Genomic DNA, 576,716 nt, shown 5'->3' with positions numbered 1-576,716 from the left:
ATGGCCCACAAGCCTTAGTCTGCCAATCCTGCTCTATATGTATCTTGGAAACTAGTTTAGATTAATTGCTTAACTTCTTGAGGCTTTAGATAATATGGTTTTTGAATGCCTCCTATGTTGATAGCTCTATACTAGTTGCAAAGGAAAGAACAGGAAGATAAACTAAGACGCTTAGCTCTGGCCGCGGTGGGCATGATGTAGGGAAAACAGCAGTGGACCCGGACATGGAATTTGGTCCTTGAAGAGCCTGCAGAACTACATCTGTAAAATGGGAACAATCATGCATTATGTGAAGGATTAAATGAACTGAGGAATAATATAATTCTGAAAAGCACCATACAATAGGAGCTATACTTAGAGAGCTGAAGTTGCACATACCTTTGAATAACTGACAGAATAAGGGTTATATGAAGCTACTGTGCCAAAGATGTTACAGGTGATGAGGGAAAAGAGGTTGTCTGAGATGCTATCATGAAGACTCACTTTCATAAGTACTTTCACCTGTGTTAGCTCATGAGCAGTTCAGGCAATATATTAATTAGGATTGGGTTTTGCTGCTTGCTACTGGGAACCCAAAATAATAGTGACCTAAATAACATAGAGGTATGCTTCTTCTTATTTAAAGTGCAGGGACTTGTAGCACAGCTCCACAGGGTAAAGAAACCAAGATTCTTCTCTCTATGCTCCATTGTCTTTGCCATATAGCTCCCAATCATCTGGTCATCTCATGGCCAAAGGGGCTGCTAGACCTCCATTCATTATGTCTGCGTTCCAGGTATGTGAAGGAAGAAGGAGCAAAGAAGAACAGGGCTAAAGGACACACACCAGCCGCCTTTTAGGGAAGTTTCCTGGAAGCTGAGCCTCCTTACTTCTGTTTACCTCTAATTGGCCATACCTAGTAACAAAGGAGGACAGGAATGCCAGTCTTTATTCTGGATGACCATGTGCACAATTAAAGCAGGAGGTTCTATTTTTAAAGAAAAGGAGAATGACTATTTGGATAGACAACTAGCTATGGCTACTTCAGGAAGCCAATCCACAGAAAGGACAGGTGTCTGGAGGTCAGGGTCAGGGAGGTCTTCAAAAAAGGGAGTGAATCTGAGCCTTGGAGAAGTGGATTGTATTTTAAGTGATGGAGATGAATGGAGAAGACCTTTCAGGCAGGAAAGAGTGTAAGTAAAGGGGCAGAGGTAAGAGAGTGCCTGTTATGGGGTAGGAGAGTAGGCAACTAGCCCAGCCTAGAGCACTTCTGTAGAGATCTGAGAATTAATGCTGGAAAAGGTCATTAAAATAACATTGTAACAGGGATGGAATCTACCTACTCTGGGTGAAAATCTGCTCCTTGACCCCTTTCTGACTCCCAGAAGCTCCTCCTCTTCCCCTTGATATGCCACCCCAAATGTATTGTCTCAGTTCTGGAGGCCAGAAGTCTGAAATTCTGGTGTTGGCTGGCACCACGCTATCTCTGAGGGCTCTAGAAAAGGCTCCTTCCTTGCCTCTTCCTTGCTTGTGGTGATTTCCAACAATCCTTGGCATTCCTTGGCTTGCAGCTGCCTTGCTCCAATCTCTGCCTCTGTGTTCATACAGCCTTCTCCCCCACGTGTCTCTGCGTCTCTTCTTAGAAGGACACCAGTCATATTGGATTTCGGGCACACCTTAATCCAATATGGCCTCTTTCAGGGACTCTAGTCTATGCTCTCCCAGGTCAGGGGGTCACAGATCAAGTTCTCCAAAGGTACCTCTCATGCCACTCCACTCCAGTTTCACAGTAGCATCCGGCCAGTAGAGCACCCTCACTTGGCTAGGTGAGATGGAGATGGATGTGCTGGAGTTACACCAATCTTTCCTATTAGCTTAATATTTGCTTTAAAAATCCCACCTTTCTACAATTGCCTCAGTCATTCTCTAACTTTCTCTTTAGCCTAGACTGAGGGGTGTGATGGGGTAGGGGTTGCAGGACCAGTGTGGGGCCAGTCTTGGCAAGTCCTACCTAGACAGTCTGGCATCTCCCTTCAGAAGATGTGTGGAAACTTGTCACCTGCAGTCCTCAGCCTTGGTGAGATTCTGAAACAGCAGAGCAAGTCCTCACTGGATGCTCTGCCCAATGGATTGTCTGTAGTGACTGCCCGCTCTGTGTGAGCCACTGTTAGCCCGCACGTAGGAGGCTGTTACTACAGGTGTGGAGACTGACAATAGAAAGGCAAGTGCGTGCTAGAACATTCTGGAGAAAAGTCAAGAGAAACAAGGCCAGAAAAGAGAGGTGAGGGAAGTCTGTAAATGGTGTTAATGCCTAAGAACCATAGACCTTCTCCTCTAAGCACTGGGAGCTACTGAAGGATTTTGAGCAGGTTGTGACATGGTCTTGGTTGGGCTTTTGGAAATTTAATCTCAAAGTAGACTGTGGGATGGATTGGAAAGAAAGGGACAGATGTCTTCCCCTGGGAGTGAGTCCTGGAGTGGAGTAGGGAAAGAAAGAAAGGAAGAGGAGGAGAAAGGTAACGGGGAAGAGAGGAAAGAGCAGGAGAAGGGACAGTGGGAGAAGGAGGAGAAGGACAAAAGGAGGAAGAAAAGGAAGGGAGGGGGAGGAAGGGGAGAGGAAAGGGTCACTCTGTTTCTTCATTTATTCAACAGGAAGTATACGATTTGTGAGCACCTCCCCCATGTGAAAGGGGCTTGGATAAAGATGAACAAGCTGTGGTCCTTGGAGGAGCTCACAGAATGGAAAGGAGGAGGGAGGAGAAGCCAGTTGACTTGTACAGGGACATCTGGAGCTTACAAAAGGCTTTCACAAATATTACCTCGCTTGATCCCTGCTTCTGTCCTGTGAAGTAAGCAGGACAGATATTCTCATGCCCATTTCATAGATGAGGGAATTGGGACACAAGCAAGTTAACCTGCTCATGGTTATACAGCTGGAATGGGGCAGAGCCAGAACTCAAATCCAGTGCTCTTTCTGTATATGAAACACAGGAAAGCTACTCAGAGCTCCAGGGATGTGGAGTTGGGCGGCATGATTAAGAGATGGGTCCTGGAGTCATAGCACCTGGGTCTAAAGCCTGGCTCCCTCTCTAACTAGCTATGTTAACCTTAGGTAAGTTTCTTAACCTTTCTGTGCTCTAACTCTTTCATCTGAAAATGGGGAGTATGGTGCCTGCCTCCTAGGGTTTCATGAGGCTCATGTAAGATAGTGCATCTTAAGTGCTCAGCCCAGGCCTGGCACGAAGGAAGCATTCAGCAAGTGACTCTGCCATTACTACTATATTTTGAGGTGGTGGGACAGGGAGGATGCTCCAGGCAGAAGGACCAGCAATGAGCCACGTCTGGGGTGTGTGGTAGGGACTCAAGCCATGGTTAGAACTTCTTTTCTCTATCCAGACCCCACATAACACCCTCTACCTAACTTCTGCTTTCTCTCCTGCATCCTCTTTCCATCCTCCTCTTCTTCTCCCTTGTTCACCTCCACCAGTTTTCCTTTTCTTCCCTGATGCTCTTTGCTCAGTTTTTCTGGGGCCCCTGGGGGCTAAAAGCTTTGCTGACACCTCTGCACCCTTTTAAGAACCAACCTTCCAGATGGCTTTGACATCCACTGAGGAGCCTGCTCCAGAAATATCAGCTGTTTGCCTTGTAAAAGACAAGGCCACAGCATCCAGCGTTTCCTGGGGTGGTGTGTGGGGGGGTGGGGAGAGGCTCCTGCAGGCAAATGTCTCTCCCTGCCCCTCAACCCTGCAACTCAGCCTTTCCTGATCCTCAGTCCAAATAAATGGTCTCCTTTTTATTAAAAAGGGAGAGAGAGAGAGAAAGAGAGGAGGGAATATTATTACAAACTGCCCCCCTGGTTTCACAGAAAGTAATCAGGAAAGAGATGAGGGGAGAACTGGGATTTGTGTTTATCACAGTTATTAATGGAAAATTATTTGTTCATCAGCCTGTAAAAAGTTCCCAACCTTGGCCAAGGTAATTACCAGCCTAGGTGGCGAACCAGGTCAAGGCACGGGAGAGGTGAGGCTGTCATTTCCAATTCACCAGGCTCCGTTTGCTGCTTGGTCAAGGTGTTCAAATGAAAAGGTTAATTAAGAATCAGGGGATTTGCTCATTGGGTTAAGTCATGTATACACAGCAGAAATGCCATGTCTATACATGAGAACGGCTTTTAAAAAAATAATTCAATTCAGCATGCATTTATCGACACACTCACCTCCTCTCTCATCCCACCCCCAACACATTCAAATCTCTGGATTGGACATGTGCTGGGCTCTTCATTCCTTATGGAGGATGTGAGGGCAGGTGAGACATGGGTGCTGCTTTTCTGGTGCTCACTTGGGGAATTAGCTTACATCAAAATGGAGAGCAACTCACAAATGTGGGCTCGTGCTGCAACTGGCTGCTTGCCTGCTCTGTGTCCCTAGGCAAATCATCTATTCTCTCTGGGGGCCTCTTAGTTAACTCACCTGGGAAATGAGAGGGTTGGAGTAGATGAGCAATTCCTAATCATAATTGTCTGTGCTTTGAGGTGGGTGGGGTGGGGGATGCCCTCTAACAGAATAACCTGGGAAAGCTATTTAAACTGTGCCCCCACCCCCCAGGTATTTTGATACGTGTCCTCTACCTAGTATCATCCAAGTTGTTGGTACATGTAGTGGATGCTATGCAGTGCCACCCTAATCCCTCCTTCAGGACTGAGGTCCTCATTTCTCCAGCTGTTGGAGCATTGGCAGGTGATGACTCTCAGCTGAATCCCTCTCCAAGACTTGCCTTCAGTCAAAGAGAGCAGTCTCACCCAATGTTATGTGCCCTTCCAGGGGGCACCCTACATCCCACTGTGGATGTGGGGGTGTAAATTCCCGGTTATCCTGAGGACAGGACAACTCTGAAGGGTTATCCCCACTCCAGAGCTCCCTATAGGATTGGCTGAAACCTCTACTGTAACTTCATCCCACTTCAACTCTTTTCTCTACCCAGTTCCATTTCCTTTACTCTCCTGCCCCCCAGGTATTGATCCCAAGAGCACTGTCAAACAAATCTCCAGAACCGAACCACCAGATCCAGCGATCACCAGGGGTCTTCCATCCATTTAGTTAACAAATATTTAGCACCTTCGATAACTCCAGCTCCAGAAGGTTTCCTGGATGAGGGAGATGCATGGTGGGCCTTGAAGAGTTGGCAGAATGAGGAGGAAGTCAATGAACTTAAAAAAATCATTGAGTGTGTTGTTATGGGGTTGGTGATAGTTGTTGTTTTATCCCAGCTTGTGGAGCAACCACCCCATTAAAGATATGGAAGCCAACTGGCTCTTTACAATTATCATGGATTGTTGAGTTTACTAATCCCAGCCCTGGAGTGGCACTATCTGCACTCTAAAACCTGCTGGATGGTTGCTTATTAAAAATTCCATATTGCTCCTGCATCAAACAAGAGTAAGCCCTAGACCCATGGTATTATTTGAAGCCTTTTTCTTGAACCTACCACCTCATTCCCACTTTGTGTTCTTTCATCTGAATCATCCCTGGAGACCTCAGCTGTTGGCGTCTTGCCCTGTCCCCTGACCAGGACCTTCATAGTCCCCTTGATTCTGTCACTGCCCTCCCAACCCTCAGCCTTTGACTCCCTCCTCATTTGTATTTCAAACATGTTTTTCATTCCATTTGTCTTCTGACATGCCAGGAGTCTCCCCAGTCCAGCCCAGCCCAGGCCTATCCCAGCGTTGCTTCAGTTGACCAAGTATTCTGCTGACTTGTAAATCCTGTGCCCAGAGACCAGACTTAGCACGATTGGGAGGGGGAGTTGCCACTCTTGGTGGAGTTGGGGAGGGTCTGTGATTCTGGCTGGGGTATATAACAGAGATGATCTTCCCATTATGCCAGCAGGAACGCTGTCAGGTCCCCTCCTTTGCAGGGCTCTTCATCTTTATGCCTACCTGACGTTGTTTGGCTTTGGCTCCTGGTGTGGTCCCTCCAGGAGAAAGACAGATTTGAGAGGAGCTGAGCCTTTAGTGAGGTACCTGGGAGGTAATCTGGAAGGAGAGATGCAAAATATGAAGGAACAACTGGAGAGTAGGTGGAGGAGGCCGAAGAGGGAGTGGGCGGTGGGGGTGGAGTGCGGAGGGGATGCTCTGTCCATGGTACTGAAGAACAATCTAAGAAGTAATTCATTGCTGAGTTTCTAGTTGCTGAGCTTCTACTCCAGACTCAGCACTTAGCCACTGTGAGGAACCCCAAGGACATAGGGGACCCAGGTCTTTTAATCAAGTTGGAGACAATAAAACACCCTCATGAGAACATACAGAATAATTCTAAACAGTCTGAATAATGATGGATCTCAGAAAACTGTATAGGGGAAAGGGTTCTGGCTGTCCTTGATCAAAGGGTCACTGAGACAAGCTCCATTTTATGGTCTAGGTGCTTTGAAGCTTGTAATGAAAATGTTCTTTCTTTAGTCGCCATCCACTAGAGTATTTAAAGCCTAAAGGTCTTGGATATAAAACTGGTTGATCTAACTGCAACAGTGCAGCAGTTTAAATTTAGGTGCTAATGCTATGTTTGAAATGTAAGCATGTCTTTAGTTATGTCTCTAAGAAGGATTGGTGAGTAATTTTCTCCTGGATGCTCCAGTCCCAGATGCTATGACCATGGACTCTCAACCCCTACTTGTCTTTGTCACACCCAGCTGATCCTAATAACACGAGGTTCTAGAGACTTCTCTCCAGGACAGCCTGAGGCTCCAAGACATGTATTTAGCAGTGTCTCTGCCACACCCACTGGTGATAGGGGCAGGCCCTCCTTCGTTCCTCCTCTGCCCTTAATGCTGTGAGGACCTGAGCCTACTGGGATAATGTCCACCTTCCTTTTCAGCTCTCAGCATATACCCTCCCTTGCCTGGAGTGGGGAGAGGCTGCAACTTTGGACTCCCCTCTTTGGCTAGGGGCCTCCTCTTCCTTCCCTACCCGGTCTCAGGAGGGACTGGAGAAAGCAGCTTGCATGTGCCTTTATTAGATGTTCTTTGTGAAGGTCCACTCACTTGTGGAGGAAAGGCACTGCTTTAGCTCTCTCTTTGGAATTGGAAAAATTAGTATTTCATTAACCAATATACTAGTCCTTGACTAACTTGCTGTCTGAGGGGCAGGTCAATTGTCTATGGGGCTCAGCTTCTCCTTTAAATTGAGAGGAGTTGACCAGATGATTACAAAGGGTCCTTGTTGGTTCATCCCAGCAATCCCTAATTCAGAAAGCATTGGCTGGTCCTTACTTACCTTGGATATATGTGCACCCCATCTTTCCTCCTTACTCCCTGAAGTCTTAACTCTCTGAGAGCTAATTCCAGGGAACTTACCATCCATGGACACATTCTTTATTCTCTGCTGGGACTATTACTCTCAGTTTATATATGGCTCCATACCAAAGGAACCCACACCCACCTCCCCTGAGACTTGAACCAGAGTCAGCTTTATTAGTGAGCTCCTCCTTTACTTTCTATTAACTTTCAAGGGAAAAGGCAGAGGGCTTGAGCAGCCCTAAAGCTTCACCACCCTGGGAGGATAAAAGAGTAGGGAGGACTAGATTTTCATTCCTCTAGACGAAGTCTCTCAAGGTTTCAGGGAGGTTATGGGTAATATTGAGAGGAGGCTGGTGCAGAGAGAAACGTGTAGGATGAGACATAAACCCCAATTCAGTGTGTAATAAAGATTACTCAAAAAGGTTTTCAGAGATGCTTTAAGTGGAGACATTGAATTAGGATTTGCGGAGATTGGGGCAAATCATATGTTGTGAAAACAGAGACAGTAATTAGGAAGTTGAATGTGTTTGGAGAGCAGGAGAGCTCAAATAGGTTCAAATGGGTCAGGCAAAGGGGGTGTGGGATGCGTTTGGTGAGCTGCAGACTGTGGGGTGAGCAGATGACAAGAGCCTTGCATGCTGGAGTCTAGATTTGCTGCAATAGGGACAAAAGAGAGTTCTTCCTGATGCTAGGTCTCTGTGGATTGGATTTTTACCCTGGGAGCCACAAACCTGGGGAGAAGTTAGGGCTCAAACATTAGCTGGTGAATGTGTGAACTTGCATGGAGGTTGCAATGGATATGAAATTCATTTGGATCATTCTGATTTGATCCAAATTAGTTTTAATTTGATCAAGAGTATTAATTAGTAATTGATAATTAGCTCCATCTCAGGCCTAGGCCCCAGGGACTGGCTGTCAGGCTATTTGATTGCTTCCCTGCCAGGAGAAAGGAGAGTAGAGCTTAAATGTTTGGTTAATTCTGGGTTGGGGAACAAGAATGGATTTTTTTACTCTTCAGCTCATTGATTTTGTTATTCTCAATTGCTGTCCCAGTGGATCCCTCATCCCCCGCACATCCCTAAAACTTCTGTCACATCTGGCATGGCTGAGGACAGGAAAGGAAAGACTGAGAGGAGGTACATACCACAGAGTCTGGAGCCCTTCCTGAAGCCACTGCAGGAAGTTCAGGCACATTTGAGTGGGCAGCAGGGCAGCACCAACCAGGAGATGCAGCCATCTCTCACTTCTTGACCACCCCCCCATTTCCACCCTACTCCCTAGATGTGATAGTTGCCTTTAGCAGAAATCCAAAAGCTTTCTTTTTCTTGGACCCCTGGGCGAGATTTTCCCTTCCAAGTTTCACCTCTTGCTTCCTCTCAGCAGCAGCAACACTGGAGTCAATGGTGGAACTCACCACTCCTTGCCCCCACCAGCCCCAGCTGTACCAGGGGACAGTCTTGGGAGCAGCAGGAAGGGTGGGGAAAGCATGTTGGGCCCACTGACATAGTGAGTCACTTTGAGTGGGAGTAGATAGAGAGAATATGAGTCAGTGAAGGGAATACAACGTGGGTGAAAGCAAGGGTTTTGTACATCTTTACCTGCCCAAGGAAATGTTGGAACTCCCAACATTTGGGGGGGGGGGTCCAGCTGGTACCCATTGATGCCAGCTTAGCCCAGTGGCCCTGCCATTCTCAGGTCTCTCTCTCTGGGTCACCATTATGTGTGGCATTGCTTTTCTGATCTTGCCCCATCTGTATTCTGTAGTGCTCCCCTGTGTGCCTTTCTTGGACCATTTAGCCCTTCTTGGTCAGTGAGATTGGTGAACATCGACTTCAAGAAATCCTTAGCCAATGACCTTCCAGCTACTGGTTCTGCATCTTTCAGAGGGGGGTGAGGTGGGCGGCCAATGGCCTGGTCTGAGTTTTGGAGCAGATTCTGCCATGGGGAAAAGCCTTAGTCACTGGACATGGACATGTCTCTTTTTAGGAAATGGAGAGAGGGAGGTTGTTCTGGCTGCTTAGGGCTGCTCCTTCCTTCCATTGCCACACCTTGATAGGAGCAAGAGAGCAAGGTGGTCTGGGGAGGCTGAGCTATATACAAAGAAAAAGAGCAGGGGGCAGCTGCCACAAGTCATACAAGAATGGCAATCGCCGGGTCTTTGTATGTGCTGTTCCCTTCACATAGAAGGCTCCTCCCCCATATATCTGGTTGGCCAATTTCCTCATCTCTTTTAGATCTTTGGTCAAATATCTTCTCGGTGAGGTCTCCCTTACCACAATATTTCAAAGGTTACCCCACCCCAGCATTTTCTATCCGTTTTTCCTGCCTTGTTTTCTCTATCACTCACTACCATCTAACATATTGTATCTTTTACTTATTTATGAGTACCTTCCCTACTAGAATGCTGGGTTCACAAGGGTAGGGAGTTTTGTCTGTTTTGTTCAATACAGTACCTTCAGGATCTAGAAAAGTGCCGGACACTAAAAAGATGCTCAATAAATCCTAGTTGAAATATGAATTAATGAAGACAATGCTGAGTGCTGTTAGGATAGGTTATGTGTCCAGCAATGGGTTACCCTCTGCTAGGGGTAGCGTGAACAAGGTCTCACAATGAGATTCAGAGGAGCTCATACTCCCTCCCTGCCCCTTACCAGCAATAAAGCAGATTTAAACCAGCCCACTCCTCTCTCCCTCCCAGGGGACAGTGAAACACAGGCCAGGTAATGGAAGTGAAAGCACTTGATAAATTATAAAGGGCTGCCTTTATTGTCCTCATCATGACTCCACCATTTTGTTTGGGGTTGACCCCAAGTGAGCGTTGGGTGAGTGCAGAAGCTTTCTTGGAGGAGGTAAATCTCGAGTTGGGCTCCGAATATACAGAGGAACAGCAGGAAACAGAGCACAGGCAACAGCTCAGGGGAAAAGGAGTCTGCGTGGGGAGGAGAGCAGGACCGCTCTGGAGATGATTTCTGATGCTGATCCAAAGCCTAAGAGTTTGAGGGAGCTTCTGTTTGCCATGCTCACAGCTTCTCAGGCTAGTGTCCGGTCTGAGCTGTGTTCTACTGTGTTGCTTGTTACAAGCAAATGTGACCCAACTGCGGCTGCCTTGAGCAAGGTGCGTTGCTTATAGGTAAAGAAAATTGGCAGTCTCCGGGCAGTAGAGACAGGTGTCCAGAGGCTGGAAGTTCTGGGACTCCCTCCCTTCCCCTGGGCCCCACTTGATGCACTCACTTCGCACAAGGCCCAACTTAGCTGCCCATATCTTCTCCCCATGTCACAAATGTTTTGCTTCATCCACTGTCCCTGATTACAGTTCCTATGTGTCTTAGTGATGTTCTCAGAGGAGAGAATATTTTTGGTGCCCTTGGGTCAGCCTATGGATGTGGGAGACACTTACCTAGTCCTCATGGAGACCCCTGTGGGCTGCAGGGGTCCAAAGTCGTACGGTAGATAGGCTTCCCCCATCAGGGTCAGGGGGCTTGGAAGGCCAAGTGGCTAGAGCTTGAGCTCATGTTCTCATCACCACCCTGCAGGCCAGGGCTCTCGGGGAATTCCAGGGGAAAGAAAAAGGCCCATCCCCAAGATGACCCTGCCTGAATTTTAAGCTTTCCCTTCAGTGCCCCTTCACACCAGCCCAGCTTGCAGACTCTTCAACCCCCAATGCCCACCCCTGCCTGTGCCATCTCCCTGCGTGGCTCTTCTCCATTGATTTGAATCCCATCCATTCAATCCCAAAGCACAGCTCTGTCCCATCTTCTGCTGGAATACTTCCTAACCCGCTCCTTGCCTCTTCTTATTCTCATCTCTCTTCAAGGCCATTTCTAGTAGCCATTAGTGTCAACTGTCTCCTAACAGATGGGCTTTGTAGGGTCCTCTTGTATCACTGTTGAATAATAGTTCCTTCATGCCTGTTTTTTTCAATTGGTCGACAGGGCAAACTCATGCACAGCTTCAGGCCTTTGCTGGGTATGTGAAAGATCCTTGTAGACCTGCCTAATTATTTCCCTTCTGGGCTGGAAGGAGTTGTAACCATCATCAGGTCAAACCTGTTCATTTTAGACATAAGGAAACTGAACTCACAGAAGAGGAATGTTTTGCCCAAAATTACATAGTCAAGGGTATTGGAATTCAGGTCTCTTGGCTGTCCAGGCAAGAAGCAATGTGATCTGTCGTAACGCTGGTACCACCAAAGTGCTACAAAGTGAACCAGAGCCAACCGTGGCAGCCAGGGAGGTCTTAAGCATCAGGGAGTAAGTGGCTGCCTCCTCGGAGCAATGCAGTGACCCCAGGTCCTCTTCTCCCTGCAGGGCCCCAGGATCTCCCATCCAACCTGGAGCCCTTTGTTCCTTTGGAGACAGGCATTTTCCTCTTTAAAATGTGAATCCTTGAGAGATCCGCTCAACAGCACAGACTGGCAGAGAGTTCTAGCTGGGTTCTCTTTGTGGACAGAGGGAGGAGTGGTGTGGTAGAGGAGACTTAACAACCTCACCTGTTTCTCTGCCTGGCTCTGGCCATCAGGACATGGTATATGGTTCCTGATTGACAGGTGAACCAAATAAGAGCCAGCCTGGGGATCCGGGGAAAATACGTTCCAATTAAATGTTTGTTTTCAGGGTTTTGCTGCCCTATAAGGGAGAGGCAGGCTAAGCTGGGCAACCGGCAGGCTGGGTGGGGTCTGACTTTCCCCAGCTTCTGGGGTGCATGGAGTTTCAGGGTCTAGAGATCCCAGCCTTGAGGCAAAGCCTTACTTGTAATCCCGTTTGATCTCACCCTGTTTGATTTGCTTCCCATGGAGCGTTCACTGAGTTTTTGTCTTTTTTCCTTTTTTAGGTTCACTGAGTTTTGCAGATGGGAAAGAGTGAGGCCGGCAGTCGCTAAGTAGGTGAACAACAGAAAAAGAATTGGATTGGGGCTTGGGCCTGTTGTGTGATTTTGTCCGGTCCTTTTATCTTGTCAGGGTTTCTTCACTCCAATGTGGAACTTAGATCACATCAGTGACTCACAGACTCTTTTCATCCACCGAGGAGGGGCACCTGCCCGCCTCTTCTGTGGGCTGACTGGGGACCACTGCAGGGGCTACAATGCAAGCCTTTATCCTCCCCAGAAAGCTCACTAGACAATGGCCAAGATGGTATTAGAGGGATGGTATTCTATCTGATCTGAAATTATATGACAGCATTCAAAGCTTTGACATTTGATGTTTAGGAGTGAATGGTCTGCCGAGCCCCTGGGACACTGTCTTGAGAAACTGGTTTTTGAGGACCCCCTGCTCCAGAGCTAAGAGGCCATGATTCTGGGTTTCTGGGTGGGCCCAAGTCTCAGCCACTTGGAGGAGAGGCCAGGACCAGGTGTCCAGCCTCCATTCCCCTCGTTCATCAGGGGCCTTAACTCCCCTAATGCCGCGCCCCGCCCTGCCCCCCACTTGCCTGGATACCAACCAGTGCCTGAAAAGGGGGTCAAATGCCCAGGTCTCTCCATGGGGCTTGGGCGGCTCCAGCTCGGCACCTCCCTCTGGCTCCCTGGGGCTTGGAGCTGGCTCTTCTCTGTTCCTCCATTCCTTTCTCTGTCTGCAGTGAACACTACTACACAGGGAGTCTGGTTTGCCAAGCTTTACTCCAGTCGCGAGATGCTAATAGATCCCCTGAGGCTGCCAGACTGGGAAGGAAGCAGGCGTGGGGAAGGCAGGCTCATAGGCAGCTCCCACCCGAGCCCTGAGCCCTGCGGTCTGAGGAGGTTTGACTCTCCCGAGATACCCTGATCAAGGTCATTCCTTCCTCCAGGTAGACAAACTGGGCTCAAGAGCACAGCTGGATTGTCCTGCAGGTGCATTCAGGAGGCAGGGAAGTCCTCCGTGATGAACCCATTTTGGAATTCTTTTTGCCCCAGACCCAAGCCAGTGCTGATTTCAGAGTCTGAATGTGTTGTAATATTCCATTGAAACTTGAAGCCAGAGAAAGAGAAGCATCTCATTCATTTCTTATCTCCCAACATCCCTGTACTGCTGGCAGCACTATTCTATTTATAGCATATAAACTGTGACCCAGAGAGGCAAAGCAACTTGCCCAACATCACACAGCAGACGGGAGGTAGAGCAGGAATTTCATCAAGGCTGTCTTCCCACTTCATCACCTAAACCAGGGTGAGAAAAGCCAGGAGTTGCAACCCCATTTATCTGTGGACAAAAGGGGGCCCAGTTTCTCTCTTCTCTTGCTCTAGATGGGTAAAGACTTTCCTCCTGCCCCTACCCACACTTGCCGCTCTTGTGAGCACAGCCGAGTCAATGTTTCTTCTGTTGGAGAAGGAAGAAATGCCTCATCTTCTGCTAGCAGAAGTCAATAATTTATGAACTACTGCTCCAGCCAGAGCAAAGAGAGATTTTTTTTTAAATGCTTCTTAAAATCCAGTATTAACAAATTTTCTAAAGGGTGATGGGGAGATGAATATTTTAGAGCTAGCAGGGGAGCAGTCTCCTGAGATGGACAGGGGCTTGGCTGGGGAGGTTGGGGAGAATCAGGATCAGGCAGGCTTGACTGTGCTGTGAGCGAAGATCCTAAGCCCAAGACTTCCGTACGCTCAAAGGGGACACCCTGGGCAAAACAGGTGCAGAACTGGGTTCAGCAAAGATCCCCAAATGACCTCCATTCCCAATGCTTGTTAGTCACTGGCCATCTGTATCCAGGCCTGAGACGACTGTGGATTTTAACTTCTGGCCTTTTGGGACCTGTTGCTCTAGAACAGTCCTCCCGGTCTTCCTCTCTGTGTAGGGAGCTAAGACCTCTGTGTTGCTGTTCGGTGCTCAGTCTCCCCTCTCTGCTGTGTGGCCAAGTGTATTTCCACGCTTCGCTGACTTTGCCCTTGGCCGTGAAACTGCCTTTGGCTAATGAATTGGGGAGACATGACTTATGGCATGTGTGAGTAGAAGTTTTAAGGGTGCTTGGGGGGGGGGGGGTGGCTTGGCCTCACGGGCTCCAACCCTGTGCCCTGAGCAGATCGCAACTCATGTAACCACCGTTCCTTCAACCTGGGTCCCAGTATGCGAGGCGCATAGAGCCGAGCCGGATCCCTGCCATAGCCAGGAGAAGTCGCCATAGCTGGCCTGCAGGCCTGTGAGTGCATTGTAATAAGATACTGAGATCTGGGGATTGTCACATGCCATTATCACAGCAAAGTTAACTAATATGTCCTCCCACCCCTTCTGTCTGCATGCACTGTTGGAGAAGCATCTCCGGGCCCCTCCCCCAGGCTCCCTTTGTTGCAGTCAATCCCTTTGAAGAGTACCTATGAAAGAAAAAACTTGTCAGTCAATTTAGGATCCGGCAGCTTTATTGAGCAATTCACGAACTGGGCAGCCTCCCATTCAGAAAGTAGCTGGGAGCTCCCCCGAGGGGTAGAGAGGGGAAGCAAGTGAGAAATGTCCCGATTGATGACGTTAAGTTTCTGTTTTACATAGGGGAGTGTCTTACAAACTGGGGTGCAGCTATACATTAGTTAGTATGACGTGCTTGTCCAGTCTGTTGGGTAGCTCTCTCTATTGGACAAATTATTTCTATTGCCAGGTGTTGCTTATCAGCAACTCTGTGGGGTGTGCTCCGTTTTCTCAGAAAATCCCTGCAGGCCAGTGGTTTCTGTCTTCTGGGCAAGCCCTTCTCGGAAAGAGGTCTTCTGGGAACACCCAGTGCGGGAGGCCATTTCATTCTACTCAACCGTACCCACTTTCCTCTCAGGCGTGCCCCCACTAGGGAGCGAGGCCTGTCCCACCCCCCCACCCTCACTTCTTCCATTATGTCTCGGACCCCCTCCGTATCAGCAGTGCATTACAGTAGACATCTACTGGGGCCCGGGTGGAGGAGGGACACTGATAAAAAGTAACTAAGAATTAGTTGACCTTTTGGGCAGGCCACGGTGGCTCAGTAGGCAAGAATGCTTGCCTGCCATGCCAGAGGACCCGGGTTCAATTCCTGGTGCCTCCCATGTGAAAAAAAAAAAAGAATTAGTTGACCTTTAAACTTGATTACATTTTCGTATATATTTTTATCCAGTAAAGCAGCAGTTTATGAATATTTGAAAACCAGTACACATACCCACAAAAAAGTATAGTATATATTTGGTCATTGCTTGATATGCTACCGATTCATGGATTCTTTGCAACCTTAGGAGAGTGTGGATTTTGCTGTAAGGTAGACTGCTTCCCAGCAAGCGCTCAACCTCCCTGGACCTCCATTTTCTCTTCCATAAAATAGTGATAAACGCACCTATAGTGCAGGGTTTTCCTAAGGATTAGTGTGAAAACATCCATGGAAAAGCCCTTGGCAGAGATGGAGGGTGCTTGACTTGTCTAATATTTCTGTCTGGTTCTTTCTTTGCTGGTCACTGAGCTCTGTGACCTCAGCCAGTTTAGAGCCAACTCTGGCCTCAGTTTCCTCATCTGCAGAGTGGACATCACAGTCCTCAGCTCAGAGTATTGCCGGGAGGATGACCCAGGGTTCTGACTGTGAGTGCCCCTGGGGCACAGCAGCTACTGAAGTCATTTCTTCTTTCTTTTCTTCTGTACAAACCCCTCCTATCTTTTTTATGAGTAGGTACAAAAGTTGCACCTTCTCCAGTTTTCCCAAGACCCTATTCCACTCAGGAGCCTCCTTCAGGAAAAAGCTCCTTTCCAGGAATGCATTCGTCACACGCTAAAGACCTGACTGGTGATGTCAGTAGCAGAGAAGACCTAATCACAAATTAATTTAAGATCCTGTTTACGCTTCTCAGCCCTGATCATGTGCTACTTTGACCTACAGGGCTGAGTCTTAATTAAAGCACTGAGTTCCCAGCAGTGAGTGACAGTTTGGATTTCTCAGGCCTGTGCCAGCCTCACAATTGCCTGCACTACCTGAGTCCACATCTGGTGCTGTCACCTAAGTGGCCAGATTACTCTTTGTAATATAATTGGAAATAAAATCCCACTAGGCAGGGGAAAAACAAGGCAGGTAGAGCATTTGACTATAGCAGGGACCACACCCCCCCCTTTTTTTTTTAGCACTGAGCTGCTTTTCTCACACCAATAACTGGACCACAGCAGCCTCCCTCACCTACCTCCCAGGGGCCTGGACATGTGCTCCTGGCTTACACGCCCCTGCCTGTGTTCTCTTGCTCTGGACTTGTACTCTCTGCTCTGAGGACAGTGTCAGGATAATGACATTACTAATAAGTAGGATTGATTGAGCACTCGTTGTGCTAGCATAACACTGAAAGTTCTAAGGGAGGCAGTGGAAGTTTCAGTTTTGGGTTTGGGCCCCGGCTCTGGCTGTGTGACCTTGGACAAGTCACCTTCTCTAGGTTTCTGTTTCCTCATCAGTAAAATGAGGATATAATAGCATGCCTGGTAGGGCTGTCACGGGGGGCTAAGGAAGGCATTGCTTATAGAGTGCCTGGCATAGCCACTGGTACATGGGAAGAGCTCAGAAAATGTCAGATATTATTATTTTTTTCATGAGATGATAATTTCTTCCAATAACCCTCTGGGCCTTATGCCCACTGTAAGAAAAGGAGACACAAGGATGTTAAGTAACTTGCACAAGGTCACATAGCAAGTAAGAGGAGTTGCGCCCAGTTTTATGTGCTTCCAGAGCCCATGTGTCGAAAGAAGAATCAAATGCCTGCCTGGATGTCCCCCGAGGAACCCAGTCTGAAAATCGCAGCCAAATAAGCGAGTCACAGCGTGTGGTGAGGCCCATGGGGATGCACTGGGGCCGTGAAAGACTGGAATCGGAGCCAGATCTCTTGGAGCAGCTCACCAGCTCTGCACCTCACTGATTTTTGGCCTTTGAAAGTTCTTTGGCATTACTCAGCCTCAGTTTCCCTCATCTACACCAAAGTGTGCAAAACACTTACCTGTGGTGAGAATTACATGAGCGTCAAGGGTGCAAAGCAACGTAGCACAGTGTGTGGCACATAGTAGATGCTCAAGAAATGTGGCTCCTCTTCTTCACTGCTCACAGTTTTGGTGTTGAAGCGCCTCCCGTCATCCTTGCCCCAGACCACCCCCCACTCTGCTGAGATGTGGGGCCAGTGCTAAGGGGCAGGGCAGGCTCCAGCCCATCAGTTCCTGGGCTCTTCTGGGGTGTCTTTGGCTTGCTTTGATCTTCAGGCAGCACAGACTCAGCTGTGGGTGACACTCTCCAGCTTCTCTCTAGCTCTCTAGGTGGCTTGGCCTAGATCAGGGGCCCCAGTCATGATTTCTTGGATGGGCTGCATCAGAATATCTGGAAAAATATTTTAAAATCCGGTTTCCCTGGCTGCAATCTCCAGAAGATTGGCTTTAGTAGGTAGGTGGGACCTGGGAATGGTATTTGGTTTGGAGACCATAGGCTGAGTCTAGAAGCCCCTTGCAGTTTCCGTAGGCTGCCACTCCAAGTAAGGACTGTACTGCCGGTCTCTATGTGCTTCCCTCCCTCTGGGGCCACTCCACATCCCCTCCTGGACTGGGTGGTCACAGCGAGGGACTCAGGAATGCTGGATGGAAGGAGGAATGACTTTCCAATCAAACAGGAACCTTGTGACCACACGGTCGCATTGTAAAATCTGTATAGTTATACAATCGTCTTCAAGAATCAAGGCTACTGGAACACAGCTCACAGTTTCAGGTACTTCCCTCCAGCCACTCCAATACACCATAAACTAAAAAGGGATATCTATATAATGCATAAGAATAACCTTCAAGATAACCCTTTGACTCTGTCTGAAATCTCTCAACCACTGAAACTTTATTTTGCCTCACTTGTCTCTTCTCCCTTTAGGTCAAACAGGCTTTCTCAATCCCATGATGCTGGGTCTCAGCTCATCCTGGGAGTCCTGGCCCACGTTGCCAGGGAGATTTACATCCCTGGGAGTCATGTCCCATGTAGGGGGGTGAGAATAATGAGTTCACCTGCCAAGTTGGCTTAGAGAGAAACGTCTCATCTGAACAACAAAAGAGGTTCTCTGGGGGTAACTCTTAGGCATAATTATAAGAAGGCTTAGCTTTTCCTTTGCAGGAATAAGTTTCATAGGGGTGAACCCTAAGATCGAGGGCTCAGTGTATTGAATTGGTTGTCCCCACTGCTTGTGAGAATATCAGGAATTCCCCAGGTGGGGAAGTTGAATATTTCCTCCTTTCTACCCAGTCCCCCAAGGGACTTTGCAAATATTTTTTTATTCTCTGCCCAAATCTGGGGTGTATCGGGGCATCACACTAACCCATCCACATTGTTACATGCTTCATCACTTTATTCTGTCTTACAGCTGCATAACATCCCATCATATATATCACAGCTGGTTTAGTCACTCATCTGTTGATGGACATTTGGGCTGTTTCCATCTCTTGGCAACTGTAAATAATACTGTTATAAACATCAATGTGCAAATGTCCATTTGTGTCCTTGCTTCCAGTTCTCTGACTATATAGCTAGTTATGGGATTGCTGAATCATATGGCAATTCTATGCTTAGTTTCCTGAGGAACCACCAAACTGTATTCCTGAGCAGTTGCACCATTTTACATTCCCACCAGCAGTGGATAAATATGCCTCTTTCTCCACATCCTCTCCAGCACTTGTCATTTTCTGTGGGGTTTTTTTTTATATTGGTCATTCTAGTGGGATAATATCTTGTGTTTTTTTCTTTGCATTTTCCTAATAGCCAGTGAAGTTGAACATTTTTTCATATGCCTTTTAGCCATTTGTATTTCCTCTTCTGAAAAGTGTCTGCTTATGTCTTTTGCCCATTTTTTAATTGGGTTGTGTGTCTTTTTATTGTTAAGTTGTAAATGTCTTTATATATTCTGGATATTAAGCCCTTACCTGACATGTGTTTTCCAAATATAGTCTCCCATTGTGTAGGCTGCCGTTTTACTTTCCTGACCATGTACTTTGATGCAAAGTGTTTAATTTGGGGGAGATCCCATTTATCTATTTCTTTCTTCATTGCTCATGCTTTGGGTGTAAGGTCTAGGAAACCACCTTTGATCACGAGATTTATAAGATATTTCCCTACAATTTCTTTGAAAAGCTTTTTTGGCCTTAATTCTAATGTTTAGGTCTTTGATCCATTTTGAGTTAATTTTTGCATAGGGTATGAGATATAGATCCTCTTTCATTCTTTTGCATTTGGATATCCAGTTCTCCAAATACCATTTATTGAAGAGGCTGCTCTGTCCCTGTTGGGTTGACTTGACCACTTTATCAAAGATCAGTTGTAGGTGACATGGCCTATTTCTGAATACTCAGTTGGATTTGGTTGGTCAGTATATCTATCTTTATGCCAGTACCTTGCTGTTTTGACCACTGTAGCTTTGTAATACACCAAAGTCAGGTAGTGTGAGAGCTCTCACTTCTTATTTCTTTTGGCTTCATAGAATGAGTTAAGTAGCTTTCCCTCTGTGATGGTTAGGTTCTGGTGTCAAGTAGGTCAAGTGATTTTGCTCAGTTGTCTGGTCAGGCAGGCCTGACCATCGTTGCAATGATAATTAGTGGCTGGTTGATAAACCGGAAGGCTGGCGTATTAAATCATCAGTCAGTTGATTGCATCTGTGGCTGATTCCATCTGTGAGCAACTCAGGCGTGCCTCCCACAATGAGATAATTCAAACAATTGAAGGCTTTTAAGAAAGAAGCGACTCTTTCACTGCTTCTTCAGTCAGCAAGCCTTTCTTGCATAGTTCGTCCAGACCCTTCGTCAGAGCTGCCAGCTTCACACCCTATGGATTTTGGACTCTTCCATTCCCACGGTTGCATGAGACACCTTTATAAATCTCATATTTATGGATATCTCCTGTTATTTCTGTTCCTCTAGAGAACTCTGACTAATAGAACTTGGTACCAAGAGTGGTTCTTGAGAAACAGAATCTTAAAAATTGCTTTTTACAATTGGTTTTCTACTCTGATTAGACTCAGAGGTACTAATGACTCTGTTTCCAATTATCAAGATGACACTGACAGTCCATAGAGGGAGTTGACAAAAGAGATACTCATAATACCAACATTAGATTCTGCTACTTGTATGCTCAAAAGGCAAGGCTCTGGGTGAGAGTGTTTCTGACGACTTTACAGTGTTTTGTGGAATTAAGAGGTATAGTGATGTTGACTGGTTGTTGTTAGATATGCTAGATCCAGTGATAAGGAAAAGGGATAAGCTGAAGTCTTAAATTTGAAACTTGAGTGCTGTATGAATGATGCAAAAGTTTCCATGTCTGCCCTGAAATAAACTCTTATTCCCTGTGGTCACAGACTTCAGAGCTCCAAAAACCAGACACAGAGCCTCATTGTGTGAGTAGCACATTTACAATGTAAACTAAAATCTTGACTTTGAAGGGCATCTGTTGCTAAAGTAAGGGCTTTGATTGGAATAGAATGGATCCTGAAATGGGATGGTGGTTTATGACTTGATAACGATGGTAATTTTTGATGAGATTCTGCATGTCTGTTCAAACATCCTGAATTAGTTGTTTCAACTCCTGTATCTCATTTGAAATGTTGGTTTGTTCCTTTACTGGGCCATATTTTTGATGTTCCTAGTACAATTCATTATTTTCTCCTGGCATCTAGACATTTGATTTCCTTATTTTGTTTATTCTGGGGGTCATTTTCGTTCTTTTACCTAGGCTTTTCTTGTTGGATGGCTTTGTTCTCTATCTGTTCTTTGGCATTCAGTTGAACTTATTCTAGACCTCTAGCATAGGTTCTGTTTAACGGATCATAATTTTATAGCTCTTGTTTTTCTATTTCTTGTCCTGGCTATATGGAACTTTTGTTTTGAGGAGGGTTTTCTCAGGCTCGATGTATCCTAGTCAGATTTTCCCAGACCAGATAGGCCCATGTCACAGGAGGAGAGAGTAGCCAGTGTCAAGTTTCCCTGAGGGTGAGGCATAGCAGGCTGTCAGACTTTCCTATGAAGCCTCTAGACTCTGTGCTTTTCCTATCCTGCCCGACCTGTGGCGCTTATCTGCCCGCAGCTTCCTTCCAGCGTAAACTGATGCTGTGCCTTTAATCTCAGCATCCTCTCCCTGCCAGTGGTGTGGTTGAGGCAGAGGCTGAGGTAGTAGGTGAGCTTAGGCTGCTAATGTTTTCTGACCCCCAAGGGTTGAATTCCCTGAAGGAGAACTGTCACTTATGCTGGACTCCACCCCCCTTTTCTTGGGGAAGATACACCTTTTAGGGAAGTAACCCCATTCACCGACCTAGTTACTTTGTTTCTCAGACATGAGAAACAAAGTAACTGCCTGGAGCAGTGCTAAGGTAAAAAAAAAAAAAGAGAGAGAGAGAAAAAGCTGTTTCTGAGCTGGACCCCAGCTCCCCGGGTTTGCCAATCAAGAGCTGGAGTCGGTATGTGGCTCTATGTGCCCCCTTTTCTTGGGTTCTAGTCCTTTTCCAGTATTTTGTGCTATCCAACTCAAAAGCCTCTGTTGTTTTTTTTTCTGTCAGCCCCACCCCCTCTCTGCTGGAGTGAAAGCTCCTGGTTCCTTTAATGCTTACTCAGATTTATCTGTGCTTGGGGCCTGTTTTCAGCAGTCAGAATTTATTAATTAATTCCACAATTGGGGCGTGGTTGCGTTAATTCCTTATAACTAGTAAAGTTTGCTTCCTTTCCTCTTGGGAAACCAGCCTGCTGGGCTCATGAGGGAGGGGCACTGGCCTGTGCAGTTTAGGAGACTTACAGTTCTGTGTGGGATCCCAGTCATTCCACGTATTCCAGACTGATGTACGATATGTGTCCGTCACTGATGTCCCCCCAACAGTTGTTCCATACAGTTTCTGGCTACTATTTACTAGCTGCTCTAGAGGACAAACTAAATTCCACACCTCACTATGCTGCCATCTTGCCCCACGAGACCATCACAGGATTTTTTTTTTTTGTACGTTGTATGGCAGGGTCACATGTCATTCTTTTTCCATGTGAACATCCCCTTATTGCAGCACCATTTGTTGACTTTCTGTTTGGTTGGTTTTTGTTTGTTTGTTTGTTCAGGAAGTGCATGAGCCAGAAATCAAACCCAGGTCTCCCCCATGGCAGGCAAGAATTCTACCACTGAGCTACCCTTGTACCTCCCCTCACAGGATTCGGACTTCTGTGGTGGGGCCATCTGGACAAGAGTAGGCCCTCACCTGGCCTCCCTGTCCCTGATTGCTTCTTGGTCTAGGCCTGTGCTGGGTGCAGTGATGGGTGCAGCACTGGGCTGCTCGCCTCGGTGGTGTCCTCGGAGGGGCTGGGGCATTGACTCAGTGTCCTAATGTTCAGCAGCAGTGGGGCATGGCCTTCCAGCATGTCTCGTTCCTGAGAACCAGGTTCCAACCAGTGCAGGTGTTAAGGGGTCGCTGACACACTTGCAGGTCTTTTCCTGACACTCATTCCTGGGGGCTGCCCCTAGACCCCTTTGCCCCAGTGACAGCCATAGAAGAAGTGAGGCCATCCCCATGGCCCGCTTGATCATTCCATAGAGCTCTAGAAAGCTGTCCTGAGCAAGGAGGAGCCCACAGACCATCGCCCCAACCAGAACCAGCTGCAGCTTCATTCTGGGGGTGGATCCTTGGGGTGGGGCCTGGGAGGGGGTGGGAATGCCTCAACTTTTAGCACCAGAACCAGTCTTGTCTAACAGGCTCTAGAATGGGCTCTGGAAGAGGCAATCCACCTAAAGAGTGAAGTTTGACCCTTCTTTTATAGTATTTTATGTCTTAATTTTTTATGTTTAAACCTTTGATGCATCTAAGATTTATTCTAGTATAAGGTGTGAGATAGGGATCCAACTTTGTTTTCTTGATACCCAATTTTCTACACCATTTAATAAGTAATCAGTCTTATTCCCTGTGACTTGACATACAGTCTTCACCATATACCAACTTCATGTTTCTATTTGTTTTCATTCTATTCTCTTTTCTATTCCATTGATCTGTTTTAATCACCATAGCTTTAGGTAAATTTAAATATCTGGTAGTTCTAGTCTCCTCACTGCTTTTTTTTTTTTTTTTGAGAATGTTTCTGCCTGTTCTTGTTTGGTTGTTTTTCTGTGTGAACTTGAGAACGAGCTTGACTAATTTCCCAAATGAGGAACTTCTGGAGGTGGAGTGATGGAGCAAGGGACACTGCCTGCCCCTCTGGTCCTGACATGCAGCCTCCAGCAGGGGGCGCTGAACAGTGCGGTGGTCGTGGAAGATTCAGGCGACTCAGAGATGGCCTTTCTCCTTTCCCATCGAGGAGAGAGAAAAGGGGAAGAAGGCAGAGAAGGAGAAGAAGAAGCAGGAGGAAAGAGAGGTGGAAGCAGAAGCGAATCTTTGAGTAAAGAAGAAAAGAGGTTTCCTGCCAGAGCGGACTAGAGAGATAACTCTGGGGGATAAGAGGCAGGAGAAGATGAGGCATCTCTGCAAGACGAGCTAGCATTTAAGGCTGCAGGGAGGTTTCCTTGAAGAGATTGGAAAGGGGTGGGTGGGTGAGGAGGTGGAGGCCAGCTGGGGGGCCTGAGCCCCGGCAGGCTGGGGGTGGCCTGGAATTGATGAAAGCGGTGGTTAGAGAGAGGCAGCCGCCTCTGAGTCATGCTGATAGGGCTTCAGTGAGCAAGCTCCCCTAGCAGAGTGGAAGACAGGATGGAAACAGAGTCAAAGCCAGACGCTCCAATCGGCCTCTCCCAGCCTGTTGACTCCCAGAGGCCCCATCTCATGTTCCTTCCGTTCAGGAGAACCAGTGCATGGGGTTTTGAATTGATTGCTGCGACAAGTGGGCACATGTATGCATGTGGAGGAATCGGAGCCTGATTATGAGACCTTACAAGGCAGGTATGCATCCTGTGCTACGGCAGTGTCTACCCTGGTGAGGGGGTGGCACAGCCCGGTTTTATTACAAGTTGTAATTCTCCAGACCCAGGGAGGTGATGGGAGCTCAGTGCTGGGAACAGCAGGTACAGAGTTAGAAATGCCCCAGGATGGGGCGACCAGCTGGTGGTGGGGAGAGAGCGCAAGGGCGGAAATGAGCAGGGAGGGTTTTCTGTCTGCCAAAGTCTTCACCCACCCCAACCACCGTTCCCATCCTGGGAAGGCGTCCAGCCCCGAGCAGGCCCCTGTGCAGACCACAAGCAGGCAGGCCACCGGCAATGAGCTGCTTTTATCCCTGCCACAGCACCCACCTTCACAGCCCCTGTGGGTGGCCAGGGCCCTCGCCTCCCTCCACGGACCCTCAAGCTGGCTCTCTGATCTGCTCCCTTCCGGGGCTGGTCTGTGGCCTAAGAATGTGTCTTCCCTGTGCAGTTAGAATAGTGGAATGTCATCAGGCCCCACCCCCTGGCTTTACAGCTGAAACACTGAGGCTCAGAGAGGGCACATGACAGGTGCCACAGACACAGAGCAATCAAAGTGGTAGATGGGGCTGGAATCCAAGTCCCTAGTTTCTAGCCTCAAGGTCTTTCACCCACTCTGGGCCTCCTCCCGTATGCTGCCACTACGGGGGTCCCGTCCTCATTTCTGTCGGTGGCTGTGGTAGTGGGGTGGGGGGTGGGAGGGAGATGATGTTTGTTGGTGCGTGTGTTCTTTTTTTTTTAATACAAAATACCTGCCATGGAAATAAGGCCCAAGTAGAAATCGATTGGGAGCTAGAGGGGAGGAGCTCAGACTTAGGCTTGTTCTGGAAGTCATTTCCTCTCTCTTGGCCTCAGCTTCCCATTCTGTAAATACTGGGGACTGGATGAGGGAGTCTCTAAAGTTCCCTTCAGGTCCTACTGTAATTTTCTGAAAGGGCTATAAGGCCCACTCCGGTCCCAGGCATCCCCCTTTGGAAAAGTCTTTTCCAATGAATTGGGGGTTGGCGCGATTTGCATGCAACACTCTCTTACCTCCCCAGGGGTTCAGCACGTGAAGCAGGGAGGAGGCATTTACTGTGTACTCACCAGGCTCTTCGCACATCTCATTTTAAGAAGGAAAGTAAAAAAGAAAGAGAATTGACAACAACATCAACAACATCAAAACTAAAAGGAAAGGAAAATAATAATTACTGAAGAGACTCCAGGGACCTGGCCTGAGTGTAGCATAGGGAGCCCCAGAAAGAATATTTGTCCTCTCAGCTCTTCAGAGGGAAAAATATGCTTCACGAATGTTAGAAACATGAGAGTTATCAGAAATACCTGGAATCAGTAATGTAAGTCATAAAGTATAAGTCAAATTTCATTTGTGATGAGATAATGTAAGAAGAGCTCAAGATGTAAAAACCAAACCAAGAAAAACTGTGAGCACTGCAGCATAACCAAGGTGACAACATTACTTGGATCATCTCTTCTTCGCCAGGCCTCTCAGCCACCTGCATGCACTTTTGGGTTCACATCAAGATTTTGCAGAGTTTTGTATCACTCAGCACACATGTCTCTGACGCCCCCTCCATCGTTCACAACAGTAGTCAGCTGGGGTTTTTTCTTGGCATCTTCGTCAGGGTAAGTCCAGACTGCTTTAATAAAGAGACTCAACAATAATTCAGAAGATGGAAGATAGAGCTTCAGTTCTGTCAGAAAGAAAGCCATACCTGAAAGACAACAAATGCTCACCCGATTGCGGAGAAGAAGAGAATTATTCATGATCGTGCAAGAACGGGTGCTCACCTGAAAAAAATGATGGCTGGCATGCCGAGCAACCCGAAGCGGTAGTATTTATTTCCTAAACCTAGCATGCAGGTCCCTCCCCTTTTTCTCTACTGATTGGATACTTCAGAGGTTACAGCCTACCCGGACAGTCTGACTAATTCAAATTTCCTGCCGAAGGTTCCTGCTTTAAACTATGCTTTACATTTCGGTGACCCTGGCCATTAGTTATTTCAACTTGATCTTACTTATATAAGGATTTGGCACCAATTCTAGGCTTGCGTCAGAGGCTCTCTCCTTTCCCTATCTGCAAGACCAGTTTGAGCTGTCCTGAAGCCCTTTCCTGCGCCATCTTGTGTGAAAGCTAACATTAATTTTATTCTTACAAATTCTGTCTCCCGTACTGAGGTGAGAATTCCATGTCAGTGGGTGACTATTCACACAGTCATGCAGGGACCCGGATTCCTTCTGTGGTGTGGCTCTGCTGGCCATGGGGTCAAGGGTCAAGGCTGGGTAGCTATGGCGGCCCATCCCCTGCCTGAGGGCACAGTAAGGAAGTCAGCCCCTTTCTGTGCTCACATTCCATTGGTAAGAACTCAGCCCTAAAGTCACATATAACTGCAAGGGAGGCTGGGAAATGTAGTCCCAAGCTAGGGTCCCATTTCCTTACACACAGCTTTACATTGTGGAACGACAGGGGAGATAAAATTTGACAGATAACTACCATTACTGGATCTCTGACAATGATGCAAACCCAGAAGTTTCTTTTTTTTTCCTCTGATGTGCCCTTCTTGTGATTATGCCTCGTTAACAGCATCTGTCCATTTCTCACTCTCTTCTTTGCCTTCCATTCTTTCTTTCTCCCTTTCCTCGCCACACCCCTCACCCTTTCTCTGTCTTCCAGCTCTTCTGCCACTGGTACTACACTCCCAGGATAACTCCTAGATGGTCAGAGCTAAGGACAAGGGTGCATATTCTGGCTTCTTTCCTGAACCTAACCCCCGTGCCAAGCCATCCTCAGTCTAAAAGGTTCTTGGAGATACTTTTGAAACGCAGATAAAATATAAAACAAAAAACAAGCACTAGTTTTTCAGGCAAGAGACCTGGGTTTCAATGACTAATTATGTGATCCCGAGCATTTCTCCTGGCCTCTGCCCTGAATCTCTCCTTACCAATAGAATGGAGCAAATGTAATTTCACCTGCATATCCCAAATAATTCTTATGAAGCAGAAACCAGATATTCTTTAGACAGGAGCTTTGCATGTCTAAAAAGATTTGTTTGGTTTTATAGTCTGAATTGGAGAATTCCAATATCTGAGGTGCCCTGGAGATCTGCTGTTTATTTTTTCTGCTGATTTTCATTCAGGGTGGCGTACTTTCTTGCGTGTCTTGTAATTGTGCATTATGAGCTCATGTTCATCTGAGCTTTTCTTTTTTTTATCGTGAAAAATAACATATATACAAAAAAGCAATGTATTTCAAAACACACCGCAACAATTAGTTATAAAACAGATTTCAGAATTTGGTATGGGTTACAGTCCCCCAATTTTAGGTTTTTACTTCTGGCTGCTCCAAGATACTGGAGTCTAAAAGAAATATCAATATAATGATTCAGCAGTCATACTCATTTATTAAATCCTATCTTCTCTGTTATAATGTCACCTTCGCCTTTGCTCTTTTTCCCAGTCTTTAGGGTTATTTGGGCTATATCCGCCTTAACTTAAAAAAAAATTTAATGCAACTTTATTGATATATATTATGTATTTACATACCATGTGATTAATCATCCAAACTGTACAATCAGTTGTTCACAGTACTATCATATAACTGTGCAATTATCATCACAATTGACTTTTTTCTTTTTTGTGAAAAATAACATATATGCAAAAAAAGCAATGCAATTCAAAGCACAATGCAGCAATTAGTTGTAGAACAGATTTCAGGGTTTTGTATGGGTTACAATTCCACAGTTCAGGTTTTTACTACTAGCTGCTCCAAGACAGTGGAGACCAAAAAAATATCAATACAATGATTCAGCAATCATACTCATTTGTTAAACCCTCCCTTTTCTGTGTAACTCCACCATCTCCTCTGATCTTTCTTCACTCTTTAGGAGTGCTCGGGATATGCCCATTCTAACTTTTTCATGTTGGAAGGGGGTGTTGATAATATGGGACAGGAGGATGAAACTAGCTTATGTTCTGGAGAGGCTGGCCCCTCTGGGTTTCAGGACTTGTCTGAACTAGGAATCCATCTGGAGGTTGTAGCTTTCTGTAAAGTTATCCTAGTGCATGGAAACTTTGTAGAATCTCACATAAAGCCCTAGGTGTTCCTTAGGGTTGGCAGGAATGATTTTGGTTGGGGTTTGGAAAACCATGGTAAACAGCAATATCTACCTGGAGCTTGCATAAGAGTAACCTCCAGAGTAGCCTCTCAACCTTATTTGAACTCTTTCAGCCACTGATACCTTATTTGTTACAAATGCCTTTTTGGTCAGAAAGTATCATTGATCCCATGGTGCCAGGGCCAGACTCATCCCTGAGAGTCATATTCCACATTGCCAGGGAGACTTTTACCCCCTAGATGTCATGCCCTGGGGGATGAGTAATGATTTTATTTGCAGAGTTGGGCTTAGAGTGAGACCGTATCCGAGCAACAAAAGAGTTCCTCTGCAGATGAGTATAAAATATGGATAAAAATCATAAATAAATAATAGAGGGACAAAGGCTAAAATAAATTGGGTAGATGGAAATACTAGTGGTCAAGGGTAAGGTGTATGGTATATATGAGTTTTTCTTTTGATTTCTCTTTCTGGAGTGCTGCAAATACTCTAAAAAATTATTACGGTGATAAATACACAACTATGTGATGCTATTGTGAGCCATTGATTGTATACCATGCATGGAATGTATGTGTGTGGAGATTTCTCAATAAAAATACTAAAAAAAAAAAGAGGTCCTCTGGAAGCAACTCTTAGGCATAATTATAGGTAGGCTTAGCTTTTCTGCTACAAGATTAGCTTCACAAGAGCAAGCCTCAAAATCAAGGTCTTGCTCTATTGGGAATTCCTAAAGTTTGAGACCATTTCGGTTTTTCTTATCAGTGGGAACCCTGGGAAGCCTGATTAAGACTGTCATCTCTGAAGAGGATTAGCATTTGCTTCCATCGGGCATCCCAGGATGCTACTAATGAGGCCCCACTTTAAGTACATTTCTTGGCTGAGGGTTTTCCAAATCACACAGGCAGTGGGCATTTGAACCCAAGCGCAGCAGAGGGGAAGAGCCTAGGACTCCAAATTGTTAAGAGAGACTGAATGTTTTCCACTCAGCATAGGCCAAGAAAGAAATGTTTCCTCATTATCTCTCTTTGCTGTTGGGCCACCCTTTCACTCCAGATTCAGACCCTCAAGGAGCTGGGGTTTATGCTGACATCTCAATTCCATCTCCCCATTTTGCTTGGATCCCAGTGTGGCCTTTAAAATTCAAGCGTCCAGGAGGAATTGTGGAACGATGGCAGAGTAGGTATCAATTCTCTGGAATCAGTTCCTCCACCAGAATACTTTTAAGCAGGTAGGAACATCTGAGTCAATTGTTTTGAAACTCTGGAATCTATAAAACACTGCACAGTATCCAGGGAAGAGCAGGAGAAAGAGGCTGGTAAACTATGGCAAATATCAATAAATTATTCTCCCTGTGTGATGGTTATCAGGGCTCATCCCCCACTCTTGTGGTGGGCAGCAGTGAGGCCTGGCCCCTAGTGTATGCTTCTGGTGCCAGAGAGAGTCATAAAAAGAAGTTGGGGGCAGTGTGATGGTTGCTCAGTGGCAGAATTCTCACCTGCCATGCCAGAGACCTGGGTTCGATTCCCAGTGCCTGCCCATGCAAATAAATAAATAAATAAATAATAAAACAATACCAAAATAGACAAAAAGAAGAAGTTGGGTGGGGAGAGGAGAGGGTATGTGATCTCAAACTGATTCAGATCACTAGGGGCCCAGCTCTGAGGCAGCCATTGTTCCAACCAGCCCTAGACACACACGGCAGAGGAGACTTAAAGATGGCGGATGTGCTTCCTAGAATTGCAGAGGACAGATGCAGGGTTGCAATGACTGGGCAGGGACTGAGTCAAGAAAGCCTAGCTTTGGGGAGCCGTGGAAGAAGCTCCTAGGGCCATTCCCGGCCACTCATCCCAATCCAGCACAGTTTGGAGCCAGCTGGTATTCCCCTTGCAGGTCCCTGGTTCTGCTCTAGCTGGGAAGACTGATCTGGGAAACTCCTGTCCCATGTGTCCCTTCTCCAAGAATTGCCCTCCAAGCAAAAGCAGCTTGAGAAGAGGAAAGCAAGTGAGAAACAGTTGAGGTGGATGGCCTGGGGAAAATGCTCACTGCTTTGGGTTCTGAAGTGGTACACACAAGAGAGTGAGAAGATCTGTTTCCTGGGAAGTAGAGGGGGCATCAGACTCCAGGAAATCGGAGAACCCTAAGGCCACTAGCATGCACAAGCCCAGGACAAGACACAGGGCCAGAAAAGACCGGGAAGACCCTCCACTTTGCATTTGCCTTGGGCTGGCTTTCCCCATAGGAGGCCTGAACTCTGATGGAGAGGACCAGCCAATGCAAAGCCGGTTTGCAAAGATGGTGAAAGGTGTTTTTTGTTTAGATTTCCTTTTTTGGCCATCTCCTGATACTCAAGAAAATCTCTGTCATATGATGAGACAAACTCAAGAAAGAGACATTTCAGGGAATAAATCCCACTGTCAACATTTTTAAAATATTAAAATGTACAATGGGCAACAGAAGATTACAAGATATATGAAGGAACAGAAATGATGGTCCATCCAAAGGAAGAGGATAAAAATCCAGAAAATATCAAGGAAGAAGTCAGAACTGTGGACATATAAGACAAAGACTTTAAAAATGATCTTCAATATTCTCAAGGAGATGAAGGAAATTACAGAGGGGTGTTTTCAGGAAAGGATGTGTGCTGCTATTGGAAGTTAAGTTGATATCCAACCAAATATGATTGTTATATATTTAAGATATTAAATTTTAACCCCATGGTACCCACAAAGAAAATAGATGAAAAAATATATCCAGATAGAAGTGAGAAGGCACTCGATATGATACAATACAGAAAAACAAATAAATATGAAAGCAGATATTAATGGAAGAATTGAGGAACCAAAAAAAGTATAAGACTTGCAAAGACTAAATAGCAAAATGGCTGAAGAAAGTCCTGCATTATCAGCAGTGACTTCAAAGGTAAATGGATTAAACTCTCCAGTCAAAAGGCAGATTGGCTAATGGGTATAAAAGCATGACCCAACTATGTTATCTGCAAAAGACTCACCTTAAATTTGAAGATACAAGTAGGTTGAAAATGAGAGAATGGGAAAACAACAACAACAATCATGCAAATAGTTACCAAAAGAGAGCTTGGGTAGTTATACTGATATCAGATACAATAGACTTTAAGTCAAAAATTGTTACAAGGAATAAAGGTAGTCATTATATATATTGATAAAGGGGTCAATTCAACAAAAAGATTTAACAATTAGAGATATATATGCACCTAATAGCAGAGCACCGAGATATATGAAGCAAATACTGATAGATTTGAACAGAGAAACAGACAGTTTCATGTAACAGTAGGAAATTTAAATACACTACTTTCAATAATAGATAGAACATCTAGATAGAAGATTAAAAAAAAGAAATGCCAGACTTGAATGATACTCTAAACCAACTAGATCTAACAGATGTACAAACACTTCACCCAAGAACAGAATGTAAATTCTTCTCAGGTGCACGTGGATCATTCTCCAGGATAGGCAGTACCTTAGGTCGCAAAACAAGTCTCAATAAATTAAAAAATATTGAAGACATACAATATGTTATCTCTTACCACAATGAAATAAGCTAGAAAACAATAACAGAGGGAGAAATGGAAAACTCACTAAAATGTGGAAATTAAACAATGTACTTTTAGAAAACCAATAGGCTGAGGAGGAAATCACAAAGGAAATTAGAAATATTTTGAAGCAAATGAAAATGAATATAAAAAATTCCAAAATGTATAGGTTACTCAAAGGCAGTGCTGAGAAGGAAATTTATAGCTCTAAATGCTTGCATTAAAAAAAGAGAGAACGATTTTCAAATCAGAGATTTCTAACCTGAAAATTGGAAGAACTAGTAAAAGAAAAGCAAACTAAACCCAAAGTGAGCAGAATAAAATAAATGACAAAGATTAGAGCAGAGATAAATGAAATAGGAAAAAAAAATTGGGAATCAATCCACAAAACCAAAAGTTGGTTCTTTGAAATGTTCAACAAAATCCACAAACCTTTAGTTAGACTGATGAAGGAATAAAGAAAGAAGACACAAATAACCAAAATCCAGAATGAAAAGGGAACATTACTGACCCCATTAAATAAAAAGGACTATAAGAGGATACTATGACCAACTGTATACCAACAAATTAGATAACCTAGATGAAATGGATAAATTCTGAGAAGCACGCAAACTACCTATACTGACTTAAGAAAAAATAGAAGATCTCAATAGTAAAGCAATTGAATCAATAATCAAAAACCTCCCAAAGAGGAAAAGTCCTGGACTAGATGACTTCACAGTGTAACTTTACTAAATATTCCAGGAAGAATTGGCACCAATCTTGCTCAAACGCTTTCAAAAAATTGAAGAGAACATTCCCTAATTCATTTTATAAGGCGATTATCACTCTCATACCAAAGCCAGATAAAGGTACCACAAAAAAGAAAATTGCTGACCAGTATCTTTTCTGAATATAGATGCAAAAATTCTCAGCAAAATATTATAGATTGAATCCAAACAGCGCATTAAAAGAAGTATACACCGTGAGTCAAGTTGGTTTTTATCTCAGGTATGCTAGGGTGGTTCACCATAAGAAAATCAATTAATGTTAATATGCATTAACAGAATGAAGGGTGGGGGAGCACATAATCATCTCAACTGATGCAGAAAAGACATTTAACAAAAATCCAGCACCCCTTATTGATAAAAACACTTAAAAAGTACCAATAGAAGGAAGCTTCTTCAATAGGATTAAAAGGGGCATAAATGAAAAAACCCACAGCTAACATCATACTTAATGGTGAAAGACTAAGACCAGGAACAAGACAAGGATGCCTACTGCCACCACTATTATTTGGCGTTGCACTAGAAGTTCCAGACCGAATGATTAGGTAAGAAAAAGAAATAAAAGCAATCCAAGTTGGAAAGGAAGAAGTAAAGTTGTCCTTATTTGCAGATGACATGATCCTGATACACATAAAATCCTGAAAAATCCACAACAAAGCCTCTACAGCTAATAAATGAATTCAGCAAAGAGGTGGGGTACAAGATTAACACCCCAAAATCAGTACTGTTTCTATACAGTAGTAATGAAAAATCATAAGGAAAAAATCCACTTACAATAGTGACTAAAAGAGTCAAATATCTAGGAATAAATCTAATGAAGGACGTAAAGAACTTGTACCCAGGAAACTAAAAAACATTGTTAAAAGAAATCAAAGAAGATCTAAATAAATAGAAGGAATTTCAGTGCTCCTGGGTTGGAAGACTAAATATTGTTAATACACCAATTCTACCCAAAGTGATTACAGATTCAATGCAATCCCAATACAAATTCCAGCAATCTTCTTTGCAGAAATGGAAAAATCAACCGTCAAATTAATATGGAAGGGTACAGGACCCCCACTAGCCAAAACCATGTTGCAAAAGAACAAAATTGGAGGACTCACACTTCCCCAAATTAAGACCTATTACAAAGTCATAGTAATCAAAACAGCATGATGCTGACACAAGGACAGACATATAGGCCAATAGAATCTAATTGAGAGTTCGGAAATCAACCTTCACATTTATGGCCAACAGTTTTTCTTAATTGTGAAATATAGCATATGTACAAAAATCAATAAATTTCCAAGTACATTTTAACAAGTAGCTATAGAACAGATTTTAAAGTTTAGTATGGGTTACAGTGTCACAATTTTTCGTGGTTTTTTTTTTTTTTAGTTGCTCCAAGACACTGGAGACCAACAGAAATATCAATATGATGATTCAGCCATCATACTCATTTGTTAAATCATATCTTCTCTGTTATACTCCTCCTCCTCTTTAAATAACATATGTACATAAAAGCAATAAATTTCAAAGTATGTCGCAACAATTAGTTATAGGGCAGACTTCATAGTTCGGTATGAGTTACAGTTCCACAATTTTAGGTTTTTATTTCTAGCTGTTCCAAGGTACTGGAGGCCAAAAGAAACATCAATATAATGACTCAGCCCTCATACTTATTTGTTAAACCCAACCTTCTCTGTATAACTCCACCATCACCTTTGATCGTTCTCCCACTCTTTAAGGGTATTTGGGCTATGTCCATTCTAACTTTTTCATGTTGGAAGGAGCTGTCAGTAACCTGGGATACGGGGATGGCACTAGTTGATGTTCTGAAAAGGCTGGTCCCTCTGCATTTCAGGACTTATCTTGTCCAGAGACCCATCTGTGCTAGTTTGAAAGGAAGTATGCCCCCTAGAAAAGCCATGTTTTAATCAAAATCCCATTTCATAAAGGTAGAATAATCCCTATTCAATACTGTAAATTTGAAACTGTAATCAGATAATCTCCCTGGATGATGTGATTTAGTCAAGAGTGGTTGTTAAACTGGATTAGGTGATGACATGTCTCCACCCATTTGGATGGGTCTTGATTGGTTTATTGGAGTCCTATAAAAGAGGAAACGTTTTGGAGAATGGGAGATTCAGAGAGAGCAAAGCAGAACGACATAGCCATGAGAAGCAGAGTCCACCAGCCAGCAACCTTTGGAGATGAATAAGGAAAATGCTTCCCAGGGAGCTTCATGAGACCAGAAGCCAGGAGAGAAAGCTAGCAGATGACGCCGTGTTCGCCATGTGCCCTTCCAGCTGAGAGAGAAGCCCCGACTGTGTTTGCCATGTGCCTTCTCACTTGAGAGAGAAACTCTGAACTTTATCAGCCTTCTTGAATCAGGCATCAACCTTTTCCTGGTTGCCTTAGATTGGACATTTCTATAGAGTTGTTTTAATTGGGACATTTTCTCGGCCTTAGAACTGTAAACTAGCAACTCATTAAATTCCCCCTTTTAAAAGCCATTCCATTTCTGGTATATTGCATTCCAGCAGCTAGCAAACTAGAACACCATCTGAAGGTTGAAGGTTTTGGAAAGCTACCCCAGTGCATGGAACCTTTGTAAAATCTTATATATTGCCCTAGGTATTCTTTAGGATTGACCGGGGTGGTTTTGTTAGGAGTTTGGCAAGTTATGATAGGTAGCAATGTGTAGCTGAAGTTTGCATAACAGTGACCTCCAGAGTAGCCTCTCGACTCTATTTGAATTCTTTCAGCCACTGATGCCTTATTTGTTACCCTTCTTTCCCCCCTTTCTGTCATGCATTGTTGATCCCATGTTTCCAGGGTCAGGCTCATCTTGGTCACCTGATTTTTGACAACAGGTGAAGACACTGAACTGGGAAAGAATAATAGTCTCTTCACAAATGGTGCTGGGAAAACTGAATCTGCATTTGCAAAAGAATGAAAGTGGATCTCTACCTCACACCATATAAAAATCAACTCAAAATGGATGAAAGACCATAAAATAAGAGCCAGAGCCATCAAACTCTTAGAAGAAAATATAGGGAAGCATCTTCAAGACCTTGCGTTAGGCAATGGATTCTAAGTAATATTGCCATATTGAAAGTGCATATGATTGAAAGGGGATGTATAGAGCCATGTATCCCACTGATTAACTCTACAATTATAAATGAGTTCTCACATCAATTCCTTCAAAGGTTTGATCTTGTACAATGAGTCAGTAATAGAAGGGTAAAGAGAGAAAACTAATATTGCATGTTATGGCTTATAGTTAACAGGAAGACAGCAACAATGCCACAGCAATACCAGGGAAAATAACTGGGGCGAGGGGCAAGAGATTAGGGGAGGTTTTGATTTAATATTTGGTAAGGCTATGTTTAACGGTTCATTGTATTTTTGGGCCAATGAAAAGTGTCTAAAATTGAGAGCTGCTGATTGTCCAACAAGCGAGGACCCTGTTGGAAATGGTTTATTTATTTTGGACATTATTTATGATGTCCAATGGATGGAAGGGGCCGCAGGGTAGGTACAATGACTGAGAAACTGAAAGGCAAACTGTGATATATAAACTGTGGCATCATATGACATATTGTGCGGCTACAGAAAGGAATGACATCATGAGGCACACAATAAACTGAATAAAACCTAGAGAGGATGTGTTGTGCAAATTAAGCCAGAAACAAAAGAATAAATATGCTGTGGTCTCTTTCAGCAAATACTTATAAGAAAATTGGAGCCTAGATGGCAAACTCTTAGAGCAGTCATTCTTAGATCAAAATTATAAGTATATTCCTAGATTCTGAGACACTGAGCTATTTGTGTATGAGCTGGTATTTCCCTGGAGTTTTGAGTACTTCTGTGACACCTAAGATTCAGAGCTGGAATTCTGCAGCTCTGAAAGTCAGCATTACTACATACCAAAAAAAGAGGGATCAGGCTTCAATTAAGGATAAAAACGAAGCCAATCTGGTTGAGACTAAAGTAAATCAGAATACAGAACAAAAGATGATAATGTAGGTACTTTAGAGCTTCACCTACTGTATGAGACCTAAGGCAGAGAGGTTTATTGTGTCTAGAACCTAAATTTTCTTGAACACACAATCTAGATCAACCTGTCTGGATGGCTCATTTAAACAATTCCAACACATGGAAGCCAAAACATGAATGAAGCCTTGTAATTTGTACAACTTAATGTAATGCCTAGAGGCTCCCAGATCATGGCTGGCTGATAATTGAAAAGTATTGTGGAGGGCAGGCCATGGTGGATAAGCAGACAGAGTTCTTGCCTTCCACGCTGGAGATCCAGGTTCGATTCCCGGTGCTTGTCCAGGCAGAAAAAAAAAGTATTGGTAGAGTCCCTTAAGAGACTGGAGAAAAAACATTAGGAAATACTAAATTTTCCCATCTGGGAAACCCCTGGTACTCTCTCAAACGTTAGGGACTCCCAGAAAATAGACCAAACCCTTGAATTTGAGGCTTACCCTTACAAAATTTTTTTTCTGTAGCAGAGAAACAAGACTACATATAATTACACCTAAGAATTGCTTCCAGGAAACCTCTTTGGTTGCTCAGATGTGGTCTCACTGTATCTAAACCCAACTCTGCAAGGAAAATTATTACCCTCCCCCCTACTGGCACATGACATTTAGGAGTGAAACTCTCCCTGACAATGGGGGACATGACTCCTAGGGTTGAGCCTGGCCCTGACACTGTGGGATCGACAATGCCTTCCAAGACTAAAAGGGGGGAAAGAAGTGTAACAAAATAAGGTATCAGTGGCTAAGAGAGTTCAAATGGGGTCAAGAGGCTATTCTGGAGGCTACTCTTATGCCAGCTTCAGCTAGATATTGCTAATTGCCATGGTTTGCCACACCTCATTTGCCATACACAACATCATTCCTGCTAACTCTAAAGAACACCTAGGGCCCTACTGAGACTCTATAAAAGTTTTATGTACTAAGTTTACCTTCCTGAAACCTGTAACTTTCAGAAGGTTCCTAGGTCAGATAAGTTTTGAAACTCAGAGGGGCCAGCCTCTTTAAGAATATCAACTAATTCTACCCCCTTATTATATATTGTTGACACCCCTTTTCATCATGAAAAAGTTAGCAATGGGCATAGCCCAAAGACCCCTATAAATTGGGAGTAGGATCAAAGGAGGAGGAGGAGTTATAACAGAGAAGATAGGATTTAACAAACAAGCATGACTGCTGAATCACCATAATGAGATTTCTTTTAGCGTCCATGTTTTAGAGCAGCTAGAAGGAAAAACCTGAAAATATGGAATGGCAATCCATACCAAACTTTGAAATCTTTATTGTTACTACTTGTTAAAATGTACTTCGAAAATTTTGCTTGTGTGTGTGTGTGTGTGTGTGTGTTTCACAAAAAAAAAAGTTAAAAAAAGAACAACGCAATGAATTACCATTTCACACCCACTAGAATGGCTACTATTAAAAAAAAAAAAAGAAAATTGCAAGTGTTGGAGGGGATGTGGAGAAAAGGAACACTCATTTATTGCTGGTGGGGATATACAATGGGGTAGGTTCTGTGGAAGAAAGTCAGGCAGTTCCTCAGAAAGTTCAGTACAGTATTGCCATACGCCCCAGCAATCCCACTTCTAGGTATGTGCCCAAAAGAATTGAAAGCAAGGATTCAAACAGATATTTGCTCAACAATATTCGTTGTGGCATTATTCACAATTGCCAAAAGCTGGAAGCAACCCAAGTGTCCATCAACTGATGAACTGACAAACAAAATGTGGTATGACACACAAAGGAGCGTTATTTAGCATTAAAAAGGAAGAACCTCGAAGATATTGTATTGAGTGAAATAAGTCAGACACAAAATGTCAAATGTTGTATGTTCTCACAGATATGAAATAATTAGAATAAGCACACTCACGGTGTCAGAATAAAATATGGTTTACCAGGGGCCGGAGTGGGGTTACTGAATAGGGAATTAATCCCTAAATAGAATTTCTACTTGAGGAGAAAGAAAAGTTTGGATAATGGATGGTGGTGAGGGTGGCACAACATTTGAATGTAATTAACAGCACTGAATTATATATATATATTTGAATGTGGGAAATGTGAGATTGTTTATGTGAAAATTTTTTCAAAAATCCATGGAACTGCATGACACAGTGAACTCCAAGTTAAACCATGGACTAGGGCTATAGCAATTGTGCAGTTATAAAAGGTGCTTTCACTTAATCCCGCAAAGAACAGGCTAAGCCTACTTAAAATTAGGTCTAAGAGTCACCCCCAGAGAACCTCTTTTGTTGCTCAGATGTGGCCTCTCTCTCTCAGCCAACACGACAAGCAAACTCACTGCCCTCCCCACCTCTATGTGGGACGTGACTCCCAGGGGTGTGGACCTTCCTGGCAACGTGGGACAGAAATCCTAGAATGAGCTGGGACTCTGCATCAAGGGATTGAAAAAACCTTCTTGACCAAATGGGGGAAGAGAGAAATGAGATAAAACAAAATGTCAGTGGCTGAGAGATTCCAAACAGAGTCAAGAGGTTATCCTGGAGGTTATTCTTATGTATAAGATATCACATCTTCAAAGATAAGATATCACATCTTATCTTTTACATATTCTTATGTAAAAGATATCACCTTTTTAGTTAAGATGTAGTGGAGAGGCTGGAGGGAACTGCCTGAAAATGTAGAGCTGTATTCCAGTAGCCATGTTTCCTGAAGTGATTGTGAAAATCTTGATAATGATACAGCTTTCGCAATGTGACTGTGTGATTGTGAAAATCTTGTGTCTGATTCTTCTCTTATCTACCTTATTGACAGACAAGTAAAACATATGAATTAAAAATAAATAAATAATAGGGGGAACAAATGTCAAAATGAATTTAGTAGATTGAAATGCTAGTAATTAATGAAAGGGAGGGGTAAGGGGTATGGTATGTATGAATTTTTTTTCTGTTTTCTTTTTATTTCTTTTTCTGAACCCATGCAAATGTTCTAAGAAATGATCATGATGATGAATATACAACTATGTGATGATATTGTGAGTTATTGATTATATATCAAGGATGGAATGATCATATGGTAAGAATGTGTGTGTTTATATGTTGTTATGTTTAATTAAGAAAAAAAAGTGCTTTCAATAATTGTATCAAATGTACCACACCAATGTAAGGTGTTAATAAAAGGGTGGTATATGGAAATTGTATTTTATGCATCATTCTTCTGTAAACCCACAACTTCTCTAATTAAAAAAAAAAAAAAGAAATCCAATCTAAAACAAAACAAACAAAACTCAAGGCTGTAGGTTAAGGAGATGGGCCAATTCTTTGATGTGTGCTACTGCCTTAAGTGTCATCCTAGCATTCTTATTTCCTATTCTTTCTTCATTTGGGGTCCAGGAGAATTATCTTCACTTTCCTGAGAGTTCAATGCTTCATTGAAAGGGTGTTTGTTGTATTTTGTCCAGCCTTGTAGTGCATAAGGAGAGGTTTAAAGGATGACCCCACTCTTGTTAGCATCTTTTTTTTTAACACCTTCTCTTCCTCTCTTTCCCTTTCTCTCATTGTCTTTCGCTTCTCCTCTCCATTCCCCTTTGCTCTCTGAGAACCGTGTTCATTTACTCGACCTCCGCCATTAGTTTTGAATGTTCTCAAAGGGATTTTCTGGCTGGTTTTCTTCGTCCTCCTGGTTACCGGTCTCCAGCTTCTCCCTTTGCTTCCCTTGCCCTGGCTCCCTGGCATGGCCGGTGAACACAGCAGACGCCCACTGCCCCCAGATCTGTGCCCTTGGGCTTCGTCTCCTGCACAGACTTGTCAGAATCCCTTTTTAGGCATTCATAGCTCTTCAACCCATCACTCTTCAAGATGTCAAAATGTGTGCTCTATGGGTAGGCCTAGATCAGAGCTTTTTATAATCTCTTTGGAGCTTTTCTCCTTTGAATCATCGTGAACATTATTCATCAGAAAAATTCACAGTCTCAGTCCTCCGAGATGCAAATGTCAGTGTCAAGTCTCCACTCAGCTCTGCACATCGGCGAGGTCTGTGCCTGTGAGATCCAATAATGAGCTCGGAGGGGCCAGACGTTGGCCAATTTCTCAGTCCCAGGATGGATTCAGGGAGTGTGAGGGAATTTATGGGTAGGGGGGAGGGAGTAGGCAGAATTGCCCAAGAGGAAATTCGGCCCTAATTTGAGGGTCATTTCTCTTCTTGCTGACACCCCTCTCCACACGTGGACTGGGATCCCAGACTCTCCTTCAAGCACATTTCTAGGAAACGTTCACTGTTCACTGAAGCCATCACCTGGAAGGATTGACAGGAACCTTGGAAGGTGCCACCTCTCTCAGGTGATTTTGCACAGGAACAGGAGGCAATGCCTTAAGCCAAAGGGAGAGAACTGCAGCTTCCAGGAAAAGGAAAGCCAAGCATTGAGGATCAGGGATGCCTTTCCCAAGGCTACTAGAACAATACCTAGGAGGCTGCCCCTGGATTCTCTAGTGCAGAAATCTTTAAACTGCTCTTCACTCCACAATTAGGGAAGTGGCATAAATGCAGGCTCTCAAGCCACCCTGTGTTCATGCTGTTATTGCTGTCAGCTTCAATTCTTTTCAAGATGTGGCCATAGCCCTTCACAGTTGTATCTCATTTTATCCTCCAGCTCCCTTGGGAGACCGGCCAAGTGGGGAGTGTTGGCTCTCTCAGTAGATGCAGGGAATGAGACTGTTAGGACTGAGAAGTGCCAAAGAGGGACATGTTTACAGAGGTCTTCCTCATGCCAAGTGCACGGCTGAGGGCTGAAGATACAGAGATGAATGAGATGCCTTTGTGAACTCATCCATCATTCAGGTTAGAGGGAGACAGGTAATACGGGTGTGCCTACAAAATACAGGGCAAGTTCAGGGGAACAACTCTGCTTGTTGGGATTGAGGAAGGCAATCCAGAGGGAAAAGCCTGTGGATGTACTTTCCTGGGAGAAGAGGGTGGGGCAGGCAGGACTCCAGATGTGCAGAGGCACAGAGGAGGGACACAGCCAGGTGCTCTGGGAACTACACAAGTCCCTGCATGGCGGGAGTGGAGGGTGTGCGCCGTCAGGGTAAGCAGAGGAAAGCAGCAGGAATTGAGGTTGCAAGTGGCCTGGGTCACATATTGGAGGTTTTACGTGTTACCCCAAAGAGCCTGGGCTCAGTCTTGCCAGCGTGGGGAGCCACTGAAGAGCAGAGGCAGATTTAGAGTCATCTTTGCTTATCACTCTGGGGGCTGCAAGGAGAAATCACTAGAGTTGAGTCATTGGGCCCCCAGCACCACACTTCACACCCAGTATCTCATTTAATACTCACAACCACCCTTTGAGCGAGATGACATTATAATCACCATTTTGTAGGAAACTGAGGCTGAGCAAGGAAGTAGACCCAGTAGCTGCTAAGTCATGGCCAGGATGCGACTCCTGGGTTTGACTTACTCTTAAAACCTGTCTCTGCCCACCGTGCCGGCTCTCCAGGAGGCCGGAAGACAGGGAGTCAGGGGGGTAGGGGTCGGCTGCCTGCTGCAGTCATCCGGGTCAGGGCCCACACCGGCATCGAGCTTCCTTCAGGAGGCAGCAGACACAGGGTGAAGCCCAAGAGCTCTGGAGTCAGACTGGTCAAGTTCAAATTCCAGCTGCAGCACTGAACTGGCTGAGTGGGCTGTGGGTGATTCTTTACGCCAGCCCCCACCCTCGTCTCTCCGCCCAGCAGCCAGAGTGAGCCTGTACAGAGGATCTGCTCTCAACAGATCATACAACAGCAGCTTCCAACAGCTTCTCCTCATGTTTACAGTAAAATCCAAGTGCCTCACCAAGGCCTCCAAGGTCTATGGCAGAGGCTACTGGTGCTCATGAAATCCATACTGTCTTAGTCCCAGCCTCACGGCTGCCCTGCACTCCCAGCCTTCTTGTGTGGGTGGGTGGTGGAGGTGGGGCCCAGGACTGGTTCTTGCCCGTGGAATGTGAGTCAGGTGGCACGCATCACTCCCGGCTGAGGCAGCTGGCAGCGGTGTGCTCTCTCCACACTTTCTCTTCCCCCATCTGTCGGCTGCATGTGGAGGTCATGTGAGGACTCTGAAAGGATGAGAGAGACACAAGTTGGAAGGTACCCGGCTCCGGGAGGGCATGGAACTGAGCCTCCTCCTCCACCCAGTCATGTTAATTGAACTGTAGCATGAGTGAGAAATGAACCTTTGTTGTCTTAAGTCACTGGAAAGTAGGGGCTATTTGTTTCAGCAGCTGGTTTACCCTGACTATAGCAAGGCCCCACATTGTCTGGTCCCAGTCCAAACTCTTCTCTCTCTCTCTCTCTCCCCCTCACTACCACCCACCACCCCCAAGCCAACTAGCCTTTGTGTTGTTACTCAGACATTCCCCATGAGTGGCTCATCCCCATGAGAGTCTTTGCCATTTACTGTTCCCTCCTCCTGGAATACTCTTGCCTCAAAGCTTTGCATGATGCTGTCCATCACTTTATCCAGGTTTTTGGTCAAATATTATCTCTTCAGAGAGGTAATACTTTTCTGACCCTGACAACCCTTTGTCAGCAGGCCCCACCGTCACTCTGTATCCCCTCACCCTACTCTGTTTTTGGCCAGAGCAGTTATCATGTCTGATGTTATATGATACTTAATTTTTTATTCACATATTTATTACTATTTCTTCCCTATGCTTGTTTATCCTCAGTATCTAGAATAGTGTCTGGCACTAATAAGTAGTCAATACATATTTTTTGAATGGATAAATGAATAAACACGCACCTCTGTTTCATAATCTATTTCTCTGTTTTCTCATCTATAAAATGGGGATAATGGGGGTTAAGTGTAGCACACAGACGCCCCCAGGAAGTGCAAGCTGTAGTGTTCTAAGGATCTAGGAACAGAAGCTGCAGAAAGGAAGGCTTGAATGGTGGAATGCTTGGCAAAAAGCAACCCACTTCCTTCTCAACTCTCAAGTTTTCACTCAGGCCGGCTTTCCACTCTACAGACCTGTCCCTGTGGACAACAAGGCCAGGAGCCTTGAGGTGGGAGTGAAGAATCCAGGTTGGATCCAGTGCAAGGAGCCTGAGGCCAGTGCCATGGGCTACCTAGAGCAGAGACAAGGAGAATGGTTTAGCAGGAAGATTCTAGTTGCTGCTTTTCCGAGAGAGGGAGGCTGAACCAATGGTGGGTCCTCAGGATGGCTGCCAGGTCCAGTGCTGACAGCTGGGGAGGGGGCATCACCAGCACAGGTAGGTGAACTACTGGAATAAGCTGGTGGGCAGAAGGGCGGCTTAGGATGCGCTCTAAGGGGTGTGTTCCCAGCATTGAGGCCATGAGCCATGGGATTGGCAACTGAGTGGCTATAGCCATTGGTAAAAGGCGTCACCTGCTAATGCTTTCTGCCCCGTAGGAGGGGACTTGGGGCCCGTTGCATTTGTGGCCTAAGAGAGAACACTTCTGAGTGTTCTCTGGTTGGTGGAGGTGGAGGAGAGCACTCAAACAGGAGGGAATGAAAAACTAAAAGGAGGGGATGGCACATATGAGGCATGAGGTTGTGAAACAGAAGAATGCTTGTCAGTTAGGGTGATGATAGGGCGGCACCACTGGTGGCCCTAGGATGGTGGTTGGGGTCAGAAGCAGACCTTGGAAAAACCTCACCTGGAGAAAGGTTGAGCACTAGTTGCCAGGAGACCTGACTTTCCAATCCCAGGTCTGCCACGATTTGTGTATTCTTGAACAAATTGCTTGCTTGCTCTGTGCCTCAGTTTCCTCATCTGTAAACAGAGGATAGTCCCCCTCACATGAAGTGAGAAGAAACAGTTGAGGCCTACGCAATTTGCAAATCACAAAGCATTCGGTTATTTGGACTGAGAATTGGGCAGGAACAGTTAAGAAATCCCCCTCAGGCACCAGTGATGGAAGGACTGAGGCGCCTCCAGTAAATGGCTGTTGCTGGGAAGAGAGGAGAGAAGAGAGAGAGGAAACCCAAGTGAACTGCCGTCGGTGCCTTACCCACTTGGACCTTCCAGTCAACTTCCACCTGCATCTCTGTGATTGACGTTTTTTTCCAGACCCACAAGACAGCTGTGCCTGCGAGCACAACCAGCCAGAAGTGCTGGGGAATTACACACACCACCGGCAGCAGCGGCCCTCAGTCAATGAGTCTGGGGAGTTAGGATATAAATGTGGGGATCCCTTCCCCTTCAGGTGGTATAACCCCAGTGATGGCTGGTTTAATATGCACCCTTTATTGGTTGTCTTTCCTTGCCTGGTACACTTCCCAACTTCATACCAGTGTTTCTCGCACCTCCTAAATAAACTCTCTGCGCTCTCATCCTTGTTTCAGGGTGTGCTTCTGGGGGAACACAACCTAAGACCGCCATGTTTATCTTTCCTGCTGTAATGACAACCCACTCGCAGGCATGTCCCCCACAAAAACGTTTTCAAGTCCTAACCCCTGGTCCCATGAATGGACTCATTTTTAAACTGCTATCTTCAAAGATCTTGTTAGTAAAGATGAGCCCAAACTGCTTCAGGAAGGGCTTTAATTCAATAGGATTAGAGTCCATAAAAGCAGAGGAAATTTGACACAGTGAGTAGGATTCAGCAGAAAACAGAAGGAGAGACAGACACGTGACAGAGGCAGAGCAAGGGTTATGGATTGCCAGCAAGTCACCACCAGAGTGCTACATTCTTCAAGGAAATCATTTTCTTGCCAACACCTTGATTTTGGACTTCCAGCCTCCAAACCCATGAGAAAATAAATGTGTGTTGTTTAAGCCAACTCATCTGTGCTATTATAGTAGCCCTGGCGAACTAAGACACTGACCGCCTGGGAATTTCCCAGAGAGTGACTGTTCTGTCATCCTGGGTCTGTGGATACCTAGAAGCTGGGCCCCTGTAGACTCACCATGGACAAGCAGAGTGAATGAGAGACCCATGAAATTTGGGGTTGTTTGTTACTACAGGAAAACCTGATCCATCCCGATTGATATAGCCCCAGCGTCCTTCCCATACACCACAAAGATGTATCTCATGCAAAGCATCTTATAAGAGAAAAGAGGAAAAGAAAGAGAAGTGAGGACAGGAGAAGACATTGACTATATGTGAGGGAGTGTGCTGTGTGTATGTGCATGTATGGGCATGCAGAATGAAAGCAGAGAAGGGGGGCCATTTTGAAGGGACAGGAAAAGAGGTGCCTGAGGACCCTTGCTTTGGAAAAGCAGAGTTAGAAAAGATAAAAGATCAAAAAACCCAGAGATAGAGTGAGATGAGTCCAAGTCACACAGCAAGTTGGTGCTAAATTAGGCCTATGACTTGGGCTTTCTGACTTCCAGTCCAGAACTCTCTCCTCTGAGCTCAGAGCCTCATCTAGAAAGCCGCTGGCTTGGGGTACCCTTCTTTTACCCTTCCTGGAGCTGTAGAAAGCAGCACACAATAGGTGACTCCCAAAAGTGCCAGGCTCTGCCCTTACATTGGGACAACAGTGACATATCTGCATTCATACAGGGCAATAGGAAAATCCCTGCAGTGTATGTGGGAATGAGCAGTTAAGTCTCTTTTGCTATTAGGCAACACAAATTGACTGCAGCCCGCTCAAGCCAAAAGTGGGGATGAATTGGGGAGATGCTGCAGCTTTTTAGCAAACAATATGGGTATTGTGAGGGACAGTAACAAGAGCAGCTATGGGGTGCTGTTTTAGTCTGATAATGCTGCCAAGAATGAATTTACCAGAAATGGGTTGATTTTTATAAAGGGGATTTATTAAGTTACAAGTTTACAGTTCTAAGGCCATAAAAAATGTCCGAACTAAGGCATCCACATAAAGATACCTTGACTCAAGAAAGGCTGATGTTTGGTGTTTTCATTTTTTAAAGCTGCCAGAGTGCAGTATACCAGAAACTGAATGGCTTTTTAAAAGGGGAATTTATTAAGTTACATGTCTACAGTTCTAGGCCATGAAAATGTGCAAACTAAGGCATCCAGGGAAAGATACCTTGATTCAAGAAAGGCCAATGGGTCCAGGATATCTCTACCAGCTGTGAAGGCAAGTGGCAATGTCTGCTAGCTTCTTCTTCTCATTTCATAAGGCTTCCCTGGGCATTTTTTCGTTCTACATCTCCAAAGGTCTCTGGCTGTGTGGGTTGTGAAGGCTCTGTTGGCTTTCTAAAAAATGGTTTCCTCTTAAAAGGCTCCAGTTAGTGACCCCACCTTGAATGCATGGAGACACATATCCATGGAAACTATCTAATCAAAAGTCTCCACCCACAATTGCATGGGTCACAGCTCCATGAAGACAATAAAAAAGCTCCCACCCAGCAATACTGAATGAGGATTAAAGAACTTGGTTTTTCTGGGGTACACAACAGATTCAAACCTGCACACCTGGGAAAGCACATGGATGGTGTCTGCTGATCCTTGTTCCCAGTTCCATTGCTTTCAGATTCTGATTCCAGCGGTTTTCACTCTAAGCATCTGTGGACCTTCACTTAGCTTCTCAAGGGCAAAACTCTGGGTTCTGGCTTGTTCTTAGCATCTCATGGGAAGGCATATGGCGATGTCTGCTGGGCTCTGCATCTCCAAACGTCCGTGTCTAGGTGTCTGCTCTCTCTGTCAACACTCCAACCATCTCCAAATTTCTGTGCCTGTGTCAGCTCTGATTCCTGTCTAGCTTCTGTCAGCTCTCTCAGCTCCTGGTGTCTCCTGGGGCTTCTGCATTTCCAAACATCTGTGTCTGCATCTGCATCTGTAGTTTTTCCAAAATGTTCCCCCTTTTAAATGACTCCGGGAAACTAATCAAGACCCACCTTGAATGGGCAGAGTCACATCTCCATTTAATCTAAAGGTCACACCAACAATTGAGTGGGTTAATTTCCATGGAAACAATCTAATCAAAGTTTCCACCCTGAACAATAGGTCTGGCTCCACAAGATTGGATCAGTTTTTAAAGAAAATGGCTTTTCTGGGGTATATAACAGTTTCAAACTAACACAGGGTCTGTAGTACCCTGTGCCCAGAGAACATCCTTCCAGGGGTTGGCATTCATGCCTCTCATCTCAGGTAAAAAAAAGTTCAAATTCTTGGGATACAGAATGTGACTTGCTTGGGCCAGATGTTCTTCACTGGCCCAATTAGCTATGTCCAGCAGTGGGGGGAGGGTAAGCTGGGAGCATTCTGGGGTTGACATCTCAAGATGGCTGAATAGGGGAGGGCACTGGGAACTGGACGGACTATGGGGAATCAGGTTGGTAAACTGAGCCCTCTTCTGCTCACATCTCCTCTAAGAAGGTCCCATTCTTTATTTTTCCAGGGAGCACGTGTTCCTGTTACTTCATTCAACCCTCACTGAGGTTCTTAAAGGTACCAAGTGCTGCAAAGGATTCTGGGATGGAAATGATTGGCCTGTCCTCCAGGACTTCACACCTCCAGTCAAAATGAGAGTCCACCAGCTACAGTAACCAAGGTAACACAAGGTTGACAGGTCTGGAACCTTCGGGGAGGCTGGCAGCAGTGGATGTTTAGCTGCTGACTCTATATTTTGTATGCAGGAGACTGTGCCAGCCAGCTCAATTATGTTTAGGCAAAAAGTGCTAGAAGGTGCTTTAATTTGCTCCCCAAGTTCCTATGTGGAAGCCTTCAGGTTTGTCAAGAATTGCAGGGCTGGGCTTTTTTTGACTCATCATACTTGAGATTCCATCAGTGTGGTTTTTCCTAGAGAGGGAGGCTTGCCCTTTTATTTAGCTGCAGAATGACCCACGGCATTCCCTCAGCTCAGTCCCTTACTTTTGCCTCTGCATTCCTTGGGGATTCCTCTAGTTGTCTCTAGGTCAAAATATCCTTCTGCTCTTTGGGGGATGCTGACTAGAGGTCCTGTTGTTATTTCCATTCCTGTTCTCGTAACAATCCCTGTGGAAGGAAAGGAAAATGTCACCTAGATAAAGACACAGAGCATAAAGAAGAAAAAATCAGAGTGACATTTGGGAAAGTTTAGACAAGAATGGCCAGGGTAGGGCTGAGCTTGGGATGAGGGAGAAGGTCAGAGCCTAGGGGATTAGGGACACCCGAGGGCTAGCCTGGCGGCAGGAGACTCCCCCAGCCCTGGACTCCTATTTCATAATGATCAGCGGTTGCTCTGAGCATTGCCTGAATGCTTGCTATGTGCTAAGCATCTTCTATTCAACATCTTAAGCCACAAGAGAACCGCAGGTGGTGGATATTATTATTAACGCAAATGGAAGATGGGGAAACTGAAATTCAGGGAGGTTAAGTAACTTGCTCAGGGTCCCACATTCACCTGACTCCAAACCTTAACCACCAAGCCTTGGCAGGCTGACTCCTGCCTCTCAGGAATTCTGTGGTTCTAAAGTTCAGAGCAACTGGGATATATGATGCGGTTAAAAACAAATAAAAAAGCTGTGGGTAATCTTTACTTAGGCAGATGAGTCTTGCAAAGGGAGAAATTCTTGCTCCTGGGGGAATAGGGTGGCACATTGGAGAGAAACTAGCTTGGAAGTCAGAAATAACTGAGTCCCAGGTCATACTTTGCCCCTTACTCTTGTGTTACCTTGAGCAACTTTACTTCTTTGAGCTTCCGTTTTTTCAACTGTAAAATAGGACTCTTAATACCTACCCTAGGGGTATTATTGAGTACAGCACAGGCACTCAATAAATGGGAAGACAGTCCCTATTACTACTTCCTTAAAATGTTTTCCAGTATGCAGGGTGTCAGAACTTGTGAGTACTGCCCCTGATGCCTTTTTGCCTGGGCCCATGAGATGGGGCAGAACTTTCTGACCCGGAACCACATGGACCTCTCCTCCACAGGGGTCAGGCCCAGGACCCCAGTGTGCTTTGCTCCAGCTTCTGGCTCAAGCACCCAAAGCACTGGTTGGGCAGGCACAGAGTTGAACTCCCGGAGGACTAGAACCATGGGCTCCAAGGTCACCAGGCCTTCTGCTGTCTGGTTCTCTGGGTTTCATCAGACAGCTTTTCTCAGTGTACCGCTCCAAGCACCGAAACCCCCAGTTTCCACACAGAAGATAAAAACGCTTCTCTCCAACCCCAATGACAACAAACAAGGAAACCCTGAACGGCTAGGCTGGGTTACCCATCACCTTCACCAATTACTGAAACCCGGATGTAGAGAAGCCCCATGATTGGCTAGGCGTGGATCACGTGCTCGCGTATAGCCCAATCCTTGTGAGCAAGACCCGTAAAAAGATGGCCGCCACCATCCAAATTACATGGCTGGAGCAGGGACTAGAAAAGGTGGTGAAAGATACTGGGAAAATTAGTAAATCTCTCATATCTTTCAAACTCCAGTTATTTCTGCTTCTGATCATTCTCATCAAATACTGAAGTTCCACTATTGACACTTAAACCCCACCTGTTCCCAGACCCGGTGTCTAGGACTTGGCTCTCTACCCACTGAGCACGGAGCCGACCTGACCTGGTCCCGAGGCCTCCTGGGTTTTCTGGAGGGTTTGATCCCTCCCCCAACTATCTTAAATGCCTCCTTTCTCTGCCTGCTGTGCCCGCAATTTCACTACTCCAGGTTCACTTTTCAAAAAAAAACACATTCAGATATATTTATTTCAGTGCTATTACATGCACAATGTTGTGCTACCATCACCACCATCCATTACCAAAATATTTCCATCATTCCAAAGAAGAACCCTGTACATTTTAAGCCCTTAACTTCCCATTCCCAATGCCTAGTGAATGGCATGATTCACTTTTCAGCTTAACAGGACTTGTTCCTGTTAAAATGAACATCCCCTTAGAGAGGCATTCACTGTCTCACCAATTATCTATGATTGAGTACTAGTGGCGTTATCTGCTTTCCATCTGGGCAGGGGAAAGGAGGGAGAGGGTGCACCGGGTCATACAGGAGGATTTACTTGAGGCTCTGTTGGAGAAGAGGAAGAGACTAGATGTAAAATGAGAACACTAACAATCCTCCTGATTCAAGGAGTCTGTCCTAGGTGAGTATGGGTAACTGGAAGCCTTGTTCTTTTATCATCACGAATTTTACATCGTGGAGAAGGAGCAGCTGTTTTCCCATGGGTTTCTTTCCTACCAAGTTTGAATTTATATATTGATTTATTTATTTAAACTGTTTTGTTATGAGATAATTGCAGAATCACATGCAGTTGTAAGAAATAATACAGACAAATCCCATGTACTCTTTGCCCCGTATCCCCCAATGATAACTTTTTACAAAACTACACTGGAATATCACAACCTGGGTACTGACATTGATACAAGATACAGATCGTTTCCATCACCACAAGCTCTTTATGTTGCCATTTTATAGTCACACCTTCTTCCCTCCTGCTCCCACTCTCTCCTTAAAATCCCCGCAAGCACTAATCAGTTCATTTCTACAATCTTGTCATTTCAAGAATGTAATATAAATGGAATCATGTGGTATGTAAACTTTGAGGGTTGGCTTTTTCACTCAGCAGAATTTTTGCAGAGTCATCCGGATTGTTGTGTCTATCAATATTTTGTTCCTTTTCACTGATGAATAGTATTCCATGGTCTGAATGCATCACATTTTATTTAACCATGTAGCCACTGAATGACAACCAGGTAATTTCCAGTTATTATGAATGAAGCTGCTACAAACATTTATATACAGGTTTTTGTGTGAACATAAATCCTCCTTTTCTTTGGGTTAAATGCCCAGGGGTGCAATTCCCAGGTCCTATGATAATCAAATGTTTAGTTTTTAAAGAAATTGCCAAATTGTTTTCCAGTATGGCAGGACCATTTTACATTCATACCAGCAATGCATACGTGATCCAGTTTCTCTGAGTTGTTTGACATTATTATAATTTTTTATTTTAGCATCCTGATGGGTATGTAGTGATATCTCATTTTGGTTTTAATTTGCATTTCCCTAATGGCTAAAAACCTCTTCTTCAAATAGTTTTTAGCTATTGTAGTTTCTTTACCTTTCCATACAAATTTTAGAATAATCTTCTCTATATGTACAAAAAAAATCTTTCTGGGATTTTGATGAGAACTGCATTAAGCTTGTATATGAATTTGGGGAGAACTGGTATGTTTACTATGTTGAATCTTCTAGAACATGAAAAAGGTATATGTCTCCATATATCTAGCTCTTCTTTGATGTTTTTCATCTGCTTTATGTAGTTTTCAGCATACAAGTCCTATACAAGAGCAATTGTAAAAGGTATTGTATTTTTTAATTTCTGTGTCCATTTGTTCATTGCTAGTATAGAAAAACAATTGTCTTTATATGTTTATCTTGTATTCTGTGACCTTATTGAACTAACATATTAGTTCTAAGAGTTTTTATATAGATTCCTTGGAATTTTCTACATAGACGATCATGCCATCTCCAAATGGGGACAGCTTTATATCTTTATTTCCAATCTGTATGCCTTTTATTCCCTTTTTTTTCCTTTGCCTTATTGTGCTGTCTAGAACTTCCAGTACTATGTTGAATAGGAGTGGTGAGAGCAGACATCCTTGCCTTGTTCCTGATCTTACGGGGAAATAATTCAGTCTTTTAACATTAATTATTATGTTAGTTGTAGATTTTTTTTGTAGGTATTGTTTATCAAGTTGAGAAAATTCACCTCTAATTCTATTTTTCTGAAAGTTTTTATTACGAATGGATGTTGATTTTTCTAAATGTTTTTTCTGCATCAATTTATATGATTATGTGGTTTTTCTTCTTTAACCTTTTTATATGATATATTACGGTGATTGATTGATTTTTTAAAATATTGAACCATCCTCGTATCCCTGGAATAAATCCCACTTGGTCATATTATATGATACTTTTTATATATTGATAAATTCTATTTGCTAATATTTTGTTAAGGATTTTTGTGTCGTTACTCATGAGGCATATTACTTTGTAGTTTTTTTTTTTATATACTATCTTTGACTGTCTTGGTATCAGGGTAGTATTACTTTTATAACATGAGTCAGAAACTATTCTCTCCACTTCTATATTCTGGAAGAGACTGTATAGAGTTGGCATTAATTCTTCTTTAAATTTTTGGCAGCATTCTTGAATGAAGTTAACTGGGCTACGGATTTCTTTTTTTAGGAGTTAAAAATTTTTAACTTCCATTTCCTTATTAAATATAAGACTATTTGAGTAATCTATTTCATACTAGGTGAGTTGTGGTAATGCATGGTTTTTGAAGAAATGATCCATCTCCATCTAAGTTATCCAATTTTATGTGTGTAGACTGTACTTAGTATTTCCATATTGTCCTTTGATATTTGCAGGGTCTGTAGTGATATTGGTCATTTTTTATCTTTTATCCCTTAATTTATTCTTGATATTGGTCATTTTTTATCTTTTATCCCTTTCTTATTTCTTTTCAAAGATCCAGCTCTTTCTTTCATAGCTTTTCTCTATTGTTTTTCTGTTTTCAATTTCATCTATTTCTCCTCTTATCTTTGTTATTTCCTTTCTTCTGGTTGCTCTGGATTTATTTTGTTCTTCTTTTAGTAGGCTTTTATGTAGGAACTTAGACTATTGATTTGAGATTTTGCCTCTGTTCTAATGTAAACTATAAATTTTTCTTTCAGCAATGCTTTAGCTGTGTCCTCAAATTCTGATATAGTTCCCTTTCATTTTCATTCAGTTTAATGCATTTTTTATTTCCCTTGAGTCTTCCTCTTTGAATAATGAAAGTGTGTTGTTTAGTTTCCTGGAAACTATAATAGTGAATTTGTCTATTTCTTCTTTCAGTTCTATCAATTTTGTTTCACATATTTGGTAGTTCTGTTGTTTGGGGAATACTTCTCTAGGATTACTATGTCTTCCTGATGGATTGACTCTTTTATCACTGTATAATGTCTCTTGTAATTTTCTTTGCTTTAAAATCTATTTTATCTGATATTAATATAGCCACTCACTCCTGCTTTCCTTTGATTAATGTTTGTATGATCTGTCCTTTTTCCAATCCTTTTTTTCAGCTTGGTTCTATCATTTTATTTTAAGTGAAATTTTGGAGGCAGCATATGGTTGGGTCATGTTTTTAAATCCATTCTGCCAGTCTGTGTCTTTTAATTGGCGTATTTTGACCATTTAAATTTAATGTAATGATTGATATGTTAAGGTGTCAGTTTGCCTTGTCTTCCTGGTTCTTGGTACAATGAGTGATTTTGGATTGAAACCTGGACATTTTTGCATTATGCTCTGTGACTCTGGATCTTATTTAAATATCCCATTTAGTTGGTTCTTCCTGACACCATTCCAATGGAGGAAGAAGGGAACCACCTCTTTACTGTCAAGTGGGAGTGGAAGTCCAGGTTTCCCACTCATCCTCCATTGATACCTGAGTTGAGAGAGGGCTCCCCATTACTGTTAGGTGGGGCTGATAGTTCCAGTTTTTCATGTGGTTTCCAATGATACTGCAGGAGAGGTGGCCTTATTACCATGGGGCTGTTGTGAAAGTCCTAACTCCCTACTAGGCCGCCTTTGACATACCTCAACAGAATGTTGGGGTGCTTCATTGCAGCCTCATAAGGGTAAAAGTCCAGGAAACTCACTTGGTCTTTGCTGACATGGTATTGGGAACAACACTTTTTTCCTGTGGATTTTGGCTGAAATAGAGTGATTATTGTCTAAACGTTTTCTGCCTTGGAAAGCTGCCCCTTTCCTTGTATTTTATCTAGAGACATCAGGCTTTTGGGTTTTGTGTATGTGTGTGTGTGTGTGTTTCTGGGTTGCCTGCTTCTTCAACTCAAAGTCTAGGATATAAGAGGCAAAAGAAACTCCAGGGAATTAATTACCATGTTCTTTCTCAGGTCCCTAGCCAGTCTGCCTCTTCTCTCCACCAAACATGTCTTCTTATGTTTGTTTTATATATAATGTCCAGGATTTTCAGTTGTACTTGGTGGAATGACTAGGGGAAAGTATGTCTAGTTCATCTTCCCAGAAGTGAAATTTTTTTAAAGAAAAATTTCAAATGCACAAAAGTAGAGGAAAGACTCATTCACAAAATTCTGGGGAAGGTGGAGGAGTAGGGAGCTCCAGGACCCAGTTGTCCCACCAAAATAACTATTAAACAGGCAGAACTGTCTGAAACAACTATTTTGAATCTCCCAATGCCAGAAGGTATTCTGGATGTACACCATCCAGGAAGAGTAGGAGGAAGAGGCAGATAAATTACAGTGCTAAAATGCAAATGCATAAAAAGTAATGATAAATGTAGATTTTTTATGCATAATGTACAAAGATATAATTTGGAACAAGTATCCAAAAAACGGTGGGGGTACAAAGGGGCATAGGAAAAGTATATGTGCATGCTATTGGAAGTTAAGTTGGTATCAAACCAAATGTGACTGCTATATATTTATGTTGTTAAATATTAACCCCATGGGAACCACATAGAAAATAGATGAAAAACATATCCAGATAGAAGTGAGAAGGCACTTAACATGGTACAATACAAAAAAATTAAATAAATATGAAAGTAGGCATTAACAGAAGAATCGAGGAACAAAAAAGGTATAAAACTTACAAAGAATAAATTACAAAATGGCAGAAGAAAGTCCTGCATTATCAGTAGTGACTTTAAAGGTAAATGGATTAAACTCTCCAGTCAAAAGGCAGATTGGCTAATGGGTAAAAAAGCATGACCCAACTATATGTTAGCTGCAAAAGACCCACCTTAAATTCAAAGACATAAGTCGGTTGAAAGTGAGAGGATGGGGAAAAAAGTACCGTGCAAGTAGTAAGCAAAATAGAGCTGGGGTAGCTATACTAATATCAGAAACAATAGATTTTAATTCAAAAATGGTTACAAGAGACAAAGATGGTCATTATATTCTGATAAAAGGATCAATTCAACAAGAAAATATAATAATTATAAATATATATGCACCGAACAGCAGAGCATCAAAATATGTAAAGCAAATACTAGCAGATTGAAAGGAGAAATAGTTCTATCCAACAGTAAGAGGCTTAAATACACTACTTTCAATAATGGACAGAACATCTAGACAGAAGATCAATAAGGAAATGCAAAACTTAAATGATGTTCCAAATCAACTAGACTAACACATGTCTGTTAGGTCTTCCCCCTGCTTCACCCAACAACAACTGTACACTCTTCTCCAGTGCACGTGGATCATTCTCCAGGATAGACCATATCTTAGGTCATAAAGCAAATCTCAGTAAATTAAAGAATATTGAAGTCATACAATATATCATCTCTGACCACAGTGAAATAAAGCTAAAAATCAATAACAGAGGTAGAAATGGAAAATTCACAATTTGGAAATTTTAAACAGTATTCTCTTAGACAACCAATGGGTTGAAAAGGAAATCACAAGGAAATTAGGAAATATTTTGAGGCAAATGAAAATGAAAATACAACATACCAAATGTATAGGATGCAGCAAAGGCAGTGCTGAAAGGGTAATTTATAGCTCTAAATGCTTGCATTAAAAAAGAAGAAAGATGTCAAATCAGAGACTAACCTCAACATTGGAAGAACTAGAAAAAGAGCATGCTAAACCCAAAGCTAGCAGAAGGAAGGAAATAGAAAAGATTAAAGCAGAGATAAAAGAAATAGAAAACAACAACAACGAGAACAACAAAAGAGAATCAACAAAACCAAAAGTTGGTTCTGGGAAAGATTGATAAAACGGGCAAATCTTTAGTTAGATTGACAAAGAAAAAAAAAGAGGAAACAAATAACAAAAATCAGAAATGAAAAAGGAGCTATTACTACCAACCCCATTGAAATAAAAAGGACCATAAGATGATACTATGAACAGCTGTAGATGAAATGGATAAATTCCAGCCATTTCCAACAGAACAAACAGCAAACTCCTGGGATCTCCGCAGACCTGAGGCAGGAGGAGAGTGGCCTGGGAACCAGAAGCCTGGCTTGGGGCCCAGTTGTGTGACACCTGAATCTCGGAGAGGGTGGCTGAGGGACCAGGCCCTCCGTGGGGCCTCCAGGGACAAGCAGGGACAGGGAGGGACAGCTCAGGTGTCACCCCTGCTCGGTGTGTGACCTGGGATCCCACTGGGTACTGGGACGATGCCAACCCCTTGGCCCTCCGGGGAGGCGGGGGTGGTTGCCTCTGTTGCTGAGAAACCGCCATCCTTTTCCAGCTCCACAGGGACTACTCTGGCCTTAGTCAGGCTCTGAGACAGACGCCCAGAGAGTTAGTGCCCAGGACCACGGCAAGAAGGAGGTATGTGGAGTGTCCCTGCCCCTGTGGTGTGTGTGCGGAGGGGGTGTTGGAAGGATAAGATCAGTAGGCCCCAAGTATTTGCTTTCAATTTCCTGGCTGTATGACCTTGGACAAGTCACTCAACCTCTTCTGGGCTCGGTTTCCCCAACTTTGGGATGAAAAATTTGGACTAGAAGGGTAATTTCCAAATTTGACTATACATCAGGATCACCTGGGATTTGTTTTCTAAAACTAGGCCCACCACAGCCCTGCTGACTCAGCCTCCCTGGGCCTGGGCCCTGGCACGTGAGTATTCTGAAGGTTCCCTAGGCAGGTTTGGTGTGTGTGTGGCGGGCGCGGACCTCATAGGCAGGGCAACACCCACCTAGAACTAAGTCCAGCGGCCTGGAGTTAGGGAGGTGGGTCCAGGATGGTGGGAGGAGACAGAGAAGGGAGCCAATCAGTGTCCAGGGAGGAGGGAGGGGCCAGAGGGAAGAAGCCAATCAGGAGAAGCGGATGCCCCAGGAATTTCTCCCTCCAGGGGGAGGCTTTAGTCTCTGCGCCGCCGCTTCGGCTGCTGCTCGCCGTTCGGGTGTGTGTTCCGGCACCACCAGGCAGCTGGATGTGGGCGTCATCTTGGGGTTCAGAAGGAGAAGGAGAGGATGGGGACAGGAAGGAAGTGTGGGGGACACATCGCAGGTCCACTTCCAGGCTGAGCGCGGGCCTAGAAGGCGTTATCTCTGCCTAGAAGGGCAGGCACCCAAGCCCTGCAAACACACGCAGTAGCTCATGGGGAATCCACGGCTGCGTGGTCCCGGTGTTCCCAGCCCCGGTGTCCCTGACTCGGCTCGGAGCTGGCAAGGGGTTCCATGTGCTGCTTCTCTGACTCTGTTCCCTTGTCTGTAAAATGGGGATAATAATTACGCCGCAAGGCGTTACTGTGGGCCTGGCTCAGACGGCAGAGGGGCGAGTGCTCTGCCAGCTGCAGCGTGCTGTGCAGTCAGTTGGGTGGGGGCACCCCAGGAAGGAAGGGACTAACTTCCCTGCCCCATCCCGCAATTGGAGCCTCTGGGCTTCAAATAAAACCACCCAGGCGATTCTCCTTTTAAAATTGTTAGACACACATAAACCCCACCTGGACACCCCGCCTCATTTTCAGAGGTAACAAAAAGTGAATTTGGTGGGATTCTTCCACACTTTAAAAATTAGAAGGATTTTCGTATCTATGTGTGGTTCTGTGGAAGATAAATAGGCAGGCCTCGTTTTATGGTATTTTGCTTAATTGTGCTGTGCAGGTGTTGCATTTTTTACAAATTGAAGTTTTGTGGTGACCCTGTGTTGATGAAGTCTATTGGGGCCATTTTTCCAACAGCACATGTTCACTTCAAGTCTCCATGTCATATTTAATTAAGGGATGTGTATCGTTTTTTAGACATACTACTCTGCACACTTAATAGAATATACTATAGTGTAAACATAACTTTTGTATGCACTGGGAAACCAGAAAATTCACTTGACTCGCTTTAGTGATGTTTGCCTGGAACCAAACCTGCAGTTCTCCGAGGAGTGCTGTATGGTATTTTAATGAGTGTGAATATGTGTGTGTGTGTAGCTTTTCTTTTTTGCAAAAAAGAAAAGCAGAAAAGAACACTGTTACAGCAGTGTGAACACTGTCACACATTGTTCAGCAAAATGCTTTTATGCTTTTTTTTAATTCAGGATTTTGTGCTTGAGATAATTAGGTCATTCCTTTTATCTTCCATGTGGCACTCTGCAGCGGGTCTCTCCGGCAGAACCCTGTCTTTGTCTGATGTGAATATTGCAGCAAGGCTTCCTCGTGCCTTTTCTTGCCTCAGGCCAGGCAGGGTGGACTGATGGCTGCACGCCCAGCAGCAGCCCTGGTCAGAAGCCTGAGGCTGTGGAGGACACCTAAGGGTGAGTTGCCACCTCTGGGTCCAGGGGGAGCTTCCTCCGTGCCTTGCCCCGTGTGGGCCACGGGAAGAGAGGATCTGCGAAATGCTGCCCTGAGCCGACCTCACGCCTCAGTCAGGGGAGGACGATGTGGGAAGAAGGGGTGGAATCTGCCCCCCACATCCCATCCCCAGGGGAAGGGAACCGAGGCCCCTGCTGCAGGAGAAGACCTTGGGTGGCCAACCTTCCAGTGAGGGCCTTTGCCTGAAACCAGCACTGGCTACATAAAAACGCAGGGCCCTTGTTTAAAAATGAAAGATTTCAAGATGGAGACAGCAAAGCATTAAGCCAAGGGCTGGGTCCTTCTAAGCACGGGGCTCCGGGTGACTGCAGGTCACACGCACTGCCTGAAACCATCCCCCGGGGGAGCCTGGTTATTTTGGTGTGGAGAGAGTGAGCATTGCTCTGCAGAGGGAAATTGCCATCAGTTTCTGAAGTGCTCAGGGTCTGTTAGCACAGTCACACTGAACCATGGAGAACTCTGCTCCAGACAAATTGGGAAGCTGTGGATTGTTCCCTCAGGGCTGGGGGTTGGGGTAGCAGAGAGGCTGCAGAACCAGCAGGTAAGTCAGAAGGCCCCAGCTCAGAGCCCTCTTCTGACCCGGATGAGCTGAATGACTGTGGGCTCATGGCTTGGCCTCTCTGTGCCTCAGTTTCCTTGTCTGTGGTAATGTACCGCCATCACAAAATAATCTAAAACTCTATGGAAAGGCTTAGAACAGTTCTTGGTGCCGCGCTCAGCTGATGCTAGATATTCTTTACTGAGGATGGGTCAGAGGTGGAGAGGGCACTGGGTCTAGAGTTGGGAGCCTCATGGGTCTGGCGCCTGTTCTACTACTCACCACCTGCTGGCCAAAGGCAGATCCTGCTCTCCCTCACTTCTGAAATCCAAGGGGAGGGCAACTTGTCCCTCCCAGCTTTATAATCCTGTATCTAAGGAATTGTACCCCTTCTTCTTGTTGGCTTATTCTTGAATTCAGTGTCTCTTGTGATTCAAAAAGGTCTTCCTTATATCTGATTGCAGATCTTTCTGCTTTAAAGTTCATTTCTCTCTGTGTGTTCTGTCCTTGGTATGAAAACAATTGCCCAGTGACCCATTTTATAGACTGAGAAACTGAGGCACACAAGCCATATGTTCTCTAGGTAGAACAATCCCAGTCTCCTTAATATCCTCCTTTCTTGGTCCTTCGCCTAGGATTCTCCACCTCCTCCCTGATTTGAGACCCACAGGGGTCACTCCTGCGAGGCAGGGCCTGAGCGGGCTCCTTTCCGTAAATCCCCTGCTCAGTACTCCCAGCACTGTAGGGAAGCAGGCCTTCTTAGCATGTTTTACAGCCAGAGAAGCAGACCCCTGGGATCCTGGCTGAGAGGGTGGAGAGGCCTTTGGGAGGTGCCTTGCAGGCCCCCCAAAGCTGTGAGGTGGAGCCCCGTCCTGGTGGGGCCCAGCATTCCCTGGAGAAAGACTTTCCATAGTGCTTTCCAACCTTCTCTGCCCCGCAGCCAGGATGGATGTCCTTCCCCTCCGAAGTCCACGCCCTCGGGCAAACTCATCCTGCACATGCCAGCGGCTGCCCGGCCCCTTTCCCACTCAGGAAGGCCTATGCGAAGGCAAATAGGCGAATGGTTAGCGGGCAGTCCTTGAATCCCACCCCCACGCATGACCAGGCCCCTGGCCAGCGCCAGCACTTACTACAATGCAGCACAAAATACAGATCCTGGGTGGTGGGGGAGGCATGGCTTGTTCACTGACACCTGTCCAGGTCCTGACCCAGCGCCTGGCACGTGGAGGTGCCATTGTGGTTTATTTAACATAAACCGCTATTATTAACCAACTCCTGAAGCTTTGTCTCTCGTTGGCTCACCACCAACTTGTACTGATTTAGAAAAGTGCTGTTTGGTGGACCGTGGTGGGAGGATACAGTGTCAGCAGTGTCAGGTGCTTGCCGTGGGCTGTGGAGGAAAATAAAGCAGGGAAGGGAGCTGGAGAGCGGTGAGGGTGGGAGGGGGCACTCACCTGCTGAAGAGCTGAGATCTGAACAGAAGCTGCTGAGAGTGAATCGGGGGACTTGGGGAATTCCAGGTGGGAACTAGGATTCAGAAAAGAGAATTCCTTGAAGTCCTAGGCTTCCTGGCAAGCCAGTGGGCAGACACTCTGCTTGTCTTCAAAGTGAATTAACAACTCGTACAGCTCTGAGCCTGTGCCAGTGTCATCTGGGCAGCCGGAGCCTTCTTGGAAAGAAAGAGGTTTGCCAAGAAAGTCGTCAGCGTGGCATCCTGATGAAGCCTGGGCCTTTAGAGTACTAGGAAGATGTGTTCAAATTCCAGCTCCCAAGGGATTGAGGTTCATTTCTTAAACTCTCTGTCCTTCGGTTTCTTCATCTGTCAGTGGGGGTGATAATCCTTGTACTGAGAAAGGGTTGGATAGATGGCAGCCTTTTCTGCTGATGCTATTCTCTTGCTCCCAGTAGGGTTGTTTGCTTCTCACTCATTCATGCCACAGCTTCCAAGTACCTACACATGGCACGTACTGGATACCAGGGTTCCCAGAGGAGGCAACACCTGAGCAGTCCAAAGGTGGAAAGAAGAGGACACCAACCCAGGAGGCAGAGTCCTGGATAGTCCTCTGCCATTTCTAACTGTGTAAACTTGATGCTTTATCTCCTTGGGCCACAGTTTCTGTAAATGAAGGGGTGAGCTTGGCAGTTACTAGGTGAATCTCCTACTGACTACTGAGCTGAGGCTGTCATGCAACTAGAGCAAACATGTCTAACTCCGGTTGACCTGCGCTGAAGACGGCTGGTCTGGCATGCTTTTCTAGAGGTGGGGGTGGGTAGAAGCCCCATGTGGGCCAGCGACAGTGCTGGGGCCTGCCACCTCCCAGACACACCCTCCACCACCACCCTGCATTATCCGAGGGATCCTCTTGGGGAGATAGAGGGAGCAGCCTGCACAGCCGGGCGCAGGGCCTGCACATGCCCTCATGGGACAAGGGCGTGTGCAGTGTGGGCAGGAGTCTCAGAACTCAGGGTTGGGATGGCAGCTGCAGAAGGAGGGAAGTCACTTAGAGAAGAGCTCCGGAGGGGTCAGATTGAAGAAAGAGGTAGAGGAGGAGGCGCTCTAGGAGAAGGGGTGTGTCTAATTTCCTCCCAAGTCCTATTTGCAGTCCTAGTTCTGGGAGAGATCATAGAGCCTCTTGGGGGCCGACACGGTGCTGCTCGTCCTGCCCCTCTCTTCCTTCCCAGCCCCCGCCCTCCACTGAGTCCCCTCTCCTTCCTCCCATAGCAGAATGTACCTGTCCTGTGTGCCTCTCCCTTGGGCCATGGGGAGCTGGGCTCTAAATGGTGTTCATTCATTCATTCAAGATGCATTTAGTGAGTTTTGTGCGAGGAACTATTAGGACACCGATGATATGGTAGCGAACAAAACAAACAAAAATCCTTGCCCTCTTGGAGTTTGTATTTTAGAAAATGGGTGGACAATAATGGCTTAATGCAGCACTTCTCCAACTTAAAGGTATGTATAAATTACCTGGGGTATCTGGTTAAAATGCAGATTCTGATTCAGTGGGGTGCGGCCTGAGATTCTAACCAGTGATGCCCAGTGTTGTCAGACCACAATCTGAGAGAGAAGGGCTTTATGTGTTATTCCTCCAGGGAGACTGAAGTCCTTGAGAGAGCAATGACTTCTCCAAAGGAATAGCTAATAGTGGACCTTTGAGGGGATTGGTGGTGGTAGGCAGGTATGTGAAGGCAGTAAAGCCTTCAGACTGGCCTTCCGGATTGCTGCCTTTTTGTCTATGTGTAAGGCTGTCTCAGCTTCCCCGCCCTGGCTCCTTAGCTCCCTAGCTCTGTACTGCTCCTGCTCAGCCAGGCTGTAGGTGAGAACATCTGGAAGGGATTCCCTGGAACTGGAGGGAATTTCCATGCAAATGAGGCTCTGACAGCCCAGCCGGGAACACCCACCCTTGCCATCTGCTCCAGACGTTTGCAGATTCTGTGTGAGAGGAACCCGACAGTTTCTGGCTCCTCCAAGGAACTTCTGTGTCCCTGGATTCCTGCCCTGGGCATTTCAGGGGGCTGCCCCTGCTACTGCTGGGAGCCCAGGTTCCCTTCCCAGTGCTCTTCCCAGCACAAAAGATCTCCCTTCCCTTTTTCTGCTGGGAGATGAGATGCCTTGGAATTCCAAAGTTACCTGAGGGTCTTCCAAGCACAGTGATGGGGGGAGAGGCTGCCTTGCTTGGTCAGAAGCAGTGTCATCAGCACAGAATTTTCTCATCCTCTTTAGACAACAGCAGCTGTCAGACCCTTCCTATGCTCCAGCCCTGTGCAAAGTCTTACTTCTGTGCGCTGGTGGCGCTAAGTACTGGCATGAGGTGTGGGGTGGCGTCACAGGCACACGTAAGTATGTGGCAGCTTGGAGATGTCAGGTTTACCCTTAGGAAGCGGCAGAGCCAGAATCTGAAACCAAAGTCACCTGATGTCAAACCCCAGTGTTTACCCTCCCCACCCCCACCTGTTCTTCTAAAGAGCAGGCACTTTTAAGGGGCAGAACAACCAGCTGGGAATTCAGCCGAAAGTCTTGCTCTCCGTCTCCTCCAGCCCTGTGAGAAGTTCCTTGACTAGCGTTTGTGTGTGTGTGGGCGGGGGGGGATGGTATATCTGGGCATTTGTCATATGCAGCTGCACTAGATCAGCTGCCTGCCCCCGTCCCCTCTCCCCAGCCGGGAAGCCTCCTTTGAAGAGGGGGGCACATGACTGTCACCGCGTCTTGGAGTTACTCAGCACCAAGGATGTGTCTCCTTTGTGTAGACTGTCAGCCCAGCTTCCCTCTTCTTAAAGACATTCTTGCCCTGGGAAGGTAAAGAAGCCCTGGTGGGGGGTGGACTCCCCCCCAGTGGAGTGGCCGAGACTCACCCTACCCCACCCGCTTTGTTTTGCTTTAGTGTCAGATCCTTGCTAACAGCAGGGCACAGAGCAGAATGCCTAATCCTAGACCAGGAAATCCAGGTCCTCAGGAATTCCTGGGGGACCCCCAGTCCCAGGGCAATGGGGGGTTTGGAGAGCCAGGCCACCTCTCCAGGGTGCGAGGCTACAACGTCTCTCCCCTCCATCCCCCAGTCCCCCCACCTGGGAGTCACGGGGTGATGGCTGTCCTCTGACACTGAAGCTGGGTGTTGGTCCTCTGTTATGTTGTTGCCTTCCCTCCACCATCACCGTCTCCCGCTCTGTCCTCTGAGAATGGGTGCCCCTGGCCCGGAAGCCCCAGGCTGAGTTGGCAGGTGGGCTGACAAACGCTGATATGGAGCAACCAGACCCTGCAGCCAGCGGGGGCCTGGCTGCCTCCCTGCCGCTCCCTCCCGACTGGTGGGGCCCGGACTGCGGGACTGAGCAGGCAACACAATAGCTCTGTCTTTGCCTGCCCTCCTGCCCTCTTTGTCTGCTGTGCCCTCGGCTTTAAACCCGAGCTGGGCAGGTGTGACCAGGAGACAGGGCTCCCTTGACCACGATTTACCAAGAGATTAAGGGCCCCTGAGGAAAGGCTTTTATTTCTGTAGTTTGGTTTCACAGCTTGGGGAGATTGGAGATAGCACACATTCCCCTGAGCAGGCAGGCTTTGGAAGGTTCTGTAAAAGCCAGTCAGTGGGGCTCTTGCCTATAAATGGCAGGACTAATATTGTCACTTCAAGGTGCTATTTTGTCTTGCCTGGGGGAGAAAAAAAAGTCAGGACTCCGCTGGCTCCCACAGTTGAGGCAGCAGGCTGACAAGGGCAGTGGGACAGGGGACAGAATCTTGGAATGCTCGAAGGCAGGAACAGGCTGTGGACTCCTTGTGTGTCTCCTGGCCAATGAGGCACCCCACTGGGCATCAGATCCCAGGGGGAGGGTGGTGGGGGTGACTTCAGAAGATGAGGTTACAGAGTGTTGGTGAGAGAGGAGAGACTGGGGAGGTGGCCTGAAGGTTTGAGGGAAGAAGGAGGCAGCACTGAAAAGCAGGCTGTGGGAGAGAGGCAGGACAGCCTGCGGTGAACTGACCCCAGGGGCTCACTTCTCTGAGCATGGGTGCTGCTGGCCCCAGAGCCCTGGGCTGTCTTGGCAGCTGGGCTAACAAGCCCTGATGTGTAGAAATTGTGCCAACCAGGGGACTAGACCCCAGAAGCCTCCAGATGCCTGGCTGCCTCCCTGCGCCTTCCAGCACTATCCCACACACCCGACATCGGAGATCGCCCAGCTCCCTCTGCAGGGTCAGCTCCACCCCAGGCTCTGCTTCCAAACCTGTTCCCAGATTGAGGGTATTGAAGGGGTTGGTAGATTCAGCATCCAGTCCCCTGGTATTTTCTCCATTCTTTTCAGCTTTCATCATGGTCCCCAATTCCAGTTGTGGGGTTGGCTCTCAGCTTTGCAGACTTCTTTGAGTCCCAACCCCCTCTTTTGTAAATCGAGCATATAAGAGTGACTCCCTCCTCGGGCTCTTTGAGGATGAAAGCAAAACCGCTGGCCCTGGTGGGGCCTGAGGACTATTGGATGCCTGCTCGCTCTCCCACTGGAGAGCGAGGGATGCCTGGGCTCCCTCGGGTTGTGCAGTCGAATGTGCTTGTTTGCAAAGGCCTTGGCCAGTCAGCCCACAGCGGGGCTGTACGGAGCCACTGCCACCCATCAATGATAAAGTTGAGGGTAATGGCAAGAGCCGTCATTCATTGAGTTCTGATCTTCACATCAACCTCCTAAGGAGGGGTTCAGTAACTCTGTTTTGGAAGTGAAAGAACAAAAGTTCAACTTCTTAAACACCCTGCCTGGGTCCCACAGCTGGTGAGTTGTTGGGGTTCAAATCCAGCTCCAATTCCCAAGCCAACAGGCTCTTTCTATCACCTACTCCTATGATATAGCGTCACTCAGGGATGGGTAGTTAAAGGTGGATGGGGCCAGGTGAGGAGCACCAGGTCGGAAAGCAAAGTACCCAAAATAGCAGAGCCAGGGCCACAAGCCCTGATCGCAGGAACACAGAGACCCAAGGGCAGGGCAAGGCAATTGGGCTGGGACCCCGGAGAGCTTCAGGAATGGACGGCAGGCAGAGACCCCAGCAACCCACTTACTCCAGGATACAGCCTCACGGTGCCAATGGGAACGCAGAAGCCTGGGCCCACCGTGGCTGCAGAGTTCAGAGGGACTGGAGCTTATGTGATTCCTTCTGGACAATACATTTTTTCCCAATCTAATAACAGTTGCTAGGAAAAGCTACTTACTCCGTAAAAATCTAGCATACATGCATGGCTGGCCAACATTTCAGGAAGCCCAAATTTTCAGCATATTCCCAAATCAAGCGCTTTCCTCCAGAATCCTGAGAAAAGGCCAGGCACTTGGGCAATGTGCAGACTTGACCAGGGTTAAAGAGTCTGTCCGGGTATGAATTTTATTGGAAACCAGGTGACACCTGAAGCAGCTCTGAAATCGGGGCGAGAAAAAGTCCCCCGTTGTTATTATTTAGTGCAGCCCGGGCGGAAGAAAGGACTCTTTGTGAAGCAATGAAAGGGATCCAGATAGAGGCAAGCCCCTGCCCTCCTGAGCAGAAATCATCTTTTCCATCAGCAGTTTCGGCTCTGCATGGCCCGATCTCGTTGTTCTGCTGCATTCCACCAGGGGTGAGGATACGTTTGGGTACACCGCCTTCTCCCTTTCTCGTTGCACACGGCATGTATTTCTACACACTCACTTAAATGTACATGGATCTGGCCGTTGTTATGTAGAAATATGTTGATAAATAGTTTCTCTAAAGGAACGACTAATTGCCTCCCTCACTTCTTTGTTGTTTATCTTCTCTTGGTTTCCCCTCTCTCAGGAACAATGTAATTCTCCAGCACAGTTCGCATTGTCAGGTTGGAACAACATTGAAATGCAGTGGTGTGGCCTGCCGGCTGTGCCGAGGGAGATGGCAAGTGTCCACAAGAAGAGCATAAATCAGGGTGGCTGCCAGGACCTTGGCTTCTCCAGAAAGGGCCTGCTGTGTGCTCAGACCTCAGGCTTGTTCTCCTTCCCCCTTCCTCCACCCCACGCCCTCTGCCCATCTCCTTCCATCCCTCCTGGGGCCGGAGCTATGGCAGTGAGCCCTTAGGCCACTTTTCTGCCTAAAGATACTTAAATAAGTATGCTTCTAGGAACTGGTGGGTGGCAGAAGGTCACTGAGAACGAAAGCACCCAGAACGTCTAGGGCAGCCAACTAGGCCTAAGAGAGATGGTCTCGGCCCTTAAGGGGGTTAAAGTCTAGCCACGCAGCAAGACGAGCATGTCCTTAAGGCGATGGCCCCAGTACAGAAGGTGGTGATGGTGAGGGGAAGGTTGTCAGGTTGACAAATGTCAGAGAGCTGGTAACACTCAGCTGCTGCCATGGGAGTGGAAGGAGGGGACCCAGGGACGGGCAACTTGGCCAAATGGCTGCCACCCATCCCCTCTCTTTCTGTACATGTGCCATTCTCCCATGGGAGGTGGAATCTAGCCCTCTCCTCCTCTCAAATCTGGGCTTTCTTTAGTGACTCACTTAACCTGTGAAATGTGGCAGAAGCAATAGGATTTCTAAGGCGAGACCCTAAAAACCTTGTAGTTTCTCCCTCAGCCCAGCCTTCCATCACCCTTCATAATGCTTCTGAAAATGCCTTCCCTTCATAGCACCCACCTGCCCACAGACCTGCCAGTGCCTGTACTTTCCATTGCCTGTAGGACAAAGTCCCCCCGTGGCCAGCAGCCCTGGCCTTTGCCCCCTGCCCTTTGATCCAACATGGCCCCCACATGGGCTCCTGGCTCCTTCCACTTTGGCCTTCCCTTAAGTCTCTAGACTCCCTTTGTGCAGTCTCACCTCTGCCTTTGCCCTCAAAGTCTACCTGGCCTAGGCCTGCTGGGCCTTCACATGTACTGTCCACTATGGTAGCCAGTTGCTGTGCATGGCTGTTGAGCATTTGAAATATGGCTGGTGTGACCAAGGAACTAACTTTTAAATTAAATTAAACTTAAATACACTTCCATTTAAAAACTGATGGTCAATTCAATTATTGTAAACCTGTTTGGTATGTAGAAACAATTTGGGTATGTGAATCTACTGTCAGTGATAAATTCAATCAAATCTAAATACAGATCAAGTATAGCCCAATGAAACACTTGTGTCTGAATTTAGCATCCAAATTGATGTGTGGGTGTATGTACAAAATGTACACTGGATTTGAAGACTTAGTACCAAAAAAAATGTAAAATATCTCATTAAAGAATTTTTGAATTGATTACATGTTGAAATGATAATATTTAGGACATATTGAGTTAAAGGGAATACATTATTAAAATAAATGTCAGCTGTTTGCTTTTTACTCTTTTCAGTGTAGCTATTAGAAAATTTTAAATAGTATGCGTGGCTCACATCCCATTTCTACTGGACAGCACTTACTAAACCAATGAGCTAGCACCTGGGGAACAGTTCAGCCCTGCCCCATCCTCCTTTCTCCCACGTATTTGGTCTCAATTGCTGACTCCCTTGGGCTAATGAATTTTGATACCTGGCATGCTGATCTCAGAGTGACACCCGTGCTTGCCAGCATGTATGTGTGTTTGTGTGGCTTGTGCACATGTCTGCATCCAGCACCCCTCTGGGTTTTTGGTGTGTGAGCTCAGGTGAGGGGCCTGGAGGTTGCCATGGGAGGCCAGCGCCCAGTGTGAAGCCTGGGGCAGGTATCCGCCCCGGGGGGGGGGGGGGGGAGGCTGGAATATTCCCTGTTTTCTTGGCAAGTTGATGAGAATGTCATGTAGGACAGAACCAACAGCCGCCCTGAAATCAAGATAGATGTCAGCTCGCCCTCGCCCCTGCACCCCCCCGCCGGTGAGGCCCGTCACTCTATCACCGGAGAGGAAATTAAGTTGGTCTGGCACAGTTTGCTCTTCCCAGAGCCAATTTGGTTTTGCTGTGTTACTCACATCTGGGCGGCATCTAATTGATCATTTTTGGTTTATTCATTAATGTCCAAGGTATGGTCTTTGGAGCTAACCAACCAATAGGAAATCAACAGGACGTCCTTGTTCTTTCTCTAAAGATAAGAGGCAGTACATTCAACCTACTCATCCATTCAGTTATTCAACCTCTATATATTGAGCACCTACTGTGTACCAGGCAGTGTATAAAAAGTAAAGAACTGTGGGGTGAGAGTTTGGAAAACTGGATCCAGTGCCAGCCTTTGGTATGCTCTTGGGCAGGTCTCTGCCCTCTCTGGGGCTCCAGTTCTTCTCTGTAAAATGAGGGGTTCCAGCTCTGACACTTAGGAGTTTGGTGATTTCCTGGGCAGGGATTTCTCACGTGACCCTTTGGAGAGCTGCTTTAGATGGGCTGAAGCCCGCCTCTCCCAGACCCCAGGGGCTGCCTGGGTGATCTAGTGAGGTGAAGGGAGCACAGAAGACCTCCAAGGCTGTGGCTGTCGCTGACTCCCGGAGGCCCAGAGCTTGCAGGCGTGGGGTGACCCTGAAATACACAGGATATTAAATGGGAGTTTGTGCGTTTGCTTGTACCTCTGTGATTTCAGGTTGATCAGCAGAATCTGAAATTAATATTTTGGAGGCTGCGGCTTATGTTTTTTTTGCAAGGGCAGGCACTGGGAATCGAACCCAGGTTACTGGCATGGCAGGTGAGAACTCTACCTGCTGAGCCACCATGACCCGCCCTGGCTTAGGTTTTAAAGTCCCCCAGCTCCTGGAAGTTCTTTCTTGTCATTCCTAACCGTCTCCACAAAGAGCGTGTGTGTTCGGGTAATTCCAGGGCTCCCTTTGGGCTCAAAATACCAAACAAGCACTCACCATTTCCTGCCCTTCCCCTCCCAGCTTCCTTTCCACCCCAGGCCTTCCTTTCCACTCATTTCTAGTCTACTTCTCTCTACACTACACATTGGCTGGGAAGCCTGCCCTGGGGTCTTGGGACATTTCATCCAGATGGCTGTCCTAGACCCCTGGACCAATTCTCCCAGGAGCCTCTTGCCGCAGCCTGGCTGAGTGGCGCAGAGTAATGAAGCTGCGTTGATTTGGTTTCCAAGGACTCACATTCCCGCAATGAAAATCAGACACAACAAAAGCTTTCTGCCATCCCTGCGTGTAACATCAGTCTGCATAATGAAGGTGTCTGGACTGTAGGTGGGTGAAAGCAGAGGGACAGGGGTGGGGAGGGGGAGAGGCTTTGTCGCTGAGCTTAACTGCTTCCATCCTGCCAACAAAGGGCAATTTCCTTCCGACTCCTCCTCCAACATTCAAACCCCTGCCAGCAAACCCACCAGATTCCCAAACCCATATCACAGCAATTCAGGATGTTTGAACATTCCTGAATTCAGGGGAGGAGAATGGGAGAAAAGGTGGATATCTGAGAATGTCTACTTTTCTTCCCAGAGAATCCCCTCACTCCAGCTAACTTCCTATCCTCTATAATTTAGGCCATGAATGAACACTTCAGAAATCAGACTTCTGGTCTGAGTTCTGGTTCATTAGAAAGGTAGCACCATGGAAGCAGGGGCTGTATTTTGTCCACTGCTGAATCCCCTGAGCCCAGTTGATTGCCTGGCATATCATAGTTGTTCAATAAATATGGTTGAGTGTCTGAATTTGTAGCTCTAGGACAACTCCAAGAAGATTCTTTGGTAATAACCCAATTCAGGAGTGACTGAGGGTATCATTTTATTCATTAATTAGACAAGCATTTGTTAGGCAACTCACAGGTTCCTGGCGCAGGTACTAAGCATGACTAGAAAATTCATCTGTTCAGCAATGTGCGTTATGCGCCCACTCGGCACCAGGTGCTGTGATAGGTTCTAGAAAGAGTGTTGAATAAGGCGCACGCTGCCCTGCCTCCACTGCACTTACATACTGACTTGGGCACAGATGATAAATAAGCAAGTAAAGAGATCGAATGAGCAAAATGATTCCAGATCATGTAGGGCTATAAAGGCAATGCGTACGGTGCTATGATGGAGAGTAGTTGGGTGGCCTACTTTGGGCAGGGCAATGGGAAGAGGGGGTCTCTAGGACCTGAAGACCAAGGAGAAAGAGATGGGAGCCAGGGGCCAGGGGTCAGGGAGAGCGCATAAAGTGAAAATGCAAAAGTCCAGGAGAGATCACAGAAAATGCAGAGGCCCCAGGGACAGAAAGAGCCCATGGCGTTAAGGAATGGAAAGGAGGCCAGCATGGCAGGAGGGTGGGACCGAGGGAATAGTTGTGCTGGACATGGTTGAACAAGTCCCTGCCCTCCGGTGGGGAAGTCAGACAAGCATTCACAGCAGACAGGCGGGTGCTGTGATGGAGGCAGGAATGTGCAAGGAAGTCCTGAACTCAGCCTGGAGGAGGCAGCATTGGCACCCAGCCTTGAGAATGCACTCAAGTATCTCTCAGGTCCAGTGTGGTCCTCCATCCTATCACCATCCATGCTGCTCTGGGAAGCCCCTCCCTTTCCCTGCTGGAGTGGAGAGCTCTGGAGTGGTGCCAGCTGTGCCCTCCTCTGGCCAGAGGGTCCCCCCAAATGATTTCTTTGCCTTGAAATTTCTCTCTGCTCCTGCTGCTGCTGCTGTAGAAAGCTGTTGAGCAGCAGCAGCTGAAGTTACCCGGGGTGAATGAGTTTGGCACATGTCGCTGCCATGGGGTAATGACATCACCAGCATGGCGAGTCCCAACCTTTCATCTCCCTGGCCTCCCTGGAGCTTTTACTCTCTTTGAGCCCAGCATCTAGCAAATAGCCCCATTGCTGCCTTTTATCTGGCTAGCTTTCAACTTGAGACACTCTCTGCGTGCGCCCTGCCTGGTGACAGCACCAGAACTATTTAGAACTACAGAGTGGGCTAGGCCAGGCATTTGAGCAACAATAATGATGTAATAATAATAACGGCAGCATTCAGCTCCCTGTTAGGGTTCTGAGTGTACCAGGCACTGTGCCAAATGCTTTACATGCACCATTTCTTATAATTCTCATTCCCACCTTATAAGGCAGGTGTTGGTATCACTATTTTAGAGGAGAAAACCCAGGCTCAGAGAATTTAAGTAAATCGGTAAAGGTTGCACAGCAAGTAAGAACTGGAACTGCCTTTAGACCCAGGGCTACCTAATTCCACAGACCTTTTCCTCTTTATACCAGTGGTTTCCAGCTCCAGGCTGGCTGCATCAGAATCATTAGGGAGTTGGTTAAAAATTAAGATTTTTGGCTCCTTATTTTAAGATATTTTACATCCATAGATACGGGGTGGGGGTTCAGGATTCTGACTCTTTTTTCTATTATAAAAAGCTCCCCCACGGGATTTGGGCATCGGATCACATGTACTCAGGTACGCCTCCTATAGGTGTGCAGGTCTCTTTACAAGTAAGAGGCAGAGAGAGGAGGTGCAGGGAGGTCTCTCTGAAGGGCACCTGTGACTCTCCCGTCTCACCTCCCCCTGCCTGTCCCTTCCTCCATCCGAGTCGGAGCTGAGCCTTTCCTTCCTCTTCTCCAGCTCTCGTCTTTCTCCTGTGCTGGAGAACAGCAAGGGAGACAACCAGGTAAAAGGCACAAGAGAAGGGCTACGTGTCCGCAAATGAAGATGCTCTAGTACCCCAGTGACCATAGCCTAGCATGGCTTTTCCATCACTGAGCAATACATTTACTAAGCAGCAGGAAAGGTGCTTTAGGGCATGGAGGAGCACAAAAACTCTGTCCTCGCCCCAAGTCTCCCTTCCAGCACCTAGCACTCTGGTTGGCATGGATTAATATTTTCAGAAAATTTTGTCAAGTGAATTAGGATCTCCAATTCTAATGGGAAGACAGTTCCAACATCAAGGAACAGCAGAAATTACTATTGGAATTATTTTAAACTAAGCGTGAAAAGTTCCCCCAAAATCTATTCTCCCCTTTTCGTATAGAAACAGAAATCTTAGCTGGTCACAGGGCCACCTAGAATAAAGAACTGGAATAAAGAACTAGAATAAAGACTACATTTTCCACCATTCTTTGCAGCTAGCTAAGTTCTGGCCAATGGATATAAATGGAAGAAAATAACATAAATTCAATTTCATTGGGGGGTGGTGCAAGGGTAGTTCAGGTAGACCCAGCCCAGGCACTTCCCCAAAACAAACAAACAAACAAAAATTCAACAAATGGTGCTGCAATAAACGGGATACTCACATGGAAAAAGAATGAAATGTGACCCCTGCTGTACAGCATACAGAAAAAAAATTCAGCTTCATGAAAATTTAAAACTTTCGGTGCGTCAAAGGACATAATTAAGAAAGTGAAAAGATAACCTATAGAAAGGAAGAAAATAGTTGCAAATCATATATCTGATAAGGGCATAATAGCCAGAATACGTAAAGAACTCTTACAACTCAACATCAGAAATACAAGCAACCCAATTAAAAAACAAGCAAAGGATTTAAACAGACTTTTTTTTTTTTCAGAAAAGATATACAGATGGCCAGTAAGCACATGAAAAGTTGCTCAGCGTCATTTACCATTAGTGAATGCAGATCAAAATCGCAAGATACCACTTCACCCCCATAAGGATGGCTATTATTTTGAAGACATGGAAAATAACAAGTGTTGAAGAGGATATGGAAAAATTGGAATCCTCATGCATTGTTGGTGGGAATGTAAAATGCTGCAGTCACTATGGAAAACAGTTTGACAGTTCCTCAAAAAGTTAGCTATAGATTACCCTATGACCTGGCAATTTCACTCCTAAGTATATACAAAGAAATTGAAAACAGGGACTCGAGCAGATATGTATGTATACACCAATATTCATAGCAACATTATTTAAAGTAGCCAAAAGATGGAAGCAATCCACGTGTCTAACGACGAATGAATGGGTAAACAAAATGTGGTGCATACGCTCCATGGAATATTACTCGGCCGTAAGAAGGAAGTTCTGAAACATGCTGCAACATGGATGCACCTTGAAAACATCATGTTGTGTGAAATAAACCAGACACCAAAGGACATATATCGCATGATTTCACTTACATGAAAAATCTACAAATTGAAAATTCATAGGGACAACAAGTAGAGTAGAGGTTACAGGAGATAGGTGAAGGGGGAAGGGAGAGTCTTTGCTTGGTAGACGTGGAGTATTTATAAATTTTGGAAATTTGTGAATAAAATTAATGAGAGAGAGAGAGAGAGAGACAGCACCAGGGTACCTTTTGTACCTTGTGCCCCTTCTTCTACTGGCTTCTGGGGACATGGGTTCCGCCGTCTTGGGCCACGAACTTGTGACAGAGGAATAAAGGCAGAAGGAGCCTGAGTTCTTAGCCCCACGAAACGCCACATCATTCCTGCCCAGACTCCTCTATGAGCGAGAAACAAATTTCCGCCTCCTTCAAACCACTGTTCCTTTTGCTCTTCTCTGACTTGTGCCCAAACGCAATCCTAATGAATGCAGAGGGGAAGAATGAGAGACAGTGGGTGTCTTGGTTTGCCAGAACTGCCGTGACAGAGACTGCATGCTGGCCGGCTTAGCGAGAGGAACTTATTGAAGTCACAGTGTTGAAAGTGAGAACTCCCAAACGGGGTCCCCAGCAAGGCCATGTCTTCCCCCCAAAGTCTGTAGCTTTCTGGTGCCGGCTTGCCACAGTCCTGGGGTCCCTTGGCTTGCATCTCTCCCTCCTGTCGCCTGGTGAGTTCTCTCTCATTGTCTCTGCTCTTGTGGCTTCCACAGCAGACTTTTGGCTTCTTCCTGTGGTTTTCTTGGATTTCTGACTTCTCTTTATACGGCCTCCACTAATATGGATCAAGGCCGCCCTGAGTCTGTTAGGTCACACCTAAATAGCATCTTAGAAGATTCTCTTCACAAATGAGTCCACGCCTTAGCTGATAACGTACCATCAAAGCATCCTGTGTACAAATGGGTTCACGCTCACGGGAATGTGGTTAAGATTAAAAACATGCCTCTGTTGGCGTTCATAATTCAGCCTACCACAGTAGGATTACAAGGCACAGAATGACTGTGAGGTTTTTTAATAAATGCCATGTAATGTGTCTTGATAACTAACTCTTTCACTAAGGATACTGTTTTGAAAAATAAATACAGAAAATACATATTCAGTTTAAGAAACAAATGAGGGGCGGGCCGCGGTGGCTCAGCGGGCAAAGTGCTTGCCTGCTATGCCGGAGGACCTCGGTTCGATTCCCGGCCCCAGCCCATGTAACAAAAAACGGAAAAACAAAATACAATAAAACAAGAAAATGTTTAAAGATGTTTCCCTTTCTTCCTTCCTTCCTTCCTTCTATCCTTCCTTCCTTCTCTCTGTCTTAAAAAAAAAAAAAAAAAAAAAAAAAAAATAAAAAAATGACTGTGCGGGTTGAAGCATTCAGAGAAGCCTGCATGGATGAGGTTGGACCCAAACTGCAAGTTAAATAAGGCTTAACCCCTGACCTCGAGGAGCCCACTGTCTAGTGAAGAAACAAACCTTTATACAAATAACTGCAGCCAGAGCCACCGAAGCGAACATTTGAGGAGCTCCTGTTATGCCTGAGTCCATTTACATGGAGTCTTACATTTAAATTTCACAACTACCCCACGAGATAGGTATTGTTATCAGCCCCATCCTTCAGGGGGAAACTGAGGCTTGGGGGGGTTAAGCAGCTCACCAAGGACCTAGGGGATGGCCAGATGGCTTGATCCAGAGCCACGCCCTTAGCCGCTTTAACTAGACAGAGTGTAAAGGAACTCAGTGGAAGAACTGTTCATTCCAGTTCATAGGGTTCTGGAAAACTCTGCGCGGGAGGTGACATTTGTTCTGAGTCTGGAAGGAGGGGAGGTGGGAGGGGCATGCCAGACATGCTGTGCCAGAACACAGCAGAGGCAATGGCACGGCGGAGCATCTGGCCAGGCTGGCATAAGAAGCATATCGTGGGGTGTGGACGGAGCAGCATTGGCAACAGAAGAGTTTGGGGTTTGTTTTTTTTTAACAAGGGGTAAGAAGCCATCACACTGGCCTGAGCGTATTCCTGGTTGAAAAGCCTGAAATATAGAAGACTAGATCTGGGACAACAGAGCTTCCTTCTGCAGAAATATTGTGACTATGACAGGGGAAAAAAGCCAGAATTTTCTTGGGTGGAAAGCATCAGAAAGCTGCAGAGGGGAGGAAAGGAGGTAAATTTCTGCCTCGGTAATGAGTGACCAATGGCTCCATTAGCACAGCAGGGGCAGGCACGCGGAAAGTCTTTTTAAAAAGGAAAATCGTAAACTGTTTGCAAATGTCTATGGATAGGTCCAGAAACACAGATTTTGTAAAGCAAAAGGATTTCCAGAGAGCCTAAGGGAGGAGCCAGAATTAAGTTAAGCAGAGATGAATAGCCGTTCTTTTGGACAGAAGGCACCCATCTGTACTCAGGGATCAGGGTTACTTTAAATCTTGCTCTTAACGAGATTTTATCTTAAATTTAACAGGCATAAAAGAGGAGTTCTATCATTATTTTAGCAAGTTTCTGCTCTATGGGGAAAAAAATCTATTTAAGAACAGAAATGCATAAGTTGTCACAGATGGGTCACCTGTCCCTGAAGAATAAACTATGCTGACATGCACTGTGGTAGTTTCTCGGTTTGCAGACAGGTGGCTTTTTCAGTCTTCTGGCTGCTAAAACAAATCCCACTCAATGGGCTGGGTTGAACAATGGGAATATGTTGGCTCACGGTTTCGAGACTAGGAGAAGTTTAAAATAGAGGCGCTGGCAAGGCAGTGCTTTCTCCCTGAGACTGGCGTTGTGGGGTTGGCTGTGGGTGATCCTTGGGCCTCGCTTTCTCTGTCACAGGGCAATGCACATGGTGGCATCGTCTTCCTCTTCTGGGGTCTGTTGACTTCCATCTTCTTGTTTCTTCTGTGGCTTCTCCTTTCTGCATCCAATTTCCTTTGCTTATAAGGGCCTCAGCCGTATGGGGATAAGGCCCGCTGCATTCAGCATGGACACACCTTAACTACCAACACCATCAAAGATTCTCTTTACAAATGGGTTCACACCCATACTAGCCGGGGGTTGGGACCTGGGTATGCCTTTTGAGGGGGACGTGACTCAATCCCCAACAGTGGCCAAAGAGAAACTTAAAAACAAACCAGCTCCTACTGGGTCCATTCTGACTTTGCAAATTCCACTCCATTTCAGGAATAGCAGTGGAGTAGGTGCAGATGGCTGCAAAGGCAAGGGATGGGCTTGAAAACGAGGGAGGGCATTTGACCGGGAGAGGGCTGGCCTCACAGAAAGGTGGGAATCAGCAGCCCCTCACCTTCCTCCCTCTCCTCTAGAGAGACCTATACGTTCTGCAAAGTGCATTTTTGTTATCTGTTGTCACTGTGTTGCTATAGAGTAGACAGGGCGTCCACAAAGCAGCAGCATCCCCATCCTGCAAAAGAAGGAAGCTGAGCCCCAGAGAGGTGATGTGGTTTTCCCAGGTTACACAGCTGGCAGGTAGTGCAGGAAAGATCCTCAGAATCAGGCAGGGGACATGGGTGACCCCGAAGGCCACCTGGACCAGGTGCAGATGTTCAAGCAGAGGCATGTCTGGTGGAAACAGCATTTGCTCTGACCCAGCATGGACGTGGGAGGGAAGGAGGTGGGCAGGGACTGAAGTCTGGGGACCTCACTCTACCTATTTGACTTTCTCATGTCCCCTCACCTGCCCCTGCACCCCATCCCACTCCTCTGAGCTGAAACCATCCCTTCCTCCAGGGGACTGTGCCCAGTTGCCGAAAAAGAACCTTCATACCTAACCATTTGCAGCCAGGCTCATGTGTGTCCATTCCCATGTCTTCATGTGTGTCCATTCCCATTTTTCTTTTTTAAAAATCAGAATGAAGTTTTATTAAAAGAAAAAATCCATACCCACGACATAACCTGCCACAGACAAATGGGGGAAGCTTATGTTTCACAGTCTCGGCGCCCTATTGCAAGCATTCCCCGGTGTCCCTTCCACCCCCTGGACCAGAACTCTTTGTCATGGGTCATCAGGGAGCCGCTTCTGGGAAGCCAGTCCCACCCTTCCCCTTGCTTGAAGCTTTACTCAGCAGCTTGTTCCTACACCCCCCTCTTACCTCTTTGTTCTCCATCCCAGCTGCTATCCCCTGCCCCCTAGATCCAGTCCAGCCAGCCTCCTAAGGACTCATTTCTGCCCTCAGCCTCAGGTCAGACCTCTCCAGCTGTCTAGCCTATTGCCTTCTTCCACACTTGCTTTGGTGTCACCTCCTCCAAGAAATGGCGCTTTGGAGTCAACAGCCTCGTTCTCCACCAATGCCTGTGTGACCTTGGGCCCATTACATAACCTCTCTGAGCCTCGGGTTCCTAGTGTATAAAAATGTATCTAATAACACCCAAGGAAATTAGCTAGTGTGTGTGACAGCCCCTAGGATGGGCCCTGCATATGGTAAGTTCTCAGTAATGCTTGTTCCTTTGCTGCCCTGACTGTGCCCATCTGTATCCCTGCTCATTCACTCCACCTCTCCGGGCACTTATTTGCCAGAAAGTTTATCCTCGGGACAGGTACATCGAGTGCATGGTACATCGAGTGCAGGGGGCATCAAGCTCCCCTGTGGAAATCCTTCCAATGGACAGGGCTGGGATTCTACATGTAACAAGCACTCAGCACATCCCATGCCCCCCCCAAGAACACTTAATTCACATATTGAAGACACTAGAGTCTTGTAGGAGAGCAGTTTGGAAATGTTGAGGTGGACCAGAGAATAGGATGTTGACTTTGCAAGGGACTGAAGGAGGCCTTGAGAGACCCCCTGGAAAACTCCTGTCCTTCCATTGAGTCCCAAATCAAATGCCTCCAGCTATCTGTGGTGTTTTTCTAGTTCCCCTCCGATAGAATTAACCATTTTTTCATGTATACCCCTATACCCTCATATACCACTTTATTTTATTTCTTTCACATGGAGTTGGTTGCTTGTACCTGTTGGACAGAACAGAAACTATGTCTTATTCAACTTTGTTTCTCTAGCACCTGGCACGCAATTAGATGCTCAGTGCACGTTTATAGTTGAATTTAGTACAATACCCTTATTTAACAAAGAAGCATGTTGAGACCCATAAAGGAGCTAAGCCTTGCCCCAGAGGCCATCAGCTGGACTTGGAAGGGGCAGGTGCCAGCCCAGGCTTCAGGTTCCCTTGAACTTGCCTTCTTCTCTTCCCTGACGCTGAGCTGGGTTTTCTCTCTTCATAGTGGACCCAACTGGGCTTCCTCTTATCGTATATGTCTGAGACTGACTAATGTCTTGGTGCAGAGAGGAGCCAGCAGTTCAGTAAGTCAGGTGAGGGCATCCTGAAAGGAGAAGGTCAGAGGGTGCCAAAGGAACTTCATCAATAATACCTCTCTGCAGGCTTCGTCAGGGGCCTTGGGGAGGGGACGTCCGGAGCTCTCTACCAGCGTGGCCAGGACAGGGTCAGGGAGCAGGCAAGGGGTCCTGGACCCCTGAGGCCAACTCCACCTTCTGACCCAGTCTGGCCTCCCTGAGGAGGCAGCAGGTCCTCGTGGCAGTCTGGCTTGACTATAGATTTTTTTATTGAGAAATCTCCACGCATGTACTTTCTACACATGGTGCACAATCAGTGGCTCACGATATCATCATATAGTTGTGTGTTCATCACCATGATCATTTTTGAGAACATTTGCATCACTCTAGAAAAAGAAAAAAGTGAAAAAAAATCTCATACATACCATCCAACTTAACTCTTGGTATTAATGTTTCTGCCCTCAGCAAGTGGCCAATCCCCTTCCTTGTGGTTCATGTGCAGGGTGTGGTTTCTGGGGAATAAGGGCAGAATCTTATGTGTGATTAATTAAGCAATTATGGAGCGAGCACATTTTGTGCTCGATGCCCATTGGGTAGAGGATGGGTGCAAAGGAAGTGCCAGGGGGAGTTTCTCTTTAGGGAGCTTAGGCTTTGATTACCCAGACGTGCCCCTGAACTCCTCAAGGACTCGGCACCTGGGGAGACCCTGCGAGGGCACAGGATCACGTCAGCCTCCCCCAGAGCTACGGGCGCAGGGAGGGTGCGGGGCAGAGGATGACTGGCTCTCCCAATAACCAAGTGCGGTTGGTGGAGCGGGGTGCAGCACCCACGTTTCAGTTGGACCAGGTAACAGATGCTGCCTGTGGCCTCCGCAGGGCTGACTCGGAAGCGTATGCACTACAGTTCTCCGGTGGGATTAAGTCCCCGGCCACCTGCAGGGGTAACTTGCTGAATAACTCCCACTTGATTGGCCTCCTCCCCTTCCCTGTGTCAGTCACAACTCCCCTACTGGGACTTCCCAGGATCTCCTCCCAAATAAACTATCTGCCCTTGAAACCTTGCCCCAGGCTCTGTTGCTGGGAAAATCCAACAAAAGACAAGGTAAATTGGCACAATCTCTCTGGAGGACAATTTGGCAATATGTATCAAAATTATGAACACCCATAGCTCTTTGACCAGCCATTCCACTTCTAGAAATTTATCCCATAGATGTACTTTCGCATATTCCAGGGGTCTGAATAAGGTTATATATTGCCCCATCAAAATGCTCAGTCCTGAAGGACGAGTTAAATAAATCATGGTTCACCCAAGTAGTGGACTAATAATATGCAGATATAAAAAAGGGGGGATGAATGAATGGGGACACTCTTTGTGAACAGTCTCCAAAATAAACTGTTAAGTGTGAAAAAAAGCAAGGAATGGAAGAATGTGTTTGTATAAAACAAAAAGAATATACACACGTAATTGCTTTCTTATAGAATAGACTATCTCTGGAAGTGCACCAAGAAACTGGTAGGAGGAAAATGTGGGAGATTCTCAGGATAGAGCCTATGCACGTTTTGACTTCTGCATTGTGTGCAAGCTCTGTGCTGTCTATTTAAAAATATATACAACACAACTAATTTTGAAGAGCAACTGTATACCTGGTACCTGAGAGTTTTGCTATAATGATCAATCCAATTTTAGCTTGTCTCAGGAAAGTTGAACACATGGCCAGCAGCATTCAACCTTCCTCTTCTCATTTAGCCTTCCCATAAGGTGGTTCTGCATCACTACTCCAAGTGTCTAAATAAAGAAAGTAGGCCTGAGTCCAGCTTTCCCCCAAGATGCTAAGAGTCCAAGCCGTCCTTACCTTACCCCTTACCTGAGACACCAGAAGCTTACTAAATCTTTCTGACACAGGAACCTGTTTCCCAGAGATGGCCCTTCCTTTATTGAGCTGGTTGAAATGCAGACCAGTATCTTTGGAGAGGATGAGACTGAATGAAATGACTTTTCCATGTGAGCAACCTCTGGGCAGGTACCATGTTGCATTTCTATATTCCATCTGGCACATTTGTTGGTTGGTGGGATGAATGGATGGATGGATGGATGGGTGGACGGATGGATGGATGGATGGACAGATGGATGTCTTTTCATCCCAGAATTCCAAGCATGGAAAGCCAAAGGGGAGAGAGACCCTTTGTCCAGCTCCTGGAATCCTAGATCATTGAGGGTTGGTGAGCAGAACTCTGGAGCCGATACATTGGCTTTCAGATCCTAGCTCCTTACTGCCCATGTGACCTCCCCACCTGAGCCTCAGTTTCCTCATATATGCAATGAATACAGAGACCCTCTTCACAGAGGATTAATTGATGTCAAGTTGTCTCACACGGTGCTTAGCACAGAGTGGGCTCTGCTGGGCAGAGAGAGACCACCATAGAGATTAGGCATTGTCCCCTCTTGGCCTCCACCATGCAAATGTCAAGGGGGTCCTCCTTTTCTTTTGTTTTTTTTCTCTGGGAATCGAACCCAGGTCTCTGGGAATCAAACCCGGGTCTCCAGGAATCGAACCCAGGTCTCCGGCATGGCAGGCGAGAACTCTGCCTGCTGAGCCACCGTGGCCTGCCCCCGCCTTTTGTTTTAACTGAAAGTTCTCCTCCTATAACCCAAGCCCGTGGTCTCCTATGCTAAGCCTTTTCCAGATCTGAAGGCCCAAAGAAAGTCAAGGTTGAGTCTTGTTGGCCATGGGCCCGGCCAGCTGCTGCCCCATCTGTTTGCCCCCAAGTCCAGCCCCTATCGGTTCTATCCTCTCTGCCCCTTCCCCAGCTCAGGGATTCTCAATGAAAGATCAGCTGTGAGTTATCCAGGATCCCAGGACACAGCTCTTGCCCCTTCCTCACCCCACCCCCTCACCTCCACCCGAGGAGTTGGGAAATAGCACAGTCTGATGACAAAGAGATTGAGCCCCAGGCACCGCAGCATCTGACAAGTTGCATTTTACAATAAATCCCCACAATTAGACCCTGCAAACAGCGCTGCTGTCAATTTCCTGATATACGGCAAGGAATTAGCTTAATGTCCCTGGCAACCAAATCTTGGACTAAAAATAGTTGGCTTGTAGGTTCTTCTCTCCCTCCTCAGCAACCAATCTCCGCTGGTGCCAGGGAGGGCATGAGCCTAAGTATCTGGGCTCAGCCCCAGTGCTAGGGGTGGGCCATCAAGGGTTTACCCAGCATTAGCTAATGTGGCTGTCCAGGAATTATCTTGTAGGGCAGAGGTCTCCTTCTGTGGGGGAGAGGAGCCAGGCAGAGCTGTTTTATTTTGAGCACAGAGGTGTTTTGAGTAGGCCCCTTCTCCCAGGGCTCCCAAAAACGCTACCTCTTTTCCATTTACTAAGGCCCCATTCATCCAAGAGCTACAATGGTAGCTGAAGTTCCACTGTTAGGGCATGTAATGTCACCTTGGGCCAGACACTTCTCTCTGGGTTTCCAGTTCCTCATCTGCAAAAGGAAGGATTAAATGAATTGATCTGTTTATGTCTTAGATTCTCCAAATAGTCACAATTTCAAGTATTCTGTCCCAAATGTCCTCACAAACATCAGAGTCCCTGAAATGCCAATACATCGTGTGCAAACCTCCTTGCATACTGTCAGGCAGCAGGTGCACAGTGAGAAGCCTGCACCAGATCCTGTGTGCTAATTTTTCCCCTGAAGAAAACATTGCTTTAATGTTACCTTTGAAGTCCTGTTCAGCCCTAAAACTCCCAGAACTCCTCTGCATTAGAGCCACTTGTCAACAATAAAATACCAAACATTCATATAAAATGGCTCATCCATGAAGTCTTATCAGTCAGTCACATCTTAGTATAAATGAGTCTATAAGTCCTTTCCCGGGAGAGGGAGGGGAGCATGAAGACTTGGGTGCTTCATGAGGCTAGTAGGAGATCGAAAGTCTCCTCTGGCTCTCTTACCATCCCTGTGGGAAGTCCCATGTGGAAGGTGGGGATCTCCACAAGCTTTGACCCCAGCCCACTTTTACAACCTCAGTTGTAAAAATGAGCCCCCAGTCGTGCTCTGCCCAGGCTCACAGGTCCTTTCTCTTCTCCAAACGGACCAAGCACAGCCCTACCCCTGGGCCTTTGCCCGCAGGGGTGCCTCCACCTGGAATGTCATCTCTCCCTCTCTTTTGCTTCTCCAGCACACCTGGCTGGTGGTGGAATCCCACCATCTTTAAAAGTACAAACTCCTCCATTTTTTTGGTGAAGGCTTTCCCTATCCCGGCTGCGAGAGTGAATCCCTGAGTACCTGAGTCCTTTTTCTAACAGCATTTGGATCATGTAAAGTTACAGCTAGAAGAGCCCTTGGGGACCATCTACGCCAGTGTTTTATTTTGACTGTGACCCATGGCAGAACTATACTTTATGTTGTGGCTCGCAGACATATACACATTATGCAGAGAACACATGTACACATAAACACGTGTGAATACACACATACACGCACTCAAACAATATACACATGCATGTACACATGTGCATACATACATACAAATGCACAAACATACAGACATACCCACAACTGAAAGGTTCTTTACATAATACTTTAATGGTGTGCAGTGTTCTGATATAGTCGCTTCTTTCCTTTCATTCATTCTCTCTCTCTCTCTCCCTTCTTTCTTTTCTATCTTGAATGTTGGTTCTGACTCACTAAATCGATCTCACCATCTTTTGGAAACTACTGAGCTAGTTCAACCCCTAATTTTACAAGTGGAAGCACTGAAACCCAGAGAGAGGACTGACCCAAGGCCACACAGCTGGCTGGTAGCAAAACCCAGTTCTGCTGACTGCACAGGGGTGACCTCTCCCCTCTCACACGGAGCTGTTTACATACTGGCCGCTTCAGTGAGATTATAGTTCCTCGAGTTAAAGGGTCTTGTCCATGTGTTTCTCTGTCTCCCCTGCCCCCAGGTGAGCACCTTGCCTACTAAACTGCTCTGTGGGGCTGAATGTATAATGAGAAAGTGTTTGAGAAATCAGCGACGGCCAGGTGGAGTGAAGGATTGATAAATGCAGCTGCCACGCCAGGAGACAAGGTCAACTTTAGCTCATTAGAGGGGCTGGGTTTTCCCAGGGTTTAGGAATTTTAAAAATCACCCGGGGAGCAGAAATCCCACAGGAGCAGGGGAGGAGAGAGGAGGATGGAAGAGAGGTGGGGCTCCACGGGGGCCGGGCTGTTGGGTGAGAAGTGGTGGGGAAGGGCGTGGCCATGGGGGGGAGGTGGGGGTGCCTGAGGCTCACTGAAAATCTGTGCAAGCTCCAAAGAGAATGTAACTCAGCCTCCTTCAGTCTCCTGTCTTTCTGAGAAGTGGCAGGGGAGGTCAGATCGGCCAGGCAATGTACAGAGGGAAAGATGAGAGCCGGAGGAGATGCAGAAATGAGTAATTTAGACACAGCTCTGCCGAGTTAATAAGAGAAGCAGCACTGCTCAGGGGCAGCCAAGGAGCCACTTGAGGCCTCTCCCAGCCACCCCCCCCTACCAGGGCCACCCCCAGCCCTCCCCCAGAGTCCTCGGACAAGTAGCTGGGCCTTATGGGAAAGTAGAGCAAGGGGGCTGGGAAGGGCCATTCATGAGCAAGTAAGATGAGCATCTGCTTAGCTCACACCAGCTGCTAGGGCAGAGAGAGACTTGGAGGTGGCAAACATAGACTCCTGGGGGTCAGCTGGCTGCTTTCCCTGTGGCCATCCCCTCTGCAGCCCAGTGGGAGGCGTGACTGGCATAGGTGCTGAGGGTACAGAAGGACATGAGTGAGGTGGCCGGCAGGAACAGAAGTCCTGGCTAGTAGTTTATTCCTTCATTCTACAAGTATCTATTGAGTTCCAGCCACGAATCAGGCCCAGGGCTAAGTGCTGGAGTGTGGTTGTGAATAAGACGGGGAGCATGGGGTGTAGCAGGGAAAGCAGACTTTGGACAAGGGTATTTTGAGTGGCAAAGTAGAAGTCCTCAGAGTTATCCCTGCTTGGGGCTCAGGTGAAAGCATCCTGGAGGGACTGATAAGGTGAAATATCCGAAGATGAGGTTGAGGGATCTAGATTGTTGGGGTATGATGGGTGGCTGTGGGGGCCCCCAAAGCCTGCAGTTTGGTGGGGTCTCCTCAGCCCTGTGTTTTGGCCTCAACGTTGCAGCATTAGGAACTCTATTGTTTCAGCTGCCCCCAGAGGGACTGAGCACAGTGGGGCTGACTCACAATAAACAAACCTCCTAGAGATTGAGTCATGCATCAAAATGCCAGTTTTCTGTTCCGGGGATGATTTTGGCCAGCTAAGTCTCATTGGCAGTTTGCTTTAGGATCAGAAAACAGGCCTGTGAATCTCAACACAACATCACACAAACTAAGGAACTCTGGGCAAACTTTTATTTCTTCATAAGCCTCGGAGTCCTCATCTGAAAGTAGGAATAATAATGGCCTCTTCACAGGGTTGCAGTGAGGATTAATTAAGCTATTGCCTGCAAGAGTTTTTCATTTCTCTATAAGAACTATGCAGAGGTGATTTCTTAAATTTGCATTTTCTTTTAAATAGATGATAAATGTACATGGTACAAAATTCCAAAAGTACCAAAGGATATAAGATGACAGCTGAGTCTCCTCTCCACTCCCTGCCCCCTGCCTCAATCCCCTATTCTCCAGCTCCCCACCTTGGAGGCAACCACAATGATCAGTTTAGACTCTTTTATAGTATAAAAGTAATTTATGGTTTAAAACACAACGAAAGAGAATACAATGGATGCGCTATATTTCTTCCTGGGAGATCCCTGAGCTCACCCCCCAGAGGTAGCTGTGGTCAGATGTCTCTTGTGGTCCTTTCGAGGATAATTACCAACATTGGTTCCAGATGTACCTTTCAGGGGAAAGTCTGCTCAGGAGACCTGTGTACAAATGAGAACACGCAGGATCAGTCAGGAAGTGGGCAGAGGCAGTGGGACATCCCCAGGGGATATTTCTATCAACTTAGGGCCATGGAATAAATAAATTGCCTTTCTTCCCTCTGGGGATATCGATCATCCACCCACACACCCACCTCGCCTGCCAACCCTTACTGGCCAGGCCTTTTGCTAGATTTTACAGGGAACACAAAGATGAATGGGTGAAGCATGCTGTTTTCTTTTGCAGCATCTATTAATGAGACAACGGTCTCAGATCCATGGATTTATCCAAGTTTGGCTCTGGCAGTGACATGAGCAGCCCTACAGAGTTTACCATTCACAACCACTCCCATTTTGCATACGTATATATGTGACTTGTCCAAGGTCACCCAACCAGTGGGGGCTAGGCTGTGCTGGAAGGCAGGCTCGTCACACAACTCTAACATAAGGTGGGAACTGGTGCCTGAGAGAGGTGGGCTGGCACGTCATGGCCATCCAAGAGAGAGATTCTGGCTGCCTTAAAGAGTGAAAAAGAACACTCCAGGCCTATGGCAGAGTTTGAGGAAAAGCCCGAAGGCAGGGAGTTTGGGAGGGTCCTGGGTTTATTGTGGCCCAGGGCAGAATGTTTACAGGAGGGGACCAAGAGGCAAGGCTGGAAATGGAAAGGTACATTGAATGGGATATTCTTGTCCTGCCAATGGGGCTCATCCTTGGGAGTTCAGTACCTAAGGCTCACGGGCTCCACAGTTGCCTAAGTCCAGAGAGCACGTTCTCTCCGAGGCCTGTGTGGCTGCATCCCTTGGTTGTGCAGAGCCCAGCTCTCCTGCTGGCACAGCCTTGGCTGACCTTTCTGGACCTTCCCCTCCTGGTTGTGCCCTGCCCCATAACAACATCCTTCCAGTAAGTTTGGGGAGACACTCAGGTCTCCTCCGTGACACCTCTACCAACCACACCTCCGTGTGGATTCCCTCCTGCTGCTCACCTGTTTTGTATTGATTCATGTCCCATCTTCATCCTTTGACCTCTCTGTTTGATCAGGCCCCCTGGGGACACCTCCCCTTCCTTCCATTTCACTGGGGTCACCTCCGAGAAAAACCTCATTACACACTCACATTTGCAGGATGAGCTCCCCAGTAGCCAGCATCAGCCATTCTTAGATGGAAACAGATGGCCCACTTGAATCTGGATAATTCATGGAGAGTTTATTAAAGGGACTGTCAGAAAGATGTGCACAGGGTCGGGGAGCCACAGGGGATAGTGCAGCATCCTGAAGTCCATGGGAACTGAGCCACTGCCATCCTTAAGTCCAAAGAGACAAGGGGAGGAAGAGGTTACTAGCTCCCTGCAGGAGAGTCATGGAGAGCACCTGCCATGACAGCAGTAAGGACCTTCAGCCCAGGGACACAGGCAGCCCATGGCCATCCCGCAGGGAGGGAGCAGCAGAATAAATACCCTGACCTCCCTCTCCTCCTTCCCCCATTCACTACTGTGGCTTCTTATTGCTTGAACCCAATGGGAAGAAATCGGAAGATGAAGAGGCCCACTTGGGCATTTCATGCTGATCAGCCCAGGGGCACAGAGCAGGCAGGGAAGGGTGGGGGCTGGACTCGGAGGTGCACATGGAAGACCCCTGCACAGCCACCTTGACCGCCTTTATTGCCGACGACTGCCCATTCTCCCCTTGTGCCCTCACGGAGTCCTCCCAGACTCTAACGGATCCCTCAGATGATGCCCCGTCCTCCTCCCCTCTTCTGCCCGAGGACTCAGTAGCCTTCTGTGCTCCTCCCCACTGACCTGCAGGTGGGACCCAAACACTTCAGTCTTTATCATCCTTTCACCTGGACTACATGGGCATGAAACCATCTGGCTAGCCCTGGTCTTGGAAAGGGACATGAACGAGGCCTTCCTCTTCTAGAACGAGCTGCAAGTCCTGGTCAGCCACTGGGGCCAGGTCAGAGAGCAGCCAGCAAAGCTAAGGCTGGCTCTGTGCCGCAGACCAGGCTTTGGAAACCCCGCGATGCGGGGCCCAAGGGAAACAGGAGTGGCGCAGCTCAGTCCCCATCCCATGGTGCTCACTGGACTTAAGCTTCAGGTCCTCTGAGTCTCACAGGGGCTGAGTCTCTGTGCGGTGCAGTACAGAGCTCCCAAGGCCAAGAGTCAGGGAACTGTGCTCAGCCAGCTCTGCCCAGCAAACTTGGTCTTGGGAACACTACTCCCTCCTCTGGGCAGAACCCTTTTATCAAAGTGAGAGTTTTATCAAAACTGATTGAAACCGAAGTGGGTCCTTAGAACCTCCTCCTTTATCTTCCCCTCACCATTTCCTCTCTCTAATCTACTTCCACCATCACTTCCTGAGGGGTCTCTTTGGAATCTTGGGGTTCTACAGAAAACAGCTTGGAAACCCTAGACTATATGATCCCTAAAAGGCCCCAAGCAGCTCTCATATGCTGTGAAAGTTTTTGTTTATTTGTTTGCCTTCTCAAGGAAGTTGTTGGTTTACAGAAAAATCATGCATAAAATACAGAGTTCCCACGTACCACCTATTTTTAACACCTTGTATTAGTTTGAGACGTTTGTTATAATTCATGAAAGAACATTTTTATAATTGTTCTACCGACTATAGTCCATCATTTACAATCGGGTTCACTATTTGCACGGTACATTCTGTGAAAATTGTTAACATATACAAAAAACAAAAACAGACCAAAACCTCCATGTACCCATTGCCCCAGATTCAACAATTAACAACTCATGGACTCTTGTTTCATCAATATCTCCACCCACTTCCTCCCCTCTCATAGAATTTCAGAGCAAACCCCAGGAATTATGTTGTGGGCCACGGTGGCTCAGCAGGCAAGAATGCTCGCCTGCCATGCCAGAGGACCCAGGTTTGATTCCCGGTGCCTGCCCATGTAAAAAAAAAAAATAGAAAAAGAAATCGTGTTGTTTTATCTGCAAATATTTCAGCTTGTATCTCTAAAAAGAGGACTCATTTTTAAAAACATAACCACAATGTCATTATCCCATATTAAAAAAATTAACAACCCTTCTTAAATCATCAAATGTCTAATCAATACTCATATTTCCAATTGTCTTTTGATAGGTCAGTTTTTTGTTTGTTTGCTTGTTTTTACAATTTGTTCGCTAGGACATGGATCCAAATGAGTGCCGCCCAAGGCAGCAGGCTGATGTGTTTCTTCAGTACCTCTTTGTCTTATTCTTTGACTTGTAAGTGGCCAACGAAGGTCAGGGTGGCCTGTTTGCAAGAGCTGCTCGGCGGCAAGGAAGATGCTCCAGGGACCTGGAGGGGATCCTGTGCTGTCCTGCCCCGAGCCCTTTTTTTTTTTTACATGGGCAGGCACCGGGAATCGAACCCAGGTCCTCGGACATGGCAGGCAAGCATTCTTACCTGCTGAGCCACCATGGCCCGCCCTCGAGCCCTTTTTAAGGCCTGAGGAATGGGGAGGAAGGAGAGAAAAGGCTGGGCAGACTGGTGCTTCGGCTTCACAGCAGGAAGCTGGAAACTGCCTGTCTTGAGATTCCCTACCCCGAGCTGGGTGGGATCAAGGCCCGGTCCTCAGAAGGACCCAGAAGAGAACGAGGACCTGGAGAGTGCACTGCCTTGGAGCCAGAAGCCTGGAGTCTAATCTGCTGGTGACAATCACCATTTAATGGAAACATTTCATTTGGCAACATTGCATTTGAAGATGAGTGGGACACAGTCTCTGCCCTCGAGGAATTCACAGCTCTGCAGGGAAACTAATAGGCATGTTGATTTAGCCTCTAGATTCCAATGTACCAATCTGTAAAATGAAAATAATAGCCCCTTACCTATTAGACCGGCTGCTTTCTGTGAGAACCCCACTAGGGGATTTTATAAATGGGTAAAAAGGGACAAGCTAAACCTAGAAAAGAGGTAGAAGGAGGAGAAGTGCTAATGCGGGGGAGGGGTGAGAAGGCAGCAGTCCTGGCGTCCTGGCTCCATGAACTTCTAGCTGTGTGCTACCCCAGTGCCTATCCCTGGGACTCAGTATTCTGGTAAGGATGGAGTTCAGGAAATGTAGGGTGGGAAACATTTGATTTTCTGTGATTTTTCAGATAGAAGAGGAAGTCTCATTTTGAATCAAGCCCCATGGAGGGCCTGGTTTCTGCCATCCTAGTACTTAGACCAGGGTTTCGCACCCTCAGCGCTGAATACGGAGCCAGATCATTTTTGTTGTTGTGGGGAGCTGTCTTGCCCATTGTAGGTTGTTTAGCAACATCCCTGACCTCTGCCCATTAGATGTCAGTAGCACCCCTACCCCCAGTTGAGACCATCAAAATTGTCTCTAGAAATTGCCAGATGTGCCCTGGGTGCCAAAAACCACCCGACTGAAAACCACTGGACTAAGTTAGAGGGACCCTCCTTCTTTGCAAAGATGTGTTGTGGGTGCCCTTCCTTTTGACTCTGTGATTTTGGTTGGCACCTCTGATCTCTTTTTACTTCCAGAATGTTTCCAAGGGGCGTTGCCATTCATCACACTTAATAAATGCTAAAATATGGTAATTGTGCTCAGAGGAAGTGCACTTGCCCTTGATTGATGCAGACTCAGAGGGAGAGGTGAAGGAGGAGCAGAGAGGTCTCTGAGTTGCCCTCTGGGGCTGAGTTGCCCGTTCTTGTCCTTCTGTCACTGCCAAGCTCTGTCCCATGCTTGCTTCCACTGGGAAGGAACAAGGGAGAAGGGAAAAAGGAAAGGCTGGTCCTAGAGCACCATTTTCCCGGAGCCAGAGCCTCCTTACAGTGGTATCACAGCTCCCTGGGTTGGGGGAAGAGAGGGTCTTTGTCAAGGTCACCTCTCAATGGTACACCAGAAAAAACTCAAGAGCAGGAGTCAGGAACCTGGGGCTCAAATTCCACTTGAGTCAAAGCCAGTGCGACCTTGAGCAAGGTGTCAGCCTGGGAGCTAGGCTTTCTCATCTGTAAAGTGAGGCTATTAATACCTCCTTCACAGGGTGGTTACCAGGATCAAATGAGAAAATGTTTGTGAAAGAGCTTTATGTAGTACAAACTGCCATACAAATTCTAATTATTATCATTTTTTGTTCTGACAGAATGAATAATACTAAGCCCCTTAGTCAAAGTGCCCAGAAAATCCTCAGCCAGCCCCTCCCCACCCCGACACTGCCAAGCCTCACCAAGTCACTCCAGCCCCATCCCTCATTCCCATCAGACCTCCCCACCTGTCCCTGTGCTGTTTCTCAGGCTGCATCTCTAAGGAACCCTCCTGCTTTGAAGGTCTCCCTCTCTCAGCATCATGTGGCTACACCCATTTCCTTCAAGACCCAACTCCCAGCCCATGTCCTCCAGAAAAATCTTTCCTCTGACAAAAGGGGGACAAAATTGGTTAAGGCCAATTTTTCCCCTTTTCCCAACTGAGCAACACATTGTAACCCCCACAGTCCAAGCCAAAGTCAAGCACAGTGCTGGGTGGATCTAGGGGGATAGTGATGATGACGATAAGTACAAAATTTAATAACCAAAATGACTAACACTTTGGAGGAACTTACTATGTGCCAGGCACTGCGCAGTATTAACTCATTTATCACGTGCCTGCTGGCCATACAGGGTGAGCACCTGCCTCTCTGCCTGCAGACCCGGATGGAAGCATCAAGCTTCATCTCCTTGGTAGAACCTTCCCTGTTGGCCCCAAGCAAAATTAATATTCCTGCCTCTGTGTCCATGTTGCTTGGTCTATTGTTGACCTAATTTCACTAGCTCTTAATTATTTATCAAAGTGGCTGGCTCCCTTCCAGCCTGTGAATATCTTGAGGGCTAATGTCCGATAAGATTTAATCTTGGTGTGCAACAGTGACTAGCACATAGTTGCTGCTCATTAAATGTCTGCTGAATGAATGCACCAATGAATGGAGTATCTAACAGCACCTCCCCCAGTGTCACTGATTTTAAGAGACACTCCCACCACCAGGCCATTTTTCTGGCCTCATACCTTAGAGACACCCTAGACCAGTGCTGCTCCGCGTATGACCTATGGGCTGGTACTCACCCACAAATTATTCGTTGCCAGTCTGTGATGAGATGAGTGTAGAAATTGAGAGTAAGCATGTAGAAAATTTTAAGCAATTTGACAGAGTATTTTTATGTTCATTAAGTCTAATACTTTTTTAGATTGGGCTTTTATTTTGTGTGTATTTCATTTTTCTAACAATTCATTTTCAGTGTACCTTACAAGAGCATCATCAGTCTGCAACAGATTAAAAATGTAAAAAAAGAAAAACTAGTGCTTTACCACGGCTAGTGTGAGACGTGTGGTTCCAGACCTCCCAGCTTCTGGATGGTTGAAGATGGAGGGTTGGTCCCAAACATGGCATTCCCAAATTGAACCCCACAGGCAGAAAGTGCCTAGGTCTCCTCCCATCATTATTTATTCTCATCTCTCTCTTTCCTACTGTTTGGAAGGGCATGGAATTGTCTTTTATTCCCACTTGGATCCCTCACATTTCTCATTTCTTCCAAAATCTGGCTGGTTAAATAAAAGAAAAATGTCTGAGCCTGGATGAGAAGAGGACAGGATAGAGGAGCCATTGGAAGAGAGTCTGGGAAGGGTCAAGTTGGGAAAAGAACGCTGGAATGGAGCCGGAGTCTACCTTGAGTTGGGGGCCTGGAAGACAAAGGCGTGGTGGGGCTGCCTATGGAGACCACCCAGAACCATCAGGCTGCTCAGGCTGGAACAGCTGGGAATGAGAGGGGAGGAGGGGCACGGAAGCCTCGGGAAGTATATGGACAGGTTAGACAGGGGCATCTTCACCAAACCAGGCACATGAGAGCCGGGGCATTGAAGGTGGAAGGAAGTAGTTTGGGTACTAATGAAAGGAGATACCAAACCTTTTTACAGAGCGGGAATTAAACACAGGGCTCTCATAACCCCCTGAGGCTGTCAAGGCCAAAGCTATAAATAGGGAAGTCATGGAGTGATGGAGAAGCCCCTTTCCCCACCTCCGGCATGTTAAGTCAGTGAAATCAACACAGATTGGTTAAGATCCCTTACCTACAGATGCTATTTCAGAGAAACATTCAGAGTCGCAGGCCAAAAGGCCTGGAAGAGCAAGACTTGATTACAGCTGAATCGATTGTATTAGCATAGTTCAAGATCATGTCAAGTGGAGGAGGATGGGGCTTGGAGAGGTAAGTTTTGATGGTGTTTGTTAAGCAGAGAGAAATACAGAATCTGGAGAGCTGAAGTTGGCTGGTCCCTGGAGAATGTGCTCCAAGGTGGGGAGCACCTTGGGAGCAAGGCCTGAGCTAACCTCACTGAGGACCTGCCAGCTCCCTCTCCTCGGATTCAAGATTTGACACTGATGACCTAGTCGAGCATTTTGCTTTCCAGGAAGAACCTTCTAGAGGGAAGGACCAAGTCAACGTACACACTTGAGCATCTGGTCCACTCGATGATGATGATGATGGTAATGGTGTTGGTGATGATGATGGTGATTGATGGTGATAGGGATGGTGATGATGATGGTGATATTAGTCCCTGATGGTGATGATGATGATGGTGATTTAGTCATTGATGGTGATGAGGATGATGATGATAGTGATGATGATATTAGTCATTGATGGTGATAGGGATGATGATGATGATGGTGATGGTGATATTAGTGATTGATGGTGATAGGGATGGTGATGATGATAGTGATGATGATGGTGATGATAGTGATGATGGTGATGATGATAGTGATGGTGATGTTAGTGATTGATGGTGATAGGGATGGTGATGATGATGATGGTGATGTTAGTCCCTGATGGTGATGATATGACGGTGATAGTCACTGATGGTGAGGATGATGATGATGATGGTGATTTAGTCATTGATGGTGATAAGGATGATGATGATGATAGTGATGATGGTGATGATGATAGTGATGATGATATTAGTCACTGATAGTGATAGGGATGGTGATAATGATGATAGTGATGATGGTAATGTTAGTCATTGATGGTGATAGGAATGGTGATGATGACAGTGATGATGATGGTGATAGTGATGATGGTGATGGTGATAGTGATGTTAGTCATTGATGGTGATAGGAATGATGATGATGATGGTGATGATAGTGATGGTGATGTTAGTGGTTGATGGTGATAGCGATGGTGATGATGATAGTGATGATGGTAATAATGATGGTGATAGCTAACCCTCATGAAGCTCTTGTTATGCACAAGGTGCCATTCCAAGCACTTTACAGATATGACCTCATTTCATCCTTCCAACAACCCTAGAAGGTAGGTGTTCTTACCCCCATTTTATAGGTGAGAAAATCAAGGCACAAGTAAATAATTTTCCAGGTTTTTATGGTTTGTGAGCAGAAATGCCAATACTCAAACCTAGGCTGTCTGGCTACAGAACCTGCACTACCCTAGGTAACCCTGCATTTATGTTCTATTGAGAACAGTAAATTGGCAATCTGGTTGGTACGACTGTCACCTGTGGGATTGGTGAGGGTGAGTCAGCATGACCAGCTCTGGGGCATTAACCCATGGGGGTTTTGCTAGACTCTAGATTGTTTGGCTTCACCTAGAAAGTGCCACCCTCTGTGGCTTAGCCAATGTGACCAGCTGCTTCTGGGTAATGCCCTTCCCCACCTCAGTGCCCAGCCCTCCTGTCACTTAGACTCTGGTTGCTCCCCAGGTGAAAGCACAGAGCGGGCCAGGAAGATCCGTGAGCTGGGAATCAGGAGGCTGAAGACTGGGCTTACCAGCTGCGGAACGCTGGATAGATCACAAAGGTCATCTTTGTGTGCCTCAGTTTCCTCACGAATAATTGCGTGTTGAATCATATGGACTCTTAACAATAACTCTGGTTCCAAATGAAGAATCAGTTGGACCCAAGAACGTTCTGGTTCTTGTCCAACGTGCTGAGAAGTGGTTGGAAAGGATATGGAGTAGGCGCGACAGGGCACCCAGCCCAGGACAGCTGTGTTCAGAGTTTGATTTCAAAGCCTGCAGACGGGCGCTACAGCGCTGCGCTCTGGCCGCAGTGATCCGCGCTAGAAGCCGAGGTTCTGCGGGGTGGAGTGAACATTCCTCTACCTCCAGGTAACTCCTCTTCTCCCTCTTCCGCTCTGGCGAGAGGAGGTGGGAGGGAGGAAGAAGTCAGAAGTTCTATCCACCCAGAAGGGCTATAGGGGGCAGTTTAAGCGACTGAAGGAAGTAGCTGCCTTCCAGGATGGGGGTGGAATGGGGAGCTACAGGGTAAAGCTGGCTGGAGACCCCGAGGTCTCGCCAAGTGGCTGACCTCTACCCTGCGAGTTCGGCCGTGAGAGGGCGCCGCGGCCTCCTCCCCGCCCTGCGCGCTGGGTCCCTAGCTGCGTTCTCCCCGCCATAGCTCAATGCGCTCTCTGCTTCCCCATGCACCCCCACCCCCACCCCGGCCTTCCGCCTCTAGTTAGTCCTGCAGGGCGCCGCCGCCTCCCCTTCACCTTGGAGTTCCCCGGCGTAGCCCCTTGCCCGGACCAAACTGAGCAAGCGTTTAATTTATAAAAATAAGTGAATGAATGAATGAATTACAATAATGAATGAATGGATGGATGCGAATGGCTCTTCTCAGAGCTCAGGGGCGTGCCAGTGCTAAAAGCGCAGGAGGTCCCCTACTGTGGGGCTCCGGCTGGAGTGGGCGGCGGCCAGGACCCTCTGCTCGCCAGCTGCAGGGCGGGAATTGCCCAAACCCATTTACCAGCTTCTCCAGGTCTTCGTGGCGGCTCCCCTCAATCGGCCGCTCCCTAATCTTCAGCCCCCAATAGTTTTACTCTCATTGGCCCACTTGAGCCCCCCAAGTCCCACCAGACTCCCTTGGACTCCCTCATGCAGGGTGGGAGGAGAGAGGCCGCCTACTCCCCCGCCCGCCTACTCCCCCGCCCGCCTCCCCTTCCCCGGCTTCTGCCCAGCCTGCGGCGGCCGCCACCGCTGCCAGCACGCTCCGCGGAGTGCCGCAAACCGAGGCGCGGGGAAAGGGGGTCAGCTCGGCTCGCGCGCGGGGAGCGGGCCCGGGCAGGGGAGGGGAAAGAGGAGGCGGGGAGAGGGGAGGTAGCAGAGGGGCGAGGCTCGGAGGAGAGACCGGAGGGGAGGGGAGAGAGACGGAGAGCGGAGGGGACGCGCGAGGCGAGGTACAGCGCGGACCGAGGGGGAGGCGGCGGGGGCGAAGCGGTCTCCAGGCGGCCGCCGGCGGAGGCTCCTCCGTGAAAGCGGCGGCGGGACTTCCCCGGGAAGGGCCGAGCGAGAGCCCGCCGGGCCGGGCTGCGGAGCAGGAGAGCACCGCGCGGGGCAGCTCCGCGCCGGGCAGCGACAGAGGAGCCGGGCCGCCCACCCCCGCGCCACTGGAGCCCGCAGCCGCCCGCCGGCCCCGCTGGGATGGCCGAGGGACCTAGGCATCTAGGACCGTGACGAGCGAGCCCCGAGAATGGGACGGCGCCCGCAGCTTCGGCTTGTCAAGGTAAGAGCGCGCGGGTCAGCCCTAGCGCGCGGGCGCGCCCAGCCCCCGGCCCGGCCGAGCGGGGGGTGGGCAGGAGATCTGATGGGGTGGGGGCGGGGGTGGGGACGCCGGGTAAAGACGTGCACAGGTCCAGGGGCTGCCGGGCTTTGAGCGGCAGCCTAACTCCCTGCAGCACCCGAGCCGGGGCTGGGGGCAGAACTCAGGTGAAAAGAGAAACCGTTGCGGCGATGCTGCTGAGGTGCTCGCGGCCGCGGTGGCGGCGGCGGCGGCGGATCCGCCCACCCGCGTAAAAGGTTCTGTGCCGAGAATCGCTCTAGGCTCAGGGGGGTGGGGAGGGGGGCGCGAAGCCTGGGTCCACTTCCGACCCCTCCCACGCGGACCCCGACTCCGGGATGGGAGGCTTTGGGGTCCCCCAAGGACCCTCCTGTCACCTCCCCCACTCCGCACACTCGGGGTCCCCTGTCCTAGGTGCGCCTCCTTGTCCCTTCCACTCCGCGGAAGGCTCTCAAGTCCGGGATGATGAATGTCTCCTGTGCCTCCCGGCCTGGGATCAAAATCGCAGTCTCCCGGGAGGGGACGGCGGCGGGGGTATTTTCTCGGCCTTTGCGGCCGGCGGGGAGAAGCAACCCCGGAGCGCCTCGCCGGCTCCCCGCGCCCCTGCACCTGCCTGTCCGCCGCTGCTCGGCCCGCCGCACCTGCACACTCCTGCCCGGCGTTTGGCTATGCGATTCCGGCGCCGGGAGTTTAGGAAAGTCGCCAGACCGCACGTCCAGCGTCTGCCGGCTGAAGTTTGGGCTGTGTGAGCCCGGGAAGGGCTGGAGGGGCGACACTCGGGCCCGCTGCCCGGGTTATCCGCTTCCCATAGCGTTTGGGCTCGCCGGGTGTAGGCGCGCACGCAGCCGCCGGTTGGAGAGGCGGGTGGGCCTCGGCGCCGCCGCCCGGAAGCTCCCCGCGGCACGCAGCTGGGGGACCCGGTCGCCTTGCGTCTCTAGACCGCGAAGGGTCGGTGTGGACGGCTTAGCCACGAGCACGCTGCATTTCGTGCGTTTAAAAACGATTATATTGGAAGAAAATTGGATGGGGTTGGGGGAGGGGTGCGACTGACTGAATTTTATTTTTCTATCGCTTGTTGAAACAATTGCACATACCGGCACACAAAGGGGTGTGATTGAGTTTAGCTACCAAGATTTGAACACGCAGCTGCTGCTGTTACCAGTAACTAAGGCTTACCCCACCCTCTCCCTGCAAAAATATTTACTTCTGTGGTTGTTTTAAAAATGATTAAGGGTTGGTCTGATTGAACCCACATCCCCTCCCCAACTCATTTGGGGATGAACCCAGAGATTATTTTATAGGTGTTCAAGGAAATGGGTTTAGGGAAGAAGGAAGAATCCAGAGAGGTTGAGTAGGCGACATTCAGTAGGAATACTTTTCCAAAAGACTCAAATCCGTTACACCAAATTCAATCGTTTAAATGGATTCAAATAAAACCCCCCTAAGTTTACATGGTAATAGATAAATGTTCGCTCTCTGGTCTGTCCTAGAATTATTGCAAATCGCCATTTAGAATTATCATGTTATACTAAAATTGTGTCTTTTTTTCTGTTTTGTTTTTCCTACTTAATGGTGGGAACTGAACCCTTCATATCTGGTTTAGTGAATTCAGTAGGAACTCAATAAATGCTGTATACATGAGGGACTGTGAATGGGCAATTAATGCTGACTTCAATTAATAGCTGCTTTTTTCTTTTATTTATGCAGCATGTATAATTTGTGGGGCATTGTTCTATTTTGCAGGTTTTAAATTATTTATCCTATCAACCCTAGAAGGTAGTGATTATTATTCCCATTTTATAATGAGGAAGTGGAGACACAGAGAAGCTAAGTAACTAGTCCAAGTTCACACAGCCAGTGAGTGGTCAGAATTCAAACCCAGGCACTCTGGCTGAATGCCTTTGTTTTGTTAGCTTTTTTCCAGAAATATTCCGAGCCACTTTTCTCTCACCCTAGACCTCCTCCAGATTAAATCTCAGGTAGTTGTGTCTGTATGAAAGTATGAATCTCGGGAAGTTAGGATTTGTCCATAGTCCAGCTCTGCCCCTAACAAGTCAGCCAATGTTGAGAAAGAATCCACTCTGAGCCCTTACTGTGGGCCTGGCACTGTACGGTTACAGAATCCTGGGCACATGTGCGTGTATGTGTGTGTGAGAGAGAGAGAGTGTGTGTGTGAGAGACAGCGTATGAGAGAGATGGCGTGAGTGTGTATGTGTGAGAGTGAGTGCGTGTAAGACAGACAGTGTGTTGCAAGAGATGGTGTGAGTATGAGAGCGAGGTGGGGTGTGTCAGTGTATTGGACAGATCCACTTACACATCCGAGATCCGAGGAGGGAACTGGCTTTTTTGCTATATTTATTATTACAAAAGCAATCTAGCAGCATTAGGCAAAATTTGGGAGCCAGAAGGGAAAATGATTACACCTTCACTCTCCTAAAACAGTTACTGCAACCATTTTTAAAAATCATCCCCACAGGCCTTTTTTTCTAGTGCAGGTGTGTCTGGCAGCCCCTCTTGCTGCTGTGTTCTGGCCTCGGTCTGCTCCTGCCCATTCCCAAGCCTCCCAGGGGGAGAGTTTCTACGTGTCACCTGTGGGTGACTCTTGCCATCTCTGTATTGGTGCACATTTGGGGCGTTTCCAAGTTGTTTCTTTGAACCACAACATGGAAACAGCTTTTCGAGAGGAGCTGTAGCAAGAAGGAAGAGAAGACCAGGGTGGGGCCATGGGCTGCTGTGTACCTGGCCAGGCCACAGACCCGGAGTGAAATAGAAGTAGAGAAGAGGAGCCGAAAGCCAGGCCGAGCCACAGGCAGGGGACATGATTCACGTCAGTCCGGTACCCAAGGAGTTTACAGATTTATGGAAAATCAGGACACCCACTGGAGATGGTGAGGACAAGCTCAAGTGGAAAATTTGTTTCTCACTCTCTCTAATGTTTGGTTCCTCAGAGAGTTGGCAGGCAATGGAGAAATTTGGGGGTCAAAGGTGTTCCCTGACACCACCTCAGGTACACAGGAAGCTTGCTGAGCCCATAGGCCTGAACCCCAGCTAAGAAGGAAGGTGCTAGGTTCAGGGCTGATCATTTCAGCAGCCGTTGGGGTGTAAAAGGCCTGGGAGTCACTGAACTTGACTTAGTTCCTCCAGTCGGCTGTGTGACCTCAGGTAGGTCACCTTTCCTCTCTGAGCCACCGTGTCAATGTCAAACAGGGGTATTGTGTTTCCAAACACTTCTTAGGGCCCTGACCCATCTCAGCTGCGCAGGCTTGAGCAAGGAGCTTAATCCCTTCTGAGCTTCAGTGTCCCCAGCTATAAAATGGAGCAAAACAGAACTCATAAGATTGAGGTCAGGGCAAAATCAGTTAATACATGCAAAATGTTTGGCACAAAGTTTGCATTCAGAAAAAGTTGCAAGTTGCTCTTCAGAGGAAATGAGATAACACAGGAGAAGCAACTAGCAACTCTTGAACCCTCCATGTACAGCATTTTTGCGTCTTTCATCCTTCACGGCATTGAGCCTAATGACATGTTTAACAAATGTTTGTTGAATGGATGGATGATTTGATTGTTGCTCCCTCCAGTTTAGTATTGTGTGATTTGAGCAGATCCGTTGCTGTTCCTATTAGATGCAGCTGTCAAGTCAAAACAGAGAAGGCTGAAACGTGCCCCAACCACCCCTAGCAGAAAAGCCATCTCTGATAAAAAAAAAAAAAAAAAGACCGAAACTCCTCTTAAACCCACTGCATTTAATTTAAAAATAAAAAGCAACAAACTCCTGATGCAGAGCAGAGTGATTTGAGAGTTGATGAGAATGGAGCCTCTGCGGGTGAAAGCTCCAGCCTCTTTGCTCTGTCTAGAGAACAGGTGGTAGCAGCTGACTTGGGCCTTTTTTTTTTTGCCTCTTCAGTGAAAAGAGGGGTACGACAATGTGTCCCAGCTCTGACTCTTCCCTGCTCATGGTATCAACAAAAGGCAGAGTAAGCCCATTTCCGAGCTCAGGCTGAGTCACAATTTTAACTGCAGTTTTTTATTCAAAGGATGATTTATTAATTAGCAACAACTCCTGCCTATTTAGATTCCCAGAGGCCCTTGTCAGCAGAGTCCCTTTGAAATATTATTATTGAATCCTTTTTGAATGCTTGTCCTCTTTACTTCTCGCTCTCAGTCAGCCCGCCCCCACCCCACCTGATACGGGATATGGCAGGCAGCATCTTCTCATGTGGGTGGGAGTCTCCAGTTAGGCAGATGTGGGCTTGGATACTGACTCTGCTATGACCCTTTGGGCAAGTTAGGTTGTCACTCTGAACCACAGTTTCTTTACCTGTGAAAAGGGGGAAATATTACCAACTTTATGGGACAATCAAAATTACTTCGAGATGCCCCAGAGTGGTTTTCACCGTCCAGGGGATAAAGGGTTTCTGCTCTCAGCTGGAGCCTAAAGGACAAAGGTGCCTGCAATTGCCCTTTGAATACCTCTGATATGTGAAAACATTTGACAGCAAAAGTAAAGGCATATAGGGAAGATAATATAAAATGATTAGCTCACTGATACAAACAATTATTTTGAAAACAAGTAGCTGGATTCTATTAAGGAACACATTATTAACCATTTATTTTAAGAAAGCAGTGTTTGCTTGATTCGACAAAATTGGAAAGATAGAAGGAATCGAGGGAGGGAAGGAGAGAGGAAGCCTTTGTGAGCCTGGACACTGACTTCCTTTTCTGGGAAATGGGCATGTCAGGGCGTGGGTCTGGGAAATAGGACCTTGTACGCACAGAGCCACCGATTCAGATGCTTTAGCCAAACTTGTTCTTTTGTCAACTGTCCCCGCCCAGCAGCCATGAAACTTTCTGGGGAAAATGAAGATGTTTTGCATATTCTTTCTGTCCTATAAACAGAGGCAATTCCACAACCCCACGCCCTGACCCTGCTGATCCCCAGGGAGCTGCCTGCCCAGGTACCTAGAGGTAGGATTTGTGGGACAGGTACCAGCCCTTCTCCACCTGTCAACCCTTTCCCAACCTACAGCCAATCTGGTCAGAACCCAGAAGAGAAACTGGCTGGACTGGTCCGGCTGCTTCCCTGGCGGAAGGTCTAGGGTGGTGGGGATTTGTCTAGCTGGAGGGATGACAATCTGCAGTCTACTCACTGTCCAGGTTGTAAGGGTAGTGGGGGTAGCGTGAGGCATAGTGGGAGCCTCAGCCGAAACTTTAAGTGCTGGGAGGTCGGGACCTCCAGGATAGTCGGACCGACTTACCTATTAGTATCTCTGACAGGTACATAGGGCCGGAGAGCTGGGAGGCAGCCTGCCCAAGGCGAAGGGCTGGGGTGAGAGGCAGCTGCAATACTTCCATTTACAATGGGGTTTTTTCTCCCGCTTTGTTCCGCTCATCCTTCTGTGCTTTCCCAGCTTCCTTGGCACGGTGGGTGTAGGGTTCGGTGGCATCCTGACAGCCCACCACAGCTTTGGGAGGCCCACAGACACCAGCAATCCCTGGAACAGCCCCTCCACTGTGGGAACAGAACTGGTGGGAAGCCCGTAGGCAGAAAGGAGGGAGGCTCAGAGAGGATGGGCTTGACTGCACAGGCCTCACAGGCCCCCCTGCACCCGAGGCCTCTGGACCTGCTCAGGGTGGAGGGTCATAGTGTTATATAAGATGTGGGCATGCACACAGACAGACAGACAGACAGAGGTGAGAGGGTGGCAGAGAGAGAGAAACTAAAGGTGATGCAGAGACAGAGACTTTGGCTAAAGTGGGCATGAGAGAGAGAGGACAGAAAGGCCTGGAAGAAAAGAGGGAGAGAGGGAAGGGGAGAGAAAGAGAGAGAGAAGTGTGCGAGGAAGGAAAGAAGATCTGAGTGTCTTTCATTGTTTTTCCTACCTTTTCCCTGGCACCCCAGAATGCGTGTGCCCCGGGTTCTGAGGCCAGAGCTGGCATTTCCTGGAACCCGCCCCCCCCCCATTTCTCACAATGATTCACACTTCTGCCGATCCCCTAACCTGCGATCTGGAAACTTCCTTAGCTGTCAAGAGAGCCCTGGAGAGCAGGGACGCCCTGAGGCTTGCTGTGTGGAGGCTGCTGGTGCGTGCCGCTTGGAAGGAGCTCCCCCCACCATCTCACACCCACCCCCACTCCCAGAGCTGGGCTCCCCCCACCCAAGCAGCTGAATACAGAAGAAACAGCATCTGTTGTTTTTGTGGACCTAACTGTCCCCCAATGTGCAGTCTGTCTGTCTGTCTGTCTCTCACCCATACATGGAGACCCTCAGGGAACAAGCCACTTTTGCAACATCTATAATAGTATCCGCCTACCTTTTGCCCCCACAAGGGCTACTGGTTTGTCACTGCCTCTTCTCTCCTCCAAACACAGTGGGACTGACAAGGCCAGTGTGCGTCAGCACCCCTGCTCCAGGCTGGGACCGACTCCCAGCAGGGAGGCCGGGCACCCAGGGCCTGCAGGGATGGTGGTAGGAGTGTGTGGCAGGTGAGGCAGCTCCATGACCACCGTCCTGAGTGGGAGCCTAAGAGGCTTGGCCACCCTGTCATCTTCCAAGCCAGGTGCAGTGAGGCTGGTGCTTGTAGAGTGGGCCACAGCCTGGGCTTGGCCTGAGCCCCTGCCCTTCCCTCCACCCCCTGCAGCTTCTCTTGGCCAGATGCACCAAACTGAACATAAGGAAAGCTACCATACCGAGAAGGCCCCAGGGCCTCACAAGCGTTAGTTCATTTCAGAGATGAAAGAACTGGGTGCTGCCAGCATTCCTCGTTCCTCACCTCTGCCTTGGTCCATCTGTCCTCCTTCCAAGCCCCACACAGAACATGCTTTCCTGCCAGCAGCCCTGCCTTTGGCCATTCTGGTCCCGCTGCCAGGGCTGCTGCCTCCTGCCAAAGTCTTCCCGAACCCTCTTCCAGCCCCTCCTCCAGGAAGCCCTCCTATCTAAGTGTACCTCTTGCTGGTTGTTCCTTTACTCATGCCGCACACCCTCCCCTTTGGGTGCAGGCTCAGTTCATGGTGCAGCCTGGCCCACATGGGGCCACGTAGTCTAGTGCTTGGCATGCAGTAGGCTCATAAGTGATGCTGAATTGAATGAGGGCATCTCCCTGCTCCAGCCCCACCCCCACCCCGCCCCCAAATGTCTGCCTGTGTGCGTGGAGGCGCTATGGCCACAGGAGACACCAAAATGACAAGCTAGACAGATAGATTCCCCTCTGCCTCTGCGTGTGGATTTATGACTCAGTGGCCTGATCGAGTGCCACACTGCCAGTGCTGCTTAATAATATTTAGAGATTCCAGTCCTGTCCCACTTCTACCCCTGGCTCCCACAGCACTGGGGCATCTGCTCACATGCACACAAGGACATTTTGCTTCATGGGGGGGTCTCAGCAGGGCTGGGAGATGCTGCCAAAGAGAGGTTTGGAGCTGGGCTGAGGGCAAAGATGCAAGAAGCTTCTGAGAACCTGGGGTCTTCGGAGAGCAGGCCCAGGACACTTAGGCCCCAAACAGGCCCCACAGGGGCTAGGGGCCTTGGTGGGAGCCTGCGATCCCCTGCCAGCCAGTTCTGCTGCGTTATGAGGCAGGCAAGGCCGAGGTGGGCAGAGAGCCCCTGTAGGGGAGGGGGTGGGGCCCCTACTGGCTCCCACCCTTCAACCCACACCCCAAGCCTCCAGGTCCCTATGGGAGGTCGAGGGGAGGCTGTGGCATCCTTTCTCCTTAAATTGCTGGGTCCCACTGGCCTATGTCGCCGTGGGCACACCTGCCAGCTGTGCAATGCAAGGCCCATGGAGAGGAAGGGTAAGGGGGCACACTGGGAAGCCGAGCAGGCTTGAGGAAGGAGCACTGTCCCTGCAGTGGAAGGGGCAGGAAGCCTAGGGATGGGGCCTGGCTCTGCCGCCTCCTGGCTGGGTGACCTTGGGCATGTCACACAACCTCCCTGAACTTCTGTGTCCTCATCTGGAGAGTGGAGACAATACCCTCCTCGGAGGACCACGGTGAAGGATCACTGGGGACATACCTATGCAGCAAGGGGCCTGTGCCACCAAAGGTCAGTGAGTGGGACCCGCTGTGCTCCTTGGTGAGAGCTCCACTGCCCTCCCCAGCCTCACCTTAGCTCCCACTCTTGACACCCTCCTCCTCCTTCCCCAGGGCCAGCCCGCCCCCCGCAGCTGCTGGGCCCTCATCTAGAGCAGGCTTCTGAAGCCCCTGTGGGGACGGACCGTAGGGATTCAGTCCGTGGCAGGCAGGCGCGTGGACCTGTTGTGTCACACTCACCACGCGAGCTCACCAGCATCTGAATTGGTCTCGACCCTGTTCAACACAATAAGTCAGTTGACAAATGCTGGGCAAATCCATACCAACGTTTTCGGATGTTTACTCAGTGCACTTATTGCGTTGCAGACCAGTGACAAAAGCTTTGCAGCCCAGGACCAGTCCTGACCACGCTTTGAGTGGTGCGGGTCTGAAGCCCTCCTTCGGGGCCAGAATTCATGGCCTGGAGTCACTTTTGGCCCGAGTCTGGCTGCCCTGCCACTGCTGTCTCTGCGCCAGCGCCTGCAGCAGCCTCTTTCCGGCGGGCGGGGCTGGGCTGCCTACAGGAGGAAGGGCCCTGGCCAGGTGGGAAAGGAGCCGTCTGGTTTATTCAGAGCCATATCCCGAGGGCAGGCCCTGGCCCCCTTCCCTCCACAGTCCCCACCCATCAGCCACGGAACGAGGCAGCGCTTCCCCCGTGGGGGGCTTCCCCCTGCACTCACAGCCCCACGTCCACTGTGCCCCTCGTCCCTGTGCTCGCCCAGGATTCAGGCGCGGCTTCTGCAGTGTGCAGGGCCCACTCTCCTGCTGGCCTGTGAGAGGCTGGCCCTGGGGCCAGGCCGCTCCAGAGCCCCAGCTCGCTGACTCAGAGAGAAGGCCCGGGGCTGCTCTTCCTGCCTCGGCAGGCTGGCACCTTTCTGCAGGGGTGGCTGGAGGCAGTTGCATCTCCTGCGCTGGGAGGAGCTGGGAGCACGGGCCTAGCAGGCCCCCTGTCTGCCCTGCCAGCCATGAGACCAAGGCAGGAGTAGGGGAATGACAGGCCCAAGGCCCCACAGGGCGCCCGTCTCCGTGATACCGAGGGCCTCTTCTGGTCCTGAGGACTCCTCCTTCTTGCTCTCTGTTCTTTGCAGGGCTTGTCCCCCTCCCCGGCTGAGAGCTTTGAAACCGTCCAGCTCAGGGTTTCTCAACCTTGGCATGCCTGACATGGGGCTGGATAATCCTTTGTCGTGGGGGCCGTGCTGTGCCTTGTAGGGAGGTCAGCAGCCCTGGCCTCTACCCTTTAGATGCCAGAAGCACCCTCCCCCACAGCTGTGACAACCCAAAACATCTCCAAGGCCTTGTCAAATGTCCCCTGGGGGACAAAATCGCCCCAGTTGAGAACCACTGAGTTGAGTTATCTTGCCTTCATGATCACCTGGAGAACATTAAAAAACAGACTCCAAGCTTCCCCTCAGGCTCCAGAACCCCCAAAACTGGATTTCTATCTCCTAGTTGGCAGGCGTTGTCCAGAAATCCCCACCTTGTCTACTTCACTGCTTTTACAGATTCAGGAACAGAGGTCAGGGATGTTGGTGTTCTTATGGACAATTACATGGTATGCCGAATCTCTGCCCTAAACCTGCCGCTCCCTGGGGTTTGGTGGTCCAGCAGCCCCTTTAAGCCCACCCTTCCAGGGCCTTGGAAGGCTGTTGCTGCTCCAGGAAAAACAACCCCAAGCCCTTCAGCCTTTTCTAATAGGACCTAATTTCCACCTGTCAGTTTCATTCTCCCTTCCCTGCCCTCTTCACATCCCTTTTAAATAAATTGCAGCTCCTTAAAGGACGTGCTTTTTCTCCTGATTCTGAAATCCCCCTCATTTTCCACTTGTCTCAGAGAGCAGGATGAGCTGGGAACACAGCTGAGAGTGTCACCTGTGGCTGGTGTGTCTGCAGCTGTCCTGACACCTCAGCTCTGTGTCCTAGAGCAGCGGATAACTCCCCAGCCTACCCCAGGGCTCTCGGGGAGCGTGGCCATGGCCAACCGGAGTGCCAGAAACAGAGAAAACCTGCCTCTAACGTGTGTTTTGGAGGATTGCTGCTTGGGAAGAGGGTGAGGGAGAGGAAGGGAGGCGGTCCTGCCCCGCGGAGGGGACGCTGCCCCAATCCCAGACCCCGCGGGCGCTGCGGAAGCTGCGTGGGCTAGTTACTGTCTCTGTAAGCAGAGATGGTCTCTGCACAGGGCGCAGACCATAAAGGCGCCACGTCATGGGGTCGCGAAGGAATAAATGAGAAAATTCACAGGGCTGGCATTGTGCACGTGGGGATTTTAAAAAAAAGATAGAAAAAAACAAAAAGAGAAAACTCAACGGGTGGTTACAACAGGGAAGGTAGATGGGAGAGAGACAAGGAGGCTGAGAGGGCTGCAATAATGAGAAAATCAGCAAGTGAATAGAGAGAATCCTATGGAGAGAGTGGGGAGGATGAGGCAGAAGCCCAGTCCGGACGGGTGGGAGGCTGGCAGCACTCCCAGGTGCTGTCTGCTTCCTCCCTGACCGCTGCCGATGCTGCCAGCCACTGGGATGCTGGGAACAGCGTGGTGGTGGAAAGGTGGGGTTTTTCCCGGGGTAGGTCGGGGACCTGTTCTGGGCAGAAGGGCTTAGTTGCCACCCTCCATTCACTGCTCACCCCGTGCCTGTCCCCCAGGCTGTTTTAAATGCAGCACATCCTTGAATCTCTCCTGAGGCTCAGAGAAGTTAAGTGATCGTCCCAAGGTCACACAGGTAGAAAGGGGCAGATAAAAGATCCACAGGTGGGTCTCTCCACCCCCAAAGTTAGATGTCTGAGTTTCTACTCTCTTGTTAGTCCTGGATCCAAAGCTTATTCAGACCTGGAAAGGAACATAAGAAGTACAATGTTCACCTCATTTTACAGATGAGGAAACTGGCAGGGAGGGGGTTGAGAAGGGACTTGTCCAGTCAGAATAGGTTTGTCAGAGTTGGGACAGGGTCTCAGCCCTGCACTTCCCACCCCAAGGTATCGTTTTCTTCTGCACGCCCTTTTGTAGTCCAGAGTCGGAGGTGGACAAGGAGAAGAGACGGAGAGAGGAAAAGAGAAACAGGAAAATGGGGACGAGGAAGTGAACCCATCACAATGTCCTGGTGGGAATCATTGCAGAGCCTCAGTCAAAGGGCACAGGAACTGAAACCCATTCATTCATTCATTTGGTCCTTCATGTATTCAGTCAGCAAACATGATTTGGGGGCCTACTCCATGCCAGGTGCCACTGAGGATACAAAAATAACCAGACTCAGGCCCTGTCATTGGGAGCTTACAACCCAATTGGCTGTGTCAATGGGCTTCCCCCGGGCTGGGTGAAGCAGGTGGTCCACTGGTTTGAGGCCCATTGTGGGGTGTCCTTAAGGGAGCAGAGGTGAAAGAGCAGGGTGGGGGGCAGGGCAGAGCGTGGGGCCACCCTGAGCCCAGGGCCCCAGGGTAAGGCATGAGGCTGGGAACACCCAGGCATGGAGTACTCCCACCCTTGACTGTAGGCAGGAGATTTTCCTTTCCATTTTTTTTCTCTGTACAACAGCAATTCAAGTTAATTAAATGTAACAATAAATTATTTCTTGTCTGCTTAGAATAATCTTTTACTGCTCACCCACTTTTGGGGAAACACAAGCTTTTTGCCTTGAGGTGGTGGCAGATCTGGGCTGTCTCAGAAGGAGGCTGTGCACGGAGGGTCTCCGGCTTGGGGCAGGAAGCAGGGGAGGGGCTGATCAGGGGGCCGAAAAGTCTTGGGCAGACAAAAAGGCTGAGAAAGGGCATCTGGATGGCTTTTCCCTTCTCTCTGTCCCAAGTCTAGTTTTACCCTGCCCCGTCTGTAAAGCACCTCTGCATGGATTAGAAGACACCCCCTGAGGGTCCCAGCCCTCTGGTGCTCAGCTTGCAATTCCACCCGCAGTGCCCCCGCCCCCCGTGGCACCTCTGTGCAGTGCAGAAACCGTATAATCGCATGGGGGGGCCTGCCCCTCCCTATATTCCATCAGTACCTCACTGTAGATGCATTCCCTATAGGCACAGACAGTTTTCTGAAAAGCTGATGTTTTATTTCGGCAAATCAGATACTAGTTTTTTAATGCAATGGGGGTGGGGAGTGGTTTTAGAAAGAAACCTTGATTTAGGACCCCGCCCTTTTGCACATTTAGATTTTCTTTTCTTGGCTCTGCTAAAAACAGGCTATACGTACGTGCAGGGCAGAGCAAAGCAGAGCCAGAACGGTCAAATAGCGGGCTGTGGATCTGGTACCCGAGGACCCGAGAGGAGCTGACGCCCTTCCCCTCGCCGGCAGGTGGCAGTGTTCCCCGGGGCGCTCATCTAGGCCGCAGCGGGGTCAGGGTCCATCAGTGTCCATTTCATCCCAGACCCACTGAACCGAGGCCGAGGGCCACAGAGCAGGCAACTACGGGCCGCTTCCCCTCTCTGGGCCTCAGTTTCTAGGGCTGTAAATGGGAAGTCATGACGGCCTGCCGCTCTGGCCTTTGGGCGGACCTCGGCCCAGTGTCAGAGACCCTCCACCGGTGCTGGCCCCATCCCCATCTGGGGAGGTTGAGGCCCAAGTGGCCCCATGACTTGCCTGGAGTCACAGTCGGCGGCAGGATGGGGTCGGGGCTGAGCAGGAGGGTGATGATTCTTGTTGAAGGATCTCTCTTGAATGCTGGGGCTGTGACTGTCAGGAGGCCCAGATCAGCCCCTGGCCCCTGCAAGAGGTTTCTCCTGGGGGCCTGGGGACTGTCCTAAGCTTAGCTGGTTGTAGGAGGAGAAGGAAGCCATCCCCCCTTTTCCTTGTTCCTCACAAATTTTCTGGAGGTGGGAGCAGCCCCAGGTGTCTCCTGGACACCCCTCTCTCCTTCCAGTGACCCTCCAGGACCGTCCCCAAAGATTGCTTACCAAATCATCCCATCAAAGGAAATTGCACTTTTGTTCCATTTAAGACCAAACTGAGCTTCAGCAATGCAGTTATTTACGGTCGCTAATAAGCATTTTCTGGGTATGTTTAACCTTTATGCCAAAGTCACACTGGGAACTGGGATGGCAGCTTCAACTCCAGCCGTGCTTTTTGTGACCTGGGCTATGGGGGCAGCTGCTGAAGCAGGCAGCAGCAGGCAGGCAGGCAGGCTCTGCCCTCCCGGTCCCACCCTCCCCACGGCCCCTGCACCAGGATGGTGCTTTCCTCTCCTCTGTCCATTCCTTCTTTCAGTGCCCTGCCCTGCCCTGGGCCACCATCCCCTTCATCCTTCGTTCATCTTCTATAAGGTAGACTGACATTGGTCCAATCCTCACTTAGCCGCCAGAAACGGGCATGTGACCCTGGGCAGCTTAACTACTCAGCTGCAAAATGGGGAGCTTGCAGCTTGCCTGCCTGCTCTCTGCAGAGCAGTGCCCTTCTGTGTCGAGGACCCAGTGGGCCCTCCGGCGGGCACTTGAAGTCAGGCTCTAATTGAGCCACAGCACACCTTGTCCTCCTCATATTCAACATTGGAGGTCTGGATCTTGGCAGAGTGGAGAGATCTGAGGCTGAGGCCAGCGTTTGTCTTGGGCCTTAGGGGCTGTCAGGCTGGTGGACGAGAAGTGAGGCATTAGCTAGTGAGCCTAGCACTCTGCCAGCTTTGAATTCTCCGTGCCATTTTGTTTTTCTCTGCTAGTTCTTGGAAAATGGTAAATCTCACAAAAAACCTTGAAAACTTGATTCAGAAAAAAAAAATGGTTCTGAAGGGATAGCTGGCAGCTAAGGCTGGAGATGAAAGCAGAGCAAATGGAGGGCCCCAGAAAGTGACGCTGTTCAGCTCAAACCGCTTTGGGTTTGACTTAAGAGAGTCTGTCTTGTCCCGTTTGGTTGAGGCTCAGGCCTCTGCTTGACTCCTCATCGTATGCTTCATCCAGCAGTTCTCACCTTTTACTGGGTGCCAAAAAACAGAGAAAGCTATGTACCATGCCCAGGAAAATGGCTTTCAGTAACTATAGGGTCTTCACGAGGATTCCCCCCAACCCCCCGCCCCATGTGTTTGTGGACCCTAGATTCAGAATTCTCAGCTTTAGGAGGAAATGCAAACTATCCATGAAACTGTGGGGGCCCATTCCTTTCAGTGCGATAACTGATTATTGACAGAGACAGAAAACTGGAGTGAAAAATGAAGGGGAGGCTGACCTAGGCTGGGAGGGAATATGCGGGAAAGTTCAGGATGTTTTATGGAAGCGTGATTCAGGCATAAGCCGGCAGCCTTTGCAAATACTTGCGCAGGGCAGGAGGTGGGGAAAACACAGCTTCTGTCTGAGAGCCGACCTTTCCTGAGAGGGAAGGTTGGTTCAAGAATCTTAAGAAGCATTTTTCTTTGCATAATGCAAAACTGATCCTCTGTCAGTAGCAAATGACTCTGTGAACCGCCACATCCAGGCAGGAGACGCAAGTGTCAGGGCCAGAACCAACTGAGGGCAGACCGGTCCTTTGCCCCGTGGCATTTGGTTTGGTTTTATGCTGCAACTAGAGTTTCCCTGCTCCTCTGTGAGCCCCGGGACATTAAGATGCAAGAATAAGAACTTCTAACCTGTATATTTACCTTTGAATGAGATCCTTATGTCATAACTGCTTGGTACACAGATGGTTTTCATGCACTTGAGAAGCGTGCCAGGCCTCTGTGAGCTTCCTGGGCACCCAGGGTCTAGCCCAGGTGCAGATTGCTTTGGGGACATGGGGCATGATGATGGGGTAACAGTTGCTTTGCCTTAGAGGGTTGAGGGTGCCACTGCCAAGGGGCAGCCCCCGGAACTGGCTGTCGTGGACTGCAGAGTTCAGCAGGTGAAGGGGTAGGGTAGAGGGAGGAGGGGGCACTGGGAACTGCACAGGTGAGGGCGTGGAGGCACCAAAAGGATCCAGCAGGTCGGGGAAACGTAAGTGATGCGGTGTGAATGCAACACGGGGTGCTTTCAAGTGGGAGCTGACAGACCGAAGCATGAAGCACTGCTTAAGGATTACAGGGATTGTGGTGGAGAGTCAGGCAGCCGGGCTGACATTTGGAATAGTAGTGTTTCCGTTTCTTTAATTTGCCTGTGGCTGAGCTGGCTCCAGAAGCCTGATCTGTTTCTCTTTCTGTCTGTCTGTCTGGATAGCTGGCAGATCCAGAGGTGGGGTGAGAATCTGGGTGCAAGGATTCTTTTCCCCTCTGCCATCCCAGCTGATCTGCCCCTGTCTGGGGACAGAGAGTGCTGGCTCCGAGCCGACTGTGCCGGCTGAGCCATGCAGGTCTGTCAAGGAAGACGCTTTGTTCAGCCAGCAAGAGCCGCACTGGCTGGCCTGGTGGTTTCATCCTCTCTCTGCGTCTGCATTTTCATTTGGAAAATGAGAGTAAAGATATTTCTCTATCTCTATGGGGACTGTGAAGTTTAATTACTGGTTAATAAGCTGGTGGAAGTTCCTTGGGACCCGAGAGATGAATAGGTTTGTTATAATCGCTCCTGAGTTCCAGGAGCCAGTTAGCCTTGGTGCCGTTTGCCACGTGTCCTGAATGCTGGGCACAGGATGGGGTGCAGGGCTGGGGTGTGTTTGGGGGCCTGGAGCTTAGCCCAGTGTGAGCGGAGAGACCCCCAAGACATGACAAGGGTGTTCCCCGCCTGGAAGGGGGGAAGGGTTAAGGGTAAACCCTCCCTACTTCAGGCACTGCAGGAACAAAATGGGAGAGTCATCAGGACTAGCTGGGATCAGTCTAGGAGGGCTTCTTGTAGGAGGTGGGGAGGGACCAGGCTCTTCGGGGAGCACTCGATCACACCTTGGAATGTGGGGTGTAGGGAGGGGAGCAGAGCCTGCCTTTATGCTCAGGCAGGTGTCGGTACCTAGGAAGGTGGAAGGCACTGGCCGGTGTGTTGGAGGGGGTTGGGGGGTGGGAGGATATTCGGGGCAGGTGAGCATGGTAAGCTTGCCTCAGGAAAGGGGCAGGCCCATTTGCTTCTAAAGGCTGAGGAAAGGTCCTAAAGCCCAGAAAGGGTGTGTGGGGAGGAGCACGGGGAGGGGGGGGAAGGAGGGTGGGTGGCTGTGGGGTGGGCGGGGTGGAGTCCAGCTTGGAAACAGGGCAGGGGAAGAGGGTGAGGCAAGTGAGGCATTATCCTTAAGTGCAGATTAAGGAGGTGCCAAAATCCTCAGTAAGCAAGATAAATAATATTTAATATTATTACTGATTTTTCCTTTTGCTTCAAGCTCCAACGTGCCTCAACACAGCACTGCTATTAAGCCTGTCTTTACCTAAAATGTTGACACTTTGTTCATCACAGATTTTTTTCAATTGCATCATGCTATTATGTATCTTGACGATTGGGATTTTGGTGCCCCCCACCCCACTCCCCTTACCCTAGTCCCAGCCTGCATGTGAGGGCTGGGGGTGAGGGCTGTGTGCTGCTTGGGGGGTCCCTACTCTGGGGCTAGGAGAGGCCCTGGTTCTAGTCCAGACTCAGCCACTTGCTCACTGTGGGACTTTTTCTCTCCCCTTCTGTCCCCTTCTCATTTTCCCTCTGTGAAACGGGAGGTTGCCTGAGACAATGTCCAAGACACCTTTTAGATCTAAGCACCTATGTCTGAAGCCCTACACTGGATTCTGCAGGCTGTGTGGAAGTGGGCTGGGGCTGAGACAGCCTGGCCAGGGGCCCCAGGAAAGGGAGAGGAGGGGATGCCAGAAAGAAAGAGCGGGGGACCCAGGATGGCGATGGGGCCCTCCCAGAGGCCCCCTGGGAGCCTGGCTGGGCAGACAGAGCTCTGCTGGTCCTTGGGTGCAGGTCCTGACAACTGGAGGAGGGCTGGGTGCAGTGTCCCCCACCACCTCCCACCCGCACTTGCTTCTTACCCCCTTGCCAGTTGAATACCAGGGGAAAGAACCACCTCTTCTCCAACCCAAGACTAAATGGAAACCACCAAAGTTCAAGTCGGTGCACATGCTCTGTGGGAGACATGAACAATGTAATTCATTCATTTATTTAGCAAATTGGAGCGTACAGAACAAAACAAAATCCTTGCCCGCACGGTGCATGCATGATAAAGCGCCAGGCTATTTGTAGGGGACTTCTGCACACACCACATCGTGCAAGCTGGGGAGTGGGCACTTTTTTATTTTTTTAGCAGATGTGGAAACCAAGGCACGGAGAGGTTAAGCATCCAGGTCTCCCTTGACTGTAAATCCACAGGGAAGATGGTAGGACCTTCAGGGAGAGGATGCGGTGGTTGTGTATGTGTGTGTATGTGTATGCATGTGTGTGTGTATGGGGGGGCGAGTTTGCTGATGAAGGGGCAGCCCTCCAGGTCTGGGACCGTGGCGCACACTCCTCCCAAGTGGACTGATATGCTGGAGTGAGAAGAATATGCGGCCTCTGGGGGTTAAAGGGCAAAGGCTCTCCCTGGAATAGGAAGGCATCTTTCCAGGCACATTTACCCCTTCTCCTCTCTGGGCCTCAGTTTCTTCATCTGTACGTGGACACTGCCCCCTTATCCTTAGGGAGAGTGAAGAGCCATCACAGATGTAAAAGGGCCCGGAGAAGGGTGAGGCACAGTCTGCAGTGACCCGCATTAGCCAGGTGGGGAGGAGAGCCCCTCATTAAACAAGGGGCAAGGAGCACCCGCAGTTTGGGATGGAGGGAGGCAGGGGCTCCACCTGGGTGGGAGGGTGTGTATGTGCACGAGTGTGTGTGCACATACATGAGCAGGCGTGCCTGGGCCCATGCTTGGGGATGGAGGCGGCTTCTTCGGGGAAAGATTTGCCAGGGCCCCAGCCCCCCAGGCTGAAGGTCACCTCTGTCCTGGGAGCCTGGGCTCCCTCTGTTACCAGCCTGCTCTCCAGGCCTCTTCAAGAGCAGGGCAGCTCCAGGCCTTCTGGGAGAGAGGACGCAGGAGGAAGCCAAGGGGTGGGGGCCAGGGAGGAGGGTCTGGGAAGAAACTGGATTTTGCGGGAGGGGGTCACGGGGGAGCAGGGAGCTGCAGTTCAGACTGCCAGCTGCACCAGCCTAACCAAACCCCTGGCTTTCCTGTGCCCACAGGCCCTCTTCCTCCTGGGGCTGAACCCCGCCTCCGCCTCCCTCCAGGACCAGCAATATTGCGACAGCCTACCCTTAGCCAGCAATGTCTCTGGTGAGTGGCCCCTCCCCCCCCTGCAAGATCCAGGTGACCCCAGTGCCCCATGCCCAGGCCCCCAGCACCTGCACACAGAGCACGCCCTAGGCAAGAATAATACAGAGATTTCCTCTCTGGGGCTGCAAGCAATTCCTCCCAGCCCCATGTGCTGTGTTGAGAAGGATCCTGAAGTTGGGTATAAGCTTGGTAGGAAAGTGCTGCAAATAATTAACAGTATCTAACACAGGCATAGCAAGGACATGCCGAGTAGTTATCTTCCCTGAGTCAGAGTCAGCAGGGAAGTCAACCCAGCCCTTGCTGCTATGAGAATCAACAGAGCAGAGAGCCGGCCATGACTCAGGGAGGCATTAGGTAAGGGAGAGAGGCGGCTGTTTTCTGCCACTAAAATTGCCCAAAGCATGTGCAATACTGTACGATGCTAACCGTATGCCAGGCATTGTTTGAGATTTTTGAGATATATTAACCAAGTTTCACAATAACCCTTAGAACTAGCATCCTCATTTTACAGATAAGGAAACTGAGGCACAGAGAAGTCCTAGTAAGTGCCAGAGTCAAGATTTGAACACAGGCAGCCTGGCTTCTGTATATCCTCTTCAATACTGTGCTCTGCACCTCCCCAATAAAAATACTGTATAATTGCAAATATCATTCATGTTTGTGTAACTTTACTATTTGCAAAGTGCTTTTGTATGTCTGTCTTATTTCATCCTCAGCTTAAAGCCCAGTGTTTGTACAGATGAGGAAACCAAGGCATGGAGGAGCTAGATTACTCAGCAGGGGTCCCACTGCCAGCAGTGCGCCAACCAAATCTAGGCTTGGGGCTCCCTAGTCCGTGCCTTCCCAGCTTTGGGTGTGGTCCCGGAACCCTCACTATGGCACTTTTAACATGAGACTTGGGTATGGCTGTTGCCAGGCAAGAATGGGGAGCCCCCAGAGAGTCTTTAGGAGGCTAGTTGCCCTTTGGTAATTAGTTTCCTCTTTAAGTCTCTCCTTGATGCAACCCAACTCATTAATTGAGCATCTACTATGTGGCAGGTCCTTTGCAAGGCACTGGAGGAACAGAGAGGGGCTCATGGTCTGATCCAGGAGTCAAGTTCACAACTGTATTTACTAGGTGCAGTGCAAGAAGCATGCTAGTGGGTGCAAGTGTGCTCGCAGGGAAGTGGGAGGCATTCATTTCTGAGGCTGAGCCTGCAAGGGTGGGAGATTCCACAACCCAAGCAGCCACCACCTCACCTGCTGCTCCTTCACTGTGGAGGGTCTGGAGATAGGAAGGTGAGCACTGGACTTGGAGAAAGCAGACTGGGTTCAGGGGACAGGGGTGGAGGGGTCGGTGGAAAGGGGGACTGGTAGCTACAGGGAGAAACATGGCCTTAACCATCTTGAGCCTCACTTTGCACATTTGTAAAGTGGGGCTGGCGGAATGAAACCGACTCAGGGACCTGTTATGAGACTGAATGCACTAAGTTTTATGGTAATATTTTATAAACTGTAGAGTGCTGTGCCATTGATGGGTATTGTCATCGTTGGTAACATCAGCAGGCTTTTTAAAGTGCTGACTGTATAGCTGGAACGAAGGGAAGGCACTTGCCATAAATTGCTCACTACAATGGAGGGGGCAGGGACATTAGAACAAGAGTGGTGCAAAAATCTAGGAAGTCTTCCTGAAGAAGATTTCAAGATGAGTTTTTCTTTTTTTAATTTTTAAATAAAAAAAAATATATGACAAGAAAGAAACACAAACATTCTTAACATATGATCATCCCGTTCTACATATATAATCAGTAATTCACAATATCATCACATAGTTGCATATTCATCATCATGATCATTTCTTAGAACATCTGCATCAATTCAGAGAAAGAAATAAAAAGACAACAGAAAAAAATTCATACATACCATACCCCTTACCCCTCCCTTTCATTGATCATTAGCATTTCAATCTAAGTTTATTTTAACATTTGTTCCCCCTATTATTTATTTTTATTCCATATGTTTTACTCGTCTGTTGATAAGGTAGATAAAAGGAGCGTCAGATACAAGGTTTTCACATCACACAGTCACACTGTGACAGCTATATCATTATTCAATCATCTTCAAGAAACATGGCTACTGGAACACAGCTCTACATTTTCAGGCAGTTCCCTCCAGCCTCTCCACTACATCTTGACTAACAAGGTGATATCTGTTTAATGCGTAAGAATAACCTCCAGGATAACCTCTCGACTCTGTTTGGAATCTCTCAGCCACTGACACTTTATTTTGTCTCATCTCACTCTTCCCCTTTTTGGTCGAGAAGGTTTTCTCAATCCCCTGATTCTGAGTCTCAGCTCATTCTAGGGGTTTTCTCAATCCCTTGATGCTGAGTCTCAGCTCATTCTAGGATTTCTGTCCCACATTTTCAAGAAGGTCCACACCCCTGGGAGTCATGTCCCATGTAGACAGGGGGAGGGTGGTGAGTTTGCTTGCTATGTTGGCTGGAGAGAGAGGCCACATCTGAGCAACATAAGAGGTTCTCTTGGGGGTGACTCTTAGGCCTAATTTTAAGTAGGCTTGACCTATCCTTTGTGGGGTTAAGTTTCATATGAACAAACCCCAAGATTGGGGGCTCAGCCTGTTGCTTTGGTTGTCTGCACTGCTTGTGAGAATATCAAGAATTCAACTTGGGGAAGTTGAATTTTTCCGCTTTCTCACCACTCCCCGAAGGGGACATTGCAAATGCTTTTTTATTCATCAAGATGAGTTTTAAGAGAGACTGAGCATGGACTGGCAGAGGGAGCTGGTGCTCTGAGCCAAAGCAAAGGTTGGTGAGGACCAGCATGTGGGTTTGGTGGAAGGACAAGGACAGGTGGGAAGGGCAGCTTGGTGAGCCTGGGGAGATACTAGGAGCCCGGAGCATCAGGCTTCAGGGTTGGCTGCGCCGGGCCATGGGGAACGTGGGGAAGTTTTTGAGTGAAGAGAGTCTAGAGTTCTAGGGGAATTGTTCTGGTGGCCGGCCAGAGGGCAGAGACCTGTTCAGAGGCTGAGGCAAAGAAGACCCCTGCTCCCATCCCCCAGGCACTGGGGCCAGGTCCATTTACGTGCTGGTTGAGCTCCTGGAGGAGTGACATCCCTGAGTCCACTTGGGCATCACCTGTCCTTGGAGGCAGCAGGTTGTGATGAATGGCGTTCATTCCCTAGTGACTCGTACTCTCTGACCCCACCAGCCTGCCTGGCTCTGGGGCACGCAATCCGTCACCCCCCACAGTAACCTCTGATACTGGGCCATTTGTCTTCCAATACCTGAGACCTGTCCAGACTGATGGACACTAGTAGAGACAGATGGTGAGGATGGGGCAGTGGGGCCAGGACAGATGGATGGCGGCTAGCCAGGGCAGTTGGCACCGAGTTGGGACCTTTCAGGGGTCCTCTCACATGACTTGTGCCTGGAGCAGGGAGAGTGTGAGCCCCCAGGGCTGAGGTTCCATCAAGTGGCAGGTCACAGACTATGCAACTCATAAAATCATGGTGTGAGTGTGTGGATGGCAGAAAGTAATAGAATTATTGACTAATGATGTCACAGACAAATGGAATCATAGAGTCAATAAGGAGTGAACGATAGCAGTAACAAGTAATGATAGCTATTATTTATTTGCACCCACTATGTATTAGACACTTAAATCTCATTCAGTCATCACAGCAAATAGTCGGGAGGTATTTTTATCCCCATTTTCCAGATAAGGAACCTGAGGCTCAGAGGAGTTAAGTAACTTGCCGAAGCACACACAGCTGCTAAGCAACAGAGCCAGGATTTGAATCAAATGGGCCTGATTCTGGAGCCCATGATTTTACCACCACCATGTTGTGTGGCCACCCAGATGGCCGTGGTGCCAGGGATTCAGTGTGGTCAGCCATCCAGGGATACAGGGTCGCCCCCTGCAGTTTCCCACACCTACACTGAGTTTGCACATTACTCCACATATTTTCTAGCACCTACCATGAGTTTGGTGCTTACTGTGTTGAGAATGAAAACTGAAGAGCCCGCAGGTCAAGAGGCTCCCACTCACTTATCTCAATGTATCACACACTCTATGAAGGCATCTTTCTTCTCTGCCTGGTCAAAGAGGAGGCAGGTCAGCCACCCTGTGGACTTTCTGCCTGCCCTCTGTCACCCTCTCTGTGTCCACTGACCCGGACAGAGCCCCTGCCCGTTCATCCCAGCAGCACAGTCCTCTGAATGGGCAGGTGTGTGTGTTTGAGAGGCAGCTTCCCCTGAGTCCCTCTTCCTAATTTAAACCAAAAGGGGGAAGGGCTCTCCAGCTACAGGGCTGCCACCGAGTGCCCACCTACCTTATGGTTCATTCAGAAGCCCCTGATGGGAGACTTGATATAACTGGGCCAGGAGCCAGTTTCCAATTTCCCTCTGAGTTATCTACCATGGAAGGATCTGCTGAGCACACTGGATCTTTAACACGACGGGAAAGGAATGTGTAAGCTACATGGGGGAAGAAATCAGTGCCCAGTTGTACACAAGCATTAAATAGGCCATCTTCAAAGGGCCCTTATCTGATCATTAAAGCAAGCCTCCCAGGACCCGGAGGGTGTTTTTCAGAGGTGCAGTGCCTTTCTCCTCCTCTTTCCTCTATCTGCAGTGATTCGGGGGGCAGTCTGACCACAGTGCTCCCATGGGCAGTTAGAATGTGGAATTTGGGCACTTACTCCTCACCCCCCCCCCCCATGAAAGCCTAAGTGATCAGGGCTGGTGAGTGCATTGATTCCACACACAATCTCAGGAAAAACCTAAAGAGACCCTATAAATGAGGATTCGAGCCACTGAATGACAGGAATGGCAACACCTCAGGCACTCTAAGCACATGTTTGCCACAGGGCCTTTGCACTTGCTGTTCCCTCTGTCTAGAATACTGTTCCCCCATGGCTCCCTCCCTCACTTCTCTGTTTAAATGCCAGTACTTTAGAGACCACCAAATTAAAATAGCAACCTTGTCAGTCTTTATCACTTTACCCTGTTTATTTTTTCCCATATTATCTCTCACTGCTTAAGAGATATCCTTTTTTGGTTTTTTACTGCCTCCCGTCCAGAATACAAGCACCATGAGGTCAGGGCATTTATTTTGTCCATTACTGTATCCCCAGCCTCTAAAAACAGGCCCGGCATTTCTAAAATTGTTGAAGGACCTAATGTCCCCTAAGGAGGGAGTCATTATTCTTCCCCCGTATTTTACCTTAACTGACCAGAAGGGGTGCTGTGGGACATGCCTGTGAAGAGTTGGCTCCTAATAGCATTTCAGCTTTTGTGCTTCTGGCTGGTAAATCTGGTAGGCTATTTGCAAGGCTGGCTTACTCTGGTCCAACCTGCTCCTCACCTCCAAACTATGATATCCGGATGGGAAAATAACCCCAGGAGAGCAGGGGAGGTTGGGCAATGTGGCAGTGGGACCCGAATGGGGACATTCGCTCAAGAATCAGAGTCGGATAGCCGGACCACGATTCCCTATAGCTCTCAGACTGAGAGACACCCAGACTTCCCTTCTTGCCCTCTCTCCTGTCCATCTAGATCAGCTGCTTCTTCCACCCACCGCCAGCGCCTCTGAAATTTCAGATCTTTTTCTGTACCTCTTTCCAGGACGTCCTGTTTCTCCCTGTTTTATCCTCAGTGTCTTTGTATCTCTCTCAGTTTCTTCTCTTTCTCCCCTCTCTCCCCTTGTCCACTGACTCCCCTTTTCTCCTCCTCACTGGGAGGTTGGGTGGACTGAATGAGTGGCACAAATTTGGTAGTGCGAAGAGCCCCTCATAGCGGCTGTATACATTTGGTATTCAACATGTTGGTTTTCCCCTCCCGCAAGTCCTATACTCGCTCTTTGGAGGAGGCCCTGTCTCTCCCTGAGGCCCAGGGATCCCTGCTCCCCTCCTTCTCCCGACGCCGTGGCCGCGGCAAGGGCCAATGGGCTGCACGGCCTCCGGGCCCCCGCCCCTCTTCCCCTCCCCCCTGCACTCCCCCTCCACTGCGGCCAACCCCCTGGTGCGCTTTCTGAGCGAATTTCCGCGGTGGAGCCCGGCCGCCGCTCCTGATTGGCCCTCGTGTCTCCGGTCTCGCCCGGCGGCCCCGCCCATCCCTGCCGGGCCCCGCCCACCCCTACCAGCACCCTCCACCCCCCCCCACCCAGCCCCTCCCCTCGCGCCGGCTTTTTCTTCTGGAGCGAGGAGATAGTTTGTCTCCTGACGAGTTTCAGTGCGGCTTTTCTCCCTGCTTACAGCCCCTCCCTCGCTTTCCTACAGTCTCTCACACAAGCTCTCATTCCCTCCAGGACTTTCGGGGCTTTTAATATAAAGGTCACAGCAGCAGCGTCCGTCTCAGTGCCCCCCGCTCCCCCCCAAAGCGCGGCCTCGGAGCAGCCTTCTGTAAACTGCGGGGGGCGGGGGAAGGGGGAGAGGCACGGCGAGGGGACGAACCCGGGGGCGCAGAGACGGTGGGCCGTGCAGACTGGGGCCGGTTGTGGTGTGCTGGGAAAAGCCCGGGCTGGCGTTAAAAGACCAACATCCAGAACCCACCGCTGCCTCTGAGGATCTGTGTGTCTCGGGATAAGCTAGCGTGGAGCCTCAGTTTTCTGGTCTGTAGAATAGGGATAGTAGAACCCACGTCGGCAAGTGGTGGGAAGCACATGCTAGGTGCCAGGACTCCAGCGCGGTGCATCCATGCCACAGATGAGGGCGTATTGCGTTCTGCCCTCTGCATTCTGGCCTCGGCTGTGAGCAAGGGTTAGGGTGGGCTCCCCTGGGACTCTGAGCCTTGGCTTCTGCCAGGTCCTCAAGACCAGAAGGTCCACCGGTTCAGCGGCTGGCCCCTGCTTTGGCTCTTGTTCTTTGCAGAAGGGGATCTGGGAAACTGTCCAAGGAAGGAGAGAGGGAGGGGGAAGGAGGAGAGGGAGGGCAGACGCTACATTGAGTCCCTGTGCCAGGCCCTGCCGCAGGCGGCATCCCATTTCATCTTCCCAGTGTCTGGCTCAGCAGACATCTAAGAATGAATGAGTGTGTGAATGAACAACTCCTGAGGTCATGACCTTGGGCAAGTCATTCAACTTCCTGAGCCTCAGTTTCCTCATCTGTAAAATGGGAATAACAATACTGCCGTGTGGGTGAGGATCAAATGGACTATATGAGGAAGAGTTGTGGAAAAGCAGAGCATGGCCATTTATTCCCCCTCCCCCACCCCACTGCCACATGCCTCCAGCTGCCCGGTCCTCTGGGCTCAGCACCACCAGCATGACCGTGACAGATTCCAGCCTGGCATGCCCTTGCCACTTCTGGCCCTGTTTTCCTCCCTCTGGAGGCTGTCCTGTGGCACAGCACCATGAGTTAGTCCAACCCAGCTGCCTCGCCGCCTTCTCCTCGTGTCCATTAAGCCCCAATCCAGATTTCTTTCTCTTTCAATTAAACCACTTGGCCTTAAGGTCTCTGCCCCTTGAGCTCTGATTTGCACGAACACCCTATGAATAGCTTTGACTAGAAAGAAAAACCAGCATTTGGTACAAGTGCTTCTCAGCACTGCCCTGAGTCCAGCAGGGAAAGGAAGCCAATTTAACTCAGTGCCATTTCCAGAGAAATTGGGGACAGGCTAATTTGGAGAAGAGATGGCAGGCGGGCCCTGGGCAGGGCTTGTCAGCTGCTGATGCCAGCCCTGGAAAAGGCTGCCCCCCCCATTTTGGTTCACTGGTGTCCCTGGCTTGTCTGTGCAGTCTCATGCCCCCATTACCAATCCCTCTCATCATGATGGGCACATGGTCCCAACGGAAATGGTGAGCCAGCGTCACGCAGGAGAGGGGCATCTCAAGGCAGACACAGAGGGGCAGTGTCAGCAGGGGTGAGGAAACTGTCCTCAGCTCAGCCCCTACCCCTTAGCGACTGCACACCCCTCCCTTGTGGTGTCAGTGTGGTTTCGCTGTCTCAGCACAACACGCATACCCAAAAGCTCTTTAATTAAGGACAGATATCCAGAGGAGGCTTTTGGCAGCCTCTGTCTTGTTCAGCTGTATACATCATCTTTTAAGTCACAGGCCCCCTTTGAGACTCTAATGAACACTATGGGCCCCTCTCCACATTAAAATGCACATATATACTACATTTTTCATTAATTTTAGGGTCTCTATGAACTTCATACAGCTTCCAGTGGACTAAAATTAAGAATTTCTACTGTAGTCCAACCACTTAATTTTATTTTAGATGAAGAAACTGAAGCACAGAGAAGGCAAGTGATTTGCCTGAGATCATACAGCACATTACTAGCAGAGGCCAATCTGAAGCCAAGTGTCCAGACCCCCAGCTTATTGCCCTTTACATAGCTCCTGCTGGTATCTCCTTCCCTTTTCTCTCCTTGGTTTACTTCTAGTCGTCTGTCTCCCAGGTCCCAGCATAGACCCGAGCACAAACAGTCTAGACTCAATAAATGTGGTTATCATTTTACCTGGAAGTTGGGCCACTTTGTTTAGCTGGTTCCTGCCTGCAGGGCCAGGGTAGATGTGGTTTGGTCCCAGAGACATGTGAAAGGGCAGGTAAGGGGGTTGACCAGGCCAAGTGAGGGGCAAAGAGCAGGGAGCCTGAAGCATGCCCCAGCCTTCCTCTAAATCCCAGCCAGGACCTTCGTTTTTTAACACCATCTCAAGCTGTCTTTTCCTCTTCTGCTCTGGAACCCACACTGGCTCCCTACTGTCACAATACTGAATTTAGATTCCTTCCGCTGGCATCTCCTCAATCTCCACTTTGTAAGGTTAGCTCATTTCTGCACTGGGTCATTGCTCTTGTCCTGTCCCCAGTTGGTGTGTGAGCGCGAGGCAGTGGAGAGGTGGCTGGGACCTTCCTGAGTCTGGGGTGGGGACCTTGCTGTACCTCACCAGCTGTCTCTGTCCCCAGGTCTACAGTGCAATGCCTCCGTGGACCTCATTGGCACCTGCTGGCCCCGGAGCCCCGCAGGGCAACTGGTGTCTCAGCCCTGCCCTGCCTATTTCTATGGCGTCCGCTACAACACCACAAGTAAGGAAGGGGATGGGCCGGACTATCTGGTAGGAGGTGGGGCAGGTGGAGAGAACCTGAGACTTAGCAGGGGTGAGGAAAATAAAAATGGAAATGACAATGATAATAATAATAACCAAAATAACGATACCTCTTGTGTGTACAGCCAACCTTTACCAAAGGCCAACCCCATGCTCTGCTGGGCACTCAGTAGCCATTACTGTGGATTCTTATAATTCCACTGGAAGACATTTTCACCCATTGTAGAAGTAAGGCCTCTGAGACTAGGAGGGTAGGGAACTTCCCCAAGGTCACCTAGCTGGTTAGTAGTGAAACTGGCATTTTCTGACTCTACTGTGTGCAGTTGGCAAACTTCAGGTTAGTCTAATTGAGCCTTATGACAGCTCCAGGGAGTCAGGCAGGAATCATTAGAATTGCCCCAACTTGGCAGATGAGCCCCGTGAGCTCAGAGAGGTTATGTGGCCTACCTAGGGCCCTCCAGCCAGGAAGTGAGGGGATCCAGAGTCTTAGAGCCACAAGGCTTGGCCTTGCTTCCCATCCCACGGGTCAGGGGTGGGGTGTGGGGGGTGGGGAGGATTGACCCAGGTCTGTTCTGATATTGGATCCTGAAGTAAACACCTCGTTTCCCTGGGGCCCTGCACCTCGGGGCTTTGCAGCTCCTTGCTATTATACCACCTGTCACCCTCAGAATTAATTTGCTGGCCCCTGTCAATGACTCACAGCCTCTGCTCATCAAGAAAGCCGGCTAGGGGCCCTGACCTACCCAAGAGGGAGCGGTGAGCCAGATGCCTGGGCTTGGGGCCCCCCAAGTGGGTGCTGGTTCTGGCGGGCCTGAGCTTAGAGCCCCGAGAGGTGCATGGGGTTAGCACCGACACCAGCAATTCACCTGAGACTCGCCACATGGCCTCGGCCGCCCATCCGAGGGCCAAGATGGGGCATGACATAGCTTCTAAGACTTCTTCCAGCTCAGAACTCCCAATTTCCTGCTCCTGCCTCTCCTTTCTTTACCAGGTGGCTTTAGGGGGGTAGGGTTGGGGGCGACAGACAAAGAGGGGTGGTTCTCTCCTGGGAGCGCTTTAGGGCTGGGCTGGGGGCTGGGCCAGCCAGACCTCGCAGCCAGCCGCATGCATCCATGATCCATGCATGTCCTGGCTATGGGAGGGACCCAGGGAAGAAAATGAGAAGGCTGGAGGAGTGTAGGGACCAAGGAGAGGAAACTCAGGTGGAAAGAAAAGGGCCTGAGAGAACCAACTAAGTCTAAGAGGAGAGTTTGTGGGTGCACGGTCAGGCCAGCCTTCACTTTAATAGGGCCCATGAGGGAATTGAGACCCAGAGAGAAAAATAGTCTTTCTAAAGCCACGTGGGGAGTTGGGTCCTCCAGTGCCGTGTTCACTGTGCTGGAGGCAAATCCCTCTGGTGTCCTAGGAAGGAGGAGGGGCTTCAGGACTGGTGCACAGGGCTTGGGGGGCTGTGGAGGAGACCCCTCTCCTTCACATGGCACCAAGTCCTGTCGCTTCCGTCTCCAAAGTGTCTGGCCCCACCTGTCCTCTGACCCCCACCCCACTGGCCCATCCAAGCTCCCCCAGTTTTGCATCTGACCCTGTCACACCCTTGCTTCAAGGGAACACTTCTACGGCTCCTTGCTGCCTTCCTGGTCGAGTCCAAGCCCCTGAGTGGCCTGCCAGGCTCCCTGTGATCTGGGCCCTGCCTACCTTTGCAGCCAGCCTGGCCACTCCCCGTGATTCCCCTAGTCCTTCTCTTATCTTGGAAAATAAGTTTATTCAAGCCCTAGCGCCGCCGTCTGTGCTGCTCCATTTGTTGGCCCTTCCTAAATGGAAGCCAGGAGTTCTAAGTCCTGACCCCAGCTCCATCTGTAACTGGTTAAGGGACCATGGGCACTGGCTTGCCCTGAGCCTCAGTTTCTCCTCCTGCAGGGTAGGTGGGATGTTTGGGGTGGGGGATGCTCTCTGCGCTCCCCCTTGTCCCCTCCATGATCCCAGGAGAGGAACGTGACCCAGCGTCAGCCTTCCAGGGCGGTGCTAGGAGACCTGCCTTTCCAGGTGCCCCCAGGGTCAGAATGATGAGCTGTACCCCGGGAACCAGTAGTGCGTGGGAACCCAGAGTTATACCTAATCATTAGGCACTAATTAATTCATTTACTGATGAGGCGCTGCCAGGACTGCCAGGGCGCCTTAATACCCTCCCTCCTGCTGCAGCCAATCTTCAAAGGGATGGGAAGCATTTCCAAAAATATCGCTTTTCCCGTGATTCTTCGGGAGCACTGCTCAGCTCAGCAATTAAAGGCAGAAGGTCACATCCTCCCTGGCAACCACTCCCTGCTTGTTGGGCCTGTTTTCTTTCAGGATCTCCTCCTCCCTCCCCGTCAAAGCCTGCTCCCTCTGGATGTCCCGGCCACAGCATGATCCCCAGGCTCCCTGCCTTGCGTGGTGCTGCCGAAGGGGGCCTTGAGTAAAGGGGGCCCTTCCGGGGATCTCCATCCGTTCCCCTTTGATCAGGACAATTGACATGTTCTGCATCATACGTAAAGGTTATGTAAATATATATCCAAGACTACAATAACAAAAATAACAGCTAACAGCACATGCCAGGTTCGGTTCCAAGCACTCTGCACATGTTACCAGAAGATGCTCACTCACCCCCCTGAGGGAGGGCCATTATTAAGATACAGAAGCCAAGAGGGGGCGTGACCTGCCCAGAGTCACACAGCTGGTAAGGGGTGGTGCCGGGATTGGAGCCCAGCCTGTCTGGGTCCAGGGTCTGCGCCCTTAACCTCCGCTTTGTGTCTTAAGGAAAGACAGCCCACCCCCAACCCTCTTCCAACCAAATCCCTGCCCCCCACGCCCCTTTCTTTGCAGACTTTCTGGATCCGCCTTTGGGCCCAGGCCCTTCCCTCCATCCCTGCACAGACACTGGATTCTGTCCTGCCTCCCCACGCCTCTCTGAACCCCAGTCTCTGAGCCCTCAGCCCTCTGCTAGCTCGTCCCTCCTTTAGCAGTTAGGAGAAATCAGGGACCTCTTCGCAAAGGGCTCATCTCTGCCCAGGACTCGTTGGTCGGCTGCCAAGGAAGCCGGGCAGGTCTTTAAGAATCCATTTAGCCTGATCTCCCCGCTGGCATGCTGCAGCACGAGCAGCCTCAGCAGAGAGGCTGGCGTGGGGCCGGGGAGGCGCGGGACCCGGGAGGTGTCTTCCAGCCTGGGGGCCGGGCCGCGGCTCACCCTCCTACGCGGAGGGGGGAGTAGTTGGCCTGGCCCCTACTTTTGCGAGTGAGGAAAGGGGGGCCGAAGGCTGGCAGGCAGGGCCCAGCGCTTGGCTCCATGCCCAGTGTTCCGCCCCTACAGGGCTCCAGGCTCCAACTGAGTCTCGGGCACTCTCCCCTCCATGCGCCTCCAGCCTTGCAGGAGTAGGGATTGGATGTGAGGGTCACTGGGAGCCACCGAAAGCCCTGCAGCAGGGGGCAGGCTGCACTGGAAATGGTTCTAGGCTCAATTTCTCCTCCAGTGCTGCCTGGAGCCAGGGCCAGAATTAACTTAAGGAAACAAGTTTAGAGCTACTGACACTGGAGATGAGTACGGGCTCTGCCAGGAGAGGAGAAAAGACTCAGAATCTGGAACCCCTCAGTCCTTTCCTTCCTTGGGGCTCTTGTGCCCATGACGGGGCCAGGGGAGCAGAAAGGAGAGTGAGAGGCACCCTTTGCACAGCTCTGCCCATCCCGGAGCCCCGAAGCCAGATGCCAAAGGGGACCACAGGCCCCTCCCCATCTCTTTAAAAGGCATCAGGTTCTGGGCTGCAGCCCAGCAATGCCTATGGAGACTCCATCCTTCCCTGGTCCACTTCCCTGCCTCCTTCCCCAAGTGCCCTGTGCCGGGCTGGGAAGCCCAGTTGTGGCTGCTCCTAGTAATGAGGAAATAGTCAGGTGAGACCCACCCTGTGTGACAGCCCCCAGCTCACTCCTGTCACTTGTGACTTTCTGTCCCAAGAGGCCGTCGCCATGGATGTTCCCACCATGGAGAGTTCCCCATGACCGGCCCTGTGAGCCCCCACCCCATGCCACACAAGGCCCTCCCATGGAAGCCACCACCACAGCAGTGCCACCGTACAAAACTCTGTCCTTTGCAGTTGCCACATCAGCCATCACAATGTACCATCCCTCTGCATGAGGCCCAGCCTTGTGAGACTTGACCCATAAGATCTCAGTGTTCATTTTTGTGCCTGTTGAGCGCCCAGTGTGGCAATTTCTCCCAAGAGCCCACCACATGATCTGCCACTGCATAAGGACCTGCAAGGAAATAGTCCACGAGCCGGCCCTGTGGGTGTGACCACACCAGCACAGCGGGCAGGGCCGTGGCCCCACAGGCAGGCCCCTGTGCTGGCACAGGATGGACTGTTAGATGGACAGACAAGTGGACAGGCAGACGCCCAGATTGCTCTTCAGGAGAGGAGCCCACGGGTCCTTCTGACTCTTCTTTTTCCAGACCACGGCTACCGTGAGTGCCTGGCCAACGGCAGCTGGGCTGCCCGCGTGAACTACTCCCAGTGCCAGGAGATCCTCAACCAGGAGGTGAGCCAGGCTGAGCGAGGCTGCGGTGTCGAGGGGGCGTCAGGGGCCCCGGCAGGGGGTTCGTGTCTGCCACGTGGCCAGCTGGGGCGGGGGAGGCAGAGGCTGATGCCGAGGCCCCCATCCCCGGAAACCTACATGGGGAGACAGAGTTGTGGGCTCTAAAACTGCCCTTGTGCACGGCTGAGTCAAGCGGGATGCTGGGCAGAGGCTGAGACGGGACAAGGCGGGTGCTTGCTCCTTGCTTCTCCCTGCATTCCCCGGGAGGCTGCGTGGCCAGCCAGGTACCGTGCTGGGCGAGGTCAAATGAGGACCACGGAGTCACCTCCACTTTTCCACTCGACCCAGCACACCTGAGAGGTGCATCAGGGTCCCAGCTTAATTAGAAAAGCTGTGGGTTTACAGAAGAATCATGCATAAAATACGGGATTCCCGTATACCACCCTATTTTTAACACTTGCATTGGTTGTGGTACATTTGTTATAATCGATGAAAGCACAGTTTTATAGTTGTAATATTAACTACAGATCGTGGTTTAACTTGGGGTTCATTGTGTTGTGCAGTTCCATGGATTTTTAAAAAAATTTTATTCTAGTAACATATATGCCCTAACGTTTCCCCTTTTAACCACATTCAAATATATGACTCAGGGCTGTTAATTATACTCACAGTGCTGTGCCACCATCACCACGATCCATCACCAGAACTTTCCCATCAGCCAGATAGGAACCCTGAACATTTTAAGCCTTAACTTCCTATTCCCTACCCCCCACCAAGTCCCCTGGTAACGAATATTCTAGATTCTGACTCTATGAGTTTGCCTCTTCTAATAATTTCATATCATACAATATTTGTACTTTTGGGTCTGCTTAGTTCATGCAACATGATATCTTCAAGGTTCATCCATGCTGTCGCATATATCAGAATTTCAGTCCTTTTTATGACAGAATAATATCGCATTGCATGTATATACCATATTTTGTTTATCCTTTCGTCGGTTGGTGAGCTCTTGGGTTGCTTCCATTTTCTGGTCAATGGGAATAACGCCACTATGAACACTGGTGTGCAAGTATATGTTCCAGTCCCTGCTTTCAATTCTAAAAGTGGGATTTCTGGGTCATATGGTAGTTCTATATTTCCCTTTCTGAAGACCCTCGAACTGCCTTCCATAGTGGCTGCGCCATTTTACATTCCTACCAGCAATGAATAAGTGTTCCTGCTTCTCCGCATCATCTCTGTGGTGGTTTGAAGCTGTATGTGCCCTGGAAAAACATGTTCTTAAATTTAATCCATTTTAAAGTTGGTATGCACACCAGTGTTTATAGCAGCATTATTTACAATTGCCAAGAGATGGAAACAGCCAAAATGTCCAGCAACAGATGAGTGGCTAAACAAGCTGTGGTATATACATACAATGGAATATTATGCAGTTGTAAGACAAAATAAAGTTATGAAGTATGTAACAACATGGATGGACTTTAAGGACATTATGCTGAGTGAGATTAGCCAGGAACAAAAGAACAAATACTGTATGGTCTCACTGATGTGAACTAACATTAGTGAATGAACTTGGAGAATTTCATTTGATAACAGAGACCATCAGGAGATAGAAATAGGGTAGATATTGGGTAATTGGAGTGGAAGAGATACAGATTGTGCAACAGGACCAATTGTAAAAATTCAGAAACGGATAGCACAATTCTACCTAACTGTAATACAGTAATGTTAGAACACTGAATGAAGCTGAATGTGAGAATGATAGAGGGAGGAGGGCTGGGGGCACAAATGAAATCAGAAGGAAAGATAGACGATAAAGACTGAGATGGTATAATCTAGGAATGCCTAGACTATACAATGATAGTGACTAAATGTACAAATTTAAAAATGTTTTTGCATGAAGAAGAACAAAGGAATGTCATTACTGCAGGGTGTTGAAAATAGATGGTAATTAATGTTTTAAAACTTTAACTTACGTGTGAGACTAAAGCAAAAATGTTTATTTGGTACAAAATTTATATTTTGACTAGTGCATTTCCTAACATAACTTGGAACCTTGGGTAGGGCATGAGATTTTGTAGGTTTGTCCAGAGTGATGCCCCGATAAATTCCAGAGTGATTTGAACAGTGAATAAAAAGTATTTGCAAAATCTCCTTGAGGGAATGGTGAGAAAGGGGGAAAATTCAACTTCCCCAAGTGGAGAATTCTTGATATTCTCACAAGCAGTGCGGACAACCAAAGCAATAGGCTGAACCCCCAATCTTAGGGTTTGTTCACATGAAACAACCCCCCAAAGGATAGGTTAAGCCTACTTAAAATTGGGCCTAAGAGTCACCCCCAAGAGAACCTCTTTTGTTGCTCAGATGTGGCCTCACTCTCTCAGCCCACATAACAAGCAAACTCACTGCCCATCCCCTCTCTACATGGAACATGATTCCCAGGGGTGTGGACCTTCCTGGCAACGTGGGACAGAAATCCTAGAATGAGCTGGGACTCAGCATCAAGGGATTGAGAAAATCTTCTTGACCAAAAGGGGGACGAGCGAAAGGAGACAAAATAAAGTGTCAATGACTGAGAGATTCTAAACAGAGTCAAGAGGTTATCCTGAAGGTTATTCTTATGCATTAAATATATATCACCTGTTTAGTTAAGGTGCACTAGAGAGGCTGGAGGGAACTGCCAGAAAATGTGGAGCTGTGCTCCAGTGGCCATGTTTCTTGAAGATAACTGTATGATGACATGGCTGTCACAGTGTGACTGTGTGGTTGTGAGAGGCTCGTGTCTGATGCTCCTTTTGTCTACTTTATCGACAAACAAGTAAAACATATGGATTAAAAATAAATAAATAATGGGGGAACAAATGTTAAAATAAATTTAGTAGAATGAAATGCTGGTGATTGGTGAAGGGGAAGTGTAAGGGGTATGGTATGTATGAATTTTTTTCTGTTTTCTTTTTATTTCTTTTTCTGAATTGATGCAGATGTTCTAAGAAATGATCACGATGATGCATATACAACTATGTGATGATATTGTGAGTTACTGGTTATATAATAAGAATGGAATGATTATATGGTAAAAAAAACTTTTTAACAGTTTTGCTTTATAAAATTTGAAATTACATTCTTAGATTCAAAAAAAAATTAAAAAGTTGGTATGGTGAGACCCGGGTTTGATTCCTGAAGCCTGCCCATGCCAAAAAAAGTGGGTATGAACCCATTTTAAGTAGCATCTTTTGCTGAGGTTACTTCAGTTAAGGTATGTCTCATCTTAGTCAGGATGAGTCTTAATCCTATGACTAGAGTCCTTTCTAAGAGAATGAAATTCAGGCACAGGAAATAAGATGAACTCAATTAGAAGAAAAGGGAGAGACCAGGAGATGCTATCATGTGACAGAGGAGCCAAGGATCACCAGCAGCCAGTCCCAGAAGCCACAGTCTTTGGGGAGAAAGCATCACCTTGATGATGCCTTGATTTGGCCTGGGCTTGTGGGCTGAGGTTCACTGCTTCCAGGTGGGGTTGGTTGGACCAGAGCTTCTCAAACATTCATAGTCTGAGGAATCATCTGAGAATCTTCCTAAAAGGAAGTGGGTCATTCAGTGGGTGTGGGGTGGAATTTAAGAGTCTGCATTTCTTAAAATTTTTGCAGGCTCCTAGGTGATGCTGACGTTGCTGGTTGGAGACTAAACTTTGAGAAGCAAGGGTCAAGGACCCCATTGTACGGCTACAGGAGTGCCCAGAAAACCCAGGAAGAGCCACGAAGTAGGGGGAGCAGGGGCTAGGAAGAGACTGAGACTGGGGAACTTGGAAGGAGCCGTGGGGAGCAGGACAGGGAACTCTCATTGCCTGACCCCCACCCCTAACCTGGCCAGGCATCCAGACAGGTCTGACAGGTTCCATTTCACAGAATCTGATCACAATTGGCCAGACAGTCATTGCTTATTGGATTCTGATCATGGAGTTGGGTGCAGTGGCCTCTGCCCAGAGCCACACTGTGTTGCCCTCCTTAGGCACCTGATAGGCTGTGGTCCCACAGGGCGAGAGTGCTGGTCAGGCCCCAGGGGTCAGCTGTGTCCACTCGGCCTTTGGGCCATCCGGCTCCTGCTGCAGGTACTGCCTGCTGGCTCTTTGGTTTGCACTGGGTGACTTTCTGGGCAATAGTGCTTGTCCCTCAAGCTATCGCTGGCCATTTTACGGGTGATGTTGGCTGTGTCTCTCCAGCTGTGTTCTGGGGCTGGTCACTGCTCTCTGCACTGCAACCCTCCATCTGTCTCCCCTCAAGAGCCCCCACTCACCCAGCAGAGGCCCTCGGGGCATCCCAGGCCTAGTACAAGAGAGATCTTCCCAGAAAGGTTTCCTGGTTTCGGTCCCTGTTTGTTCCCCAAGAAATGCACCTTGAGGACAGGGCGAAGAGGGACTTTAAAGCCAGGCAGTGTCGGGCTCCGGTTTCTGGCCAAGTGCCTTGGGATGGTTATTCAAACTGTTCGACTGGAAAAACAGGGATCAGTCTCAGAGGGCACTTGTGAGAATGAAAAGCAATGACGTCTGTGACGCCCATGTCCAGCATTCAGTAGGAGCTTAATAAATGACTCCTTCCCACCTGGGTGTGGGGTCCAGGCAGGGGAGGCGCTGACCGCAGGCGAGGGCGGGCGGGGGCTCTGCACACGCGGCTCGTCTTGTCCAACCCGGGCCCATGAAGCAGCCTGGCTGCTGGGCCATCCGTCCTGGGCCCTGCAGATGTTACTACCGAGGGGCTCCTCAGTGCGGGCTCGCGGAAAATCTGCTAAGAGGAAATTAAGTACCCACTCCAGACCGGCTGTGACGCATGCACATGTCTTTTGGAGCCTCCAGATTCTGGCATCTGCTCCCAGGCGCTCAGGGACCCTCCGCATTTGCATGGCAGCGATGGACACCCCTTGTGCCCTTCCTCTCCCTCTGTCCCCCTCTCACCTGCCTCCATCCACACCTCCCAAGGCCCGAGTTGCTGATGTGATTTCCTAACATGTTCTTTGCCGGGAAAACCAGTCCTTAGAAAAGCGCTTCCTGGGCCTTCTGGCCATGAGAGGTGGTGTGGTGAGGAGGCCCCTCCTGGAGGGAATCGGTGGGGGGCTGGGGAGGTGGGCGACGGGCTTTGGCGCCTTCTAGGGCATCTGCTAGGTGTCCAGCCCTGCGCTGTACCCCCTGTTCTTGGGCAGATGAGTGTGGCTCATCGCAGGGCCTCAGCTTCCTCACGTGGAGGGTGGACAGGGCTGGCCCAGTCCCTCAGGCCCCGCCCTGCCTCCCACGGGCTCTGTGATCCCCACAGGAAGGAGCTCCTCAGTGGCTCTGAGGGATTGAGCTCGTCCTTTTCTTGACACCGGCACTTTCCCGAGCTGGGCAACCTCTAGGTCTGTTTTTCTGCATACTTGAGGCGCAGACCCCTTCTGGCTCTTCCCCCATGGTTGCCTTGAGGGCCTGAGAAGAGAGCATATGTAGAAATACTCTGTAAATGGGAGAGGTTTCATCCCTCCTGGGGTTTATGTTTATTGTAAAGAGGAGGGCTGTGGCATTTTTTCAACTCTGATGAATGTGTTCAATGAATCAGGAAATAAAATTGGGGAATTTGTTACAGCCCCGGGAGTGGATCTCACTCGCATGGAGATTACCCCTTGGACCAGGGACAAGGAAAGGACCTGGGAAGCAAGTTACAATGCCTAGAGGAATTATTTTTAGTGGTTTCTAATGATTCTGGGGATGCTGTTACATAGCAGCTGCTCTCCCCCCTCACTGATGGGAGGAGTGGGCTTCAACCGCAGCCAACGGGATTAGGGTCGACCAGGAAGATGGTTGTTAATTCATTAATGGGTGGGGGAAAGAAGTCCCAGAAAGGTGGCGTCTCTGCACCCACTAGGGCCACACGGTGTTCGGACCAAACGGGAGTGGGGGCAGATGTGAGCATGGTGGGGGCGCGTCTGTGAACCATGCACACACGTTTGCACATGCAGAGTGGGGAGGCCTGTGCACTATTAAGATTCCACGCAACTGATCGTTTGTCCAACAGCATGCAGAGGTCAGGGCCTGGGATTCGGGGTCGTAGCCTCAGATTGGAGGGCGCTGCCCCAGGCAAGGCTTGGCGCAGAGTGGGGCTCAGCGAGGGGGTAGCACCTGCTCCTGTCGCCTGCTCTGCCCCGGCCGCTTGTGGCGTGGCGGGGTGGCCATGCGCGAGTTCACAGGAGCCCTGCCCCCTGTCCTGCAAGTGCCCCTGGCGGGGGGGGGGGGGGGCGTGCGAGCTCACAGGAGCCCTGCCCCCTGTCCTGCACGTGCCCCAGGCGTGGTGGGGGGGGCCGTGCGCGAGCTCACAGGAGCCCTGCCCCCTGTCCTGCTGCAGAGGAAGAGCAAGGTGCACTACCGCGTCGCTGTCAGCATCAACTACCTGGGCCACTGCCTCTCCCTGGTGGCTCTCCTGGTGGCCTTTGTCCTCTTTCTGCGGCTCAGGTGAGAAGGCCCCGGCATTACCTCCTCCTGCCCCTGGGACCTTGCGCAGGGTGGGGGCTGCTGGGAAGGGAGACCCCCCTGCCCCCTCCCACAGAGGTGGGGGTTGTATGTCCCAAGTCTTTTGGGAACCTCTGGGAGAGACACGTCTGCCCCCGTCCCCAGTATCTGCTGGGCCTTGGGAGTCCCATGCCCAGGCTGGGCCACATCCATTTGCTGAGGAGTGGCACCCCTCCCCCCACCCGCTTCAAGTATTCCCGGGGCCCCAGCACTGCTGCCAGGGATGCAGATGGCAGTGCCAGGCAGGTCTGTGTCAGGAAGGGGAGGTGGAGTGCAGTAGTGACCACCAAGACTGAAAGTGGGAAGGGAGGCTCCCTGCGCAGGTGCCCCCGGGCTGGGTGGGAGCAGCATGGGGGGGGGGGCCCTTCTAGGACACACGCCCTGAGGCTCCATGAGGGTCGCCCCCAGGGCAGGTGGAGGGAAGCTAGGGGATTGTTGACCCTCTCTGAGCCGCAGCTTCCTCCTCAAGAGCTAGGAAGCAGAAGGCCCATTCAGTTTTTATGAGGACTGGAGATAAAATTAAGTGAAACACACAGCTTATGGTCAGTGTCCAATACATGGGAGCAACTATTATTATTGATCCCCCAGTTCTGGTTCAGTTGTTTTCAGAGCCTTGATGTGGCTTTGACCCTCAATCCTGGAACTGCAGGGAGGGAGGGGGTGCCCCTTGGGAGAAAGGTGCTCCCCAGAGGCCCGTGGAGTGACAGCTGTGGGTAGGCTCTGCCCCCAGGAGCTCACACCTGGACAGGCTTCGGGCAGGAAGGGTGCCAGCAGGTGTCAGCAGAGCCCTCTGCCGCCATCTCCCTGCGCACTCAGCCAGTTGGCCCAGCTCCAAGCCTCAGTTTCCCTGTCTGTCCTCCTGGGCTGCAGTGATGCTGGGGGCCCATCCCTCATCCCCTCTCTCCATCTCTTGGCCCCGTCCTCCCCCCGCCCCCCGCTGCCCCAGGAGCATCCGGTGCCTGAGGAACATCATCCACTGGAACCTCATCTCGGCCTTCATCCTGCGCAACGCCACGTGGTTCGTGGTCCAGCTCACCATGAGCCCCAAGGTCCACCAGAGCAACGTGGTGCGTCCACAGTGGGAGGCGGGGCGGGCCAAGCCCGGGCTTGGAGGAGGGGTCCGGGGTGGGCGGCTGCGCCAGCAGAGAAGGGGCCAGAGCCAGGCCCTGGGACCCCTAGAACAGGCGTAGGGGTCCCGCCCTGTGGAGAGCAGATCCTGGGGTGGCGTGCTGCTGTGCGCCCCCCACCCTGGCTAGTTGTCATTCCGGTGGGTTGGGGTGACAGGGCTGGTGCAGGCTGGTGACAGCCGCCTACAACTACTTTCACGTGACCAACTTCTTCTGGATGTTTGGCGAGGGCTGCTACCTGCACACAGCCATCGTGCTCACCTACTCCACCGACCGGCTGCGCAAGTGGATGTTCATCTGCATCGGCTGGGGTAAGCGGGGGCCGGCTCCTGCCCCCACCCGGGGGGTGGCTGTCCCCGGGCTGCTCCCTCCTCACCCAGATGCGGGGAAGCCGACTGGGGGGCCTGCAAGGTGGGGGCCCAGCGTGCAAAGGTGGGGTGCATCCCATAGCCCTTTGCCCCTGGGTTAGGGGGCAGCCAGAGCATCTTGAAGGAGGCCCTCTGGGCTGGGTGAGTATCCACTGCAGCAGGGGCCCCTGCCCACGTCCCGTCCTGGGCTGCACCGGGCTCTGCCAGGCCGTGCACCCCCAGCCCCGGGGGAGGGCCCTGTGACAGCCCCGTCTCTCCCCAGGCGTGCCTTTCCCCATCATCGTGGCCTGGGCCGTTGGGAAGCTGTACTATGACAATGAGAAGTAAGTCATCTCTGCTTTCCCATCCGCAGGGCTCCCGAGCCCACTCTGCCTTACTCCCACTTCCCTGCCAGGCCCGCGGCTTCCGCAGCCGTGAAGGGGGAGGGGGCGGGGGCTGGACACCACCTGAGGTTCCCCAGCAGTGCTCTGAGGTGGGGGCGGGGTGGGTAGGCCTGTGGCCTCTCATCTGTCGTCCATTTTGGGCTTCCATGAGAGTTAGTCTCAGAGGGTTACAGGCCATCTCTGGAGCCAGACTGTCCAGGTTTCTGAATCGTGGCTCCATCATTAGCTAGCGCGGTGACCGCAGACTAGCTACTTCTGTGCCTTGGCTTCCTCATCTGTAAGTGGGCATCCCGAGAATAGTACCTCAAAGGTTGTTAATACAGAGGAACTGAGTTTATACATGTTAGGCATTTCAAGTTGTGACCAGCACATAGAAAATGCTATATAAAAATGTCCCATTAATATTAAGACTTGTTTAAAGAAAGAATTCCATGGACTTAATAAAAGTTGTATATCTCCAAATGATCTCAGAGGTTCCTTCCAGTTCTGAAGTCCTGTGGCGCCTTATAAAATAGACTCAGGCTTTCCCAATTGTCCTGGAAAACTGAGACTTCCCCTGCAGTGGTTCTCAACCTTGGCTGCACCTAGAATCACCGGGAAGTTCTACAAACTACCTGCTGGGACCCCTCCTGCAGGGAGTCAGATGTAATTGGCCTGGGGTGTGACCTGGGCTCTAGAATTAAAAAAATAAGCAACTGCCCAGGTGATTCTAAAGGGCAGCTGAAATTGAGAACCACTGAGACAGAGAGACAGAGAGAGAGAGAGAGAGAGAGAGAGAGAGAGAGAGAGAGAGAGAGAGGTGCATAAGAGATGGACCCAGAGAAGTCAGAAACTTCTTTTCCTAAGTCTCAGGAGCCCACTCTCTGGGGTTCAGGGGCCTCCATCACTGGCCATCCCTCCCTGTCACCCACAGAGGTTACCCAGGGCAACAAGGAGTCTGACAAATTAGATTCTGTATGTATCAGGGTGACTTCTTCCTGACAGGCCTCCTGGCTCTCGAATCTTCTGCACAGCTGGCAGCATGGGGGGCCGGGCTGGGAGGGGGGCCAGCTGAGAGTGTGACTTTCCCAGGCTGGGGATCAGCCGACAGCCTGATGGTGATGCTGAGGATAGCGGCTGGGGTGCCCGTGCAGGAGCATCATAAAATCTCGGGCGACGGGGCTGCTGGTGTGCCGGTGTGTGTGTGTGTGTGTGTGTGTGTGTGTGTGTGTGTGTGTGTGTGTGCCGGTGTGCCGGTGTGTGTGTGTGTGTGTGTGTGTGTGTGTGAGACTTGGGGGGGGGGGGGAAAGGATGCTGAAGAGAAAATTGATCTGAGCGGCTCTGAAGCACCAGCTAGTGGTAAAATGCTGACACTGCAGCAGAAGGGATCCAGGAGTGACATCAGAAGTACCTGAAGACCAGAGGTGCTGACCAGAGGCCCAAGGGCTGGACCCGGGTTGTGTTGGTCTGCACAGTGTTTTCTGAAAAGTTGAATTGGTTGCCAACCTTTGAAAACGAAAAGGTTTCATATAAAACTCTCAATGTCTGATATATGCATCATAAGACCTGGCCACTGGGGGAAGCAGGAGGATGTCAGCTTCCCATTTGCCCCATTCCCACCCAGCCCCTGGAGCTTTCTGGAGGGAAATTCAGGGAAATGCAAAGCAGGTGCGCCTCCCGTGCAGGCGGAACCTACGATGTCTCTCCCTCGAGGCTGTGCAGTTAAGCCCTTAGGGACTGCGGTGGTGAGCTCAGGTGCCCTCTGCATGGTGAGTGCAGAGCCAGGCGCTGTTCACGCCCCCGCGCCATTCATACCCCCCCACCCCCCGCCTCTCCTCCCAACACCACCCACCGGCCTGCTGAGCCAGATGGTGGCTGAAGGAGGGACCGAGAGACCAGGGGTGTCCCCACCTGAGGTTGCAAACCATTCACACAGCCTGCTCCTCTGGCCACCTGGTTGTGTTTCCCACAGTCTCCTCCGTGCCACCATGTTTGCTTCCATTTTGCAGATGGGAAAACTGAGGCACTGAGGTGGGATCAACTGGCTTAACTCTCTGCAAGGATTAGAATTGGGGCACCCAGATCCCGGCTCCATCTTGCCCTGGCCCACCCTGCCATTCCCCCTCCCCAACACCACTGAACGGGGCTCCCCCTCCCCTCCCCACCCCCTGTGACCATCTAGGTGCTGGTTTGGCAAGAAGCCCGGGGTGTACACCGACTACATCTACCAGGGCCCTATGATCCTGGTCCTGCTGGTAAGCACCTAGGCAGGGGGGCAGGGCAGAGGGCTCCAGGGGGCGGGGACGGCAATGCCTGCTGCGGACCCTGCCAGCCCCTCTACCGAGAGGTGGGGCCCCCCGCGAGGGGACATGGGGTCAGGAACGTGCAGGTGCTAGTGAAGGTGGAGGGCAGGGAGCAGAGCCAAGGAAGTTCTGCCCCACCCGCCCTGCCGCACCCCGATATCTTGCCTCTCTTTGCCCTCACCATCCCACCGGGGTGCTCACGTCGCAGATCAATTTCATCTTCCTTTTCAACATCGTCCGCATCCTCATGACCAAACTCCGGGCCTCCACCACGTCTGAGACCATTCAGTACAGGTAACCGGTTCCCATCCGCACCCCACGCCCACCCCGGGAGCCTCAGAGACCCCAGCCTCTGACCCAGGGTCTCCTCTGAGCCTGGCGAGCCCCCCTGAAACCCGGCCCCCGCCCCCAGGCCATAGGCCCTGCTGAGCGCCACCGCCCCCACAACGCCCGTCTCCGGGCCCCCCACCCCTGGCCGGGCTGTGACTCGGCCCCCCGCCCCCCCCAGGAAGGCCGTGAAGGCCACTCTGGTGCTGCTTCCCCTCCTGGGCATCACGTACATGCTGTTCTTCGTGAACCCCGGGGAGGACGAGGTTTCCCGGGTCGTCTTCATCTACTTCAACTCCCTGCTGGAGTCCTTCCAGGTACGGCCGCCCCCTCCCCGGCTCCGCTGCCCAGCCCCAGGGGGGGGCCTGAGCCACACCTGCTGGGGTGCGGACTCTCCCAGGCAGAGGCCTGGGGGGCCGGAGGCTGGGGAGCCGCGAAGGGCGGCCCGGGGGCCGGGGGGGGGCCACACCTGCTGTCCCGCGACCACCGTCTCCTCCCGCCAGGGTTTCTTCGTGTCCGTGTTCTACTGCTTCCTCAACAGCGAGGTGAGGCCCCGGGCGCCCGGGCGGGGCTCGGGCTGGCGGGAGGCTGGTCGGCCTGGACACTGGGTCCAGGCTCCTCCTGCCCTCCAGACGGAGCCGCTGTCAGGTCCCCGGGGTTGCTGGGCGGGCCCCTGCCACCTCCCACTCCTCCCCTGCAGTGACACGCCCGCCCGTGGGCAGTTGGTGGGGAGGGGGGCAGCGGCCAGGGCTTCAGTTTCACCCATGAGTCTGTGAATGGGTGTTTAAAACCCAGGAGTGGCCGATTCCTGGGGCAGGGGGTTCACGTGGGCTAAGAGCAGGGACCCTGTTAGCCCACGTGGCACCTTGGTGTGGGTGAAATAAAGGCCCCCCCCTCCTCAGGACACTGCTGGAAAGCTGTCCTAACAAGTGTGCAAATCGGTGGTGCCTCAATGGTGATGCACATCCCGTGGGGCCCCCTGTGCACTACAGACACTCACGGCAACCCCCAGGGAGGAGGGTGACCGGGAGACCCAGGCTCAGGCGTCACGCTCTCTCCTTTGCCCACAGGTTCGCTCTGCCATCCGCAAGAGGTGGCACCGCTGGCAGGACAAGCACTCCATCCGTGCCCGCGTGGGCCGCGCCATGTCCATCCCCACCTCCCCCACCCGCGTCAGCTTTCACAGCATCAAGCAGTCTACGGCGGTCTGAGCTCTGGACCATGGAGCTGCCCCTTGAGATCGGTGTTTGGGGGAGGATGGTTGCCAGGCTCACCTGGCCAAGAGGATCAGCTTCTCCCACTCCCCCTACCCCAGGAGCCTGGGAGGGCCCCCTGCCCCCAGTCCCCAGCCCCGGCTGTGCCAGGAATTCAGGCTGATGGGAGCAGATGGTGTCTGGGCTCTGCCTTGCCCCAGTCCTCCCGGGAGAACGAGCCGGAGAAGCAAGGGCAGCACGTGGGCCTCCAGGAGAGGTCTCTTCCCAACCCAAAGTGGCCTGCCCACCCGAGACCTGGGCTGTCCTCAGTGCTGTGGGGCGGCCGTCGCTGCCCACGGCATTGTGGGAAACTCTCATGACAGCATCCAAAGCACCAGGATGATGCTCTGGGCCCTGGCCACACCTTCCCATGCCACCTGGTACCCAGGCCACGTCGCAGAAGGAAGCCCTGGGATGCCATCACCAGACATCAGGCAACATCAGTAGAAATCAACACCCCCAGGCCAGGCCACCAGCACTTCATCTGGACTGTGGCACTGCCACCAGAAGTGCCCTTGCCAGTTGCCTTGTACCCTTGAATCTTTACTGCTCCACAGGCCACACAGCTTTCCCCTTCCTACCCAGTGATCCCCTCACCCTGCTTCCGTCACTTCCTGCCCCCAGTGTCCCCGTCTGTGAGAAGATGGGGTCGGGAAGGAGTGGCTTCAGTGTCAGGGCCCCTACTGGTCACAGTGAGCTTGGGATACCTGGAGAGCCCCGGGAGCAGGGCTGTCAGCTGAGCAAAGACAGAAGGGCATGGGCCAGTTCTCTCTGTCCTGAGTGCCCTGGAGCCGGACATGCGGCTCTGGGGGCAGTGAGTGAGCAGGCCACGGGCTTGCAGCCTCTAGCACAACTGATCCAGCCCTGGGCCCTGGGGGTTCAGGGTGGCAGTCATGGAGGTGTGTGTGGTTGATATAAATTATAATATTTATCTTTTCAAGCAGCATTTGTGAAGGCCTGGATCGTGCACGGGACTGGGGGAGAGGGTGCATCAGAGCAGGGGAGGCCACTGTTCCGCCACCAGGGGCCCGCTGGGTGGCCGGGAAACCTGCTCCCACTCACCCCCCACCGAGGACAATGGGTGCTAGGTGGGCGTCCGAGGATGGAGGGGCAGGGATGGAAGGGACTTAGAAGAAGAACTGGGGCTTGCCAGGGAGCTGCTAAGAAGGGATGGGTCTCTGTAGAGGGCTGGGTCGTAGGGAGAGGGCTGCATTAGTGATGTGAGGGGCGGGGCTGGCGGCTGAGCTGGGGAGCAGGAGGTGAAGGTGGGGAGCAAGGGAGGCCAAGCAGGCCTTGAATGCTGTCATGATGTGGATCATCCAGAAACACCCTGAGACAGACTTCAGGTGGGAACTCAAGGGAAGGGGAGCACAGGGTGGGGACGTGGCCAGGAAAGGAGGGCAGTGGCAAAGGGTGGGTCCACTGCGGGGGGTAGCTGGAGCTTGACCCTGCTGGGGAGGTTTGGGGAGCCAGTGTGGACGGCACCCCTCAGGGGCCACACATGGGGACAGGGAGCCGGGGGGCTTGTCCGCTAGCCAGGCAGCTGCTGGTTGAGCACTGTCCCAGGGGTACTTCTTGCAGCCACATGGGCCACAAAGGCTATGGCAGCACGAGTGAGTGGCCAGCAAAGCAGTGTGAAGGCAAGGGGTGTGGGTGGGCCCCTAAAACTCCATGCCTGGCCCAGCCAGACCCCCTGCCTGGCCCGGGCCGCACCTCTGGGTCTCTGACGAGGGCGGAGGCCCCACAGGTACGTGTGTGTACACGCATGTGAGCAAGGACGGCTATTGTCAGCACCGGCGTGGTGCCGAGTCCGGCGCTCCTACTGAGGGCAGGGAGGTCTGGTGGGGTGGGTCTGGGCCCGGAGGAGCTGGGGTGTCCTCGAGAACCCTGGGCTCTGCCAACTCCCCCAGCCCTGACCCCTGGAGAGGGGGATGGAGGGGACTGAGGGGTGCCATGATGGCCGTGAGCTGACCGCTTCCAGAGAACCTGGGGGGAGGGGCTGGCAAAGGGTTCCGGCAGACAGGAGATCAGAAGTGACCCTGAGTCTCAAATGGCTACAGTTGAGGCATCTTTCTCAGCTCTACCTTTCACCCAGTGAAGACGTGATGGCGTGAGGCTTTCCCTGGCCCATGGTGGCAGGATCCGGGGATGGAGGCACCTGAGAGGGCCTGGGGGACCTCAGCAAGGGGGGTGCACGCACAGGGTCTCGAAGGGCCCGAGCTGGCCAGTGGCCTCCTTTCCTGCTTGGGCCTCTGGGTGCCTTAGCTAGTGGGTAGCCTCTGGGCACTGTGCTAAGCCCTGGTAAGGGGGGTGGGGAGGAGCCACCCCCAGCATGGCACTGGGGACTGTGAAACTCAGAGCTCCTTGCTGTGGAATGGAGGTGTTTCTCTCAGGGTTCCCTCCAAGGGAAGGCTGGCGGTCATCAGAGAAGCTGGAGGGCGGGGGTGGGAAGGCATCCCTGGGCAGGCAGGGCTAGTCCAGATGAGCTTTGGGGACCTTCCCAATCAAGAGACTCTGCCAAGAGGCTGCTTTGAGCCAAGGGACAGACTCCTAGGGTGGAATCCTCATATCAGGTGTGCTTTCTAGGTTCCAGGACACAAAGTGGATAAAGACGGGGTCTCTGAGGGTCATTCCCTTCTAAGGTTCACTCATGGGTGGGGCAGGGAGAGGCATCCCTTGGGGAATGGGGGTGACTGGGGGTGCGATAGGTCAACACCACATCGCACACTGTAGGGAGGGGCCAGGCAGCTGCAGAGCGGGGGGGCACCGCCGGACTTCCAGAACAGATCCTGCCCTCGAGCCTGGAAGAATTCTCCACACCACACCCATAGTCTGCAACCTCCCAAAACCCTACCTCCACCTGAGCCCACTTCTCCTTGGGACCCTATCTCACCCCCTGCCCCACACAGACAAGCTACAGAAGAAGAACCCAACTGCTTGGTTTTGTTTTTCTAATTCAGCCTCACCCCGCCACATCCCTGCAATGAAACAGCCTTGGCCCTGCCCCTACATGCCCAGCTTCCCCTCCAGGCCTCCTCCTCAGGCCCCCTGCTCCTGATGGGTAAGACCCCCTGGGACCAGGCCTGGGGAGGCGGTCAGATTTGGGAAAACCAGGTCTCAGGGAGGGAAGTAATAGTACCTGAATTACAGGTATTTGTAGGTTGCCCTGCAATCCACCGAACATGGTACAACATTTACTAGCTTGTCCTAGTGAATGGGAGGTGGGAACCAGCCCATTTCACAACAGAGGAAACTGAGGCCTGAAAACTCAACTGAGGTCAAAGAGCTGGGGCTGGAGCTCAGGCCCAGGGCCCCTCCCATCCTCCTCTGATGGCTGAAGTCAAGGGCTTGGGTTTCGGGAGGGCTGGACGGATGAAGCAGCTCCGGGGGAAGCGGTGGCAAGGAAAACTCAGGACTCCAGATTGTCTGGTCTGAGAGACATCCCAGCAAAGGTGGTTCAGGCCCAGAGACGGCCCAGCCAGACTCCACGGGTGCCCAGTTGGGTGGGGGCACTAAGGAATCTGCACTTCCATCCTGGCTCCCAGCCGCCCCCTCCCCTACCTTTCCAGCATCCCTCACCCTTCCACTCCTTAAAATGAGTCTTAATTTCTAACAGTGCAGCCTCCATGGGCCCTGCTGTATCCTTCCCACCACCCCAGACTCCACCTAGCCCCTGCGAGAGTGCTGCTGGCCTCCAGCTCAGAACTCACCCAGTCCCCTGACTCCAACACAACTGCTCACACTTGGTCCAAACGAGGGGGTGCTTTCTGCATGTCCTGAACAGCAAGGTGACCACAACTGACTGCCCACTGGCTGCAGGGGCTGCTAAGCCCCTCACATATTCATGTCACTTGAGCTTCATTCCATCCTGTGAGGCAGCTGCTATTAACCCTGTTTAATACATGGGGAAAGGGAAGCCCAGAGAGGTTAAGAGACCTGCCTAGGGGTGCTCAGCATATGCCACGTTGTATGTGAACCCATGACCTGACCCAGACTCCATGGTATTTAACCCCTATGCAACAGGAGCTCTTTGTAAAACCCCCTCCAAGACCCTCCCATCCCCAATTCTTTAGTTTCCCATTTGTGGATACACAGTGCTCAGCGCTGAGCTAGATGTAATTGGAGCCTGCAGAGCATGGGCCACCTACCTGCCTGGCCCTCTTCCCCACTTAGCTCAGCCTCCAGGCTAGCCACAGACTCCCAGCGTCCATCTCAGAGGTTCACCTCCTGTCCCCACCTCCCCAGTCCACCCAGACCTTCATATCCCACTGGGCAGGCTCTGGGGTCAAGAGCAGTTGGACCATGCACATTTGCCAAAGCTCTGAGTGCTACAGAAACCAATGAGAAATCACTGGGAGACAAATCCAAAGACTACCTTTGGCTGCCAGCCTGCTCCCACCCCACTTCAAGGACCTCCCAGAGATCCTGCTGCTCAGCCGCATTGCTCGTTGTGCCAAGATGGTAGCCAGGGGGGCAGAGAGCAGGGGAGGATTCATACACGCAGTGCACTTTAGAGAAGATGAGAGAGCACAGGCTAGGAACTGACTAGGGTGGGGGTACAGAGGTGGGACTGGCCAATATACTCCTGCCTCTCTGGCTTTCCTTGCTGGGCTAGTTAAAGAGCTGGGGCAGCCGTACTGTCTCTAGAAAACACAGCTGGGAAGGCACTGGGTGAGAAGTAAGGGCACACGTGTGGCCGGGTGAGCTGCATGGTGGCCAGGTGAGCTGGGACTTTCCCCATCCTTGCTGAGCTGTCACACTGGGCTGAGACTCACTGCCTGGGCTCTGCTGCCCTCCCTGCCCAGAACAGATGGCCATAGATGCTCCAGGGGCTGCCTGGGGGTGGAGGGCAGAGACAGTCTACCTGGGACAGTGACCCTGAGAGCCCAAGCCACAACTGAGGGGGCAGCAGGAAGGAGCAGAGGCTGCAGATGGAGAGGGATGCCCTCGAGGATGGGAGTTCTCCTTGGTGGAAAGGGGGAATCTGGGGCACTGCAGAGTCCAGGAGCAGAAACATAGTCTGGGGAGTGTGCCACAGCCCCCAGGGCCGTCAGGGGTGCTGCCAAGCACACCAAGCAGCCATGGAGAGGAGCAACTCCGGGACGGTGGGCTTGGAGGTGGGGGTGGAGAGGGCAGGGGTCTGGGGAAGCAGTGATTGGACAGACTTCAATGCCTTCAGAGAGCAGGATCCCAGGAAGAGCCTCGGGGAGGGGGGAGTGAACCTCTGAGAATCCTTTGAGTCTGGTGCACTGGGACCCCAAAGGTAGGTCAGGGAGGAAAATGAGGGGCAAACTCTATGGGGGTGCCCATGTATGCTGAATCCCAATTTGGGGTCCAGGAGAACTGAAATGAAAACAGGTCCTGAGGACACTGCCACTGGAGGAGTCTGGAATTGGTCTTTGGTTTATAAAGGGCCTGAGGTCCCCTGCATGGCTCCCGGGCTGCGCGGCCGCAGGGGCCTCTGACCGCAGCCCGCTGTAGGGGCGCTGCCTGGCTTGCCGCCTCCGTGCCCAGCATCCTGGGGCTCAGATTCAGAGATGCACCCAGGCTAGACAGCACTGCACTCTGTAATGAGAACCATATAAGGTGGGCTTCCCCCTCCCTAAACCACTCCCAAACAACACACTAGGCAACCCCCCCCCCAACTGCAGTGGGAACCTGCAAAGCTTCCTCCCTGGGCACCCCCCTTCCCCACCGGCGAGGGGTACACGCAGCATGGTTGGTTGTTCCCAAATGTGTTTCTGACAGTCCACTTGTCATTGTAATTACTGTTTTGATCCAATTAAATGTTATATTAATGGATAAAACAGAAGTGTCCATAAAGGAGAGTTGTGGTTTCTCATGAAAACTCAGCCCAATGCTTTGGAAAGACAACAATATACATGAGTCACATAGAGAATCAGCTGTCAAATTAGGTGTGCAAAAGACAGATGAAAATAACAGGGCAGAAGGAGATTGCTATGATCAGACGCATCCTGCTCAGATCACTTATGCAAATACCTTGCGGAATTCCCTGCCCCCACCCCCTACCCCTAAAAGACTGCAAAGCCTCAAACCTGAGATGGTGTTTCCTCGGCGTGGATTTCACAAGAAAGGGTGCTCGTAGCTCCAAGTGATGGAGCCTCACCAAAGGTGGGGCCTTAAGAAAGACTAGCCATGCGGGTACACATTGGAAGATAAACGTTCACAGTGCATAGGGGTCTTTTTAGCGAGCTCCCTCCTTGATTGGCTTTTCCAATCAACCTACCCCCTATCCAGTCCTGGTCATCGCGGAAGAGCTGCCCCCACCACACAGCCCCATGCACCCCGTGCAGAGTTGTGCAGGCTGAGCCAGGGACTCCCTCGTCCCACATGGGTTTCAACCTGGGCTCTACCCTTCAGGCGTCACCGTGGAGATGTCCCCTAACTGCCTGTACCACACTCCATGTGCACTTGTTTCCTGAGCACAGGTTTGTGTTCCAAAACCCAAGAGCAGAGAATAGGACAGATGAGGACCCTGGCCGCGTGGAGCAGACATTTGACCAGAGGCAGACAGAGAAGCAACAGCCTAAGATTTCATCAGTGCTGTGAAGAGGGTAGAACCTGAGTCGTGATGATGATATGCCGAGAAGGGGGGCTGGTTTTTCTGGTGGTGGTGGGAGACCTATCTGAAGAGGTAAGCCAGGGGCTGAGGCTTGAATGACAAGAAAGAACCAGCAGCGAGTAGCATGGTGGCCCTGAGAGTAGGCCTGGGGCAGAGGGTGGAGCTGCAGGGCCGGGTAAGCCCAGGGACGTCCCCTGTGCAGGACAAGGCCTTCTCCCTAAGAGAAGCAAAAGTTGGATCTGGAGACTCGGGCTGCAGCCCACAGGGGCTGGAGGAGAGGCACGAACCTGTGCTGAGGTTCTCTGGCTGTGGCCTCCTCTCTCCCACCACTAGTCCTGGGCCAGGGCCTAGAGGAGAGGAGCCCTGTCTTGAAACATTTGTCAAATCAAAGAGCCAGCACGCACCACAGGAAACCGAGAAGGCCAGACTGCTGTGCTGGGGCTAGTGGCAGAGCCCATCTCAGGCTGGGGGGGGGGGGGGGGCATGTCACAGCTGGGGCCAGCAAGGAGCCCGTGGAAACAAGAGAACCCCGATCGCCAGCTCCAGCACCCCCAATCCCTCCCTTCTGGTTTTGGGGGTCCTAAGGTGCTCCCCATATACCCCAACTGCCTTGGCAACCTTATTCTTCAACTCTGCCCTGCCGGGGGGGGGCCTGAAAAAGTGTGGGTAGGAGGTCTTGGGGGACCTGTGGCAGGCACAGGCCATGGAGGTGGGGCTGAAGCCCACAGGACTAGAACCAGGGCCCCCCGACTTCAAATCCAGCTCTTACCGTTATGCGAGTTCTCTCTTTCCAGCTAGCAGTCTGCCCTGACCTGGGGGAACGACAGGGGTTGTGGCACAGAATCCAACTCAAAGCTCTGGGAGATGCCGAAAACCAACGATACAACCAGCACAAGCTACATAACCCCCAACCTTCTTAGCTGTGTCATTCCGGCTTCCCTGAGTCTCAGGTTTATGCATCCATGAAGTGGGTGTATTAGGGTAAGTTTCAGCTGCTATAACAAAGAGACCCATAGTAGTAGTCTAAGGATGACACTGCAACTCTCTCTTGCACCGGTCCTCGGTGAGCATTCATTTGGAGACCCAGGTTCCTTTCATTTTGTTTCCCCCCATCCCTCAGAACATTGTTCTCCTCTGCACAGTCAAAGCTGGGTCACTTCAGACCTGTCCATGTCTAACTCATGAAAAAGGAGAAGGGAGAATGGACAAGCGGCCCCCTCACCCACCCAGGATTTTGGCCTGGGCCCCTGTATTAGTTAGGGTTCTCAAGAGAAACAGAGTCAACAGGAAATATTCGTAAATATAAAACTTACAAAGATGTCTCACATAACCGTGGGAATGTAGAGTACAAAATCTGTAGGGCAGGCTGTGAAGCTGATGATTACGATGGTGAGTTCTGGACAAACTCCACAGGAGAGGCTAGCCGACTGAAGCAGGAAGAGAGTCTGTCTCTCTTTTTAAGGAGGATTCAGTCCTCCTTTAAAGGCTTCCAGTGATTAGGTTAAGTATCACTCATTAAAGAAGACACTCTCCTTGGCTGATTACAAATGCAATCAGCTATGGATGTTGCCAACAAGGTCATGGTTTAATTCTATGAAATTTCCTCATAGCAAAAGACAGGCCAGCACTTGCCCAACTAAACAGGTACCATCACCTAGCCAAGTTGACCCATGAACCTGACCATGACAGCCCCTGAGGGCCTCACGTCATTTCTGCTCAATTTCCATTGGCAAGAATTTGGTCATAGGGCCATGCTGAACTGCAAGGGAGGCTGGGAAATAGATTCTGGTCATGCGTCCAGAGAGAGGGTGTCCTAGTTTGCTAGCTGCCAGAATGCAACACACCAGAGATGGACTGGCTTTTAATAAAAGGGGATTTATTTCATTAGTTCTTCAGAGGAAAGGCAGCTAACTTTCAACTGAGGTTCTTTCTTACGTGGGAAGGCAACAGGACGATCTCTGCTGATCTTCTCTCCAGGCCTCTGGGTTCTAACAACTTTCGCCGGGGTGATTCCTTTCTGCACCTCCAAAGGCCTAGGCTGAGCTGCGAGTGCTGAGATGAGGCATGCCTGAGCTGCTTGGGCTGTGCTACGTCGAGCTCTCTCATTTAAGCACCAGCCAATTAAATCAAACATCATTCATTGCAGCAGGCACGCCTCTTAGCCGACTGCAGATGTACTCAGCAACAGATGAGGTTCACATGCCATTGGCTCATGTCCACAGCAACAGAACTAGGTGCTTTCACCTGGCCAAGTTGACAACTGAATCTAACTACCACAGAAGGGATGCGATTTTGTAAGAAAGCCCACAGCCTCTGGCTTGGTGGGTGTAGTAACACCTTGTAGGGGTGCAAGGAGAGCAAGTAAAGGACCTGGCATGTACCAAGTGCTTGATAAAAGGGCTCAAGGGTGCTGGGGTCAGAGGTCCAAGAGACCAACATCCTCATTTCTCTAAGGTAAAGTAACAGGCCCAGAGAAGAGAAACATTTGCCCAGGTCAAAAGTGGGTAAGTGGCAAACTGGGCCAGAATCCTTTCCTGGAATCCCCAACCTCACTTCTCATCCAACTACCCGCCCCACCCCACTAGAAGCTGGTCAGAGAAGGAAACAGGGGAACTCTCTGCCCCAGGCCAGGGTAGGGATGGACCCAGAGGGCCCCTGGAGCCCAGCTGCTGGCCCGAGGCCCCAGGAGGTCACTGCTTTGTGACTGGGTAGGCGTGGCCCTGGTTTCCAGGATGGGAGGCCCAGCGGCTCTGTGACAAGGAGCCACACCCACGCCCCGGGGAGGGGTCCGGGCTCAGCGCAGCCGCAGCGGGGCGGGCGCAGCGGTAGGCGGCTGAGGAGGATGGCGCGCCTGGGTTCCCTCCTCCCCTTGGGCTTCCTCCTCCTCCTCGCCAACACCATGGCCCGGGGGGAGTACGGCGTGGCCCACGTGGTGTCCGGCACGTGGAGCAAGGACTACTGCATCCTGTTCAGCTCCGACTATGTCAACCTACCCCGCGACGCCCGCCACGCCCCGCTCCTGCCCCTGCACGATGGCACCGCAGCATCCTGGTGCCCGGGCGAGGATGCCTTCCCCCCGCCCCCGCCGCGCGGCCGGACCGCCATGGTCCTGAGGGGCAACTGCAGCTTCTTGGCCAAGGGCTGGCTGGCGCAGGCCCGGGGCGCGCTGGGGCTGCTCATCGTGAGCCGGGTCGGCGACCAGCAGTGCTCGGACATCACCCCGGCGCGCCAGGACCCACGCCGGCCCCCGCCGGCCCCCGCCGGCCCTCGCCATCCCCGTGGCCATGCTGCGCTACGCCGACATGCTGGACATCCTCAGCCACACGCGCGGCGCCGCTGCCGTTCGCGTGGCCTTGTACGCGCCCCCGGAGCCCCTCCTCGACTACAGCCTGGCGGTCATCTTCGTCCTGGCCGTCGGCACCGTGGCCGTGGGCGGCTACTGGGCCGGCCTGACCGAGGCCGACCGGCTACGGCGGCGCCGGGCCCGCGGAGGAGGGGGGCCCGGGGGTCGCGATCCGCCAGGGCCGGGCGTCGCCGGGGGCGGGCCGGAGGAAGAAGGTGACGTCGCCCCGGTGGACTTCACGCCGGCCATGACGGGCGCGGTGGTCACGCTGTCCTGTTGCATCATGCTGCTGCTCTACTTTTTCTACGACTGCTTCGTCTACGGCATGATCGGCATCTTCGGCCTGGGCGCGGGCACCGGCCTCTACAGCTGCCTGGCCCCGCTCGTGCGCCCCCGGCCCCCGCCCCGGCCCCAGGGGCCCCCGCCCGGCCGCCGGGCCTGGCTGAGGCCGCCCCCGCCGCTGCTGGCCGGCCTGTGCGCCCTGGTCACCGCCCTCTGGGTGGCCTTCCGCAACGAGGACCGCTGGGCGTGGCTCCTGCAGGACCTGCTGGGCGTGGCCTACTGCCTGTTCGTCCTGCGGCACGTGCGGCTGCCCACCCTCCGGAACTGCACCTCCTTCCTGCTGGCGCTGCTGACCTTTGATGTCTTCTTCGTCTTCGTCACGCCCCTGCTCACCAGGACCGGCGAGAGCATCATGGTGGAGGTGGCCTCGGGCCCAGCGAATTCCTCGAGCCTCGAGAGGCTGCCCATGGTGCTCAAGGTGCCCCGGATGAGCTTCTCGGCCTTGACCCTGTGCGACCAGCCCTTCTCCATCCTCGGCTTCGGCGACCTCGTGGTCCCTGGCTTCCTGGTGGCCTATTGTCGCCGCTTCGATATCCAAGTCCACTCGCGCCAGGTGTACTTCGTGGCCTGCACCGTGGCCTACGCCGTGGGCCTGGTGGTCACCTTTGTCGCCATGATCATCATGCAGATGGGCCAGCCCGCCCTGCTCTACCTGGTGTCTTGCACCCTGCTCACCAGCCTGGCTGTGGCCGCCTGCCGCCAGGAGCTCACCCTCTTCTGGACCGGCCAGGGCAGAGCCAAGCCACCCGCAGTGGGGCTCCACAGTCCCCTTCCTGCTGGCTCGGAGGAGAGGCAGGAGGACGCAGCAGGCGCCCAGGCAGCCAGCAAGTCCGGGGGGGCTGCAGACCAAGGGGCGGGAGACTTAGACAGCCGCCCTGGGGAGGAGGCCACTGAGACTGTCGCCATCCCCAAGGATGAGGCCTCCGGGCAGGATGGCCACAGTGAGAGCTCCGAGGGCTGGAGCGATGCCAACTTGGACCCCGACGAGCTACCCACTGTCTCACCCAGAGCCTCAGAGGAGCTGACACCGTCAACACCGGTGGCGATGCTGATCCCACTGATGTCGCAGATGCCACCGTCCTCGGAGCTGGGCCACACCCAGGGCCATGACGCCAGCCTGCCCGGGCCGGGGCTTCACAAGAGGAAGGGCTTGAAGCTAAAGAAGAGCATGTCCACCCAGGCTCCCTTGTGAACCAGGGCCCCTGGAACATGCACCTCCGGAAGAGCTGGCGGAATATCCCAGAGCAAAGCCAAGCGTGGCTACAAGAAATCGGGGCATTAAAGAGATTCCATTTTTACCGAGCACAGCCTCCTTGTTAGCCCAGATTGTAAGGGAATCAGTCCATGTGGGGCCTGGAGGGTCCTTAGGGACTGGCTGGCACCACCCCCAGATCGTGCAGTGAGGAAACCGAGGTGCAGAGAGAGCACGTAACTTGCGGAAAGTCACTCAGCAAAGCCAGGATTTGCACCTGAGGCTCACTGGGCGGCTCCTTCCTCTCTTCCCTGCCTGCGCAGCTCACCTGAGCCAGAGTCTGGGCTGCTAAGTCTGGCAGACAGGCCCCCCTCCCATCCTCTCCACCCACCCCAGCCAGCCTCAGTGCCCCTTTTCCCCCATGCTCAGGTCCAACTCTGACTTTACTGTTCCTGAGACATGCCATGTCCCCTCCCTCCCTAAAGAGGCACCATAGCTTTCCCACCCCAGACAGAAATAGCCCAACCCAGCTCCCTGGCTCACTAGAAAATTCCCAGCATCCTTCAAGCCTCAGCTCACACCCTTTGTGCTAAACCTCAAGGCATCTTCCTGCATTCACTCCCCCGTTCTGTCCACAGACATTACAGATGCACCTGCTATATACAGCACCCTGCAGTGGGCGCTGTGGAGGCTGCGGGCTAGTCGAGGGAAGGGCAGGGGAAGGAGAAGAGAAGAAATAGTCCAAGAATTGTCTCAAAGGGAGGGATGGAGAGATTGAGGCTGGGGTGGGAGAAGTCAGGAGGCCTCGGCTCCAGTTTCCGCACCTCCCTCATTGACTCTGATCGATGGACAAGCCTCTTAACTCCTTTGGGCCTCAGTAGTCGCATCTGTGAAATGGGACGTAGAGTATTGTATACACCTGGAGGCAGGGGCATGGACAAGATGATCTCTTGAGGACCCCGCAGTCTTTTAGGTCATATGGTATGTCTATGCGATACTCAAGCAGAGCAGACAGACTCTTCTTGGAGGAGGCTATGTGCAGGTGAGGGAATCATGTCCTGAGAGGTGGTGTGAGACAGTGGTTAGGGCTCTGCAGCCAAGCTGCCCCTGCAATCCAAGCTCTACCACTGACCTGTAGTATATCATGGAGCAACTGACTTAGCCTCTCAGTGCCTTGGTTTCCCCAACTGTAAAATGGGATAGCAATAGGGACACCCTGAAGTTATTGGGCTGTTTGAATGAGATGGCTTATTTAAGTGCTTGATGCAGTGCCCCACCAGCAGAAAAGAGCTGCCCAAATGTTAACTGCTTTTCTATTACTCCCCTCATCAGATCAAGTTCAACACCCACAAGGCCTCTGGGTTCTGGTCCCGACTACCCCCCTCCCTCCCCTCCACTCCCAGCATCCCTGCCCCGACACACTCATGCTTGGACACACACGCACGCACATCTTCCCGCCACAGTGTCTTCCACTTGCTGTTTCCTCTCTCTAGAGCTTTCTTTCCCCCTGTCCCCCATGCTCCCCCAGAATTTGGTCTGGCCTTCTCCTCTTCCTCCCAGCCCAATGTCCCCTTCCTTGCTGGCCCTCCCTGAAGGACCTACCCTCCATCACTGTGCGCTCTGCTTATGAGTTTCTTGTCTCCCCCCGCTGAGTGTCAGTTTCATAAGGGCTGAACGGAGCCTGGTCAGTCTTAGGTGTTCGATTTATGGTGGTGGAAGAAATGAATAAATGAATGAATGACAGCTTGATCCGGCTTGAGCTCTGGAGAACAAGGGGACACCACGAGGAAGGCTCCCTCTCCAGGCCACCTCGGTGGGTTCCGGCGGGGGTGTGGTCAGTGCACAGATGGGCCCCTGAGGGTTTGGGCCGGCCCTGGGGTGGGGAGAGAGGGTGCCAGGTGTGGACGCAGGTTACGGATGTCTCAAAGCCGCCTCACCGGGAAGAGTGCGGGGGGGCCCCCTCGGCAAAGGCTGCACAAGGGCGAAGGGAAGAAGCCGGGCCAGGACTGTGCTGGGAGGTGGTGGCGGCCCCTCCCGCCGGAGCCAGCGGCCATCTGGCCTGACAGAGGGGCCTCCACAGGCCCTGGCTCGTCCCCAGCCCAGCGGCCTCCCCGCTGCTGGCCCGCGTCACTGCACCTGCCGGGGGCTGCGACATCCCGCCACCAAGGCCAGGGGGGTCTGGACAGAGCTCAGGCCTTCAGCCCCACCCCCACCCTGGACTCCTCTCTCTCTCTCTCTCTCTCTCTCTCTCTCTCTCTCTCTCTCTCTCGGGAATTTGCAGTCAGGGTGGTTCTGAGGAGGCTGGAGCAGAGCTCCCTGCAAGGGGTCGACACCTGCCTCCAAAGAGAGGGGGTCTGAGGGGAGGGTCTGTAGCGAGACCCCCTCTGCGTCCACCCCGGGCCTGCTCTCCGAGGGGAGGTGGGGCTGAGGGGCGTGGCTCTGCTTGGCTCCCCGTGTTTGGGCAGCAGTAGCAGAGCGTCTGCAGGACTCCGTGCCCCGGCTTCAGGTGGGGCACCCTGCCCGGCTGCCCCACCCGATGCCTCAGCACAGCCTCCCAGCCGCATTCCTCACTGGGAAGTCACCCTGGCCACCCGGTTAGGACTGTCTTTGGTGGCCCACAGCCCATGACTGTGCCTCCGGGAAGGCAGCCCCACTCAGAGCCCAGCTGGGCCCGCCCAGGCCTCGGCTGATGCAGGGGCGGCAGGGCCCGCGTCTCCCCGGGGCACTGCCTGATGCGGTCACACAGCACCCATGGGGGTCATTCCCAGGAGCCCAGGATGGCCAATGGACGTCGGACTTGTGTGCGGACTGGGAAAATGCTCCAGAACCACTGCCACCCGGGCCTGCACCCCTGCAGGCATGCGCACACGCACACACCACCAGATCTCACATCCTATGCAGGAAAGCAGGGATGGAGCGGGAGACAAGTTAGAGCCTTTCTTTTCGCTTCCTTAATACCCTGAAGTAATTTGGCCCCTTTTACAGCAGGGGTGGGGCAAGTGCTCCGGGTCCCACGGGCAGCCTGAGGTGGACTCCAAGTCACCGATACCTGGGTTCAGAGCCCAGCATCGCCGTTCGCTTGCTGTGTGACTCTGGCAACTGAGGTCCCCCTCTGGTCCTTGCTTTCCTCAGGGGGCTGCTAAGAAAACTTCCCTTGGGCCACGGTGGCTCAGCAGGCAAGAATGCTTGCCTGCCATGCCAGAGGACCCGGGTTCGATTCCCAGTGCCTGCCCATGTAAAAAAAAAAAATAGAAAGAAAAAAAAAGAAAGCTTCCCTTATGGAGTGGTTGTAAGGATTACAGGAGGCGAGGCCTGTGTGTAAACAGCTCACACCTGCCACACTAGGGCAGCACACAGCATCCAGCAGCCCCCGAAAGCCAAATTGCCCGAATCAGCTTTCAGTTCCTTGGGGTTGAGCTCCCAAAGGTGGGGTCACCCTCTTCGCTGGGTCCCCCCGCCCATGCCCAGTGGGGCGGGGCGTGCAGCGGGCACCCGGCCTCGAGCAGAGCAGGAGAGCAGCGCCAGGAAGAGGGGTCCCTCTGCAGGTTGAAAAGGTCTGTGCTGTTTCCCTGCAGCCTTGAACTTTGAGCGTTCCTCTGCTGCCACCTGCTGGTGACTATGACAACAGCCGGCAGGCTGACCGCTCAGTTAAGGACATTCATTCCCTTAGGGAATTTTCAAATAATTATGACCGGGGGTGATTTTCAAAATATATAACAAATGACTGATCCGCAGAGTTCTGCAGGCTCTTCTGGGTCAGGAGTACCCCTTTAGCAGCTGGGCTGTGCGGAGGTGGAGGTCTCCTGGAGGAGCGTATGAAGGTATTTTGATATTTTATGAAAGGAAGTCGTCCCACTATGACATCACCGAATGTCGGTCCTTTTTATAACTCACTGTCCCTCATGCCTGAAGTCACCCCGTTCCATGAGGCTTATGGCATCCCTGGAATCAGAGCACAGTGAATAAATGTTCTAGGACCCTCAGACACCTGAACCATTGCTGGAACGGGGAGCCCCCCCACATCCCTCCTCTCACCCCAAGGCGCAGACCCAGTACCCATCCTCGCAGGTCTGGAGATGCCCTTTCTCACCACGTGGAAAGGGCTCTGGAAACAGCCGCAGTGAGTATTCATTTTGTTTGTAAAGAAGATCCTGCTCACCCATTGGTTTATTTTTCAAATGCTTAAGTTTTGTCTTTGGTAACAGCTCTTCCCTTCAGCCTCGAGGAGTTTTATCTAGAGCTGTTCGAGGTGCATAAACACCTCACATCTCGCTCCTGAGCCCTCCTAGGGTGATAGGGAACGGACTTGGAGAGACCCCGGAGAAGGGGAGGCTGCGGAGGGCAGCAGGGAGGCTGAGGCTGTGCTGAGAGAAGCCCGGGCTGCCCAGAACTCCAACACATTCTGAGAACTATTTTCTCCGGGTTTGAATGATGGTGTTGGCAGAGCCCCCAGAGACCTTCTGGAACCCTCTAGAACTAAAGGCGGAAAAGGAGAGTGGTCTGCCTAAGCAAACCAGTGACAAAGCCAAGGCAGCCCCAAACCTGGGAACTAATTCAAAATCCTTCATGGACAGGGGCCCCTTTCTGGAATGCATGTAATTACCTTTTAGAGGTTATGTCATGAGGTGTCAATTTCCTCCACATACGAGGAGTCCTTAAAGAAGGAGGCCCCTGGGTCCAGGAAAAAAAAAACTCTGGGCAAAATCCTCAGACCCCTGTCCCTATCTTGACCAAAGCCTTGCCACTATCTGAAGTTTCGGACACACTCGGGCGGGAGAGGCAGCGCTTCTGGGCCTCCTCTCCTGGCGTCCGGAAGCACGAGAGAATAACTTCCTGCTGTTTTACGCCACCCAGTTTGGACTAACTTGCTACAGCAGCCACAGGAATCTAATACCTGGGTGGACACTCATCGGTGGCAATCACCACATGTGCCCCGCACCGCGCTCGGTGTTTGAGAACTGAACGTCTCACAGAGCAGACACGACGAAGACAAGGCAAAACTAAAATGCCAAGTCTGCCCGCGTTTTCCTCCTGCAGGGAGCTGGGGCGCAGAGGAGCCAGTGAAGAGGAGGCAGGAATGGAGTTCTCCGTTACGATAGCCAGTGAGTGTGTTTCTCCACCCAGGCTGCTTGCTGTATTGGGCTCCGGAGACTTCTTTTGACACTTGTTTTATTGTACTTTGGATAAAAATTAGAAAACAGAAAAGTAAGGGGGGAAACACAATAACTGTTACACTTTTTATTTATTTCCATGCATAGATTTTTGGGGGGTACGTTTTCTTTACGTAGTTGTAAAGAATACAGACAGGATATATAACTTGGTATTTTGCTATAAATATCCTGTGTAATCTTTGAACTTTTATTTTGGAATGGGCTACATGGTATTCCATCTGCAGATATAACTACCTTGATTTTACATTCTTTTATTGTATGTTGGGTCTCTTTTATAAAGCACCATGAAGAATATCTTTGCCTATAAACCATTTTTGTCTTTTAGATTTCTGTAAGATTGGTCTAGTGATTTTATTTCTGGGAAACTAGGGATATGAACAGCTTTAAAGCTTGCAAAGCATTTTTGCTAAATTACCTTCCAAATAATGTTTGTGCCATCTCTGAATGCTATAAAATATGGAAAGGACCATTTCACCCCATCCTCATCCGCATGATTGCTGATGATATGGTGAAAAGCAACATCTTGTTTCAATTTGTATATGCCTGATTAATAGTGAGTTAAGACTTTTATTTCCATATACTGGCTTACAATGGAATGCTCTCCATTCCTGGGTTTGGCACAATGTCCAACCCCTTACCAGTTCCCATCAGTTCTACCTTAGGAAAATCTCAGGGATCCATTTTCTCCTTTCCATTTTTTATAGCCTTATTTCAAGATGTCATCTCTCACCAGGGCCATTAGGATCCTTTTTAAAGAAAAGAATGAGACATTTCTTGAAGGACCTCCAATACCTCTCTGTTGCCTGTCAAACCAACCCCAACCCCTGGGCCTGGCTTTTAAGGCTGTCTGTAATCGCCTTCCCTACCCAGCCAGCCAGGCCTCCCACTAGCCCCCAGCCACCCCGAGCATGTAGTTGTTTCGCTGTTCCCATGTTCCACTCGCTTAGAATGCCCTCCTTCCACTATCCTCTGTAGTTGGGAAACACAAGGTTTCCCTGCGATTCATTCTACACCCTCCAAGGCCCCGTGATTGGCCCTGTCCAAGGTCCTGGAGATGAACAAAACCAAGAAGTAGCTGCTGCCTGAGAGGGGCTCACCGTGGTGGAAAGGGGGGCCATGTGTGGGGAGGTGGTGGGGGGGTGCAAATGAATTATAATTAAGGCCCTTTTTTTGTAAGCTGTATGGCCAGTTTCATTCTTTTTCCATGTGAGTATCCCATTATTGCACACCATTTGTTGAATTTTTTTTTTTTTTTGGGGGGGGGGCAGTGCGGGAAGTGCCTGAGCTGGGAATCGAACCTGGGTCTCCTGCATTGCAGGCAAGAATTCTACCACTGAACTACCCTCGCACCCCCTAATTAAGGCCTTTTTGGCTTTAAGAAACAAGAACCCACCCGAAGTCACTCAAACAAAAAAGAGGGGCTTAATGGAAGGATACGGGGATCTCTTGGAACACAAGGGCAAACAGCCCAATTGGGCCTTGTGGGAATTGGCCCATTAGAAAGCTGTCAGAAAGCAACACTGTCCTCTCTGAATCTCCAGGCTGCCTGAGCTCTGTGCACCCGCTTCCACTCCTTCCCTCTCTGAGCCAACTGCCTCTGTTCACTTGTTTTGCTTTTGACTCATCATGGCACGAATCCCAATTCGTGGCTCAGGTATCACCACCAGTGGGCAATGGTCTCTATTCTGACACTTTTCAGAATCTCAAGAGAAACAATCTACTTGTCTTAGATTTACTATGTTTGGTCAAGGTCCTGGCATTGGCTGTCGGTTGTATCCCTTGACTCAGGTATCATCTACCCTGGGTTCCGTCAGCAGTGGCTGAAGGTGGGGGTAGGGATGGCAGAGTCGGTTGGTATAAGGGGTTGTTCTTTCTAGCCTTTCTAGAGGAGTGGTTCTCAAAGAGTGATCCCTGACCCAGCAACAGGAGAATCACCTGGAAACTTACTAGAAAGGCAGCCTCTGGGGCCCTGACCCAGACCGACTGCATCGGAGACTCTGGATGGGGTCCAGCAATTCATGTGTGAAGAGCCCTCCAGGGGATTCGGATATGCTCTAAAGTCTGAGAACCATTCTCTAGAGCAGGGCCCTGGACAGTAAATATTTCAGGCTTGGCAGGCCTGGAGTCTCTGTCGCAGCTCCTCAACTCTCCTGTTCAAACCAAAGCAGCTACAGGCAACAGGTGAAGAAGGGCACGGATGCGTGGGAGCCTAAGATGGCCCGGGTTCCTATCCCTCCACCCCAGTGTACACACCTGTATGGGCCTCCCCCTCGAGTCCAGGCGGATCCTGTGAATACTACAGGATATCACACGGTGATTAGATTACATTAGATGGCTCAGGTGAAGGAATTTTACAGATAGGCTGAAGGTCCCCAATGATTGACTTTGAGTTAGTTAAAACAGAGATTATTCCTGGTGGACCTGACATAGTCAAGTGAGCTCTTAAAAGAAGGTTTGGGGGTTAGAGGTGGGGGAAGCAGGAGACGCTCTTCTGCTGGCTTCAAAGGACGAAACAGTCATGTCATGAGAAGGCCTGGGGAGTGGACCACATGGGAAGGACTTCAGGGTGACCTCTAGGAGCCAAGAGTGACCGCAGTCAACATTCAGCAAAAAAATGGGAACTTCAGCCCTACAAGTTCAAGAAGCGGAATATTCCCATAACCTGGATGAGCCTGGAAGAGACCCAAAGCCTTAGACAAGGTCACAGCCCCAGCTGACACCCTGATGTCAGTCTGGTGAGACCCTGAGCAGAGAACCCAGCTAAGCTGTCTCCTGGAAACTGAGATAAGAAATGTATGTGTTATAACAAATCATATAACAATTTGTTATGCAGCAATAGAAAATGAACACGCAATGGCTGTATTCCGATAACAAATTCATTTACGAGAATAGGCAGCAGGTTGGATTTGGCAGAGTTTGCCGACCCCTGTGGTGAGGATAGGGACGGCCGTGATGAAGCACGTGGCGTGGGTGTGTAAGTAATTAGAATACCAAGGGCCATGATAGAGGCCCGGACCATGCACTTGGGGAGCAAAGGAAGGGACCCCTGAATGTTGCCAGGAGAAGCTCTCCAGAGATTACTCAGTTTGGACTCTTCTCATAACCATATCCACCTCCATAATGAAAAGGAACAGGAAGGGAGGTGTCTCCTGCTTATCGGGTCCAAGGTCTTGGCCTGTCCTTGGATAGTCGATGGTCCACCACCCACCAAATAGGCTGTGACAGACTAAGATACCACACAGCCACCAATGTGAGGGGAGATCTGTTCATGCTAATATGGAACCAACTCCACAATATTGAGTTAAGGAGGGAGAAAGCAAGATTCAGAGCCATGCGTGTCACACTATAAACTACAAAACATTGCTGCAAGAAGTTAAGACCGAAATAAACAGGAGGACATTCCATGTTCGTGGATCAGAAGACTTGATATTAAGATGACAACACGATCCAGGGTGATCTGCAGATTCACTGCAATCTCAGCGTGGAGGGCAGACCAGCCAGAGACCAAAGCCTAGGCAGTCGTGACCCCCAAATGCTGGCCAGGGGGCAGCGGCCCACGGGCAAGCCAGGTCTTCTGGACTTGTATCTTTGCTGCCACCTGCAGAGAGGTGATTCTGCTCAGCTCAGGACTTGGCCTGCCACACACAGATGTTCTGGAAGAAAAAAACCTTAAGCCAATGCCAGACACAAATTTGTTCAGCAAATGCTGCAGTCATGAGTGAAGCTGTGAAAGAATGGCCCGTTGGGCGGTTGAGTTTTGCAGAGAAAATGAAGCCCAGCTTGTGGGCACCGATGGAGCTGTGGGGGCTGAAGCTGTGAAAACCCAGGGTAGACCCGAGAGCTGAGGGCCTGGAGGAAGCCCAAGAAGGCGGGCTGCCCACCCACGTCCCACAAAGAAAATGCCCCCCTCCTTTCCATGGTGAGGGCCCTGCATCCTGCTCTCCACCAGTCACCTGTGGGGCCGGTGAAGGGAAATGCCAAAGGGAGTTGCTATGTCCAAATAGACACGTCGATGCCCTCCTTTTCCTACTTAAACAATGGAGCAGATGACTTCTGCTGTCTCTCAGGGGTTATGGTTTTAAGTGCCCTGGCTGGTTCCCACCGGCATTAGTTTCCTGTACCTGCTGTAAGAAACTACCATTAGCTGGGTGACTGAAGCAACAGACATCTTTGCTCTCACATCTGGAGGCCAGAGGTCCAAAATCAAGGCAAGGCCGTGCTCCCTTTGAAGGCCCTAGGGGGGATCTGTGCTTCCTCTCCCAGCTTCCAGGTCCTTGGCTTGTGGCTGCATCACTCCAACCTCTGCCTTCGTCTTCACATCATCTTCCCTTCTCTGGGTCTCATATCTTACTCTGCCTTTCTCTTACAAAGACACTTGTCACTACATTAGGGCCCATCTGGATGATCTCTTCTTGACAGCCTTAATCTAATTAAGATCTGCAAAGATCCCACACGCGCACACACACACACACACACACACCTTCAAAGCAAATTAATCTGCAAAGCCCCCATCCAAGTTAAATTCACATGCACAGCTCCAGGCAGGCCACCATTCAAGCTCACAACGCCCTCCTGGCCAAATGTATGGAACCAGGGAGGGAGGGACAATGGTGCCCCGCCCATCTCCGCTCTCATCTCTCTAGAGCAGCTACAGATGGTAAGGTTTCTCATTAGCATATAGTAGGGCCAGAGAAAGAAAATCAAAGGAACCAAGTATGGCCCCTCTTAAGGAACTGATGCTTGAGTGTGGCCGGAGTGGCCCTGAGTGAGGGACGCCATCGGCACCCACCCCGCACTTCACATAGAGCAATGCCCCCCCTTCCCAGCATCTCCCGTTAATTTCCAGAGTATGATGGAGGACGAGCTCACCCACTAAGGGGAGCTGGAGCTTCTTGGACTGCGTTCTGAGAATCACTGGCTCCTGGGACCCCAAGACGCGCATGCCCTCCTCCTTCAGCTTCCATTCTGCCAAAGCAGGAGGTTTAAGATGGCCAGGATGGCAATTAAGGAGGGCGCCATCAGCCAAATGCTGCATTCTTGGGCCTCGGCAGCCGGCGTTCTGCGCGGCCCGCGTCAGGGCCAAGGAAGATAAGACTTTCCAGAAAGCAAACCAGTGTCCCCACACCGCCCAGCCCAGCAGCCTCCGAGGTCATTAGCCCAGCGGCGATGAGTGAAGTGAGGAGCAGCAGCTCTGGCCGGCTCTGCTTCTCCTAGGAATGTGATGAAAACGCAGCCTCTGTCAGCTGGGGCTGACACTAAACATGGGCCAAGGGAGAAAAGAAGCATTTGAGAGTAAAGAACTGAGACTAGGGTGTATGTAGCGGAAATAGGCAATTGGGTTCTCTTCCCAGCTCGGCCACTAATCAGCTGTCTGAGCTTGGACGAATTCTTAAATAAAGAACTTGTACAAATCATCAGACAAAGACAAACAATCCAACAGAAAAGATGGGCAAATTATTTGAACAGGCATTTTACAGAAGAAATACAGATGGCCAGGGACATGCAAAAAGATGTTTAATCAAGGAAATGAAATTTAAAACAACCGAAACATTAGTGGAAAAATTGGTGACAGCTGAATAAAGCCTGTAGTTCAGTTAATAGCACTGTACCAAGGTTAATTTCTCACTTTTAATCATTGTATTATGGTTCTCTAAGATGTTAGCTTTAGGAGAAGCTGGGTGAAGGGGCTATGAGAACTCTGTATTCGCACAACATTTGGCTGCCTAAAATTATTTCAGAATAAAAAGGTTAACCACAACTACCGCAGGATTATGAAAAACAACAACAAGATGGCACTGTTTACCCCACAGAGTGCCAAGAGCTATGAAGATTCATAAAATCCTTTGTTAGAGCTGGTGTGGCTAGGGGGAAACAGGCAGGCTTATCTATTCTGGTGGGAAGGTGCTTCAATGAGACCTTTTTTGGAGAGTACCCTGGCAGTGTTGATTACAATTGGCTTGTGCATGCCCCTTGACCCAGGAATTCCACTGCTTGGTATTTACCCTGTCCAAATCTTTGCACATGTGTTCAAAGAGGCATGTGCAGGGATGTTATCATAGCTCTATTTGCAATGATGTAGGGCCAGAGACAGAGGAAAGGTTAATTGATATGATGTATCTAACCATGAAACATTATGCAACAGGTAAAAAGAAGGCATCAAACATTGAATAAAAAAATAGAAAGATTTCTAAAACAAAAAAGATGCAAATCAATAGATACAGTATGATCTCATTGATGTAAAGGAAAAGTATAAATAAAACTGCATTTTTAGATGCATTTATACAAATGTATGTGCAGACCAAACAGTCACGAAAGATACTCTCAGGACTGGACACAGTTCCCTCTGGAGAGGGCAGTGGGGGTGGGCAGGGGAGGACATTCACTATGTCTGTGTTCTTGGAATTGTTAACAATGAGGCTTTCGTGTGTTACCTGTTAGGCTCGCCCAAGACTCAATTTCTTCAACTTGTAGCTCAGCTGAGGCTGTGTTGTTTGTCCGCTGCCCCCACCCCCACCCCCGCTCTTAGCCTATCACAATTCTCCAGCCACACTGGCCTTTCCTCTATTTCTCAAACTTTCAGCTCAGCCCTGATTTAGTGCTTTCATCCTTGCTGTTCCTTCTGCCTGCCATGCTGTTCCCCGCATCACGCAGCTGGCTCCTTATTTTCATAGCTGGACTTAAGCTCACCTCTCAGGGAGCCCTCCCTGGCACCCAGATGGAACGAGAGGCAGGACTGGATCAGATAGAGGCCAGGAGACCAGGCTAAGGAGTTAAGATTTCAACCTCACGCTGGTGGGAAGCCTCAGAGGGGTTTTACACTGAGGGTGGGGAGGGAGGATGGCACGAGGCTGGCTCAACCAAGTCTTTGAAACCATCGGTGAGCCTGATCTGAATCTTCAGGGAAGAATGTGTTTTTAAGCAACGGAATGTCATCTTCAAGCTCAAATACAGCTTGAAGAGAAGTGAAGGGTTGTTGGAAGTGAATTTCCTACTAAAGTAGGTTGTCACCCTGTGGGAGAGCTTTTCCATCTCCTAGTTATATGCTATCTCTCCTGACACTTACTTGAGACCTAATGTTTCCTATTTTTGCCTTTTCTCAGATTCTCAGTCAAGACAGGAGTCACTGAAACCCAAATTTATTCTAAAAAATATCTCCTCTGTACACTTGAACAGTATTTTGAAGGAAATTTATACCATTAAGTTTGTATGTTAGAAAGGGAGGCTGAAAATCAATTATTTGAGATTTATCTTGAGACACCAGAAAAAGTTTAGCATACCAAGTTCAGTTAGAACAAATAGGAGAAACGAGATTAAATCAATAAAATAGAAAAAGAAATGTTTAATGAAGTCAAAAATAAATAAATAATGGGGGAACAAAGTTAAAATAAATTCAGTTTGAAATGCTTTTGATCAATGAAAGGGAGGGGTAAGAGGTATGGTATATATAATTTTTTTTCTGTTTTCATTTTATTTCTTTTTCTGAATTGATGCAAATGTTCTCAGACATGATCATGATGAATATGCAACTATGTGATGATATTGTGAATTAATGAGTATATATGTAGAAGGGAATGATCGTATGTTAGGAATGCTTGTGTTTCTTGTCTTTTTATTTTTAAATTAATTTTAAAAATTTTTAAAAATATATCTCCTTCTCCTCTGAATGAATGAATGAATGAACAAAACGATGCCTCACCTATACTCACTTCAGGCATCGTTTCCTCTTTTGGCCTCTTCTCAGCTCCTCATACCAAAACCCAAATTATTCTTAAAAATTTCTCTTGGCACAATGATACATCACTCCTTTCCTCTGTTTCCCTTTTTGCCTGTCTTTCTCTCGACCAGTGTTTTCCATCCATCTCCATTATCCTAAACTTCCTCAGATTGTGGCCATTTCCCTTTCTCACTCTTCTCTTCCTTCCCTTGCTCAGTGAGACCCGCCATCCTTGGCTGAGTCCACTTACCAGGAGATTTTGTGGCAGGTCCTGCCCACCTCTTCCAAGTGGCCCCTATGTCTGGCCTTGCCTGCCACCACTTTCGTTCCTTCCATTCACCTTTCTGAGGTTGAAAAGTTTCCAAGGTCTCCTTCCTTCTTCCTCTCAATAAGTCTTTCCATAGGCTCGGCACCCACTGATTGCAAAGGGTTAACTGCAACTCCCTTGGGCAGAGAGAGGGGAAGTTGTTGGTTCATGACAGGCTGCAGGGAGCGTGATCCAGGGACTCAAACCCCATGAAGACTCTCCCCACCTTGTCTCAGCTTTTCTGGGGGTGGGCTTCCTACAGGGCCACACGCAGGGTCACCCGTGGGGTGGGGCCTCATATCTCCCCAGCCTGGTCACCCGAGAGCAAAGGTGCATCTTTCTCCAGTTCTAACTAGAAAAATCCTAGGCATTGGCCCAGCTGGGACCATTTGTTCACTTGCATGGCTGGAAGGGCAGATGCCACTGTAGGGAGACCCCCAATTCCTAAAGAGCAGATCACATGTGTCCTAGGAAAGGGAAAAGCATGCTGGGCAGACAAGACAGCTGGTGTCCACCTCGCCCCATGTCCAGCCCATGGCCTACTCCTGATGCACGTGGAGACCAGCTTCCTACCAGGCAGACGGCTGCCCGGGAGCCCCTCTGGCAGCTGCAGCAGTTCTCATTTATCTCCTTCGTACCCGGCTGCCACCTTCAATGGCAAGTGCAGGACTATGCTGCACCTCCTCCTCTAAGACACCAAAAGCCTCAGGTGCTGTGGATTCTGTATTCAGATACCAGCCTAACTAGAAGAAAGTTCTTTTAGATTTGGGGGTCAAATGTCTCAGAAAGATGCATCACTTGTGTATGAAGGATGGGTCCACACTTCTCTCTAGGAGGATGCTTTTCAAGGAATCATAGATTTTCAGACTTGGGACCCCCTTAGAAGGCTTCTAGTCTAATCTCCGCAGTTTACAAACAAGGCGAAAGGCATGGAGAGGTTGAGGGTTTTGCCTGATTAAACCAAGTAATTATCAACATTGGCAATAAGGTGATTCTAAAAATTAATCCATGCTCAGGGTTTCCAGCTAATGTTTGCAAACCATTTAAGAAAAACATAGTAATGAATGTTATCCTTGACACATATACCTCACTTTATTTTTAAGACTTAAGGTTTAAGACATATTTTTTAACTATGTGAAAATTCAATCTAATTTTTCGATATTGTACATTCATCTACAAAATAGTTTATCTTTCCATATCTCTGATCTCCACTGGGCAGTGAATCTTAGTTTTATATTTCTCTGTCCTTTATTTCTGTGTCAGGCGTTTAGGAACCTATGAGCAAGTACATCAGGGACCCAGGGTCATTACAAATGAAGTAATACTTTGCAAAAGAGTTGCTTCCGTAACTGGAATGGTCACTCTACCTGGTTTCTCCATTTTGGATTTTCACTTGTCTTCCTCAAACAGAAATATACCCTTTATAATTGTTTAGCACAATTTTTTTTTCTTTAGTCTGTTCATAATTTTGACTCCATACTCCAAGCTCAAAGTTGCTGGTCCTAACTTGCAAGAGAAAGACATTATTGTGGATGAACAAGCAAAGCACGTGGGTTCTGAGATACTGTTGTAGGACACAAAAGCCTCTCTGTGGCTGTGTAAGAACTGAGCCTCCCACAACAGACAGCTCCAGGAAAATGGCATACCCTGTGTTCACGCTCTGTTTAACCCCCCTGAATTTGTAAACAACTGAAAGATAACACAAACAAATTGTTTTTGTTTTTAGCTAGCTGGTATGTTTAACTCAATAAAGTGTTTGTTAATTAACTTCAGGAGTTTTTTTTTTTTAACCCATATTTTCTCTGCATTTGAATGGACTCCATTCACTGGTTTGCAGTTGGCTGGTTTCATTCAATATGGACCGATTTCTGTGAATGCTGGTAACAGTCAGGATAGGCTAGATGATGGTGCACTAACAAATAATCCCCAAATCTCAATGGCTTGACAACATAGAAATTTGTTTTTCATTCTTGCTATGTGTCCCATGAGGGTCCGCAGGGAGCTTGGTGCTTATTATACTCCATCTTGACAAACACTCCCAGTCACCTCAGCAGATGGAGAGAACTCTAGAAGGACTTGCAGCAGCAACTCCAGAAGTGACAGCTGTCACTTCCCTTCACGACTCATTGGCCTGAAAGGGTCACATGATCCCATCCAACCACAGGCACAGGAAATTGAGTGTTTCAGGTGCTCACCAGGAGAGGCAAGCAGTCCCCAGGCCCAGCATCCACATCACTGCTTGCAGGAAGCCCCTCTTCACCTGAAGTACAGGTAACTGCATCTGTGACAAGCCCTGTGTCAATCAACTCATTAGAGGGTGTTCTAGTTTGCAACTGCCGGAATGCAACACACCAGAGATGGATTGGCTTTTAATAAAAGGGGATTTATTTATTTATTTATTTATTTTTATTAATTAAAAAAAATTAACAAAACATTTAGAAATCATTCCATTCTACATGTACAATCAGTAATTCTTAATATCATCACATAGTTGCATATTCATCATTTTAGTACATTTGCATCGATTTAGAAAAAGAAATAAAAAGACAACAGAATAAGACTTAAAACGATAATAGAGAGAAAAAAAAACCTATACCTCACATGCAGCTTCATTCAATGTTTTAACATAATTGCATTACAATTAGGTAGTATTGTGCTGTCCATTTCTGAGTTTTTATATCCAGTCCTGTTGCACAGTCTGTATCCCTTCAGCTCCAATTACCCTAAAGGGGATTTATTTTGTTGGTTCTTCAGAGGAAAGGCAGCTAACTTTCCACTGAGGTTCTTTCTTACGTGGAAGGCACAAGATGGTCTCTGCTGGTCTTCTCTCCAGGCCCCTGGGTTCCAACAACTTTCCCCGGGGTGACTTCTTTCTGCATCTCCAAAGGCCTGGGCTGAGCTGCTAGTGCTGAGATGAGGAATGCTGAGCTGCTTAGCTGTGCTACGTTGCGATCTCTCATTTAAGCACCAGCCAATTAAGTCAAATGTCACTCACTGCAGCAGACATGCCTCCTAACCGACTGCAGATGTAATTAGCAACAGATGAGGTTCACGTACCATTGGCTCATGTCCGCAGCAACAAGATTAGGTATGCTCACCTGGCCAAGTTGACAACTGAATCTAACTAACACAGAGGGCTTGAGGACCCACAATGTGCGAGGCCCTGGTTGGGACTGAGGAATAAGAAATAGTAGTTAGACATGCAACCAGTAATCAGAGGGGCACTGAGGCCCTGCAGCAACCCACCACCTGGACATGCATGCTCCCGGGTGGTGCTTGCGACTGGAGCTGTCACCTAATTGCTGATCCAACCCGCAGGACCCCCAACGCAAGGCTGTTTTTGTTTGGTTGATGTTCTAGTTTGCTAGCTGCCAGAAGGCGATATGCCAGAAAGAGAACGGCTTTTAAAAGGGGGAATTTATTAAGTTGCAAGTTTACAGCTCTAAAGCTATGAAAATGTCCCAATTAAAGTCAAGTCTACAAAAATGTCCAATCTAAGGCATCCAAGGAGAGATACCTTGGTTCAAGAAGGCTGAGGGCATTCAGGGTTTCCCTCTCAACTGAAAAGGCACATGGTGAACATGGTGACATCTGCTAGCTTTCTCTCCGTGCTTCTTGTATCAGGAAGCTCCCCCGGGGGCGTTTTTCCTTCTTCAACTCCAAAGGTCTCTGGCTGCACTGGCTCTCGTGGTTCTTGTGGCTGTCAAGTGTTTTCCAAAATGGTTCCTTCTCAAAGGATTCTAGTAAGCTAATCAAGACCCACCTGGAATGGGGAGAGTCCCATCACCTTCTAATCAAAGGTTAATACCCACAATTGGGTGAGTCACATCTCCGTGGAGATAATCTAATCAAGTTTCCAACCTACAGTGCTGAATAGGGATTAAAAGAAATGGCTGCCTCCACAAAATGGATCAGAACTAAAACATGGCTTTTCTAGGGCATATAATCCTTTCAAACCGGCACAGTTGGTTTGGGGATTTTTTTTTTTTTTTTTTGCTTTTTATTGTTCTGTTCTATTTTCAGAGTGGTAAATCACCTTACTCCAATGCCTTGCTCTAATAGTCTAATCTTGGGGAGCCGTCCTATGCATTGCAGGATGACCAGCAGCATCCCTGGCCTCTATCCGCTAGATACCAGTTGTACTTTCTTCCCAGTTTTGACAACAAAAAATGTCTTCAAGGTGGGCCATGGTGGCTCAGCAGGCAGAGTTCTCACCTGCCATGGAGACCTGGGTTCGATTCCCGGTGCCTGCCCAAGCCAAAAAAAAAAAAAGGTCTCCAAGCACTGCCCAATGCCCCTGTGGTCACACTGTCCCCAAGTTGAGAAGCCACACTCCGACAGGACTTTCACATTTGAGGAGGGCACCTTTCAATCGCGCTGCAGAGGAACAAATGTTGAGCTGAAACCACAAGTCTTGAATCTAAATCCTGGCCCTGCCACTAATTCACACAGTGCCTTCCCTCCTTGGGCCTCAGTTTCCCTATCAGCAGAATAACCAAATAGGACAATTCCTAAAGTTCGTTCTTTTCTGAGTTTCTGAGGCTCTAGGACTTGGATTCTCAAATTTTTCATTCTGACACTGCTCCAGTCATAGTCTCAGGAAGAGAAGTAGTGGAGGGCAGAGTGCAGCTGTATGGCAGGAGGGCTCAGATGACGGAGGGGGTGATGTGGGTGGGGAGGGAGGGAGGGGGGCTGGGCGGAGAGGAGGCGGGGCAAAGGCACGAGCGAGGGGGTCAAGGAAGCACCAAAGCACCTCTCAGGCTGACCCTGGGTCCCCTACTTAAAAGCCTTCCTTTGACCTAAAGGATATGAAGAGATGGACAGGGGCTGTGAGTGGTTTGGGAAGAAGAGGTTAAGAGGATAAATTGCAAGCAATGTATACAGAGAAAAGAACAATGTACCCAAGAAAGGGAGGGATTTGTGTGTGTTTTGGCAAAAGGAATTGAACAACTTCAATTTAGCTTGAATCTGCTTGTGAACTAAAAAAAAAAAATTGTTACCACAGGATTATTAGATTTGCTGATCTCTTACTGGCCTCTGGCCTCTTATTCAGCTATAATCAAAAGACAGGGACTACAGGAAGAAAGCAAGAAATGCTCCTGCCCCTTGTCAGCCACATTTCTCCCTAGTCCATCTCAGAATCCAATAAAGCTTGGCAGTGAACTTGAAAGGCAGTGAGTGGTATTTAATAAAATGGCTGTTCAGACAAAACAATGATTCAGGACTTTTTGCAAACCAGGACAGGCTGAGTGGCCCTTTCCACTTAGGTTCCCTAAAAAAGGCTTACGCATATCTTTTACGTGTCTTTGGTTAACATTTTTCTGGATTGCTAATAAATTGAGTTCCCAGGCCTTGCTACGTTCTCAAAAAAATATTTCATCCAGTTGTTCTTTTTATCCATTCAGTTTGTCAGTCCTTCATCAGCTGCTCATGAAGCACCTACTATGCGTCGAGTACTGTTCATGGACTGAGGATTTGAAGGTGAACGAAACACAGTCCTGGCTCCCACGGATGTCACACTGCGACAGGCGCAGGATTTGCACAACAATCACGCCCAGTGTGCAAGTGGGACATCCGGGGGTGACGCCCCCTCAAGGGTCAGGTGATGTCCTCCGAGGAGGGGGATGTGAGCCGGGTGTGAAGGCCAGTGGGAGGTTTTCAGGCAGAGGTGAAAGAAGGATCTGGGCCTATGAAAGGCATAAAAGCAAGAGAGGGTTTGGTGCATGATGAGGCGGGGAAGTGGCTGCACATGGGGGTGGGGGAGGATGGGGAGGGCAGGGGTGACCAGCCGTGCTGGCCCCAGGCCTGTCCACCATGCCCAGGTACTCTGCCCTCGGCTCCCGCCCTCATCTCTGAACTACTTCAAAACCAGAAACAGAAATCCCTAAATTCTCAGTACTGCCGACGACTGCTATATTCACGAGGATATTCTGATTCTCTCCATATTCCCCATAGTACAGGAGAAAGGCACAAGTGAATATAAAGATAAACAGTAACTTTACCTAAGGATTCACAAACTCATGTAAAGCCACACCACAATAAAGCCATGTTTTGAACAGCCCATCCTGTGTCATTCTAAGGACAGCCTGTCCGAGGGGCACTCACAGCTCCCTCCCTGGTGCAGTGCAGGCCAGACTTGGATTATTGGCCAGTGGATTATTCCCCACTGGAGTGGGGCCCCTCGCCCCAGAGCCCCGAGGGCTGCTCTGCTCTGTCACGCTGCCCGTGTGCTTGCAGAGGTGAAGGAGCCTCAGGAAATCACTGGGCTTGCACCAGCCGCCTAAAATGCAGCCAGCTCCACCCAGCAACCGGTTAGGGCAGTCGGGGCAGGCCTGTGTTTCCAAACTATCAGGACAGAGCGGCAAACTCCAGGCCAAGAAAATGTCCCAATTAAAGCTAGCTAAATCCCAGGGACCCCGGCAGGACAATTATTTATTTGAAAGGCCAGATATTGGACTGATATGCTTTCTTTAATATTTAAAAACCCAGTCTCTTAGAGAGGAAAGAGTGTCATCTCCTAGGTGACCCCTGAATTCAGCAGGGATTCTCCTTTATCATTGAAGAGAGTTTAAACTGATTTTTTTCAATTTTAAGCAGTTTTATTCACATCATACAATCCAACCTAAGTAAAGAGACATGCCTCACCACCATAATCTGTATGAAGATACTACCTTTTCTTCCACAAAGAATCCATACCCTTTCCTCATGCTCCACCCAAGACATTTAGTTTTGGCATAATGCCTTTGTTACAGTCATTGGAAGCATATTACAATGTTCTGTTGATTATAGACCCTAGCTTGCATTGATTGTACTTTTTCCTGTATACCATCTGTTCTGGTTTGCTAGCTGCTGGAATGCAATATACCAGAAACAGAATGACTTTTAAAAACGGGAATTTCATTTTCCTTCATCACCTCCAAAAGTCGCTGGCTAGTGGACTCTGCTTCATGGTGCTGTGGTGCTCTCTGCTCTCTTAGAGTTCCCCCATTCTCCTGTTTTATAGGATTCCAGTAAAGTAATCAAGACCCACCCGAATGGGTGGAGACGCATCTCTACCTAATTCAGCTTAACAACCATTCATGATTGAATCACATCTCCAAGGAGATGATCTAATTAAAGTTTCAAACATACAGTACTGAATAGGGATTAGAAGAAAGGACTGCCTTTACAAAATGGGAATTAGGATTAAAACATGGCTTTTCTAGGGTACATACATCCTTTCAAACCAAACACCGTCCATTTTCAACACCCTGCAATGTTGACATTCATTCATTCTCCCTCCTGCAAATGTAAATGCATTTGTACATTTAATCACCATCATTGTCCACTCTAGGCACTCCTAAATTATACTGTCTCAGCCTTTATCCTCTATCTTTCCTTCTAGTTTCATGGGTGCCCCCGGCCTTTCTCCCTTACTCAATCATACTCACATTCAGCTTCAGTGTACTTATATCATTGTGCTACAATCAGGTAGTATTGTGCTATTCATTTTTGAGTATTTACAATTAGTCCTGTTACACATTCTGTATTCCTTTAGCACCAATTGCTCAATCTCTACCCTATTTCTATCTCCTGATAACCTGTGTTCTTAACTTCAATTCTTCAAGTTCACTCATTAATGTTAGTTCATATTAGTGAGATCACACAGCATTTGTCCTTTTATTTCTGGCTAATTTTGCTCAGCATAATATCTTCAAGTTTCATCCACGTTGTTACATGCTTCATGATTTTATTCTGTCTTACAGCTGTGTAATAGTCCATCGTATGTATATTCCACAGCTTGGTTAGCCACTCATCTGCTGATGGACATTTGGGCTGTTTCCACCTCTTGGCTATCATAAATAACGCTGCTATAAACATTGATGTACAAATGTCCGTTTGTGTCCTTGCCCTCATGTCCTCTGAACAGATATCTAGCAATGGGATTGCTGGATCATATGGGAATTCTATACTTAGCTTTCTGAGGAATGGCCACACTGCCTTCCAGAGCAGTTGTACCATTTTACATTCCCACCAGGTGCCTCTTTCTCCACATCCTTTCCAGCACTTGTTGTTTTCTGTTTGTTTGTTTGTTTTATAATGGTCATTCTAGTGGTGTCAGATGATATCTCATCGTGGTTTTGATTTGCATTTTGCTAATAGCCAGTGGAGTTGAGCATCTTTTCATGTGCCTTTAGCCATTTGTATTTCATCTTCTGAGAATTGTTTGTTCATGCCTTTTGTCCATTGTTTAATTGGGTGTTTATCTTTTTATTGTTGAGTTGATGAATCTCTTTATACATTCTGGATACTAAACCCTTATCTGATATGTGCTTTCCAATTACTATCTTCCATTGTGTAGGCTGCCTTTTTGTTTTCTTGACAACATTCTTTGATGCACAAAAGTGTTTAATTTTGGTGAGTTTCCATTTATCTATTTCTTTTTCCAAAGCTCATGCTTTGGGTGTAAGGTCTAGGAAACCATCTTCTATTATGAGATTTATAGGATACTTCCCTACATTTTTATCTAAAAGTTTTATGATCTTAGCTCTAATGTTTGGGTCTTTCATCCGTTTTTGAGTTAATTTTTGTGTGAGATATGGATCCTCTTTCATTCTTTTACATATGGATATCCAGTTCTCCAAGCACCATTTATTGAAGAGGCTCCTCTGTTCCAGGTGGGTTGGCTTGACCCCTTATCAAAGATCAGTTGTCCATAGATGAGAGGGTCTATTTCTGAACACTCTATTCAATTCCATTGGTCAGTATATCTATCTTTATGCCAGTACTATGCTGTTTTGACCACTGTAGCTTCATAATATGCTTTAGTATCAGGTAGTGTGAGACCTTCCACCTCATTTTTTCTTCCTTAAGACATTTTTAGCTATCTGGGGCATTCTTTCCTTCCAAATAAATTTCTGCAAAGTAAGTTTTGGGGATTTTTATTGGTATTCCATTGACTCTACAAATTAATTAGGGTAGAATTGACATCTTAAGTATATTTAGTCTTCTAATCCATGAACACGGTATGCCCTTCCATTTATTTAGATCTTCCATGATTTCTTTTAGCAATTTCTTGTAGTTTTCTGTGTATAGGTCTTTTGTATCCTTAGTTAAATTTATTCCTTAATATTTTATTCTTTTGGTTGCTATTGTAAATGGGCTTTTTTTCTTGATTTCCTCATCAGATTGCCCATTACTAGTATATAGAAACAATATTGATTTGGGGGTGTGGCTCTTGTACCCTGCCACTTTGTTGTACTGATTTATTAGCTCTAGTAGCTTTGCTGTAGATTTTTTGGGGATTTTCGACATATAGTATCATGTCATCTGCAAACAGTGAGAATTTTACTTCTTCTTTTCCAATTTGGATGCCTTTTATTTCTTTTTCTTGCCTAATTGCTCTGGCTAGAACTTCCAGCACAATGTTGAATAACAATGACAACAGTAGGCAGCCTTGTTTGTTCCTGATCTTAGTGGGGAAGCTTTAAGTCCCCACTAAGGGGACTTAAAGGATTGAGGATGATGTTAGCTATGGGTTTTTCATAGTTCCTGTGCCAGTGTGAAAGGATGTACATACCCTAGAAACGCCATTTTTTGTTGTTGTTGTTTGTTTTTTAAATTTATTTATTAATTAAAAAAATAAAGAAGCAAAATAAAACAACATACATAATCAGTAATTCACAATATCATCACTTAGTTGCATATTCATCATTTCTTAGAACATTTGCATTAATTCAGAAAAAGAAATAAAAAGACAACATAAAAAGAAATAAAATGAACACAGAAAAGAAAAAAAAGATTATACCTACCATACCCCTTACCCCTTGCTTTCATTGATCACTAGCATTTAAACTAAATTTATTTTAGCATTTGTTCCCCCTATTATTTATTTTTATTCCATATGTTCTATTCCTTTGTTGACAAGGTAGATAAAAGGAGCATCAGACACAAGGTTTTCACAATCACACAGTCACACTGTGACAGCTGTATCATTATTCAACCATCCTCAAGAAACATGACTACTGGAATACAGCTCTACATTTTCAGGTAGTTCCCTCCAGCCTCTCCATTACATCTTGAATAACAAGATGATACCTACTTGATGCATAAGAATAACCTCCAGGATAACCTCTCGACTCTGTTTGGAATCTCTCAGCCACTGACACTTTGTCTCATTTCCCTCTTCCCCCTTTTGGTCAAGAAGGTTTTCTCAATCCCTTGATGCTAAGTCTCAGCTCATTCTAGGGTTTTTCTCAATCCCTTGATGCTGAGTCTCCGTTCATTCCAAGATCTCTGTCCCACGTTGCCGGGAAGGTCCACACCCCTGGGAGTCATGTCCCACGTAGAGAGGGGTAGAGTGGTGAGACTGCTCGTTGTGTTGGCTGGAGAGAGGGAAGAAAAGCCATGTTTTAATCCTAATCCCATTTTGTAAAGGCAGCCATTTCTTCTAATCCCTCTTCAGTACTATCTGAAACTTTAATTAGACTATCTCCCTGGAGATGTGACTCAATCAAGAGTGGCTGTTAAGGGCCACAGTGGCTCAGCAGGCAAGGACGCTTGCCTGCCATGCCAGAGGGCCTGGGTTCGATTCCCGGTGCCTGCCCATGTGGGAAAAAAAAAAAAAAAAGAGTGGTTGTTAAACTGGATTAGGTGGAGACGTGTCTCAAACTATTCCAGGTGGGTCTTGATTACTTTACTGGAATCCTATAAAAGAGGAAACATTTTGGAGAAAGCGGGAGATTCGGAGAGAGCAGAGAACAACAAAAGAGCCACAAGAAAGCCACAACAGAGAGTATCACAGAACCACGAAGCAGAGAGTCCACAAGCCACGACTTCTGGAGATGAAGAAGGAAAACACCTCCCAGGGAGCTGGACAGGAAACAAGTAGATGATGCCATTCATGTTCACCATGTGCCTTTCCAGATGAGAGAGAAACCCTGAACTTCATCGGCCTTCTTGAATCAAGGTATCTTTCCTTGGATGCCTTAGATCGGACATTTCCATAGACTTGCTTTCACTGGGACATTTCCATGACCTAAAAACTGTTAATTTGCAACTTATTAAATTCCTCCTTTTTAAAAGCCATTCCATTTCTGGTATATCACATTCTGGCATCTAGCAAACTAGAACAGTTCCCTTTATCAAGTTGAGGATATTTCTTTCTATTCCTATCCTTTAAAATGTTTTCACCAAGAAAGGATGGCGAATTTTGTCAAATGCCTTTTCTGCATCAATCAAGATGATCATGTGGTTTTTCTGCTTTGACGTGTTGATATGGCGTATTATATTAATTGATTTTCTTATGTTGAACTGTCCTTGCATACCTGGAATAAATTCTACTTGGTCATGGTGTATGTTCTAGTTTGCTAGCTGCCAGAATGCAACACATCACAGACGGATTGGCTTTTAATAAAAGGGATTTATTTCATTAGTTCTTCAGAGGAAAGGAAGCTAACTTTCAACCGAGGTTCTTTCTTAAGTGGGAAGGCACAGGACAATCTCTGCTGGCCTTCTCTCCAGGCCTCTGGGTTCCAACAACATTCCCCGGGGTGATTTCTTTCTGCATCTCCAAAGGCCTGTGCTGAGCTGCGAGTGCATAGATGAGGTATGCTGAGCTGCTTTGGCTGTGCTACATTGAGCTCCCTCATTTAAGCATCAGCCAATTAAGTCAAACATCATTCATTGCAGCAGGCATGCCTCCTAGATGACTGCAGATGTAATCAGCAACAGATGAGGTTCATGTACCATTGGCTCATGTCCACAGCAAAGGAACTAGGCAGTTCACCTAGTCAAGTTGATACCTGAACCTAACTACCACACATGGTGTACAATCAATGGCCCACAATATCATCACATAGCTGTGTATTCATCACCCTGATCTTTTAGAAATTTTACATCACTCCAGAAAAAGAAATAAAAAAAAAAAATTCATACATACCATACGCTTTACCCCTCCCTCTCATTGACCACTAGTATTTCTATCTACCCAGTTTATTTCAACCTTTATCCCCCCTATTATTTGTTTATTTTTTATTCATATTTTATTCATATTTTTTTTTGTCCATACCCAAGGAGCATCAGACACAAGTTTTTCACAATCACACAGTCACATTATAAAAGCTGTATCATTATACAATCATCTTCAAGCAACAAAGCTACTGGAACACAGCTTATTTCAGGTACTTCCCTCTAGTCACTCCAATACACCATAAACTAAAAAGGGATAGCTACATCATGTGTAAGAATAACCTTCAAGATAATCTCTCAAGTTGGTTTGAAATCTCTCAGCCACTGACCCTTTATTTTTTCTCATTTCTCTCTTCCGCTTTTTGGTCAAGAAGATTTCCTCAATCCCAGGATGCCAGATCCTGGCTCATCCTGGGATTTCTGCCCCACACCGCAGGGAAATTTACACCCCTGGAAGTCATCTCCTTCGTAGGAGGGGAGGGCAGTAAGTTCACTTGCCCAATAGGCTGAGAGAGAGAGGCCACATCTGAGCAACAAAAGAGGTTCTCTGAGGGTGACTGAGGCCTAATTTTAAGTAAGCTTAGCCTATCCTTTGTAGGATTAAGTTTCACAGGGGCAAACTCCAAGATCAAAGGCTCGGGCTATTGATTTCAAAAATATCTCCACTGCTTGCAAGAATATCAGAAATTCTCCAAATGGGGAAGTTGAATATTTGCTCCTTTCTCTCCAGTGCCCCAAGGGAAACTTGCAAATACTTCTTTATTGACTGCCCAAATTACTCTGGGATATATCAGGGCATCATACTAGCCTGGACAAACCAACAAAGTCTCCACACCCTATTCAACATTTTCTGGGAGCTTCTTGATGACTGATTCAATCTCTTTACTTGTGATTTGTTTGTTGAGGTTGTCTATTTATTCTCGAGTCATTTAGGTTGTCCATGCCTTTCTAGGAAGTTGTCCATTTCATCTACATTGTCTAGTTCTATTAGCTTATGGTTGCTCATTGTATCTTCTTGTTCCCTCCTTTATTTCTGTGGGGTAAATGGTTATGGCTCCTCTTCCATTTCTGATTTTATTTATTTGCATCCTCTCTCTCTCTCTCTCTTTTTTTTTTGTTCCAACCTAGCTAAGGGTCCATTGACTTTACTGATTTTTCTCAAAGAACCAACTTCTAGTTTTGTTGATTTTCTCGATTGTTCTCGTGTTCTCAATTTTATTTCTGCTCTAATCTTTGTTATTTATGTCCTTTCGTTTGCTTTCGGGTTAGTTTGCTGTCCTTTCTCCAGCTCTTCCAAGTAAACAATTAATCCCTTGATGTTTGCTCTTTCTTCTTTTTTTGTGGGGGGGGGGGGGGAGGAGAGTGGTGCATGGTCCCAGAATCGAACCCAGATCTCCTGCATGGAAGGAGACGAACCACTCTTTCTTCTTTTTTAATATAGGCATTTAAGGCAATAAATTTCCCTCTTAGCACTGCCTTTGCTGCAATAAATTGATTTTTAAAGAACAATTGCCATGCATGATAATTTGAAACTGATCATTTGAACATGGTTAGGTGATGCCCAACTTTACTTTTTAAGATCAGTGCAATTAATGTCACCTACATATTACTTCACTGAGAGCAACTTGAGGTTTTAGTTTTATACCTACACATAGAAGACACCCAAGAAATTCTTATTGAAAGAAAGAATGGATGAATAACCTACCTTTCTGATGTAAACAAGAAAAATTAGAACACTAATGTAATAACAGTGTTGAAACTTAGTATTACTTAGTTAAAGAGAAGTTAAGTCTTTTTACCTTGAGTAAAGAAAAGCTTGTTAAAAAAATAAGGTACAACTCCAAGAATATAGGTCATGTGATTTGACTCAGCTCTTAATACTTTGTTAACTTTTAGAATTCTGACTACATCTTCTATCTAGTAGGATTTTGCAGCTGATAATTTGGTTTAAGTGAAAAGGGGTTTCTGCGCATCTCTGCTAGTTTTGCATTTGGCCCTCCCCTCTGAGCATTCCCCAAATTATGTTAACTTGTCCTAGGCTAGGATCTCCAGAGTGTCTGGGCAAAGCCAAATATAATGAGAAGGTGACCTCATGGGCCTAGTATGCCGTGTCCCTATTCCTGGGCTCTGGGATCATCCTTGGCTTGTTGACAATAGAGCTACACTGCTGAGTCATGTGTAACCCAAACTCTCATCTGCAGTCCCGCCTGCTTCTTGCCAGGAGCCCAGAACATACAGACAAGGGGCAACAGCACTGGGAGGGCACTGGAAGGAAGGGGGAGAGGTGGGTAAGAGTGGTGTTTTGGGAAATAGAAACTTAGGAAGGAAAAAAAAAATGAGCTTAAACAATAATTAGTGAGTCCAAGGAAATTAAGAAAGTTATTTGGCCCACAGCTAGATTTTATTATCTAATGCGTTAATGAGTAAGCAGGTTGGGTTCTCTGGGAAGCAGATTCTGAGACAAAGTGTAGCATACAGGATGTCTATTAGGGAGTACCCTGGTTGAAAGGATGCGAAGGAAGGGGAAGGAAGCAGGACTAGGCAAAAGGAGAAATCAAGCAGTGATGAAGGCCCAGTGACTGCCCAAGGTGACTCCCCAGGGACCTCTGGAGCTAACAAGGACCATCATGGTTCTTCCCTGTTGAGCCAAGACAGCCAGGTCTTTATATGTCTTTCTTTTTCATGTGGGAACCATAGGGTCTACAGACTCTGTCAGGCCTTGGCCAGAACTCCATTTTTTTACCCAGCCTTCATATGCCCCCCTCTAGCAAGGCCCTGATGATACTTCAGGTGTCTGGGTATCAACGTCAACTCAGACCCAATATTCAACAGTCCTCAAAATATCTGAGTATTTCCCTTTCCCCACTACAACTCGCCATAGGGTCACAGGATCATTTATAATGGGGATCCAGCCTTCTTTTCATCAGTTGGTTCTGGATCTGAAATCTAGTTCAGGTTTGAAAACTGGGCAAGGGGTCATCACTTTGCATTGGGGTAACTTCCTCAGCTGCATGATCATGCATCCCTGATTTCTTCAGAGAATGCACACAGAGTTTCTACCTTGGTCTCAGGGAAGCCACAGTCTTACACACCCTTCTCATCACATAGCCAAAACCAGCCTGCATGACCAGGCTTAGCAATGGAGACTAAGATAAAAATAACAGAAACCAGGTGCAAACCATCAATCTGTACATTTTCAATAAACAGTAGTGACAGACAGTTCAGCCTGCCCCCTCATATTTTTTGGACCCAGCACAGAACTACATAAATCACCAGCTTGTAAACTCCATTCAGGATCGGTCAGAGGTCCTCTGGAGATAAGCACAGGATTGCAGCAAGGCAGGCGAGATGAACCCTTCACCTAGATGGATAGTTAAGGGTCCACCTGGCCGCACTGTTTTGCAATTTCATCCTTCCCACTGCTATCAGTAATCCAATTCCACAGGAACCTCAGTCTTGACCCACAGAGGACAGCTACCTCTGAACATTTTATTGGTGATCTTATCAACATTATATTGATCTCGTATCAACATTTTATTGCTGCTCTTATCAGCAGTCCTGTGACCTACGCAAGTTGTCCTCTGTGCTTCTTGTGGGAAATAACCACCCTGTGCATTCCCTGGGCCTCCAGAGCACATCACTCCAGCAGGCCCACTTAAATACTCGACCTTTTAATGCCTTTCCCCACTGTCCACCATGGCAATTCTGGCATTTCTATACTTCTTAATTGGGCCTTTGGGTTTTTTTCATGCTCCTAGAAGTGAATTCATACCATCTCTAGGAGTCTCTGCGAGGGTGTTAACATCTGCATTATGGGAGAGAATATTCCCAAATCAATTAACTCTCTCTTATCCAACCTGATGTCCCAGTTCTCTGATCAAGCGCCCTCAGGATGCTGTCTCACTCTTATGCTCCAGGCTCCCGCGAGAACATGTGGACTAGGTCTGGCAGTTCCTTTGGGGTATAGGTCCTCTCTCCCCTATTACCCCTGTCATGTTCCTGACTGAGCTACACTGTGACTTAACCCTAGTTTACATTTAGTAGCTGGCAGGGAGGGGAGAAATCCCAAAGGGGGTTCATGTTGACTTGTGAGGAGAGGGTTTCGCATTTTTCTTTAAGCAAGGGATTGGGCCACTTCTGCAGGCTCAGAGGTTTCAAGGGAAAATGGGCATCCTAGATTTTCAGGAGTATCAACTCAGATGCCCCTATTTCTTATGTCAGGGTCCATTTTTTCTCAGCCAGGCTTTGTCATAGCCCACCTTCCTTGGTTGGGAGTTTAAACTTCTTTGGAGCTTGGTTATCCCACTAAACTTAGAGGTAATCACTTAATTATGTTGTCCTTAGAAACTATTTCTCCCATATTTCTCAAACAGCTGATGAACCCACCAGCTAGTGCACTCTCTTCCACCAGCATATGATCCCATGTCCCATCTTAACAACTGGACTGGCACTTTGTTCCTGGGCCTCCACCTACCACCAGTGATGGGGTTTTCACAGACAGCCAGGTGGCAAGTGGACCAGCTCCAAAACCCTATCTTATTATTTTGCTTTTCTTGGGCCTGATGCCAAAGGACCCATGTTGCAGTCTCCGAGCAGCAGAGTCTGGGACCCAGAATGTTCATTAGAACATGCCCTTGCAATGAACACCTGAGGAAGGGAGGGGAGGGAAGCAGGACTGATCAGAGGGAGAAGTTGAGATGTGATGCTGCCCAAGGACAGCCTGGCCAGCCCCAAGGGGAGACCCGGAGTTGAAACAGCCCATCATACTTGCCTTGTATGTAGTCAAGGTGACTGGGCCTTTGTATGCCTCCCTCGATCAGCCACTGGCTGTGGGTCTCCCTCAAGTGACTGACTCCCTTGCAGGAAAGGCTGGCTGTGTTAGTTTACAAGCTGCTGGAATGCAATACACCAGAAATGGAATGGCTTTTTACAAGAGGAATTTGTTAAGTTGCAAATTTACAGTTCTAAGGCTGTGAAAATGTTCAAATTAAAACACCAACAAGAGGTTACCTTCATTCAAAAAAGGCCAATAAAGTTTGGAGTTTCTCTCTCAGCTAGGAGGGCACATGGCGATGTCTGGTAGCTTTCTCTTCTGGCTTCTTGTTTCATGAATCTCCCCTGGGGATATTTTCCTTCTTCATCTCCAAAGGTCTCTGGCTGTGTTGGCTCTGCTCGCTTTCAAGCTTTTCCCAAAATAGTTCCCTCTTAAAGGGCTCCACTAGCAACCACACCTTGAATAGGTGGAGACACATCTCCGTGGAAGCCATCTAATCAAAAGTTACCACCCACAATTGGTTGGCTCACATTTCCATGGAAACATTCAAAAAGGTCCCACCCAGCAACACTGAATGAGGGTTAAATGACATGGCTTTTCTGGGGTATTTAATGGCTTCAAAGTGGCACACTGACCCTGGAGGTACTGACAGCTGAAGGCTCTTTGCCAACAGCACTCTCAGTAGCTATGACAAGCCCTTCCTTGATGGGAGATCTGAGTAGCAAGTCTCTGTGTCCATCAGATACTATATCACAAAATATCTGAATTTAAATATTTTGATATCTGTACATATTAATTTTCTTTGTATTCCTAGATATTTTACGCACTGAATAATATTCTTTAAGAAGGGCCTTCATCACATTGCCAAAGGGTTCCCTGGCATGGGAAAGGTTAAAACACTCTGATATGCAGGGATATGATGGGGCCTTCGCTCTCAGGAAGCTAATTTGAAATCTGCTTTTATCTTTCTCTTTTAGTTACTCACCACCCACCTCAGGACCTTCCAGCATGTTCACATGTATCAAAATTTCATGATAGACAAATTCAGTATCTTTTTGCTTTTTACCTCCATTGTAAATCAAAACGCATATGACAGAGACTGTTAAGTTTTTACCAAATCCTTTCTCCTCCTCTTCCTGGGCACAATTAGAGGTAGCCATGTGACCAAGTTCTAACAGTGGGATGTGCTCAGAGGCCACTTCCAGCCTCTACAAGAGTCAGTGTACTTCTTCCACATCCTCCCTCTACTTCTGCCAGCTGGACCCTGTACGTGGTGACCCAAGCAAACAGCATGGCCTCATGAGTGATGGAGCCGCAAGATGGAAGGAGCCTGGGTCCCTGAACCTCATGTGAAGGAGGCTTCCCCCAAGCTGGAACTCCCACACCACACTACTATGTGAGTGAGGAAAAAAAAAGTACACTGTGTTTGAGTCATTACATTTTGGGATCTGTTGGAAGCATTCAGCTTACCTTGATTAATACAGTATGTCAAAAGATTTGGTGGCAGAGTTCCCAAATTCTACAAGTTTCTGGATCTCAGTTCTAACCCCACCTAGGACACTATTACATACAAAAATTGAAGCCTGATGAAGGTAATGAATTTGCTCAAAGTCACACAAGATGGCTAAGGTTAGAACGCAATGCTCCTGATAGCAATTAAATTCTCTTTTCCCTATGCCATTTTGCCTTCTATGGTCAATATGTTAAGAGCATGACAGGCTGTACATGGCCATGAGCTTTCTCTTTCATCAAAGGGGAAAGGGGAGGAAGAGAGGGACAGGATGCATTTTCTTGGCCTGACTTACTGAGCCATTAGCTACCTACAATGATTAAATTATCCGGAATGAACATGCAACTCCACATTAAATATAGTTGGATGACAGATCTGCTTAAGATTGTTGCTGTATTCATTACCTCAACTTAATGTAGGCAAATGTGATTGTTCTAGTTGCCGGAATACAATATACCAGGGACGGAATGGTTTTTAAAAGGGGAATTTAATAAGTTGCTAGTTTACAGTTCTAAGGCCGAGAAAAAGTCCCAATTAAAGCAAATCTATAGAAATGTTCAATCTAAGGCATCCAGGGAAAGTTATCTTGGTTCAAGAAGGTCAATGAAGTTGAGGGTTTCTCTCTCAAGTGAGAAGGCACATGGCGAATACAGTCACAGTTTCTCTCTCTGCTGTTAGGGCACATAGTGAGCAAGGCGTCATCTGCTAGCTTTCTCTCCTGCTTCCTGTTTCATGAAGCTCCCTGGGAGGCGTTTTCCTTCGTCATCTCCAAAGGTCGCTGGCTTGTGGGCTCCCTGCTTCTCATGTTTATGTCATTCTTCTCTGCTCTCTCTGAATCTCTCATTCTCCAAAATGTTTCCTCTTTTATAGGACTCCAGTAAACCAATTAAGACCCACCCAAATGGGTGTAGACACATCTTCCCTAATCCAGTTTACCAACCACTCTTGATTGGGTTACATCTCCAGGGAGATGATCTAATTACATACAGTATTGAATATGGATTGTTCTGCCTTTACGAAATGGGATTTTGATTAAAACTTGACTTTTCAAGTGTACATGCATCCTTTCAAACCAGCACAGTAATCATTCAGTGTTAGGGGACTACAGTGTCACCAGGTCCCTGCCAATTATCAATTACACTGTATTTTAGAGGAAAGAAGATGAAAACTGAATGGAGAGGTATGTTATTTGGCTGCTAGTTATTTTACATATAGAAATGAAATGCTGTGTAGCAAAAGCATTGATAATGAAGATGATGTTGAAATAAAAACTACTAATTTTCATTTAACGAATGCTCATAATTTACTGGGTACTGTGCAAGACTTTACATGTACCATATATATTATCTCATTTAATCCCTAAATCTGTCAATTTTGCTTCAATAACAAATAAACCTAAAATCTCTGTGGCTTATATAACAAATGTTTATTTCTGGTTCCTATTCTATGTACCTCCTCACAGTTTTTTATTCTGGGCCTAGACTGAAGGAACAGCCCTATTGGGACATGCCATTCTTGCGGCAGAGGGGAAGAGTAAAAGAGCTGGTGAAAACTTGCAATGACTAGTAAAAGCTTCTGCTCTGGTGTGTGCATTCCATCCACCAGTTAAGTTGCCAATGACCATCACAAGGCCAAGTCGAATATCAAGAGGAGAACAGAGAGCCAGGACTCCGCAAACCACATGGTAGCAAGAGAGGACATATAATCCTTATGCAGGAAATGGGGAAAGGAAACTATTGGGTACATAATAAAATCTTGATCCTGCGAGACAGACATTAAACTTTGCCCATTTTCAGAGAGAAAATGAGTAACTCTGTTAAGCTTCTTCCAGAGGTTGGAAATATCCCTTTCAGTTAGCGTGATTAGGGAAGCCTTTGTTAAAATACTGGCGAGTGGAGAAAGAGGAAGGACTTTTTACACAAAAGAAAGCAGCAGGAAACAGACATGAGGAAGAGTTCCAGTCAAATAAGCTGTTTGACCACAGGGTAGAAGAGAGATAAAACTGGAGAGGGCATGTGCCAGTTTGAAAGGATGTATCTACCCTAGAAAAGCCATGTTTTAATCCTAATTCCATTTTGTAAAGGCAGCAGTTTCTTTTAATCCCTATTCAGTACTGTATGGTTGAAACTTTAATTAGATCATCTCCCTGGAGATGTGACACAATCAAGAGTGGTTGTTAAACTGGATTAGGTGGAGATGTGTCTCCACCCATTCCAGGTGGGTTTTGATTAGTTTACTGGAATCCTGTAAAAGAGGAAACATTCAGAGAAAAGGAGAGGTTCTGAGAGAGCAGAGAATGGCATAGCCATGAGAAGCAGAGAGTCCACCAGCCAGCGACTTTTGGAGATGAAGAAGCAAACGCCTCCTGGGGAGCTTCATAAAACAAGAAGCCAGGAGAGAAAGCTAGCAGATGATGCCGTGTTTGCCATGTGCCTTTCCAGATGAGAGAGAAACCCTGACTGTTTTTGCCATGTGCCTTCTCACTTGAGAGAGAAACTGAACTTCATCGGCCTTCTTGAACCAAACGTATCTTTCCCTGGATGCCTTAGATTGGACTTTTCTACAGGCTAGTTTTAATTGGGACATTTTCTCAGCCTTAGAACTGTAAACTTGCAACTGAGTAAATTCTCCTTTTTAAAAACCATTCTGTCTCTGGTATATTGCATTCTAGCAGCTAGCAAATTAGAACAGGGCAGGAGCTCAGATCATGTGGGACCTTGAATGCTGTGCTAAGGAGCTTAACTTCACTTAGGAGGCAGTTAGAAGCCTTTAGATATTTTAGGACAAGAAAATCCTTTGATTAAAATGATCAGGTCTGACTAGGGTGGGCCAGGTGGGCTGAGGGGGGGAGAAATTGAGAGCCAGGAGATCAATAAGATCACTGCATGTCCAGAAGCCAGGGACAGTCTTGAAGTAGGGTAGTGTAGCTAGAATAGGGGAAAAGAAATGTCAATTCCAGCGACTCATAACCAGTGGTTTAAGAAATTAGATCCCCATCTCCATCATTCCCCCCAGTAGGCCCAGTAATAATATATTAATTAAACCTGTATCAAGTGTGAGTGAAGCATTCTTAATAACTTGCTTTTTATATTACTCTGTAACAGACAACATTGGTTTTAAAAATAAGAGTGCTATGCAAATAAAGCTTCAAGACAAGTTCCCATTCTCCAAGAGGGAGCTAGCTGCCCCTAAAGCCCCCTACATAGAAAACCTCCCACTGTCAGGGTTTAAATTAGATGTTGAGGAAAGGAGGAATCCAGGCCCAGGAGGAGGAGAGCCGCTAGCCAATTTCTGACTGAGGTATTTTCCCGGTGAGAATCTTCCGCAGGCGCTTAGGCAATCACAGCTCAAGCTGCACGTGACAGTAGAATGGTGTTTCAACAAACGAAATGAAACGTTCTGCAATACGATGAGCGCCATTTGAACTTCGTCTATTTTAAGATTTCATCTGAGGGTCACGATAAGATACATAATTGATTCAAATGCTCATTACTTAAAAACTGTACTACGCATTACAACTGAGTTAGTCTGTGCTAAGAGGATCTGTCAAGGAAAGAATTCACCTTGGTCAATAAGAAAACAGGTGAAGAAAATAGAGAAAGGAATCGGGTCCTAGAGAAACTGACCTCCGACAAGGGGAAGGCTTCCATTTCGGGAGACCCCCGGGAGGGTCGGGGGCTCGGGCCCCGGACGAGCAGGGCAAGGCTCCGGAGTGGACGGACTGAGAAGCCGGACTTGTGGAAACTCGTTCAGGGTCTTTCCAAGCTAGAACACCGCCCCAGGACGAAGGGAAGGGAGCGGGCGGCAGACGTGGTGGGGAGGAGAGGGCAGCCTGCCTTGCCCCGACCACGTTGGGCCGCCAAGCCTCGGCCCCGAGGGAAGAGACCTCTTAGACTAGACAAAGGCTCCAGCGGCGGGAGCCGGGAGGCTGGGAGTACGCGTGCGCCCCAGAGCGCGCGTGCGCGCGGCGGTCAGCGCTGCGGCCCTTGGCGTCGGAGGAGGGGGTCTGGAGAAGGGAAGCGCCTAGAGGAGTGAGCGAGGAGGCGGAGAAGGACAGAGAGGCGGGGTGCTTGCGCACGCCCTCTGGTGGCCGAGAAGAAGCTGCCCGCGGAGGCCTGCCTGCCCACCCCTCCCTTAGGGAGGCTCGCGCTCGGGCTGCTCGCGCCTGCGCTGCCCGCCGGCCTCGGGAGCGCGCCTTCTCGCCGGTGCGCGCGCGCGCGCTCGCAGTCACCGCCACCCACCAGCTCCAGCACCAGCCGCGCCGCCGCCGCCCACCTTCTACCGCCGCCACCTCAGCCACCTTCTCCTCCTTCTCCGCTGTCCTCTCCTGCCCTCGTCCTCCAGCAGGTAAGCGCCGAGGCTCCGAAACCTGCCTCTCCCTCTATCCCTCTGCACCGTACGCAGCTGCCCTTCGCCCCTAGCCCCGAAGATGGGCTTCAAGCACTTAGCACCGATGGAGTGGCCACGACAGGAGCCCCTCCCTACTCCTTTTGCGCTCGGAGGCTTGTGGCTAGGTCGGCTTGGAAAGGGACGCGTGCAAGGGATGCACGGACGTGTGTGTGAGCTCGGGGTAGGGGTCCGCATAATCGGCTTCGCGCAGACCTCAGTCCCAGGTTGCGCCCGCAGGGTGGGGCGCGGATGGCGGTGACCTGGGGGAGGGGGTTGCTCAGCATTCTCCATCTCCGCCTTTTGCCGCAATGGGCGTGTATCTGTGTGTGTAGAAGGTGGGTGGGTATCCAACGATGACCCCCGAAAGCGAACCTGTAATCCGATTTCTCTGTCCCTGTTGCCGTCAGCTCTAAGGAGGTATGGGTTGGGTTCTAGAAAAGATGATTCCCTGCGTGCCCCTCCCTACACCTCTCCGGCAGCGATTCTGATGGGGCCTTCGCTGCCCCTGATTTAAGGCGGTGGCCCGCCCCTCCCCCTTTTTTCTCCTTCAGAAATCCACAGGGGACATTTGGGGGCTGGGAGTAGCATAGGAGAGATGGGGAGGGGTCCAGGCGCTGTCACTTTAGCTGCCCTTCCCCTGCGCGCTCCTGGCACCGAGACGCGAGCAGCGCCGTGCCCGAGAGAAGGTAGCGCGCAGATCCAAATGTGGAGGCTCGGAAAGGCAGGGGTCACACGGCCTTGCGAGGTGGACTGAGCGGCCCGCCGATCCTTGCTCGCGGGCGCGCACAGGTCGCAGCCTCGCACAGACCTGCGCCCGGCTGCAGGTGCATTTCGGGCGGGCCCCTGTCCCTGAGCCATGCGCTCTACGCCGGGCGCGGGGGGTGTGCGCTCCCTGCCGGAAGCGCGGAGCCGGCGCGCGGGGCTAGCCCCTCACTGCGGCAGTGGGTGTGGACCCGGGTGGGCGAGGAGGGGGAGAATGGGCTGTACCTTCTCCCACCCCACCCCCTTTTTTTCCCCTCTGATCGCGAGGTGCCATCTTTTTGCGGCGTGTCAGGTCTTTACCGTGCACGCCGAGCCGGGTGGCCCGGCTTTTGGAGGAGCAGGGCGGGGACTGATAATTGGGGGAGGGAGACAGCGCTGAAATCTTGGCGTTTTGCTCCTGCAGGCGCGAATACTGGGGCTTTTCACCCGGGATCTTTCTCGGGGGTTCGTTGCTTTGTTTGTAGGGGTTACGTGATCTGCACCCCCAGTCCTGGGTTGTTGGTTTTGTTTTGTTTTTTTCCTTTTATGAAATAAGGGTGCTTTGCCACTGCCCCTCCCCCCTTTTTTACCCCTCCATTTCCGAGCCTTTTGTTGGCTCTCGGGGCTTGCTGGGATCGATGAACTCGAGTCACAGCCCTGGGGGCACGTATGGAACGGGCGTGTCCCCGTGCGTCCTCCTCCCGGGGCCTGACAGTCCTTGGGGCTCAAGGGGTGGGATTCGGGGTCTCATACGCTCCGAGGGTGACCGCAGAGAGACTACGCCACTTCCCGGTCCCCGCACGTTCTGGGAGCCACGCCCCACCAGCCTGCCCAGCGAGGGGGCGCCGGCGACCCCTCGGGAGATACGGGGGAGTTCGCAGGCGGGGCCTATCTCCTCTGGAAGCCCTGTTGCTTCTCCCGGCGAGGGAACGTGGTGGCGGTGGCGGTGGCGGTGGGGACATTAGGTTCCCCTGGGTGCTGCAGCCACACCCATCTTTCTGAGTAGGAAAGGAAATTAGGAATAGGATGGAGCATGAAGTGGGAGTTGTCATGGAAACCACACGCGTCCGGACAAGGGACCCTGGGGAGCTGCCCTGCCCCTTCCCAGTGGAGCTTGAGCACTGTAGGAGGGACCGTGCCCCCTCGGCCTCCTAGATGGTGCGTGGGGATCGGGATGCAGCCGGATTCCTCCACCCAGAGCCCGTGGCTCTGCCTAATTGGTCAACGGCGGCCTCATCCACCCAGACACGGCGTCGCTGTTGCTTTATTATTACAGCCACAGTGATGAATATTGGTAGGAACGTGCGGGATTTCCACTTAAAAGACTGGGTTCACCGGCACCCTTGAAGCCAGGGTGGAGGGAACCCCGGCGGGCAAGTCGGAACCTTGCCCTCGTAGAGTCTACACCTGCGATGAGTCCGGTCGGCGCGGTTCTCTCTGGTTCATTCTATCGCTAAAAAGTGGCGCGGAGTGCAGTTCTGAGAGGGATGGGTATTTAGGGGCCAAATTTTCCCCGCAGGCGGCCCAAAGTGATCTGAACTTCCGGGACTGGCTAGGCTAGGGGTCGAGAGCCCTCCCCGGGTCAGGCCGCGCCCCCCACCGGCTAAGGCGTTCGGGGGGCGGGCGGGGGGCGCTGCGAGGCCTCCCGGCTCAGCTGGGCCAGCCGCGGGGGCGCTGCGGGAGCGGCTCAAGGATCCATCGGAGCATCTTCTCTCTCGCCCCAACAGGTCTGGGCGTGGAATTCTCGCTCCAGACTGAGCGAAGGTCCAGAGCGGCCCTGGAAAAGAGGAGCCCGCGGCCAGGGTGTCACCTTCCGTGGTTGGGGGAAAGAGTGCCCGCGGGGGCGAGCGCATTTAGCCTAATACTGGGAACAAAGCACCGTACACGCGTCTGCAGTTTCGCTCCATTTTGAAGTGTGTTGGTTTGGTGGGGCGCGCAGGAAGGGAAGGCCTGGAGGTTGTTAAAGGTAGAATCCCTGGGTCCAGGAATGGTTCCTGCGGCGATGTGTAAACTCCATTCCTGGCTCCCTGCGCTCTCTGTACGCTTTAACGAAAAGCTTCGCCCCCGGAATGCACGCGCATGCAGTGTTTGCGCCGACGTTGGGTGGCTGGAGCGCCGAGCCAGCCGCCGCGCCTCCGGAAATGTCCAGGTACTGCCCGGAAGGCCACCGACTCCACTCCCCCCTCCCAGAGCTCCAGCAAGCGGGATCCCTTTTCCGTCCCGGGAAATCCGCACTCTCAGCTTCTGGAGCTTTGAGAGCTGTCACCCCATGCCCGGTCGCAGCTAGTCTCACGGCCCCGGGGCCGCACCGACCTCTCCAGGCCACGACGAGCTCAGGCTCCGGACTCGGCACGATGACTTGGGGTTTTATCTGATCCCTGCCCCCCAACGGACCCGTCCCTCCAACAGAAAGACAAATGTCCTTCCTAAGAACTCTTGCTAATTTGGGGGTGTCATTTTGTGTCTGATGAGGCATGAACCCATGACGTTGCTTATGTTTACAATATAAGAACTGATTAACCGTCCCCCCATCTCCAACCCCCCCCCCACCTCCCTAGCATAAATACACAGAGAGAGAAATGCAACACCCCTCCACCCCACTTCCATCCTGGTCCAGAGTGACTCCATGCTGATCAATTCCTTGGCTAACTTTTGCTTCCCTAATAGGTGTGCTCCAAATGAATACCTGGCTTGACTCTTGAATTTGTGTATGGACCACCACTATTTGGGGGATGGGTGTGTTGGCTTCACTGCTTTTTTGGAGAGTCCATGTCTGGTGCTGAGCCTCTGCGCTGCTCAGAGCCAGTCTGAGCACCCTTACAGGTGTACCTTTTTAGTGTTTTTCTGGTATCTGGCACTGCTCCCCTGACAGGAACAAAAAAAAAGTATTATTCCCGTGAACTGTGAGGATAAAACTTCAAATCGGTTTGATTGATGAAACGTTATGTTTATTCGGGTTGGAAAAAAAGTGCCCCTTCCGTTTCAAGGGGCCCTGTGCTCCCCATGCCCCTTGAGGTCAGTGCTGGCCTGGAGATGGGATGGGATTGTGGTACTTTTTGTTTAGGCTGCATTTTTCTTCTGCTTTTTTAACATCAGTTCACACAGCCCATTTGTCCAGGATTTTAAGAAATTTGTGTTTTATTCTTCCTTCTCTCAGCATGTGTGTATAAGGTGTGAGTTGCCATAGCTGTGTGTTGGAACATGTTAGTTTTCCAACTAAATCACAGTTATCTTTACTTAGTGCCTTGCTTACTCCCATTCTGAAAAAAAAAATCACACAGAAACAAATAAAAACAAATGTTGGGACCTAAGACCATGCCAGACATACAATAAATATTTGGTTTTACTCATTTAATAAATAAATGGATAAAATGGGGAAATGCAGGTCAAGAGGGTGGTGAAGAAAAAGTAGAGTAGGGGGCTTTAGCCAAAGTCATGGCAAAAGGAAGGAACCATCGAATCCAGTTTATCACTAGCTCTGTCTGTGCCTCTTGGGGACCTCCAGGACCTCCCCTCCCCTGCTTTCTCGCCCCCTCTTCCCACTGAGCATCCCCTTGTAAAAGCCCCTACAGCCAGTACAGAAGGAGAAAGGGGGCTGACCCCACCCCACCCCTTGCCACCTTTGGGGCCTGCAGGGGCTCCTCTTGCTGGGAGGTTAGAGGGATGGAGGTGGTTCTCAACCAGGGGTGACTATAATGTCTGGAGACAATTTTTTTCTTTGACTGGGAAGAAGGGCTCACGGTTGGCATCTGGTAGGTGGAGACCAGGAATGTTGCTAAACATCCTACAATGCACAAGGCTTGCCCACACCACAAATAATAATTCGGCCCCAAATGTCACCAGTGCCACTGATGGGGAAACCCTGCGATAGAAGTGTTACCTTGGCACTGTTATTTTAATGGCAGCTTCCATACACTGAGTGTCTTCTGGGAGGCGCTCCTGAGATTATCTCATTTAATCCTTAACAACCCTCTATGGTGGAGATGTTACAAGTGGAGTAACTGAAGCCCAGAGAGGCTCTGGTCACTCACTAAAATCACACAGCCAAAGAGTGGTGGAGCTGGGATTCAAACCCCTGGTGTCTGATACTAGCCCCGCCCCCTCACAGCCACATGTGGGTTTAATTGCTTCTGTGGGCTAACCTGGGAACCCAGACACACTCTCCCAATGGAATATTCTGATCCAAAACTACTGACTCCCAAATGAACTTTTGGAAGAGTGTGACTGTAGTTCATCCTGGAAAAGGGTTAGGGAGAATGGAGTTAAAGCCTGACGCCCAGGTTTGGCAGAGAATCTGCCGTTATACTGTGGTGCTGAAGGACTGCCCGAGAATCCTCCAACCACCCCCCACCCCAGGTAGAGGTGTCAGGCAGCTGTGAGTCCACGCCCCCCCATCCCCTATGCAGGCAGTGCGGATACAGACCCAACACACCTGTCTTGCCTTGCTGCCTGCCAAGGGGGTTGCTGTCCATGAATTTGTTTCCTGTCTCCAGCCTCCCATGCTTCTAGCACCTCTGCCAGTTCCTTTCCTGCACAGATGGCTCCTGATCTGGCAGTGAGGGGAGCGTGAGGTCGCTTGAGATGGTTTTTGAGCTTTTTGAGTCCTTAGATTAGAAAATGTTTGTAGGTGTACAGGTAGAATGGTCTACAAAATACAAACTTGACAAACTTCCAGGTGGATCCTTTTCCATTTCCTTTTGTTTTGTTGACATTTCAGCAGGCTGTATGCACGCCCCCGTCGGGGGACAGACATCGAGTCTGATAATCTCTAAGAAAGGCATTTTATGCCTGGCCTATTTAAAGGAAGGTTTGAGAGCACTTTGAGGACAGACGCTGCTTTTCCCTGAATGGGGTCTGGTGCAGGACTGTGGCTTGTGAGCCTCATGGCTAAGGGTGGGGGTCCGGCTCAGACCTCCTAGGTGCAAATCCCACCCCTCCTCCACTCGTGGTGGGACCTGAGCCGTATAACCCCTTGGAGGATTTTTTTGTCATCTGTGATTTGGGGCATAATAATAATAATAATAATGCCTATAATTATATAATACTTAATAATAATAATGCCTATACATAATACATAATAATACCTGTCTCCCAAGTCACCATAGGGTGTGAGGTAATGTTCACAAAATGCTTAGCCCAGTGGTTGCCATGGTAACTGCTCAGTAAATGGAATTATGGGCAGCAGCATCCTCTAGATGGACATTTGTGATTGGAGGAGGTGACAGCATCAGTGGAACAAAGAAGTTGTCACCCCGAGTAGGGACCACCATAGGAAAAATAGGCAGCTGCCCAGCTCCTCTGGAACCAGGTATTGTTTAGGTGGAAGTGGTTTCCCCTGAAAATCACACACACACACTGATATTTAAATGTCCACACAGAACTCTTCCCACCGGCGAGCAGAATGACTTATCATCTGTTACCCCAGCTCCTGTTCTGTTCCTGAAATTTGCCCCATGCCAGGAATAGATCATGTTCTCTCCACACCAGCTAAGCCGGACTGCCCTCCCTCCCACCATCCTGGGAAGGGTGACCTGGCCTGGTGTGCAGGCTTGGTATGCTGGTTTCTGAGATCTTTCTGGTTTACTCATTGAATAGGAGTGAGTGCTGATCACTGAGAAAGCAAAGAGTAAGTACTGAAAGGTGGTAATGGGGTGGTAGGGGTGGTGGAGAGATTGAAAACAAAATTAAACAGAGTGTTGGAAGTAGGAACCCTCATTGTTGGTGGAAGTGTAAAATGGTGCAGCCATGGGGGAAAACAGTTTAGCGCTTCCTAGAAAGTTGAGCATGGAATTATCACGTGACCTGGCAAGTCCACCCGTAGGTTTATACCCAGAGGAACCGAAAGCAGGGCTCAGAGACAGATATCGTACACTAGTGTACATCACAGCATTTTTCATGACAGCGAGATGGTAGAAGGAACTGACGTGTCCATCAGCAGATGAATAGATAAACGAAACGTGGTATAGCCCTGCAATGGAATATTATTCAGCCATAAAAAGAAGTGAAGTGCTGGTACATGCTATAACATGGATGAGTCTTGAAGATGATGATTTTTGAGTGAAAAAAGGCAGATATAAAAGGATAAATACTGTACGAGTTCACGGATACGAAATAATTAGAATAAGCAAATTCGTAGAGACGAAAGGCAGGATAGTGGTTACCAGGGGTAGGAGAAGAGGTGAATTGGTAGCTGTTGCCAATGAGTATGGTTTTTGGTTTGGGATGATGACAGTAGTCTAAAAATAGGTAGTGGTGAAAGTTACACGGTATTGTCAACCTACTTAATGTCAAAGAATTGTCCACTGAAAATGGTTAAAATGATTTTTATTACATATATTTTACCACAACTAAAAATAAATAAGTATTTAAGAAAAGAGAAAGAAAGAGTGTGTTACTAATCGTGTAAAAAAAGAAAGAAAGAAACCAACCAGGACATTGAAGTCAGTAAACTGGCAAGCAGGTTTCACGGTGGATGATTCAGTATCAAGTAGAAAAATGTTAAATAAAGCTACCTTGTCGTGTGCTGAATCTAAGGATCTTTGAGCATCTTATAAGCACAGTCATATCTGAATTAATAAATTGGGCTTAGGAGGGCTTCTTATTCAGGAAATCGAGACTGAGAGTCCTAGTACGTCAGTTTTAAAAAAAGTCAAATCATTAAAAAAAAATACGTATTTTGAACATTTTGTGCATATAGATGTGCATTCATTCACTCATCTATTGATATAGACCCCAGGCCTTCTCTTGGTGTTTGGATCAACTGGTTGAAATTCCTTACCATATTTTGCCCACACCACACTCGTAATGCATTATCCAGGACGTCCGATTTCGATTTGTTGGGACAAGGACTTCAAGACATTTGTGGAGTAATCCAAATGCAGAATCCCTCTTAAGTTTTATAACTTTTTTCACGGTCATTAACATCCCATTTGAGAATAAAAAAAACAAGCAGCTATTAACATTTACGAAGTCTTTTCAAAGCATTGAAAATAATTTTCTTAAAATCAGTTAATGATTTTTAAAGTTAACCTTTTGTTTTGTGCTTGTATTTCATCAGTTTGCACCTTAACCTGCATGCTTGCTTTAACCAATATGATGGACCTAAAAGGTTTTTTTTTTTTTATATTTTTATTTAAGAAAACAAACACTATACTTAATACCACCAAAAATGGATATCTTAATTAGCTTAGCTTTAGGCATATTTAAATAAAGTATCCATATAATCATTGTAAAACCTGTGTTTGTGCAGTAAGTTTCATCAACCAATTTAAAATTAAGGCAATAAGGAGAAAATCTACAAATTCAGATAGCAAAGTTCTTAAATTCTAAATAATAAACACTAACTTAAATACCATTTGATGAGCTGTCAAAACTGTGAATGTTCTCAAAATATCAAAGTAAGTTATTACCAATATCTACATCGCTCTAGTAATGACCTATGTTACTAAACATTTTCTTGATTTCAGGAAAATATGAAGATACAAATATTTTTACAATTAACATATGAAAATCTTAATCACCTAAAATGGATGTCTTAGCTAGCTTATTCATAGGCATATTTAAATAAAATACCTAACAATCACTGTACAGCCTGTTTGCACAATATGTTTCATAAACTAATTTAAAATTAAAGCAAGGAAGGAAAAAAATCTATAGATACAGATATCAGGATTTTGAGCCAGCAGAGATGAGTTTTAGTACGTGCTTGGCTGGGGTGGGGAGCAGTCTCTAGCTGCAGGCATGAGGCTCTGTGAACTGCAGCCTTCAAGCATTTACAGTCCTTTATTTCTGCTTCTTATGCTGGTAGCAGTTAGAAGAGGGCCTAATGTGAAGACTTTAAGATTAAGTAGATGGTGGGCGTCCTCCTCCATGCCCCCATTTTATTCTGTCATCTGGGACTAGCCCAGCACTTGGAAATCATTCCCATAAAAATCTCAATTTAAGAGGCTGTTGCAAAATTCTCCCCATAGAACTCAGTATAAATTTTAATTCCCTTTACTATATTAACTCCCCTTAGTGAAGGGGTTTCTATCAAGGTCCAACAATTAAAAAACCATTTTAAATCAGTAGATTAGAGTTAAATCTGAAGCTATTGATAATGATGTTTCACTGATAATGAAAATTATCAATGAAGACCCATTGATAATGAGTCCTGTCCGCCCACTGCTAAATCCAGGCATCAAAGAGGAAAGGGACGGGGATTATTTTTGACCCCAGCGGCTGGTTTTCCTTCCATCCTATTCCCCAGTTTTCACTTTTCCTGCGAAGGGCGGGTCTGGGGGTCCTCAGTCCACAGTTGTACTACAGAAAGTCCAGGGATGAGCTATTACCCTTGTGTCCTCCTGGGGACACCAAGAGGGTCAGAAGATCCCCTGGTTATAACTGTCTGTCATGGGATCTACAGCCAACACATAATGCCAAGAAGGAAGTGCTGGGAAGGACCAAGTCATGGAATGATGGAACACCCCTCTCCCCAGAACAGCTTTGAGTTGGATCCAGTGGTTTAACCTTCTTTACATATGGACTCAGAGAAACTATGTGTCAACAGAATTATTGTGGATTGGTCCAGTTCTTCCACTACTTCACAGGTCATTTCAGAGGTGCTTATTTCCAATTGTTTTTAACTGGAGAGTGGCACCAAACCTCACCCTCTCCCATGGCCTAACCCTGAGAGTAGAGTCTTATTGGATAATTAATAATCTGAAGCCAAATGCTTAAATTCCCAAGAGAAGATTACAGCATAAGAACCTCTTTGGTTTATACACAAATACACACACACACACATATGCATATATATGTATATATAGTTATTTAATGTGACTATTCATAAAAAATATTTATATGTATATATATTTTGGATTTTTAAATATTGGATTTGCTTAAAGCCTGAACAGCTTTTGAGTCTGGTATTGATAATGCATCAGAATTTAAATCCACAGATGTTAATCAGTTGTATACAACCTCCTGTTCTGTTGGGACACACTATTTTTGGGGTAGACTCTATGAATCTGTGCCTTTAAAAATGCCCAGTGCCAAGAATCACCAGGAGTGGAGGTTTGGAAGAGTTACTATGCCTTCTGCCATTTTGTCTTGACTTTTTCCTAAGAAGAAGGCGAATTCTCTGCAGCCCCTCCCCCACCTCCATGGTCTGCACTTCAGCTCCTGCCTCTGCCGAAGCTCTCTATGAGGCCAGCTAAGAAACTGAGGCCAGCGGATTTCACAAAACGTCCTAAGTCTGCTTTAACAGTGGAGTGAGCATTTGCAAACTCACTGGAACCTTCTTTAAACCTGTATTAGCCAGGGTTCTCCAGAGTAGCAGAACTAACATATATATATGTTTAAATATTAAGGGATTTATTATAGGAACTGGTTCATGCAACTGTGGAAATTGGCAAGTCTGAATCCCGTAAGGCAGGCTGCAAGGTAGGAGCTGCTTGAAGGTTGCATGAATTCTCCAGGAGCAGCTGGCTGGCTGACGTAGAGGTGGAAATGCAATCCCCCCTTCTGACTACTGAAATCATCAGTTCTCCCTTCAAGGCCTTTGACCAAGTGGATGAGACTTCTGTCAGTTCACTATAGATGTCATCAGCCATAGATGCGATCAACTGACATTTAAATCCATGAAATACCCTCACAAGGAACACAAATCAGGCTGGTGGTTGCTCGAACAAACACCTGGACACCATAACCTAGTGGAGGCCATAATCTGGCCAAGTTGACACCTGAATGTAACCATCACAAAACCTATTTACTATTTCCCCACTGGATAATCCCGAGGGGATAACGTGCCCCTGGGGCTTCTCTCTGTTGGGTTCAGTTTTTCATCCTTTAGTTCTAAAGTTCTTCTCTTAGCATTGCAGCTCCGCCCAAGAAGACAGGGATGGCCTCACTCTGTTCCCTGTGGAATGTTCATAAAGATTGAATAAATCGAAATAAAGTCTTTGTGATATCACTAAAGTGCTCTAAATAGTCATGAACCAATGTTTGATGTCTGATGGAAAATGCAGGAAGAAAGTAATTTTTTTTAAGCTGCCAGCATTCATGTTGTAAACTGACAGTCGAGACCAAGTTAAAAACAAACAAACGAAAACCTTACGAAAAGATCTTATTGTTTGTTGGGAGCAAGACTAAATTCCAGAAGCGAGCCCTCCCTTCATTTTTATAGGCCTTGGTTCTCACAGAGGCCCAAAATTTAGTCACAAAGTTCCCATTTATCAACCAAGAGACTTTTGGCAAAGTCTGAAGATTTTCCTGTACCTCCCTTTTCCCATCTGTGAAAATGGGGAGTGTGCAATCTCCGCCTGCAGAATGGGTGTTAAGGTGCTCTCTTTTCTCACTGGGTAGTGATAGGACAGAAATGAAATCATCTATGAGAATTTCTTTGAGCTTCTCAGAAGACAAGTGTCGCAGGAGGGTGGATGCCTCCCGGAAGCCACATCAGGTGCATAGGCTCGAGTCTCTCATGGATGGATGCCTGAGAAGGTGTAGCGGCCGCCACCTGGCTCCCTTAGCACTAGCCAGGCATGTGGGCTGGTTCCCGGTCAGCCTTCAGGCCCACGGGCCCGTGGCCTGTACTGGGCTTGTCTGCGGCCTTCTTTGGAAAGAAGCATCCAAAACCAGCATTCAGGACGGTGGGGCAGGGGGTCTTCAGTATAACGTCCAGTGATTCCCTGCCCCTGCCAGGGCATACTTCTCCGGAGAGGAGCTGGGACTTCCTTCTTGGCTCACACTGTGACCCTTGGATGGAATTTCCTGGGAGCCTTCCTGTTTTCTCTGGGGTTTTCAGTTTCCTCTTAATCAGACAGGGATTTGGTACAGAATCTCACATCCTAATTATGCCCAGAGGCAGCCTCTTCCAACACTCGCTGTGTAGCATGTGCCGGGAATCGATTAATGCAGGAGTGATTAAATTAAAGCCCAGGGTTGACTTGATGGTGTAATATTCCGATGGCTGTTTGGGGCTCTGTGAGCGCCCGTTAATTGGCCTGCTTGCACTTGGAATTTGAACTGAGCTGGAGCTGGGCTGAAGGGTATTTGCCTTCACCCTTCAGAATGGAGGGTTACTCCTGCGCGGTGACGACGGTGGGAAGTATTCCGAGGTCTGTAATCCACCCTGACAACAGCCAGTCTGCCCCAGTCCGAGCGCCTGGGCTGGGTGTCACCCCTTGATTGCCCTGCCCTTAATGGAAGCCGCCTTCGCTACTACCGTCTTCACACTGCCCCCTTCCCCGTTCCCCCGCTTTCATCATTTGGGCCTGCCATTTTCCAGCCACCCTTGTGACAGACCTCTGAGTCTTAAACTCATCTCTTCTCTCCGCATCCTGGAAGCGGTTTACCCACTGCGCTTCCTCCTCCCAGGCAGGGCCTCGACCCGCCCCTGCCTTTGCCAGCCCACCTCATCAGCACTAAGCAGAAGTGACTTGTTCCCAATTTCAGTTTCCAAATTCACTTCCAATCCATTTTGTATCCCCTTGCCACCTGCTTCTTCCCAAGGCAGCCCTGTCTTCTGGTCTACCCTTATTCAAGCGCAAGCCCGCCATCGAGCCTCTGACGCCCACTCCATCGGTAGAGCTGGACCTGGCACCGTCTGCCCAGGTCCCTGCCTTGGCCGGCAGCCTGCTCTTGGCTCCTTCGTGACATTTCCTCACCCACTCTGCTTTTGCAGAGGGTTCCCTGTCTCCCCTCCCTGCCCCTGTTTAAATCACCCCAACCTTCCTCAATATCCATCCTCCCTGAAGTCTCCAACTCTTGCACCCAGATCTCGGAGTCTCTGCACGTCTCGTTGGCACCATCAACCCCCCAGCGGTGGCTCATGCTTCCCTGTTTTCCCTCCTGCCTTGCTTTGTGTGCCCGTCTCATCTCTCCACAGGGTATCAGTCCTCCGAGGGCAAGGGCTGTGTCTTGCGTGGCTTCCTGCTCCCCTGGGGGCCTTGCCCAGCCACAGAAAATAATTATTCTTGATTAATGCAATTGGATGCTAATAAGCAGGCTGATGCTGAACGAGTTTTACCCTGTTTAAACAAAATAATTCATCTGACTACTCGTTCTATTACTCTATCTTTTGAAAATAACAAACCATTTTTCCTTTAAAAGTTTGTATCATTATTACTTTGCACTACTTTAGACCAACTTAACACGTTCCACGCTGGTGCACATTGGTTTTGCTACATGAAAAGCCATGCTGATGATAATGTTTCACTAAAATTATAGCCTCATTTAACCCCCACTGCCCCACCCGGCGAGGATGATTATCCTCATTCTGCAGAGTTGCAAACTGAGGCTCAGAGCTTTTGCAGCTAACTGGTGAGCCAGATGGCGCCGAGCTGTGCCGCCTCCTGCTCGGTCCCACCGTCCCGTCGTGGAGGAGCCAGCGGACGTCTCGAGGGCTAAAGACCGGAGGAGCGCTGCCCTCTGCCTCTGTGAATGGGTCATATGTAACATGAGCCCGGAGAAATTATTTTAAACCGAAAGCAAGGCTCTAAACTGGGCTGCTGTTTCATGTCGCCGGTGACGGCAGAACCAAATTTAGTGCAGGGGGCAGGTCCGCACTTATCCACAGAGAAGCTCATTTGTCTTCCAGCTCACGCAGAGCAGGAAGAAGCGCTCGCTGACCGCGCTTCCGCGGAGGGTACATGGGGCTGCTGGTTGGAAAATGACCCCCGTGTGTACACATCCTCGGGCAGGGTTGGCAGGGAGAAATTTAATTAAAAGTGGGCACTTTCGCTGGGCAAGGCAGAAAAAGTGAGGCCCCTGCTGTTGGGAAAAAGAGGTAGAGATCCCCTTTGGAGATGGGAGGAGAAAAGGGGCCACGCCTGCCAGAACCAGCCTGCCTGGGGTGCTGCTCTGATCCCCCTACTCAACAGCCACTTTACTTTCCCCATGTCTGCACCAATGTGTCCCCTACTGTGTGACCAGGATAAGGGGCTGGGGGGTGACGGAGAACAGAGAAGAATGGTGCTCACCCAGATGCAGCATTACTTTGGATTTGCAACTTCTCTGGGTACTTTTTTTCCTGCATGCTGTATAGTGGGGTCATGTTTCATTCTTTTCCCATGTGGGTATCCCATTATTGCAGCATCATTTGTTGAATTTTTGGTTTGTTTGTTTGTTTTTGATCTCTTTGTTTGTTTGGGAAGTGCACGGGCTGGGAATCAAACCCAGGTTTTCCCGCATGGCATGTGAGAATTCTGCCACTGCACTACCCTTGTACCCCCTTCCGCGTACTGTTATGTGTTAAAATAAATCCCCCACAGCCACCCTCTCCTCTAACTAAAACAAGACTCATTTCTCAGTTCTGTTCTTGCCTCCCACCTTCTCCCCAACATTTTTTTAAATCCATCAGCTATAAAGCCAAGATACCATATGTGAGATGACACCCTAGTTTCTGTTTTGTGAGGGGCAGGGAGGGGAGATATTTAAATCTCTAAATTGTTTTCGGGGTAAGTAGGGAGTAGTTCTTCAAGAAAATTCTTAAACCAGCCCAAATGAAAGATGGAGCCACCTGGGGAGGGCATTGCCAGCCGTGGCTCTGAGCCTGGGCTGCTCAGCTCCTGTGGATGCCAGTGGGAGCCGCGGGGTGTGGGCACTGCACACTCCTCTGGAATTGGAGGTAGGAGACCGGGGTAGCTGGGCAGGGGCATCTGGCTCACTTGCCCTCGGGGCAGCCCGGAGCACGCCGGCTGCATCTGTACCTCTGGATGCTGGAACCTCCTTGTCCTAAGAGACACCGGGAGTCTGGCCCTGAGACTCCAGTACAATGGCTCCTTCCCCTAGTAGCCCAAAGTTTGCAAAGAACATGTGCCCACCTGGCTTTCTGGATACACTAGCAATTTGGACTGATTAGAAGGTCAGTCTGGGTAAAAAGTCTGAGTCATTTTAATACTCCTGTTTGGATGTCAGTCTCTAGGTTTTGAGGGGGGACGGAGTGCTGTGGGGTCTCCTTAAACACATAGGCATGGGGTGGCTTCACATTTAGGCAGCCTACCTGTGATTTTGCAGTTCTGGGAAGGCTTCACCCACCACCCCATTCCCTAAATTGCTCACAAGTAAAGAGTACTTTATAGTTTACATTATCTCATTTAATCCGTATGAGTTAAGAATTAACCCCTGTCTTTGAGTGACTGTGAAAACCTTGTGTCTGATGCTCCTTAATTTATCTATGGTATGGACAGATGAGTGAAACATGGATTAAAAATAAATAAATAATAGGGACACAGATGTTAAAATAAATTTAGTAGATTAAAATGCTAGTGATCAATGAAAGGGAGTGGTAAGGGGTATAGAAAAAATAGGGGAAATAAAAGCTAAAATATATTGGGTAGATGGAAATACTAGCAGTCAATGAGAGGGAGGGGTAAGGGGTATGGTATGTATGAGGTTTTTTTCTTTTTTTCTTTTTATTTCTTTTTCTGAATTGATGCAAATGTTCTAAGAAATGATCACGGTGATGATATTGTGAGTTTTTGATTATATACCAAGAATGGAATGATCATATGGTAAGAATGTTCGTATTTGTATGTTGTTTTGTTTAAAATTTTTTTAAAAACAAACAAACTTTTCTTGCATCTATTAATGACACCCTGCTCTTCTGTTGCTGGCTTAGAACTATGTACCCCACTAAAACATATTCTTAAACTTAAAAAAAAGAATTAATACAGATTAGGAAATTGACGTTCAGGGAGGTTAAGCAGGGTTCAGAGAGGCTAGATGGGGTTCAGGGAGGTATACGGAATCCATGGAGATAAGTGGTGCTCAGGGAGCTTAAGTGGGGTTTGGGAAGGTGAAGTAGGGTTTGCAGATGTTAAGTGGGGTTCAGGGAGGTAAGTGCGGTCCTGGGAGGTTAAATGAAGCTCAGGGAGTTAAAGGGCACCTGAAATCATATGACAACTTTGAGACCGAAATGGGATTTGAACCCAGGCCTCCTGCTCCTAAAGCCTGGGCTTCTCTCCCACAGAACATGGCCTCACCTTCCCTTTTCCATCCCTGGACATTCGTTGCTTTAGCCTGATGGGTCCCACCATTTGTTAAACTACTTGTGCCTGTGCGGAGGGTAAAGAAGAGGGCTTGCCACCCCACCCCCACCCCATCAAGGAAAGTAATAATTTTTAAATTTAAAATAATGTTTTGATAGGGCAGAGACCTGAAACTTTAGTTGAAACTTTGTGCCATATGCACAGATTGTTTTTTTCCTTTAAAAAATTCTATTCATAATGTGGGACATGGATTGTTGACTTTGGACATTATACATGATGCCCAATGGGAGGTGGCTGAAGGATACATTGACTGAGAGGTAGAATGGCTAACTGTAGTGTGTGTGTATATATATATATGATGGAATATTGTGCAATCACAGAAAGGAATGAAGTCATGAGGCATGCAGCAAGGTGAATGAACCTTGGGGACATTATGTGAGGAAAATAAACCAGATCAAGGGAACAAATACTGTATGGTCTCTCTTAGAAAGTACCTATAGGAAAATTGGGGCCTAGATTGTAAGCTCTCAGAGCAGTCACGTTTAGTACAGAGCTTTTAATGTTATCTCTAGATTTTGAGATGCACTATGTAACTTGGTGTCTCCCTGGAACATTGGTGACCTGTGTGACACCTAAGACTCAGAGCTGGGGTTTTGCAGCTGTGAAAGTCAGCATTGCTATGTGTTAACTGCTGCTAAAGAAACTGAAACAGAGATCAGGCTTCTATTAGAGATAAGAAGGAACCCTACTGGGTCAGGACTAAGGTGAATCAGAACACAGGAGTAAGGAGGACATTGTCTGTATTTTAGGACTTCACCTACTATATGAGACTAAGAGAATAAAGGTTTACTTTGTCCAAAACCTGAATTTTCTGTTGCACATAAGTTAACTCAACCTGTCAAGATAGTACATTTAAACAACCCAAACACATGGAGCCCAAAATGGGAAGGAGGGCTTGTAATTCTGTATAGCTTAAGGTGATATCTGGTTACATTCCAGAGTATGTTGGCCAGTTAAGTAAAAGGCATTAGTAAAGTCCCTTGAGGGACGGGAGAGAAAAATATGGAATTATTAAGCTTTACCACTGGGGAAACCCGATACTGTCTCAAACATTAGGGACTCCCAAGTCAATCGGCCAAGCCCTTGACCTGGAGGCTTACTCTTGTGAAGCTTATTTCCGTAGTGGAGAACCTAAACCTACCTATGGTTATGCCTAAGAGTTACTTCCAGAAAACCTCTTTTGTTGCTCAGATGTGGCCTCTCTTTCTCTCGAAGCCCAACTCTTCAAGGAAAATCATTGCCTTCCCCACTATGTGGGACATGACATTCAGGGGTGAAAGTCTCCCTGGCAATGTGGCGCTTGACTCCCAGGGATGAGCCTGGCTCTGGCACTGTGGGATCAATAACGCCTTCCTGACCAAAGGGGGGAAAAGAAATGTAACAAAATAAGGTATTAGTGGCTAAGAGAGTTCAAATAGAATCAAGAGGCTATTCTGGCAGCTACTGTTATGCAAGCTTCCACCAGATATTGCTAATTACCTTGCTTTGCCAAACCCCAACCAAAAACAAAGCAATCATTTCTGTTACCCCTATGGAACACCTAGGGCTCTATCTGAGATTCTACAAAAGTTTCACATACTATGATTACTTTCCAGACATCTACAACTTCCAGATGGGTTCCTAAGCCAGATAAGTCCTGAAACCCAGAGGGGCCAGCCTCTCCAGAACATCAATTGGTTCCATCCTGCTGTCCCACGTTGTTGACAGCCCTTCCCAACATGAAAAAGTTAGAATGGGCAGAGCCCAAATACCCCTAAAGGTTGAGAGAAAGATCAAAGGAGACGGAGGAGTTATAGCAGAGAAGATAGGATTTAAGAAATAAGTATGACTGCTGAATCATTATATTGATATTTCTTTTAGTCTCCAGTGTCTTGGAGCAGCTAGAAAGAAAAACCTAAAATTGTAGAACAGTAACCACTACAAAATTCTGAAATCTGTTCTGTAACTAGTTGTTACAATATACTTTGAAATTTGTATTGCTGTTTTGTATATATGTTATATTTTATAATAAAAACTCTTTAACAAAAGTCTATTCAGCATAATATGTGGTTGGGGGTGGGTTTAATTTATGCCCAAAAGTGCTCCCCATGCCCTTAGTAACAAGGAGCAGGAGGCAGCCACAAGGGAAGGGAGAATCACGGAGCTGACCCAGCCCCCCTGTGGGCTGCAGGCCCTGCCAGGTTCTGTAGGAAACAGAGGCTCCGATGTGTGGATTCTGGGGGTGGGGAGAGTCGACGGAGGGAAAGGATGTGCCACATGCCCATCCACGTTTCCAGGGATCCAGAAGAATGGAAAGAGGACAAACTGCCATGATGTTAAAGCAGACATGGTTAAGCAACACACCATGAAATGTAAGTTATTTTTAGCTAAAGACTAGAATTTAAAGATTATTAGTAATTTGTGTTTCTCTCTATACTTCTAAGTTTCAAAGCAAATTGAAATTTTCTGCTTTCACATTCCTAGAGCCCTTTATTTTGTGTTTAATTTACACAACTTTATGTGATTCCACTTTTGGGGGGCTTGCTAGGGAACTGGGCTTCCTAAGTCGTCCATCTGTGTGCAATGTTTTTTGTTTGTCTTTGTATCCTCCGTGCCCGGCACGATACCTGGAACAGAAGAGGCGCTCAGTAATTGTTTAGTGGATGGATGAATGAATGAATGCAATGCTGATGAAACATAAGGGCTTTTTAAAAGAGACCTGAGCACAGAAAGGGAAGCAGATGCATGTCTTGTGTATTTGTCCAACTTTTTACCTTTCTGGAGCACGGGGGAGTACAGGTGTGTGTTTGCAGTCTCTAGAAGTGGAAATGCATGTACCAGTTGGTATAATTTTTTAAAAAGTTAAGTCAGATGCCTTTAGAGCCTCCAGAAAAATGGAACGCCACAAGCCGTGAGCCCCACCTCAGAGACAAAAGATCCTGATGCATGGGGCTGCCTCTGTGGACTGGACCTGACACGCCTACCAGGAAGGGTGGTGTCCAGCAGAAGACAAACCACTGAAATCCCGCCATCCCATGATGGTGCAGGCCCAGGTAGGGCTGCCAGATTTAGCAATAAAAATACAGAATGCACAGTTAAATTGAGGTTTCAGATAAATAATTTTTTAGTGTAAGCTAAAATATGGCCAAATAATGTCCCCAGAAAATATCCATGACCTAACCCCTGGGCCTGTAAATGTGATTAAATGAAGGTTATCAAGATTAAGAGATTAGCCTGGATTGTCCAGGCAGGCCCTAAATCCAATCACACCAGTCATAAGAGGGAGGCAAGGAGTAATCTGACATAGAAAATGAAGAGAAGGCAGAGGCAGGCTGGAGAGATGTGGCCACAAACCAAGGAATGCCAGTAGCAGGTAGAAGGGGCAAAGCCCAGGTTCACCCCCCATAGAGCCTCTGGGAAGTGTGGGGCTCCCTGACATCTTGATTTTGGCTCAGTGGCTTCTGGCCTCCAGACTGAGAACATATTTCTGTTGCCATCCATTTTGTGGTCATTTGTTACAGAAGCCACAGGAAACTAGTACTAAATATCTTCCAGTATTTGGGACGTACTTTCACTAAAAAGCATTGGTTGTTTATCTGAAATTCAAATTTAACTGGGCGTCCTATATTTAATCTGGCAACCCTGGTTCCCAGTGCCAAAGAAAGGGGCTTTTGAAATTTGGAAGAAAGTTGTTTGAGGCTGTCAGCAAGTAGACTCTCTTACACTAGGAGGCTTTGTGCTTACAAAGCACAGCTGAACCTATTTGAACTTTACTAACTGCTCTCGGGCAAAAGAGGGGAGCAATTAGACAGGTGTTAATGATTTCCTTTTTTCAACAGCCCTTACTATAAAACAGAAGCTCTGTGTAAGGGTGAAGTTAGCCATTAATTCCAGACATCTAGGCTAAGGTACCACACACCCCCGATAAATCATGTGGCTATTACCATTAATTGAGTTCAGGTGATTCCGCCATGCATGTGTGATACCTGAGCTGCACCTGCAAGTTTTGCAGCCCAGCAGCCATTCCTATGATTACTGGAGGGTGGGACCTGGCGGAACAGCCAGGTGATAGTTCCTGGTGGCTGAATGAGAAGACATGACACCAGACCTACAACGGAGGGTGTGGGCTAGCCTGGGTACCTGGAGGCCTTAGGCGGGAGAAGCTTCCCGATGAGCTGTAGGAATGGAACAGCATGCCCGGAGCTTATGCAGTGTGTGTGTGAGATGTATATACAGTGTGTAACTGAACCCACAAAGCCCCTGTTGGAGTGTTCCCTTGGAAGAAGGGGTGGGAAAGGTTAGAACAGGGCACTGTGTTTGTATCTAATCTTTGTCACGGTTTGGGACAACCAAACTAGCCCCGTGAGCCTCCCTGGTCCCCAGAGTGCCTGGGAACCTGCATTCCAGGTGAGACCCGAACGGACAAGGCCCCTGACGCGAGGCTGAGTGATATGTCACTTGACTATTTTCATACCAAATCCCTTTACATCAAAAACAACCTCAATGCTATTTTTTCTCTCGGTGCTTTCACAAGAATGACCTCATTTCATCCTCCCGGCCACTCAGGGCTGGGTGGGAGGGAAGGAGGCAGAGTCTGCCACCCCAGGACCTGGGCCCTCCGCAGTGGAGGCCGTCTGGTCTCAGCCCTGCCTCGGCACAGGGCTCCCCCCGCACCCCACCTCTCTCTGCCTCCGCTGGAAGAATTGGATGGGGCCGTTTCCACCCGGTCCAGTGCTTTCCGAGCTTGATTGCTGTGGTGTCCGGAGTTGCCCCCAAATCCCCCACATTATCAAAGGACTTAGAGCACAGCTCCAAGAGCCTCTTCTCGGGGGACACTCCCCACACCCAGAGAAGCCACAAGGCACTTCTCATCTCCTCTTTCAGACCTCCCAACCAACCCTCAGAGGGCCTCGTTTGGGCTGTAGTTACCGTGTGGTTGTGTGAGTTCTCTCCTGAGGAGCTGGGCAACGAGGCCACAGGCCCGACACCCCGACTGCATGGCCTGTGGGACCCCGGGCTCCCCAGTACCGTGGGCCCCCTCAGAGGCCACCCCCCACTTCAGCCTTCCTGACGGAGGCACCGCCTCACTAGCCATCCCACAGGCTCTGAGGCCAGAGAGAAAGAAGGAAGCCTGGGGAGCAGCCCCTAACCCGTGCACCTTAGCATGGGTTTCCCCCCCACCCCACGCCTCCCCCATTTCTGGGATTAAATGGGGTAAAGTCCCAAGAGGTGCCAGGAGGAACACGAGTTTGCATTTTAGCAGATGTTGGAGCTACTTGAGAAATGAGGTAACTGAGCCAGGAGAGGTAAAGCAACCCCCTCCCCAGAGTCACACAGGGAGTTCAGGGATGGGAGAGGTCTCCGTCCTTCACGCAGGGGCACGCAGACGCCTCCTTCCCCTCTCCCCAGTGCAGGCGCTGGCCGCAGGGAGGCCTGGCTGGGAAGCGTGGGTGCCTAAGGCCTGTCCGTCCCACGCACCCTCTTATTTACAGATTCGCCCCCTCAGCAGCGGCCTTCCGGAACATTCCCACTTTCTTTCATAGTGTGAGCCCTCGTCTCCTGACCCCTCTCCTCCTGGGGACCCCTGTTTGATGGCTTTGGTAAATCGTTTCACTTGGCAGAGAGCTGTCCCTGGAGGCAGCATATCAACCTGTGTGGAATAACCAGTGCACCACGGGGCAAGTATCACAGTGTGATACAGCGGGGGCAGGAGCTGGGGTCACTCAGGCCTGATGGCTGCGACTCACCCTCAAGGAGAGAAATAAATCAAAAGCCAAAGCAACAATGACTGAAATGCATCTCCCAAAGAATGGCTGTGGGTCAGGGTGAATTTCCATTCACCAAAGCGGCCCAGCCCAATGGTCTGTGGCTCAAAGCGGAGCTTTGAATGAATGCTCATTTTCCTAGAGAATTTCCCATAATTTCCGGAGGATGCCAGTGCATCCCTCCCAGAGCATACCATTCGCCCTTCCCTCCATGTGCTCAAAGGACAGAAGCAACGTTTGTGACTGGAAAATATCACTTAGGTTCCTGAGGTTTTTCTTGCCCATGGGCTGTTCCCAGCGAGAAGCCAGCATGCAGTGAGGAAAGAATCGTATATCACAACATGCTAAGCCACCCGTGTTATGAAACCCTGCAGATCCCAACAGGCGTCCCTGGCTTTCTGTCTTCCTTGACCATTTCTCCCTTACTGTTCCTTGCAGCCACCTTTCTTTTCAGCCCATCCCACCGTTAATGCAAAAGCTGCTCAGCCATCTTCTGGCTGGTCATCTCTCCCTGCGCCTGTCTGGTCTCTTCTTAGTCATTCAAATGATTTTAATCATTTTATCATTACTATGCCTCACTCGAGAAATGGGCATGGGATGCAATCTACCCACCTCTCCCTGCTGTCCTGGGCCCAGGTATTGGAGGAGGGCAGACCCAGGTTGAATCTTGCCTGCCCGCTCCTAGCTGTGTGACCTTAGGCAAGCAGCTCAACCACTCTGAGCCTGATTCCTCATCTGAAAGATGGGAATAATAGCACCTCCCTTTCAAGCTGCTACACTTCCATACATCAGCCATGATAAGTTGCATCCTGGTGGAGCCGTATATGTAGTAAATGGAAATGTGCCCAGGCTTTAGAGGGTTCTGTAAAGGGCAGGTGGAGAACCCAAGGTGGGTTACTGGGTTACAGAGGGACTCGCCTTTTCTGCTTTCTACACTTCTGTATTTGTTTGAATTTTTTCCAAATTCAGTGAGTCCATATTTCTTTTGAATATGTAGTTAAAAAAAATTATCATTATACCAGTAACACATAAATAGATTCTCAGCAAAAATTCAGACAACAGATAAAACAATATAGATATTTTGAAAAAGGTCAATTGCATCAGCTCCATGTCCCACCCTTCGCATTGTTTTGTGTCTTTGCTTCTCCTTCTGCCTGCCCCCAACACTAGCCACGTGAGCCCTGCCAGTTGCCACCTCTCCACCCTCGTCCTGGCCACTCCTGCCCTCCACCGGGCCACAGGGTGCCTCCTCTAGAGACAGTGCTTCCTGGATTGGTTGTGAAGCATGCCAGGATATACAAAGAACTGGAGGAAATGGGCAGCCCCCTTCCTCTGAGTGCACCCCCACAATGAGACCAGAGCCGGCACCCCAGCCTCTCACCTGTCCCTACCTACACAGGACCCTGGAGGTTTCCTCACACCTGCTCAGGCTTAGTCCCTGTTCTAGTTTGCTAGCTGCCAGAATGTGATATACCAGAAACAGGATGACTTTTTAAATGGGGAATATAATAATTTGCTAGTTTACAATTCTAAGGCCATGAAAATGTCCCAATTAATGTGAGTCTATAAAAATGTCCAAATTAAGGCACCAACAAGAGGTTACCTTCACTCAAGAAAGGCCGATGAAGTTTAGGGTTTCTCTCTCTGCTGGAAAGGCACATGGCAAACATGGCAACGTCTGCTAGCTTTCTCTCCAGGCTGCCTGTTTCATGAAGCTCCCCCAGGGACGTTTTCCTTCTTCTGCTCCAAAGGTGTCTGGCTGTGTGGGCTCTCATGGTTCTCATGGCTCTCGTGGCCCTGAAGCTCTCTCCAAAATGTTTCTTCTTTTAAAGAATTCCAGTAAACTAATCAAGACCCACCTGGAATGGGTGGAGTCACATCTCCCTCTAATCAAAGGTTTATACCCACAATTGGGTGTGCTGCATCTCCGTGGAGATAATGTAATCAGTTTTCCAACCTACACTGCTGAATAGGGATTAAAAGAAACAGCTGCTTCCACAAGATGGATCAGGATTAAAACGTGGCTTTTCTAGGGGGTGCAGAATGCTTACAAACCGGCACAGTTCCTGGGGCCATGCCCACAGCTGAAATGAGTTCATAGCCTGGGCTACCTCTGGCTTACTCGGCCTTGGTTGTGTGTGTTTCTTTCCATCCCTCACCTCACTCTGCCCCCCACCCACCCCCACACACCTTGCTGGGCTCAGAGAGGAGGCAGGTGGGACTTAAAGCTTAGAAGGGTTTAAAGGGGCTCAAAATAGGACAGGCAGCTCAGAGCTCCTGAGGCCTCCCTCAGCCACGTGCTCTGTCCCTGGGCCTCTGTGGGCTGGCCTGGGCATCTGGCCTCAGGTCTAGAGAGAACTTACAGATGAGCCGTGGGGATAGAGCTTAGGTGCTGAGAACGTCTTCCTGGACTCCCAAATGCTTTGTACACGTCCTCACCCCAGGTTCCTTTTGGTTTCATTTTATGTTGGGGCAGGGACAAACTTAGCCTATCCCTGAGCCCTCTCCTGTCACCTGGCTGGTACCCGCTGCCTGGAAGGAGTTAGCAGATGTGTGCTGCCTAGTCCGTCTCATCTCAGCTCCACAGCACCCCACTTTGCAGGGACTATCTACATTTTTTCACCTGAAGAAATGAGACTCAGACTGGCTAAGTTACCTGCCCAGGACCCCTTGCTCATCAGGGCCATACCCAGCAGTGCCGTGGCTTCCCCTGGGGTTGGCCTCAAGGACGTCCCCGCCCAGGCGTTGCTGCCTCGAGGGGCCGCCAGTCCCCCTGCCCCCCTCCCCCTGCGGCGCCCGTGCCAGCTCCCTGGGGCTCCAACCGCCTCCGCCTCGCCCCCCTCCTTTACCAGATTGAGGTGGTGGGGAGGGGGCTACCCAGGCCCTGTCACCAGTGAGCACCTCCCCTCCTTGGCCACCCGGTAACCCACGGGGGTGGGGGGGTTCGGTTTCCCCAAGGAGGCCCCCAGGCGCCCTTCACCCAGCCCCGGCCTGGCAGCGCAGGCACAACCGACCTGAGTGGTCACGTTCTCAGCTGACTGGCCATGAGTGGCCCCCTGTCCCGCCCCTCATTCGCACAGTGGGCGCCTAAGAACAATCACATTGGTGGCAAAGGGTCAGGCCCGCGTGTGGCAAGTCTGGGCGTCTTTGCACAATCGTTATGCAGCACGACAAGCACGTCATTAAATATTTAATAAGGGATCAGCGCGAATGTGGGAAAAATCGATGGCAAAGGCTTTTTTACTCCTCCGCCATCCAAACTTTTAATGATAGTTTCTACCCAGGTGTCGGTGTAGCAGGGAATGGCAGTAGAAGAATTGTGTCAAGAAGCTTAGCGCACGCCTGCGTTTAGATCAGGGCCTGGTGGGACACAGCTGGGGGAGGTTTTCCCCTTTGGAATGGGCGGTCCACATCCCTGGCAGAAAAATTCTCTTCTCGGGATCCACATCCAACCCCCTGGCAGCCAGTTTGCCAGTGTGTCCTGAAAGACGGGCCAGGCCACCGCGCGGAGACTGCTGCGGCTTCTCCGGCACAGCCCCGAGGGCCAAGGCAGGGGCAGCCCCTCCCTGCCCTCCCCACCCTGGCCGACCTGGAGGGGAGGCTGAGGGGCTTGGCTGATTGTCTCCTTAAAGGGGTGGCAACAACTTGCTTGTTCCCACAAGGGGACAAGATGCAGAAGGCCTAGCTGAGTCTCATGCCATCGAATGTCTACCTTTGGATGTGGCAGGGTGCGCGGGGGGTAGGGAACGGCTGCCCTGCCATCCAGGCTTCCCTTGTGGGGTCTCGTGGAACCGTGGGCCCAGCGTGGCCAAATCGTCTGGACGTTGCGAGAGAAATCAGAAGTTTTCAAGTGGTGATAACTAATTCAAAAATTTCAGAACTCTGTGAGACCCCAGCATGGTCGTGAGCTGGGCTGCTTGTCTGGTTTAAACTCTACCTGGAGGAATTCAGGCGGGACAGCAGGAAGAACTTCCTGAGGCAAGGACTGTGAGATTGGGGAAAAGGGCATATGTCTTTGGGGGTGAACGAGACAAACTCCCCGTCATCTGGGAGGATTGGAGGACTTGACTCAGTTCAGTGTTTTAGAGCAGGTGGACGCAGATCTGGAGGAGGTTCTGGGTGGGCACAGCAGGGAGTTCCCCCGCCCCTGGGACAGGCACTACTGGGGCCACGGAACCCCTCCGTGGCTGGTTAGCACGGAAGTCTGCAGGGTCTACTCCTAATTCACGGGTGTGAGGCAGTCCTGGGAAGGGCAGCCTGGATGAAGTCTGGTTGTCCCTGATTTACCTGTGGACACTGAGGAAATGTCCTCGGGGCTGCAAGAGGTAATCAGGTCTCTCTTTAGAGCCTTTCTCACCTGTGCTGCACGAGCTGAGCCTGCCGGTGTTTTGTTGCCTCAGCAAATGTCCCCCTTACACAGGGCCTTGACCTCCCACTTCAGTCTATAGTAAAGGCCCCCTTCATGGGTAACACAAACCAGGGGGGAAATAGAACTCAATCCTCACCTCCAGGAGCATGGTTTGCACCAAGGAGATGTGTCCGGCAGTTGCACTGACAGGCTGTGAGGTTTCCCCTCACACACTCAAGCACCGTCCTGCCTGGATTGAAATCCCCACTCAGCCGAGTCCCGGCTGCGTGGACTGTGTGAACTTGGTCAAGTAATAGAGGGCTCCTTCCTCCGTAAAACTGGAATAAGGATAATACCTGCTTATAGGGTTGTTAAGAGGATTAAAGGAATTAAAACGTGTAAAGTGCTTAGAGGAGAGCCTTGCATATAGCAAGCGTAGTATAAGTGTTTGATTAAAGAAATAGATCTTAAGTAAATTCTTTGTGGCCTTCACAAGTCCTTCGTTTTGCATTTCAAAACCGTGCTCTGTCTCCCTTGGAATCCAGACCTTAACTCTGCATCACCACCCAGCAAATCTCCATGAAGCAGAGAGAAAGCAGCCTCCCAGTCCAGGATGGAGATCAGGGCGTGGCGGCCTGGCCACCCCACCAGGTGCTCCAAGTCTGGAGTCTCCAAAGCCCATATGCAAACGTAAGCATAAAGACAGGTGCGTTTTAAGTGCCCTGTCCCTCCGAGGCCCCTTTGCCCGGCTGACCGTCCATAGCAGGCATTGTAGGGAGTGTGGGGCTTGGGCTGTCGTCCCTGGCTCCCAGCTCCACTCTTTGTGGCCTTTTCATCCATCACTTGATCTTCGAAGGCAACGAGAGGGGAAACAGTGCCTGAAGCAGGGAAGACAGGCCCTGGGACTCCAGGGACATCACAGATCCAGCTTTTCTCCTGGGGTGACCATGAAGTCAGGCCTGACGCTCCCACCACCCCCCACCCGCTCAGGCCATGGTGCCCCTGGGGGCCCTGGGGGACCCAAAGTGTCAGTTTCCATCATGTGTGTATGTACACACACGCACATACGCCTGTGTGTGCCCTTAGCCTCCCTGCAGGCCAGAGTCAGCCCATCTCGGCCACGCGTGGCTTCTCATGGACATCATCCCAGTGGAGTCCCCTGAGGACCACGGGATGGGGGGTCGCCCTGTATCGCTGTAGCTGAAGCCCACTCCTTGTCAACCTGCTCCGGGCAGAGTGACAGCCATGCCCAGAGTCTGCCAGACGCCGGGCTGTTTGCTTAGTGCACATCGGCTTCTGCCCTCAGGCGTCTCCTTAGTTGAATTAGGTCGGGGCTTGTTTTGTGGGTGGGGTTGGGGGGGCTCGGAGTTTATAGGCTCTCAGCGTCAGCAGTGGTCAGGCTGTCCTAAGCAAATGTTGGGAACATAGGTGGATTTAGTTTGGGCTCCCTGCTGGCTGCTTGTTGGCACATGTCACCCCTCATCAGCTCCCGCAATTCCGTGCCTTCGCTTTTCCTTCTCACTTCCTGTCTCTTGTGTTGGACGCAAGACAGGAATTCAGAAATACATTTTTGTGGATTCTTTTATTCATGCTGCCACCATTTCTTGAGTACCTGCTGAAGACCCTGGGGTGCAGTGTTTCTGTACCCCACTCCTGGTTCCCCCCAGTAAAAGATGATTTGTGATGGGTTCTCTCCTCCAGGGCCACACCTCTTGTTCTGGCTGCCCCTTGGGTCCTTAACCTCATGCAGCAGCCCTGGTAACTCTCAGCTCCCTCCACACGTCAGTGGCAGGCTCAGCAGGCAATGCCAGTGGGCGTCTGCTCCCATACAATGCTAGTGGAGAATAAATTCGGACAAATTTCCAGGAAGCAGTTTGGCAAGATATGTGGGGAGCCTTCAGGGCGTTGCTACCCTCTGATCTAGAAGAAATTCTAGGAATCTATCCTAAGGAAATAATTAGAAACATGGAAAAACTTTATGTACTAAGATGTTCTTAAAGCTGTTTATAATAGGATACCTTAGAAGCAGCCTGCTCTGGGAAATGGTGGCGTACAGTAATATGTAGCCATTTGTAAATGATGTCTGTGGCATTTTCAATGACATGAGGAAACACTTCTGACATAATCAAAGAGCATGCTGCAAATTGTATGTGCAATATAATCTTGACTGCACTTAAACATGCATAGGAAAAAACGGGAAGGAACATACAAAAATATTAATAGTGATGTCCCCAGGGACAGGGTTACAGGTAAGTACTCCTGCTTCTTTATAGTTTCCTGTAACATGTGCATAGTTGCTTTTATAGAAAAATATTAAGTTTAAAATTAGACGGGAGAAGTCTGTTTTAAAAGTACCCGCCACAACTAAATATAATTCTTGAATTATATTTTTCTTTCGATCAGAGAAAAAGTCTATAAAGGGCACCATTGGGCAATTGGAGAAATTTGAATATGGACCTATTAAGTATCTGAATGCAAGTGCTGTGGCAGTTCCCCAGGAAAATGTCCTTGTTCTCTGAGATACGTTTTTCTATCTCTCCCTTCACCTTGCTATCTTTTACTCATCATTTAGGTCTCAGCATACACATCACTTCTCAAAAAAAAGTTCGTAGGGGTGAAGTATCATGTCATGATGTCTGCAACTCATTCTCAAATAGCTCAGGAAAGAAAAAAAATTATAAACACACATACACCCGGAGAGGGGGAAAGCAAAAGTTGCAAATGTGATCAATTGGTGAATCTAGGTGAAAGATAAACTGGTATTCATTGCATTATTCTTGCAATTTTTCTGAAGGCTTTAAATTTTTCAAAATAAAAAATTAGATGCCGAGGGTGGGAGGAAGGTAGTACCTGCCCGCCTCTGAGCTTTCCTTTGGAATGCTGGAAATAGAACCAGTGTAAGTTGACAATTTGTTTTCTGTTGTGGCCAAATGGTCTTTAAATGTTATTGGCGGAGGGGAGGGGGCAAAGGGGTATCTATGGGTGTGTGACATCTTAGGAAAGGACACCAAGGGCCAGACCCCCAGGGGCCCAGGTGCTTGGCTCAGCTGCGCTGAGTCCGCATTTCAGGCACGCTAATTCAGCACCGTTCTGGTGGTGGCTACGGTACTTTGTCCCTCTCCCAGAAGCTCTCTTGGGCAACTGGCTAAGGCCACACCCACACCATGTCCTAGATTCTCTCCTTCCTCCTTTCCCACTATCTCAGGAACCCTGCTGAGCTTTTATTTTTTTTCCCCCCCTCTCCTGTTTCTAGCTGATCCTTCTCCAACTCCTTTCTGTTGACAGTTAAATCATTCCTCCCTTTAAAACAAAATAATGCCCCTCTGTCACCATCCTAACTTTCTCCTCCTCTTCCCAGTCATATAGTTTTTTGAGCATCACTGACACTTTTGCAACCTCCGTTTCCTTCCAACATACATTCCTCAGCTGAATCCAGCCTGGATTCTACTTTCTACTATAACCACTTGTAATGGTCAGAAGAGGTCAGGATTATGCTGCAGTAACAAACACGCCCCACATTCCAGTGCCATCAGACACCTGGCACCACTGCTTTCCTCACTCTTCGGCCTAGGGGGTCCTCTCTTATTTCCTTGAAAATGCTTTGCAGTTTCATGCAGGGACCTTTGCTTATGCTACCCTCCTCCCACACACACACACCAGCCCCTGCTTGGAACATCCTTTCCCACCCCCTCCTTCACCCTGCTAACTTGGTATTCAGCCTGTGGGTCTTAGCAGAAACATCCCTTCCTCGGGGATGTCTTCCCCAACCCTCCACCACATGGGTGTCCAGTCTTACTTTCCTATAACTTGCTGTCCTTCACTTGTGACACTGGTCTCACCTGCTTGTCAGTGTCTCCCTCCCCAGATGCCCTCACAAGGGCACGGACCATATCTGTGTCACTGGCTGCTGTCAGCTACCCCTGGCTGCCCACCTTAAGTGCACATTCGGATCACCTGAGGAGTTTTCTAAAGCCGTGATGCCCGGCTCCCATCCAGGCCAATTGAATCCAAATATCAGACTTCAGTATATATATTTTTAAAGCTTCCTAGGTAATTCTAGTGCTTGGTAGTTCTCAACCAAGGCTAAGAACTACCGACCTACATCGTGTGTGACACTCAATAACTTTTTCTAAATTAATAAATGAGCCCCCCAAAACTAACCTCTCCAAACCTGTGTCCCTTTTCTGTAAGATGGGATGATGAGGATATTTTCCTGGATAACAATATGTTAATCTCATTTCAACCAATCTTTATTATATAAAAGATTCAGGACCAGTGCCATGGGGCTTTTACAGCCTTATCTCTCTGGGAAGGGTGTATCCCCATTCTACAGACAAGAAAGAATTACTCAAGCTGAGGGCACAAGGAAGCAGGAAAGAATTTTAGGGTTCAGCCAAGATGTGCTTGTCATTTAACTGTAAGGGATGGAAACCCAAAGAAACTAGCTTAAGCACAAAAGAACATGTATGGGTTCTTGGATATGAAAAGTCTAGGGATAGGGTTGATTTCAGGTACAGCTGGATCCAGGCCCTCCGAAAGATTTCACCAAGAACCTGGAACGCACCCTTTCTTGGCTCCCCAAGAGATGGTAAAAATGGTGTTGGTACCTCCTTGTATCCTGTTTGGTGGGATATATAGGAAAAGTGCAGGAAAAAAAGCAGAAACAAAACCTTTGTTACTTTTTATCCCAATTTAAACCTTCCTTCTCTCCTTATTATTCCCTCCCACCTGCAATTCTAAGTACAGAGGGTTCTGATTTATTCCCACTTCCCACATTTTTCACTTGTTTATTTAAAATGCCAGGACTACTGGCCTTTGTTAGCTGCTGAACTAACAGCAAACATGGTCCCAGGGGGCTGGGGAAGGGTGTCCAGCCCCTGGGGGTTCTTCCTCTGACAAGCTGAGTTCCTTCCTGAGAAAGGTGGAAACACTCTGCATCCCGAGAGAAGTTTCCCGGCTGCCCACCTGCCGGCCCCTGAGGAGGCCATGCATAAACCCACCATGCTTTGGCTCTATCCCGTTGAATGTTTGTGTTGTTATTGAAAACTAAAGGAGGAGGGCTTAAGGTGGTACCAGGCTCTCAGAGAACACATACAATTTCACTGCATGGCGGAAGAAGTGGGGCTCTAACCCCATATTACAGGAAAGGAAACAGGCTCAGAATGGCTAGGCCACTTGCCCCAGCTCACACACAGATTTACAGAACCAGAATTTGAGCCCGGATCCTTCTGCTTCAAAGCCTTGTCTTCTTTCCACTCCCCGCTGCTTGATCCTTTAATTGCCAAGATTAGACTGTGATCCGCCAGACCTACCTCCTGTCCCCAGAAAAAGGTGAACACTGTTCAGAGGGTTTCTGGCCTGGGCTTACTCCAAATTCGCTTCGTTTTTGCTTGGTCAGGCTGCCTGTCCCTGCCAAAAGCCTGGGAAGTAGGTCCCGGCTGCCTCACCCCCGAGAGGGCCTCACGAACTGACATTCTAGAATTCTCTGTCCCTGTGGCCGCTGTGTGAGGTGGTATTTTTGGAGAAAGGGGCACTGGCAGGGAACTTGGTGGTCTGGGGGAAACTGCGCCCCATTCTCTTGCAGATCCGTGAATGACTGTGACCGGCTGATTGCTGGAGGGGATTGCTAGGTCACCACTGCCATTTGACAGGACAGTCATGGACCCGATGATGACACAGGGATGGCCATTTTTTTTTTAAATTAATTAATTTATTTATTTTATTAGCGGAAAGAAAGAAAAAAAAAAAAGAAAGAAATTAACACAACATTTAGAAATCATACCGTTCTACATATGCACTCAGTAATTCTTAACATCATCACATAGATGCATGATCATCGTTTCTTAGTACATTTGCATTGGTTTAGAGGAACTAGCAACACAACAGAAAAAGATATAAAATGTTAATATACAGAAAAGAAATAAAAGTAGTAATAATAGTAAAAAACAACAACAACAAAAAACCTATAGCTCAGATGCAGCTTCATTCAGTGTTTTAACATGATCACTTTACAATTAGGTATTATTGTGCTGTCCATTTTTGAGTTTTTGTATCTAGTCCTGTTGCACAGTCTGTATCCCTTCCGCTCCAATTACCCACCATCTTACCCCATTTCTAACTCCTGCTGGACTCCGTTACCAATGACATATTTCAAGTTTATTCTCGAATGTCCGTTCACATCAGTTGGACCATACAGTATTTGTCCTTTAGTTTTTGGCTGGACTCACTCAGCATAATATTCTCTAGGTCCATCCATGTTATTACATGCTTCATAAGTTTATCTTGTCTTAAAGCTGCATAATATTCCATCGTATGTATATACCACAGTTTATTTAGCCATTCTTCTGTTGATGGACATTTTGGCTGTTTCCATCTCTTTGCAATTGTAAATAACGCTGCTATAAACATTGGTGTGCAAATGTCCGTTTGTGTCTTTGCCCTTAAGTCCTTTGAGTAGATACCTAGCAATGGTATTGCTGGGTCGTATGGCAATTCTATATTCAGCTTTTTGAGGAACCGCCAAACTGCCTTCCACAGTGGTTGCACCATTTGACATTCCCATCAACAGTGGATAAGTGTGCCTCTTTCTCCGCATCCTCTCCAGCACTTGTCATTTTCTATTTTGTTGATAATGGCCATTCTGGTGGGTGTGAGATGATATCTCATTGTGGTTTTGATTTGCATTTCTCTAATGGCCAGGGACATTGAGCATTTCTTCATGTGTCTCTTGGCCATCCGTATTTCCTCTTCTGGTAGGTGTCTGTTCAAGTCTTTTTCCCATTTTGTAATTGGGTTGGCTGTCTTTTTGTTGTTGAGTTGAACAATCTCTTTATATATTCTGGATACTAGACCTTTATCTGATATGTCATTTCCAAATATTATCTCTCATTGTGTAGGCTGTCTTTCTACTTTCTTGATGAAGTTCTTTGATGCACAAAAGTGTTTAATTTTGAGGAGCTCCCATTTATTTATTTCTTTCTTCAGTGCTCTTGCTTTAGGTTTAAGGTCCATAAAACCACCTCCAGTTGTAAGATTCATAAGATATCTCCCTACATTTTCCTCTAACTGTTTTATGGTCTTAGACCTAATGTTTAGATCTTTGATCCATTTTGAGTTAACTTTTGTATAAGGTGTGAGATGCGGGTCTTCTTTCATTCTTTTACATATGGATATCCAGTTCTCTAGGCACCATTTATTGAAGAGACTGTTCTGTCCCAGGTGAGTTGGCTTGACTGCCTTATCAAAGATCAAATGTCCATAGATGAGAGGGTCTATATCTGGGCACTCTATTCGATTCCATTGGTCGATATATCTATCTTTATGCCAATACCATGCTGTTTTGACCACTGTGGCTTCATAATATGCCTTAAAGTCCGGCATCGCGAGACCTCCAGCTTCGTTTTTTTTCCTCAAGATGTTTTTAGCAATTCGGGGCACACTGCCCTTCCAGATAAATTTGCTTATTGGTTTTTCTAATTCTGAAAAATAAGTTGTTGGGATTTTGATTGGTATTGCATTGAATCTGTAGATCAGTTTAGGTAGGATTGACATCTTAATTATATTTAGTCTTCCAATCCATGAACACGGTATGCCCTTCCATCTATTTAGGTCTTCTGTGATTTCTTTTAGCAGTTTTTTGTAGTTTTCTTTATATAGGTTTTTTGTCTCTTTGGTTAAATTTATTCCTAGGTATTTTATTCTTTTAGTTGCAATTGTAAATGGGATTCGTTTCTCGATTTCTCCCTCAGCTTGTTCATTACTAGTGTATAGAAAAGCTACAGATTTTTGAATGTTGATCTTGTAGCCTGCTACTTTGCTGTACTCATTTATTAGCTCTAGTAGTTTTGTTGTGGATTTTTCCGGGTTTTCGACGTATAGTATCATATCGTCTGCAAACAGTGATAGTTTTACTTCTTCCTTTCCAATTTTGATGCCTTGTATTTCTTTTTCTTGTCTAATTGCTTTGGCTAAAACTTCTAACACAATGTTGAATAATAGTGGTGATAGTGGACATCCTTGTCTTGTTCCTGATCTTAGGGGGAAAGTTTTCAATTTTTCCCCATTGAGGATGATATTAGCTGTGGGTTTTTCATATATTCCCTCTATCATTTTAAGGAAGTTCCCTTGTATTCCTATCTTTTGAAGTGTTTTCAGCAGGAAAGGATGTTGAATCTTGTCAAATGCCTTCTCTGCATCAATTGAGATGATCATGTGATTTTTCTGCTTTGATTTGTTGATGTGGTGTATTACATTAATTGATTTTCTTATGTTGAACCATCCTTGCATACCTGGGATGAATCCTACTTGGTCATGATGTATAATTCTTTTAATGTGTTGTTGGATACGATTTGCTAGAATTTTATTGAGGATTTTTGCATCTATATTCATTAGAGAGATTGGTCTGTAGTTTTCTTTTTTTGTAATATCTTTGCCTGGTTTTGGTATGAGGGTGATGTTGGCTTGGTAGAATGAATTAGGTAGTTTTCCCTCCACTTCGATTATTTTGAAGAGTTTGAGGAGAGTTGGTACTAATTCTTTCTGGAATGTTTGATAGAATTCACATGTGAAGCCGTCTGGTCCTGGACTTTTCTTTTTAGGGAGCTTTTGAATGACTAATTCAATCTCTTTACTTGTGATTGGTTTGTTGAGGTCATCTATTTCTTCTTGAGTCAAAGTTGGTTGTTCATGTCTTTCCAGGAACCTGTCCATTTCATCTAAATTGTTGTATTTATTAGCATAAAGTTGTTCATAGTATCCTGTTATAACCTCCTTTATTTCTGTGAGGTCAGTAGTTATGTCTCCTCTTCCATTTCTGATCTTATTTATTTGCATCCTCTCTCTTCTTCTTTTTGTCACTCTTGCTAAGGGCCCATCAATCTTATTGATTTTCTCATAGAACCAACTTCTGGTCTTATTGATTTTCTCTATTGTTTTCATGTTTTCAATTTCATTTATTTCTGCTCTAATCTTTGTTATTTCTTTCCTTTTGCTTGCTTTGGGATTAGTTTGCTGTTCTTTCTCCAGTTCTTCCAAGTGGACAGTTAATTCCTGCATTTTTGCCTTTTCTTCTTTTCTGATATAGGCATTTAGGGCAATAAATTTCCCTCTTAGCACTGCCTTTTCTGCGTCCCATAAGTTTTGATATGTTGTGTTTTCATTTTCATTCGCCTCTAGGTATTTACTAATTTCTCTTGCAATTTCTTCTTTGACCCAGTTGTTGTTTAAGAGTGTGTTGTTCAGCCTCCATGTATTTGTGAATTTTCTGGCACTCCGCCTATTATTGATTTCCAACTTCATTCCTTTATGATCCGAGAAAGTGTTGTGTATGATTTCAATCTTTTTAAATTTGTTAAGACTTGCTTTGTGACCCAGCATATGGTCTATCTTTGAGAATGATCCATGAGCACTTGAAAAAAAGGTGTATCCTGCTGTTGTGGGATGTAATGTCCTATAGATGTCTGTTAAGTCTAGCTCATTTATAGTAATATTCAGATTCTCTATTTCTTTATTGATCCTCTGTCTAGATGTTCTGTCCATTGATGAGAGTGGTGAATTGAAGTCTCCAACTATTATGGTATATGTGTCTATTTCCCTTTTCAGTGTTTGCAGTGTATTCCTCATGTATTTTGGGGCATTCTGGTTCGGTGCGTAAATATTTATGATTGTTATGTCTTCTTGTTTAATTGTTCCTTTTATTAGTATATAGTGTCCTTCCTTGTCTCTTTTAACTGTTTTACATTTGAAGTCTAATTTGTTGGATATTAGTATAGCCACTCCTGCTCTTTTCTGGTTGTTATTTGCATGAAATATCTTTTCCCAACCTTTCACTTTCAACCTATATTTATCTTTGGGTCTAAGATGCGTTTCCTGTAGCAGCATATAGAAGGATCCTGTTTTTTAATCCATTCTGCCAGCCTATGTCTTTTGATTGGGGAATTCAGTCCATTAACATTTAGAGTTATTACTGTTTGGATAATATTTTCCTCTACCATTTTGCCTTTTGTATTATATATATCATATCTGACTTTCCTTCTTTCTACACTCTTCTCCATATCTCTCTCTTCTGTCTTTTTGTATCTGACTCTAGTGCTCCCTTTAGTATTTCTTGCAGAGCTGGTCTCTTGGTCACAAATTCTCTCAGTGACTTTTTGTCTGAGAATGTTTTAATTTCTCCCTCATTTTTGAAGGACAATTTTGCTGGATATAGGAGTCTTGGTTGGCAGTTTTTCTCTTTTAGTAGCTTAAATATATCATCCCACTGTCTTCTAGCTTCCATGGTTTCTGTTGAGAAATCTACACATAGTCTTATTGGGTTTCCCTTGTATGTGATGGATTGCTTCTCTCTCGCTGCTTTCAAGATCCTCTCTTTCTCTTTGACCTCTGACATTCTAACTAATAAGTGTCTTGGGGAACGCCTATTTGGGTCTAATCTCTTTGGGGTGCACTGCACTTCTTGGATCTGTAATTTTAGGTCTTTCATAAGAGTTGGGAAATTTTCAGTGATAATTTCTTCCGTTAGTTTTTCTCCTCCTTTTCCCTTCTCTTCTCCTTCTGGGACCCACAACACGTATATTTGTGCGCTTCATATTGTCCTTGAGTTCCCTGATACCCTGTTCGAATTTTTCCATTCTTTTCCAGATAGTTTCTGTTTCTTTTTGGAATTCAGATGTTGCATCCTCCAAATCACTAATTCTATCTTCTGTCTCTTTAAATCTATCATTGTAGGTATCCATTGTTTTTTCCATCTTTTCTACTTTATCCTTCACTTCCATAAGCTCTGTGATTTGTTTTTTCAGTTTTTCTATTTCTTCTTTATGTTCAGCCCATGTCTTCTTCATGTCCTCCCTCAATTTATCGATTTCGTTTTTGAAGAGTTTTTCCATTTCTGTTCGTATATTCAGCATTAGTTGTTTCAGCTCCTGTATCTCATTTGAACTATTGGTTTGTTCCTTTGACTGGGCCATATTTTCAATTTTCTGAGCGTGATCCGTTATCTTCTGCTGGCGTCTGGGCATTTAGTCTGATTTCCCTGAGTGTTGGACCCCACAGGTTGTAAGATTTTTCTGTGAAATCTCTGGGTTCTGTTTTTCTTATCCTGCCCAGTAGGTGGCGCTCGTGGCACACGTTTGTCTACGGGGTCCACCAGTAAAAGTTGCTGTGGGTCCTTTAACTCTGGAAAACTCTCGCCGTAGGGGAGGTTTGGCAGCCGAAGCGTCTTGGAAGAGTGCCAGCCGGCCCGGGGGTCTGAACGCGGGGAGGGTCGCAGGCCGCCGCAGCACGTGAGAGCGCCCGATCAAATTTCCTAGTCGGCCCGGGGCGCCAAGCGCAGCGGAAGGGCGCCAGCTGTCACAGCCCAGGAGAGTGCACTGTTCCCAGGTGGACCGGGGAGTCACGTGTTTGGAAGGAACCCCCTGGTCACAGTTCTCCGCAGTCTGGGGATTTCTGACCCAACTCTTTCAGTTGGTCTGGGGGGCCTCGCGTGGTGGGGACGCCAGCCGCAGCGGCCTGAGGGGACCGCCTGCCCAATTCTGCCAGCTGGCCTGGGAAGGTGGAAGGGAGGGACTCCGGCCGCTTGCCGTCCCGCCCAGGAAAGCCCGCGCCCCTCGGTGATCTCACCGAAGCTGGTTCTCCCAGACAGTCAGCCGTTCCAGGATGGGGTACGCTGTCCCTTTGATCTCCGTCGTGGCTCTGGGAGCTGCTCTGTATTGTCTCCACTCCCCCAGTAGCTGTTCTGGAGGAGGAAAGGTGAGGGCGGCAAGGCTGTCGAGGCTGGTGGCAGAGGAGCCGGTGAAGGCGGAAGAGGGCACCGTGGTGGTTGGAGAGCCGCCGGGGCCGGCGGGGGAAGAGGGGAGAAGGAGGGCGGGCGGGTCGGCTGCTGCGGGGCATGCGGAATGGCCATTTTTTAAAAGAGTGTTTTGATAAAATTATTTTCAGAAATAATCATGGGGTAAGATGAGCACAATAATGGCTAGAAAAGTTGCATAGATGCTAAAGAGAGTTAATGCTGCTGTAAAAGCACCAAGGCAGGTCCTTCTCCATGCAAGCTGCCTAATAAAGCTTAGTTGAAAGGAAATTAACACGTTTCCTAGGAAAATATCCTTAGCATCTTATCTTACAGAAAAGGGACACAGGTTTGGGGAGGTTAATTTCTCAGGGATTCATTTATTCATTCAAAAATGTTTCTTTTCTTGAATTTCGTATATATATGTCAAGTTAAATAAATGAATAATAAACATTAGGGTACGAAAAGGGGGAAAATACAGCTAGTTATAGTTTTTATACCAATCTGTCTGTTGATCTTTTCTAAAAAATATTTTTATTGAGAAATACCCACACACATACAGTCCAACTATATTATACAATCAGTGGCTCACAGTATCATCACATAGTTGTGTATTCCTCACTGTGATCATTTTTTGTACAGTTATATCACTCCAGTAAATGGAAAAAAAAAGAACTCATACACCCATACCCCTTACCCCCTCCCTCTCATTGACCCACAGTATTTCAATCTATCAATTTTTACCCTTTATCTTCCCCTATTATTTATTTATTTTTATCCTCTTTTTTTTTTTTACTCATTTGTCCATACCCTGGATAAAAGGAGCACCAGACCCAAGGTTTTCACAATCACACAGTCACATCGTAAAAGCTATATAGTCATATACACTTCTTCAAGAATCAAGGCTACGGAATACAGTTCACCAATTTCAGGAAGTTCCTTCCAGCCACTCCAACACACCATAAACTAAAAAGGAATATATATATATAATGCATAAGAATAACCTCCAGGGTAACCTCTCAACCCTGAAATCTCTCAGTCACTGATACTTTATTTTGCCTCATTTCTCTCTTCCCCCTTTTGGTCAAGAAGGCTTTCTCAATCCTCACGATGCCAGGTCCTGGCATCCTGGGAGATAACCCCAGGAGTCAGGTCCCACATTGCCAGGGAGATTTACACCCCTGGGAGTCATGTCCCGTGTAGAGGGGAGGGCAGTGAGTTCACCTGCCGAGTTGGCTTAGAGAGAGAAGCCACATCTGAGCATGAATGTTGGTCTTTTGGTTGCAGTATGATGTAGTAATATTTTATATAAATCATTGTTCAGTTACTAATCAGTGAATTTTAATAAAAGGAAAACATCTGCATAAAGTTGTTGCCTATAATTTAACAACTAATAAATAGCATCACGGATATACCACTTTATTTTCTTGATTCATTCGTTAGTTTTAAAGAATAGAATTAACAATTTAAAAGGAAGAATAAATTTCCATTAAAAAATATTACTCATATATGATGCAAAATTTGCAATTACTGTGTAAAAATATTACACTTTGCAGTTCACAATCTGTGTATGGGTTTTAAATTTTAAAGCAAATAAAAACTCCCAAGTGATTACAAAGAATGACAGAATTGAAGTAACTTGGCTTCTGCTTCTTTGTCTCTATATTCCCAGCACTACCACTGTTTATTTAGAATTGATGGCTTAAGTGCAGGGATGTGGGGTGGGAGGCACAGACAGTATCTGCAGCAGGCTCGCAATTCCGAATTGTCAAGACTTACTCTTAAAACGTGGGTGTGCAGTTGCATCCGCCTATGTAGAAGCCAACTGTATAAATGGGAGTTCTCCAAAACAACAACAACAAGAAAACAAGGTTTACTAAAGGATAAGCTTTTTAGGGTGCTAATTTGAACCTTACATACTTATTAGTAACACTCGGCAGCAATCACACCAATTGTTTGTAACATAGACCAAGAAAACAGTTTTCCAGGGAGGAGTAACTCACCTCACTACGGACATTGTTGAGAATTGCCAGCACATGCTGCTAAAAGCAGACTGACTTTTAGTCAATTTTTTTATCATTTTTGAGTGATTCACGGTCAGTTCACCCCTTTATTACTTGTCCTGAGCTAGCCGATCCCTCCACCCCACTCCTGGCTGCTGCAGCGAGATTGCAGAGTATCTGTCAACCCTCCTACTACTGGGGAAACTGAGGCCCAGTGTCACAGGCGGCTTGTTTCCTCAGGGAAGCTTGGGATGCTCACTGGACCCAGGTGTCTTGACTGTATCACAGCTGATGGGGCCAGCCATGGGGCAGGAAGCCGCGGCTCTGGGTTCGAGTGCTGACTCTGCCAGTGCCTCTAAGTGTCTCTGCACATTAAATTTAATTAAAATTAAAATTCTGATGGGATTTTGCTTTAAAGAATTTTTTAAATTTATTTCCTTTTAAGAAATGGCAGGCAAGTGATAAAATGTTAGGCTTGGGAAGGTTGAAATAAGCAGTTGTTTTGTAATTAATTTCCAGCAGGCGTTTGTAGAAGGAATGATATCTCCAGTCACTTTGTCAATCGATTTACTCTTAATTAAGAAAGAGGCTTCCATTTGTTGTTGTTACTTTGCCTGATTGGTTTGCTTAGTTAAATTATGGTCATTAGCGGCCATTAGAATATTTAAATAGGGTACTTCAAATCCAAATGAAGCAGGTATTTATTTTTTTGTTCAAAGAGTAGTTTATATTGTGGATTTTGATTTAGCTTAAAAAAAAAACTCTTTTGTTGGACAGTTACCCAAATGATGTCATCCTCCATTGGACTGAGAATGTGTGTCCGCCGGCTGCTTGGTCACTACACTTTTTCTTGCTGACTGTCAGCCCATGACCAGGTTGATGTAAAGTCACCAATTCACTAGAAACAACAAAAGCCGCTTTCTGAGACGGCGGCACAGCTGCAGGAGCTCTCAGCTCTAGGAAGAAGAGCGAATTTCTTGTCTTTCTTTGCCATTGAGTGGCCGGGTGACTGAGCAGCATGCTCAGCCTCTCTCCTGCCTCACCTGCAAAGAGGAATAATCTTTCCTTTACCAGGCAAAAGGCCTTTTGGAGATTCTCCCCCTCTCAGATGCACTTCTGATGCTATTAACTATTTAAAAACCAGGTAATAATTGGGAAAAGCCAAAAGGATGCCCTTTCGACAATTGGGGTGTTTCTGCCCTTCTCTCGGGTAGAAAGATGTGCATGCCACAGGGGAGGGCATTGCCTGAGGCGAGGCTGCCAGGGCAGAGCACTCCGGGGTTGCTGCTGTAGCCAGGGCCTGTCGCTGGAACTTGGAAGCTGACTTTGACAAGGAATGGGGTTCTGAAGGTCTTCCCTCCAGAGAGGCCCTCCATTCCCCACTGCAGTCCCGCCCCACCCCAGCCCTTCACAAGGTTTTATGCTGTTGCAAGCTTTTCTAATGAGAATGTTCTGGCCGGGCACCTTAGCTTAATTATGTAATCTGCCCTCACTCCTGGTCCAAGGAGCACAGGGGACAGGCAGGCAGAGGTGGCACCCAGCCAGGCTCAGTTTACTCATCATTCCCACCCCCTTGGAATTCAGAGGCAGTGCAGGAATTTGGACTCTACAAGAATTAACAGCTCCACTGCTGGCTCCAGAGCCCAACTTCAGGATACACGCTCTCTATTCCTTGTTAATTCCCCAGCAAACTGGACAATCACAGAGAGAGCCTGATGCCCGCTGTGGCTTCTTGGGAAGGCTTTCCCCTGCTCAGGGATTTTAGCTGGCTCAGGGATTTTGGCTGGTGCCTGGACTTAAGTCTCCCTGAACTGAGCTCCTCAGAAAAGACTTATCTCTTAACCATCACCTCTTTGACCAAAAATGTTCCTTTGCCTGGAGATGTCCCCTTTGCCTGACGATGGCTTTGTCCCTGCACATCTCCTTCCAAGCCTGCCCACCCTCGAAGTCTTAGATCACGTTCACATTCTCCCCAGCTTCCCTGAGCCCTGCCTTCTCTCAGCCACCTTTGCCTCTAACCCCCAGTCCATGCTTAGCTCCCAGCATCACAGGCTCTTGGGGTACAAACCAATTTACACTCTCTCTTCTGACCTGTGGTCTGGGACTGTGTTTATCCCTTTGTCTCAATCCCAAACCAGGCCCCCAGAGAGCAGAAAGCCTGTCTTCCATCTCTCTTCCCAGCACAGAGACCTGCACATAGTAGGGTGTTTGTAAATTGCATTGACCATGGGGTGACTCTGCTCTGAAATGATCCCTGTGGAATTCAGTATTTGCATACATGTCTCCCAGGCCAGACTGAACACATCCGAGGGCAGGAGCCGCATCTGCTCCCTTTCCAGGGTCCCTGGTGGGAATCATCTGTTTGCTACCCTGGTCCCCAGAAGTCTCTCCAGCTGCCCAGCCAAGGTTGGCCTCCTCAATCCTGCTCATAGCACCCTCCCCTGTCTAGCCCACCCTCCTGCCCCCAGGTGTCCTGCACGGCCTTCGGGACTGCAGGACAAGCACACGTGCACACACATGGACACGGAACACACACATCACTGATGCATTTTGTGCATAAAAAGCTGCTATAAATTTTATTTATTATGCAGTCAACATGTCGGAATCAGCTCCCCAAACCCACCTCCGAACGTTCTGTGATGAGCGAGCCTTTCACTTAGGAGTCCACTTTTCTCTCTGTTAATAATAGATGCTTTGTAAAGCCCCAGCTTGGCAGTTCTGATTTAAAAGCGATCTTAACCCCAAGAGACTAATGGATAGGTCTGAATATGAGCCTTTGAAGCACAAAGCCTTGTTCTTTATTAACCGGGTTCTATCCTTTGGGTGGGAAATACCCTCCCCCAGCTGCGTCATTAACTCCCCATCTGGATGTCTCCCAGAGTTCGCCTGTTCAGGCCAGTCCCAATGGGTTCCTGAGCCAGGGAGGCTGCAAGGCCGTGCGTGCCACTTACGTACACGTGGCAGTGCGACACGTTCAAAGAGACGAATCAGATTCCATCACTCCCCGCCCAGGAGAGGCGCTGCCTCACACTGACGGTTCGAAGTGCACAAGAAACCCTCCTTCTCCTTCCCTGTTCCCCCTCCTGGCCTGCGGATCTGCGTGCGGTGTGTTAGTTGCCATGGGTGCGGTTCACGTTTGCAGGGCCAGCCTCCCCCCTTATTCACGTCCTCCCCCAGCACAGACCGAGGCGCATTTGGCTCCTAGCTTCGTGCCCCAGCTGTTGGATGTGCAGAGGGCTGGGCCACGAGCTCACCAGAGCTGTGAAGAGCAAAGCCCTCGCCCACCTCTGCCCTGCCCCCCACCCCCACCCACTCACTCCTGGGATGCGGGTGGGTGCTGAGAAGGGAGAGAGGGGAGGGGAGGGGCCCGGCAGGGTATGTGGAAAGGAGGGGACCGTCATTGGGGCCTCTCCATGTGCACAGTTAGATGCAGCAGACTTTTTATGCCATTTAGCTGGAATGTAAAGGGAGGCTATACCGTGAAATAGAAAGAGCTTCGGGGGCAAACAAACTCGGTTCAAAGCCTAGCTCTGCTGCTTTACTAGCTATGAGGCCTTAGACAAGTGTCTTCACCTCTCTACAACTGGGAAGTCACCCCTGCAAAATGGAGCTGTCAATAGCTACCCCGCTGGATCACGGTGGAGACAGCATGGAAAATGGTTCAGAGTCTCACACGGCAGGTGCACTAAGGCCATGTCTCTCCTTCCTTTCCCCCAAATCAGGTTGTCATTAAAATGTTGGTCCACGTCAATGAGCAGACCTACAGCAATGAACTGAATTAGTTTTCTACTTGATGCTGTAACAAATTACCACAAGCTTAGAGGCTCAAAGCAACATACATTTATTATCTTGCAGTTGTGGAGGCCAGAAGTCCAATACAGGTCTCTCTGGACTAAAATCGGGGTGTCTCCAGGGTTGGGTGGCTTTCTGGAGGCTCCAGGGGAGAATCTATTTTCTTGGCCCTTCCAGCTTCTAGAGGCTCCTGCATTCCTTGGCTCATAGCCCCTTCCACCTTCAAAGCTTGCAATGGCCAGTGGAGCCTTTCTCACTGAACCTTTGACCTCTCCTTTCCACATTTAAGGACCCTTGTGCTTACACAAGCCTACCTGGATAGTGCATCCCTAGTTCTACCTGCTGCCTTAATTTCCCTTTGCTGTGCCATGTAACATGTTGACAGGTTCCAGGAATTTTAGGGTATAGATTCCAGGGATTTGGGAGGCATTTATTCTGTCTACCACATTGATTAAATACAAATGCATATTTTTATTTAAAAGAAGAAGATCTAATAATTCATCTTTTTTTAACATGATCTGGAAGAAGTGGGATTAAGTATTTAAATTAGGGTGCAAATAATCTGAATCCTATCTGCTAATGTCCTTGCTGACATTGTACTTCACTTCTTATCAGAGATTCCTAAATAGAGTTGGCTCCTTCTGCATCCTCATCTCAGGTTATAACTTTTCAGCCTAGACTGAGCCTTGAAATCGCTGCCTTGAGGCATTCTTTACCCCTTCAATATTGCTGGAAAATGCTATCCAGAAAATAAAACATAAGAATAGAAAGGCAGTTACAGTACTCCTTAACTATAAATGGGCTTTCATGAGATGGCTTCTAATTACTGTGCTTTTTCTCTTGGCTTGAGGAACTAAAGGCCAGCGATGGGTCTTGAACAGATAATGATGTGATTGGCTTCATCCCGTGAGGATCAGGTCACAGGTCAGGCCTGCCTGCCACCACAATGGCCCCGAGGCCGTGTCTTTCTCCTCATTCTGGCCAGAGGGCTCTTGCAGGAGGGCAAGTAAAGCAGGGATGCTGAGGCTGCCCGGCCAGTCTCTGCACACAGCCTGGGAGACCCCGGCTCCCTGTCCACGGGAGGACTGAAGGGGTCTGTATGTTTAAAAACAAAAGAGAATAAATGTGATTTAGAGCCTCCTTTGCAATTGTTTAAAACATCTTTTTTTTTAACATGGGCAGGCACTGGGAATCGAACCCGGGTCCTCGGGCATGGCAGGCGAGCACTCTTGCCTGCTGAGCCACCGTGGCCCGCCCAACGTCTTTATTGAGATTGTAATTCACATACCATAAAAGTCACCCGATTTAAAGTATACAATTCAGTGCTTTTCAGTACTCCTTCATTCTTTTTTTACTTTTTATTTTGAAATAATTTCCAAATTATTACCTAGAGTTGCAAAAATAATACAAAACCTGTACAAAGAACTCCAACATACCTCCCACCCAGATGCTCAGATCCAGCAAATTTTAACATTTGTCCCATTTGCCATATCATTCTCTTTCTCTCTCTCTCTCTCTCTCTCTCTCTCTCTCTCACCTACCCACCTACCTACCTAATCTGATATCTACCTATTTATCTATTTTCCAAACATTTGAGAGTAGGTCGTATACACCATGTGCCTTGAACACTTAATACTGCCATGTACATTTCCTAAGAACAAGGATTCACTCATGTTACCATTTTTTTTTAAATTGTGGGAACATATATATGAAATAAACTTTCCCATCTCAACTTTCCCAAGCACACCACTCATTGGGATTCATTGCATCCATGATGGTGATTAAGGGGAATATCCATCCTATAGTCACAATTTTGAAAGTAATTCCCGAGACCCTTGGAAGATCCAGATGCCTTTCAGATATGCGGGGGGGGTGGGGCGTCTCATGTCCTTCTCCCCCTCTTGACGACTGATAGGCAGGCAGAGTCTCCCCTTTGCATCCACCCCCGGGCGTGGTATTCTGTCATTTTCCAAGAATTTCCTTTCCTTTTGTGTCTCTAAGTGCCTCCTACTCTCACAGGCTTTTTCTCTTCCATCCACTCATCCCCTCTTCCTTCCTTGACTGTAGTTTCTGTTTCTAAACATAAATGATGCTCAGGCCATCCTTTGGCCATCCAGCTGGACAGTGGGCATTTTGCAGTGAACAGAGGCTGCCTGGACTTTTTCTGAAATAGGTTCTTGGGGCCCAGAATTTAAACATGCACCCTTGGTTTTGTTTTCCTGTCTCGGCCTGACCCAAACTTCTGATGTGTTGATTTTAATTGCTCCACATATTTGTACACCTGATTTGGATCTGGTTCCAAAGTTGCTTTGAAATTCTTTCTTGAAATGTAATTATTTCTGCAATCCTTACAATGTCCTGTTTTTCCTTGTTCTGGCTGGATACTCCATTTTGTCAGGCATGGGTGCTTTATTTACCCATCTAGGGAGGCCATGAGCAGGGGACTCCACAGGTGATATTTGCATCTCCTTATTCTTTTTTAAATGCCAAGACATGATGATAAATATTGAAACTGCTTTGCTAGCTACAATAGAAGCAGCAAAATAGCCTGGTTGCCCTGATAGCTGAAGAAGTGTTTTTCTATTCAGACATGACCATGGACCCTTGTTGCATACATTTCATCTTGGAAGTTAAGTATTTTAAGGGCTCATAAGGGTATAAATTCAGCTCTGTAAGGTTCCCCACAATCCTGCTTCTCTAAATCCCTTTTGGAACAAGGTGGATATCAACACAGGAGCAACTGCAAGTCTCTGTGGTGTTTGCACACCTAGCACAGACGCTCACTCTCGATCTTAGAGAATCACACTTGCTATAAGAGAAGGATTGTGGAGTGTTGTGTGCAGGTAGCCGTTGGCTTTCGGCATTAAATGTGTACCTGGAAGGCTATACGTCCGCTGTTAGCAAACCAGATCCCTTTGTCTCATCAATTTCTTTACTGCATGTTAACCTTTCCCCTCCAAGGGTCCCCACTGGTTCCATGGGCCTCCGTGCCTGCCAAGTACCTCTCTCTCTTCTTCCTGATTGACCACAGACCCAGTATTCGAGTTCTCAGCCACCTCGTCCCATCAGCCACTCCAGCGCCTGCAAGCAGTATTTGATGTGTGCGCAAACGAAGCAGTGCACTTTCAGACAAAAGGTGGTAAATGACTCTGTTACAAGGGTATTTTCTTTTTCCAAAATGGGAATGTGTTTATTGCTTTCTATCAGGTCATAAACATAACACGTGTTTATAAAACACTGTCATGAAACAGAAATGTCCACACTAATAGGAAAAAGTCCCCCTGATCCACGTCCCAGGAAAAAAGAACTGTTCAGTGTAAACCCTTTTGGATTTTTTGGTCTGCACATAAATATATAGTTTATTTTTCTTGTTTACAAAAATTCTGCACATCTCTACAACTGCCCTTTACATTTGGTAATATGTAGTGGGCCTCTCTGTATGCCAGTGGGCACGTTTCGCCCTCGTCCTTCTCACAAAGGGGCCAGCTTCACGCGGGGTGACCCGGGACACGGCTTTGGCCCGGTCCCCAGTGCATCACGGGACCAGGGGATGAGCTCAGAGGGGACGCCATCTGTCTTGCCTGGCCAGAGGCCGCAGCGGAGGCCGAGGGGACACCGCGCGTGGACGCTCTCTCAAACGAGAGCCTTAGAGAAGGCTGCAGGTTCTCACAATCACTCTTTTTGCTTCCTCGCGTTTCCTGGTTTCCTCTTTCCTCTGGTGCACTCCAAATGGCAGAACCAGCTCCACGCGCATCTCCAAACTCAGACTGGGGGCGTGGGCAGGGGGCGGGTTGTGATGGCAAAAATTCAACGCAAAGCCCTCCCTCCATGAGGATCCAAATCGGGGTGGGGTGGGGAGTTCTTTACCCTGAGAAATATAAACAGGATCTGAAAATATAAATGGTATCCAGAAAGGTTTGACTGAATGAATAGATGATAAGGTTTTCATGATAATAAGGCTAGCGGGCACTTATGTAGCACTGACCGCCGAAAGCCACGGATTGTTCTAAGCGCTTGATCTACGTTAATTAATTTAAACCCCACATTTTACAGGTGGGTAAACGGGGGCTCTGAGGGACTGAGGTCACCTGTGGAGCGGGGCAGCCCGACTCCCCACCCGGCGCTGCCTTTCAAGGGGCTGTTTGGGGTGTCCCCTGCCCCCTAACATGTGCTGCCTTTGCACAAGTGTCTGGGTACTTCAGTCAGAGAAAGAATTCAGGGACGGTGGGCTTAACTGGGTGTGGCATTTCTTATGTGTGCTCAAAGGACACCGTTTTCTGTTCCCCCGAGGGCCTGCTGAGTTCTGGTCGTTGGTCACTGAGGTCCAGCTGCTGGTCAGCTGTAGACTGCCGCCATCCCCCTCCCGTGTCTCAGAGTCTGTCCTCAGACTCGAAAAACGGAAATGAAAACAACTTCTCCTCCCTCCTTCTCTTGGTTGTTTTTCCCATCTAATGAAGTGTCATGGCAAAAATAGCCAAGTTTGGGTCATTCCTTGTGTCCTTTCAAACTCCCACCTCCCACCCTGCCCCTGAGCATGCTCCCAGCAGGCTGAGACTTTGCTGCTGAAAGTTCTAGGCCCTCTGTCCCCCCCCCCCCAGATCCCCTTCCACGTCTTCTCTGTGCTTGCCCAGTGCTGGGGGGAGCGGAGAGCCAAGACACCCCCACCCCAGTTCTTCTTTTGAAGGTTTACCTGTACTCCACCACTTCTAAGACCTTCCCAGAAGTGTACCCCACCCCCCAATTTCTTCTCCTTTCCAAGGACTGATCCAAATCTGCCTCCTTCCCCTTCCTGCTGTTACCCACCCACCCTCCTTCAGGACAGAGGGCACAAAGGTCATCATATTGGTACCTAATTTTACCCCTTCAGGTTACTCTTCCTTTCCCCATCTCCAGAAGCTTCCTCCATGCTCATCACTCCTGTCCTGACTGTAGCTGTGCCTTATGTCAGTCTAGAATGTGCATTTTTTTCAGCGACCCTCGCAGCCAATGTACAGTGTCATCATCCCCATATTACAAATGAAGAGTGTGCAGCTCAGAGAGGGCACGTAAGTGGCCCCACATAGCCCAGCAAGTGAGTGGCCTCACTAGGACCCAAGTCCAGGATTTTTGATGCCACACCAGGCATCCTTCCCACCCACATCCGCAGAGACGGAACGAGAACAAGTTCCCTCAAGAAGATTTGGGACCAATGCTGGCACCTCGGAAGCCAGGGACACCTCAGCCAAGCACAGACGAGGTGCGCTCCAGGAAAGGGGACTCAGGATGAGCGGCCTCTCCGTGCACCTGTTGGGGGAGATACAAATAAAAACGCCTCCAAGTTAAGACCCAGCTTAGTGGAAGAGCAGTAGGTCCAAACGGAAGCCAAGCAAGGACCTGTCAGGCTTGCATCTGGGCCCGGGCAGGGCATGTGGGTGGGAGGATGCCTCCACCAGCCCCCAGCCCCTGCGCTGAGGAGCAGGCACTGCAGTGTTGGAAAGCGCCTTGAGAAGGGGGCAGGCTGAGTGTTACCAGCCAGTCTCAGTAATAGCTCATGGAGGAGCAGGTGCTCTGAGAGCCCATCTTGCTCTTGGGCAAGAGGCCCAAGGGTGCCCCCGAGAGGCCTTGCGGCACCTGAGGGGCTGCCAAGGCAAAAGGCTGGCTGTGAGGAGGCCTATCCGTCTTCAGAAATGGCCACGTGTCCACATCCGCGACAGCCATCCCCATCAACCCACGACCAGTCCTGGCTCTGGTGCCCGGCAGACTTCCCGTTCCTCAGCTGGGCTTTCCTGTAAACAACCCTGCACCAGACTCTGTCCCTGGCCCCGCCACCATCTCTGGTCCGTTTGAGGTCCCTCTGCCTCTCTGTGCCTCAGCTGCAGAAAACAGCTAAGGTGACCTGTGTACCGCACCAAGGTTCCTTCCTCTCAGGGCCCAAATTGTGATGGGGAAGCCGGGGTTTCAGCCTGGGGCCTCAGGGTGCATTGGTGGAGGTCTCCAAAGACCCAACCGATTTCAAACTGAAGCCTACGATTGCAGAGCGAAAACCATGGGTGTCTTCTCTCAGCCTGGGCATCTGGGCATCACCGTGTAACACGGGGATAATAAGATACTAATATTCCCTACTTCAAAGTCATTATGATGATTAAATGAGATAAAATGTGTAAACAAGGCCTGGTTATAAAATGATTTACTCTTATTAGGGGAATATTACATTTGACTAAAGAAAAAAGAAAAAGGAGTGGGCTTTAAAAGCTTATTCAAGTGTAATATTGTGTCAGTTTATGGACTACTTGCTGGAGGGCAGAGCTTCCCCCCAGAAGCACATTAGAAATGAAAGCCACTGAAGATCATTCAGAAATTAAGATAAAGCTTATCAATACCAACATGTTGTTAAGTGAATAAAGTGGGCTCTGGAATAGCTGGGATAATATGGTCTCATTTAGGGAAAGTGATACATCAGCAAGGACACTCCCTAAAATGTTAACAATGGTTATTTTTCTTACCAGGGGAAACGTCTTATCCACTTGATGCCCTGCGTTCGGGGGAGAAATTGCAGGCAGAATTAACATGGTGACCGGGGACACTGGGGATCCTTGAGCAGGACAGAGGCTCCTGGGGCCTCCATCACCCAGCAGTGGTCACAGCACCGCCCCAACGGCTGCCGTCTCCATTAGCGCTTGTTAACAGATCAAAAATTTATCAAAATGGGGTTGAGGAAAAACCACTTTAGTTTGGAAGATAATGCCATCCTAGCATGATAGATGGGCTGACAGATTTTTACAAGCACTATTTAGTTACACCGGCAGTTATAAAGGAGGAGAGAAGCCATGACACATCCCTGTGCGCTCGCAGCACCACCTACCCCCAAAAGCGACCTTCTTTCAGGCTGTCGTACAATCGCTGGTTGTTTTCTTTGGATGGAGGCCCAGAATTATCCTGGCCTCTTCTCACCAACATGAGTCTTTCCTCTCTGTGAGTGCCTTTATCTTCTCCCCATTTAATTTGGCAATTCTGCTTGAAATCTGGGTAGTCTTCTTTTTTTTCCTCACTGTTGTTCAGAGTTGGTTCCAGAACATTCTGTGTTTACGGTAGGGAGATGTGACCATGAACTCATGAGGGGTTAGGGCTCTCCGGAGAGGGGCGGTGCTGTGTTCCCTCCAGCAGATCCTACCGAGAACGTCCCCCTAGCCCGCCTCTGAGCCAGTGCGGCGGGAGGAAGGGCGCACAGAGAGGGGCAGCTCCTTTGGTAAGGATGAGCGGCCGTGGCATTGGAGTTGCCAACATCCAGCCTCCAGACAGTGCTTATTTACCCTCCATCCCCACCCCCAGGCTCTCTCTGTTCCTTTAGATAAATTTAACTCTTCTGAGACCTGAATAGAGGGATTTTCTAATGACCTCGGGCTCCAGACTTCTCAAAAGCCCAGGACTCTAGTGTGTCTGCCCTTTCCCTAGTCTTTGTATTTTAAAGTAAAGCATTTGGGCCATAAGCCTTAAAGAATAGATTGAACAAGCAAAAAGAACGTTCTCAGACGTTCTCAAGCCTTGGCTCGGCGCATGCCCCACTCCTCAGCTGCGATTGCCTTCGAATTGATTAATCAGTTATACATGGGTGTAGCCGGGTCAGAATCCGGTGCCAGGCTGCCTGGGTTTTGAGTCCTGCTCCACTACACGCCCACCGTGGGACCTTGGGCAAGTTACTCAACCTTCCTGTGCCTCAGTTTCCCCATCTATAAAAATAGACTTAATAGGCTGTCATGCGGAGTCAACAACGGATTCAATTCAATCCATTGAATCATTGATTAAATGAATCCACTGAGCACAGTGCTTGGAACACGGGCCCTGTTCTCATGGGGAAACCTGTTTCCCATCCGAATCTGCTGGCAAATTCACCATAGTGGGGCCGGGGCGGGGTGGGGGGTGGGGGGTGGGGGAGAGGACCAGAGCAGAGGGAAAACTCAGAGGTAGGATGCAGGAGCCAAAAATGACCTTTGAGAACAAAGTTCATTATAGGACTATTTTTGAGTTCTAGGTTTATCTGTACTTGATCTTCAGCTATCTAGAGAGACCAGTTTAGGGTCTTTTGGTGGGGGCGGAAGTGTTTAAATAACAGCTTTATTGAGATATAATTCACACACCATAAAATTCAGCCGTTTAAAATGTACAATTCAATGTTGTTTTATTTAATACATCACACTGCTGCCCAACCGTCACTACTGCCTAATTCCAGTCTGGGTTTTAACCTGAGGGGGTTGTACGGGCCACCCCCGCTTCTTTGGACCGCAGAGCCCGGCGTTGAGCGGTGATTGCGCTGAGTCACTGCCGAGTCTGCGCGGAGCTGCGGCCCTTCGGTCTGCGGCCGCGAGCGGGCGAGGCCGGGCGGGCGTCTGCCGCCCCCTAGCGGGAGCCGCCGCTCAGCGCAGGCGACCCCGCAGCACCCCACCCACCCGGGGCCCCTCCCAGGGGTGGGATTTCAGCCCGTCGGATGGACAGGCGGTGTCCAGCGCGGGCGGAGGGCTGGGGAGACCAGCCCCTGACTCGAGCTTTCCCCCAGCTCCTCTGCTCTAACTCCGCCTGGGTCAGGAACGTGACGTTCCACTTCCCTTTTATAAACGTAGTGGATGATTATTTCCCTGAGTCCTGGAGAGGAGGGGAAGGGCTGTTTTTTAACTTTCTGTTGGGAAGACACCAGGATAAGACAGCAGTGTGAAGATGGAGATGAACCAGAGTTCAAACACTGTTCTGCTGCTTGCTAACTGTGTGACCCTGAAGAAGTTACTCAACCTCTCTGAGCCTTAGGGTCATCATCTAGAAGATGGGGTCAATATTGCCTTCTCACCGGGTTCCGTGAGTGTTTGGGACAAGGTCTACGTGAAGACCCTAACTATGGCTGGCTCATAGGACTCAGATAAGGGGCTGTTAATACTCCAAAACTCCAGGGGGGAAGGGGGGATAGGGGGGATTGTGTGCTGCCCAGGGCTCACCCAAGGAGCTTTCCAGAACTTGAATTGCCCATTACCAAAATATGTAGTCTTGAGTTAGACAATTAGAAGGAAGAATTGTGCGAACTGAAGGAGAGTCTTTGGTCTTCATTTCCAGATAAGCAGCAGCCGCAGAGCAACACCCAAGAAGTCTGTTTCTATTTTCTGGAGCCTGAGTGGGAGCAAAGGCTGGGACTTTATTTTAGGACCCCCAGGGAAGTTCTCACCAGGGAGCAACTAATTGGCTTTTGTTAGCAGAGACTTAATTGGGGGAGAAAGTGAAAACTCGGTGGAAGGGGAAGCCGGTGGGGGCCTGGGGACATCCCAGTTTCCCAAGCCCTGGTGGGCCACAGGGCCAGGGACGGGCAGAATCCGGAGTTCGGGAAGTCGTTTAGCCTCTCCGGTGGCCCTGGGCCTGAGGGAACTCACTTCCTGGCCCCTGCAGCCCTGCGCTGAGCCTGGTGTTCTGTCGTGGGAAGGCGCCCAGGAAAACGGCAGACACCTTCTGAAGAACAAGTCGGGTCCCCAGGAGAAGCTCCAGGGGTGGCCTCTGAGCCGGGCTGACCAGTCCAGGGTGACTGGCTGACCCCCTGGGGTCCTGAGCCTCTGAGGGTGGCGTGAGGAGAGGGGACCCGTCGCCTGCAAAGAGCGGAAGGCAAAGATGCTTCTTCAGAGCATTGGCGAGGAAGCATGAACTCCGCTAGGCAGAAAGTTTGCTTCATCTTACAGCCTGGGAAGGCCCTTCTCTTCTGGGAGCAAAAGGGACCCGAGTCTCACCCTTCTTGTCTCTGTGCCTCTCGGGGTCCTCAGGGGGACGTGGGGGCCCAGCCTTGGCAAACTGAGGAACAAGTTGAAGATTATCTGGGGATCCCCTGGCCAGTCTCCCTCCTTAACTGGCCCATCAGTTAAGGCTCTTCTCCCTCTGGTCCCAAATTCACTGTTTTCAGAAAAAAAGTCATAATGAAAAGCTCCATCTGATCTTGTTTTCCAATATTTTAATTTACTAAAAGGCTTTGGTGGGTGATTCGGTGGTAGAATGCTCACCTTCCTTGCGGGAGACCCGGGTTCGATTCCTGGACCGTGCACCCCAACCCCCATCCACCAAAAAAAAAAAAGACTTGGGGTAGCAGCAGCCACGATCTGCCTCCGCAGTTCATCTCCCCACCTCCTCCCCTTGCCTAGACTGTCTCCTTCCTTCCCAGACTCTCAACCAGACAGAAGGACCCTTTTCTCTCGGCCCACCCAGCCATCTGCCTCGCTCTGACGGGCAAGGCAGGAATTGGGCCGAGAGGGTGTGACCCTGTAGGTCAAGGCACGACTGGACACGTCCCTGGCCCTCGCGGAATGAGAGGCCAGCTCCAGGGTTTTGTGTGTCCCGGCGTCCTCTGGGAGTGACCTCCGCATTACAGGAGGTGGTGCCTGCCCAAGGGCTCCTAAATAGCGTCCCAGATCTTGTTTCAGGTTGAAATTCAATTTTTCGTGCTTCCTGGAACTTCTTCCTCACCCCTTCCCCTGGTTGCCTCTAAGTCACTGCCTGGGAAAACAGGAAGTAGGGAGTCTGGAGGAGGGGGATTTAGAAGGATAAGGCAGCACAGGGCAGCCTCGGGATGACAGCTTGGTGTGTTTATTCCCCTGGCCGTGTCTCGCTTGAATGACAGGGTGTGCGGGGCGGTGGCGGCGTCTGGGGCAGGCTGCGTGCCTACCTCCCGGCTGGGTTGTGTTTTCAGTCCACTGCCTTTGCGCTCAAGTCTCCAGGGCCAGCGCGCATGCCCGCGCCGTCCGTCGGTGGGTTTGCTTGTTCTTTGTCCCGTGCTTCCTGGTCCCGCCGACAGAGAAGGGGGGTGCAGGGGGCGGGGCGGGAAGGCAGCCCCCCTTGGCGGGAAGCCCGGGCTCCCCTTCCAGCCTGCCCTCACCCCGGCCTGGGCACGCGACGTCCTGCTGTCTTGGCCCCTGTTCACAGACCCCCAGGGCTCCCAAGCTGGAGGACACAGGCCCAACTGGGCCATTCAGAGCGAAATGTCGGAGCAGGAGGAAACTTCGGACAATTTGGGGCTGCTCGGCCACGCAGCCCTGCGTGGTGAGTGAGCGTCCCGGACAGTGCTCCTTTGCGCCCAGCCCGGCACCCTGGTGAAAGTCTGGGGATATTTTATGATCCACGATGAAAGCAGGATGGGCCGTGGGGAACCCTGGAGTGTGGCCAGAGGCGCTGAGCAGGGCCGCTGTGAACTTTCACCCTGGCCCCACCTCTTACTGCTGAGGGCCGGGGAGGGGGTCACCTCCCAGATGCCTCACCTGTAAAATGGGCTTCATGAACTCTGTCACAACAGTGATGATAGCGAGGACACCTGCCACTGGGGGTGGCTGCCAAGGTTCAGTGAGACATGCCTGGCAGGTGCCAGCATGGACCACAGCCGTCAGTGACCCAGAGAGGCCCTGCCCCGAAGGAGCTTGCAAGCCCCTGCTCAGGAAGCGTCAGTCAAGACTAAGATGTTACTTTACGTTGCTCCCGGGACATCTCCTTTCTGGGTCCTATTTTTGCTTATGTCAAGTAGAATCTCAGGAATACTCCTGAACCCGGACTTGTCGTTTTTGTAGTGTGGCCTGTAGGTGCCAAGACTTTTGCATAGGGCAGGTGACCTGGAATCCGCCACAGGTGTTGAAGGGTCAGCTGTTGTGACTGAATTGAACCAGAAGGTTCCATGGACAAAGGGTGTGTCCAGACCTGAAGCCATTTTTGGGTTGGAGGAATCAGCCTCCCTGCTTAGTGAGTTCACATCCCACTCTTTTTCCAAAGGAAAAGATTGGCCTTGAGAAGCACACAGTTTCTTTATTTTACGTGAATAGCAAGTTGTGTTTTAGAAGAAGAAGATTTCTTTCCTCAGCAGCCCCTATATGTATTCAGTCGCCGCTTGACCATCTCCAGCCCTGGGGGGTGTGGTATAGCCTCCAGGATCCCAGGCAGTGAGACCTGTTGTTCTGTAATCTGCTCCGAGGGCCTGAGCACGGCAGCCCAGCAGCCAAAGGGCTCATCCTGGGGTCCCGAGGCCCCAGGACCCCCGGGTGCTGCCCAAGCCCTGGGAGTGACCCTTGGTTCTCCTGCTCCTGAATTGGAACCCGAGGAAGCCTCTAGAAGCGACTGAAGAAAACCCAACATGTAATGCAAAATTCCGAACTGAGAACGTAGGGGGTGACCTCGATGCACAATGATTCTTGCCAAGATTGACCCTTAGATTTATTGTTATTGAGAGAGGAGAAGAAATATTGGAGAAAGCCCAGAGCAGGAGTCAGCAAATCTGGCCAATAGCCCAAGTCTGGCTGTAGGCTGAGACAGTTTTTGAATTTTTTTAATGTTCAAAGAGGTACCAAAAGGAAAAAAAAAAAGATATTTCATGGTACATAAAACCCTAAATATTATATGAAATTCAAATTTCAGTGTCCATAAATTAAGTTTAATGGACACAGCCATGCCCATTCATTTATGTGTTGTCTGTGGCTGGTTTCCTGCTGCCGCGGCAGAGCTGAGTAATTACAAGAGCCCACAGAGCCTATGTCTTAGTCTCCTAGGGCTGCCGTGGCAAAGTTCCACCACCTGGGTGGCTTAAAACGATGGAGGCTTATCGTCTCACAGTTTTGGAGGCTAGAAGTCTGAAGTCAAGGTGTCGACGGGGCCAGGCGTCTGAAACCTGTAGGGCGAACCTGTTCCATGCCTCTCTGAGGGCTCCCGGGCAGCTGGCCTGCAGTCCATGGAGCTCAGCGTCTCAGCCACCGCGTGGCATGCTCCCCTGTCTCTGTCTCTGGTCAATTTCCTCTCTTATAAAGACACCAGTCGTATTGGATCAGGGCCCACCCTAATCCTACGGGCCTTCATTTTAATAATATCTTTGAAGATCCTATTTCTAAATAAGGTCACATTCACAGGACCAGGCATTAGGACTTGACGATTCATAACAACCTGCAAAGCCTAAAATATTTGCTATCTGGGCCTTTGCCAAAAAAAAAAACAAACATGCTGACCCTTGACCTAAAGATCTATTAAAAATAAAGCAATTTTAAGATTCTAGTGGAAGTCAAAAAGCTAGTAGGATAAATTTTCTGAAACTTATTAAGTCAAATGAATCACCAATCAGTAAAATGTGTTGGGGGGATTCTAAAAACAAAACCTCGTTGACCAACTGCCTCCGGCTTCCAGTGTTCTCTTTAGTCATTAACTCCCCCACCCGCCTCCCGCCCTATTCCCAACCATCCAAGCCCCTACCTCTAGTGTAATCCTGGATTCCACCTTTTCCCCATTCCCCAACCCATATTTGAAGACCAACCTAGTATTTTCTGAAATACGCTTCTTGGATCTGCCTCTTCCGTGACCTCTGCCACCACTTTAGTTCCTGCCTTTGAACCTCATGTCTGGATGATCACTGTCACTTCCCTGCCAGCAGTTTTTTACCTGTCTAAGTGACCCATCGACTACTGTCAAATTGGCCTTCAGGCATCTCTCTGATGCTGCTCCTGCCTGCAAACAAAGTCCAAACTGGCCACCCCACCTCTGCTATGTGGGCCAGCAGCCATCAGGCCACAGAGTTCTGCCCATTCATCGCAGACGTGGTGGCCGTGCAGCAGGGCAGATGATGGCAGCCACTGCACAAACTGCTCTGAACTGGACCCAGGTCAGGGGTGGCAGGAACCAGCTCTGAGGATACCATAGCAATCAAAAGGGAAAATAGTTCCCTTCCCATAAACATTACTTAGACTTTCATGAAGACCTAATTTGGCTTTTACGTACTGTTGAGAAGCATGTCGGGTCTACCGAGAGTTATGCTAATGATCAGGCTCATGCCGAGCTTGGCTGGCCAAACAGTGCACTTGACCCTCTCGTACTTTGTGCAATGGAACGAGCTGTGCAAAGTGCATGGGGGGTGGGGAGGCCCAGAAGGAGGTTCGGTGCTGGCAGAAACTAGGTCACCAAAAGAAGACAGCCATGATCAGAGGGCCTTTCTCTCCAGAGCTTAGCTGGAGAGCCAGCTTTGGGATTTTTGTGCTTTAATAATGAGCAGCAGGTGGGTCCTGGGCATGTCACACCTCCCAGGCTCCTTTGGAGGAGCTGTTTTCCCTAAAACTCATGATTTCAAAAGGTGGGCAAACACGAGATTGGGGCAAACTGAGCTCAAGAATTGAGATAGCAATAACACGCCATCCTCGTTCTTCCTATAGGAAACCCTCCTGAACTCCACTAGCTTCTCTTCACCCGTTTTGTGAGCAAGAGATTTTTATTTTTTTGCTGTTTTCTAGACAGATCAGATCTATCTGGAAAAGAGAAGCCTGGGAATGTGGTTCTCCCATTCATTCCCAGAGACCTCGAGCGGAACCCATCATGTCACAGCTGTGCACACCCTGGCATCGGCACTGCAGCCGTAGTCGCCTCCGCTGCGGGCACCCAGGGCTGTTACTAACAGACCGTCAACCTGACGAGGGGGTGGGACCCCCCCGCCAACACACACACACAAAGGCAGCACGAAATACTGGGAGATGTTCAGAATGGCCTTAATGGGAGATGTGCAGGGCTACAGTTTTTTATCCTGTGAGAGATATAAAAATCTGACTACATAGGAAAACACACTATGCTCTTGGGTGGGAAAACTAACTGTGGTGAAAGGAGCAATTTTTTTGTTTATATGCAAATTTTATTGGTATATATTATATAGTCACATACCATATGATCATCCAGATTGTACAGTGGTCCACATTATCATCATATGGCTGTGCATTCGTCATCACAATTAATTTTTTAACATTTTCATTACTCCAAAAAAAAAAAGAATGAAAGTGAAGAACACCTAACACATCCCATAACCCCCCTCACCCTATTATTTATTTATTTATTTTTGTCTTTCTTTTTTTCCTACTCATCTGTCCATACATTGGATAAAGGAAGTGTCAGTCACAAGGTTTTCCCAGGCACACAGTCACACCTTAAAAGCTCTATTGTTATTCAACATTTTCCGGAATCAAGGCTAATATAACTTACATGGACAGCTTAAGTGAACACCATAAGTACATGGAACCTTGAGGAGGGCATAAGATTTTGTAGGTTTGTCCAGAGTGATGCCCTGATAAATCCAAGAGTGATTTGAACAGTGAATAAAAAAGTATTTGCAAAGTCCCCTTGGGGGAATGCTGAGAAACGGGGAAAATTCAACTTCCCCACGTGGAAAATTCTTGATATTCTCACAAGCAGTGGGGACAACCAAAGCAATAGGCTGAACTCCCAATCATGGGATTTGTTCATATGAAACTTAACCCCATTAAGGATAGGTTAAGCCCACTTTAAATTAGCCTATGAGTCACCCCCAAGAGAACCTCTTTTGTTGTTCAGATGTGGCCTCTCTCTCCAGCCAACACAACAAGCAAACTCATTGCGCCCCCACCCCCCCCACCCCACCCCTGTCTACGTGGGACATGACTCCCAGGGGTGTGGACCTTCCTGGCAACGTGGGACAGAAATCCTAGAATGAGCTGGGATTCAGCATCGAAGGTTTGAGAAAACCTCAACCAAAAGGGAGAAGAGTGAAATGAGACAAAATAAAGTATATTGACTGAGAGATTCCAAACAGAGTTGAGAGGTTATCCTGGAGGTTATTTAGCTGTGTTCCAGTAGCCATGTTTTGTGAAGATGATTGTATAATGATACAGCTTTCACAGTGTGACTGTGTGATTGTGAAAATCTTGTGTCTGATGCTCCTTTTATCTGCCTTATTGAGAGACTAGTAAAACATGAATTAAAAATAAATAATAGGGGGAACAAGTGTTAAAATAAAGTTAGTAGATTGAAATGCTAGTGATCAATGAAAGGGAGGGGTAAGGGGTATGGTATGTGTGCTGGTTTGAAATGATGTATGGACCCTAGAAAAGTCATGTTTTAATCATAAAATGGCAGAATAATCCATATTCAATACTGTATGTTTGAAACTGTAATCAGATCATCTCCCTCGAGATGTGATTTAATCGAGAATGGTTGTAAACTGGATTAGGTGACGACATGTCTCCACCCATTCGGGTTGGTCTTGATTAGTTTCTGAAGTCCCATTAAAGAGGAAACATTTTGGAGATTGGGAGATTCAGAGAGAGCAGAGCAGAATGACATAGCCACGAGAAGCAGAGTCCACCAGCCAGCGACCTTTGGAGATGAAGAAGGAACATGCCTCCCGGGTTGCTTCATGAAACAGGAAGCCAGGAGAAGAAGCTAGCAGATGACGGTGTGTTCGCCATGTGCCCTTCCAGCTGAGAGAGAAACTCTGTGTTCACCGTGTGCCCTTCCACTTGATAAAGAAACTGTGAACTTCATTGGCCTTCTTGAACCGAGGAATCTTTCCCTGAATGCTTTTGATTGGACATTTCTATAGACTTGTTTTAACTGGGACATTTTCTTGTCCTTAGAACTGTAAACAAGCAATTTAAGAGAGGGACAGAACAGATTTTGGTACCAGAGAGTGGGGTGCTGCTGCGGTTCGCAGATACCAAACATGTTGGAACGGCTGTTTTAAATGGATAAGGAGGAGAATCTGGAGGAGTTGTGAGCAGGCTGATAGAGAAGGCCTGGAATGCTTTGACGAGACTGTTGGTAAAAAAACATGCACTCTAAAGATACCTCTGACCAGGTCTAGACAGAAATGAGGTGTTATTGCAGACTGGAAGGAAATAGAACCTTGTTTTAAAATTGCAGATAATCTAGCAAAGTCGACTAGTGGTGTTGGCTGAAAGGCTGATTTTAAAAGCCATGAACTTGAATATTTAGCAGAACAGATCTCCAAATTAAATGTCGAAAGTGCAGCGTGGTTTCTCCTCACAGCTTATAGTGAAATGCGACAGGAGAGAGATAAGCTGAAAACTGAACTCTTGGGTACAAAGAAACCAGAAATTGATGTCCTGGAAAATTCTGGACTTACAGGAAGGGAGACCCCAGAGAATAGTGCCCCACATGAGGTCTTGGCCAAATGTGAAACCAGTCAACCATTTCAGAGAAAGCCAGGATTGGACATGGAGTTATCCAGGAAGGATTTGTGGAAACTCCTTATGTCTGATGGGCATGATCTGAGGCTACTACATAGAAAGACAACGAGAGTATTGCAGGATCTGCATAAAGAGAACCCCTGCCAGTTGGGACTGAGAAGGACCGAGAAGGGACTTGGAGGAAAAATAATTTCAGAGGCAAAGACATGGAGGCTGAGGTCTGAAGTCAAGAAGCCTCGGGCCAGGAGAACGGACGCACCCAAGCCCATGGAGAGGGGGAGTTTGCCCCAAAGGCAGAGGATGGGCCTTCCACCTCGCTGTAGTGGAAGAGTCATGCTGCCTCAGGTCTTGGAGAGGGTGAAGCACATTCCTTGGGGTTTGGGGAGAGCCTGGCTGCCACCACATGGAGGGGTTGAGTGTGTGCCCCAGAGATGGCAGAGAGCCCGGGTGCAGCCCCAATGCTTGCAGAGGGTGGAGCCGAGAAAAAGGTGGTCTCCCCGGTGTCCCCCAAGGTTGCATTCAGAGAGAGGCAGGCCTCTGTGGAGGCCTTTGGAAAGGGTGGGGCTGCTGCTTTCTAAAGCCATGAAGATAAATGACTCTCAGACATTATAATCTAGTGGATTTTACCTAGCAGGTTTTCGAAACTGTATGGGTCTGGTGACCCCTGTGTTCCTTCCTCCCTATGGAAACGTGTATATATATCCTATGACTGTTCCTCCTTTGTATGTTGGCAGCAAATAACTTGTTATGAGTTTTCAAAGGTCCAAAGCCAGAGGATAATTTTGCCTTAGAACAGACCATGTCTGTAACTAACTTTGATAGGAGTTTGTATGTTCCTAACTTGGTATTTCACGTGTATTGCTACTGAAATGGTTTAAGGATTTCTGATATTGTTATGAAATTAATGTATTTTGTATATGGGAAAAACATGTCTTTTTTAGGGTCCAGAGGGTGGAATGTGCTGGTTTGAAAGGATGTGTGGACCCAAGAAAAGTCATGTTTTAATCAAAATCCCATTTTGTAAAATGGTAGAATAATCCCTATTCAATACTGTATGTTTGAAACTGTAATCAGATCATCTCCCTGGAGATGTGATTTAATTGAGAATGGTTGTTAAAATGGATTAGGTGATGACATGTCTCCACCCATTTGGGTGGGTCTTAATTTGTTTCTGGAGTCCTATAAAAGAGGAAACATTTTGGAGATTGGAGATTCAGAGAGAGCAGAGAATGCTGCAGCCCCACGAAGCAGAGAGTCCACAAGCCAGTGACCTCTGGAGATGAAAAAGGAAAACACCTCCTGGGGAGCTTCATGAAACCAGAAACCAGGAGAGAAGAAGCTAGCAGATGACACTGTGTTCACCATATGCCCTTCCAGATGAGAGAAAAACTCTGACTGTGTTCACCATGTGCCCTTCCACTTGAAAGAGAGAAACCCTGAACTTCATTGGCCTTCTTGAACCAAGGTATCTTTCCCTGGATGCCTTTGATTGGACATTTCTATAGACTTGCTGTTAATTGGGACATTTTCTCAGCCTTAGAACTGTAAACTACCAACCTAATAAATTCCCCTTTTCAAAAGCCGTTCCGTTTCTGGTATATTGCATTCTGGCAGCTAGCAAACTAGAACAGTATGTATGAATTTTTTTCTCTTCTTTTTTTATTTCTTTTTCTGAATTGATGCAAATGTTCTAAGAAATGATCATGATGATGAACATACAAATATGTGATAATATTGTGAGTTACTGATTATATATGTAAAATGGAGTGATCATATGGTAAGAATGTTTCTGTTTGTATGTTAGTATGTTTATTTAAAAAAGAAAGAACCAAGGCTATTGAATTACAGTTCACCAGTTTCAGGTATTTCCCTCTACACCAAAAACTGAAAGGGTACCTCTACATATATGTAAAAATAACCTGCAGAATGACCTCCTGCCTCTATCTGAAATCTCTCAGTCTCTGAAACTTTATTTTGTTTCATTTCTCTTCCCCCTTTTGGTCAAGAAGACTTTCCCACTCCCAGGAAGCCAGGGCCAGGCTCATCCCAGGGGTCATGTCCCACGTTGCCAAGGAGATTTACACCCCTGGGAGTCATGGCCCATGTAGGGGGGAGGGTAGTGAGTTTACACTGCAGAGGAAAAGAGCAATTTTTAAAGCTTTGGAATTTAATGTAATTGCAGCCAAAATCCCAATGAAATTGTGGGAAGACTTTGAAAAAAAAATAGTCTAAAGTGCATTTGGAAAAGAAAATGTACAAGAAGGTCAAACAATTTTGAGAAAGAAAATGAGGTGCCAATGCCCACCTTAAGAATAAGAAATAATGCAACTATGTGATGATATTAAGAATTACTGATTGTATATGTAGAATGGAATGATTTGTAAATGTTTTGTTAGTTAATTTTTTTTTTTTAATTAATAAAAAAAAGATCACGTCAAGGATTGCTCTTGTAAAAAAAAAAAAAAAGAATACGACATAAGATCTGAAGCCTAACTCAGGGAATTCTAACACATAAAGGGAGAGAGAAATGGAGGAAAATAGGCCATGTGCCACCCCCCAGAGGAAGAGGATGGACTGCTCTACAAGAAAGGCTGGGTCCATTGGTCTATCTATTATTTTGGGGGAAAAAACACATTCTCACCTCACATCATCCTTGCATTAAATAAATTCCAGATGAGTTAATAAATTAAATATAAAGAATTATTAGGTTGCTGAAAACATAGATGAAAATATTGGTGATATTTAGTCGTAGAGCAATGGAATAAATCACAAAGGAAAATAGATTTCAGTATATAAAAATGAAAACCTTGGGCGGGCCGCGGTGGCTCAGCGGGCAAAGTGCTTGCCTGCTATGCCGGAGGACCTCGGTTCGATTCCCGGCCCCAGCCCATGTACCAAAAACGGAGAAACAGAATACAATAAAAACAAGAAAATGTTTAAAAAAGATGTTTCCCTTTCTTCCTTCCTTCCTTCCTTCTATCCTTCCTTCCTTCTCTCTGTCTTTCCTTTAAAAAAAAAAAAAAAAAAAAAAAAAAAAAAAAAATGAAAACCTGAAGCCACAAAATATCAGAAAACAAAATGTAAGGCAACCAATTGGAGAAAATATCTGCCACAAATATGAGAAAGGGTTAATGCTTTTCATAAATGAGGAGCTTACTCAAATCATTACAGAGAGCATTGAAACCTTTGCAGAGAGAGCCAAGGATATAAATGGGCATTTTTGTAAAAAAGCAAGATATAAGGTAAGAATGAGGGAAAAAATGTTGATCTCATTAGTAATTAAAACACTGTAAATTAAAATACGAGTAAGATAATTTTTCATCTATATAAGCAAAAAAAATTTTTTTTGATATTTATTTAGGTGTATGATCAAATCAGTGTCGATAAGGGCACAAAGAGACACGAGACTCCCCACTTTAAACCCACTGGCAGCCTTGCCCACATCTCTGAAAAGCAAGTGGACGATGTTTATCAAGACAATTATGTGGACAGAATCTTTCAGAAAGGTGTTAATTCCAGCTTTATTTATAATCCTGAAACATCTGAAGCCATTTGCGTGCTAACCCTTAGGTTAGGAAAATATGGTACATACCTACATGGGATGTCCTGCAGCCACCAACCCTGATGTTTACGGAGGCTTTTAATCACCCAGGGAAATGCTCATGCTTTAACCTTATATGAAAAAAGTAAATAGCCCTATCACAACTATATATATATATTTTTTTGCTTTTTCTGTTTTTTCTTTTTCTTTTTTTTTTTTTTTTTTTGCATGGGCAGGCACCGGGAATCGAACCCAGGCCTCTGGCACAGCAGGCGAGAACTCTGCCACTGCACCACCGCAGGCTGCCCTTAAATGCATAGAATGAAAGACTGGAAAAAAAAAAATCATAATTCCTTGACATATATTCCCAAGCCTTTGCAAGTCCATAGATTCATGAAAATAAAAGTATTTGCACAAACATTTGCCATTTCCCTGAGTTATGCTTAGATAGAAGTCAAGTCCTCAGCTATGCCGTGTGATACCTTTATAGTGCATACATGTGACTACGTTTATCAAAACCCAAAAACTGAATACACAAAGAGTGAACCCTAATATAAGCTACAGACTTTTGTTACTAATGATGCATGTGTATTGGTCCATCAATTGTAACAAAGGTACCACACTAATACAAGATCATAATAAGAGGGGGGAACTATAGTGAATGTGGCATATGGGAACTCCATACATACTTTCTGTAAATCTAAAACTGCTCTAAAAATAAAGTTTATTATTTAAAAAGTAAAACAAAACAAGTTAAGGCCTTCTGCTACAAGTAACTGCCTTTTCAGATGTGCCCAGAATGTTCTCTTTTGCTTCAATGCCATTTTCCACAAAGCAGTCCACATTTTCACTCCCTCGGAGTTGCCAATGACACCGTGGGACCAAGAGCAGCAGAGCTGTGTTGCGAAGGGGGTAGGGGTTCCGGGAGATTCTTTACTAAGGATCTCGTTCTTGCATCGCACCACCAGGGCACGGGAGGCTCCCCTGTACCCTTCATCCGAATAACACATTCTGCCTCTCCCAGATTTCAAGCCACTATTATAGGGCAAAATTCCAAAAACAGAATCTATGACTGTCAAGAAGTCTTGTATGGCAGGATGTTAGCAGTAGTGGTTTCTGGGCAAAGGGCCTATGATTTTCCCCCTCCTGCTTAGCACTTTTTAAAGTATATTTTCCTATAATGGGAATTATTCCTTTTTTAATCCAGAAGAGAAGAAAGTATTGTTTTGCTCAAAATATGAGTAGATACCTATATTAGTTAGGGTTCTCAGGAGAAACAGAATCAACAGGAAAATCCATAAATATAAAATTTATAAAAGTGTCTCATGTAACTGTGAGAACATAGAGTCCAAAATCCGTAGGGCAGTCTGTGAAACTGACAACTCTGATGGAGGGTCTGGATGAACTCCACATAGAGGCTTGCCGGCCAAAGCAGGAAGAGAAGAGAGCCTATCTCTCCTGAATCCTCCTTAAAAGCTTCCAGTGATTAGATTAAACATCACTCATTGCAGAAGGCATGCCCCTTGGCTGATTACAAATGGAATCAGCTGTGGATGCAGCCAATGTGGTCATGATTTAATTCGATGAAATGTCCTCATAGCAACAGACAGGCCAGCACTTGCCCCACCAGACAAACCACCTGGCCAGGTTGGCAGGTGAACCTGACCATGACGATACCCAAGCAGCAGGGTTGGCCTCCTGAACGTGGGAAGGATGTTTGTGAAGGAAAATTAACATTTAATTTATTAAGGACCAGTATTGTTGGTGGGACAGATGCTGTCGAGTGAGCCAGGGAGCACAGTTCTTCCAAATTGACATAGAACTGACCTCTTCACCTTTTTTCCCTTGTTAAAAATGGGTCTTCAGGGAGGCGTGACAGTGGCTCAGTGGCAGAGTTTTTGCCTGCCATGCTGGAGACCCGGTTTCAATTCCCATGTAAAATAAATAAATAAATAACATAAGAGATAGTAGGAAAAAAAAAAAGAGAAGCTTGTTTTAAAAAAAAGAAATGGATCATCACTATAAGAAAATGTGTTTAAAAAAAACTCAGGTCTTCTGCAGACATGAAGTATGAATATGAAAATGCATAAGAGAAGCCAACATATCAGATTTTACTATTCTAGATCTCCATTCACCATGTTCCAGAGAGGAATAAGAACACCAAAAAGGAAGGAACAGCAAATAGCTGGCACAAATACTGCCCTTTGCTCTCCACACCTTGCCCATGGCAGACATTATCAATCGATCACAGAACCTTTTGCAGAGAATCCCTTTCAAAATGACCCATAAATCCTTCTCATGTTCCAGGCTGCCACTAGCAACCAACCAGAGCTGATCATGTTAGGACCTTTTTCTGTCTTTGTATAACTGTGGGGAGGCAGAGTGCTAGGTGCAGTAAGCAGGAAGGAGAAAGGCCCCCAACTTCTCTGGTCTGTGGTATCAGTTCTCCCTGTCAGCCTGCCCACTGACATTCTTCCCAGGTACCATTGAAAAAGAAAGAGTTCATGATCGACCAAAAGGGGGAAGAGAGAAATGAGACAAAATAAAGTTTCAATGGCTGAGAGATTTCAAACAGAGTCAAGAAGTTATCCTGGAGGTTATTCTTACGCATTTTATAGATATCCCCTTTTTAGTTTAAGGTGTATTAGAGAGGCTGGAGGGATGTGCCTGAAAATGTAGGGCTGTGTTTCAATAGCCATGTTTCTTGAAGATGATTGTATAATGATATAGTTTTTGCAATGTGACTGTGTGATTGTGAAAACCTTGTGTCTGATGCTCCTTTTATCTACAGTATGGACAGATGAGTGAAAAATATGGATTATAAATAAAAAAATAATAGGGGGAGCAAATGTTAAACTGGATAGAGGGAAATACTAGTGGTCGATGAGAGGGAGGGGAGAGGGGTATGGTATGTGTGAGTTTCTTTTTTCTTTTTGTTTCTTTTTCTGGAGTGATGCAAATGTTCTGAGAAATGATCATGAAGATGAATATACAACTGTGTGATGATAGTGGGAGCCATTGATTGCACACCAAGTATGGAATGTTTGTATGTTAAGAATGTTTGTGTTTGTATGTTGTTTCATTTTATCAATTAAAAAAGAAACTTAAAAAAAGTTCTAAAAAAAAGAAAAAGTTCATGAAACAAAAGCAGAAATGTGGGATAGTTATTAATAAATTAAAAAGGAAAATGGGAGATTTAAAGTAAATAATGCAAAAAAATTTAAAATAAAAATTAAGAATAGAAATGAAGCAATAAAGAGAGAAGACAGCAAAAATAAAAAGAATTGAAATTATAGTAAAATAAATGATTAACACAGATTAAAATTATGAAGAAATTATAAATGCTACAAATATTAAAAGGCAAAACAAAGGCAACCTATAAAATTAGAAAGATAGGAGATAACCCGGTAAAATATATTTTAGAGGAATTTTTAAAGACTGAAAAATAATTAAATAACCCTCCTGGCTATTTGTGCAACTCTTCTGTAAGTTTAAAATTATCTCAAAATATAAAGTTAAAACGTTAATTAAATGGAAGTTTAAAATAAATCTGAGGTAAAAAATTTAAAGTAAAAACAGTAAAGCAATATAAGCATGTGAAATAAATCAAAACATAATTGACATTTTCAAAGGGAAAGCACAAAAAAATGAGATAAAAAATTATAAAAGTTTAAAGGGAGGGAGTGAAATTAACTGGAGGGGGGTGAATTAAAAGATAAGAATAAAAATAAATAGGAAATAAGCAGTGTGAGATAAATAGATAATTTAGAAGGCAGGTGCCAAAATTAAAGAGGCTCAGACCATAGGGATAAAAATGTAAACTAATGTGATAATCCAATGCTGATAATCCACAATGCTGATAATCCACAGCAAAGTGGCATACTCAAAAGCCCAGGAATTCAAAGTGATGAGTTATTTTTAAATAAACGAGCAGATATTTTCAATAAAGATGAGGATGAAGTGCAAGTAAATGACAGTTTCCAGTAGGTTCCATTGAGCTAAGCAGCAGCTCCTGGCCAGGGCTTTTGGAGGATAAGTTGCTTTCAGCCCCAACCCTGTCGCCCCCAGACCCTGTTTGGAACTTGGCCCTCTGGGAGAGCCGCCCGCTGACGCACACCCAGAGGTCCTGGTGGGCCCACTGCCCCCACCTCCAGCCAGGCCCATTGCACTCGGAGCTGGGGGAGTCCAGACCCTGGGGCCACAGCTGGTTTTGCTGCACAGTTGTCTTGTGATTGAACAATCAATCCCTTTATCTCTCCAGGCCTCATTTTCCTCACAGCGGTGTCCTGCTGATGCCCTCCCTCTCCTGTTTGGGCTCAGCCTCTCCATCAGACAGTGATCAGTCTTCCAGCCAGCAGCATCTACTCTGTAATGTGGAAAGAGCTCTTGGCTGGAAATAATAAGCCAGGCTGCCGGGCCCTGCCTTACCTGGTGGCTTTGCACATGGACGGAGCTGATGTGGGTGAATTAAAAGCTCTGGCAGGGATGGGGCACAGGACCAGGCTGGGCATTGCGGTTCGTGGGGTGGGGGCGCCTCCCTCCCCGCGGGGCCTCCTCCCACCCCCCAGGCTCTCCTCGGGACTCCCTTAGCTCCCTCAGTTCCCCCTCGTAGCCCTCACCCAGGTCTCTCCCTTCTGCAGGTGAGCCTTGAGCCGGGATGGCCGAGCCGCGCCAGGATCTGGACACGATGGAAGCTCACCCCGGGGCGTACGGGGTCGGGGAGAGGAAAGACCTCCCCTCTCAGGGGGCCTACACCCTGCTGCAAGACCACGATGGGGACAGGGACCCTGGCCTGAAAGGTGAGTGGGCCCCTTGGGGAGCACAGCCGGCCCGGCCCGCCCGCAGTGGAGGGCAGGAAGGGTTTGCGTCCAGGTTAAAGGAGCGTCTCATCCGTTGCACTGGGTCGGACTGTCAGTAGCACTGACTTGGGTGAGCCAAGGCAATTCAAAGTGTGAGGTTGCTTGAAAATTTGCCTTTCCAAAGCACTTTGCCAAATGCGTGAATGTACTGGGAGGAAGAGTACAGGGGGCTTGTCACCCTCATCAGTACTGGGGCTCTCTTGAGTCTTCGGCCCCACCAGTTAACCTATAAATCAGCAGTACCATTAGTGTGCAAAACAAATGGCTTTCTACATTCTTTTTATCTCTTCCTTAATTCAGGCCTGTCTGGCCCTTATTTGAGACGGAGTTGGGATTCATAATGTGCCCACATTAATAAAATGCATCAGCCTCTAAATATTCCGTCATATTCTCTTGGCTGGATTGGCTTGGTCCCCGGCCCCTCTCTTTGGAAGGAATGTTTCATTTTGCTGTGTGACCACCACAGGCCCGTGGAGCACAGAGCCTTCCCCCCATCCCGCCCCCCACCCCCGCTTGCATCGACCCCCCTCCAGACCTACGTCTAAGGAGAAAAATGGCAAACAGCTCGCTTTTCTCTTTTAGTGCTAAAGATAATAAAACATGTTGCAGCCTGGGATGTGAGTGGGGGGGATGGGGTGGGGAGGGTGATGGATGGAAGCCGTGGAGCTCTGAGGTAGGTAGTGTGTTCTTCTCAGAACATCTATCCAGAAGATTCCTCGGAGGAGGCGGGGCCACGGGGCGGTCCCCTGAGACTGGGAAGCAGCCTGGGAAGACTGCTCCTGCGTGGGGAGCAGCCATCCTGACCTTGGAGAGCTTTCAAGGACATAGTGCAGGGGTCCTTCTTGCAAAGGCTGATGTCTGTCTCGGTGTATTTAAGCAGAGAACGCTCTGGATTAAGAGGGGTTTGGAAGTTAGAAAAGGGGGTTCAAAGGTGGCGGGAGGTGAAGGAAGAAGTGAGCACACTCTTTCCAGGGGAGTTCTAGGTGGGGGGGGGCTCGAGGGGGAGATATGTGCTCCAGCCAAGCCCAAAGCCCATCGGCCCAAACCTCCCCCTACCTGGGGTCAGACACCAAAAGCTGACGAATGCGATCCCTTTTCTTCCCCAGGTGATAGCTTTGATCAAGCCAATGCTGCTGAATGTCAGCTCCAAACGCAGAGCAGCTGCAGGGCTATAAATTAGGAAATCTGTTTTCTCCTTTAAATCCTTCCTCCCTCTTCGGGTTTCCTCTCCCCTTCTCACACTCTCCCCTTTTCCATCCTTCCTCTCTTTCCCCCTCCTCCCACTTTCTCTTCTCCTGCTGCTATCAGATACAGGTAGTGGATTTTCTGTCCAGTGCACTCAATGACCAATTCCTAAGACACTGGGGTTCCAAAGAGAGAAACAGTTTCTTGCTAGGTGCAAAACAGGTGATCAGATGGCTTATCGGCTCCAAAATCTGTCTCCCCGAACTACAGTAATTCCCATAGTTTTTGTAGTATCAAAAGATGTGCAGGTTTAGGATAATGAGCACAATGGCTCTAGATGATGTAATTAGATGTGATTTAATTATTAAGCATGTGCAGATTGATTACATGCTTAGTCACGGAACGTGCGTAAGAAAATGGTGGTCTTAATATGATGGGCATGATTTTTAGTATTATAATAAGGTCGCTTATAGGTTAAAATCTAAGCTACTGCACATGTCAGGCCAGCCTATTTTGGCTAGATCCAGTTTTGGTATCAAGATAACTTTGGAATTGGTGGTTTATTTCTGGACTGACCCAAGGTCCTTCATTAATAAACATTATGGGCTGTCTTTAGTGATCATAAGACTCTAAAGTCAAAAAACTGGATAAAATGGATACAAGTGAAGGTTAGTCACAAGGTTTTTATAATCACAAGGGCCCAAGACAAAGGGTATACAATCATTATCAGAGATCAAGGCAGCTGGATTTTCAGAGATTTCAGGTATTTCCCTCTGTCTACTCTAATGTACCAGAAAGTAAAAAGGAATATCTATATAATGACTCAGTAATCATAACCATCCCTTAACTCCTAACTTCTAGGTTATACTGCTGTCTTTTCTTCCTCCGTCCTCCCCAGCCCTCTAAGCCCCTCCCCGCTTTCTCTCTCCACCCTGACACCTGGGGTATAAGTGATGGGGCAGCCCCGTGGCCTCCACCCCAAAAGATAAGCCACGAGTCCAGCCTTCTGGATGTTACTGCCCCAGTTTGCAGATGACAGAGGGAGTTTCTGGAGGTCAGGACACGTCTCTGAGATCATGGAGCTGGTATGTGGCACTGCTAGGTCAGAACTGTCTCCAGCTCATGCCAGCTGTGCTTGCGCCTCACCACTCTTTCAAACAAGTCCCCTTGGCACTTCAGTAAACTCTCAGGGGTGCAACCCGAGTTTGAATCGCACGTACTCTATGAAGTGTGCCAATGAAAAGCGACACTGTATTTAGAGGCAGAGTAGCCTGGTTTAAAGCTTAAGTTAAAAAATATTATACATTCTACAAAATAACTGGCCAGTACTCAAAAGTGCTAAGGCTATGGAAGACAAGAGTAGACTGAGGAACTGACCCCGGTTAGAGGAGGCCAGGGGGACACGAGATCTAAACATCTGGACTAGAAAAGGACATTCATTCGTGGGCCTGGGTGGAATTTAGATAAGGCCTGTAGATTAATTAAGAATATGTATCAAGGTTAATTTCCTGGATTCAATTGTCAACTAAGGCGTCAAGAGTTAGGGAACCAGGGTAAAGAGTATCTATTTTTGCAACTTTTTTTGTAAGTCTGAAACTACTTCAAAATAAAATGTTTTACAGATTTAAAGAAAGAAAAATACACTATATATATATAATGCTGCAACGAATGTGCCAGAATGTAAGATAAGGGAAACCGGGTATGGGTATATATGGGAATTCTCAGTACTACCTTCACAGTTTTTCTGTAAATTTAAAACTGTTCTAAAATTAAAAGTTCACTTTAAAAAATCTGGAAAAAAACCCAGTTTTTACCACCCTTACTTTTTGAAGGAGAAACTAAATTTAATTTGTAAAGTAAGAACAAGCTTGCCAAGATATTTTGAATTTTAGTGTTGCCCTAAGTGTATTTACTAACACTTTTCAATTCTTTAATATAAAACATGATTAGAATTCTCTGCTAAAAAAAAATATGATCAAATATATTATGCAAATTTCAAACTGCTAACCTTATTGAAAATGCTGTGAAAGGAAAGCATTTTAAGATCATTTGTTTAAACCCCCTAAAAAAAAATACTTCCCAAGAAAGCAAGCGATACCTAAGAGATTTTCACAATTCTCATCAAGTTAGTTCTTCTATTGGGAATTTAGAATGAGTTATTTTTATATGGGGAGTGATGGGATTTAACTTGGCAAAAGATGTCATCTTTACTAACAACATTTCAGATATGTGACAGAAGACTGTTTTGTATAATAAGAAACCATGAGTAAAATACTAGAACAAAGAGTGTATAAGTGGATGCTAAAAGTTAGAAAAGGTCTGGGTACAGAAAGCTGTAAAGTGGGCAAAAGTTGTTAACTTATAAATAATGCACCCTAATGAATTAATAGGTGTTGATGGTTAGCTTGCTACAGATTCCAGATAAGACATTCAAAAGAGGCCCCTTCCCTCCAAGGCCTTTAACAAGGAGAATGCAATGATGAGGACTGCAGGGCAGATTGCGGAGAGGAATTTGGCAGGGCCAGGTCTGCTTGGGGCACCCTCCACACCCATACATCCCTGCACCTAAGTCAAAAGTGTCTAATGGAAGGGTAGGTGCCAAGATGGTGGCTTAGCAAGGTGCGCGATTTAGTTCATCCTCCAGAACAGCTACTAAATAACCAGGAACAGTACAGAACAGCTCCTGGGGCCATGTCAGTGACCGGACACACAGCGTACCCCAGTCTGGACCAGCTGGACCGGCTGCGAGCCCCTTCAGAACCGTAAGCCGTGGCGGCCGGCACCCCACCCCCACAGGCTGCTTCCCAGAGGGGAAAGAAAAGGGACTTTACCAGCAGCAGGGGCTGAGCCCAACCAAACACCAATTGTGGAATTAATTAACAAATTCTGACAACTTAAAATAGGCCCCCAGCTCAGGTGTACCTGGTCAAAGCGGAGGTCGCTCATTTTTGCCCCAGCGCCAAGGGAGCAGGACTGATGGAAAAAGAAAAAAAAAAGAAAAGAAAGAAAGAAACAGAGGTTTTTGTGGCTGTTTCTACAAAGCCTTGACTACCTTTGGATACAGTGGCAGGACTTCTGAGGCTGCAACTGCCCCAGGCATAGGCAGAAACAAGCTTGTTTGAGGGCTTGTCTGGAGCTTGTGCCTTCCTCAGGGGAGAGTGAAGCCCAACTCAGGTGGAATCCCTCCATCAAGGAATTCAGACACCAGGGCTTGGTAATTTGAAGCCATTAAAACCAGCCTACAACCTCTCCTCTGTCTCCACCACGCCCCCAGCAGGGAGAGTCTGCCAAAGTTAAAGGTACCGCATCATCTTATGCTGGTGGGACCTGCAGTCAGACAAGCACCACATACCGGGCAGGATAAGAGAAACAGAGTCCAGAGACTTCACAGGAAAGTCTTTCAACCTGCTGAGTCTCACCCTCAAGGAAAACTGATGCAGATGACTCTTTCCTCCTGATAGGAGGCCAGTTTGGTCTGGGAAAATCCGGCTGGCGTCTATAATACCTAAGTAGACCCTCCTAAGGGTTGGGGGGTGGGGAAGGCACCATACAGGCAGGGCAAGAAACAAGAAAACAAGAACTGAAAAATTCTCCTCTGTTAAATAAAACCTAAGCTCGAGGTCCAGAAAAAGCTGAACTGAATGTGAAAATACAGACATACAACAAATTCATCCAGCAAGAAAACCCTAGGTAAAAGAAATGAAAACAATCTCCAGAATAAACTAATTAAGGTAATTAAATGCCAGCAAAAAATAACAAATCACACTAGGAAAACTGAAGATATGGCCCAGTCAAAGGAACAAACCAACAATTCAAATGTGATACAGGAACTGAAACATTTAATTCAGAATATATGAACAGACATGGAAAACCTCATCAAAAACCAAATCAATGAATTGAGGGAGGATATAAAGAAGGCAAGGAATGAACAAAAAGAAGAAATCAAAAGTCTGAAAAAACAAATCATAGAACTTATGAGAATGAAAGGCACAGTAGAGGAGATGAAAAACACAATGGAAACCTACAATGTTAGATTTCAAGAGGCAGAAGATAGGATTAGTGAACTGGAGGATGGAACATCTGAAATCTGACAAGCAAAAGAAAATATAGGGGAAAAAATGGAAAAATATGAGCAGGGACTCAGGGAATTGAATGACAATATGAAGCTCATGAATATACGTTTGTGGGCATCCCAGAAGGAGAAGAGAAGGGAAAAGGAGGAGAAAAACTAATGGAGGAAATTATCATTGAAAATTTCCCAACTCTTATGAAGGACTTAAAATTACAGATTCAAGAAGTGCAGTATACCCCAAAGAGAATAGATCCAAATAGACATACTCCAAGACATTTACTAATCAGAATGTCAGAGGTCAAAGAGAAAGAGACAATCTTGAAAGCAGCAAGAGAAAAGCAATCCATTACATACAAGGGAAGCCCAATAAGACTATGTATAGATTTCTCAACAGAAACCATGGAGGCAAGAAGACAGTGGGATGATATATTTAAATTATTAAAAGAGAAAAACTGCCAACCAAGAATTCTATATCCAACAAAATTGCCCTTCAAAAATGAGGGAGAAATTAAAACATTTTGAGACAAAAAAAATCACTGAGAGAATCTGTGACCAAGAGACCACTCTGCAAGAAATACTAAAGGGAACACTAGAGAAAGATACAAAAAAACAGAAGAGAGAGATGTGGAGAAGAGTGTAGAAATGAAGACTATGAGTAAAGGTAAAAAGAAGAAAATTAGATATGACATATAAAATCCAAAAGGCAAAATGATAGAAGAAAGTACTACCCATACAGTAATAACACTAAATGTTAATGGATTAAACTCCCCAATCAAAAGACATAGACTGGCAGAATAGGTTAAAAAACAGGACCCATCTATATGCTGTCTACAGGAAATACATCTTAGACCGAAGGATAAACACAGGTTGAAAGTGAAAGGTTGGCAAAAGATATGTCATGCAAATAACAACCAGAAAAGAGCAGGAATAGCTATACTAATATCCAACAAATTAGACTTCAAATGTAAAATAGTTAAAAGAGACAAAGAAGAATACTATGTATTAATAAAAGGAACAATTCAGCAAGAAGACATAACAATCATAAATATTTATGCACCAAGCCAGAATGCTCCAAAATACATGTGGCAAACACTGAAACACTGAAAAGAGAAATAGACACATCTACCATAATAGCTGGAGACTTCAATTTCCCACTCTCATCAATGGACAGAACATCTAGACAGAGGATCAATAAAGAAACAGAGAATTTGAATATTCCAATAAATAAGCTAGACTTAACAGACATTTATAGGACATTACACCCCACAACAGCAGGATACACCTTTTTCTCAAGTGTTCATAGATCATTCTCAAAGATAGACCATATGCTGGGTCACAAAGCAAGTCTCAACAAATTTAAAAAGATTGAAATCCTACACAACACTTTCTCAGATCATAAAGGAATGAAGTTGGAAATCAATAATAGGCAGAGCACCAGAAAATTCACAAATACGTGAAGGCTCAATAACACACTCTTAAACAACCAGTGGGTCAAGGAAAAAATTACAAGAGAAATCAGTAAATACCTCGAGGCAAATGAAAATGAAAACACAACATATCAAAATTTATGGGATGCAGCAAAGGCATTGCTAAGAGGGAAATTTATTGCCCTAAATACCTATATCAAAAAAGAAGAAAGGGCAAAAATCAAGGAATTAACTGTCCACTTGGAAGAACTAGAGAAAGAACAGCAAACTAACCACAAAGCAAGCAAAAGGAAAGAAATAATGAAGATTAGAGCAGAAATAAATGAAATTGAGAGCATGAAAACAATTGAGAAAATCAACAAAACCAGAAGCTGGTTTTATCAGAAAATCAATGTAAGATTGATGGACCCTTAGCAAGATTGACAAAAAGAAGAGAGAGGATACAAGTAAATAAGATCAGAAATGGAAGAGGAGACATAACCACTGACCCCACAGAAATAAAGGAAGTAAGAGAGGATACTATGAACAACTTTATGCTAATAAACCTGTTTAATGATACCAAACCAGAAGACAGTCTGCATGATGCTTCTTCCAAAGCCTTCTCGAGACAGTTTGCAGGTTTTCTTTCCTGCAAACTGCTTCAGGACTGGGGAGCTGGGTGCGTGGTGGAAGCTTGTCTAGAATTGGCTGTTCTTACGCTGGCTGGGTGCGGCCAGGGCTGGGTGTTTTGGCAAAGGACACAGTGTGCCTGATCTTGCAATGCACTTGAACACCACTTGCCATTTTCATCTCAGAGTTCAGTTTCATGCACAGATCCAACCCCCCACTCATCTCCACCTGTCCTGAAACTGGCTCTAAGGCAGCCCCCAGCCCAAGCAATGAGGCTTTCGTGGAGCCCACCACAGCCTCCTGGAGGTTCCTTTGCTGGTTCACACTTCCAGGTGTGATGGGGTCCCCGGGAGGCCTTTTCACATGAGCATCCCCTCCAAGGGGACTTTGCAAATACTTTTTTTTTTTTAACGTGGGCAGGCACCGAGAATCAAGTCTGGGTCCTCGGGCATTGCAGGCAAGCATTCTTACCTGCTGAGCCACCGTGGCCCGCCCTGCAAATACTTTTTTATTCTCTATTCAAATCCTTCTGGGATTTATCGAGGCATCACTTTGGACAAAACCCACAACATCTCATGCCCTACTCAAGGTTCCATGTACTTATGGTGTTCAATTAAGCTGTCCGCACATAAGTTATATTAGGAAATTGCACTAGTCAAAATATAAATTTTGTACCAAATAAATATTTTTTTGCTTTAGTCTCACACATAAGTTAAATTTTTTAAATATTAATTACCATCTATTTTCAATACCCTGCATTATTGACATTCCTTTGTTCTTCCTCATGCAAAACATTTTTAAATTTGTACATTTAGTCACTATCATTATTTAAAAAAATTTTTTTTTTATTGTAGTAACATATATACAGCATGAATTTCCCATTTCAGCCACTTTCATGTGAGCACCTCAGTAGCATTAGCCACATTCACCATTTTTTTTTGCAGGGGGGGTGGTGCATGATCCAGGAATCGAACCCGGTTCTCCCGCACGAAAGGTGGGCATTCTAACCACTGCACCCTCGGTCACCATGATTGTGCTACCGTCGCCACCATCCATCACCACAGCTTTTCATCACCCCACAGAAACCCTGTCCCCATCAAACAGAAACTCTCTCCCCCTCCCCCAGCACCAGGTAACCTCTATTCTACTTTCTGTCTCTACGAATTTGCCTATTCTAGATATTTCACGTAGGTGGAATCATACACTATTTGTTCTTCTGTCTCTGGCTTATTTCACTCAGCCTGATGTCCTCTAGATTCATCCATGTTGTCGCATGGATCAGAACTTCCTTCCTTTTTATGGCACAAACCTTGGTTTTGCAGGAGCAGTAGCAGCTTGCTGGCCTGTCCACCCTCCTCCCCTCATCCTGTTGTCCACTGAGGGGTAAGAGCCATTCCTTAAAGTAAGGGTCACCAAACCTAACCTGGTCCCCAGCCTGTCTTGTACAGTTCATCAGCTAAGGATGTTTTTTTGGTATGGTTGGAAGAAAAAAAAAATCGAAAGAAAGATAATACTTCATGACATGTGGAAACTGTATGACAGCCCAATTTCAAAATCCATAAATAAAGTTTTATTGGAATCCAGCCATGCTCATGCATTTATCTGTTGACTACAGCTGCTTTCATGCAACAACAGCAGCATGGAGTAGTTGTCACAGAGATCTTAGGGTGCACAAGGATGAAAATATCTACCCTCTGGCCCTCTGGGGAAAAAGGGACCCCTGCTTTAAGGCGTTTATTTAACAAGACAATCGCTGCCATGGGCAGGGCTCTGCCAGGCGCTGTGGGGAGGGCAAGGCTAGGCTCATTCCCCCCAGGAAGTTACAGGTGAGACGCGGGTGAGAAGGGGGCAGCGATGCTAAACGGGTGCGGGAGAGGAAAAATACCCCGTGTGTGTTGGAGATGCGGGCTTGGGGCGGGGGGAGTTCGGAGGAGGGTGTGGGTGGAGAGGAGGGGTGAGATGCCTGCAGGGCAGAGGTGGAGTGTGAGCAGAACCGAGCAGGGCAGGTGGGATTTCAGGGCCTGTGGGTGGGTGGGAGGTAGTCCAGGTGTTTCCACAGGCGTGGGTCCAGGAAGATCTCAAATCTGTGTAGGGGTTTTAAGACTACAATTCTAACAGAATGGTGGTACTGTGTATAGAAAATAAAAATTTAAAAACACATAAAAATTAGGGCGGTGCAACAGTGACTCAGTGGCAGAGTTCTTGCCTCTCATGCCAGAGACCCGGGTTCGATTCCCGGAGCCTACCCATGCCAAGAAAAAAAAAAAAAAAGCGTAAAAATTAAAGCACAGAAAGGCGAGGCAGGAGAAAGAGCAGGAGAGAGCAGATGCTGGTTTAGTTTCTGGCGAGCCCGGTAAGCAAGGATGGTGCACAGGAGACGGACTCAGGGACAGGCTTGGGGTGGGGTGGGGGCCCTGTGCTGAGCACCAGGTGACGTTGTGGGGAGGCTGGCTGCTCAGCGGGGAACTGAAAGGAGGTCAGGGCCTGGGCCAGTCCCACACTTAGAGGGTGGGAGGAGGACAGGAGTGTCAGTCACTGACCCAAAGCTTCTCGCCAGGACTGGAAGGAGTCTTCCTGGTCTCCCTGCCCTGCCCTCTCCACCATTTTACAGAAGCTGCACCACGGGGAGGTGTGTCTAGGTAGATATAAAGAGAAGCACCCAGATACAGGCATAAACAAGATGTAGGGGTTTATTTCTTGCACATAACTGAAGCCGAGCACTGGACAGTCATGGCTGGCATGAGGCGCCGTGTTGGGGTATGGAGGCGGGTGCCCGGCCCCCCTCTGTCTTTGGCCATCCTGAGCATGTGGCTTCTACCTTCAAGGTGTGTCAACATTCAGAAAGGCCACAGGGGAAGGAGGAAGGGGTGGAGGGCACCAAGGAGGCTCCTGCCAGCAGAGCTGGGCCCCTTTGCAGATATTTCCTGGGTGCCCTGTCCAATGACAGGGCATCCTCCAACGTGGCATTAGCCACCCCAGCCTGCACAGGAGGCTGGAAGGTGTGGCCTCTCAATGGGGTACAGCAGCAGCCTGTTCCCGGGGAGGGCAGGGAATGGACATGGCTAGGCCCCCAGCAGATGTGCCATAGAGCAGGTATCTGCAGTTACCAGAGGGCAAGTTCTGGTGCCCTTAGTGGGTATTAATCTCACAGAGGCTGTGCCGACGAGGTGATGCTTGGCTTTTCTTCAAATAACTACAGCCTGTCAGTCTGTCCAGTTCATGGTCAGCTGCCTGCCTAGGAGCTCTCCGGTTCCTGCTTGGTGTCTCCATCACCATCATCACCTCCATCATCAATACCATCCAAAACCCACAGTCCTCTTGGGAGCAGTGCTGTCCTGCGCCCTTTAGCCAAGGTGGCATAATAACAGCTGCACCGCAATCATCAGCACTTCTCACATGTCAACTCAGTACTAAGTGCTTTAACTAAGCTTCAAGAAGTTTCATGCTCACAGCGGCCCTGTGGGAGTAGGAAAATTAGTATCATGACCATTTTACAGGGAGAGAAAATGAGTCAGGGAGATTGGGTAACTTGCCCAGAGCCATAAAGCTGGCAGGGGGTGAAATCAGGCTTTGGGCCCCCATTGGCCTGGCTCCTGAGGCTGCAGTCTACACCCCTACCTTCCAGATTTCAGACTAAGTCATGAATAGAACAGTTCAGCAGCAGAAGAAACCTATTCAGCCAACATATGCATAAGGAGTGAGAATTTCTATCACACAGATTGCTTTTTAATCTGGTGGAGGCTTGACATGGTGGCCGAGGTACCTCTTGGAAGACTGGAGTGGACTTTTTGGGCATGCAGAGCTGCTTTGGAGAAGAGGGAGGGCAGGACAGGGCCTAGGGGGACAAAAGGTGTAGATGAGAGAGGTAAGAAGACGCTTAAGGAAAGGAGATGACTGAGAGGTCCTGGAAAAGCGCCCAGAAACTCTGATAGGAGCGCTTCATGTTAGCATCCAACCATCCATCTGTCCATCCATCCTCCACCCATCCATCCACCTAGACAGAGTAGTCTGAGACACGGCTTACTGTGACAGTCTTCTGATGACAGCCCAGGTGGGACTGAGCTGCAGGGGGAAGCCCAGGATTGCCGCTCTATCATGTGGCTCCTTCATGTCTATGAGAACTTGATCCACAAGAATAAATCCTATGGGCTGCAAAATTCTTTCACCAACATTCACTCCTGGGATCCTCCCAACAGCTCTGGGAGGAGGCAAATACAGCTGATGTCATCTCAGGCATTTTATAAATGAAGAAACTGAAACTTGATAGGCAAATCCAATTCCCCCCAATTAGACAACGAATCTGGGACTTGAACCAGACATCTTGGTCCTCAACCCAGCACCCTGTGGACTGTAACACCTACTTCCCATTAGGAGAACTCCACGAAGACACTTTCAGCGGGCCCTGGGTCTGCAATGATACATGTGGATTCCTGAGTCTTTTGGTGCTCATCCTTTCTCCCCCATTAGATTGTGTGCTTCCAAAGGGCAGACTGTCATGGAAGCATTTTGGTTCCTTCCAAGTACCCAGCACTTGGCTGTTTTCACAGTGAGTCTCAAGAAATGTTAACCTTCTAGATTTTAAGGTCTTGGCTCACCAGGTCCTAGGATACTGAGTGAAATATTGATAGCCCCATAAAATGACCAGGGCAGATCAATTCCTGGCAGCCCAGGTGCCACAGGAGAGGGGACAGTTCAGTTCTTGCAGAAGGAAGAGGCAGAGTTTCTCACTTCTATTAAGCCCGTACCAAGGACCTTCGTGGTGGAGGATGTAGCTGTTGGCCACTTTGGTCATTTGGGCTTCTCTCACCCAGGCTTCTGAAAGTACAGTTTTCTGTAGGAAACCACGACTGACATTTCAAATATAACTCACAGCTTGCTCATCCGTACTTGGAAATCTTTCTACATGAGGAGCTGAGTGAAATCTGGGCACATACCAACTGTCCACGTAGAAAAAGGCACCATATAGAAATCAGCCTGCCTTGATCTGATTCCTTTTCAGAGGAAGGGGTTTGATCTCTGAGTGTTTTCCAGATGGCAATGTCATTAGTTGATGGCAATGATCTCTTGTTATCTCCAATGAGGAAAGACAAAGCAGCAGGTTCACACATGGCTTAGCTTTCTAGTATCTATGTAACAGCCTCTGGCTCCATTGGAACCACTAGCAGATGAAAAAGGCAATTTCTCTCTCTCACCTGCATCTTAGCCTGATAGCCCTGGTGTGGGGACATGGTTGGGGTGGGGTGGGGTGGGATCAGTCTCTCTGTGGTTTAATCATGCAGTCAACGTTTCACCCATCTGGGTTTCACCTGGGTGGTTTTCAGATCCAAAAGACACTACACTGCTGAGTTCCTCCTGAGATTGGAAGAGGGAGTGGGGAGAGGCAGTCATTCTGAGGGGCTCATTGTGTATGTTCCAGAATCTCCCCTGCAGACCCCCGCCGAAGACGGATCTGAGGAACTGGGCTCTGAAACCTCTGATGCTAAGAGCACACCGACGGCCGAAGGTGGGGCCTCCCTCCTCTCATTACTTCATTCAAACAGCTCCTTCATGCCTCCAGCCTGTGCTTAACCATGCTTTGAGCCCCTATGTGCCACCCTTCCTGGCTGCGTTTGCTGCTACCTCCCCCTGCCATCACCCACAAGAGATATGCTTATGATGCTTTGCAGGATGAGGCTCCAAAATGTTGCAGGAACTAAGCCCTGCCTGCTTCGATACCTTACTCACAGGTGCCAGGTATGGGCACCCTTCATCATGCCTGTCCTTTCCAAAGCCTTGAAGGGGCCTGGATCAGTGTCAGAGCAGACCCCAAGCACAGTGCCACAAAGTCCCTGCTCTCTATTCATCACCCCCCTTGAACCCCTTTGGAAGACCCACCTCCCTCTTCTTTCGTGGGTTACCCAGTCCCAGAGCTGTGGGAAGGGGTAGGTCAGTGCACATCTCCAAGCCCACTCTTTGGGTCGGTCTTGGATCCTTCATGCCTGGGACTCTGAACTTGGTCTGAGCCTCTAGTCTTTGGCCACAGTGTTTGTTCCTTCTTATCCTCTCCCAATATTTGGTGTCTGGGTGATTCTAAAGCTCTTCATGCATTTCCTAGTGTTCCTTGGTCCTGATTTTGACCATCTTCTCTTGCTCCCCATCTGTATCAGTCAAGACTGTGTTTGGTTGTAAATAAAGAAATCTCAACTAACCAGGCAACATATATGAAGAGGCTTATTTGCCTCACATCATAAGATGTCTGGATTTGGGCAACATCTCCCTAGCATCATCGATGCTGTCCTATCTTTATCTTCTGCCATCCTTGGTAGGTTGGATTGTTGCCTCATGGTTGCAGGATGGCTGCTATACTTCCAGGCATTATATCTGCCACAGAAGCAGGAAGAAAGTAGCAAAGCAAAGTGGCCAAAAAGGCCTTGTTGACCAAATATGTCCCTTTTTTATTGGGAAAGCAAGAGTTTGCCTGAAAGCCCAACTTGGCAAAATTCCACTTATGTTTCAAGGTCCAGAGCTGGTCTCATGGCTACCCTTAGCTGCAAGGGAGGCTGGATCATTGAGCTTTGTGCTTTCCAGAAACAGCATCTGCCCCTTCACCTCTCCCTCTTCCCTAAAGAATTTCAAGGTCCCATTCTCAGCACTTCTCCAGGCCCTGCCCATTACATTGGATGCTGTGTCACAGAGTGCTAGCCTGGGCCCAGCATCTCCCAAGCTTCCACCTCCAGATTAATTCAGAAAGTGGCTGTCAAGTGCCTGCAAATTTCCTGGTATAACAGTGTGTCTGTGGAAGATGTAGCAAGCACGGCCCTTACTCCCAACATTCTCAGCCTGGTGAGAATAATACTTAGGCCAAATCCTCTTTCCTCATAGAGCAGGTAATGCCAATAAATTTCCTGATCATCTTGTCAGGACAGTTTTGTGAGTTGCCTACAGCCCAGAGAAAGTTCTGCAACGCCGTGGCCTGATCTCACGCCAGCCTCCCTGAGCACGGTTCTCGGTGACATCATGTGCCTCATTCAGGAAGAATCTCCCAACCAGGCTTGCTACACTCTGGACCCAGAACATGTGCGGGCCCCAAGAGCTTTAGTTCTCACCCCCCACACACACCCCGGGCACGGGGCACCACTAGGGCTGGGCTCTGCCCACTTCCCTTCCTGCACCTGCCATAACTGCAAGTGAAATGGGTTTCACTGAACTAAACTGACTTTGGCTCCTGGAAAGCTTTCAAAGCCGATGACTCCTTATATTTGCCAGATGCAGCCTGGCAGTGTCCCAGGGCATTGCTGGGGAGGAATGCCAATTTGGAAGTGTCCACCTTGTTGAGAGAGGGACAGTAGCTCCTGGCAGTGGAAACTTACCTTCCTGCCTCTGCTGGGGGGATGGACCCATCCACAGACCTGTTCCCAAGGACCCAATTCTGGAAGGACGGGCTTGTTCTCTGCCTTACTGGGGGACTCTGCTTCTTAGTCGCGGGTCATGGGCTGGGGGAGGGGCGGTCGGAGCGGGAAGCAACCTTGGAAGTCACCTGGAGGTGACATCCCCGCTCGGCAGATGAGGAAACCGAGCGCCTCGCAGCCTACCTGCCTTAGTTTCAATCCTGTCCCTCTGCACTGCCTTGAGAACCACACACTTATGAGCCGTCCTGTGGGTTTCAATATCTCTTCTTTAAAGATGCCTGGGACCACCCCCAGCGGCCTCTCCTGCCACCGCGTTCCGGGGGGCGGTCCCGGGCTCTGCCGGCGCAGGGGACGGGCGTTTCATGGGCCGTTCCAGGGGCACTGAGAACTAACGTGCGTGCTGTGGAGCGGGCTGCGGGCCCCGCTCTGTGGTGCTGCTTCTCTGCACGCGGCTGCGCGCGCTCCCGCCCCCTCCGGCCCCGCTCCCGCCCCCGCAGCGGAGGTGACCGGCTCGGCCCAGCCCCCTCTAAGCGCTCTCTTGGCGGTTTCCAGACGCAACAGCGCCCCTAGTGGACGAGAGCGCACCGTGCGCGCTGGCGGCCGCCCAGCCCCCCGCGGACATCCCCGAAGGAACCACAGGTGAGGGGGGAGCAGCCTGGGCGATCTCGCGGAGGGCCCCAGCGGGGTGCCCGGGCTCGCGCGGGGGTTACCCGCTGTCTAAGGCCCGCCTCTAGGCATCTTGGGTGGGCAGCCGCTGTCGGTGCCGGGGCTCGTCCGGCCAGCCTCCCCGAGGGCACGGGAACCTTCTAGATTCTTCTCTCCCGGTCTCCGTCTGCGCGCCCGCTCCGGAGGGCTCTCCACCGGGCAGGGTTCTCCGAGGCAGGCTGGAGGGCATTACCCTGCCTTCTGCGCACCCGACGTCAGCCCCCTCAGCCCCAACTCTGCCCAGGGCAGGGTCGCCGTCTGGGGGGTGCTTTACCCCCCCGGGAGCGCCCTGCGTACACGGCAGGGTGCAGAGGGCTGAACCACACGCAGTGTAAAGAGCCTAACTGAGCAGTCCCTGAGGAATTCAGAAACATGGCCTAGCATCCGCTTCTAGGATTGTGTCACCTTTTCAATTGTGTCTGCATAGAGCAGGCCTGACAAAGCTGTCCTGGACGCGGGTGAAGGGGGACAGGTCCGGACAGGGCACCGTCCAGAAACAGCGCGGGACTCAGGGCTGCGGGATGACGGGCGCCGCCCAGCCCAGCAGTTAGTGCTGTGGGAAGGCCCCAGGGCAATGCCCAGCACAGCCTCGGGCTCTTGATGTCGCTTCCTTCACGTCCTCTTTCCTGGGCTTTGCCTAAAGATTCTGGCCCTGGGCTTAGCGATCTGGAGGGTGCCCCGCTGCTCAGCGAGAAAGGCGGAAGAGTGTTGGACAGGATTTCACCAGCAATGGAGGGCCAGAAATGTCCCCAGAGCTCTCCTTCCTAAAGATGATGCTGACGATCACAGTTGGGAAGCCCGCGTGGCGTTTCCTCAGGACCCCATGTGCTGGGAACACCCACCTTTGGAGGCCTGAGAGCCCACCCCACCCCCACCTCCCACCTCTGCCTCCTGCATAGTACCTTTCTCTGCCTGGTGAGGTGATGGAGCAGCGAAGCCTTCTGAGGTTGGGGGTCTTTGGAAGGCTGTGTGACAGACTCGTGGGTGAGGTCACCGGGAACTTTATTTTTGTCTCTCACTGTCCCTTTATGATTTATTCAGTGGGGTGGGTTCTCCCCCAACGTACAGTGAAAGCTCTGGCCAACTCTTGACTTTCTTGTCACTCCTAGAGAATCTAAAGTCCTTCAGTCTCCAAAAGTCACAAAACACAGTCTGAAAATGCCCATTAGACCGTCCCGTCCCACGCGGCAGTCGAAGCTCCTGAGTCCATCCAGCCGTTCCCCTCGGAGAGAGGGGACGGGGGACAGGGGGGTTCTCTCTGGATGGTCACCCTTTCTGCATTAGCAGCTGTTTAAAGTCGACTCTTGCGGGACCTTTGGGGAATTCTTTCAGAACCTTCCCTCCGCCTCTCTCCAGTGAACTTCCCTTGAGACCCGTCCTCTGCACCTAATTCTGGCAGACACTGACTCTTTCTTCAGCCTCCTGGATTCTGAATCTCTCCTCTGAGCCTGCTCTCCACTGAGGACTGCTTGTCCCTCAGCGGCCCTGCTGGACAGGACCTCAGGCTTCCCCACGCCTTCTCTAGTCTGCTGTGTCCACAACATGGAAGCCTGTGGGCATTCTTCCCCCACACAAACCTTGGGCCTACAGACTGCCGCCAAAGCAGGGCTGGCCCTCCTCACACCCTCTGGTTCCAGTGTGGGATTACAGGTGGTGCCTTCCCTGGGATTGAGGTGATAGGTGGCCACGTTGCCACCCTAGCTTGGGTTGCTCCTAGCACGCATGCTGCTCTCTCCAAATAGTCCTCAAGACTCCGCTCCTTGCCCCAGTCTCTCAGCCCTTCTATGCTGTTACACCCCCATTGTGGCGGAGAGTTTTTAGAGCCGGGTAAACATTTTCTCAGCTATTTACTTTGACAATATGTACCTTTGTTTTGCACCTCATTTTGGCATTCCCTATTTTCAATATCTCGATGCCTCCATGAAACTTCTAATTTAACCTCCAGTTAGACCTGCCATGTGGCCACCCCCACTGCAGGGATCCCTGCCTTGCTGGGGGACATGCAGTCCTCTTGGTTCCCTGTAAAATACCCCCCGGAGATAGAGAAAGGTCTGTGCTGTGATGACCCCAACCACTGCCATGTGTGCGCCCTCCCTTTGGCTTCTCTGAACACCTCCCTCATTGGGTCAGGGGCGTTGGAGAAATGTCGCAACCTCCATTTTCTGATCCGTGCCACAGCCAGGACCTGCAGTTCTGCACTGATATGTGAAGGCAGATCGTCTGTCCTAGTACCAGTGCAGTAGCATTGTCCTGGAATGCCTCCTCGTGTCCTCTGTCTCAAGGAATCCATGGCCATTTAGCCGGTATGTTAGTTAGGTTCAGGTGTCAGCTTGGCCAGGTGAAGGTGCCTAACTCAATTGCTGTGGACTTGAGCCAATGGCATGTGAACCTCATCTGTTGCTGATTACATCTGCAGTCGGCTAGGAGGCGTGCCTGCTGCAATGAATGATGTTGGATTTAATTGGCCGGTGCTTAAATGAGAGAGGTCAATGTAGCACAGCCCAGGCAGCTCAACATACCTCATCTCAGCACTCGCAACTCAGCCCAGGCCTTTGGAGATGCAGAAAGGAATAATCCCCGGGGAAAGTTGTTGGAACCCAGAGGCCTGGAGTGAAGGCCAGCAGACATCACTTTGTGCCTTCCCATGTAAGAAAGAACCTCGGTTGAAAGTTAGCTGCCTTTCCTCTGAAGAACTACACGTTTTAAACTAAATAAATCCCCTTTTATTAAAAGCCAGTCCATCTCAGGTGTGTTGCATTCCAGCAACCAGCAAACTAGAACAGCTGCACTTGCATCACTCTGAGTCTTTCTTCCATAACTTTGCCAGAAACTCAGATCCAGTCTACACTTGGGGCTTTGCCTTCTTGCCAATCAGCCCATCCGTCGCTCAGGGGTGTTGTCACACCACGACTCATGGACCTGCCACCATTAGACCTTGTGGGCATTTGACCTGTCAGCTTGTGGGGATCAGGGGGTATCTGTGCCCATGAGCTGGCAAATGATAAGAGCTTCCTGAGCCCACCACTGCTGCCCTCGCCCACCCTCCCACAGCTGCCCTCTGCAGCCAACTGGTTGGGTATCTGTGAGGCTCTGTCGTGGCAATCCAGCAAGTCTGAGAATCCTGTTCCTTCATCTATCCTCTCTGGGATGGGCCTGTGCTGGCTGGTTCCAGTCAGTTGGCTTTTCTGTTTTAGATGTGGATACTGAATGGTTGCTGGCACTTCTAACAGTGTGGGCGAGAAGGTCTCAACTGGCCATCATACATGGCATCCCAGGCAGCAGCTCAGCTTCTTTGACCTCTCCCCACCTGCGTCTTTATTGAGTGAGGGGTTCAGGGCCCGGAACTCACAGCTCAGAAGATCATGTAAAGTATTTGGGTTTTGTTTAGCAAACTCTTTCATCAACTTCCCAATGATATCATTTGCAGAGAAGCCAGAGGTGCAGTCCCCTGGAACTCCAAGATGTGCCTTTTGTGAATGTTTTAGGAAAAATGCCAGAAGATGCTGAGAGCTCAGTTTCTAGCAAATAGTAACTGTCTTTGCTTTTATCTTCTTCATTTGCTAATGCATAAACCAGCTGAAGAAGCAGGCATTGGAGACACCCCCAACCTGGAGGATCAAGCTGCTGGACACGTGACTCAAGGTCAGTGGACTAAAATTGCCACCACGATTTGGGGATCAGGGAGGAGGGAGATGGGAACATTCAGCTGGATTCCACCCTGAAAAGAGAAACTTGTGCCTGGGACTTCAGTCATAGGGCCAACCACAGATGAGTTTGGGGTTTGTTTCTTATGAAAGGTAGGCTCCTTAGGTATAGAAAAAACCCTAGCAATTTCTTCCTAACGTCATTTCTAAACTATTCTTAAAGTGTTCAGTGTCCTGAAAGAAGCCGGCTTGATCCAGTCTGGGGAGTAGAGAGTAAATGTCCAATGGACAAGCAAATATGCACAATGGGGGGGTTTTCCCTGCAGGCTGGCCTCTGGCGTGTCCTGGGAGCAAGGCCTCAACCAAATCACCACCAAGCTATTTCTTTTGAACTTTCTTCAGTGCAACCTTCGTACCTTATTATGATTTTCTTCTCAGGGACCAGAATGTTGTGTTCAAGAAAAGCAGCTTTCAGGGTGGGCCGTGGTGGCTCAGCAGGCAGAGTTCTCACCTGACATGCCAGAGACCCAGATTAGGTTCCCAGTGCCTGCCCATGAAAAAAAAAAAAGGAAAAGAAAAGCAGCTTTCTATAATCAGTTATTGTAGATATTTCAAGAACTAATTTTAAAATCCTACAGATTCCTTATCTTAGGAAGTTGGGGGACATCCAGGACAGATTCATGGGTGGGTTTGTTTTCTATCATTTGCTGGATAAATGAACTCAAGAACCTACTCTATAATGTTGAAGCTTCTAGATTGCAAAAAGAACTGGGAAGACAGTCCTTTTCTCCAGAAAATGTTATGGTGTTTGTCCAATGTCTGATACCTCTGCTTGGTGCCATCTGGTTTCAAGAAGATTCTGGGCCTGAAGAATCTCATGGAGGATATTTTAAAGCCTAAGTACACATTCTTTTCCCCAAAGGGGTCACTGCAACATAATGGACTAATATTTCTCATTTTGCTGGCATGGAAACACATATTCTTGTTCTTAGGCTGACAAAGAACTTCAAAAAACATTAGAAGAGATAGAAGCATGGAACGGCAGGGGACCTCAGTCGATAGGTTAAATAACTAGAAGACTGACATGTGCTTCTTTTTGGGTCATGCTTTTCTGAGAGGCTTTTAATAAAATATAAACTCTAGAAATGATCATCTATTTTCATAAAAAGACATGGATTTTAGTTTTTTCCTACAGATTTTTATTGCAGTTGCATCAACATGTCCCTCAAGCACGTTCCACTCAACAAAAAGATCAGTCCACCTTCTTTTCTGGAAATTTTCCATTTTTGCTGAACTGAATTTTAAAATTTTCAAACAGCTGTCAGGACTCATAAATATATAAAGGTGAACACCAGGTAACATCTGCAGTGGGAAAATCAGCACCAAATCCACGACTGTGCAGAGGTTCTATCTCTACACCCAGCCAGGTTTCACACCTTTATTGGAGCTAATTGGTCCAAATGGCCACGCATGGCTCCCTCACATGACCCTTGTGTTGGTGATCCACAAGCACTCTCGATTTACCATAGGCCTGTAGTGAATTTTTTACTAAAACAATCAGATTTGGGAAGGGATGTGTGAGCAAAAGCACACATTTTAGATCACTCATTGCTGTTTCCTACTGTGAAGGAAAAAGCTTTGGCAATCTCTCTTCACGACCTAAGATAGAAAAGATATTTCAGGGTGGAACTGTAAGATGCCAAAGGTAAGAGCTAGGAAGGCTAACCCATCTCCTGCTCTTACACTGAGAGGGTGACACTTCCTTCTCTAAGTGTCACTGGGCCAGGTCTCCTGAGAAGGAGGCAACAGTTTATCCAGACCGCTGAGGCCATCACACTGCATTTTCCCAGATACTTGGTTACCTCTGGGCTCCCGGCTGCCCACCCTGCTAAGTGAGTGCCAGGATTAATATTTGCTGAGCACTTCATAGTATCCTGGGAAATGAATAGAACTGTCTCTAGCCTGCCTCCTTCCTCTGGGAGCAACCTTTGTGTTAGGTTCCTCTCTGATCGACACACACACTGTACAATCACGTACTGATGATCAGGGTCTTTTTACTCTTTGTGTTTGGGGCCCTTGTCTCTTTTAATGAGGCACTTTTAAAGTCTTGTAGTATATCAGAGTACAGTAGAATTCCAGTCAAGGGCAGTGCTAGGAAGCTCTGGGAGGAAAGATATTTCCGGAAGGCAGTGGAGACTTGGCCTGTCTGGTGTGGGACTGACTGGCATGGCCTCCAGCCTGCTGAGCTGCTTGGTCGATAGGAAGTCCTGGCCGCAGAGGCACCTGCCATGGGGGGGTCTCTTGCCAGGTTTGTTTCCTGGATTTCTGTTGTGTGGACTGTTCTTCCCGTCAGGCAGCCAGGGGCCCCCGTGAGGCACCCGTAGACCCTGTGGAAAGCAGAAATCGGTCCATTTTCCTGGCAGGATGCATTCAGTGATCACCTCCTGTGTGGCACGTGCTGTGGTGGATGCTGGGAATACACACTAAATTAGGGGATGAGCTCACAGCCGGAATAAGGGTGTGGGGTGAAGCAGAGCTTGCCGGGCTCGTTGGTCATGAAACAGCGGCCCCCAAAGGGACTCCGACGGGGTGGGGAGCGAGGGAAGGGCCCATGTGTTCCCTGTGTGTGCGCAGCCACGGGCGTGAGTGTAGACACGTGAATGTTCTCCCACCTCCCTCCCCTCACACCACCCAGCTCTCTTCCTTTTCCAAGCCCCCGAGTCCTTTGGAGATTGGGGTTTTGTTTAGAGGAGGGAAGGGGAGTTGGGTGGGTTATTCAGTTGGAACGAGGTGGGATGTTTGAAGGATTGGGAGTTAGAAAGAAAAGGGTGTTTGGTTAGGAGAACCAAAAAACTTCCTTAACACACAGTCAGGCATGTTAAAGAGTGGTTCACGTGAGTGTCACATGAATAAACCTGAGAAATGCGAAGCGTGTCCTCCATCAGGCTGTTGTGAGCAAATCGCATGACCAGATTGAAGCTGAGGTCCTGAAGGTTATGTCCTCACCATGCAGAACCCTTTTCTGCCTTGATGTTCAGCGTCATCCAACCCGAAGGCCCACCCGTGCTCAGTGACCCGCATAAATCTGGTTGTGTTTCTGTCTTGTGAAATTTTATGGTAGGTCCATTAGTGAAGTAAAGACTCGCTCTGTAATGACTGTAAGTTTGGATTTTCCTATATATCAGAGGATGAGCTTTAGGCAGGGGTTGTTCATGAGCCCCCCTCTGGTCTCATTTGCCAGGAAGGAGAGGGAGAAGAAAAGGTATTCCTGCTGCACCCAAGCCAGGCCCCATCCAGCAGGCCAGAGTCCTCAGGAGGCTTGGATTCCTGCTCCCAGGCCCCTGGAAAAAGGTAGAAGTTTCTGTAGCCCTAGTGGATTCAACCAGGCCAGACCCTAGAGGGGCCGGCAGCCCTGGAATAGCTGACATGCCCTAGACCTAACCAGAGCCCACCAATAGGCAAAGGGATAGCACCAGCGCTGGAAGGGGCTTGGAGGTCACCAGGTCCAATCCTTCACCCAGCGAGTCGGTAGCAGACAGACCAAGAGACCTTTGCCTCTGTGCAAACAAAAGCACCACAGATGAGCCCAGAGCATGTGCTCCTCTTTCTTTGTCATGTGGTCTGGTGACGCAGTTTGAATGTCCTCTTCTCATTTCAAGAGTGATGGTCCCTCTATTAAACAACAAATGTGCTCTTGCTAATCTTTTGTGCCTCTTCAAACCCAGAGTAGTCGAGAGTCCTGGCCCAGCAGAGGGAGGTGCTAAGAGGCTAGGACCCCTGACCCATGAGCTTAGCTCTCAGGCTCAACCTGGACTCAGTGGAGAAGCTTCTGGGGTCTCAGTGCTGCCTCTGGGGGAGAGACAGCCAGGAGCGCCCTCCCCAGGGGTCTCTCTCCTTTCTCAGCATTGTCCTAGCTTCCCAATGGTTCCTCCAATAGGAGACTCTCAGGAGACCCCCCAGGAGTGGGCACCAGAAGGTGGGGACCGAGCCAGGGAGGCCGTGGCCTTCCTGAAGTCCACCTCCCCTGGATATGTCCACACGGTGCCTGAGAGCGTCACGGGTGCCCAGGAAGTCTTCCTCAGTGAGCCAGGGTGCCATGGAGGTGAGGCCGCAGACCCGGGGGCCCTGGGTCTCACCCACCAGCAGGAGTCGGACCTGCCTGGGGCTTCCAGCCTGCCTGAAGGCCCCAGAGAAGCCGCACACCCGCCAGCAGGGACAGAACCCCAGGATATAGAGGGGAGCCACCGTCACGCCGAGCGGCTCAAGATCCAGCTTTGGAAACACCTGCAGCAGGAGGGTCCACCTGTAAAGGGTGACCAGGGCAAAGAGAGGCTGGGGGGCCAGGCGGAGGTCGATGAAGACCGTGACATCGACGAGTCCTCGCCCCAAGACTCCCCTCCTTCCCAGAGCTCCCCAAGTCTGCAGATCTCCTGCACCTGGGGAGGGCCGCACCACCCCACAGCCTCCAGAGAAGCCACCGGCGCACCGGGTTTCCCCGCTGAGGGAGCCATCCCCCTCCCTGTCGATTTCCTCCCCAAAGCTTCGGCAGAGACGGGGGACTCGGGGCCCGACGTGCCCAGTGCGGCGCCCACGGCGGGAGGGCCCGATGCTCTGCCTGAGTTCACCTTCCAAGTGGAAATCAAAGCCAGCGTGCAGAAGGAACAGGAGGGCTCCGTGTTGGATTCGGAAGAGACCCTGCTTCCTGGGGCCCCCGGAGCAGAGCAGGAGGCCCAGAGCCCCTCTGTGAGGGAGGACACAAGAGATGCCCTAATTCCGGAGCCGCCTGCAAGGCAGCCTGCCGCTGGCCCGCCGGGGAAGCCCGTCAGCCGAGTCCCGCAACTCAAAGGTCTGTGTCTCCAGCTCCCTCGCTCCTTCCCCGGGACCTCCTGTGCTGCCCAGGCCCTGGGCACCTCCGCTGAGCCCCTCCTTGACGCCCACCGCTCCCGAGGGGCCGCGGGACAGCACCAGCCGCTGCCGGGCCGCCGCTGCTCACCCTCCTGCGCTGGACCGGGGCAGCACGTGCCCCACTCACGCTTGCTGCCTTTTTGCATGCCGCCGGCAGCCTGGCGCTTTCTGTCCTGTCATTTCTCCAGCCACTTGGTGTGTCCACAGCGGCCCACAGGAGGCCAGTGCACTGCAGTCCACAGAGAGGACAGCTGCTCCCAGTTTTGAGGATTTATTATGTCTTGATGTCGTAGCCTAGAATCTACACAGCCCTGCCAAGGGGGCATACTTAGCCCCACCGAGAAGCGGAGGGTCAGAGAGGTAAAGTAACTCCCCAAAGGTCATGGGGTAGCGAGTGAGGAGCCAGGCTGGGAATCCACACGCTCCGTCCCGCGGGCCTGCAGTGTGCACTGGCCCGTTTTCTGCTCTGGTGGGTGCCCAGAACACACACACGCACACACACGCACACACACACGCCAGCATTTGGAGATGGCCAAGGGCCCAGGCTGAGTCTTTGGCCCAACAACCCCTACCCCACTCCACCCTGCCCTACCCTGCTGCGAGACAGAGTAACGTAAAGAAAATCTTTCTTTCCCGAAGCATTTTCTTTCCTCTTTGGGGCAGAGACCAAAGAAATCCTGTCTGGGGAAGTGGGAGAGTGGAGAGGAGGTCCACTGCATGTCCTGTTGGGGAGGGACAGTCTATATCCTAGGGGTGGCCTCATGTCCCCAAGTTGCACATGTCTGTACATTTAGGGCTTTTAGCAATCTAGAATTATTTTAGAATTATTACTACTTAAGCTTTTAGTTGGGAACATTTGTTAACAATACATAAGATTCTACTTGTCAAGAAACACTTCAAAATTTTGTAGGTAAAGGAATCTGTATTTAAAATTTAAGACAGAAAAGTAATCTGATATACTGTTTTAAAATCTCCTAAATTCCAGTTTAGGAGGGGACAGTTAACTGTGACTTGACAGTTGACTGCATTTTCTGGTGTTTTATTGAATATTGGCCCACTGGATGTTAGTAGGTATATTGCGGGGAGTTGGGCGGGTGGGGGGGGGTGGAGAAAAAGAGATCCCATGACCTAACAAGCTTGAAAAAAAACAGGCTAAACAGGTTCTGCTGTTGCAGAACTTGCCAGAGTTTTAAGTGTACTAATGCACGTTGTAATCCTCCAAGAAGAGTATATAAATATGAACTCCCCAAATTTATTCAACCCCTACCTGCGACCCTCTGGAAGAGGGCATATTCATTGGTACTGCAATTGGGGAAATGCTGGTCTGTCAGCTGATCTGTGACATGATGATGCTGATTGGTTTGAGCAAGGAAGGGACATGTCAATCCCCCGGGGCTCCAATTAAAATGCGGATTTCTTGGACCCACCTTAGGCTTACAGAATCAGAGCCAAAGTCAACCTCTCCAGATGACTCTGGTATGCAGTGAAGTTTGAAAACCTCTAGACTAGTTAATCAGTGCTGGTTATGCTAGAAATGCAATCTACAAGTAGCCAGTGAGAAGCTCCGAGGGGCCCCACTGTCCTTGGGGCCGGGGGAATATAGTATTAAAAACCAAAGAAGAAAAATTTATAATCAGTTTTCAACAATTATTGTCAGTGAAAGGAAAGGGTAAGTTCGAGGTGATGTTAGTAGCTGAGTTAGTGGATTCCTTTCCCCGTGATGTGTGGCTTCTAAACACAAAAGCTGTCAATGGTTTGGTTCCTGAATTCAGATATCTTTGTGATGTGCAAAGGTAACTAGTTTGTAGCTAATTCAGGGGGATTAGATATGGAGATTCAGGGGGCATGCCTTGGTCCTCCCTTCCTGGGACCTGTAGGTGGTGAGAAGACCCTCCAGGCTGGATCAGGGGTAGACTGGGCTCCTCTAGGAGCTAAGCCCCAATAGTGAGGGATGGGCTCTTCCAACCTCCCCTATTTTGGTGCACATGGCCAGGTGTGGAGGGGAGGATCAGCATGAGAGGGGCCAGGAAGGGGACATCAGGGCCACTGGCAAGGGGCAGCACCGGGCAGGGGCATCGGAGGCGGCTCCAGACCCCAAGAGGCCCCAGAGGACAAGCAGGTCCCAGAGCTAGGAAAATCAAGACTGGGCCTGGCCACTAGATGGAGAGGAAAACTCATTTACCCTGATCTTTGGACAAGGGTGTGAGCAGAGAGGTATGGCATCTGCAGGAGGTGGCAGCCTGACTGAGCCACTCACAGCCTTGGCCCAGGAGCTCCCTCAGCTTCTCTCTTGGAGTGGGGCTGCCCCAGGTGGGTGGGGCTGACCTTGTTAGAAGCAGGGAGGGAGCTGGTGGGTAGGCCAGCCTCACCTCCCTTAGCCTCCATGCCAACGTTGCCCACAACAGTTTCTGCTGAGTCCCCTCTGCATGTCCCCACCCTCGGCCAGCCTGCTGTCCCCTCTCGCCAGGTCGCTTTGAGCAGCCCCCAGTTTGCTGTATTGTTACTAACAAAGCAAGACCTAACAGCTTAAGGGAAAAGAAAATCAACCTGGTTGCCACCACGCCCAAGAGCTATCTAAACAAAACATGTTGCACTGATTCTGTAGAAATCCAACTTAACTATATCCGGCTCTTGCTGTGAACTGTGAAAATGGGGTATAACATATATTTTCATTTTATATTTTATCAGCTCGCATGGTCAGTAAAGGCAAAGATGGCAGTGGAAGTGATGACAAAAAAACAAAGGTAAGCTGGCAAAGTCTCGAAACTCTGATGCCGTTGGAGTTTACCCAGAAGCTGTGCTTTGATGTCTGAGTTAATCCTCATATATCACATGTATGAAGTATTTTGTCACTGAAGTACAACTGTCATTTTAAAGTATCTTGTGTTTTTGCACAAGCTGTAAAAAGTCCAGCATTTATCCATTTTGATGCTTACTCCAGGGAAGGGCAGTCAGCTGGTTGATGAAGTAATGCTCCTAACTGCCATGTCATTAGCATAGTTGAAATGACACTTTCATAGTAAATGAAGGTATGTTTGAATTTTCTGCAACAAAGTTTGAATTTTGCACATCTTGCATTTCCCACTGCAGACCGAGGTTTAGCAAACATATAAGATACATAGAAAATACCCTTTATTTGGGGGACTGAGGGAGGATAGAGCACAGAAGTGATCTCTCACCTAAGAAGAAATGTTCTGGAAAGTCCCTAGAAGAGAGGCACTATGAGGCAGGGCATAAAGAAGAAAAAAATGAGTGTTGATGATGCAAGGGTGGGAAATTGGCAACACAAACAAAGCCCTAGAAGCAGGAACAGACAAAGCAAGTTCTACGAGCTAAGGCATGGATTGCTTTGGTAGGAACAGCTCCATTTGGAGGCTTATAAAGTTAGAGGAATGTTGGAGGAAGGAAAAACGAGCTCCCAAATCAAATGCACCATTGAGAAGCATGGCTGTGGTACAGCAGATCCCATCTTAAGACCTTGCCAGGGGTGACTGGGTGTGTCCTATTCAGTCTTTGGAACCCAACCCAAAGATCAGTAAATGAGACGTCTGCTTGCCAGGAAGACTTGCTCCACAGCCAGGCCCGTCCCCCTCAGCGCTCCGTTTCAGCAGTAGTTTCCTCCCCAATGACTGCGCATCCTGGAAAGAGCTTCTATCACTGCACAGCAGTGTTTTTCCAGGAAAGTCACACCGTGGCTCTAGCAGAAGACCCATTTTTCTAAACGGCACCTGGAAACTTCCAACGTAAATTCTGCCTGGAACATCAGCCTGGAGCCCTGCAGAGTGCAGCTCCGTGCCTCCGGCAGGGTGTGCTGAGGGCCGCTGGCCACCACGGCCTGCTCTGCGGGAAGCGGGCTCAGCCACCACGAGGCCCCTGGGACACATGGTGGCTCCTGCGGGGACCTGGAGGGCTCTACTCCAGGGGCTTGTAGTGGCAGCGGAAGCTTCTTGTCAGTCGTTATCACGGTTCATGCTGGCAGGGGAACGCCCACCTCCATCATTCATTCATTTGTTCGGCACAGCTGGGCCAGGGGCTCTGCTGAGCAAGTCCCTGCCCTGGAGTTGCTCACAGCCTAGTAACGTGTCACATCTGTCACACCGCAGCGGGGGAGCGAGTACCACCGGCAGAGGCAAGCCTCACATAGCTTGGGGAGTGGACCCCCTGCTTCTCTTCATTGTCACCTGCCCAGAGCCTCAGCCTGAGACTCTCCCCTGAGGTTGTCCTCTCCAGGGCTGGCCACAAAGAGGGCCTCGGCCCCCTCGGTGGGGATCCGAGGGGTGATGAGACAGACCCGAGAAGCCTGACAAGCTTTCCAGTCAGGCCCCCTCTGTAGTTCTGAGCCCCCTCTGGAACCCCTCTAGAAGTAGCCTCTCTGCTTTAATGCCCGAAGGTGTGGCCCCCCTCCTTCCAGCCCCCCTCCCCCGCAAGGGCCTCGCTTCCGGGTCAGAGCTCCCCAGAGGCAGAGGCAGTTAGGCCAAACAGCGGGTGTCGGCCACCGTGCAAGTGCCCCGTCTCAAGGGACAGCTCCCTCCTGAGAGACACCTGACCAGGGCCACCTGCCCCACCCAGGCTAGTTCCTTATGTGCAACACATTCAGGAGTTGGCATTGGTTGGTCAGTTTAGAATTAGTCAGATAGTGCTAAGATTGGTCTCACTTGAGACTTTCATCCGAAAGAAAGCACATGCATGTGTGTGTGTGTGTGTGTGTGTGTGTGTGTGTGTAACCTAAATGGTGTCAGACAGAGTCTTTAAAATTTGGTCCAGGCACAATCCTGATTTTAGCAACTGTGATTCCATCTCTGTGGTGGTAGAAGAGGGCCAGAGATTGGCGGGCAAGCACAGATCCCTCTCCTGGAACTGAGCAGAAAGCGGGGCGCTGCTGACCCGTGACACACTGGGAATGTTTTCTTGAGAAACGTCCTAAACTACCACGTACCTTCCCCATCTCCATCGACTTGTTGGGCATGAAGTACCTTTAAACTGGTGGTCCCCAATACAGGGGACACAAGAAGAACTAAAGGGCTGGAGAAAGAACATACGTGAACATCTGTCCATTCTTCATCTTTTGAAAGTTCTGTCATATGTCAGCTTTATAATGGATATCGAATGTTGGCGCCGTGGTGTACATGTTTAGCCGATAACATAGCCATATGTGATATACAGGGTCACGCTCCTGTTTTTACTGATAAGGGTACATGATCCAAACAGTTGAGAGATTATTGCTTTATACCATCACCTGCCTTATTTATTTTTAGTCACTGTCCTTTTTCAGTTTGTTCTCCTCCCCCATGTGCTGACATTTATTTTTATTTTATTTATGTTTATGTTTAAGACATCCACACCTTCCTCTGCTAAAACCCTGAAAAATAGGCCTTGCCTTAGCCCCCACCGCCCCACTCCTGGTAGCTCAGACCCTTTGATCAAACCCTCCAGCCCTGCCGTGTGCCCAGAGCCATCTTCCTCTCCTAAACACGTCTCTTCTGTCACACCCCGAACCGGCAGTTCTGGAACAAAGGAGATGAAACTCAAGGTAAGGAAAGCACCTTTGATGAGAATCAGGCTACTCTAATGTGGTTTTCATATGTATGTCTTTTAGCCACAAAGACCTTTCTTCAAATAAGCTCTTACATAGTGGTGCCATGTGGAATGTTAAAATTCTGGTTGAACAGGGAAAGGGGGACTCGGAGGCCTCCTTCTCAGTTCCTCTTAGCTCCTCATAGCAGCAGCTACTAAGGCACCTTCCAGGGCACCAGTTTGAAACTCACCACTCCAGTTGGGTTCCTTGTCCATTCCTGACCTTGGAAACTAGAAACACCTCACTGGGTTGGACAGAATCACTGCAGCAACACCTGTCCCACGAGTCCATTCCCCATACCATCTCGTGGTCTTTGGTTATGTCCATTTCTTTTTGAGTTTGTGTATTGTCTAAAGGTCATCTAGATAACCAAGATAACCAGATAACCAAGCCCAGCAACGACCAGGAACAGTAGACTGTGCTTGTGCCAGCAATTGCTTTCAACCTTTGGCCGGTTGGTTAACGATGGCTGGCGTGGGCACTCTGCCAAGGCTAAAGGGTTATCGAAACCTAAGGGTTGTTTGGGAAGAACAAAAGAACATGACGTAGCTCCGTTCAGCGCTCTTGGTCAGGCTCAACAAATAGCGTCTCCATGGACCAAGGGCCTCTCGTGAAACCAGCCACCACCAGCCACAGAAATCATGACTAGAGTCAGAACAAGGGCGTCCGCCTCGGTCGGCATGGGGTGCTAATGTCTCACTCACCGATGTGCAGGGTGGATAAGGAGGCAGGTCGTTTCTATACGCTGTGCTGCTTTTTTATAAACTATGTTAACGTGACTCATGCTGATAACTAATGCAAACAGTCCCCCTAAGAGGAAATGCTAATCCGGACACTTGGCATTCGGGTGGGGCTGTGGGTTTGTATGCCCGGCAAACCCTTGTAATGGTGAAAGACATCTGTTCCCTCTAGTGGGCTAAGGGCCACTCCCAAGCTGAGCCTCAGTTTGAGTCAAGGTATTAGGGTGGGATGGCATTGACTCTAGGTGACAGCAACATTTCCCAGTGGTAAAAACGACTCCCCCGTGATTCGGTTTACAGGGGGCTGATAAAACTGGAACGAAAATCGCCACACCCCGGGGAGCGGCCCCTCCGGGCCAGAAAAGCCCGGCCAACGCCACCAAGATCCCAGCGAAAACCACGCCCAGCCCCAAGACCCCGCCCGGCACTGGTAAGACCTGAGCCCAAGTCAGAGAACGTTCTTGCTCTTCGGGGATGCGACTCGGCAGGCCCCTGAAAACCAGTAATGCATGACAGCTGATCAGTGCCTTGCAGTTTTCCCAGCACCATGGTGGTGTACCTTTTCTTTTTAGTCCTTTTGGTAGTTTTCCAAGGTACATATTGAATCCCCCACTTTATATCAGTAAAATTGAGGCTCAGAGTTTATGTAACTAGGCCTTAACCAGCTCATTCTACATGTGAGGAAAATGCTGTCACGTGACTCATAAACTGCAGGAAAGGGGCTTCTTGGAGCTTCTCTGAGCCCAAGTCTAGGGTCCTTGGGCGGAGGTAGGGGGAGCAACCCAATTTGAGGTGATTTTGAGTCCCCAGATGAGATGCACGGCCACTGTCTCCCTGGAGACAAACAGCAGCCTGGACAGGTCACTATGGGTGACCTCACACAGTGGGGAGCTTAACTTGCTGGGATGTTCCCAAGCCTCTGAGAAAACCTGATGGTCTTAACCAAGCAGTTGCCTGCGGTGCCCAGCCCCCTGGGCTCCTGTGAGTAATGCCCAATGGGGGTTGAGTCCCAGGCAAGGCTTCAGTCGAGCTGTTTTGCTCCCAGTGGTGCTATTAGGAATAGTCATTTCTTTGGGGATTAAGGACAGCCAGACTGAGCAGCTTCCCTCTCTAACTGCCCTGGCGACCTGTCCCAGGCAGCTGGGTTTAGATTCTGCATGGCTTTGGGAGCTCCTCAGCTTACATTTGCTCCGTGGCAGTGTTCGGGAGGCTGCGGAACTTTTGCTCATCCCATAGCGTCTCAGCTGTGCGTGGGCCGGCAGCGCCCGCTCAGAGCCCACGGTCTGCTGCGTGTTTTTGCTGTGAAGCATGTGCAGTTGGTGAGGGGCCTGCAAGGACAGCTGCTCACAAAGGCCTGTTGGTTTTGTTTTCTCATCTAGTGTTTGTTTGTTTGTTTTTCTCATGTATATAATGCATATGATTAGCAGAATTGTGATTGGATTTTATATACGCTGTTGAGCCTGCTTTTTTCCACTTAACATTATGCCAGGTGATTCACACTTCTTAACAACTTGAAACAACGGCATGCAGTTTTCTTTTGCTCTTACCTGCTCTTGGTGGCAGCCTGCAGGTGGACAGATCTCCCCTATGCCCACCCTCCCTTATTTCCTGCCAGAGAGGAGCCCCTGCTCCCTGAACCCACTCTCTGCCTTGCTCTCTGCCTGACAGCCTGGCATGAAGACCTCGCTGAGGCCCAGTTTGAACTTGATTATAATGAGGATTTCTGTGGATTTTTCTTTTTAAGTTCCCAAGAAAGTGCAGAAGAAACTACCCCCTGCAGGGGCAAAATCTGAGAGAGGTAAATCTGAGCTTGCTTCTCCCAGTGGGGGAACTCCCTTGGGCTGTGATTGCCCATTGGCTGTGTTTTTAGAACTGGGAGCTCCTGCTTCCTAAATGTAGGTTTCACTCACTGAGTCTGAAGATAAACAATCAGAATTCCTGTTTCTCTTCTTTCGTGTGTTTTGCATGGAGATGTTTGTCCCATTGAGCTTTCTAGTCCTGCGTGAGCTCATTTACTTCAGGGACAAGGGGTGGTGGAGAGCATGGGGGGAGGGGCGGGGAACATGTGCCTCGAGATGCTGGTAAGCCTGGAGGTTTGGATTGTCCCTTATAAGGTTTAGGCATGAAATTCCTTCTAGCATTTATTAAACACCTACCCGGTAAGCGCCAGGTTACTACATGCAGTTTTCAAAACACAGCTGTGCGGAGTAGGCTCCTTCTCCCCATTTTTCAGATGAGGAACCAGGCTCAGGGAGGGTAAGTGTCTTGCCAAGGTCACTCTGCAGTTAATTGGTACAGAAAGGATTTGAGTCACCACAAAGCCCCCACTCCCAGCTGCGTCCCTAGAGGCAGGAGGGCAAGAGGGCTGTGGAGCCCGGGAGGCAGAGGCCCCATCCATTGTTTCCTTCTGTGGAAAATGACACAATTCTTCATGCATCCTGTCACCACTGAACTTGACTACCTTAGGAATACCCAGTGGACACTGAAATGGAAAATTTTTAAAACTGTGTGCTTTTTCGTCACTTGGCGAGAGAAGTCACCAGTTCATTCCACAGTGCTTTGCACAAGGAGGTGACCGCTCCGGATTGGGCCCCGTGTTCGTGACAGATGGTTCTTGGAGGGGGCGTGGACATTGCTGTGGGAAGCTCGGAGACCAGTGGTAAAACTCAGATGCGTGGTTTTGGGAGCTGGAAGGGAGCTAAGCTGTGGTTACGGTACAGCATCTAGTCCAGCGGTTCTCAGACTTGAGTGTGCTCAAGAATCCCAGGGGAGCTTGGGGAAAACCAGCTTTGCAGGCCCCACCCCTAGTGGCTCTGATATAGCAGGTCTGGATGGGGCCTAAACCTCTGCATTTTATGAGTCTCACTCCCTACCCCCCAACCCTTGCCCCAGACACTCAGATGCAAGAGATCTGTGGGCCCTGGTGTGAGAACCCATGAAGCAAACCGTGTAAGGGAGGCAAGGCAAGTGCATGTTCAGGGACAAAGGATGCCCAGGGAGGGAGGGACTGAGTTATGGGGAGAGGGGATGAGAGGAGAGGCCACAGCAGCCTTGCTGGAGGGTACCATGCCTGCACTGTACTTGGACGCCTGTGGATGACGGGTGTTCTAGAGAAGGGGGAAGTGGGGAGGACAGGTGGCATGAAGTGGCGTGACTTGTTTGGGGAGCCAGGGACAGTTAGACGTGGAGCAAACATACAGTGCTAGAGTCCATGTACTCCAGGGAGTATGGGCAGAAAAAGGGGTCTTGAATTTGCTGACAGTTTAAAATCTACCCCATGGGTAAGTGGTCTGATGGGTGCAGGCTGGAGGGAGCAGCTGGGTCCCATCGCTGGCTCGCCGTTTTCCAGGGACAGGTCTGGTAGAAGTGTACTAGACCTTCAAAGCGCATCCACCACATCGCTGGAGCCTCCTGCCCTGCAGGGTCTGATCATTGTTTCCATTTCTGAGTTAAGGAGCCTAAGCTCAGAGTGGGAAAACAACATACCCGAGACCACACAGCTGTGGAACCCGTCTCCCTGATCCACAGGGCTGTGGGTCAGAGTTGGTCCCACCTCTGGGAGTGGGTTTTGGGTGGTCCTTGATGAAACAATCTGTTGCTTTTCTGGGAAACAGAGGTGTCTCTGTCCCTAAGTGACAAGGCAGGGAGGTGTTCTCTAGAAATGGGCTTGTGGGCTCTTCTGCTGCTTTAGCTGAGGCTTTGGCCATGTACTTCCAACCTGCCTCACCCAGACCTGGGGCTGGGAAGGGACCCTCAGGACAGGCAGCCCCCAGCGCCTTTTCCAAGCCCCGTCCCTTGCCCCGAATCCTGGCCTTACTCCCTTCCTTCCTTCCCAGGTGAATCTGCAAAATCTGGGGACCGCAGTGGTTACAGCAGCCCGGGCTCCCCGGGGACTCCTGGCAGCCGCTCCCGTACCCCGTCGCTGCCCACCCCGCCCACCCGGGAGCCCAAGAAGGTGGCAGTGGTCCGCACTCCCCCCAAGTCACCGTCTTCAGCCAAGAGCCGCCTGCAGACCGCCCCAGTGCCCATGCCAGACCTGAAGAACGTCAGGTCCAAGATCGGTTCCACCGAAAACTTGAAACATCAGCCAGGAGGTGGGAAGGTAAGGCGCGCGGAGCCGCTGCGTGCGCTGGTCCCAGGAGCGGGCTTCTCACACCTGGGGCAGAGGCGGGGGGGTGGCTCTGCTCCCGCCACTGGCCCTGCTCAGCTTGGGGGGTCTGGCTCACACTGTCACGTAGCACCCCAACCCCCATGTCTTCAAAGAAGGTTCAGTTCTTTTATCAACATCACCATGGAGCGTGAGTGCCCTGATGATTCTTCACTTCCCTATTTTAGTCCCTGCTAATCTGATGGTGTCAGAGATTCCCTGGCTTGGGGGTTCTCAACGTGGGGGCACCCATGGAGGTTCCATGGCCTGTCTTGCGTGCAGAGCAAAATATGTATGGTTGGGCGTCTCAGGCGTTCATTGAGCATTTGCTTAGTTTAAGATTCTCTTTCCTTCTCAAATCTGAGTAAAAGGGGGGGCATTCCGTTCTGCACATCTGACTTTTCTGGGGGCGCTTGTGAAATTTTGGGGTCTCTTAAAAGTGGAGAAACATGGGCTTCTGAGGGCCTGAAGTGGAGGGATATGGGAGGACCCGCCCGGACCCCTTTTCCTCCTCCACACCCAACACCAGGCAGGAGGGCTGGGAGCAGGGAGAGAAGGTAGCATGCAGAGGGTGCAGGAGGGCGAGCCCTCTCTTCCAGGGGCCACAGCAGGCCTGTAACTCCCGGAGAGCCTGGTGGGTGGGCCTTCGGGGCCGGGCTGGTTTGGGGTAGCCAGCCTCCTGGGGGCGCTTCCCTGTGCATCGGGACAGCGGCACTGTCGCTTTCTTCGTCGCCAGCCTGGAGGGAGGCCGGGGCCATCCGGTGCTGAGAGGCGTTGAGGCGTCGGTTCCTCTCGGCGCTTCCCTGAAACCTGCCCGGTGGCCTCTTCTAATGCACCCGGCCCGGAAGGGGCCGCCGCCGTCGGGATCCCGGGGCAGCTCGGGTCCGAGCCCCGGGGCGCTGCTCGAGGCTGGGAGCTGGTTCCGTGGAGCGTGAGCCTGTCCGCGGGCGACTGGTCTTTGGACTCGGGTTTGCCTGTCCTGCCCCCCGCCGCGGTGTTTGGAAAGGTGCCCCCCTTCTTCCCGAAGGCGCTGGGGGGCGGCTGCTGGGGGCGCTGGCTTGAAGTCCCCGGGGAAGGGGCGGCCGTGGCGGTCACCAGCGCCGCGAGTGTCCCCTGCGCACTGTGCTCAGGGCACAGCTTGACCGTTCGCCCCGTTGACAGAAATTAAGAACAAAGCTCTTGTTCTTCATCATAAGAGGGTCTCGCTGCTGTGACCAGCGCTGTCACGACTCACGCGGGCAGGAGGGGGACCGGCACCGCCAGCTCCAGCCCAGCCCGCCGAGGGTCCTGGCAGCGCACCCGAGTCCCGACGAGGCAGCCCGAACCCGAGGCAGCCTCGGGGGCGCGCGGCTGCCCCCTGCTGGGCTTGGGAAGGCCCGCGGGGTAAAACACCGCGTGGGTAGGCCATGCGCGCCCGCTCCGCGCCACCTTGGAGCGCCCCCGGGCTGCGCCGAGATGGGGAAGACGCGCCAGCCCCGCGCCCCTCTAGCCGGGAAGAACTGACCCAAGCTCGCCTATGGTAACGAGGACAAGAAAGGCGCTCCCTTGGAAGAGGGGAGGCCAGGCAGCGACCCTGCCCACCCAAGGGTCAATTTCAAGGGTCTGACCCCCCCACCCCACACCCCACTCCCGCACGCAGGTGTTTAGGTTTTAAAGGCAGAGGTTCAGGGCACCCGACTCCCACATGGTGGGCCAGGAGCTGCAGTGAGTTATCACAGGCGACTGTGACACTTCTCCCCTGTCTCTCAGCTGGGGCAGCAGGCAGCTCCTGCTGCCATGCCTGCAGGAACTTTGACCTCTGCCCTCAAAAATAACCTCAGGAAGCTTCCAGGATGCAGGACCTAGGGGACTGTCATTCTCCAGAGCACCTGGCCTTGGTCCTGCTGGGAACCAACCCTGATGAGCCTGGAACCTCTCATGACATGCCGACTTGCCTTTCCTGCGTTCTCTCTTGTCACCTGCCCACTTCCTCCAAACACCTCTTCTGTCATTGGGACTGCTGGTGCACGGACACCTGGGACCTTCTTACATCTCAGGACAGGCAGCGCTGCAAGGCTCTGTGACCTCCAGGCAGACACCTCAGCCTTCCGCTGCCCAACCAGCTCGGCCACCCATTGGGGTTGAGTCCCATGACCCGGCTTTGCCTCTAACCTGTCTCCTCTCCTTTTCCCTTTTCCCTGCTCTCTCACCTTCACTGTTTCTCGCCTCCCGTTTCTTGGCTGTGTTTCTGGAATCTTCCCTGCCCCTCTCCTAGTCCTACATCTCGGCTTCTACCAGGACTCTGCCCAACCACCCTCCCCTTCCTCACAGCCTAAATCTGCTGCTTCCCCTCAGGCTTTGGCCACGCCCCTTCTTGCCTAAGTCTCCACTTATCCGTAGATTCCCCTTGCTTTGCCCCCATCCCTCTGGGGGCACTTTGTTCCCGCCTTGCACATTCCATCTGCCTGGAATCCCCTTCCTTTCTCATCTCTACCTAGTGCTGTCTTACCCTTTTCTCAAGCCCGAGTTCAAATGTCATCTCCTCTAAGCAGTCTCCCTGGATTTCCCTCCATCTTTTGAAGCCCAGGAAAGTCCTGAGCATCCTGAGCATGTGCCTCCCTGGTCTAGACCACGATGAGGGTGCAGACCGAGGCCCACTCACCTTCGCAGCCCCCCCTGCCCCCGGCTGTGCAGGGGGCGTACAGATGGGGTTTCTTAACTCAGTGGTGTCTGTGTGAGGTTCGGGGAGCAGGGGTAGAATCCCCAGCTTGGCATGGAAGTGGCTCCACTATCAGCTCTGAGTTCACCTGAAGCTGGCTTGTAAGGTTTGGGCAACTTTGGCCCAGTTCTTGCAGCTCCACTAAAAGCCACAGCCACAGGGAGGACAGCGTCCACTGAAGGCCCCGTGTAGGCCTGCAGCCCGCCCAGGGCCCTGTCTGGGGCTGCCTGCCTCCTGCTGTGAGGGCTGCCCAGTGGAATGGGGATGGTGGTGCTGTAAGTGAACCCTCTCCACACTTTCTCCTTTAACCCTTCAGTAGACGTGGACCACCACGTCTCCTTGGGGAGATAGAATTAAGGAGAGGAGGCCTGGGGGAGTGGCAGAGGGAGGTGTGGCAGCTTCCCCTTACGCTCCATGAAAAACAGAGAAATTGACATGAAGAAAATCTCAGCCAGCAACGAATCAACGATTTCTCCAGGAAAAATGGGGGAAAAAAGAATCCTTATGAGGTCCATTGAAGAGGCTTCTGAGATGGCGCATTGGTGTGTGTGTGAGGCTGTCTTGAGGCCTCCCGGAGAGCCGGTATACAGTAAGTGCTCAGTAAATGTTTGTCTACAAAAAAGACCAAGCTATAAGAGTCTGAAGAACAACTCGACTCATCCAAGTGGACTGTCTCATTGAACCAGGAAGAGCACGTGAGCTGTGTTTATAACCCCGCAGAGGTTGAAAGCCGCAGAAGGTGAACAGAAACATTTACAGGGGAAAAAATGTTCAACAGCTATTTTCTTCTTTGTAATTTTCTCTGTTTTCCCAATTTACGACATTGAGTATGCCTTGCCTTAAGTACCTGAAACAAGATTATTTTTAGGAAAATACAGATAATCAGTTGGCCACATGGGAGAACTAGTTGGGTCACCTAAAGGTAGGAGAAAAGGGAGGGAGAGGCCAGAGCTGGATGGGGCCAGAGAGCCAACCGGGCGGATCTGCGGCCCAGTCCTGGGGCTGCAGCTGTCCATTCTGACTGCAAAATTCGAAGTACCTGGAAGCGAAGGGCCAGGGATAGGGGAGGTGGGTGGTTTCTCTTAAAAATCCTAGTGCCACAGTCTCTCACCCCAGACCCAATAGACTTCCCGGTGTGGGGCTTCCCAGGTGTTTCCAATGTGCGGTCCAGGCTGAGACCCAGCACCCCTCGCTCACCTGCTGGCCTCTGGCCTCAACCCCAATTTCAAGGACCTCCTGTGCACCCTGCATCGACGACTAATTTTCCTTGTCCCGTCCTGTCCTCATTTGCAGATTCCATGTGCCCTGGCTCCTCGGTCTGCTCAGACCCAGCCAGGCCGGCCTCTGGGTCCTGCACCCACTCCCCGAGTTTGTCCCAGTCCTGTCTGGTTTGTGCTGGGGGAAGGCAGACACAAAGACAAAGAATCAGCATTTTGCAAACATTAAAAAACAATAATATACTACCCAGTGAGAGTGTGAGTAATGTGAAATCTCGTTCTTTATATATCCTGGTGAGGGTACGAAGAGGTTCAGCTCTTTGGGACATCATGAAGAAATGTCCATATTTTTCACAACTGAACTCTGCTAAATCTTGAGCTGTCCGTGTGTCTGTGTCTCCTTCCTCTGGACAGGACATCACATAGTACATGCTGTTCATTCTAAATCAAGGAAAGACAGAGTCTGATTTAAATGATTTAACAGTTGGGAGGTGTTTAGTAAACTACAGAGAGAGACCAGTGGCTACTATGTGTAGCCCATTAAAAGTGATATTGGAAAAGAATTTTTAATAATTGTAAATTATGCAATACTATTTTAAGTTAAAAGAATAAAACTGTATAAATGATATAGGTCATCTCTATAAAAAGTATGCATAGAAAAAAGACTGAAAGAAAATGACAAAATGCTAACAGTGAGTTGCTTTCATAGATTAGTTCTTTAAAAAACTGTCCCTTCTCAAATTTTCTACAGTGGAAATGTTTATAATCAGAAAACAAAGATTAAATGGATGGAAGTGCAGCTGTAATTGGAGGTAGATGATAATAAAGAGGGAAATGTCATAGAAATTCTATGAAAGGGGAAATTAGAAATAGCAGGAATTAAACTGGATGGCTGGGGTTTTGCTTATTAAGTATTCAGACACTATCCCCAAAAGCTGTCTAGATCATAAGGAAAAATACCTGTTAATAGAGAAGAGCAGAAATTGCAATAGTTTGTTCTCTAACCACAGCGTGATAAACCAGAAACGAATTGTATAAGTATTACCAACGTAGCCACAATTATTTAGAAATTAAAAACTCTTGCCTCTTGTCTGTTGTTCAGGGAGAAAATGAAGAACATTTCCAAATGCATTGGTAATGGGCCTGTGCATTATATGGATGTGCCCCAAATTGTACTTAGAAGAGAATTCCTATTTTTATAAACTTTTGTTATTAAAAAAGAAAAAAATAATGACTGCAGCATATAAACTATGAGATGAGTCCAAGGGGAGAAAGTGTCAGAGGGAGAGCCTGGTTGGGGAGGGTGCGCGTGGAAAGTATCCCAGCGAGTCAGAGGGGACAGACAGACCCTTTTCTGGGCCACAAGTGGCCTCTGAAAGGGCAGCTCCGTAGAGCACTAGGTACACAGGCCGAAACAGAAAAGATGATGAAACTGCATCCTGGGGATTTTTGGAACAAAAGTAAAATAAAGATGAACCTGGAGCCAGCTGGGGGAGCCAAAGGAACACGTACAAGTTTAGACTCAAGCCTTACTGGATTGCCCTCCACTGGTGGAGGCAGCCCCCAGCAGAGGGGTGGGGCCTGCTGTGACCCAGCTAACAGCTGCCTTAACAAACCCAGGAGACGATCCTCCAACTGCCGGGACAGAAGAGGATAAAGGGTAGTAGGGGCCCGGAAATGAGAGTCTCAGGCTCAGCTGTCAGGGGGAAGCAGAGCTGAAGTTCCAAGGGAAGCTAAGTGGTGGGCACGACCCAGGGTGAGGAGAGGAGCTCTTGTGTGGTGAGGTTGCATGGTCAGGAGAACTGTGGAGTGGGGTGGCTGTGACTGTCGAGGGTGAGAAGGTGCAGGGGCCTGAGCCTGGGTTGGCCAGGTTGGCTCTGAGCAGATGGAGCCTAAAACCACTTCCTCTGAGGATTTCTGGGCCTTGGGATGCAGTATCTGGGCGGCCACAAGATGGCGCTGGCACCCTGTGGCTGTTGCCCTCCATTCTGGGCATCCGCTCTGCATCACAGCTGTCTCTCGAGCTGTGTGCACGTGTGTGGTGTGTGTGTGTGTGTGTGTGTGTGTGTGTGCCTCTCTCTGCGTTCTTTCTTCACCTACCCCTCCTTCCCTAATCCTTGCTCTCGCTCCCCATTCACCTTGCACTTCTCTCTTTCTGATCTATTCCTGCCTCTCTCCAAACTTCCTCATCACCTCTCTTTCTCATTCGCTACTGAACATAATAAACTGAAGGGTTTTTAAAAATTTTATTATATTTATTAGTAAAGCCCCAAGTATCACTTAGAAAGCACACGTGGAGAACACTGACCGGAGTAAATAGAGTTTTACTGAGTGGCCTTAGATGCCCTGCATCAGGGCCAGGGACTCAGGTGAGCTTGGGCTGCGTCAAGCCCCTGGGGGGGGGGGGGGGGGGCAGAGGTCAGGGCCGGCTGGGACCCGCGGCCCTGTAACCTGGAGGCCCTCTGAGCATCTCTCCCTGCATCTAGTGCCTGTGTTTCTGAAAAAGCTTGTGTAAGTCAAGTCGTTTTAAAGAATCTTGGGAGGCCGCTGTTTGAAGGGACAGCATAAGTATTCCTAAAGGAGACTCTCCCCTGTTATTTGATCCCTTCTTTGGCCAGTTGACTTGAGGGGAAGTTGGTAGGTTTTCCTGTGTTAGTTCCCTGGCTGACCACCTTGGACTTGGTGTGGGTGCCAGAGCCCACCTCAGGTAAGTCTTGCTGCAGCACCCCAGCAGCTGCCCCAGCGTCAGCACTGGGCCTCTTCACCCCAGCAAGGCCCAGCCTGGCCCAGCAAGCACCAGGAGCTGGAGTGAGGCTGGGCCCCGGGCAGCCCAGTGGAGGCTGACCAGCTTGGGAGCTCCCGGAGCTGGGAACGTGGAGCGGGGACAGAGGGCTGGCTCTGAGACCAGAGTCCAAACAGAACCAGATCAAGACTTAGTGAGACTTGGGACTATTTCAAGTCCTCCAGGCCACAAATTAAACCAAAATGGACCTGCCCCAGCCCCACCCCAGTCCCAGCCTCTCCTCCCACATCAAATCCTGACCGCAGGAACGTCTCCCCTGGTTAGGGATTCACCAGATCAAAATTTGGGGCTTCCAGAACTTTGTTCCCACCTATGATGGGTGTTTTCGTGTCTAGAGCTGGAGCATAATTTCATGCACATACTCCAGCCAAGAAATGAAGATTCAGGATTCTGGTTACGTAATGCCAACCAGTACCCTGTAACTCTAAAATTCTGTAACATGTGTTTGCAGCAATACAAGTTTGCTTTGTAAATGTCCTTGTGTCTGTTGCCAAATATCCCGAGAGCTCATTGCCTTTTTGTGGCACAAGAAAAAAAACACATGGAAGAATTTCCATATGTGTTGTAGGCCTGTGTTGTTGTGTAATATTCCTTCATAAAGACCCATTTGCTGAATTTGTTGTACAGATTAGTACAGAAAACAAAGTTATCTTCCTTGAAAATCTGGTAGGTTTTCTTTGTCAGCTAAGGAGAGTTATATAACCTACCATGCTTTCCTTTTCACCTTGGCTTCCAGGAAGTTCAGAGCTAAATGTAATGATCAGTCTTATAATTATCAGTCCAGATGACCTGTTTCTTTTAACATTTTCCTTTAAGTTTATTGTTTAATTTGTAATCTATAAATATTCTACAAAAAAAAACATGAGGATTTTCATTTCTAATTACTCACTGAAAACAGGCAAATCGACTTCTGGAAACTATCTGGTGGAAAGTTATGAATGAAAAATGCTTCCGCAAAAAGAGTTCGTGTGGTGAAAGTTAAAATCTGAAGGTATCAGGAATTGATTCAGAGACTGTGCAGTGGTGACAGTGAAGCCAACAGCTTGAAAAGGCAGAGTGAGAATGTCAGCCACTGCCTCCTCCAGGCTCGAGCACCCAGGCGCCCTCTTAGCACCTCCTTGCTGGCAGGAGAGAAGTTCAGTGTTTGCCGAGAGGGAGTGTTCTTTGCATACAGTTTATGAAGCAACAGCCTTGAGGCTAGGTCAGGGGCGGGAGGGGGACTTTGTTGTCACAAAGGTGGCTGGTGGCGGCAGAAACTCCCAGCTCTAGGTTCTTGTGTGGGAGCTGCCAGCACCTGGAGAAAGTCACTGAAGCTCCCTGCAGAATGGGAGAGGGGAGCATGGTGGAAGGGTGAAGTGGTGGAGAAAGGTGAAGTGAAATTAGATATGTATTTCACCTCTAAAGAAGGAATAGTTCCTGCATTTTCAAAGCAGAGAAGAATTCACAAAGGAAAAATTTGAGTGTATAAAAATATCAATATTTGTATGCCAGAAAAAAAACACCAGCAAAAGGGAACAGAGGGTCAGTGTCAGTGGTAATCACAGAAATGCAGGACAGGCCCACAATGCAGTCCCGTTTGTGTTGGTTAAATGAATAAGCAAAACCATTTTTAAAACACCCAGGGCTAGCAGCGATGTGGTAAAACTGGCTTTCTCAGCAGTGGTCAGGTGGTCAATTAATGCAGCTCTTTTTTTTTTTTTTAATTTAAAAAAAATTAACAAACAAAAACATTAACATAATTCTGTTCTACGTATGCATTCAGTAATTCTCAATGTCATCACATAGAATTAATGCGACTCTTGTAGAAAGTCATCTGGCCGACTGTGCCAAGAGTTTTTAGAATGTTTCTCTTTGACCCCCAAAATTCTATTTCTCGGACTTGATGCTTCTTGCAGGAAGATGTTTGTGTTGAGACTGTTATTATTATTTAAAATGAATCCAACACAAATGCCTTATTAGCGACTGGAATGGGGTTTACAATATGGAATATGATGAATCATTAAAAATAATGTTTCTGACAACTGTAGAAATGTGGAGAATGCTTAGGATATGATGTCATTTGATAAAGTAGGATAGAAAATTGTATGTACACATATAATTCGTACCATACATATATATATATATATAAGGACTACAAGAAAGTACAACAAAATGCAGTAGTGTTTGTGTTAGGGTAGTAAGAAAAGTGTTTTAACCTCTGTTTGCTCAAATCATAACTTATGCTACATTTCTAATGGGAGGAAAAGGCATAATTTTTAAAATTTTATTTTAAAGGAACATGAAATGAAGAAGTGAACTAGTTATGTTGTTCCCAGGCCTTTAGATGAAGACCAGTAAAATTAAGAAAAGAACTGAGGTGGGGCTCAATATAAGATTATTGTATTTTTATTTTGCTAGATTAAGGATGTTTCAAAATAATAAATAGTATCTACTATCAGCAAATTTAATAAAGGAAAGGTCATTTTAACACCAAAAAGTAGAATGGACAAAATTTAGCTTCATGTAAACCTTGCCATTGCACCCTCATTTCCTCATTTTTTTGAGAGCCAGTGAAGGCCTCACAGGGTCAGCTCTGGCCCTTGGGCTGAGTTTGAGACCCTTCTCCCTAGATGAGCTCCAAGCACCTGTCCAGCCTGGAGGCTCCGAAGCCAGGCTGGCCCTGCCCCTGGCCCCAGCAGAGGTCCCGCCCAACCCAGAGGCAGCAGCTGAGGTCCTGGGAACCGAACTGGCAAAGCTGGTTCCTAATTGGTAACCCCAGTTGGCAACTATTTATGGGTAATAAAAACTAAGGCACAGTGTTTCCAAACTGAGCTCCTGAGGGAAAGGCCACTTGGTAATGAAGACTTTACCACTGATCTAGCAGGCAGAAATCTATTGTTTTTCCAGATTTTTCATGGTTGCCTGTTATTTCGTGGTGTTTAGGCAAATTGGGCAAAAAGTCATTCCCCACCAAAGCATTTCTATACACCTCCCTGATGCCTGGAAAAAGAAGAGCATCCCAGATATACAAATAATTATCCTCTGGGACACACCTGCTCATGGCAGCGCTAAGAGCAAGTGGGAACATTTGCTCAGATTCCTTTAAGTACCTACTTAAGGTAGAAGAGGGCCAGTGGGTGATGGATGGAAGGAGAGGGCACATACCCATCAGTCATGAAGCAAAGTCTTTATTCAGGGGCCTCTGCATTTGTGTTCTCTGTAAGGCCATTTGTCCCGTCCAGAGGTCAGTGATTCTGAAGCCTGGCTGTGCATGAGTCACCTGGGGAGATTTTCAGAAAGTGTAGAGACTTCAGCCGGACTCCTCCAGAATCCAACTCTAGGACAAGGGTGGGGTTTGGGGTTTGTTTTGGTTTTTTTTTTTAATATCCCTGGGTGATTCCAATGCTGAACAGGCTTGCGAAAAGCCAATGAAGTTCTTGGTGGATGTGCTGATGGGTCTGACAGGGGCTGTGAATGAGGATCCAGTGGGACTTTATTTCTGTTTTAATGTAATCGAGCCCATTTTTCACTCCATCCATCCTGGTGAACACTTGGTTCTGGTTTACAGGCTCCCCGTGGGAGCTTGGTAACGTGATCCTTTTGTAGAGCAAATCACTGCCTCTTGGATCTGTTTTGCAAACCCAAATGCCGCCCAGCGCCCAGCGGGGCCCACCGCAACTCACCCGCAATTCTGGGATGCCTTTGCGAGGCCGCCTTCCCCTCCCTGGTCATCCTGAAGCTCAGCCGCAGAAGGCACTTCTCCCAGCCACCCCCAGCAGGCCGAGTCCTGCCCACCCACGCTGACGGCAGGAGCCCAGCGAGTGTGCTGAGCGGCTGGTTTAGGGGTGCTATGTCACTCATCTCTTTTTCTGGCTATCAAAGGTGCAGATAATTAATAAGAAGCTGGATCTTAGCAACGTCCAGTCCAAGTGTGGCTCAAAGGATAATATCAAACACGTCCCCGGAGGCGGCAGTGTGAGTACCTTCACACTTTGGTGCACCGTACTGTGGTTTTATTTTTTTAAGAAGTGGCATGAGTGTAAACATCTGCAAGACATTGCATAGAATAAATCATTCTCAGGGCTTGTCCGTGCCCACAGGTCAGCCTACCCCAGTCTCCGCAGACCCCCACACCTGCGTGCATTGTTCCCAGAAACTCCTCCTCCTTATTCTAGGCGGGGAGCCTCTGCATGTATGGGTCTCCGGCCCGTGCAGGCCGCGTGGGAAGGACAGGAAAGATGGTCGAACCTCTCTCTGGCCCCTCCCTGGGAGGTTGCGTGCTCAGGACAGGAAGCTTCTGCTCGGCCTCGCGCCCACCTGCCTCCTGCAAGCCCCACAGCCCTTGCTGAAGGTTGGGCTGCAGGTGGCGGCACCTGAGGCTGGGCTCCTCACCCGTCCTCAGCACCTGGGCAGGTTCACCCCTGGTGGTTCCACTGTGCACAGCTGGCCTGTCTGCTCTGACCAGTGGACACACAGTTCTCACTGTCCCCTGCGAAAAGCCCTGCACCTGCTCGGTTCTGTCCCCTGCGTTTGCAAGGGATGAGCTGGTTCCTCGGCCTTTCGGCTCATGTTTAAAACAGCTCCGCCCTTAACAGCAGAGACCCAGATGCCAAAGAGCCGGGCGAAAGTGCACTGAGTGTCCCTGCCCGCTCAGGTGTGGCTCCAAGAAAGGCTGCTTTGGGCCCTGGGCCCAGGGTCACAAAGGGGCCCTTTTTCATGTGTAAAATGTTCCCGGGGCTCCTGGCGTGGGATGTGTCCCTGCGAGATTCCCATGTAAAGTCCACGTTTGGGACTCGCTTCCCAGCTGCCCATGGGATCCACTCAGAGACACGCCGTCGCCCTCCCCGTCAGTGCTCACGGGCCTGAGTGCTGCCCTTCACCAGAGCCTCTGTCCCCCACCCAGCTCACGCTCCAGCCTCTGTGGTCGGCTGGAAGCAGAGGAGGTCCCAGTGGCTGAGGGCCGCCCCAGGGGTCCCGCTCCGCACTGACAGCGCTGCCGGCTGACTGTGCAGCCCCCAGGGTGAGCTCTCCCGAGCCCGCCCCACACCGCCGCCGCAGCGCCCAGCCCGGAGGTTTATTCTTGCAATGTGCTGCTCGCCCGCCCGGGCCCCCTCCTGCCGCCACCCTCTTAGTCCCGGAGAAGCGAGCACTCACCTGCGGCTGCTGCATGGCCCTTTATTAACGCTTCCTCCCCGTGTCTGTCTCCCCCTTTCCTGGGCTCCCATCCCAACCCCACCTGGTCTCCTGCCAGGACTAGGTGGGGGGCGGGCTCCCCGTCCTGCGCTGGTGGGCTCCCATCCCTGCTCTTGGGCTCAGGCCAGAGGAAGAAGTTCTGGAACTTTCTGATGAGACTCCCGCCCGGTCTGCTGGCCGGACGTGCTGGTGTGGCCGCGGCTGTGGGTCCAGCTCTGTGGGCCACAGACAGCAGCCGAGACAGCTCCTGCTGGCTGTGGGGAGAGTGTGCCCAGGCCCGCCGGACACGGGAGGTGATGACTGAAGAGGCTGTGGTGCCCAGGGCCTCAGGGACTTCCTCTCTGCCAGTTGGGGCTGTCCTGACTGAGCCCGCTCCCGCCCTTGGCCGAGGTCACTGCTCATAACGCTCTTGTGGAAGGTGGTCGTGGCCTCCACAGTGTCACCCTCAGGCATTCAGGGCCACTGGACGCAGGCCTGGGATCTGGCCCCCGGTGCGCCTACCCGCAGGTGGCCTCCAGAGCCCCTGCTCCTTCTCCGCCTTGGTCCCTCCTGCCTCCCCCACTGGGCTCTGTGGGGCTCCAGGGCCCGTCTCCTCCCCTCCCCCCAACCCCGGCCTCGGCTCCCACCCGCGCCCACCCTTCCCTCCCTCAGCCCCACCCTCCTTACCTCATCCAGGCCAAAGGGAAAGGAGGAGGAAGTCTTGGTCGCACCATTCCTGCCTGTCCCCCTGGCAGCGAAGCTGCTCCTTGGCTCTCTCAGCAGAACGGGTCTCAGATCCGTTCGTCACTCCCTGCCCCGCCCCCCCCGCTGGAGCCCAGGCTGCCGCACCTCTGTCCCCCCCACGCCACCCCCAAGCCGCATCCCGCTCTCCACCTGACTCCATCAGTAAGCAGGGAATATCATTAAGATCTTTATTTTATTTTATTTATGGCAGACCCAGGTCTGATTCCCAGGTCTCCTGCACGGCAAGCTAGCATTCTACCCCTGAGCACCCCCCGTGCACCCCCCGTGCACCCCACCCCTGAGATCTTGAACTCAAATAACGTGAGACTGTCGGTGATGGTTTAGACCTGGTAGAAACGCCCCTTTATTTCTGGCGTCCTCGTTAAGTTCATTCTCAGACACAGGCCATCTCTGCCCTGGGCGGCTCCGGTGTGGGCTTGGCGGAGAGTGGCCACAAGCAGCCCTCGGTTGACCCTGCACCGTGGCTGCTGGGGACCCCTCACCCCCAGGGCCTTGCAGAGACCTGCCTCCGGGAATCCCATCCTTCACCCTGGGGTCCCCAGGAGGCACTCCTTAAGGGGAGCTGGCTCTTGGGCTGAACCGATGGGCGGCTCCCAGACCCGGCGGCCCCCTGGGAGGCGGGCAGCGAGGCCAGGCCACACGTGGGCCCTCGGGACTGGTTGTGAGCCCTGGAACCCCTCAGGCCTCCCTGTGTGTGTCCGCATCCGCGAGAGCTTGCTGAGACCCTAAACCGGTTTCTCTGGTGCCGCCGGCCTGTCCTGCTGGGGTCACCTTGCTCCTTTCTGTAAAAACCAAGATATCCAGGACACTTGGTGTGCTCAGCCCGGTGGGCTCTTCCTCCCCGCCGCTGCCCCATCACCACCCTCTTGGTGGGCTGCTGGGCTCCTGCATTTGTGGGATTCTGGTATGAGCCCACCACAGCCCTCTGCTCTTAGAGGCCAGCAGGCCCAGCCCTCGAGCCTTTCTAACAAGCCTTCTTCAAATAAACGCTGCGCCCGGTGATGGCTTCTTTGTCTGCAGTGAACGTGATCTGGTCGATTTCATGTCACAAAATGGAGTGATTCTTTTACGTTTTTGTGTTTGCTTAACAAACGGTGTGGTCCCTGCAGGATGGATGACACGGTGCCCCTCCTTTTCCCTGTGGAGGTCTTTCGTCCTGCAGGGGTGGAAGACACTCTAGTCCCACAGTTACTTGGTGAAGCGCCCTTGGGACAGGGTCGGCTGAATTTCAGCAACACGGTGTCCACCATGACCAGAGTGTCTTCCTCATGGCAGGCTGGACCCATGGCCTGAGCGGGCCTAGGCTTATGCAGCTGCTTTTCGTTGTGTTACACCAATAAAAAAATAATCCTGATTTATGCTTTGTCTTTCTGTCTCTGTCTCTTTCTGGCTCTTGCTTTCACTTTCTTTCATCTCCAGGTGCAGATAGTCTACAAGCCAGTCGACCTGAGCAAGGTGACCTCCAAATGTGGCTCATTAGGCAACATCCATCATAAACCAGGTAGTCCTTGGGGAGGCAGGTGGGGAAGGAAGGTGCTGGGGTGGGGATGGGGGGTAAGCGGGGTGGGGGTGGTGCGGGGACAGGGTTGTCTGGGTGGTGCCTTTTTTTCAGTGCTTTCTCCTGAACTGACTGGGAGGTCATCGTGGGGGGTGTTGAGGGTGGAGCTTGCTGTGGCCGAGAGGCGCGGCCAGGCGAGGTGCGGAGGGAGGGCAGGGCTGGAGCCTCCAGCGCGTGGGACCTGACCTGGCCCGGAACACAGGCTGTGCAGGTGTCCCGGTGTGGTGCGCAGCTGGAGGGGCCGTTCCACCTACCAGCCACAACACGGGACTCCTGGGCATTGCCATGCCATGTGCTGTTGTTGTTGTTTTTAAGTGGTCTTTTTTTAAACATTTTTTTATTGTGTGATATATATATATATATATACAAAGGAAAGAAAGAAAAAAGCAATAGTTTTCAAAGCACTCTTCAGCAAGTAGTTACAGGACAGATTCCAGAGTTTGTCATGGAGTACAATATGATCCTCTCAGATTTTTCCTTCTAGCTGCTCCAGAACATTGGAGGCTAGAAGGTATAAATATTTTTTCATCCTCTCAATCAACTTTTTTTTCTTTTTTTGTGAAAAGTAACACACACATATATATATAAAGCAATAAGTTTCAAAGTGCAGCACAATAATTAGTTGTAGAACAGATTTTAGAATTTGGTAAGGGTTACAATTCCCCAATTTTAGGTTTTTACTTCTAGCTGCTCTAAGGTACTGGAGACTAAAAGAAATATAAATACACTGATTCAGCAATCATGTTCATTTGTTATACCCGACCTTCTCTGTATAACTCTACCACCACCTTTGATCTTTCTCCCACTCTTTAGGGGTGTTTGGGCTGTGCCCATTCTAACTTTTGCATGTTGGAAAGGGCTGCCAATAATATGGGGCAGGGGGATGGAACTAGCTGATGTTCTGGAGAGGCTGGGCCCTCCAGATTTCAGGACTTTCCTGGTCCAGGGACCCATCTGGAGGTTGTAGGTTTCTGGAAAGTTACCCTAGTGCCTGGAACCCTTGTGGAATCTTATATATTGCCCTAGGTGTTCTGTAGGATTGGCTGGAATGGTCCTGGTTGGGGGTTGGCAGGTTATGATAGGCAGCAAGGTCTACCTGAAGCTTGTGTAAGAGCATCCTCCAGAGTAGCTCAAGTCTATTTGAACCCTCTCTGCCACCGATACCTTATTTGTTACACTTCTTTCCCCCCTTTTGGTCATGATGGAATTGTTGATCCCAAGGCTCCAGGGCCAGACTCATCCCTGGGGGTCGTCTCCCACGACGCCAGGGAGACTTTCACTCCTGGAAGTGATGTTGTTTAAACAGAAAATTGTGCTATTGGAGTTCCCCCACGCTTACCCTTCACCGCTCATCCCACGCTGAAAGGAAACTTTCTGGGACAATAGAAACCCACACTGTCCACCACGGGAGCCACTAGCCTCATGTGGTTATGGAGCTCTTGAAAGGTGCCTAGTGCCGTTGAGGAAATGAACTAATTTTATTTCATTAAAATTTAAATAGCCACATGTCCATTCCATATTGGACAGATTCTGACTCCCTCTTGCTGTAAATCAGACCCTGCTCAGGGTGGAAGTCTTTACTTGAACCTTCCTGTGAGACGAGAAGGCCACCAGAAGCAGAGTCCACAACAGATCGAATTTTCCAGCCCCCTGGGACATTTTGTGTGAATTTAGTCTCTCCCAGTGAAAGCTGTCCCACACCCAACGCCACCGTCTTGGCGCACTGAGCAGCTTCCTCCAGTCGCTTTATCCTGCCCAAGAAATGAATGCAGTTGCCCCTTCCTCGTGCCAGGTCTCCCACATTTGGGCCTGGCATCAAGTGTCCAAGGAGGGAGAAGGGGTCAGGGTCCTTTCTTATTTTGTGTGTATTTTGCCATTCAGTTGTATTCCAAGATCTTGTGGGGCTGAATTTTACCTGATGTCAACGAAGAAAGGCTTCACTCATTGGAACCCAACCAGTTTAGAATTTAGAATAATTTCTCCTGGACTGAGCAGTAATTTACCTTTCCATTATCTAAGAGAGATGAATTGGTGAATTTGCAGAGTACCTATTTGAAGGACACCTTGATTAGAAAGATGAAGCAAACTTTTCCCAAGCTTTTGGGAAGGACTGACCTGTACACAAACCACATTCTAAATAAAAGGGGTCTTATCTGCTTGTAAAGGTTGCTCTCTGCTTGGAATCCCTTCCTTAGCCTTTGTTCTCGTCTTGTGCAAACAGAAGGTCGTGTCATTTTCTAATCCCTTCCAGGGATGGGGATACCTGAGCCTTTTTTTCTTTTTTTTTTTTTTTGCTGTGACCCCAGCAGCCCCTGGCACTTGGCTGTGTAGACAATAGCCTTCATTTAGCATATGCTACGCCCACTAACCCCCCGGAGCAAGGCTTCCAGGTGTGATTGTGTGTGTTCTGTTCTAGGAGGGGGCCAGGTGGAAGTGAAATCTGAGAAGCTGGACTTCAAGGATCGAGTCCAGTCGAAGATTGGTTCCCTGGATAACATCACCCACGTCCCTGGTGGAGGGAATAAAAAGGTAACGGGCGCAGGACGGGGAGGAGGCTGCATCTGGGCCTGGGCATTGAAGTCGGATGGCTAAAGGCTGATCCTTTACCAAAGGAGGAGAAGTGAGGATCCTGCATTGACCAGCTTGATGCAGATTCTGGGCACTACCCAGGACTTGGGTCACACTCTCAGCTGCCCACTGCAGTCACCAGGGGAGCTGCCTGGGCCCTGCTCCCGGAGGTCTGATTAATTGGTCCTGGGGGCAGCCTGGGCACCTGGACTGTGGGAAGCTCTAAGGTGATGCTTTAATGCAAAGGTGAGAGCCACTGTCCTAGGCCTCAGGGAAGTAGCCACCCTAGAGCCAGCCCAGGGACACTGAGGACAGGTCATGGAAGCATAAGCTAGTTCTCAAAGTGGGTCACTAGGCTGTTAGGGCAAAGCAACGATGCTGACATAGGCTGTCCAAATTTCAGCAAAGCCTCTGCCTGTCTGTCATGGGAGAGTCCTCGCGGAGGCTGCATCCCTATCCCTGGCAGTTTCTAGCTCCCCGTTTTGCTGCAGGTGTACGTCTATGTGACTAGAAACCCGGAGGTTCCTAGCTCCAGGTATCTGCAAGAGCACGGAAGCACCCCCTCTGGGTGTCCTACCACACCTGCCCCGAACTTCTGGAAGCCACTCACTTTCTAGCCTTCAGGGCCTCCTGGCAGCTGATGGGAAGTGGTGGAGGAAGGAGGGCTTTCCCAGGAGAGGGGTAGATTCAGGGATGTAGCCCAGCGTGAGCAAGTACCTGCTCAGGGTTGGCTGGAAGAGGCAGGACACCCGGCTTTCTCGCAGCAGCCAGGCTATCTTTCCAGCACACCATGCAGGATGGCAGTGGGGAGTCCCCTTGCCTTGGCCAGTCCCCCCAGAACCACCCCCACTGCCCACTCCTGCAGCCCTGCAGATTCAGACACACCCCTCCTTGCGTTTGCCGTGAACACCGGACAGCAGGGTTCTGTGGACAAACACTTGCTGGTACACCCTTTTCAAAGCAGAGCTGCAAACCGAGACCTCAGGGCAGGTGTGAGAAATAAGGACCAGGAGGCTGCATGCTTCAAGGAAGTTGGGGGTAGGCCCCAGTTCTCTGGGCAAGTGGAAAATGTTCTCTGCAAAGGCCCAGCAGTTCTGCTTGTTTTCCTCACCTGCCCGGGCCCTGATTTAAGGCAGGGCTTCCTGGCCTGGGGAGCTTTAAAGGTGCTGATACCTGGCCCCATTGCCAGCCAGTCTGATTTAGTGGGTCTGGACTGGGCCTGGATGTGAGTGATTCCTTAAGTAAAAGGAGGTTTCCACTCTGTCTCTGGAAGCTCCTGTGCCCTGGGAAAAGCTGGGCTTGACTCTGCTTGGAGGTGACTCGTGGTCCTACCAAGTCTCAGTTTCTCCTTCAGCAAAAGAGGATGGAACTCTGTGCAACAGGACTAGATACAAAAACTCAAAAATGGACAGCACAATAATACCTAATTGTAAAGTAATCTTGTTAAAGCACTGAATGAAGATGCACCTGAGCTATAGTTTTTGTTTGTTTGTTTGTGTCTTTTGTTTTTTCTTTTTCCTTTTCTTTCTTTTTTATTATTATTTTTTTTTTCTCTATATTAACATTCTATATCTTTTTCTGTTGTTTTGCTAGTTCTTTTCCTAAATCGATGCAAATGTACTAAGAAATGATGATCATGCATCTATGTGATGATGTTAAGAATTACTGATTGCATATGTAGAATGGAATGATTTCTAAATGTTGTGTTAATTTCTTTTTTTTCTTTAATTAATAATAAAAAAAAATTTACAAAAAAAAAAAAAAAGAGGATGAAACTATTTATGTCCAAGGGTGTCATGAGACCCAAATGAGACAATGTTCTAGAAGGTGCCTGTTATGTTGTAGGCATCTAAGAATTGGAGTCAAGTTTGAAAGCCAAACTTCTTGGCTCCTTCTGCTCTCTGACCGCAATGTTGGGGGCCACTCTGCAGCCTCCTTCAGGGAGCTCCTGTTTCTAACTCATTTCCCTGTGCTGGCTCAGAAAGATGTCACATCCTGGTACCAAGAGATTCCCCTCTTATTCAATTCCTTCATTCCCTCCCTAACAAGAAGCGGCATACAGGACCCCCCAGCTCTTTCAGTTTGGGGCATTTGGAGACAGGTTCAGAAACCTTTTACATTTTTCTTAAGAAGCAAAGCTTTTTGAAAACATTACTATAAATGCTTTTGTCAAAACATATATCAAAATGGCCTTTTAAATACAGCAGTATAGAAGTGTTCTTTTTTCAAAGGAGTGAACCAAAGGAGTGACCCAACATGAACAAAAGTGTACATACAGTTTAATTAGGAGCCTGTTTTATTTTTTCTCCACCCCCACTTGAGATGGGTGCAGTAGAGGCTCTTCACCTGAGGCCATGGGGTCCAAAAATTGTATGGAAAGTTGTAAGCCTCTGTTGTGTGTGTGCCTGGGCATATGTGCATACATTTTTCTGGTTTTACCAGATACTCAAAGAGATCTAGGAGGGGCCCCCAAAAGATTGAGAACTGCTGTGTTTGTGTTCCATCAAAGAGAGTCTGTGTCAGCCTCTCGAGGGGTCATTAGGAGAGAATTATCATGCACCACTTGCATCTCCAGCTAATGCTTTCTGCTTCTGAATTTCTGGATATCCTCTGGCACTAAGCCATCTGGGGCTCCTAGCTTTGTCATTCTTTATTGCCTAAAGGGCTTTATCACATCATGGTTCTCTAGCATACCTTCAAATGCCACCCATGGCTGCTGCCATCTCCAGCCCTGTCAGTCACTGGCCAAGGGGAGGACTGTGTGCAGCTCATGGCTGAGAGACAGCAGCTGTGGGACCTCCCTTAATCTTCGCCATTTGCCGCGTGGCAATATCTATGTTCTAGTTTGCTAGCTGTCAGAATGCAACACACCAGAGACAGATTGCCTTTTAATAAAAGGGGATTTATTTTGTTAGTTCTTCAGGGGAAAGGCAGCTAACTTTCATCTGAGGTTCTTTCTTACGTGGGAAGGCACAAGATGGTCTCTGCTGGCCTTCTCTCCAGGCCTCTGGGTTCCAACAACTTTTCCCTGGGGTGATTTCTTTCTGCATCTTCAAAGGCCTGGGCTGAGCTGTGAGTGCTGAGATGAGGTACGCTGAGCTGCTTGGGCTGTGCTACGTTGCACTCTCATTTAAGCACCAGCCAACTAAGTCAGACATCATTCATTGCAGCAGGCACGCCTCCTAGCCGACTGCACACATAATGAGCAACAGATGAGGTTCACATGCCATTGGCTCATGGCCACAGCAACAGAACTAGGTGCCTTCACCTGGCCAAGTTGACAACTGAATCTAACTTCCACAATCTAGCTACATAAAACATGTGTGCCTTTTGACCTAGCAGTTCCACCTCTGGGATACACGTATACATGTGTGAAAGCTGTGTACAAGGGTATTTGTTGCAGCATCGTTTGTAATAGCAAAAGGCTAGAAGCACCCACCTAGCCATCGACAGAGTAAATTAACTGGGGTCCATTCGCCATGATGGACCATGGTGCAGTCATCAAGCACGAGGACATTCTTTATGTGCCAGTCATGGAAGGTATGAAAACCTAAGGGCAGAACATGCGTACATGTTGACACACACACACACACACACACACGTGCGTGCTCAGATATATTCGTTTATGTGTGCAGCAGCTCTGGAAGAGAACACAAGAAGCCTAGAATGGCCGCTGAGTGTGCAGAAGGGAATTGGGTGGCTGGGAGACAGATGGAGGAAGGGCAGCGTGCAAGTCTGTTACTGAAAGACACAAATAGCTGTCCCCACCACTGCAAAGGAGGGCAGTTGGCGGGGCTCACCCCCACGCCACCGGGCATGTCGTTTCACCCCCCTCCCCCCCTCCTCTTGCAGATCGAAACCCACAAGCTGACCTTCCGCGAGAACGCCAAAGCCAAAACGGACCACGGGGCGGAGATCGTGTACAAGTCGCCCGTGGTGTCGGGGGACACGTCTCCGCGGCACCTCAGCAATGTCTCCTCCACCGGCAGCATCGACATGGTAGACTCGCCCCAGCTCGCCACGCTAGCCGACGAAGTGTCCGCCTCCCTGGCCAAGCAGGGTTTGTGATCAGGCCCCTGGGGCGGTTAGTGATCGCGGAGAGAAGAGAGAGTGAGAGTGTGGGAAAAAAGAATAATCCGGCCCTTCGCCCTCTGCCCTCCCCCAGCTGCTCCTCACAGATCGGTTACTCAGTTAATAACTTAACCTGCTTTTGTCACTCGGCTTTGGCTCGGGACATCAAAATCAGTGATGGGAATCAGAGCAAATTTCATCTTTCCAAATTGATGGGTGGGCTAACAATAATAAAATATTAAAAAAAAAATACCGACTTTAAAAAGATGGCCACACCCAACATTTCCTCCGGCAATTACTTTTGTTTCTTTTTTCTTTTTTCCCCCTCCTCTGAGTAGAAGAGGAAGGAGAGGCTCTGAGAGCTGCTTCTGGGGAATTTCAAGGGACAGGGGCACCTGCCTCCGCTGGCCCCATCCCAGGGACTTCACAGAGGCAGTGACAGCAACAAAGGATTTGCAACTTGGTGCAATGGTGGAGCCGCGGGCAGACTGTGTCAACCTTGTATGTGTATGATGGGGGTGGGAGGCGGGGTGGCAGAGTAAAGCGAGAGAGGGGGAGAAAGGGGGAGAAAGAGGATGCGGGGTGGGGGGGAAAAGAGGAAGAAATAAGAGAAGAGGGACCCTGCCTCCCCATGCCATGTGTCGCTGGAAGGGCCAACAGTCTCTGCCCAGGTCACCTGCAGTGCTGCCCATGCAGACAGCGTGGCCCCCTGCTCCTCACTGGCTGGGGGTCTGCAGAGGGGCGTGTGCCACTCTCCAGGGGCGGCCAGTCCCTCCCATGTCATAAAGGGACAATAAGCAGAAGGGGAAGGAAGGTTGCAGGAGGGTAGCACTGTGTGGATTCTTCCCTCAGAGACTGACTGACGATGTCCTGAAAGTCGCTGGCCTCTTTCTCCCTCCCTGCAGGGTGGGGGTCCTGAGCTGAGGGGCTTCCCTCCAGCCCATGGAAGCCCTTTTATTGAGTTCTGACAGTTGGAACGGCAGCCACGATCTTGGCCACCTCATAGATCTAGGTGTTTAGGGCTAACCAGTTCTCTTTGTAAGGACTTGTGCCTCTTGGGGGACATCTGCCTGTTCCCAGGCCTGGGGCTCTGGCATCTCTGGAGCATGCGAGGCTCTGGGAAGTAGAGTCCTGAGCCTCCTGTCCCTCCCTCGGCCACTGCAGCTGCCTGTTGGCCCCTCTGTGCCGTGTGTCTGCTGTGCGGAGCCCAGTCACCGTCTGTATCCCTCATTCTGTCACACTGTCCCAAGTTCCCAGCCTCACCAACACCACTTCTTGGTAATGGACATTGGTTAGATGCAGAGTGGGGGTGGGGGCTCCTATTCTAAGGGGTGAAATCAAGGAAGGGAAAGTCCAGGCACAAAGGTTGCACCCAAATCTCTCGCTCTTAAATTCCACTCATGCAATTGGTGTGTTTCTCACGGCAAATCGGATGCCCTTACTCTGTTCCCTGCCTGCATCTTCCACCACAGAAGACTGGAGCACCCTGGTGGTGTGAGCCAGGGTGGGACTTGACAGTGGCCCTGCCCTGGACGCTTCTGCCTTGTTGACTTGGAGAGCTCTTTCTTCCCGGAAAGCCTGGTCCTGTTACTGTTTTGAGCTGGCAGTGGGAGGATGAGTGTCCTGACTGCCGGAGAGGGTACCAGGATGGGCAGACCAGCCCCCCAGGACAGGACCACACCCTCCCTGCTCCCCACACCCACCTCAGCTTGTCTTGGAGACTCCTGACTGCTGGCTTCCCCGAGGGCCCAGCTGCTGATCAACTCCAAGTGCATATAATCAGCCTCCACACCCCCAAAAGGGGAATATGCCCCTTGGAAATGGTTCTTCCCTCCAAGTCCCAGCTGGAAGCAATGTTGTCCGTCCTGTGGGAGCAGCTGAACATATACATAGATGTTGCCCTTCCCTTCCCATCTGCACCCTGTTGCATTGTGGTTGGATTTGTCTGTTTATGCTTGGATTCACCAGAGTGATTATGATAATGAAAAGAAAAAAAAAAAAAGGACGCATGTATCTTGAAATGCTTATAAAGAGCTTTCTAACCCACCCTCATGGGAATCCTAGATGTCGCTCGTTCCCCACACTAAGAACTTGGCTCCAGAAGGCTAGTGTGGCTCTGTATTTTTGGGGCTTCCCAAATTTTCAAGGGTTTTCATCAGCATCTGGGACCCAAAAGAAACCAGATACTGACATCTAAGGAGAACCCTTGGCGGTGGAGAAGTCCTGAAACTATCTATGGTCCCCCCCACCTTGCTCCCCATCGGGAATTTCCTTTGTCAGGGCAGAGAGCTGGTTTTCCCTGGGAGCAGTATGTCTTGTGGCTGGCCTGGTTTCCAGCATGAAGATGGTCCTCTCTGGTCATAGCCTGGAGAAGTCCTACAGGAGACCTCAGAAAGCATCTGAATTCACTGCTTAATGAAGAAAAATGAAACCAGTAATAGTTGGGTGGTAGCATGCTGCCCCTGAAAGCTACAAGGCCTAAAAAGGTCTGAGAAATGGACAAGTCAGTAGACATCCCCAAAGCCTTGGCCAGACAAGCACCAGCCTGCTGACCTTGGCATAGGCCCCATCTGCTGCTCCTGGCAGAAGGAAGCAGCTTTTGCAGAAAGCAGCTGTTTTGTCAGTAGCCTCCGCTACTTCCAGTTTGGGTGCAGTTAAAGGTAACCTGGGGGGACTGGGCGTTGAGTCCAGGGCCTCCCCACCCAGGGCTAGAGGCTTCATTTACAGCCAGAGCTTTATGTGCAAGCAATCTTCTGGGCCCAGCACTTTCCACTGTGAGGATCCCCACTGCTCTCTGAGACCCAGCTGCTTTCAAGAAAGTCAAGGATTTAGAGGAAGGGAAAGGAAATGTGGTTTAAAGATTTGGTAGTTGTTAAGAGACGTGGCCCTCTCATTGCTGCCACATTTTTCCTCCACACCTCATTTCCTCTTCCTGCAGTTCCTGTGTCCTGCTCTTCAGTATCCAGGGCTTTATTCTGAGAGCTTTGGAATCTCCCTCATGGGGGCTGGGCTATCAGGTTCAGCCCAAAGATCAAGGTTTAGGTTTGTCCTGTCAGTGCTAGCAGGTAGATTGCAAAGGGATCCTCGTGTACCTTAAATGAGGATGAGGACAATCTCTCCCCACCTCCAATTTTCTCCATGTCAAGTCAATATTCCTTGGGTGGGCTAGGATATATTATATGCCTGGTTCCTTCAAGCTCTGGATTCACTTTATCATTAGGTTCCATTTAAATTGACTTCAATGGTGAGACTCTGTATCTTGTTTGCGATTGCTTTTTGTGCTATGCTGGGGGTGGGGGAGGGAGGTGGGGGGTGGGGAGGAAACCTGTAAGATACTTCACATGAGCAAAGGGAAGTCTTGGAGTGCAGCGGTTAACCCACCTTGTAACCCTTTTCTTCTGATTTCAAGCACATTTTCTAGAGAGGGAGATGCTACAGGGCTAGATGTACTTGGGTTTTGCTTTCCACTGATGCAGCCACTGGCCATGCAGTTCCCTACCCCTTTTCCAGCCAGGGGCAGTTGTGAGGCTTTTGTGGGATCTGGAGAGTTAGTTTCTCTGGCATTCTGGCCTCATGCTGGGTCCCAAGCTCACAACCATGCCTCCTGAAGACTCTGTCATCATTCCTTTAAGCCTTTGGCATCTCAGCATCTCCTTTCCCATCAGCTCTAGAGTTCAGGCCTGAACATGTGGCAGCTGCCAAGATTACTTCCGTCACCCGCCTTTTTCTCTATTACCCAAGCAAAGCCAAGAAGTGGGGATGATGGCAGAAGTTGAGACCATCAGGTTATCCCATCTACAGATCTGTGGCTTCATGAGAAAAGGGTTACACTGGGCACTGATGTAGAAAATCTCACCTCCTGACAGACTTAGCCCGTGAGTCTTCAGTGTTGGGCAGGACAATTTCTGACACTTGCAGGTCCCATGATTTCTTTGGTATTTTGAGGGTGGTGGTTGGGGGAGGGACATGAAATCATCTTAGTTTAGCTTCCTGTTTGTGAATGTCCATATAGTATATTGTGTGTTTTAACAAATAATTTACACTGACTGTTGCTGTAAAAGTGAATTTGGAAATAAAGTTATTACTCTGATTAAACAAGGTCTCCATACATTGACTCCAGAGGGACAATTAAATACTGGATGTATGATTTGTAAACTCCTTCCCACCCTTAGAGAACTTAGAACAGGAAATGGCAATATTGTTACATCAAAATTTATCACCTAATTTTGCTCTGTCTGGGGCCCTAAAGGTGAAAGAATTCTAAGACTTGCTCATTTTCAGTTGATTATCTCATTCTGGTGCTGGCAAACCAACCTTGTCTAACTCACAGGTCAGTCCCTTGCGGTTGAGATCACAATGCTATGTTTGTAAAACAGGTGCAAGTATATTCAAAGTAGAGAAGAGACTGACCAGGTTTGGTGAGACAGGGGTGGGTGCATGAGATCTTTTATCCCTGGAAATCAGCCAGGAGACCTGGGGAGCTGAAGCAAAACACTAGCCTAGTCAGTTGAATAAATGGCCTAGATTCCTTCCTCTTTCCTCTGGAGCCTTATTATAACTGAGGAGTGTTTCTGTCAAAATAAGATAGGGGTAGCAGAGTGTCTCTCCAGCAATGCCACAAAGGAAAACAAAATCAAAACAGTAACCTATCTTATTATTGTTCTTTAGCCTAAGTAGGTCAAAGTCAAGATCCTGAATCATTAAATTTTCATGCAGTTTCAAAATATTAATTTCCTTGCATCTTTCTAATGTATTTAGTTCCTGCTGGCATATGCTAAGGAGAGCAGGTGCTACCTGCAACTAGAGTGAAAGAAGCAAAACGCCAGCCAAAGAGGAAAGGTACCTCAGAACACAAGGCCTTCAGAGATAGACCAGGTAGCCTCACTGGGTGCTTCAACTTGACTGTCATGGAAAGGAGAAAAGAGAGTAAAGAGAGAATCAGGCCTGCCCTTTTATTCATCTTGCATGAAGAAAATCAAGCAGGTAGTCTTCTTCAAAGATGCTCCAATCTCAGATAGTAAGAATGAACTCAGGCGCCATGCATATATACATTTTTAGTTTGACCCCAATTGTACAGGCACTAGGGTCTCCTCCAAGAGTCTGCTCTGGATATGAAATGGTTGATGGTGAAAAGTGAAGTATCCATAAAGAGAAATTTACAAAATGTAATAAATAGTTCTAGTCTCATGAGAGAAAGGAACATCAAAAAGGGGTTAGTTCCTTTCATTCCACAAAATAAAAAAAATAATGTAGGCTTATCCTCTTCTCTTCCTGGACCCTTATATCTCCCCCTATCTTAGTGAAAATAACCATATTCTTTCTCTGGTGACAGTCAGATGATCCTGCCATACCCTTGCCAGAGGCCCAGAAGACAGAATGGAGACTTTCCAAGGTTCAGAACAGATGAGAGGATCCCAGAGAACTGTTCTGGCAGGGCTTGGTATGGTTGCCACCATGCACACCCAGCCCAATAATATGTCAAGAAAGGCCTGGCACACAACATTCTGTAACTTTTTTTTTATTATTTTTTTCCTTTCTTTTTTTTTTAAGCACTAGTCTGTGCCTTGCGAACAGAATCAAGACATTAACAAAGATTGGCTTCTCTGAAGAAAAGCATTTCTATAGAACAAAGACAGCTACATGTTTCGCTGCCAGTACACAGCTCAAAGCAGGAAAAGAAAATATTTACAAAATACAAGTTTTTTTTCTTTTTTTTTTTTACAATGCTAAAAGGGTTATTCAGAATTTTCAACCTTATAAATAGAAGAAGCACTTTATGCATAGGGATATGGTGCATTATTGTTTTTTAAAGAAACAATGACAAACCCTTCAACTTGCAAACAGAACCAAAAAAAAAAAATCACTAATGTTGAAAATTGTGAAAAAACCCCAACCATTAAGCAGTTTGTCTACTATTTTTATAAGATTACAAAATGGCCAAAAAAAAAAAAGGTCTTTACCCTCCCACCCTTGTTTTTGGTGATGTGATTATACATGAGACAGGCACAAGGTTAACAAAGGGAAGTGATGGGAACCACAGCTAGGACCAGACAATGTTCCACAGGCAAGGGAGCTGTAGGACAGGCAAGGGGAGCTGTAGGAGTGAGGACCTAATGGACCTAATGGACACTGACAGACAACTCAGTGGGAAGTAAATCAGTTGGTGAAAACAGAAAATTACACAGGGGAGATGGCTGCTCATTTCCCAAACCCCTAGTCTGCAGGGGAGAGGGAACAGAGTTAAGCAGTCCTACCTCTAGTTTTACAGACCAGGATCGATGGTAAAAAATGTTGAGTGGAAGGACTGGCATGTGTATGTGTATATGGCGTGGTGGAGAAGACTGGGGAGAGCATGAAGAACAGGATGGGGACCTGAGCAGCCGCAGCCAGGTTACTGCAGTTAAGGAGTCAAAACAGAGATGATCAAATGCAGAGGAGACCCCAAATAAGTCTCCAATATCTGGATGATAAGAGGAATTCGTTCTGCCAGCTGAGCTCAGTGAAAGCAGCTGGCAATTATGGCAAAAAGGTCTAGAGGGGGTGGGGGTGGGGTGCTCCAGCACAGATGACCAAGAGGGACTCAGCCAGGAGGGCCAGGGCTGAGCCAAGCCACAGATGGGAAGAGGGAAGAGGCATAAGACCCCAGAGCACCCTGTTCTCTCCCACCTTAACCTAATGAGGCAACGCTGAGCTGGAGCTTTCCATTCCTTCTGCCCACTTGGCTTTTCTACCCTGCCCACAGGACTGAGGGAGGGGGGCGATCACCTAACATCAGTAAGTCCAGGTATTCAACAGTGCAGAGGATATGGCAGGACCAGGCCAGCAAAGGTCTTATCTTGAACTTCTATTTGCCAACTGGAAGAAGTGCTCAGGTATGTGACAAGAAAACATGAAAACCAAAACCAAAACCGAACAAAAGTCAAAACAAGAAAAGAAATACCCAAGTAGGATCTAAATTCCTTAAATTCACTAAAAACTGTGAAAATTTCCGGCATATGATGTTTGAATATCAAACGCAGAGATTTCTGAAGCTTTAATGCCAATAGTTAGTGAGTCTGTTTAGATTCTCATATCCTGCTCATCTGTGAGTCGGGCGCTGAGCTGTGACTGCTGCTGCCAGATGCCGACTCTTGACGGGGACAACGGGAGGTGAGGTGGGTGCTACCTCTGTCTCCCGGCCAGTCTTGCTGCCTGAGGTGCGCCGAGTGCAGCGTGCTGCCCGTTCCTGTGCATCCAGTTGGTCCTCACACTCTGCCAAAGGACTGTATGCCAGGGGGAAGATACGTCGCTCCCATGGCTGGACAGACTGTGGGTAGACAAGTTGCCTTGGTGAGTCCAGTCTACCTTCTTCCCTCCAAGGCCCTGCCATGAAACTATGGCCTGGAGCCCACACCAGTCTTTCTAAAGTTATTAGTGCAGCGGGTGGGCACCCTTTGAAAAAAGGCCAATCCAGTCCTATGTTAGCTTAGAAGGTCAATTTCAAGTGTAGCTCCTTGACCCCTCAAAATGGGGAGGGGCAGCCATAAGATGAACATCCATTTTCAGCAGGTGCTGTGCCCTCCAATCCCATTCCCCAACTCCACTAATCCATGCAAAGGGGGTACCCCTTACCTGTTCATCCAGCCCCAGCTCTGGCGTGGAACAACGGGTGTCTTCACTGGCTAGGTGTCGGAGAGCATCCCGGGCCACAGGTGTGAGGGGGGCTGAGTGTAGTTCTGGGCTAATGGGGCTCCTAGGGGACTGACCATGGGAAAACTCTGACAAAGAATGGCTACTACTGACATCAGGGGAGGCAGGCTGGAGGCTGGAGGGGTTGGCACTGCCCAGCTGGGGTGTTGTTCGGCCGTCTGATGACCTGTAAGACCTGAACACCAAGGAATATAAATCTGAGTGCCCACGTAATAGGGAACTGCTGCTTACTTTTTGGGGTGGGGAGAAGGCATGAGAACAGTATCCCATCCAGAGACATTGAGGCAGACTGATATCAACAGCTCCTTCCTAGCAAATTTCACTTCCTTCCACTGCTGCTTGGAGGGGCAGATACCCAATATGCCATTTAAGAACTGGGCAAGCAGAGAAAGTAAGAAGCTTTATCATCCAAGAGAAAACCATGGATAACAATGCCAGGGGATTAATCACTAACATAGTGCTCAGTGAATTCACAGTGAAACGGAAATTAATCCAGACTGAATACTATCATCATCAGAGAGAAAAGCATAAACAAGGCCCCAAAGCCTTCTACTGAGCTATCTTAAGGACTTCTGTCACTGGTCAACAAGGGAGACAGAGTGGTAAGGTCTATGTGGAAGAAGATAGTTCTTTCAAGTAGGACTACAAAACCACAAAAACTCCACTGCCCAAAGGAGAGTTAACTTCTGATGAGTTCTTCAAAGCCTCTCTGACTAAATCATCGTGACACTCAGCAGGCCTCCAAATGCCACTGACAGCCCAGAGCCCAGATCACAACAATTTTTCAGAATTAGAGAGTGACATATGACTATTTATAAACCTATTAGTTCTGATAAATACCAAGGAGTTTCTGCTTTCTCAGCCTTTGCCAGTGGATGAGTAAGAAGAGCAACTGAGGGGCAGTAGCAATTCCATGGACACAGGTGTAGCCCAAACTCCCTGTCCACCCATGCCTGTCCCATTACCTGCTGCCTCGCCGCTGTGGTGGCACACTTGTGGTCCACAGCCACCGCGCTCTTTCCATCTCCTCACATTTGGCATGCAGGGCGGCAAAGGCTGCATCAGATAGGTCCTCAATCTGCAACAGAGCACTTCAATGATCTTATGTTTCCTCTAAGAAGCCAAGTTCATGTACAGGTAGGCCAATTCTAGGACCAACTCCACTCCATACTAAACTGTTCCCCAAGCAGGACAGAAAAACAAGAAGCTTGCCGCCAAATACCTACTGGTCTTGAGATCTAGAGTGGTACACCTAAGTGTGTGTGTGTGTTATTCTGTGAGAGAAAGACCATGCCATTACCTCCTCGTTCTCCTCATCAGGACTCCCCTTCAGAGACTGAAGATCAACCTCCCGCCAGCTGCAAAACCAAGAAAGGACAATCATAAGATGAATGGCAGGCTGCAGCCTGGGGTAGGATAAATGTGTCCATGCAAGGATAACAGAGGCCCTGTGGGTCACAGTGCTCTCTGCTGGGTAGGCTCTGCCTCCTTGACCCTGGAGGCCTCTACAAAAGGCTCTACATGGACAAGAAATGGGAAAAGCAGGCTCTGAATGGGGCTGGGAGACTGATCAACTGGGAAACTGTGACAAATTCAAGCAAAGGGCCCAAATAAAGGGAACCACTACTATGCAGCACCAGCAGATGAATACTGTGTGTCAAAAAGTGTCTAAAGACTAGGTGCCAGACTGTGATCTTTGGTCTAAGTGGTATGCTTACATAATGGAGTAAGAGAGGAAAGGTACACAAAAATAATCTCAATTCTATGAGGCCAGATTCTTCTCTTAAAGAGAAGACAGAACTGAGGCTAGGGCCCAACGCTTGGTGAAAAGAGAGGAGGGGAAAAGGGCAGTAACAGGGAGAACAAGGAGAGGTGTATGTTATCTAGGACCTCTACCTGGGAGTAAGGATTTCCTTGTATTGGAGCTTCTCTACACGGGTTGTTGCAGCAACAGACATTGGGATGACAATGTTGTTAATATCGAAAGAGCTCTCTCCCCTTCTCCTCCTTACTGGCTGCTGTAAGACAAAGGTTTAAATTTAAAAGGGAGGCATAGCTCCACCAATATCAAATAGTTCACCTGAAACTTAAAAAAAAGGATTGCTAATAACCAGGTGTCTGGGTCCTTAGGCTGGGCCTGTGCAGCAGCTGCTCACATGCAGGAGGTAGATCTTCTATAGAAAAGCCCTCTGAACATATACTCGGTGGTTTCAAGGAGTGACTCCTGTTTACAAGCCTCTCTGTCCATCTCTCTCTTCATGGGCTCTTGTGAACAGAGACTTTTGTTGAGCATTATAGGGGTGGTAACCAGGGGACTTTCGTCAATTGCTGGGGTCCCTACCCTACCACACACATCTCTATTAGCCCCCCCTCTTAAAATCCTTTTTGTTCCCCCTTTTTACCTATCTATAACTTAGACCTATAGTGACTTCTGAAAGCAATGTTTAAGCCTAATTGTGACTCTTCAGATTAAAAAGGTGAGTTCCCTTATCCTGAAAGATGAAGCCCAAAGGATAGGCCCAGCTCAACTGATCGTCTAACCTTGGTTGTCATGAAAGCCCCTCTTTCTCTAAGATCTGAACTCTTCATCTAAACCTATACCTACCATCTGCTCAGCCCATATGTGACTGCCCCTTGTATTGGTTATTATTCTTAGGAAAAGAGCCGAGAACTTTCTTGCTGTATCGATGGAAATGAATGGAGGAAAACTCAAGAAGAGACCCTCTCTATAGCTCACACCCCAGGAGAAAGGATATTTGCTTCTATGGAAAGTTGAAAAGATCAAGTTCTCCGGAAACAAGATTTCCAAGGAGCCAGTATCAGAGGAACAGTTGGGATCTATAGCAGCTGAGAGACCAAGGAAAGAGTAAAGCAGGGAGCCAAAGGACTTAGTCTCTTAGGTAGAAAAAAAAAGACCATTAGCTGCTTCTGCCCAGATACCAAATACCATGCCCTGAAATAAAGACTGGCAACTGAGCTGTTAGAGGCCAGAGGGAAACAGTGAGATGACAAACATGTTGCCATGACGACCATACAGCTGAAACACCTAAAGGGCTGCACACAAACCCAAATCACCAAGTGAGGACAGCTCACGGGAGAGGAGCTGGTGAAGAAAGATGAGAAAGACTGTTCTGTACAACTAAGCACTCCCCTCCGTTCCTGGGTGATAAATGATTTATTCATCCCATCATTTCAGGAAATTCTCAGAAACTATTAAAAGTCAGGCCTCCTGGGCCAGGATTTCATCTGCTGTCATAATTTCAGGTGATCAAAATGTACTTTTTACCTCAGTTTCCTTCTCTGTCAAATAACAGATTGTTATTAACCTCATACATTTGGTTAACCAAAATGGCTGAAGAGTTTTACAAATCTGCCTGGCTTAGTTCTGTAGCTGAGAAATAATGACTTCATACCGAAAGGCCTCTGCCATTGCTACATCTCTGCTGGGGCTGGACAGAAATTCTTTCCTGTTTAGAGCCAGAGGTAGATAGCAGGAAATGAGAATGGAAATTTGTGCCTAAACCTAGTGGTACATCAGAAGTACTATCAAGAATGGTAAAGAAAGAAAAAAAAAGGTTCTAGCATCTCCTCTCTGACAATAAATCAGACTCTTCAGGGATATATATATATATATATTTAAGTCACTTATTAGGTGATTCTGATGTGGTCACTAGCTTTTGTGAAGCACTGCTACAAACCATCCCTTTCTCCTCACTCAATTTCTCTTGTGTTCTCTAGTTTTCCTTCTTAATTTCAGGAAATCTGGCTTGTCACTCCTACTTTTAAATACATTTCAATCTCTTGAAGAAGTTGGTAATGAAAGCCTGAAGTATCAGCATAGTGCTACAGGCAAAATTTGTACTCAATAATAAGTAAAAATTCAAATGATCCAGTCCTAAGATAACATTCTCCAGACAAAGAAGGGCTGGCAGGTGAGAAAAGTACTGGAGGACTCACTAAGTCTTGGATCTTAGAGTTCAGATTTTCTATCAGAATTAGACTTTTTTGGGGAGTACATGGTCTGGGAATTAAACCTGGGTCTCCCGCATGGAAGGCGAGCATTCTACCACTGAGTCAACCTATGTACCCTTACACTTTCTTTTATATCTTCTGATCATATGAGACCCTTTTCTGGTGTGAGGGACACTACAAACACATTTAGACAAAATTTGTGTGGGAGGTGAACAAACGGGGAGGAAAAAGGAAGCCATGTAGAAAAGACTGCCTGATTTTTTAAGACAAAAGAGAGAATAATGTGAGTTTCTACCTGATTCTAAGAGTCTAGTCAGCATATTTTGTGGGCTTAGAAGTTCCTTGACCTAAGCTCTGACAGGACTATCAAAGCACTGGCATAAACCCCCTCTGCAATGCCCCAATACCAGGCTTATAGGTGTAGTGTAATGGCAAAAGAGCTGGCTCAGCCTGGTTTGAACCACAATTATAAAACTCGCCAGCTGCTTCATCTTATGTAATTTCTTTAACTTTGGAAAGCCTCAGTTTTCCCTGCCTACAAAATGGGAATCCCTATCACCCACACCTCAAAGGGTACTACTGAATTAAACAGGTAAAGCAATTAGCACTGGCATATAGTTAAGTGCTCTATAAACATTATAGCTACCAACAGCTTAATACTACTATTACTGTTACAATTATTATACAAAGGATGCTTTAGTGGAACCAAAGCCATCACAGGTATATAAAAACATCTTGAGGGATTATAACTCTAAAATGAAATTAATGGGAAGGTGTGAATGAAATGACTGAGCAAATACCATTCTGGATGGAGTGTGGTACTGTAGAAGCTGGGGGTGGGGGGGGGGGCGGGCAGGGAGAGTCCAAATGGCCTACCATGACAAGACCACCACATATAGGTACTGTTAGGGTGGCCTGTTCAATCTGCAATTCTGCTCTGTACATCAAAATAAAATGGGCTTTGCTGTCTCCCTTCCAAACATTTCAACACCCAATGTTTATTCTCAGTATTCCAGTTCCATTTGCCAGTAGAATAAAAAGCAAGGAAATCAAATATTGCCTTTGATCTGCTCCCTCCAATGACCAGAGATCTTTCCTCCATCCTTCCTTTCATGTTTCCTTTTTGGACTAAAAGGCCATGCTATTATAGAGTCCTATGTGAAACTTAGTCCCATAGATCTTGAACAGTTACTGAACACCTTAAGAGTTTGTCTCTGTATCAAGCTTTGTAGGGATGGCTCAACATAGACACATTTCTATTATGAAAAAATAATTCAAAGAAAACAACACATCTGACCTAAAAATTACATTTATATCATGATGACTTCAGTTTCCGTAACTGCCCTAGGCCTCAGAGCCCACCCTCTACACTGTCCTCCAGAGCCCCAGAATGACCTATAACCTGGACAGAGGATATCCAACTATCTCTACTCAGGTACTTACAGATGTGCTGGCTGTAACCTGTGAACTAGAGCTGGTAGGTGCAGAGGTGTCTGATGAGGTGGAGAGCTGTCGCACCAAGGGACTGTGTGGTGGATGATGGGTGGCCACCAAATAGCTTGAACTGCTCATGTCTGTGTGATGCTTCAACACTGCAGAAGTCAATAGAAAAAGAGAGGAATACATGGTTCTTAACCATTTCTACTTCTAGCACAAGCTAGAAATGCCAGCAACACACACTAAAGGCAAAAATGCTTTCTAAGCCTAGAGGATAAAAAGGTGGAGCATACTGGTTGATGGGAAATAGGGGGCTGGGCAGAGGTTGCTATAGCAGTAAGAAGTGACCTGCATTTAGAAGCAGTAGGTTCCCCCCATTCTGCCTTCCTAGAAAGCGAAGGACAAAGCTGGGGGCAATTAAGAGAAGACCAGGCTGCCCCAGAAAGCCCTGAACTGGCACAAATGCAGGTAGAGGTGCAGGGCCTGACCCTACCTTCACTTCTCTCAGATGAATGGTCTCGCAATCTCATTTTGCTGTGATTTGGGTCATGCACGGGTGGCGGTGGGTTGAGCAAGCGCTCTGCTTTGGGCGCTGTCACTCGCTCCACCATGGGCACGACCCCCACATCGTCTAAGTGCTGTCTGTGGGTCCTGTCAGGCCGGGTTTGGTGGTGGGACAGCTCTGAAGAGGGGAACAGAAAAAGAGCTGTGAAATATCTTCTCTCAAATCTTTTCTTATCTGAGATCTGAGTTCTTGGGTTCTCGCTAAGCCAATGCTTTACACCCAGGGCAACAGAACAATCCTCTGGGACTGAAGCTTTGAACAAACAGCACAATGGCCAAGACAGGTACAGGGAGCCCACGTAGCCTTCAACCAGGGAAATATCACACGAGGCTACCGAAGACAGCTTGCCAACAGATGGACCTAATGTCCTGCCTCTGTTGGGTGTTCAATTAAGCATTCTGCATCCTTCCCCAAGATACATAGTGTCTAGGATTGTCAAAGCCCATTTGAGAGCATTCAAGAGAGGCAGGAAAAGTAGACTGTGAGCTGAATTTCTATCAGTCAATGGTGGTTCCCAATGCTGACATACTGCCACAGCAAACCAGTACACGGAGAATATAAAAAGAACAGAGAGATAATTGGAGGACTCCCCAGTCCCCTAAAACTTACTGGCTGTTGTTAGAAAGGAGTTGACCAACTTGTGCCTGTCTTTACGAGTTGGATCTGGCAGACCGCCTGGCATGGGTGCCCTGTGCTTAAGTGAAAACTTTTTGGGAGGTTTGATTTTGTCAAAAGGCTTGTTCTGCCACTGAGATTTCAGCATGCTCTGTAAGTGCAGGCTTGTGGGAACATCTGCAAGAAACACAAAACAACACTGCAAGTTAGTCCAAACACCTGGCCTCTAGGCTGCTCTCTTATGAAATGAAGTCTGCTCAGCTGCAACTCTGACTCTACAGTGGTCAAGAACTACATTATACCCCTCTCTTATTTGCCCAGTGGAGTGATGAACCAGTCAGACAAGCCACCACTGTCATTTGGAAGATCGATTTATAAGGTCTTTACAAACAAATCACTTTACCTTTATTTTATTTTCAAGTTAAAGTATATATCTATATATTCAAAACATCTTTTGTTAGATTGATGAACTTTCTTTTGTTTCATGTATTCCACCAAGTTTGACCTGATTGGTTTGGAAGACTGATACACACCCAGTTTCTATTCAAGAACTTTAAAGCAAATTTAAGCTTACTTTTATCTATCATATCAATATAGAGTTAATCAGGATTTATTCATTAACAAATATCTATTAAAATTTACTATATACCAGGGACTGAATTGGGTGCTACATCCTGCTCCCAAGAATGATACAAATCACTCCCCTCCTTCGTCTCGACGTCACCATCTCGAGATTACATGAGTTCTTTCAGTCAACAATCTTTTAGACATTTATAGTTTTTACTTCTGTTTATTATATCTTGTATCTTCCATTTTCTTAAATTCATTTTTTATTTTTTTGTAAGAATAAGTCCTTGAGTAATTTCTATAGAAAAAGAAATTCTAGATTTAAAATCATTTTTCTCTCAGAACTTTGAAACTATTCTTTCATTGTATGCAAACAACCAATGCTGCAGGTAAGAGGGAATCTGATTTTTATTTACTTGTATTCAAGGTCTGTTTCCTTCTTTTAAGTTTTTGGAGAAGGAAAAACACCACCACCAAAAACAACTCTGTTGTGGCACAACATTGAATCTACAGATCAATTTGGGGAGAACTGTCATTTTAATAATACTGAGTCTTTCAATCCATGTATATGATAAATATTTTCCCATTTATTTAGGCTCTCTTTAATTTCTCTCAGCAATGTTTGGTAGTTTTCATTGTATGGATCTTATATTTATCTTGTTAAATTTATTCTTAAGTATTTTATGTTTTTTTACTGATGCTACAAATAACAATTTTTCATTTCTAGTTGTTCATTGTTAGTACACAGAAAGACAATAGATTTTTGTATATTTCACCATTTATCCTGTGATCTTGCTAAACTCAATGGTTACAGCAACTTTTTTGTTGACTCGTCATCTACAAACAAACTGTTTTACGTCTTCCTTTCCAATATGTATTTTTTAAAAATTTATTTGTACTTTCTGCCCCTATTACTCTGGCTAAGACCTCTAGAGGCAATTTGAAGCTATGAGAGTTTTCTTTTATCCTCAATATTCTGAAATTTTACCACCATGATATAGGTGTGGGTTTTTTTTCAAGGTTCTGCAAAACATTACAGGTTCCTTTTTAATCTGAAGACAAGTACATTTTCCTTCAGTTCCCAGTTCATCTTGGTAATCAGTAACCCATTCTGAGACCATACCCACTGCCTTAGGGAAGATTCAACCACCAATGCTTGGTAGCAGACACACTGGTAGGGAAGAGATATGAGATAGGAAATTCAACCTAGCTATTCCAAAATAAGTCCAAATTTACCACCCAAATATTATGTCCAAGTTCCAGTCCTACTTTGTGCCTTTCAATTCTGGTTGAAGAACCTCCCCCTAAATAGCTCCAGAGTTTACTCCTGCATGTGCTTTGGGTAATATGCTTATATAGTTTAATTATTTCAGTCATTCTTTCTGCTTTCTACCTTTCAAAAACAACTCCAAATTCTAATCAATGATAGAAAAAACTCCCCTTCTTTTCCAGCAGACTACAGATTTGTTCTATGTAATATATTTTCTGAATTTTCATGGGATTTTGGCCCCCAGGGAAGGTAGAGGATGTGGTTCAGTCTGAGCTGGGGGTGGGGGGCAAGGGAGGAAAGGAATAAATTAACATTTACTGAACTTGGTAAATGTGTGAGGCTTTGTCTGTGTACAGTATCACTCGTGTAGCACTTAATCTTCACAAGAATTCCATGTTAGCATCTTTACCCACATTTAAAAGATAGGAAACAGGCTCAGAGGGGAACTGTCCAAGGCCACATAGTTTAATAAGTTACAGTCAACATTCAAATTCAGATTTGTACAATCCTGAAATTCACATTTAGCCAACACAACATTAAATACTCTCTAGCCTGGGGGATGGATAGGCCTGATCCTGAAGTGGAGTCTGATGCTTCTCAAATTATCCCCAAGGAAATGGAAAATACCGGTTACTGAGCGCTGAAGTGTAAAAAAAACTATAAACACTCTTTCCTATAGTACAGAGGCCAGAAATTCATGGCACACTTAGTAAGTAGGCTTTTCAGGACTGGAATGCATATATCACTGAGTGAACAAAATAGTCCCTATCCTCAGGGATGACCCTCCCTAAGGAGTGTACAGCTGCAGTACCACAGACATTATCTTTCAGTTCTCTGTGAGGATAGACCACTGGCCTTTATGGGAGTGAAATAAGTTGGGAAAACAAAGTTTGAAGGATAATAATAATTGCTACATGTCTAAATGTTGAGATACAATACCTGAAAAATTTTTTCCATAATCATACTAATCCAACACTTAACAGATGTGACCTATCACAGCCCTCAGAACACACATTGCTTAAAAAAAAAAAAAAAAAAAAAAGCCCTGTTAATCCACAATCAGAAATTGATGGTAAAAAGCCTTTGCCCAAATTCATAGGGTTTGGGGAAAAGGAAATGTGGGAAATAAAGCATTGTCCAGAGGCACTCAGCCCTCTAGAATAATCTGAAAGCAGGCCTAAATTGGAATGTACAGAAAAAACTCAAGAAAGCAGAAGAGAGCAAAGGAATAAACATGAATATTTTCCATATATCCCAGGATTCCCTTTTGCTAGCAGAAGAGTTACTTCTATTAGACAAAGGCCAAGTATACATGTAACGGGACTCCAGAAGCATGGGGATTTTATTTTATTTTTTTTACTTTTATTTTCCCTAGTCACTGCTCTCCAAACCTGAAAATTAAGTCAGGGAAGAGGGAAGACAGGGCTATGAGAGATCTACCTATAGTGGAAAGAAGAATGATCTGGAAATAGTAGGACTGGATTCATGTCCTGGTTCTATCACAGAGTAGGAAGAGAAAAGAAGAACAAATCACTTAGCTGGGCTTTAGCTTCTCTGTAAAATGAGGTAGCCAGGCTAGATTAGGAATGATAACATTCCAGCACACATGTGGTAATCATTCACAACACTCTCTACCATTATACATCAAGACTTGAGATTCTTCGGACAAGTTAGGAAAGCTATTCATTACTGCTAGACTAGATAACTGCTAAGAACCTCTCAACTTAAAATATGTTGAGTCAATGACTCTTCAACTAAAACCTTTCCACTACCACCCCACTTCCAGATTAAATGTTCTGAAATGGAAGTTGGCACAACTGCAGAGCATCATCTGTGCCCTGGAGATGAGATATTAAGCAGAATCAAACGCAACTTCCCCTCTAAACCCTCTGAATAAGCAATTAGGGATAACAACAAACTGTTTAAGGTGCTCAGGCTGCTGATACTAGATTTTGCTAGAAGGGTGCTGTGTTTTCTTTTAACCATTTTCAACTTAGAGTGAACAGGAACTCAGTTAAATCTCCCAATCAGTAAGCAAAAATGGTCTCTTAAGAATTACTGGCTTGAGTTCAAGCTCTAAGTAATAACAGCTGGGATCTACATATAGTTAAAACCCTGAAAAAGAATGGATACAGGACCTGAAAGCATGCAAAGAAAAGGATATGAAATGGAAAACAAAAGAATCATCCATTCAGCTAGAGGATTTCACACATTCCTCACCTGTACAAGCAATGGGGTGAGAATGCTAGTGTCAGAGATGAAAGTAGATTCTTGATCAGGTAAATAACAGGAAAACAGAACCGATTACTAAAGTCATCTTAATTACTATTTTCTCAACGAGTAAGGTGAATGAAAAGACCTTGATTTCAGACCCACTAAAGCCTAACATTCCATGATTCACTCCTCTGTTCTGCCCTTTATTTTACACTATTTTCTCAAGCAAACTGTCTTGTGTTTTGTATGTTCACTTCCTCCCCCTCCTGGGAAGTTGTGGTAGCATGACATATACAGCTAATTACCCTAGCAAGCTCTCTCAAAACAGCATAAATCTTCTTGGCCAGCAGGTGGTGCTCTTATTAAACCCTTTTTACAAACCTAAATTAACATTCCCTCCCACCCCACCCCCACCCCCGGGGTTATATATCCTCTATATTTCCAGCTAAGGATTAACCCGACTTGATTAAGTAAGATGACAGGAAACAACCCCCCCCCCCTTCTGCAGTACTAATGGCTTATTATACTTTAATCCCTCTACCTTTCACTGCTAGTCCACCAGAGAATATATCCTCAATCTCTATAATCTCTAATGGCATTTATGGAAGTGGATGATTGTCAAAATGGGAGACAAAAGAACTCTAGGATTAAGAGCTACAGCTGGTTCTCACTCTTAACCAACTACATAAAGTGGTTAGGAAGCACAGGGGAAAAAAGATTGCCATATGGGACCAAAGAACAGAAAAAATGTCACAGTCAAACAACTCTGCATGTGCGGCATTGAACTCCAATACCCATCCAACGACTAAAGAGATCAGTAATTCAATGCAACCATTTTCATATCAGGGTTTGGTATAAATGCTTCCATCCACAAGAATAAGAGAATGAGACAAAAATAATATTTAACCTTTTCAAGAAAATGAAAAGTTGGAAATCCTGCCACCTTCAAACACCTTCTAGAGAGGAGGCTGCTAAAGGGCGGACCAGAGGCCATAATCTGGAACAAAAGGCTTAGCCCACATAGTACTTTAATTATTAGTTACTTAAAGAAAAAAAGTTGATGATCTAGCAATACTGGGTCTATGTAGTTACATCAAGAGCCTGAGTAGCAAATAACTCTTTAAAGTGGACACAACTCTCTAGCTCATTCCAGTACCTACAAAGCTCTTTTCACTCATGTCAGTCACTTGGTTGGCTCTTGTAGGCATCTGAGATCTTAAATCTCCTGATCTAGAAGACTACTTTACTCCAGATGATGAGCTACGAGCCTTCACTGTTACCTATTTGGGAGAGAAAACACTCTACACAATGATATTATAGGGAACCTCAAAACTTCAGGGGGCACTGTTCACGAATACAATGTAAACTGTGTGCTCCAGAGTTAGGCATCCTTGTGGCCCTGGGAACGTTCTACTGTAAAGACTATATTTTGCATGTGGCAATTGTTTGTATCAGAGCAAAATTATCCCAAGAGGAGCAATATTAGATATGGTGATTAGGTCTACAGGCTAACCCACAAAAATATAATTAATACAAATTCATTCATAGAACTTACTTGGGATGGTAGAATATGTAAACACATTTCTCCTCTATAGTCTTGTCAGGTGAATTTAATGATTGACTCATCCAAATTCTAGTGCCAGGGTTAGGAGCTGTGTGTGTGTGTAAAGAAGGGTGGAAGTGGGGAGAGTGGAGGGGAGGACGGGACAGAAATTGTACTTAGAAGCAGACAAAAAAATGAAAATGATTAAGACCGGAGAAAGAGGTGCTCCGTATCTTTCCTTTCTTTCCTCTTAATTACTATTGATAGTTGCTTGGAATGGGATGGAGCCCATCCCTAGGGAAGGGTATCCTGTGGTCAGCAGGACAGAAAGTATTAAAAGTGTTAAAAGGGAAAAAGGAGCTTCCTGGTAGAGATGTAGAGTGATGAAATTAGGAGATGACAGGCATGTGGCCATTCAGATACATCTGATTGGAGTAAACTATCTGCAACTGTACCTGGTAATACTGCTGACAAAGGAATGATCACTATGTTTGTCAGCTGCTTTGTAACATATAAGAAACAGGTCTTAACAGAATCCAACTATAGGTTTAAAGATTCTTTCCTGCCTTTCTTCAAATATTAGACTTTACAAGTTGATACTGAAATCCTGAGATAGAAGATAGAAGACCACTAGGTCTTCCTAGTGGCTCTGTATGTAGTCAGAGTCCTGAAATGGGTAGAATTCTGATTTCTCTTAATAATCTGGTAGCGAAGGAACATGGAATACAGTGAGAGAAGGACTAGCATCAGATGACCTGGGTTTGAATTCTAGATCCATTCAAATTTCTTCACCATTTAGCTTTACATTAGCCAAAACCTCTCTAAAACTGATTCTTGAGCTGAAAACTGAATTAACAATCTCAAGATTATTGAGAAGCAAATGGGATAGTATGAGAAAAGTGCTCTGTAAACTGTAAAATGCTAGACAAATAATAATTTTTATGTGGGCTATAATTCAAATGGCAAGGTAATGACCAGACTTTGGAATCTAAAGCTCAAAGCAAAATATTTGTGTTTGCCATTCATTATATTCTAAAGTTTATTTACCGCTCCACCACTTTTGACCTAAACCCCGACTAACTTGCTATTCATATGCTCCAAATTTTCTCAGTTTTTCTATTCTTTCTACAAGTCTCGTGGTGCCGGAAATACTATGCACCAAAGCATGCTGTACGCGCGGCAGGGCACCCCTCCCCACCCTGCAGTCAAATGGGGTCTTGGAAACAAGCTACATGATTTAGCCATTCCATAATGTTTAATCATTCAATGCTTGGTCACTGTGAATTAGAAGAGGGGATTCTCTAGGATAGAGGTTGGTAATGTCTGTTTTTGTAACTCAAGGTTTACTGGAATGCAGCCACACCCATTCATTTACATATCACTTATGACTGTTTTTGCGTTATAATAGCAGAGCTGAGTAGATTGTTGGTCCATAAAACTTAAAATATTTACCAGCTGGCCCTTGAAAAGTTAGCCAACCCCTGGTCTATATTACACTTGTGCTAAAACCTCTATTTTCTTAACGCATATCACCAAGTAAACCCACATCCCACGTAATTCTTCTGATTCCTAACACTCCTGTTTCAGACATTCTCCTTTCAAAACTTGCAGCCTATCTGTGAGGTGTTAAGAAGGAGAGAAAATGAAAAGAAAAAAAAAAACCAAAACATGGTCCCTATTGTCAGGGAGCTTGAAATTTAGTAATGGAAAACAATAATTACATAAACAGTCACAATATAAATCATAACATATAGATAAACTACCTTAGCCTTTTAAGAAGAAATGCTTACTTTCGTAGGCTGGGGTGAGATCATGAGGATCCGTGAAAATTTAAACCTATCCTGATTATGAAAGCACTGACTTCCTGTAGTCTGTTCTAGAGCAGTGGTTTCAAATGTTTTGTGCTTATGCACATCCAACTGAAATATTTTTTAAATGATAAATTCAGATAGTTGTAAAGGCTATATTTTCTAGAATACTACATGGTGTGCATATTTCCTTTAAAAATATTTCAATCAAAACCCTGGCATGCAGGCATATTTAACTAAATTAATTTAAGGAAAAAATTTGTCATTTAATCTACTGAGTAAATCAGACTTTAGTTGGAATAAAGTCTGACTTCAATTATTAATTCTCTTAATATTTACTCTAAGACAGGCAAGACACAGAACGTTTTATATGTTATAGTCTAAACAAAATATGGTACCTCCATCTTCAATTCTTAAATTCAAATTTATTTTTTATTTAACTCTCAGAGGACTCTCTTTCAGGAATTATGAACTTTTAGAAATGGCCTTTTATGTTGTGGCAAGATCCACTTCAATACAGGTAAGAGGAATTCCTTTTGATTTGTCAAGTGAGAAAAGGGTGACTGTTAAAAGGTAAGTGGGAAAGGAGAAGTGGGAGGCTAACAGGCAGAATAACTTTAGAAAAACTCTGCATGGTAACACTGAAGATCTATGCTTACGTACTTCCTGGAAAGCCGTCATGTAATCCCAGGAGAATGTACACTTCAACACAAAAAACAGTGGTACCCATCCACTTTCACATTTTACATCATGGCACACATAGATGATACATTTTTAAAAGATATACTGGGGTAAATGGACCAGGTTGCATATGGCTGGAGGAAATTGACACAGACATCTCCTAGACACCTGAAGGCTTAAGGAGAAGTCTCTCTCTCTTTCACCAAGCTGAAATCTTTTAGTGGTATACTTGGGTCTAGCGGATCTATTGCATCCTATTTGCAAAATTCTAAGAGAATACTCTGATAGAAAGTTAAAACTTGAGAGAAGCTGGGGTGCATCAGGTTCTTGGCTCACTTTGTTTTACCTGGAACCATTTTAAGTCTCAATCATCAGGCTTTGGATTTTGTGGACTTTCTTACCATCTGGAAATGCTAGAACTGGGTGAATACAAGAATCCAATTGGGAAAGGCGTTCCAACAGAGGGGCTTCATAGTGGATTTCGGGAGGCATGGTGTTGGCACTGCCTGAACCACACAGTGCGCAAGAGGGATTCACATCACAGCCAGAGCGTATTATGCTGTTCCGATGAACCTGGGAAAAGCCAAGCAAAACTCTGAGCATTTAGCATCTCATAAAAATTAAACTCTCCACTAATTACCCCAAAGATTCAGAAAACTCTTCTAGATACCTGTATGACACTGCTAACTGGATCTTTGCTTAGTTTCTAAAAATAAAAATTTGTGAAAGATGCCCATTTCTCTTACACACTGCCCTTCAAGGTGAGGAATTTACTTTTTTTTTTCAGTAATGAAACCTGATTACTTGAAGACCCAAGTGCTTTTAGAGAAAGCCTTCCAACATCTGCAAATTTTCACCACTTGAGAATTTTCAACTGTCAGTGAGCAGCTGGCTCCCGATTCCCAAGTGGGACATGGTTTCTCTTCTCTCAACCTGCATCCACTTAAGAACGTTTAAACCAATTACACCTCTTTTCTTCACACACCCCCTCCCCACCCCGAGACTTTCCAGTAGTCTCAAACAAGATGGCAAGTTTCCCTGGGTTATATGGAACATTAGTTAATATTCTAGCTAAAATTCACTGTTTTTTTTTACAAAGTTCATGTGTAAGTAATGAAAAAAAATTTTGTTTAGTGAGATTCACATACATAACCTTTGCATTAGAATACAATTTCAAGAGAGATAACAATTATTTCCATTAAACTTCCTCTGTCCACATCTGTGCAGGAAAACCAATAACCTCTCTAGCTAAGTCCAGCGTGAAATGATATAAGTCTTGAGAAAATTCAATTCTGTAAAAAACTATTTTTTTCACAATACAATGCTTTATTTGAGGAGGAAATATCAAGTTGTGCTGAATGCAGGATCTCTAACATTCTTCCTATACAATTTAGGAACTAAAATGTGTTAGGAAGAAGCCTAGCACTTGCCTAAACATGGCCACAACATGACCCATAAAATCATTTGGGAAGCTCACAGTCCTGGAAGAAAGGACTTGTTTAGCCCTGTAGAACAAAGTAGACCATCCCTATGAGAAGGGATGCTAGGAGCAAGGGCAGTATCACAATAACGACAAAACAGTAGCATCAAAGCTCTGCTAGAAAAATTCTGTAACAACTGCTAGAGTTTCTTATTTCTAGCACAGACTTCTCTTGAAAGCTGTTTCCCTTTAAGGACATGTAATATAATTAAGAAAGATAATTAAGAGAACAATGTGGTTTGTATAACATTTCCCAGCTGCCCCTTTCTTGCAAACACACAGATGTGTGCAAGTAAAGGAGTTCTTTGAGGTGGTAACATTTTGTGGTGAAGAGAGGGGCATATGTTGGCAGGGATAAAAACCATAGACTACACAGTAGATAAATGGGGCGATTTAGGCAATTGGTTAGTATCTAAAAGTGCAATAAAATTTTAAATATTAAAAAGATTAAGAAAAAATAAACTGTAATGGGAAGATGCTTTACCACCATAAATTAACCCATGACATCAACTAGCTCTCCATATGGGAGAATTAACAACATTCTATTTTTATGGCTACAGAGTAAATTCTTTAAGCTAACAGCCAACAGAGTGGGTGCAGAGAAAAAGGAATCTGGGAAAAAAAGTAAAACTAGGAAAAGAGAATAAGATGAAAACTGAAATTATCAAAAGAAAACACATACAAGAAATGCCAAATTTAAGAGCTGTTCTTTAGTTTTTCTTTATTTTTACAGAGTTTTCCTTTTTTTCCTCCTATACCCACCCCTCGGGGTGTAGGTTGGGTAGGAACAAACAAATTAAGCAGATAAACTATCAAAATGACCTAAATGAAGATAAAACTGCAAGCACACAAAACTAGGATGGACAAAAAGAAGTGTAACAAATAAGATATCAGTGGCTGAGAGAGTTCAAATAGAGCTGAGAGGCTACTCTAGAGGTCACCCTTACCCAATCTTCAGTTAGAATTGCTACCTATCATAATTTGCCAAACCCCAAACCCCAACCGAAACCATTCCTGCCAATCCTAAAGAATACTTGGAACATTATATAAGATTCTACAAAGATTCCATGCACTAGGGTAAGTTTCCAGAAACTTACAACCTCCAGATGGGTTCCCTGGGTCAACTAAGTCCTGAAACCCGGAAGGGCCAGTTTCTCCAGAATATCAAATAGATCCACCCCCCCCACCCCATATTGTCGACAGTCCTTTCCAACATGAAAAAGTTAGAATGGGCATAGTCCAAATACTCCTAAAGATCGGGAGAGAGATCGCAGGAGAAGGAGGAGTTATAACAGAGAAAATAGGATTTAACAAATGAATATGACTGCTGAATTTTGATATTGCTTTTAGTCTCCAGTGTCTTGGAGCAGTTTGAAGAAAAACATAAAATTGTGGAACTATAAACCACACCAAACTCTGAAATCAGTTCTATAACTATTTGTTGCAATGTACTTTGAAATTTATTGTTTTGTATGTGTTATATTTCACAATTAAAAAAAAAAAACACAGGAAAAAAACTCTTGCCATAAAATTATCCAAATTAAATATTCATAATATGCAGAGAGAGGAAAACCAGAGCAATGTGCACAAAGCATATAGTTATTTATTACTTTCATTTTTTTCATTATATATTTCTAAAATTTAAAAATTTTATAATACATCTAATGAGGAAATACAATATGCACACCTTAAAGGCTCAGACTAATCTGTTTCCTGCATGAAGTCATTTGTATAAACATTATTCTATTCAATTTAAATGGCTGGTGTTGTGAAAGAAAGAAAGGCTTCTATATTTCATTTAAAACAACAACAGAATGCCGATTTTAAACCTGGAAAAGGTATACATATATAAACTTAAATACCAATCTCATTTTAAAATGAAAACTATAAAATATCAATAAATAGAACCCAGGAGTTATTAACAATATATTTAACACTATTATTAAAGGATAAATTCTTGGAACTCTTTTGGAGGACAATTTGGACAGCTTTATAATTTAAGTATCCTGCTTTGCACAAATACATGACTAGATTTTATCCTACAGATATACTTACTAAGCACACACACAAAAAAACACACTTTCACTAAAACAAGTTGCCAAATTATATACACATGTTTAGAAATAAATTAATATTTTTAAAAAATCACAATAAATATGAACAACTTAACCATGAGCAGGTGGGTGCTTATTCCTGGATAAAGGTTACTGAATGCTAGGAATCAGTTAATATAATCACAGACTGTTTTAATCACCTGCCTACTACTGTAACCTTTCAACTTACATGTCTAATAGGCATCTCAAAGTTAACATGTTCAAAATTGAGCTACTAATCTTCCCCAACTTGTAGATATTTAGTCCTAAAATCTTAGATTCATCCTAAACTCCCTTCTTTATCCCATATACAATCATGAAATCCTGATAGCTCTATCTTCTAAATGAACCTGACCACTTCATACTACCTCAACTGCAACTGTCCTTGTCCATGCCATACCTTTTTCTCACATGAGATTCTTCAACTGCCTAATTCGTATTTCTGTTTGCCCTTCCTTCAATGGCTCCCTGACTCATGAGGAATAAAAGCCAAAGTCCTTAAAATGGCAGACAGAACACCCTCTACCACCTGTCACTTTCTGACCTCATTTCCTGCTATTCTCCTAGCTCATTCTGCCCTTGCTATTTCTCCAACATGGCAGGCAAACTTCCAGATCATGGGCCTTTGCACTTGGCTCATCTCCCATTAGCTTCATGGTTACTTTCTCACTTCAGGTTTTTTCCTAAATGTTACCTTCTTAAAAAAAAACTTTTATTTTATAAAGATACAAGTGAAAAAAATTCTATCTTTGAGCATAACAACAAAAATGCTAGAATGAGCATTACAAGAAATCTTAAGCACAAAGCTTAAAGATATTAATAAACTCTACAAATTAATCTATAATCTTTAAACCTAAACTTTGTTTAAGTGTGTAGGGGGAAAGGGAGCAAATGGATTTAAACAGATAATCTTAAAAACTCAACTGGAAAAATGTGAGGGAAACTGCCCTGCCCACTCCGCCAAAAATTTTTGATTTAGCAAAGGTAGAAATGTTTGATTTGCCCTAACAAACATTAAAAATATTTTAAAGTTACAGCAATTAAATAGTCTGTTAATGGCTAATGGCTAAGGAACAGAAAAGAGAAACTTAAACAGAAAGAGAAGCAGACCTAAGTATATATGGCAGTTTATTGCTTAACAAAAGTGATGAAGTAATTTGGGGGGTGGGGGGGGGTGGAGTACTATTTCACACCAAAATAAATTCAAAATGAATTAATTATTTAAACATAAAAACAAACATTATGCTTCAATTAAAAAAAAATAAAGCTAGAGGGGAAAATCTGAGATGATGGTATGGTAGCCCACGACAAACTCTGGGATCTGTTCTGTAACTACTTGTAGAGTGCTTTGAAAACTACTGCTTTTTTTAAAAAACTTTTTTTCTTTCTTTGCTTTGTATATGTTATATTATACAATAAAAAAGTTAAAAAAAAGAAAAAGAAAAAGAAGTGAGGCAATATACACTGGTTTAAAATGTGTGCTACAGAGACAGATTGGCTGGTTTTGAACCCTGACTGCCACTAACTAGCTGTATATAACCTTAGACAAGTACTTAATGTCTTCACCCTTAATAATAGAGCTTATTTGATTTATTTATTAGGAGTTTTTTTGAGGATTAAATCACTTAGGTTTGGGCTCTCAATTCTCTATACTTTTATAATCATACAAAGTACATCTATTTTTGCTTTGGGGGAGAAGAAAAAAAGAATATGGGGTTTTTTACTAAAGACCTTGATTTCAAGTTCTAGTTTCTTTGTAAGTCATATAACGTTCTCATATTTACTCACCTGTTAATAAAAGACTGATAATACCAATTTCATGGGATTGGGGAAGGTAAAATGATTAAATAAACTGTTAAAATGCAACACAAATGCTAGCTAAATTAATGTACGGGAGGGTTTCTCACAGCAGCACAACTGACATTTTGGGCTGTCCTGTGCACTGTAGCTATCTCCAAGCAACCCTAGACTTTTTAATAAGAAGTAGTCTTCCCCACTTTATCACAGCCAAAAAGGCCTACAGACATTGCCAGACAAGATCCAGGAGTGAGTGGTAGGTAGATGGATGACAAATCATTGAGAACCAGGGGATTCAGGTTATGACCACCCCATCCTGCAAGAATTAAAACAAACCTCCAGTAATTCCTAATGAGCAAATATAATAATATGTAGATATAACGGAAAGCTCTTAAAGACAACTGTAATAAAATCAAAAGGACTCAGGAACAAGCTTGAGCAAATATAATAATATGTAAATATAATGGAAAGCTCTTAAAGACAACTGTAGTAAAATCAAAAGGACTCAGGAACAAGCTTGAAGAATATCCCACTAACCAAAGATGAACATTTGAGTATTAAAGAAAATAATTACCAGAATGGCTTGAAATATCCCAAATATGTTTACCTGAGTTCATAGAACCACCCCCCCCACCAAAGATCTTACTGGAGGCAGAAGCATAGAGAATGGTAACGAAACTTATTATTTTGAAATTCATAAATAAAAGGAAATAAACAATAACCATGCCTTTTTTTCTATATAAATGGTACTCTAAGAGTTAACAAATAGTTGAAAAGGAATCACTTTCTTTTTATATGGTCTAGCTAGCAAAAAAAAAAGAAGTATAATATCACCATTATTCAACTCCTAAAGAAATAACGGGTCCAGATAATGATCACCACTGACTGACAACAGAAAGAGACAAGGCATTATGCACCTTATGATGCCAAACCTAAGTCTACTTTGCAGCCTAAAATTCAAAGCTGAATTTTGAAATCACCAGTTTCTAGAAAATGCAGGGCACAGAGGAAAACCAAAGACTTGAAATGTACCCCAAATAAGATGGATTCATGGTTGGATAGGAGAGAGGGAAGGATATGCAATAAGGCAAACATAATAACATGTTAACGGAAGAATCTATGCTTGTTCAATGTAAAATTTATTCAACTTTGTGTGTCTGAATATTTTATAATAAAAAAGAAAATAATGACACCACAGGACTTCTGCTTCTGGCCATGGAATAACAGCCATAAGATTTACCCTCTAGCCACAAATTTAGAAAAGAGGACAATAGTCAGCACAAGATTCCTCAGGAGATCCCGGTGAGCAAATGGGATGAACTCAGCTCTGGCTTTCTGCCTGGCTTTCATTCTGTAGCTGAACATTTCCTGGGGACATACACTAATTCTGTAAAAAACTGCTTAGAATCTAGGCACATTCCAGACTGCAGAACTGGGAGAGGAATCCCAAGCAGAGAACAGTAGTGTCAATAAGTTGAGAAAATAGAGGCTAAGGCGGCTCTGGAAATCGCAGGTCAGAATTCTTGACAGGAGGAATCTATTTAGAAAAAAAAAGCTCCAGAAATGCTGATGAAATGCCCTTGAGCCTATGCTGAGTATTAACAAAGCACATATGCAGGATGGAACCTCCATTAGGCCAAAGAGCAGGTGAATGGTTCCCAGAGCTCACACACTGGGAAGCTTTTGAATTGTAGCCTACCAGAGTGGCATAGGGCATGCAACAGAGACCTTAGAAGGTCCTGCTTTAGCACTGGAACTAACCTACTAAGCAGGTCACCTGCCCTTAAAAAAAGCTTAAGAACAACCCTGGGGAAGGCAAACTGAATCTCAAGTAACTTAATTGCCTATAAAACAAAGCCTCTTTAAAGGAAGATAATATGATGCATGTGCTTCAACCATGTAAAATTAAATGTCCAGCACCTGCTAACAAACCATTAGATATGCAAAGAGGCAAGAAAACAACACTGCAGGGGTACACTAAGAAAAATGTAGAACACAGGAAAATAAGGGGCAAATAATCCAATTTTCTCAACAAATAAATTACAAGGCAGAGAGGTATAATGGACAGCTTATAGCAATCAACACTTTCTGACAAGAACTAGAAAAAACAGATTTAAAGAAGAATTCTCAAGGTATCAGAGAAATGCTAAAGCAAGGACAGTACTGAAAAGCCAGGATTCCAGACAGAAAAGAACTACAGAGGTAAGCTCACATTCTGCAGCTGAGTCTTTCCTGGAGACATATACTAATTCTGCAAAGACTGCTTAGAATCTAGGCTTTGCTAGGGTAGAATGCCTCGTTTGGGGGACAGAGAAATAAGCAGAGCTCTTGGTGATTTTGTAGGGCTTCAGGGACAACATTTGAGACTTGAAGAGCCAAGTTCCCACTAAAAAGAGAGAACACATGTCAGGTTCCTAACCTCCCCAGACATCTGTCAGTCCAATCCCCCAGTGGTTAGCTCTGGGGAAGGAAGGAAGAAAAGGGGATGACAGAAAACAAAAGGAACTTTTCTACCTGTAACAATCCTTTGTATTTTAAAACACACGCAGAAAATGTGAGGCGATTAACATTTAAGGTGGTACAAATATTTGTCACATCATTATTTTTTATTTTTATTTTTTGGGTGCATGGTCTGATAATCAAACCCAGGTCTCCTGCATGGAAGGTGAGCATTCTACCACTGAATGACCAGTGTACCCCACATCATTATATTTTATAAAATAAAAAGAAAATTGGGGGAGGGGACACAGGTAAAGCTGGGAAGATTTTTCATATACAGTGAACTAAGTTCTTACACCATAAATTGAATGGTATAGAGACCCTGAACCAGGGAAAAGAAGTAAAAGGAAGTGCAACTGTTTTAGAGCCAAGTTATACTAAATACGAGCACTGCTAAAACCCAGGAATCAGATTGGGAATAGGAGCTATCAACCTATCTTTCAGATTTAGAATCGAGAAAATGATTCAACCATCATACCAGCAGCAGAGACAAGGACCAAAGGCCAGTTACTAAATTTTTCTAAAGACAAATGTAAAAGTCTGGACAGATACACTTATTTTTAAAGATCAATGAAAGAAAAACCCAAAAAACTCGATATGGGGACTTACGAATAAAACACTACAGAACAAGAGAAAAGGAAGTAAATCTGAGAAACTCAGAAAAAAAGATGCATCACAAAAATCCAGTAAAATAATTCTTAAGAAACTTCTAACATCTTCAATGAATATGGCCTTATTTAAGGTAACGTGATAAGATGAAGGGGCAACAAGATGACACAAAAAGGAAATATAAAAAACTAAAAGGAAAATCAGAAAAGAAAACTAAACCCACACTAGCAGAAATCAAATCCACTTAATAGGAAATAAAGGTCAGAATTGATGACACAGAAAATTAAAACAAGCTATGAGAGATAAAACTATCTTTCCCTTTGCACTATGAGAGGGCCAGAGATATGAAAACAATGAGAAGAAAGTTAACAGATAACATTTAAGTGCTTATTAAGTACACCCAAACTGCGCTAATTATTTCATATATCTAATTTAATTTGCACAACAGTGTCACAAAGGAGGTATGATATGCTACAGACAAAGACTAGAATACAGTAATAGAGAGATAACTGATACACTCAAATAGCGGCAACAAAAAACTTAAGAGAAGCAAAACCCAAAAACCCCAAACTATTCTAGAAGAAAACTTGACAGAGCTAAATAAAGAACTCCATAGCACTGTCCACTGCAATTCTGCAAGGATGGAAATGTTCTTATATTTGTGCTGCCCAAATGGTAGCCACTACTCACATGTGGCAAGTGAGTACTTGAAATATGGCAGGACTGACTATGGTACTCAATTTTTAATCTTATTTAACTTAAAGGTAAATAGCTTCATGTGGATAGGAGATACCATAATGGACAGTGCAGAATAGAGAATATGTTTTCTCTGCCCCAGGACAAAATAAAAGACTGAACAAATTAGATATATAGTAGAAATATTTAAATACAAGGATGTAACAAAGATAAAAACTTCTATGTACCTGATTAGGTAAAAATGGGTTACCTATATAAAGGAATGAAAATAAGATTTACATTAATTTAATTCTATGCAAAGACAAAGAAAAAAAGAAAAGAAAACTAAAAGAGGAGGAGGGAGGGAGGGAGGGAAGAAGAGACAACAGAAGTGATCAAAGTTGTATGAGAGAGAGGTCATGATCTAAGAACTTGACACATGGTCAAACTGATAATTTATGAACTCAAGAATATTCTCAGATAGCTAAAGGATGCAAAAACATTACTTGGAACTCTAATCACTGAAGAACTGAAAGTTCAAAAAAAAATGTGGATATGAAGGTATAGAAAAGAATGTCAGTGTAAAATGAAAACAGTTATAATCAAAATAAGTCTAAATAACATTTGTATATCTGGTTTTAAAGCTAAGAAATTATAGCACATTCTTCAAAGAAAGGATATTATAATGGGAATTAAAAATCCCATACATAATATTTAATAAAGACTGAAAATATAAAGGGAAAAATGAATGACTGTGAAATCCTTTTGTATACATTTAGAAAAACACAGGCCTCTCAAATTCAAAATGTTCACTCAAAGACAGAAGTAAGGGAAGCTATTGACAAAAAAATTAAAATAAAATAGTGGGATAAGATAAAAGAAAACTAAACACACACATATATATACTTTTTGCGTGGGCAGGCACCAGGAAACAAATAAATACATGTTTTAACAATAAACATGAATGAGATAAAATCCCCATTAAAATAAAAGATTTTTTAGAGGGTTAAAAAAGAAAACAAACTTGAATCTGTTCTTATGATCTTTCAAAAATCCTATGAAAACCAAAATGCTAAAATAAATGGATGAGACAAGCAGTGAGATGACATTTAAACTGTTAAAAGCAAAAACTTGCGATAACTTTCTAAAATTCTACATCTGGCAAAACTATCTTTCAAAAATGAGAGACTGAAACATTCCCAAGAAACAAAAAACTGAGGAAGTCTGGCATCACTAGACTGTCTCTAGAAGATATTAAAGAAACTAAAGGGAGTTCTGTAGGTTGAAAGGAAAGCAAAATAGACAACCAATCAATGCTGCATGAAGAAATAAAGAGCTCCAGTATCAGTAATGACATAGGCAAATATAAATACAACCAATCAATGCTGCATGAAGAAATAAAGAGCTCCAGTATCAGTAATGACATAGGCAAATATAAATACAACCAATCAATGCTGCATGAAGAAATAAAGAGCTCCAGTATCAGTAATGACATAGGTAAATATAAATACCAGTACTGTTCTGTTTTTCGTTGTAATGAGACTTTACTTCCTAAAGGATCCAAAAGGCAAATGCATAAAATGTAATAATAAATTAATGGTTTATTTGTATAACAATATATTATATATTATTGTAAAATTATAATATATATAAAATAATATAATAATAATGTATAAATAGACAATTTGTGACAAGAATTACTTAAAGGTTGGGATATGGAGAAGTATAGGGACAGTCTGTGCATACTATTTGAAGTTAAGTCAAAGGAAAGCAAACAAGATCTAGGATGCTATATTTAAGCCCCATGGTAACATCAAAGAAAATATTGGTGAGTATGCAAGCTCACAGAGGAAGGAAGTAAAGATGAGAGGGACAGGAGAAATGGGTAGTTAATGCATAACGGGTGTAAGGGTTTCTGTTTGGGGAGATGGAAAAGTTTCTATAATGGAAGATGGTAAGGGTACTGCAACACTGTGAATGTCATCAATCCCACTGAACGGTAATGCTTGGGAGTAGCTGAGATGTGCAAGTTCACGTTGCTTATACTCCCACAATTAAAAAAAAAACTTTCTACAGAGTCATGACAATTAAATGCAGTGTGTGATCCTGGATGTGACTGAACAAGGCAGGAAAAAAAGGTTCAAAAGGACGTTATTGGGAAATATGAAAAAATTGAATACAGACTATGACCTTTCTATCAATGTTAAATTTCCTAAACTCAAGTGTTCAGAAAATGGACGGATAAAAAGATAAACAGACAGGTAGTTAGGTGAATTAGATGGGCAAACAGAACGATAAGGAAAATATGGCAAAATGTTAAAATTGGTGGATATGGTATTGGGGAGGATAGGGGTACGTTGGTGTTCTCTGTATGAGGTTTGTTAGTAGATTTTTAACTGTCCTCTAAATCTGAATATCTCAAAATAAAAAAAAATTTAAAAATTAATAGTAAACTACTATAAGTATTGCCAGTAATGAGATAAGTATGACTCACTCTGACCAATTATTGCTTAACATTTCGAAAAAGCAACTCTAGACAAGGAAATATAGTAAGTGGATAAAGAGGCCTCAAATTATTTGGTGATGATAAGACAGCTTACCTGGAAGATTAAAGATAATCACCTGAAAAATGCTAAAATAAGAATTCAAAAAGTTGTTCAATTATAAAATAAAGATCTAAAACCCAGTGATATTCATAAACACTAACAGAGAAAACATAAATGGGAAGAAAATATCTCATTCACAATACAACAAAAAATCAAGAATGTAAGGAACACTTAAGAACTGAATGAAGATACAAAAAATTTAGATACATGGAGAAAGTGTATGCTCCCTTAACACTGTAATGATTAACAATTCCCTCTGAAGAAACTTCCACAAAAAACCCATGGCAATACTTATGAAAGAATGCCAATCTCAAAAGAAGGATCTATTCCTCATTCTCTATTATCACAGTATTAATCCAAAGTAAGAAAATTATTTTGGCTTGAGAACAGTTTATGATGCTTTGCTTCTATTTTTACCTGAAAATCAATGCCTAACCTAACTCATTGCTAGTATTCAAGAGGTTTTCATGATTTCATCATGGCCAAGTGTATTTCACAAGCAGCTCCTGAGCAAGGTCCATTAAAGTGAACACATAGAGTATTAAGCTCCTACTTCCATTTATTTTTATTTGGGGGTGGGGGGAGGCCGTGCATGGGCCAGGAATTGAACCCAGGTCTTCAACACAGCAGGCAAGCATTCTAGCACTGAACCACCCAAGCAGCCTGTTCCATTTATTCTTTTTTTAAATTTTATTTATTTTTGTTTATCTATTTATTTACATGGGCAGGCACCAGGAACTGGAACTGGGTCTTAGGCATGGCAGGCAAGAACTCTGACTGCTGAGCATCGCGGCCTGCCCTGTTCCATTTATTTTTATCTTGCCCCTTCAAAATATATTTTGTATTTGTTTTAAAAAGTATTATAAAATGTTCTCATAAAAGTTTAGAAATTATCATCCCAGGCACTGGGTGATTTCTCAGTGAGTATCCTTCTAGTAGTAAAAAAGTATTAGTAAAATTTCTAAAGAATTATGATTATCTTGTTCCTTTCTGAGTATGACTAGTACAGAATAGGTGGATATCCAAGGTCTACCACCAGAAGTCCCTGTCAATAAAGAACATATCTCATTGGACATCAAATTATTCACTTTCAATACTGATTCATAATAATTTTAGTTCTTTAGTTCTCAACTACAAATGTTATGATGCTGGGGTGGGCCACAGTGGCTCAGCAGACAGAGTTCTCACCTGCCATGCTAGAGACCTGGGTTTGGTTCCTGGTGCCTGCCCATGCAAACAAAACAAAAAAACAAATGTCATGACACTGGAATTTAAACAGGTAGAATTAACTCTAGGAAGCCTAGAACTGTGCACATCACACCTTTATGCTGATATGTATAGAAAATCTGAGTACATTTATTACAGAACATCTATATGTAAATTTCATCCTTTAAGTATGATACAATTGTAAGAGGTGGAGAATCACTAGGAATGCTACAGAAGCAAACATTAATAGAGAACCATCCTCCCATGATATAGTCATACTCCAACAGAGACTATGAAATTTTAAAACCATACCAGAATACTGCTACACCATTTGTAAGAAATGCTATTAAAAATAATATGCTATTAAGGCAGGGAGTTTTGGGAAGATGGTCGAATAGGTTAGAATGAGTTCAGTCCTGCTCCAAGGAAAAGTTAGAGAAGGGACAGGAGAGCAACTGAGACAGTGATTCAAGAATGCAACTACCCTGGGAGAGCCTTTTGCACCACACAGGGTGGCCATAGTTGCAAAAGCTGAGAAACCAAGAAGCAGAAAACTGAAGCCCAACGTGGAAGCGTGGAGCCCAAAGGAGTGCATGGATGCGGCTACAGAACCAGGAAATAAGCCAAGCTGCATTCCTTGAATGCGCTACCCTCACCAGTGCAGGCCCACAACCCGCGACTCATGACTCACCCCACCCCACACACCTGAACCTTGGTCACCCACACTCACTCCCCACGCTCCAGGTACCCTTGCCCCACCAACCCCCAGCAGGCATACCTGCTGCCCACCCCCACCCCAACTGCTGACCAAACCACATTCTCTGCACCCCTCCCAAGCATTACTCCTGGCCCTGCTCCCTGGAGGCTGTTGCCAGCGGATAAAAGCTGTGGGCTCAAACCTCCATACCCAGGCTACACCCACCCCCCTATACCCCCATACTGAAGTTCAACCTCACTAGCTAACCATTCACCCATCTCTAGCTTCAATGTATCTCTAAATCCCCTATATTCTGTATTATAAGGCTCTGATTTTACATTTACCATGGTCATAAAAGTGGAATCATACAGTAACTATCCTTTTGTGTCTGGCTTATTTCACTCAACATTATGTCCTCAAGGCTCACCCATCTTGTCATGTGCTTCAGAACATCATTTCATCTTACTGCTCCATAATATTCCATCATATGTATATACCACATTTTGTTAATCTACTTGTCTGTTGATAGGCATTTCGTTTGTTTCCAATTTTGGCGATTGTGAATAATGCTGCTATGAACATCGGTGTGCAAATGTGTTTGTGTCATTGCTTTCAGCTCTTCTGTGTAGGTACCAAGTAGTGCTATCGCTGGGTCCTAGGGCAACTCGATATTCAGTTTCCTAAGGAACCGCCAAACAGTCTTCCATTGTGGCTGTACCACTATATATTCCCACCAGCAGTGCATAATTTCTCCACATCCTCTCCAACATTCATAGTTTCCTGTTTGTTTAATACCAACCATTCTTATAGGTGTGAGGTGGAATCTCATCGTACTCTTGATCTGTTTATAGCTAATTTCCCTTACAGCTAATGAAAATGAGCATCTCTTCATGTGTTTCTGAGCCATCTGTATCTGCTCTTCAGAAAAATGCCTATTTACTTCTTTAGCCCATTTTATAATTGGGTTGTTTGCACTTTTGGTGTTAAGTTGTATGATTTCTTTGTGTATACAGGATATCAAACCTTTGTCTGATATAAGATTTGCAAATATTTTCTCCAATTCAGTAGGCTGTCTCTTCACCTTTTGACAGTCTTTTGAGGTACAGAAGCATTTGATTTTGAGGATTTCTCATTTATTTTTTTCTTTTGTTGCTTGTGCTTTCAGAATAAAGTTTAGGAAGCTACCTTCTATTACTAGGTCTTGAAGATGTTTCCTACATTTTCTTCTAGAAGTTTTATGGTGTGAGTTCTTATATTTAGGTGTTTAATCCACTTTGAGTTAATTTTTATATAGGGTATAAGAAAGGGGTCCTCTTACATTCTTTTGGCTATTGATATCCAGTTCTTCCATGCCCAATTATTGAAAAGATGGTTTTGTCCCAGTTCAGAGGATTTGGGGACTTTGTCAAAAATCAGTTGACCACAGATTTGGTGGTCTATTTCTGCATCTTGATTCAATTTCATTGGTCAATGCTTTTATCTTTGTGCCAGAACCATGCTGTTTTGACCACTGTGGCTTTGTAATAGGTTTTAAAGTGAGAGAGTGTTAATTTTCCTACTTTGTTCTCTTTTAGGATGCTTTCAGCTATTTGGGGTTTTGTTCCCTTCCAGAGTGGTAATTATTATTTCTTCAATGAGGAAGGTTTGCTATTTCATAGATGAAAATTTTTATAAAATAATTTAAAAAATCATTTTTATAATACTTCTTGATGTCATGACATGGTAGCTGGCCAACTGCCAAAGTAGAGGAAGGATACCATTTGCCCATGTGAGTTTGTTTTGTTTTCAATGTAAAAGCATTAAGCATTCAATGTAAAATTCATCAAGCACATGATCAGGACTACTTCTTACACTTGACAATAACATACTATTTTTTTTGCATTTCTGGTATCAGCTCTTGGCAGAATCTGAGGAATAAATGCAACTGTATGCCTGGGTTAATTCTGTTATTAATAATTTCCTTTAAAAGAGACTGTGAATTTAATCCAGAAAGTAAAAAGACAGTCTACACAATGGGAGACAACATTTGGAAACCACTCATATCCAACATTGGAAACCCATATCCTACCCTCAGATAAGGGTTTAGTATTCAGAATATATAAAGAGATTCTTCAACTTAAGAAAAAGACAAACAACCCAATTTAAAAATGGGCAAAAGACATGAATAGACACTTCTCAGAAGAGGAAATACAAACAGTTAAAATGCACATGTAAAGCTGCTCAATTTCACCGGCTATTAAGGAGGTGCAAGGCAAAAAAAAAAAACCTCAATGAGGAATTACCTCCCTCTAGAATGGCCATTATCAAAATAACAGAAAATAACAATCGCTGGAGAGGACGTAGAGAGGGAGGCACAATTACCCACTGTTGGTGGGGATGCTAATAGTGAAGCTGCTGTGGAGGGCTGTTTGGTGGTTCCTCAGGAAGCTAGGTATAGAGTTGCCATATGATCCGGCAGTCCCATTGCTAGGTATTCAAGTGACATGAGTAGGGACACAGACATTTGCACGCCTATGTTCACTGAGGCATTGTTCACAGTTGCCAAGAGATGGAGACAGCCCGAATATTCATCAATGGATGAGTGGCTAAACAAGCTGTGGTATATACACATGATGGAATGTTATATAGCAGCAAGACAGAATAGTCATGAAGCATGGAATGGCATGGATGGACCTTGAGAACATTATGCTTAGTGAAATTAGCCAAAAACAAAGGGTCAAATACTGTATGCTCTCACTGATATGAACTAACATTAATGAGTGAACTTGGAGAGCTGAAGTTAAGAACACAGGTTATCAGGAGATAGAAACAGGATAGAGATTGGGCAACTGGTGCTGAAGGAATAAAGACTGTGCAACAAGACTAACTGTAAACATTCAGATATGGATAGCACAATACAACTGGATTGTAGCACAGTAGTATAAGCACACTGAATGAAGCTGAATGTGAGTATGGTTAAGAGGAGAAGGGCTGGAAGCACGTATGAAATCAGAAGGTTGGACAGAGGATAAAGACTGAGATGGTATAATTTAGGAATGCCTAAAGTGTACAATGATAGTGATTAAATGCACTAATTAAAAAAATGTTTTTGCAGGAGAAAGAACAAAGTAATATCAGTATTGCAGGGTGGTGAAAACAGATGGTGTATGGGAAAAAGTAAAATCAATATAAACTATAGTCTACAGTCAACAGTAACACTGCAACATGGTTCCACTGAATGTAACAAAGGCATTTATGCCCAAACTAAATGTCAACAGGAGGGGGCATCCGGAAAGGGGTATGAATTCCTTGTGGAAGAAAAGGAGGAAGTGTCTTCAGATAGAGAGCATGGTGGCAAATGCATGTTACATATTTAGGCTGGACCGTATGATGTGTGAATAAAACTTTTTAAAAATGGTCAGAGAAAAACAAGTGCTAGAGGAAAATGCGGAGAAAGAAATGCACTTATTCATTGTCAGTAGGGAAATTAGAGGTGCAGCCCCTTGGAGAGCAGTGTGGTAGTACCACAAGAGGCTAGGGGTGGGTTTGCCATATGATCCTGAAACCTCTTCGTTCAGTATATACTTGGAGGAACTGAGTATGGGGACATTTGCACATTGGTGTTTCTGGCAGCAGTGAACCACAATGAATGGAGGTGGCTAAGGGTGCAATAATTTAAGAACGGAAGGGGAAGGGGGAACTATGGTGTATACATACAATGGACTACTGAGTCAAGGAGGAAGAAGGAAAGAAGTTGTTAGGCATGCAACTAGATGAATGAATCTTAAGAGCTGTTTGTTGAATGAAATGTCAGGAATAAAAAGACAAATATTATTATGCCTCAATTATAGGGACTAACTATAATATAAAAATTCAATGTTCTAAAGTTGAGAGCATGGATTATCAGGTTGGGGCTTAGTGTAAAGGGTTCTAGATTGTAAACTCTTAAAGCAGTCACAAATATTCAGGAGGTGTAACTGTTAATTCTAAATTCTGCGATACTGAGCTGTTTGTATATAACCTGGTTTTCCCAGAAACTCTCGGTATTTATGAGACACCTGAGACTCAGAATCAGAGTTTTAAAGCTCTGAAAGTCAGTATTACCCCATATAGGAACAGTTTAAAAAGGTGAAAAAGTGATTACACATTGAGTAGAGATATGAATGAAGCTGATCTGCATAAGACTAATGTATATCAGAAGACTGGGTAAAGGATGATATTGTCCATATCTTAAAACTTCAACTTCTACATGAGACTAAAGGAAGAGATGTTTATTTGGTGGAAAATTTGCATTTTAGGTAGTGCATTTCCTAATTTAACTTGTAAGGTCTGTTTAGTTGGACACCATGAGTACAGGGAATGCTAAATAGGGCACGCAATTTTGTTGGTTTGTCCAGGTTAATGTGATGCACTGATAAATCCCAGAGTGATTTGGACAGTGAATAAAGAAGTATTTGCAAGGTCCCTTAGGGGAAATAGGAAGAAAGAAGGAAAGATTCAATTTCTCCATTTGGAGAACTTCTGATACTCTTGAAGGCAATGAGGACAACCAAATCAATAGGCTGAGCCCCAGATCTTGGGGTTTGCCCCTATGAATTTATTCCTGCAAAGGATAGCCTAAGCCTACTTAAAATTAGGCCTAAGAGTCACCCCCAGAGAACCTCCTTTTGTTGCTCAGATGTGGCCTCTCTCTCTAAGCTAACACAGCAAGTGAACCCACTGCCCTCCCCAGATATGTCAGCATGACACTCAGGGGTATAAATCTCCCTGGCAACGTGGGACAGAAATCCCGGGATGAGCTGGGACCCAGCATCAAGGGATTGAGAAAAACTTCCCTGACCAAAAGGGGGAAGAGAGAAATGAGACAAAATAAAGTGTGAGTGGCTGTGAGATTTCAGAGTTGAGAGGTTATCCTGGAGGTTATTCTTAAGCATTATATAGAGATCCCTTTTCAATTTATGGTGTATCTGAGCAGCTAACAAAGGAAAATACCTCAAACTGTAGAGCTGTGTTCCAGTAGCCTTGCTTCTTGGAAGATGATTGTATGAAGGATAACATTTACGATGTTACTGTATGATTGTGAAAACCTAATGTCTGATGCTCCCTTTATCTAGGGTATGGACAGATGAACAACTAGAGCTCTATCTGAGATTCTACAAAAGCTTCACGCTCAAAGATTACTGTTCAGAAAACTACAACCTCCAAATGGGTTCCTAGGCCAGATAAATCCTGAAATTCAGAGGGGCCAGCCTCTTCAAGAACATCAACTAGTTTCATTGCACTGTCCCATATTATCAACACCCCTTTCAAACATGAAAAAGTTAGAATAGGCATAGCCCAAATACCCCTAAAGATTGGAGGAAAGGTCAAAGGAGAAGGACAAGTTATAACAGAGAAGATAAATTGCTGAATTATTATATTGATACTTCTTTTAGTCTTTAGTGTCTTGGACAGCTAGAAGGAAAAACCTGAAATTGTGGGACTATAACTCATACCAAACTGAAATGTGTTCTATAACTACCTGATGCAATGTACTTTGAAATTTATTGTTTTGTATATATGTTATATTTCACAATTAAAATTTTTTTAAATGACTGAAAAGAAAAAAAAACACCTTATGTAGTTAGAACTGCATACTAGAATGAAAAAAGCAAAACAATGAAAAGTCACTGTCTAATATTAATGGTTCTAGGAAGTATCTTGTATTAACTCCATCTTAGATTCCTTTTCAGTCAAATAGGCTATCTCTCTGTGCTCCCATATTGGAATAGTCTTTTAAAGCGCAGTCTAAAATGGCTTTCTCAATTCCTCCAGAACCCACTCCAATCAGGCTTTCATTCATTCACCTTACCAAAACTGCTGAACATGTTCTCTAATGACCTTGGCCTCACCAAACCCAATGGTCAATTGTCAGTCTTCTACTTTCTTGACTGCCATATCCAACATAGGTGATTGTTCCTTTCTTTCTGAAACACTTCACTTACCTCCCAGGATACCATACTCTCTTGTCTTTCCTTCTATCTCACTAGTCATTCCTTCTCTATTCCATCATCTTTCATTCCTCTCTGCCCTGGAATGCCTCAAGACTCAATCCCCATAACTTTTCTCTTTGAATTTGTTAGCCCTCCCAATTTCCTTCCTCTGTTCATAGCACTTTTCACCATAGGACATATATATACACACACACATATACACACACTTCATTTATTGATTTATTTTCAGTGTTTACCCAACAGAAAATTTTACAAGGGTAAGGATTTTTGTCTACTTTTGTTTAGTGTTGTATTCCCAGTACACAGAACAGATTCAGAGCATTTAGTAGTCCAATAAATATTTGTTGAATGTGTGAACAAATGAATGAACAAAAACAAAAGTGGTAACAGTAACAGCCACTAGGAATTTATCAGCCAGAAACCCCAATAACACATTACATATGATATCATTTATTCCTCAAACAAGTCTATGAAGTATATGAGGGTTTGGGGGAGTACATGCTAAGAATCACAAAACCATTAAGTGGAAGGACCAGGATTCAGAATCAAGTTTATTGTCTTTAAAGTGAATGCTTTTAACTACTGTATGGTATGTTGACTAGAGATTTATTTCTGTAGTTTTGGAATACAGCCAACTCTCTTATCTGAAGAGTTAGCAATCAACTTAAAAATTTACTGCAGCTGTAAATTAATAATCATTTCCCCTGCGCAAATATTCCCATCAATTTAGACATTTTAATGGAGATTCTTATTTTTTGTTTTCCTCTGGCATGGGCAGGCTCCAGGAATCGAACTCGGGTCTCTGGCATGGGAGGCAAGAATTCTGCCAGAGCCACCACTGCACCCCTCAATGGAGATTCTTATTTTAAGGTAAAGTATTCTACACTACTATTTTCAGTGATAACAGTGCAAATGAGAAAAGAACTTTTTCTCAAACTCTAGTTGGGGCTACATTTAAACTTTCCTTCTCTTATTTATGCTGAAGAGCTCAAGCCAGCAGTTTCAAAACCTGGCTAAGAATCATCAAGGAGTTTTTTGATATTTTAAAACAAGATTCCCAGGTCCAACTTCAGTGCTACTAAGTCGTAATCTCTAGGAAAAAAGACCCTGGAACCTAGAGTATTTTTAAAAGCTCCCAGGAAAACCAGGTAGTCAGACAAGGTTGGGAAACACCAGAATTAAATGAACCAAAGTTGGTAGGGGACTAATATACCCCACCCCTCTGAGCATCTGGCTCACTGTTTGACAATGACCAAGTCTTACTGGTACTGACCTTCTTGGAAAGGATAACGATGCTGTTGGGTCTAACAAGTCTCCGTTTCTTACAACTAAGCACAGGACGAGTCCGGGCTGCCACACAGGTGCCATCAGACGATGAAGAAATTAGATTAAGTCGTTGTTTTTTATGTAACTGCTCCTCAACATCACAGTTGTCACCTGGAATGTGGTCTGCCAAGACTGGCTGAAGGCTGCACAAGGGGAAGGAAGAGTATTCACTTCTCAAATAATCTAAGGTAACAAAGCCTCTAATACTGGTTCAACTCTTCTACATGCAAATGCTCATAGACAAAGCAAGTATGCCAGAGCAGAAGCAGGTATCAGTTAACTTGTCTTTGTATAAACTTGTTCTTTCCATTCTAGAGTAGAGGAGTTTATATAAACACTTCTGAGGAATTCTTCCAAGACTAGGCCCAAAGATAATGATTCACAATAACTGGAAGACCTATTTTTCTCCATGCTCAGTTCATTTTAGTCCATATTAAACAAAAGAGAATCAAATTAAGCACATTAATTAAAATAGCTGTTACAGTAGGATGCATATAAACTATTAATAAGTGATAATGTTTTTGTTTCTTTAAAACAGGGTCAATTATGCCTAAGGATACTTAACAGTCCTAACATCTTTTATAAGTTTACTGAGTGTTCAAATTAGAAAAGATAAACCTTACGTGTTAATAACTCCATTTACAGGTCTCAGTGATCCACTTGATTTGGTAGATAATGACTCAGAAGGATGACCAACAGGGGCACCATGGTTTTCCAGTGGCTGAGAAACTGACTCAATCTGAGTAAGATAAATAAAAGACATTATCAACATTTAATCGTCAGCATTCCTGCCTGAAAAGTAGTACAATTTGAAAAGCAAAAATTGTAATACTGAACAAAGAGAAATGAAGAAAATTAGTTTCCTCTTTGTGGTGGAGGAGGGGAGTATGAAAATCAAATATTTAATAGACTATTAAGTGCCAACTGACAGAAAAATGACTTCAAAATTCTAATGAATTGCAAGCTCAGCCAAACAATAAATAATACAGTAACATGAGCCTTCAACTAACTTCAATTTCAAGACAACTAAGGAAATTTTAAGTGTAATTAATATTTGCTTAATGTCACAGTGTACACTGTAAGTTTTCTTTCTGAAAACCATCCTTTAATTAGTAAGAGGAAAAAAAACTCAGTGATTAATTACCTATTGGTTAGTAACTATTATCTTTAGACTACACAAGTCAAATATAAGCTTAGACTATAAAAAAGAGAGAAAGGTAAAGAACCTGAAAAGCTTGAATTCAAACTTTGTTTGTACTTCAAAACAAAGTATGCATTTACTAGGCTCAAAAGGGAAAGGGGCAGCTATGAGATGCCAATGATATGGAATCTGAAGCATGGGCAATATGGCCAGAGATGCAGTTATCCCTCAGCTTTGGAAGTTGCTGAAATGCCACAGGAAGGCTGTGGTATTTGTCTCCTTAAATTGGACCTGACTTTGGGTGATTGGAAGTTCTTCTTAGAACTGCTACCAGTACGTTTCAAAGCCTCTATTTTGAAACTGAAATTCTACTTATAAGTAAGGCTGAATTTCTTTCTGATCTTCAGACCTCCATAGGAGAAAATACCAAAGTATTTGCAGGGCTGAGTGTCTTCAACAAGTATCAATAAAAGACAATAGCTTGGGAATATAACATAGTAATTAAAAAGTTCTAATACGAATTACCCCATAAGCCAGGTCAAAGTATATAAACAGACAAGTTATATAAGTATGCTACAGCTAATGAACACTGGGAGAATGTTCAGTACCCTGTATATATACAAAAACAATACAGATTAACCAATGCTGCCAAAATTTTGGTAAATCTGGCACACAGACTCATTGCCTTAAACTCTACACTGATTTCTCTTGAAAAGCAACATGGTATTAAATAGCAAGAGCCATAAAGATGTTCATATTCTCTGACAAATGAAATTCTAGAATTTTATCCTGAAGAAGTAACTCAACAGTGTCCCCCCAAACTGTATACACAAAAGTGGTCCTTGCAATGTTATCTTTCAATAACCTAAATGCTCAATATTTGAGGCATAGTTTTAACTGTGGTACACCAAACCAGAGCATTAAAAATAACTATAAAAGATATTTTCCCTTTCACCTGAAGAGTATTTGAAGATTAAAAATAATACTATTTTACAATGAGGCAAAAATAGTTATGCTTAGTGAGAGATCTACTTTGAAATTTTCTTTATATTTAGATAATACTTTTATATTAAAAACAAGAAAGTCAAATACCTCTTGAGTGCTAGTTATTATTCAGGGTGAATGTCAAAAAGTACAAACGAGTATTATGGAATGACAAAGGTCTGGAAAATCACAGGAACATAATATTCAGGTTGACATGAACTAGTGACTTCAGGCATGCTATAGTTTTTGTAGATTTCTGAAGTTCTGGTTTAGATAATGAACTTTCCTTTTGACATGAAAATCCTGTGACTTTCTGTACATCTTAATGATATATCAATCTTAAGAACTTGTCAATTTTATATTAACTTTATAAAATACAACTTCTAGCATTAAATTATGGTAATATTATGATTTATGTTACCTACATATTCTATGAGGCATCATGTAGGAGTAATGGTCTGACTCTCCACTAGATTAAGGTTTTCTGGTAGAGATTTTGTGATAAATAACTACTTGTCAAGACAAAATGTTGCTCTTCTTACAGAAAGCCCAAAGAAGAATGAACAAAGCAAAACCCACCAGTAATATTATCATCTATCCCTGTTAGTTAATAAATAGCCTGTCTTGTTTTTTATGATCAAAAGATGTATATATTTAAATTACACTATGTTTTAATGTGAATTTTATTCATTCTTTTTTAGAGGAACCTAAGCTTTCCTGAGGTAATTCAGCCCTATAATTAAAACTGAAGCCAGCAGGAAAAACATTTAGCATAAAAATATTTGTCAAGAATAAGAAGCACACAGGTTCAAGAGCATGAATTCCAGGATGAGGCTGGCTGTGTCTGGATTCCAGTCTCAGTCAGATGAGGTAGATATTCAGGAGAGATCTCCCTAAAGAACTTGAGAAATCTTGTATCATATTGAGAGCTTTTGGGCAACTAGGCTCACTAATTCTCAAATACAAAAATCTACTCCATATGCAGAGTTTAAAATATTAATCCCAATACTCAAATAATGTTCTGGGAAAAAACACAACTCACAAACACATGTAATTTCACTTAGTGATTCTTAGGTGGGTTAATACCACCTTAAGACAAACTGAAAAATCTCTTATCTTGTAGTCCAAAAGGCTACTAAGACAGAGGGCAGAAAAAGATTAGCAAATATTTGCCACAGAAATGTTAAATCCACATAATCATTACTACTTCAGTGATTTAAATAATCATGGTTTTCAGAAAACTAAAGAATGACTCTGACCCACAAGTCATCTAACAGGAAATTGTAAAAAGAATAACTTAAGATTCTTCTACCAAGACAGTTATTACAGAAGCTTCCCTTTGGATTTTACTTGGTGTTCAGATGCACTCCAAAGGTACATGCATCCCACAGACAGAAACCAAAGAGTTGAAAAGCTGAATTGTAGAGAATGTGTCTGTAATCTCCTTTCTCTCTAAAGCAGGGTCCCAGGAGATTACCTTTTTGGCATGTATTTTTACTTCAGTCAAGTCACATTCAATTAATACCATATTATACGTGCTAGATAAAGAAAAACCATTTTTTTATACTGCATTTTTTGTCTAAAAAATTTAACAGTTCAGTTTTGGTTAGTTATTCACTTTCAGATAAACATTCTCAAAACACTGGAATGGGGGTAGGGCGGGGGAAGCCAATACTTAATGAGTATAGAGTTTATTTGGGGTGATAGAAAAGTTTTTGCAATGTATGGTGGTGACAGTAGCACAATGTTATGAATATAATTTAACACCACTGAACTGTATACTTGAAAGTGGTTAAAATGGGAAATATTATGTTTATATGTGTTACCACAATAAAGATTAAAATGGAAAAACTAACTGGGTGTATGGAATTCTCATTTTATTACTGGCTCACAATAAACTGGTTTTTGACTTAAAGAATTATTTCCTGTCTCAATTACCTTATCTGAATGCACAGCCTTACTTAAAGTCACCAGAATACTGCTGGCCTATAAATAGTATGCCAGCCATTTCCATGAGCTAGCACATGGCTAGGAAATTGTGCTAAACTGGGAGTAAAATGTATCTGGGAGTTCCTATTTCCACCTAGTTATTTGCCTAGGCTTCAACTTCTGTACAAGTAACATACAGTTTGGCTTTGTGTCTCACTTTCTTATTCCTACAAGTTGAGATTAAAAGAAAATCTATAAAATTTTATGGAAACAATTTTGAATTAGTTCTTTTTCAAAAAACTTCAATCAACATAACACTGTAACAAGTTCAACGGCTCCCAAATCTAAGACTTATATTTACTAACTCTGATGAAAATATGCACCTGGAATGCAAATACAATAATTACAAAAATGTTCTTATACTTATTGCTCAACTTATTTATCCATAGCCAAGCTTATTTTATTTTAATAAGGCATATCTGGGTCAGTATTTTTTTTTTAATGTAATTTTATTGGGGTATCTTCATACACCATACAATCCATCCAAAGTACATAATCAATGGTTCACAGTATTATCATGTAGTTGTGCAGTTATCACTAGAATATTTACATTACTCCAGAAAAATAAATAAAAGAAAAAAGAAAATCCCAAAATATCCCATACCTCACCCCCTTACTGACCACTAGTATTGGACTCTACCCAATTACATGACTTACAATAGAGGTAGGTTAACTAATACAGAAAAGTATATAAATCAGTGGAACAGAACAAAACATAAGAAGTATATCCACACAAAGGCAACCAACTTTTTCTTGCAATACAGTTTACAATCATTATCATTACTGGATTACAGTTGAACAATTTCAGGTATTCCCTTTTAGCTATTCTAAAATACTAGACAAGTAAAAAGAAATATCTATATAATGAGTCAGTAAGTCACAGCCATTTGTTAAATCCAAACATTCTCAGTTACACCTCCTCCCTCTCCATCTTCAGAGAAATCTGGGCAATGGTCACTTTAATTCCTTTGTGCTGGAAAGGGGTGCTGGCCTTATGGGACAGAGGAATGAAACTGGTTGATGTTCCTGGAGAAACTGGTACCTCTGGGTTTCAGGGCTTATCTGGCATAGGATCAATCTGGAGGCTTAGGATTCTGAAAAATAAACTGACTAAGAAAAAAACTTTTATAGAGACTTTGAGCCTAGGGTACACCCTAGGGTTTGCAGGAATACCGTTGGTTGGGGCTTGGCATACTGTGGCAGTTTGTAATATCTGGCTAAAGCTGGCCTAAGGTAACTTCCAGAATGACCTTTTGACTCTATTCGAAATCTCTTAGTCACTGAAAAAGAAGTCAGCAGTGTTTTTATATACCAGCAATGAGCAATCTGAGGAGAAAAATCAAGAAAAAAATTTACATTTACATTAGCAACAAAAGAATCCAATATTTAGGAATAAATTTAATCAAGGACATAAAGACCTCTACACAGAAAACTGTAAAACATTGCTAAAAGAAATCAAGGAAGACCTAAGTAAATGGAAGGATATACTGTGGTCATGGATTGGAAGACTAAATACAGTTAAGATGTCAATTCTACCCAAATTGAATTGTAGATTCAATGTGATACCAATTAAAATCCCAACAACCTACTCTGCAGAAACAGAAAAACCAATAATCAAATTTATTTGGAAGAGCAGGTTACCACCAAATAGCCAAAAATATCTTGAGAAAGAAAAGCAAATCTCACATTACCTGATGACTTTAAAGTGTATTACAAAGTTACAGTGGTCAAAACAGCATGGTAATGGCATAAAGATAGATGTACTGACCAATGGAATTGAACTGAGTGTTCAGAGGTGGATCCTTATTTATGGTCAATTGATCTTTGATAAGGTGGTCAACTCAACTGGGACAGAGCAACCTCTTCAACAAACGATGCTTGGAGAACTGGATAGTCAGATACTAAGGAATGAAAGAGGACCTTTACCTCACACCTTATACAGAATGGGTCAAAGTTCTAAACATTAGCGCCAAGACCATAAAATGATTAGTAGGAAATGTAGGGAAAATATCTTAACAACCTTGTGATAGGAGGTGGTTTCCTAGACCTTACAGCAAAAGTGTGAGCAATAAAAGAAATAGATAAATGTGATGTTCTCAAAACTGAACACTTCAGCACATCAAAGGACTTTATCAGGAAAGTAAAAAGGCAACTTATGCAATGGGAGACAAAATTTGGAAACCACGTATCAGATAAGGGTTTCATATCCAGAACTTTAAGGAGATGCTACAACTTAACAACAAAAAGAAAAATGACCCAATCAAAAAATTAATGGCTCAGAAACATGAAAAGTTGTTTAACTTCACTAGTGATTAGGGAAATGCAAATCAAAACCACAATGAAATATCATCTCACACCCACTAGAATGGTCATTATAAAAAAATACCAGAAAAATCCAAGTGCTGGACAAGATGTAGAGAAATAGGTACACTCATTCATTGTTGGTGGGAATGTAGAATGGTGCAGTTGCTCTGCAGAGCAGTGTGGTGATTTCTCAGGAAGCCAAATACAGAATTGCCTTATGATCCAGCAATCCCATTACTACGTATATATTTGGAGGAACTAAAAGTAGCGTCACAAATGGACATATGCACACTGACGTTTATAGCAGCATTATTCATGATTGCCAAGAGATGGAAACAGTCCAAGTGTTCATCAACAGGGGAATGGATAAACAAACTGTGGTATACATATATACAATGGAATATTAGTATTAGGCAGCTGTTAAGACAGAATAAAGTCATGAAGAACACAACAACATGGATGAACCTTGATATTATGTTGAGTGAAATAAGGCGAAAACAAAAAGACAAATATTGTGTGGTCTCATTAATATGAACCAACTATAATGAGCAAATTTTGAGAGTTAAAAGCTGAGAACATAGGTTATCAGGAGATAGAGAATAGAGTTTGGGCTCTTGATGCTGAAGGAGCACAGAACATTCAACAAAATTGTTCGTAAAGATCTAGAAATGGATAGCACAATATTATGTGAACTTTCAAAATATTCTAAGTGTAATGAACAAAGCTGAAGGCTAGGGGCATGTATGACACCAGAAGGAAAGCTAGAGGATAAAAACTGGGACTGTATAACTCAGTGAAACCTAGAATGGACAATGATGGTGATGTACAAATAGAAGAAAGTTTTTACCTGAGGGAAAATAATTAAAGGTCACCATTGAATGGTATTAAAAACAGAATGGTATATGGAAAAAATACAATTAATGCAAACTAGGGTCTATGGTTAACAGTAACACTGTAGTGTTCTTTCATTAATTGTAAGAAAGGCAATATACCAAAGCTAAATATGGATAATAATAGGTGAATATAATGGAAGGATATGGAATTCTTGCTGTTGCTCTCTCTCTCTTTTTTCTTTTCTCTTCTTCTTCTCTCTTTATGGAAGAAATGGAAAAGTTCTCATATAGATTGTGGTGGTGAATGCGTAACTGTGCGATTATATCGTAGGGAAGTAGAATGGTGCAGCCCCTCTGGAGGACAGTGTGTTGGTTCCACAGGAAGCTAAGTATAGGGTTGCCACGTGATCCTGCAACACCATTATTACACAAAGACTTGGGTCAGTGTTTCCTAATATTGTGGATCAAATAAATATTCCCTGGTCAGTATTTATCCCTCTATACTTTCTATCCCAAACCCTCATCAGGCCAATACACTACCCTTTATCCCTGGTAACTGCAAGACTTCCAGGAGAATAAAAGTTAGTACTGCTTATTAAAAAAAATTCTTGGGATGTTCCAACCAATGGTAGGAAGAATATACCTTTGCATTTTTAGCATGTCTTTTCTTCTGAGAAAGGAAGTCCTTCATGTAATAATGCACTTGTTTTTCCCATCACTCTGTTAAGCACAATGAGTAACGAAAGGGTAAAAGAATGAGACTCGTTTTATAAATAGAAACCAACCACAAATTATGAAACTATTTGTCAAAAATCACAGGCGCAACGTTTTTGTGAAAACAAACACAACCTCAATTTCAAATCTAGTCCTTTAAAAAAAGCACCCACTCGGCAATTACTATCCATGCAAAAAAAGGGATATAAGAAAATAGACATGTATCTGCTGCTTACTTTTGTAAAAACAAACCCAACACGTATATACACACATAGACACGCACACATATGAAGGATAACCCAAAAACTAATGAAACTGTTACATACAGAGGGTGGATAGGAACAGGATGGAAAGAACCAGGAAACAGGAAAAGGGTCGTAGGTATGATGCCTATTTATTTGTATAGCTTTGAGTCTTAGAATCTAGCAACATTTCACATATTCAAAATATGTATAATGAAAATCAAGTCAAAGCTACACAAAAAGGTATCTTCCCTACTACTCTTGTGTGTGAGGAACCAGAATTGGAAGCCAAACTGTAAAAAATGGTTTAAGTGTATTATAAAACAATAACATAACCACACTGAAAGGTGAGGAAAAAATAACTAACCTGAGTAATTTTGGAAAACAGTATTTTGATTGTATATTATGAGGCTAATGAACTGTATATAAATATTATATTCTAGTAAGTAAATATATTCCTTCATAGGGATATGGGCTTACAATTATGAAACCACTTTATGGGGGGGGGGGGCGCGGGGGTATAAGGAGTGAACAAGCAAGTAAATATTTTGTGGTGAAAGTCAGGCTTCTCTTCAAAGGAGAAAGGAATTTATCAACAGGAAAAGGGGACGGCTATGTGCTGGATTGATATTAGTATGAACTCATGGTTTTAAATTTGTATATATTGGTCGGTAGAGCAACAAATACAGATGTGCGTGTATGCATAGCATATGCTAGCATTTCCTAGCTTTGTTCATTAAGAAGTCTTAAAAGAAATGACATCAAGGAGAAATGAACTCACCTAGTACCCAGATATTGGTTTCTAAATACCAATCTCCAATAAAAGAAATCAATGCTTGAGGTACCAGACAGTGAGTGCTCAAAAAACGATGGTAGCTTGTTGAAAGGATACGGGAACCAACCTGAAGGTGCTCCCAATTCCCAAAGTTGAAACTGGCACAAGTAAATGAATAATGATAGTAATGAACTGTAATCCAGAGAATAAAATTAATATCCGTGAGTCCATTCTGATGTAATTGGTGCATTAAAAAAAACAGCTTTTCCTAACAGTAAGTAGGATTTCAATCAATAAATGTAAAAATTAGAAAATCATCATTCAGCAAACAGCACAGTAATAACTTTCATAGGCGAAATTCATCAATGGATGATAAAATTAGTGAGTGAAAGTATAATGGGCAAAACAAGATAGTAATTCATTACAGAGGGAAAACCACTAAATTTATAGTGGAGAAATCCAGCAGGCATCACCTTAACCAAGTGAACAAAGTTAGCAACACTGGAGAAAGACACATCAACATCAAGTATGACTTAAACATGGTGAACTGGTAAGGGCATAACAACACTTCTGTAGTAAAAATGCATAACCTCTAATAATGAGAAAAATTAGGTAACCTCAATTTGAGGTTCTTTCACGACCTTGACAGAACTGTTGCGTCACAGAAGAAAAAGACAGAACTCCCACAGACTGAAGGAGACTTAAGAAGATATGACAAATAAATTCAATGTGGGATTCCAGACCAAAAGAAAAAAGAAGTGGTTAAAACAGGTAAAATTCAAATAAAATTCATGGATTACTTAATAGCTCTGTATCAATGTTAATTCCCTGGTTTTGATCATTGTGCAATGATTATGTAGGATGTTAACCCTCCAGGAAGCTAGGGGAAGGGTATGTGGGAACTCTGTGTACAATTTTTGCAACTTTTCTGTTAAGTTCAACTGCTTTTTTTTTTTTTATTTGAAAAAGACCAAAGAAAACTTTTACTCAGCCCAAATAAACTTCATTCATATATACATTCATTAGACTGATAGTGCTACAGTTTCTTCATCTATGAGATAAAGTGCAAGCTTAAGATGAATACATAATTCATCACATGAATTGGCCCAAACAGTTAATACCCCACCAGAGAGAAGTATTTGTAGTTTCCAAATAATACTAGGCTTTCTCAAGTTTGTGTACGTAGGAGAAACTCATCCCTCACATTATTCTTCAGCAAGTCCATAGGAAATAACTCAACCATTCCATAAGACTCAGCTCAAACACACCTTCCCTATTTCAGGTACTTTCCCAGCCTTCTTCAGAAGAACTGAGAATTCTTTATCCCACCTTTTTGGTGGGAATGTAAACTGGTACAGCCACTACAGAAAACAATTTAGTGGTTCCTGAAAAATTTAAACACAGAATTGCCACATGACTTATCAATTCCATTCTTGAGTTCAAATACTTGAACTCAAATACTAGAACTCAAACAAACACTCATACACAAATGTTCATGGCACCACTATTTGTTTTTAAACTGGTAGCTTTAAAAAAATATTATTAAAAAGAAAAGTCAGATACAGGATAGTTTCCTCAAACAGGCTCAAGGCATCCCCACCTCATGAGTTGGTTGTCATCCTTTTCAAGTGCTGTTACATCAAGAAGTTAAAACAAAAAATAGACAAAACAGACACAAAAGAGGAACAGAAAACAAGACTGGAAGTAGGTCCGGGAAGTGAAGCAAAATAAATTCAAGTTGAAGCTAATACTAAACAAAGAAACTCAGTACATTCATATCCACTGCACACAGCCACTTCGTCATTAGGAACAAGAGTTTCAGAAGTGGACAGGACAGAAGCAGGGAGGGGCTGGCAAAGTTGCTACATTATATTCATAATCCAAATCAGAAATTGTACAAATGAGGAGAAAGCTGCTTTCCTCACACCCCATGCCCCCACCCACATTCAGTCAACTTTTTAAGGCCTGATGCCGTGGAGCCTGACCATGTGATGAAGTGGTATTTACACTTGGAAATGGAGCTAGTCAAAAAACCACAAATGTCCATCGATGGATGAATGATTAAAAATGTGGTAGATATATAAAATGAAATATTAAGTCAGAAAAAGCAATGAAGTTCTAATATATGCTACAATGTGGATGAATCTCGAAAACACTGTGCTAAGTGAAAGTAGTCAGGCACTAAAAATCACATACTGCGTGATTTCATCTAATAAATACCCAGAACAAGAAATCTATAGAGACAGAAAGCAGATAGTATTTTTAAATGGTTAATTTTAGGTTACGTGAATTTCAAATAATATTTTCAATTAAAAACATGGATAGAAGGTGAAACAGCATACATACATAAGCCTTTCAAAAATTTTTGCCATGAAAAATGAAACAATATCAACGTTCTAGAGTGATAAATGAAAACAAAAACCAAACAAAAATATTTAACAATACAGGAGGGAAATACTGAAAGACAGTAAAAGTTCTTGAGAAGATAAGATCTAGAGTACAAATGGAACGGAAGAAAATGAAATAATGGCAAGACCTGGTAGAGGAATGGTGAACCAGATCACAGCTAATGTGTCTCCTTTTTCTCAATGAAGTATGAGACATGATCAACTAGGAGCAAGGGGGAACAAGTAGAGAAGGTATGGGAAGTATGAGAAGGAGGAAAATATAACAAATCATGTGCGGAAGCAAGAAAGGAAACCAGCCAGGCAGTCTGGCTGGGTGAAATCCCACCCCCTCCAGCAATATTATTACTCAGTATAACACATAAAGCAGATAGTAGGGCTCATCCACCCAGGTCTCGGAGGACACTGGAGACAAGAAGAAAACAAGGCAAGAGTGTGTGTCTGGAAAGGAAGGCATTATAAAGAGCCACTGTGGCTGGACAGAGAAAAGAGTGAAGCAAAAAGACTGATGGAAAATGAAAAAATAGGAGATATTAGACTGGAAGTATTGATGCAATAAAAAATTAGTAGCAGTGGTGTTACATGAGCACTAAGGATGGCACTTAGTAGAGGTGGTGCAAAGAACTAGAGGTGGTACAAATTCTGATGTTAAGATTGAAAATAATACCTTGAGATTGCGTGGCTGAGACAGAATAAAGGAAAAAAATGACTAGAGATAAGTCAAGGAATGGATACATCACAGTACTAGTTTGTTCACTGCAATGCCTCAGTAACAGAATAGCAATAGGATATGGAATAGACAGGAAATCTCTAAACCATGAACTAAATCTTCAATAAAAGGATATATTACTAGGATGTCAAGAGATAAAAGGGAGGGGAAAATAAATCTATAAGTTCTAACCTGTTATCAGAACAGCTGAAGGCCTTTGGACTTTGGATTCAAATAAATGGAATCATATAGTACATAGTCTTCTCATCTGCCTTCTTTTACTCAAGTCTCTGAATTTATCAGCTCATTCTTTTTATTGCAGTTCTATCAATCTATATAATTTCTTAATCTATTCCCTGTTAATGAACAGTTGAATTGTTTTCAGGTTTTGATTAGGAATAAAACTGCTATAAACATTTGTACACAAGTCAATCTGTGGACATATGTCTTCTCTTCAGCAAATACCTAGAAGTGGAATTGCTGGATTATAGGGTGATTGTATGTGTAACTTCATTTGAAAGATTGCCAAAGAATTTTGGAAAGCATTTATAATTTTATAACCTCCTCATCAGCAATGAACAAGAGTTCAGATGTTCCATACTCTTATCAAATGTAATGCCAGTCTTTTTAATTTTAGCCATTCGAGTGGGTGTGAAATATCTTACAGTAGTTTTCATTTGCATTTCCCTGATGACTAATGATATTGGAGCACCTTTTCACATTTTTATCGGCCAGTCATACAGCTTCATTTGTGACCTGTTTCTCCTAGCATAGTATTATTTAATCATTAAAAAAACTTGTTTGTGTAGGATTTCTTGATTTATTTCTGCATACAAGTTATGACATCACCTTTTTGTTTTCTTACTCTTGATGTATACAAATTTTGAATTGATTACCCTTTTAATCAATTTTTCTTTCATGTTTAGTGTTTTTTTGGTGTGTATCTAAGAAACACAACAATTACAAGGTCATAAAGAAATTATATTTTCTTCTAAAAGTATTCTAGTTTCAGCTTTTATTTCTGGATCTATGACCTACATTAAATGAGGAGAGGTGGGAGCTGAATGGCTTCCTTTCACCCCAAAGAACTGCCTTGACCTTTGTTGAAATCAATTGATGGTGTGTTTATGTGAGGGGCTCTATTTTGTCTCCTCAATCTACTTGGTATATAATTTTGGGAATACCATATTGTCTTCATGACTGTTAACTTTATAATAAATCTTGAAATTGAGTAGTGTTAAGCCTCCACACCTTGGTTTTTTTTCCTAAAGATTATTTTGGTTATTCAAAGTACACTTCTCTATGTGTTTGAAACTCAACTTTCCCTTTTTCAAAAGAAGTCTACTGGGATTCTGGATGGGTCTGTTTTGGATTTATTTGGGGAGCCATGACATCTTAACAACACTGACTCTGACACATCTAATCCATACCCACAGTATACATCTCTATTTCTGTAGGTCTTCTTTAATCTTTCAGAAATGCTGTATAGGTGCTGAAGTCATGCATCTCTTTTGGTAGATTTATTCCTAAATATTTTATGATTCTTGATGCTATTATAAATGGAATTGCTTCTGAGAGTCATTTTCTAATTGTTTGCTAGTAAGAAATAGAAATACAATAGATTTTGTTTATGGACCTTATATCATGAGACCTTGTTAAATTCACGTAATAGTTCTAGCAATGCTCTGAAGATTCCATATTGTTTTCTATGCATCATGTCCACAAATAAGACAGTTTTACTTTGTCCTTTCCAAATTTTATTCCTTTTCTTGCATTACTACACTGGCTAAGACATTCAGTACACAGCTTTTGCAATATCCTTACTTTGATCCTGTTTGTAGGTATTATCTTTCATACCAAGAAGTATGTTACGGCAGGTTTTTCAGAACAGAAGATCTTTTATCAGTTTAAGGCAGTTTCCTTCTATTTCTAGTTTACCAACAGTTTTTATTATAGTCTACAAGTCCTTAATTTTGTTGAATGTGTTTACTCTCCAACTATTCGGATTATTACATGAATTCTCTCCTTCATTCTGTTAATTATAATTTTCTGAATGACACACCATATTGCTTTCTTCGATTTTTATTTCTTTGGTTTCACTGTAATGCCCAAGGTATTCACTAAGTCTTGTCAAGATTGAAAATCCAAATTCTATCTTCTCTGCAGAAGGCATTGGCTGCATTTTCTGCTTAGTTCTTTCTGCCTTCTATTGCTTTCCACTGGGTTCTACAAATTCTTCCCTGAACATGTAAAGTTCAGGGCTTAGGATGGGAGGGAAGTGCAATATAGACTGTAAGTATTCCACCCCCTGTACTTTCCTTTTCCCTACAAATTCCACCCTCAATTTCTAGCTACTAGACAGCTCTGAACTTCATCCTCTAATGGAGACATGATTCACTGCTTGAGTTCTTAGAAACCCTGTGCCACATATGGACTAAGGAGGCCCTCATCTGTTTCTGAGATGAAATTGTCATCTTTCTTGGGTAATATAAAAATGTACTCTTCACATACTGGTAATATGCATAAGTTCCAAGTTAGACCTTTTCTGTTTTTTTACTTTCTTAAATGCTTTTGGTCACCAGTTGGGTTGCGGTAAAACACAATTTAATTTTACAAGATCCAGACTGTGATCAAGACTCAAGCAGATATGTATTGGTTCTGTTAAGAAGCAATCATCCAAAACTTGGAAATAAGACAAAAATATAATTGTGTATCCTTTTAGTGTCACAGTGGAACATTTTCTAACAATCCAACCTAAGGGTTCTCTGGCTTGCCATAAATTATTTAACTTTATTTTACTATTCATTATTGATTAGGGCTCAGAACAAGCTGGATGCTTATTTAGAACACTTATAAGTAAAAAATTACTTACATCTAATCAAAAACATACTCACAAAGGTTATGGCTTCACTGTTCTGTGGATATTAATCAGCTTTGTATGCTACTGAGTAATCTAATTCTAGTGTTTTTCTAGACAGTGACTACATACAAATCAGAATTTGGTATCCCCCCTTGGAACCAGCTTTGTTACTGTCACAGGTCTGAAGATTTTTCAGAAAGCATGTATATACTCACAAAGAGTAAACAACTAACAAGAAGATTTTTTCTTTAAATCTCTCTGTGGCAGTTAGATTCAGTTGTCAATTTGGCCAGGTGAACGTGCTTAGTTCTGCTGCTGCGGTTTGCAAATACCAGATATGCTGGAACGTTTTTTTGGATGGCTAAGGGGAAGATTTTGGAGGAAGTGTGAAGAGAATGATGATGAAGTCCTGGAGTGCTTGAAGAGACGTTGGTATAAATGCAACCACTGCCAGTCTGGACAAAGGGGGACAGAAAAGGGACAAACTGGAGTTTGCAGAGTGAGAACCATGGAAATTTGGGTCTGAAGCCAAGAAACCTTGGCCAGGAGAATGGACCCACCCATTTACATGGAGAGGGTGAGTTTACCCTGAAGGGCGAGGATGAGCCTCCCACCTTGTTGCAGTGAAAGAGCTGTGCAGCCTCAGGCCTTGGAGAAGGTAGAGCACGCTCCTTGGGGGACTGGGGAGAGCCTGGCTGTTACCACATGGAGGGGTGGAGCATGTGCCTTGGAAATGGCATAGAGCCCAGGGGTGGCCCTGATACCTGGAGAGAGTGGAGCCGAGAAAAAGGTGGTCTCCTCTATGTTCCCCAAGGTTGCTCTGGAAAGAGGTGGACCACTGCATAGGCCCTTGGAAAAGGCGGGATAGCCACTTTCTAAAGCCAAAGGATAAATGACTTTTGGACTTTGAGATCCCATGGTGTTTGCCCTGCAGATTTTACATCTGTGTTTCTTCCAATTTCTCCCTATGGAAATGAAAACCTATATCCTGTGACCGTCCCTCCTTTGCATATTGGCACCAGACAACTTCTTTTGAGATTCACAGGTCCACAGACAGAAGAGAATTTTTTGCACTTCAATATTGTTTAAGGTGATGTGAGTAGCTGCTGCAATGAATGACGTTTGACTTAATTGGCTGGTGCTTAAATGAAAGAGTAGCAGACCCAAGCAGCTTGGCATTCCTCATTTCAGCACTCGCAGCTCAGCCCAGGCCTTCAGAGATGCATAAAGGAATCACCCCAGGGAAAGCTGTTGGAACCCAAAGGCCTGGAGAAGGCCAACAGAGATTACCCTGAGCCTTCCCACGTAAGAAAGACCCTCAGGTGAAAGTTAGCTGCCTTTCCTCTGAAGAACTAACAAAACAAATTCCTTTTTATTAAAAGCCAATCCGTCTCTGGTGTGTTGCATACTGGCAGCTAGCAAACTAGAACACTCTCCATGAACACAAAATGGTCACAGTGTATCCTTACTCTGTGTTTTCATAATTATTATTTATTTTACTCAGCCCACCAAAAAGCATTCTATTGTACAATAGAAACTACTGTGGCTGACACAAACTACTGTAGTCTCAACCTTCAAGGATCTTACAATCTAATAAATGCAAGCCATACACACGGCAAGTGATTAGGGGTTAGATGGGGACTAGTACCTTAGAGGCATGTATGGATGCATGCATGTACAAATGTAAAGATCGGAGAATCACTTATGCATTTTTTTTTAAACCATAAGAGCGAATAATACAGTTAACAGCTATGGTCTTTCCTTCAGAACTGCTGAGGTAAGAGAAGATGTGACCATAGGTCACCCCCAAAATTTTCAGAATTGCTTGATACTCTACACAAATACACACATCTATACAGAACTTACTCCCAATCACATGATTCAAGTTTCATATTTCATATACTTATCGTATCAATTTACTGTCTTTGCATTTATCCCTACCATTAACAGCTGGCATTTTTTAATCAGATCTTTTATTACTAGGAAGTTAGTTTTCACTGTAACTTTCTTCTTTTACTAGGAATGTTTGTTTTCATGAGTTCCAACTAACAATGACAATAATAAAGGAAAATAAGTTTTGATTTGCAAATCAAAGGAGACTAGCTAAGCGCATTTCCTAATGTAACTTATGTGGACAGCTTAACTGAACACCATAGTACATGGAACCTTGAGTAGGGCATGAGATTTTGTAGGTTTGTCCAGAGTGATGACCCTTAAATCCCAGACTGATCTGAACAGGAATAAAAAAAAGTATTTGCAAAGTCCCCTTGGGGGAATCGTGAGAAAGGGGGAAAACTCAACTTTCCCAAGTGGAGAATTCTTGATATTTTCACAAGCAGTGGGGACAACCAAAACAATAGGCTGAGCCCCCGATCTTGGGGTTTGTTCATACGAAACTTAACCCCACAAAGGATAGGCTAAGCCTACTTAAAATTAGGCCTAAGAGTCACCACCAAGAGAACCTCTTCTGTTGCTCAGATGTGGCCTCTCTCTCTCAGCCAACATGACAAGCAAACTCACTGTCCTTTCACTCTCTATGTGGGACATGACTCCCAGGGGTATGGACCTTCCTGGCAACGTGGGACAGAAATCCTAGAATGAGTTGGGACTCAGCATCAAGGGATTGAGAAAACCTTGACCAAAAGGGGGAAGAGTGAAACGAGACAAAATAAAATGTCAATGGCCGAGAGATTCCAAACAGAGTCGACAAGTTATCCTGGAGTTTAATCTTATGCATTAAATAGATATTACCTCTACTATTCTTAAGTATTAAATAGATATCACCTATTTAGTTAAGGTATAAGGGAGAGGCTAGAGGGAACTACCTGAAAATGCAGAGCTGTGTTACAGTAGTAGCCGTGTTTCTTAAAGATGATTGTATAATGATAAAGCTTTCACAACGTGACTATGTGATTGTGAAAACCTTGTGTCTGATGCTCCTTTTATCTATCTCATTGACAGACTAGTAGAACATACGGATTAAAAATAAATAATAGGGGGAACAAATGCTAAAATAAATTTAGTAGATTGAAATGCTAGTGATCAACAAAAGGGAGGGGTGTAAGGGGTATAGTACATATGACTCTTTTTCTGTTTTCTTTTTATTTTTCTGAATTGATGCATGTTCTAAGAAATGATCATGATGATGAATACACAACTATATGATGATATCTTGAGTTAATGAGTATATATCAAAAATGGAATGATCATATGGTAAGAATGTTTGTGTCTGCATAATTAATAAAAATCATGCAATTAATTAATAAAATGCAAAAAATTGCATTTGTTTAATTAATTAAAGGGGGGGGGGGACTAGCTAGGTTAACCCACTACTTAAAGAGCCAGCACTGCTTACTAGCATCCCAGGAAATATAACCAACATCCTTACTTCAGCAAAAGAACAAACTACTGTCACGGGAGTTTGGAAATTCTAACTAATCACTTAATTATGAAATGCTAATATTCATAAAATCCAATGACCTTCCTAGGGAAAGTAAAGACTAAAAAGTACCTCAGGAAATAAACAGAAAGGGCTCTTGGATATTAAAAGGAAAATAAATTAATTCTTGTTTTGAAAGGAATAGAGAAAAGGACAGAATCAGGGAAGGAGATTGGAGCTGGGCTCCAAGACAGAGAAGATCACAGCTTCATTCGCATTATAGAATCAAAAACGGAGCCCTCCACAGACAGCATCTTCAACATTTAAGTATAATTCCTAGTCCAACTTCTTCATTTTACAGGGACCCAGGATAGGTCTCATGATTTCCATTAACATTCCACAGTGCCACACTTGCACTGGCTCTGGTGTCTTCAGAGTTAGGAGCAGCTTTTAAATTCTAAAGTCAGCTACACAGCTACAGGAGGGGCCAATGTTGCCCTATCAGGAATTCAGATCTTGAAAGGCCAAAAATGGTAAAAAGGTATACAGTTGTCCTCCTTCACTGAATGTAAGGATATGAATTACAAAGAATAAATAGTGCGCCTCGGCTACTCCTGAATTCCAACTTAATTGTCCTTTTCTTTCTATTATACTTACCAATTTATCAGTTCCATGATCTGTCTTCACCTCAGAACTAAATGGAAGCAGTAAGTCTGTTGTGTGTTCTGGGGAAGGCATCTCCCCTAGAACTATCAACCCCTGTGGGACAGAGAGGAGAGAAACAGCATAAGTGAAGGTATAAATTGTGAATTTAACTTTGGAAATTGATCTCAAAAGGGCTAAGGGCAGTATAGGAAGGGACTGGTTTACAAGAGGCCTTTTTCCTTACCCTACCTTTCAGAAACTACACCAGCAGTAGCTTTCCTTTCCTTACCATGGTCTAGTAGCAGCCATGGTTATTCAGCAAGGCATGAGATGCAGAGCCAAGTTTCCCCTCTGCACAGTTAATAATATATATAGAAACATAGCACTTTTCACTTGAATGCTTTGACCCACATGGCTTGTCAGCCATTTAGCATCTTTCATTTTGACCCTCCAGATCTGGTATCTTTATGAGATTATTGTATTTTAATATTTTATTATCAACTAGACTTTACTGGATTAACAGCAGCAATGCAGTTTTTCAAGTTAACTTAATCACAAATGTTGCTTAAGGATTACCAAACTGAGCGTGCTACTATTGCAAATGATGAGCTAAACCAACTATATGAGCAAACAAAAAAACTGGGTGGAAAAGTCCCTGCAATGTTAGAAACCAAGAAGTTTTTTAAAAACCACTCCAATGGCACCTGTTCCTCATAAGCATAAATACTGCTCTAGATTACGTTCCTGAGAGACTATTTCAAATTCAGATCTCACATTCACCCCGGAAATACGAAAAAATACAAAAAGAAAATAAAATCAACCCCATAAATCCTCTCTATTGTAGGCATGGGCCCAGCCTGGTAAAGAGAGAAGTTAGCTTACTATGAAAAAAGGTATTTAGGAACATGGTATTTTACCTCAATAAAAAACAAGAAACAAAAGGAAATATACCTCTTCTTTCTAAAAGCAAGAGAAAACATCTACCCATTCTGGAGTAAGACTATGCATAGTTTATGTAAAAATGAAATCAGAGAAGAGGCAAAGGTCATGTACTAATAATTAGCATAAAATATTACCCCAGGCATCAAAATGAGATTTCTCTGGTTAAAAGAACTTCTGCTTCAAAATATTTCAGGCGTAAGATATAGCTACAATTTTTACTCTTTCCAAGTAAAAATGGTTTGCAAAAGACAGCTAGCTTACACACTACTGCCTTCTCAAAATATTGCATTAAACAGATCTTTCTTGCTTAAGAGCCCAAATCACCTACCCATTTCCTAACTAAAACAAGCTCAAACTCATCTTGGTATTCAAAGTTTCCCTTAATCTGCCCCTACTTTATTAATCTATTTCTAAGTACTTCCCCCAGATATTCCCTGTAACAGTTTTACGAATCTCATCATTTCCTAGACAAATGTTTAAATGTACATGTCAGTTGCTATTGGGAGTTGGGGATTATTATAAAATAGAAGGTAAATAAACTTAATTAAATGTTACAATACTGCCTGTTTCTATGTCTTTGTTTGTACTGATTCTGACCTTTTCATATACGTTATCAGTCTGGATTATTACTCATTCTTCAAAAGAACTTTTCAAGTCCAAATTCCAAGTCCTCCTTAAGAAATGTTCCTGGGTTAACTGAACCTCTAAGTTGCTTTATTCCATACTGCTTGCTCGACTTCTCAAAGCATGGTGATTTTATTTTACATTCTCTGTATTTAAATGTCATGTCCAAGCAGAACTACAGGCCAAATTATTTCATTTATTGTTGCCTCACTTTATTATTTAAATGTTAACTAATGCTAAGCTCTTTGATGACTTGGACATATACAAATATATTTCAATTCCACATACCCAGTAGCGGTTGTACACCAAGAAAAGAAATGCATAACAAATTTTTGTTGTTTTGTGTTTACAGTATTTTCTCCTGAACAGAGAAATATTAAGTTTACAACATTAATTACAGGCAGGCACCTAAATAAATCTAATTATTAGTAGTTATAAAATTATTCACTTTTTTTTTTAGGTAGGTAGGAAAGTTAAAACACAACAACCAATTATTCCAAAGGGAAGAACTTCAGAAGGGTATAATTTCTCAAAATATCTCTCAGAAATACTACCAAGACACCTTGAAAAAAGATTAGAAGAGCTCGTAGGGACTATTCTATTCCTCCTCATTTTTCAGATCCAGAAGAGATGTGAGTCCAAGGTTGCGTCAACAGGTCAATTCACAGGAGAACTCAGGTTAAAAGCTGGGTTTAACTACTACTTTGTTCTTTCTTTGGTTCATTCAAATACTCTATTAATCATTTATCTATTTAACAACATTTTTTTAGGTACCAGAGATACCAAAAAAAAGGGGGGGGGGGGTAAGGCCATTCCTCAAGGTGCTTATTTACTTTTTGATATTGAAGGAGAGACAAATAGTATGAGTAAGTAAATTGTATTAAATAATACATTCGAAGGTGATAAATGCTAAATAAAAAAAAAGAAAAATGAAAGGATTAAGAAGTGGGGGTAAGCATTCTGGGCAGTTGGTATAAACTGCACTGGGATGTTGGCATTTGAGCAAAAATTTGAAACCTGGGGGATATCTGGGGGAAGAACCAAGGCAAAAGTTTTAAGGTTAAAGCAGGCCTGATGATTTGATGAAGCATAATAAAACTGACAAAGCTGAAGAAAAATGAATGCAGGGGGTGGGGGTGGGGGTGGGGCGGTCACCGGGAGCTAAAAGCCAAAGTAAAGTGGGAAGACACCCTGCAGGGCCTTGTAATGCATTGTGAGCACATTAACTTTATGCTTGGATAGAGAGTCATTGGAGAGTTTCAAGCATAAGTAGAAATGATTTGAGGTTTGGCTTAAAGGGATCACTCCAGCTATTGGGTAGACATGAAGACTGGTAGAGGGATATTGCAGAAGCAGAAAGAACAGCTGCTTGAACCAAAATGTTTGAATTCTGGACATATATTTGAAGACAGAATCAAATGACTATGCACATATACTACTGCAGGGTGTGAGAGAAGGGAGTTAAAAACGCACTCAAGGATTCTGCCTCTGCAATTAGACCAGAGGTCCCATTAATCTTTTCAGAGGTCTTTTCAATGTGCATTAATTTTAATCAAATCCATTTTTTTTGCAAATTAAAATGCTATGTTGATGCAGTTAACATTCATCTATAAATTGCTCCCTGCCTGCCCATCCAATATAAGTTTACTATAAGACACAAAACCAAACACTAAATCTTTAATTTATATCTCATTTCAAAAAGGATGACAGTAGCTAAAAAGAGAATGAGCAAATAGAAAGTAACCAAATAGCTAAAATTAATTCATTCAAGTTAACACTCATTGAGTGTCTACTATGTACTGAGCAATGTGAAATTCTAAGAGTAAGATAATAAAACAGATTTCACCCATAAGGAATTTATCTTCCTCTACTGCTAGACAGACAAGTAGCAATGTATTATAACAGTGCTATAACTTAAGTTTAGAAAAGGTGACAAATGCAGGAAAGTGGTAGAGACTAACTTTAAAGAAGCTCATGGAAGTGATGAATTACAGAGGAGGTCTACATGATCACTTAAAATTTTCCCAAATATCAATATATTTTGAGCTAGAATTACTAAACTGTACATTTATGTTTTATGCCCATTTCTGTACACAGTTTGTTTTATTCGGCAGTAAAATTTATTTGGAGAAAAAGTTTAATCCAGCTTAATAATCATGAAAGGAAAGGTTATTATTAGCTAAGAAAATTTCAGAAAGTTCCATGTACCATCTGTTATGAAGGCCCCAAAACTGGGTATCTTAAGTGGTTAATGCTGCACGGCTGTGGCATCAGCCCCGAGTAGCCATAACCTCAAGGCTTTGGTACTCCATAATAGCCAGCAATTGGCGAAGCCAAAATAAAAAGTTTGGGGAGCCCCATTTCTTTACCTGACCCCCAAGGCAGAACCAGGATCCTGTTTACCCAGGCCTGGAAATCTCTCATGAGGCTGAGGTAAGCTTCTGCTTTGCATGAAAACCAAAGGAGTTGGGATGGGTCACAGTTGCATGCAGTCTTATTATATCCCTAATAAATTTTCCCTCTGTGGAAACACAAAGCTGTCCTATGAGCTTCATTAAAAAACAGAGCAAAAGCAAGCAAGCAAAAAATGACATTTTCAAGTTGTATTACTTGGGTTGATATTTCAGATAATTTTTGTAGTAAAAGTACAAGATTATAAAACACCATCTCTTAATTTGAAATATAGAGGTAAGATGCAATTTCACATATTTACTCACTGTTATTCTCAGCTTTCCCAAACCATCTTAAAATAAACCATTTTGACCCCCAGTGCAAACCGGTTCCACAAGAACCACCCTGGGCTACTTGGACACGATAAAGTCCAAAATGCCTTGCAAACCTTTTAAGATGGGAGCTTCAACTGCTTTCATCACATCTGAAGATAAACGTGTTCTGTGCTTCTGCTGCTCAAATTCAAAGAAAAATCATAACTCTACCATTGATCATGAAACCTAGACTCAATCATGAAAAACCCAGGAGTGCTGGTTAGAAAGGATTACGTGCCCTAGAAAAGCCATGTTTTAATCCTGATCCAGTCTTGCGGGAACAACCTTTCTTTTAAACCCTATTCAGTACTGTGTGTGTCAGAAGCTTGATTAGATTACTTCCACAGAGATGTGGCTTGCCACCCAATTGTGGGTATTAAAGTTTTGAATAGAGGGAGATGTGACTCCACCCATTCCAAGTGGGCCTTCGTTAATTTACTAGAATCCTTTAACAGAAGAAACATTTTAGAGAGAGACCCTTTTTAGAGTTACGAGAATCACTGAGCCCACGCAGTCAGAAACCTTTGGAGATGAAGAAGGAATACTTTCCCGCGGGAGCTTCAAGAAGCTAGAAGCCTGGAGAAAAAGTTAGCAGACATCGCAATGTCTGCCACTGACTTTCCAGGTGAGAGAGAAACTCTGAACTTCACTGGCCTTTCTTGAGTGAAGGTACTCTCTTGTTGGTGCCTTAGTTTGGACATTTTTATAGACTTGCTTTAATTGGGACGTTTTCTTGGCCTTAAACTGTAAACTTGCAACTTAATAAAGTCCCCCTTTTAAAAGCCATTCTGGTTCTGGTATATTGCATTCTGGCAGCTAGCAAACTAGAATACCAGGTATCCCTGGCAAATGTGGAACAGGGTAGAAAATGAGAATAACAATCTACTGCATCACAGGGAGAAAAAACACTTTCCATATTAGTAACTCAAAAAGTCACCAAACATTTAAAGCAACTACAAACTTGAGCAACAGCTCTGTAGTTAGACATGAGTATCTCACTTGCATTTCCTTGGACATATGACCATGAACAGAGTCTTGAACTCTCTGACCTTTCCATTTGCTTACCTTTGAAACTGGAAATAACAGTAAAAAGCTGAACACTGCCCAGCACATAGTAAGTGCTTAAAGACTTAGAGAATGCATATTGATATATCTCTGGGAGGAAATTTCATGGTTTGTTTATAGAAAAGACATTGTATCAACATAATTACTTAATAAAATTCTGAATTTTCTTGATGTATTACTCATTGGGACTATCATTCTTGTTTTATTCTTCAGAACTTGATAACAGAAGATTCAAACTGAAGACAATGAAAATTCATCTCAAAAGGTATCTAGAATGCCTCATTTTAGAGATCAAGAAACCAAGGCCCAAAAATGTTAAGTGACTTTCTTTTGCAGGTTCACACATAGCTTTGGTATATATGCCTGGTAGCAAAGCCCAAGTTTGGTGTTTCTCTAATATATATGCCCTGAATGATAAAACACGTGGATTATCAATATGTACACAAAACTTCAGAATAACCACTTTCCAGAGATTCAGAAATATCTAAGGTTTTTTGAAGTTTCCAAAAATTCTCTGTCATTACTGCTGAGCGATGATCTCAAGAATAAAGCAGAAGCCTAAACTGAAGAGCTTCTTCTCACACACAGCTAATGAAACTATAAACTGACAGAGTATTGCCAAAATATTTTTCTAAAATATGTGTCAAGAAGATAAAAACATTCACGCCTTTGATTCTGGTAAATATGTTTATCATAGTATGATTTATAATATAATTTTAATAAACAGTCTAATTTAAATAATCAACAACAAAGAACAATAAAAAGAATGCAGGCAATAAAATAATGCTTTCCCCAAAATTAGGTTTAGGAAATGTTCATGTTGCACATGTATTACGATTATGTTTAAACAAATTATTTATGTATTTCAAAAAATAGAGGAAGAAAATATGCCAAAATGTCCATAGTATAAGGTTAACTTTGAGTTTGGGTGGATTTTACTTGTATGTATTGTTACGTAGTATTTAATCAATTCGAGATACATATTTTTCACATCTCAACATCTCTCAAATCATAGTACATCTTACAAGTCCTAATTTAATTGAAATAATTTCTTAATAGCACATAAAATAATGATGCATCTTATAGTCAATAATAGCTCACATTCTATGAGTTATATGGAGTTTTACAATGGGGGAACCAAATAATATATAATGCATATATAAATTCACATACATATATGTATGAATATACAAATAACAGATGAAGCAACAAGCATGACTACCATTATACTAATCTCAGTTGTTACTAAGAAACTCTACTTCTCAAATATAGAAATTCCCACTTAACTATTGGCTGTAAAAATCTGGAACCAGTTATTGAAGAGGTGTCCACAACAAAGCAAGACTGTTTTTCTCCTTAGGATAGGCATATTCAGATACCTCCTAACTACTTTAAGACACCATTTTAGCTTAGACTCTACAAATCACACTTAAAATTTCCTTTGTGAAGAACTAAGGAGAGCAAAATATTCACCACTGGTTTTAATGGTGAATTTTAATATTCACCAAAATATTTAATTTTAATATTCACCAAAATATTGGTTTTAGGTTCTAATCCCTCATTGCTCCAGCTACTTTTTTTTTTTTTAACAAGTTAGTCAGAATTTAATTTGTTTCCCTTACCTAGCTCTATTGAGGTAGGGGATGGGGAGGTGGAAGTAAGCTCTCTGAACTTTGCCCTCAATTATAAAATGCTCTACTGAACTTTAAGAGATTTATATATAAATCCATTTTGGAAAAAAAGCTTCAAGTACTTTCCAGTGGAATTTCTGGACTAAAAGCTAAGTGATTAAATACAGGAGGCTACAGCACATTTATTTTAAACTCCTGTCATCCTGTTCATCTTATCAACTGGTCTCCCTTTAATTTACAGACAAGTTAATTTGATGAACACTGTTCACAATATTGTAATTTTCTCAAAGCACACACATACGCAAGTGCTGTGACCCAATTGTGGGGACAGCAGAATCTTCATTTCATTTAGACTCAAGTACTGATAATGGAGTTCAAGCACAAAACTGCCTCATCAGAATGTCAGCTCCATAAAGGCAGGATTTTTGTTCACCAATATGATTCCACTAAAGAGAACAGTGTCTGGTACATACTAGACACTCTTTTCCATGGGTATTTCTTCCTGAGTCAAACCCAAACTGAGAACAGGACTTTTTCTAAGATGAATTTTCAATAAGAAAAACTATACATTATATCACCATTAAACATAAAAGTTACCTAGTAAGAATCAGTCCTCTATAGATTAAAGAACATAGGAAAATAAAAATCCTAATCACCAATGTCTAATTTTATGTGAATAATCTTTTAGGAAAAACCCTACTTTCCTCAAGAAAGCAAGGAAAGCTTAGCAGTAGAACAGGAACCCATCTAAGCAAATCTGCAAAAAGATTATAATTTTCAATGGTCACTACCAATTTTTCCATAAAGATGAAAGCATGACAGTTATTTATAGCTAATGGCATACATCAGTCTCTCTTTCTTATGCTTTCTTATCAGCCTAGATATTCAATCTAGGTTTTGTTCTAACCACATGTCTAATTTAACATTATATTCTGTTTTCTGCACTATACTCAGAAACATGAGGGCCTAAACAAATTAAATCACTTTATCAGATCGTATTAAACCACTCTCCTTGACATAGTTAATATAGTCTTTGAAGGGATGGAGGGAATGAAATGAAAGGGATAATGGTGGGTTTTAGCTGGGTTGAAAAATACCAGACACTTATGCCTTACCTTATTAGCACGAATCTGTTTGTAAATATCTGTTTGCTGCCGAATTCGATATTCCAAGTCAGAAACATGAGCCTGAAGCCAATTCCAGCGGCTGACAATAGCTGCTCGGTCTGCAGCCCATCTCCATTCAGACCGGCGCCTCCTAAAAGAAAATAAACGGAATGAAATCCAAGAGCAGCCAGTAACATACAAAGTGGGGGGAGGGTGGGAAAAAGTGTTAAATTTTCAAATGCCCCTATATAGAATAACTGTGGTACCAAGAAAAACACCAAACTTGCAAATGGCACTGAAATGATGTGGAGAAAGTAAAATTAGCTCACTAATTCACACGTCATAATTCTATAATTTTGGCTTTTCACATTTCTAGAAAACCAAACTTAAAACACAGAAGAATTATGTTTGGAACTTCAGAGCAGGGAACTATTTCATAAATAAAATGCAAAAAATATAACCTAATTTTCAAAATTTAATAAAAAAAAATCTAACATGCAAAGTTAAAGGCAATCAATCTACTGATTGCTAAAAGATATCTGTGAGATACAACAAACGACTGAATATCAGAATATACAATAGAACTCTTACAAATAAGTAAGAAAAGGCAATCTAACAGGAAAATCACATAAGCATACCAACCATCATGAAATTCTATTTCTGAGAACACAAGCTGCACATAAGCCTGAGGAAACAGGTTTATGCAGCAGAGTTTGCAATAGCTAAAAATTAGTTACAATCTAATTCTGCTAAAGTAGGGAATTTAAATTTATTTAGAAATAGGTCTATCTATTTACTTACTCTTAATATAGACATGGATTTAATAAAGACTTATAATTAAATGTTTTTTTCTTTTAATGGAGTTCCAGAACAATAAAAAAAATTAATTGGAATTATATGAATCAACATGGCTAAATTATAACAATGTTGAATTGAAAATTCTATATGAAAAGTAAAGAATGAATTAAACAATAAGAACTGTTACATAAGCAGATAAAAATATGCATAGAACTGATATACAACAAATAAAGGACCAGGATCCTCATTAGCAATGAGAAGGAACAGAGAAATGGATTTTAGCTCTACAACATTTGACTTCTCTTTAAAAAAAGAAAAAAATCTGGTGGAAATATTGCAACATTATAAGGCGGTACATGATGTCCTTCATATTCTGTAATCAAACAATTTCATAAACTACCACAAAATTCTTTTTAGGATTGAAACTGCAGTCACATTACTTTGAGCCTCACTTCCAAACAGGCTGTACATACTGTTCAAAATTTAGAGCGTCTTAAAGTGACCTTTAACATAGTTTGGCAAAAGGGTGACATACAACATAAAGTCAATAATAAAAGACAACATGCCTCTTTTTTTTTTTTTTTTTTTTTAAGGAAGGAAAGATGGAAGGAAGGAAGGGAGGAAGAAAGGGAAACATTTTTAAACATTTTCTTGTTTTTATTATATTTTGTTTGTTTGTTTGGTTTTTACATGGGCTGGGGCCGGGAATCGAACCGGGGTCCTCCGGCACGGCAGGCAAGCACTTTGCCCGCTGAGCCACCGCGGCCCAACATGCCTCTTAATGCTACCAGTAACACAAATCTAACCACAGTAGGTTTAAAAACGAGTAAATACGTAATCATACCATAATAACTAAGACCAAGGGCAACGATGTTTATTTTACTAACTTTTCTATGGTCCAAAGGTTAGCCAATCTACACAACCCTTGTGATAAAGTATTAACTAATTATTTCCCTTCTTTCAGAAACAAGGGACATTTTATAGTTTTCCAATGTTGAGGCAACCAGTATAAGACATAAAGATACTTTTTCTTTTAAGTAGTTATCTGCTTTAATGTCAACTACAGTTCTACTTCTAGTCTTTTTAAAAAAATGTGTTTCCTACATACATGTACTTCTATATCTATACATACATACACACACATACACACTGATAGATAGTGTGATCTATACCATAGGGAATTTTGTTCATGTTTTTTTGGGGGTGGTGGTGAGGAGGGATGGATGGGCCGGGAGTGGAACCCAGGTCTCCCACATGGCAGGTGAGAATTCTACCACTGAACTATCCATGCACCCCTCTACTTCTAGACTTCTTGACGGAACTTCAAAAGGTCAAGTGTAACCTAGGGATCATTCCTGAACTATAAAAATTTTCTCCTTTTCTAAGAAAAGGTGAAGCTTGTTAACACTCATGTCTGGCTCTCTACTTCAAATACCCTTCAAGGCGCACTGTCTTCCTATTCCGTAAAATTTCTTGGTTTTACACATTCTTTTCATTTCGAGAGCTACCACCATAGCCAGGTTCCTGCCTTTACCAATGGTCTACTTCAAAAGCCTCCTTAACTAACAGTCCTAACATCAGTCAATCATACTACCTACCCTAAATAAACTCCCCATAAACCTTTTTTTCCCCTTTTTCCCCTGTCCCTCCTATATTTAAGGAATCATACAGCTCCTTCACTTCTTTTCAAATTCCATATCTTCAATGAAACAATATAAGGAGAGCCAAATACTGTAAGGGACAGCAATTTGAAGTTGAACTGTGATTAAGAAGTAATATTAACAGCATCATCCATTTATTTAGATAAATATGTTTTTAATGACACATCTGCCATCCAAAGTAAAACCTTAGTTACGAAAACCTTAGCAAGGGGAAGATAATTTCTATAACCAAGGACAAATTTACAGCATTTCCGCCTTAGTCAACACTGGTGAACAAAGAATGCTGACACTCTCTCCCAATGATGCTGAACTTAAATTAGATCTTAAGCCTCATAACAGTGTTTCAAAGACACCAAGTACTCTAACTTGGCAAGAAAGATTTAAGGAGAATTAATACCAATCCTTCTCAAATTTCTCCAAAAAGAAAAAAAGCGAGCAAGACAGAAGAGAATACTTTTTCTACTTACACAGTCTTGTAAAGTCTATAAGGCCAGCATTACCCTGATACCAAAGTCAGAAAAAGGCAGTAAAATAAAAGAAAATGGCAGATTAATGTCCCTTATGAATATGGACGCAAAAATCCTCAACAAAATACTGGCCAACCCAAATCTGATAGTATAAAGGGTTATAGACCGTGATCAAGTGAGATTTACCCCAGGAATGCAAGGATAATTCAACACTTAAAAAAATAAAAATAGATAGATAGATACAACATACCATATTCAAAGAATGAAGGGGAAAAAAACACTTCATCGTGGCAACTGACGTAGAAAAGGCATTTGGCAATTCAACATCCTTTCATGATAAAAACATTTAGAAAACCAGGAATAGACGGGAACTTTCTCAAAATAATAAAAGGTATTCATGAAAAAATCCATGGCAAACAATATATTCAATAGTGAAAACAAAAAAAAGTTTCCCCCCTAAGATCAGGAACAGAACAAGGATGCCCACGTGTAGAATAAAGAATTTGGACTTCTCTCACCATACACAAAAACGAATTCAAAGTCGAAGAAAGACCAAAATATTAGAACTAATAATACTACAAAACTTCCATGAAAATATCTATGAGACTTTCTTTGGTCGATAAATTCTTAGATTTTACACCAAACGTGGGTGCAATAAAAAAATAATTAAAATAGCACTTCATCAAAACTAAGAACTTCTGAGAAAGGACATTATCAAGAAAGTAAAAAGACAATCCACAGAATGGGAGAACATATTTGGAAATCATATACCTGACAAGAATTTAATAACTAGAATATATAAAGAACTCCTATAGGGCGGGCCACGGTGGCTCAGCAGGCCAGAATGCTCGCCTGCCATGCCAGAGGACCCGGGTTTGATTCCCAGTGCCTGCCCATGTAAAAAAAAAAAAAAAAAGAAAAAAAAAAAAAAGAACTCCTACAAACTTGACAACAAAAACAAAAAGAATCCCATTTAAAAATGGGCAAAGGATATGAACAGACATCTCTCCAAAGAAGATATAAAATGGTCAATAAGCACAAGAAAAGATGTCCAACATCAGTAGTCATCAGGGAAATGCAAATCAAAACTACAATGAGATACCACTTGACACCCACTAGGATGATTATTATTGAAAAAAAAGAGAAAGAAAATAAGTATCGGTGAGGATATAGAGAAATAGGAACCCTTTACGTTGCTGGTGGCATTGAAAACGGTGCCACTGCAGAAATTATTTTGGCACGTCTCCAGAAAGACAAAAACAAAATTATCATATAACCCAGTGATGCCACTTTTTGGTATATACCCAAAAGTAGGGGCTCAAACAGATATTGTACACCAATATTTAAGCAGTATTATTCACAATAGTCTAAAGGTAGAAATAACCCAAGTGCCTACAATCAGATGAATGAATAAATAAAATGTGCATACAATAGAGTATTATTCTACCATAAGAAGAAATGAAGTTCTGATGCATTCTACAACCTAGATGAACCTTGAAAACATCATATTGAGTGAAATAAGCCAGAATAAAAGACCAATACTGCATGCTCTCACTTACGTGTAATGCAATACCTAAAAGAAGCAATTTCATAAAGAAATAGCTTACAGAGTTCCAGGGGCCAGGTGGGTGGGGGAGGAAAAGAGTTATTAATGAATGGCTATAAAGTTTAAGTTTGAGGTGATGAAAACAGCTGGGGTAATGGTTATCAGTGGTAGGCAGCACAATATTGGGAATGAGTGTGATTATTACTACTAAATTGTATGCTTGAAAGACGTTAGTAAGGGAAATTTTGAGTTGTATATTTGTTACTACAATAAAAAACTTAAAAAAACTACAATAAATACTTCACATCTACTAGGATGGCTATTTAAAAAAAAATAATAATATATATTGGCGAAGATGCAGAGAAATAGGAACCCCTGTACTTTGTTAGTGGGAATGTAAAATATGCAGTTCCTCAGAAAGTTAAACATAGATTTACTACATAACAATCCCACTTCTAGGTTACTACTGCCAAAGAAATGAGAACAGGAACTCGAACAGATAACTGTATACCAATGTGAATAATAGCAGCATTATTCATAATAGCCAAAAGGTAGAAGCAACCAAAGTGTCCATCAACACATGAACAGATAAACAAAATACAGTATATACATAAAAAATGCAATATCACTTAGCCTTAAAAACGAATGTAGTTCTGCTACCTGCCACTACATGCTTGACACCTGAAGACATCATACTGGGTGAAATAAACCAGAAACAAAAGGAAAAATATTGTACGCTTTTTCTTATAACAAATACTTGAGCAAATCCACAAAGATAGAAAGCAGAACAACGGTTGGGTGAGTGTGTGAAGAGTTACTGTTTAATGGGCACAAGTTTCTTTTGGGGATGGTGAAAACTTCATGGTGAAGGTTACAAAAAATTGTCAATGTATTTAATATCACAAAACTGTATACTTAAAAATGGTTAAATGATCATTTTATGTATATTTTACCACAATAAATATAAAAATAAAAGCAAGTAATGGGGACTGCTATATAGGTATTTTCCTAATTACCTATCCCCAAACCAAGCTTCCTGATAATTATTAATGTATGTGGCTAATGAAGTAATTAAAGAAAATCAGTACCATGGGAATACTAGTAATTCCCAACTTAAGAACAGGTTTCATTGTACAAATACATTTGTCATATGGCAGCTTAGAACTGGAAGTGATTTCCAGTAGAAAGCTGTCACAGTGTTTTATTCCTTAATGTTTTTAGAGCTCTGATTATCTGTAATGAAAAATGGAAATCTCCAACCCAAGAGAAACATTTAAAAATGTATCCAAAGTGATAGTTTGGAACACCAGCAATATGGGCATAATGCTAAAGCTCTTGGCAAAGGTGAGGTGTGTGGTTAACAAGTCTGAGGTGTACTGTGAAGATGATACCATACCCCAGTGACAGAACATCACAAAACATTACAGCAAGGAAAAAAGCTTCAATATCTTATGTTCTTTTCTTAACAAAAACAATAGGTCATAGAAACTCAGTTTATCAGAAGTACAGCTGGGTTTTCCCCCTAATATTCAAAATGAGAATTTATTACTCTATTATCTTATGGCTCAAAAAAGAGCAGAAGACACTGATTTAACATTAGGGTCACACTTAATATTGCCTAGACTTTCAAAAAAGACAAAGGACTTAGGGTTACAGAGTGATACTTTAAATATAATAATGATCTGATTTACAATGTAGTCATTATCAATGACGAAGAGAAAGATTTGGATTATAGCAAATGATAGAGCAAAATCTGACAAGTCTTCAGATTTTGGGAGGTGGAAATTTTCTAGGTTTAATAATACAATCTAAAATCTTTATAATACTATTAAAAATATCTCTATTAGTCACTTGGTTGGGATATTTATTAAAATCAGTGTTTACATTAGAATTCATTCAACTTTTTCCTGTTGCTTGCTTTGTCTGAGCAGGACACCAGAATATATTCCAATTTATTATTCTGCTGTATGCTTTATCCCAGTTTTTACCAAAATATGTCAAAATGTACTGAATAGGAATTCATCTAAAGTTGTATTTGCTATTTGCTTTTATAAACTATTAGCAAATATCCTTTAGAGTAAAATTTCCTTTGCCTATGCTGTATGACTTCATTAAAGTTTTCAGTATGACCTGCTTTCTGGTTACCGAAATGCAGTAAAATACAATACCAATATTTGATTGTACAAGTAGATTAACGTTTTTTTTTTATTACATGGGCAGGCACCGGAAATCGAACCCAGGTCCTCTGGCATGGCAGGCAAGCATTACTGCCTGCTGAGCCACCATGGGCTGCCTGATTAACGTTTTAACGCAAATTTGTAATATAATAGATTTTTTTGTAGGGATGGTAGTACATCACCACATATTCAGATGTTCTACTAGGTCCAAAAATGTCGAATAATGTATTTGCATAAACCAAAAATAATGTTCCTTAAAGCTATTTATAAACAACACTGAACTATATAGGAAAAAGTTACTTTTCCTCAAAAATTTAGAGTTCACCTTACATTCATAATGTGACAAGCGAAACAGGAATAGTTTTTATCTTCTGTTCTTTAAAATAATATTAAATGGTATAGTTTATGGAAATGTTTCATGAGATGACAAACAGATCAAAACAGGGACTTCTATGGAAGATTTAACCTCTCTTAAATGTGAGAATTCATGCTCCTATTTTAATATAAGTGAGAAATTATATACTGGATTAAGGTACTATTAGTATTTGCCATTGCATCATAAGAGGTAATGTAGTCACCACTGATTCTGCTAAAATAAGAGGTAAAGGAATATAATTTTTGATAACACAGAAAGTGAAAAAGAATACTACAACCTTTATGGACAACTTATTGATATCAACTTTTTATACTTTATAAACCCTATCTTCAATGTAACAGACAGTAGTGATAGATACTTTCTTTTAATCAGAGATAAACCACAGCAAAAGCTAACGGACATCTAAAAGTAATACCAAAAGTGAGTAATTAAATCAGTACGGTCAACACTTGACGTGCTGCTGCCTCTGATTAAATCACCTAGTTCTATTCCAATCTGGAAAACTTGTTAAATCCAGTAGAACAGGACTTGTGGATTATACTTCTTTTCTGGAAAATTTTAAAAATTTCATTAAAGCAACAACAAATACACTAGAGAAAGATCTGAATGAACATCATCTTTCATTCTGATTTCAGGCCTGTCTTTGTTCTTTTCTTTTATGCAAACAAACTAAAAGTGAAATCAGTGTCCATAGCAAGTTACACAGTGCTATATTAAGCCAAAAACTGATAAATTAGCTGATAAACGGTTATATGCTATTTTCATATGTGCAAGAAAAGTCTCAGACACCAAATCCTGAAAACTGTAGATCATCCAGAATTTATAAAACCAGCAGAACAGAGTAAGCAAAATTGCTATCACCCTAGAACAGAAAAAGTTGCCAGAATCACAGTATCTATGGCAACAGTTAGGGATACTTTGAGACTGGAATAAAAAAATTTCTGTAATTATCGATTACATACAAAAGTATGTACAAATCTTCACTACCCAGCTCAAAAACAGTGTGGAAAGAGGGAAAGAGCAGGAAGACAGGTTCAAGGCAAGTTCTGGCTTTTGTTTAAATATGATTCCAGACATGTAAACTAATCTCTGTTTCACTGTTTCAGTGAAAACAGTAGCAATATCTGCCACATGGGGTTGTGGTGAGTATTAATAAGAGGATGTAATTCTAACTGCAAAGTACAATATATAAGAAATTAACAATTTATTTAATAAATACAACCTTAGATTTCACTTCTATACCATCAAATATTCAAGAGGAAGAGAAGAAGAGGAGAAAGAAAGAAGAAAATGCTAGGAGTTGGATTTATTTAGGAAATAGAGACATTTTCAGTTATCATATCCTGAATTTCCTGGGCCTTGTGCTTCAAATTCATCAAAAAAGAACTTCTGGTCTAAACAGTAAAACCAAAGCAGTCCATTAAAAGAGACACTGTAGTGTTGGCCACAACTTCAAAGACATTACTTCCAAAATTTACAGAGCTGGAGAAAATAAGGTAGAGGGGGAAAAAAAAGAACCCAACTGTCTAATATAAAATATTTCAAATTTAAGTTGTAAAATAAAACCCAGGAACAAAACTTCCACATTTTGAGAATGAGTTAAGGGAAAGTTGGTATCTGTCACTCTAACTAGGTTACATCAGCTTTCTAGAAAGATTCGTAAGATAGGAAGCTAATGTACCAGAGCCAGCTCTCAACTGCCAATTCATCCTGACATGACTCTTGGCAGGGCTGAACACTCAAGCTTTTTGTCTCATTGCTTAAAACAGATTATTCTGAAACTAAAAAAGATTTGTATATCTAGGTAGATCTTTTCACCAAGCATTTAATCTGCCATAAACTCTCCCTCGCTATCCTCCCCTACCTCACGTAACAAATATTTAAGCACTTACTATTTACCAAGGATTACTGTAGGTGCTAGAGATACAATAATAACAAAAAAGAACTCTGGCTCATTTAGCTTAATGGAGAAGACAGATATCAATAACAAACAAACAGTTTAACAAACAACAACAACAACAACAACAACAACAACAAAAAACCCAGGCAAAAAGTAAGATAAAAGATAACTGACAGATTTAGATTGAGGATCTGCAAAGATTTCTCTGAAGGATCTGCAAAGACTTCTCTGTAGTATAAACATTTAAGCTGAGCTCCAAAGAATAAGTTAGGACTTGGACAAGCATATTGGCCAGGGACTGGGAGATGTCAGGGGTAGTATGGAGAAAGGACATAATAAATACTGAGGATCGTGGTATGCCCCAGGAAGAAACAGCATATTTATAGGTTATGTGGCTAGAGCTCAGTGAACAAGGGGAAGGATGCACTGGAGTTGACACTGGAAACAGGTAGGTAGAGAAGGCCAGATCATGTAGAACCCCATAGGTAGTCCATATTAATTTTATGAAATGATACAAAAATTCCATTCTTCTCCGTATTCATTTAGTTTAGACATTTTTTTAAATGAAAAATTACAAAAGCTAAAGGACAGTCAACTACCATGTAACCATCAGCCAATGTCAATAATTATTAACTCTTACTTCATCTATAACATTTCCCACCTCTGTCAGTTATTCTGAAAACCTGTTTGAAGTTTCTAACAGTGGAGCATAAGTAGCAGGTTACTCATAAACCTTTGATCAAAGAACGATCCTCCTTTTCACTGACTGCGTAGTTTTGTGAGAGACGTACATGGATCACTGAGGGAGGAAGGGGACATCTGTTTAACTAGCCAAATCAACTCTGGTGATCAATGGGATGGCAGATGTCACAGACGGATCACCCTCACATCCTCCGTGGGTTATTTTGAAGCCAATCCCCCAATTTGCTGTATTTCATTATGTATCTCTAAAAGGCAAGGACTCCTGAAAAATATTTTCTTCACAATTTAAAAGCAAACAGTAACTCCTTAATGTCAAATAACTCCGTTACTGTCATTTTTCCTGGATTAGCTATAGCTGGTTGACTCAAATGATGATCAAATAAGACATACACACTGCATTTGATTAATACACCTCAAATTTCTAACAGATTAGAGCCTCTCCCTCTCCTTTTACACTCACAACTTATTTGTGGAAGAAACAAAGCTATCTTTTTTTTTGGCCAACATATTCCCAAATTTTATTTTAGCATTAAAAAAAAAAAGACTTTCTCCACTATAAGAAAAACAACAACAACAAAAAACACACGTCCAGTGCAGCTGTTCTGGAAAACACAGAAAGCAGAAAGGTAACCCCAGGTTACCTGCAAAGATGGCTGTCAACAAGTCCCCATTTCCCCATCCAGGACTGTCACTTCTCCAATTTCCCACATTGTGGATTTTGCTGATTGCATTCTTGTCACAAAGCCCACACTTGTGAACTTTTAAAAATCTTTAAACTACCTTTAGTTTGATAAATTCAGTTTTCTGTAGGTCATCTGACAAATTATGTGTACACGTGTATATTCAATCTTCACATTTTTACGACTCAGAAAGGTATTAAAACATCTGCAACACAACCTCCAAAGAACTATTTTGGTACTTCAAATCGTCTTTTCCACTAACATGATGCATACATACATACATACATACTATATATGCTCTGTTAACCACAATATGAGCAATGAATGTAATAATTCTCCAACACAGCCTCTGAGCTCTACTCAGGCCACAAATTACCTCCACTGTGCTAAACCCAATATCCAATTCTCAGTCCTTATCCTTGACTTACCCACAGACTCTAACACAGGTGATTACTCCCATTCTTTCTAAGACTCCACCTGCACAAATAAGTCTTTTTTCTCTACACTCCCTAAGGTTTTAAGTATTCCCTCTGTTTCTGATGTTCAAATTCCTATCTCTAGTCAAGAACTTGCCCTTCCTTGAATTACAGATTCCTATATCCATATCCCCACTGAACACCTCAAACTGAATGTCTAAGAAGCATCTCAAACTTAACATATTCAAAACTGAGCTGATTTATCCCTTTCCGATCTCTATGCTATCCCAATTCTGCTTCAACTGGTGGATCTGTCACCAAAACCCTCTATTTCATCCCTAACTTCAACCGCCACCCCCCCCCACCCTAAACGCTCTCTTTCTCGCTCTCAAACATACTGTATTATACACTCCTATTACCTCAGTCACTACTTTGGTTCAAATTGCCTTATTACTGCAAGAGCCACCTAAATGGTCTCCTGGCTCTCACCTTTGACAACATTCAGGCCATTAAACATGATGGTAATAGACAGAATGCTATTGTAAAAGGACAAATTAGATTTTGTAAGCCACTCATCTACCCAAAATCCATTCAAATTGCTTACCATTGGAGAGTAAAAAACCAAGTCCTTATAATAATCAGACAACATCCACTACCACCCCATCCTTGCTACCTCTCTGGCCTCATTACCCATTCTACTTCACAGGGCTATACATGCTATTTCCAAGGTGGACTTCCTCATTTTCTTCAGGTCTTTTCTTCAAAAGTCACCTCAATGGGACCTTCCTTAACTACCCTATGAAAAACTGGAAGCCTCTCCTCTTCCCCAAACATACACATACAGTCTCTTCTATACTTTTTCCTGGCTTTTTACTTTTTGTATTTTGCATGGGCAGGCACCAGGAATCAAACCCAGGTCTCTGGCATGGCAGGCAAAAACTCTGCCTGCTGAGCCACTTGTTCACTATTATATCCCTAGTGCTTTGAACAATTCCTGGCGCATGATAGGTACCCAAATATTTGTTGAAAGGGAGGGAGAGAAGAAGGGAGGAAGGGGGAGAAAGAAAGATACAGATTACAACAATGATCCTAACCTTTCCCTGCCTTAGATTAAAAACCAAAATAAACCTAGTTTGAATCTAACCACTTTCATTTGGTGCCAACATATATCATGAGCCATCTTGGCCTTCACTGCCCAAGGTAGGGCAGCTGTTCTGGAAAACACAGAAAGCAGAAAGGTAACCCTAGGTTACCTGCAAAGATGGCTGTCAACAAGTCCCCATTTCCCCATCCAGGACTGTCACTTCTCCAACTCCCACATTGTGGATTTTGCTGATAGCATCCTTGCTACAAAGCCCATACTTGTGAACTTTTAAAAATCTCTAAACTACCTTTAGTTTGATAAATTCAATTTTCTGTAGGTCATCTGACAAATTATGTGTACACGTGTATATTCAATCTTCACATTTTTACGACTCAGAGAGGTATTAAAACATCTGCAACACAACCTCCAAAGAACTATTTTGGTACTTCAAATCGAAAGTATAGCCTGTACACAGTTCAAACCTACACAGACCAGGGAAAATACAGCTGTATTATTGAATGAAAACTTCCAACAAGGTATTTGATTCCTAGTCTTAACACCAACCACACACAATTTAAATGGAAACTATCAATGTTTCAGGTCCTTTTACACATAATAAAACACAAAATCTTCAAAACATACTAATTTCCATGCTCTTTCAAACCATTTACTAATTACTGGGATCTTGAATTATGAGGTATACATCAGATAGTCTCTTCCAAAGTTTTCTTGGCAATTTTTGAACATTCTTCCATATGAGTTTGACAATTATTTAATCAGGTTTTACTCTACCACATATTATATGAACCTGCTTAAACCGATGATGACGAAACCCACAGGAATACATTTCAGTAACCTAATCAACCCTCAAAGATCAAACTAGCAAGGAATTCCGGGAAGAAGGCTGAAAAGGGTACCTCAAGATTAGCCCTGCTCCACGGATAAGTTAGAGAAGGGACAGGAGGGCGACTGAGGTGGTGATTTGGGAGTGCAGCTGGGCTGGGATAGCCATCTGCACCTCACAGGGCACCCTGGTTGCAAAAGGCCAAGGAACTGAGAGGCAGAAAATTGGAGCCTGGTATGGAGAAGCAGAGACTGCAGGAGTGCACAGACGGGAGCCAGGGACTAGGAAGTAAGTCAGGCCGCATTCCTTGGGCACAACACCCTCAACAGCACGGCCCCGTGACTGGTGACTCACCCCATAACCCCATGTACCCGAACTCGATCACCCAATCTCATTCTCCATGCTCCAGGTACCCCCACCCCATCAGCCTCCAGTGCACGTATCTCTACCACACCGCCACCTGAAGTGCAGGCCAACCCACCTCTCCTGTACCCCTCCTGAGCACTACGTCCCCCTCCCTGTTCCCCGCAAGCTGCTGCCAGTGCATAAAGACTGCAGGCACTAACCTCCATACCCAGGCTACCCCTGCCCCTGCCCATGGTGTCACACAGTCTCATCCTGCCCTCCTTGAGCTCTGCACGCCAGTTTACAGCACTTCTAGGCCCACGCATGCATGTGGGCCCCCAATCATGTCACTCAGCTCTGGGAACCACACATTACAGCAGTCCTAAAACCATGCACACACATGGCCCTCAGCCACACTTCCCAGCTCTGACAAAGTGCTGACCTGCACAGCCAGGTCACATCTGCCCCAATCCACACAGGCATAACGCTGACCTGCTGCCACAGCTCTATGTATGCCCACAAAGTGCCCCATGCCTTAGAGCAGTGCACACCAGTGTTATCCCCCCCAGACTGGTGCACCCACCTTCACAAGCATCAGTGTAACACCCCCAACCAGGGCTTATACTGGCCCTGAAACAAATCACCACGTTGAGTGCCCCACCCTGTACCTGGCTCCCTGTGTACAACCATCCCACAAACGCAAGGCCTTAGATCACTGAAAAAAAAAAAAACAACTCCCAAAGTAAATCAATCAAGATATTTATATGCCACATACAGAAGATCACTAAGCATATCAAAATGCACAGATATAGCCCTGCCTAATGAACAAATTAAAACACCTCAGGAGACACGGATGCTGGAACAACTAATCAAGATAGTCATACAATTCTATTTAATAAAATAAGTGGGATAACAAATGACATAAAGGAGATCAAGAAGACAGCAGAAGAGCATAAAGAAGAATTTGAAAGAATACATAGAAAAATAGCAGATATCACAGATATTAAAGACTCTGTTGACCAAATAAAGAACATACTAGAGGCACACAACACCAGATTTGAAGAGACAGAAGAATGAAGAAGTGATATAGAGGACAGGACTTTGAAGACTCAAAAAAGGAAATGGCAAAAACGATGAAAAAATTGAATTGGGTCTCAGGGAAATGACAGACAAAAAACACACAAATATGAGAATCATTGGTGTTCCAGAAGGAGAAAAGAGGAGTAAAGGGCTAGGAAGAGTAGCTGAGGATTTAATGTGGGGAAACTTCAACCCTCATAAAGGACATAAATGTACAAGTCAAAGAAGCCCAAAGAACTCCAAACAAAATAAACCCAAATAGGCCTTTCCCAAGACACATGCTAATCAGTCTGTCAAAAGCTGAAAAGTAGCAGAAAATCCTGACAGCAGCAAGAGAAAAACATTCTACTACATACAAGGGCAACCAAATAAGACTGAGTTCAGACTACTTAACTAGCACACTGGAGGTGAGAAGGCAGTGGTATGATATATTAAAAAACCTGAAAAAGAAAGACTTCCAGTCAAGAATTCTGTACCCAGACAAATTGTCCTTGAAAACTGAGGAAGAGATTAAAGTTTTCAGACAAAGAAGTCCTGAAAGAAATTGTCCACAAGAGACCAGCGCAATAAGAAATACTAAAAGTTCTGCCGGCTAAAAACAAGACAGGAGAGGAAGGCCTGGAGGGGGGCACAAAATTGAAGAGAACACATTAAGGGCAATTTAAAGAACACAAAGAGAAAAAGAATATATAGATCTGACAAATAAAATGAAAAAGGTAAGATGGTGGATTCAAGTAACACCTTCTCAGTAATAATTGTGAATGTTAACGGACTAAACTTACCAATTAAAAGATACAGATTGACAGACTGGATTAAGAAACATAATCCAGCTATATGCTGCTTACAAGAGACTCATCTTAGACACAAGGATACAAACAGATTGAAAGTAAAAGGGTGGAAAAAGGTTTTCCACGCAAGTTGTAACCAAAAGAAAGCAGGAGAGGTTGGACAAAATAGACTTTAAATGTCAAGACATCATAAGAGATAAAGAAGGACGCTATATACTAATTAGGGGTTCAATTCACCAAGAAGATATAACAATCATAAATGTTGATGCTCCCAACCAAGGAGCTCCAAAATACATGAGACAGACATTGGCAAAACTGAAGGGAGCAATAGATGTTTCAACAATAATAGTAGGAGCCTATCCTACTGGATATTTTACTGTCTATAGAATAACCAATCAGAAGATCAACAAGAAAACAGAGAAGTTAAATAACTTGATAAATGAATTAGACCTAACAGACATATATAGGTCACTGCACCTCAAAGTACAAGGTTATACATTCTTCTCTAGTGTTCACGAAATTTCTCCAGGATAGATCATATATATGCTGGGGCACAAAACAGGTCTTTATAAATTTAAAAACACTGAAATTATTCAAAGCACTTTCTCTGATCACAATGGGATAAAGCTGGACCTCAATAGCTACTAAAGAACAGGAACATTCACAAATACATGGAGATTCAATAACACACTCTTTAACAACCAGTGGGTCAAAGAAGAAACTTTTACAGACATTAGTAGCTATCTGGAGATGAATGAAAACGAAAATACAACTTATCAGAACCCATGGGATGCAGCAAAGGCTGTGCTGAAGCGGGCAATTTGTTGCCCTAAATGCCTATATAAAAAAAACAAGGAAGAGCAAAAATTGAGGACTTAACATAATAGCACACCTGGAGGAACTCAGGAAAGAATAGCAAACTAACCCAAAAGCAAACAGGAGAAGAGAATTAACAAAGATTAAAGCAGAGATAATGAATGGGAGAACAAAATAATAATAGAAAGAATCAATAAAACCAAAGTTGGCTTTTTGAGAGAATCAATAAAATTGATGGGCCACTAGCAAGACTGAGAAAGAAAAAAAGAGAGAGGATACAGATAAACAAAATCAGAAATAAGAAGGTGTATGTTACCACAGACCCTGAAGAAATAAAAGAAATCATAAGCCTATACTATGAACAACTGTACACCAACAAACTAGACAACTTAGATGAAATGGACAAATTCCTGGAGACACATAAACAAGCTACACTGACTCAAGAAGAAACAGAAGATCTCAATAAACCTAACACAAGTAAAGAGATTCAATAAGTCATCGAACACCTTCTTACCAAGAAAGTCCAAGGCCAGATGGCTTCACCGGGGAATTTTATCAAACATTCCAAAAAGAACTAACATCAGTCCTGCTCAAATTTTTCCTAAAAACTGGGGAAAAGGAACACTACCTAAATCACGAAGCTCATATCATTTTAATACCAAAATTGGGTAAAGATGCTATAAGAAAGGAAAACTACAGGCCAATCTCCTGAATGAACAAAGATGCAAAAATTCTCAGCAAAATACTAGCAAATTGAATCCAACAACACATTAAAAGAATTATACACCTTGACCAAGTGGGTTTTATACCAGGAATGCAAGGATGGTTCAAAACACAAGAAAATCATTTACTGTAATACAGCACATTAACAAATTGAAAGGGAAAAACCACATGATCGATCATCTCGACTGATACTGAAAAAGCATTTGACAAAATTTCCCATCCCTTTTTGATAAAAACATTCCAAAAGATAGGAATGAAAGGTAACTACCTCACTATGATAAAGGGAACGTATGAAAAACCAATAGCCAGAATTGTCCTCAATGGAGAGAGACTGAAAGCTTTCCCCCTAAGATCAGGGACAAAATAAGGATGCCCACTGTCACCACTACTATTCAACATTATGCTAGTAGTTCTAGCTAGAGCAATCAGGCAGGACAAAGAAATAAAAGGCATCCAAATTGGAAAGGAAGAAGTAAAACTCTCGCTATGTGCAGATGATATGATACTATACTAGGAAGATTCTAAGAAACCTACAGCAAAGTTACTTGAGCTAATAAACAAATTTAGCAAGGTGGTGGAATATAAAATTAATGTGCAAAAATCAGTTAACATTTCTATACACAAGCAATGACCTAGCTAAGGAGTTAGTTAAGGAAAAATTTCATTCAAAACAGCAATGAAAAGAATCAAATATTTAAGAATGAACTTAATTAACTAGGGATGAAAAGGACTTGTACACAGAAAACTACATAAAATTTCTAAAAGAAATAAAAGTAGATCTAAATAGGTGGAAAGACATTCCCTGCTCATGGATAGGAAGGCTAAATATAGTTAAGATGTTAATTCTCCCCAAATTGATCTACAGATTCAGCACAGTACCAATTAAAATTTCAACGACATACTTGGAAGGTTTGGAAAAGCTAATTACTAAATTCATCCGGAAGGTAAAGAGCTGCCCGATAGCTAAAAGCTTCCAAAAACAGAAAAACAAAGTAGGATTAACACTCTCTAACTTTAAAACCTATTATGAAGCCACAGTGGTCAAAACAGAATGGTAGTGGCACAAAGATAGAAGCACTGACCAACGGAATCTAATTGAGAGTACAGAAATAGACCACCAAATTTATGGTCAACTAATTTTTGACAAGGCCCCCAAATCCTCTGAAATGGGACAAAATAGTCTTTTCAAGAATCAGGCATGGAAGAACTGAGTATCAATAGCCAAAAGAATGAAAGAGGACCGTTATCTTACACCATACACAAACATTAACTCAAAGTGGATCAAACACCTAAGTGAACGAGCATCATAAAGCTTCTAGAAGAAAATGTTGGGAAACATCTTCAAGATCTAGTAATGGGAGGTAGTTTCCTAAACTTTACACCTAAAGCAGAAGCAACAAAAGAAAAAATAGATAAATGGGAACTCCTCAAGATCAAATGCTTTTGTATCTCAAAAGACTGTCAAAAGGTGAAGAGGCAGCCAATTCAATGGCAGAAATTATTCGGAAAGCACATATTGGACAACGGTTTGATTTCCTGTATATACAAAGAAATTATACAACTCAACAACAAAAGAACAAACAATCCAATTATAAAATGGGCTAAAGATATGAAGGTATTTTTCTGAAGAGCTAATACAGATAGCTCAAAAGCACATGAAGAAATGCTCATTTTCATTGCCTATAAGGGAAATGTAGATCAAGACTACAATAAGATACCACTACACACCTATGAGAATGGCTGGTATTAAACAAACAGGGAACTACAAATGTTGGAGAGGATGTGGAGAAACTGAGACACTTATGCCCTGCTGGTGGGAATGTATATGGTAAAGCCACTATGGCAGACTGTTTGGCAGTTCCTTAGGAAACTAAATGTTGAGTTGCCCTAAGATCCAGCAATAGCACTACTTGGTATATGTCCAGAAGAGCTGAAAGCAATGACACAACAGACATTTGCACACCAATGTTCATAGCAGCATTATTCACAATTGCCAAAAGATGGAAACAAACCAAATACCCACCAAGATGAGTGGATCAACAAAATGTGGTATAAAAGATACCTTGGAATATTATGCAGCAGTAAAACAAAATGATGTCCTGAAGCACATGACAAGATGGATGAGCCTTGAGGACATAATGCTGAATGAAATTACCCAGGCACAAAAGGATAGATACTGTATGATTCCACTTTTATGACCAGCATAAACATATAATCAGAGGTTTATAATACAGAACACAGGGGACTTAGAGACACTTAGAAACTAGAGATGGGTGAACCATTAGCTAATGAGGCTGAACTCCAATGTAAGGGAATAGACAGGAATAAAGGTGGTTCTCTAGTAGGTCTATAAGTAATATTACAAGACTGAAAGGAGTTGTATAGACCCACATGTCCCAGTGATTAATACCAGAAATACGCATTAGTTCTCACAATAACTACTTCAAAGATATGATTCTTGTACAAAGAGAGTATAAGTACAGGGTACAGGAGGGAAACTGCTATTGCATGCTATGAGCTATGTTAAAAAGGAAACCATCAGCAGTACCACAGCACAGGTTGGGGGAGGGACTAGAGTTAAGAGGAGGTTTAGATTTCCTATTTGGCGAGGGTGTGTTTATTGGTTTTCTTTCTCTTGGGAACAATGAAATTATCTAAAATTGAGAATGTTGATGGACTGTGGGCTTTGGGCCCTCTACATGATGTCTGTGAATGCAGGTGGCTGAAGAATGAACTGACAGAGAAGCAGACTGGTGAACAACAGTGTATACTTATGTGTATACTTATGAAGGAAGGTTGTACTGCTACAAAAAGGAACAAAGTCGTGAAGCATGCAACAATGTGAGTGAACATGTGAGACATTTGGTGAGACAAAATAAGCTAGAAACAAAAGAACAAGAATAGTACGGTCACCTTTAGAAAATGCTTATAGGAAAACAGGGGCCTAGACTGTAAGCTTTTAGAGCAGACACATTAAGTCAGGAGTGGAGATTATTATTCCTGGATTTTGAGAGGCTGTTTTATATATATAACCTGATATTTACAGATATGAATGAAGCTGAACAGGTTGGGGGTTAAAGTAATTACACAGGGGTAAGGAAGATAGTGTCTGTATTTTAGAACCACACACACGCTTTGAGACCACGGAAAGAAAGTTTTCTTTGGTCTGTAACTGAAATTTTCTGTAGCGCATAACCTAATTCAACCTATCTGTATAGCTCATTTGAATAACTGAAACACAGGGAGCACAGCATAAGAGGTCTTTTAATCCTGTATAGTTTATTGTAATGCCTGGATACATCCTAGAATACATTAAGCAGATAATCAAAAAGTATTGGCAAAGTCCCTGAGGGAGGGGAGAAAGAATATGGAACTATTAAACCTTACCAACAGGGAATCCCCTGAGATGGTAGTCAAACTTTAGGGACACCCAAAATAGGACATGCCCTTGATCATGGGGCTTCCTCTTGTAAAGCTTTTGTAGGTAGTGGAGAAGCTTAGACTACCCATAGGCATGCCTAACAGTTACTTCTAGAGGACCTCTTTTGTTGCTCAGATGTGGCCTGAGTTTCTTTAAGACTAACTCTACAAGTGAAATCATTGCCTTCCCCCCATGACATCCAGGGGTGAAAGTCTCCCTGTTGAAAAGGGATCAACAATTTCATCCTGATCAAAAGCGGGGAAAGTATAATTAATAAAGTATCAGTCCAGGGAGAGTTCAAATAGAGCCGAGAGGCTACTCTGGAGGTTGCTTTTATGCAAGCTTCAGGTAGACCTTGCTACTTATCATAACCTGCCAACCAGACAAACCTTTCCAATATGGCCATAGACCAAACACCCCTAAAGAGTGGGACGGAAAGATCAAAGGTGATAGTGGAGTTATACAGAGAAGACAGGATTTAACAAATTTAATGAATGCTGAATCATTAAATTGATATCTCTTTTAGTCTCCAGTATTTTAGAGCACCTAGAAGTAAAAACATAAAATTGAGAAATTGTAACCCATGTCAAACTCTGAAATATGTTCTACAACTAATTGCGGTGCTATGCTTTGAAATTTATAGCTTTTTAATATATATGCTATTTTTCACACACACACATAAAGATTGTGATGATAAAAAAATATTTTAAGCCCTCTAGCCTCCTATATTCTGGAGCAGCTAGAAGCAAAATATGAGAGGATCATATGGCAGGCAGCCCATGACAAACTCTGGGACCCATCCTGTAACTACTTGTTAAAGAGTGCTTTGAAAACTATTGATTTTTTATTTCTTTGCTTTGTATATATGTTATAGTACATAATTTAAAAAGTTAAAAAAAAGTCAAACTAGCTTTCAGTAAAGAATGAATGAAAGCACAAGAGAAGACATTTTTCACTGTCCTAACAAGCAAATAGCGATATGCGCTATAGGGTTGCTGTGTCATTTTAAAGAAATAATATTCTTAAAGTGCTAAGCATAGTGCTTAGCATTACACATGCTCAATAAACAGTTTGTTTCTCTTACAAACTCTTGCTTATATCATACCTGACAGAACTAACTCAGTTACCAGAAGGTATGCCATGCCCTCCAACCTAATGAGAAACAGGAAGCTAAGATGAAAATATTTTTTTGTTCTGAATCAAGTTCCGTAGGCAGGGTGTGTGTGACAGGAGATGAGGGGGGTGTGGCTTCACAGGCACATCATTCCCTAGTGGTTCCTCATCTAGAATAAAGTGGTGACGATAAACTCTTATCTGTAAACTCAGGGCCACTGACAAATAACAACTGACCACAATAACTGTTCATCTTAACTTACTAAGAATCTATCCTTGCATACTCACAAAATCCCTACCACACAGGAAAATCTTTTCTGTGCCCTAAAATAAGGGCAATACTTACTTAAAAGGTCCAGATTTTCACCTGATCTACTGAGAAAAAGCAAAGTGATCATACAAAGCAGGAGGCTTTAAGTTTTACTTCATTTTACTAATGTTTCCTCAAGAGAATCAAATGATAAATTATAAGAATTACAAGTAAGATACTATCTATGTGAATAATGCTGACCTAGGCAAACTGATCATTAATTTATGCAAACCTTATGAAAACGCTATCAAGTTGATACCATTATCATTATGACCCAATTTTACAACTGAACAATTAAGACAAAAACATTAAATAATTTGTCCAAGGTCACACTGCTAGTAAGACGCAGAGTCAGAACTTCAACCTAGGCACTTGGCCCAAAGTTCTTGTTTTTGACAGTTTTCTATACTTAAGAGTTCTGTATCGCAAGTGGGACATACAGAATTTAAATGGTATTATCACTGCCCAATTAACTTTCTTAAAAATTATACCCCCCAAAGGCACAGTTGACTGAGGAAAGAGTCTTTGAAAAGATGTCAAATACATGCTATTTAGAAAAAGTACCAGTAAAGAATACTATGGGCAAGAAAAGGATCACAGAAGAGGTATTTACACTGAATTCTCAAAGATGGGAAAATAGAAATGAGGTTGGAATGAGGAGCAGGAAAAGCAAGTAAACAGTGTAAGAAGAGTGTAGCAAAAATGCCAAGGCAGTAAAGAAAAGGCTATGTCTTGGACACAGAGTAGTGGTAATAGGTGATATTGGTAGTTTTGGTAACAAAATCACTAATTATCAGGCAGTTCACATGTAACTGAAAAGTTCATCAAGATAATTAAAACTTTAGTGAAAGACATAACATAAGATGAGAATAAAAACATTTCACATTCTTGGTTGTGGTAACATCATTTCATAATTGTTGATTTTTCTCAATAAGTCTGACCCATTTCTTCAGAATTTTCTTGAGGTAATATATAGTATGTGGTGAAGAACCTCACAAAATAATTTTCAAGTTCATATGGAGGAATGTTCAAAAGTTGCCACAAAGAATTTAAAATAAATACTAAGGGAGGACTTGTTCCACTAATTATTAAAATTACTTACAGAGGTAGTAGAATCAAGACATGGTATTTGAATTAGTATAGACAAACAGATTAGCAGATCACAAAATACAACACATACCTAGATCCAAATATACACATGGCAACTTAATATACCACAAAGGTGGCATTTCAATTCTCAGAGGAAAGGATTTATAATAAATCCTTTAATAAACATATTTAATAAACAGTAGTGGCATAAACAACTTCGCACTGGGGAGGGAAGTAGGTGGCAACTCTTATCTCACATTGAACAGAAAAAAATCCAGTCAATGAAGAGAAGGAGCAAATCATATGAACACATTGTTAAAACAGTTAAATTTTTTGATGAAGATAACATGAAATACATAATGAAGATAAAACTCATAAAAGAACATCTATGAAAAAGTGGTTACTGGCATTAATTCAAAGGGCTTTTAAGATTAGTCACTATACAAGGAAATCAGAAATACTCTGATATGAAAGCTCATGAAAGAAACATGAGCTTTTCCTAAAATGTACAACAGTACTAAAATTTATATTTATATGATATTACTAGTAAGCTGGGGAGAAAAAACTCTTGTAAGCAGTCAATAACAGAAAACAAATTTCAATCAACCATACTAGAGGAAAGATTTAATTTTCCTTCTACTCTATGAAAATGATGCTACTAACTCTACCACATAAAGAGCAAGTCAAATAATGTGGGGGAGAATTTATCAGGCAGATGATTAAGAAAAAAATTGCTTATTCTTGATTTTTGATGTTTATATTTATCACCTTTTATAACTTGTAATTTGTTATGCTTTACTCCCTGTCTAAATAAATATTCACTTTCCTATCTTTAAAAAGGAAAAAAGTATATGCATACCTAATTATAAAGTCCGACATAGATGGATACACACATTGTTAAACACTGACAGAGGAGGATAGTAATTTTTTCTCTGCAGACCTCTGTAGTATTTTAAATTCTGAGGATATAATTTTTCTTTTTTTAGGGGAAAGCAAACTGTATTTCCTAAGAAACTGGATATGGGATTAAACAAGAGGGGAATGAAGAATGACTATAAGGATTTTGGCTCAAGACACGGTACTACTGAAGAAGCCATAAACTGAGATGGACAAACCTGTGGGCTGGAGAAGGTTTGGATGGGGGGGGGGGGGGAGGTGACGAGGCGTTCAACTGTGGGCATGCTGAATTTGAGATGCTACTGTACATCCAAGTATAGATGTCAAACTGACAGTTGCATATATGAATCCAGAGTTTGTAATAGACATCAGGGTTGCAAATGCAATAGTTGCAGTTATAACATAAATATGGCATTTAAAACTAAGTGGTTGAAAGCATCAGAATCAGCAATGGGTCAATCCAAGATTAAGAATTCAGAAGAAAAGGCGGCAGCAGTAAAGGACACTGAGAAGGAGCAACTGGTGAGGTAAGAAGAAACCAAAGTAAAGAAAGTTTATTAAGGAGGAAAGAATAATCAACTAACAAGTAAGACAAGGACTGACAAATGACCATTGAATTTAGCAACAGGGAGGTCATTAATGACTAATACCACAAGCAGTTTCTGTGGAGTGTAGGAAAAGAGGCCTTGAGCATATAAATTTTAACTAGCAGGAAAAAATTTAAAAGGTAAATTGCAAGAAAGAATTGTAAAATTGAGTAAATGGAAAAAGGCTGACAGAGCGTGAGAAAAACTGAAAACTCCTGAATGCTAAGAATAAGTATCAAAGATTTAACTCCTGTTTTCTGTGACATCTAAAGAGAGAACTTCATACAAAGATGATCTTCCTTCAAAAGGTAGTTCCACTTTGCTGCATCTAGAATGAAGACCATTATCAGCAACCAGACTGTCAGCATTCCAGAAAATACTGACCTCATGCTGAGGGCCCCCACTCCCACCTCCGAGGAACCCTGCTATAGGGATTTCAAGCACATTAATGTAGAACTCAAGTCTCCCTGGGAAGAAAAAGAAGAGGCTTTGGGTTTATAAATGGGGAAGGAGAAAGGAGCTAGTTACAGTTCTATTTGTAGTCAGTCATGTACAGAACATGATCAAGGGTGTTACATCTTCCGTTACAAGATGAGGTCTGTGTATGTTCACTTCCCCATCAGCATTGTTATTCAGGAGACTGGGTCTCTGGTTGAAATTCAAAATTTCTTGGGTGAAAAATACACCTACAGGGTTCTGATGAGGCCAAGTGTTGTCTGTTCAGAAGCTCAACCCCAGAAACATGAGTTAATTATTGAAGGAAATGACATTGAACTTGTATTAAATTCAGCTGCTCTGATTCAGCAAGCCACAACAGTTAAAAGCAAGGATATGAGAAAAATTTTGGATGGTATCTATGTCTCTGAAAAGGGAACAGTTCATCAGGATAATGATTAAGATCTAAGGGGCTGTGCAGCAATGGAAACAAGATGCCAGACCTACTGGATTTTAAAGATGGAAAAAAGCTCATCTGTTATTTAAAAAAAAAAGGGCGTTCCATTGTGTCTGAAGATGTGATTTTCTTTTATCAGTAGTTCTCAATAGGGAGTGATTCTGTCTCTCAGAGGACATTCGGCAATATCTAAAGACATTTCTAGTTGTCACAACTGGGCGGGATGGTATTAACTGGCATTAAGTGAGAAGGCAAAGATGCTAATTAAATATACCACGCACAGGACAGTCCCTCCCAACTGAAGTGCCAAGGTTGAGAAAACCTGCTCTACATGAACCACTGATAAGAATAAAACCTTACCTTTCCAAGTAAATCCTTCCTTTTGGCCTTATCGTGTCTGCACATTTATGCAGGCCATTTGGCTAAGCCAACAAGTTTTTAAGGTTCATTCATAATCAGATGACTAGCAAGGGAGATGTTCAGTCCATTACACATTAAAAAAGAAAAAAAAAAAAAGAAACACTAGAATAGAACAGAAAATTTTAGAGCATGTAATATGTAAACTATGTATGCAGTAAAGGTAGGTAATTTTTGTTTCAGTTATGCATACACATACATACACACAAAAGCTTGTGTGTCCCCAGAGTCACCTGCAGGTCATGTAAAATATGTACCTTACCGTAGATTATGCTCAAAGAAAGGTTTTAAAGTCAACTGCTCAGTTCTCTCATCTGAAAAATTAGTGTTGGACTAAAAAACTACTTCTCTTTGTACTTTTTTTTATTAAGGTACTTCTCTTTGTAAGATATGATAATCCTATGACCACCAACATGACGTATATCCTGTGTGTACAAATGTAGCCTAGGGGAAGAGGGAATGTATTTTACTTCTACAGCTGCATGGTTCAACTCACTCCAGATGCTGTAACAAAATTCTTTTCCTTAGACACTTACGAAGACTTTGCACATCCTATGCCATGATGTCAAGTCTAAATCTAAATCAACCCCTAAAATTGTATCAAAAGACTTAAAAACAAAGAAATTTAAGAGATTATCTTTAAGCATCATGATTTCTGAATGAGCAAAATAGGACCAGAAAGATCATTTGAGTTGCCCAGAGTCATAAATCAACTATTAAAGTCAAGCTCTTAAAGAAAACTGATCAGAAGATGCTCAGAACAGTCTGTCACACCCACAAGAGTTAAAGGTTACCCTGTGGTTTTTAAAATTACATTCACTTCTCTAACAAACTGACACAGGTAACTGTGACTTAAATGACTTGTAAAAATTTACAACCATTTTATTGAGTCAGAAATAAGACTGCTCGATCAGTACTATCATGCTTGACATTTTTTCCCTAACAAAATATATAAAATTAAGGGAAACAATTAAAAATACATACAATGTATAAATATATGTGGAAAATATACACTGATCATTCCAAATGGCAACATCTATACTGAACTAATAAAGAATTCTACCATTTTAAAGGAAATCAAAGCCCCAACCTATTTCCTCATTGCACAACCCTCATCTTCTCACTTGCAAAACTGAATTACATGAGCACTAGGGCCCCTTCAGTTCTAGTATTCTACCCATCTTTAGTCATAAACAAAAGACTGAACATTATGCTCACAGTTTAAGGAAGTTCTTCCAAAGTGCCTACTAATTAATTTAAATGATGCACAAAAACAATTGGTGTCAAAGCAGGACCTCTCTCTCTAATTGGCTTTTGTGAAGTTACTTATTTAAGCCATAGAGTTCCTAATATATGAACCATGTATTCTCAATTTATCTATTAAGAGACAGGGGCACTGAAGTAGCTTGGAAACAGGTCATAAGCAACTCAACATTTAAAATTAGAACATATACCTGAATCAGACTGGTTAAGTATCAAAACAATCTTTTTCTTAAATATTATGATGAGAAGAAAGATACAGGTTTCCTAATTTCTGGACTAAGATGTTATCCCAACGTTCTTAGGCAGACTGCTATCAAATTCCCCAGGAGCTTTACATCGTTGATACAGCTTAAAATTTTTTTTCCTAGTTTAGTTATGACCACATGTCAACTGTTTTTGTGGGGTTTTTTGTATGGGCAGGCACTGGGAATCAAACCTAGGTCTACAGCATCTTAACCAGATGACAAAATAAAAACAATTTCTGGTTAAAAGTTATCAGATTCTTCACTGATGGATGACAGTCAAATGAATGGGTAGGTAGCTAGTTTCCCAGAAAAAGTTTTAATCTCATTAAAGCTCATTAGAAAATTACTTCAGCATTTTAACAGGAATGATAATTTTTTTTTTCCCCAGAAGGAGGTATGAATTACATCACACAGAAAGATTCTGTCCAGATGAGGCTTGGAACAATTTATCTTTTACAATCTTTTCTTTTGGCACACTCCAAAAAATTTGTTGGAGTCAAGGTCCATCTCACTGAGATTTTGTACTGAAGATCATGAAATTAAATTTGCTCAATTTTCCTTCTAAAACTTAACTATTTTTATAAGCAAAGTAAGCAGAATTAGTTTCAGGAGGTTAATAGCAGTTTTTCTTTCTCCTCCACTACAAATGAGAAAATGGTATAAAGCTAGAAAAAGCATTAACAGTTCTAAAACAAACACCTCTCTCCAAATGCACTGCTTCTGAAAGCTAAACAGAAATCCCAGGGGGAAAAAAACCTACATTCTAGAGATGAAAATAATTTTAGAGGTCTATTATATGATGGCATATGTAATTTTTCAGAGAACTAATATGTGATTTCAAAGTAAATTAAGGAGAAAAACCACAATATGACATCACAGATAAGAAACAGTTTATTTGTAGGGCATTCCTGCTTCTCTCTACCCCCAAGTCTGTTTAAACAACAAACATCCGAGGGAAGCCAACAAATGCAATCTGTGTGGGAGGGCAGAAATAATAGGAAATCTACAAAACAGGCACACACACATTTTGTAAATTCTCCCAAGAATCTCAAGGTCATCATTGAGGGTAACCATAAAACAATGAAAAATACACTGCTTATTGGTACCACAATAATGATACCAGCAAATGCCACAGATCCACTGGAGAATGTGTTATCCTCCAGAGTAGTTATCAATGAGATGAAGTCAAGAGGGAGCTTTCAGGAAGGGAAACTATAATAGAAATAGTTTCATTCACATCATGTTTTCTGATTACTTTTAAAACTCGCAAAAGCAATTACAGAATCATAGAAGAAAAGAAACTCAGGAACCAAGCCTTTAAGAACCAAGCCTTTAAGATAAGAAAATAACCTGTCAAAACCACACAAAATTTAAATATACAAATTAATTTAGATTTTGCTACAGTACATCTATACATCTATTCCTCAAAGGGAACACAGATAAAACTGAAAAACCTATCAAACATTAGAACATTTTCCATCAAGACAGAAAACATTAGAAGTAGATCAGGAAGAAATAGTAACTGTTCACATTCATCCTAACAATTCTTCTGTTCAGCCTCCACCAGTGGCTCCCTTCAACAATTACTATAATGATATAGCAAATGTGACATTAAAAAGTCTTCATCACCCTCTACGTGGCAATGACATTGAGGAGTGAAAGTCTCCTTGAAAACTGAGAATGACTCTCAGAATTAAACCTGGTCATGTAACCAAGGGATCGACAATACCTTCAGGACTAAAAGGGGAAAAAGAAACTGGAAAAAAAAGGTATTGGTGGCTAAGAGAGTTTAGATGAATTCCAGAGGCTATTCTGGAAGTTACTTTTATGCAAGCTTCAGCTAGATATTGCTAATTGCCATGGTTTGCCATAACCCAATTAACATCATTCCTGTTAACCCCAAAGAACACCCAAGGTTCTAACTAAGACTCTATAAAAGTTTCATGCACTAAGTTCATTTTTCTGAAACCTATTACCTCCAAAAGGTTCCTAGGCTGGATAAGCCCTGAAACCCAGAGGAGCCAGCCGCTCCAAGAATATCAATTAATTTCATTCCCCATCCGAAACCGGCGATACCCCTTTTCAATATGTAAAGGTTAGAATGGGCATAGCTCAAAGACCCCTTAGATTGGGAGCAGGATCAAAAGAGAAGGATGAATTGTAACAGAGAAGACAAGATTAAACAAATGTGTATGACTGCTGGATCACTATAATAGTGATTTCCTTTACCTTCCAGAAGTATTTTGAAACAGTTAGAAGGAAAAAATCTGCAAATGTGGAAATCATACCAAACTGTGAAATCTGTTCTGTAACTACTTGTTAAATTGTATTATGAAAATTATTGCACTTTTTTGGTATAAATATTTCACAATAAAAAACGTTTCTTAAGAAGCTTTCATTAATAGTTCTCCAACAATTTCTCTTCAATTCTCCAATATAGCACAAAAACTTTCCTAGCAGTGAGTAAAATTTGCATTATTTTTTTCTTTCCCAGCCTAGTCCAGGGAATTATTTTAAGTACAGAACAAATATCCATAGGCCCATAGTTCCTGAGTGCTTAAAAATACATTTTAATGGCAAAATAATCTAATTCTAACAAGGATGAATCTCAGTAATAATGTTGAAAGCCCAAGTCTTATAAGACGACAAATAGCATACACCCTTTAATGAAGTTTAAAGTAAAGATAATTTTTTAAGCAAACACAGATACATGATACAACTACAAGAGTTAAGCAAGAGAATGATGACTGACGATAATGGATGGGAGGAAATGGGGGAAATGTGAGGAGCTGATCTTATTAGATAAGTTTGTGGTAATAATAGTTGTTGGTAGGGTCTTAGCGCCTCAAGTGTATATTATTTCAAAAATAAAGCCATTCATGGGCCAATAACAAAAGTGCCACAAGACCAAAAGTACAATAAAAAAAAAATAGATACACATCTAAATATGAAGTGGGTGGAAATATTTATGATAGAACTGGGAGATGGGGCGAGCCAGAATACAACAGCATCCACACTGCCATTGGGTAAAATAAAAATCCTTTTTGTACCCCAACTTCCCCTTTAAAGTACTGATGAAATAAAATAAGAAATATCAAAACAAATTTCTAACAACCAAAACATAAAAGAAGCACTAAAGAAAAATGAAAAAAACTTATCCTTAGATACATACAAGGGTAATTCCAAATCATATATGGAATCTTCAAACAACCAAAATGGGGAATCCATTTACTGCCACCCCCTCCAGGAAACTATAAAAATAGAGCTTCATTAAGTCTCAAACAATGAAATGCAAGCAAGACAAAAGTAGACAGTTATTGTACTTGATATCCAGGCGTATTTAGTTGGAAACAGAGCATGAAGCTGATGAAGTGAGGGGAGGTCCTATCCACTGTTTCTAACAAGGAAAGAACCATGCGCTGAATCAGATTATCACAAAGTAACCCTTCCCCTAACAGGAAGGCAGTATTACATAATCAGAAAGATGATCCCTCTCAGACCAGCACATCTACAGACCATCACTTTCTGCAGGTGGCCAGAGGCTGAACCCAGCAGCTATTGCTTTAGTTATAAAATTAAAAGGAGTAATTTAAAGGCAACAAGGTAGACTCCAAGATAAATCCAAAAACTATTTACCTGCAAACACCAAGACCTATCCTTCTAGGCCCTTGTCTCCTTCAGGTCACTTATCAACGTAACACTTTCCGATCAAAAAAACACAAAATAGTAAGCTATCTCTACTACCACCACTAACTTTACCATTCTGCCCTTACTTTAAATCTCCCATATACCACTTACCACTCAATTATTACATTTTTATTTGTTTATTGTCTCTCTCCCTCTGCAAAGTAAGCTGCAAGAAGGCAGGAATTGTTGTCATGGTCCAACGCTTAACTGTCTCTTAGTTATGCAGCAAGCACTCAAATGTACCTCAAACAAACAATGGTGGTGGCAGTGCAGGGAGGAGTGCTATTCTCTTCACATTGGTTCATAGTAGCCACCAAACTTGCCTGCCTGGGAAGACAGCCAAAATATTTTAGGGTTATGATTTTATAGATTTGATCTAATTTCAATTAAAATCCCAGTGCATTTTTTTTTTTTTTTTTAGGGAGGAAGGGAAGGAAAGACAGAGAAAGAAGGAAGGATGGAAGGAAGGAAGTGAGGAAGAAAGGGAAACATTTTTAAACATTTTCTTGTTTTATTATATTTTGTTTGTTTGTTTGTTTTTTACATGGGCTGGGGCCGGGAATCGAACCGGGGTCCTCCGGCACGGCAGGCAAGCACTCTTGCCCGCTGAGCCACCGCGGCCCGCCCCCCAGTGCATTTTTTAAAGGAATTTAACAAAGACTGAGAAATACGAATACACGAATTTAAAACTGCTGTAACTCCAAACACATACAAACCGAAGACAAATAAAAAGCTGGGGATATTAATTTGCACCTTAATGAAGAAACGTTTAATTAATGTTAAAAGACTTTACTAATGGGGCAGGCCACGGTGGCTCAGCAGGCAGAGTGCTCACCTGCCATGCCAGAGGACCCGGGTTCGATTCCCGGTGCCTGCCCATGTTAAAAAAAATAAAAATAAAAAGCCTTTACTAATGACTAAGACCTATAAACAAATGATTATAAGAAATTTACTTATATAAAAATAAAACTGGGTCAATGAATACAAAGAAAAGAGTTTACATTAGTAAATCAAAGCAATAAAAATGATTATGGTGACGATATTGGGAGCCACTGATTATATACCATGTATGGACTGTATGTATATGAAGATACATCAATAAAAATATATTTTTTAAATCCCTTCAAGATGGGAGGAAAAAATATGGAACTATTAAACGTTACCACTGGGCAACTCCCTGATACTGTGTCAAACATTAGGGACTCCCAAGTCACTAGGCCAAACCCTTGATTCCTTTTTTTTTTTTAATTAAAAAAAAATTTTTATTCATTAAAAAAAAATTACAAGAAAGAAACACAAACATTCCCAACACATACACTCAGCAATTCACAATATCATCACATAGTTGCATATTCATCATCATGATCATTTCCCAGAACATTTGCATCAATTCAGAAAAAGAAATAAAAAGATAACAGAAAAATAAAACAAAAACAGAAAAAAATTTACATACCATACCCCTTACCCCTCCCCCTTTCATTGATCACTAGCATTTCAAACTAAATTTATTTTAACATTTGTTCCCCCTATTATTTATTTTTATTCCATATGTTCTACTCATCTGTTGACAAGGTAGATAAAAGGAGTATCAGACACAAGGTTTTCACAATCACACAGACACACTGTGAAAGCTATATCATTATACAATCATCATCAAGAAACATGGCTACTGGAACACAGCTCTACATTTTCAGGCAGTTTCCTCCAGCCTCTCCATTACATCTTGGTTAACAAGGTGATATCTACTTAATACATAAGAATAACCTCAAGGATAATCTCTCGACTCTGTTTGGAATCTCTCAGCCATTGACACTTTGTTTCATTTCACTCTTCCCCCTTTTGGTCAAGAAGGTTTTCTCAATCTCTTGATGCTGGGTCTCAGCTCATTCTAGAGTTTTTCTCAATTCCTTGATGCTGAATCTCAGCTCATTCTGGGATTTCTGTCCCATGTTGCCAGGAAGATCCACACCCCTGGAAGTCATGTCCCATGTAGACGGGGGTGGGGGTGGGGGTGGGGGTGAGTTTGCTTGCTGTAAGCCCTTGATTCTTGAGGCTTGCTCTTGTGAAACTTATTTATGTAGCGGAGAAGCTCGCCTTACCTATAGCTATGCCTAAGAGTTACTTTCAGAGGATTTCTTTTGTTGCTCAGGTATGGTCTCTCTCTCAAAGCCCAACTCAGCAAATAAAATCATTATCATTCCCCTTACATGGGACTTGACATCCAGGAGTAAAAGTCTCCCTGCAACCTGGGATATGACTCCCAGGGATGAGCCTGGCCTTGGCACCATGGGATCGATGATGCCATCCTGAACAAAAGAAAGAAAAGAATTGTGACAATAAGGTATCAGTGGATGAGAGAGTTCAAATGGAGTCAACAGGCTCCTCTGGAAGGTCCTCTTACAGAAGCTTCAGTATGACATTGCCACTTATAGTTTGCCAAACCCTGACTAAAACCAAGTCTGTCAACCTTAAAAAACACCTAGGGCTTTATATGAGATTCTACAAATGTTCCATGCACTAGCATTACCTCCCAGAAACCCACAACCTCCAAATGGGTTCCTAGGTCAAATAAGTCCTGAATCCCAGAAACGTCAGCCTCTCCAGAACATCAACTAGTTCCATCCTTTTATTCCATGTTATGAACAGCCCTTCCCAACATGAAAAAGTTAGAATGGGCACAGCCCAAATACCCCTAAATATTGGGAGAAGGATCAAAGGAGAAGGTGGAGTTATAACAGAGAAGATAGGATTTAACAAATGAGTATGACTGCTGAATCAAATTTGTTTTAGTCTCCAGTGTCTTGGGGTAGCTAGAAGGCAAAACCTAACACTGTGGAACTGCAACCCACACCAAACTCTGAAATCCATTCTACAACTAATTGCTGTGGTGTGCTTTGAAATATACTGATTTTTTGTATATATGCTGTTTTCTGAAAAAAAGATGATGAATGCACAGCTATATGATGATGCTGTGAACCAAAGACTGTACTCTTTGGATGATTACATAGTATGTGAATATATATCAGTGAAACTGCATTAAAATAAAAAAATTATACAGATACACCTTTTTGACAAATTGAAAAACTCTTCAAAAATTGTATCTGCTGAGCTGTTTGTAATATAACCTCGTTGCTCCCAGAAAATCTCTGGGTAATTATGTGACATCTGAGACTCAGAGTTAGAGCTCTGAAGCTACAAAAGTCAGCACTAATCCGTACAGGAACTGATTAAAAAGTTTAAAAAGGGATTAAACTCCGACAAGAGATATACAAGAAAATGATCTGGATAGGTTAAATCAGAATACAGGGTAAAAGATGATATCGTCCATAATTTAAAACTTCAACTTCTGTGTGAAACCAAGGTACAGATGTTCATTTGATGCAAAATTTATATTTTGGATAGTGCTAACTAATTTAACTTGTATTGTCACTTTAGCTGAACACCATAAGTACATGGAATTTTGAAAACGGTGTGAGGTCTTGTTGATTTGTCCAGGTTAGTATGATGCCCCAATGTATTAAAGAATAATTTGAGTAGTGAATAAAAAAGCATTTGCAAAGTCCCCTTGTGGGGACTGGAGAGAAAGGAGAAAATCGTCAGCTTTCCCATTTGGAGAATTTCTGCTATTCTTATAAGCAGTGGGGACACCCAAATCATAGGCTTAGCCCTTGATCTTGGGGTTCACTCTTAGGAAACTTATCCCTGCAAAGGATAAGCTAAGCCTATTTATAATTAGGTCTGAGTCACCCCCAGAGAACTACTTTTGCTGTTCAGATGTGGCCTCTAAGCCAAGGCAGGTGAACTCACCGCTCTCCTCCCTACATGGGACATGACTCCCAGGGGTGTAAATCTCCCTGGCAACATGGGACAAGATTCCTGGAATGATCCAGGACCCAGCATGATGAGACTGAGAAAGGCTTCTTGACCAAAAGGTGGAAGAGAGAGATGAGACAAAATAAAGTTTCAGTGGCTAAGAGAGTTCAAATAGAATGAATGAATGAATGAATGAATAAACAAAAAAGAACTAGCAGAAACATTTTTCTCAAAGCTCCAGAAAACAGATAAAGGACTGTAGTAACAGCATGAGCACCAAAATCAAGAAAAAAGCAAGTTAAAAGCAGTAAAAAAAAAAAAAAAAAGTAATGAAAATTAAAAAAAAATAATAAAGCAGTAGGACCTCCTGGCACATATGCTAGCCCCTGTCCCCATCCTTCACTGATTCTAGTTCTGGAAGAAGCAGAGTAACCCTCATGCACATACTGGGAACATTATGTCTGGCCCAATCTGTCTGGTGGAGAATTGAGGGACTGAACTGGTACACTAACCCGCAAGCTTGTCATAGCACAACTTGCCCTATGTGTAGAAGGCAGGTCACAGAACTCTTCAACAGAGCTCAGTGGAAAAGAAGCCAATTTATGGCTGCCTGCATCAAGGGACTGCTGGCTGTGGGAATATGTTCAATGCATAGGACCTTGAAGAATGTGTTTCCTAGAAAAGAGGGGAATTTCTGGGGTTGTGTGCATTCCAAGACAATAAAGAAGAGCTGATAAAGGACAAGATAGGTACCTTCATTCTGGCCTCGAGCTATTTTCTAAATCCATTGTATGGACACACTCTGAAGGAGAACAATCCCACAGATTCAAAGACTGGGGCAAGTGCTTTCTTTCAGACTTTCTTCTTTTTTGTTGTTAGCTCCTGGTATTCAAGGAAAGCTCTGTCATAATAGCTGGATACCAGCTTAAGGATCACATGCCTCAGAGTCTAAACTTCCTTGGTAACACATAAAAATATAAAAATGTACAGGTTTCAAAAAGATTACAAAACATACAAAGAAATAGGAAGCAACTCCAGGCAAAGAAGAGGAGTAAAGCATTAGAAAGCATCTATGAGGACTACTAGACTTGGAACATATCAGACAAACACCTTGGAAAATGTGGACAAAGAACTAAAGGAAATCAGGAACACAACAATGAATACAAAGAAAATATCAATCAATAGAGAGATGGAAATTATTTAAAGGAACCATTTAAAATAATTCCTGAAAGCCACAATAACAGAAATTTAAAATTCCCTAGGCTAGTTCAACAGATTAGAGCTATAAGAATCAGTGAACTTGAACATGACAATTGAAATCATTCAGTGAGTCCCAGAAGGAAAAAAGAAGTCAGAAAAAAAAGGCTAAAAACTTTTAAAATTTAACAAAAGATATGAATATACACAGTCAAGATGTTCAGCAAACTCCAAACAGGATAAACCCAAATACAGCCACACTGTAACATTTTACAACCAAATTGTCACAATACCAAAGAAAAAGAGAGAATTCTGTAGGCCACTAGACAGAAGTAATGTGTCACATATAAGGACTTCTTAATACGACTGTCAAATTCTCATCAGAAATAATGGAGGCAAGAAAAGAGTAAGATGACATATAAAATGTTGATAGCAAAAATTTGAAATTCAAGAATTTTATATATGACAGAACTGTCTTTCAAAAATGAGCATTTTCCAGAGAAACAAAAGCATAGGAACGTTGACACTGACCAGCCCTACAAAAGATTCTAAACGGAGTTCTACAGGTTGAAAGTAAAGGACACTAGAAAAAAGAATGAAGCTGCATGAAGAAATAAAGATTTCCAGCAACGATAAGGACATGGATAAACTAAAATGCCAGTACTATTCTGTTTTTAGTTTGTAATTTAACTTTTTACTTCCTATAGGATCTAAAAGGCAAATGCATAACGTGTAATAATAAATCTGTGGTTTTGAACTCATAGCGTATAAACATATAATTTGTGACATAAAGATGAGGGGCCTGTCCTATTCAGGTATGGGAACCTAGTTTGTGTATACTACTGAAATTAAGCTGGCATCAAACCAAACAAGACTGTCATAGACTTAGGGTAGTTAAATTAAGGCCTATGGTAACTACAAAATAAAAATCGGAGCACAGGCATGTTCATAAAGACAGAAGTACAGTATAGGTTGCCAGGGGCATGGGGGAAAGGGGAATTGGGAGTTAATTCATAATGGGTGTAGGATTTCTGTTTGGGGAAATAGGAAGGCTTCAGTAATAGAAGGAGGTGAGGGTACAGCGACATGTGAATGTGATTAATCCCGCTGAATGGTACACTTGGGAAATGGATGAAATGGGCAAGTTTATGTTTTATATATATGTTTCCACAACTTTTCTTTTAAAGAAGGAACATTAAAGACACAAACACATGGAGTCCAGAATGGAAACGAGAGCATGTAATTCTATATAGCTTAATGTAATGCCCAGAGATATGTCAGAGTATATTGAGCAGATGATTAAAAAATATTAGCAAAGTCCTTTGAGGGATGGGAGAGAAAATATGAAACTATTAAGCTTTACCATTGGGCAAACCCTCGATACTGTGTCAAACATTAAGGACTCCCAAGTCAATAAGCCAAGCCCTTGATCCTGAGGCTTGCTCTTGTGAAGCTTATTTATGTAGGAGAGAAGCAAAGCCTACCCTACAGTTCTGTCTAAGAGTTACTTACAGAGGACCTCTTTTGTTGCGCAAATGTAGCGTCTCTCTCTCTAAGCTCAACTCTGCAAATAAAATCATTACCCCTCCCCCTATGTAAGACATGACATTCAGGGATGAAAGTCTCCCTGGCAATGTGGGATATGACTCCCAGGTATGAGCCTGGCCCTGGCACTATAGGATCCACATTGCCTACCTGACCAAAGAAGGAGAAAGAATTGTAACAAAATAAGGCATCAGTGGCTGAGAGAGTTCAAATAGTGTGGAGAGGCTACTCTGGAGGTTCCGCTTATACAAGCTGCAGCTAGATATTGCTATTGACCATGATTTGCAAAATTCCAACCAAAACCATTCCTGCCAACCCTAAAGAACACCCAGGGTTCTAGCTGAGATTCTACATAAGTCCCACGCACTATGATTACACTCCAGAAACCTACAAATCCCAGACGGGTTCCTAGGCCAAATAAGCCCTGAAACCCAGAAGGGTCAGCCTCTACAGAACATTGACTAGTTCCATCCCCCTATCCCATTTCATTAACAGCCCTTTGCAGCATGAAAAAGTTAAAATGGACATTGTCTAAATATCCCTAAAGATTGGGAGAAAGATCAAAAGAGAAGAGTTATAACAGAGAAGACAGGATTTAACAAATGAGTATGACTTAATCATATCAATATTCGTATCAGTGTCTTGAAGCAGCTAGAAGGAAAAACTTAAAACTGTGGAACTGTAACCAATACCAAACCTCTGATATCTGTTCTGTAACTAACCATTGCAGTGTACTCTGAAAAGTGTTGCTTTTTTGTATATATGCTATATTTCACAATTAGAAAATGAAAAACATAAAAATTTTAAAAAAAATTAAAAATAGAAGGAACTAAAGAGACAATGGCAATTAAATGCAATACACAAACTTGGATGGACTATAATAAGGGAGGAGGGAAGGCTCAAAAGGACACTATTGGGACCATGAAAAAGTAGAATGTAGGCTCTATATCAGCATTACATTTCTTCAACTTGATAAATGCACTTAAGGTGGTTACGTAAGTGAATCTTTGTTAAGGAAATGTACATGGCAATATTAAGTGTTCAAGCAGCATGATGTAAATAACCTACACTTAAGTATTCAGAAAAAGGACTGGTAGACAGATGGATGGATTGACATAGAATGATGTGACAAATGTGGGAATATTTTAATATTAGTGGAGGAGGGTATCTGGGAGGATAGGGATATGCTAGAATGTCCTGAATAGAATATTATTTTTGTAACTGTCCTGTAAGCGTGAAAGTACTTTAAAATGAAGGTTTTTTTTTGTTTTTAAAGGTTTATAAATATTCCTTATAGCTCTAGTATTTAATAACAAATGTATACAACCAACCATAGTATTTTCTATTGAATTTTTCTTTCTCCAGTTATATTCTCTGTATAGAGGATAACATCTGCAGAATGTTTTCTTTGTTCCTGGCACTGTACTGTACATTTTAGACAGATTTTCATCATTTAATCATCATGATTATATGAGATAGTACCTATAACCCCCATATTGCAGATGGAGAACCTGAGACACTGGGGCCTTGGGTAATTTGTTCCAAGAAGCAGAAATTGTTAAAAATGATCTCTTTTTGAATTTTAGGACCCTAAGTTTTAACCACTGCATTATAATGCCTTCATCATCAAAAATTCAACTTGGTCAAATTCTTACCTTTCATCCAAACCCAGCTCTTTCTTTAAACTTGCCTATTGTCTATCAATATTCTCATCTTCCTACTCAGGATCAAAATCATGAAATTCCTGCAATATGTCTCACTGATTTTTGTAACAGTCCTTTCTTTTTTTATCAATTAATGTAAACCTCCTTTAGTCATCCTTCACCTGGTCTCTAAAATATTGAGTCTTTATGCTTCTAGTCTCTGCCACCAAAGGCAGTCTACCAAACAGTTCTGCATTCCCAATTAAAAAAAGAACAATTCTTCACTGTTGTCAAGAATGTAGAATGGAGCAGTCACTCTGGAAAGCAGTTTAGCTGTTCCTCAGGAAGCAAAGTATACAACATTGTATGTATAATGAACAGAGCTGCATATGAGTATGGTTGAAAGAGGAAGGCTAGGATCATGTATGTCACTAGAAGGAAAGCTAGAGGATAAAAACTGACTCTGTGTAAGTTAGCGAGATGTAAAGTAGATGACGATGGTGGTGAATTGTACAAATATAAGAAAGTTTTTACATAAACTAGAACAAATGTCACTATTATAAGGTGTTAATAAGGGGGTGGTTGATGGGAAAAATTACAATTAATGCAAACTAACGTGTATAGCTAACAGTAACATCGTAGTATTCTTTCATTAACTGCAAAAAAGGCACTGTACCAAGGCTAGATGTCAATATAGGGGAACATAAGGGAGGGGCATGGGATTCTGTTTTTCCCCAGAAGAAACAGAAATGTTCTCATATAGATTGTGGTTGTGAATGCATAACTATGTGATTATACCGAGAGCCAATGACTGTACACTTAGAATGGATTGTATGGTGTGTGAACAAAACCTTAAAACAAAAACACCTTCAGCTATTCTTCCCATAGCCTATGGATCAAAGGCTACCTTATTATTTAACATGGAATTCAATTCAAGGCCTTTGCCTATCTCTTACCGATTTCTCTGTTCCTACAAACAAATATGAACTTTATTTAAAATACAAACATGTGCACATATTTCTCTATTTCTGAGGGTGAAGAAGCAGGGATGAAAAAAGGGAAAACCTGAGGAACAATGCTCAATCTTAAAACAAATATCCTATCTGAGTGGAAGGCCACCAGAACATTCAGACGGATACAAACCCCTACTCCTTGAAGCCATTAATGGTTAAAAGGAATCCATAAACTGTTGAGGGATCCCAATCTGAACAAAATGTGAAAGTTAAAGCAAGTATTTGTTTCACTCTAGGGACAGGGGTGGACAGCAGTTTGTGAATGAGATCAGTTTAGAGACCCTGTAAAACCTCCTAGTTGAATTAAAGAACTCCAAATTGTTTGTTACAGAGATTTGGTATCTCTGTACATTTTTCTAAAGTATATCTATGTAAGGTTATTCTATCACCATAATCTAGAATCAAATGTGACTAGTTAGATATCAGCAACAACCTTTAAAGAAATGTATTAAGTGTATTGTTGGGTGTTTTTTTTGGCTTTTAAAAAGGAGGAATTTATTGAGAGTTGCAAGTTTATAGTTCTAAGGCTGTGAAAATGTCCAAATTAAGGCATCCAGGGAAAGATACCTTGATTCAAGAAAGGCTGATGAGTCCAGAACACCTCTGTCAGCTGGCTAGTTCTCTCTTCTCATTTCTTAAGGCTTCCTCAGAGGCATTTCCTTCTGCATCTCCAAAGTTCTCTGGCAGTGTGGGCTCTTTTGGTTCTAAGGCTTTTCCCAAAATGGCTCTCTCTTAAAGGGCTCCAGTAAGCAACCCCACCTTGAATGGGTAGAGACAGATCTCCATGGAAACCATCTCATCAAAAGTTACCACCCACAACTAGGTGGGTCACATCTCCATGGAAACAATAAAAAAAAAGATCCAACTCAGCAATACTGAATGAGGATTAAAGGACATGACTTTTTGGGAGCACATTCCACCCTTTGGATCCCACAAGGACACGTTCTTTCCAGATGTAAAATACATTCATTCCATAACAATCTCAGAAAACTTTAAACCATTTCAGCAACAATACAATTACAATACAAAGTCAGAAACAGTAAAAATCTCATCAAAGTCAGCTCCAGGCATGGTGTGTCCTAAAGCAAAATTATTCTCTGGATCTGGGCCTGTAAAACTCAGAACAAGTTATCTGCAGCCAACATACAAAGGTGGGACAGTTTAGGATTCACATTTCCATTTCCGTAGGGAAACTGAAAGGAACACAGCGGTCACCAGATTCAAACAGTTCTGAAAAGCTTCAGGGCAAAATCCATTAGATTTCAGTCTTGAGAGTCATTTATCATCAGGGCTTTAGAAAGCAGCAGCACCACCCTTTCCAAGGGCCAATGTAGTGGCACAGCTCTCTCTGAATGTAACCTTGGAGGACACTGGGGAGATCACCTTTTCCTCAGCTCCACCCTCTCCAAACATCAGGATAGCATCCAGGCTCTCTGCCATCTCCAGGTCACATGTTCAACCCCTCCAAAACAATGGGGTGGCAGCCAGGCTCTCCCCAGACCCCAAGGAATGTGCTCCACCCTCTCCAAGCCTGAGGCGGCATAACTCTTCCTGAGCAAGGAGATGGAAGAGCCACCTCTGCCTTGGGGCAAACCCATCTTCTCCAAGTACATGGGTGGGTCTGCTCTCTTGGCCAGAGGTTTAGTGACTTCATACCTTAGCTTCCATGGTTCTGCCTCTGAAGTTATTTTTCCTTCGATTTGTCCTCTTTTCTGTCCTGACTGGCAGTGGTTCCATTTATATTGCTCCCACAACACTCTTGGTGGTTTTCTATGCAGTATGCTGGGATCATAAACATCAGACAATAGGACTTTCCACAAATCCTTCCTGGATAACTCCATCTCAAATCCTCACTTGTACTGTAATGGATGACTGATTCCATGTTTGATTAAATCCTCATTTGTGGGGCACTATTCTCTGGGGTCTCCCTTTCTGGAAGGGAATCTTTCAGACCATAAATTCCTTGTTTCTTTATACCCAAGAGTTCATTCTCAGTTCATCTCTTTCCTTGTCGCATTTCACTATAAGTTCCAAGAAGAAACCAGGCGGGACTTTCCACATTTCATTTGGAAATCGCTTCTGCTAAATATACAAGTTTGTGGCTTTTATAATCGGCTTTCCATCTAAAAACAGCAGTCAATTTTGCCAGATTCATTGCCATTTTAAAACAAGGATTGCCTTCTTTCAGTTTGCAATAACATATGCATCATTTCTGTTAGCTGAAAAGGCACATGGTGAAATCTGCTAGATTTCTCTTCTCATTTCATAAGGCTTCCGTAGGGACATTTTCCTTCTGCATCTCTAAAGATCTCTGACAATGTGGGATCTGTTGGTTCTCCTAAGTGTATATCTTAACTAAATAAATATGAGGGAGATGTATAAGGAAAAAAGAACAGAGCTGAAACTAGACAATTGTATTTCACTCTCGCTCTGATGTTTACATGGGGCTCTGGGCAAGTTTTTTAAGAAACAACTCTGAGCTTCAGTTTCCTCATCTGTAAAATAGGGAGGCTATCTAACTGCAAATGGCTATTAAGGTACGATCATGTGTTTAATGCTCCTAGCACACGGCAGAGTATAGGGATGGTAAGAATAACATTAATTCCCCACCCCTCATCCTTATCCTATTCCATGAATGTTAACATGCCTATGATTACTTACCTATACTATAAATGGGATTTTAGGGCTAATAACATAGTTTTTGATTAACTTGTCATTTAATATATCTACTCAATTATTTATCTCTGACTAAAGGAGATGACACCCAATAATAGAACATAATGTTCAAATATAATTCTCAAATAGGTTCAATTCTACTTGGAAAGGAAATGTTGGGACTTTTAAAAAATAATTTATTTTTAGAACAGATTAAACCTGGAGTTAATTCCCTCAAATACTCCCATAAAAAACTTTCAGCAGAAAGAACTGTTTTTAAAAATATTAAAATAAAATAATTAGTAAGTTCAACACAGAAAGAATAATGGGGTGGGTCATGTAATTACACAAGTCAGATAAATCTACCCACCCTTGCCATTTTGCTGTTTTCTGATATGTGTATATGTGTGTGTGTGTGTGTGTGTGTGTGTGTGTGTGTATACATACTCACTTGTGTAAATACACTTATTTGTAACTATTTCCAATTAATTAAAACATCAAACATTTAATAATTTTATGGCTATATAATATTTCATTATATGGATGTATTGTAGTATTTCTCAAAACACTGATATAGCAATAAAAGAACATTTACTGGCTACTGTTTCAATGAAAGATAAAAATAAATATACCTTTATTTTTTACCCCTCAAGTGCTTTAAAGATTCTGAATTCACAGTTATTTAATGGCTTTTTTTGTTGCTCAAACATTAGATAAAGGTTAAGGAGAACTTTATAATGAGTAAATCAGGCTAACAACACTTTAATCACTGATCAGTTTTGAACACAACAAAAGAGAGGACCAGACATTATTTGCCTCCTACGTGAAATACAAGGAATAATGTAAAAATACAATCCCATGTATGAAGCATTCTTGCCAAACCAGAAACTGATCAAACCTCTAGATCTAACTAAAAGTATACAGGAAATAGAAGGACAGACGAACATGGTAAATATGCCACAGGGATAGAATCAAATTAATAACATGAACATTCTACTAGATAGAATGTTCTACTGTTATTTCTTCAACAATTCTACTGTTGTTTCTTCAACAAATAAACTGCAAGATGGGGAGGTACGCAAGTGAGATGGTAACTTACATTTCAGAGCAGATTTAAAGAGACACAAAAAAATAAATGCAGCATATTGGACCCGGTTTGGATCTTGATTTGAACAAACTATAAAAAAAACATTTAGAAGACAAGAGGGAAAATTTGAACCCTGTTTATTAGCTTGTGCTGAGGAATTATTGATTTATTTTAGGTATGATAATAGTACTGTGGTTACATAAAGAATCCTGGTTCTGGTCACTGAACATGGTACGGTGTCTGTACCAATTCCACTCACTTGCAACACACTGGTTGTGCTGGTTTGAAAGGATGTATGTCCCCTAGAAAAGCCATGTTTTAATCTAAATCCCATTTCATAAAGGCAGAATAATCCCTATTCAATATTGCATGCTTGAAACTGTAATTAGATCATCTCCCTGGAGATGTGATTTAATCAAGAGTGGTTGTTAGGCTGGATAAGGCGATCACAAGTCACCCATCTGAGTGGGTCTTGATTAGTTTCTGAAGTCCTATAAAAGAGGAAACACTTTGGAGAAAGAGAGATTTGGAGAGAGCAGAGAATGCTGCAGCACCACAAAGCAGAGAGTCCACAACCCAGTGACCTTAGGAGATGAAGAAGGAAAACACCTCTCAGGGAGCTTCATGAAACTGGAAGCCAGGAAAGAAAGCTAGCAGATGATGCCGTGTTCACTATGTGATCTTTCAGCTGAGAGAGAAACTCTGAACTTCATTGGCTTTCTTGGACCAAGGTATCTTTCCCAGGATGCCTTAGACTGCACATTTCTATAGACTTAATTGGGACCTTTTCTCAGTCTTAGAACTGTAAACTAGCAACTTAGTAAATTTCCCTTTTTAACTGAGATAGTATAATCTAGGAATGCCTAGAGTGTATAATGATAGTGACTGAATGTACAAATTTAAAAAACATTTTTGCATGAGGAAGAACAAAGGAATGTCATTACTGCAGGGTGCTGAAAACAGTAATATTTCAAAATCTTAACTTATGTGTGAGACTAAAGCAAAAAATGTTTATTTGGTACAAAATGTATATTTTGAACTAGTGCATTTCCTAATATAATTTATGTAGACAGCTTAACTGAACACCATAAGTACATGGAACCTTGAGTAGGGCATGAGATTTTGTTGGTTTGTCCAGAGTGATGCCCGATAAAACCCAGAGTGATATGAACAGTCAATAAAAAAGTATTTGCAAAGTCCCCTTTGGGGAATGATGAGAAAGGGGGAAAATTCAACTTCCCCAAGTTGAATTCTTGATATTCTCACAAGCAGTGTGGACAACCAAAGCAACAGGCCGAGCCCCCAATCTTGGGGTTTGTTCATATGAAACTTAACCCCACAAAGGATAAGTCAAGCCTACTTAAAATTAGGCCTAAGCGTTGCCCCCAAGAGAACCTCTTTCATTGCTCAGATGTGGCCTCTCTCTCCAGCCAACACAAGCAAACTCACCGCCCTCCTCCTGTCTACATGGGACATGACTCCCAGGGGTGTGGTCTTTCCTGGCAAAGTGGGACAGAAATCCTAGAATGAGCTGAGACTCAGCATCAAGGGATTGAGAAAACCTTCTCAACCAAAAGAGGGAAGAGCAAAATGAGACAAAATAAAGTGTCAATGGCTGAGAGATTCCAAACAGAGTCGAGAGGTTAACCTGGAGGTTATTCTTATACATTAAACAGGTATCACCTTGTTAGTCAAGATGTAGTGGAGAGGCTGGAGAGAACTGCCTGAGAATGTGGAGCTGTGTTCCAGTAGCCATGTTTCTTGAAGACGATTGTATAATGATATAGCTTTCACAATGTGATTGTGAAAACCTTGTGTCTGATGCTCCTTTTATCTACCTTATCAACAGACGAGTAAAACATATGGAATAAAGATGAATAATAGGGGAAACAAATGTTAAAATAAATTTAGATTGAAATGCTGGCGATCGGTGAGGGGGAGGGGTTGGGGATATGGTATGGATGAATGTTTTTCTGTTTTCTTTCTATTTCTTTTTCTGAATAGATGCAAATGTTCCAAGAAATGAGCATGATGATGAATATGCAACTATGTGATATTCTGAATTACTGATTATATATGTAGAATGGAATGATCAAAAGTAAGAATGTTTGCATTCGTTTGGTGTTTTCTGGTATTTAAAAAAAAATTTTTTAATTAAAAAAAAAAATTCCCCCTTCTAAAAGACATTCCGTTTCTGGTATATTGCATTCTAGGAGCTAGCAAACTAGAACACTGGTCAATCATCTAAGATTTCTCTTTTCCACGGACAGCAGGAAACTCTAATGACCTTTGGGGATGAGGTTGGGGATTTTACCCAGAAGGAGTAGAGGCTGCTGAGCCCTCCTTAGAGGACCCTATACAGGAAGGGAATGCTGGAGGACTACAGCATCCTGGTTTCAGAACTCATCACTTAGGAGCAACACGGGGAAAAAAACATTGGTGGCAGGACAGGAAACGTGAACCAGAACCCTATTTAGTATGCAAAAGTGTAAAGCTGCAAGACCTACTGTGCATCTATCACCCAGCTTCAACAATCACCAGCTCATGGTAAATATTGTTTCCTCTATGCTCTTACCCTCATTTCCCAACCCTGGGTTATTCTGAAGTAAATCCCAGTCATCATATTACTTCATCAGTAAACCCTAATAATGGTTTAAAGGATGGTTTAAATAATAAATAATGGCTTAAAACCTTAAAATCTATTTTTGTCCAATCACTAAAAAAATCCTCATCTTTGAAAGATACATCATGATATATTTACAGATAAAGAAATAAACTATATGAAACGTGCAATCAAATCTAGCTGAGGTGGAAGTTGAGGGTAATAGAAGAAATGATAAGTAGTGAAATACCTGATGGCTGACTAGTGTCTCTTTCATTCTCTTACTTTTATATAGGTACACACATTTTCATGAAAAAGATGTAGATACAATTATAGTTTTTGCTTTTGTTTGGAGTACTAGGTAGATTTTCACCTTGTACAGCAAATTTCATTAAAGTTCATCAAGCCATTACTCTAATAATGTGCTTTCATGGCAAGAAACTACAAAAATACAAGATCCCATCATCTTAGCAATTTTCTGGCAAGTCTACATTTGCCCAGAGTGGACCTCTAAAACTTGGGGTTAATACAAATGTTCTACTGCTCTACCCTCGCCAAGTACCTCCCCCCGCCACCCCGCATGGGCAGGCTCCAGGAATCAAACCCGGATCTCTGGCATGGCAGATGAGAATTCTGCCACTGGGCCACCATCACACTGCCCCAGGTTCCTTTTCTATATGCATGTTTCTCAGCAACGATTACACTGTATTCTAATTGTATAGTTAATTGTGTCTCCTCTTTCTTCAACTGTTAAATTTTAAATTTCAAGGAAATGGCAATATCTATTCACCTTTGCATCCCAGAGTGTAACCCAATGTTTGGAACTCATGAGGCACTGACTTAAAGTTTCTGAATGATTCAATGCTGCCTTGGAAGATTATAAACTTCTGAAGGGCAGAATGTGAATTATATATACTTCCTAGTATTCACAGCACAATTTGGCTATTAAAGTAATGAGTTAGAAAAACTGGGTAAATTTACCTTTGCTATAATTAAACTGTTATGGAAATAGCAAGCATACACTTAGAAAATAACCCTAAAAACTCTTTTTTAAGAAAAAAAATACAAAATGTTAGTGTTAAGTGAATAGTGAGATTACCAGTAACACTGTTTAGCTTTCTGTGTTGTTAAATGTTTTAATAAAGATTATTTCTGTAACAAAACCTTTTATAAATAAAATGTTCTCTTTCACTGGGGGGAGGGGAGAGGGAAGAAACAAACCCAAAAGATGTGGTGTTTTTTGCCTCCACAACAGTTACAATAAATCCTCACTGTAAGCTATACTTCTCATCACAAAAAGCAAGTTTTAAAGAAAGACACTAGCTACATATCCTCAGTATTTCTAATACTGTTATCTGTACAAGAAATAAATGTATATTGCTACTTCTTATACAAATCACTTACACTATGATAAACCATTTACTCCAATATCAGTGAGGTTCAAAACAATTTAAGGCCTGAATGCCTTGCAGACTCTCCTTAAGGAAAGGACTTAGAAGTGACTGGGCAGTTAAGAATGGAAAAAAGGTCTACTATAGACATCTAATTGGTATGAAATTAAGTTAGAAAGAAATCTAGGTCAGAATACAAAAAAAGACAATTTGACATGCTATCGCAAAGACAGACAGGATTCCTGCAATGACCAAGATCAGAGAAAACATTACAGCATAAATTGTTTTAAAATATACAATTCCAAAAACACAAGAGCAAGATTCAAAGTGAAAATGATGTTCCAGCATCTCAGTATCTTTAACATAAACAGCTCCTCCTGTCCCCAGCTACTTTTCCCAGTCTCAGCAAAAGAGCAACACCTTTCTACCACTTGCTCTTTCACAGCCTATACAAGCAGCTCATCAGTAAATCCTATGTGCCCTGGCTTCAAAATATATCCAGAATCCAACATTACTTCTAATAAACCTTATCACTCTCACCCAAGCCAATCCTCTCTAGGATATTGTAATAGCTCCTACCTCATTTCCTTGCTTCTGTCCACAGTAGTCAAGTATTCTTTCAAACTAGATCAGATCATGTCACTCCTCTACTCAAAGAAAGTACTGGCTTTCCACCACAGAATAAAAACCATAATCTTTACAATAGCCCACTAGCTCCTCGTTAACTGGTGGCCACTCACTCTAGCTTTCCTTCATCTCTGATTTCATCTCCTACTATTTCTCACTGGCTTTCCCCATACTGGTTGGCTTGCTATGAATACTCCAGGCTGACTTTGTCGATGACATCTGAATCCCTTGATCTTGGGGTTCGCCCCTATGAAACTTATTCCTGCACAGGACAGGTTAAGCCTACTTAAAATTATGCCTAAGAGTCACTCCCAGAAAATCTCTTTTAATGCTCAGATGTAGTCTCTCCCTCTCTAAGCCAACTGAGCACGTGAACTCATTGCCTTCCCTCCTACATGGAATATGACTCCCAGGGGTGTAAATCTCCTTGGCAACATGGGGCAGAAAGCCTGGGATAAATCATGACCCAGCACCAAGAGATTGAAAAAGCCTTCTTGGGGCGGGCCGCGGTGGCTCAGCGGACAAGAGTGCTTGCCTGCCGTGCCGGAGGACCCCGGTTCGATTCCCGGCCCCAGCCCATGTAAAAAACAAGCAAACAAACAAAATATAATAAAACAAGAAAATGTTTAAAAATGTTTCCCGTTCTTCCTCCCTTCCTTCCTTCCATCCTTCCTTCCTTCTCTGTCTTAAAAAAAAAAAAAAAAAAAAAAAGCCTTCTTGACCAAAAGGGGAAGAGAGAAATCAGAAAAAATAAAGTTTCAGAGGATGAGAAATTTCAGAGTTGAGAGGTTATCCCAGAGGTTATTCTTATGCATTATATAGATACCCCTCTTTAGTTTATGGTGTACTGGAGTGGCTAGAGGGAAGTACTGGACACTGTTAAGCTGTGTTCCAGTAGTTAGATTCTTGAAGACGATTATACAAATACATAACATTTACAATGTGACTGTGTGATTGTGAGAACTTTATATCTGATGCTCCTTATATCCAGGGTGTGGACAGATGAGTAAGAAATATGGACAAAAATAAATAAATAAATAATGAGAGGGAAAAGGGGTAAAATAAATTGAGTAGATGAAAACACTAGTGGTAAATGAGAGGGAGGGGTAAGGTATACAGTATGTATGAGTTTTTCCTTTTTATTTCTTTTTCTGGAGAGATGCAAATGTTCTAAAAAATGATCATGGTGATGAATACACAACTACATGATGTTGCTGTGAGCCACTGTTACGCACCATGTATAAAAAGTATGTGTACCAAGATTTTTGTCAATAAAAAACTATTAAAAAAAAAAAAAGAGCCTCATCTGCTGACCCATCTAGTTACTACCCCTTACTTTCTGCAAGATGTCTACATTCAGATGAAACCTCTTATAAAAAGGGTAGAATAAAATAAGGAAACCCTGCTCATTGATACAACAAAGCCAACTCTTATATAACTGTGACTAGGAAAAGATGGGTTAAAGAATAATGTAGCTGGTGGTTCAGTGAAGAATGCTTGCCTTCCATGCGGGAGATCCGGGTTCAATTACCGGACCATGCACTGGAAAAAAAAAGAATAATGTAGCTGAACCAACAGTATCAGCCTTTCAGATCAATTAGTGTGAATGTATCCAGTAGAAGCAGATTCTACCATTATTGCTGTCCCTTTCATTTCAGTTCACAGGCTTTAAAAACCCAAAATGACAGAAAGAGATGACTTTACCACAGGCTAGAATTTGTAATATTAAAAAGAGTCCCACTCACTGAATTCTGAAGGCCTAGTACTTGATATTTATCAATTGACATATAACAATCAAAGAATTAAATATTGCTATTCCAAGGCTATGAGAGACAAAGTCATGCAGCTAATTGGTGTCAGGAGGAATTAAAACTCAGGTCTAACTCAAAAGTCTGCATTCTAAAATACACAGCAATAAAACTGTTTAATTCCCTATATCTGTTTTTTTCCTTTCTTTCCTTCTTTCCATCAATCCATCCATCGTTTCCACTAGACCACACCACACTGCTTTTCTTTGTCAAAACTGAAATCCTACTACCAAATCAACAGGCCAAGCCCTTGATCTTGGGGGCTGTCCCCATGAAACTTATTTCTGCAAAGGATAGCTAAGCCTACTTAAAATGAGGCCTAAGAGTCACCCCCAGAGAACCTCTTTTGTTGCTCAGATGTGGCCTCTCTCTTGAACTCAGTAGGTGAACTTACTGCCCTCCCTCCTATGTGGGGCATGAATCTCAGGGGTGTAAATCTCCCTGGCAAGGTGAGACAGAAATCCGGGGATGAGCCGGGACCTGGCATATCAAGGGATCGAGAAAGCCTTCTTGACGAAAAGGGGGAAGAGAAAAATGAGAAAAAATAACGTTTCAGTGGCTGGGAGATTTCAAACAGATCTGAGAGGTTATCCTGGAAGTTATTCTTATACATTATATATATATATCCCCCTTTTTGGTTTATGGTGTAGTCGAGTGTCCAGAAGGAAGTTCCTTAAACTGCTGGGCTCTGTTCCAGCAGCCTTGACTGGTAAAGACAACTGTATAAAGATTTAACTTTTACAATGTGACTGTGCGATTGTGTCTGGTGCTCCTTTCATCCAGGGTATGGACAGATAAGTAAAAAAATATGGATTAAAATAAATAAATAACTAATAGGGGAGACAAATGGGTAAAATAAATTAGGTAGATGGAAATACCATACTGGCGAATGAGAGGGAGGGGTAAGGTATATTGTATGTATAAGCTTTTTCTTTTTATTTCTTTTTCTGGAGTGATGCAAATGTTTTAAAAAATAATCATGGTGATAAATACACAACTATGTGATGATATTGTGAGCTACTAATTGTACAGCACGTATGAAATGTATGTGTGTGAAGATTTCTCAATAAAAATATTTTTTTAAAAAACTGAAATCCTTACGAAAGATATATAAAGCATAGTAGTTCCTGGAAAGTATCAAGGAGTACTATCAGTGGGATATTTTTGGCAAAATGGGGATTGAAATGCAAAAATATTTTCTGAATAAGAACTATACTCTGGCTCTACCACATAAAACTCATATTTAGTGAGCTTTATGTTTCAGTTTTCCATGGCCCTTTCCTCTAAAACATTTAAGTTTTAACAAACACATAAACAAATAGATAAATAGCCTGGATATTTTACTACCTTTGGTAAGTGGGAAAGATATGTGGTATCTGATTCTCTCTCCAAAATATATCTTGGCTCTATCAACTTCACTTCATCTCCACAGCCACTATCTCTCTGTACCACTGCAATAACCTCCTAACTAATTTCCTTGTATTTACTTTTTCTTCCCAAGTCTGTTCTTCATATCACACCCAAAGTGTTATTTAAAAATGCACCATAGCAATGCACCAATTTGTATAACTATAAATTTTTTACAGTGTGCCCATGTGATTGTGAAACCTTATCAATGACACTCCCTTTATCCAGTGTATAGGCAGATGAGTAAGAAAATAAAGACAAAAAAATAAATAAATAATGGGGGTAGGGGTGGGATGCTTTGGGTGTACTTTTTCACTTTTATATTTATTCTTATTTTTGCTTTTTTTGGGAGCAATGAAAATGTTCAAAAATCTACTGTGATTATGAATGCACAGCTATATGATGAGCTTGTGAACCACTGATTGTAGACTTCTAATTATTATATGTGAATATATACCTCAATAAAATTGCATTTAGAAGTGTTATCATACGATTTTCCTTGCTTAAAAAAATCCTTCAAGTTTTTAAAATAAAATCTAAACTTCTTATTAAACCTTTAAGACCGTAGAGGCCCTTATTTCTGCTTGTTTCCTCAGCCTTACCTTTATGCCTCCTTTCCATGAACCAATCACCTCGGAGCTTTTGCACTTATTGTTCCCTCAGCCTGTAATATAAAAAACTCTTTACTCAGCTATTAGTATGGCTCTTAACAGCTCAAATGTCCCAGTGATGCCTTTCTTGATCATAATTTGTGAGGTGGCTTTCCTCAATTATTTTGTCCCATCGCCCAGTTTTCATCACAGCATTAATCATAAGTTATAATTATGAATTTATACATTTGTTTCATTGGTTTTTTCCTCTCACCCACTAGGGTGCTTACTGTAAAGTTAAATGCCTAACACAAAGTCAGCAGAGAGTAAATACTGCATAAATGAAGATAACAGAGAAGGTAGAAATAAATAATGAATTCTGCTTTTTTTTCTTCTGGCTCTTTTTGACCAATGATACTAGGAGACAGAAGCAGTGATATGGTTTAAATAGTCTGGACTTGAAGGCAGAAGAAATATTTACTTAAAAATGTTAGAATTAACACATTTTAAAACTATTTTAGAATAAAGGCACTCTATTATTGTTGTTCAGCTTTCATAAATTTGTAGCCATCTCAGTTAGCTGATAACTACATAAAAGTATTAGGCTTTTGAGGAATAGGGAGAATAGGAAGACTGAATAGCAAATTTTCCTATACTTAAAAGGCTGTAAAATTATCCTATCCTATACCCACTTCTCCAAAACCTGAAGTTTGTTTCTGTCATTATACTTTTCTTTCTAGTTGGGGTGAAGACCATTTTTCCATCACTAACCTGAGAATTGCTTAAAGTAGTAGTAATTTCCAGATGGGTTTCATAGTAAACTTAGTGCACCTCTAACAAGTACTAATCTCTCAAGGTAGTCTGTAGTCATGGTTGCAGCAAGGGTTTTGGAGCCACATATTTGTGCTTAAATGTTGGCTTCAAAATAAAAATATATAAAAAAGAAATAAATGTTGGCTTCACCATTTAATAATCAAGCAATTTTTGACAAATTATTTCACTCCTCTTAACCTTAGTTTTTCTTTTAAATGGGGACCTTACTAGGTTGCTGTGAGGACCTGAAATAGCATATGTAAAGTGGCCAGGACAGTTCTGGCATATAGTGGACACTAAACCAATGTTCTCCATGACTGTTATTTTTGGCAAGTCAATCTCTTGATTTCTATTTCTTCATATACAGAATCAATAAATTTGTCTGGAGTAGTGATATTTCAACTTTAGTGTTCATTAGAATCTTCTGGAGAACTGTTAAAATGCAAATTATGAGGCCCAAACTTCAGAGTTCCTAATTGACTGGGTCTGGGATGAAACCTTAAATTGTAGATTTCTAACAAGTTCCCAGGTGATGCTGCTGCAATTAATCTGGGAGCCAGACTCTGAGAACCACTAGATAGGATTAATGATGATGATAGCCAGTAGCCAGTATTTCTTAGACACCGTGCAAAATGCTTTATAGACACTATCTCACTTAATTCTCATAGTAATTGGGAGGTATTATTCTCTTAAAGATGAGGAAACTGAAGCACTATTGAAGGTCATACAGCTAGTAAACGGCAAAAGTGAGACTGCCCTGCTTTGCTTGTACAGACACAAACACCACAATATTTTCGCTTGATCAAATCAGCAGCTTCCAACCTTGGTTCCTCAACAAGCAATTACAGGACAGATCCGAGTCTGTCATGGGCTACCACACCTTACTCTCAGATTTTTCCTTCCAGCTGATACAGAATCTCTATATACTATTTATACTTTTTTATTTGGCTTACTAGTATGCTTTTATTGTTATGTCTGATGTTCCAAGCTAGAAATCACTACTCAAAATTTAGTTTGTAAATTTGCCACCTAATTTATCTCCCCGATTCTGTTATGATCATCTTTTCTGTATGATCTCCACATAACAGCCATAGTAAGCTTCAACTTATTATGTTCCTACTCAAATTTCTCCAAAGGCTTCCTGTTAACAGTTAGACTAAAACTCAAACTTTTTATGGACTATAAGGCCCTACAGGATGCCATCTGCTTCTGCTTTTGTTTACCTGGTCTTGAGGCCAAGTGTGCTCCTGCCTACACTATACTATATATATATATGTCTTCTGCCTTACCATTGAATAAATCAGTTCAAATGTGAGTACTGATTTTGCAAAAAGTCTACTTTTTGTTGGATCATTTCAGTCCTCAGCACTTTTAGGAGGAAACATTTTGTTTTAGCAGAAGAGGGTAGGGAGTTGGTATATATATATATATATATATATATATATTCCTTCTGTTAAGGACTTTGTCTTGTTCATTATCATAACAAAGGTATCTTGAAACACAATAAACATGCAACCAATGCTTGAATGAAATTATTAAAATTGGTCTTATGATTAGTTTAGCATAGGACAAGAAAAGGATAAGTTAAAGTGCTACGAAGGAACTCTCATTTGTTCTCTACCAGTGTGGCCACAGCATAAAAGAGTAAGGAAAGGCTTTGAGAGTGTTTCCCTAGAGATACTGATATAGGTAGGAGCCAGATCAAGCAGAACCTTTGTGGTCCAAATCAAGAACCAGAGAAGTTCTGTTTGTTGGCTTTATTTTTTTTAATATAGTTACTGTACTGTTTGCTTTAAATTCATGTACAGGTGAAGTGAAGTATTAAATTGGCTCTCAACTATTACCAGCTGGTTCCGCTAACAACTGTTTCAGGAAATGCCTTATAATGGTAGAGAACTTAGAAAGATGCTATATTTGGCTACCTCCATCTTTGCTTTTTCTTATCCAATAATCTGAACCAACTATGAAGTTCATGAGCACATTTTGTATTTTTCTTTCAGTTTGATTCATACATGAAATTTAATAGCCACATTATTGGGAAAGAAAGGCTCTGAAGAAACACAGATTTGAATTTCTTTTCAGAAAGATTTGTTGGTTTCTAATAGTTTAACTGTAAGGCGTGAAAAACTTTTGAACTCTTAAAGGGAAAATTGCATGTTCTGCAAGTCATTTTATTAAATTCTGGTTGTGGCTGGTTTCCATAACCCTACCAGATGTCCTGCCCTCTAATTAGGCCCAGCCTGTGAATTTGATGACAGACTATTATGAGTTAGTTACCTCTTAAATTTCCTGCGGATTCCCTCTGTTCTTCTATCATTTTGAGGTTCTCTTAGGCTGTGAAGCTACAAAATCATTTAAAAAACAGAAGGGATCAAGTGTTCCCACCCCAGTTAAAAAAAACAACAACCACTTCCCACACACATTGTGTGAAATGCCCTAGGCACAATGGATGTTAACCACTGAGGAGCTGCATCATATGTTCTCTCTTGGTCATATGCTAGTTGACAATTTAAGATACTTTAATTGAGACAGTAATATTTCATGGTAACTTTCACACAAAAGATTCCAATTTTTAAAATAAGAATTCTTGAGCCACATTCTCTAAATAATTATTTACCTCTGAACACTACATAGACTGACATACCTTTCCTCAATCAAAGCTTACTTTTCTGAATGCTGGCAAGTTGTCTTAAATTTACCAAGAGATAGACATACATTAAATTTTACATATGTATGCACTTGTTCACATAGCCTTAATCCTCCCTCTTAGTAGGAAATAAATAAAATATAAAATAATATATATACGAACCAACTCCCTACCCTCTTCTGCTAAAACAAAATGTTTCCTCCTAAAAGTGCTGAGGACTGAAATGATCCAACAAAAAGTAGACTTTTTGCAAAATCAGTACTCACATTTGAACTGATTTATTCAATGGTAAGGCAGAAGACATAAAACTACTAAAACTGGTTGCCCAAAGGCTAATCCCTCCTCGTTTCCTCCTAACAATTATCAATCAAATTCCCAGGCCTTTTCATTGCCCATCCTACCCAGATTATCTGTTCCCAGAGAGCTCCATGAAGATTTAGGAAGGACCCAAAAGGGAAGGGGAATTTTTAATTAAATCAATTGATGTCTTTCTTCTCAGAGTCCAAAACTGGAGAAAACTAGTGGGTCAAAGTACTAATAACCGATAAGACAAAACAAAAGGGCAATTTAACTGCCATTACGGGCCACATTATGCCAAAAACAGTATTTCCTTGAATCTGTAGAAATTTTAAAACTACGTCAAATGTTTAAGGTTTAGTTTGTTGTGGTGACTTTTATTTCTCTCTGTATAATGTCCGGGCAAAGAAAGAGTTGAGTTCTGGGAAAAGCAGTCTTTTTTTTTTTTTTTTTAATAACAATTCTCCTTTTTTTTTCTGATTAAAACACTTCCTTTTGAACATTAGCATTAACATTTGTTTTTGTTGTTATTTGGGGAGGAAGGAGGGTGGCAGAATAGAGCAGAGCTGGAGAACACTATGACACAGGAACAGAGAGCAGATGCTACTCAGAAAGCGACAAACCTTTCTCTCCTTTTCAGCCTTTGTTCACACTTACTTTACAAAGGTAAATTTTGTTCCTTTGCCTTCTTTCTACTTTATTGACACTCCAATTCTTTACCACCTCCCATTCTCTCTAATATCTGACATCTGAATAACAATTCACACTAAAGCATTCTCTAAAATATTTCCAGGTATTCCATTTCAAACAAATATGATCTCCCTTCTCTAACCTCTAAGAGACTCGCTGCAACTATTTTTTAGAATGCATACCTATTATTCTCTGTCTTTATCACATACAACTACATGTATCTCTAACTTGGCATCCTCAGCCAATGTTCTGGAACAGCAGTTATCCTCACAGCCCAGCAAAAAATCTTATATACAGCAGCCACTCAATATTTATTGAAAAGAAGGTAGATTCATTCCCTCAATACAAACAAGCGCCATAAAAAATTTCAGTTAAACAAAAGTTAAGCAGTTTGAAAACAAAGCCTCCATCTTCCTGTTTTGAAAACAAATGACTCATCAATTTTTCCATCAGTGGAAAATTCAGATGAAAAGGTGTGTAAAGTGTGTTATAATCAGCTTCCAAGCCTCTCTAGCATGCCGAAAGAAATAAACTGTGGCAAACTGTAGCTGACACTAGTTAAGCAATCTGCCCTAGGTCAACCAAGCTTGCTGGGAACAGAAGCCACATTTCCTGATTCTTGCTTTGACTCTAGGAGAACACTGCTTCCACACATGCAAAATAAATTCTATCCTTAGACTCCCTAAGACAAAAAACAAGGCTGGTCCTTTTGATATATATTCGGCTAACGGTTCAAAATACTTTAGAAATACTAAGCCCAGTACAAATATGAGATGGTATTCTTCACCTGATCCAAAGACCACATCTGCATTGAGTCAAAGGATCATTATATTAATGCATCAATACAGGTACAGCCTACAATGTTAGGAGAACTTTTTAAGTAACAGACATACAAGACACACACATTTTACATCAATCCAGGACTATCCTTTGGATAAAATTCACTACACCCATCCAACCATCCCCAGTAGCTTAAGAATCAATCCTAAAATCACCAGAGTATTAAAAATTCCTAATTTTTGTTCACATGAAATTTATCCCCACAAAAGGACTGACTAAGCCTACTTAAAATTAGGCATAAGAGTCATCCCCCCAAAGAACCTCTTTTGTTGCTCAGATGTGGCTTATCTCTCTCAGCCAACACAGCAAGCAAATTCACTGCCCACTCCCTCTCTACCTGGGACATGACTCCCAGGAGTGCCTCCCTGGCAACGTGGGACAGAAATCCTAGAATGAAATCCTAGAATGAGCTGGGACTCAGCATCAAGGGATTGAGAAAATCTTCTGAACTGAAGAGGGGAAGAGAGAAATGAGACAAAATAAAGTGGCAGTAGCTGAGAGATTTCAAACAGAGCTGAGAGGTCATCCTGGAGGTTATTCTTATGCATTTTACAGATATCCCCTTTTTAGTTTAAGGTGTAGTAGAGAGGATAGAGGGAAGTGCCAGAAACTGTAGACCTGTGTTCCAGTAGCCAAGTTTCTTGAGGATGAATGTATAATGATATAGCTTTTGCAATATGACTATACGATTGTGAAAACCTTTTGTCTGATGCTCCTTTTATCTACGATATTGACAGATGAGTTAAATATATGGATTAAAAATAAATAAATAATAAAGTGAACAAATGTTAAAATAAATTTAGTAGTCCAAAATACTAGTGAACAATGAAAAGGAGTACTAAGGGGTATAGAAAAAAATTGGGGAACAAAGGTTAAAATCTATTGAATAGATGAAACACTAGTGGATCAATGAGAGGGAGGGGTAAGGGGTATGGTAAATGTGAGTTTTCTCTTTTTATTTTTCTGGAGTGACGCAAATGTTCTAAAAATGATCATGGTGATGAATATACTACTATGTGACGATACTGTGAGCCATTGATTGTACACCATACATGGAATGTTTGTATGCTAAGAATGTTCATGTTTGTATGTTGTTTCAATTTGATAATAAACAAATTTTTTTTAAAATTCCTAATTTGTTAACAAGTTTTGGGGAGAAACTAATGATCAACTTACAAAAGGAACTAAAAGGGAAGGTGGAGAAAGAGAAAAGGAAAACTAGAAATTAAGCTCTAGGAGAAATACAAGTCTTGCTTTACTGCTCTATCTGCCAAACCTAGAACAACACCTGGGACATAAAAAGAAATCAATATTTATTTATAAAATTAATGAAGAAAAACCCTTCACCTTTATTAAAGTGAGCTCATTGTATTGTCATTATTTTTGGTCCTCTAACAGCATTTGACCAAATTCTAGGAACCAAGCTTAAAATCTTCAATAGATAGGCAAAGAACTGTATAATGCCTAAGATGCTGTGGATACTGTGCCAAATACAAGTAAATATTTGCTTTCATCAAGTTCAACATTAAAGTTCTAGCTCTCTCAAGTCCAAGTTACTCACAGTTTACAACTTCCATTATTAATCTCTCCTTTTTCCTTTAACAACTATTTCTCCTCAGGGTTCCTCTGCCTTTGAGGTCACTCTCTATCTTTCTGTGTCCATGCTTAATCAAGCATTAAATGAACTGCTCCATACCAGACTGTATAGAGTAGCACAGAGAAAGCCCAGCTTTTGGAGCAACACAAACTTGGTTATAGTTCCTGTTTTTAACCATTTACGAAGTTGTGCAACATTAGTGAGTCACTTAAGATGACTAGTTCACATTTTCCCAGTCTGTAAAAATGTGAGGGATTAATGTGTAAGTATAAGCATAGTGACAAGAATAGACACTGAGTGTTTGCTTCTTTCTCTCCTCTCTCCTATAATAACACCTTCTGACTCTGGAAACTATTACTCCACCAACAAAAAGCATTCTTAGGAAACAGAGCCCTAAATAAAAATAAATTAATAAAAACAACTAAAGAAAGCACTCTAGGCCCTGTTCTAAAACCCGTCATGATAACATAAATAAATGAGAATGCTAAAGAGCAGATCTTTTTCTTTCTTTAATTACAAAAAAAAAAAAAAAACAAATTTTAAAATTACTAAAGAAATGAAGGTCACCATTTTCCCTTCCTCTGTCCCACCCCATTCTTCAGAAATAATCACTAACACTCTGATGTATATATGATTTTGTCACAAAAGCTTTGTTATAGATATTTGGAAAATAAAGAAGTAATATTACCTATATAACCACCAAAATTTTCTAAAATGAACATTTCTACAGCTAAAACTGTTTCAATTTTAAAACACATATACAAGGAAAAAATTGTTCTTTTAACAAATGGTGAAAGTACAACTAGAAATCCATGTCCAAAAGAATGAATCTGAAACCCCACCTCACACCATACACAAAAATTAATTCAAAATGGATCACAGATCTGGATTAGGCAATGGTTCCTTATATATGAAACCAAAAGCAACAGAAAAAACAATTAGGTAAATCAGACTTAATCAAAATTTTAAAATTTTATACAAATGACACCATCAAGAAAGTGAAAATATTTGCAAATCAAGTATCTGACAAAGTACCAGTAACCACAATATATAAATAACTCCTACAACTGAACACTGAAAAACCATATAACTCACTTAAAAAGTAAGCAAAGATCTCAGAAAACATTTCTCCAAAGAAGAAAGACAAATGGTCAATAAGAACCTATGATATGCATCACCATTAGCCACTGAATGCAAATCAAAACCACAATGAGGGGATTTCTGGGAAGATGGCCCACTAGAGTAACTCAAGATTAGACCTGCTCCATGGAAAATTCGGAGAAGGGGCAGGAGGGCTACTGAGGGATTCAGGAGTGCGGCTGACCTCTTTGGAGAGGCTGAGGAACTGAGAGGTAGAAAGCTGGAGCCTGGCTCGGAGCCACTGAGCCAGTGGGACTGCACAGCAGAGAGCGCAGGACTAGGAAGTAAGCCAGGACAAGCTACTTGGGTGTGCTACCTTCACCTGCGCAGCCCCAGGACAGAGGGCTCGCCCCACACCCCACACACCTGAACCCCATCATCTGCTCCCATTCCCTAAGCTCCAGGTGCCCCTGCCACACTAGTCCCCAATGAACGTACCTGCCTCACAACCCCACCCCAAGTGCAGCCCAACCAACCTCTCCTACACCCCTCCTGAGCACTACCTTCCCCTCCCTGTTCACTGTAGGCTGTTGCCAGTGTAAAAAGGTTGCATGCACTAACTTTCAAACCTAGGCCACCCCTGCCCGCCCCCCACCCATAGTGCTGCACAGCCTGACCGGCCCTTCCAGGCCCACACATACGCGTGGCCCCCCAATTATGTCATTCAGCTCTGAGAACCACACTTTACAACAGTTCTAGAACCGGGAATGCGCACAGCTCTCAACCTCACTTCCCAACCCTCAGAAAGTGTCACCCTACGGAGCCCAGTTACATCTGTCCCCAATCTGAAAACGCCTAATGCCAACCTACTGCCACAGCTCTATGCATGCGCACAAAAGGCCCCGTGCTTCAGACCGTACACACCAGGGTTATGCCCCCCAGATTGGTGTATAAACATAGCTACATCCTCCGGGGCAACTGAGCACCCACGTTCACAAGCATCAGTGTAACAGACCCAACCTGCACCCATACCTGCCCTGAAACAAATCACCATACTGAGTGCTTCACCCCGAGTCATGCTCCTTGCTGTTCAACCATCCCGCAAACACTGTTCCTAACGTATTCACATTTCATTTATATGAAACATCCAGAACAGCCAAATTTATAGAGACAGAAGTAAACCGGTAGTTACAAGGGACTAAGGGAAAGGAGGAATAGGAACTGCCTACCAAGTAGCACAGTTTCTCTCTGGGTTGATGAAAATGTTCTGAAACATTTGGTGATGACTGGCAACTTTGTGAATAAATTAAGAATAGTGACTTCTGCATTTCTAAAAGATTAATTTTGTGACCTCCGGAGAAGATGGCGGCTTAGTGAGACGCGCGGGTCTTAGTTCCTCCTCCAGAACAGCTACTAGGGGAGTAGAAACGATACAGAACAGCTCCTGGAGCAACGACAGAGATCAAGAAGACAGTGTACCCCATTCTGGAACGGCTGACCGGCTGGGAGAACCTGCTCCGGTGAGATCGCTGAGGGGTGCGGGCTTCCCCGGGCCGGGGAGGCAAGTGGCCGGAGTCCCTCCCTTCCTCCTTCCCGGGCCAGCTGGGAGAACTGGACAGGCGGTCCCCTCAAGCTGCGGCGGCTGGCGCCCCCCACCCCACGCGCGGCCCCCAGACCAACTGGGAGAATTGGATCGGAGATCCCCAGGCCGCGGAGAATGGTGACTGGGGTCCCTATCAAACACGTGGTTTCCTGGTCTGGCTGGGAACGGTGCACTCCCCCGGGACGCGGCGCCTGGCACCCTCCCGCCACGCTTGGCGCCCCGGGACGGCTAGGAAATTCGGACGGGCGCTCTCCCGGGCTGTGGCGGCCGGCGACCCTCCCCGCGTTCGGATCCCTGGGCTGGCTGGGAGATTTGGATTGGCACTCTTCCAAGCCACTTCGGCTGGCGAACCCCCCAACGACGAGAGTTTTCCAAAGTTAAAGGAACCACAGCACCTTTTACTGGTGGGACCCGCAGACAAACGAGCGCCACGAGCGCCACCTACTGGGAAGGATAAGAAAAACAAAACCCAGAGATTTCACAGAAAAATCTTTCAACCTGTTGGGTCCAACACCCAGGGAAATCTGACTAAATGCCCAGGCGCCAGCAGATGATAACGGATCACACTCAGAAAATTGAAAATATGGCCCAGTCAAAGGAACAAACCAATAGTTCAAATGAGATACAGGAGCTGTAACAACTAATGCTGAATATACTAACAGAAATGGAAAAACTCTTCAAAAACGAAATCGATAAATTGAGGGAGGACATGAAGAAGACATGGGCTGAACAAAAAGAATAGAAAAACTGAAAAAACAAATCACAGAACTTGTGGAAGTGAAGGATAAAGTAGAAAAGATGGAAAAACAATGGATACCTACAATGATAGATCTAAAGAGACAGAAGATAGAATTAGTGAATTGGAGGATGGAACATCTGAATTCCAAAAAGAAACAGAAACTATAGGGAAAAGAATGGCAAAACTTGAGCAGGGGATCAGGGAACTGAATGACAATATGAAGCGCACAAATATACGTGTTGGGGGTGTCCCAGAAGGAGAAGAGAAGGGAAAAGGAGGAGAAAAACTAATGGAAGAAATTACCACTGAAAATTTCCCAACTCTTATGAAAGACCTAAAATTACAGATCCAAGAAGTGCAGCGTACCCCAAAGAGATTAGACCCAAACAGGCGTTCTCCAAGACACTTACTAGTTAGAATGTCAGAGGTCAAAGAGAAAGAGAGGATCTTGAAAGCAGCAAGAGAAAAACAATCCATCACATACAAGGGAAACCCAATAAGACTATGTGTAGATTTCTCAGCAGAAACCATGGAGGCTAGAAGACAGTGGGATGATATATTTAAATTACTAAAAGAGAAAAACTGCCAACCAAGACTCCTATATCCAGCAAAATTGTCCTTCAAAAATGAGGGAGAAATTAAAACATTCTCAGACAAAAAGTCACTGAGAGAATTTGTGACCAAGAGACCAGCTCTGCAAGAAATACTAAAGGGAGCACTATAGGCAGATACGAAAAGACAGAAGAGAGAGGTATGGAGAAGGGTGTAGAAAGAAGGAAAATCAGATACGATGTACATAATACAAAAGGCAAAATGGTAGAGGAAAATATTATCCAAACAGTAATAACACTAAATGTTAATGGACTGAATAACCCAATCAAAAGACAAAGACTGGCAGAATGGATTAAAAAACAGGATCCTTCTATATGCTGTCTACAGGAAACACATCTTAGACCCAAAGATAAACATAGGTTGAAAGTGAAAGGTTGGGAAAAGATATTTCATGCAAATAACAACCAGAAAAGAGCAGTAGTAGCTATACTAATATCCAACAAATTAGACTTCAAATGTAAAACAGTTAAAAGAGACAAAGAAGGACACTATCTACTAATAAAAGGAACAATTAAACAAGAAGACATAACAATCATAAATATTTATGCACTGAACCGGAATGCCCCTAAACACGTGAGGAATACACTGCAAACACTGAAAAGGGAAATAGACACATATACCATAATAGGTGGAGACTTCAATTCACCACTCTCATCAATGGACAGAACATCTAGACAGAGGACCAATAAAGAAATAGAGAATCTGAATATTACTATAAATGAGCTAGACTTAAAAGACATTTATAGCACATTACATCCCACAACAGCAGGACACACCTTTTTCTCGAGTGCTCATGGATCATTCTCAAAGATAGACCATATGCTGGGTCACAAAGCAAGTCTTAACAAATATAAAAAGATTGAAATCATACACAACACTTTCTCGGATCATAAAGGAATGAAGTTGGAAATCAATAATAGGCAGAGTGACAGAAAATTCACAAATACGTGGAGGCTCAACAACACACTCTTGAACAACGAGTGGGTCAAAGAAGAAATTGCAAGAGAAATTAGTAAATACCCCGAGGTGAATGAAAACAAAAACACAACATATCAAAACTTATGGGACGCAGCAAAGGCAGTGCTAAGAGGGAAATTTATTGCCCTAAATGCCTATATCAGAAAAGAAGAAAAGGCAAAAATGCAGGAATTAACTGTCCACTTGGAAGAACTGGAGAAAGAACAGCAAACTAATCCCAAAGCAAGCAAAAGGAAAGAAATAACAAAGATTAGAGCAGAAATAAATGAAATTGAAAACATGAAAACAACAGAGAAAATCAATAAGACCAGAAGTTGGTTCTATGAGAAAATCAATAAGATTGATGGGCCCTTAGCAAGATTGACAAAAAGAAGAGAGAGGATGCAAATAAATAAGATCAGAAATGGAAGAGGAGACATAACTACTGACCTCACAGAAATAAAGGAGGTAATAACAGGATACTATGAACAACTTTACGCTAATAAATACAACAATTTAGATGAAATGGACGGGTTCCTGGAAAGACATGAACAACCAACTTTGACTCAAGAAGAAATAGATGACCTAAACAAACCAATCACAAGTAAAGAAACTGAATTAGTCATTCAAAAGCTTCCTAAAAAGAAAAGTCCAGGACCAGACGGCTTCACATGTGAATTCTATCAAACATTCCAGAAAGAATTAGTACCAACTCTCCTCAAACTCTTCAAAAAAAATCGAAGTGGAGGGAAAACTACCTAATTCATTCTATGAAGCCAACATCACCCTCATACCAAAACCAGGCAAAGATATTACAAAAAAAGAAAACTACAGACCAATCTCTCTAATGAATATAGATGCAAAAATCCTAAATAAAATTCTAGCAAATCGTATCCAACAACACATTAAAAGAATTATACATCATGACCAAGTAGGATTCATCCCAGGTATGCAAGGATGGTTCAACACAAGAAAATCAATTAATGTAATACACCATATCAACAAATCAAAGCAGAAAAATCACATGATCATCTCAATTGATGCAGAGAAGGCATTCGACAAGATTCAACATCCTTTCCTGTTGAAAACACTTCAAAAGATAGGAATACAAGGGAACTTCCTTAAAATGATAGAGGGAATATATGAAAAACCCACAGCTAATATCATCCTCAATGGGGATAAATTGAACACTTTCCCCCTAAGATCAGGAACAAGACAAGGATGTCCACTATCACCACTATTATTCAACATTGTGTTGGAGGTTCTAGCCAGAGCAATTAGACAAGAAAAAGAAATACAAGGCATCAAAATTGGAAAGGAAGAAGTAAAACTATCACTGTTTGCAGACGATATGATACTACACGTTGAAAACTCGGAAAAATCCACAACAAAACTACTAGAGCTAATAAATGAGTACAGCAAAGTAGCAGGTTACAAGATCAACATTCAAAAATCTGTAGCATTTCTATACACTAGTAATGAACAGGCTGAGGGGGAAATCAAGAAACGAATCCCATTTACAATTGCAACTAAAAGAATAAAATACCTAGGAATAAATTTAACTAAAGAGACAAAAAACCTATACAAAGAAAACTACAAAAACTGCTATAAGAAATCACAGAAGACCTAAATAGATGGAAGGGCATACCGTGTTCATGGATTGGAAGACTAAATATAGTTAAGATGTCAATCCTACCTAAATTGATTTACAGATTCAATGCAATACCAATCAAAATCCCAACAACTTACTTTTCAGAAATAGAAAAACCAATAAGCAAATTTATCTGGAAGGGCAGGGTGCCCCGAATTGCTAAAAGTATCTTGAGGAAAAAAAACGAAGCTGGAGGTCTCATGCTGCCTGACTTTAAGGCACATTATGAAGCCACAGTGGTCAAAACAGCATGGTACTGGCATAAAGATAGATATATCGACCAATGGAATCAAATAGAGTGCTCAGATATAGACCCTCTCATCTATGGACATTTGATCTTTGATAAGGCAGTCAAGCCAACTCACCTGGGACAGAACAGTCTCTTCAATAAATGGTGCCTAGAGAACTGGATATCCATATGCAAAAGAATGAAAGAAGACCCGTATCTCACACCCTATACAAAATTTAACTCAAAATGGATCAAAGATCTAAACATTAGGTCTAAGACCATAAAACAGTTAGAGGAAAATGTAGGGAGATATCTTATGAAACTTACAATTGGAGGCGGTTTTATGGACCTTAAACCTAAAGCAACAGCACTGAAGAAGGAAATAAATAAATGGGAGCTCCTCAAAATTAAACACTTTTGTGCATCAAAGAACTTCATCAAGAAAGTAGAAAGACAGCCTACACAATGGGAGACAATATTTGGAAATGACATATCAGATAAAGATCTAGTATCCAGAATTTATAAAGAGATTGTTCAACTCAACAACAAAAAGACAGCCAACCCAATTACAAAATGGGAAAAAGACTTGAACAGACACCTCTCAGAAGAGGAAATACAAATGGCCAAAAGGTACATGAAGAGATGTTCAATGTCCCCGGCCATTAGAGAAATGCAAATCAAAACCACAATGAGATATCATCTCACACCCACCAGAATGGCCATTATCAACAAAACAGAAAATGACAAGTGCTGGAGAGGATGCGGAGAAAGAGGCACACTTATCCACTGTTGGTGGGAATGTCAAATGGTGCAACCACTGTGGAAGGCAGTTTGGCGGTTCCTCAAAAAACTGAATATAGAATTGCCATACTACCCAGCAATACCATTGCTAGGTATCTACTCAAAGGACTTAAGGGCAAAGACACAAATGGACATTTGCACACCAATGTTTATAGCAGCGTTATTTACAATTGCAAAGAGATGGAAACAGCCAAAATGTCCATCAACAGACGAGTGGCTTAACAAACTGTGGTATATACATACGATGGAATATTATGCAGCTTTAAGACAGAATAAACTTATGAAGCATGTAATAACATGGATGGACCTAGAGAACATTATGCTGAGTGAGTTTAGCCAAAAACTAAAGGACAAATACTGTATGGTCCCACTGATGTGAATCGACATTCGAGAATAAACTTGGAATATGTCATTGGTAACAGAGTCCAGTAGGAGTTAGAAACAGGGTAAAATAATGGGTAATTGGAGCTGAAGGGATACAGACTGTGCAACAGGACTAGATACAAAAACTCAAAAATGGACAGCACAATAATACCTAGTTGTAAAGTAATCATGTTAAAACACTGAATGAAGCTGCATCTGAGCTATAGGTTTTTTTTGTTTGTTTGTTTTTGTCTGTCTGTTTGTCTTTTTTTCTTTCTTTTTTTTACTATTATTATTTTTATTTTTTTCTCTACATTAACATTCTATATATTTTTCTGTTGTTTTGCTAGTTCTTTTCCTAAATCAATGCAAATGTACTAAGAAATGATGATCATGCATCTATGTGATGATGTTAAGAATTACTGATTGCATATATAGAATGGAATGATTTCTAAATGTTGGGTTAATTTCTTTTTTTTCTTTAATTAATAAAAAAAAAGTTTTCCAAAAAAAAAAATAGATTAATTTTGTGGTATGTGAATTATATCTAAAAAACTTTTTAAGCTCTGCACAGTAACATCAAAGTTTGACCCCATGCCTAGTAATTTACAGAATACTTACAGAATACCACTAAAATGTTAAGAGTTTTTAAAAAGGAAGATTTCACAGATGCTTAAAATAATTAGAAATGTAACATGTTTTATTGCAATGACTTAATTTTATTAGGGAAAAAATCAGATTGTGTGAGTTTGCAGAACTATGTGGATACACCAAAAAAAGAGTGAATGGGTCAATTATATGTTCTGTGAATCATACCTCTATAAAGATGTTGAAAAAGACATATGAAGCCTCTTTCTCATTCATAGTAAGTAAGGAAGAATTAACTATGATGAAATACAATGCCTGGACACAAGAATAATAATAAAGGTTAATTTCCCACTTCTACCTACATAACCATTTTGAATTTTTTCCCTTACTGTAATATTACAAATGTCTATCATTTTATACTCTTCCTCAGTCCAGTAATCTGACCTCAGTTAGGAATGAAAATTCTTTAACAGGTGAACTGATGAGGAGCTCGTGGCCAAGATGGCAGTTTAGCAATGTGCGCGTTTTAGTTCGTCCTCCAGAACAACTACTAAATAACAAGAAACAGTACAGCACAGCTCCTGGGGCCACATCAGTGACCGGACACACATCATACCCCGGTCTGGACGAACTGGACCAGCTGCGAGCCTCCCCAGAACCATGAGTTTCCCAAGCCGTGGCAGCCGGAGCCCCTCCCCCACGGGCTGCTTCCCAGAGGGGAAAGGAAACAGATTTTACCTGCAGCAGGGGCTGAGCCCAACCAACCGCCAATTGAGGCATTAATTAACAAATTCTGACTACTAAAAATAGACCCCTAGCTCAGGTGAACCTGGTCAAAGCAGAGATCGCTCCTTCAGCTGACGGAAAAAGAAAAGAAGAAAAGAAACAGAGGTTTCTGTGGCTGTGTTTCTACAAAGGCTTGACTGCCTTTGGATACAGCAGCAGGACTTCCCAGGCTGCAGCTGCCCCAGGCACAGGCATAAACAAGCTCTTTGAGGGCTTGTCTGGAGCCTGTGCCTTCCCCAGGGGAGGGGTGAAGCCCAACTCAGGTGGAATCCCTCCCTTAAGGAATTCAGACACCAGAGCTTGGAAATTTGAAGCCATTAAAACCACCCTACAACCTCTCCTCTGTCTCCACCACGCCCCAGCAGGGAGAGTCTTCCAGAGTTAAAGGTACCACATCATCTTATGCTGGTGGGACCTGCAGTCAGACAAGCACCACATACTGGGCAGGATAAGAAAAACAGAGCCCAGAGACTCCACAGGAAAGTCTTTCAACCTGCTGGGTCTCACCCTCAGAGAAAACTGACGCAGGTGACTCTTTCCCCCTGATAGGAGGCCAGTTGGTCTGGGAAAATCCAGTTGGGGTCTATAATACCTATGCAGACCCTCCTAATGGTGGTGGTGGGAGGGGGGAAAGGCACCATACAAGCAGGGTAAGAAACAAGAAAACAAGAACTGAAAACTTCTCCTCTGTTAAACAAAACCTAAACTAGAGGTCCAGAAAAAGCTGAACTGAATGTCAAAGAACAGACAGACAACAAATTCATCCAGCAAGAAAACCCTAGGTAAAAGAAGTGAAAGCAATCTCCAGAATACACTAATTAAGGTAATTAAATGCCTAGATGCCAGTAAAAAATAACAAGTCACACTAGGAAAATTGAAGATATGGCCCAGTCAAAGGAACAAACCAACAATTCAAAAACATACAGGAGCTGAAACAATTAATTCAGAATATACGAACAGACATGGAAAACCTCATCAAAAACCAAATCAATGAATTGAGGGAGGATACAAAGAAGGCAAGGAATGAACAAAAAGAAGAAATCAAAAGTCTGAAAAAACAAATCACAGAACTTATGGGAATGAAAGGCACAGTAGAAGAGATAAAAAAAAACACAATGGAAACCTACGATGTTAGATTTCAGGAGGCAGAAGATAGGATTAGTGAATTGGAGGTCGGAACATCTGAAATCTGACAAGCAAAAGAAAATATAGGGGAAAAAATGGAAAAATATGAGCAAGGACTCAGGGAATTGAATGACAATATGAAGCGCACGAATATACATGTTGTGGGTGTCCCAGAAGGAGAAGAGAAGGGAAAAGGAGGAGAAAAACTAATGGAGGAAATTATCACTGAAAATTTCTCAACTCTTATGAAAGACTTAAAATTACAGATCCAGAGCGGGCCATGGTGGCTCAACAGGTAAGAATGCTTGCCTGCCATGCCCGAGGACCCAGGTTGAATTCCAGGTTCCTGCCCATGTAAAAAAAAAAAACAAAACAGATCCAAGAAGTGCAATATACCCCAAAGAGAATAGATCCAAATAGACATATTCCAAGACACTTACTAATCAGAACGTCAGAGGTCAAAAAGAAAGAGAGAATCCTGAAAGCAGCAAGAGAAAAGCAATCCATCACATACAAGGGAAACCCAATAAGACTATGCACAGGTGAACTGATGAGAGATTCTATTATGTTAGCAAGGGTCACATAGGTGACAAAACCATCCAATGTCTTCCTTCACCAACACCATATTAAGATGTTTTCAGAGTCTAACACTATTTTTAAAGCATAAGAGAAATAGAGCACTCACAGCCTTTACCCTAGCAGTGAAAGTAACCCACAAAAGTTAGATTTTTCATCAATGATATACTCTGTCCCACTCCTGTCCTTTTGAACCTCAGATTAAAATAATTCAGAAGAAATAAATGACATCCTTTCTTCACTTTATATCAGTTGACCTTGCAACCAGAATCACCTAGAGAGCCTATTTGTTAGAACATGGTCTGTTAGGCCACATATCTGAAGTTTCCGATTCAGTAGGTCTAGGTTCTAAGTCTAAGTCTAACAAGCTCCTAGGTGATGTTTATTCTGCCGATATGGGAATCACACTTTGAGAACCACTGTGACAGCAAATTTAAAGATCTAGATAAAACTGAAAATACTGGTATTTTATTATGGCACTTTAACAATTATTTGGGCGGAGAGTAAAAAAAATGTTTTGCTGGTTTGTTGATGGTTTACTCCCTCCCCACCCAGAACAATCTTTTCATTAAACAATGCTTATCAGTATCTATTATTTCAAAGAAGCTCAGCCTTTCAAATTTATAAGTTTGATACAAGATAAATGGCATGAATTACTTTAAGATAGATTATTATCTATCTTAAATAGGATCATATAAAGAGTAATGATTGATTACTCACAGAACCCTGTAGTACAAAAGTATTTCATAGAGACATGAAAGAGGAATGCAGCAAAGTCTACACATCAAGTAGGTGTGATATGAGACAGTTTGGGGGGGGTGTTAAATTACCTATTGATTGTTACCACAAGGATCTAAATATTTATAAAATGGTTTCTTAACTTCTGGTCTTCTGCCTCTTTCTCTATTAAGTTCTAATAAGTTCATACATCTGTCAGATTCATCATAAAATAACATTTTCATTCTGAGAAAACCATTTCCACTGTTAAAATGAAAGCATTTTAAACTCTTCATCCCCACGCTTTAAGAAATCTCCACAATTTCAATCTATAATTTTAACATCATCTTCAATCATTCTCTAATAAAACTGCTACCAATCAAGGTATTTCAAGTAGCATTACCAATCATAATTCAATTATGGTTATAGCAGCCCTGCAATCTGGCCATTAGTAGGGTAGTATGCATGGACACCCACTGTCAACAATACATATTTGGACTGGGAAAAAAGAAGGGCTACGGTAGACCATAAGATTATTTTAATTACTGACTAAAACTTAGCCAAGTAAGTATGTTGCCAGGTGTGGGAGAAAGAAATTTTACAGTTTCTGGTTCCTATTCTGTTTCTTAATAGATGATTTATAATAGATGATTTAGCTACCCATATCTGACTAAAACCCGCCCCTCTCCCTCACACTAGAAAGAGAATTATAAATCTACCTTTCATGACCTATTCATATGCAGCTAGGGGATTCTTATTGACAATGGCACAATTACTTTTCATATGAAAGTGTTCAATGCATTATCTAAGCCAGCTGGGTGACCCAGTAAAGGAAATCATTTTGGAAAAAGAGACATAGGTTAATGAAGATAAGACATAGGTTATTACTCAGAACCCTATTAACTTTCTATGTCTTAAATATTAAGGGCACATATCAGACCAGAAATTCAGATACACAATTCCCGGAGTAGTGACTCTCCTTGTTTGTGAAATATGTATGCAATATATGTAACTATTAGCTAACGTACTGTAATTTTCTTAACAAGACTATAAATTATATAAGTACTAAACATTTAAAATTGAAAACTGATTTGGTTCTCTAAATTAAAAATCCTGTTAGTTGTTTCCACTGGTGATTGTTCAAAACAAGGTGAAACAAATACATTAAACCCAGGTGGTCTGAGATAGGAACATCCACATTTAAACTCAGAGGCTATCCCATGGGACAGAATACAAACTAAAGTTTTGCCACCAGGAATCACTTCACATATCCCTAGATTTAGTTAATTGTGGCAACAAGACTCCAGCCAAAGTGTCTTTCTCTTCCCTCAAGGTAGTCTACATCTATATCAAGTGAAATTAGAGGGTGGATGAGAGGGGAAGACTGCTTAAGGGTCAAAGACAAATTCCTCCATGCAGTACCTTAAATTTATAGTTTCTTGCACTAAGCTCCAAACATTCCAGTAGGCTATGGTGGGAACAATGGGTGCAAAATTAGAAAAAAAAAAAAAGGCAATTTTCAACTTACATAAATAGGAAAAACAAGGAGTCAAAGAATTAGTTTGTGGAAAACCCAAGCCTTAAAATGTTCAACTAGAGTGAATTTAGAGCTCTATGTGCCAGACCATCTAAAACTTGCAGGCAACTAGTCACTTAAAACAAATCACAAGGACTTCAAACAATAAAATGGAATACGATTACATTTACACTCTGTTGTTTTATTTTAAGCTACATGAAAGTGTCAAATTATAAAGTCAAACATCACCTTCCAATCCTTCTAGATCCTTTAGGGACTAACCATGTTTTCCCAATTAAATTAAAATTTGAATAGAGATATGCAAGCTTCTCAGATCATCAAGCAAAAGATCCTCAGTTTTACCCTATTCTGAAAAGAGAAAGACCAATTAAAGGAAAATTAAGCAACTGGATCAATTTCAAAACACATAATAAAGCAAAGTCTTTACTTTAGAGATTCTGGATAACCTACATTACTGCAACTGAGTACAAAAAGACAGCTGCACAAAGACAAAGTGAAGAGCATATGTGAAGACAACAAAGATTTCAGTTGATAGGCTAGATAAGGCTGCCAAAAGATGACAGAGAACAACCACTAGACTCTGTAATACTAATCAAGTTACATATATAGTTGTCTCACAGAGAAATCCAGAAAGAGAGAAGAATGTTCAAAAAGAAGTAATATTTTAGGTCTATCACACCAAAATATGGGTAAAAGAACCTAGGCATAACAGAAAACAAGAGCATGTGACATTCACTAATGAAATAATGTAAAAAGTGTTTTGTAAAATACAGTAAGCTAATCAACTTCAGATAAATAGTGACTTTCACACATTTGAGCAGCTATTATGAGAAGGCATTTTATGGGGGGAAAGGAACAAAACTAGCAGCAATATATAAGTCGCAGGAAGAAATTCTACCCAAGATGAGTAAGTAAACTTTAATAGTCGCTATTGTCCAAGGAATTGGTAAATTTTCTGTTAAAGCCAAATATGGACAATCTTTGGGAAAGTTACTATAAAGACACATACACATGAGTCTGTGCTACATTCTATGATTTAGTTCCCAATCTGTAATCAAGCTAAGCTGTGAGACCACAGGCAGGTAATTCAACCTATCAAGACTTCAGTTTCCTAACCTTTGAAATAAAAAAGTAAGCAACCCAGGTACTATCCAAGGCCTCTTCCAAATCCTAACAGAAGTTTATGACTTTAAAATACTGTTTCTCCTGCCATTATTCTTTCAACCTATAATGACGTGGGGCTAGGAGTGGTACACACACATACACAAAGAACTGCTCAACAAAAATGATTTTTTTTTCTAATAGTTTTGTAGTTTTTTTCACATTTTTAGGTAAGACACCAGATAAAAGATGCAAAATTAGATTTTTGCTATTTGCTAGCAATAAAAATACATGATGAAAGGGATCCAATCCATGAAAGCTAAAAAAAACCAAAATGCTCAAGAGTCCCGCTACAAAATAAACTAAATCAATGCAAAGAAAGCTGGGCAACCCATATTCTGGATGAAAAGATATTCTTTTTAAATTAAAGTGACGTCAAAAGTTCCAAAGCAGGGTGGTTCAGTGGGAGAATGCTCGCCTTCCATTCAGGAGGGCTGGGGTTGGATTCCCAGACCATGCATCCTCCCCATCCCCTGCAAAAAAAATAGTTCCAAAGCAAAGTAATATAAAAATAAGTTGCTTGAATTACTAATTAGCTTTTTGAGAAGAGTAAGTGGAGAGGACTTATTTAAAGATCCTACTATCAAGAAGCAAAAAAAATGTTTTGATGGATTAAAGGGCTGATCCTAAAAATAAAACCACTAAAAACAACTAAAATAGGAATAAATTCTAATTATGCCTGGAAGGATGAAGGATTTCTATTCTTTAACTATTTATATTTGTATCTTATCCAAGTTTGATTTTTAATATTTTTAACAAAGGATTAATAGCCCTGTTTCATTAAATAATCATAAAAATGTGTAATAAAATATTATTCTTTGGAACATTTAATTAAAGCATGAGATTTTCAACATTAGTAATTTTTAATGCATTTTTCACCCATCAGTTTAGCAAACATTTTTAAAGGATCATTCTCCATGCTAACAGAAGCACAGTTACACAACCTGATAAACTGCTGATATGAATATAACTGAGAAAACCTTTGTGGAATGTTACTAAACAAAACAGAACACAAGCGTTTGTAAAAACACTTTTGGTTCACCTATCTGTGACTCATTGCTTTTAACAAGAAATTTGTATTTCTTTGTCATCAAGAAGAGGAGTAATTTCATTTTTTAATTAGCCCAAGGAAGAACAAAATTAAAGTACTATCAAAACACACACACACACACACACACACACACAGTACTACCTTTTGGAGAAAAGAAAGGCTTACCTTCCAAGTCCCACGACTTTCAAAAGTCCTATTCTTTGCAATAGCAGTTCCAACTCAACCTCTATGGACCCAGCCCACATTTCAAATACAAATATGAAATACAGATTGCACACCTTTACTTATTTTACAGTGTGTCAAACTATGGGGAAAATCAAGAATTATTTGTTGAATGAATAAATGAACAAATACTAATCTAAAACAGAATAAGAAATCTCAGGACAAGAGGCCTCTAATAAGCATTAGGCTTCTAATCACATATTCAATTTATTTAATTTATTTTTTTCACATGGGCAGGCACTGGAAAATGAACCCAGGTCTCCGGCATGGCAGGTGAGAACCCTGCCTGCTGAGCCACCGTGGCCCCACATATTGAAATTTAAACCAAAGAAAGTTAAACTCGGCCAATTCCTGTGGCTCTTTAAATGAATTTATAAAAATACATACTCAGACACAGCATTCTTTCTAATCATTTATGAAAATAAAAGCACATTAGGGCAGGTTCTGTTAAAACTTTATAAATAGCCACAAATTGCAGGTATAGGATGCCAGGTATATAACCCATACGTGGTCATTTGCTCATGGTAAGCACCATCTAAAAACAAGAAACAAACAAAAATTATAGGAAGGGTATTCTACAGAGCAAAAGATAAATCTAAAGAAAAGAATTAAGATTCTTTTGAGTAACTGTGGATATACGTGTTTTTGCAAATCCCAGCTCACAGAAAGAATGATAACGATAACTTTCTATGTGGCAAGAGGGAATATTAATCCTCCCAAGCTAAACTTATTGCTACCGTGTGTCTTCTTCCACACAGGATGGAAGGTACTTATAATTGCCCAGATTATTTCACACTATTTGGATGGCACACAGCAGATGAATAAAGTATTGAGATAAATACTAATTTGTTTAAAGTTCATCAAGAGTTGCATATTCTAAATTAGGTCTGCAATTCAGTGGGAACCAGGTCAAAATATTTATTACTGGTAAAAAGAAAAGGTTTGGCTGAAAACAGACCTTTTAGGATTGACAGATACAATACAAATTCCATTATCTATCCAAAAATCTTTTATCCCACTCTATAGAAAGAAAAGCTGTGCAAACTTCTGTCGCATGTAAGCATCAGCCTTTTCTAACATGACTTAAGAATACTGCCAATTCAAGAGTTCATGTCCAACCACCTGTTGTCATGTTCCAACTCACCTTCTATGGGTCCTGCCCATATCTCAAATTCAAACATTATTTTGACCCTTGTTCCCTAAGAGCCTCATGAAAGCAAATCTACAGACTTATACAAAAGAGAACTGTGTTTATTTCTAAATTTCCCACACCTCCTTTATCAAGAATTTTAAAAAGAGCTATCTAGAAAAAGTATCTTTGTGAAGAACACTGTTATGCTATGTTGAAACAGTCTGATTCTCAGGGGTAAGCAGTTACTTAGGTATGAATTTTCATGTATTAAATAGCTCCATAATATTTTTGTTAAGAAAAAAACTCGAAAAGGCATATATTGTCAAGCTGACAATAATCAGCCTAATTCCAACAGCTTATAAACCCCCTTCTGTTGTGAACTAGCAAATCAAACTACAAAATTCATCAGAAGTGTGTCAAAAATAACGTAAATGCTAAGTGAAATAAGCATGGATGTTCTATATCTATATTAGCTTCTCTAAAGCCTTTTTATTCATTCCTTTGTTTTCCATTCTAGATAGCTAAAAGCATCTCCTAAAGACAAATTAGTGTACCTCCCTTATAACACCTCAATAAGCACTCATTATGAAGGAGACTAAATTGTGAAAGCATTAAATTAAAAAAATAAAATATAAATAAAATCTGCATTAATCCAGAAGCTCCTCAGAATACCTTATATTTGAATAGGCTTTTAATTTTTACAGGAATTTCCAAAAACTTACTTGATACTCTTTAAAAATCAGGAAACAGGCAGGCCCATCAAACCACCTCTCTTACAGATAGGGAAAAAGAAAAGTGACATAACAAGGCAAGTAAAAAAGTAATTAAATGGCCTGTTGGCTGTCTGTCCTATAACAATCCAGGGGTCTTTCCTCTACCCTTATCCTCAGAATAAAGTTGAAAAATACCTATCACAGGAATTTGATAAGACTTAAGAGTTTTCTCAACCAGATAACAGCTCTTTTTAAAAGGTCAAAGATCCAATCCAAGAAATGTATTGCTTAAAATTAGAATGACCTGGAAAGGCCATGGTACTTAAATACAAAACTATTATCCAATATAAAAAGTTAATATGCTCAAAATGCAATAGATAAAAACCAATGTTTATATTATATTTAAGAATTCAACCATGTCTTAAAGAAGAGAGTGTGGGAAAACTCAATTGATTATCTTACCACATTATCTATTGCCTGATCAACCTAGCAAATATTTCAGAATGTTTATAAAAGAACAAAAACTTGAGCCAACGTGGGAAAAAGTTTGGGGTAAAATTTAGCTGTTTTCCAGAAGAGATAACAGCTGGTAATAGAAGGCTATATCGTAGTGTTTTTTCCAAGTTGGTGCAAGGATCACAAATATGGTCTTCAACTATGAGGCAAAATCCTTGGCAGAAAGGTCTAAGAATGTGTAATAAAACAAATACTGGCATGACAGAGAAGACTGTGGGAAGACGGGTGAGTAGGAAACTCCAGGAATCAGTGCCTCAACCAGAACAACTATTAAACTGGCAGGAACTGCCTGAATCAACAACCACCATAAGACTGTATAATACAAACAGTGAACCGTAATATAAACCATGGATTATAGTTAATAATACATTTTTAAAAATATTCTTTCATCAATTTAACAAATGTACCAACTAATGGAAGGTGTTAATAATAGGGGGTATATGACAATTCTGTTTTTCTGTAAACCTACAATTTACGTTGTAAAAACAAAAATAAGCATTGGAGTAATTCTAATGAACATAAAATTTAAGAATCACCCCAGTACAAACTACAACATGAGTTTAAGGAAGAACTAACCTTGACCTTGGTAGCTATGTAATTTGAGCAATTACCCAGAGCCCTTGTTTTCTCAATGGTAAAATTAAGGGTACAGGGGACACAATCTTCCTACTTCATAGAAAGCATTAAGGGACAAGGTTTATAGAAAGTGTTTAGCCTAAAGTTTTGAAATGTGTTAAATACTCAAAAAGCAGTACTATAGTGGAAATTTTCCATATTTATGAATATTTTAGTACTTCTGACAGTGCACCAAATACACAAGCTTTATACATAGTTGCCACATTCTGTCCCTTTCTCCACAAGCACTCCCAAAAGAAAGCAGCCTTTTGAAAAAACGAGAACCGCCTACATGATCTGAACATTGGAGGAATCCTTTGGCCAAGAAGCCAATCAACATTCTTTCCCTGAAGCTTTAAGAACAATTGGAGTTTTGTCATATTTTAAGGACTATACTTTATTACACACAATATATTACATGTTCACTTAAATAACCATCACCTGATTAGACCCTAAGGAAAAACCACCCCCAACCATAACAGGAGGAAAATATTCAATTTATTGCTATCTAAAGCAGGAAAAATTCATACCTCCAAAGATAGGGAGTGTGCTGGTTTGAAAGGATGTATGTACCCTAGAAAAGTCATGTTTAAATCAAAATCCCATTTCATAAAGGCAGAATAATTTCTATTCAATATTATATGCTTGAAACTGTAATTAGATCATTTCCCTGGAGGTGTGATTTAATCAAGAGTGGTTGTTAAACTGGATTAGGTGACGACATGTCTCCACCCATCTGGGTGGGTCTTGATGAGTTTCTGAAGTCCTATAAAAGAGGAAACATTTTGGAGAATGAGAGCAATTTAGAGAGAGCAGAGCAGAACAATGTAGCCAAGAGAAGCAGACTCCACCAGCCAGCGACCTTTGGAGATGAAGAAGGAAAACGCCTCCTGGGGAGTTTCATGAAACAGGAAGACTCTCAGGAGAGAAAGTTAGCAGAAGATGCCGTGACGCCATGTTCACCATGTGCCCTCCCCAGCTGAGAGAGAAACCATGACTGTGTTTGCCATGTGCGCCTTCTCACTTGAGAAAGAGACCTTGAACGTCATCAGCTTTCTTGAACCGAGGTATCTTTTCCCTGGATGCTTTTGATTGGATAGTTCTACAGACTTGTTTTAACTGGGACATTTTCTCGGCCTTAGAACTGTAAACTAGCAACTCGTTAAATTTCCCTTTTTAAAAGCCATTCTGTTTTGGTATATTGCATTCCAGCAGCTAGCAAACTAGTACAGGGAAGGGAAGGGAGCCTTTGGGTTTGTTTTTAAAGTGCACAATACGTAGAATGGTATACACTTAAAAGTCTCTTATATTACAAATCACAATCCTCAATCACCTGCACTGAAAATAAATTCATTCCTCTCTCTGGACTCCTGAATCAGCTGCCAAATTCAATCAATTCTTCTTTTTCCTTTCTAAAAAATATTTTTATTGTAAAAACTTAAACATACAAACATTCTTGACATGCGAACATTCCATACATGATGTGCAATCAATGGCTCACAAATCATCACATAGTTGTGTATTCATCAGCGTGATCATTTCTTTTTATATTTACATCACTCCAGAAAAAGTAAAAAGAAGAAACTCATACATACCATTCCCCTTGCCCTTTCCTCTCACTGACCACTAGTATTTCAATCTACTCTATTTAACCTTTGTCCCCCCTATTATTTATTTTGTATTCATATTTTTTTATTCATCTGTCCATACCCTAGATAAAAGGAACATCAGACACAAGGTTTACACAATCACACAGTCACATTGTAAAAGCTATATCTCAAGAAACACGGCTACTAGAACACAGCTCTACAGTTTCAGGTACTTCCCTCCAGTCACTCCAATACACCATAAACTAAAAAGAGGGTATCTATATAATATGTAAGAAAAACCTCCAGGATAACCTTTCGACTGTTTGAAATTTCTCAGCCACTGACACTTTACCTTCTCTCATATCTCTCTTCGCCCTTTTGCTCCAAAAGGTTTTTTCAATCCCTTGATGCTGAGTCCCAGTTCATCCCAGAAATTTTGTCCCACAATGCCAGGGAGATTTACACCCTTGGGAGTCATGTCCCACATGGGGGGACAGTAAATTTACTTGCCCTATCAGTTTAGAGAGAGAGAGGCCATATCTGAGCAACAGAAGAGGTTCTCTGGGGTGACTCTTAGGACTAATTTTAAGAAGGCTTAGCCTATCCTTTGCAGGGATAGGTTTCATAGAGGTGAACTCCAAGATCAAGGACAAGGCCTATTGTCAATCAATTCTTCTTTATCTCTCATCCACTTTCTCCTTTCTTTCTACTACAGCTACTATAATTCTGGACTTCATTCCACATGATCAGAAGGTATAGCTTTAGATGATCCTTGTCATAACAAGGAAACTGACTAGGATTTCTGCCTCCACCCCTCGAAATTGAAGGTCAGCTTTCTGTAAAGGGCTAGATGATAAATAGTTTAGGCTTTGAGGGCCACAAGGTCTCTGCCTCAATTATTCAACTTTGCCATTATAGTTCTTGAGCACCCATAGGCAATATGCAAATGATTGAGGAGATTGGGTTCCAATAAAACCTAATATAGAAACACTAGCCTTGGGCTACTTCTTGTCTACAGGCCATAGTTTACTGATCTCTGCTAATTCAACCAGCTAACATTCCTGGCAAATAAACCTTCCTAAATTCCAACACAGATGATGTTATTTCTGATTAAAAAGTCCCACTTCTTACAAAATAAATCTCAAAATTCCTTAGCCTGATACTTAAAAGTTTCCTCCACATGGGTCTAATTTGCATTGTCTACGGTTATTATTCTGCCCCCACTGTCCCTTCCAGACAACTTTGCATTACATAATTGTGGCTCCCTATAGTTCCCCAACCCCAAGCTTTTGCTCAACTTGTACACAGAACGTCCTTCCTTCTTTCCTTCCCTTTCAACACCTACACCTCCCTTATTCCCTACCCCAATCTAAGTCTAAATCTTATATAGGTTCCAAAAAGTGCCCCTCTCTCCTTACCCAGAAAACTTCCTTAGTTGATCTTCCATGGCACTTTATATTTTTTGTGACAACTGTTGCTCTGTGTCTCACACCACATAGAATTACATGAACACCTTAGCTCTCTTAAGCCTGTGGATCTATTCACAAGTCACCTCCTTATTTCCCATAGTACTTTACACAGTGCACAACAAATATTTAAGAAATAGACTGTGACACATTTACAAAGAAACAATTAGTGTTTCAAAAAATATATTCCTACAATTAAAAGCCTTTACATAACACAGCACTTGTAATAAATAAGCCAGAGGCCCTCTTAGTCTGTATTAATAAAGCATATTGGCTAAAAACCAATAAAACTGGCTTTACAAATTATGCCTTCAAAAATAAGCCTCATTACTCAGACAGCATGCTAGAATGGGAAGAGCATGGCTTTAAAAGGGTGTGAATTCAAGTCCTGATTCTGCCCTTATTGTTGAGTCTCCACTTCCTCCCTTGCAAAAGAGACAATACTATCTACCTGGGAGACTAGGAATAACTACAAGCATTAGTCAGTGGGCATTCATTAAATGATTATGCACCATGATTTTCATAAATACAAATTTCAAAACACCTAAGTTAATTGCAAGGTCTCTATTCTGCCACAAAAACTGTTGAGCATCTTCTGTGCCCAAGATTATGAATATAAAGAATAAATGGATGGAAATATAAGGAATAGATACCTGTCCTAGAGAAGTTCAGCCTGGTGACGGAAATAGATCCTTTCAAAGATAAATAACACAACAGAGTGAGTGCTAATGTTCCAACTAATTCCTAAAGATGAAAGCTGAAGGTTATTTCTAAATTATTTTAGTTATAAAGCTAAGTTCTGATTAAACTGAAATTTAAATGATCTATCAAATTGAAATTAAAATGATATACAAGACTCTCTGATTTCATCTCCCACCACCCACTGTACACACCTACCTGCATGTACGGCTTCTGCCACCCTGGCCTTCCTGCAGCAAATTCAGCAAGCCAAGCTCAGTCCTACCTAAGAGCTTTGTACTTGTTTTCTTCACCAGGAACATTCTTCCTCAAGATCTTTACAGGGCTTCCTTTCTCATTTCATTTAGGTATCACACAAATGTAATGTCCTCAGAGAAGCCTTTTCCAGCCACCTTAAATTGCCACCTTCTTTCCACAGCCACCACTTTCAATCTCCTTACCCTGTTCTAATTCTCTTTATATAGTACTTGTTATCCTGGCCTTCAGTCATCTACTCACTGTATCCCCTATTAGGATAAAATCCTATGAAAACAGGAATTTCTTATTGGCAGCTGTATCTCCCCAACAACTATAACAGTTCTGATTTGACACATATTTATTAAATGAATGAATGAGGAATGTTCCTCCATGATTACAAAATAAGTTTCTCAATTCAACTGCTTCCAATTAAGTCTAGCATGTTGAGGTTAATTCTAGAATAGCTCTTAATTTGAGGCTTCACGGCATCATTGTACCACTTTTCTGGAAGGAACATCCAGAACTTTTCTTTAAAGGGTTCCAAATCTTAAAAGATCCTAAAAGCAGTTATTTATAACACTGGTTATACCATGGGGTTCTAGTTTGCTAGCTGCCAGAATGCAATATACCAGAAACAGAATGGCTTTTAAAAAGGGGAATTTAACAAATTGCTAGTTTACAGTTCTAAGGCCAAGAAAATGTCCCAGTTAAAACAAGTCTATAGAACTGTCCAATCTAAGGAATCCAGGGAGAGATACTTTGGTTCAAAAAGGCCGATGAAGTTCAGGGTTTTTCTCTCAAGTGGAAGGGCACATGGTGAACACAGTCAGGGTTCCTCTCTCATCTGGAAGAGCACAAGGCAAATATAGCATCTTCTGCTAGCTTTCTCTCCTGGCTTGCTGTTTCATGAAGCTCCCTGGGAGGCATTTTCCTTTTTCATCTCCAAAGGTCGCTGGCTGGTGGACTCTGTTTCTTGTGGTTATGTCGTTCTGCTCTGCTCTCTCTCAATCTCTCATTCTCCAGAATGTTTCCTCTTTTATAGGACTTCAGAAACTAATCAAGACCCACCCAGATGGGTGGAGACATGTCGTCACCTAATCCAGTTTACAACCACTCTTGATTACATCACATCTCCAGGGAGATGATCTGATTACAGTTTCAAACATACAATGCTGAAATAAGGATTAGAAGAAACAGCTGCCTTTACAAAACGAATTAGGATTAAAACATGGCTTTTTAAGGGTACATACATCATTTCACTCTAGCACACATAGAATCTCCTGAAGAAATTTAAAAATATAGGTGCCTGGGTCCCACCACAGAGATTATACATTTCACCTGAGATACAGTCTTAGCATCAGGAATGTTTAAGTAACCAGGTGATTCTAATACACTGCCAAAGTTGAGAACCATGCACCTTTGAAGCAATAAATGTTAAATGAATCAAGTTTCTCAAAGCCACTTATATATGAAAGAAAATAAACTTGAAAACTAAAAGAACTGGCACCTTTAGCAAACAAATTAACATACAAGTTTCTGAATAATTCTATACCATAAAACCATTTTACACTAAGATTATATCTTTATTTTCAATTAAATACTACTAAATTGGGATTTTAGAGCTTACCCTCAAGAAAACAAATTACACCATTTTTCTAAAACACTTATTTCATTCAAAAGTTCACTTCTTAATAACTTACTAGATTATTAAACCTCAATATGTCAAGAGAATGGAAAAATATTTTTTGAGGACAAAGCAAGGACTACATTATTACTAAGAAGCCCTTTGTAGTTTTATTCCTGAAAACTTCTTAGAAGCAACATATTTCCACCAATTACTGTCTTCATTTAGTCTTTATTTTTATACAGGATGACAGAAACTGAACTTAGGTGAAACTAATACTGATCACACACACAAGAGAGGAAGAAGGAGGGGGAATTTCAGAGATTTATTTAGATCATGCCAAAAAGGGTTTGAAAAGAACAGGTGTCAAACTGACACCAGTGGTAGAAGCAGTTGGTTTTTTTTTTTTTTCTTTTTTTAAAGTTCAATAAGCAAACAAGCACCAAGCCAATTCATTATTACCAACCCAGAAAGCTTTTTGGTTCTTATGCCCTCACTCCAGTAGCCCCTTAAAAAAATAACTGGCAAGCAAAGAGGCAAAATGCTCAACAAATATTTGTGGAATAAATAAATCCACAGATTCTGAAGTTTTTAGCAACTAATTTTAAACATTACCTGGGTACTTATATTCACTAAGGAACTCATACCATCGCCCTCAACCTTGACTCTTGAGTTTACAGACAGATCTAATGACAATGAACCCATGTGATACAGAACATCAGAAACTTGAAGCTCTATTCTGTAAATCTAAACCGGCTCTGGAGGAAAAAGCCAGTCGTCTATCTATGAAGACTCTCTGGCTTGACTTCTTGGTCATATTGCAGTGACATTTTGTCCTAAGCATTATTCAGTGCCATTATCAAGTAAGAAAGTAAATTTATTGAAAAAGTGCAAACAGAGACATGCACATAACCCATCAACCTATTTTGGCTGAAGAGACAGGGGGAGAGATGGGGCTTGAAATGCATAGGAGACTGGAAGCCAAAATACATATCACCAAAATGTGGACTAGAAATTAAAATAAAGCAATATACAATGATGTGAAGCCCACTGGCTGTTTATAAAGTGTTTTCATGTATATAATTCTCATATAAATATAACAGGACACTGATACAGGGAAAGATAAAATGAAAACAACAGGAAGGGCTATCTGGAAGTACTGGAGTTGAAGGTCTAATTAAACATGAAGACAGTAGGAAACCAGCAGGATTGACCCAGGAAGCGCACAACTCCCTCAACTCCTCTCCTAATTTGAAGAGTAAAAAGTAAGGGAAAAAGAAAATATCAGTGGGAAGAAGACAGAGAAGCTTTAAAAGCAAAAAACCTGATCCAAAAGGACAGGGAAAGTGGGAAAAAAATACCTCCTGGAGTTACTGCCAAGGTCAGGGAAGGTAATTTCAGACAACAATGAATAGCTCCAAGTGCCCTGATAGGTAAGTGTTTTAAGGAGAATTGTCTTCCTAGTTGCTGTTTCAGTGACTGTTCTTATTGCTAGGTAAGACTACCTTCTACCTTCTCTAGATCGATGTGGCATTTTGAAATCAACGCCACTTCCCCCTTTATAACTCCAAATTTTTAGAGTAGAGGCTAAAGAATTGGCCTGGATCAAAGGTTACTTAGCTGTTGTTTGTTTTGGAGGTGGGGGTGAAAAGGTATATACTAGGAATGAAGAAAAGAGTAGAAAAGGAAATGAAGAAAGACCAGAGAGAACAAAGCAGTGGCTCAAAACCCTTTCTTTACGTCAGCATAACTGAAGAACCCAGACTAGCAAATCCACATATTTGAATGTAACTGGAAAAGAAAAGAGAGATGGGAAGCTAATTGATTTCTTTTTCCTTAGGGGAATATACCTCCTCATGATTCCCCTTTGAGAAACACCAATCCATCTTCACTGCAAAGCCTAATACAGGTAATGTACAGTGATTCTTGCCTTAGGGCTGGTGACAAAGAAATGTGAAGGTGAGGTGGGGGAAAGAGTAAATAACCAGAGTTTAAGTACCCATATTAAATGGTTTATAAAATACTTTCTCAAGATTTAATATCTCAGTTTTAGTTTCTTCAACTATAAAATAGACATATAGCTCACTAGATAACTAGTATTATGAAAACTGATAAAATGGCTGGCATCAAGTATAAAAGTTAACACGGACATCATCCTTAGCGGTTTTCAACCAGGGGCAATTTTGCCTCTAGGATATACATATCTGGAGATACTTTCAATTGTCACAACTGGGATGCGGAATGCCATTGCTGTTAAACATCCTACAGTGCACGAGAGCCCCCGAAAACAAAGAAGTATCTGTCCAATATAAGAATGGTGCTTCTATCAAGAAACCCCTTCAAAATAAATTCATTTCTGGAAACCACACAAGCATGGAAGAAAAGGGAAATGACAGAGTTTATTTAGTTCCTAAAGCCTGTAGGAAACCTATTTAGAAGGAATTCTAAAACAACCCTATCTTGTAGCAGCTACTGCTCAAATGATAAATAAGAATCATAAACAAATCTCAGAAAAAAAAGCATGTCCTCCCTAGTTAAAAAAAAATGCAGATCAAGTGTAATTGACAAACTAATCATTCATTTCTAAAAAAATAACATTCACACTTGAAGTTAAACAGGTACAGTCATACCAATGAGAAAAGAATCAAGTTAATACAACTCTTTCAGAAACTAATCCAGTAAAGGGGAAAGTCATCAAAATGATGATATCCTGACCTCAGAACTCAATTTAAAAGAAGGAACACAATGTAAAGAAGTACTCAAATGCGTAAATAATTATGAAAAATGACAATAATTTAATATCCAAAATGGATACACATTTCAAACTCTGAATATCATTAATATCTTTATGTGATTTCCACTGGAATAGGATGTTGGCATTTTATATACAGTATCACATTTAATTCTAACAAATACCCCACAGGTGTTATAAAGTAAAGTGTAAAGATCACAGATCTAGGAAGTCAAGGAGCCTGGATTAAATCCAAATGGAACAGATTCTAAAACTTCGCCCACTGTGCTACACTGAATGCAGTTAAGTGAATGAAGTAAAGTCTGATGAGAGTATTATGAATCTACTAAAAATAATCATGAGTGAGGTGCACAGGTAGAATTTTCACCTGCCATGCAGGAGACCCGAGTTTGATTCCTGGCTCATGTCCAAAAAAAAAGTTATTTATTACATATATTTAGAACTTATGTCTAAATTGAGAACATACACTTCTCAAATATCCATAAAAGGTTTAAAATTGACATGTAATGGGTCACAAAGACATAGCTCAAATTCCAAAACTTTTAAAGACCAATTCTCCTACCAGTGGAACAAAACCAGAAATCAGAAATAAAAAAGGTTAGTAAAAGACAAAAAGTTGGACTGGAAATTTAACAAATCTTGCTAAATAATTATGATAAAGAGAAACCTACTTAGAAATATCATACCAAACATGAAGATACCATACCAAATTTCAGAATCTGGCCAAAGAAAAAATGTTATAAACTTAAATACACACGACAGAGTATAAAGTAGTACAAATAACAGACCTACAGGAAAATCTTACAGGATTACGAAGCAGAATTTTGAGCTAATAGATTTGAAAATGCAGGCAAAATGGGTGGTTTTCTAGGAAAATGTGCTGCCAAAACTGACTACTGAAGGAAGAGGTTAAAAACTAATAACCACGGAAGAAATCTAAACAAAGACTCACTCCTAAAAATAAAATGGTAACTGACTCACATCTTAGCAGTCAAAGTTCTCTCAAAACATCAGGGAACAAGGCAGGCCATGGTGGCTCAGTGGCAGAGTTCTTGCCTGCCATGCCAAAGACCTGGGTTTGATTCCTGATGTCTGCCCATGCCCATGTTAAAAAAAAAAAAATCAGATGGGAAGACTTACCACCTCAATATATGAACCTGGCATAAACACAGTGAAAAAGTAAACCACAGGTCAATCAAAGTTGTAAACATGGGGGTAAAATAAAAGAACAAAAAAACCTGCAGACAAATTTGCCTTATGTTAAAAAAATAATCCTAGTTATCTAGATAGTCACTATCTGATGGTGTTTTAGCTTAAGAGCTACCCATAATAGTGTAAACTTCAGAGCAGCAGGGATTTTTACTTATTATATTCACCACTCTAGCTCTAGGACCTTGAAGAGCTTCTGAAACTATATATAGCCACTCAAGAAATATTTGTTGAGTGAATTCAAAGCTCAATCAACATCAGGAAATCTTTTAATAGCTCTAAAGGAAAAAAAAATCTCCACCTATACTGAAAAAGCACTGATATTCAAAAATTCAAAACTTCCTAGCAAAAATCCTTACTAAGTCAGGAACTGAAAAAACTGTGCCTAGCCTAATAAAAGATCTCAATCACAAACCAACACCATAAATCATACTCAGTGGCGAAATAAAGCTTCTCTATTTAACATCAGGTACCAAAAAAATATCTCCAACATCTGGTACTATTCAATCCTGTCTCTGCAATCAGACACGAAAAAGAAATACAAAGTCTAACCAAAAAAGAGAGAACAAAAATGTCACTGTCAAATATGTGACGGCTTACTAGTAAAATCAAATAGAAATAACTGGAAAAGTTAAGAGAAAATTTGATAAAGTGACAAATCTAAAATCAACAAATAGAAGTCAATAATTTTATCATATACCAACAAGAAATTATCCCTTTCTTAATAGCATTAAAATCTATAAAATACTTAGAAACAAATCTAACAGAAAATGTGCATATCCTATAGGAAAAAAAGTACCAATTTTACTCTAGACACAAAGGACCTAAACAGAGAAAAATACCACAACTCTAGAACAGAAGACCTCAAGTTGGCCAGATGTAATATCTCCAGATTAATCTTAATCTATACATTCAATGCAATCCCAACCTAAATTCTCATATGATTTACAAGGAGATAAATGGATTCTAAATTTCATATGGAAGGTTATGTGCAGAAACTGTACCGTCACAAAAATATTTATATAGTACAAGGAGAAGAGTCACGCTATGAGATATTTAAAGCTGTGGTAAATAGCATATACTATAAATAGTTTGTACAATATAGTATATCATTTAAAGCTTTAGTTATTCAAACAGTATGATATTGATGCAGGAATTGCCAACAAGTCAATGAAACAAAAGAGAACACACTTAACAGACATACATATAAATGTATTTATAATAAAAGTGGCACTTCTAATCACAGGAAAAGAATGGTCTATTCAGTACATTGTTTAGGGACAAGTGGCTAACCATTGCAGGAAAAATAAAGTTAAAATCTAACCTCAAACCATACACAAAATAATTGAAGAGCTAAACATAAAAGTACTCCTCTTAGGGTCACTCTTTTTCAAGACAGGCTCTCTCACTCCAAATAATTTCCCTCCCCAAACAGTGACTTCTCTTCTTGCTTCTGTTATTTCTATCAATAGTTTGACAATTTTCTAAAACCAAAATTCAGTCACAAGTACCCCATACAGCAGTTCCCCATACAGGAGCTGTTTAAAAAGTTGAAAAAGTGATCAGACTTCAAGTAGAGATAAATGAAGTTGATCTAGATAGGACTAAGGTATATCAGAATACCAGGTAAAGGATGATATTGTCCATATTTTAAAATTTCAACTTCCATGTCAGACTAAAGGGAGAGATGTTTATTTGGTGCAAAATTTATATTTTGGTAGCGCATTTACCAATTTAATTTGTATGGTCAATTTAGCTGAACAACATAAGCACATGGCTTGAACAGGGTGTGAGATTTTGCTTGTCCAGGTTAGTGTGATGCCCCAATATATCCCAGAGTAATCTGGGCGGTTAAAAAAGGAGTATTTACAAAATCTCCTTGGGGAACTGGGGAGAAAGAAGGAAATATTCAATGTCTCCATCTGGAGAATTTTCGATATTTTTGCAAGCAGTAAAGACAACCAAATTAATAGTCCAAGTCCGACAAAGGATAGATTAAGCCTATTTATAATTAGGAGTAAGAGTCACCCCCAGAGAACCTCATTTGTTGCTCAGATATGGCCTCACCTCTCTAAGCTAGCTTGGGCAGGTGAACTCACTGCCTCCCCTCTTACATGGGACATGACTCCCAGGAGTATAAATCTCCCTGGCAATGTGGGACAGAAATCCCAGGATGAGCAGGGACCCAGCATCGAGGGATTAAGAAAGACTTCTGGACAAAATTGGGGAAGAGAGAAATGAGACACAATAAAGTTTCAGTGGCTGAGAGATTTCAAACAGAATCAACAGGGTATCTTGGAGGTTATTCTTATACATTACATAGATATCCTTCTTTAGTTTATAATGCATTGGAGTGTCCAGAGGGAACGATCTGAAATTGCTGAGCTGTTTTACAGTACCCTTAATTCTTGAAGACAATTGTATAACGATATAATTTTCACAATGTGACTGTGAAAACGTTGTGTCTGATGCTCCTTTTATTCAGGGTATGAACAGATGAATAAAAAAATCTGGATACAAAACCGAATAAATAATAGGGGGTAAAGGGTAAAATAAATTGGGTAGACGGAAATATTGGTAGTCAATGAGAGGGAGGGGTAAGGCATATGGTTTGTATGAGTTTTTCTTTATCTTTCTTTTTTTGGAGTGATGCAAAGGTTCTAAAAAATGATCGCGGTGATGAATGCACAACTATGATGATATTGTCAGCCACTGACTGTACATCATGTATATATGGAATTATGTGTATGAAAAATCTGAGATGATGGAATGGTAGCTCATGATAAAATATGGGATCTGTTCTGTAACTACTTGTTAAAGTGTGCTTTGAAAATTATTGTTTTTTTCTTTATTTCTTATATATGTTACATTTTACAATTAAAACAGTAAAAAAAAGAAAGAAATCAGTCCCAAAATGTGTAACAAAGAAAGCCATTAGATTTAAAGTCAAGACCTCTTATCCTAATAATCTTGGGCACAGTCACCCAACTTCTCTGTCCTTAAGTATCTCATCTGTAAATGACAAATGTACCCATATTCAAAGTCAGCTCTAAAATCTTCTATTTCATCAATCTTGTACCTTTCTCTCCATTCTATATTAACTGCACTGGTTCAAGATTTTTATTAACAGGTAGGTCTCCTTACCTTTACAGTCTTGCCCTACTGCTTCAAGCCATTCCACACCTCAAGTCCCTTCACCCTGCATAAGCATCAAATGACTTATAAGCTCTTTCATTATGCCATTCTCCTTCAAGTGATTGATTCTCCACTACGTTTAGTATGCAGTTCAAATGCACTAGCTTGGCATTCAAAGACAATGTGACTCCAACTTACCCTCCAAACCTCATCTGCCACTTTCTTGAACTTTTATCTCTGGCAGATAAAACTCTCTTCACTGTTACACAAAACACAAAATCCTTATTCTGACATCCCTCACCCTTGGACCTGAAAACATCCTATTTCTTCATGGAAACCTAAAGGTCATCCTTGATTCAAACTTATGTTCCATCTCTTAATCCATAGAAATCACTCTCTCCTTCTAAGATTTCAGCATTTAATACCTGTCCAATGTCTCTAGTATCGAGCATATACTGGCTAATTCTACTACTCCTTTCTACTTGAAGGGGGAAGAGGGAAAACCAGTCACGTCAACTATTCCTTGAAGAAAGAAAGTTCTCAATTTTTCTTAAGTGTTTTCATTATTCCTTACTCTACTGCCAGAGAAACATATCCTTTTAATCTCTGGGGGCAAGGTTATCTTGATGATAGATGATCCCCAAAGTTTAGTCTCCAAATAACTAGAGTTATTTTGAAATTGTTAATATTATTCTTTGCTTAGAGAATTCTGGAAATCCTCTACTGGAATTGCCACAGGGACACTTAGGCTCAATGGCCGACAAATTTTAGTTTCTATTCAGATTATCAACTATGGGAACTCCTCTGATCACCACTGAAATAATTTTTATTTAAGGGATATATGCTCCTGCTCCTCAAAGGTTGGCCTGGTAGGAAACACTTGATTATTACTTCCCCTAAGTTCGTTACACAAGTCAGCCAATCTTAACAAGTTATCAAAATTAAGAACATTCAACTCATCTAATAACAGCATCACACTATTTAAAATAAATGTAAACTTCTAACATTGCTTTGAATGTGCATGGAAATAATAAGCTCCTCTGCCTAATAGTTAATAAAATTGTGTGTTTCTATGTGTATCATGCTATCTTGAATGTACACTTACCTTTGAAGTCACCACATACTTTTCAACTCATGGGTCAGAGACCTACTTACTAAGAAGTTAACACAAACAAATTAAAGAGAATTTTCAACTGGAAGGATAATCATTGCATTAAGCAAACTTTCTGCAAATACTCAACAAGCCTTTCCATGTACACTTCCAAGTCACGCTACTGCTGTGAATGTTCTGAATGTATCAGCATAAGAGATCAATTTCAAATACAGCTGGGTCGGACCAAATTGAGTCTTAAGCAAACTTTATTCTGCTTTCATTTTGCAAAGAGAAGACTGACCTGTCTTCCAGCCTTGTGAATAAAGATCTTGCAAAACTCACTATGCATAGGGTGTGCCCAAAGAACACTTGCTGAAAAAATCTGCTGGGGGAGTGCCGGTTTAAAAAGAAAAACATCTTCACCCAGTTGGAAATCGAGAGAAACAGTGGTTACAGCAACTCAGCTGAAAATTCTCAAGATCTGAAGAAAAACTTTTTGAAAAAACCCCAGATCTTTTAATCCTCAAAATAAAATTCTATGAGACAACTATCAAGGGTTCAACTATATTAACTTTATGCATCTAAAAAGCAGTAACTGAAATTCTGCCTTTTACAAATGACAGTGTCAAAAGGCCAAGGTACCCTACTGTTCTACATAATCTGTAACAGTTTTTAATCAATTGTTTCTGGGAAACGAACAGGATAAGAGAATTTCTTATCGTTCTTTTTTCGGGGGAGAGGAGAGGTAGATGCTTGGTTTTCATTCAGAAGATTTATTTCCAAAGCATAACACTCCTGAAACAGCTTTATTAAGTCACCTCATAGATGCCTTTACATTCACTCCCTCACTACACCCCTCCCTCTGGGCCTGTACAGAACAGTATAACCTTACATTTTACATTCAGATTTTTGTGTTGGAGCACAGTAAAAAAATAAATAAATAAAAAAAGTTACTGCAGGTGCACACCCTGGCACTGGCACCAGATTGCCTCAAGAGAGAAACAAGTGGCTAAACTGCTCAACAGCACTATCAATAACTACATGACAGGACCCAACCTATGGAAATGATAGCTCATGGAGGGTCAGACGGCCAATCAGCATACCACAGTGAAATGAACAGTACACCTGCCTAACAGTGACAGTAACAATAGCCTTTCCATCCCAGCCTAAATCCATCATCACAAAACAAGCAACATTTTTCAACAGAGTATAATACAGATTTTTTAAATGAGGAATTTAAGCCTGGGAAGATTCAAAGAAATAACAACGTGCAAAAGTAGTCAAGAATTATTTCTACTACGTGTTCCCTCTTCAGTGCTAACCCCACAAATGCTAAGGAAAATAATCATCTCCAGTTCATCCTTCAGGTTTTCTGAGGATTACCAAATCAATAAAAATGGTAATCATAAATATCAAATGGTAATCATAAACCTACCATCAGACATTGCAATGACACCAATTCAGATTAAGTGGCTGAAAACTAATCACGATATTTTTCAATTGCTATTTCAATCCCTTCAAAGTTTTTATAGTAACCAGATTTAATAGAAAAGGCTTCCTTGAGGAAAATATTTTAACACTAAGTATATGCTTATAATTCATATATTAGATGTATATTTGATGTAAGCACAAAGGAAAGTAAAGGAGAAATAAAATAAAATACCTTGATATCTTAAAAGATTTCTTTTTGTGGAAACATGTTTCCACATGTTAAAATATAAATCAACTCTTTAGAATGTCAACATTTTATTTAACCATTTGATAGGAAAAGATTTATGAAAAATTCTCTGGATTATTAATATATTAGAGAAAAACTATGTAACCTTCTCATCATTCCTCATGGTCAATGCCAGGACACTGTGCCTTAGTCTAAAGGAGCTACTGCAAAAGAGGCAAAGCTGAGTTTTTAAGTTGCTTGCTGTACTTCTCAAGACAGAATCTTCTTTTTGCATTCCCCCTCCCCTCAATCAATTGCAGAAAAGGTAGAAAGTATGGTGAAAAAGAACTAGTTTTTATGGTCACCATGAACTTATGCAAGTTATTTAACATATCTATAGTTTTAGGTCTCAACTGTAAAATGAGATATCTTCATCACGTCTTAAAAATAAAATATCAAATGTAAACCACCTAACATATGGAAGGTAGATTAATAAATATTAATTCCCTCCTTTTTTATTACCTCAGCTATTTCCTTAAGATGCCATGTTTGCTCCAGCAAAATGACCAGTCCAACACATCCAATGTCCACAAAAGAAATCAGTATTAAGGTACTGCAGACTTAAAGGTATATTTGCTAAGATACAGACCATAACACCTTTCCTCAAGATATATATTACCAAATTACCTTATATTACTATAAATATAAAGTCTCCTGAACATAAAATTAAATGTCATAAACATAAATATAAAATTAAATTTTATATGATGTTTAATAGAACTCTTTTCTATGAGAAATTTTCCACTGTTTCCACTAATACAGTGTTTATGCACCTGCTCTCAGTAAACAGCCTAGACTAAAACATGGGTTTCCTGTTAGCTGTGCGACATTAAGCAAGTTACTTAAACCTTCCAGTCCTCAGTCTGAATCTGTAAAATTAGGATAATATCTACCTCATTGCATCGTTCTGAGGATTAGTTCTTATATAACACTGCCTCGGCTCAAAATATTCAACAAATGCAAGCTATTATTTCTCTATCAACATGCCTCAACTCTGTCGTCTGATCAGACAAAGTTGGTTAAGAATGTTGTTCCTAGCTCATCCAAATCAATTCAGTCAAAATCCTCCTGGGGCTCTGTGTGGTCTCCCAGGTTTCAGACTAATTTGGTCTCAAAGGTCTTAAAGTCTGTCTCCCTCGGTTTTTATCTTTCCAGGATGCATTTCTCAAGTACTAGAACAAATAGGAAACAGGGATTAAATGGCAAGAAAGAAAATGGTCATCACAAATATCATTTAATTCCCTTTATTCTATTAGACAAAAGTAAAAGAACTTAAAATGGAATATAACCTCTCCCTGGTTGCCATTTCTCAATCCAGCCCACACCCCCCACAAAAAATAGCACTCTCCACAAGTCCTCTTTGAGATCTAAATACAATATATATACTTGCTCCTATGCTATATAATAGGTTGTCAGAGCAACCCGTAGCATTTACAACTTAATACCAACTACTCAAATATATTCTTTTTGAAGAACAAACTCCCCAAATACTTGCTGCAAATTCGTATTGATTTCAAAACAATTTTCTTTACTGCTTTGGTGCAAAAAACTTTCTTTATAATCATGCAAATATAAAATCAAACAGGTTAAAATTGTCACAAAGCCTTAATTATTGGAAACCCAATCAATAAGGTTTTCTTTTTATATAGAGCTTCTTGGTTCAAATTTCCAGAAACTCAATACTCTCTTTACACTGAATATATGAGCATAATTTTCCCATATATACAATGGGAAATAGGAGAAAGATAATGAACTGGTGGACATGAAAGAACATGATCTTAAGCATGAATTTCTATCCAGCTTGCAAAATAATCTAGTCCATTGGGCCCTTGTTTAAGGAATGGGTAGGGAAACTAACAAAAGTACTATTTATTTGTAATGGAATATGGTACCAAGCTTTTCCTTTTCCAGTAAACAATTTATCATGCCATGGAGTCTATGAGCATGCTTTGCAAAGAACACCAGAACCTCTGCTGAAAATGTTTAAATCAAAATTACTGAATGTAATTTTGATTTAAACAAAATAAAAAAAAAACCCTTCCTCATCTGGGCCCTCCCTTCATTTCAACATACCCATCTAATCTATAGTTAACTCCAGCCAAAACCTGAGAACAGCCCTTAATACCTCATCCCTTTCCCCACCCATTACAAGTCTCAGTTATCCTATTTCCAATAACCAATTGTCTCACTATTCCTTGCCAAGGGCTAAGTTCACCATTCTCCTAACCTAGCCTACTGCAACAGACTAACTGATCCCCTTAAGTCCATACCCATCCCACTACCCACATCATAAGAGCAGTCTTCTAAAAATCCAATCATTTGTAAAATGTCAACGGCTTCAGAATAAAAATTTACACCTCAAGACTTACATAGCCACCTGCATGAAATGGCTTCTATCAACCTATCTGGCTTCATTTCTCACCATTCTCCTCTTACTTTGCTCTGTTCCTTGAAAGCATCAAATACCTTCCAACCCCCAGGGAGTTAGCATATGTTGTTTTCTCAGTCTTAATGTACTTTTTGCCCAATTCCTTCTAATCCTTCAGGTCTCAGATTCTGTGTCACTTCTTCATGACATCCCCAACCTATCATACTAAGGTGTTTCTGATAGGCAGCCTAACAGCACTCTGAATTTTGTCTCTATGGCACCAATCACAAATACATTATTTATGTGATTATCTGCTAAATAATTTTCTTCCTAAACTATATTCCCCAAGAGGGAAGGGACTGTATCTAACACCACTATATCCCTAGACCTTAGCACTCCAGCACACGGCATTCTATAAAGATTTGATGAATAAAGCATTAAATTCTAAAGCCCCCTAACATAAGCCTTTGGAGCCTCTATGTACAGATCAACTCCTCCTTGTTTACAGAGGATTACTTGGAGTCCATTTCCTGATAATGTATTTTTAACACTTGCTGGAATGTATAAGGAATGTATAAGGAAGACACAAACCTTTGTTTTTAAAATCCTAATGAAGAACCCACACCCTCATGAGCTACTGGAGTTATTTTGCAAATTGGGTACTGAAATGCGACTGGTCACGATCTATTCTTGTAGTCACTCAGGCTTGAAATGTCAATCTATGATGATCCCTTCTTCACCGCCCCACAATTTACTGTTAAGTACCCTTAATTCTAACCCTGCATCATCTCTGGAATTACCTCCTTTCCTTTGTACACTATATTTATTTACCTCTTACCTACACTATTAGGTCTCCAAAATATCCCACTTCTAGCCACCAAAGCCCTATGCCTTTTAGCCTCTATTTTCTCTGCATAAGGCTATGCCCTCTGCTTGTACCTCAACAGGACACAACCAAAAGAAAGCTGTTTATTAAATCATATCCACTCTTCAAGGTTCAGTTCTAATACATTTTCTTTCCAATCCTATCAACCAGTTAAGAACTCTTCCCATTTCAACTGTATCTTCCAACATTTATAATACTACATGCCAAAAAAGGTACTAATTATATGTCTTTGTGTTAACTTATCTTTAATTCCTCTTCAAAACTGTAAACTCCTAGAGGGCAGAGACTCAGTTTATTCACCTACGGCATCTCATGTCTCACACATTTGCTCCTTCCATAAGTACCTCCTATCATCACCACTTAAACATTACCAAATTCTTCACTTAACTTTAGAAAATGAAAACATCAATCACAATATTTGTAGCACTAAGCCTACAGCAAACGGGTAATCCCCAAAATCCTGCCACCTAATAATATCCTTCCTTCAGAACCTCATACAAAGCACTGAATTTCCACTATCTCCATGTCTATTCAGGAAAAAAATGGGAGGATGTAGGGAGAAAATACAGAAGTTCTGATTTCTGCCACTGAACATAATATTTTCGGCTAGCCAAAAAGCCAGGGAGGGGCATAAAATCAAAGGTGGTTAGCAAGTGAAAGTTTACTCAGCTCTGAAGTAGCTTCTATAAAGAACACAATGTCTGAGATGATGGAATGATAGCCCATGACAAACTCTGGGATCTGTTCTGTAACTACTTGTTGAAGAGTGCTTTGAAAATTGTTCTTTTTTTCTTTCTTTGCTTTGTATATATGTTATATTATACAATAAAAATGTTTTCTTTTTAAAAAAAGAACACAATGCAAGTACTCTCACATGTTTTTCGCAAAGAAATATAATAATCACTTTAATGGACTATGAAAAGATAAAAAAAAAACCTAAAGCATTAAAAAAACAAAGAACAAAGTAACAAGTCAAGAAACTGGTTGTGTTGAAGTTACTACCCTGACTTTCTCGGTCTTTTACCCCAACCTCCCCAAATAAAAAAATGAGGCTGGGAAGCCCCATCAATGTTACTTAAAGATAAATAGAATATAATCACATTTTAAAATAGTTTAAGCCCAAAAGACCATCTACTTTTTCAATTCCCTCATTCTGAAAAAAGTGGTTACATGTCCCAATGTAGCTACTTAGTAGCAAAGAGGGTTAAACTTGGGTCTCCTGACTCATGTTCCTCCCACTGCATCATTCTATGAAAGATAAGGGAGAATAAAATAAGGACAAATCAATTTGATTGCCACCTTTGGCAAGAGTACCTGTGTATACTAAACAAATTCAAGTAGGAGTTAGAACATAAAGCATTCCACAGTACCTAAAAAGCAAAAGCTTAAACACACTAATAATTCATTATACCTTAAGGTCTTCCTTAACAACTTCAATAGGGTAAAATCCCCCAAGAGAAGTAACGAAAAGTCACTGCAATCAAGACTATCCAAAATTCAAATAAATGCTTTAAGTTCACCCAACTAAGCATCTATAGTTTATTTAAACCCAGCACTGATCTGGGACGACTTCAGGAGGCAAAGAAATACGCTAACATAGATTAGCATAAATCAAACCAGAAATAAAAGCACAAAAGCAAAACAAGCATGAAGTCAGGAATGAGACTTTTATAAAGGTAAAACAATATGACCTACAAGCTTGACTCTAAACTTCTAAAGCCAATGGGAAAATGGAAACATAGTAAACAACACAAATCACAGTATCCAGGTTATAAAAGCAAATCAAAAGCTCATAAAAAGGTACAATTATTCCTGATTGAACATCTTTCTCCATACGGTCCTTATGAAGAAGTCACTGTTCAATACAAAGAATATCCTTAACAATATTTCAGTGGTTACAATGAAACATTTCATAGGATTATTTCTTAAACTGACCTTCAGTATAAACCTATACCAAAACAAAAGAGAACAGAGTTCAGGAAAAAAAAATTCTAAGGGAGAGGTCTACAAAATGTGGCCTAGGTACCCAGAATGCTGCAAATATGACAATCTATAAGTACATTTAAGAGAATAACTGTAAAAATTATTTTCTTAACAGCAAGTACTTACTATAGAGGTTTATAAGCACAGGGGCCCAGAAAATGAAAAACCACAATTAGCATGACCAGGAATTCATAGTAAAATAGCAGGGAAAATTGGGAAGAATATAAAGAAAAATTAAAGTCAAATTAAGAAAAGAGTACACACATTCAACATTATATTACATATATATGAGATCATTAAATGCTTTTATTATTTCTACTTCTACAATTAAGAATTAGGCACATGCAGCTTCCTAGACAGTCCCACAGTCAGGGAGATATTGCTTAAATTTCTATTCTTCCACAGTGGCATTACTAAACAATGACACAGGACATCTTTAAAAACCCAAGAAAGTGCAGAATTTTTTTAACAGAGTCAGTTTTATGTCCACTGTACCAAGACAGGGAAATGTCTGAAACATTTTAAGAGGATTTTCCAACAAGAGCTTAAAACAAAAAGGTGTTAACAGTTTTAAACTAAATGTACAATCAGTTAACAAAAAAAATTAACCAATGAAAAAGAACTCCACACCATGTTTCAGTAAGCAATACACGGTTTACTAATTGTAAAATATAAGTCAATGACAAACATACAATTTGCTATAAATTCAACAACATATACAAATCAATTATTCTGCTACTTGTAGCATGAACCTAGGACTTATAATGAATGAGGCATTGCTTTTCCTACTGGAGGTAAGAAAGAAGTAAAAACAACTGAATTCTTGGTTAAGGGCTTATCTAGTTTTCACAGAACCATCCACTTATAATTTAAGCAATACCACTTAAAAAACAACTGACTTCAGGCAGGCCACGGTGGCTCAGCAGGTAAGAACGCTTGCCTGCCATGCCCGAGGACCCAGGTTTGATTCCCAGTTCCTGCCCATGTGAAAAAAAAAACAAAAAACTGATTTCAAGTCTCCTCTACTAATTATTTTCATGATGACTACGTAAATTAAATCTCACCCACTGATAGGTACTTCAAGCAAGGATTGAAATACTAAACAAACAGACTGGCTACTGAAAGGGAAAAAGAAGTACCTTGAAAATTCAACTAGGTTATCTTCTGAAGAGTTAACTCACTTCTCTTTCTAGAATTTAAGAATTATCAATGTGATTAGGAAATTTTGGAGTCACCATCAGATCGTAAGGAAAAGACTTTTCAAGAACCTAAAATTGCTTTTTCGTTTCTTTTTAATTAAAGGAATACTTTCAACTCTCACTGGTCAACTGCTGTAAACCTTTAAAATACTCAGGTCAACAAACAGCTGGCTAAATACCAGCCTTAAAAGTCAATCTGGTGACCTTGCTAAAAATGAACTTTAAAGTATTTATGTACTTGTTATACGAAATTATTTTCCAGCACAAAATATTTAAACCAAGATTTTTCAAAAGTAGTGGTTTATGCAGCAAAATCAATATAGATAAAGCCACAAATATTGGCAAGTAGATTTAAGCTATAATCCATTCAAAGGAAAATAGCTATATCAGTGCAGTAGCAAACCTCTGAAATATATTTACCTTAGATCTGAAATACAAGTAGAATCTTGCGCAAAGTGAACTAGCAAATGGTCGCAAAACTAGGTCTACAAACAAGAAATTTGGCAAAAATCACCCAGACTTTTCCCCTCAAAACAGAAATAAAACAACTTCAGATTCAAATATACAATGGTGGCATGTGGATAATATAAACAAAATGGACAAAACAGGAAATTTACTGCTTAAAAGCATAGCTATCTCAACAACCAAACTGTCCACTAAAAATTTTTATCATCCTTCTACTACAGACAAGGAAAAACCAATTTTTGCAATATAACCACCTATTTTAGCCTTCTCCACAGTAATCCAACCTTCACAGCATTCCCCCAACAAGGAAATGAAAGAATATCTACCAGTCAACTATCTATCCCTCTTTTTTCCAACTTCTCATGTTTTCCTCCCTTATAAATCTAAGACAGTAGATAAATGCAGGATTAGGAGGGAAGAACAAGAGTAAAGCACCTTTGCTCCACGGTGCCAATGTGAGGTGCCACTCACGAAGAGCTTATGAAACAAACAGATTTGGAAAAACCATTTAAGAATTTATTTCAAATATGCTAACATACTTAACTAAGCTTAGAGAAAGTAAACTCCCAATCTGATAAAGGTGGACTCTAAGGAAAAGAATCAAGTTGTGAAAGTGAATTATGCTCGGAGGCAACCTAAAAACAATCTGTAGCATTTTCTGATTATCGTTAAAATGTAAGAAATTCTCAATTGTTAAAAGTGAAGACAGGACGTGTTCTTTGCTGAAAGTCCAATTAAAAGCAACTATAAATTCCAGCAAAGTTAACTAGGTCAACTAAACATATGAACCTATCTCCACCTACCCCCACCCAAACAACACAACCTGAACATTCAGGGAATAAAAACTTACAAAAAATGACCTACTATTGTTTCAAGAGAATTCTAATTATTCACTCTGAAAGCAGTACTGTTACAGTTCTACAAGTAGAATGTCTTTTTTTTAAGATTCCAAAAGGTAATTAACACCTTTTAGCCTACAGCAACGTAACACTACACCAGAAATACAGTCCCATTTTTTTACTAACGGATATATATGCCCACCCCTAAAATTAGGGAAAAGAAAAAATGGAACCTAGGTATCCATATACAAAGAATCCCATATTCTCCCCTTGTAGGGATTCAATAAATATTTCTCCCTTGTCCCAACATTTTCCAAGAACGATGTTAGATCATGGGTTCTACTCACAGGGGAACATGGCGTTGCTCAGGATCAGCTCTGGTCAGTTCTTCCTCTTCAATATCAGACTCCCCTCCTGAACTACTGTCAGTGACATCTGAATCGAATGCTTGTTCATTGCACCTCAGGTTGGCTATGCCACTAGCCGTAAACCTCTCCAATTCTTCTGAAATTGAATCACTTTTCAGGAAGTTGCTAAGTCCCTCTGAAGTGGTGGTCTCACTGGCAGCTTTTCTCAAGGCAGCTTCGGCCTTTCGAGTCAGCATCAACTGATTCCGGGGCCTTAAGGATTCCAAGTTTGGCAGTTTGCTCAATGTCTTCTCTAAAAATCCACCCAGCTGATGCTGTATATGCCTCTCTACCTGCTTGGCTTGCACAACCTGTAAGCGCTTCTGTAACCTACGGGCACGGCTCTCGATATCAGCCTGCCGCCTCAGTAAGGCTGTTATCCTTGTGTCAGAATCTAAAGCCCTGAAAAGAATGGAAGACAGGGGAGACTTTTTGCCCTCTAATTTGACACCCCCCAAGTTAGAGCTGGAGTCTGTTGCAGGTGATAACCTACTGCTTCCTTGAAGTGCTGGCTGTTCCATGGAATTTACAGATTTGTTTGCAGTGCTATTATTGCTAAATATAGTTGTATGTTCTACATCAAGGCTTCTATGTGGAAGAGTGCAATTGGTCATACCTCCTTTCAAGTCCCCAGATTCAGATCCCCCCACTTCACCCACCTGGAGAGCAGATGAAGTGAAAGTACGTTTTCCCCCATTGAGGGAACAGGAATTGTCATGATCAGAATGTGCTGAACTTTTAGTCAATTTCTTAGCCAACCCATTTACAGGTGCTTGCGGCAGGGCTGCCTGACCACTGGTATTCATGGTTCTAAAATTTTCTAAGGAAAACTCCAACACTGGCTGTCTCCCCAATAGCTCAGCTCGGAGTTCATAGGACTGAGATAAGAGAGGGTGAGATTTAAGAACGGTCTGCTTGCTGAAGACTCCTTGCAATTTCAAAGACTCTTTTGAGGGAACAGATGTTACATCAGAGCAGAGATAAGATGCCACCAATGGTTGCAGCTTTCCCAAGTCTTCCTTAGTAGGATTGTTTCTGAAGTCTAAACTAGGATCCTCTGCAGCAATGGCTTTTCTTTTGGTTCCGTTGGCAGCAATGAGTATGTTAGCGTTGCCGTTATTTTCGGCACTGCCAGGCGACAAGGTGGAGGACGGGGGAGCCAGTTTGAACCGGATGTGGTGTGCTTCAGCTGCTGCGTCAGTGAGAGCGGGCGCCATCGCAGCCATTCAGCACAGAGAGACAGGAAGTCCAGCCTCTCCCGGAGCCGAGGCCAGCTCCAAGGCCCCTTACTGCCTCCCCAGAGAACAGACTAGAAGAGAAAAAAGAAAAGGAAGTTAGAAATACAAGCACAGTTGAAAACAACACACATTTTTAGTACAATCTGAACTGGAAGTTCAAACTCTGTGTACAGAAAGAAAGCACTCAAGTCATTCTGGAGAATCAAACATCTTTCATGTGGAAAGGAATGGGGTTAAGGTGGTGAAGTGGTAGAGGGCAACACGCAATCCTTACACAAGAGAAGAATCCCATCCTTTTTTTTTTGTTACTTGTTACCATAAAGGGAAAGTTACCAAGAGAAAGTCCCTGAGAAAATCATGGATTACTGAAATTAAATCACCTGCATTTAAACTTATTGAAGTTAGTTGTTAAAGAAAACATGTATCAAACTAAACATCCAGTAAAGAATTATTAAGGAACTCCCCATCCCCACCCAAAAAACTGTATGCCAAATGTCATTTGCCTGTAAAATTTTTCTGGCCAGGGGATTCAGTTTTCATTATCTTCTCATTTTTCTACAAATACAAATTGTACTACTTGCGTAACTGTATCACAGCTGTAATACCAATTTTCTTTGCTTTCAGATCAGAGAGCTCATCAGTATCTTAATGGCTCCTTCCTCTCAGCCTAAAAACTCACTTCTCAAATTACTGCTGACATTTTCTTTCCCTTTATCCTAAAACTTCTTGAAAGAGTAATATAAACAGGTGACTCAAGTGACTCCACACTCTTTTGTCTTCTATAATCTGGCCTTCACCCCTACTGCTCTAGAAAAAATCCCCAGTAACCTCATCATCAAAACCAAAGGTTGAATCTCAGTTGCCATTCTATTTGACTGATCTATAGCATTTGGTAGTTCTGACCATCTCATCCTTCTTAAAATTGTCCTTTCCTGATATCCTCAACACTACTAGCATCCTCTTCTCTTCCTCCAACCCCTTAAATGGATGGTGCTGCCCAGGGTCCCACCCTATGCCCGCTACTGTTTTTCAACTCACTCCCTTGGCAACAACCACACTACTCTGGTGAGGTCCCCTAACTTTCAGAAAAAGTTTTTCTGAATGCCACTAATCAACATTCCCACCTCTTAAGCTCCTCAAGCTCCCTGGATAATGATGATTACCTAGACTTGGGTATTCAAAAGACACTTTCTTAAAGATGAACAAAGTGAACCTGTCACTACAAGGAAACAGCTGATAGTATTTGTTGTCAATGATAAAGTTTGAGTTCACAAGTGAAATTTAGATTTTTGGAAACTTGTATCCACATCACCATGAATTTGAACATTTTCCCAATATTTGAAAAGCCTGTTTCTAAGTAAACAGATAAGTGGTGATAATAATGAATACGAATTTTGATACCGTATAATGAAATGTGCCAACATTTGGAAGATCTATATACTCAATAAACCAGTATCTTTCAAATGACTAATGCATCATGATGTTACAAAATCACGCACAGGTAAAAGAGCTATTCCAAGTGCAAGACAGACCAATGGATTTTAATGTAACAGAGTATAAAAAGTTCATCAATATGATTTAGATTCCACATTTATGAAACTACTACTTATCAAGTTTGAATGTGGTGATAAAGAGTACTGCCCTTATCTGACACCTCTCTTTTCCAACAATGTATCTGTGTGAGGCTAGAATATTTCTTTATATACTTCAACCAAAACAATACCACAATAAATGAAACCTGAAACAGATTTGAGAATCCAGCTGTTAATATTAAGCCAGATACTAGAAAGATATGCAACAAGTAAAACAATGCCACTCATTAAATGAGTTTATTTTGATAAAAAGTTATTAACGGGTTTGTTATTTTTAGTGAATTAGTAAATAAATATTTTTTTAAAGTTTTCAAAAGTTTCTAATAAGTAACTACTGTTAGATACTGCACACAAAGTCCCTGGTTCTCAACTTTTTTTTTTTAACATGGGCAGGCTCCGGCAATCAAACCCAGGTCTCCGTCATGGCAGGTAAGAATTCTGCCACTGAGCCACTGTTGCACTGCCCTCTCCACTACTTCTCAATGTGAAAAGGGGTTCTGAGACCATAAAGTTTCAGAATCACTGAACTAAGCAATCCTCGCCCAACCACGCCCCAAAAGAGGGCACTATCCAATTTGACCATTTTTAGCATCAGATTAGATACCAACATAGGATGGCAGGCCCTACAGGACTACACTAAGCATCTTTAAATGTTATGTCAATTCAAATCATTAATATCAAAATATTTAAGCAAATGACTGTGAAAACATTCAAACACACATACAAGTCAACTCTGCCTATTGCTCTATATGATTGCTAGAAGCTTCTTGTTCTAGGGTTGTATCTTAATGAACATTCTATGAAATAACTAGATCTTCTGGGGCTCACAGAGTTTTATCATTATGAACATTCTGGCTTATGACACTGTGTAACTCAAACTGTTCTATGTTCACTTTACCCATTTACTTATATTCCCTATATAGTATAAACAGTTGTGTATATACAGCTAACCAATAAGTTATCTGTTCAAATTACTAAGTCAATTTTATAATAAGAAAGCATTTTCTCCCATAAACAAACAAAAAATTCACTATCACATCTTTTGAATAAATATCAAAATATAGTTGATACTAGCAATGCAAAAAGGCATATTATCAGTGCCTGATGACTAATTTAACACATGAGAAGAGTAGTTTTACTGCCCAAGAGCACTACAGTAAGGTTCAGGAATGGCAAGAAATAGGCTCCTCTGAGGGCCCAGGCAACAGCATAGATGTTACACAGCTTACATAAAATTTACTCAGGAAAATTCAGGCTCATCCAGCACACACAGAAAAAGAGCCATAATTAACATCACACTAAAAAGTACTTGAGTGGTAAGCACTGGAAAGTTGTTTTAGAGTTATTCAATTCTTTAAATTGCACAACCTAAAGTTTGCTGGCTCAAATCCCATCTTTTCCATGAAGACTTCTCTAACCACAGACATCTGAACTAATAGAAATTATGCCTGCAAGCTTGACAATAATCACATGCCTCTCAAAAGTAGTAATTTATTTTGTTCACCCACTCTCATCTTGGTCTCAATATTCCTACAGGATACAGTGCAAAAAACAGTTACTAAAACAACTATTATCTGAATAAGTAAAAAGAAGGGGGAGGGGGGAAAGTGGAAGCTTCTTCAGATGGAATTACCATTTTTAACTCCTAAACATTTACTTTTCCATACCAAAGAAAACAATAAAATACTTCAGTTAAAAAAAGACTGTAATCTATATCCCTCTCCCTCCACTGAATTCAAATGCAATGCTGAGCTTCAAAATTACCCCAAAGGCATTCATGAGTAAGGGCAGCTTTGGCTCCAGTGAACTGGCCTACGCTCACATCCTGGTTCTACCTCATACAAATTACTTATTGTGCTCCCTCAATCTCCTCATCTGCAAAAAACAGATTCTACACCTTGCAAGGCTGCTGTGAGCATTAAATAAAATACTTTCAATTATTTGGCCAAGTGCCTGGCACAAACACCCATTATTATTTGTGATACACAAACTCATTATTTGCACTATTATAATCTGTAGACAAAATGCAGATATAGAAGGAATATCTCTCTATAAGATTTTGTAAGTCAGAGGGAAAATGGAACGCAAATAATTCTCTGGAATGTCAATGTACTTGAAAGCACAAGCACATACGTAAATGAAAAGAAAAAAAGGACAAGGCACTTAATTAGCACTCAATATTAGCAATATTTGCCAAAAAACACTTCCTAAGTTTAGGACTTGCTTTTTTAATCTTTCCCTTAAATATCCAGATTTACTTTTATTATTTTATCATGCTGCTTATAACAAAAAAAGAAAAAAACTAAATGCCCAAAAGTTCAACTAAATTATGAACTATCTATACAACAGAACAGTATGCAACCACAAAATAAAAGTGTTATCTTTACTGATATAGGAAAAAGTGCTTGCTTCACTGCTAAATGAAAGTAAAAAGGGGTTACAAAACAAAACATAAACTATGACCTCATTTTTTAATTAAAAAACACATGGTGGGCGGGCCACAATGGCTCAGCAGGCAGAGTTCTCACCTGCCACACAGGAGACCTAGGTTCGATTCCCAGTGCCTATCAATGCAAAACAACAACAACAAAAAACAACCAAAAAAAACCACGATAAGTTCTGTTGTCATTCTTTTTTCCTTTGGGTTACATAATTTCTACCATAAACATGTATTCCTTGTGTAACAAAAGGAAAGGAAGTACAAAGAAAAGGTACAAATTCTGGAGTCAAAAATTCTGATTAAAGCAAAACTTCATGGTTTTACCATTTAAATTCAACATACTGAGCAAAAGTGTTGATTAAAACATTGATTTCCTTCTACTTGACCCATACAAACTCCAAAAGCTATATAAAGTTTCACTCTTGAACAATTTAAAGCAGAGAAAGACTGTCAAACATAAAACAGTTTCTCAAAAATAGTACAACAGCTTATGATAAATCATCTTTCTCCAAAGAGTCCAAAGCATTAAAGCTCTAATTAATTTATTAATCCTCAAAACAACATGGGCAGGTTTAGGTCTGGAATTATAGTTTACTATTTACCAGTTGAGACAAAAAGACAAATATAAGGTCATATTGTACATTCAGAATAATGAATTCAAACTTAAAATATCCCAACTTTAAGTTTCTCTAATAAACAGCAGAGGTACAGTATCTGCTGTCATTGACTTAAATGAAGGTTTTATTTTGCAGTAAGCTTGCAGAGACAAAGGAAAGTACCACCTAATAATGGCCCTATAGCAATAAAGGGTTAGATTTCCCTTCACAGTTCCACAGAAGCATATGGAGGGCTCGAAATATTAAATGGGTTCAGAAGGCAATTGGGAAACACTTCCTTGATGGAGAATCATAATATAGTTCATCATACTGAATACTCAAATACATGCCTTTACCAAACTTATTTAACAAACACGCACATTTTTCCATTATACCTATTAATAGCATGCATTACATTGTTCTGAGAGACACGAGTCGGGAAAAAGTTCAAATATGTGACCTCTAGGGCCCCTTCCTGTGCTTACAATTCTATCATTCTAAATTGCAATATAGGTTCAAGGACAAATTCCCACCTAAAACCAGTGGGGAAGCAAATACATATCCCTAGGGAAGAATTTCTGATCTCAGCATCACTGACATCTTGAGCCAAATAATTATTTTTCATGGAAGGGGCTGTCCTGTGCACTGCAGAATGTTTAGCTGCATCTCTAGTTGCATCTAGATGCCAATAACACCCTCCTTTTCCCAATTATGGCAACCAAAACTGCCTCTAGACATTATCAAATGTTCCCTGTGGGGTGAAGGTAGGGCAAAATCACAGATCTCCAATTGGGAACCAGAGTCTAGAGATGGAGATATATTTTCTTTTCAGAGAGCAAAATGTATCCAGCTCCTTCAGATACTGGAAGCCAGACCTAATTTTACTTGCAAATGAAAAACTTGTTTTATTCTTTGTAAGTTCCTAGGGATATAAAGATAATCTGGCATTGCCACCTTGCAAAAATGTCAGTAAACTCCAGAAACCCAAGGGTTAGGTTAAATAGCTGGCCAACAAGCCAAGTATTACTATAATCATGTTTGGTTCCCAGCCAATGGACCCAAAAAATGAAAAAAGAATTACTAAAACCACACTTGCACCAAAAACAGAAGCAAAAATCAGATGGGGAAGAAAAGTCTGGCCATAATGTGGGTTCTACTAAATTCCTCCTAAATCATTTCCTCATTACTCTACACAAGGAAAGAAACAGGAGGAGGAAGGATGTTTAGGGAAGTATCCATGCAGTGCTCAAGTGAGATTTGAAAATAGCTATAATTTCATCATATAAAAGACTAAGACAGGAGAATAACAAAACGGCACTCTAGAGGGTGGTAACAATATAAGAAAAAGCAAGACTGTGAAAACACAGGACACATCCTGGAGGTTAAAACATATTAATTTGAGTATTTTAAGAGAAGAAGTAAAGAAAAAGAAGACAGGTTGAAGCCAGATTATAATGGACAACCTATTTTAGCCTTTACTCAGACTTACAAAAGTAAGTTTTTCAAATGGGGAATACTTTAGAGAGACAAGCTGGGTAGGATGGGTTAAAAGAAAATAAAAAGGCAAAGATGGCAAAGACCAATGAAGAAGCTCCTACAATAACCAGACAGAATGCAAAAGGAATTTCAACCAAGGTGGTCACCACAATACAATGGTCAAAGTTTCCTTCAAAGATTAAATCTAGAAATGCCAAGGGGCTACTTAAAGTTTAGATAAGGGCCAATTAAGCGACACCAACAAAATATGTCTAGGATTTAAGGGAAGAGTGTTTCTTCCTGTCATAACTTCTCTCATTTATGAGGAAATCTTTCCATTTATGTCTCAAAAAAACTGTTCAGCTTTGATAATATCCTTTCTCAACAGCTCATACCTAGATTAATAGAATAGTCTCCTGACTGTGCCTCAGTCCTGTAGTTCATCCTATACCTTTTTATCTTTTCACTTCCCACTCTATAAGAGCCCCTAGTGCCTTTTTTTTTTTTTTTTTTTTTTTTTTAAGGAAAGACAGAGAGAAGGAAGGAAGGATAGAAGGAAGGAAGGAAGGAAGAAAGGGAAACATTTTTAAACATTTTCTTGTTTTATTGTATTCTGTTTCTCCGTTTTTGTTACATGGGCTGGGGCCGGGAATCGAACCGAGGTCCTCCGGCATAGCAGGCAAGCACTTTGCCCGCTGAGCCACCGCGGCCCGCCCCCCTAGTGCCTTTTTATTGGGTCCGAATTCCCAAAGATGAAACCTAAAATAAAATCAGGGCATATTCATCAGGTGGCATGGGACCCAGGATTCCCTGACACACATTCCCAATTCTGCATCTTTGCCTATGCTGTTTCCTCTACCTTGTATATCCTCCTCCTACCATTCTGGCCTGAACCCTTCAATAGCATCTCTCTAAAAATTTCTCCAGACTATTCAGATTCACATCTTAAACTGTATGATGCACTTAAAGTCACTATCACTCAATTCAAATTATCTAAATGCTTCCCAATTGTCAGTTTATTAATTCTATTTCTAAGACATACAAAGTTATTTAATAGCATTCTTCTTTTGCATGCTCAATAACTATTTAGAACTTAGTAACTAAGCACTATTTGGTTACAGTCATAAAAAAATTTTCATGAGGAGCAAGTAAGTTTTCTAAGCGGAGAAAGAGGAGGAAATTTCAAAGAAACTGATATATTAAAAAATTGTTAGTATTTGGGGAATGATCCACAAAATAACTTAGATGACCCACGTGATAAATGTAGTCTTCCTCTAAAGTACGGGGAGGAGAGCAGCTAGCTATGCTGTGATTTCTGAGGAAGTACTAGAAGTTACAAAGTATAGAATGTCAATTTTAAGGGAAGTACTGCAAAGTATTTCTTTTATATGAAAACAAATGCAGATTTGTCATGGAATACAATGAGGAAGGGGGGCAAGATTTTTATTGTAAAACAAAGAAATAATGTGCACCTAACACCTTCTCTATGCCAACAGGGCTTCTTTGTTGAAAAGTGTTACAATTACTAAGGGAATCAAAGCTTGACTGGAGGATGGAGGATAGGTTGTTATTGTGACTGCTGTTCATTAACATTAATTGATCTTTTACTACAGTAGCTACTGTGCTAAGTATTTTAAATATATGCTCTCATTTAATCTTCACAATAGCATTATCCTCATTTCATACATGGGAAAATTTGATGCTCAGAGAAGTTCAATAATTTGCCCAAGATCACTACTACATTGTAGAGCCAGGACTGCAACTCAAATCTATGACTCTATAGCCCATACTTCGAATTATACTAGGCAGTTTAAAGCTAGGTTTAAATTGGAAGAGCATTAACAGATTCAAATTTTAGTCCTGATAGAGGAAAGTCAATGAGAGAGAACACCAATTACCCCCTGAATATCTCCAATAAATATTTACTAAAATGCCTACAGCACTCAAAGTACCACACTAAGTGCCTACAAGGGGTTGACAAAGGCCTGCAGAGATAGACACTACTACTGTGTGATCAGGGCTCTCCATGGAGATTCCATCACAAGGCCCTGACACAGGCTAAGAAGTGGGTAGGGTGAGGGAAGGCTTCCCAGAGGAAACATCTAAACTGAAAACTCTTCAAGAATGAACAGGATCCTTAGAATTCTCGCCTGCCATGCAGGAAACCCGGGTTCAATTCTCAGCCCATGCACTTTCCAAAAAATAAACAACAACAAAAATTCAACAAATGGTGCTGCAATAACAGGATACATACATGGAAAAAATAATGAAATGTGACCCTGCCATACAGCATACAAAAAAAGAAAAAGAAAAAAATGACCAGGATTCAGCATTTCCTATACAGTAACTTCAACAACTCAAATTCAAAACCTATTCCCTACGCCAAAAACCAAATCCTGACCCTCAACATTTCCTATGTGAGTGAATCATGAACCCAATCACCCAACCCACCCTCTATCATAAATATCTCATTTAAACGTCTACGAGTGCCAGATGCAAATAACAGAGACAGGAGTCCGTGGCCTAATGCCGAAGACATTAAGAATTAGAGAAGTTTCATTACTGCCAAAATTAGAAGATACAAACTAGGCCCTAAGTTGCCCAGATGATAAAGCAATGGTCTTGTCTGAAGGGGTCAAGGAAGGTTTCCAGAAAGAGATGACACTCAAACTGAATTTTGAAGGCTGAGTGGGAGGCTTCAACAGGCAAAATGAGATAACTTCATTCCATCCTTTGTGTCACTGCCTTAGTTCAGAACCTAACTATGTATTGCAATAACAGAGGCATAGTAATCTTCCAACTGTCCTTCCATCTTCCTATCTTAGCAAGCCTCTACCACCAAACTATCATTGAAGGAAGGAAATAAATCCGAACATGCCTTGCTCCTGTTTAAAATCCTTTTAGGATAAGGGTGAACCTAAGCGCCACCAAACAGCATTTATCTGTCCCTCTTTTTTTTTTTTTTTCACATCCAGTCATATGTCCAACCTGTCTGCACTCCATTCACACTAATCTTATTTATGGTCCACACTCTTCCACACCCCTGCACCTTTGCTCATGCTAATCTTTCCTTTGAAGGCTGAGCTCCAAGATCACATGCTTTTTCAAGTAGCTCCATTCCTTGCAGGTTAAGTTAGGTGTTCTCCCTCTAGGGCCTTATTTGCACTCCCATGACAGCCTTGGCAATAGCTCATAATGGAATATAAACTCCCAATTTTGTCTCCCCTCTTTCCTTAGACTGTGTACTTCTTAAAAGGAGGATTATGGTTTACTTTATCTCTATCCCCTGCATGGACCACAGTACCTGGCAGACAGCAGACCACTACATGTTGGTTAACCTGAGCACTTTGTGCAGAATGCATCAGATGAAGACCCAATAGGAAATTAATGTGATGTCTGATCATGAAGTAACAACAGCCTAACAAGAAGCAGGCATCAACTCAATCAAGAAAGACTTAACCCACATCAAGTTCTAGTCATTTATAAGGTCAATCACCTGCACCTAGACTGGTAAGCTTGTGTGTCTGGAAAATTCTGCTACTGAGCCATGGTCACACTGTCCTGGTAAGCTTTTAAACTATGCATTTTACACTATTAAATTTGGTTAAATAAGCCTGTTGAAAATAGTATCCACTAAAATTTTAAATACAATCACCCAAACTTTTACTCAACAGTTAACATTTCTAGAAAAATTAACAAACATTCTTTGAAGTACACAGAGATGTACACACAAGGACTTTTACTGAAGAATTCTAATACCGCTGTGTGAAAAACCTCTCATACACAACCAAATGGGTGAGAAAAAGCAAGAAACATTAAGTATGACCATACTATTCTTTAAAATATATAAAAACATGGAGAAGTGTTTTGAAGGATGACTATATATCAAACTATAAATGGTGCTTATCCTACTTTTATCCAATTACTGAATTCAAATTTCCTACCAGTCTGTAGCTCACCCAAAGTACAGAGGAAAAAAAATGCATTTTATCTGTTTTCTCTTCAACAAAGCCTAGTGATACAAGTGATTCTCAACAAGTCTAAATTGGAAACTTCTTGAAAAATTCAAGCTATTCAAAAGCAAATACATTATTCTTAGGTGTCCTCAGCCAAATTCCAGGGACTTCACTCAAATCCACCCTATCCTTAAAGAGAATACTGAATTAATGGTTAAAAATAATAATAATACAGTTGCCCAAAGCCAGGGAAATATTTTAAAGTCCTTCTTTTATTCCTCTGGGTGGTGTCAAAGGGAAACTAGAAGGTATGCAGTCCAATTTTATATATATCCTTAAGGTCTTCAAATATACTCAATTCTCCAAGGTAAAGTACAAACAGTTCAATGAAACTTTCCTGACAGTTCAACTTATTAGACTAGTATTTCTACAAAGCCTCTATTCTAGCAAACTAATTTAATTAGCTTTTTGCTTCTATCCCTTCCCAACCTCCAGGTACTAGTTGAGCAGCCAAAGGCCAAAGAGCAAAAAGCCTGGATATCAATTCTTACTAATTTTTGGCTTAACATTCTGACAACAAAATTGTTATTCATCAAATGTACTAAGAAATGATGATCATGCATCTATGTGATGATGTTAAGAATTACTGATTGCATATGTAGAATGGAATGATTTCTAAATGTTGTTTTCTTTTTTTCTTTAATTAATAAAAAAAAAATTGTTATTCATCTTTTTTATTCCCCAACACTTACCCTCCAACTGCATTTAAACAGGTCTGACCTTAAGCTGCTTCCTTTTTAAAAAGGAATTATAAGGTGCAGGACTCCCATTAAGTTGGATGTCACTCAAGCAACTTTTTCCAAACAAGGGCAGAATCTTCTGCACTTAAAATTCAGAGTGAGATCTCATTTTGGATTGCTGGTTCAAGTAACAAAGAACTAGAGTTTTTGATAACATGTAGATAAAAACGCACTGAACTTACCTTCACCTTACATTTCCTGACTCACAAGTTTGGAAGGAATTGTAACTCTAAAAAGTTTGGAAGGAATTACAGATCTAGAGAGAAAAGAAGGCAAATTCTCACTCAATAACAATAAAAGATATAGCTAAATAATCCTGTTTTTCCTGGTAGTATTTGAAGGCTAAGGAAAATTCAAATGTTAAAATTCTATGAGTGGTTCAGTGGTAGCATCCTCGCATTCCACGCGGGATAACCAGGTTCGATTCCTGGAGCACGCACCCAAAAAATAAAAAATAAAAATTTTATGGAGCTGACTTAGAAATCTTAGGAAACCAAGGTTTGCAGAGTATAATATTTAGTAAGCAACTATTATTTAACTGACACACTCTTACTCAATTGGAAAACAAGAACTTAAAAGGTTTCTACCCTGAATGGTCTCTCCACATAAATGTTTATAAACCTTCATAAACAATTCTTACACGTTTCTTTCAGATTACCCAAATTTGCTTTTCACTCATAAGTATGGATTCGAGCTCTCTACTTCAGTGAAGTCTATTTCCTCATAGTTTTTTTTTAGCTTTGCCTCCATTTTGGCTTTACCTCTATCCCATTTCTTAAAGGAAAAAGCTTTTAAACATAAAGCAAAAATATTTATTTCAACCCATTTGTAGTCCAGGCCTTCTGGTAAATCATACCTAATTGCCTTAGTTTTGCCTATATATTTTACACTGTATCCTAAAGAACAGACATATAATGCAGGAACAAATGATAACTGAATAGTTATCCTAGCAACCAAGTATACTGACTGGTCTTTTCTTCTGACCCACAATTCTTCCCTCAGTCTGCAAGAATATCATTTACCTACCAATTTTCCTGGTGGCCTTCAAATGATGGTGACCTGTAGTACAGTGGGATATCTGTCTTTTCTAACTCATACTGTCTTTTCTAACCTTATTGTGATTCAGGTGAGTTTTGAGCTCACATTTCAGGTAATAAGTAAGGATGAAGGAGTTTGTTTCTTAGATTAGTCTATGCTAGGAATATTTTTGCACAACATTTAATGTACCCAGAACCTAATGTGCAACTTATTAAGATAGAAATTATAATTTAAATATGCATCTTCAAAACAACAAAAGGACTCAAAAGTAATTTTAATATAAATTTCCAAGAAATAGTTAAAAGTCTTATTTTAGGGGAAAGATATGGTCCAAATCCTCTACACAGACACAGTTGGCAGGCCAGGTGTTAGGGGCCACATGAGACACCTATACTGTACTCCATAAAGTGAGCAAGTAAAGGTATGCTGATGTAAAATAGTTTCTTGAAACCTAGAACATTCTAACCAATCAAGGTAGAGAAATTTACTTAAAAAGGAGAAAGAGCACAAAGAAAAGGTGTTTAAAAACTCTAAATAAGCCACTCTATGATGTGATTTGCTCTGGATAATCAGCCTAAGACCATAAACTTAGTCTGCACTATTCCCTTTTATCCAAATTTAAAGGAAGGGGTAGAGGGGAGACTTCGGAAAAACCCCTTACTTTTAAAACATACATACTTCTCCAGGATGGAGAACATTTAATTTGTGTATCGTGGTTCTCACCAAGAAGAAAAAGTAAACCCTACCAAATCTTCCAAGGAAGTTGAATAAATAAAATAGAAGAGGAATAGGCATTACTCTGCAAACTCAAGGTTTTCTATAACTACTATTTAAAGAATCCAATATGGATTAGCTTGGTTTAAGAACATTTCAAAACTGCTTTTCTAGTATAACAAGGTAACCAAGTTTTACTTACAAAAGAACCTAACTAGAACTCAACTCAACACTAAAATATCTTTCTCAAACAAGGACTGCCAACCACAAGGAAACTACGTTTAAAGATTACACGAATTCGGTCATATCAAACAAAAATCTTGAAAACTTGTTATTCACTTTAAAATACAAAATTAAAATTATTCAGTGGTCAACCCAATAAAATCCAGAGGATGTGCAAATATTGAAATAAAATAGTATTAGCAGCATTTTAAAAGGAAAGAAAACAATGAGAGTAGTTTTATTCTTTTCTAACTTCCAAATTTCTCCTCAACAGATAAGTCTCCTAACAATGAGAGTGCTGAATAAGTTTAACCATGGATATAAAGTGTGTAGGCGGGAAGAAAAAAACATCAGACAAAAATTTAACATCTCACTTTGATAGCACTAAAGACAAATGTTAATGTTTCAAATAACGGCTTTCACATAGGTGCAGGAACACCTCCAAACAGGACCATCAATGAATGAACTATTTATTCACTTCAATGGAGTCAACGTGGATAGAATGACAAAAAACCAACCCTACCTCACCAAAGGCTCTAACAAAACTTAATTGATAATTCTCTTAACTGTTTACAGACACATCACAAATACTTATTACTTAATATACTTAAGTGAAGCAGCCATCAAAGATCATGTTCATCATAATACAGAATACCTACCTTGGGCATTACAACATCTAATATTATCTCCCAAATAGTTCACATAACAGAAACAAAAAGTTACCCATCTCAATTTATAAGATCACTAACAAATACATAAAACATGCTACTGGCATAGAAATTTCATAGTTAAATCTAGAGGATAAACCTAATGGAAATTCAATTCAGGTAGTTCTCCCACATTTATAATACATTTTTAAAATTCCCAAGGGATGACCATTTTTTACCTTGCCTTATTTTTAGAACTACTCATCACACTGCACATATCATATGACATGATGTAACTGTTAGCAAAGAAAATGGCCCAAACCACTAAAAACATACATGAGTAAGAGGATAGAGATCAAGTCATACCTAAGAATCACTACATTTCATATTTGCTTTAAAAAAAATTTTTTAATTCACAATAATTTTTAATAGGAAAAGTGGTAGTAACCTATATAAACAGCAGAGAAATATATTTATTTTATAAAATGGCACTTTATCCAATCTATGTGGAAAACTGACATATAAATGAAGTAGGATAACATTCTTGCTAAACCTACACAGGATTAAAAGCAAAAATTCTCTAAATCAAAAATACAACAGAAATGTTAATGAAATACCGTTAGAAAACAATTATACTCAAAAGTATATACTGTTAGAAAAACAGAAAAAGAAAAACAGTTTAACTGACAATGCCTGCAGACAATTAAAAATTTCTACACTGGTCAGACAATATGTCAGAAAAGGAACCAAGCACATCTTATGGGGGGGGGGGGGAGACATGCACAGCCACTTAAGCCTTTGTAAATAGTGGTACTTCAGATGACCTAAAAAAGCAAGGAAAATAGAAACTACATGACAATCTGAAAAACGGAAAATACAATATATTATAATGTACTATTTTCCATACTTCAAAGTAGTTTCGAGATGAAGTTCAGTTAAACAATCTATAACTATATCATGATTATGCAAGGCAAAGATTATGTAATTTTATCGTTTATTTAAAAATGTTTTCCAGACTCGAAAACTAAAACATTTTGATCTCTCCAACGGGAAGGAGGGAAGTTCCTCCGGGCTACAATTTAAAAATATTATCACACACCCCAAACAAACAAAAAAACACAATGATCGCTAGCCACGTGACAAAAGAGATGGCAACACTAGGATTGTGAATGGAGGGGAGAGAGGCGAGGCCGGAGGACTAGGGAGATTTCTCGGAACTTTGGGGCCCGCGGGATTCGGATCTCCCGATCCATGAGGTATCAAACTGTAAGCCCTATAAGTTGTATGGTTAACACTCCCAAATACAATTTTATTAGGAGGTCACTAAAAATGCTCCAACGCCTCCGGAATAAAGCGGGGGGGGGGGGGATCGAGGGGGAGGAAAAAGCAATTTAAAGTGGCGCCATCATGTCACCCCTTCTCCCCTAAGGCAATCAATAACCAATAGTTAAGTAACGTGTTTTTCTAAAAAGCCGCACTGGGATCCTGACATTGGAAAACAAAAGAATTTTTAGGTAAAACATAAAGATAGAGCGATTATCGTATGGAAAACAATCAAACTGTTTGCTGAGAATCAAAAGACCGTCAGCCGGAAAACAGGCCCCCCCAAAAGGCAGTAAGATTCCAACTCACCTAAAAGCAAATAAATATCTTTTCCTCTTTAGTTCAAAATAAAAAGACCGCCCAAAGGGGACTAGATTTGAAAACGAATGTGACCTCAACTTACAGGCATCAAAAATAACAAATTAATGAAATAAATATTCATCCCGCTAAACAGAGTTGTGATACAAACCGTGAAACGGCGCAAGATGTGTTTCGAGCAGAAAAAGGCCTTTAGAGTCAAGATAAGTTCAAGGTAAGAGCCAGAGTTTGTTCAGGGTTTTTAAACGGGAATAAATCACGTTCTTAAGGCCGCATTTTTAAATAGAACGCCAAAGGAAAACCTGGCGAACGAGGCGGCAGCTGGTGGGGAAAGGCCCCCGCACACCCCCGCCCTTGGGGCGACTCCCAGCCCCGGACCCGCAGCAGGGAAGCCCGAGAGGCCATTTAAAGTTCCGGGGATTTTTGCTCCCCTGCCCTGCCTTTCTAGTTACAACTAACAAAGAGAGGGAGAAATGGGAACCACAGGGAGAGCGAGGAGAAGGAGAAAGGGCAGCGGGAGGAGGAGGAGAGGAGCAGCAGCAGCACCTACCACGTGATGGAGGAGCGTAGCCCGGGCGGATTCAGCCCCACAAAATGGGCGCAGTTTGCAAACAGCCCCCCGGCCTGGGCGCCGAGGGCTGGCGGCGGCGGGCGGAGGCGCGCGGCAGCGGCTCCGGCCCGGACCCGCCGCTCTCCTCCCCCCCGGCGCCCGGAGCCGCCCTGACTTTCCGGGCGGGGGGGCGAGGCGGAGGGGGAGGGGAAGGCGGCGGCGACGGGGAGCGGCTGCTTTTTCTTCTCTTTCGGGCCTTTTCCCCGGCCTTCCTCTGCTCCGACGGGACCTGGGCACGGCCGGGGGCCGCAGCCCGGCCGGGAGAACGGGCGGGGGCAGAGGGTGAAGCCGCCCCCCCAGCCCCGCACAAACAAGCGCCGCCGCCGCTTGCAGCCCGAAGCCCGCACCCCGGCCGCCACCCCTAAATGCCTCTTCTCGGCCGGGGAGCGCGCTCTGACGGCCCCCTGCGCCGCCGCGGCGAGAAGAGTCGGCTTCGTTACGGTGCTCGGTTCTCCCGCCGGCTCGGCAAGCGGTGGCGGCGGTGGCGGCGGCACTGGGAAAATGGCGGCCGAGCTCCTTTTCCCTCCCCCCCTTTAATCTGAAGCGGAGGGAGAATGGAGCGAGCAAGCGAGCGGGCGAGCGCCGGGGACACGGGGAGGAGGGACACCAGCGCCTCCGTCGGCTGCGGCAGCGGCTGCGAAGGGCCGCTCCGCCCCGGCGCGCCGCCAGGGGGCGCCCGCCGCGCCGCCCCCGCGGGCCGTGAGGAGGCGCGGCCGCCGCCTCAAGTCATGGCTCCTCGCCGCGGCTGCTGTTCCTGGTCCTCCATCTGCGGAGGCCGCGGCGCCGGGACCCAGCTGTTCCCAAAGGTGCGGCGACGACGCTGCACTGCGGCAGGCTGGAGCGGAACCCTGGCTCAGGCCGAGGTGAGGCTAACCTGAGGCACCGACGCCGTCACATCCCCTCCGCGCTGGGAGTGGTGGTGCCGCGCGCCGGCTGTTGAGGGGCTAGGCGGGCCAGCGCGGCTGAACGACAGGACGTGAGCGAGAAACTTATCTGCACTATGTAATAAATAGGATACTGCAGTAGGTGCCACACTATTCTAGAGCTAAATGCGCGCTGAATCGAGGAGCAAGGTCTCTGACCAGTGAAGCGCTTTCTGCCGCCCTTTGTCCTAGCAACCATCCTCTGTACACTGCAGCACGTCTGGGCACTAGCCCCAGCACCGCGCTCCGCAGCCGCCAGAGTTGGGGGGGGGCACGTCGCCACTGCGCAGGCGCGAGCCAGGGTCCGCGTCGGGCCAGCCCGGGAAGGGGCGTCCAGGAAACAGAAGGGAAGTGATGGGCCACCAGCGCCGAGCCCGCTGGGAACTGTAGTTCTAGTTAAGAGGCACAAATCTTGTTTTGGGTGTCATAGTTGGCAGGTCCTCTCAAATAGGCAAATGGCATTACACAATGAGTATTTTTGTTTCCTATCGCGATCAAAAGGAAGTTCACTGCTATGCTAAAAGTTTAAGAGAACTCCACAGAGAAAATCTAATCTCACAACAAAATGCGAACATACCACTTTCCTGCCAGAGATGTTAATAAACTGGTGGCACACCTTATTTCTCATTTCCAGTTTTTTATTTTATTCCTTTTCCCAACCAAGGACTTAAAATAAAAGAGTTTCTTTTACAACGTGGAACTTTCTCTAGATTTAAAAAATTCAAAAGTATATTGCAAAGTGTCACTCTTGCACAAACTGCAACTCCACTATCCTTGAAAACTAAAGAAAAGTTGCCAAAAGATGTTCAGTGCTTTGAGATTTAGAAAAGAAATTCTAGTTTTCATGAAATGTTATTTTAAACGACTGAAGAAAAAAATGGTTCCAACAACTAATTTGTCAAATTCAGCAGATGAGAAGGGTATGCTTTGCTACCAAAAAGGAAGATGGGAAATGCACAATACTTTTTTGTGGCTTACCAGAACCAATATCCGGTGGTATACGTCACTTCTGCTAGTCAAAAAACACCCTCACTAACATTACAAAATGGTTTTAGCCTGCCACAAAGTTACACTAATGCACTCAGGTCATATAGCATCTGCACCTATATCTTTATCCATTTGTACCCTCTCAATCATAGTCATGGTTCTCAAATACTAAAAGCAGGCAACCAAGACAGTCACAAGATCAGATTATACAAAGAATAAACTAATGTATGTGTCCAATCTCTATAATTCTGGGGAAATTTTTTTGCTGAATAAAAAATGTACACACACACACACAGCTCCACATAAATAGTATAATTCCACAAAACACAGCAGAAGGATGTTAAATACACAATTCAAGCACCAACAGATGGCGACCTAGAGCCCTAATCCGAAGATTCTTAAATCTAAATTAGCAGAATGAAAAACACCAAATAAGGCAAAGCCTCCTGCAATGTATACTTAAATACTGTGTTCAAAGACACTCCACAAAATAATTTAAAAACTCAACTGCTAGATTTAATTAGGGCCCCCCAAATAACCAAGGTTATGAAATACAGTTTTTTTCACGGATTAGGAGAAAGGTGGGAAATGTTCACTGTGTTTGGAGGAAATTTAAACTTTAACCTTCCCTTCCTTTCATTGCTTAGCCCAAGAGTCGGGAGTACACAGTGTTTACGGCCCTTAAATCAGTCAACCTGTTTTACATTCTTATCTCACGTCAGATCTCTTTCTGCCTTGGCACTGATAGATACAAATAAGGGCATTCAAAGGTGACCCACTATTGACACAAAATTCTTAAGGGAGAAATATTTTTTTTAATATTTTAATTGATAAAACAACATGCAAACATACAAAAATTCTTAACATACACACATTCCATACATGGTGTACAATCAGTGCCTCACAATATCATCACACGGTTGATATTTTTAACATTTACATCACTCCAGAAAAAGAAGTAAAAAAGAAACCTCATACATACCATACCACTTACCCTTCCCTCTCATTGACCAGTAGTATTTCCATCTACCAAATTTGAGAAATATTTTTTAATACCTCCTCCCACACACATACACACACACAAAAAGGATATGAAGACTGATTAAACACACACATATTACTCACTTTTCAAATCACTCTTGGAATGGTCATTGTGTTTGACTCCTCGTCCACTTTAGCCTATTCTAACTGGTTAGTCCTCATTCTCTTTGCCAATGATCGGTTAGGAATGGGCATGGAACCCAATCTTGGCCAATGAGACATCAGTGGAAGTTCCCTGGGAGCCTCCAAGAAAGAACTGTGAGAAAAGCTTCTTAAATCCTAAAGCGACAAAGGAGATAATACTCTCTTTTCCTCAGACAGTGCTAAACGTTAACACCTGGAAATGCTTCAGTAACCTTGCAACAAACCTGAAAATGCCACCAACATCAAAAAGGCAGAATGAAGAATTGGCAAGAACCTTGGTTCCCGGTGACAACACTAAGTCTTTTTATCAACCAATCCTTAAATCTGCCCAACACCTGGACTTCCAACTATGAGAACAATGTAGCAATAAATATTTCTTTATTATTTAAGCCTATTTAAAATAGGTTTCCTAAACCTGGTGCCAAAAGCATACTACTTAATTTCTCATATTTTATATTATTTGTAGTGCATTCATTTATGATTATTTGTAGTCATAATTTATATGACTAATCTTGTTTGTCCTCAGAAAAGCTCTTCTCTCCTTATACACAACTCAATACCTATCCATGTCTTTATCTATGTGTTCCCTCTGCCTAAAAAAAGAGAACCCGCCCTCCTCACCATCATTCCTTGTCTAATCCCCACCACTACCAATCCACCTCCAGATTTATATTTCATTCAAGATATATATACTCCACCACCACGCAGTTATCACTTAACTTCTCTTAATAACATAAGTAACTGGCACTATATTACCCTGCACTTAGTTAAGTGTTCTCTGTAATTCCTCTGAGGTTATTTCATACAACAGTTTTATCCCCTAAAGCCTGCCTGAATGCCCTTGAAGGTAGGAACTATGGTTATTTCAATTTCAGATCTTTTACTCGTCTATACAATAAAAACAATCCAAAAAGGCACTCTCTAATTTTCCTACCACAGACATTTTCACAAGCCCAAAATTCCAAAGCAGAATATTTGATCACAAATTCAGTACTTTGTATGTCCAAACTAATCTCCAAAGGTGTGTTTCTCAAATGCTAAAGTAAATTTGGTTTGAAATCTAGTGATCAAGGGGGGCGAGGGGTAAGGGGTATGGTAAGTATAATCTTTCTTTTTCTTTTCTGTTATCGTTTTATTTCTTTTTCTATTGTCTTTTTGTTTCTTTTTCTGGATTGATGCAAATGTTCTAAGAAATGATGAATGTGCAACTAAGTGATGATATTGTGAATTACTGATTATATATGTTGGTGTTTTATTTGGTTTAATTTTTTTAATTAATAAATAAATTTTTAAAAATTAAAAAATTAAAAATAAAAAGGTGTGTTTCTGTTAAGACAAAGAAATACTACATGACCTGGCAAGTCTACTCCTAGGTATATACCCAAAAGAACTGAAAGAAGGGACTCGGATATCTGAACAATGTCCACAAGCATTATTCATAATAGCCAAAAAGTGGAAACAACCCAAGTGTCCCTCAATAGATGGATAAACAAAATGTGTATATACATACAGTATAATATTCTTGTCCTAAAAAAAGGAATATGTGATAAATGACTATATCTCAATAAAATCTGCAAAAAAAAAAGGAATGAAGTACTGATCATACTACAACATGAATGAACCTTGAAAACATTATTGCTAACTGAAAGAAGCCAGATGCAAAAGAACAAATATTGTACGATTCCACTTATAAAAACAGAAGTAGATTAAAGGTGACCAGGGACCGGGGGACGGAGGGGAAATACGGAGTTACTGCTTAATGGGTACAGAGTTTCTGGTTTGAGTGATAAAGATGTTTTGTTAACAGACAGTACTGATGGTAACACAACACTGTAAATGTAATTAATACCACTGAATTATTCACTAAAAATGGTTAAAAGAGCAAATTTTATGTTTTAGATGTTACCAAAAAAAAAAAAGAACAAGAATGCGGTTTTTTGCACTAAAAACAAACAAGGACAAAATTCCAAAGCCTAGACCATTTAAGTTTCAAAGGGACAAGGGCCCCAGTTTTTGGTATTTACCATTTCGTCCCAGGGACCTACTCCGGAACCTGAAACTAAAATGGTACTTCATAAGAATTTGCAAAACAAATGAAAAAGGTATAGCATGGTAATTAAGACACTGGGCTTCAGGGGCAACATTAGTTTGAATCCTGACTCCAACATTTACCAGCTCTGTAACTTTGGGCAATATACTTAACCTATAAGCCTCAGTTTCTGCTCTGTAAAATGGAGATAATAATAGTCCTACCTCCTAAGTTTTACTGTATTATTATTACTACTACTATTACAATTAATGATGAAGCTATTTTCCACAGTTCTGTAATTGAGAGGTTAAAATACTAAGTAAGCAAAGGTGAGCACCTCTTTCCTAGTCCAAACTGCAAATCTCCATCTACAGAATCCAGCAATGTTTTCATTAATAAACCCATAATACCGTGGATAAAAATACTCTGAGCTCTCTAAAAGCATATTCTAATTCTGAGGATTATTTTATATAAGGCACATAAACATATTTCACCAAAAACTTAGTGAACACATATTAAGGTCAAGACCATCTTCCAAATATCAAAGAAATGAACACATCGAACTATTAAAAAGACAATTTTAAAATTATATCATGACTGCCAGGATGAGCTGGGATCCAGCATCACGGTAAGCCTTCTTGACCAAAAGGGGGAAGAGAATAATGAGACAAAGTTCAGTGGCTGAGAGATTTCAAACAGAGCTAAGAGGTTATCTTGGAGGTTATTCTTAATGCATTATATAGATATCCCTTTATAGTTTATGGTGTATTGGAGTGGCTGAAGGGAAAAACTTGAAACTGTTGAGCTGTGTTACAGCTGCCTCGATTCTTGAAGATGACTGTATAAAGATACAACTTTTACGATGTGACTGTGTGATTGTGAAAACCTTGTGTCTGATGCTCCTTTTACTCAGGGTATGGACAGATGAGTAGAAAAAAATATATGGATTAAAAAAATAAATAATAGGGGAGATAAGGGGTAAAATAAATTGAGTAGACGGAAATATTAGTGGTCAATAAGAAGGAGGGGTAAGGGATATGGGATATATGTGTTTTTTTATTTCTTTTTCTGGAGTGATACAAATGTTCTAAGAAATGATCATGGTGATACACATACAACTATGTGATGATATTGTGAGCCACTGATTGTATACCATGTATGGACTGTATATGTGTGAAGATCTGTCCTTAAAAATATTTTTTAATTACATCATGAAAGTAACATCTTTAAACTGAAACTGATGGGCGCTTTTATTTAATATTTGATATTAATATTTAATTATAAACCAGAATAAACTGAACCAAAGTTAAAGAATTTAAATTTTAAAATTGTGGATATAAAGAAATAGGAAAGCCATCTAGATCAACCTCTACATTTATTACTAGGGATATAAGATCACAAGAGTCGTTAAGAGATTGCTCAAAGCTGAAGGACACACTGGTTTTGGAGTCTTCGTCTCTGATTCTCACTTTTCCCATTCTATCAACTGCCTTCCAAAGTCATAATCACTTGGGGAAACAGAAGTGCAAACATGATAAAGATATTAAAGCCAAATACAGGCATACCTCCTTTCACTGTGCTTCACTTAGTGTATCTGGCAAGTACTGCATTTTTATAAATTAAAGGTCTGTGGCACCCTGGCATCAAGCAAGTCTGTCAGTGCCACCTTCCCCACAGTATGTGCTCACTTCATACCTCTGTGTTACATTTTGGTAATTCTCACAATATTTTTAACCTTTTCATTATCTTTCTGTTAATGGTGATCTGTGATCTGTGATGTTACTATTATAATTGTTTAGGGGTGCCACAAACCACGCCCATACGAGACCGCGAATTTAATTGACAGATGTTGTATGTGTTTTCCACAGCCGGCCTTCTCCCACCACACCATCCCATCAGACCCTGCCCCATCCCTCTCCCTTTCCTCAGAACTCCCTGTTTCCTGAGACACAATAATACTGAAACTAGGCCAATTAATAGCCCTACATTGGCCTCTAAGTGTTCAAGTGAAAGGAAGAGCTGCAGGTCTCTCACTTTAAATCAAAAGCTAGAAATGATTAAGCTTAGTGAGGAAGGCATATCAAAAGCCAAAATAGGCCAAAAGCTAGGCCTCCTGCACCAAAAAAATGCAAAGAAAAGTTCTTGAAGGAAATTAAAAGTGCTGCTCCAGTGAACACAGGAATGATAAAAAAGCAAAACAGCCTTATTGCTGATTTGGAAAAATATTTGGTGCTCTAAACTAGCCACAACCATTCCCTTGAGCCAAACCCTAATCCAGAGAAAGGCCCTAACTTTCTTCAATTCTATGAAGGCTGAGAGAGGTAAGAAAGCCACGGAAGAAAACTGTGAGGCTAGCAGTTTAGTCCATGAGGGTTAAGCAAAGAAGCTGCCTCCATAACATAAAAGTACAAGATGAAGCCACAAGAGCTGATGTAGAAACTGTAGCAAGTTATCCAGAAGATCTAGGTAAGATAATTGATGAAAATGGCTACACTAAACAACAGATTTTCAATGTAGAGGAAACAGCCTTCTATTGGAAGATACTATCTAGGACTTTCACAGCTAGAAAAGAGAAGTCAATGACTGACTTCAAAGGACAGGCTGGCTCTTATTAGTAGGGGCTAACGCAGCTGGTGACTTGCAGTTGAAGCCAGTGCTCATTAACCATTCTGAAAATCCTAGGGCTCTTAAGAATTATACTAAATCTACTTTGCCTGTGCTCTATAAATGTAACAACAAAGCCTGGATGACAGCACATCTGTTTACAACATGGTTTACTGGATATTTTAAGCCCACTGTTTGAGACCTACTACTCAGAAAAAAAGATTCTTTTCAAAATATCACTGCTTATTGATAGAGCACCTGGTCATCCAAGAACTCTGATGGTGATACACAATGAGATTAATGCTGTTTCCAAGCCTGTTAACAAAGATTTCATGCTGCAGCCCATGAATCAAGGAATCATTCTGACTTTCAAGTCTTATTATTTAAGAAACACATTTCATAAGGCTGTAGCTGCCACAGACAGTGATTCCTCCGATGGATCTGAGCAAAGTCCATTGAAAACCTTCTGGAAAATATTCACTATTCTAGATGCCATTGAGAACATCTGTGACTCATGGGAGGCAAAATACCAACATTAACAGGAGTTTGGAAGAAGATGATTCCCCTCATGGATGACTTTGAGGGGTTCAAGACTTCAGAGGAGGAAGTAACTGCAGGATGTGTAGATAGCAAGAGAACCAGAATTACAAGTGGAGCCTGAAGGTGTGACTGAATTGTTGCAATCTCATTATAAACCTTGAACAGATGAAGAGTTGCTTCTTATGGATGAGCAAAGAAAGCAGTTTCTTGAGATGGACTCTACTCCTAGTGAAGATGCTGTGAACACTGTAGAAATGACAATGAAGGCTTTAGATTATTACATATACTTAGTTGATAAAACCAGAGGTAGGGTTTGAGAGGACTGAGTCCAGTTTTGAAAATAGTTCTGCTGTGGGTAAAAAGCTATCAAACAGCATCACAAGCTGTAGAGAAATCTCTTGTGAAAGGAAGAGTCAATCAGTGTGGCATACTTCACTGTTGTCTTATTTTAAGAAACTGCCACACCTGCCCCAGCTTTCAGCAACCACCGCCTTGATCAATCAGGTGCCATCAACATGGAGGCTCCACTGCAAAAAGATTAAGATTTGCTGAAAACTCAGATGATGGTTGGCACTTTTTAGCAATAAAGTATTTTTTTAATTAAGGTACGTACAGTGTTTTTTTTAGACATAGTGCTACTACAAACATAATAGACTATAGTATAGTGTAAACATAAGTTTTATATGCATTGGGAAACCAGAAAATTTGGGTAACTTGCTCTATTGTGTTATTTGCTTTATGAGGAAGGTCTGGAACCAAACCCACAATACTTCTGCAGTATGCCTGTAATACCATCTATTTCATAGTTTCATAAATACCAACATTTGGCCACATACAAATAAAATAAAATTTTATCACACTAATCACAATGTTGTAAAACTCAGAAATCAATTTTTTTTCATTAAATGGGGAACCTCAGTTGATTCAAAATATGTTTTATTTTCTGGTCCAACAACAGCAAACTTTAAATAAGGTTAACAACTTAAGGCATCTGAAAAAGCTTTGTAAATGACAAAGTATTTAAAGAATGCATAGTATTCCTTAGTTTCAATCCCACCTAAAAACAAGATAATTTTCTTACTCATACTAGAAATACAGACTCCAGAATTACATTATCTTACCATCTCACCATAGATATGATCCAATAACTAATCAAGAAGAAAAACAAATTCTTAGGCAATCTCATGATTCAATTGTGTTAGCAATAAGAACAATAACTAATGTTACAGGTTAACGCTGACACACTCTAAATCTAGAAATAATATATTTTTAAATAATTCAGAAGATAGCACTAAGATCAACTGAATACCACTGTATCATTTGAAGAAACTAGTCAGGTTGTCTCCAGCCATCAGTTATCATTAACATCTAACATCTAAGATTGATGGTTTTCTGTTTTGCAGTCTCAAGGTTGAAGGTATGTTTATAGTACTGAGTTATAGTGCATGCAGTTTAACCAATACTTAACATTGATATTTTAATAAAGGTTCTCAAAAAGTTATATTAAAAAATAAAACAAAACCTACACTGATTATTTACATGGATTTAAATTAATTCTAATACTTTAAACTTTTGTATGGGACATTTTTAAATTCTCAAATAACTAGACAATGTAATTAGTTTTATAAGCTCATTGACCAAACATAACAAGAGTGCTATAACATACTGATTGTGCAGATTAGGCAATGTCATGAAGCAATCTGCCCAGGATCAAATGCTGTATCAGATAATCAACTGTCAGAAGTGCCCATAATTTTCCAAGAAACTACTGGCTTATTTTCCAAATAAAATACAAAGATACACAAGCAGAATGACTTCAAGGCAGGTATAAGCAGCCTAGTTGTGGAGAGGCTAATAAAGAATCAGAGAGAAAAAATGTTCAAAGAGAAAAACGGGCAACATGCAGAAGGCAAATGGCATTTAAAAAAAAAAGTTCCTGAGTTATGATACAACTTCTTCAATCTTGTTCAGGTGGCATGGGAAACCTAAGGTTTTTTTGAAGGCAGTACACCTTGTTCCTTCCGGAAAGGCACACCAGTCTTGGAGAGGAACATTACTTTTTTTTTTTTTTTATGCTGTATGGTGGGGGGTCACATTTCATTCTTTTTCCATGTGACTATCCCATTATTGCAGCACCATTTGCTGATTTTTTTTTTTGAGGGGGAAGTGCATGGGCCAGGAATCGAACCAGGTCTCCCACATGGCAGGTGAGAGTTTTACTACTGAACTATCCTTGCACCACAGGAACATTATTTTTTGATCACTAATTCCTGGATTCTTGAATTGGGTTCTCTGTATACTGAGGAGCATATAATTGCAGGCTATGAAATAATGGAAGCCACTGGGTAAACAAGTAAGATCTTGCTGAGGCTGAGTGTCAATGTAATCAAAGACATAGTGAAACCAGAGACACTTTTGTTAAAATAAATATGAATACATTATATAGTAAAAAGCAAAATTCTGAATTTTTAAGTTATAGAAGTAGTCTTCAGAGAAATTCCCTGCTTGTGACAAGCTGCTCCAGACAACCAACACCCTGGGAAACTTCAAAGGAAAAGCTATAGAAGCACTGGTTTAGATCATTAGATCATTTATAGATAAATAAGTGAGCCCCCAAAACCTGAACATAGTCCCTTTATGCAGATAATGGAACCTGAAAACATTTAATGAATAAATTCTCATGTGGACAATATTATAAAAGACCACAAGCTATTAAGAACATGAATGGAATTCAGGAAATGCTTACGTTTCTGTTTTTGTCACTCATTTACTAAGAAATCATATGTAATTTTCTCAAAGGCAACCTTTTTTCATTTATGAATTAGACTGACAAAAATAAGAGAATCCAATATTAAGTACTCTCAACCATGTTCCAAATTAATTCCCATAATCAAATTTAGACAGACATTTGTCTAACTAAATTTGTCTTAAATAAACTAATTAGCAGAATCAAAAAAATAAAAAAAGCTAAATGAAATTATATCTTCTGTGGTAAAAAGAGGAGGAGAAACCTTTCTAGGAAGGGTAAAAAAACAAATTACAGTGCCCAGAGTATCTGCTGAGGCAGTATCAAAATGTGATCCTGCTGGGAATGGTTTTAGACCATTGCTTTAAAATATTATTATTTATAACATGACAATAGCAATATTTATATTCCTAATTTGAATGATTTCCTTTTGATTTTCAATAAAACTGGACATTCCGTTAAAGCCCTACTACTAATTCCCATTCATTCATAAATATTTACTGAATGCTTTTGGTTGCCAAACACTGTACTACCTCTCGAAGAAAAAAAAGCCAGTCACCATGATAAAATATGGGGTACCAAGAAAATCCCTATATTCATCGATATTTTAAATGGTTAAAAATTCAAGGCTAAGAAGTAATGCTTCCAAAACCACTCTCTTCTGGCCCCTTTTACAACTTGACTAAGCCACTCCAGGAATGTTAAAATTACGTGTTATTTATGGCATAACCAGAGTGGGATAACAAAGCAAGTATACTTGAATAAAATTAAGAGAAGAGGTTAAGAGAACCAAGTAGGAGGCAAGGATCTAAAGTGCTTGATTTGGAACTGCCTCTGTCCTGAATATCTCAAGAGAAGCAAAAGCTCTAGAAGAGAAAAATTTACAATCTACTCCAACTGTATTTAAATCTGCATTCCCCTTTCATTCCCAAATATTTGCTATTGCCTTACACAGACTTCTAGGTCACTTCTGACTGCCACAAGTTTAACAACAGATCTTCTTTGTTTAAATATAGTTACACCTTTAACCATTAACTTCATTAAATAATTAGGCAATTAGGACTTACTACTGCTAAGTGAATATTCAAAGTTAAAGCAAAATTATTTTCAAGATGAGGCCAAGAACACTTCTCAACTCATTCTATAAGGTCAGTATTACCCTGATATCAAAACCAAACAAAGACATCATCAGAAAACTACAGACCAATCAATATCCCTTATGAATATAGATGTAAAAAATCCCCAACAAAATACTAGCAAATAGGACTTCCAGGAAGATGGTGGAATAAGAAGTTAAGGGGCTCACTCCTCTCCCCAAAATAGCTAATGGACAGGCAGAAACTGTCCAAAACTGTTCCAGGGATCCAGAGGCCAGAGTACTGCACAGCATACAGGTAAGAGTGGGACTAAGAGAATGAGAAACTGCGATGAAAGACTGTGTGGACATGTATGGCCAAGGCTCCTGGTGCCCATCTCCTGCTCGTGAGGCAAACAGCTTCAGGTGGGCATGGTTGCTGCCCAGTGGACTGCTGTGGACTGGGAGGGTCATGGAAGACCTCCTCCCCAAGAAGAGAAGGGAGGACTGGCCCAGTACTGAGTCACCAAATAGATGGTCAATTTAGACCATGGGTCCCACTGACTTAGCTCAACCAGACAGGAGCTGCCCAAAACCATTGTGTTTCTGCCACTGTCAAAGGGGGGAACCACCAGAGAGCTAAAAATACCCTACCTTCTTAGAACTATCAGTCTATATGCTAGAAGAGCACCATCTGCTGGGAAGACCAAGAAAATGCACCCTTAATGGGGTTGGGGGCTGAAAAAGGCTTTTTGGCATCTTTCCTGAACTTCTCTCCCCAGGGCCCTTTGGAACTGGTCTGCAGCCCAGCCCTGTTTTTGCTGGGAAATACTGACAAACAAGGGTCACAGAAGAACCTTAATACAAACCCATTCAACAACAAAATCCTAGACAAGAGGAAGAAGCCAACCTTCAGAATAATCTGGTCAAGATAACAGGAAGAAATTACAAACCATACTAAGAAACAGGAAGATATGGCCCAGTCAAAGGAGTAAATTAAAAAGTCAGAGGAGACACAAAATTTGGAACAACTAAAGATATTCAGAAAATCTTCTAAATCAATCCAAGGAAAGGAAGGAAAACATGGCTAAAGAGATAAAAGATATTAAGAAGACACTTGAAGAGCATCAAGAAGAATCTGAAAGCATGCAAAGGAAAAGAACAGCTTATGGGGATGAAAGGTACAAGAGATGAGATTAAAAATACCTATAGGCATAGAACAGCAGATATGAACAGGAGGAAGAAAGGATGAGCGATCTAGAAGACATCTGAAATCAAACAGACAAAAGTACAGACAAAGAAAAGAATGGAAAATTTTTGACCAGGGTCCCAGGCAACTGAATGACAGCACAAAGTACACAAACATACACATCATGGGTGTCCCAGAAATAAAAAAATAATAATAAAAAATAAAAAAAAAGGAAAAGGGCAGAAAGAACATTTGAGGAAATAATAGCCAAAAAGTTCCCAACTGATTGGATACATATCCAAGAAGTGCAATGTACTCTAAACAGAATTAATCCAAAAGACCTACTCCAAGACACAGGCTAATTAGAGGGTCAAATGCCAAAGATAAAGACAATTCTGAAATCAATGAGAGAAAAGCAATCTACCACATACAAGGGGTGCTCAATAGGACTAACTACTGAATTCTAATCAGAAACCATGGATGGAAGAAGCCAGTGGAATGATATATTTCAGATACTGAAAGAGAAAAACTGCCAGCCAACAATTCTTTAACCAGAAAACCCGTCCTTCAAAAACAAGGGAGAGGGTGGGCAATGGTGGCTCAGTGGCAGAGTTTTCACCTGCCATGTCAGAGGCCCGGGTTCAGTTCCCAGTGCCCTCCCATGTTAAAAAAAAAAAAAAAGTTAAAAAAAAAAAAAAAACAAGGGAGAGGGGTGGTGCAAGGCAGTTCAGTGGTAGAATTCTCACCTGCCATGCAGGAGACCCAGATTTGATTCCCAGACCATGCACCACCAAAAAAAACCAAAACCAAAACAAAACAACAACAACAACAAAAGGGAGAGTTTAAAATATTTACAGACAGAAGCTGAGAGAATTCATTAACAAGAGATCTGCTCTACAAGAAAAATTAAAGGGAGCTCTGCAGGCTAAAAAAAGAAAGACAGTAGAGGCTTGAAAAAGAGTATATAAAATTATCAGTAAGGGTGACTAAAAGAGTAAAAAGAGAGACAATACCAAAATATAACATATAAAAGCCAAAAGATAGGAGGTGCAAGGGTACTTCAGTGGTAGAATTCTCACCTGCCAAGCAGGAGACCGGGGTTCAATTCCTGGCCCATAAACTTCCAAAAAATAAACAAGCAAGCAAACAAAAGAAAGAAAAAACAAACAAACAAAAATTCAACAAATAGTGCTGCAATAGTGGGGCACTCACATGGAAAAAGAATGAAATGTGACCCCCACCATACAAAAAAAAAATCCTAACAATAAAATGGCTGAATTAAGTACTGCCTTTACAGTAATAGCATTGAATGTTAATGGATTAAACTGCCCAATCAAAAGACACAGACTGACATAATGGATAAAAAAATATGATCCCTCTCTATGCTGTCTACAAAAGACTCAGCTTAGGCTCAAGATTACAAATAGATTGAAAGTAAAAGGATGAAAAAAGATATTCCATGCAAACAGTAACTAAAAAGAGCTGGGGCAGCTATAGTAATATTGGACAAGATAGCTTCAAATGCAAAAATTTTACAAAAGACAAAGAATGACATTATATATTAAGAAAAGGAGCAACCCACCAAGAAGAAATAACAATCATATATATATGCACTTAATTAGGGTGACCCAAAATAGATGAGGCAAACACTGGCAAAACTGAAAGGACTAATAGACATCTTTACAACAATAATTGGAGACTCTTATCAATAGACAAACGTCTAGACAGAGCATCAATAAGGAAGCAGAAAATTTCAATAATATAAATAAACTAGACCTATCAGACATTTACAGGACATTGCTCCCCAAAATAGCAGGATAAACATTCTGTTCATGTGCTCATGGATCATTCTCCAGGGTGGACATGTTGGATCACAAAATCAGGTATCAATAAATTTTAAAGACTGAAATTATAAAAAGCACTTCCTCTGATCATAATGAAATGAAGCTAGAAACCAATAACTGGCAGAGAACTGGAAAATTCACAAATATACAGAAGTTAAACAACACACTCTTAAATGATCAGTGGGTTAAAGAAGAAATTTCAAGAGAAATCAGTAAATAATCTCAAGATGACTGAAAACTAAACAATATACCAAAACTTATGGGATGCAGCAAAGGCAGTGCAGAGAGGGTAATTTATAGCCCTAAATGCCTATATTAGGAAGAAAGAAAGCTAAAATCAAAGACCTGAAAAAAGAACAGTAAACTAATCTCAAAGCAAGCAAAATGAAGGAAGTAACAAAGATTAGAGCAGAAATAAATGAAATTGAGAGCAAAAAAAAGAAAATCAAAGTTGGTTCTTGGAGAAGATCAATAAAAATGGCAAACCCTTAGCTAGACTGAGAAAAAAGAGAGCAGATGCAAACTCTCAACCACAATCATACATACAATTCAGTGTTGTTATACTCAGCATAATGTACTACCTTCACCGCTACCCATTTCCAAACATTTATAGCCAACTTTATTAAAAATTCTGTACAAATTAAGCATCAGCTCCCCATTCTTTACCCTCATTCTATCTTCTCGTAACCTATATTCTAGATATTAACTCCATGAGTTTGCTCATTATATTTAGTTCATATTATTGAGATCATACCTGGAACAAAATCCACTGGATCATGGTGTGTAATTCTTTTTATGTGCTGTTGGATTCAATTTGCAAGTATTTTTTTGAGGATTCTTGCATCTCTATTCATCAGAGGATTGGTCTGTAATTTTCTTTTCTTGTAGTGTCTTTATCTGGCTTTGGGAGTAGGGTGATTTTGGCTTCACAGAATGAGTTAGGTAGTATTCCCTCTATACACTAGCAACAAACAATCCAAATATAAAATTAAGAAAAGCAATTCCATTTACAATGGCATCAAAAAGATAAAATACTTAGAAATAAATTTTAAAAAGTAAGTGCAAAATTTATACTCTGAACACTAAGAAAATTGTCTAAAGAAATTAAAGTTGGACCCCTATCTAACACCATACCCAAAAATTAACTCAAAATGGATCACAGACCTAAACATAAGAGCAAAAACTATTAAAACTCCTAGAAGAATACAGGAGTAAATATTCATTGTTGGTTAGGCAATGGTTTTAGATATGACACCAACAGCACAAATGAAAAAAAGAAAAAATAGATAAATTGGACTTCATAAAAATTAAAAATTTTTAAACATTAAAGGACACTATAAGAAAATGACAATGTAAACCAAAGAATGAAAAAACTATTTGCAAATCATCTATAAGGAATTCTTATAGCTTAACAGTAAAAAGACAAATAATCGAATTAAGAAATGGACAAAGGATATGAATCAACATTTCTCAAAAAAAAAAAAGATACATAAATGGCCAATAAGCACAAGAAAAGATGTTCATCATTAATCAGCAAGGAAGTACAATTCAAAACCACCACAAAATACCAATTCACACCCACTGGGATGACTATGATCAAAAACACAGACAGGGCAGGCCACAGTGGCTCACTGGCAGTTATCACCTGCCATGCTGGAGACCCAGGTTCGATTCCCAGTGCCTGCCAATGTTAAAAAAAAAAAAAAAAAACAGACAATGACAAGTGTTATCAAAGATGTGGAGAAATTCAAACCCTCTGTGTTGGTCTGAAAGGATGTATGTCCCCTAGAAAAGCCATGTTTTAATCTAAATCCCATTTCATAAAGACGGAATAATCCCTATTCAATACTATATGTTTGAAACTGTAATCAGATTCTCTCTCTGGAGATGTGATTTAATCAAGAGTGGTTGTTAAACTAGATTAGGTGACGACATGCCTCCACCCATTTGGGTGGGTCTTGATAAGTTTCTGGAGTCCTATAAAAGAGGAAATATTTTGGAGAATGAGAGATTCAGAGAGAGCAGAGCAGAACGACATAGCCACAAAGCAGAGTCCACTAGCCAGCGACCTTTGGAGATGAAGAAGGGAAATGCCTCCCAGGGAGCTTCATGAAACAGGAAGCCAGGAGAAGAAGCTAAGAGATGCCATGTTCGCCATGTGCCCTTCCAGATAAGAGATAAACTGTGACCATGTTCACTACATGCCCTTCCACTTGGGAAAGAAACCCTGAACTTCATCGGCCTTCTTGAACCAAGGTGTCTTTCCCTGGGTGCCTTTGGTTGAACATATCTACAGACTTGTTTTGGTTGGGACATTTTCTCGGCCTTAGAACTGTAAACTTGCAACTTATTAAATTCCCCTTTTGAAAAGCCATTCCATTCCTTTGCAATCTGGCAGCTAGCAAACTAGAACACCCTCATACACTGCTGGTAAGAATATAAAATGGTACTGCCACTTTGGAAAATAGTTTGGCAGTTCCTCAAGAAGTTAAACAATTACTATATGACCTAACAATTCTACAACTAGGTATATACCCCAGAGAATTAAAAACACATGTCCACACAAAGACTTGTACACAACTATTCATAAGAGGCATTACTCATAACAGCCAAAAATACAAACAACCTAAATATATGTCAACTGATGAATGAATACACAAAACATGGTATATCCATACAATGGAATATTACTATTATTCAGCCATTAAAAGGAATGAAGTACTGCTACATGCAATCACATGGATGAACATTGAAAACATCATGCTAGGTGAAAGAAGGCAGTCACAAAAGACCACAAATTGTATAATTTCATTTATGTGAAATGTCCAGAATAGGCAAATCCTATGGAGACAGAAAGTAGGTAAGTGATTGACAAGAGTTGAGAGGAAGAAGGACTACCAGTGAATGCTAACAGATACAGAGTTTCTTTGGTGGTGTGCTGAAAATGTTCTAACATTAGACTGTAGTAATAGATGCACAACTCTGTCAAAATAAAGATTTGAGAGGGAGAGTATGTGCCAAACAGGAGAAAATACGCAGATTGATCAATTTATTCCCCAGCCAGATTGATAATTTTATTTTTTCCCTTGTACATCAATGGTTTACATATGGTCTAATATAAATGTGATTAGCACAAGTCTGTCCCTTAGTAATCATTAGACTGATATAATTGATGATGTGGGACTGGCATTCTAGTTCCAGCTCTGCCACTAAGTAGTTATTTGACTGCAGGCAAATGACGTCACTGCTCTCAATTTCTTCATGTAAAACACAAGACAGCTGGACTAACTTAAATCAAGGTTTCTTTTCACTCTGAAACTCAATGTGTCAAAAACCTGAAAAGTACAATAATAATATGAAGTTCAACAATCTACATTTAACCACACAAAACTTCTTTGGGAAGGAACTGAATAATATAATAAATGCTTTCTCTAAAAATATGAACCTACTAAGACAGGCATATATAACAGAATTAGATTGCAAATTATAATCAGAAATTGGCATATATAACCCACTAGTGCTAAAAATAAAAACACATTTAACCAACATTCTGTACAGTCAGGAAAAAACTAAAAATGTATTATACAGATACCCAATTTTACGGGGGTAAAAAAACAACAAATTCTAGACTTTAGTTTGTTAAAGCTAAAATTAAAATTTTATTTAAATAGCAAATACGAAATAAAAAACGTAGAAATGAACTTTAAAATACCATATTGAAAGCAAGAGATCAAAGAAGTCAAGTGCTCAACCAAACATTTTATATTGCTAAGTAGCAAAACAAAGGAAGTCATGGGGGGGGTGAGGGAGCAAAGAAAAGGGGAGAGAAAAACAACACAAATGAGGGGAAACAAAGACCATAAGTATAGCAGATCAGAAGCACTAACACCTCTGGAGGCAAAGCAATAAAAATCTTGCAAGAAAATGAAAAGCTACTAAGAGGTGACTTAAATATATTAAAAGCTATAAGCCAAACACAGACTGGATGGGCCACTTGACATATACAGTATAAATAGCACTGATAAAAACAAGACAAAAAAAACCCAAATCTTTAGTCTCTTAACCAGTTCAATTTCAGGGCGGGCCACCGTGGATCAGGAGGCAGTGTTCTCACCTGCCATGCCGGAGACCTGGGTTCGATTACTGGTGCCTGCCCATGCCAAAAAAAAGCAAGACAGCTCCATAGACTTAACTTTAGTATGCTTCACTATTTACTGAGGAAGACAGAAGGAGGGAAAAACTACTTCTAAATTACTCTTTAAAGCATACAAATCACTGATAGTGAATCAAACTCATCATTAAACAAACAAGATGCTTCCAAACTAATATATGTCAGGAAATTATCAGGTCCCAAAATATTCCCTTTGCATTTTAAAAGAATTTAAGTATAAAACTATAAAATTGTGGGGCAGAACATACAAGTTGATGGTCACATAGAGGAGGGATCTTTTATCAGTCCCGGGTCAACGTACTCCAGATCTGTTTCCTTTTACCAAAATATTTCCCAGGTTCTTGCTCAACTCCAGGCACATTTAGGTACTCAATAGATACTTGCTGAACAAAAATGAACAAAAATGCCATCAATGTAAGTCCCATCTACCCAAGAGAAGTCTCAAGCTGTGAGCTTCAAATCAGCCAAACTGGCAAATCTATAATAGAGATGGAATCAAAAGACATATCAGCATGAATAATCTTCTAAGGAAAAAACAGCATGGCTTCTAAAAGAGGAAATGACACCTGACCACTCTACCCAATTTCTCTAAGGAGAAAGTAAGTACATGAATATAATTTATACGGGCTTTCATAAAAGTCTTAATAAGATTCTAAATAAAAGGCTACAGAAAAATAGCCAGAGAACTGAGAACATTTACTATAGCTGAGGTGTGGTTTAGACACAGAAAATTATGAGTGTGTGTTGAGGCATTTCCCCAAATGAAGAATAATAAGCAGATGATTGATCTCAGGTAATGTTCTGAAATGGTATATTTAACATTTAATACATTATATGAAAGATATTTAGCATTTCCTATTTTGCAGACAGAACAACAATCTTCCTGATGGTGAAATATCACACTGAGATGGAAAAATAAGGAAACTGAGAGATGGAAAGGATTTTTAAGTGTATCAAATAATAAACACTTACAAAACCTGGGGTTTATTTTCAGTTTAGAGACACTAAAGTTGTCTTCAAATATCTGAAGGCTATTCAGAAGAGAAACAGCAAAAGAGAAGCAGTTCTGTACAGACAAAATTAGGTAAAAAGAAGGAAATTCCATTCAACATGAGATCAAGGTTTCTAACCATTTATCCTAACTAAAAAGGGGTATTCTTACCCTAGCTTATCTCTAAGAGATAAGATACGGTTGAGGGAGAAGGGCTGGAGGCATGTGTGACACCAGAAGGAAAGACAGAGGATAAAGACTGAGATGGTATAACTTACCAATGGCCAGAGTGGACAATGATGGTGATTAAATGTACAAATATAAGAATGTTTTTGCATGACGAAGAACAAACGAACACCAAAATCACAAGGTGTTTGAAATAGGATGAAATACAAGAAAAAATGCAATCAATGCAAATTAGGGTCCATAGTTAACAGTTACACTTCAATATGCCTCCATTGAGTGTAATAAAGGCAATATGCCAAAACAAAATGTAAGTAAGTGGGGAATAAGGGGGAGGGATATGGGATTCTTTGTGGAAGAATCAAGGAAATGTTCTCATATAGATCGTGGTGGCGAAGGCATGGCTATGTGATTATACTGGGAACTACTAATTTATTACTTAGGTTGGATAGTATGATGTCTGAATAAAACTTTAATGAACAGACAGACAAGTGCACGGGTGGTTCAGTGGTAGAATGCTCATCTTCCAAGCAGGAGAACTGGGTTCGATTCCCAGACCATGCACCCAAAAATAAAAATCAAAAGAAAGAAAAATTAACAGAAAGACACAAGTGCTGAAGAAAATGTGGAGAAGGAGATATACCTATTCACAGTTGGTAGGGAAGAAGAGTGGTGCAGCACCTCTGGAGGGCAGTGTGGTGATTCGAAAGGAGGCTAGAGGTATGGTTGCCATATGATACTGCAAACCCATTGCTAGGTATATGCCTGGAGTTACTGAGAGTGAGGACACGAATGGACGTTTGCACACTAGTGTTTATGGCAGCAGTGTTCAAGATTTGCAATGGATGGAGATGGCCTAAGATTACAACGACTAAGGAATGGAAAGGGGAACTCTGGTGTATAGATACAACGGACTACTGAGCGGCTACAAGAAGGAATGAAGTTTTGAGGTATACAACAAGGTGAATGAACCTTGAAGACAGTATGTTGAATTTAATGTCAGAAATAAAAAGACAAATCTCATCATGCCTCATTCATATGGACTAACTATAATATACAAACTCAGAGAATTTAAGTCAAGATCATGGATTCTCAGGTTGGGGCCAATTGTTAAACTTCCTAGATTGTAAGGTCTTACAGCAGTCACATGTATTCCCAAGTTGTAATTGTTATTTCTAAATTCTGTGATGTTATTTGTGTATAACCTGGTTGTTCCCTGAAACTTCAGGTATTTGTGTGAAACCCGAGACTCAAGAGTTAGAACACTGAAGCTATAAAAGTCAGCACTGAGCACTGCCCTATAAAGCAACTATTTAAAAAGTTGAAAAAGAGATCAGAGTTTGACTAGAGATAGGAATGAAGCTGATCTGGATAGACTAAGGTAAATTGGAATAAACATTCAATTTCTGTGTAAGACCAAAGGAAGAGATTATTTGGTGCAAAATTTATATTTTTGGTATTGTTCTATCTGGTTTGGTTATATAGTCAGTTTATTCAAACATCATGATCGCATGTATCTTGAACAGGGCATGAGATCTGATTTATCTACAGGCTAGTGTGATGCTCCAATAATCCCAGAGTAATTTGGACAGAGAATAAAAAAGTATTTGCAAAGTCCTCTTAGGGGAGAAAGGAGGAAGTATCAAACTCCCCAACTTGGGAAATTCATGATATTCTCCCAAGCAGTGAGGACAACCAATTTAATAGGCCAAGCCCTCCATCTTGGGGCTTGCCCCTATGAAACTTAAATTTGCAAAGGTGAAGTTAAGCCTATTTAAACTTATGCCTAAGAGTCACCCCCAGAGAACCTCTTTCATTGCTCAGATGTAGCCTCTCTCTCTAAGTCAACTCAACAGTTGAACTTACTGCCCGCCCCCCTATGTGGAACATGACTTCCAGGGGTATAAATCTCCCTAGCAATGTGGCATATAATGTCTGGGGAAGAGCCAGGACCTGGCATCAAGGGACTGAAAAAGCCTTAACCAAAAGGGGGAAGACATAAATGAGACAAAATAAAATTTCAGTCACTGAGCGATTTCAAACAGAGTTGAGAGGTTATCCTGGAGGGTATTCTTATGCATTATATAGATATTTCTTTTTAGTTTATGGTGTATTGGAGTAGCTAGAGGGAAGTACCTGAAACTGTTGAACTGTATCCCAGTAGCCTTGATTCTTGAAGACAAATGTATAACTACATAGCTTTTAAATGTCACCATGCAATTGTGAAAACCTTGTGGCAGATGCTCCCTTTATGCAGGATATGGACAGATGAGTAAAAAAATAAGAATAAATATAATTAAATAATAGGGGGGAAGCATAAGGGGGATAAAAAAAATTGGGTAGACTGCAATAATAGTGGTCAATGAGAGGGAGGAGCAAGGGGTATGGGATATATGGGATTTTTTTCTTTCTTTTGGAGTGATGCAAATGGTCTAAAAATGATCATGGTGATGATAAAAAAAATTGAATGTGGTGATGAACTTTATGATGAAACTGTGAGCCTTCAATTGTACACTTTGGATGGACTATATGCTGTGTGAATATATCTCAATAAAATTGCATTTAAAAAAAAGAAGCAGCACCTAAATTCATGCATATTAAGTTCATTGTGGAGTATTAGAGGATAGAAGTTATATCTGGGTGCGGTCCTAAATTTCTGAGGTTAACATAATGTCTCACCTTGAAACATTTCTTTGTGCCAATTTAGAAGAAATTGAGTTCAAGGACATTTTTAGATGTGTTACAAAAGTACCTCCCAGAAAAACTGGGCCCAACGTATACTTCAATGGTTTTAGAGACTGTCCCCTTTACTACCTTTGACAGCACAGCTCAATTGCCAGTTTGATAGGTACAAAATAGTATCTTATATTAATCTCCATTCCTTTTATTAGTTGTGAGAATAAAATGCTTCTCTTTTGCCTCTTGGTCATATATAGTTCTTTGTAAACTCTGATCATATCTTTTGTCAGTAAGGCTTTTCTTTCTTTTGACTATGCCGTTTTTGAAAGCCAGTTGAGAGTCTCACATCAATGACTGCAGCTCCCCCTTCTGGTCAAAAAGATTACTACCTTGATCAAGCACCAGATAAACTGTTGACTACCATTATAAGCTTGGCCATCTTCTGGGGTATTGCTATAAACACAATTTATACACACTTAGAGAAAACTCTGTGTGTCAACTCATTTAACAGGGCTCTCTCTGAGAGAGAAGTAAAGAGAGAGTGACATCACAAATAATTCTAACATTATAATCAGTTCACTGACAAACATACTAGCTGGTTTGTATATCACAAGTGTCAGTAATAGTCATTTCCCTATATTTTCTTCAAATAATGTGAAAACATCCTAGTTACAGGATAACACCGGGTTGTCAGAAATCTGGTTTTCTTTTTCAAAAGCAAAAATAATAAAACAAAAGGGAATTAAGGCTTAAAATGTACAGTGTTTTTATTTAGAATGATGGAAACGCTTTGGTGATGTACTGTGGTGATGGTAGCATAACACTGTGAATGTAATTAACAGCAATGAAATACATCTGAACGTGGTTAAAAGGGGAAATGTAAGGTTGTATATATGGTACTAAGTGCCATCATATGGCAAGCAGTAAAAATAAAAATATATAAATATAAATATAAAAAAAAAACAGCCCCTACTCTCAAGGAATTTAGAGACTAGCTGGGGTGAAAGAGAAGAAACCAACAATCACTGTACAATAGAAGCGTTACATATACTTACACGTGCATGCACACACACAACGCATGGACACACAGGAAGCTCTCAATGTCAGCTACTGTTGTTGCTGCTGCCACTACTATTATTATCATCACTGTTACTAAAAAAAAAACTAGGCCAAATAAGTTTTCAGAACAGGATGGAGGCCATTTTAAGCAGAAACAACTGCTGGTGTAAAGGTCCAGAGGCAAGGAACAATAGAATGCAAGCCATTCAGCACCACTGAGTACAGAGTACTCAGAATGGAGTGGAGGGCCTGTGCGCTTGGCAAAAACATCCGAACTTTACCCTGAAAGCTAGGAGGAGTCATGGGAAGGAGGAATATGGTCCTATGATCATATAATGAGATTTACATTTTACAAGGATCACTTTGGCAGCAACTTGGAAGACAAAAGCCAGGTATATATTAGATAGAAGGCCGGTAAGGCAGTGATTAGAAGGCAACTGAAAGTCATGTAGGCAAAGGATGATGACAGCCTGAACTTGGAAGAGAGGAGTGGGAGTGACTAGAGAAACATGAGTTAGGACTCAAGATTATGGTGACTGATGTAGCACAAGAAGGAATCCAGAAGCCCTGTGGTGGTTTGAAGCTGTTAGGTACCCCAGAAAAGGCCATGTTCTTTTCATTCCTGATGGTTGGACTTTTGATTAGATTATTTCAATTGAGATGTGACCAGCCTCATTCAGACTGGGTCTTGATCCTCTAGCTGGAGTTCACCATAAAAGGACAAAATAAATACAGAAGCTAAGAGATGAAATGAACAGAGGTTCATAGTGAAAAGCCCTGGAGAAGCAAAAAGAGGACCCACAGAAGCTCAAAGAGGAAGCCACAGGAACCAGAAATTGAAAGCAACAAAACCCAGGAGTGGAGGACCAGATGCTGGCCATGTGCCCTCCCATGTGACAGAGGAATGAGGATGCAAGCAACCTGTCTTCAGAGTCCAGGTATCACCCTGTTGATGCCTTGAGTTCGGATATTTTCAGAGCCTAAGAACTGTAAATTGAAAGTTAAAAAATCCTCATTGTAAAAGCCAATCATTTCAGGCATATTGCATTTCTTCAGCTTTAGCAAACCAAAACCAGCCCCATTCACGAGCCCCTAATTTGTGTTACTAGGTGGGTAATAGTACCATTCATTAGGATATGAAGATAGGAGGAAGTTGGACTTGGGGAAACAGATGAGATCATTTAAAATTTCTAGGGGACACCCAAGTGGAAATGTCCAGGAGAAAACAGTATATATGGGATTGAAGATCAGGAGACCTTTTAGAGCTGGAAAAAACATATCTGCAAATCATTGGCATGTGGACAGTAAGTGAGGCATCAATTTAGATGCTGTTAGAGCTGGAAAAAACATATCTGCAAATCATTGGCATGTGGACAGTAAGTGAGGCATCAATTTAGATGATGTCCCCCAGGAACTATGAAGGGTGAGAGGAAAGAGGGCAGAAGTAAAGCAAACACTGATGTTTAAAGGGTAGAAGAGGGAAAAGTCTGCAAGGAAAATCAAGAAAGAGCAGCCAGAGATGATGATGACAGAAATAGCCAGCACATAATTTATTGTGTGCTAGTTAGTCTTCTACATGTTTTACATGTATTAACTCATTTCCTTTTCAAAACAGCCCTATGAAGTAGGTGCTATTATTTTTCCCATTTTACAGATGAAGTAACTGAGGCACAAAAAGGTCAAATGGCTTTCTCAAGGTCACAAAGTAAGTGACAACATCGAAATTTGAATCCATGAGTATAGCTCCAGAGGACATGTTGAATCCCTATGCTACAGTGCCTCTCTCAAACGAAGGCAAGAGGCCAGGAGGGACAAGTGCAACCATGGCAGGGAAGGAAAGCGTTTACAGGTAGAGGAATGGTCCACAGTTTCAGAGACTGCAAGGAGACCTCAGGAGACAAAGACAGAACGAGAACCTCTGAACTTGGCAGTAGGGTTGTATATACAAAGGCAAGTTTCAGTATAACACATGGGTAAGAGAGGGTTGTGGTTTAAGGGTTTTATTTTCTTTTTTTTTTTTATTAATTAAAGAAAAAAAAGAAATTAACACAACATTTAGAAATCATTCCATTCTACATATGCAATCAGTAATTCTTAACATCATCACATAGATGCATGATCATCATTTCTTAGTACATCTGTATCGATTTAGGAAAAGAACTAGCAAAACAACAGAAAAAGATATAGAATGTTAATATAGAGGAAAAAAATTAAAATAATAATAATAGTAAAAAAAAAGAAAAGGAAAAAGAAAAAAAAGACAAACAAACAAACAGACAAAAAAAAAGCGTTTTATTTTCTTAAAAAGTGAAAGTAACTCGAGTATGTTTATAAGCTGAGAGACAAGAGCCAACAGGAAAAAGGATGCTGAAAATTGGTTGTGAAAGGAGACAAATGACAGCCAGGGGTCCCCACAAGGAAGAAAATAGCTGGAAAAACCAGAGGAGTGAGCCTAGTACGGGAAGAGGCAGATGGAAAATGGGCATGATGGGCTCTATGGGCTCTTTGCTCTAAGAGGCAAAACCATGATGAGGAGGGTCACCTTTATAAGCAAGGCAGCTGTGTAACCTCTGAAGAAGCCCACAGAACAAGATGCTTTTAGAATTATAATACTAATTTATATTTTTTATTTAATTCCTTTATCCCTATTTTTGCTCTAATTTGGCTTTTTCACTTATTAAATTATGACTTAGGTTGCAAATCTTTCACAAGATGATTTCTAAGCAAGAGAAAAGAAACCAACAAAAATTAAAACCACTAGACTTCAAAGTTAAAAAGATAATTTTTTTAAAGATTTTTTTTTCAATTTCTTTAAATCATGTACCTGAATATATTAAGCCTTCAAAACTTACTATGGCTACTCCTTTTGTTCTCTGGAACAAATCAGCCAACGATGCTCAGAGCTGGCTCCTACTGTCTGCTATCTGACCTCACCCCACCCCCTAACACGGCTCTCTTTCTAGCCTAGTTAAATGGCTCTTCGTGCCAGTCCAGTTACCCAATATCACTAAATCCTTCATGTCAAGATGGGAGCCAGAAGAAGGAATTTGGGAATTAGAATCTTATCACACTGACAAAGCAACTTCATAACACCTATTTATTTAGAGTAGTCTAGTCCCAGACCGCTATAAAAAAAACCTAATGAAAGCGATGGACACTCCCTTTCCATAAAATGTACATAGGCAGAAACACATCATTTTGCAGACTGCCAAAATGCGCCATTCATCATGTATTTTACTCATACAAAGTCCCTCCAGGTATCGCTAGAGGTCTTTTTATTCTTACATGACAATTTACACAAAGCTTAGTTTGCCCATCTTCTAACCTATCACAGAAAGAAAGTATTAAAATAAAAGGGAGGGGGTGCATGGGTGGTTCAGTGGCAGAATACTCACCTTCTATGAGGGAGACCTGAATTAGATTTCCAGACCATGCACTCTCCCCTGTCCCCGCCCCCAAAAGGATATAAAAATAAATAAATAAAAGGGAAGGCCACATGAGGCTGGAGTAAGGGCTGTAACAGCCTAAAACTTAAGGTAGAAGAGCATGGAAATAGATGTAAATAGATAACGGACAAAAAATGGCATTGACAAAAGCCTGAGTACATAATAGTTACATACTAATCCACTAACACAGTACATTTTTATGGTCTCGAAAGGCACATGATATTTCAGCACGGTAACAGCCGTAATGAGGATCTGCAATAATTTTAAATTAAGAAAATGTAAAATTTTGTGCAAGGTGCTTTCTTTAAGGAGGCAAAGAAGCAAATACCTTCAGAAAAGATTGTCACTATTTAGGAATCATTTAGATTCCTTTTTTTTCATCTTAATACAAGAAGTTTCAGGTAAGGAAACTATCAAACAAGACACTTATAGGCCAGCAGTGAAAAATAAGGTTTAAAACAAACAGAAAGGCTAACAACAGCAGCCAGATCATCAGGGGTCCATGTTCTGAATTAAAAAGTTTCAATTTAAAGGGAAACAGGAGCCACTAAAAGGGGAATGGAAGCAGAAGGCTGGCCAAATCACTCCAGTCAGAGTAGGAACTTCTATAACACCTTACTATTTCTGGAGTGACCTATGCTATCTACACTAAAAATGACAGTGTGAAGCTAAGTATTGAGGATAACCATGTTAGCTTCTTCATGTGTTATCTGATTGAGTATAACATATCTTTATATTCACACAAGGAGGGTGTTAATCCCATACGTTAGGTGTCCTTAGCACCCAGACCCCTAAAGCCAGATACCTGGGCCTAGTTCTAAGAGATTTAGAAAAGTCCCAAAGTTCCATCAATCCCCACAAATGATGAGACATTGAAAGCAAGACTGTATCTTGCTTAGTTTTTCAATTTGAATTTTACTATAACTAAAAATAAAAAAAGAAGAATCTTATCTTCTAAAGTTCCAATTATATATGTAAAAAGTTCCAACATATATCTTTAATATTTATCTTTAATGTGTACAGATTTTTATTTCAAAATAAAAATTAAAGATAAACACATAAGAAGCCCAAGAAATAATCTAATTCTTTAAGTCACATTCCCAATTTGCACCAAAATTTGCATTTTCCTATGTGTAGGTGTTGAGGGTCCATGATCCATAATGAGTAACATAGTCTGTGGGGCTGTGAAAAAATCTGTTGAATGTCATGAAGAATTAGCCACTCATGTTTATTGAGTCCATACTACTCATAAGGATTGTTCAAAGTACTCTATATCAATAAACTCATTTAATCCTTACAAAGTCCATCCTAAAAGCCAGGTACTCTAATTATATCCTTTCACAGATGAAGACACCAAGGCTCTAGGAGGTTAAGGAACTTAACCAACATCATGCAGTATCTGTACTCTTATTAGTAGGTTATGAGGAACTATTATTAATAGTAATTATTATAATAGTAGTAGTTCACTAAGCCAAGTACTATACTATGTTGTTTACAGATATAATCCACACAACAATCCTCTGAATTAAATGTTATTATTTCCAGTACAAAGGAAGACCTGAATCTAAGAAAAATTAAGAAAATCGCCCAAGATCACACAGTAATGTGATAGTGTATCTAATAGCCAACGTGAGCAGATGAACAACAAAGATGTTTTTCTACTAAATGTTAGAAGTGAGTTTTTTAATGCGTGACCTTGCAGTTCAAACTAGAAATATACATCTACAAATTCAAAAATTTTCAAGATCTCAGAAGAACTAAAGTCCCAGATTATGCAACTCTGTGACTATGTCCCTTCAAATACTATTCATGGGTTACATGCTCTCTCAGCTGGGGCCCCTTGCTGTTTCTCTGACTTCCAGACATAGGAAGGGAAGAAAAGTTATGAGAATTGAGATGCTACAATATATTTTTTATTTTGTATTTAATTTGTTGAAAGGGTAAAAGAGTCATATGACACAACATCAGAAAGTATAAAAAGTTATGATACAGTGAGAAGTCTCCTTCCCATCCTGTCCTCTAACTGCCTAGCTCCTAGACCTAACAGGTAACCAATGTCACAGTCTTGTTTATTCTTCTGAAGATTTTCTTAATGCATATACAAGCCAATATAAATTTTTTCTCCTTTAAAAAATGTACACCAATGTTCTTAAAAGCATTATTCACAATAGCCACACAGTGGAATCAACCCAAATATCCATCAACAGATAAAATGTATAAACAAAATATGATATATATACACAATGGAATATTATTCAACCATTAAAAAGGCATGAAATTCAGATACAATACATGCTACTATATGGATGAATCTAGAAGACATTATGTTGTGTGAAATAAGCCAGGCACAAAAGGAAAGATATTATATAATTCCACTTACATAGTACAACATGCAAATTTACAGAGACAGAAAGAAGAGTTAGGGGTTGCCAAGAGTGGCAGGGGAAGACGGAATGGAAAGTTTGTTTGTGAGGAGGGTGAGCATAGACACTATGATATAAAGATGGAAAACAAGCATATTCTCAGATCTAACATTTAAGTAACAGATCTACAAAGTTCATACTGAAATAAGATAATCAGAAATTGCACATTTTGGCTCCAAATTATATTTTAATTTATTGTTTCTTTTTACTTAAAAATAAGTAGCTCCTGGGACTCAGCATCAAGGGATTGAGAAAACCTTCTCGATTGAAAGGGGGAAGAGAGAAATGAGACAAAATAAAGTATCAGTGGCTGAGAGATTTCAAACAAAATCAAGAGGTTATTCTGGAGATTATTCTTACTCATTCTATAGATATCCCTTTTCAGTTTATGGTGTATTTGAGTGGCCAAAGGGAAGTACCTGTAACTGTAGAGTCGTGTTCCAGAAGCTTTGTTTCTTAAAGATGATTATATGAAGATATAACGTTAACAATGTGACTGTGTGATTGTGAAAACCTTAGGTCTGATGTTCCCTTATCTAGGGTTTGGACAGATGAGTAAAAAATATGAATAAAAAAATAAACAAATAGGGGGAACAAAGGTTAAAATATATTAGGTAGATGAAAATACTAGTGGTCAATGAGAGGGAGGGGTGAGGGGTATAGTATGCATGAGTTTTTTTCTTTTTATTTCTTTTTCTGGAGTGATGCAAATGTTCTAACAATTAATCATGGTGATGAATATACTACTATGTGATGATATTGTGAGCCATTGATTGCACACCATGTATGAAATGTTTGTATGTTAATGTTTGTGTTTGTATGTTATTTTGTCAATAAAAATATATATTTTTAAAAGTAGCTCCAAACTTAGAAGGAAAAATTTGAAATAATGGAATGATAGCCCATAACAAACTTTGAAATCTGTTCTGTAACTATGTTGAAGTGTACTTTGAAAATTATTGCTTCTTCTTTCTTTTCTTTGTATATATGTTATATTTAATAATTAAAAAAAAAAGATGCTGATATGACAGCAGATTAGAGGCCCCAGGATGTACTGGTTCAGATCAGCTATGTGACCTGAAACAAGTTAACAACCTCTGATCTTAATTACTTGGTCAATATCAGAATGATGGTAATAATGCCAACATCAGAGTCTTGTATGAGATTATATGATGTAATACATGAAGTGCTTAGCATATTAAATTTTAACTATAATTTTTATCACTTTCTCCAAACAAAATTTAAAAAAACAACTTTTTCATCACCCCCCAAAAGTAAGTAGCTACAATCTGAAAATACTTCTCAGAAATGTCTTAATATTTGCAACTAAAATAGAGTAGAAAATTCTCTCTCTATCCTTTTATTTTCCAGCCCCCAAACTCAAAATGTTATCTCTACCTCCCACCACCCCACCACCCCAAAAAAGTGTTCTTTTTATCGGTTCAGATCAAACATTATAATTTTTTTTTAAGTAGTAAAAGTAGGAAGCAAATGTAAGCAAAAAGATTTGTTTAGATTCAGAAGATGTCTTCGATTGATCATAGGATTGGTGGGAAACATAAAATTAAGGCAGCTACATAACTATACTCTTAGGTAGTTAATAGATGGTAATTCACACAGTATGGAGCAGTGACTTCCGTTCTGTATTTCTGCCAGAGTGGCATTTGGTACAACTTCAGAGCTTACTGACCCAGGGGTCAGAGAGACTTAGAGATACATTTTTAAACATCATATAAAGTTAAAAAAGCAGACCTTCATGATCATAATACATTACTGAAAGTCAAGGTGACCATAAAATGAAATCTGATAATATGATCCCAATATCTTTGGGTTTTTGAAGGTACTAGTTATTAACAAAAGGCTAATAATCCCTTGTCTGCTTCCTAATGACCAGAGTGGCCACCAGGTCGTGGCACTAAACACTCCATCCCAAAGAGAAACACTCTGGTTCGAGGTCCTCCAATTCCTATGGGTTCAGGACTTCTGGCTGGAGCTCCAACTCTATGGGAGAATAACTGGAAAAAGTGTGTCACTTTGGCTTCTTTCATACTAATAAAATCACTCATTATCCTAAGTGCAGCTGTTAACATAAATGAAGATAAGAACTCAGTCTACATTGCCTAAAGATTTACCACAAGTCCAAATATTTAGGTTACACAGACTGCATTCTCTGATTTACCCATTGCATACATTTGGAATTCCACACACCAGATTACCAAGGAACGATCTCTATACTAGTATCTAACTCTGAGGAAAGACAAGCTGTGTCACCTGGGGAAGCTTCCGTCACTCATCTCTCTCTCCCTATCCTTCCTCCCATTTTCCTCCCTTCATGTTCTAAGCTTTGCCTTCTCCTTAGTCTTAATGGAAAGTCCTTTGACCATTTATATAGAAGGGATGGGAAGGAGGCAAGAGACTGAAGAACCATCATACCAATGAGAGCTTTTTCATCTAAAGGCCATTCTGCCCATACAGTCCAAATGAGGTTTACCTGTGAGATAAACTAGGCACAAAATGCTACCTGTGAGGAAAACAGCATAAAATCTCACGCACAGGACTAGGGAGCAGAAGCAGGAGTCCCCAACAGAGCTGTCCACATAGACCAGCATGCCTCAGAATGTTCTAATATACTATGAAGTTTCAGAATAAACAAACAGTTAATGACACATCTTTTGTAACACATGAATCAGCTACTGATTTGCAAGAGTGGGCGCACCCTAATACCTATGACTCTCAAGTACCTGTTTGAAAGTGGACCATGATGTCTAAATTGCCAACCCATCCTACTGGGACTGGAATGAAATTTTAGAACTATGTGGTCTGTCATAATTTAAAGTAAAAAGGATGAACACATCATTACAATGGAAGTTAATTTAAGAACTTCATTAATATGTTATTACCAATAATCAAGAGAAGTAGCAAATACAAAATGAGGAATAATCAATCAGTCCTAGCAAGCAAGCACAATATTAATTTTTGACAGGAGAGGAGTACCACATGAGGTGGTTGAAGAATAGCAAATTCAAGAATTAGAAAGTTCTCGATTCTAAATAAAAAATAAACAAAATGAGGCCAATAGTGGAAAAATACTGTCTTACCTTAAGAGGCATCCAAATAGCATTCATAGTGTCAGGAACAGTGCAGGCAATACCCAAAAACGAACAAGAAGGGAGTCTTAGTAATTCCCTTAGATTCACCAAGTATGAGCAGGTAGGAAAAATTTTTATTGTTTCAGGAAGATATCTGAAAGAGAGGACTTTCACTTAGATTAAAAAATGCAGAAGAATAAGCAAACAGTTTAAGCTTCCTGGGCAGAGATTTGAAGTACTATTTGCCTTACTTTTCTAAAAAGATGTACAAAACACACTTGCCTTTTGAAAGAGGGCATCTCTCTCTCTCTCTCTGTATTTATATACATACACACACATACATATACATAGTTCAGATAAAAAGAGAAATTAATATATAAAACACATTTTAGATAAAATGAAATTGCTTCTCACAGAATATAGAAAACCAAAATATAAGTGAAAAGTAATGATTATCCAGGGCATTTCATCAACATAATTAAAAAATTTAATATCCTAAAAATGACTTTTGACACATTTAACTTAGTAAATTAAAATCTCTCTGATCATTCAGATTGTCCTACATTTTATTCAGCTTAAATGTAATTTCAGAGAAGATTCTACCTGAAAAATAAAATGTATTCTTGACTAAAACATTGTCAGCAAATAAAAGACCCTTCTTCACTATAGATCATTAAAAGCAGCCCAAACAATTTAATTTTAAGGATGAGAAGGGAGGCAAGTTTGCCCGGGGTCAGGAGGATGGACTGAATGCCCTCTTGCAGGATCCTAGGCCTGAATGAAATTCCAGCTTAACCAGTTACTGCTTCACTTAAAATGGAGGCTTGCCCGAGTAGGGACAAAAATGACAGCACCCACCTTTGTAAAAATAAATTTCGAAAAATCAAAGGCTAGAGAACTCCCATTTAAAGAAAATTAAAACCTTTGGAGTGGATTTATTCTTAACTATGCGTTTGTCACTTCGGCTTGGAAGACTTGGCATCACTTTCCTTACTGCTCATCGTATTTTTTTTTTTCCTTTGGGGGTGGGAGGGGTGAGGGGAGTTTGACTCTCGACCCAAGTCGCAGTCGGGTTTAATATGCCCTCCCACGATCCCTACCTCAGAAGCATCGGGAGAGAGAGACCGGGAGTCCGAGTTCCCACCCCTCCCCCCACCTTGGACCCTTGTCCCAAACCTAAGCTCCCCCCACCCCAACCTTCTCGCAGTGGGGCGACTCGTCTTGCCTTATTCCCGTGGTTAAGGAAAGGGCGAATGGGGAGGTGGGCTCAACGTGGGGGTCGCTTTCGGCCGTTGCCCCGCTGGCCTCAAGAGGGGCGGCCCGCGGGATGCAGCTTCCCTTCCTCTCCGCGTCGGTCCGTCCCACCTCGGCTCGGCCTGGCGCCCCGGGCTCTGCTCGGTGTCCCCGGCCCCGGCCGGCCCCCGGGCAGCCAGACCCCTTGACCATTCGGCCCGCGGCGCGCCGCCCAGGCCTGCGGGTGGACGCGGGGTGAGGGTCCCTGTGCCCACACACGCGTCCCCGCTCCCCCAGTCCTGCCGCTGCCAGGGCCCTCGGCGGCGACCGTTCCCCGGGCCGCTCGGCCCCCACCTCCAGGCCGGGTCGCCACGTCGGGCTCTCCCCGTCGGGGCCACCTCCCTTTCCCCACCATCACCCCCACCCACTCGTGCCCCTACCCCCCGGGGTACCAGTGCCAACGGCAGCTCCCCCAGCCCGGGACCTACCTGCACGGCTCAACCAAGCCTAGAAGTGGGGGCGGGGAATCTTCCGCCCTCCTCCGTCTCTCATTGGCCCTTCCGGGGCCCATCATGAGCACCATTGGCTGATGGCGGGTGTCCATCAGAGCGGCGGGGCGGGACGGAAGGAGGAGAGGGATGCTGATGCCTCGGCGTCTCTGTCTCTGTGTATCTCGCTGTCTCTGTCTCGGCCTTTGGAAACCAGAGGCGTTTGGACGAGAGGACAGGAAGGGGCCCTGAGATGGAGGGAACAGACGGAGGGAATACTGGCAGCGCTTCACACCAGTCGGCCAGTCGGAACCCCCTACCCAAGTCCCCTTTAGGTCCTCTTCTCCATCACCCCCAGCTCCTGCTCCTCACCCCTGTAGGTTTTTCATCCAGGAAGCTACGTGATGAAAACTCGAGGCCGGAAGGGAGAGATTTAATGTATGGGGGAGATTTAATATATGTATGTAAATATATACACACATATATATATTTATATAGATATCGATATTATGGCTATAAAGATACATGCGTACGTGTGTGTAGTCAACCAGGTATAAGGTCATGATAGCCTGAAGAAGAAAGGGCACACATTTCAGAGACAGAGAAGAACTTGAGCTATAGCCAACATAAAAAGGAATAAAAAAAAATCAATCAAAGAGCTGATAACAGTGGTTCTCTCCTGGGAGGGGAGATGAAGCCTCGGGAGACCAAGTGGGAGAAAGACTTACGTCTCACATATCACCTTAGTTATTCTTTTATATCTTTTGATTTTTGTACCATTCACGAAAATTGCCAATTCAAAGAAAATTAATTGGTTAAAAATTTCAAATAATTCTAAGGTCAAAAAACTAGGGAAATAGACAAGATGGTTGTCCAGGAAATTTAGGAAAATGTGCAGCTTTGGGGAGGAGTCTTAGTTTTTAATACTGCAGTTCAAGATACCAGTGGTAAAACCAAACAGAGGTGACTCAGAGGCAGTTTAGGGTTATGGGATTTATGAGCAGATGAACAGACTGGATTCAAAAAGGTTTAGGATTCTCCACCTAAGTATAGTGGTTGATGATATGCTGAAGGATAAATTCCCCCCAAAAGTGTAAAGACAGCTGCATTTAAAGTTAAGAGTCTGAAAAAGAATCAGAAAGAGGGTCAGTCAAGTAAAAGAAACAATATTGAAAACGAATGAAAGTTAAGGGAGGGAGGGTATCCAGAAAAATAGGCGTGAGGCTTACTTTGGGCACGCTCTTTAGGCAACCATGTGACAGTAAGAATGAAAGCCAAGAAAACATCCATAAAGCAGGGTTTTTAATTTTGTCCATGCATGGCAAAGCATGTGGACCCCTTCTCAGAGTAATGTTTTTAAAGGAATTCGAAGGAAACCAATCATATTGAGATACAATTACTAAAATATTTTAAAAGTGTGATATAATAATGTATGTGCTTTTATTAATGCATTAAATAAGACCTAGCAGAGAGTCTAATGACTGCCATAATTTTGAGCTAGTGAATGAGCATAAATGGTATTTCAAGATATCTGCAACTGTGATATAATATGAAAATATTTGTGCTTTCTCTTGGAGACAAGATCACTGGTCCTGTTAATGCTCCTGTGATATCTTGTCTACATTCATGACTGAAGGAAATGCTAACTTTCTGTTAGACTTTAGTAAATTCGTGGTCTCCCAAATCTGTATACCACAGATTAAAGAACCCTACCCTAAGAAGATCATGTTCCCCAATCTCCACATGTCCACAGCGGCCTGGAACTTGTCTTCGCCCCTCATCCTTGTTCCTCTCTTCCTCTTCCCCACAAGCTCCAAGCACTCTTCACTTCCCAGTCCTGAATGCAGATGCCTGACATCCCTGTGACACAGGGGACAAGGGATCATGTGGAAGGATTGCAAGAAAGATAGAAACACATTGGCTTCCAAAGAAAAAAGAGAAAACTATGAGGTATATTCAGATCAGAGATGATGGGGAAAATGAGCCCAGGATAGGATATCATTCATTCCCAAGAAGGAAAACAAATTGTAAAAAGAAAACATCTTTATCAGTTATGAATTTTTTCTATGAGTTTATTAATTCTGCTTAGAAACACCTTCCATCAATCTCCTTATTTCATATACCTGTAAAATGGGGTGAAAAATAGTACCTACCTCTTAGAGTTGTGCCAATTAAAATGAGTGAATTCATATAATGGATTTAAAACACTGTCTGGCACAAGCTAAACACACAATTTTTAACAATCATTATTATTATATTTGGCATCTTGTATTGTAGAGCATTCATGAAAATGCTGGTATGATTATCCACATTAATGTCACGTACAATAACAGATTAAAAGCGATAAGAGGGTTAGCACAAAACACTGTTTTTCATTTAAATGCTTCAAAATTAGAACACTCCATTTCTTCCGGTGACATTTTCATTCCTCTAGGGAGAATATCCATGCTTCTTTAAAAGGATTGTAAACTCAAAAAGAACTTTTATTATTCATATTACAAAGGGCTAATTTCAATAATGTTGTATATGACTTTCTCCTACAAATAATAAATAAAGACCAGCAAATCCTTTTACACAGGTGGCAGTATTAACTGGTACAGCCATTTTGGTACAATCTAATAAAATTTAAGATATGCATACCCTAGGTCCCAGCAGTCCCACTACTAGATACATATTCTAAGGGAATGCATAGTTTTAAATATCAGGATTACTGTCAAGAATATTCACAGCAATGTTTTTCCTTATTACCTAAAACTGGAACTTTCCCAAATGCCTACCAAACATAAAATGGATCAATTGTGCTATATTTGTACAAAGAAAATTAACAAATTATGGTTATGTTCAACAACATGGATGAATTTTTACAAAGGTAACATTGAACACGCACAAAAGCAAACTATGAAAAATATGTATAGTATGTTTCCACTGATATAAACTTCAAAAGCAAGCAAAACTATATTATTTAGGGATAGGTGGTAAAATTATAAGAAAAAGCAAGGAAGTGAACACCATAAAAGTCAGGAGAACCAGTAGGGGTAGAGGGGTTTGTGTTTGACGGGTCTTGAGGTGGAGGGGGTGAGGGGTAGGGGGCTGTTCTACAGGGCTGGCAATATTCTATTTTTTCACCAGGGTGTTGAATACACAAGTATTTTTTCTATAACTTTTTATGTACAAAAAAAGTTTTATATACTTTTATGTATATATGTTAAATTTCACAATAAAATGCTAAATAATAATTTTTTTAATGTTTAGAAAAATGGACAAAGGATATGATGGAATTTAATTTTTTTTTCATTTAATTTTTTTAACCTGGGTTGGCCATCGCCACAAGTAAAGGACGTGACAGTAGAAAGGAAAGAAAGAAAGAGACGACGAAGAAACAACAGTACAAGCAGCTTAGGAGGAAAAACACGAAAAGAGCTGTAGACATCCCGGTCTGGTAAAGAAAAGAAGCATAGCAGGAGAGCAAGGAAAAAGCAAGTCTGTCAGTTCACACCGCAATTGAGGAGGGGGTGCACCGTTTCTGGAAGTACTGCAATACCAGGTCGATGAGTGGAGTGGACGGAGCAAGCTCCTATTCCATCTCCCAGCTCCAAAAATCCATTTAATATATTGTCCTCGGATAGAGGACGTATCAGACATTAAACTGATAAGAACAGATACTACACTTGATCTTAGCCAAAAGGCCGAGACGCGATATATGATGGAATTTAACAAAAAAAAAATATGAATGACTCAAATAAAAGATGCTCAACTTCGCTAAAAGACATACATGTGAAACTCCACTGAGAAACTTTTTTTTCCATCTAAGGTCACAAAGATAAAGTTTGCCAACACATTATGTTGGCAAGGCAGTTGGGGAAATAGGCATTTTTGTAAATTGCTGGTGAAAATATAAATTGTTACAACATCTCTGGAGGACAATTTGACAGTAGCCATCAAAATTATAAATGCAGATGCCCTTTAATTCAGCAATTCCACCTCTAAGAGTTTATTCATTCCTCAAATATGTATTAAGCACCTACCATGTGATAGGTAACGTTGTTATGCCTTGAAGTTTATCCTACTGACATACTCTCTGAAAAGTCTGGACACACGAGGATGTTTACTTCATTATCATCACAGAGTTGTGCATGGGGAAGAAGGCTTAAATCTCAACGCAGAATATAATTAAGATTATGTCAGAGCGTTTAAATAAAATGAAAAAGTATAATATTTTCCCTGCTGCCAAATGTTTAGATATCCTGTATATACACAGTTAACAGGTTTGGTTTTTAACAAACAATGTAAGCAAAATATGGGGAAAATAATACCTAAATGCCCTTCATTAAAAGACTGGTTAAATAAATTATAGTTTGACCCCCCACTCCATCACCAGGGTGGGCAGCACGGGCTTTGAGACCTGTGCAATTACGCAGGCCCCTGTGCTCAGAAGGGACCCCGGCTTGGTTCAATGTTCAGCTTGAAAATCTTTCCTGAAAATTCTTAACAATGTTATTTTTGAACTTGTCAGATGGGACATTGTGTGTGAGTAGAGGAGATCCAAGCAATTAGAATGTCACCATTCCTTGCCACCCCATTTAACTACAGCGTTTGAGATGCCGGGAAAGCACAGAATATTGGTGGACCCGTGATAGTCTGGAAATTGTGCAAGATTCAAAGTCAGTGCGAGGTAAGCTGGTCCATCAATCACTGAGTAACCCGGATGCTGACTGCTCCCAGAGGCGGTGCTTTCCCCACTTGCTTCCAAAGCTGAAAGACGGTGGCGAGCTAAGATACTTAAAAGGACCAAGGAACCGTGTCATCTCCTTTTTTCACTCATGTTATCTTCCTAACTTAGCCAGCCACTTATGAAATGATGACATAAAGGGAAAAGAAAGGACAACCCACAGTTCTTGCAGTCTTTCTTTACAAATAAGTAAGCTGAAGGTAGGGAGGATTGGCAGAATCTGCACCAGTCAAGAAGCGAAATCAGAACAGTTGGGTTTGTTTTGTGCAGTATTTCCACTGTTCTAGTAAGAATAAAACACATGTGCAAGTATAAGCCACAAAACACAAATCATATAATTTTGGTGTTTCACATAAGTGAAGTGCTCTACTAAAACTGAAAACTGACATTGCACAATACAAAGATAGTAAAGTTCATGCTAGTGACTTAAAGTTTTAATTTTTCTTTATTTTGAATGACATTAAATAGCAAATGAAAAACATCGTGACAAGTCAAGAGAAAAAGCAGAAAAGAAAGGAAAATGTTTTATATTTGAGTGCCTTTAATGGCACATTTTTCCTGATCTTTGAACAAAGGGTGCTGCATTTTCGTATTGCACTAGGACCCACAAATTATGTAGCTGGACCTGCCATTCACTTACTATTTGTGTGACACTGGAGAAGGTATTTAAATACTCAGTGCTTCAGTGGCAGTCTCTGTAAAATGGGAATAATAATTGTACCTTTCACAAAGAGTTGTTGAGAGGATTAAATATACCAATATAAGAATCTTAGATTGATCAGCTATTATGTATTTGCTATTATTATCATTATTGTTGTATTGCTATTAAATATACAAAGAAATAATATTCAACATTAAAAAAAGAAGCCCTACCTACATGCACTGCTACAGGAGTGAAGTCTGAAATATATTATTAATTAAAAAAAAAAAGATGCCAAATAAATGTTTATGACATTTCCATTTGTATAAGGGAGAAAAAAATATCTTTACATAAGTATTTGAATATACTTAAACATGTTTTTGGAAGGATACACAATAAATTAAATAGCATTGGTTGCTTTTGAGAAGGGGAAACGGGTAGCTGGGAGATGGGGGGAGAGGAGAAATTTTTTTTAAGTTTTTGAACTGTGTGAATGAAGCAACTATTTGAGAAATAAATTAACATAATTAAACACTTTAAATGAATTGTAAGCTCCTTTAATGCAGAAACTGTCTTCTACATTCTATTTACAATGCACTTCCATGCACAGATGCCTCAGTAAATAATTGTTCACTGGAATTTTTTTTTCCAAGAATTTAGGTTTTATTTTCTTAGGTCAATTGTACCTCCTTCTGATTCATGCTATCTTTTTCTCCATCATGCTCTCTCCACAATAGACCTTGAGATGTTTCTGTTGTTGCTTTGAAATTCCTAGACGAATCAATATTGCATGTATAATTTTATTTATTAAAGAAACCAATTATGGGCCAGACACTGTGGTGGATGGTGGTGATATAAGGATTATGAAAATAAAGTCTCTGCTTTCCATGAGCTCTCAGGTCATTGGGATACACAGACACAATACATAATACAGTATAGTAATGGCAGTGATCAAGCTTTGCACAGGCTATGGGGTTGTTAAGGGCTTCTAACCTAATCTGAGGAGAAGGCAATGTGCATTTTTGTAGTTCTTGGTGACACACTCTTGTTGTTGGTTCATGGTTGGCCATTTTTCTTTATTCATTTATTTAATTACATAAATACCAATTAACCCCCTACTCAAACCACGATCTAGAAGACTATCAATAATTTAACCTACCTTTACGCCTCTCCATCCAGTCCACCTGCCCACAACACAAGTGGTAACCAGTCTCCTGAACATTATATATAAAAAAGCCTTTGCTTTTTTAAAAATTTGTTTTATTTATTTTTTATTCAATGCAATTGTATTGATGTGTTATATATTCACATACAATATAATTGTCCTAAGTGTACAGTCAGTGGTTCACAGTATCATCATATAGCTGTGCATTCATCATGACAATCAACTTTTTTTTTCTTTTTTGTGAAAAATAACTTACACACAAAAAAGCAATCCTTTCAAAGCGCACAACAAAAATTAGTTGTAGAACAGATTTCAGAATTTGGGATGGGTTAAAATTATACAATTTTAGGTTTTTACTTCTAGCTGCTCCAAGACACTGAAGACTAAATAAATATCAATATAATGATTCAGCACTCATACTTGTTTGTTAAACCCTACCTTCTCTGTATAACTCCACCATCACCTTTGATCTTTCTACCACTCTTTAGGGGTATTTGGGCTATGCCCATTCTAACTTTTTCATGGTGGAAGGGGCTATCGATAATATGGGATAGCAGGATAGAACTAATTGATATTCTGCAGAGGCTGGTCTCTCTGGGTTTCAGGGCTTATCTGGCCTAGGAACCCATCTGGAGGTTGTAGGTTTCTGGAGAGTAATCATAGTGCATGAGACCTTTGTAGAATCTTAGATAAAGCCCTAGGTATTCTTTAGGGTTGGCAGGAATGGTTTTGGTTGGGGTTTGGCAGATTATGATAGGTAGCAGTATCTAGCTGAATCTTGTGATAAGAGTAGCCCCTCAACTCTATTTGAACTCTCTCAACCATTTGATACCTTGTTTGTTGTACTTCTTTTCCCTCTTTTGGTCAGGATGGCATTGTTGATCCCTCAGTGCCAGAGCCAGGCTCATCCCTGAATGTCATAGCCCATGTTGCCAGGGAGACTTTCACCCCTGGATGTCATGTCCCATGTAGGAGGAGGGTAATGATTTCACTTGCAGAGTTGAGCTTAGAGAGGCCACATTTGAACAACAAAAGAGGTCCTCTGGAAGTAACTCTTAGGCATAACTATAGGTAGGCTAAGTTGCTCCGCTATATACATAAGCTTCACAAGAGCAAGCCTCAAGATCAAGGGCTTGGCCTATTGACTTAGGAGTCCCTAATATTTGACATAATATCAGGGGTTTTCCTGGCAGTAAAATTTAATAGTTCCATATATTTTCTCCTACCCCTCAAGGGACTTTGCCAATACTTCTTGATTATCTGCTTGACATACTCTGGGATATCTCGGCATTACATTAAACTATACAGGATTACAAGCCCTCATTCTCATTCTGGGCTCCATACGTTTGTGTTGTTTAAATGATCTATCTAGACAGGTTGAGATAGATTATGTGCTACAGAAAATTTAGGTTCTGGAAAAAATAAAACTTTCTTCGTTTGGTCTCATAGAGTAGAATAAGTTCTAAAATACAGACAATGCTTTCCCTACCCCTGTTTTCTAAATTACCTTAATCCCAACCTGATAGGCTTCATTTTTTTCTCTAAATGCCAGGGTATACATATATAACACAGCCTCTCAAAATCTAGAAATAACAATAACCACTCCAGACCAGACGTGACTACTATAAGAGCTTACAATCTAGGCTCCAATTTTCTTATAAGTATTTTCTAAATGAGACATTATTTATTATTTTGCTTCTGACTTATTTTGCCTCACAAAATGCCCCACAGGCTCATTCACAACACTGCACGCCTCACACTTTGTTCCTTTCTGTAGCAGCACAATATTCAATCATACATATGACCACCATTCACCTTCTACTTCTCAGTCAGTGCATCCTTCAGACACCTCCATCCATTGGGCATCATGTACAATGTCCAGTGTCAACATTCCATCAACACTCAATTTTAGACAATAACATTGTGGCCAAGAGAAAAATAACAAGCACACCCTCACCACATAGAAAATCCAAACCTCCCCTTATCTCTTGCCCTTCCCCCCATTATTTACCCCTGATATTGCTGTGGTATTGTTGATGTTTTCCTGTTAAAATAGTCCATAGCATGCAATAGCAGTTTCCCCCCTATATCCTGATATCACACATTCTTTATACAAGAGTCATATCTTTGAAGTACTTCATGCAAGAACTTATTTATATTTGTGTTAATCAGTGGGACACATAGGTCTATACAACCCCTCTCAACCATGTTCACCTTCAATATGGCAATATTACTTATAGACCCACTAATGAACTGCTTCCACTTCTATCTTCCCTTACGTTTAAGTTCAACCTCATTAGCTAACCATTCACCCATCTCTAACTTCCTTTATTTCTAGGCCCCCTATACTCTGTATTATAAACCTCCGCCTTTACCTTTACCTTTACCATGGTCACAAAAGGGAAATCATACAGTATCTACCCTTTTCTGTCTAGCTTATTTCACTCAGCCTTATGTTCTCAAGTTTCATCATCCATCTTGTCATGTGCTTCAGGACATCATTTCATCTTACTGCTGCGTAATATTTCATCATATGTATATACCACATTTGGTTAACCCATTCAACTGTTTATGGGCCCTTGGATAGTTTCCAACTTTTGGCGATTGTGGATAATACTGCTGTGAATATCAGTGTGCAAATGTCTGTTGGTATCACTGCTTTCAGCTCTTCTTGGTATATACCGAGTTAGTGGTATTGCCGGGTCATAGGGCAACTCGATATTTAGTTTTCTGAGGAATCATCAGACTGTCTTCCATAATAGTTGTATCATTATACATTCAAGTTTCTTCACATCCTCTCCAACATTTGTGGTTTCCTGGTTGTTTAATAGCAGCCATTCTTACAGGTGTGAGGTGGTATCTCATTTTAGTCTTGATCTGCATTTCCCTTATAGCTAATGAATATGAACACCTCTTTTTGAATTTTTTAGCCATCTGTATTTGCTCTTTGGAAAAATGTCTAGTCATATCTTTAGCCCATTTTATAATTGGGTTTTTGTTCTTTTGTTGTTGAACTGTATGATTTCTTTATGTATACCAGATGTCAAACCTTTATCCTTATGTGATTTCCAAATATTTTTTCCCATTGAGTTGGCTGCCTCTTCAACTTTTTACAAAGTCCCTTGAGGCACAAAAGCATTTGATCTTGAAGAGTTCCCATTTCACTATTTTTTTTTTCTTTTGTTGTTTATGCTTTGGATGTAAAGTTTAGGAAGCTACCCTTATTACTAGGTTTTGAAGATATTTCCCTATATCTTTTTCTAGGAGTTTTATCGTACTTGTTCTTCTTCTTCTTCTTTTTTTTTTTTTTTAAGCTGAATTGTTTATTCTCAAAGAGCACAAAGTATCTTGTTCTCAAAGAGTTTTATCAACTTTAACATTTTCAAAGAATCCTATGACACAGCTCAGCATGGTGGTTTTTCACTGAAATCTCTTATTTGGAAAAGGAGAAAAGAGGCTTGGATCTTCCCAAATCCAAAGTATGCTGGTCTTCATATCACAACTTTTTTGCATGAGTGGTAAAGACCGAATGATAAGTAGATCTACTCAGTAAATAAGTAACCTCATTTTTAGAAAGCCATTGAGAATCATGAAACCTTCCTAATGGTGATTTGTTCCACAGTCCTTTTGATACTTAAGAAGGGAAATAAGGGGACTATTAATTGTCATGCACTGTCTTTCATCACAAGTACTCTTTTATGGCATTGTAGAGCTTTCTTCTCCAGCCATCGTTCCACAGGGAGCTGATTTATACCCGCTGCAGAACCTGATAGCCTGAAGATGTCTACTTCCACAGAGTTGGTGACAACCTTCTCATCAGACCTCACTTTTAACCCTGGCAGCTGTACATCTGCTTGAACAATAGCAGTTCAATTTATGTTTTATTCCTTCTGGTAGTCCTCCAGCCACATGAGGGGCCAGAGTAGATGGAGTATAAGGTGGTGTCAATTAAGGAGACAAAGCCACCAAGGTTCTGGGCCATGGCACAGTGCGAGGAGGTACCCTGACCCGCCACGGGCCCTTCACTTTCAGAATCCCGGCTCCTGTCCCTATGGTATTGGTTCTTATAATTAGGTGTTTGATCCACTTTGGTTAATTTTTGTATAGAGTGTAAGGAAAGGGTTCTCTTTCATTCTTTTGGCTATTGATATCCAGTCCTCCCATGCCGATTTATTCAAAAGAATATTTTGTCCCAATTCAGTGGATTTGGGGGCCTTATTAAAGAGCAGTTGACCATAAATTCAGTGGCCTATTTCTGCACTCTCGATTTGATTCCATTGGTCAATACTTCTAACTTTGTGCCAGTACCATGCTGTTTTGACCACTGTGGCTTTATAATAAGCTTTGAAATCTGGAAGGTTTAATCCTCCCACTTCATTCTTCACTATTAGGATGTTTTTAGCTATTCAGAGTCTCTTTCCCTTCCAAGGTAACTAGCTTTTCCAAGTCTTTAAAGTCAGTTGTTGGAATTTTTTTTTTTAATTTTTTTATTAATAAAAAAAAAGAAAAGAAATTAACACAACATTTAGAAATCATTCCATTCTACAAATGCACTCAGTAATTCTTAGTATCATCACATAGATGTATGATCATCATTTCTTAGTACATTTGCATCGATTTAGGAAAAGAACTAGCAAAACAGCAGAAAAAGATATAGAATGTTAATATAGAGAAGAGAATTAAAATAATAATACTAATAATATATATATAAAAAGGAAAAAGAAAAAAACAAAAACAAAAGATACAAACACACAAACAAACAAACAAAAAACCATATTTCAGGTGCAGCTTCATTCAGTGTTCCAACCTAGTTACATTACACTTAGGTATTATTGTGCTGCCCATTTTTGAGTTTTTGTATCTAGTCCTGTTGCACAGTCTGTACCCCTTCAGCTCCAATTACCCATTATCTTACCCTGTTTCTAACTCCTGCTGGTCTCTGTTACCAATGATATATTCCAAGCTGATTCTCGAATGTCGGTTCACATCAGTGGGACCTTACAGTATTTGTCCTTTAGTTTTGGGCTAGACTCACTCAGCATAATGTTCTCTAGGTCCATCCATGTTATTACATGCTTCATAAGTTTAGTCTGTCTTAACGCTGCATAATATTCCATTGTAGGTATACGCCACACTTTGTTTAGCCACTCGTCTGTTGATGAACATTTTGGCTGTTTCCATCTCTTTGCAATTGTAGATAATGCTGCTATAAACACTGGTGTGCAAATGTCCGTCTGTGTCTTTGCCCTTAAGTCCCTTGAGTAGATACCTAGCAGTGGTATTGCTGGGTCGTAATCCATTCTGCCATTCTATGTCTTTTGATTGGGAAATTCAGTCCATTAACTTTTAGTATTATTACTGTTTGGATAATATTTTCCTCTACCATTTTGGCTTTTGTATTATATATATCATATCTGATTTTCCTTCTTTCTACACTTTACTCCATACCTCTCTCTTCTGTCTTTTCGTATCTGACTCTAGTGCTCCCTTTAGTATTTCTTGCAGAGCTGGTCTCTTGGTCACAAATTCTCTCAGTGACTTTTTGTCTATAAATGTTTTAATTTCTCCTTCATTTTTGAAGGACAATTTTGCTGGATATAGGAGTCTTGGTTGGCAGTTTTTCTCTTTTAGTAATTTAAATATATCATCCCACTGTCTTCTAGCTTCCATGGTTTCTGCTGAGAAATCTACACATAGTCTTATTGGGTTTCCCTTGTATGTGACAGATTGTTTTTCTCTTGCTGCTTTCAAGATCCTCTCTTTCTCTTTGACCTCTGACATTCTAACTAGTAAGTGTCTTGGAGAACGCCTATTTGGGTCTATTCTCTTTGGGGTGCGCTGCACTTCTTGGATCTGCAAATTTAGGTCTTTCATAAGAGTTGGGAAATTTTCAGTGATAATTTCTTCCATTAGTTTTTCTCCTCCTTTTCCCTTCTCTTCTCCTTCTGGGACATCCACAACACGTATATTTGTGCGCTTCATATTGTCATTCAGTTCCCTGATCCCCTGCTCAAGTTTTTCCATTCTTTTCCCTATAGTTTCTGTTTCTTTTTGGAATTCAGATGTTCCATCCTCCAGTTCACTAATTGTAGCTTCTGTCTCTTTAGAGCTACCATTGTAGGTATCCATTGTTTTTTCCATTTTTTCTTCTTTGTCCTTCACTCCCATAAGTTCTGTGATTTGTTTTTTCAGATTTTCTATTTCTTCTTTTTGTTCAGCCCATGTCTTCTTCATGTCCTCCCTCAATTTATTGATTTGGTTTTTGAAGAGTTTTTCCATTTCTGTTCGTATATTCAGCATTAGTTGTCTCAGCTCCTGTATCTCATTTGAACTATTGGTTTGTTCCTTTGACTGGGCCATATCTTCAATTTTCCGAGCGTGATCCATTGTTTTCTGCTGGTGTCTGGGCATTTGATCAGATTTCCCTGGGTGTGGGACCCAGCTGGTTGAAAGCTTTTTCTGTGAAATCTCTGGGCTCTGTTTCTCTTTTCCTGCCCAGTAGGTGGCGCTCGTGGCACTCGTCTGTCTGCATGGCAGTCGGCCCGGGAAACCGCGCTTGGAGGCGGGGGTCGCTGGCCGCCGCGGCTTGGGAGAGTGCCGGTCCTAATTGCCCAGCTGGCCCGAAATGCCAAGCGTGACGGGAGGGCCCCGCTATCCAACGTTCCCAGTCAGACCGGGGAGCCACGTGCGTGGAGGGGATCCCAGTCGCCAGCCGCCCCGCCGGGAAAACGCGCGTCCCGCGGGTAGCTCACCGCAGCAGATTCTCCCTGCCCGTTCAGCTGTTCCAGAATGGGGTACGCTGACTTCTTGGTCTCTGTCGTGACTCCGGGAGCTGTTTCGTATTGTTTCTGTTTCTTTAGTTGCTTTTCTGGAGGAGGAACTAAGACCCGCACGTCTTACTAAGCCGCCATCTTCTCCGGAAGTCCAGTTGTTGGAATTTTGATTGGTACTGCATAAAATCTGTAGATCAATTTGGGTAGGACTGACATTTTAACTACATTTACCCTTCCTATCCATGAGCATGGAAAGTCTTTCCACCTATTTAGATTTTCTTTGATTTCTTTTAGCAAGCAATGTTATGTAGTTTTCTGTGTACAGGTTCTTTACATCCCTAGTTAAGTTCATTCCTAGATACTTGATTCTTTTAGTTGCTATTTTGAATGAATTTTTTTGCTTAATGGATTCCTCAGTTAGGTGATTGTGTGTAGAAACATCACTGATTTTTACACATTAATTTTATAATCTGCCACCTTGCTGAATTTGTTTATTAGCTCAAGTAACTGTTGTAGATTTCCCAGGATCTTCCAAGTATAGTATCATGTCATCTGCAAATAATGAAAGTTTCACTTCTTCCTTTCCAATTTGGATGCCTTTTATTTCTTTTTCCTGCTTAATTCCTCTAGTTAGAACTTCTAGTACAGTGTTAAATAACAGCGATGACAGATGGCATCCTTGTCTCTGTCCCAATCTTTAGGGGGAAGGCTTTCAGTCTCTCTCCATTGAGTAGGATGCTAGCTATCAGTTTTTCATATATGCCCTTTATCATATTGAGGAAGTTACCTTTGATTCCTACCTTTTGAAGTGTTTCTATCAGAAAAGGATGTTGAATTTTGTCAAATGCTTTTTCAGCATCGCTTGAGATGATCATGTGATTTTTTCCCTTTCAATTTGTTAATGTGCTGTATTACATTAATTTATTTTCTTGTGTTGAACCACCCTTGCATTCCTGGCCTAAACCCCACTTGGTCATAGTATATAATTCTTTTAATGTGTTGTTGGATTCAATTTGCTAGTATTTTGTTGAAGATTTTTGCATCTATGTTCATTAGGGAGATTAACCTGTAGTTTTCCTTTCTTGTAGAATCTTTACCTGGTTTTAGTATTAGAGTGATGTTAGCTTCATAAAATGAGTTAGATAGTGTTCCTTTTCCTACAATTTTTGGAAAAGTTTGAGCAGGATTATAGTTAGTTCTTTCTGGAATGTTTGATAAAATTCCCCTGTGAATACTTTGGCTCTATTCATCTGGCCCTGATCTTTTCTTTGTAGGAAGATTTTTGATGACTGATTGAGTCTCTTCACTTGTGATTGGTTTGTTGAGATCTTCTATTTCCTCTCAAGTCATTGTACCTAGTTCATGTGTTTCTAGGAATTTGTCCATTTCATCTAAGTTATCTAGTTTGGGTGTATAGTTGTTCATAGTATCTGCTTATGATTTTTTTTTTTTTATTTCTTCAGGATCCATGACTGACCTCTCATTTCTGATTTTGTTTATTTTCATCCTTTCTCCTTTTTTCTTTGTAACCTTGCTCAGAGTCCATCAATTTTATTGATTTTCTCAAAGAACCAACTTTTGGTTTTATTAAATGTTTCTATTCTCTTTTCTCCCATTCATTTAACTCCAGCTTAATTTTTGTTATTTCTCTTCTCCTATTTGCTTTGTGGTTAGTTTGCTATTCTTTCTCTAGTTCCTCCAGGTGAGCAGTTAAGTCCTTGATTTTTGCTCTTTCTTCTTTTCTAATATAGGCAATTTGGTCAATACATTTCCCTCTCAACACTGCCTGTGCTGCATCCCGTAAGTTCAGATATGTCTTATTCTCACTTCCATTTGTCTCCAGATAGCTAGAATTTCTCTAGCAATTTCTTCTTCGACCCACTTATTGTTTAAGAGTACATTATTTACTCTCTATATATTTGTGAAAGTTCTGGTTCTTTGGTGGTTATTGATTTCTAGCTTCATTCCATTATGATCAGAGGAAGTGCTTTGAATAATTTCAGTGTTTTTAAATTTATAAAGACCTGTTTTGTGCCCCAGCTTATGATCTAACCTGCAGAACATTCCATGAGCACTAGAGAAGAATGTATATCCTGGTGTTTGGGGTTGTAATAATCTATATATGTCTGTTGAGTTTAATTCATTTATCAAATTATTTAAGCTGCCTATTTCCTTGTTGATCCTCTGTCTGGTTGTTCTATCTATAGAAGAGATTGCTGTATTGAAGTCTCCTACTATTATTGTTGAAACATCTGTTGCTCCCTTCAGTTTTGTCAAAGTTTGCCTCATCTACTTTGTGTTCACTGAAATATTTTTATTAAATTTAGGGGAGATAAAATCAGCTATATGTTTTGGTTGTTTTTTTTTTTTCTAATTCAGACACGTAATATCTGTCTTATTTAGAAAAAAATCTAATCTCACGTGGCATTCCAAGGTAAGGACAGATATTTCAATTCTAAACTATAGTATCTAAACTAATCTTGAACTTTCTGTACTTTTTTTTTTTTTTTAACATTTCCATACATGGAATCCTGGGTACTATATTACAGAGAAACTAAAGAAAATTTTCGCAGCTAGACAAACTGGGCAAGGTTAAGGAGCTTGCCCAACCCAGATTAGATTTTTGGCCTGAAGTTGGAGTGCATTCTCCAGGCCAGGTGCAGTGGTGCCAAGCAGCAGTGAATGGAAAGACCGAACTCTGATCAGATAATTGCAACATGCTGTGATGAGCTTTACAGTAAGGGATATTCATGTCACCCATGGCTGCATATATTAGGAGGACAGGCAAATTATGTCCCCATTTTCCCCCCTCTAATCAATAGCCTTTAGATTTTATGATGGAATAATAATAGTTTATGATGATATGCTGAACAATTATCAAGAAAAACTGCTCTTTAAGTCTGGTTGATCCTTGCACCTGTCTGGTTGATCCTTGCACCTGTGCCGTTGGATGTCATTGTGACCAATCAATCTCAGAGCATCAGAAGTGAGGATGTAATCTGGGGGCAGGAAACTCACTAACAGTAAAATCCATCCACAGTAGTTTTACATGTTGCTGCTGCGGGATCATAGGCAAATATTTCACGATTATTCCCTTGGTTTGCTCAATAATCTACCTATTTCTTATGCTTGTAGTGAAGATGAACACAGTCATAATAGGTGCTCAATAAAGGCTGACTAATGCTATTATTGTTCAGTCTTTAGGACTCTGCCCTTCTGGATTAAAATCTGAGAAAAAGATCCTAAATTTTAGGGTACGTTCCATATGCTTTCATTTGCATTAATTTGCCTCTACAATACCATCTATCAATAATTCCCTTTTATTCCCACCGTCATCAATTTAGTACAGAGATCACTGGCAGTGATACACGGCAGGGCTGGAATAAAACATAGGCATACTTTGGCTCTATTCATTCCTAGGTAACAGTGCAGTCACTGGGTTCCCCATCATGAATGCCAGTAGCTGAATGCTGCCTGCTTTTTTTTTGTCAACCTGACAAAAGAGGAGAGGAGGGAAGAATATGTCAAACAGAGGGAGTAGCATGTGCAAAGGCCAGAGTGAGGACTAGAGCACTCCTTTCCAGAAGCTGATAGTTCAGTGTGGCTGAGGCAGTGTTCAAGAGGGGAAATTGGCGGAAGAGATTAATCTGGAAGGGTGGTTCTTAAACTTTACTAGGCATAAGAACCACCTGGAGAACTTGTTAGAACCAGGTCTAAGGCCCGATCTCTAGTCGGTCCAAGGGGGTCCTACTAACAAGTGCTGCTGCTCTGAGGACCCCTGACCTGGAGAACTGGGGTGGGTCAACTCACAGAGCAACTTACATGCTATTCTGAGAGGTATATGCTTCACTCTTCCTAAACTGGAGAGCCTTTAAGTTGTTTGAAGCCTTCCAGGCTTGTATCTACATTTTAGAAGGCTGACTCTGAGTGTAATATGAAAAATGGATCAGAGAGCACAAGGCTGGCGTCAGGGAGAGCAGTTAGGAGGCTGCTGCAGAAACTCAGTTGAGTAATCACAAGGACCTGAAATGAGAAAAGATCAGCTTGGGAATTAAGAAGCCAAGCTGAAACCAATGGGTATTTAGGAGGTAGAATTAACAGGATGTGATGTTAGGTGGGGATAAGGGACAAAGATGCTGCTGTGACTGGGAGGTTTTTAGCTTGAGGGACCCAGGGAAGGCAAGAGGGCAGGGAGCAATGGCATCTGTCACAGAGAGAGAATGAAGAAGATTTGGGAGGTAAGTTCGGCTTTTGGTATTTTGGTTTGAGATGTTTGTGGGACATAAAAAATAGTTTCAAAAGATGATCACTAGACAGTGGTTCACAGCCCAAGAAGTAAAATCACACAGTTCTGGGTCTGAATTCTAGTTAATTCTTATTGGATTATTTAATCTGTTCACAATTAATGTTATTGTTGGCACAATTGGATTTAAGTTTGCTATTTTATTTTTTGTTTTCTATGTGTCTCATGTTCCTTTTGCTCCTCTGCACCTCTTTTACTGCTTTATTTTGCCTTAAGTGAATATTTTTTAATGTAGTGTTTTAATTTCTTTAATTATTTTTCCACTTCATTTTATTTTTGTTATTTTTTTAGTGGCTACTCTAGGGTTTGCCTAGACATCTTATAAAAGTAAGCCTCCAATTTAATTAGCTTAATTCCAGTGCTATATAGAAAGATAATTCCTATATTGCTTGATTTCCCTTTCCCCTCTTTTTTTTTTTTACATGGGCAGGCATCAGGAATCGAACCCGGGTCCTCTGGCATTGCAGGCAAGCATTCCTGCCCGCTGAACCACCATGGCCTGCCCATCCCCTCTTTTATGGTATTATAATAATTATACATATTATACCTATTAATGTTACAAACCCCAAATACATTGTTATAACTATTAACTTTACCATGTGAAGTCATATAATACATCTTTCCCATCCACCTCCTTTGTGCTATTATTGGTAAATATACTACACATATATATTACATTCATTTGTATTGTAGGCCCAGCAATACATTACATACATTTTATTTTAAACAATTGCGTTTTAAAAATATTTTTAATGACAAATCTTCACATACATACAGTCTATACATTGTATACAATCAATGGTTCACAGTATCATCTCATAATCGTCTATTCATGACCATGATCATTTTTAGAGCATTTGCATCACTCCAGAAAAAGAAATAAGAAAAAAAGAAAAAACCCATACATCCCACACCCCTTACCCCTCCCTCTCATTGACCGTTTGTATTTCCATCTGCCCAATTTATTTTACCCCTTATCCCCACTACTATTTATTTTTTATCCGTATTTTTTACTCATCTGTCCATACCCTGGATTAAAGGAGCCTCAGACACGAGGTTTTCACAATCACACAGTCACATTAAACAATTGCTTTTTAAATTAGTTATGAGGAGAAAGGAGCAAATATGCATTTCTCTTGTGTTTCATGTAATTGTCATTACCAGTTGTCTTCATTTTTGCATGGATTCAAATTACCATCTGGAGTCATTCGCTCTTCACCTGAAAATTTTATTTCAGTATTTGTTGTAAGGTGGGTCTGCTAGCAACAAATTCTTTATCTGGTAAAGTCTTTATCTCACCTTCATTTTTGAAAGACAACTGTGTTGGATGTAAGGATACTTGATTTTTCCACTATTCTATTAGAGCCGGCACAAATGTCTGTTAGTATTGTTTTCCCAGTAATCATGTATATAAAATAAGCTATGTATTCCTGGTTTGATTTTGTTTTTCCCTGAAGACCCTTATACAGAGCTCTCTATATTTTTAAATCTAGACTACTTGTTTTTTAGGCTGCTGCATAGCTGTGATAGTGAGATTTCCCTTATCTACTGTCCTGTTTTGGATCTATTTCCTGGGGTTCTGTTTCTTTCTCGTTTTTACTCTTTCATTTTGTTGTAGCATCTCCTTAACCATCTTTCTGAAAAAGGATATTTTGGAAATATTTTTCTTTTAGCCTTTGCAAGTATGAAAGTAATGTATTCCTTTTCACACTCTTGATTAATAGTTTTAGATAAAAAATCAAAATACCTCTAAATTTTAAAGCTTACAGTGGTGCTGTGGTGAAGTCCAAGGATTCTCATTCCTTTGTGGGTGACTTTCTGTCTATGATAAAATTTCGTGACAATGTGTCTTGGTGTGAGTTTTTTCTCTTTCATTTTTTTGGGCACTTAATAAATTCCTTCTTTATGGAGGCATGAGTCCTTTAGGTGTTAAATTCTCTCCTTTTTTCCTGTTCTCTCTTTCTAGATTTTGTTAGCCTGAAATCCTGCCTCCTGGACTACCCTCTAATCTTCCAATTTTCTTATCTTTTCTATTTTCATTTCTTTTTTATCTACATTCTGAAAGAGTTCCTCAGCTTTATCTTCCCTATTCAATAATGTAGATTGGAAATTTGATTAGGTTATCTCCATGAAGATGTGACTCACCCAATTGTGGGTATGAACTTTTGAATAGAGGAAGATGTGACTCCACTTATTCCAGGTGGGTCTTGATTAGTTTACTGAAATCCTTTAAAAGAAGAAGAATTTTGGAGAAAGCCTGAGAACAGCAGAGTCACGAAGCAGAGAGCCCATACCACCTGAGACCTTTGGAGATGAAGAAGGAGTATGCTCCGGGGGAGCTTCATGAAGCAAGAGGCCTGGAGAGCAAGCTCGGAGACGTCACCATGTTCACCATGTGCCTTTTCAGTTGAGAGAGAAACCCTGAACATCATCAGCCTTTCTTGAGTGAAGGCATCCTATTGTTGGTGCCTTAATTTGGCCATTTTTATAGACTTGCTTTAATTGGGGCATTTTCTCGGCTTTAGAACTGTAAACCAGCAACTTATTAAATTCCTCTTTTTAAAAGTCATTCCATTTCTGGTATACTGCATTCCAGCGTTTGGCAAATTAGAACACCCCCGTCAAAATCAATTGACCATAGATGAATGGGCTTGTTTTGCGCTATTTCATTCCATTGATCTGTATATCAGTACAGATCAATGCCAGTACCAAACTGTCTTGAACTAAGGTGCTTTTTGTGTGTGTGTGTGTTTTTTTTTTTGCATGGGCAGGCACCAGGAATCAAACCTGGGTCTCCTGCATGGCAGGCGAGAATATGGCCTGCCCTTGAACTAAGTTTTAAAATTGGAAGTGAGTCCTCCAACTTCATTCTTTTTTCCCCAAGATTGTTTTCACTATTTGAGGTCCCTTGCAATTCCATATGAATTTTAGGGTCAGTGCATTCAATTCTCCAAAATAAGCAGTTGGAATTTTAATGGGGATTGCATTGAATCTGTAGATTAATTTGGGGAGTATTGCCATCTTAGCAATGTTAAATGTTTCAGTCCATAAATAGGATATCTTTCCATGTATTCAGATCTTTAATTGTTTTCAAAGTGTTTTATAGTTTTCACTGTACAAGTCTTACATGTTTTCAGTTAAATATATTCCTAAGTATATTATTAATTCTGATGCTATTGTAAATGGAATTATTTTCTTATCTTCATTTTTGGATTGCTCAGTGCTAATGTATAGAAATATAACTAATTTTTGCATGTTAATCTTTTGTCCTACAACTTTGCTGAATTCATTTATTAGCTCTAAATAGTTTTCTGATGGATTCTTTAGGATTTCCTATATATAAGATATTATCTGTTGTGCTGGTTTGAAAGGATTTTTGTACCCTAGAAAAGCCTTGTTTTAATCCTAATCAGTCTTGTGGGAGCAACAGTTTCTTCTAATCCCTATTAAGTTGGAAACTTGATTAGGTTATCTCCACGGAGATGTGACTCGATCAATTGTGGGCATTAAACTTGATTAGATGGAGATGTGTCTCCACCCATTCTAAATAGGTCTTGATTAGTTTACTGGAAGCCTGTAAAAAAGGAGACATTTTGGAGAGAGTTCCTTTTGAGAATGAGGAGAATGCCTCAGAACCACGAAGCAGAGAGTCCACCAGCCAGCAACCTTTGGAGATGAAGAAGGAAAATGCCTCCCAGGTAGCTTCATGAAGCAAGAGGCCTGCAGAGAAAGCCAGCAGACGCTGCCATGTTCGCCATGAGAGAAATGCTGAACGTCATCAGCCTTCTTGAATCAAGATATCTTTCCCTAGATGCCTTAGATTGGACAGTTCTATAAACTTGTTTTAATTTGGACAATTTTACAGCCTTAGAACTGTAAACTTGCAACTTAATAAGTTCCCCTTTTAAAAAGTCATTCCATTTTGGGTATATTGCAATCTGGCAGCTAGCAAACTAGAACATCTGCTAATAGAAATAGTTTTACTTCTTCCCTTCTAATCTGGATGCTTTTTATTAATTTTTCTTGCTAATTGCTGTGGCCAGAAAATCTAGTATCATGCTGAAGAGAAGTGGTGAGAATGAACCTCCTGTTCTTGTCTTGTTCCTGGTCTTAGGGGGAAATGTTAGTCTTTCACTATTCAGAATATTGTTAGCTGTGCGTTTTTCATAGATACCCTTTATCAGGTTGAGGAAGTTTCCATCTCTTCCTAGTGTGTTGACAGCATGTGCTTTATTTTATTTTAAAACATTATTTTAAAACATTTTAAGAAAGGATTGTAAGGACCCAGGGCCCAGGTCCTGCCCCTTCTCCACTTTGAGAGCAAGTCACACAACCATCTATATGACTAGGACAGACATTAAAAGTCAAAGAATGTAAACCTCCCACCTTTCCCTAATCAAATCTCAGAAGAGTCTGCTAGAACTCCACTGTAACCAAATCTCAAGAGACTGCTAAACTTTCTAAGCCTTTCCATGTTCCTGCCTCCCTCTCTCCCTTTTTTTCTTTTTTTGCTTTGAGCAGAATGTAGACTTCATTTTTGGATTGCTCAGTGCTAATGTATAGAAATATAACTAATTTTTGCATGTTGATCTTTTATCCTGCAACTTTGCTGAATTCATTTATTAGATCTAAATAGGTTTTTTTTTTATGAATTCTTTGCTGCCATTGGGAGGATCATTGGGATGACCATCCTCCTGTCCATAAGCCCCTAATTAAACTCATGGATAATCTTCTGTCTAGTGTGTTCATTGGTCTTGGGGTTATGCTGGACTGGAACATTTGGTGAGCCAGCCAAGAAACCAAAGAACTGCCAGTCATGGGGAGCATGAGTCTGGGGAAAGGAGACTCTGTGGGAGTAATCCTGAGGTGGTACGTTTTCTTGGTCTGAGACGGGGTTACCCACTTGCTTGAATGCACTGCAGTCAGTTGGCCATTGTGTAAGGTGAAGGCAGCTATGGCAGACTGTCTCAAAGAAGATAAGCCGCAAGTCTGTGGGAGCTGTTGCAGCAGACTGTTTCAGAAAGAAGAAATCAGCAGATTTGGAGGATGCAGTGAATGAGAGGCTACACCTTGAAGATAAGAGTTAAGAAATAGTAGCATGCTGGTATGGTAGAATGAGAGGGCATACGCTAACCTTTCCTGTTTGAAAGCCAAAGGCTTGGGGTCTTGTAGATTCTTTATCTGACAACGAAAAGGAGAAAAAAGAAGAAATTTTGGAGGCAAATGGTGGAGTGATGCCATCTTTGTATGCCACATTTCCAAAGGTTGCCTCTTTACTACGAGGAATTAACACCCACTTCTTCAGTATTTCCTTCAATAGGGCCATTTTTGCCCTCACCTGGGAAGGAGAACAAAGGATTTTCATCACACTCCCATGAGGATATTTACATAGCCTGACCATGTGCTGTGGGCTCATAACAAAGGATTTGGCTAAATGGAAAAAATGTAACTCTATTTCATTATGTTGATGATATCATGTTAACCAGTACCTCTTTTCCAGAACTAAAAAAAAGCCTCAGTTCATTGTTGTTTCATCTTAACAGCCTGGGATGGACAATTGATCATGATAGACTATCATACCTTGGCTGCCCTGCCAAATTCTTGCATATTGTATGGTTGGGAAAGGCAAATTTATTCTTTTTGTAGTCATTGATAAGGTACAATGTTTTCCTATGCTGCATACACAAAAACAACTAATGGCTTTCTTGGGATTGTTGGTACTGGAAACCTTTCTTTCCTCACTCATCCCAAATGTTTAAACCTGTGTATGCTTTGATTAGGAAAAGCTATCCTTGGGAACGGGAAACCTCCCAGCAGGCTGCTTTTGAAAAAGCCAGATGAACCATCTCATTGGCTCTGGCTTTATGTGGGGTGGACATAGATGTGATCTGTGAATTAAAAATGGTCAGTTCTGATATTGGCTTTCGGTGGGGCTTGTGGCAAAGGCAATAGGCAAAGCAAGTTCCATCCGCTTTTGGTTTCAGTTCTGGAAAGAAGCCAAACTGCAGTCCAGTTCCTTAGAAAAATGACTATGTATTGTCTATACTGTCTTATTGCAAGTTGAAGGACTAACTCAGAAATGTCCTGTGAAACTAAGAATAGCCATCCCCATACAGGGGTGGTTACGTACTTATCTGCTACAGTGCAGCATTTTCTTTCCTTTTTTTTATTAATTTATTTTATTTATTAAACATACCAACACACAAACACAAACATTCTTACCATATGATTATTCCATTTTACATATATAATCAGTAATTCACAATATCATCACATAGTTGTCTATTCATCATCATGATCATTTCTTAGAATATTTACATCAATTCAGAAAAAGAAAAAGAAAACAGAAAAAAAAATTCATACATACCATACTCCTTACCCCTCCCATTCATTGATCACTAGCATTTCAATCTACTAAATTTATTTTAACATTTGTTTCCCCTATTATTTATTTATTTTTAATCTATATATTTTGATCATCTGTCCATAAGGTAGATAAAAGAAGCATCAGACACAAGGTTTTCACAATCACCCAGTCACATTGCAAAAGCTATATCATTATACAATCATCTTCAATAAACATGGCTACTGGAACACAGCTCTACATTTTCAGGCAGTTCCCTCCAGCCTCTCCATTACATCTTGACTAACAAGGTAATATCTATTTAATGCATAAGAATAACCTCCAGGATAACCTCTCGACTCTGTTTGGAATCTCTCAGCATTTGACACTTTACTTTGTCTCATTTTTCTCTGCCCCTTTTGGTCAGGAAGGTTTTCTCAATCCCTTGATGCTGAGTCCCAGTTCATTCTAGGATTTTTGTCCCACGTTGCCAGGAAGGTCCACACCCCTGGGAGTCATGTCCCACATAGAGGTGGGGAGGGCAGTGAGTTTGCTTGTCATGTTGGCTGAGAGAGAGAGGCCACATCTGAGCAACAAAAGAGGCTCTCTTGGGGGTGACTCTTAGGTTTAATTTTAAGTAGGCTTAGCCTATTCTTTGCAGGGTTAAGTTTTGTATGAACAAACCCCAAGATTGGGGCTCAGCCTATTGCTTTGGTTGTCTTCACTGATTGTGGGAATATCCAGAATTCTCCACTTGGGGAAGTTGAATTTTCCCCCTTTCTCACCATCCCCCCAAGGAGACTTTGCAAATACTTTTTTATTCACTGTTCAAATCACTCTGGGATTTATCGGGGCATCACTCTGGACAAACCTACAAAATCTCATGCCCTACTCAAGGTTCCATATACTTATGGTGTTCAATTAAACAGTGCAGCATTTTCCACAACAGCCCCAAACAAGTGCAGAAATGCATGATATCCTAAGACCAATTTCCTATGTGGAAGAAAAATGCTTGCCTCTCTCTGCTGATTCCCTCAAGGTGGCTATCTCTGTGCCCACCATTGATAGATGTAGCAGTATATAAGTCTGCCTGATATACTGATGGATCAGCACATGGGCAACCTGCCACGTGGACTGCAGTAGTTATGCCACCTAGTACAGACGCTATATGGTGGGAAACGGGGACTAAGCAAAGCAACCAGGGGGCCGAATTAAGGGCTGTATGTATGGTCATTGTCCATGAACTAGGAGATGTATTAACTATTTGTGCTGACAACTGGACAAGGTACTGAGTCCTGGCGGTGAGGATGGCCAAATGGAATTAAGAGCAATGGACTGTTTCTACCATCTCTTATGGGGAAAAGAAATGTGGGAAGTTATCTGGACTACCTGTCATAAGCAAAAAGTTAACTATGTTTTATGTCTCTGCCCAGAGCACTGATTCTTTTTTTTTTCAATCTTTTTTAAATGTTTGTTTGTTTTTGTGAAATATAACATATATACAAAAAAGCAATAAATTTCCAAGTACATTTTAACAGTTATAGAGCAGATTTTTTTGACTTTTGATAATGTTTATTTTCTGAAGATTAATTTTCAGTGTTACCAAAATGACATTTCAATTTTCAGTCTCTATGTTTATGAATTTACAATTTTCTGAGACTAGCATTAAGTATATTTAAAATGAAATTTTCACTTTTCAGCTCTGATTTCAGTGTCATATTTTGTATTGTGTTAGGAGATTTTGTCATTTTTAGAGTGGTTGTTATAGTAATTAAAAATAGGGATCATTGGTGGAAGTGACAGAAATGTGTATAAAGACTCCAAAAACTAATTCAGTAGGGAAAAAAATCAACCGTTTTTGAGGCCCACCATCAAAATAACTAGCTGATTGCCTAGTCTCTGAGTCACACATAGTAATATGACAATTCTTTCTTTGATTTCCCCAGCCATCTTTTTTTATTAATTACAAAAATTAACAACAAACGAACTAAAACATTAACATGTGATCATTCCGTTCTACATATATAATCAGTAATTCACAATATCATCACTTAGTTGCATACTCATCATTTCTTAGAACATTTGCATCAATTCAGAAAAAGAAATAAAAAACAACAGAAAAAGAAATAAAACAAAAACAGAAAAAAAAGATTATACATACCAAACCCCTTACCCCTTGCTATCATTGATCACTAGCATTTCAAACTAAATTTATTTTAACATTTGTTCCCCCTATTATTTATTTTTATTCCATATGTTCTACTCGTCTGTTGACAAGGTAGATAAAAGGAGCATCAGACACAAGGTTTTCACAATCACATAGTCACATTGTGAAAGCTATATCATTATTCAATCATCATCAAGAAACATGACTACTGGAACACAGCTTATAGAGCAGATTTTAAAGTTTGGTATGGGTTCCATACCAAATCAGTTCCGTGATTTTTCATTTTTTCTTCTAGTTGCTTCAAGACATTGGAGACCAACAGAAATATCAAGATAATGATTTAGCAGTCATACTCATTTGTTAAATCCTATCATTTCTGTTATACTCCTTCTTTTTAAATAATTTATATACACAGAAGCAATAAATTTCAAAGTACATCACAACAGTTAGTTGAGGAACAGGTTTCAGAGTTTGTATGGGTTACAGTTTGTGGAAGTTAGATTCACTTGTCAATTTGGTCAGGTGAAGGTACCTAATTCTGTTGCTGTGGCCATGAGCCAATGGTACGTGAACCTCATCTGTTCCTGATTACATCTGCAGTCGGCTAGGAGGCGTGCCTGCTGCAATGAATGATGTTTGATTTAATTGGCTGGTGCTTAAATGAGAGAGCTCAATGTAGCACAGCCCAAGCAGCTCAGCATGCCTCATCTCAGCACTCACAGCTCAGCGTAGGCCTTTGGAGATGCAGAAAGAAATCACCCCGGGGAAAGTTATTGGAACCCAGAGGCCTGGAGAGAAGGCCAGCAGACATCACCCTGTGCCTTCCCACGTAAGAAAGAACCTCAGTTGAAAGTTAGCTGCCTTTCTTCTGAAGAACTAATGAAATAAATCCCCCCTTTTTAAAAAGCCAATCCATCTCTGGTGTGTTGCATTTCAGCAGTTAGCAAACTAGAACACAGTTCCACAATTTTAGATTTTCATTTCTAGTTGCTCTAAGGCTAAAAGAAATATCAGTATAATGATTCAGCACTCATACTCATTTGTTAAACCCAACCTTCTCTGTATGACTCCACTATCACCTTTGATCTTTCTCCCACTCTTCAGGGGTTTGGGGCTGTTCCTATTCTAACTTTTTCATGTTGGAAGGAGCTGTCGATAATATGGGATACGGGGATGGAACTAGTTGATGTTTTGGAGAGGCTGACTCCTCTGCATTGCAGGACTTATTTAGTCCAGGGACCCACCTGGAGGTTTTAGGTTTTGGAGAGTTACCCTAGTGCATGGAACCTTTGTAGAATTTTATATAATGTCCTAGGTATTCTTTAGGATTGGCAGGAATGGTTTGGGTTAGGGTTTGGCAATTTACAATAGGTAGCAATGTCTAACTGAAGCATGAGTAAGAGTGACCTCCAGAGTAGCCTCTTGACTCTATTTGAATTCTCTCAGCCACTAATACCTTATTTGTTACACTTCTTTTCCCCCATTTGGTCAAGATGGTATTGTTGATCCCATGGTGTCAGGGCCAGGCTCATCCCTGGGGGTCATCTCCCATGCTGCCAGGGAGACTTTCACCCCTGGATGTAATGTCCCACGTAGTAGGGAGGGCAATGGTTTCACTTGCAGAGATGAGTTTAAAGAGAGTGAGGCCACATCTGAGCAACAAAAGAGGTCCTCTGGAGGTAACTCTTAGGCATACCTGTAGGTAGGCTAAGCTTCTCTGCTATATACATAAGCTTCACAAGAGTAAGTAAGCCTCAAGATCAAGGGCCTGGCCTATTATTGATTTGGGTGTCCCTAATGTTTGGCACGGTATCTAGGGTTTACCTGGTGGTAAAAATTAATAGTTCCACATTATTTTTCCCATCTCTCAAGGGACTTTGCCAATTCTTGTCAATTATCTGCTTAATATCCTCTGGGATATATCCATGCATTACATTAAGCTTTACAGGATTAAAGGCCCTCATTCTTACTCTGGACTCCCTGTGTTTGTAATGATCTATGGGTTGAGTTAGATTATGTCCTACCAAAAATTTAGGTTCTGGACATAATAAAACTTTCTTCCTTTGGTCTCAAAGAGTAGGTAAAATTCTAAAATACAGGCAATATCTTCCTTATCCCTGTGTTCTGAATTACCTTAATCCCAACCTGACTGGCTTCATTCTTATCTCTAAATACCAGGCTATACATATATAAAACAGCCCCTCAAAATCCAGAAATAACAATTACTACTTCAGACTAAATGTGACTACAGAGCACTGATTCTTTACCTGGCAATATTAAAGCAGATGCTTTAGCAAAAAGTTATGGTCTCAAGCCAACACCTCACAAGGCTGCTGAATGGTTGCAAAGAAAAACAGGACACCATGTACCAGAATCTGTGGAGACTGGGACAGCAATTCCAGTTGCTCATCACCAGACAAACAACTGAAAGAAGTCATGGATACCTGCCCCTCCTGTTTGCTGTGATACCCAAGAATGCTTCTTCATCAGTGTGGTCATATCAGCCACGAGCAGGTTCCAGTCACCAGGTGGCAGGTAAATTTAATGAGGCCTCTTCTTTTATCTGGAGGTGTAAAAAGGTGCTTTTACAGCCAAAGATATGGCCACTGGTCTGTTGCTGACCTTCCCAGTAAGGAAAGTTAACCAAAGAGCTACAATACGTAGCTTAGAAAAGCTCAGTGCATTCTTTGGGATCGCCACACACATGGACAGTGACAGCGGTCCTCTTCCAGAAACAAATCCAAGCCTGGGCTGCTAAACATGCTGTCTTATGGACATTTCATTTGCCTTACAACCCCACAGAATGGGGTTAATTGAAAGGATGAATGGACTTTTAAAAGAGACATTAAAAGGTGATAAGCAGTCTCTGCAGTGGTGGATGCCCTGGTTGTATCCAGCCCTCGCTGGCCTTGGTTCATGGCCGAGCGGTGCCCCAACACTTGCTGAACTGGTAATGGTGGCCCATCAGCACTACAGCCACAACGAGGTAATGAAAAGAACATGCTCTTGCCTGTGCCAAAATAAGGTCAATTGGCCATGGTCCTGGCCATTGTAGCCCTAGGTCCCTGGAGTATTGGGGCTGCCCAAAATTTAAGTATTAGTCCACAGTTTATCCACAAAATGCCAAAAGTTGTATATGTGACCAACCCGTGACTTCCCAAACTCCAAGGCACAGTATGTATGACTCTGGGAAAGATGAGGCCTAGATATTAAAGCTAGTCAGGATGAAGGAATGAAAGATACCAACATAGATGCGCAAACCATAAGTTAACATCGAGGAATGTTTGGGAGGTTGGTGAATGATGGAGTTGAGGTGGAGAATAGGGTTTCATAGCTTGATAGGAGTCTCAAAAAGAAGAAATTGTGGGGGAGTGAAGGAATGGGAATAGCAGTGGGGAGCTATGAGAAGTCTATCCTCCTGTCTTCTGCATTCTTTCCATCCCCATAAACTTCCTGATCCTGTAAGTTTCTTCTCAGGAAACAGTGTCCCCTAAGGCAAGGACAATCTCTGTTTTATTCATTGTTTATGTTTATACCACTACTGCAATAAAATCTCAGTCTAACTGTAGGTTTCATCATTCATTTTGCTGATCCTTTAATTTGGACAGGAGAAAGATATTAGGCAATGGAGTCTTGGACTTTATACCAAAAACATGAGCAACAAAAGAAAAAATAACAGGCATTTCAGAAAGAGGAAAAGAAAAAAAGAGAGGCAAAATTCATCAGTGAGAGCCCCCAATCTTGGGGTGTGTTCATATGAAACTTAACCCCACAAAGGATAGGTCAAGCCTACTTAAAATTTAGGCCTAAGAGTCATCCCCAAGAGAGCCTCTTTTGTTGCTCAGATGTGGCCTCTCTCCCCAGCCAACACGACAAGCAGTCTCACCACCCTCTCCCTCTCTACGTGGAACATGACTCTCAGGGGTGTGGACCTTCCTGTCAAAGTGGGACAGAAATCCTAGAATGAGCTGAGAGTCAGCAACAAGGGATTGAGAAAAACCCTAGAATGAGCTGAGACTCAACATCAAGAGATTGAGAAAAACTTCTCGATCAAAAGGGGGAAGAGTGAAATGAGACAAAATAAAGTGTCATTGGCTGAGAGATTCCAAACAGAGTCGAGAGGTTATCCTGGAGGTTACTCTTATGCATTAAATAGATATTACCTTGTTAGTCAAGATGTAATGGAGAGGCTGGAGAGAACTGCCTGAAAATGTAGAGCTGTGTTCCAGTAGCCATGTTTATTAAAGATGATTGTATAATGATATACCTTCACAATGTGACTGTGATTGTGAAAACCTGGTGTCTGATGCTCCTTTTATCTACCTTATCAACAGACGAGTAAAACATATGGAATAAAAATAAATAATAGGGGGAACAAATGTTAAAATAAACTTAGATTGAAATGCTAGTTATTAATGAAAGGGAGGGGTAAGGGGTATGAATTTTTTTCTGTTGTCTTTTTCTTTTTCTGAATTGATGCAAATATTCTAAGAAATGATCATGATGATGAATATGCAACTTCGTGATATTGTGAATTACTGATTATATATGTAGAATGGAATGATCACATGTTAAGAATGTTTGTGTTTCTTTCTCATCATTTTTTAAAAAAAATTTAAAAATAAAAAAAATTCATCAGTGAAATAATTCAAGAAAACTCTCCAAAACTGAAGAATGAAAGTTTCTAGATGAATAAACTTACCCAATGTCTAATGCAATGCATGAAGCTGTATTTGGCCAAGAGATAGTTCTGTGAAAGTTCAGAAAACGTGTGGACAAAAAAGAAAACCCTAAAAATTTTCAAAGGGGAAAAAGCAGGTCATAAATGAAGCATCAGGAATCAGAGTCTTTTCTACAGCAATTCTGAAAGTTAGAAGTCAAGGAAAAAGGCCTCCAAAATTTATGAAAGAAATAATTTCCAACCTAGAAATCTATATCCACTTGTCAATCAAGTATGAAAATGGAAAGACATTTCATACTAGTAAGAACTCAAATTTTTTTTACCTCCTGTGGTTGACATATGGTTTGCAGCCCAGATCTTCATAGGAGTGAAGGACTTATTTCCTCCAGTTACTGGGAGTGCTGACAGCAGAAAACCATCAATTTTCAACCCTTTCTATGACTTGCCACAGCTGAAAGGAGCTGTCTCATCCATGCTCACTTCCCCTTTCTGGGACCTCCTGCATTCCATTACTGCTCAATAAGGGTCCCCTTCCCCTAAAATCAGGACAGCACTAAAGCATCACCCAGTACAGTTTTTATAAATATTTGCAAAATATACCTTATTCCTTTTCCCCAAAAGTGAACTTGTTTTGTCACATTGTAAACATGTTGCTCTTTATAAAAGTCATAAGCATGTTTATGTAAAATTTGTTTTTGGATATATATATATATATTTTTTTTTTTCCTTGACATGGGCAGGCACTGGGAATCGAACCCAGGTCCTCTGGCATGGCAGGCAAGCGTTCTTGCCTGCTGAGCCACCGTGGCCTGCCCTGGATATATTTTTGAGAAAATATTTTTAAAGGTGGAAAATGTGCTTTTACCTGGATATCAAGTAAACAGATTGCATTTGTAAGAAAGCCCACGGAAGTACAAATGAAGATCTATGCTAAGACTACTGGCTGCTGAAACCCATTTCCTAGTAAATGTTTTTGTAGAAATGTTTGACCAGCCATACAGTCTCTGAGCATTGAGCAGAGAATCAGACTCCCATAGTCTCTCATGGAGAAGGCCAAAGTGAGTTAGCTGCACACTGACGCAGATCAGACTGTGAGGTGTTGCTAACCTTGTGCAGATTGGAGGAAGAAAATTTTGGCTAACAGAGCCACTGACACATTAGCTAGGAGTCTGTAGCAAATGGGACAGAGAGGGACTGGCCTTTCAGATTATGTAAACCTTTTACTTACACCCTCTCTATTAGCTTGTCTCTGCCTAACTTGTTAAAGGAAAATAAATAAAAATGTTGCATTAAACGAGTGTGGTTTCTTCAGTAATTCTCTCAGTATTGCCTACTCTTTGACATCCTGAACCGAAGGGTCTTATGTTTAACCTTGAGTTAATAAACATCAGCTTCAGAACGGCCCAGGGCCAGCTGAGGCCATCACTGAGATTTCATCATAGCTCTATTTCTCCCTCTTCTCAATCCTGCTTCTTTTTCTCCCTTCCGTAGGTACTGATTATAAGAGTATTCACTAGCAAAATCATTGTTCATCAATCTTCATCTCAGTCTGCTTCCTGGGGAATTCAACCTGTGACATCTCACTTCAACCATATCTCAGGAAGCTCTGTCAAAATGAGGGTCTAAATAAAAAAATGGGGAGGCCATGACCCAGGAAAGAGGAAAACTATCATGAAAGAAGAGCAAAGGGAATCTCGAGGATAGTGGTGAAGGGAGATCTAATGATGACAACTGTGCAGCAAACAGAATGCAGCTCTTCTACATGGAAATAGTTCTATAGATTACAGAAGATACGTCAAGAAAATGACACTGATAGAATAACTGAAACTATTGATCAGGTTGAGAGGAGATTTGGACAAATGACAAAGAATATAGAGTTGAATTTATAAGCATCTAAAAATAATCTATTAAAAAACAAGGCAAATAAATCTAGGGAAAACAAAAAAATTGTACAGGGAAGGTAATCACACGTTGTTATATGACTCCTTCATCCAGATCCAAGAATTTTGCCACATCTGCTCCATCATTCTCTATTTATCTTTCATACACTTTTGAAACCTAGTTAATTGACTTTTATTTTGTAGTATAAGATGTTTAGAAATGATTTTTAAAATTTCAATACACTTTTAACAATTCAAAACTGTTTTGTGAGAAAGCACCATACCAAATAAAGTACATTCATAAGAAACAATGTAAAATGATTCAATAATCACAATATTAGCAAATTATGAAATTCAGAAACTTTTAACTTCTTATCTAAATCAAGTGTCTCAAAATGTCTTTGCAGGCTGTATGGGAAACAAAAAATAGTGAAGCTGTTTGATATAAGAAAAGAGGGAGTACATTGGACTATGGCAAACTGGGCAATAAGGGCCCAATCTAAGGCTTTTCAAATTCAAAAAGTTTTGAAATATTATGCCTACCAAATTAAACACAATTGTAGTCCAAACTGGCCTGGATAGACTGACAATTTGCAACTCTAGTCTAAATGAATTTCTAGCAGTATATGTACTTCATACTGAAAATGGCAGGCAAACCAGCACTTCTTTAACAAATAAACCTTAACCCAATATAGGGGGTGGATAATGAAAAAATAAAACTTCAGGGTGCATGGGTGGTTCAGTGGTAGAATGCTTGCCTGCCATACAGGAGACACAGGTTTGATTACCAGCCCACGTGCCCATACAAACAAAAAAACGTCAATGTAATTTGAACTTTGAATTTATCAACTTAGTTAGTTATGTGGATAAATCCTTAAAACATCTGGTTAAAAGATGAAATTTTTAGTTAAAACATACCCTTTTCAAATTGATTTGGGAAAATTATGCCTGAGTTAATCAAAACTAAATGAAATTTCATTGTTTTGCCAAGAGAAATTCACACACTATAGTACGTTATTGCTTACTAAGAAATATTTATGTGAAAAAATAAAGTATTGGTTTTTGTTCTAGTTTGCTAGCTGCCAGAATGCAATACACCAGAAACAGAATGACTTTTAAAAAGGCGAATTTAATTAGATGCTAGTTTACAGTTCTGAGGCCGAGAAAATGTCTCAATTAAAACAAGTCTATAGAAATGTCCAGTCAAAGGCATCCAGGAAAAGATACTTTGGTTCAAGAAGGCCGATGAAGTTCACGGTTTCTCTCTCAAGTGAGAAGGCATATGGCGAACACAGTCAGAGTATTTCTCTCATCTGGAAGGGCACATGGTGAACACGGCATCATCTGCTGGCTTCTTCTCCTGGCTTCCTGTTTCATGAAACTCCCCAGGAGACATTTTCCTTCTTTATCTCCAAATATTGCTGGTTGTGGACTCTGCTTCTTGTGGTTATGTTGTTCTGCTCTGCTCTCTGAATCTCTTTCTCCAAAATGTTTCCTCTTTTATAGGACTCCAGAAAATTATCAAGACCCACCCAAATGGGTGGAGACATGTCGACACCCAATTCAGTTTAACAACCACTCTTGATTTAATCACATTTCCAGGGAGATGATCTAATTTCAAACATGCAGTATTGAATGGGGTTATTTCTGCCTTTACAAAATGGGATTTAGATTAAAACATGGCTTTTCAAGGGGACATACATCCTTTCAAACCAGCAGTTTCATTAAAGCCATTGTTCATTTCGCCTCAATATATACTTGACATAAGAAAATACTGTATGTTGTATACAGTATACTGTAATTTATTTGACAGTAAATTTTAATATATTTAAAGGATATTTTGTGGATACATTTTAGTAGATTTTGTACTTTAAAGTAGAACCAAAGATTCTGTATGAATACATAAATTGCCAACAATAGTTGTACTGTGTTGGTTGATTATGCTAAAAAGCAGGTATAAAGAAGGTATTACCTTGTATGCCATCAATGACTTCATATTAATTTTTAGAAAGTTTTAAAAATTAAGATGATGGAGGCACAAAAAGGCTATAAAAAGGCATGTTATAATTCATTTTTCTTCATCAGACTAAGAAAAAAATGTTTAAATGTCATTCATAGGAAACAGGTTTCCCCCCCCCAAAAAACCTCAAACACATTAACTCCAAACCTTCACATAATACCCAAATATATTTTCTAGTTTCTTTTTTTAATATTTTAGCCTCAGTCTCTGAAGTTTTGTATAAAAAGCACCAAATCTTGCCACATTCTCCCAATTTTAAAAAATCTAGTAGTTATTGTATAAAACTTTCTCCTTCCCGTAAAATAAAGTGATAATGGAATAAATCTGTTTCATATGTGGCTATTAATATCTGTAACTAAAAAGCCAAAGCTGTGAAGCACTGATTTTGCTAAATCCTAAATGAAGGGCCTAAATAAAGGTAGATGTTCAGCATACCCAGGTGCCACCTAGTACAGTAAGTATGTAAGAAAATGTTAGACGTGGTATCTATCAATTAATGCAATAAGTATTTCATTATTTCCATTTTGTGTGAATTGAAACTTTTCAATTAGGGGAAGTATGTTAGATTTTTTAAAACCTAGTATTTGACAAAATTTTAAAATCTAGTCAAGTCATATATCTTTTCTGCATTTCAGTGCCTACTTTAATTATTAAAAGCACTTACAAAGCAATAGGGATTTCTTTTAGAATCAAAATATGGATTTTACCAATCATAAATATTTCCATGGCAGAATTATTTCCATGGTTGAAAACAAGATTATAGTTCACTATGTATCAAAAAAAGAAATGCATACATTTCTTAAATCAATTCAAAGAAGACATAGCATAGATAGCATATAACAAAGGCTAGGAACTACAAACTTAGTTTATAAATTTTTAATAATATCAATTTTAAGTTTTCATAAATAGTAACAAATAGACAAGATACTGAGTATATTGTATCCCACAAAACAATAACAAAATACTTAACATGATTTAATCCAAATATTGGCTTAAAATGACTAAAATATATTTAAATATATTGGCTTATAGTTGACTGATCCATCACACTGAATTCCAGACTAAATTGGTAGCAATTTAGATATACAATGCTGTTTGCTTGTTCTTCATCATCATAGGATAAAAGTTGCTCTTGTCAGAAACATGCTGGCATAGGATCCAATCAGTTAGCATATTTGTGCAGAAAGCACTCAAATGCATCAGAGATGGCTTGTTTGAAGAGTCCTTTTTAAAAAGATATGCACTAATATGACCTCTTTCTAGTTTCTGGATTTATTTCACAACCAGGCCAGATTTCTTGTAGACTTCAGACTTCTGTTCGTGGAATATAGACAACTTCTTTGGCTTGAATCATTATTAGGCCTGGGTCAACTGGAAGTGAGGAATTTGCTACATGAGTATATTCATCTATGACTCTTTTCTTAAATTATAAAGATTCTTTCTGACGATTTCATAAATATTAAAGATTCTTTGCTCTTTATTAAGTACACAGTTGGACTGACTGCTGCAACTGCTATAACTACTTTTGTTGGTTTAAAGTGTTTGAAGCATTCCATCTTAGAGTTATCTTGTAACAAGAGTCCTTCTGTTGTGGCACTAACAGAAGTTTTATTAGAATTAATGCATTCAGCAGGTTTTTGGAACACAACTTCATCAGTCATATCTAACTTTGAAGTTCTGGAAGCTAGAGTAAGATCATTTAGCTTGTCTGAACTGCTTGCTGGGGAAATGTTTCACAGACTCTTGTCCCATCTTAAATCTGTTTCACAATATTCAAGCATGTGAATAATTTCTTCATAAACTGTCTGTTATAATACTGTTTTTCCTCCAGTTAATTGATTTATTCAGTACACACATAGTCAAGACTGTTGTTTCAGTGTGTAAAAACTGCGGGAATGCAATGTACCAGAAATGGAATGGCATTTAAAAAGGGGAACTTATTAAGTTACAAGTTTACAGTTCTAAGGCTGTGAAAATGTCCAAACTAAGGCAAGACTATAAAAATGTCCAAACTAAGCCATCCGGGGAAAGATACCTTGGTTCAAGAAGGTCAGTGATGTTCAGGGTTTCTCTCTCACCTGGAAAGGCACATGGCGAAGTCTGCTAGCTCTCTCTATAGACTTCTTCAATGGCTTCCCAGAGGGTGTTTTCTTTATGCATCTCCAAAGGTCTCTGGCTGTGTGTTGTTTCCGGTGGCTCTAAAGCAAAATGATTCCCTCTTAATGGGCTCCAGTAAACAACTCTAACTTGAATGGGTGGTGACACACATCCCTGGAAACTACCTAATCAAAAGGTACCACTCACAATTGGGTCGGTCACATTTCCACGGAATAACCAAAAAGGTCCCACCCAGTAACACTGAATGAGGATTAAGGGACACAGCTTTTCTGGGGCACCTAATAGCTTCAAACCAGCCCAACCATGGGCCAAGACAAACAGGGAACCAATGGTATGGGCTTAAGCCAGTTGGATACTGCTTAAGGAAGCCATATGCTCTCCTATGAATAGTGTGGTTATTCCTAGAGGTACATAACCTTCCCTTTCTAGCCAGGGCAAGAGAGCTGCAGATTCTAAAACAAGTTTTCCTCCCATCACAAAAAAGATCAGACATGTTTTTTTACGTTGGACTTTACTTGATCTTTGTGTTTCCTGCAGCCATACTAAGAATTTTCTAACAACAAAGAAGCCATTTGGGCTTCTTTAATCAAAGCATGGGCCGTTATTATTCATCGCCTCCTGTACTGATGATCTCCTGTTCCAGCAAGATGAATACCTACCTGTCTCTATTTGCTGCTTCATTCTTTAGGCACAGTAAATTGGAACCTTGCAATAACAGATTCAGCTGGCATGATATCAGGCATGTAGTGGGCCATAGGGGAAACAAAGTGTCCATCTGGTATCTTACAGTCTGACTGTTCTTCAATCTTATCAGTATATACTGGATAATCACTTGAAACCAGATTCTGGCATCTTCCTTGATTTCTAATCATTTTTCTGAATTCAAATAGCCTTTTGAGGTCCTCTGGCCTTGCCCATCCTCTGAGAAGTTTTGTGAGAAGTCTCCAGTATAGAATATCTAACTTGTTCACACCCATTAGTAGCAATCAAACATTCACTGGCTGCCAGGTGGGTGCCTGCTGTCTAGCCTGCCAAGTCTCCCAGCGATCTGGCTCCCAGGATTCACCGCACTCGCTTTCCCTAGGAGCCCCACTGGTAGCTGCTATGCCCATTCAATAACCGAGGCAGCGAGAGAGGCCACAGACATTGAGCCTGAGGGAATCGGACGCTTGGACACGCCCCTTCCTTCGTGGACTTTTTAAAGTATTGTTTTCTTCAGCTTAGTGGTGGTTTTTTGGGGAGACCTTTCATCAGGAGAAAAGCTTCAATTCACATTTTTAGACTTTTTGCAATAGTTTTGTATGGATGTGGATTATTTCAAATCATATCATGGACAGAATTCCAAGTATGAGCTGCTCTCATTTGTTAGTCACCCCCTTTCATGGTTTGAGGATTTTTTTTTGTCCTCGGGGAAAGGGGAAATTGTCTTCTTTCTGCTGGTTTCTTAAATTTCCATCAACTCTTCATGTATTTGAGTCTTCCCTAGAAATACTACCTCTTTGAGGTTGCTGCTTCTGGTCCCATATATATATATATATATATATATATATATTTTTTTTTTTTTTACATGGGCAGGCACCGGGAATCGAACCCAGGTCCTTGGGCATGGCAGGTAAGCACTCTTACCTGCTGAGCCACCGTGGCCCGCCCTGGTCCCATATATTTTCAAGTCCCGTCCCTGAAGTCAGGGCTTCTCAACTTGCATTCAGTATTTTGCCATTTATTATTTCACTCTCTTTTTGGAGACTGTGCTTCCTCTAAGCGCTCTACTCCCTTCAGGCCTTTCTCATGAAGTGTTCTTATTTTGCTTTCCTTGCTATCTGTATCCACAGGCTTGTGGTGGTAGCAGGATCTCTGTTGGAAATTTTTTCCCTCTACTTAAGGTAATTTGAAGTTATGGTTTTCTCCTTGCAATGAAGGCATGAGCCTTGTGTAGTTTTTACTTGTTCTCCTTGATTTTATGTTTTTTTTTTTTGAGGGTGAGGGGATGATCTGGAATTAGGCTACTACCATTGCTATCCAGCCCCAGAAGTCTCAACATGCCTTTCATAATAAGATATTTTAACACCTAATTATGATGAAAAATAGTAAAAACTAGCATTATCAATGTAATTGATAAGTATCAGTATCAATGGTTATAAATGATAGTTGAAGTGGGAGTTCTGTTGGGAATGGCAATGAGATGAGCAAGGGAAACTAATATATTGTGTCAGTGGCTTTAGATGGTACCATTAAGTTGAAAGAAAATGCCAAGCAAGAAAATTAAGATGCATTTTCTTTTGGGAATAAGGCAATGAATGCTTGCTATTATTGCTGCTACTGTAAAACATAATATTGGTGATCCAGGCCAAGGCCTTAAGAAAGGGAAAAAGGACAGATTTTATACAAAGATTAGAAAGGAATTAACATCATTATTTGTAGAGAATACAATCATTTAAAAAGAAAGCCTAAAACTCTTCACTACAGTTGTTGAATATAAGATCAAATTTAAAAAATCAATAATTGTCTTATGGCAAGCACTCTTGCCTGTTGAGCCAGCAGCCATTCCTTCTCTACATTCTTCCTTGCTAACAAAATATCAATTTTTTTGCGTCTAACCCCAGGAGATAAATCATGACTTATCTAAACCAATCATGGAAATTCCTTTTTTTTGTACCAGACTCTAATTTTACCAGCACCCCTTGCCACTAGAGATGATTATATGACCCAGACTTGGCCAGTAACGCATAAGAAAACATCTGCTGGGTCATTTTTGGGAAAAAACCTTTCCTTGTTTTTGCAAACAGTTTCATTCCTTTAAGCCTTAGTTTTCTCATGTACAGAACAGGTAATTCATACCTAACTTTCCACAATTGTAAAGATGAAATGAGAATATATGTGACTATCAAAGTGCTCTGTAAATGCTAAGTACAAAGTAAATAAATGCTAGTATTTTAAAATAGGCAAACGATTATGAATGCAAGTATAGAATTGACTGATATAAATGCCCTGAACTGACAGTAAGTTTGAAGACTGCCATTATATACAAGGAAATCCCTTTGCACAATCAAGTCTTTCCATTATTAAAAAACTAAGAGCTACTGCTGAATTTTGCTTCTCATGTAGCACCTTGTCCAGTGATGTGCCAACTAGAGAAGCACCAAGAAAAATTTAAACCTCAGGCAATATATTCTGAGTGATTTGCAGATGGTCATGCCAAAAAATCTAGATGAGGGGCCACAAAACTTTTTCTATAAAATGTCATATAGCGAATATTTAGGGGAAAATAAAGATTTTCAGGCCATACTGTTCTATAACAACTACTTACTCATTATAGTGAGAAAGTAGCCACAGACAATACATAAACAAGTAAATATGACTATATTCCAATAAAACTTTACTTATAAAATGGGCAATGAGCTGATGTGGTCTGCAGGCCATAGTGTGCCAACCCCTTAAGAGATCAAAATCCAAGTCTAAAATGAACTTGTCTCATAGGAATCATGTCTTGGGATAAGCCCAGTCAGCTTTCTAGCACATAATCACCACCCTATTAATATATACTATGGTTTATTTGTATATTGCTTTAGTTTTACAAAGCACATCCATAACCATTTAACACATTATGTTCTCTATTAGGTAAGAAGAGTAGTTGTACTGATCAGAAAAAGGTTTAAGGGAATTGTTCAAGGACATACAAATACCAAGAAGCAAAATCCACATTTCCAAGATGCCAGTTTAGTGCTTTTTAATAACACATGATTAGAAACCTTAATTCTACTCCACTGTACTTAGCTTCACTATTACTCTATTATCTTTTCTTATTCATACTTCAGTGGAATTGTCTACATTTTCAAAGTCCTTGTATTTTTCTCCTCAAATACAGTTTTTAGCCTCAAATTGAAAATTTTATTTTGATGGTGTCGAGTATAAAAAGTATGCTTTGACACATGCATATAAAAAGACATGCTAAGGGAAATTGGTAATAAAAAGCACAAGAGCTGAAAGAAAATTGTAGACTTAAATTTTTCTTTCAAAGCAAATTCTAGTTATTCAAAGGGAGAAAAACACACTTTCAATTTCGGTCTGAGAATAAAAGGAGAGAGACAGGATACAGATCAAATACAGTCCCCCATTAGAGGACTATGCATTTAACAGATTTTAATCCACATGAATTATCAAGTTTCCTCTGTGAAACCTGGACTTCTATGATACTCTTTAGTAGACTATTTCAAAATTCTAGAGGGGATGCCTACCAAGTAATGTTAGACATGATTTAAAACTTCCAGAATTCCAAAACTAAATGTAAAGGTTTGAACGTACACATTCTGTAAAATAGGGTAAGACTTACCTTGGAGGCTTGTTTTGAGGCTTGACAATATTGCATACAAAGAAAGTAACACAGTATACATAGCAAGGTCTCATTAAACATAATTATTTAATAAATGTTGCACTTATAAAGAAAAATAAAACCTATTTTATTTTACTTCATGAACCATTAATTAGCAGCTAAACAAGCCAAAGTAAACCTCCATGTCTAGCTTTCATTTATCCATCTAACTGACAGTAAATGGCAGGTCCTAGGCAAGGTTATGAAGTTCAAACAGTTCTCTTTGATCTGTTCAGCTATTCCCTCTCCCTTCAGTGCTCTTCTGTGTCACTATCCTTTCTGAATCTGAATGAAACCCTTCAGCTCCCTACATTTTCTCCCAGATATCAAAAAAGTTAAAGATCTTCATCAAATTGGAGTAAGATTTAGTTTCTATATTCTACCTCTTTCAGATCTTGATTTTTTAGAAAATAGATCCTAACTGGAAAAAAGATCTTTTGTGTCTTAAAGGAATTTCAGAAATCACAAGATCAAAGAATAAGAGGTTGACTTGACAAGTTGTAGCTGCTGGCAAGGGGCTTCTGTAGTTTGAACATATT

At 43.6% G+C, this 576,716-nt stretch overlaps 4 protein-coding genes, 1 long non-coding RNA gene, 1 other non-coding gene and 1 pseudogene across 23 annotated transcripts; 3 read left to right on the top strand and 4 right to left on the bottom strand.

Moving 5' to 3' along the window:
• Positions 1-135,668: 135,668 nt before the first annotated feature.
• CRHR1 (corticotropin releasing hormone receptor 1) lies at positions 135,669-140,329 on the top strand. The gene is made up of 8 exons (XM_077162998.1): positions 135,669-135,698; positions 135,916-136,069; positions 136,389-136,449; positions 138,671-138,743; positions 139,000-139,085; positions 139,300-139,435; positions 139,622-139,663; positions 140,189-140,329. Exons 1-8 carry the CDS (start codon positions 135,669-135,671, stop codon positions 140,327-140,329), a joined length of 723 nt encoding a protein of 240 aa, XP_077019113.1.
• A 6,757-nt stretch (positions 140,330-147,086) lies between these two features.
• Positions 147,087-149,635, bottom strand: LOC143685846 (uncharacterized). Its single transcript, XR_013176774.1, has 3 exons — positions 148,268-149,635; positions 147,724-147,766; positions 147,087-147,301 (listed from the first exon to the last, which is right to left on the bottom strand). It is a non-coding gene; the product is annotated as an uncharacterized LOC143685846 (long non-coding RNA).
• Positions 149,636-149,722: 87 nt separating this feature from the next.
• SPPL2C (signal peptide peptidase like 2C) lies at positions 149,723-151,939 on the top strand. The gene is given in 2 exon segments (XM_077164048.1): positions 149,723-150,198; positions 150,200-151,939. Coding segments are annotated over 2 exon segments (2,034 nt in total). The 5' UTR covers positions 149,723-149,796; the 3' UTR covers positions 151,832-151,939.
• Positions 151,940-187,482: 35,543 nt separating this feature from the next.
• Positions 187,483-315,758, top strand: MAPT (microtubule associated protein tau). 13 transcript variants are annotated; one of them, XM_077164034.1, is made up of 14 exons: positions 187,483-187,603; positions 256,227-256,385; positions 269,155-269,241; positions 271,679-271,765; positions 275,408-275,473; positions 279,413-280,321; positions 283,069-283,124; positions 285,713-285,910; positions 286,996-287,125; positions 290,532-290,797; positions 301,422-301,514; positions 304,896-304,977; positions 307,451-307,563; positions 311,455-315,758. In XM_077164034.1, the coding sequence occupies exons 2-14, from the start codon at positions 256,244-256,246 to the stop codon at positions 311,668-311,670; spliced, it is 2,445 nt and encodes an 814-aa protein (XP_077020149.1). In that variant the 5' UTR covers positions 187,483-187,603; positions 256,227-256,243; the 3' UTR covers positions 311,671-315,758. The 13 variants fall into 13 exon arrangements, with proteins under 13 accessions (XP_077020149.1, XP_077020152.1, XP_077020155.1 ...); XM_077164036.1 differs by lacking the exon at positions 187,483-187,603 and adding an exon at positions 255,896-256,044; XM_077164037.1 differs by lacking the exon at positions 271,679-271,765.
• A 1,417-nt stretch (positions 315,759-317,175) lies between these two features.
• KANSL1 (KAT8 regulatory NSL complex subunit 1) lies at positions 317,176-535,064 on the bottom strand. Of its 6 annotated transcripts, none has more exons than XM_077164028.1 (16): positions 534,990-535,064; positions 533,278-533,422; positions 483,076-484,444; positions 382,117-382,258; positions 373,987-374,088; positions 355,618-355,733; positions 354,942-355,137; positions 334,436-334,607; positions 325,946-326,128; positions 325,265-325,453; positions 324,778-324,926; positions 321,259-321,380; positions 320,663-320,720; positions 320,328-320,440; positions 319,285-319,537; positions 317,176-318,979 (listed from the first exon to the last, which is right to left on the bottom strand). In XM_077164028.1, the coding sequence occupies exons 3-16, from the start codon at positions 484,359-484,361 to the stop codon at positions 318,752-318,754; spliced, it is 3,309 nt and encodes a 1,102-aa protein (XP_077020143.1). In that variant the 5' UTR covers positions 484,362-484,444; positions 533,278-533,422; positions 534,990-535,064; the 3' UTR covers positions 317,176-318,751. The 6 variants fall into 6 exon arrangements, with proteins under 6 accessions (XP_077020143.1, XP_077020147.1, XP_077020144.1 ...); XM_077164032.1 differs by having other exon boundaries at positions 321,259-321,377; XM_077164029.1 differs by lacking the exon at positions 534,990-535,064 and adding an exon at positions 534,494-534,632.
• A 3,432-nt stretch (positions 535,065-538,496) lies between these two features.
• LOC143689295 (U2 spliceosomal RNA) lies at positions 538,497-538,687 on the bottom strand. Its single transcript, XR_013178737.1, has one exon. It is a non-coding gene; the product is annotated as a U2 spliceosomal RNA (small nuclear RNA).
• Positions 538,688-570,641: 31,954 nt separating this feature from the next.
• Positions 570,642-573,320, bottom strand: LOC143685845 (protein ABHD18-like; annotated as a pseudogene).
• Positions 573,321-576,716: the final 3,396 nt, after the last annotated feature.

The sequence above is a fragment of the Tamandua tetradactyla genome, chromosome 6, assembly GCF_023851605.1.
Source record: "Tamandua tetradactyla isolate mTamTet1 chromosome 6, mTamTet1.pri, whole genome shotgun sequence".
Lineage (NCBI taxonomy): Eukaryota > Metazoa > Chordata > Mammalia > Pilosa > Myrmecophagidae > Tamandua > Tamandua tetradactyla.
The sequence above is the reverse complement of the archived record's forward strand: the minus strand, read 5'-3'. Positions and strand labels throughout refer to the sequence as shown.

Excerpts from the sequence above, each read along its gene's own strand:
- CRHR1 (XM_077162998.1), top strand. The coding sequence starts at position 135,669 with ATGAGCCCCAAGGTCCACCAGAGCAACGTG. Across the intron at positions 138,744-138,999 it reads CTATGATCCTGGTCCTGCTG|ATCAATTTCATCTTCCTTTT; the intron begins GTAAGCACCTAG and ends CTCACGTCGCAG. Across the intron at positions 139,664-140,188 it reads ACTGCTTCCTCAACAGCGAG|GTTCGCTCTGCCATCCGCAA; the intron begins GTGAGGCCCCGG and ends CTTTGCCCACAG.
- MAPT (XM_077164034.1), top strand. The coding sequence starts at position 256,244 with ATGGCCGAGCCGCGCCAGGATCTGGACACGATGGAAGCTCACCCCGGG. Across the intron at positions 283,125-285,712 it reads GTGATGACAAAAAAACAAAG|ACATCCACACCTTCCTCTGC; the intron begins GTAAGCTGGCAA and ends TTTATGTTTAAG. Across the intron at positions 304,978-307,450 it reads CAACATCCATCATAAACCAG|GAGGGGGCCAGGTGGAAGTG; the intron begins GTAGTCCTTGGG and ends GTTCTGTTCTAG.
- KANSL1 (XM_077164028.1), bottom strand. The coding sequence starts at position 484,361 with ATGGCTGCGATGGCGCCCGCTCTCACTGACGCAGCAGCTGAAGCACAC. Across the intron at positions 382,259-483,075 it reads GAGCAACGCCATGTTCCCCT|GAGGCGCCGGTCTGAATGGA; the intron begins GTGAGTAGAACC and ends ATTTTCTTTTAG. Across the intron at positions 326,129-334,435 it reads AGTTCTAGCATTTCCAGATG|ATGTTCCCACAAGCCTGCAC; the intron begins GTAAGAAAGTCC and ends TGTTTCTTGCAG.